Source organism: Pelodiscus sinensis, chromosome 2 (assembly GCF_052426305.1).
Source record: "Pelodiscus sinensis isolate ZL-2025 chromosome 2, ASM5242630v1, whole genome shotgun sequence".
NCBI lineage: Eukaryota > Metazoa > Chordata > Testudines > Trionychidae > Pelodiscus > Pelodiscus sinensis.
In genome coordinates, this window is record NC_143053.1 from 72,413,419 (window position 1) to 72,910,566 (window position 497,148).

The window sequence follows — 497,148 nt, forward strand, 5'->3', positions numbered from 1 at the left end:
TGGATGCACAACATTTTGCACAAATACACATTCCATACATTTTACTGTCGTAAACAACGGCACACAGGATTAAACCTTTCTAATATCTGAAGATGCCATTGAAATCATTCCACTAATACACAAAATTGATAAAATCTGTATCCTTAAAACTCACTGAAACAACTGAGAGTACCAAGCAAGGGAATGTCTACACTACCACCCTAGTTCGAACTAGGGTGGTAATGTAGGCAACCGGAGTTCCAAATGAAGCCTGGGATTTGAATTTCCCGGGCTTCATTTGCATCTCGCTGGGCACCGGCATTTTTAAATGTCACGAGGAGTAATGGTAGTTCGGAATAGGAAGCCTATTCTGAACTACCTACTCCGTGCCGCATGTAGCCGCGTGCCACGGAGTCCGCACTAGCGGACATTTAAAAATGGTTCGAACTAGGATGGTAGTGTAGACATACTCCAAGTGTTTATATATTTTTGCACTTGATCATAGGTCCTGATCCAATGCCCATTGCAATCAATGGGAATCCTTCTTTTCACTGCAATGCATCAGGCCAAAACAGACAGCAGGGACTAAAAATGTATTGCATGGTATCTTAGCCTTGGAAAGTCCCTGACATATGGTAGGTTGTAAAGGAGCTCTCTCTACTGAAATAAAGCTGTTGGTTGGATTGGTTGAATGTGTGCCAATGTGTTAATATAGTCTATTGTTTACAGACTTGCAAGCTGGGTCAAGGCAAATCGTCAGCTATTGGGACACCATGTACTGACACAGGTTTTTCTAGCTGGAAGCCTCTTGGCAGATTCTCACTGCATCTAGGGTCTCTGCTGTATTTATCCATGGCTTGTTATGCATCTGAGGTTAAAACACAATCCTGCTTTTTCAGAAATAGTGTCTCACTATTGTCTCTCAAAAATATATAGTGTCTCAGAAATAGTGTCTCTCAAAAATATATAAACACTTGCTTGGTACTCTCAGTTGTTTCCGTGAGTTTCAATCTGTACTGATTTAGTATGGGACCACTGCTTGCAAGTGATTGGGCCCCCCGACTCCAGAACTCAGAGGAAGTGTTAAGATATGGATATTGTGATCCTGCTGCAGACCACACTCAAATTTGGCATCCCATTGTGCCAGGTGCAGTACAAACATACACCTAACTAGCTTAGGGTTTTAAACTGCTGCCCATCATCATAGTATCTACTGCCACCTAAAACTAATAGCAGCATCAGAATCCCTAGTGGACTTCATGGAGCCCCTGGCACGTCTCCCTTTACCGGGTAAACACTAGACACTGTGCCAGTTCCATGTTTATTTTGAGAGCTCCGCAGCTTTAAGTTGCTGAAACTGTGCAGACTGAAGCAAGCAAGAACTGGAGTAAGTGCAGGTATAGTAAAATATAAAGGGGAAAGGTGTGAGGGTATGGGGTGCATATTGTTTATTAAATAGTTGACTTACCTTCTGAATAGGCAGGCAAAGGATGGAAGAAAGTGTTATTTTCTCATTTAACTGATGAGCCACAAAGAGAGATTAGGTAATTTGCCCAAGGTCAGACACAAAGTCCATGGCATGTCTAGCACCTGAACTTAGGCCTTCTGAGTCCCAGTCTGGTCCTTGAACTGCAAAGTACTATGATTATTTTATATGTTGTCATTTAATTATTATAATTACCATTAATAATTGCCTGTTCTATTCACTTCCTCTGGTTCCATTCCGAATTTTGGAGGGGAACGTGTTCTCACAGGCTGTTCTGCTTATCCTCCCCTAACGTGTGACCCCTTCTGCTCTGACCTTTGCCAGTCACTGTATGTAACAAACACATAAAAGTGGATTTCCCTTCAAGGACAAGGCCAGGTGGGTAAAATGAGCATCACAGCTTCTGAAAGTAACAATTCATGATTTATGTTATATTTCATTCATAAAATAAACCAAGATGACAAGCAATGTCAGGTAGATACTTGTGCACAAGCAAACAACCTGCCCTATTTTGGGCTAGCATGTTACAGGCTAAGATCAGGTCTCCCCAAGGAGATAGGTTAATTGCATAGCTGGAGTCGATGCATCTTGATTTGAACTTTGGCACTATCCTCACAACTTCCCATCAACTTCCTTTACTTCTCACGAGGAGTAGGAATACTGATGTTAATTGGAGGCCCTCAGCATTCAATTTAGCAGGTCCTTACTAGACCCACTAAATCGAATGCCAGGAGATTGACGTCCGGAGCATTGGGGCATGGGGCCTGTGTGGCTTAGAGGACATGACCAGATCCCAAGACATAAGAACGTCCATACGGGTCAGACCAAAAGTCCATCTAGCCCAGTGTCTTGTCTTCTGACTGGCTACTATCAGGTGCTCCAGAGGAAGTGAACAGAAACAGGTAATTATCAAGTTTTACATCCCCTGTCCCCACTGCCGAGCTTCTGGAAAGCCAAATGCAGACTGTAGCAGTGTTCCCAGCAAGGGGCTCACAGGGAGGGGCCACTCCAAGGAATGCCACCGTGAGCAGCACAGAGTGGTGCTTCCCCTACAGAGAAGGCTGCAGGCAGTATCATTACTCAGCTAGAGTAGGATTTGGCCTCAATATTTGTAAAGCAGTCTGGGGCTGTGGCGTGACACATGCGGCCTGATTTGTACATTCTCTCTCTCCCGTTCGTGGGTTTCAGCAGAGGAGGGATTAGGAGAACAATGCTAACAAGCTTTCCGAGTCAGGGTCCAAATATGTAAATAGGACAAGAGCATAGAGTAGTAACATGAGAGTAGTGAGAAAATAACATTGCTGCCACCATTTCCCCACCCCTCCGGGGAACAATACAGATAATTAGAAACATCTTGTATATTTCTCTACTGTGATGTGCAGCATGAATCAGCCCAGAACATTAGGCTATTGATGTTACAGCCAAACTGTAACACAGCACTAGCAGTTTAACAGGGTTTGTGAATTGCAACCTCTGTCCCACAATGGCCATTACTTACATACTTTCAGCTCCCATTGAGTTCTGAAATGCACACAACTGACCACAGTAGCCGTGGCCAATAAGGGTGTGTCTATCCTGCACCGTTATTTCAAGAAAACTAGCATTATTTCAAAATAACAATGCCAGCATCTACGCAGCCATTCCATTATTTTGAAATAATTTCAAAATAACAGATGGCTTATTCTGAAATCCGTAAACCTCATTCTACAAGGAATAACGCCTATTCCAAAATAGCTATTTTGCAATAAGGCATGTGTAGATATTCCACTGCTGCTATTTCAAAATAGCCCCTCACCAGTGCCTTGCTAAGTTATCCCTCCCCAGTGCCTCCTGGGCCTCTAAAATGAGATAATGTGTCTACATTAGGGAAGCCTGTCTCGGATTAATTTTGAGGCTTTCCTGCAGTGTAGATGTGCTATTTCAAAATAAGCGTGCAGTGTAGATGTACCCTAACTCGCCCCTTATAGCATTGGCTACTTACCTCTTGCTGTCGGTCTTATATCACTCCTGGATGCCGTAGCCATGCCCAGGTGTGTGGAACCAGCCTGAATTGCTGTGCAGGGGAAGCAGCTGTGCTGGAAAACAAGGCAGGGAACATGGATTTCTCACCAGTGCTGTAGACAATATCACAAATGTGAGGCAGAGATGAGATGCTCACCAACTCCCCTCTCCGTTGCAGTGGCACAGTGTTCTCTCTCTGCACCGATGGGTTAGGCAATGTGAAATAATGGAAAACAGTAACACCTGGCATTCTTCTGTTTTTGGGTGGCTGGGAGTTCTGGAGGAGAGGTTGGAGCTGTGCACTGGAAATGCTGGGAGATAGGCTCTCTCCTCAGAGAGAGGGCTTTAGCAATTTCAGGTGGTCATTGGGATCTTCTCTTCAAAGGAAGAGTGGGAATAGGGAAGAGATGAGAGGGGGGCTATGGCAGTTGGAAGGAGTTGGGTAGGATGTGCTCTGCTCCAGGACATGCACCACTGCCATGCTCACAGGTTCAAACAAGCAGGAGTCAGGCTCCCCCCCCCCCCCCCACACACACACACACAAAATCATGAGATTGGCTTAAAGAGCATAAGGATTTTGAGCTTTTTACCAGCTTTAGTTTTTCACACAGAGGAACAGCTCTAACAGATAGCAAGAAAGTTATTCATCCGGGCTATCAGTTCAAAGCCCTGCTCTGAGTTAAACAGAGCAGGAACTCGAACAGGAGTTTTCAGACTTTGTTTCTCGGGACCCAGTTGAAGAAAATTGTTGATGCTTAGGACCCAACATAATTATAGCTTTTGACTAGAGTGTGGGATCGGGTGAGGGGAGGGCAGGAAGGAAGGGTCTAGGGTGTAGGATGGGGCTCTAGATTCTGGGGGGGGGGCGGCCTCAGGGTTGGGGCAAGGAGTTGATGCTCATGGTTGAGCATGGGCTTATCTCCACTGGCTCCTGGTCAGCAGTGCAGTGGAGGTGCTAAGGCAGGCTTCCTGCCTCTCCTGGCACTGCGGATCACACTGCCCCAGAAGTGGTCAGCAGTAGATCTGGTTCCTAGGTGGAGGCACACAAGCAGCTCTGCATGCTGCTCTGCCCCATAGACACAGACATCTCCAACTCACATTGGCTGGGAATTGGTCAATGGGAGTATGGAGCCAATGCTCAGGTTGTGGGCAGCACATGGAGCCCCATGTCTCCTCGCCTAGGAGCCAGCCCATTTGCTGGCTACTTGGTGATCTGCAGTGCCAGGACAGACAGGAAACCTGCCTTAGCACCTGCCCTGGTCACCGAATTACCCTACAGCAAGGTGACCCAGTGCCTGACATTTTGTAACTCGGTACTAAATTGCAAACCATAGTTTAAAAGCCGCTGTAGTAGAACATGTGTGTGTGATATTATGCACCAGCAGCCTAGGGTTGAAGTGCTGTTTTTTTCTTGTTTTAATGTCAAAATGTCTCAGGTTGTGCAGACTGGGAAAACCATTTCCCAACCAGCCCAAGCACTAGTCTGTGTATACAATACATGCATGGGATTGTGCTTCCCAATGCTTGCTGAGCACTGAAAACATCCATTCATAAAAATCAAGAACAGATTTTAGGAGACTAGGCCTGGGGAATGGAAGGAATATTTCCCTTAACTAATTTTCTTCCTTGGGGTGAGTAATGATTTTTCAGAGGGCAAACTGGATAATTTGTCCTGACAGATGCTGTCATGCCAATACCCATGTTTAGGTTCCTTATCAATCAACCAGATTCAGGCTTTTAAAAAGCCCATGGTTTAAAATGATGTAATCATTTTATCTAATGGATGTTACATACAATAGATTGACAGTTGCTCATTGTGCTCTCTACTGCCCTATTATACTCTGATTGATTTAGCAAAAACAGACTTACTATGTGCTTTAATCAATCAGAAACCAGAGTATATGTAAGAGTACAGCTGTTTGAGAATTGTACATAGCATTTTTATAAATAAACTGCTTTATACTTTTTGTGATTTGATAATGGGGAGATAATAAAGACTTTGCCTGGCACAAATTCCATTTGGCACTGTACATAACACATTCCCCAGGATTTCCAGCTTTATTTCAGAGAGCCTATTATAGAGAAGAGTTTATTTTCTGTTGGCAGATATCAAACCGGAATGGCTTAGACCAGTTCATCAAGCTGGTGCTTTTCCCTGGGAACTTCCAGTTGTGGTCTGGAATCTATACATTTATTTTTAAATTAAATTAAGTCTCTATCCTTCATGTGTATACAATTTTTTGAGATGTGAAATGGATGAAAGTCAATAGCCTGAAACAATAACTCTGAGCAGTGTCACCTGCTCCATACATTCAGTAGGGCTCCAATTCTAGTGAGTAAGGTAAAGGTCAGCATCATTAACTATTTCACCAGTGATCAAAGCCTGTAAGACAGACAAGGAACAAACTCAGTTCAGTGATATGCACCATCTTTTTTGTGGCCTAAGTCAGTGGAGCTGTAATTGTGAAGGAGAAGCTTCACTTGTATTTTTTCCATGTTTGTTCTAGTTACAAGAGATTCCTAACTACTAGATAAGACACTTTGGGTCGCAGACATAACACGTGTAAGTTGTCATAGCTTTTTGGAGTTAATGGAGTTATGACAATTTATTTCAGCTGGGGAAACAGCCCTTTGTTGTTCCTTTCTGCTGTTCACAGCAAACAAACTAGCTTGCTTAGGTCCAAATAGTTTCTCCTAAAAAAGTATACTCCTAGGTACACTCAGGCCAATGCAGTAATGAATCTTCTTTCCTTGTGCCCCATTGAACTTTATGGGGAGAGTCTTTCCTGTTATTTCCATAAGGGAAGAGCTTCTATGTCTTCCATCCTGTTAGCACTAGGTGTGTTGCTGGAGCCATGTAAAATAGTTTACTCGGCATAGTCAAAGAAGCTGGGATTTAAATCATCCTCACTTCATTAAAATAAACACGGCCGTCATGCTGTGCTGACAATCAGCTGATCTGGCACAGTGTGGCAGCCTAGACGTGGATCTGTCGGCTTGGGAAGCCTTTGCTGACCGATCCTTATGCCTCATGAAACGAGGTTTACAGGATTAGTCGGCAAAGGCTTCCCCAGCTGACAGATCCACGTCTAGACTGCCACACTGTGCCGGATCAGCTGATTGACGCACAGTGCGGCGGCCCATGTTTATTTTAAATGAAGCGGGGATTATTTAAATCCCCACTTCTTTGCCTATGCCGGATAAACTATTTTACATGGCTCCATCGACGGAGCCATGTAGTTTAGACACACCCTAGGTGTGTAAAAGTTGGGTGGGGAGAGATGCAGATTCAGAAAGACGTGTGTTGATAGGCAGGGAGAAGTATTGTGATTCCTGGATGATCTGTGCAATCAACATTGGAGTTAAAAGAAATGGGGGATACCTGACAGAAAACAAAATCTATTGCAAATCAGTATACAAAAATAGGGATGAGGGGAAATGAACAGTCACATATAGCTTATTAGACAACAGAAGGAAGTTTGGTGAAATTACTCACCAAATACTACATGATCATCTAGAGACCTGGGCAGATAAATAAAACCAGTATTTGTGATGGATTCCTGAACAAGCCCCTACCTCACCCCCCAACGGTCATTGAGTGAATTATAGTTACTTAATCAGCTTTAATACATAGCAATCAGACAGATCAAAAATAAAGTTGTCAATATGTTAGCGTTAGCTGGTTTTCATATCTTGTTACAACAATCTCCAATTAAAAAAAAAACCCTCCATTTCTAGAATACCAGTAACAGCTCTGTAGAACAAACTGAACAGGCCTGTCTTTGCTTAGCCTGAGGAGCCCTTTGGAGTGAGGAAAGCTCTGTCGGGGGGGTTATTTGCACTGTGGATTACTGTATGCTTCTGCTTCCACCAGTGGTGGATTAGCCATTGGGCTAATGGGGGATGAGCTGAAAAATGGGACCCCCATGCCCTTACTCCAGCTCATTCTCGGGAGCAGGGGAAGTCCCAGCACTCCAACCCTGCTCCTGGCTGGAGTGCTGGACAGGCAGGCAGAGCAGGGCAAGTCTTTGTGCCCTGACCCCCTTTCCCTTGGAGAAGTGCCAGAGGTGGTGTAGGGATTGCAGTCAGACAGGGTGGGGGAGAGGCCCCCACTTGCTCTGGCCCAGAGGTACCATCATACCCCAATCTGCCCCTGCCTTCCACCAGCAAAAACATTCAACAGTTTGATATACAAGAGTGGATCCAGAGTGGGGAGATTTAAAATCTTGTGGGAAATATTTTTGGTTTGTTTAAAAAAATAATCAAGGATTATGGAAAGCTCCTGATGCTACAATATTCATATGCAAATATTTGAGAGGATTGGGATTCTGTATTTTACAAGGAGGAGACAAAAATCCACATCTGTGAGGCTGCTTTAGTAATTTTTTTATTCATTTATTGCCTTTTCTTACAGGAGCCAGGAGAAGCCCCATGCTTTGATCGGTGCTTTGGAGAAGGCCGCAAGTCTCTAACCCTTGGGGCTTTGATCATCTCTGCTGTTTGAAGTCTCAGCGTGGTTAATCTCTCTCTGGTGCTGAGGGGTGGAGCTGAGCTGAGCTAAGCAGGGAGACTTAGTATAATGAGTTACTTGCTATGTGAACTGCTCAATCACTAGCCATCTTTAAACTACACATAGAACTGAGCCTGGAAGGAAAACCTCTCAAGAGGCAATTAACGGAAGAGTTTTGGCAGGAGTTTAGAGAGGGAGTGATTTTCTTCCCAGTTCAGGTCTATGAGTGATTTCAAGGTGGCCAGTAATGGAAGAGTAGTGGTGACCTGCAATTAATATGCCATATTTTCTTTCTTGCCTGAAGCCAGAAGGGACTTCCTGGGCATGAAGAGCCAGCTGGAGGCTGTGCTGAAGATTCTTGGATTGGAGGGACAAGTAGAGGTGCTACTGAGAGCCAGAGAAGCTGATTTGTTCATAGACAGCCCGATTCAAAAACATCAGTACCCCAGGTTCGAACAAGAAAGTAGCTTGACATCAAGGAGCTGGGAAGAGAGAGGATGTCAGAGAGAAGGCCTGGCTGTTCATAACCAGCAGAGGTCAGAGGCCACAGCAGCATTCTACATGGCTGGAGATACATGAGAATGGTCTAGCTGTGATCACCTATGAGAAGAGGACCAGAAGGAGTTTCACACCGCTAGAAGTTTCCAGTTGATACCAGGTCCTTAAAGTAGAACCCATGGAAGATAATTCTTAAGATTCAAGGATCCAAGGAAGTGGAGGGTTGTATGAGGCAGTATTTTATTAATCATTTAGTTGATATTGAATATACCATGAGCATCTTCCAAATGCTTGGCCCACCTGTAAGAAAATCAAGCTTGTCCACAAACAGTTCTCCCTATATCGCAGGAACTTTCCAGTCCTTGTTGAGGGTTTGATACTCAAAAGGATCCAAAAATGTTCTGCAGAGACAGGTGAAGAACACGATGATATGTGTCCTTCCCAGAGCTGAGACATGAGATCTCATTGTAAGTTTAGATAGACTTTTAAGTTAACAAGAGAGGATCCATTGGTGATGGTACACATAGGGACCAATGACACTGTGCCATAGTAGATGATGTCAGGGAATTTGGAACCAGGCTGAAGAAGAATGATCATGTGATCTCTGAGATCCTTCCTGTCCTAGCAGCAAAGGAAAACAGCAGGCAGAAGATTCTGGAAGAGGCTAGAAAAAATAGTGTAAGATGAAGGGTTTTAGTTTTGTGGAACAATGATGCACCTTCTGTGGGGAGCAGGATCCGAATAGTTTGGATGGCCTTCACCTTAGCAGAAGGGCAACCAATCTTCCCAGAGACAGGCTGGCTAGAGTAGTCAATGGGACATTTACCTAATAATAAAAGGGGAGGATAAAAAAACCCTGAAGATACAAGCACTCAGTGAGCATGAAGTTGAGATATTGAAAAGAAAATTAATCAAGGATGCAAAGGACATGTGGAGAAGAAATTCTTTAATTACCTACATATCAATGCTAGAAGTCTGGGTAACAAACAAGGAGAACTGGAACTAATTATTTATGAGCATATATTTTATCTAGCTCATATTAGTACATCTAGTAGGATAATTCCTATGATTGGAATGATTTAATTATTTATTATAATCTATTTAGGAGGATTGAGTGGACAAAATGGGAGGGGGAGAGCAGTCTATGTTAAAAATGGCTGCTTCTGAGTCATTGATAACTCAGGAAAAAATTATCTTGAATGCTTACTGATTAATGTTCCCAAATCAAAATGGGATATTAGTTTTATACAGACCACCAAATAATTCCAGGGAACAGGATCACTGGTTCCTTATGGATCTATTTATAATATGTAGGGGAAAAAGCTTCATAATCATGAGGGGGAGGTACTTCAGTATAAGTGACATATGCTAAAGATCTCATGCTGCCAGTAGCGCGGCTACACGGGGTTCGAAGCAGCAGGGATTTAAAAATGGCGGCTCCCCGCTTATGCTAATGAAGCCCGGGAAATTCAAATCCCGGGCTTCATTAGCAAGTGCGGTATGCATACATTACCCCGCTAGTTCGAACTAGCGGGGTAGTGTAGACATACCCAAAGAGTGTAGGCTATACTAACACAGTGAGGGATTGTACCATGGGAAGCAGTGACTCTGAAAATGGTTTTGGTGTGGTGGAAAATCAGCTGAACATGAGCGTCCTGTGCTATACTGTGGCCAAAAAAGATGATGCGATCATTGGCTGCATAAACTAGAGACTCTCAAATAGCAGCAGAGGGGTTATTTTACTTCTGTACTTGGCACTGATGCAAACACTGCTGTCTAGTACGGGGATCCACCATTCAAAAAGAATACATTGATAAATTAGGGAGAGTTTAGAGAAGAGCCATAATGATGATTAAAGTATGAAACAGACCCTTCTAGAGAGAGACTTGGAGAGCTCAACCTAGCTCAACAAAGAGAAGTTTAAAGGGTGACTTGATTCCAGCCTATAAGTACCAACATGGGAAACAAGTATTTTAAAATGGGCTCTTCAGTCTAGCAGAGAAAGGTATGACATGATCCAGTTGCTGGAAGTAGAAGCTTGACAATAATTAACCATCAGAACCACTTACCAAGACTTATAATGGATTCATTATCATTGACAATTATTAACTCAAGATTGGATGCTTTTCTTAGAGAAACAGTGTAGGAATTATTTTGGGGAAGTTCTGTGACCTCTGTTTTACAGGATGTCAGACTAGATGAGCACAATGTTCCTTTCAAGCCTTTGAATGTAAGAAAAGGTGTTCTATATTGCTGCATTTGGTGTCTTTAAGATGCCCTCTTTGATCTGCAATTGGAAAATGTCTAAAGGATGAAATATGAGAGCATCTTGGTTTTGTGAAATAGAGCTTTGAAACAAAATCTACAATATTTTCAAAGTAAGTATCACAAAAATAACCCCAATATTATTTAGTCCTACTTCTTAGATAAGTGGACATTTTGCCTATAGGCTCAGACTTTGTTTATATAATTATTATTGGGTTTTTTTAGGTATCTTTAGACACATCTCTCTGGAAACCTACTAAATGTGCATACTCTTTATGGTTTAATTAGGTGTAAAGAGAGGCAAATAAGTACAATCTATTTATGCCTGCACTTAACTGGAAGTATAGGGTGACATTCTCCTTAATTACTCACATACAACCTGTTAGCTCCATTGCAGTTACATGGATGTAACAAAGAGGAGATCTTGGCTTTTTGCATTTCAGTGGAGAGTTAAGTATTTTTAATGGGCAGTTAAGTATTTTACATGTAATTATGTGACTATTTGCATCATGAGCAAATGTATATTACACTTTCGTTTGCAATTTGTATGTGCAATGTATAAAATGAGATCATTATAGGCTCTAGAACCAGATGGTGTTATTCTCTCTCTCTCTCTCTGTTTTTCTTTAAGTAGTTGTAGTCTCTCAGTGACTGAGAAATTCTTTTTTATGTGTTGTTTGTATTATTGCACTGAAATAATTTTCTGATCAATAGAAAATATTTTATATGCTACATTTTACAAAATCTTACACTCCTCCTATATGTTTGGAGGGTAGGAAAAAAACTCCTTAATGAATAGCTTCAGGGGGTAGCCGAGTTATTCTGTACAGGATAAACATAAAAACAACAAATAGTCTGGCAGCACTTTAAAAACTAACAAAACATGTAGATGGTATCATGAGCTATCGTGGGCATAGCTCACTTCTTCAGATGACCAGAGTGTTGGATGTCCAGAACTAAGTTAGTTCTCGACCTCCAACACTCTGGTCATCTGAAGAAGTGGGTTGTACCCATGAAAGCTCATGATACCATCTACATGTTTTATTACTCTTTAAAGTGCTGCCAGACTATTTGTTGTTTTTTAAGTTTATCCTTAATTAATGTCAGGATTGTGAAAACTCTGTAGGGAAAATGATAAATATTTAGAGTAAAAGTACGTGACATTAAAATACATTTTAAAGGTGATCTGTGTAATGGGTTGCCCCTCCCTTTCAAGGTACCACATCATGTACTGGGGTTCCACTGAGTGCACCCTTTCCAGCAGCCTGGATTTCTGCACCCTGTCTCACTGTGTGCGCGCACACACACACACAAGTAGGGACACACACAGCTGCAGAATGATGTTAATATTGAAATCAGTGCTGCATGGGAAGTCTTTCAGCTAGGAAATTTCCTAGCACTCAAGTGCACACATCCTCTGTTGTTATACTGTGCTGAGTTGTTCAGATATCTATACAACATAAGCACATGAAATCCATTCCCTCCCTCAGTGTGGAGGAAGATGTGCATAGCTTCCCCCCCCCCCCGCCCAGTTTTTTAATCATACAAACTTGTTTTAGAATAAACAAAAACAAGTTTATTATCAAAAAAGGAAGGCTCTAACAGTATGTCTATACTGCAATTCTATTTCGGGATACCAGAGGTACCTGAACTAGCTACTCTGCATCTTTTGAATCGTGTCCACTATTTCAAAATATAGCAGACGCGCTATTTCAACATCCCTGTAAACCTCATTCTATGAGGAGTAAGGGATGGCTCGAAATAGTGCTTTATTTCGAAATTTGGCACTGTGTAGACAGTGCAATTGTGTATTTTATTTCAAGTTTTGGGTGCAGTGTAGATGCACCCTAAGGGTATGTCTAGACTACATAGCTCCATCGACAGAGCCATGTAGATGAGTTTACTAGACATAGAAAAATGAAGCGGCCATTTAAATAATCGCTGCTTCATTTACATCAAAATGGCCACCGTCCTGTGCTCATCAGCTGTTTGGCGGCACAGCGGGGCAGTCTGGATGCACTGCGGTCGACAAGGGAAGCCTTTTCGACCGCTCCAGTATGCCTCGTGAAATTAGATTTACCGGAGCGGTTGACAAAGGCTTCCCTTGTCAACCACGGCGCATCCAGACTTTCCCACTGTGCTGCCAAACAGCTGATCGGCATACTGCGGCAGCCATTTTGATGTAAATGAAGCGGTAATTATTTAAATCGCCGCTTCATTTTCCTATGTCTAGTAAACTCATCTACATGGCTCCATTAACGGAGCCATGTAGTCTAGACTTACCCTGAGTGAGCATAAGGGACAGATAATAGAGAAAAAAGGGGGAAGATTTGGTAATATGACTGAGAAGAGAGAAGGAGCAAGAAAAGTAAAACAGTGGCATTAAGGCTGCGATGTATAAATTCCAAATCACAATTAGGAAAATTTTCTGTGACCCACAAATATAAACAAAAGGCTTCTGGACTCTGCTATGTCCCTCAATCCAAAGTTACAGATTACTTATCCTAATGAGTTAATGATATTTACCCATGTAAAATACAAGGCAATTCTTATTCAAAATAACCCCAAGCGTTCTTTGTTAATTCCTGGTCTCATTCACATTGCTCTGTAGTTATGACATTTCTTATGCAAACCTGAAGGAGCATGGCCAAGATAAAGGGGTCAGCTTTCTGAACCAAATCATAAGTTAGCTGTAACTGCTTGGAGAATGGGAGGAGTATGTGTGTGAGGACTATATAAAGTCCCAGTGAATTGGCTCACAAAACACTAAGGCCATTGTCTCTGCATGCAACAAAAAGCGCTGTTCAAAAACTCATAATGCCAAAAATCTGTGCTTGTCATTTTCTGTGCACTTGCTATTAAAATGTTTCATTGCTTTTCTGTTCCTGCAATTCGTTATCTCTACAGAAAAGGCCTCCAAGTCAATAAATAACATAGCTTTTTCAGTTTGTGTATTATTTTTTGGATTTAAAAAAATTCTCCAGTCCTATGCCTTTGTCATGTGTTGCTTTTGTATAAGTAGCTGCTCGCTGCTGGGTGAGAGTGAGTGACAGTGCAGCAGGCTTCCCTAGATCAGAGATTAGCTAATAGTTACTTAGTGTTTGTGCATAATAGAAATGCATACCTATTTCCATTTTCATGCACATGCTGTTGTTATACAAATGGACATTCTGTTCCCTGGCTTGTGTAGTTGTAGTTTTGCATGTGGCTGCTACCTCTCTCAGCAGGGGGAAAAAGTAAATCCCTTTATATAATCTATAGCTGCCTCTTTGTCAAACACAAATGCATTTGATGTCCTCTGATTTGTGTAGAACTTAGCCAACCAAAACCTGAGGTCTGAAGGCCTCTGTCACTCATCACCCTGCACCAACCACTTCCTCAATGAGAATGGTTGAGTGATTAGATGGTGGATGTTAAGGCTGTCAGGCAGGTAATGCAAACTGGTGCAGGTGCATTGACTACAGTGGAGCTATGGTAATCTACACCAGTTGAGAACCTGGTCCCCGTGCTAAATGATCTCCAGGTAGGTAATGGTTTATGGGCCAGGAGATGCACTCTATGGAGCAGTACCTCAGCTATGTTCACGCCAAACACCTTGGCATTAATTCAGGTCACTGGCTTTTTATTCTACTATTCAAGTGCTGAGTATTTGGTTAGGACTAAATGCAAAGATGTCGTGCATGGGTGTCAAGTGTAGTGCTGGGGGTAGGATTGTAGGGCTACAGCCACCCCAAAATTTGCCTTAGCCCCTGGCCATCCAACTCTAAAGGCAGTGTGGAGAGAGCAGTGCTGCTGGCCGGCTTCCCAGCTCTGAAAGCAATGCTGCTGCCAGCTGCAGTGCAAGTGTAAGCCTGGGCCATGTTCTCAGGGTGGCTGAGAACAATCCCTGTCTCATATCCCTTTCCATTGGGGTATGCCACTCAGAGCAGGTGGAGGGCCTTGAGCTCCCCACAGGGGCCCTGACTGACCTGCTATGGCCTTGTCTCCTGGGCCCTGTCCTCCATGGTTGCTGCTCCTCAAGGGCTCCACTGGTTTCCCAGCTGGGCCCCCCAGCCCAGGCTGCTGTTACTAGCTCTGAACAGTTGAAGTGTGGTTGGGAGCTGAGAAGCAACCACAGCCCTCAGACCCCATGCACCAGCAGCAGCAGGAATAGGAGATGGGGAAAAGCGGGGAGCACCATTGCTGCCTTCACCATGCTCCAGCCATTGCAGCAGCCACTCTACATTGCCCAGCTCCAGTTTCCAGCCTCTGACCCCACCAGGAGTCAGGGCCTTTGTCAGGTGAGGAGAGGAAGTGGCAAGGCCCTCCCAATTTTCAGGAAGATGCTGATGCCACCCCTGCTGTGTGATCTAATTGCCCTCAGTATGTCTAAGAACATTGCCACTCGGAAAGCCAGATGTCCTTGTGCACAGATAGTGGTGCACAAATAACTTGACCCAACACAAACTGGCTGTTGCAGATGTTTCTGATAAGGAGACATGTTTAGCCTAAAAGTGGTTAAAAAAAGCAGTCGCAACCTAATTAACATAGCCAGCAATGGCTAAAGCCCAATGATTCTTTCCAGACAATGAGAGACTGGCATGTGACCTTCTTTTCCCTGTCCTTTTCTATTGGTTTTGAGGATTCTGTCCCACTTCACCTGACCTGGGCATTAAAGAACCTCTGTGTGAAGGCACGAGCCTTCTGGGTACCATGTCTTCCAGCTAATAAACAATCTCCACATGCTTCCTGCTGTGAACACTAGCTACCCAATTTCAACAGGAGTGGGGGACAGTTACCTTAGAAAAGACCTACAGTTTCATTTTTTGCAGTAGCTAACCCTCTTCCAGCGACAACATGCCAGGCTAAATAGATCTCAAAGTTCAAGAAGCAGCAATAAAAGCTAAACTAGAGTTATACTTTTGACTGCCTAAGAGTCCAACATTGGACCAGACTTGATGAACCCATGTAGGTTTGTTTGACTAGCCTTATTTTCAGCAACACTATATTGCATAGCAGTTATTATATTCCTATCCCATTCATTGTTGGACAGGAAAACCATTTCCTACCCAGCCCACGTCATACCTTCTAATTTATATCTATTACAATCCATTTCCCATGTTACTTAGTTTCTTTCAAACTTCCATGAAAACACAAATCATTTTCAATTTTGCATCATAAAAACTGGGAAGTGTGTGTGTGTGTGTGTGTGTGTGTGTGTGTGTGTGTGTGTAACCCAGTCTTTTTCTCTTTCAAAAATGTTCACAGAAAATACATTCTCTAACCATCTCAAACATAGATTTTTTTCTCACCCATGGGTTTCAAAGTGCCTGTAGACATGGACAGTTGAATGACCAACTATGGACAAAGGAAGTCAAGTGGGAGAAGTTTCTCTGTCCTGAGTGCAAGTGCAAAGAGGTTCCAGGATGTTAGTGTGCAGCATTAGGTAAGCTGATCACTATGGGGCAATCCCTCCACCCAGGGCTCATTCAGAGTGGTCGGTCTGGAAAGAAGTAGAGGGTTTAAGCAAGTAACGATAGCGCTGCTGTGCAGTCTGTGGAGTCCAGGGCATTGCAATGGCTGAAGTAAGGGCAATGAAAGGGCATATATAGCAACAGATGCTTTGGAGCTACTGCGGCCCTGTCCCCAGCACACTGTCATGAAAGGAACCTGTCCTGCACTTCAATAGGATTTCACATAGTGACACTGTACTGGTTCCACTGTCAAGGGAGTAGAAAAGAACTGGACTTTCCTCTATGTGAGTCTGGCTGCAATGGTTACAGCCTCACTCTAGCCTTTTCAAAGGACAACGTGCTGTAGCAGGGACCAGTCGCTAGTCCCCGTCTGTGCAGGAATGGGTTAGGCTAAGGACCTCATGGATTTATGAATCTGCTGAAAAGATTTTCCTGCAGGGACCTTCCTGCCTTTTAGCAGCGTGCACACATCCCTTTTTACACAGCACAGTAAAAACAAACAATTACGTCCTGATCCAGAAAAGAAGTCAAGCATCTATATAAACTCAATTATACTGCCCATGTGCATAAAGTTAAATATGTTTTAGGGGTTTGCTGGATCATAGCTATTCTGAGCAAAACAATTGTTCAACTCTTAGGAGTTTTCTACTGCATTACATATGGTCGTCTGACCAGGCATGTACTTGCTAGGGAGTACAGTGGTGAAAAAGGGCCATCAGCTTTTTGGCATTACAAAAGTGGTTGTGTTATCTGCGTGATATCTTTATGCTCATTGTTTGCTACATTCTGGCTTTTCAGTCATATGCCATCCAGGCTGTACAGAACTAACACAGACTTTGTGCAGCATCACCTAGAGCAGGGCTACTCAACATGCGGCACGCAGCCCGTTTGTTTTCGGCCCATGGTGTGGTTTGGGTTTATGTGGGGCTCAACACATGGCCCATGGGTGGGATCCTTTGAATATGGCCTCAACTGGGAACAGGCTCCACGACTGCGAGGTGTCTCCCAAGCAGGGTGAACACTGAAAGACACAAGCGGATGGGCTGGTTGGAACAGATGGTTACAGGATGTCGGCAGGTCTAGTCCCCAGGGAGTAGGTGCTGGGAATGCTGGGGATTGTGGGAAGTGCTGGCTGCTTAGCCTTGTGGGCAGAGCCTGTGAAGTGCTGACTGGCCACGTTTGGCCTGACGCTGCGGCTTAAGGTTTAATCTTTGTATTCAGGCCCATCAGTGTGAAAGAAGCTATTTGCATATATATTTGCATGTATATGCAACCACACTTAAGTTGCGGCCCTCGGCATGTGCTGTGAATATCATTGTGGCCCCTGCGGCTTCCAAAGTTGAGAACCCCTGATATAGAGCCTGATTCTGCATTGCTGAAAAGAAAGCACATTTTGCCATTGACTTCAGTGAGAACTGGATAAGGCCAATACTCCACAATGAGAAAAGACATGTGTTAGTCATCTTCTCTGATGTTAACTTTTGCCATATAATCATGGTATTGGCTCACTATAAATAAGGGCACTTGTAACAGAGACAGGAAAGCTTAACCTCCGTTAATGAACTCAACTAGTAATATAACTAAAATTGAATTATTTGCCAGATCAGAATCCTTATTCCAATTTATTATTTTTAGAGGTTCATTTGGCATTTGGTATTGTGATGTCGATATGCTGGAATTTAGGAAGCAAATATATTGGGGGTTCCTGATCAAATGTAGTTTCCTGTGTTTGCTTTTCCCATTTCATGGTAGATCTTCATGGATTATAATTTGTTTCAGACCTCATTAATGTGCCATATGATTTCAGGCAGTCAGTGAAATGGAGGAAGCAATGTATGAATTAGAACGGACTGGGCTGTTATCTTTAATTCTGGTAATCTGACTTCATTTATGAAGGCTGCCAACATTTCCTTGAAAACAGATGTTCATAGAAGAATGATTCTGCAGCTGTTGAGGGAAAACCACCACATTTTCAATGAAGGTTGAGTCACAGAAAATATGAGGCACCTGGATAATTATATTTAGGATATGTGGTACAGAAAACTTTTGATTAATAAACCTTCCCATTATACTAAAAATTAAACCATGCACTGGCAATGTACTTTTATCAGTTCCACCCATTTCAAATGTGGTTATAGTAGAATGGAATCTCTGAAGCGGATAGCTGTCATTCGGTGTCATTTTCTGCTACTGACGTCCAAGTCAAATGTACTAAGGCCAACGTTTTTAAAGGTATATAGTTGTGGCTGTGCTTAGCATTGCAACACGTAACAGATTTATTGTGTAACTCATATAAGCATGGCAATGCTGAGTGCAGCTATGCCTAAATACCTTGTAACATCTGCATCTGGCTTTGTAATTTTTACCAAGATTTTTTTCTAAACTACTGGCTCATCCCTGAAAAATCAAGCTGAACTCTTTTTGTGCTTTAGATTGACTCTTACAACATTCTGGAATGGGAATTTAGCTGGCAGTGTTGCTGCTGCATAAACATAGGTAGGTCTTCTTCCCAGCTCTCTTAAAATCTTTTTGTAGAGCAACAACTTGTGGTAAGAAAAAACAACAAAATGACTCCTAAGAGATGGGGAACAAATAGTCTCATCAGCGAGGTTATAATCTCCCTCACAATTGCTCATAACTATACGCTGACTTCATTAGGAACTGAACCTGGGCTATGAAGGTAGACAGCAGAGATTTTAGATCTAATTAATAGCTCCTGTTTATATAGCCTGAGCTAACTTATTTTTAGGCCAGTTAATTGTGCCCATTGCTAGTTTATATAATCTTATGTTCCTATCAGTCTTAACCCGCTTCCACATTCATTTTGATGTGTCATCTTAATTTAGATGGTAAGATTTTGGGGGCAGGACCCCTTCTTAGGCCAGGTCTACACTAAAGGGAGAGGTTGAGTTAAGATACACAACTCCACCTATGTTAATTATGTGGCTGGAGTTGATGTACCTTAACTCACGTTTCCACACAGTCTCCACCACAGGAGGCCGATGGAAGCGTATTAAATCAAACTCACTAAATTGAACTCCAGAAGACTGATCACGGCAGAGTGGATTTTCCTCTTAGTGAAGACATGACCTTGCTATGTGTTCACACAGGCTGTGTCAACATTAGCGTGTTCTTATGCGAAAATGGCCGCTCTTGCACAAAAACATGCCACCTGTCTACACTATCCGTGCGTTCTTGCACAAGTAAACTGACATTGTACTGTAGAAAATCAGGGCTTCTTGCACAAGAACTCTGACTCTCCCTCTCAGGAAGAAGCCCTCTTGCGCAAGAGCGCTTCCAGAAGAGGCCAGTGTATACAGGCAGCAAGAAGCCCCTATGGTTAAAGTGGCCATCAGAGCTTTCTTGCGCAAGAGAGCGTCTACACTGCCATGTATGCTCTTGCTCAAAAGGACATCTCTTGCGCAAACGCACATGCCAGTGTAGACGCACTCTTGTGGAAGACTTTTTGCGCAAGAACTCTTCCGCAAAAGAGTTCTTGCGCAAGAAGCTGCCAGTGTAGACGTAGCCACAGTGTCTAGCCCCGTGAGACCTTGCTATGCATTGCGGCCTTTGCATGCTTTTAGAATGCAAATTAGAAATAATAATCAATGTGACTGACATATGAAAGAGGTTTAGCATCTCAGGCATTTGGAATTGCACAATCCACACCATACAAACTGCTTGCAGAGTTGGCAATCCAGCATGGGGAAGCTGAGCAGAAATCCGAGGGGGTGAATATGAAGACTGGACTATGCTCTCATCTGCATCCCTAGAGGGTCACTCTAGTGGCCAAATGTGAGGAAGTTTGCACTGCAGCTATGTCTGTGGTGGTGTTTAACAGAAGACTTCAGTGTTCAGTGCTAGTATCCAAGCACCTTTCACAAGCACTAAACTTCACTTACAAGCAAATCAGTGGCTTGAGGACAGAGAGACTCAAGACAAATAGTTGATGGATTGTCATAACATTTATTTTCTCATAGATTATGTGAAATAGAGATGGAATGCAGGCTCCTGTTTGCCATAACAGGGAATATATTAATCAGAACATGTGTGCCCATGGCTAAACTGAGTTTGGTTTGAGAAATGTGATGGAGTAAATGCACCTTTTATTGCAAGGGAAATGGCTCTGCTACATGCCTGAGTTTCTAGCTCATTGTTAGCATATAAATGTAATGCCGCACTCCCATATTTTTTATGGGAATGTATTTTAAAATATGAATGCACATAATTCCACATGCAAAATGTGACATGTAACTGGCCACTGAGATGTTTGTAATCTGCTATGTGTATTCTATTTGTGTGCATTTATTGTTCTTGTATGTGAAGTTAGGAATACGAAGCGTAAACCTGTTTATTAGTCTAGGTCTTCTAGTGAAAGCCATTAATGGTACTTAAGGAACTTAATTGTCTGGTGCTCGAGATAACGATCTATAAATAGTCTAATTTTTTCCTGTAAGCCTGTACTATGGTTGGTCTGTCAAGACATGTGGCCAGCTCACAATTTGCTGAAACCCATTTTGAATGTACTTTTCCATGGCATAAAGTACTCTTGCCTTGGAATAATCTATTTATAGGCAAGGACCCAAACAATAAGAGAATTGGCAGTTGGGAGACACCCCCTGCTTACTACCCAGATGACTGCTGGAAACATCTGAGACTGCACTGGGGGAAGAATCAGGCTCAGGCTAGCCTAGCTTGTGAGAAAAGAGCATTAAAACTACTGTTAGGGTAAGGAATTGCATGTAACAACTAGCTCCTTAAAGTACTAACTTTAGCTGCCATTCTTTGTTTTATTTTTAGCTTAGTAACTTACTTGCCTGATATCACTTGCAAGCTCTTACATCCTACTTTTCACTCTTTATAAAATCAGTTTTGTTTATTATCATACCAGTGTAAATAATTGTTACCTGGGGGAGAACAATAGCTGCACATCTCTCTCATTGATAAAGGGAACGAACTTTATGAGCTTTCTCTGTGTAACACTTTTATACAGAATAAAATAAATTTATCTGGAGTTTTGCTCCCACTGGGACTGTGCAGCAGGGTGCTGTGTCAAGCCCTAGAACTAAGCTTTTCTCAGTGTCTGTGCTACTGTGCTGAGGGGGGTGGGCTGTTACCCCAACCCTGTGCCTTGGCTGGGAGAGAACAGAGCTTCTGCTCAGCAAGACAGGATGGTGAGGCACCCCAGAGGGCAGGTAGGTGGGCTCAGTGGTATGATCAGCCCGTAAGGTGACAGTCTCAAGAGATTCTCTATGACCCAACCTATCACAATAAACCTCTAAAGAAGCATGACCGTCTAAATCTAATGAGCAACATTTTCTCTTTCCCCCCTTCTGGGTCTTGTTTGTTTCTAATTTATAGAAGCAAAACACTTATCTTTTAATATGGTAACAGGAAAAGCCACAACTGTGTAAAAAGAAGGCCAAGCAAATGAATCGCTTGCCCAAGCTATTAAACTATAGCTAGCTGGTTTGGAAGAAACCTACGTTCTCTTGGCTGAGTTTTACATCCACTGGCAATTATTTTTTATTCAATATTGAGGTTTCGCTTGAATGTCTTATTCTTACCCCCACTCCCACCCCAAAAAGAGCTTTTCAGAAGAAATACATCAGTTTTAGAGTCCACAGAATTATAACATATTTAGAGAGACCAAGCACCTGTGGTAATTTTGTTATTCACCATGCCACTCAGTTGCTATCATGGTGTTTAAAGAAGAACAAGGAGAAACTGAGGGAGAGGAATTTTGGGCTTTGCTGACCTTTAAGATTGCAGTACAATATAACCTAATGTAAAACTTCATCATAAAATTAGTCTAAGTCACGCTTTCCTCAACATGTAATTCATTTCCCATTCTACCTGTTAGGTGACCAAGACAGGAACATCAGTCCCTATCAATAATGGTATTAGCTATGGGGGAAGTGTGCTGTGGTTACTCAGCAAGTGCTTATTACAGGGTTGAATAAATGCAGTTCTGTTATCAACTCAAGGGCTGTACTAGGGCGAACTTCTCCCCGCTGCACGTCACTGTAGTAGTCAATGGCACTGCATCTAGGATGAACCCGATTTCTAATCTCTAGGAAAACCACCACTCTTCTCACACAATATTAACATAAGGGAGAATGCGTATCTGTTGCATACCACATAGCATGTGATGATGAATGACAAATGATTTCACAAAGAAAGTTGTAGCTGGCCTGTGAATATCTAGTTTAGTATTGATCTCATGTGTTTTGTTTTTAGCCACTCTAGTCTTTTCCTTTGGGATGGAGATGTAGAAAAAAAATCCACAATGGAGTATAACATCTTGTGTCTCAGAAATAACATTGTGAGGTGTGGTAAAAAGAAAACCTTAGCTTTTCAACCTTCCTGCATAGCTGTCTCCCAACAGTGAGGCTAGAAAATAATTCCGCAATATCTTTTGTTATTGGTGCATTTGTAGAACTCAAAACCTGAAGTATAATTTTAAAATTTGTCTTTCTGCTTAGTTTTCCTCAAAGAAACATGTGGCTAGCAAGAAGTGGAGTGATGAGTCCCTAGAAGCACAGTCCCCTGGAGTGTTAATTATTTTTTGCACCAGCTATAACAAGGGCCTTTCAATAAAAACAAACAAGACTTTAAAAGCCTGTCTGCTCAGGGACTTCAAGTTGCATGAAGGGTTGGGCTCTGAAAGCAAATTAGAAGAGAACAAACACACATGTGTTTGCGGTGCAATTAATAATGGTGCAGCATGTATACAGTGAGAGCCATTTAAAAGTGACATTTTGATGCTCTTCAGAGATTGCCATAGGGTACTGTCTTCAATTCTAAGTATAGTCCACTTCTGTGTGCGTGTGCGGTTGTCAAACTGTAAGGAGACCCACTCCAAGTTCAGAAATGCACAATCATGAGAGCTGATTGTTCTGCAGTTCAGCAGATGCGTGTGTCTAAACACAGTCACACTGTACTGCAAAGCAGATTTGGAGAGAGTGCAGAGAACAAAAATTAAGCGGTGTCAGGGACTAATTTAACAGGCAATATTAAAAGAACAAAAAGTATCAATGTAGCTTGACCTAACAACAGTAGGTGTGTGTGTGTGTGTGTGGAGGGGGAGGTGAATGACCCAATAAACAACTTTCTATAAGTATTTTGAAGTGTGGGAATGCAAAGGAGAAAGCAGAAGTGTCCTGACTCTAGCTCACCAATCAGAAATGGGATGGGCTCTGAATAATTGTATAACAAAAATTAAAGTGTTGAAATTCCAGCTGCAATTTCTCACACTTTCCAATGGTAAAGCATTTAAAACCAAATATATTATTTGCGACATTATTCAATATTTGCCTCATGGTAGCATGCAGAAGTACCAATGTGATATCAAGCACCACAGTGCCAAGCACTGAACATACACGTATACATGGTTCCTGTCTCACAGAGCATGCAGTCTAAGGCTACGTCTACACTGGCAGCTTCTTGCACAAGAACTGTTTTGCAGAAGAGTTCTTGCGCAAAAAGTCTTCCACGAAAGCGCGTCTACACTGGCATGTGCTTTTGCACAAGAGATGTGCTTTTGCACAAGAGCGTCTATTGCAGTGTGGACGCTCTCTTGCACAAGAAAGCTCTGATGGCCATTTAACCATAGAGGTTTCTTGCACAAGAAATTAATGTTGCCTGTTTACACTGCCCTCTTGCGCAAGAGGGCCTATTCCTCGTGGGGAGAGGAATAACTCTCCCAGAAGAAGCCCTGTTTTCCGATGCTAGATAGTAAATTTACTTGTGCAAGAACACTCATGCAGTGTAGACATCCGGCAAGTTTTTCCATAAGAACAGCTGTTCTTGCACAAGAAGCCACCAGTGTAGACATAGCCTAATTGTATGAGGAGACACAAACAGTGGATACACCAAACAGACAAAGCAGCACAAGATAATGGTTTGCAATTAGCATAATATGCAGCTATCCCACTATACCAGCTGCCTAGCTGTTCTCAAATGTTGCAAAAAGCAAGTCTTCTGGGAATTTAACTGGAATTTTATCAGAATAAATTTCAGTGGTAAATTATGCTATATAAAATCAGCAAATGGCATGCTAGCATTGAGGACCAGAAGCAGAGGGCCACAGAAGCCCTCATGTATTTCCCACCCAAATGCACAAAAACAAACATTCTCTTTCCCCATTCATGTTTTTTCAATCTTTCTTTCTCTCTCTTGCTTTATCATCTTGCTTTCAAACTTATATACCACACAGCTACAGTCCACTCACTCGCCTCCATTAAGACTATTTTATTTATCTACCCAGTCCATCCTTTCTCCATTTCCTTGCCTCAATTTTTTGTTTCATACAATCCATTTTCTGGTTCTGTCCACAATCTCAAACTCCAAGCCCTGGTCTCCTGCCCTAGACCACTACATCCCTTCCCTCAACAATTCATCAGTTCTCAACCCCTCATCTCATCTAATTCACCAAGTCTTAATCCTTGTACCCAAATCAATCAATTCTAGGTTCTTTCTCTCCCAAACAATTCAATTCTTGCCCCCCCTTCTCTTTCTAAATATAATACATCAGTGTTCTGCCCCTTGCCCCCTTCTCATCCTTTCTTCAGGTGAGTACCATACAAAATATCTCCCAAGTAATTAGGGCAACACATCATTCCCTTCTCCAAATCTCTGTAACTCAGCTCATGTGCCAGCTCAATAATAATTCTTCTATTCTAATAATAAACACCCATTTTCCCATTTCATTACAGCCTTCATCCACCCTCTCAGTTCCATTCTTCCTTTCTAGCAATTCTTAGATCCCTTTCCTTGTTCTCCACCATCCCATCAATTTTTGGCCCTTCTCCCGTGACCACTCATATCTGAGAACTTCGTATCTTTGAACAGTCATCTCCTTCACTGTTTCGTGGTTGCTTGCTCTCAGCTCCTCATAGACCAGGCCAGATGTCATCTCAAAGCCCAGCACTAACTTTCTGAGTTATAGGAGAATACTGTGATAAGGAAGCATCTCTCCGGCTCCCTGGTAACTGTGTTCTTGGCCCTGAGGCAAAAGGAGGAGCAGGCGAAGAGAAGCAAGCTCCCTGCCAGTCAGGATGGTAAGGATCTGTCAGTGCATCAGTTTTCTGCCTTTTCAGCAGCAAGAAGGGTGACCAGGGAGAGAAGAAAGGGGCAGTGAGTGGGGGCAGGGAGGAGGACACTGAGGGGCAGTGAATGGGAAATAGCAGGCGGATGAGAGGATTATGTGAGGGGAGTGAAGAGGCAGGATGATGGTGGCAGGAGGCAGTGAATGGGAGGCAGGATTCCAAAAGGAGGCACTGTTCTCCATTGATCAGAATCACTTATGTGGGACAAATACTTTAGCCAGTATATCTTTGCAGATCCACCAACTATGGGGGGAAAAGAATCAGTCCAACGTAAGGGTGAAGCAGTTCAAGAGTGCTGGGTGCCAGATGATGCGGAATATGGGCTCTTGGGTCACAATATGTTATGCTCAATTGTGGCTGCTTTTCCTCATTTGCATCCACCATAGGCATGACTGGAATGGCTTAACACATTTTTTTAATGAAAAACTGATTGATGAGCTACCAACATATAAAATGTAACGAACACCTCAGAAAAAAATCATGCGGGAAGCTGAGTGGACACTGAGCAAGCACAGATTGCACTGCACCTTGAGCAGTCAGCTAGAAATAAAAGGAGATTGGGGCCTTGGACATCTGCATGGGCGGACAGCCGCTCCCAATGGACACTGCTATCTGTAAGGCTCCAAACTCCTCGGCCCGAAAACATGCATAGCCAAGAGTCTGACCCTCGCTGGGCAATTCCCAAAAAAGTATCTTTAGTTTCCGACTCTCAAATAACACAAATGGGCATCAAGAATTCTAATGCCTGTGGCATTTTCTGTTGCAGACAAGATGAAGAGTTCTGTTGCGGTTGCACTATAGCCTATCCATGCTAATCCCCATACAACCAATGCATGGCAGTTATTCATACAAAGACAAGGGAAGGCTTTAATCTATGGATTATCTGGGCATTTAGCTAAAGTGATCCCCAAATACATAAAACCCTTCAGTTCCTGCTTCTATCTGGAACAATAGAGGCAGGGCGTTTTTTCAAACCTTTTGGGTACAAACAAGTTCCTCTCGCTGATAATCTTATTGTGCTCAAACACTCTGCATAGAGAGCAAACACCCATGTTTCAAATGGAATATGGACCTGCTAAGTAACAAGCATCTGACGTAAGCGGGACACATGCTCTTAGATGAACAGGCTGCTGAATGTACCAGAGGCTTCTAGACATTTTCAGTCACATTACAAGGCTGCCATGGTTAAGGAGTTCCTTCTTTCAGGGTCTAAAAGGAGACTCAATTTGTATTCACAATTGGGATTTAGTTTCCAGTGTGAATCTGGCCTTTCATTGGGCATGGTGTGCATGGAAAACTGAGAAGCAAATAGGATAAACAGCTTTTGCCTAAAAGTTGAATTCTCCAGGCACCACACCTTCCAAATTACAATGGTTCAAATGTGGGCTGTGAAGCAAAAACAGTAGAATTGAAACACATGCGGGATTATACATGGGATATATAAATGTGTGTATATACATGGGGTAAAATTCAGCTACTCTAGCACATTTACAATGTAAAGTGATTGGTTTTGTTTGAAGAATATTTCCAGCCAGACCTGGGAATTAAGGGCAAATCAGCTTTAGCAAGATGGAGTTAGTGTTGATACCGCAGTCAGTCTCCAATCTGCTGCTGCCTTTCAAGTATCAGGTCTCTTGAAACTATATGATAGCAAAAATGAGGCCTGGTAAATTACTTTTAAAAATCCTTTTTAATGAAGAAATAATTCCATTCCAAAATATAGACACACAATTAAATAGATTAATCACTTCAAAATATAACATGTCCCCAGTAGGTTCCAACACACACATACACAAAACAATACATAACAGCAATACAAAAAACCCATACAATAGTAGTTCTGTTACAATATGAATGAATAGTGTGAAATCATTAGTGTCTCTATATCTGTCTCAAGTGGTGTCAAGTACAGTAGTTTAAAAACATCTTACAGTTGTTAGCCTCAAGATTTAACTCTTCATACATTTTTTGGTTCAAAGATAAAAATGCCCTCTCGCTTTAGGACACAGTGGAGTGCTTGTTGTTCATGGCTCCTTCTGCTGAATTGAACCAATGTGATTGCAGCAACCTGAGGTTGCAATATTTACAAGGTCTATCTACAATAACTGCCAAGAACTAATAAAGATGGGTGAAGATGACTAAAAGTAAAGGCAGACACCTGTGCTAAATAATGATTCAACAATTTGGCTCATGCATATAAGAAAATACATATTATATCACAACAAAGGCCACACACCGTATTATGCAGGCTAGTTAACATTACTACGTACAGATAACCTATTCTCCTCTTCAACTTTCAACATTCAAGAACCCTATTTGTCTCCACATCCCTGTTTCCTGATTGTAAACTACTGAGTAGTCCTTCCATTCCAGTCAACCACTCAGGGAATATTGACTACTGTAGTTGGCCTTTTGTAATTAGAAAAGGCCTGTATTGGGGACCATTTCTGGAAGTTTGCTTTTGGGGGGAGGGATAGCTCAATGGTACCTGAACATTGGCCTGCTAAACCCAGAGTTGTGAGTTCAATCCTTGCGGAGGCCATTTGAAACAAAAATTTGTCAGGGATGGTACTTGGTCCTGCAAGGCAGGGGACTGGATTCAATGATCTTTCAAGGTCCCTTCCAGTTCTAGGAGATAGGCAATCTCCATTAATTTAATTTAAGTTTGTTTAATGACCATACACCAGAACCAATATAATACCTGACAAATAATCAAAGACCAGCTGGGCTGAAACGTAGCCAGCTTTACCATTGGAAACAAAAAAGCTTAAATTAGAGATTTGGAGAGCCAAATAAAAAGTGCTTCATCTCAGGGTTCTAAAGTAGAAGAGGTCACCTAGAACTCTGTTTGGGATTGCCTTGCGAACACCAGGCTGAGAGAAAGCTGCTTGGTTTGTAATCCTGGATCCCTGGCAATGGATTTATGCTATTGCACTTACTTTCAGCATAACGATGTGTCCATAGACATGAGAGTTATGTAAGGTAGCTGTTAATCCAGAGGCAGTTAAATGTTGAATGAGTCAGTCATGGCATGTAGTTTTCTGTTAGCTCACTTTGTATTCAGGAAATGTTTGACTATAATCCTAAAATGACAACATTGGCCGTAACTTCACCGCAGTAGTTTTCAGTGTTGAGTGCTAGGTACTAGGTACATTCCTGAGAAGAGGCCGTAGCAGGTGTATGCCAGCATAGGTATGGTGCCTACCTTTTTAGTCTGGCATATACCACAAGAGCAATGACGTGTGATTGGGAGGAGTGGGGGAAGTCTAAATGAAGTATCAGTTTGGCTATCTGAGGCCACGGTCAGATATACCAGAAGATGTGAGCAAAAGGTCTGCATAAGCACTCACACTGTATGAAAGTAAAAAACAAACAAACCAGGAGTAACTCTTTCTGACAGATGTTCTATACCTAGCACTCAATCTCAGTGAAATAGTCACAAGACTAAAGAGTGTGTACACACGGTGAGTGAATTTATTGGGACAAGCTATGGAGCAATCCAGGACACATCCTAAAATGTTATCATGAAACAGAGGTTAGACAGACTTGCTGCAGCCTGTTTCACATCAGTACCTGATCACTCAGTGAAGGCAGTCGGTTCCAGGTGCGGCCCTATTTGTATGAAACCCTAGAATTTTTAGGGCTGCTGGACATTGTCACTACATTCTTAAGTAATATCCTGTGTGTGAGATATTGCCAGCTATTTCACTTCAAATTCTGACCAGAACAACATGTAGGATAACAATAATGGCAAGGCAAGTACTCAACAGCTAACATGTTCATTTTGTTATCCTGCAGGATGGAAAAGGCCCACTTTCTCTCATAATTCTCCCATGAGTAAGATAAACAGTTAAGAGTTACTAGAAGAGACAATAATTCCATAACCCTATGCCTAGTCTTTCGAAAACAACAGCTCTATTTTCCTTGTGCATTTCACTGATTGCTATGTCTCCATTCAGCTCTGTAAGTCTCACTACACATTTCCAAGAACGCATGCAGAACATCTGGTGGATGGCTAAGGCAATACACATTTGGAAATGAAAGGAAACAGTTGCAAGCACACTTTAAGCCTAGATATTTAAAGCTGAAGGCCTCAAAAATAACATGATGGAGTGGGGAAAAAATAGAAAGAGCCGATTTGTTGAACACATGTTTACTAAAGCTAAAACATCAATGAAACAATACCATGGAAGATTAATCATGACTTCAGTCAGTTGAGGGATCTTATGGCACCTGTGGTTTATAAACAGCTTTAGTAACGAGTATTTCAAAACATAGTTCACAGTTTTAAGAAGATCTGTGCTGATTTAAAAACTAGATTCTATATAATTTGAATGTTGCCTTTTGTATATGATATCTATTTGGAAAAAAGTATTTACACTAACTTCTATGGCTGATTTGTTCGATTACTTTGAAAGAAAACATTCCTAAATTACATGTTAGCCCTAAATTTCGAGGGGGGGAGGGGATAGTGCATTTTGTGCAAGTCTTTTATGTTAAAGACTTTTAAACAAATTGCAAACATAGTGTGGTACTTTGCTTTTGGGCTACTAAATATATACACTCAGGATTATAATTATTCACTGTTAAATGCATAATTGTAGCTTTTTTATTTCTTTTGTGAAAGAAAAATGTACAGTGTATAGTAAACTGTTCTACTAAAATCTTGAAGTATTCAGAAATCAAATTGCAATCTATAAACAGTATTAATATTGTAATTGTAAACTGAACAGGTTCAACATCATGTGCAAAGGGTTTACATGTTTTGTGGATACTGCTATTATTTGTAACAGCAGTGCACATTTCAGCCTGCTTTCTTCATCGGTAATGAGCCATGTTACAGAATATGTAGCTAATATAAGTTAGCTTTAAACAAAAGTCTTTTTCTCAAAACACACACCTACAAACTACAACTTTTAGAACAAAAGTACTGTGCTACAGTCCTCGGAACTTTGTTAGTCATTTGATTTTTTTGTCAAGAGATGCTGCACTTGTTGGTTCCATTCTTCTGTGAAGTTTGCAGCCAGATTTTCTTCATCATCTGTTCGAATGCAGCTCTCCTCCTCATCAGTTCTTACATAGCTTTCGTTGTCTCTCTGATTGTAGCTTGCCTGCTAAACATTTAGGAGAACTTTTAAAAGGGAAAGACATTTTAAAACACACACACAAACTTTTCAAACAAAATCTTCATGTGCTGCAGTAACAAGAAAACAAAAAGCCACCCAATTCTCCGGGTTACAACTTAGGCTTAAAGATGAAACCTACTACACATCAATGCAAATCTCAACTATTCGAGCAGGTGAAATTGCAGAGGATGAAATCCAATCCCACAGAACAGGACAGAATTTTGGGCTGTTCTTCCAGTTCTGGTGGGTATGAGTAATGGCCTGACACCTTGGCTATGTCTACACTGCCGGCTTCTTGCACAAGAAGCCTTTTGCACAAGAGTTTTTGCACAAAAACTTCTTGCGCAAGAGCACGTCTACACCTCAAAGCACATTGCAAAAGTTATGTGCTTTTGTGCAAGAGAGCGTACACACTGCATGGCCATCAGAGCACCTGTGTTTTTTCCCATATGGGTTTCTTGCACAAGAAACCCCTCTGGAGTGTCCACACTTGCCTTTTTGCGCAATAGCTGTAGTGCAAAAGGGAGTTATGCCCCGTAGAAGGAGGTTTACCTACACCGGGAAAAGCCCTCTGTTCTGCCATTTAACTGCTAATTTACTTGTGCAAAAGCACATTTGAGGTGTGGACGCTCCACAGTTTTTTGAGCAAAAACGGCCACTTTTGCGCAAAAACCTCGCAGTGTAGACATAGACGTTCTCTTCTATGTACACAGCCTACTGGGGCAACTAGAATTGTGTAACAGATCTCTTGATGCTCCAATTTTCTGCTTCAATGCGTAGCCCTCTATGCTGGCTGAGCTGGTGTGGATTTAATTTATAACGTGCACGAGTGGTACAGATACTCATGTGCAGCCACTTGGCTAGCAGCACCTCCCCTGACAGCCGCCAGCTAGGAATTCAAACAGTGTTGAGAATCTTGCATTGGACCTATTCACACAAGTGAATGTCACCATATGGATGTAAAAGCTGATCTGCAATTAATGTAACTAAAGCAAGATGCTTCTCCTTGATGAGGGTTTTCGTATCCTGCACAACCAATGGCATGATCCTGTGTTTCTAGATCTGGATGCTTCAAAGTTTTATTCAGTGATGGAAGACTTTTGATGTTCCAATGATTATCTGAGGAATTAATTTTGAGAATACAGGGAGCATGTTCTTTTGCTATATTCCTCCTGGGGAAAGAGTTCTTTCATCCTCTTTATACCTCCCCACTTCAAAGTTAAAGGAATTATAGTTTATTTTACACTCCTTCTGTGAACTACTTAGTACAGTCAAATTACCTCGCAGTACTGCTGATGGTAACATATGGAATAGCAATCTATGGACAATGGATCCCCTTCTATTTATGTCAGGCTAAAACTGGGTTCTACAGGTTTAGAGCTCATCTGCCATATGTTTGAAAATAAGTCAGATGAACTGAAAAAAGTTGGACAGAGTTAGGGTTCAAGAACACAGGAATAGCCATACTGGGTCAGAACAAAAGTCCTCCTGCTCAGTACCCTGTCTTCCGAAAGTGGCCAATGCCAGGTGCCCCAGAGGGATTGAACAGAAAAGGTAAACATCAAGTGATCCATCTCCTCTAGCTCCCTCTCAGTTTTTGCAAACAGAGGCTAAGGATACCATCTCTGCCCATCCTGACTCAAAGCTATTGATGGATCAGTCCTTCATGAATTTATCTAGTTTTTAGTTTTCTTCTTTCCTTCTCTTTCCCAAAGTTTTCTATTCTGTTCAGTTCTTCAAGCACAGATGCTGCTACTGGATTCAAGAATCCCTGAACATAGTTAATTTAGTATCTCCTCTCATTTACAAAAGACTTAATATTAACAACAAGGAGTCCTGCGGCACCTTAAAAACTAACAAATATAATTGGGCATAAACTTTCATGGGCTGGAACCCACTTCATCAGATGTATGCAGTGGAAATTTCAGTTTGGCGGGTATATATGTGCAAAGATGAGTGTGTTACATTACTATGCGGAGGACAATTGCTAATGAGGTCAATTCAATCAAGGTGGATATGGCCAATTCCCAACAGTTGATGAGAAGGTGAGAATACCAAAAGAGAGAAAATTACTTCAGTTTCGGATCTCAGCCAGAATGAAGAAGTGTGCATAAGAGCCTGAAAATTAAACATAAAGTAGTGGAAAAGAGCAGTTATTTGAATTTATTTTAAACCTCAAAGTTTTAATTTGCATTTTAGGTTGGTTCTTTTTCAGATAATTTAAGGATATATAAATATAGGTACATCTCATACTTCTTGATGGCATCATTATAAACCACAAGAGCAAAGTAAGAGTGGTCTGTGAGGCATCCAGAACATTAAGATGCGTTTATAACTTTGTGTATAATTTAGTTTTTTCTTTACTGTACATAAATATGCCGTAGATGAGCATTAGTGGGTATGAAGAGGGGTTATTACACATTTCCAGCTTCTTTCTGTTCCAGACCTGGCATTGAGATGAAGAGGTGGTTTTTATGCAAGAAATAAGTACCAGTGAATTACGGAATTATAAATACATTGAAGGTTTCTACTAATGACATAATAAGTCACAATTTGAAGCTCAAGAGATTAGTAATGGCACAGGCTTCTTCTCTCCTTCCTCCAGTATTCATAATGTCAGCCACAGTTTATTTCTTGTTTCACTATAATTTAATGGTTAAAAAATCCAAGTATTCATGCAACATTAAAGCTGAAAAACGATGCACTGAAAGTTCAGGTTGATCTTCCAAAGTTAATTTGGCCACTTTACACAGCTGGCATTTTTATTTTCTATGCTACTAATAAGGAATATTATATTAAAGTTATATAGAGAGTTATAATAAAGATAAAAAGAAAATATTACCTTTTTGGTCTGTAGTTTAGTTTATACAGCAGGATGGGGGCAACCTCATTTTTGTAACGTGTTCAATAGTGAAAGTTAGATTTCTTCAACCTTAATGTTCCACCTAATGCTATTTTTACATTTAATATGCCTTTTTAGAATAATACATAAGCCTTGACCTATTTGGCTTTGGGATCCCATATGTTTCGCCAGCGGAACGTGTAATTAGAGCTGAATGAATTTTTTTTTTGTGGCAAACAGTAAATTTGCCATGAGAGTTGCATTTTTCAGGGGCTCCAAACTATTTGCAAAGTCAGGTCACATTCAGCAAATACTTTTGGCTAAAAAAAATTGAAAACAAACATTTCTCAAATGTCAACATAAACCATTTTGACACTTTTGTTTTTCAAATAAACATTTCCTTTGGCAATATAATTTATGCTGATTTAAATCAAGATTTGAAATGTTTTGTTCAATTTTTTTGTTTTGATTAAAAAAAATGTAAATGTTTCTGTTTAGTTGAGGCAACCCCTTTTCCTCTTCCTTGTTTGGTCTGGTAAAGCCACCAAGCCAAAACAATCAATTATTTGCCCATCTCTACATGAAAGTGTATTGGTTTTGTGACTATGCTAAAGATTCCTTATCACATCAGCTCTCTTATCCATAGACAAGTGTCCTGGTGACTGTACTAGAGCTGACCATACTACACACATTCTTTAATGATTATTTTGTTCACAAATTCATACACGAGTCCAACTGTGATTTCACCTCCTGTAAAACGCAGACCACAGGACTTCTCTAAATTAATTCCTGTTTGAACTAGAGTATACTAGAAACATTAGAAACATTCAATCTCAATTTCAAATAGAAAATCCACTAGAACCCTTGGTATACTATGCTAATGGCTAATTACCATCTCTGTTAAAAATGCATGCCTTAGGTCCAGTTTGAACTTGTATAGCTTCAACGTCAAGCCATCAGGCATTACTATGACTTTATCTACTATACTGAAGAGATCTCTATCATCAAATTTCTGATTCCTAGGTAGTCATTTAGGCCATGTCTATACTAGAAGGCTACGTCTACACTGGCATGATTTTCCGGAAATGCTTTTAACGGAAAAGTTTTCCGTTAAAAGCATTTTCGAAAAAGCGCATCTAGATTGGCAGGACGCTTTTCCGGAAAAGCACTTTTTCTGGAAAAGCGTCCGTGGCCAATCTAGACACGCTTTTCCGCAAAAAAGCCCCGATCGTCATTTTCGCGATCGGGTTTTTTTTGCGGAAAACACTACCGTGCTGTCTACACTGGCCCTTTTCCGGAACAGTTTTCCGGAAAAAGACTTTTGTCCGAACAGGAGCAGCATAGTTTTTCCAGAAAAGCACTGATGATTTTACATTAGATCGTCAGTGTTTTTCCGGAAATTCAAGGGGCCAGTGTAGACAGCTGGCAAGTTTTTCCGGAAAAGCAGCTGATTTTCCGGAATAACTTGCCAGTGTAGACACAGCCGAAGATTATTTTGAATTTACTAAGTTCGACTTCTGGGCACCCAATTTTACAAATTCGAAATTCCATGTCTTCACTTGGGGGAAGAATTGAATGTAGTCCGAGGCAGGCTCCATTAATATGGATGCACCACGTTGGACTTAGAGCACCAGAAAACACTCTGAGGAGCAATGGGAGGCCTCCCAGAGGCCTATTAATTTGAATTAGTGGCACTGGAGCATCTACACTAACATTATTTCTGACTTCTGAGTTCAGGAATAGCATTATTGCACATGAAAAGCAGGACTATGGAGTTTGAATTCCACAGCCCCTTATTTCGGAATTACGGGCTTGGTAGCGTGGAAGCATCGCTTACAAACTCGACCTTGGGAGGGTTATTTTGGACTAAGATCCTAGTGTACACCAGGCCTTATACGCTGTTATTAAGTTAATAGACAGATTGCTCGCAGGACCGTACGTGGGGTGTGTGAAAGGTGTGAACACACTCCCTGCATGATCCCCCAAGTAAGTGTGAGGGAGCTCTGTGGACTCGAGCTCAGCCTTCCTTTTTCCTCCCACAGAGGAGAGCCCATGCTGGTGCTTCAGCCTTGCCCTCCTTCCTCCTCCCCCCTGTGAGGCTGAAGCCCCAGAGTCAGCTTCCTGCTGGGGTGAGGGGAAGCCTCAAACTTCGCTGCGTGATCTGGCTCATGGGGAATAAGCACTCCCCCTTCTTCTCCCCTGGCTGGGGGAACAACAGTGCACAGATGAGCTGCCTGGAGGCTTCCCCTACTGCTCTCATTGGCTGTAGTCTGGCCAATGGGAGCAGCGGGAGGCTGTGCCTGGGACCAGTGTGGGGCACAAAGGCAACTAAGTGTCCCCCACTCCCTCATGTCCAGACCCTTGCACCCACACATCCTCATGCTCCCCCACCCAAACCCCATGCCCCCACCCTGCTCCTGCACCTTATTCCCTGGCTAGACACCTACCCTCAAGCCCACTCCTGCACCCTCCTCCCTGGCCATACACTGTACTTTCCCTTGCTTTTTCCCCCTCCACCTGGCCACACATTCTACTCCCAGGGTACGTCTAGACTACATGCCTCTGTCGCCAAAGGCATGTAGATTAGGCTACCAGACATAGGAAAATGAAGCGGCGATTTAAATAATCGCCGCTTCATTTAAATTTACATGGCTGCCGTGCTGAGCCGACAAACAGCTGATCAGCTGTTTGTCGGCTCAGTGCGATAGTCTGGATGCGCAGGTGTCAACATCAAAGGTATTTGTTGACCACCCAGGTATGCCTCCTGGGATGAGATATACCTGGGTGGTCGACAAATACCTTTGATGTCGACACCCGCGCGTCCAGAATATCGCGCTGAGCCGACAAACAGCTGATCAGCTGTTTGTCGGCTCAGCGCAGCAGCCATGTAAATTTAAATGAAGCGGCGATTATTTAAATCGCCGCTTCATTTTCCTATGTCTGGTAGCCTAATCTACATGCCTCTGGCGCCAGAGGCATGTAGTCTAGACGTACCCCCAGCCTGCTCCTGCATCCCTACATCCCATCCAGATCTTGCACCCTCACTCCTCCTGCACTCCACCTCCTGCTCAGATACTGCACCCCTATTCCTCTTTCTGGCAACCCTGTCCCTCACACTGAACCCCCCATTTTTGTCGCAACACCAGAACCTATGGGGACCACAAAATCCACTAACCCTGGAACCCCAGAAGAGTAAATCTGGGTTTGGTTCTGCTTTGGGCAGGGGATTGGACTCAAAGACCTCTTGAGGTCTCTTCCAACCCTATGATTCAATGGGAAGCTCTGAACCTCAGTCCTCCCTGTCCATCCCCTTTCCCTGGTGGGCTAGAGTGCCAGAGGCAGGGCCGGCTCGAGCCATTCCTGTGCCCCGGGCAGTAGGTGCGCAACGCATGTGCGGCTCTGTTCCCCGGGCGCACTGCACATGCGTAGCCCCACACCACGGCGCGCTGTGCACCTTACAGCTGCAATCGGGTGCCCCCTAAAGGTTGGCGCCCCGGGCAGCTGCCCGGCTAGCCCCCTCTTAATCCAGCCCTGGCCAGAGGAGTAAGGTGTCTCACTTGGGGGCCACATCAGTGAGGGTTGAGGGTATTTGGAGGTTTTTTTTTGTCTTCTCACTTGTGTGGTTCCCAACTGATATTTTTGTGGGCCAGTGGCCCCCAGCCCAAAAAAGATTCCCCACCACTGCCATAAATAAAGAAAACATGGGAACCTTTTGTGTTGGACATAAATAAATATTTTACTTTATTTAAAATGAAGTTTGATAAAATAATATAAGAAAGTTAAAATGCTTACTCTGTTTAACAATTTAAATTAATATTTTCTTTCTTGCTGGTTAAATTAAACCATTCTCCCTCGGTGCAGCACCAGCAAAGTGGCTTGGGCGTAATTATGTAATTAATGGAGAGTTTCCATTAGCAACTGGTGGTCCAAGGAAAGGTTTGCATTGAGCCAGGTGGGACACAGACCAAAAAGTTTGAGAACCACTGTGTTAGGGGGATGGGAGAGTGCTGTGCTGAAGGGAGATGGGTGGGCAGTGAGGGTGGCAGAGCAGCAGGGCTGGGGGAATGGCACTCCCTACCTGTGAGGAGCGGCCTGGGCCTGGCCCCGCTGGTCAGAAGCCCGGCCTGCACTCACCTGGCGCTGGCCTCACTGAGCAGGTAAAGCAGCAGGAGGGAGAGGTGGCTGAGGGAGCAGGGGGCTATGGCGGCCATGCTGCCCGCCATGATTCCAGAAGATAATTTCTATAAAACCTTTATTACTGTGTAAATCTGTAGTATGTTATAACAAAATCATTTTACCATTCACTGTTCCCACTCAAATTTTTTCATTAACCTTTCTTATGTACACTCATTGCATGACTATTTTGAACTCCTTTATATTTAAAAAAATTGTAGTCCACATTTCCAAAAAAACACCCCCTCCCCCCAACAGAAATTCCTGCATACGGGCCTGCTTTGAATCTATCACCGTCACTATACCTATTAAGTTTGTGGACATAATACTACTTGGCTTGTGGAGCTTACAAGTTCCATTGAATTTCAGGAGTAAGGTGTCCTAAACAAATATACTGGTAGCCAAAACATCATTACAATGCATTTGAAAAAATATTGCACAAAACAATCTAGTGTCCACATGTGATGTTTCTGACTTTAAACACTCATAAAACTACTAAACTTCCTTTCCACTTGTTTTAAATTCTCAGATGGATCTAAAAGAAAGACATGCTTTGTTGTTCCAGCTTCACTCCTTTTTGAGTTGATTATAATATTCCTGGGTGGACCTTAAGTGCAAATTGTTCCTTTCACATTCATAATTTAGGGCCTGATTTAAGCTCACTGAAGTCTAAGGAAAATAGTTCTTTTGGCATCAACGGATTTTGGATTAAGGCCTGAAAGAACTGGTTTTGCTTGAAACTTTGTAGGGAAAAATCTGTAGAAACAGAAAAATACAAGGCCAGTTTTGCATAAAGCGAGGTAGTGGACAACAGAAAGCGGATGGAAAAGACTGCAGGCAGACTGCAGTCACTTTCTGTATGGAGGGTGTTTGTAGGTTGGAAAATCCCAAAAAGGGAAGCCAGATATGTAGGGCAGGACCCTCGAACAGTGGGTGCGCTTGGCCCTCCCTAGCACCATTGGCAGGGTGGCAGAAGACCCAGGAAGGGGACTTAAACTCGAGGGAGTGTACTGATTTGGAACCTGGGGGCAGTGCCAATATCAGGCAAGGCACTGGGATAGGCTGTGGTGGACCTTTGTGAACTGAACTCAGAGACAGGGTTGCAAACAGACTCAGTTGGACCTTTTAACCTGGAAGGGTAAAACGGAAGTGACCTAGCCATGAAGGAGAGATGCTGAGGGTCCTGGAGTGAGAAGTGCTGCAGACCACAGCAACAGCAAATGGTGGACAGGAGCATCAGCCTCAGTTTAACTCGCAGAGAGACTAGGAGGAGGTATTAGCCCAGGGGTGAGTGGTCACCCTGAGAGGTGACCATTTTGAATTCCTTAGGGGGGGGAGGAAAGAGAGAGTGCACTATTCTTTGCCAGGCACGTATTAAAAAAGCAAACCACCAAAACAAAAGCAAAATAAGCACTTGATGCATGAGGGAAGATCTGAGGAGGAGGGGGCTGTTGAGGTGAATATGACTGTACTCCCTGGATAGCCCAAAGGTACCTGAAGGAGCAGATGGCACTTCGCCAGCTGGAAGCATTTCTCTGTGGCTGCAAGAAAACTAGATTTTAAATTCCTACAAGCAAGAGTTGTGAGGTCCCACTTATTATGGAGGTGAAGAGGCAACTACCTCCTATGAACCAACTGCCAGAGGATTCATTTGGAGGTCTAGGAAAGGTTCTGCAAAGCCCAAGGCCTATTCACTCCCACTACTAACCCACCATCAGGCACAGTCGCCAGCTCTCTCTTCAACCTGGTTCTTGTTGTAACTCCCTAAGGGTATGTCTATGCTTGCCCCCTAGTTGCTAATGAAGCACGGAATTTAAATATCCCGCGCTTGATTAGCATATTCGCGGCCGGTCGCCATTTTAAAATGCTGGTCGCTCAATTTAACTTGCCGTGTGTAGACGTGGTATTCGGATCCAAAACCTTTCCCTCCAATTAACTATTACTCCTCATTAGCAACTTCGGTATGCTTCATTTGCCTCCCTAGTCCGAACTAGGGGGCAAGTGAAGACGTACCCTAACTGTCCTAGGTTCATTCTCAGCCACATGGGCCCAAACATTGCTGCAACTGGGTTCCTGGTGAGTGTGCTCTACTAAGGAGCTACTCAGAACTGGAACAGGAGGAGGCTCTGAGAGCTGAAAGGGGATCCTGCCAAGTTTAGTGACTGAAATGCCAGCTCAAAATCCCACCTTCTCTCACCCACCCACCATGGGGCACTGCAGTTGAACAGAGAAATCCACTAGCAGATGGCCCAGCCCACTGTCTGTAAGACCTGGCCAGAACACCCATGTATTGTAAAGATGAGCCACAGAACTGCAAATTGAAATAGTAAGAGAAACGCCTGCCTAAAAAACTGTTCCATCTCCTCAAACCTCGGAGTGGAAGGGGCTATGACCCCACAATCCTATTTGGAGTCCCACAGCGAAGCTCAGCCCCTGCGCACAGCATGACGCACCTGCCCAAAATGCAGCTCCCTGCCCTCGAACGATGCCCCGTTTCAGCATCCCTGGGCAGCAAGTCACCCTCAAAGGCATGCAGTTCAGCTGAGCTGACTGCAGGTTTGGCCAACGTTTATGGGTACGGTCTCCCAATTGAAGCACCATGTTATGAAGCTAAGTCACCATTTACAAGTTGGAGTGTAAACACAAGTGTTTTGTTTTTTTCTAAGTGGGATGAGATGTTGAAAAAAATTAACAATTTTGAAAAAAGCAGACTGATGCTTTCCAAACAGACTTTTTGTTTTGTTTTGTTTTTTTATTTATTTTTTTTTCTGAAAAAAACCAGGAAATGTTAAAGAAATAGACATTTGCACTAAACAATTTGTTTTCTTTAAAACAGTATTTTACAAACAAAAAGAAATTGTTCCATAAATTTCAATCAACACCTAAAAAAAAAAAATCACCTGTTGGCCAAGATTTAAGTATGGAATTTTTCTGCTCAGCACGTTTTTGAGAAATGTTTGAGGGTGGTAATGGATGAGAATGAAATGTAGATTTCCACTACAGCAGAGAACTAAAATTCAAATCAAACTAAGTTAAAGTGAGACTTAATAAAGAATCACTTTCTCCCTGAGTCTCCTACATGCTAGTGCCTTAAATCATTGCTTTTAGGAGCTTTTCACACAGGTTTAAAACAAACAATAAGCATTACTTGAAAAATGAACTGGATGCGACTAAGTAAATGTTGCTATGGAAACACCAACAAGATATTACTTTAAAAAGTTCAGCTAGTTGAAGTTCACTCTCCCACCATAAATGACCTCTTTTTAATAAGTCACACCTGCATGCAATAATGGCCTACTTCTGCTCCCATGGATGCCATTGGCAAAAGTCCACTGACAACTCTGGGAAATAGATTAGGCCTGAAGTCTATTTTAAGTAAAATAACTTAAAAGTTTTATGCTCAGACAATTTCAAGTTCTATTTTTAGCTGCATCCAATGAAATCTGAAACCACTTTCCACCTGGGGCTTAGACAATGTCAGTCTGTTGCTCCATTAATTTATTTATATGTATATACATACATTTTATTGCCACTTATTTTAATATGAAAAATTTAAATTGAAAACATGATTAAATTATATTTTATACGTTACTAGAACCCACTTTCTCTCTTGAGAATCCATTTGTTATATTTATACCAGATGTTTTCAGGATCACTTCCAGAAACCTTCCTGTAGCATTATTCCAAAATGCAAATAGGATATAATAATTTTAAATAATAATGATAAAGGGTATAACTTTATAACTCAGGAGCTCTGTGACAGTCTGTCAGTCACGTAAATGCGTTCATGTCAATAATGCACAGATCTGACTTGCCCTTTCAGTCTTCTTAATAAACTTCATTTTATAAGAGCAGTTCCAGTAGGTTATTGTTTTCGGGTAAAAAAAAAAACCACTTGGCCTTTCACCCAACACCTGTGCAGCACAATACTGGTAGTATTTATACACATAATTTGTTAGCTAATCCAATCTCTAAAAACAACTGCTTTTTCATATTCGACAGCAGGGGTTCTCATGAAATAGAAATGCAGATCTGTTGCCCCCTGCTATAGTTATGCAGTTGGCAGGACTCCAGATAGTGTTTTAACCACTACACCCGGTATAAACTAGGGTTTCATTTTCCAAAGTGATTAAATATTACCAACAAATAAAGTACAGGTTGAAACTCTCTTAATTGGGATTCTCTGCTCTGGCCACATCCAGGGTCCAGCATGATGTTGCAGGACCAGAGAGTCCTGGTAGAGGGCCAGAGGCAAGGATACTGGTGGGCCGGGCAGGGCAGTGGGCTGCCTGCAGTGAGCTGATGGCAAGGCCATCCAGTGTGTGGCAGCAGGTCTGCCCAGTGGGGTTGGGAGACACGTATGTGGATGACTGGCGGGGCTGCAACCTGTGTTAGGTCGGTGGGGGCAGGAATCCATGCTGCACAGCTGCCCAGAGGGTCCTGGAGCCCCAGCGCAGTGCACATGGCTGCCCAGCGGGACCCAGAACCACTGCCGTGATGGCTGTTCAGTGGGTTGGCAGCGCAGCAGGACCGGAGGAGGTGAAGTGCTGGCTGGGAGGCCTGCGGCTAGCTGGGGGTGCGGTGGGGGGGCAGCAGCAGGGGGTTCAGAAATGACTTCCTCTGGTCCAGCAAAATCCCTCATCTGGGACCGGTCAGGAAGGTCCAACCTGTACAAAGGACATATTGTATTTCCTTGAAGTAATGGGCTTCCTCTGGCTTCTATCCACTGCTTGAGGGGGCTATTTTAGATTGCATCATATACTCACCTTCAATGGGGCTCTGTGGCGCCACCTGCCTCCACTTGCTGCCTCCCACAGAGAAGCAGCAGAATGGGGGGGGGGGCAGTCAGATGCTGGAGCAGCCTCTGTTTGCTGGGAGTTCGGGCCCTCCCGCCCCTGGACAGGGGCTGCTGCCGCCCCATGCTGCTACCTTTGTATCAGAGGCAGCAGTGCAGGGCAGCAGGCAGGAGCTGGTCTGTGCCAGGGAGCCAGTTTTTAAACGGATACAGAGGCAGCAGTGCAGGATGGCAGGGGGCCCCCTGGGAGTGGGGCTGGGGCACATTGGCAGCTGCCCCGCCCCTGGAGGGTAGCATTTTAGTAACCATGTAACCACAAAAATTGTTGCAGCTACACATTTACTAAAGTAACTGATAGCTAACATCCCTACCTTGTCTACCTTGGGGGAGCTCCCAGATTGCCTCATCTTTACATCATTGTGTTTGCATGTAAAGCACGTCTTGTAAAGTTTCAAGGGAAAGATTATGATCTGCTGAAAGCAATTTCTCTATCAATAGATTTATACAATTAATGCATATGAAGTTATGAGAATTCTGTAGTATGGTTGTCACTAAAACATACTGTAAGTTGGGGATTCAGCCAGATACTAGCTCTCCAGAGGAAACATCAAGGGAGGTGGCCAACCCCTGGGTGGGATGTGAAACAACCCTACAATCACTGTCTAGCAAGAGAGCTACAATTCAATGCCTCAGAAAGACCCCCAGACATGTCTGGACTCGTGCTCCCCAAGCACATGGTATAAAACAGAACACAGTGGCCCCAGGCCGGGCCTTTCTCCTTCACTCACCTAAACTGAAAGCAACCAGGACACTCAGAAGACTGAAGATTCCAACTGAGGGGGCTGGCCCAGATTTCAGGGGTGAAATCTGTGTACTATGGACTGTAATATCCAGTGGGGGTGAAAACAACTGCTTGATCTAGTTGTTGGCCATCTTAATAGGGTTGAGACTTTGGACTGCATATTTATTTTTTATTTCCCTTTGCCAATTACTGAAATGTAGCCTCCTTTGTGATGAAATATGGCAGCCACTTAACAGTGCACATCAACACTGGCTGGAACAGAAAGAAAAGCCTAGTTTCATAATTTGAACTCCTGTTAGAAGTGGCATGGGTCAGTTTACTGGTTTTACAACTTATCTGCATATGGCACCAGAAGCAATGCACAGTGCTCCTTAACATCTTACTGGGGCACTAGAGAAGCTCAAAAGTGATCAACTGATACTTCACTGGAGACGATGGGTACTCAGTGATAGCTGTGGATGATGACATTTGTTACATGAGCCCTATCTATCTTATGCACTTATATAGCACCCATTCCTGGAACATCTGAGCACCTCACAATTTGTAATGTATTCATCTGCACAATACCTCTGAGTTAAGGAAGTACAGAGGAGAAACTGAGGCACGGGGCAGGGAACTGAACCTATATCTCCTGAATTCCAGACTAGTGCCCTCATCACTGGATCATTCTCGCTCTCTGGTGGTCAATTCATGCATTGTCACTGACAGGGAAGAAGACCAATTGTCCTCCAGCATAACAGAATAAGATAATAAAATAAAAGTAGTGTGTGTGTGCGTGTGTGCATGCGTGCGCACGTGTGCAAGAGAGAGAGATCCACAGGACTTTGACCAAACTTCTGTTGGCTTATTAGATGCAGTTTAGAAAGAATTCATGCTTGGATAATTCATATTTGGAAATAAACAAAGGAGGAAACAGCAACATCATACATGCGCATGAAGCAGAAGGTGCAGTGTATCTGAGTTATAAGTTACCAGCTGAAAACTTTCTCTTATACAAATTAAGTTACATATTAGTTCATACTTACTTGAGAGGAGAGTGATAGAAGGATATTGTACTCAACTTTGCAAACTGACCTGTAGATAACAAAGAACATAAAACAAGAAGATGACAAGTTAAGCCAGTGAGCAGACAGGCCAGTGTGTTATTCTGAATAAAGCCATGCAGAAGAGAGGTGATAAGAGAGAAAAATAAGGGACACCAGAACTAAGACTAAAGAAAACTGTCTCATACAATACATTCAGCAAGAGACTATAACAAGACTGTATCTGCTAAGAGATATGGAAGGGTAAGCAGTGTAAGCATTTAGGTTTGTGCATTAAATGTGTTTCTCCTGATAACATTTGTTATTTGCTACATGCTTCAGAAGAAGTAGAAAAAAAAGATGCTTTTGAGGTTCCTTGTCACAGACTCACACGTACTATGTGTTCTGCTGCCACATAGCAGAAAAAGCACTTTCTTTGTGACAATCTGCTTTCACTTAAACTATAGTGTCGCAGGGTTTCATTTGCAGAAGCTTGCTAGGTCATACAAAGCAAAAACAGTAGATATTGTGCCATCATCTCCTATGCAAAAGTAAGTCTGTGTGTCCATCTGAAAGTATTGCTTTTACATATAGTGAGTCAGAGAAGACCTTTAATATCTGGTAAACCTAGTACTGTAGTAGCAATTTTCTTACCCAGTATTTTCAGTTGACAGTTGTATTATAAGAGCAATTAGTCATCTTTCATTTTAGGCTATTTGGTAAAATGGGAAATGTACATGAAACCGATCAGTAAGCAATACCGTATTAATGTCTAGACACTAGAATCAAACTGTATAGTTTTTCCCACCACCATTCCCTGGAGCACTTGAAAAAGAAATTGACTATTTTTCTTCTTTCTTTAAAAATAAAAATGAAGCTAGCTCTATGTTCTTTGACTTTAAAGAGTATCCAAGGCCATCAATGGAAAAAGATCTTGAATAATGAAATACTGTGCATTAAAGCCAAATCAGGGAGCAGGAGAGAGAGAAAGCAAAAGTCACATTAGATGTTCTAGTAATTCAAAAGGACATAACCTTGTTAACTCTTACTCATCCTACTAGCTATTACTCACCCAGGTAGTCCCAATGACATCCACTTAAGTAAGTAAGGGCTACTAATACAATTGAAGGTCTGCATATTAAAGGCCACAGACATCAATTAAAATGTTTTCTGGTGTTTTATCAAACAACTATTTTCTGTTATCAAACAAATTCTGAATAGACCTCTACAGCATAGAGGCAAAGTGTTAAGTTTATTTATGGAAAGTTCATATCAGCCAATGTAATCATTTTTGAAAAAGTTCCTTTCTGTTTTTAATTTATATATTTTTCCTACTGGAAACAAGCCAGGTGTAATATTCACCCTGTGCTCAATCCTACCCCAGTGAAGTTTTCCATTGACTTCAGTGGGGACAGGATTTAACATGTTGTCTCTCTCAGGGTATTTTGGGACTGCCAAAATTTCTCTCTCCTGCCTCACAAATAATGGCTGTAATTCTGCAGCACACACACACAATTTTACGCATATGCATAATACCATTGTAATTGCAGAACTATTCATGTAAATTTAAACACGTGTGTATTTGTTAATGGGGCTGTGCAGCAGCCTACTGATGTCACAATGCTTAGCAGATATCATTTTAAATGTGTTCATGCTAAATAATAAATTATTTCTTTCCATGTTCTATCTCAGTAACAGCAATTCTGCTTACTCAACAGAAACCTAAGGACTGCACTCTTTTGTCATTTGTTATCTTGGGTAAAAACACTGACACAATATTGAGGTGTTACACAGCAAGGATGGCAAAATGTCATTGTGTCCTCAAAGATGGTCACAAGGAAATGACTTTGTGAGCTACCATAATCTTGTACAACAGATTGATGTATGAATTGTGATGGTCACCTGAAATTCAAAACCAAAGGCAATCCTGATGTGAGTCAATAGACATTTTAAGCTCTGGCTTACTATCATATTTACATCTGGGTGCCCAGAGGAAGAATAATTTAAAACAGGCACTGATCTCTTGCACCATGCAAATGTGCACATCATTTACTAGACAAGATACTTGGAGAGTCCAAATATGCCGGGCCAGTTGGCTCAAATTCCTTTGCAGCTCCTGAAGCTACAGGTGCCCGGAGTGAGTGAGTGACCTTTGCTAATCACCAGGTCATTTATTCAGAAGCCAAGTCCTCATGCTGAGTCCTCACTGCCCTATTTCACCAGATGCAGCACGAAATAGCATGTGACTCACTCCAGGCTCTTTCCCCCATCCCAGATTCTGATAAAAACATCCTATTTTAAAAACAATGGCTCAGGGGCTCTAGTCCCCTAACATGAAGAGACCATCATAGATGCTTTAATGTTATTAAACAAAAAACTGAGCTCAACATGCAATACTGTTACAATAAGAAGCATTCTTGTTTGAGTGGCTTGGTAAACATTGATCGGCAGTGGCAATTACGAAGGATTAGCTAATGACCTTGTGAAGGTTAATGCACCCCTTAAGCAAGTCAATTGATGAGTTCTTTCTGAGCACTTTGTGTGTGTGTGTGTGTGTGTGTGGTCTATCTATCTGGGGGTGCATGAGAGGGGAGAAGGTTGAGAATAGCATATATTTTTTTAAATCTGGAAGCACCATCGATTGACAAGAAATTGCAAACAGTGGGCTACTGCAGCATGATATCTTTTAAAGTCAGGAGACTAATTGGTGGGCTAGTTTCTTACCTGGTAGGCTTCATCTTGCAGCTTTTGTTTCAGATATTCTTCCATTTTGAGTTCATTTTCCAGCTGGCGGACAGAGTCATTTTCATAGTTCTCATCATCTGCTCTAACATAGGGGTCTCCATCTTCTGTAACCCTAAAGGCAATTATTAATAAATAGCCTCCTCAGATGTTAAAAGAACTTCCCTCCTTTAGGATACATCTAAACAACAGCACTATTTCAGGATATCTTCGGTATCCCAAAATAGCACTTTCCACATCTTAACAGAATGCCCAATATTTCGAAATGCAGTCGATATAATGGACTTGCTATTCTGACATCCTGGTAAACCTTGTTCTATGAGGAACTTGTCGGAATAGTGGTCTATTTTGAAACTTAGCACTGTGTAGACAGTGCCAAATTTTGAAATAAGATATTTCAAAATACACTCAAAATAATCTCCTGAATCTCAGATTGGAATCAGGAGTATCAACTGATCACTCTTTGCCATGACTCCTTTAGCTTAGAGAGCTCATTATAGGCCCAGAGCACCCCTCATTAGACTTAGTTCTATGACTGAGGGGAAATATATAAATGCACATTCTTATAATCATTTCAATACAAAACGAATTAAAAAATAGAGAGGATACCCACATGTCACTGCGAAGGGTGCCAGTGGCAGATGCACTGTGAATATACCCTGGCTTCCGGGCATGAATTTGTGCAAGGAAAGCCTTTTCAGAAGTTGGTGATGGAACAAGATCATCAAAATGAGTCCGTCCAAACTCAGAATCCACATTGCTCTCTGTCTCGCTGCCCATCTCTGTAAGGCACAAATGTAGATTAGGCTACAATTCAATTCACATGTCCTAGTAGGCCTGGGTTCATTTAGCTAAACATTCTTCTGCTTCTCCAACTTAGAATTCTAATATCTCTCTATCATGAATACACCAGTATGTTTCAGGCAACATGGATGCTGTCGCAGTATGCTCTCTATCTATCTGCAGAGCCAACTTTTGTTACTATGGTGGTACAGCATAATAGAGCCTCTGCGGACATTTGTATGTATTGCTAAAAGGCACTATAGGTGGTTTGGCATGGATATTGCACATCAGAACAGAAGTGCATTGTTGTGTTACTAACACCTTTTTAAAATAATTACATATAATGCTATTTACAGATGCACCAAATTGTTATATTCTGAAAAAAAATGCTAAGCTTTAATTGCATCTGGATGTCTGTAGCTTTCCAAATTAGCACATTTAGGTTTTCTTTCCATAAAATACAAAAATATCCAGAACTTCATTTAGGTATTTTTTTTCCTCAGCTCCACTTTATTTGTTTTTAAATATACATTAAATGACTATACTGTGATCATGCTTTTAAGCCTAACGCACCTGAGTTTAGCTCTTTCACCAGAGAAGACATAGTATTGGTAATTGAATCTGCTGCCACTAGCAAATCATTTCTTAAGTTTCGCCTTGCACCTGAGGCAGGAGAAAGAAAACACACAATGCTCAGATTTTTCTTAAGGGACAAGTTAGGATTTTGAGCATAAAGTAGTTTTAACCTTACACCAAGTTGTCAATATAATAATTCAAGGAGTCAAGTTTTCCAAAGGGACACATGCAAAACTTATATGCATATAACAGTTTCATTTTCTTACACTGCATTCAGCTGCAGCAGCTCAACATCATACTTCATTTACTCATAATGCCAGAAACTTGGTTGTTATTAATTACATTCAAACTCGTATTTGTGTGGTGACACTAGGACACCAGGGCTAAGAGACAAAATTGTCTGTGCACCCATTTACAATGTCTGAGGGGAGTAGATTAAAGTTATTTCCCCATAAGTTTCCACAGCTGTTTAATGATACTCTTACTATACAAATATGGTCATTGTTGAAGAAACATGATTGACTTGATTAGGCCTTTTATACATTTTCCTTTCCTACCCCTTTGTGGTATTTTTTGGAGCTCAGGAATCTTCTTCTATTTTCCATAATCCACTCCCATTAAAAAAATAATAAAACAATAGGGCCAGTGGAACTGTGGGGGGTGGGGACAGTGGAAACCAGTATGGGAATATTGGGGGTGAAGGAGTCTGCTCTCCTAAACTCCTGCACATCTGGGGATGGAAACAAGAGGAGGACTCAGAGGGGCTGCAGCAGCTGCTGAGCAAGTAGGAACCACAAAGATCCCACTTCCCTTCCTGGAGCTGGTTGCCCCTGACCCAAGATTGAGGAGCTCCCTTTGCTTCTATCCCCCCATTCACAGCAAATGTCTGCCCACCCTGAAAACTATAGCTTCTCCCATCAGCAGTCAGGTGCTGCTGTTGCCCTCTTTCCAGTACAGGAGGATCTAGATGCTGTTTCTTGCAGAACTCCTCAATGGTGCCGTAAGCATCTATCAAGGAAGATTATTAGAGAACAAAGTGCAAAACTTCATCCTCAGAGCTGTGATGACTAGTACAGGGTGCTCCCTGCAGCATATGCTATCATAGAGTCCCAAACTCATATGCTAGTGTAGCTGAACCAGCTATATGTAAATAGACTAACTCAACCTTTAAAATCCTGGCTAACTTCAGGGTGGATGATGCATAGAAGCTGGCAGAATTTCACATCTGGAATGTCTTTTAAACTGACAGCCCTTAAAATTGTTGATCTCAAGTCATGAATTCTCCTGAAGAAAATGACTATAGGAAAGTTACTCAAAGCCTCCGGACCCTATTCCTCTCTTTGTCATACACACTTCTCAGAAGAGTTGTAATGCCTTCTCAGCTTCACATCTACACAGACTTTTACATTTATTCTCTAAAAAGAGAAAGTATAGGAGAGCTATTGCTCTACTTCATGGAGTGCCTTCACTATGGGCAAATTAAAAGAACTCTGGCAGCACAACTGTTTGCTTAAAAAATAATCTCCACATGGGAAGGTGTTTACACAAGGGTTGCTCTTAAGAACGGCCTAGTTTTGCCTTATACAACATGAAGAAGGTAAATACTGAGGATAAATCCTGCATCTTCCAAAGGCAGCTGTTTTTAAAGTGTGAACACTGTAGGGATGTAAGTGACTGGTTGACTGTCCAATAAGCAAATGCTTATCAGATAGTTGACTAGTAACTCAACTAGTCACTTCCCCCCCTTGCTGTGTCTAACAGAGAGAGGCAGCAAAGGGGGGAGCAGGATCCGGCGATGGAGGGAGCTGGCTTAAAAGCCGGTTCCCCCCAGTACCATCTCCGCAGGGAGAAGGAGCAGGGGCACAGCGGGGAATTGTGGCGCTTCTGCCTTTGAAATGTAGCAAGAGCAGAAGCACTGCGGAGAGCATGGGGTAAGCTGGGGACTCAAACAATTCCCCGCTGGCCCCACACTCCCAGTGACGCTTTGCTTTTGAAATGTATAAGAGCCCTCCTGGGACTCTTGTACATTTCAAAAGCAGGAAGCACCGGGCCAGCAGGATACTGCCACTTTTCAAAGGAGGAGGCACCCTTAACTAATCGAACAGTCAATGCAAATTACATCGAATATTCGATTGATTAATCTAAATTTATCATCCTTAGATCACTGTACATATGAGAATATGCTTTTACATTGCCATTTCACGTTCGCAGAACACATTGCTATAACTAAAAGCAGTTTCAGAGGCACTCCATGTATTATTTATAGGTATTTTATTGTAACTACTAAATTCCCTCTCGTTGTCCCAAGTTCTGAAATAAACCACTCTTTAAGAGAATGGTTGGTTGGCTATGTCTGTATCTCTTTCTCATTTTTTTTAGGCTGAAAGAGGAAAATTTCATGCTATCTGTTCCCTTCTCACAGAATACACATTAAGCAACCTGGTGCCATGGGACAAGGGACAAGGAACAATCCTCTAGCTGCATGGGGTTTAATATGAGAATTAACTAGCTCTTTAAAGAGAAAACTTCATTTGCACTTAGGGCTAAATCTTATCATCAAATTCATGGATGCAACTCCCATTGTAATCAAAGGACACTGCAAGGGAGGGCAGAACTGACCCCATGAAGGCAAATTATGTTCTCTGTTACAGCAGAGTATATCTGGGAGAGGGAAGTCCACTGACTTTATGAGTTTCAATGGTGCAATTGAGAGCAGAAATTGGCCCTTTGCCTTCAAGGAAAGGAAAAAAAAATTATTGCAGGGATGCAAGCATTAGAGAAAGAGAGTAATTCAGCAGTGGAAGGAATACAGGCAGTCCCCAGGTTACGTGGATCTGACTTACGTTGGATCCCTACTTACGAACAGGGTGAAGGAACCCCGCACTAGCTGCGCCCCCGCCCAGCAGACCGCTGTGACGTGCCACGGCGGTCCCGCTGCCTATGTCCTCCGCGGCGAGAAAAGCTGCTCCGCGTCTCCCTGGTCTGCTGGGGGGGGGGAGCGCAGCTAGTGCGCCCCCCCAGCAAACCAGGCTTTTCTCGCCGCTGGTCAGTTTCAGCAGCGGCTGAATCAGGACGCCTGGGGTAGAGCAGCTCGGGGGCTGCCGGGTTGGTCCCGCCGCGCCAAGGGTCGGCGCTACCAGACCAACCCGGCGGCACTCCAGCTGCTCTGCCCCAGGCGTGTCCGATTCAGCCGCTGCTAGTCAGTTTCAACAGCGGCTGAATCTGGACGCCTGGGACAGAGCAGCTGGGGCGCTGCCAGGTTGGTCTGGTAGCGCTGACCCTTGGCGCGGCGGGACCAACCCGGCAGCACCCCAGCTGCTCTACCCCAGGTGTCCCCAAGTCAGCTGCTGCTGAAACTGATCAGCGGCTGATTCCAGGAAGCCTGGGGCAAAGCAGCTCTGCCTCGGGCTTCCTGTAGTCAGCCGCTGGTCAGTTTCAGCAGTGGCTGAATCGGGGACACCTGGGGTACAATATGTACCAGTTCCGACTTACATACAAATTCAACTTAAGAACAAACCTACAGTCCCTATCTTGTATGTAACCCAGGGACTGCCTGTATTTTCATGTTCAGGTCACTATCAGTCAGCGAAGGATGGCTCTTCCATCCTTTTGCAATTTGATGAACAGCTTTAGACACAATGGAAAAGTTTACAGTTCATAGGAGAAATAGCACAATGCTTATCTCCATTCCATATCCCTCACCCCCAAACCTCCAGCATGCAATGGTCAATAACAAGTCTCTATTTGCTGGCAAACAGACTGAGTTGCACTGGATAGAGCACTGAAATAGGGTTCAAGAGCTCTGGGTTGTATTCCTGGATTGTTCACTGGATAGCAGGGTGACCTAGTGCAAGTCATATCTCCCCATACCTCAGTTTCCTATGTGACACTTGGATATGTTCTCTGTATCACCAGAAATAACTTAACAATGCAACTTACTTTGTGCAAAAGCTTCCTGCACATCTCCTCCCACGCCTGTCAGAGAGTCCTGAGGTGTATGGGTTGGGGTGGAGCAGGCAGACGCAGACCTGATGGGCATAGGAATAGGCCGGCTGATAGTGTGACTGGGTGAAGAACGAGGGGAGCCTGCCCCTTGAGTCTGGAAAAAAAGAACAATTTGGTTAAATATGTCTTTACAAGAAAAAGCACTCAAGCTGTTATCATCTTCATTCCATTCCTTAGCTTAGTTGAGTGAAACCTCAGCTGATATCATGCAGTTATGCAGAAAAATGGGGGAATATTAAGTCAGTTGACATTACACCCAACTTCTTGTTAGGAAACAGTGAGGGCAACCCACAGTAAAAATGTAGTATGTAAGAAAGAGAGATTAGAAGGGCACCCTGAAAGATGGGAGGCTGGGTTGGATATTAAAATTTAAAGAAAGATTTAAAGACAAGAAATATCAAGATCTGGGCCTCTGTTGGCTATATTCATACATTCTGTGGGAAGCAGAAGGATGCTAGCACTAGAACAGCTTTTAGTCTTGGTAAGGTGTTGAAGCTACTCCTGAGGGTGTAATAATTCTATATTACTGATCAAATTCATGCCCTTATACCTCCACCACTGTTACAAAAAACTACCCATGCAATAAAGTTTTGGAATGTAAATTAAACCTGTAAGTGAAATAAAATTGTACCCTCACAACAAATAGTACAGATTTGTGCTTTTCTCCTTGGTGGGCAAGCTATTTAAGCCACCCCTAAATCATTCACTCTCAAATTACTCATCCCTTAGGACAGGGGTTCTCAAACTTTGTGATACTGTGACCCCCCTATAAGTTGCTTGCAAGCCCGCAGAGGGTCAGGACCCACACGTTGAGAAATGCGGCCATAGGATATACTTAGCTTCTCCCATAGTTCTCTTCAGCTAAGCAATTTAAATTCTTGTTATAGGTCTAGTGGCTGGAAGTTAAAATGTTTTCCCACCAGTCATATAAAATGTCATGCTGTTAGCACCTCAAAGTTAGTATCATTTAAACCAAAAGTCAAGCATATGTTGAAGAATCATAATTTTTAAAAGCAGAGCTGGGTGAGTGATACCAAGGGATTAATGCACTTTTCTTTTACTGCGTGACAGTTCCTGGAAATATATGTCAACATAAGAAAAAGAGCCAAACAAACCAAAATCAAATCTCACATTAGGTAGCATGATTAAGAACTGGGGTTCAGCAGAGGCTTATGACTAAGGTAACATGATTGCCACATAATAGGAACCAGTGCTCATGTGCATTAGTTTACAGTGGGAAATAACATTATTTATAGTGAGGTTCCCCTCTAATTTATTTGGACCTATAGTAACAATCAATCAATTAAGAAAATTCATTTGGATTCCTTAGCTTCTTCAGTGTCACATGCCTTCAATGTTCTGGTGACTGATTCCTCAGAGACAAAGATCAGATATTGATAACTGCATGCCAAAAAAAGCAGCAACAATCCCTTATAAAGCTGGTCTAGTTTTCTTTTTCTAGATTTGTAAACCAACTTATGTCTTCTAGATTTTGGCTGGTAACCATGCCTACCTTGCACCTACTGTAATGGGTCTTAGTGATTGGAAGAGGAGAAACGTCATTAAACCCAGTGAACCTCTAACAAATTGATCAAGATACTTTTTTTTTTTTTTTTTTTAAAAGGGGGACAGTGTCACTGCTGAAAAAGAATGCTATGGAAGCTGAAACAAAAGGTGTGTTTTTGACTATAAGGAGCTTGGCTAAAGTAGTTATCTGAGAGGCTTGAAGCAGGACTTTGTAAGGGAAAGTTACATTTATGCGAGACACTAATTTCTGATAGGCAAATGGCAAGTGTAATTTTAATATTTTCTTTTGGAGTAAAAATGTTTAGGACATTTAAATAATAACGAGGGGAAATCTGAATGCCCAGGAACTGATGATGTTCTGCTTTCTGACCCCTCCTGTCTCATTCTCATGGGGCAAAAGCACATGAAAGTAGCTGGTTCTGGCCAGCTGAAAATTCTGCCAGAGCAGGGGAGTTTTCAGCTGTGGGGACCTAGGGACTTGGTACCAGCTGATTCTGTAAACTCCACATGCCCCATGCCAAGGGCAGATCAGACAAAACACCAGATAGCAGCAAACTGCCTCCATGTTGCCTCTACTTCTCTACTGAGTAGATATTGTCCATAGTTCCATGTTGTACTTTTCCATGTTCTGTTTCCCTCCCATACACTGGGAGATGAAGGAAGAACAGAAAAACAACAAGAGCTCTCAAGGAACTTGAAGAAAGTGCAATTTATACAAATACTGTCCAATTAGTCACACTTTAGAACTCTAAAATCACACGATGGGCATGTGGTTTGTCCCTTAAATCCTTAAAAAGATGGAACAAAAAACAGGACTAGGCAGCACTTTGAAGACTAACAAGATGGTTTATTAAGTGATGAGCTTTCGTGGGCCAGACCCACGAAAGCTCATCACCTAGTAAACCATCTTGTTGTCTTTAAAGTGCTACCTAGTCCTGTTTTTTGTTTCAGCTAGACCAGACTAACACGGCTACATTTCTATTATTAAAAAGATGGACATTGTCAGGCATTCCTTTTCTAGCATTTATTCTCATGGGGAATACAAGAAAGGACAGTATACTTACCTTATAGTAAGTAACTATAGATCTTCTAGATTTTTTTTTCCCTATGATTGCTCTACTGTAGCTACACCATATGATGTGCATGCACCTGTGCACTCTTGGTTGAAGACTGCAAAGTCTCACCTGGGCAGAACCATACACTCTATGCTCCAAATGAGGGACACAGGTAGGCACAAGTCCAATGCCACTCAATCCCCTTTTCAGCAGAGGGGAAGGAGGGTGGGAAATGGAGCACCCAGAGGGATAAAAACATCATGAAAAACTTAAGTTGTTGTTAGATAAGTAACCCCCCTCCTCCGAGAACGTGTCCCTGTGGATGCCCTACTGTAAGGGTATGTCTACACTAGCCCCAGTTCGAACTAGGAGGCTAATGAGGGCGACCGAAATTGGTAATGAAGCATGGGATTTAAATAAACCCCTTAATTTGAATTAACTGTTACTCCTCGTGGAATGAGGTTTAACAGTTAATTCAAACTAAGGGGTTTATCTCAGAATCCTGCTTCTCTGCTGCGTGTAGACGTGGGGAGTTACTTCGAGCTAGTCAGTTTCCAAAATGGCGACCGGCCGGGAATATGCTAATCTAGTGCGGGATATTTAAATCCCGCGCTTCATTAGCAATTTCGGTCACCCTCATTAGCCTCCCTAGTTCAGGCATCATGACCAGTGGGGGCGGGAGTTATGTTTCAGTCCACAAGCGCCTTGGCAGTACCACCGAGGGAGCTCTGACAGATCTCCGCAGCTATGGCGATTCAAGCTAATCAGAAATGTAACTTTTCAGAGGGCAGAAACCTGGAAGGAGCCAGATGGCTTTGATAGCTTACATCTCAGGCTTGAGTTGGTATCAGAGATGAAATTGTGAACCAGTGAGATAGCGACTGCTGCAGGACTGAAATTTATGCAAGCTTCTGTCTGACTTCAGATCTTGAGTAAGAAGCCAGTTCTGAGGGATGCATAGTGACTCTAGGGCTATGTCTAGACTGCAAGCCTCTTTCGAAAGAGGCTTTTTCGAAAGATACTTTCGAAAAAGCCTCTTTCGAAAAAGAGCGTCTAGACTGCAAGCAGTACTTTCGAAAGTACCAGGATCTTAGGAATAACAAACTGTGCTCTAGCACAAAGGTCCAGAAATAGAGGGGATCCCTCTTTCGAAAAAGCCATGTTTGCATTCAAGAACGCCTTTTTTCGAAAGAGCACTTTCGAAAAAAGGTGTTCTTCCTCGTGAAATGAGGTTTTCCGTCGTCAAAAAAAAAAGCTGTGTTCTTTCAATTTAATTTCGAAAGAACACGGCTGTAGTCTAGACGCAGGTGAAGTTTTTTCGAAAAAAGGCTACTTTTTTCGATAAAACCCTTGAGTCTGGACACAGCCTAGGTGTGTCACAGTGCCATGGAAAAATCAGGCAGTGCTGCTGTGGTAGGTCATCTGGTAAAATGCTTACCTAGACAAGGCTTCTGACATGGTACCAACACCTTGCTCCCAGACTAAGTTAGAGCTCCTCCCTTACGCTTTAACAGAGGTGAGGTCTCCTGAGAATGAGTCTTTATGGGGTGACATACCCCCTTTTCTTCATTTCTTTGGTGGAAGAGGTGTGTTTATTCCTTTTTGAGGTATATCCATGGTCATAGATGAAGCTAGATGGGTGACTAAAGCGTCCTGTGATGTTGTGGCCAATGAAGTGGATCACACTGGATCTAGGGAATATTCCATTAAGAGGCATAGTTTAGCCTCCTTATTTTTTTGGGCCTACTCTTAAATTCCAGACAGACCTTGAACTTTGAGGCTATGTCTACGCTGCCCCCTCTTGCGCAAAAGAAATATGCAAATGAGGTGAAGCGTGGAATATCGCCTTGCCTCATTTGCAAAATTAACGAGGCTCTGTTTTTACGCAAGAGGCTTTTGTGCAAAACTCCCCTCTTGTGCAAGAGCCATTCTTCCTGAAAAAAGAGGAAGAATGGCTCTTGCGCAAGAAGGGTTTTTTGTGCAAAACCAGAGCCTCATTAATTATGCAAATGAGGCAAGGCGATATTCCACGCTTTGCCTCATTTACATTTTTTGCGCAAGGGGGGGGGCAATGTAGACATAGCCTGAGGGTTTTTGGGAGACTCCCCCAAACATCACATGGAACTTGAATGTCCATCACTGGGGGGAAAAGACCTGTGGCAAGGCTGGCAGAGCCTGAATACCGGGATCTTAGGAATAACAAACTGTGCTGTAGCACAAAGGTCCAGAAATAGAGGGGCTCCCTCTCCCCCACAAGAGCACAAAAATAAAGTTAAGTAAATAGCTAAGGAACAAAAATAATGAATAATTTCAAAAGGTGGGAAAAAGTGGGAAGCTGAAATAGCTAACAGCAAAGATGCATGTCTTGAGCCACAGGTGGCTATGAAAGAACTGACTGGTGGCAACATAGTGCCTGCCTATATCCCCTTGTGTGGAGCATGGAGTGGTATTCTGCTCAGGAGCACTACTTTGCAGTCTTGGATCAAGAGTGCATGGTTGATGCACATCTTATGGTGAAACACTTGTAGGGACATATGCTCAAAGAAGAGCTAAGCTCAACATTTTAAAGTATATCCTATAATTACTATGCTGACCTAGAATGCACGGTAAATAATGCACTGTTAACTGTAAATTTACTTTTCTGGAACAAGACTTTTGCAGGGCATGAGAAACTTTAGGTATTGGGTATTCCATCTATTATGATTTTTTTTCTTTTAACTACATCATTTGGGTAATATTGGACAAAATTAGCCAACAGAAAGTTGAATTATGTAAAGGTCTATACTCTGGATGGTTTGAAAGACTGCAGCTATTTTTTTTATATTTTCTACTTTGCTAGATCAAATTCAGCCCATATCTATGTCAGCTGAATGTTGTTACCAGTGGATGTCTGTAGTGGCATACGTGAAGTGAGGTTAGTAGTGGGTCTTCATCGAGCTCTCAAGAAACAGATGATAAATGTCTGAAAAACTATGTTTACAACTGACACTAAGTGACCGACTTGCTTGTAAGTCTCAGCACAAATACCAAGGACTGAATTACTTTTAATCCTTAGTTAGAGCCATAAGATCAGGATTGAGACATGTTGACAAGGGAGTTTGAGGAAAGCTGCCACAATTACTGTGGTGACCTAAAAAACTTCAGCCTTCGTTTCTTAACTGATTGCAGCTGTCAGCAACTGAATGCCTTTTTATGAGACCTTTGTGTTGTACACCATTTAGATCAAAGTGGTAAGGATTTTAAATGATCCTTGTTAGACTGAAAAATGGTTCATGTTACCTACTGTAATGCATAACTCAGTATAATACATTTGACTTGAACACTCTTTTTATTGAATCTGTAGTCCATTGCTCCCTCTGCTGGAGCTCAAACTATCTCACAGGGAAAAAGTCTGCCCAGGAAAATAGTACTGTTGCGTTGTATCATGACAATTAAGAAAACAATACATATGTGATCACTTCATTATTCTTTTGGGAGGAAGTGTCTTTGTGGCAATACAGAAATGGAAAGTACACAAGCACTAAAAACTTATCTAGACCATTAATTCCAACTGAGTTACTCCAGGGATGAATACAGCCCTGCAGAGTAGCCTATCAAAGAGCATAATATTAGGGATCAATGGGGAACATTTAAAGGAAATGATGAGAAGTAGTGTAAATAAATAATTAGTGTAATCACCTGCCATTCTGAAAGTTAAGTCACTATTCAAAAGCTCTAAATATTACAGTGTGGAAAGCAAAAACATATTTGTAATAGCCTCAAATATATTTTAATTAAACAATAAACCACTATTTTTGTTTGATTTGCTTTTAAATCCGTTCACTTTTAGGGCATCTAATTTATATAAAAAAGCTATTAACATTATTAGGTAAAATTAAAAAGCAAAAGACTTATTCAGAGGGGTCTTCTGGTACGTCTTCCCTGCTGGACTATAGCCAGAACTGTCTTGCTGCAACAGATTTATTTTCCATCCCAAAATGTATTAGTCTAACATGGCTGTGCACTAGCAACAAATAAACTAGTACATGACCACCCCTGTAGCCAGTGTACATCAGACTGTTTACTGTACCTAGCACTGACATCTTTTGATGAAACCGAGGGGCTCAGTGTTACTGTGTTACGATGAAATATTCCTCATTATGCTCCCTTTTTAAATGGGATGGCTGTCTCGGCAGATCACTTTTTTTTAGAAACCAACTAAACTTCACAGTGTCCATTTTAATTCTATACAAGGCTAAAAACCAATTAAATCTTTCAAAACTCAATAATATTAATATAGATTCTCACACTGCTTTGAACGAGAAACTATTGTTTAGAAGGGGCACTTGGCTGCTGCTGCCATTGCCAGCTTTTGAAGATGTAAAACCAAGATCCTGATGGCTTGTTGACAGGAAAAATCCCCTGGCACTTTCTGAATGACAAGGGATTCCAAGTCCATTATCCTGGGTTAATTACAACTCAGGTAATTATAGTCTATTTACTATGAATGGTGGTGGTGTTCTGCACTCCCTGTTCTAAGTTGTGGAGTACTATGGTTGTATACAGTTAAATAGTTGCTCTTTTTACCCCTAAAGTGGCCTCATCTAGGCTATGTCTACATTACAAGTTAGGGGTGTGATTCCCAGCTAGCATGGGCAGCAGTAGCACAAGCTTGCTGGAATACATACTCATGGGTTTCAGCCACGTTTGTACTTGAGATGGTTGCTATCTTCAGGGCACTAGCTCAGATGAGAAGTTGCGCATGTATGTCTATGTGAGCTGGGAATCACATCCCTCGCTCATAATATAGATGTAACTTTAGAGGAGTGAGAAAAATATATCAAGTTATTGGTTACATCCAAGAGGGGACTGTGAGATTTAATTCTGTAAAGTGCTTTGAAAACCTCAAGTAAAACTTGTTAAAGAAGTGCAACACATTACCAATATCCTCAATCCAAGGCATGAGCATACATTTCAAACAGAAGGAACAAAAATCATGTAATCATAGCCCTGTTGAAGAGTTAGTGAGACCTACAATAAGATAACTTACTCCCTGTTTCAGTTCTTCTTCCTAAGGAAAAATTGGATCATCAGAGTTAGAATAGGAGGGGTTTAAGTGAAAAACTGAAAAATAGCAGTCCTGGATTCACTAATACATACCTGGTGCACTTGCACAGAGCCAATGACCATTGGAGGAAATCCTCCCCACCAAACACCCACCACCAGGAAGGGGGTGGGGTGGGGGACAAGGTGGCATGTCCTTGGAGGAGGGCCCCTCTGTACACTGTGGTGAGAGCCAATGGGCCACAGTGAGGAGCTGGGTCAGTCTTACTGAATAGGAACCACTCTAGGGTAAGTGAAGGGTGGGCTCATTCTCCAATAGCCCCTGGGGACCTCACTCACCAGGGGCAGGACCTGGCTTCCCTCCCAGGAGCTTCTCTTCCTTTAGGGAGTCAGGGAAGATGGGGAAACCATCAAATACCATAAGACACAGTCCCCAAATTTGTGATTCCCAAGATTTTCTGCAGTGAAGCACATTGGAATCATACTCTAAATAAAATGGCTGGTCAAACTCCCCATTCTAATTATAGTACAACTCCTTTGCATCTGAAGAACGCATCAAGGCTGGCCACCACCATAACTCAAGACAGAGCAAGACCCTGGGGCCAAAACTCTCCTCTAGACAACCATATTACCGATAATTCAGTGACAGGGCATATTCAAGCAAATTCCAATTATTTTCTGGTAATATTTAGTCCTACTGCTCTCAAGTGCTGCCTAATTCATTTAGTGGTAGGATGACAATAAAGACATGGTGTTAATACAGGAACAGTATCAACTGGGTACATTACTGATCCTGAAAACCAATGTATTAGAGTGGCCAGAGCTAAGAAAGATAAAAAAGATGGGAAACAAGGATTATGTGGGAGGAAATATTCATGTTCAGTGGTATTTTATTAATATGACACATCTCTCTTTTGTTTGCTAGTCCCCTGTTCATTTTCTTTGACTTTCAAGTGGAAACCTTACCTTCAGCAGTTTCATGAGACCTTCTAACTGTACCATCAGCTCTCTCCGGCTTTCCTGAAGAGCAGACATCCTCTGTTCAAGTTCATCCTTTCGCTGTCTGAAAAAGAAGCAGTTAGGATCAGAGCTGATACCACACAATCAACTTTACAATTTCTAAACTTTATAATAGTTCAGTTAAGAGTGGGGAGCATGTGAGGCTATAGGAAAGCGAACACATTCTGTGAATTCAAAATAATGTCCAAATTAGGGGAGACTGAGAAACTGGAAAATTCCTCAAGTTAAGAAAAGAAAAGGTTCAGTATGCTGACTGGGGTAAAATAAATACTGACATAGATCTCATCCCAAGACACCGAACAAGGATGATTTTTTCAGATTCATACAAGTTAGCTTACATTTGGAAGAATGTTACAATATATCTTAATGACATGAGAGTGTGGCTGAGTTATTGACACAGGGCAAGTAGAGATGGAAAGGCCCAAAAGAATTCAGAAATTCACCCAGACAGCAGAGAAATGTGCCTTTTGAAGGCTAGAGTCCAAGTTATTACATGTATTCAAATGTAATTATTTGAAAATAGCTTTTGGTGCTACAAACCAAATTCTGTTCTCATTTATAACCATTTAAATTCTAGCTCTGCGCATGTTACTGTTAAATTCTAGCTCTGCGCATAGACTTAAGTCTATGTAACTTGGAGCATATTTTGATTCTGTACAAGTACAACCTGTAGCAATTTAAATAGAATAATGTGATGCAATTCTGCCTTCAATTATACAAGTCTAGCTCCCACTAAGGGCATGTCTAACTTCGCTGCACCAGAAATAGATGTTCTGGTGTTCGAATTAGCAGGTTTAGTATAGACCTGAAAATCAAATGCTGAGGGAAGGTCCAGCTGGCTCCTGTCAACCTCCCGCTGTGTGGACACAGCCAAGATCAGCTTAAGGTAAGCTAACTCTAGCTACATATTCTGTGTTGCTGGAGTTGCATACCATAAGCCAGGGCTATTCAACACGCGGCCCATGGCCTGTTTGTTTGCAGCCCGCAGTGCGGTTTGAGTTTAAGTGGGACTCAACACTCAGCACGCAGATGGGAGCCAAAACAAATAAGTAGTCAATATAATGGTCTTCTGTTGATATGCATTTTATCAGTTAAATTCCTAGACTGTCATTGCTCATTAAAAGTGCTGTCATATGGGTGGAAATCGGGTAAACATTGCATTTTATTGATATCAGCAGAACTGACTTAATGGGCCCTGTGTGTTATGTAGTCTTGCCTTAATCTTTGTGTTCATGCCCATTAGTGTGAAATAAGCTATCTGCATATATTTGCATGTTTATGCATCCACACTTAAGTTGCAGCCCTCCGCATGTGCTGTGAATATCACTGTGGCCCTCAGGGCTTCCAAAGTTGAGTAGCCCTGCCTTAAGGTAACCTTCCAGGTTTAGTGTAGACCTGTTCTTATGGCTGTGGGAGTTACACCAATATAACAGAGGGCTGAATCAGGCTATATGGGATACACAATTAGAGTCTGAGGATGTCTGTATCATATTTTACTTGTAGCTGCTACCCTCTGCAAGTTACAATGTAACTGACAATATTTTACATGGTGTTATTTTATATATTCGCTCTACTATATTTTAAAATCAGATATATATATTATATAATAAAAGATGATGTTTAAATGCATCCTGCAATGCCTGTAAATTGGTGGTTTTGCCCTAACCTCTCCAAAATGGAAGAAGGTAGATGTCAGCAATGTTAAAAATATTTCCTATATATTAAAAGCCAGACTATGCACCCTTTAACAACAACGGAGTTACTCACACAAACAGCATCACTGACTTCCATGGAACTACTCACATGAGTTATTGCTTACCAATATGAGTAGATATGGCCCTAGTATACCAAGGTTTGGGGTAAGGTTTTGTTTATTCTTCCAGAAGATTAATATATTTTCTACTTGATATTTCCTGTACTTGGATTTTCCCCTTTCTGAGTATCTAATGGTTAGAAAAGCTGACAATTATGGAAAGGAAAATAGGTTTAAGAAATTGCAAACAAAAATAAGAGAAGTCTCAGAGGGATAACCGTGTTAGTCTGGATCTGCAAAAACAACGAGGAGTCCTGTGGCACCTGAAAAACTAACAGATTCATTAAGGAATACGTTTTCATAGGTAAAACCCACATCATCAGAGTGGAAGTTACAGAAGATGTGATATATATAAGGAAGAAGTTGCTTGTGTTAATGAAGCTAATCAACTCAGGGTGGATGTGGTCATTCACAGCATTTGAAGTGGAGATGTAAATATCAGAAAGGGTCATTGCCTTTGTAATGTGTGTGGTGTTTTAGATGCTGCTTGTAATTATTAGAACTGGGAGCACTGGCTGTTGGGAGTCTGGAAGCACAGGAAACAGGAAGGAGTGGGAAGAAGATTGGGAGGGGCTGAGTGAGAGCTACTGAGGGATGCAGCAGCTTTGTAAAGAGACTCCACTTTTGGTAAAGAAAGTCTTGTTGAAGTTTGTTAGTACCTTGCTTGAATGATACAACATTTTGGCGGCGAGGATGGGATTTGCCTGAAGGTGTGGCAGAAACATTTACAGCGTACCTTATCTGTTCTGGAATATGTGCAGCAGTGATTTTGTCCACAATCAATACAGTAACACCTGGTATTGTAACTGCATGCACCTGTTGATTAGACTGTCTACTGTGGCATACCTTAGCAAAATGCCCACTCTTTTTGCAGTGATTGCACCGAGCTACTTTTGCAGGACATCTTGTGTAGCTTGTGAGCTGTTGTGCAGATCCACAGCGAAAGCATGCTTTTGCTGTGCTTTGAATTTGCTGATTCTGTGGTTTTTCATTAGCTTTCTCCTTGTAATTGTTTGTCTGCAATGATAGTGGACTTTTCTGCAAAGGAGTCACAGCCTGGACTGGGCCTCCTGTATTCATGCTAATTATTTTGGCTTCTGCTACAGCTGACTCAATTTGGGTAGCAATGGTTCTTGCTTTTTTCAGTGTAAGCTGTGGTTCTAGAAGCAAGCTTTCTCTTACACAAAGCATGGTTGTTTTCTCGATGAGCTGGTGTCTAATCATCTCATCTGCCATATTCCCAAAGTCACAAGTTACAATCAGACTCCTCAGAGAAGCAATATGCTGCATTATAGTCTCCACTGGTTTCTGCTCACACTGGCAAAATCTGTAGCGATTAGCTTTTACATTCACTTTTGGCACAAAAAGTTCTTTAATGCAGTGAGTGCAGTCTCATTTATCATCTGCAAGGGGAAAAGTGTAAAATACACGCTGCCCTTCTGCTCCAAGGCAGTGGATTAGCAGAGCACGCTTTCTTACTTCAGAACTCTCTGTAGCACTGACTGCAAGCAGATAAGTCTCAATCATATGAATCCAGGCAGTAAAAGCAATTGGAGGCTCACCTGGGCTTTGCAGAAAGGGTGCAGGTGGGTTCAGAGGCAGAAAATCCATCCTTGTAGCCAAAATGTTGTATCATGCAATCAAGGTACTAACAAACTTCAACAGGACTTTATTTACCAAAAGTGGAGCCTTTTTACAAAGTTGCTGCATCCCTCTGTAACTATCACTCAGCCCCTGCCAATCTTCTCCCCGCTCCATCCTGTTTCCTGTGCTTCCAGACTCACAACAGCCAGTGCTCCCAGTTCTAATAATTACAAGCAGCATCTAAAACACCACATTGTGTTAACCAGTTAAGATCCTTATTCAGTCCTAAAATGATTGTGCTGAATTTACAAATGAATTCCAATTCGGCTGCCTCCCTTTGTAATTGGGTTTTGAAATTCTTTTGTAGGAGGATGGTGACTTTCAAATCTATTACTGAATGTCCAGGGAGGTTAAAGCGTTCCCCTTCAGGTCTGTGTGCACTACCCTTCCTGATGTCTGATTTGTATACTTTGGCATAGAGAGTGTCTGGTTTGGCTGATATATAGGGCAGAGAGGCATTGCTGGCACTTGATGGTATACATAACATTAGTGGATGTGGATTAGTGGATAGCATATAGCACATTAGTGGATGAGCTCCTGATGGTGTGGCTTATATGGTTAGGTCCTGTGATGGTGTTGCATGTATAGATACGTGGACGGACTTGGCAATGGGCTTGTTGCAGGGATAGGTTACTGGGTTAGTGTTTCTGTGGTGTTGTGTGGCTTCTGGTGAGTATTGGCTTCTGGTTGGGGGAAGTGGGGGTTGTCTGTAGGAGGTAAGTGGCCTGTTTACCAAGGTCTGTGAGAGCAAGGGATCATTTTTCAGGATTGGCTGTAGATTGTCAATGACGTATTTCAGGGGTTTTAGCTGGCGGATGCAGGTGATAACCAGTGGGGTTCTGCTATTCACCTTATTGGTCCTGTCCTGAAGCAGGTGACTTCTGGGCATTCATCTGGCTCTGTCAACATGTTTTTTCACTTCCCCAGGTGAGTATTTAACTTTTAAGAAAGCTTGATAAAGATCTTGTGCGTGTTTGTCTCTCCCCGAGGGATTGGAGACACAGCTACAGTTGTATTTTAGGGCTTAGTTGTAAAGAATGGATCATGTAATTTGTCCTGGATAGAAGCTAGAGCCATGTAGGTAAGAAAAGCAGTCAGCAGATTTCTGGTATAGGATGGTGATTAACAACCATCATTTATTTGAACTGTAGTGTCCAGGAAGTGGCTCTCTCATGTGGATTGTTCCAGGTTGAGGTTGATAGTGGGGTGGAAATTGTTGAAATCCTGATGGAATTATTCAAAGGCCTCTTTCCATATGATGAAGATGTCATCAATGTAGCATAAGAGGAGAAAGAGTGCTGGGGGATGGGAGCTGAGGAAACATTCTTCTAGGTCATCCATTAACATATTAGCATATTGTGGGGCTATGTGGGTACCCATAGCAGTGCTGCTGACTTGAAAGTATAAATTTTCCCCAAATAAAAAACGGTGGTGGTGGAGAACAAAGTCACATCGCTCTGCCAACAGGTGTGCTATGGCATCATTGATACTGTTCCTGAAGCTTCTAGTCCATTCATAGAATCATAGAACCACAGAGCTGGAAGAGACCTTAGAAGGCCATCAAGTCCAGCTCCCTGCCCAAGGCAGGACCAACCCCAATTAAATCAACCCAGCCAGGGCTTTGTCAAGCTGAGACTTAAACACTGCTAGGGATGGAGACTCCACTACTTCCCTAGGTAACCCATTCCAGTGCTTCACCACCCTCCTAGTGAAATAGCTTTTCCTAATATCCAACCTGGACCTCTCCCACCACAACTTCTGTGTGGATAATTGGTATAGAGAGCTTCTACATCAATAGTGGCCAGGATGCTGTTTTCAGGAAGATTACAGATGCACTGTAGTTTCTTTAGGAAGTCAGTGGTCTCTCAGCTAGGAGTGCTAGTAACAAAGAGTCTGAGGAGAGAGACCACATAGCTGGATAACCCTGCCAAGGGGGGCTGATGCCTGAGGTGACTGGAGCATCCAGGATTCCAGGTTTATGGAATCTCCTAGTCAGGGGTCTAGGGATGTGTCTAAGTAAATTTGGTCCTGTGCTACTGCAGGGAGTTTCTTGCGCAGATGGTGTAGTTTCTTTTGGTATTCCTCAGTGGGATCAGAGGAAAGTGGCCTGTAGAATGTGGTGTTGGAGAGTTTCCTGACATTCTCAGATTACAAACAGGAGGCTAAGAGAAGTTATCCACCTAATTCAACCCGGAACATCTAGAAAAAGTCTCTGGGTATGTCTACACTACCACCCTAATTCGAACTAGGGTGGTTAATGTAGTCAATCGAAGTTGCAAATGAAGCCCGGGATTTAAATATCCCGGGCTTCATTTGCATCTTGCCAGGCGCCGCCATTTTTATATCCCAGGTAGTTCAGATTCCGTGCCCGCGGCTACACGCGGCACGGAGTAGGTAGTTCGAATTAGGCTTTCTAATTCAAACTACCGTTACACCTCGTTGTACGAGGATGACCTCGTTCCACGAGGAGTAACGGTAGTTCGAATTAGAAAGCCTAATTCGAACTACCTACTCGTGCCGCGTGTAGTCGCGGGCACGGAGTCCGAACTACCGGGGATTTAAAAATGGCGGCTCCCGGCAAGATGCAAATGAAGCCTGGGATATTTAAATCGATTGACTACATTAACCACCCTAGTTCGAACTAGGGTGGTAGTGTAGACATACCCTCTGTGTTTACTCATGTTGTCTTTTAGATTTATTGCACAGGAAAAGAATCATTACCTTTTGTACTGATTCACTTGACACGTGAGTTTCCATGCTCATTTCATCAACTGCACTCTGGAGCTGGGCTTAGAAATGAAGTTATTTCTATATCCTCTCATGAGAGGGTAGATTATATGCAAGTCCCATATAGAGGCATCTGAGAACTTCCATAATGAACTGATATGTATTTCTTGCTATCTGTGCTATTTTGTAGACTGTAAATACTATATTTTATAATTCATTGTTTCAGGAGCACCCACATTGCAGTTAACTGTTTTTGTATGCATATTTTACGGGACACCCCACTAACCTTTTTTACCTAGAGTTAGTCAATTGCCAGTTATTTTGATTTACTTTTATTTATTTATTTATTTTGTGTAGGCTAATGCAAATGCTCCCCACATGATAGTGTTCTGAAATATCATCAGTTTTCCCCACATGAGTATGATTAGGTGTTATTTATACATATTTGGGTAGGGCATGGTTCCTGTTCCAAAGAATTTGCAACCTAAGTCCCTGATCCGGTATCACTTACACATATGCTTAATTTTATGCTCATGTAGTAAAAGGGACTACCCACATGCAAAATTTTAAGCATAAATATAATTGCGTACACAGCCATGGGCTATACTGAATCTAAATTAAACAGAAACAACATTACACTGTTTATGTTTTTAAAAAATCAACAACGTTGGGACAGGAACATTTTGTGTATTTTCCCTTATCTAAGGAATTCTTCATGGTATATATACCTACCTCAGGAGTCGGAGCTCTGCAAGGAGAGTGGGGTTCTGTTGTGCCTTCTCTGGCGTGGGCTGAGATGCCTGCTCATGTTCAAGCCGCAGCCTCTGAATCTCCTGTAAAATTTCTCTTGGGGGAGGATAGTAAGTAAAAGACTAAAGGTCAGTGTATTCCCATAGAACCAGCCTAGAACCCCACTATTACAAAAAGAAGAACTGTCTGTAGCTCTGAAACAATAAGGATATCATGTCTAGGCTCCAAACAATAGAACATTTCAGCTTTAGTGAAACAGTCATCACTGGAATACATTTGCTGATGTTTGCTATAGCCCTCTGCAAGGCATTTCTGCAAGACCTGCATAAAAGAGACCATAAAACTAGAGCTAAATTTAAGATGCTTTCTGTGGAAAGCAGAGACAAAGATCCTGTTTGGCCCAATTAATGAATTCCTCACCTTCCTTCTTGCAAGTGAATATTCTATGTGCCACATGGAATTAAGAGAAACTAGAATAATATCTAGTTAACAAGTTTGTTGTGAGCAAGACACGAGAAGTCATTCTTCCGCTCTACTCTGTGCTGATTAGGCCTCAGTTGGAGTATTGTGTCGAGATCTGGGCACCACATTTCAAGAAAGATGTGGAGAAATTGGAGAAGGTTCAGAGAAGAGCAACAAGAATGATTAAAGGTCTAGAGAACATGACCTATGAAGGAAAACTGAAAGAATTGGGTTTGTTTAGTTTGGAAAAGAGAAGATTGAGAGGGGACATGATAGCGGTTTTCAGGTAACTAAAACGGTGTCACAAGGAGGAGGGAGAAAACTTGTTCTTCCTGGCCTCTGAGAATAGGACAAGAAGCAATGGGCTTAAACTGCAGCAAGGGAGGTTTAGGTTGGACATTAGGAAAAAGTTCCTAACTGTCAGGGTGGCTAAACACTGGAATAAATTGCCTAAGGTGGTTGTGGAATCTCCATCTCTGGAGATATTTAAGAGTTGGTTAGATAAATGTCTATCAGGGATGGTCTAGACCAGTTTTTTCAACCTTTTTTTGCTCATGGCCCCCTTCTGAGTCTCGTTCACCTCTGTGGCCCCCCTCATAGCTGCTGTTAGTTGGAAAAAAAGGTATATAATTTACCTAATGTTCCGTTTTTTCCATGTGGCGCCATAGAGGTAGGACGTGGCCCCTGGGGAGCCATATGGCCTCTGGTTGAGAACCACTGTTCTAGACAGTACTGGGTCCTGCCATGAGGGCAGGGAACTGGACTCGATGACCTCTCGAGGTCCCTTCCAGTCCTAGTATTCTATGATTCTATGATCTGTCCTGTCTTCTACATCAATCAGGCACATGCCATTTGTACTTTTAAAAATGTTTTTAATTTAACCGTGGATCTGAGAGAGAGGAGCTCTTCTGGGGAAAATACATTTAATAGGATTTACTATAAATGAATCTGTGCATAAGAGTGCTCACAGATCAAGGCTGCACAGCTTTGTTAAAGTAGAATGAAGGTTATTGATGTTAGTGAAAGACTCTTTCTTCATTACGCTTTGGTAGGCATGAGACACTAAAAAGCAGATTTGAACACCACAAAGCAAACTAACACTAGAGCTGGTAGAATTATTTTACAGTGACAGAAGGCATCACAAAAATCTGGGCTATAAATGCATCTGGTTTTGGTCACTCCTCATCTGTCTACCAGTACAAGCAGAGAACACAGAACTTAGCTCTGTATGACAACATTAGTTACCATTCAGTGATCTTGAGTCTGACACACAAGGCCAGATTCTCAGCTGGTGTAAATCAGTGTAGCTCCGCTAAAAGAAGTGACATTAGTCTGATTTACTCCAGTTGGGCATCTGGCCCCTAATTCCAAAGACTTCCCATTGCCTGTTTCTCAATTTCAGCTATTTGTGTATCAAAGGCCTAATTTTCTGATAGTCTTTTTACAATCACTGTTTCTTATATTTATCACACACAGATTGCGTTCTAGAGAGCTTGAATATTCTTCTCTATAAATATAAAGAGGGCACCAAAGATGTTTTTGAGTTTGGAATCATAATGGGATTTTTATTTTTAATCCTCTGCAAGGATTTTTGAAAACACAGGCTGATTCTGTAATGCCTTAAAAGTGGCTTGCCACAATTTTGCCACACGTACATTGATATTGGCTATCTAGGCAACCTGTTTCCTGTCTTGATAACTAGATCCAGATCTAAAGAGAGCATGTACACAAAAACAAGTGAGAAGAAATGTTAAAAACAAACAGACGTAAATTGCATGGTTCTAAACAAAGGCAGGCATTTTCTAGAGACTTACCGGTTCTTGTTTTCAAGTTCTGCAATCAGCTGCCTTTGTTGCTTATTTGCATCAATGGTGAAAGAGATATCTGAGGCACCTCTCTGCTGACCCTGCTGCTGTTGCTGCTGCTGTTGCTGCTGTGGTAAAAAAGTTTGGGTTCATTATTAAAAATCTCCATGCACTCATCTACACCTAAAAGTATGCTCAACAGTATCCACAAAAGTATATCTTAAGATGGCAAGGCATCCTGGAATCTCAATGCTATTGATGACCTGGGCTCTCTACGCTAAAATAAAATTAAACAAAAATCTATAATACAGCATATTCCACTATTAGTGCAACTGACAATGTAGCAACAACAGAGTAAGCACTAAGCTAGATAATGCTTGAATGTTTACCACCAAGTCATTGTAACTCCTCCAAGGAATTTTCCAGGGAACGCTGATAAAAATTCCTGACCTCATCTTTAGCAGGGGCTTAGCACTGATGAAGCTGCACTGTTAGTGGTAGCTTCTGTAATATGGTTCCTAATGATTATGCTGTAGAGAAAGCCATTGAGACTTGCCACATGAGAAAAAAGGAATTTCCACTCAAACAAAAAACAAGAAAACATTCATCCCACTTCACCGTGTTTAGAAAAGTCACTTGTCCCAAGAAAGCACAGCAAATTTCTCCATGGTAAATCCTCTTTCATCATCCACGTTTTATTCAGGATGTAGTTCAGTGCATCGTCTCTATGACTGAATCTCTGATATACCTATTGACACTTTCAGCAAAGCTGTTCCACAGCATTTAATTGTCAACCGATCCATTTTCTAATTAGTGGATTTCACACCAATCTCATTACAACTTTATTGGGGTACTGCCTTTGCACATTTGTCATCAATAACCAAAAGTTACTATGTTCTTAAAAATATTTTATACATCCTGATGCAGTGCAGGGATGAATTCAGCCATTAAAAGTATTCTAAGACATCTAAATTATTATTTTGTCCTCCAGGGTGTACAGATAAGGATTTTGCAAGTGACAATCTAATTGAGTACCCTCAACTACTGCAAATGGGACTGTCTCACTTTAAGGATGATCTGAAGTGGAAGTTTTACAAATGGGACCTGATCTTCTCATAGAATCTAAAGGACTGGAAGGGACCTCGATAGGTCATCTAGTCCAGTCCACTGCATTCATGGAAGGATTAAGCATTATCTACAGTGCTTTGCAGCCTCTAGCATTAGCCCTCAAAAAGAAATATATTCCTCTCCTTGCTAGACTCTGTTTTTATACAACACATAGGGGAAACACATTTCTGGTTTTAGTTACAGAATTTGTGATTGCCACATCTGTTCTGAGAGCTCCACTTCACAGAAGGCCTTTCTTCACTTTCTCCTTTGAACTGTCTATTTAAAAGACATAGAAAAAGGTGGGATATTGATGGGAAGGAGAAAGCTTAGCATATCCATCCAAACCATATCTGTTTCTTGTTTATTTAAATACTCTTTCTCCATACAGATTCATGACACTAAGATGCCCTGATGGTAGGTGCTGTATAGAAAATGCAAAGAGATAGATACAGACAGTATTTCAGTCTTCAGTAATAGAGTTTTCCAACCCATGCACATCATTAGCAGGGCATTTTGGTTAGATAAAAAATTATTATTCTTCAGTGATAAGATGAATCAGCTACAGATGAAAGGTTCCCTTGAATTTGAGTGGAGCTGCATTCTGAATCTGACAGTGACCGATTTATCAGGCAACTGATACTGAAATGATCTGATTGTGTGTGCATTCCTCCCTGCTGTTCCTGCTCCTTGGACATTGTGAAGTCTTAAATAAGATAGATGGCTAAATACCATGGGCCAAATTCATCTCCACAGTAGCTCTACTGCTTTCCCCTGATTTGAATTTGGCTCACGGTTTTAACATGAACAAACTTGCCTTATTTGGCTATCAGCTGACTTCACTGTGTACATCAAGAGTGAAAATATGCTTCCTGACATCCTGTCCAGAGCTTCTGTTCACCTAACTTTCATTTATGCTTCTTTGTTCTATCAAATCTGCTGAGATGGATATAAAGGAAACTCGGCTGAACTTATTTATGCCATTTAAGGGTGAGTCTACACTCTAGGGCATAATTTGACATAAGCTACACAAATTGAGCTATGTCAATTGCGTAGCTTATTTCAAAATACCTTATTTTGAAATAGGGAGCGTCTACACAGCCCATATTTTGAAACAGAGTGCACTTCCTCCAACTTCCCTAACTCCTCATACAGTGAGGGTTACAGGAGTCGGAGTAAGAAGTCCTCCAGCTTGACAGTATTTTGACACTATTTTGAAATAACTGCCTGCTGTGTAGACACGGATTAAGTTATTTTGGAATAGTGCTAGATATTTCAAAATAGTGTTTCAGTATAGACATAACCTAGGATTGTATACACTTCCGATAGGTTTCTCTTTTAGTCTGAATAGAGTAAGCTTTCACAAGTCATCCCATTTTATTCTGAGATTTACAGTAGCATAGTTATTGTTCTGACGAGGGAGGGCAGATGTGCAGCTGGCTACCATCCTCCCAGGTCAGTGCCTCTGGCTGGGGGAAGAAGTGACCAAGGCTAACGCAAGGGTCATTAAAATCACCCTATCCAAGATCATTAATTAAAATATTCCGCACATAAGTCTCTGGTGGCTATGGTATTTGAGCTAAGAAATGAAACAGATTCACCCCCTTCTTTTTACCTTTAAATTGTTAACCTTTGTTAACAATCTATCTTCCAATCCACTTTGAGTTCAGATGTCCCAAGCGATCTTCCTGTTTTTGGATTTGGAGATGGTAGAATAATGGTGGGTGAGGGCAGCGGTTTCCTTAGTTTGAATTGTTTAAACATCACAAGGTTAATGTATACACTCATCACTAAGCTAGCTGCAAGAAAGCATTTGTGTTCTTTATTACATAACAATATCCCCCAATAAAATTATCTGTGAACCATCAAGGTTGCCAGATGTAAATTTTCTGATGGTGACAAGTCCTTGTACTTCAGAAACAAGAACAATCAGAAACCTTTACTTTCCCCAATTAAAACCACTTACTGATGCAGACGTCTCTGCTGCCAGTCTCGCTGCATACCTGGCGATCAGCCTGTGCTCTTCATCTAGACGGCTCGCACTGTCAAGCATGCTGCTCAGATTTGGGGTGGGGGAAAAAGGAGAGAGGCATCAGTATACAGAAGGCACAGTTGTCACTTTGTTATAGTGTCCATTATTTCCCATTGCACAATTTACAAGAAAATACCCAGAACTATGTTAAAACAAACAATGACAATGAAGACTGCTCTTAATTAATAACCTATGGTGCTTTGAACATACTGATGAGGTGAGAGAATTCAATTCATCTTGCGTTATGTCGGCCATACATAGCCCTGACTCCTCCTTGCAGAAATTCTGAGTGAAGTGAGCCATAGTGGCATAAAGGACTCATCTGACTGCATTGAGAGGGAGGGCAGATATTCAGCTGGCTAGCATGCTCCCAGGACAGTGCCTCTGGCTGGGGGAAGAAGTGGCCAAGTCCCCTAGGGCAATTTCTCTGGCATGACTTCTACAGAGGGGTGGATCCTTCCTAGAGTCCTGTAGCCTTTGTCGATGCAGAAGGGTGAAATTAGTAGACTGCAGTAAAATTCAGGGTCTCTGATCAGTGTGTGATTTTTCTATATTAACTTTTGTTGAATCATCTAGAAACAATAGTAGGTTTCAGCCTCTTCTCTGAGTTTCTGATACTTGGAGGTAAATTGTCAGATCATCATGTAGGGACAAGCAATTGCCCCGCAACATCTATTGATTTTAAAATTAATAAAATCATCTACCTCTTAAGACTACATTAGCCATTACATTTTCTAAAAGAGTATACTTTTAAAGGTCCGTCATTCAGAATATTAACAAAGATCTGTTGTTAGGTTAAAATATATTAAAAAACCTTACTGCTTATATGCTAGAATCACTTTAAAATATCTCATCTGTTTATACTTCTTATTCCAGAAATATCAAAGGCAAATCAGATCATTCACCTATAGTTAAATTAGTGCAAAATTACAAAAATGAAAACCTTTGAATTTTCTAAATAGTTACAACTTTAAAGAGAGTCAAGCAGACCAAAACCAGTTAAAAGAATGCTGAAAATAAAGACTTGAACCTAAATAATACCTTCAAAAGCCAAGTTTTAGCTCACATACTGTTGTTTTTAATTATATACAAGAGAAAAGAAATAACTCATAATAAAAAGTATTATATATGAGTGTTCAGCTTTGGGATGCATTAGAAATTGTAATGCTTCTTACAAGTATATCCCACAGTAACTCAAGGAACCACAAGGTGAATCTTTTAGTTGGGGGTCTAATGCTTGAAGGATTCTACTGCGAGTTAGAAGTAAAGCTTGAAGTATGTATGGGTAGTGTCTTGGATTCATTTGTTGGCAACTTGGAAAAATTATGTTTAATTTATTGTATATACAAAAGATTTATTTCTCATCTCACACCATTGGTTGCAATGTACTCCTGATTTACACTTTTGTGAAAAAAGAGCCAAGCTCAATGTAATTTTCCCTTTTTATTGATTGTGCAAGTGAATACATTCCCAATTTATAATCAACTGTGTTTCTTCCACACACTTAATCCACAATACTACTATATTACTCAAGCAAACAAACAAACAATAAAATCCCTCCAGGTGAATAACTCTCAAACCCAAAAAATTACACAAACCACAATAAGGAATAATTTAGTGATAACATAGTTCATTTTCAGCATTTTCCACGAAGACATTTTATAACAACTGTGACAAAAGTAGGTATTCCAGACTCAATTGTCATTTATTTGTGAGGCAATTTACAACCATATTATAAACCCTGAAAAAAATCACAGATGATGATATGGATTTACAAAGTAGCAAATGTCTGAAGTCCAGCTAAAAGGATTAATTAAAATAGCAATTTTACAAATGAATAAAGTCACTTAAAATTTCTGGTTTTTACAGTTTATCTCATTTTATAAGCAATGTCTTAGCAAGGGTGAATGAGGTATCCCTTTGAGAAAGCTCAAGATTTCATTACTTATAATGTAAAGTGTTTATATGAATAGCTGATGAGCCTCAAATATTTGGCTTCAGGAATGCTGAAGAAATCCAAGGTGTGAGCAGGTAAGGGAGGTATAGTGGGGGGGGACCCACTCTTTAGTATCTGCCCAGGGTCCCAGCGAGCCTAACACTGGCCCTGTGCACAACACTTTCAAAAGAAAAGCCTGGGAACTTAAATTCATAACTTTGCTCAACACAAAGCCATCGACTCAACAGAGACACTGGATTTATGGTTTATTACAACAATCATAAGCCACTACCAACTACCTCTCTTCCTTTCCCCCTTACAACTAGAGGTATGTCAACAGGACAATAATGAATGTGTTTCCAGCCATTCAGTTAACTAAATTGCTTGTGAGGGTTAAAACCATGAACAGTGGGTCCTAGAAAGTCTCCAGAAATGCTAGGGAAGCAGGAAATGAGTTGACAGGAAGCTAGAAGAGCCAATGAAAACAGAGTGTGGTTTTTGAATTGGAAGAAGTGATGTTCCTGTTCCAGTCTGTGTGTGATCAGAAGAGAGTTGGGAGATATGAATTGAGCCATGGAACTGCCCATGGAGGATCCATCTACATCCATTCCTAAGAATGGACTAAACCTTGGAACAATGGATATGTGAGTAGAACAGGGTAGGGATGTGAACAATAAGCAAATGCTTCTCATATAGTCGACAGGCTAGTCGACTAGTCGTTTCCCCTTTCCTTACTGTCTCCAACAGAAAGAGGCAGCAAGGGTGGGGAAAAAAAGGAAGGTGCTTCAGAGCGGCAGCGTCATGTGGCACCTGGGGCTCCAGGCTTCACGCAGTGCTGCCGCTTTGAAATGCTGTGTGCGACCCGGGCTGAATGGGGGAGTCCCAGCTGACCGGGACCCCAGGCTCCACACTGCACTGCTGCTTTGAAAAGTGCATTAAGCCTCCCCATGGTGTTTCAAAGAGGCATTTGAGGTAATGGCTCAAATTATCTATGTCTCAGAAGGTTTATTATCTGTGAAAGCAAATCTCTCTTAATTCAGTTAAATGAGACTACCCCGATCTCAATATCTTCAGCCTAGAGATGGGCACTGAAGTATATGCTGCTCTATGAACAATGTGGGGCTTCCTGCTATAAATTCAATCACAATTGTGCAGTAGCTTCAAGGGAAATAGGCATTGGCTTGCCCCCAAAGCCCAAGAAAGTCAATAATTAGAGGGTTATATAGGCTTCTCATTATGTGATTGACATTGTCATTATTGGTTACAAATGCCCCCAAAATGCCAAACCACCCAGGCTTGCAATAGCACTATTAAAGAAGGGCTTTATGACGTACTCGTATTCTACAGAACCTAAGCCTTTATTTCAAACAAACAAACAAACAAACAAACAAACAAACAAACAAACAAACAAACGCAGCAAGTTTCTAGCCATCACATCTGTAGGGATATTCTTCCAAATGTGAATGAACTAAATACCTAATTCTGAAATCAAATGCACAATCTAAGCAGTTGAAGACACTGTAAAATGGGAGTTGTCTTCTGATTTTTTGTAAAGGTTTGTAATATTTTTTAAAATTTAAATAATCACAATTTTATTATCTGAACACGGATGAGAGTACTGTGTATACATAGTATCTTTCAAATAAGGCTAAGCTTTTGTTACAGATATGCTTAGTAAAAGTCAAGGATAGGTCATGATGGGCAATAAGGAAAATTTCACCAAGTCTATTACCTGCCACTGATTTTTATTAAAAACATCCATGACATAATGGGAGAAGAGTGGTAGATGGGCAGCTTCAGTGGCTGGAAATTCCAGGGCCCCAACCAACTGTGGGGGTTCAGAAGTCCAGGGTCTACTTCTGCCTGCAGCTGGGAGCTGTAGGAGGACCTGGCCAGTAGTTGCAGGGTCTCCCTACAGTCGCTCAGAGCCTCCCCTCTGCCTGCAGGGGCCAGGAACAGTGGTGGTGGTGGGGGGGTCTCCCTGCCACCTATTAAGCCTGGAAGCCAGGGGGTCCCTCCCACACCTATTGCAGCAAGGGGAAAATGAGGTTCCCCAGTCCACAGTGGTTGGGGGCTGCATTGGGATCCTGCTGTGGCAGTGGGACCCTGTGGCTATCTGGGGGTTGATGTCATGGAGGTCTTTGGAAGTCCTGGATTCCATGACTTCTGTAACCTCCTTGACCAAACCACAGCTTTACTCAGTGTTCCCTCTATTCTTTTCCATCCATGTGCAGATTCCTTCCATCCACGTAATGAACATTATTTTATGTGCACTGAGGTAAGTGTGAACGTGCACCACCGGTACAAACAAACAAATAAACAAACAAACAAATCTAGTTATGGGTGCTCTGCTAATCAGCTGGGAAGCATCTGAATCTCTCCTGAGTGGCCATACAAGTGCACAGCTTATAGGGAACACTGGCCTTAGTTATAAATAATGAGGACTATATTTAACACTCTTAAGTTTGCAACAGCACAGAAATATGAATCCAAGTAGTTCTGTACAGTATATCCAGGTGTCTTTAAAAACCAGGAGAAACTACTTTCTATCAAATGAAGATCCCCTCCTATTTACATTTTACATTTTTGCTTAAATTAGTACAACAATATGTTATGTCTAACTTATATGAATAAATCCTAGATATTTCAGAGTTAAAGGGGAATTTATAAATGTTGATGTGATTTAAGAACAAAGGTTTTCATAGAATCATAGAACACTAGAATTGAAAGGGACCTCAAGAGGTCATCAAGTTCAGTCCCCTGCCCTCACAGCAGGACCCAGTACCATCTAGTTCATCCATGATAGATGTCTATCTAACCTGCTCTTAAATATCTCCAGAGATGGAGATTCTACAACCCCTCCAGGCAATTTATTCCAGTGTTTAACCACCCTGACAGTTAGGAAGTTTTTCCTAATGTTCAGCCTAAACCTCCCTTGCTGAAGTTTAAGCCCTTTGCTTCTTGTCCTATCCTCAGAAGGAGAACAATTTGTCTCCCTCCTCCCTGTGACACCCTTTTAGATATCTGAAGACCTCTATCATGCCCCCTCTCAGTGTTCTCCTTTCTAACTAAGCAAGCCCAATTCCTTCAGTCTTCCTTCATAGGTCATGTTCTCTAGACCTTTAATCATTCTTGTTGCTCTTCTCTGGACCTTCTCCAATTTCTCCACTCCCTTCTTGAAATGTGGTGCCCAGATCTGGACACGATACTCCAAATGAGGCCTAATCGGCGCAGAGTAGAGCGGAAAAATGACTTCTCGTGTCTTGCTCACAACACTCCTGTTAATACATCCCAGAATCATGTTTGCTTTCTTTGCAACAGTGTCACACTGTTGGCTCATATTTAGCTTTTGCTTCATTATGCCCCCCTAGATCTCTTTCTGCAGTACTCCTTCCTAGACAGTCATTTCCCATTCTGCAAAGTGGAGTACTTTGCATTTGACCTTATTAAACTTCATCCTATTTACCCTCAGACCATTTCTCCAGTTTGTCCAAATCATTTTGAATTATAACCCTATCCTCCAAAGCAGTCGCAACCCTCCCAGCTTGGTATCATCTGCAAACTTAATAAGCATACTCTCTGTGCCACCATCTAAATCATTGATGAAGATATTGAACAGAACCGGTCCCAAAACAGACCTCTGCAGAACCCCACTTGTTATGCCCTTCCAGCACGATTGTGAACCGTTAATAACTAATCTCTGAGAACAGTCATCTGGCAAGTTATGCACCCACCTTATAGTAGCCCCATCTAAGTTGTATTTGCCTAGTTTATTGATAAGAAGGTCACACGAGACTGTATCAAATGCCTTACTAAAGTCGAGGTATACTACATCCACTGCTTCTCTCTTATCCTCAAGACTCATTATCCTATCAAAGAAAGCTATCAGATTGGTCTAACATGATTTTCTTTTTATAAATCCATGCTGGCTGTTACCTATCACCTTATTATTTTCCAGGTGTTTGCAGATGAATTCCTGAATTACCTGCTGCATTATCTTTCCTGGCACAGAAGTTAAACTGACTGGTCTGTAGTTCCCTGGGTTATTCTTATTTCCCTTTTTATAGATGGGCACTATGTTTGCCCTTTTCCAGTCTTCTGGAATCTCTTCTAACTTCCATGATTTTTATGAAATCTAAAATGAATCAAACATTTTCGAGAAATAAGTGATACTGTTTTACATATTTATAATCTGTACAATATTCTATGATTTAAGGGCCAGAATGCAGCGGGTGAGTTGGACATACTAGTTTATAATAAACAGGTTGCTTCCTCATTTATGTAGTTTTCTGAAATACTGAAGACTCAAACTCAACCACACTAAACCAAAACGGTGAGAAACAGTGAAACTGATGAGACTGGGCCATAGTTTCAATGTCTAAATGACAGAAAATGAAATGGAAGAAGTAAACACGGATGGTGAAAAGTATTTTAAAAGTAAAATTTATTTCCAGGGCACGAAAGGATTATTTAAAAAAAATGTACTGGGGCTGACTGATATTGAACTGACACAGATCAATGTATTCCACTGACTTCACTTGGACACTGATTTATAGCCATAGATGATCTGGGACTTCAGGTTTTTGGGTATGACTGGGTTTTTTTGGGGTGGTGGAGTTCTTTAAGGCCTATACAGTCTTATTTTACTTTCTTGTGACTATTATGTAAGCATTTTAGGAGGGAGGGGTTTTTTGTTACCAAATGTGCAGTAATGACATGAGTTTCAAGTTCCAGCTCTAATCATTAATTTTGTTGCTGGTATGGGTTCATGTTAGACTGCCAGATATATCATTGAGGCAAGAGCCTCAATGCTATTTGAAGCTGTGTGTTGTCATATGATAGTTGAAGTACCATGAAATGATTAATAATAATCATGTGTGTCCTGAAAGCAGACCTCATGTAGCATTCCATGATAATAAAACTTCAGTTAGTTACTACAGAGTATAGTGCACATCTGATGTCCAATATCTATAGCAGAGTATCCCCACAGAAACACAAGATGGCTTCTGAATGTTTGCTTTTCTTATCTTTCCCCAGGTGGAAATATTTTCTTCCTTCTCTATTTGTCACTTGGGAGCTGAAAAGAATGTAAAAAGGACTATTGGGGTGTGTCTACACTACAGAGTTTTGTCGACAAAAGTGGACTTTTGTCGATAAAACTATACCTGCGTCTACACTACCGCTGAGTTCTGTCGACATAACGTCGACAGAACTCAGCAGTTTTGTCGACGCTGGTAAACCTCATTTTACGAGGCATACGCCTTCTGTCGACAGAGTTTCTGTCGACAGAAGGTGTTATTGCATGTAAACTGTCCTTTGCGTCTACACTACCAAGTCGACAAAGCAGCTTGCTTTGTCGACAGAACTGAATGTAGTGTAGACGCTCTTTGTCGACAGAAGTTTTGTCGACAGTATCTGTCGACAAAACTTCTGTCGACAAAAGCCTGTAGTCTAGACGTACCCTTGGTGGGCACTGTTCGCTGCATGCCTAAGACTACTGTCTTTTGAAGCTAATTTTCTGTGTCAAAGACAAGTTGGCAGCTCATGTTAATTATTGAAGCTTTTTTAAATCAAGGATGCTGGGACTGCAATCTTTAAATGTCAGTAATTTGATGTTTTGTATCCCGATCTGCTTCAATTATTTGCACAATTAAGAGCTTTGTCATTCATTACCCATCTACCCTTCAGCAACATGAAAGGCATGTGCTAGGACACAATTTGTATCTTGTCTTTGCTGCACATGTGGATACTCTAACTGTATTTATGTGAGCTTGCCACTATAACAATAAGATACTTATTAATAATCAGGTACAATTCAGAGGATAAAGAACAAAAGCCAACAGGGAACCATGACAGTGCTCTGGCTGGTGTTTTTCTCTGAAATCTAAATATATCAGAAATAAGACACATTCAAGCTTCACCAGCCTAGGGTGGGAGCCTCACTCTGAACACCCTTCCATCCAGCCCTCTTCCAGTCTTACTTGCCAACTGCAAAACAAACGTTACAAAAAAGTCTTGCTTGTTGAAATATTGAGACAGAAATGAAATTCCACATGCTAGTAGTATTTGAACGGATTGTTATCAAATCTTGTCATTACAAATAAATGCAGTTTGCTTGTTAGTACAGCAACAATGAACTGTATAGGTTGTACCTCCAAAATCTGGCCCTCTGTAGTCTGGCAACATCTGTGGTCTGGGAGGACCACAGACCTCCTGGACCAGAAAACCCAGGAGCCTAAGGGCAGAAGGGCCAGCCAGCCAGGATATCAGGGTAGGCAGCCCGGCTGGGGGCAGCACAAGACCAGGGCCTGAGCTCCACAGCAGCATCCAGCACCCCCTGGGAGGGCAGGGCTGAGTCCAGAGCCCTGTGGCCACACGGGGCAGAGTCCCTGCAGCAACCCCTAGGAACATGGGGCTGAGACCAGAGACCCATGGCTTCCCCTAGTTGCTTGGGGCTAGGGCTGGAGCTGCTGTTGGCTAGGGCACCAACCCCGCAGCTGCCCCCCTACGCATGGGACTGGAACATCGTGGCATGAACTGGAGCCTGTGCTGCCCAGGGAGCCAGCAGTAGCCAGGTTGGGGTGGAGAAGGGTGAGGCAGGGTTCCCTGCTGGGACAGCCTGCCAGTAGCAGGTAATGAGCTTGGGGGCCAGTGGCAGGAGACCTCCTCTGATCCGGCAAATTCTCTTGTTGCCCAACGATGCCAGCCCAGGGAGGTCCAACCTGTAGTAAATTTAACATGGATCCATAGTCCAGGAGCAGACTGGACTTTACTCTCAGAAGGGAAGCTGCTTTCTGACTTTATAAAAAGGGCATTGACAAAACATTTCCTAGTGGATTATCTTACATGACATGCTACTGCAGCTATAGGAAAATCTGGAAATAGAAACAAAACTGAAAATGGTAGGCATAATTTCAAAAGAAAATCCATGCAGCTTATTTCAGATCCATTTTACAAAATGGGGTTACTTACCTGTAACTGGAGGCTCTTCAAGATGCACAGTCCCTATCGGTATTGCACATGTGGGTATACATGTGCCGCATGTGCGTGAGACCAGAATTTCTTCCATGTAGTATCTGCTGGCCTGCACCTGTACCTTGGGTCTTCTTGTGCTCAGTATCAAGAGTATAAGGGGAGTTATGGACCAACTGTCTCTTCAGTTCCTTCTCTACCATGAATGTAGTCATGATTCAAAGTAGAGGGGAAGAGGGTAGGTTGTGGACTACAGATAGGGGCCATGCATCTCAAAGAACCTGCAATTACAGGTAAGCAACCCCCATTTCTTCTTTGAGTGCTAGTTCTTATATATGTTCCACACTGGGGTGACTGAGAAGCAGTAATCAAATATCATACTGTGAGGATGTGCAATTCTAATAGTTGTGTTCGCAGAAGAAGCCTGTACCAAAGCATAATGCTTTATGAAAGCGTGGATGGAATTCCAGGCCTTACAAATCTTCACCACTTTTCAAAGAGTTGCTACTGAGATTGCCTATGCACTAGTGGAATGGGCCCTCAGCCCATCCAGGGGAGGTAAATGTGCTGACAGCAAAGGAAGATACAGGGAAAAATCCACTCAGAGAGGCTCTGAGCAGATACCATTTGTCCCTGTATTCACATTGCTATAATAACAAATAGTCTCGGTGATTTTCTAAACAGATTTGTTCTTTTAAGATAGAACACCAATGCTCATCTGACACAGAAGATAAAGTCTGTTATTCTCACTGGAGGCATAAGGCTTCAGGAAAAACAGGAGTAAGTGAACTGATTGGGTAATGTGGAACTTGGAAATTACATTCAGCATGAACTTTGTATGGAGGTGTAAGGATACCTTCTCTTTATAAAATGTGTTGTGTGGCAGGTCGGCCAGGAGAGCTCTCAGTTCACCTGCCCTCCTGGCCAATGTAATGGCAACCACAGAGGCAACCTTTAACATAGCAGGTGAGCTATCAAGTATGTGTCCAATAGTTTCAAAAGTGGCCCAGTAAGTGCTGAAAGTATGAGATTGTGACTTTGGTTTCACTGCTGGTGAAAAGATACAAGTCTGGCCCTTTAGGAATCTATTTGTTCCTGGATGAGCAAAAACAGAATAGCCATCCACTGGAGAGTGAAATGCACTAACTGCTGCTATGTGGACCTGTAGCAAGCTAACAGAAAGGCCCAAATGCAATGGTCTTGAAAGTGAAGAGGTAGATTAAAACAGCAGGAATACCTGCTGGCCCTGATAACAACTAGTTCTGATGCACCAGGTAGAAAAATGCCTCCATTTGGTGAGGTAAAATTTTTTGGGAGAATCTTCCCTGATGCACTTAAGAATGGTTTGAATGGCCTTCGAACATGAGCATTTTAGGTTTGATGACTATCCAAATACGCAAGTCATGATATGAAGAGCATCTTGGTGGGGATACCCAATACTGCCATTCTCTTGAGTTAGCAGCTCTGAGAAGGGCTGAATGCTGATGAGTTGCTGGACTGACGTCTGTAGGAGGTCTGGAAGCCAGAATTGTTTGGGCCAATTAGGTGCAATGAGAATGACTCAGACTTTGTCAAGATAAATCTTCTGTAGAATTTGTTGGGGTAGTGAGATTGGATGAAGGTATTCCTCAGATGCCCTGTCGAGGGAAGGAGAAGGGCAATGCCCTTAGACTCTAGATTTTGTGCTGTCTTGGAAGATGAGACACTGAGCTTCTTGTTTACTTGGGAGGCAAACAAATCCCAAGATGGCATTCCCAACTAAGTGAAAATGCTGTCCAGCACCAAACTATGTATCTTCCTTTCATGATTGGTGGCAAAGTGCCTGATGGGATTGTTTTCCAATGAGTTCTGAGCACCACAATGGTAAGTCAAAGATATCATTATGTAGCTCCAGATACACCAGGTATAGAAGTTGATGGCTTTTATACACAGTGAGAAGGATCACACCTCTTCTTGTTTGTGTATGTAGAAGATGGTCATGTTTTCCTGACATTAACCAGACATATCTAGATCATATGAGTGGTAGGAATGCACTGCAGACCTATCTGACTGCTCATAGTTCCAAGGGATTGATTTGTATCCTGATCTGTCAAAGTGACCGTGAAGCTTGAATCATATGATTGTCCATGTGGGCTCCGCAGCATAGGAGGTACGTACCTATGATTATGGTCACATAGGAAGTAGCAGGCAGGAAATTGGCTCTAACCCACATGTGTTTCAGATATGTTCACCAGATGAGAGAAGCCCTGATCTTGATAGAGACTGGCAATTATGTGTTCATGCTGTCTGTCTGGCTTATTGACCTAATACTTACCTAAGCCAGGCTTATAGTAAATAGAGATATAGTTTGGCAAATGGTGTGATGTGAGTTCACAAGGCTATGTGGCCCAGCAGAGAGAAACCTGGATTATTTGGGGTTTGTGAGTGATTTGGTTTATCACAGTGTTCATGGCATGAAATCTGTAGGTACACTCCTGCTGCAGTCAACTTTGGGGTTGGCCCTATAAAGTCTATGAATAGTGTGGGAGTCGTGGGAGTCAGAGGAGACTTTTCCATGTTTAGACAGATTCCCAATGACACTGGGATACAGCGTAATGATAAAGTTGCTCTCTGGATGTCCAGTCAGAATCTACCTGTTAGAAGACAATTGCTCAAGTAAGTGAAGATAGTGGAGCCATTTTGTCTCAGTGGTGGCAGTACAGATGAGAGGACCTTCATGAAGATCCTGGATGCTACTGGCAGCCTCAAACAGGGTAACTTGAACTAGTATTTCTGTCCTATCAGAAACCTCAGGAATCTTCTGTGGGGTGGGTGAATATCCTCATGAAAGTAAGCTTCTTTCATGTCAAGAGCCATGAATCATGTCTTTTTTCCAAAGAGGGAATTATTGATGGTAGTGTATTCATGCAGAATTTTAATTTATGAATAAAAATAATTAGCTGAAGTAGGTTGAGAATGGGCCCCCATCCTTCCATTTCTACTCTATGAAATACTTGGAGTAGAGACTTTTTCCTCAATGCTCTCGGGTCTGAGGTGGGAAGGAACAACAAATATTGCACTTGGTGGAGACGTGTACCTTCCCAACACAGTAAAAGTAGAAATTGCTGACTAAGGAGAGAAAATGAGAGTTAGCTTTTAAATCTTGGGATTCTGGGCATAGTCCTGCTCTCAAAAGTAGGAACGGAGAAAACACTAAGCTACATTAATTACGAGAATACCATAAAAATCAAGATAAAACCACTCACAAACTAAGTAGACTTATATTTACAGAGACAATGGCAGAATGAGGATAACTCCAGACACAGAGGATTCTGATTCAGGCCATATAGCTGTAAGTAGGAATTGGAGAGAGATTTGGTCTGCACCTTTCCTTACACTGCTAGTATTGAGCATGATGAAATCTGGGAGCCAGGCATAATGCCTAAATCACTCATATATTGAATAAAGACCAGCACTCAAAGAAGAATTTGTAGTTATTTGCATTAAACTCCTCTCCATGTTCCTGTGTGTACTGCACAGAAGGCCAGGTGTCCCCACAATATGCTGGCCCGCTCAGAGTGACCATCTATAATCCTGACGGCAGCAGATCTTTTAGGGTGGTGACATACAATTAAATGTTTAGTCAAGTAGAACTAAAGAGCACTGTGCAACTTACCTGATTCGAAACTGGCTGTACTTGGCTCTGAGTTAGAGATAATGGCAAATCTACATATGTATGGGCTTAAACATGGCAAAAGTCAACCAGATTGAAGAAGAATGGCTGACTTATGTACAAACATACAATTGAAACAATGTTCCTCCTTTAATGGGCCAATAAACCATTTTCTCTTTTGGACTGCACCACCACCATTTCTCATTTACACAATAAACTGGAATTGCACATTATATGCCAGCACAAAAATTAATTCCTTGAAAGAAGAAAGCTTCTAAATCACTGGTGTGGCTAGGTTTACATATCATCAAGTACAGTACTGACTACTAAACAGTATCACAAGCCAGTTTGCATGGTAATTCTTAGCCAACCCATTATTTATGATACTTTGCTACTTAACATTCCTAGATAGAATGCTAGCAAATCTATGATCCACCATGACCCACAAGGTGTCATGTCTTGAAATCACCAATATCCATTCTTTGGGTTAATGTTTTAAAATATCTGCTTGCACTAAAGCGATTAAGACATACAGAGTGCATTGGCCTGTGGCTTAATTTAAGCTGATCAATGTCTCTCTGCTGAAGAACCCCCAAAGGTGCCAAACCTGCACTAACCGTGAGGGGTTGCTCTGGAGCATGTTGACATACAACCCGATGAGTACATGTTCATCGGCCAGCCTGTCTGCAACATCGAGGCTGTACTGTAACCTGAAACAGGGTTGGGGGGAAAAAGGGTGTGATCCAGACAGACAGAGAGAAATAAACAGAAAAAGCAGGAGCAGGTAAGACTGTGAAATGGGAATTTAAGAATGAGCAATAAATGTTCTTAGAAAAAAACTAAAGAGCTGAAATTCTTATTTACTCTACTTGTTTAAAAAGATATAATTCAACTTGAATAGGCAACCGATCCTGCAAGATGGGTGGAACCTGCTAGAACATGCAGAACACCTTTAACTCCTGTTTAAGTCAAAGGAAGCTGAAGGAGCTTCAGCACCAGGAATGATCACAATATATGTTAGTCCTATACAGACAATTACTTTAAAGTAGTACAGCTTATGAAGCCAATTTTAATATATCATAGTGTATATATGTATTATAATCATTATATGGGTAATAAAAATAATATATGTAGAATATACACACACACACACACACACACGATTAACGGATTAAAATCAAGAGTTACGTATGTTTGGAAGTGTCAGATCAAGATAATAGGTATATAAACATATTCATTTAAACAAAGCCTACTTAGTTCAGTGGGTTAGTTAGGTTAAAGAAATACTGTAATTTTCTTGTGAAAAAAGTGTATATATTAAAAAAAGGGGGGGCAAGACAGAAGAATTTTTTTCTGTAGTTGTGTTAGTGCAAGCTACCAACATACTCTCTCTTTAACTTACCCTTTGCCTTTCAAGAAAGCTGGAGCAGCCCTAGCCAGCAATTTGTTCTGCTCTACTTCATTATTCTTGTAAGGAGAGCTAGTTAATAAGACAAGAAAACTAAGAAGAGGCTAAACAATGATGACTAAGTTCATTAAAGAATAGAGTCCAGGGAAATTCATTCAAGAGCCTTGAGCTGAAGCAAAATGTAGGCAGGTCCTAACAAGTTTTCAAAGAGAAATCCCACCAAAGGCAAGATTGAAACTTAGAATTATCCCACCATGGAATCCTCGGAATTTTGTTTGGGCAGAAGCTTGTTGAGGTTCTTCCCCCTCTCAACTATAATACCCATAGAAATAACCAAACAAAACAAGCTTCAACCAAAAATAGCTATTTGAAGATTGGAGTAGTTTCAGCTGAAGTTGACACTCACACCCCTGATACTGAATTTTAGCATACCGAGCATTTACAGTAGATGAGGAAAATTCCTCTATAACAGCCAGGGTATTCCTGGGAGGATTCCTGTAGAATTAACTTTTCTCTTTATTTGCCATTATTTGTTGGATCTCAGTGTGGAAGTAGCCAAGGAATATCTATATCTAACTGAATCTGTACTTCTGAGGATAGTTCCAATATACTTTGGAAAATGCACTATGTTCTTTTTCAGCCCTAATATATATTTGTTGTTTTTTCATTATAATCCATTTATCAGTCATGCTTTCTTTTTAGGTTTAAATATTTTAAGGGCCACAATAATTTTCTGATGTTGAAATGTCTGAATGCCTAGGGAAGAAAAGAATATATTGGATAAAAATTGAGAGATTTAAATCTTAGTACATTTCTCATGCTGTTGCATTTTTGGTGAAAGTTTTTTCATTTCTCTCTCCATTTTAATCAGTCACTAATTTTCTTTGGGGTCTGACTAGGCACATGTAGGCATTTTCTGACCAGAGACCAAAGTGCTTGTGTATGCTATTCAGAGGGTCAGCTACTTTTGATACATCTGAGTAGACAACATTCTGACAATCTAGACAGTAAAAATATCAATGGTACAACAAATTAATCATTCACTGAAACTGGTGTTATCACACTCTGCCATCACTCTAGCAGCTCCCATGTGAAGTCATCATTCATCAATAGTGTTTTCAAAGGATTACACTGAGGCTACGTCTACACTATGAGTTTTGCTGCAAGAGCCTATGCAAATGAAGTGCAGATTAGCATTTTCTCATTTGCGCTAGGGGGTTTTGCACAAAAACAAGCAGTGTGGACATTTCCTTTTTGCGCAAGATCCCTAAGGGGTTTTTGCGCAAAAAGGAAATGTCCACATGCTTGTTTTTGCACAAAAACGTCTAGCGCAACAACGTATCGGAAGAGAGTATGAAAATGAAGCGTGAGAAAATGCTAATCTGCTCTTCATTTGCATTGCCTCTTTTGGCAAAATTTGTAGTGTAGATGTAGCCTGAAGGAGTGGCCCCAAGGATTCTAACTTCGCGGCTTTATTACAGTCTGAATGGGCTATAGACCAGTGTTTCTGAAAGTGTTCGGCAAAATCACTTTCAGAAACACATTAACTGGCTGCCTCGGTTTGTTTATTTACTGGCACTGCAGCCATGGAGCCTCGAGGCTCCCATTGGCTCCGTTTCATCCTTTGCAGCCAAGGGGAGCCGCAGTAAGGGGTGGCCCAGCCCCATCACCTATTAAACCATCTTGTTAGTCTTTCAAGTGCTACATTTTTTCCTTTTGTTTTAGCAAGATCAGACTAACATGGCTACCTCTCTATTACTGCTCTAGATCAAGTAATTTTGCACAGCAGCAAAACTGTTTGCTATTTACTTATGTTTTTATACAATGCTCATCAGGGGCATTTATAAAGAACATAACGTAAGAATGGCCCTGCTGAGTCAGACCAATCCATATTGCTGGTTCTTCTGATGACAGATGGTAAACTTCCATATGCCATATGCAGTGTGGGACCGAGCCATACTTGCGCCCCGGGCAGCGGGCTCATGGCGCATCCCCGCCCCGGGCGCGCAGCGCTGGATTGACATGGTAAGGGGCACCGTGCCCTTGGCCGTGCGGCACATGTGTGGCCCTGCCCCCGGGCGTGGAGCGCCCCTTACCACTTCAATCAGGCGCCTCCTATATGTTGGCGCCCTGGGCAGCTGCCCAGCTAGCCCCAAACTTAATCCGGGCCTGGCCATATGGAAGTTATAGGCTTGGGAACATCCAGCATCCCTGACCATTTTGGCTAAAAGCCACTAATGGACATATCCTCCATGAATTTCTCTAATTCTTTTTTAATCATAATTTTGGTCTTCACAACATGCCCTGACAAGAAGTTCCACATGCTGACTGCATGTTGTTTGTTTTAAACCAGCTCCCTATTATGCTACTGCATACGGAGTTGATGTTTTCAACTAACCACGATGACTCAAAAAATCTTTTTGAGTGGTTACAGCTAATTTAGATCCCATCATTTTTTTGTGCATTACTTTGCATTTTTCTATCTTGAATTCTATCTGCCATTTTGCTGTACGTTCAACCAGTTTAGTGAGATCTCTTAACTCTTCACAGTTTGCTTTGGACTTAACTCTCTTGAGTAATTTTATTATCATCTGCAAAGTTTTACTGATCATTTGTGAATATGTTTCTCTCTCTCCATCTTGAAAACTGACAATGTATCCCTACCCATTGCTTCCTGTCTTTTAAACAGGCTAGGTCTACACTATGTGTTTTGCCGGAAGAGGCAATGCAAATGAAGTGCAGATTAGCATTTTCTCGTGCTTCATTTACATATCTTCCGATCCGTTTTTGCGGAAAACATGCAGTGTAGATGTTTCCTTTTTGTGCAAGATTCTTATGCCTCCGGGGGTTTTGCACAAAAGGAAAAAGGGGTTTTTGCACAAAGAGGAAACATCCCCACTGCATGTTTTTGTGCAAAAATGGATTGGAAGAGATTATACAAATGAAGCATGAGAAAATGCTAATCAGAGCTTCATTTGCATTGCCTCTTCCGGCAAAACACGTAGTGTAGACGTAGCCTTACTGGTTCATAAAAGGACCTTCCCTCTTATCCCATAATTTCATAGTTTGCTTTAAGAGTCTTCAGTGAGGGACCTTGTCAAAGGCTTTCTGAAAGTCCAAAAGTACTTTATCCACTTGATCACCTTGGATCACATGTTTGTTGACCCCCTTCAAAGATTTCTAATAGCTAGGGGAGGCATGATTTCCTGTTATAAAAGCATGATGACTGTTCCCAAACAAATTGTGTTCCTCTATGTGTCTTATAATTGTGTTCTTTATCACAGTGTGGCAGCTGAGACATACATCTGCCACCCACCATGCCACCCCTTCCTCCATCCACGCTGGCATTCCATCCCTTTCTCCAGGTTCCCACCCATGCCCTGCCCCTATTTGGCTTCTGCCCTCACAAGCGATGCTAAAAGCCGGTGAGGTGGGGAGGAATGCAGAGGGTCAGGCTGGGGCTGGGTTGCCTGCTGTTGCTGGTGCCAGTCCCTCCACTAACGTTCCAGGTCACACTGGACCCTGCGTCCCCTGAAGCATGGATCCCAGGGTGGTTGCCCTGGAACCATCCTGTGGACAAGGTGGCTCTGACTATTGTTTCAACAAAAGTTCCAGCTAACCCCTGAAGGCTACTACATTTCACACCCAATTATTGAAGAAAGATGCAATAAAAAGGACAGAAATGATAGCATACCACTTAACTCAAAAGATGAAGCATTCATCTATTATGGAAAACTAAACTCTCTGTTTTCATCAACTTTTCCACCACCACCTTTGCTAGTCATCATGACAAAAATGCATATGTGCACCAGCACTGCCCTTCAATCCAACTTTTTAAAACTAGATATCTGAGAAAGTTCAGGATGAAATTCTGGTTCTGCTGAACTCAACAAAACTTTGATGTAACTGGAGACAGAATTGCACCCAAAGGGCTTTACCGTTCACTGGCTCAGAGGTAAGAAAAACAGCACCAAAGCAATGACAGAGACCCCCACTTGCCCCTCTGGGACTTCTGGTTTTGAAATGCCCAAGAGCCCTACTGGGACTCTTGTACATTTCAAAAGCAGAACTGCAGCAGAAGCGGCACAAGCAGAGACTGCATCAGTCCCCACTCACACCATTTCCCGCTGTGCCACTACCTCTCTTACCCCCCTTGGAGATGGTGCTGGGGGGAACCAGCTTTTAAGCTAGAGATGGCATTCCCAAACACAAGACAGGTGTCACTTATTTCTGCATGTGCAAAATGGGTAAGTAGAGAGGCTAATTTGCATCTGTAGGGGACACTTTCGTGAGTGGCAAAATGCTAACTTAACCAGCTGACTATGGTCTTTAAAGGACCTTAGATCAGTTCAGCTAGAGAAAGTGCAGATGGACTCCACTTTGCCTTCACCCCTCCTCCCAACCCCAGACTCAGGAAAGGCAACAGGCAGAAGAATAAGTTATGTTATTTTATACTAGCTGAGAGCTCCATCCCCCACAGTAGAATTTTCAGCTGGCCAGTTAGGGCCACATTCTGGCACTTTGTGCCACCTTCACTCAGTGCAAAGTGGACAGAACATAGAGAGAGACCCCTTTGTTTCTAGCCAGCTAGTGCCTGGCCCTGCAAACACCAACACCCACTGAAAATCTGTGAGTGTGAAGTTGTTCATGTATTTAAGTGTTTGCAGAACAAGGTCCAGAGTTAGTTTCCCACCTATGTGAAGCTTTGACACAACAGGAAGAGAAAAAAATTGTAAAAAGAAGAAAATGTAATTGCAAAACCAGAGATAATGGCTATGGGATTTACGGGTAAAAGCAAACAAACTTCTAAATCTTTTTCAAGTCACTAGACTTCAAATGAGTTATGCCCCCCCCCATTACAGAGTCATATGTGTTTTATCAAACAATACAATACACAATGTTGCTATCACTTTCCAGTCATCTTGAAAATATTGGGTTCCGTGCTACATGTGCAAGACAAATATAAGACCTAGATATCTTCTCATGTATACATCTACTGAGAGAGATGAGAAGCTATCTAGAATGTGTATTTATCTGGCACAGATATCTTCATACACACACACCTAATTTGCTTTTATAAATTTAATAGAAAAGAGGCTGCCCAGGGTATGTCAGCATAACGAAGCAGGAGCAACGGTGAAAGTTGTGAAATCATTAACTACTGTATTTCCAGTAAATATGCACATGCTTGAGAACTCCAGCATGCTGTGTGTTTCACAGTATATTTAAAACACTGACTACAAAAACAGCATTTGCTAAGAGAGGAAAATGAGACACCAACCTATGATTTTGCACAAAAAGGAGAAGGTAAAATCTCTAATTCTGAGCAGAAGTAACCTAAATGATCTAATCTCTACACAAATAGCATCATTTTTAGGTTGTACACTTGAACCTCTTTAGTCTGGCAACCTTGGGACAGATTATGGAAATTTTCCAGACCATGACTATTCATGTATACTTTTTGTTTTGAAGGTGAAAATAAAAACATTTTGCAAAATACTGAATTTTTATTACACATGTAACATAGACAGCAATAAACATGGGATCTGGGAAGGAGGCTGCAGGAGTGCCTGGGGGGTGGAAATGCAGGGTCTGGGAAGGAGGGAGGGTGCGAGAGGTGCAGGGTCTGGGTTTGAGGGGATTGGGAGGCACTTACCTGGCACCCTGCTCCTAGGGGCACATGTGGCTCCACACCCCACTGCTCCTCACTGCTATGGGAGCAGTGGGAGAAAAGCCTCCGGAGAAGCATTTTGCTGCATTGATGTTCCCCCCAGCTTGGGGAAGGGGGAGGAGCAGCAGCAGCGCAGAGACATTTCCTCCTCCCTCTGCCAGCGTCTAAACCACAGGTGTTCCCAAATTAGCGACACCCAGCTTATGGAGGTTCAAGTGTATTTAGATAGTGTCATAATCAGAATTTATAAGCAGGCTGATGGTTGGCCAATCTGACCAGAGGACATGAAAAAGGATTCCTACTCTGCTCTGAACAGACTGTCTAAAGACTATATGTAGTTCAAGTGGCCAAACCTCCAAAAGGAGGTAATTTAGACATCACCAGTAGCCAATATAGCTCAGCCTAACCTTTGTGTGTGTGCATGTACAAGTGAGACATTGACCTCATCTGCCCCAATTCCTTCTGCTGAGGGGAACTATCCAACACCTTTTATATCCTGTTTGGAATTAAAAAGAGGCTCCTGCCATTATGACTCAACAGTAATTACCCTGTGACTGCATATAGGGTTTGGGCATCATGAAAAGTTTTTGTGTGACACACATTTGCAGCTAATTTAATGTTAATGATAATCTGTTGACCAGGTCTCATTCACATCATCCTAAATATTTAAACAAGAAACAACTTACTGGAGAAAAAAATGTAGATAATCATTCTTATACGTGCCTCTTCCCCAAGCCCTATATATTGATAATTCTAGGGGAACAAATTAAATACAGAGAAAGAAAGAGAGAGCTATCGCATCCATCACCATGGTATCTGAACACCTTGGATCAGCACCGATAGACAGCAGATACAGTACAGAGCTACCCAAAGGGAAAATACATTTTAATTAAGTTGAAGCAGTGTTTGAAGTTATCTATCCTGAATTGGACAAGAGGCTCTGCAATGCCCAATTCACTTATTTTTACATTAAGCCAGGCATTTAGCTAATTGAATTTACATGGGTATTTCCCACTGTACATTAATATTTCCCTGATAACTGCACTACAAGTGAAGCCACTAAATTGTTTTGCAGCCCTCCAGGTAGCCCCAGATCACAAAGAAAGAATGTTAGCCAAGCAAAGAAAATACAGGACTTGTGGTTTTAATTATTTGTAAGCTGGCGGCACAACTAATGACTAAGTTTGTATCAGAAGGTTATAGTTATGTGCTTGGTTATTTATATCCTATTTTAAAATATGGTATTTGAATGTGGATCCTGCACTGCACAAAGAAGTGTAAAAAACCACCCTGAGCACAGTTTATTTTTATATCTACCAGTGGTGCTTTTTGTAGCTATAAAACGTTTTTTATGTCTCCAATGACAGATTTTACAGGTAGCAGAAGGCCTCCTCCAGCTGTTGCTCTCACCTGGCCATTGTGGCCCAAACTAGGACAGTTTAAATGAACAAGGAGAAGCAGTGAAATTTAAGAGTGACTTTTATTGTGGGGTAGTTTAGAGAAACTATCAAACAGATCAGGTGGAAAAAAAAATACCAGGCTCAATCAAAAGCCTGAATCTGAACACTCATGAATGTTGAGAAAGCTTGATTATGAATCCAAACTTCATGGCTTGAACCCATCTCAAATAGCAAACAATGAAAAACATCCATTTTCTCTTTCAGATGTTCCTCCTCAAAGGTTTGCCCCTTGCCAATGCATTTTTCTTTGTCTCATTTGATCCAGCAGTTAGGATGATATAGTGATGAATGTATAATGCCACCTCCATTTCCATAAGCACAGGACTTTGTTGTTATACACTCAGGATGCAAGATGCCTGGGTGGATGGAGCACACTGAGAAGCTGGTTGTGACGAAAAATGCTTCAATACAAATATCAATCAAATAAAAATATTTGATACAATTGCAAAGGGAATACGGAAAATGTTTTTATAAAAATGATCTCTATTTGTGTGAAAATCTTTCTTCAAAGTTACCCAAGCTGTTGAACCAGTCCATAAAACACATTAAAGCGATCACAAATTTTACCCTGGGGAAAACATGGCTCAGCTAGCTTTTAGGGATATTACGATCAACTAGAGAATCAATAATTAGTCTGAACAATTTTGATTGTGACATGAATCACCAACTATTTAGTATTAACCCATCAGACTTGCAAACAGAATTATAAAAACCTATTTTATGATGCATGATAGGAAAGACTGATTTTACCAGGGCAAGTCACAGAGGGGTAGCCGTGTTAGTCTGAATCTGCAAAACCAAAGAGGAGTCCTGTGGCACTTTTGGGTATGTCTACACTTGCACCCTCTTTCGAGAGAGGGATGCAAATGCAGACAAATTAAATCGCAAATGAAGCGTGGATTTGAATTTCTTGCGCTTCATTTGCATAATCGCGCACTGCTGCTATTTCAAAATACTCTATTTCGAAATAACAAACGCTGTGTGGATGCAGTTATTTCGGGAGAAAACTCTTTTTCTGAAATAACCGGTAAACCTTGTAGTACGAGGAATAAAGGTTATTTCAGAAGAAGGGTTTTCTCCCGAAATATCTGCGTCTACACAGTGTTTATTATTTCGAAATTGGGTATGTTGAAATAGAGGCTGTCCGCGATTATTCAAATGAAGTGCAGGAAATTCAAATCCGCGCTTCATTTGCAATTTTGCTTGTCTGCATTTGCATCCCTCTCTCGAAAGAGGGTGCAAGTGTAGACATACCCTTAACAGATTTATTAGGGCACTACAATTGATCTGATGACATGGGCTTTATCCATGAAAATTTATGCCTGAATAAATCTGTTAGTCTTTAAGGTGCCACAAGACTCCTTGTTGTTTTTACCAGGGCAATAATAACAAAACCTCCGAGGATGAGTGACAACACTATCATTGCTCTACTATGAATCAGGGGAAATGGTATTTCAAAAACTAGCATCTCAGCATAAATATTTTCTAATAGAAGAATAACTAATGATCAAGGACTGACTAATAATAGAGGTGACTATGCAGAAAACGACCTGGGAAACTAGTCTTTCTTGCCTGTCTGCACCACTTCCTTCTTTTGTACCAAGTAAAGCAAAGTCTCGTTCGGATTGTTCAAATGAGAGGGAACAGTGAAGAGGGGTGTGGTGGTCCAACTCCTGGTCCCAAAACAAAGCTCAGTGTGTGACTTCAGTGAAGACTCCCATTGACTTCAATGGAATTCAGATCACACCAACATTTTGCCAATGATGTCTGGTTGGTGGTTGGTTCCAAGTAGAGTACCCCACGGATTGGTTCTAGGGCTGGTTTTGTTCAACATCTTTATTAATGACCTAGATGAGGGGATGGATTGCATCCTCAGCAAATTTGAGGATGACACTTAGCTAAGGGGAGAGGTAGATACATTGGAGGGTAGGGATAGGGTTCACAGTGACCTAGACAAATTGGAGGATTTGTTGAAAAAAAATCTGATGAGGTTCAACAAGGACAAGTGCAGAATCCTGCACTTGGGACAGAAGAATCTGAAGCATTGTTACAGCTGGGGACTGACTGGCTAAGTAGCAATTCAGCAGAAAAGGACCTGGATACAAGTCAGCAGTGTGCCCTTGTAGCCAAGAAGGCTAATGGCATATTAGAGTGCATTAGGAGGAGCACTTCCAGCAGATCTAGAGAAGTGATTATTCCCCTTTATTCAGCACTGCTGAGACCACATCTGGAGTATTGTGTCCAGTTCTGGGTCCTCCCACTATAGAAAGGATGTGGATGCACTGGAGAGGATCCAGTAGAGGGCAACCAAAATGATTAGGTGGCTGGACCACTAACCTACAAGGAGAGGCTGAGGGATTTGGGCTTATTTAGTCTGCAGAGGAGAAGAGTGGGGGGGGGGGGGGGATTTGATAGCAGCCTTCAACTTCTAAAGTTCAAGTTCCAAAGAGGATGGAGAGGCTGTTTTCAGTAGTGATGGATGGCAGAACAAGGAGCATTGGTCTCAGGTTACAGTGGGGGGAGGTCTAGGTTGTATATTAGTAAAAACTATTTCACTAGGAGGGTGGTGAAGCACTGGAATGGGTTACCTGGGGCAGTGGTGGAATCTCCATCCCTAGAAGTTTTTAAGTCCCAGCTTGACAAAGCCCTGGCTGAGATGATTTAGTTAGGGTTGGCCCTGCTTTGGGGGCTGGTCTCTTTCAGCCCTAGGATTCGATGAGGATTCTTTGTGGACCAATTTGACAAGGAGCACAAAGTATTCCTGTTTGCTGCACTGGAAGGTTGGTGGGGAAGAGGGGGCGGGGGGAGAGAGAGAGAAGGGCTATTGTATTGATCCAAAGTGATCACCAGTAGCAGCCTCACTGTGAAATTTGGGATGGTTTTCAAGTTATTATTTTCAGGTTTCTTTTGAATGTAGAAAAGCAGTGGTTACACAGTGAAGATGGAAATGCAAAGGTGTGCAGCGGTTTGAACAAAACCCACGTCTAGTACATATTCCTATCCCTGGTAAAACTATTAAAACATTTGAAAGATTTGTGCTATGCAAAAGCAAGAAAGCTTTGCAAAGTCTAAGGCCCGTGTGAAGTTTAATCAAAGTCTTGTCTAATTAAAACCACATAAGTCCTCTATCCCTACAGGATCCCCCTTTAAGAATATCTTTAGCAATTTAGCAAAATTACTAATGATTTAGTGCATCAGCTACGGAACTACAGTGATTAGTGATTTAGTGCTCTCATACTGACCGTGAATTGTTGTGAAGCTGATTTACATACAGCTTTATAAGAGAATGCTCATCAGCTACAGGACTGGCTATATTTATACCCTCAAGTAACCTGAATAATTCAAATAATGAAACCTTGTTAATATCCTATGAAAATACATAGAGCAGCATGCTGACAGTGGTTTCAGTGTTTTGAAATCACAACCATTTTATATAGAATACTGTCTTTTTAAATAAAATAAAAAGATGTGATTCAAGAGAATTGGGATTGAAAACAAAAATATTTAGAATAAGCTGCATTGCACTTAAACAAATTAGGGGGATGGAAAACAAACAAGTTACAAGAGGCTTAATATATATTATTTTACATTTCATGGCATTATTAACTTTACAAAAACCAGGGATATCCATGGTATTACAAGAACATTTCACAATGGAAAGGTACCATATTACCCATCTACTGGTCTGTCTATCTAGAGCTCTGGCTTTTAAAATACCTCTTGCCCTACAGCTATGTTTCTCAAACTATGGGTCCCGACTCCCTGGGGGGTTGCGAGCAACTTAGAGGAGGGTCACGGTATCACAAAGTTTGAGAACCCTTGCCCTACAGGAAATTTTCTATTGATAAATCCTGATTTCATGTATAAAAGGACAATCCCTCCAGGAGAAAAGGAATTGTAAAGTGCCAGAAATGTGACTTCATTTGATCCTGATAATTAAAGACAATGACATGAACTGACAAGAAACTAAAAATAGTATCAGTAATTCTTTCTGTGTAGAATGGAACATAGCACATCAAAAACCACTTTGAGTACTGTAACTAAAGATCATTGATTGGGTGCCTGTTTTATATCATACTATTTTGCTGATTGAACATTGTGATTTCTTGGTGGCTGCATATTTTTTAGTAACAATGGTAGTGTATAGGTAACAAAACAATTTTTAGGGGAGCACATCTTTATTCTTCACACTATATTACAGTGGGGCGTACTATGTCTTTGGTTTTGGTTCTGAAAGAATAACCGTGAATATTCATGTTACCAAGATTATAACTGGTAGTTTTAAGTCTCCGCAGCACTTAAACCAAGCAAGAACAATTCAATTGGACACAGTCAAAGGTTATACAATGGCTTACCTTCTCCATCAGAGCAAGGAGTACTTCTCCTTCCAGTATCCTAACTATGAGCATTTACTTATAGGTTGTTCTGTGAAATATTTAATTGGTAGCACATGCTGTAATCATATTTTGACTGCCTGCATATATAACTGTGTATGTGGTTGCATACCCCTTTTCTTTAGGAATGATGTTTTCAGAACTTTCTTTTCTGCTTTGTTTCCTAAAGGGCCATTCTATTTCAAGACACTTCTTTCCTTGTTGTGGCCTTTAATGAATATTTGATTTATATAACAAGTGAAGGAATGTTTCAACATCTTTCCAAACAGTGGCTTAACATGCTTCTGCCCTCTACGGGCTAGATATGTGGGACAATCAGAAGCCTTGATATCATTAGCATATTTGCAGAGCATTATCAATTGTTAATCCACATTTCTGGGTCTTAGGACTGAGTCAGTATGTAGCAGCTGTTTTACTCAATTTGATATTCTGTGTTGCAAGGCTTTGCAGTGAATGCTACAAATGAACTTGTGAATCTACAATGACGCTGCAAAGTTCGGATCTGGATTTGAACGTCCCCACAATTCAGGGCTGCTTGTTCCAGGTGGTCTTGATTCAGTTCCATCTCTAGTTAGTACCAAGTGAACACTGGGTATAAGTGAGATATCTATATATCCTAAATATACTCTATATTATATAAAAACTATCCTGGCTAACTTTTATAAAGTCCACACAAAATTTGGAATTTAGATAGATTAGTTATACAGCATCATAAAAATGCAAGAAATTGGGTTTTTTTTGTAACTTATCTTCCAAAGATCTAAATTAGAACATCAAGCTCATTTCCATATGTGATATAGTTGAAATTTTAACTCAGATCCCCAAAGATGACAAGTTAGTAGATTAAATTGCTAACCCAACTTGTACTCCCTGCCCATCACTTAGGATCTGAAGCCCTATTTTCAAACATCAGCATCTAAATCAAGGTGCCCAACTCTGCATTTCAGCAATTACAATGAGAATTAGGCATCTAAACGTGCAATGTAGCATCCACGTAAGCATGCCAGCTTAGAACTGGGTGCCCAAATTTAGGAGCATACATTTAAAATGTAGGCTTCTCATCTGAATAACTGAAACTCAATACACAAAAGGCTGTAATATTGCTGAGACAGTGTTCTACCAACATTTTCGTTGAGTAAAACACAAAAACCCTAAAAATCAGGGATTCATTTTCCATTCATGTGAGTTCCTTTAAAGGAAGGAAGGATGAACACTCACCTTCTGTTTGTGAAAGCATTTCCTGAGGGAACCGAGTGAGAGAACAGTGTATCATTCATGCTGGTTACAGGTCTGGGAGGCCTAAAAGAAGACAAAATAGCTAATTATATTGTGTTTGTATTTTACAAATCATCAGCAACATTTACACATAGAGATTAATTATATTCTTACTCAAGGTAAACTGACAGAAAATATCTTTTGCTATAAATAAGCAATTTTCTCCAAACTAAAGGGTTGTGTTTTTTAAAATGTGGAATGAAAAGCCATAGCAGGACTGAGAAATAGACAAAATCAGATTTTTTTATAGGTTCTGAGTCACATTTTGAGCAATTTGCTTGATTCTTTTTCCTACTCTGGCAAAACAATTTATTGTGAAGCATATTTACCAAGTCCACTGAATTGCTCCATAAAATATAATTACTGCAAAAATAGTGAACCATTGTCAACAGTGTTTAAACCCACACAGACACATCTGACTAAAAAATAATGTACTGTAACCACTTTAAAAGGACACAACTTAAGAGTGACTTTTTCTGCCTGATACTGTTTACTTACTGTTGTTACTGAAATGGAGATTAAAAATTATTTTCCTCAGCTTTTTGCAGTTTTTAGTTTAGGTATTTGACAGCTGACAGTGTACAACTTGCTTTGTGGTTTCCTTTGCATAGACATTTTCTTTTACATTTGTGTGTGTGTGGCGGGGGGAGGGGAGGTTCATATGGCAAAGGGGGAGAGAAAACATTTTGGAAAACTTGTGAATTGGAAAATGTGATTTTAAAATACAAGGGTCAGCAGGGGGATTATGGACTGGGTGCAGTACCTGAAGTTGTATTTAACTTGAGTTTTAAATGGATTATATTCAAGTGGAAAACACCCTTGTCAATTCTGTGACAATTTCCTCTCTCTTTTTGGACTAGTAAGAGTGCGGGTCAGGATGCAATAACAGTCTTCAGAAAACCAAGCTGTGCTTCAATCCTCAGGATAATGGGGAAATCCAAATTAGACCTGTCTAAGAAGGGTGGATGGGAAACACATTATAAATCTAATCATATTATTCCACTTCTGCTTTAAAGCCATTACAAACATACAACCTCCAAAATCTGCTGCGAGAATTCTGAAGGGAGGACTTGGAAGTCACTACCTATATTGATCAAAGCAGTGTTAAATTAAATGAACTCTTTTTCACATTGTTTCATTATAATGGAGATGTGTTTATTGCCCTTAGCCTGTGACTAGTGACCCATGTGAGACACTGAATTCCAGGTCTGGTCACTGACTTCAGTAGGGCCAGGATTATATCCTGTCCTTCCATCTCTTAGTACTCTTATTTCTTTCTCTATGGGAAGAGTCTTACTGCTGTACCTCACAGTGTTGTCAGATGCATCAATGATACAGTGTTCTCTTTTAGAGTGCTAATTGTGTATTTCAAATTTAAAATGAGACACATGGAGTCAAGCAGCATGTTGAACCATCACTTCTTTTCCATTCTGAGAAGTGATGCATCAAACATCAAGAAAATCTACTGTGGACTAATAATATTCTCCTTTAGTATTTGTACCAACTGGGAACTCCAGTCATAGACCAGGGTCCTGTTGTTCTAGGCACTGTCTACACCTATAACAAAAAGACTCTCTCTGCCCCCAAAGAGCATATAATTTGCATTGTTTCAGCAACAAATCAAAATTATAAATCACTTATAGGAGCATAGGAGGCTGTACCTACTAATCTGTGAATAGCAAATCTTTCTGACCAATGAAAAATAATCTGATCTCATTTAATTGGTAAAATACTAACTGCCTGGGAGTTTCATCTGTAATTTTATGTGGTGAACAGTAGTATTAGCATTTCACATCAGCTACATGGGAGTTATATATGTGCTGCATTTCATTTTTTATCTGGGTAATGAAAACAGTGGACTATTCAAAGGTAACTACACACTCAAGGCTGGACTCTGCTAAACATTCTGTGATCAACAATGAAGATGTAATAAGATTCGTTACAAATTTTTCGTTTCCTTTAAAACATAAACTAAAGGAGAATAAAATACTTACCACGTATCTCTTTTGCAGCCCAAATGAAATTGAAAAGAGAGACCATTAATGAAAATGGCATTTTGAAATGTATCTGGATAAAAACAGGCCATTGTTTTCTTGTCAATTTTCATATCAAGAAAACTGGTATTGAAACCAATTCAGGATTTGTCAGGCTGAGCTCCTTAAAGCTACTGCTCCCTGGCAACTGTGTTTTTGTCATCACTTTTCTCAAGCTCAGTTTTAACAGTGTGTGTGTGTGTGTGTGTGTGTGTGTGTGTGTGTGTGTGTGTGTGTGTGTGTAAATACACAAAGTGGTTGTTTGGTGTAAGACAGCTATGTATAGCAGACCTTTTAGAAAAATCAAGGACAAATTCTAATCTTGGATGAATATTTTCTTTTTTTTAGTTTTGCAGCTGATTATGGAATTTACTACCTCCTGGATAGACAGAGGTTGACCATGAAATGCAACAGTATCACTAAAACAAAACAAACAAGTGATATTCTTTGAAACATTTCAGTAAAAAAAGAAAAAAAAAAACGGAAAAAAATCAAACATTTCACTTCAACATTTTCAGAATGAAATGTTTTGATTTTTTATTTAAAATTACTTTTCATTTTAATATATACCTAAATTGTATTTTAAAGTAATTTTTAAAAGTTGAAAAAAAAATCCAAAATGAAACATCTTATTTTGGGTTGAACAGAACATTTCACTTGACCCTCAAACAATTTTTGTTTACTTTTTGATACTGCAAGGAAATAAACATATGCCAGATATTCACACAACTTTATATATAGGCTTGGAAGGATTAGATTAGAAATGTTTGTAAGTATCAATTTTACTGTACACATACAAATCAATGAAAATATTTCCATCTATAATAATAGAAATTTACATATGGGCAAAATAAGAAAAATGATGCTTGAGAACTAATTGGAGTTTGACAAAGTTATTTAGGTTGTATAGTTTGTCACGTGATGTAGACAATTTGTGCTTTAATGGTTACAAAGCTTAATTTTTTTAAATCTCCACATTTCTCATCAAATAATTATTGTTTACCCCATTTAATTTCCCACACCTGTAAAAATGTAAATAGATAGAAATAAAAAATATAAAAACAAATATAAATATAAAACATCAATAATTTTTCAGTCAATATTATAACAAAAATTAAAATTCTCCCAAGCCTATTACATTACTCCCGGTGGAATTCTGTGTCATTCAGCAATACAGAATTTGGCAGAAATTAATGTTGTGTGTGCAGAATTTCCTTTCCCCCACACAAATGGGCTCCAATAGAATCTAGCTCACACATAGAAGAAACTGCTGGGGGAAGGTGAAGGAGCTAGAGCAGAGACCTGCAAATCTGCAGCTATCCGTGGGTATCCACATCTATAGATGCAGATATCCGTGGATTACTGTTGCAGGTACAGATAGGGGTGCAGATATACATTTTGTATCTAGAACCCTGCAAATTTGCAGATATCTGTGACTCATTTTTGTAGATACAGATGCAGACACATAATTTTGTATCCATATAGGGCTGTATAAATAGAGGATTCCCGGCAGCTACAATAACCTGTATGCCTGAGGGAAGGAGACAGCAGCACTCAGGAATCTGCACAAGACCCAGACCCAGCATTAGGCTTTTTCTCCCTCTGCATCTTTGAGCTCTGAGGGGTAGGAGGGGGGTTTATGAGCCAGGGGGGCATGACTGGACTCTGGGAGGAGGAGGTGGGTGTGTGGGAAGGGAAGCATGACTGGACTCGGGGGAACAGAATGGACAGGTGGCTACACCGGGATGACCTGTGGCTGGGCAGAAGTGGTCCAAGTATCTGGGCTGGAAGGCACTCTGCAGCTTCACTCTGTGGGGGAGCAGTTGTAGGTATCTAGCTGGGAGACCCCGTCACTGGGCTCTGGCAAGGAGAGGATGTGATTATATGGACTGGGGGTATGGGGAATGGTTATCTAGGTTCTGGGGGGATTCAAGGCTGGTTCTGAGGGGAGAGGGGTTGGATTCTGGAGGGGGGAAGGCAGAGAAACAGGAATTGGGATGTCATAGGGATTTTTATAACTCTACTCTTGGGGGAATTTTTGTGTGTCTGTATTGTTAGAGAAACACCTGCTGCTGGGCATTTTGAAATAAATTACCAAAATAACTGAAACTGGTGTGATTACATAGTGTTGCTTTTGCAATTTGCAAAATTTTAAAATGTGGACAGAAATCTCTTTTTTTGGCACAGAATGCCCCTGGGGGCATAGCATACTAAATGACAAAATTGTGGATGGGATTTCCAAAACTTTGCGGTGCTGGCCTAAATCTGCTTCCACTGAAGTAAATGGTAATAAAGGTTGGCCATCCCAAATTCAGGACTTTCTGGTCTGGCAACATCCGTGGTCCAGCAGGGCCATGGATGTTGTTGGGTCAAAGAGTCTCAGAAGCTAGGAGCACATGGGGGCTGGGTTTCCTGTTTGGACCTGCTTGGCTGGGCCAGGAACCACCAGGCAGGGGCTGGAGAGCTCGGGGCCAGCCAGGGAACCTATGGTGGCAGTGGGGCTGCCAGGCTGGTGCCAGGTGGGGGCCCTGGGAAGCCCCTGGTTGCAGTGGAGCCAGATGGTAACTGGGGGAGCCATGGCCTGGGAATTCCTGGCAACAACAGAGCCAGTGGCATCCAAGTGGCCCTGGCGAGGGAACCCAGGCAGCAGCGGCCAGGTGGTCCTGGCTGGGAACTCTGGGGAACCTCCGTGGCAGCAGGCGGGCACAGCAGGACAGGGAGCCCCAGGTAGGCCAGTGTTGGCATGGTAGAGAGCCTGCCCCAGCCTTGGAAGCCTCAGGGAAAGGAGCTGGCAGTGGGGAAGCACTGACCTCCCTTGGTCTGGCAAACTCCCTGGTCTGGAACTGCTCAGGTCCCAAGGGGGCTGGACAAGTGAGGTCCAACCTGAACACTCACTGACTTCAGTGGGAGCAAAGCCAGACTATTGCTGAGTACACTCAATGATCTCACCATCATGCAAGTAATATAATTGAATCTTTTTATAGTTAGGGCTTTCTTTTTAGTTGGCAATTATGTTTACGATACATAAAAACCCCACCAAAAAGTTCCGGCATCAGCTTAATTCTCATAGGTCATAAGATTTCTTCTTTAAGATTATCATCACACACATTATTGATTATTTCTTGCATCATTGTGAATAGTTTATAAGTGTGTATATTTGATATGTTTTGTCTTGCAATTTTAATTTGAAATGTTGAGTAGGGCCCATAAAATTGAAAAATTAGACAGCTCTTTGTGCACTCTATGGTGAGACGAGAACAATGAAAAGGAGGATTACTACCTTTAAATAAATCATATCACTACAGAAAGTCTTTGTCCTTATTTAAAGTAGCAACTCTTGAGAAAAGAGGTCTCTTTTATCATAGGAATTCTACCATTAAATGTTTATTAAAATCTCCTTTTGCTTGGATTCTTGCCCAGATCTGTTTCTCTTGATACCTTTTATCTTCCATTATATTTAAAAATAAAATTCATACCAGCAAGAAGATATTCTCAACGGGTTACTATAGCATATTTTCCCCCTCAGTTAATTTATGTGAATTACACTGTAGATCATGCCATATCCATGAAGGTTTTTCATTCATGTACCATTATACTCAATAAAGTCATATTGCTTTCAGGCTAAGCAGAAACTGTGCCATTAAACAAAATAGATTGTCTCTGATCTGAATATTCATTCACACTAAATTATATCTATATATTTAGAAAGAAGGCAAAGTCCTAATTTTACAGCAAAGATTTTGGAAAAGATCCTATTCAATTACTATATCTTTCCCTTTTCTGCCTTTGTTTGAATTCCTTCATAATAATCCAGTATTTTCTATTACTGCAGCATGTTATCTGTTGTCTAAGATGTTAAGAGTGTTTTGTAGGGTACTACAATCATGCTGTGAAACCGATTTTTATTTAAAAAAAAGTTTTTCATTGTAGTTGGTTACAGTGTTGTTGTAGCCATGCTGGTCCCGTGAGAGACAAGATAGGCATGGAAATATAGGTTTTATTGGACAAAGTTGTTGGAAGTTGGCCCAGGAAAAGATACTACTTCATCTACTTTGTCTCTCATATCAGAATACAGGTAGATCTTCCTACTAGGGCTAGTTTCAATGTCCCACAATGAAAAACTCCACATAGCACAAAGAGGAGGTTTTAATTTCACTTTCACGATCTCTCTTTCTATCCCTCAGAAGTATGCCCAGTTTCTGCATGTGAAATTATTATCTATCCATCCATGCATCTCGGCTTTTATACCATACTGATCACCACGATATCTGAGCAAATCCATCTGATTTTGTTTCTTAGTACAATATGCAACCATTCCATTCTTATGATAAAGCAGTACATTTATTTTAAGAGATTATCAGTTGTAACCATCATTAAATTAAATATCTGTATGAGACATCTCATATTTTAAAAAAGAGGGAATGCCATACTGCCTTGGAAAACTCCCATAATGACCACACAAGGAATATAATCAGCAGTATAATTTATTTTTAAAACATATGAGCAGGCTAAGAGAGGGTTCCCTCAGCCTAAAAAAGACACTGTCACATAATCCTTGTAGTCACTTCATAAGCCATTCAGTACTGGCAAAAGTAAATGTGAAACAACAGCCACATATATGACAAGTGTGGTCCCACCAGAACTCAGACATACAGCACTCAAATAAAACTTTATGGTTTTCACTTGTGCTGCTTTAGTTAGTAGCATGATAGAGGTGGTTAAACAAATGACATTTTTTTAGAATGATTGCAGCGCTTTTCATGAGAAGTATTTTAAAATAAATATCTATTAAATCATTTCAGCATATCTAATTGCTTTGGAACGTTTTTCCAATTGTTACTTTAAGTTTTGCATTGAATTCCAGTGAAATAATGTCACTTTTAGGTCAAATGTGACCAAGAAACCATAGATCACCAGAGAATCCAATGTTACAAAGTCAGATGACAATGTAAGATCTACTACTAGTGCAGATGATCGTGGACTCATAGGGTTGGAAGAGACCTCAGGAAGTCATTGCGTCCAATCCCCTGCTAAAAAGCAGAACCAATTCCAACTAAATCATCACAGCCAATGCTATATCATCTGAATTTCTCCACTGTATGCAAATCTAGCCTTCTTTCTGCTTTGAGTGCTAGGGAGCAAAGTGTAACATGTTTATATGAGCTTTAAATAAAAAAAGAGAGCAAAAGGGAAAACTTAGAGACAATCCACAGTATTGAGTGAACTGAAAAGGATCAATGAACTGCAATCCAAGATTAGAATAAAATGAAAATTGAATTGTATTGCTTTAAGACTTTAGATGAAATTCTGGTTCCATTGAGAACTTTGCATTGACTTCAAGAGGGCCAAGAGTTCACCTCTTGTCTGGTAACTTAGTTCAAGACAATGCAGTGTTGTGTTGAAGTTTGGAGACTCATGAGAATACATCCAAATAGTTGAATCCTGACTAAATCTTAGGCTACGTCTACATTGGCAAGATATTGCGCAAATACTTTTAACACAAGAGTTTTTGCGTTGAAGTATTTACGCAAGAGAGCATCCTCACTGGCATGTGCTTTTGCACAAGAGATGTGCTTTTGCGCAAAAGCATCCATGCCAGTGTATACGCTCTCTTGCGCAAGATAGCTCCGATGGCCATTTTAGCCATCAGGCTTTCTTATGCAAGAAATTCATGTTGCCTGTCTACACTGGCCTCTTGCGCAAGAACAGTTGCGCAAGAGGGCTTATTCCTGAGCGGGAGCATCATAGTTCTTGTGCAAGAAGCACTGATTTCACACATTAGAACGTCAGTGTTCTTGCACAAGGACTCCCCACCAGTGTAGACAGGCAGCATGTTTTTGCGCAAAAATAGATGCTTTTGCGCAAAATCATGCCAATGTAGACATAACCTTACTGTACTAAACCATGAAAACTGCACAAAAATTAAATACTTGTATTTTTTCCTTTCCTCACTTATGACTGTGGTCCATTATCTGTGTCACCTGTATCAAAATCATCCATAAGTTTTTCCAATAGTTTAAATATGGCCTGGAACACCAAAGTAAATTAACACTAACAGAAAGCCCTTCTTGTGATTTTATACAAAGCACTTGAGAAATGAAACAGCCATCTTCCATTTCCTCCACACCCATCAGAGATACAATGTGTAATGTGTCAACTAGAATGAAGATTACTTTCTCTACAGCACACAGATACTTACACAATATGAGCCAGGTTTAGAGGTTTTTCAGGCTGATCAGGGAACATTGGGTGTAAAGGTTCACGGCTGGAAGCACAGCTTAAAGACTTGCTAAGTGCATTAGTTAGCTTCTTAGCAGGTGATTTCTGGGAGGAACAAGGAAGGTAAAGGTCATGTGGACAAGTAAGGTGCAAACGGTTGCTACAGTGAAACTACAGGAAGTGCAAAACAAAGCCTTACCACTTACAATCATATATTCTTAACTTTTTCCTCCCTCCATTCCTTTCTCTAGGGATCCAATGAGCCAAAATTCATTTAGGTCAATGGAAAGATTCCCATTGTCTTCAGTTGGCTCTGGGATGAGGATCTAGGAGACACTCTCTTCTAAGGTAGTGGCATGCATGAAGCCAGTGCATTATATCCCTTCTCTCTTCTCCTCACTAGTGTATCACTAGGTTCCTGCATTCTTTAAATGTTTTAAACTAACACTTCTCTCTTTGCCTGCCTTAGATGCTGCTGCATTTGCTATGCTGTAAAATAAGGGCAAATGAAATTTCAGACAGAATGCTGATGTAGTTTCATGGACTTGGAGGCAGTGAACTAAAAGAAAAGACTGATAAGCATTAATTTCTTCCCAAAAAAGGAACAACTCTGCTCTCACTGTGTGAACAACATGCATTAAGCTTTGAAACTTGGAATCTCATAATTCATGCCAGTTTTAAAGCAGCTTCATCATCAGCTTTTATAAACATAATGGCTGTGTCTACATTGGCATCCCTTTCCAGAAAAGGGATGCCAATGAGACACATCGCAATTGCAAATCCGCAGAGGATTTAAATATCCCCCGCGGCATTTGCATTTACATGACTGCCGCTTTTTTCCGGCTTGGGGATAAGCCGGAGAAAAGCGCCAGTCTAGACGTGATTCTCCAGAAAATAAAAAAGTAGGAATAAGAGATCCTCCAAAAAGGGCTTATTTTCTGGAGAATTACGTCTAGACTGGCGCTTTTCTGCGGCTTATCCCCAAGCCGGAAAAAAGCGGCAGCCATGTAAATGCAAATGCCGCGGGGGATATTTAAATCTCCCGCGGATTTGCAATTGCGATGTGTCTCATTGGCATCCCTTTTCCAGAAAGGGATGCCAATGTAGACACAGCCAATGAGATATTACATAGAGCGAAATCCCCATATAGTGAAGTAATCCCCAAATAACAGCTTCTTTCTAAGTGAAGAAAGAATGGCCTTATGGCTATAGCACAGAGTTGTGAGATCTGGGTTGTGTTCTAGGCTCTGCAACAGATTTCCTGCATGATTTTGGACAAGCCAGTTAACCTCTCTGTGATTCAGTTTTAAAGTGCTTTGAGATCCTCACAAGGAAGGCATATACCCTGTAGACCAGGATATTAATTATTTTATTATTGGAACTCCAAATTATACATGACAATGAATTTGAACAATTCACTCTATAACCAATTCACTCTGAATTCACCATAATTCACTTCTATTGCACATCCCCAATTTACACGCATGTGAGGTTCCTGCATGAGTTAGGCACATTGCAGGTGTGTGCATGAGCCTAACTTCTAAGATTTGGCTCACTACATATTACATTAATACACAGGAAGTGTTAAGGACATTGTTATCAAACCTGTTTTGAAAGAAATAGTACCCAAGTACACAACAGTAAATCAATTTCAGACTTCAGTTGAAATATTCCTATCCAAAAGTAAAAAAACATTTGGGTTGCTGGCGGGCCTAGACATGTGTTCATATTTTGCTTTTTTGCTGTGTCTGACAATGTTTTGAAACAGCTTTCAAGTGAAATCACCAGATTCCCTCCCTACCACTGCAGCACACTTCATACAGCAAGAAAAATATAATTCCACAAATACACTGTTAAATGATGAGAAGAGCCAAGTGGCACATTCCCTCCTGCCCAAATTTAAATTCAAGTCATCCATGTCCATATAGTGCGAGCCCACAGCGCATCTGTGTACCTAGTCTATTGTGAAGCTTAGCAAAGCCATGTGTCTAGCATACTGATAATCAAACTGTGCTTTTATAGTTAACCCTGCTGTTCTATGCAACATTAATATCAGGCAGGCAGCTACTTTCACAGGACCAGAGTTCTAGCTGTTTTAAATGTGGATTTAAAAACTTAGGTCCAAACATTTAGCCACACAAACTCTGTGGTATGCATCCTTTGTGAGTAAAAGACCACCCCTCTAATGTACAACAATGCAGCACTGTGACATCTCAGAGTGGCTAAAGTGCTTTTGCTGACAGTCCCTGGGTATGAATTCTGGGCATGGTCTTAGTGGTAAGACCTCTGCTGAAAACTTGCTTCACCTTTGGCTTTGCTGGAACCTGGACATTAGGGAGAAATTGCTAGGTTTAGTGTTTTGGTGAAGCATTTGGGCCAGCTGAGTATAGGATTATTTTTTAAATGATGTAAAGGTGAGTAGTTATTTAATACAGGCTGTATGATTTCTTATGGATGTAATTATGTTAATATACTCAAATGGTATTATAATGGAAACGTAATAGATAATATATTGAACACACACACTTAAATTACTTCCTTAAAAAGATTTCATAGACAGCTGTATCATACTTTAATGGTCCCCGTAATTTCATTTACAAATAGGCATTAGCATATAAATCAGAGAAAGAGAGAGAAAGGCTAACAAACAATTTACTATGGGTCCTACAAAAATGGAAAACTTACTGTGAAAAGAGCATTATATTCCAAGACCTTCCTGCAGCTGTCCTGACATCCAGCACAGAATTAAAGTGTTAGACTGCTCAAATCCACTCTCAGAAAAGAAATTCTTGTCTCAGAGCTTAATGGGGAACAGGGACCACAGTTGTGGAGGCTCCATACTTATCTAAATTGGCTACTACCGGTTTATATTTTGCGATATAAAATGACTGAGTTGGCCAGTTCCTACTCCATCTTTGGGATTCTCTCTCTGACTGCTGGAGTTCAAACAGTCTGCAGCAGAGCAGGAACCTTGCCTTACCCACGATGTGTATTCTTTCATTTGGTGCTGGTTGCTATGGGAACCACTGGCATGTCCCCTCCAGAAGCAGTCCTGACAGAGCTGGTAATTGTGACACTGCTGGCAGCGATAGCGAAATCCCATCATGCTCTCACTGTGGCAGTAGGAACACTCAACAGGGTGGAAGACTGCAGGGGAGAGAAATAAAAAACAAAAACAGACAAAAGAAACAATAAAAACGAGATTAAAAATGAAGCCTCAAATGGTGACTGAATCCTTCCTTTGTTTGCAGTAAGTTTCCAAATCAAATGCCATTCATGGTCTTTGGCTGAGGAAAATATATATACGAAAACTTCACACATCTTTTATGGGTTTACTTCTTTCCCCACACCAAACCCCTTATCACTGCTGAAGCAACATTCACAGTTTGCCACAACCCAAATTTATTTAAACCACAAAGCAAACTGAGCTTATTAGAGAGGAAACAAACAGTAAATTAGGAGGAAATCTTCCTGATTCTAATAAGCTACTATTCTGGAAAGGTGAAAGTTTGTATTGTTATTATTAGCAGTAGGGCTGATGATCCTAAGGGTCAGGGGTCAGATTTTCAAACATGGGGGCCTAAAGTTAGGTGCTTAAATCTATATAAACACATCCAGAGTCCTATCTTAATGAGCTAATCCTGAGGTAGTTAACTAACCACATTTAGCTATGGTACCCATGTTTAAAATCCTGGCCCTAGGAGTATGCTCTATTTTGTCCACCATTCCAACCAAAAAGCATATAAAAAGGAGGATTTGTGTCACCCAGATGCACTGCCCTAGAATATAAGGCTGATCTATGGCATCTTTTACTATTCATCTTGGTATGAATGATGTTTTCCCCCCACTTGGCAATCCCATTGCCTCTATCTGCTCTTGCATGCAGCATATACTGTATTTACCTGCAACTGAGTACATATATGCCTCCCTCCCAACTCTGAAGCTCCAGTAGACAGCTGGGAGGGAGCACATGAAAGGAAATGAGCAGGAAGCACTTTCCCAATGACCTCAGCTAATAATGACAGAAAATCCCTTGCACAAGAAGTCTTGTCCCTCCTGACTAAGAAAGTGAGGCTCTTTAGTTTATTTTCAAATATGTCTGCTCCCTGAGCTAGCAGCTACATCATTAGACAGAGTGCCTCAAAAGAGAATTTTTCTTTGTCTGCCTACCAAGGGAAATATGGGGAAGCAAATTGTTTGTTTTTTGAATATTTGTTTGTATTGTTCATTGAACGTTTAAATTTAAAGGCTTAAATATTTCCTTCGAGATCACAACATTAAAGGATATATTGTCAATGACATTTGCAGTGGATTAGATGACAAAATCTTCAACAATCATTTATAGGAAATACCATCTTAGGGGCAGATGTGCTCTGTTCAGTAAGACACTGAATATGTACTTACACTGTAACCTTTTCTTGTTTAAGGTCCAAATGCAGATCATTGTGCACAGAAGAAGCAAAAGGCTTTGTGTAAGGCCTTATCTCCAGTTACCAGGAGACTGCCGAGATCCATCTCCTGTGGGTTGATTTAGCAGGTTTAGTAAGAACCCGCTAAATCAACCGCTGATCTCGCTCCAGTTGACTCTGGTATTCCTCTGGGTCGTGAGGAGTAAGGGAAGTTGATGGGAGAGTTTCTTTCAGCAGTGATGCTGTGGTAAATCGAACAAAGTTACACCAACACCAGCTACGCTATTCCCATAACTGGAGCTGTGTACCTTCATTCGACTTTGCCCCCTAGTGCAGACCTGACCTTAGAGAACAATGTGGGGGAATTGCCAGAACTATTTGGAAAACCACACAGATCTTGGAGGTGTGGAGGGAGGATAGACAGGGGTCTTTCTGTGATTGGGAATGCACACTCAAGCTATGTCTACGCAGCAGCTTTATTTCAGGATAACTGACATTATTCTGAAAAAACAAAGAGCGTGTCAAAACTGCAAGCCATTATTTAAAAAAAAAAAAGTGAACTGGAGGACTTCTTATTCCGACTCCTGTAGCCTTCATTTCACGAGGAGTAAGGGAAGTCGAAGGAAGAGTGTTCTTCAACTTCCTGCTGTGTAGACAGCACCAAAAGCCGAATTAAGCTATTTTGACTTAAGCTATGCAATTGACATAGTTCAAGTTGTGTAGCTTAATTTGATTTTAACCCTGCTGTGTAGATGTACCCTCAGTGCTGTGGCAGTGTTTGTATTCTGCTACAGATTCTACGTGTGGGGTTAGACTAGGGGACTGGGATTTTTGTTAGGTTATCTGACTTCTTCTCCCAAACAGAAGTTGTTTGTTTGATATAGAAATTACTGGGTGGCATTCTATAATCTGTGTTATATAGAAGGTTAGACTAGATTATCATAATGGGACACACAAACCTTCATATCTATGAATTTCAGAGTAAGGGGATGGTTTCAGTGTGTGGCTCTGACAGCAGTATTTTTCAATTAAATCCTCATCCTTCATGTGAGAGATAAGGAGGTTCTGAGGTGTTCCTGATTTTGTCTCCTGAGTAAATTGTTTTGCAAGAAGATGTTTAGTCTCCTCTTACGGACTACTTGGACATTGTGGCAATTAGTTTACAATCTGTAGTGGACTTACACTGCCACACAGAGTGTGTGGGAAGGAGCTGCTTTGCTGTTCCACCTTTAGTGTTGTGATATCATTGCTAATAAATGCTGGGCTATTTTATTTTACCAAATGTGTTTGTGTCATGGATGGGCCACATACAATAGCTCCCTGGCTACTCAGGGTGTAGAAAGTGATGAAAAATTTAGTGCAAACTCCAGAGCACAGCAAAAATGAAACAAGATCACCCATGGAATGACTGATTGCAAGCCATCCCCTTTTATCAGCCACTATATGATGGCCCATGGAATCAATAGCCTCAGTACGGTAGCTTTTATAATGCCATCTGTAAACTAAGAAACTCATTGTATATAGCCTAGATGTTCCCACTACATTGCAATTGCTAGTCTGTAACTAAACTGGGTGAGCAAACCATCACTTACCATTTTCAACATTTGCCAGTCGATGCAGAAGTGGTAACCAGACCAGACACTGTGGCGGGGGGTCAGACATGAGAGTATCCAAGAAAGCATTTAATGTGACTTTTTTCTGCTCAAATAAACAAACACAGACACAAAATCAGTGATCACAGTAATCAGGGTGACGTGAACATGTTTTTATAAAAGCATTAGGGAATGAAGAAATTAAGTTGTTAAACCTCAGGCCATAAACCAAGAAGAAATGACATTGCCAAAAATTGGAAAAACAGAAGATGAGGGTATTAGTGGTTATAAAATCTGCCAACTATAACTAGCAGTTCTCTCCAAGGGGCGAATTGATGCCATTTATTAAATAATAATTCACTTTAAAGGTTCTGACCAAAAGTTTATTCCTCAAGATCGAAAGATCCTTCCTGATTACATCATCTAGGGCTCATCTAGACTACGCTGAAGTTTTGAAAAAGGATATGCAAATTCCGCGGGAATTTGTATATCTTCTTCCAATCTCATTTTCAAAAGCAGAGCTATCGAAAGTGAAAGTAGCTGGGATGCGTTTTTTTTCAGCATCCTCCTCCCCTTTTCGAAAAGCTGTGTAAACCTCATTTTTTGAGGAAGAGCGGCTTTTTGAAAAAGGAGGCGGGGTTTGCCAGAAAAGCGCGTCTCGATTACTTTCACTTTCGAACGCTCTGCTTTCAGAAGTGAAATTTGCATATCCTCTTTCGAAACTTCAGCATAGTCTAGATGAGCCCCTACTGAACCTGTTCCTATTGCTACAGGTTGAACCTCTGTAGTCTGGCAACATCTGAGGTATGGCATGATTTTAGTTAGTTAGATATCCACTTATCATGGGTGTGGCCAAGTTTCCTGTGGTCCCGTAAAGTTCGTTTATAGCTGCCAGTGCTTGGCTCCGTGTTCTGTGCTGCTATTTAGCTTTAATTTACCACAAATGTGTTCTAAGAGCCCAGTAAGCAGTGGAAGTGATGGTAATGCCACTAAGCATAAGCATCATTTTTATGCTTTATCTACTTATTTCCTTGTGCCAATACAATAAAATTGTGTAACACAACAGTAACACTTTGTTATGAAGACAGCTAATAACCCTTGAATAGGCACAGGCTTATATAGGGTGTATCAGTACAGTCGTTTATTATTTAGCAGCATTGCAATCATTGTTCCATTTATTTGCCTCATTGAAATAAAAATAAAGAGATCAACTCACTATAGTACTGATCTCCCATGGTTCAGCAACTCTCTGGTTCGGAACCCATCAGGTTCCGAGGGTTCCAGACTAGAGAGGTACACCCTGTACATGCCATTCGTCCTATCTAAATCACATATACCAAACAAAAAGCCATGGCCTTCCACAGGGTTGTAGGCACCACTCCAATATCTACTAAAGTTAAAAAATAAAAGGACAAATAAAGAAAAAAATTAACATTTTCACCAGTGTCTAAGTTCCATCTAAAAAAGAGACGTAGACAATAAGAGATGTAAATCCTGTTATCTCTCAGGCTGCTCAGGATTCTAATCTTCGCTAAATCTCTTTGGTCTTGGAAAATGGGCCATTGGCACTCTTGAAAATTTGTATCTCAAATATTACTCTAATGAGAACTGTACCCAGACTCCTCTCTGAAACCTGTCCACTGTGAAGACAAACTCTTTTCCTTTTAATATACTTTTCATTGTATGCCTCAGACTTCCTGATAATAAGTGTTAATGACAGAATTTAAGAACTAATATCTTCCCATGAAGAAACTAATTATTTCTAAATATTGAGTCCTGTTTGGATTATTTATAGATACAGTGATATTTGTTTGAATAGCATACTGCATTATGGTGGATCCCAACCCAAAATGCTTCCCAGGCTATATTAATTGATTGTACAAACCACCTATTTTACCCACTAGTAAAATGACAGCTTTACAATATCACCACACAACAGTGTTAGGAGTGGAAAAGTAACGAAGGAAACTGTTGTAACTCCAGAGAAAATACCTGAAGGCAGCATGTAATCACCCCAACCTGACATTTGTAAAGAGTGTAATGGGACCTTCAATGAACCCAAATAGCCAGTAACTCAGTTTATCATCCCATCAAAAGACAAAGCTTTTCTGGAAATTACAGTGTCTCCTAGATACAATCTCCACATTTGTTTTCTATTTTACAGTTGAAATGCTCAGTACTTTACAAATGTAATCTGAAAGTCACTGATAGTAAGTAAAGATCTGCAGGAGTACCAAAAATGAGCCGTATCAATAAACACATTAATAGGATGGTTAACATCTGTTTACATTACACCTGCTCTTTCCCCCATCTGAAAATGAATGATTTCTTCCCAAATAAACAGGAACTCTTCACTGTTAAGCTCCAGCTCACACAATAATAATTTGTTTTAGAGGGCTCCAATGTGGATGCCTGCCATGGCTTAGCTGACCATTGGCAAATGTCACTATTAGCAGCAGCAGAGCTGAAAAGAGTAGGCGAAAGGCAAAGAAAACTAGCAAATGAAATATCATCCAATTTCCGATACCATAAATAATCAAGCAGTGTAAAGCATCCCCTCTGCTTCTGGAGAGGGACTAAGTTGGCTGCACACACAGTGGTGCTCTGAACAAGTGAACAGATGTCGAGGCAGGCACAGTTTTTCCACAATGGAATTCTTTTTGGAATGCTGCTATAAATTAAAACTCGATTTGCATCAAATAATTTCTGCTTCATTGACAGCTTTATGGATGCGCTTCTTTGGTGCTCACCGATTTTTATGGATTAAAGAAGCAATGTCCCTTAAAAGGACACTGAAAGTAATTTCCATACCTTTAAAAGTCATTTTTTTCCTCCTGCAGTTTTTATCATCTACTTGGAAATTTAAAACGAAATATACACTTTGAGAGGAAGGGGGATGGGATCTGTACCCAACCCAACTCCTGATGGATTTAATGTGGGCCTGAGGGGCTGTTAGAGTACTTAGTAGCTATACCTGTAGTGAAAGCCAGGCTTAACAAGAGGCTCAACTGGGCCAGAGCAGGCTAATTAAAAAGCTAGGAAGTTTACAACAGAAAGAGGCTGCAGGGACAGAGGCTGTAATCACTCACTCTCAGGGAGCAGAGAGGAGTGGAGGTGAAAACTCTAGCGGGAGAATAAACCCTGCGGTTCTAGCCTTAGTAGAAGGGTCAGCCTCAGAGGTGTTATGGGGGAAAGAAGGCCTGAGACAGCTTGTTAGGAAGAAGCCCATGGAAACAGCACAAGGGGGAGGACTGTGCAGACTGTGGCTGCTTATTATAGAGTCACTGGGCTGGTACCCTTTATAAAGCATGGGCCACAGTTCCCCTACCAGTCACTAGGAAGTGGCATAGGAGCAAAAAAGATGCCAGCTCAACTAGCTCTATTACCAGCAAGGGAGGACTAATGTGACTTGGCTGGCAGACTAGTCCATGAAAATGAGGCGCTATAGCTTCTGAGATGCTAGAGAGGGGCTACAGAGTGAGATGTCAGGCTGGGGAACCACAAAAAGAGGGTATCTGGCTGGCAAAGCTAATTCTCATATGTGGCCGGAAGGAGACACCCTCATAGTGAGTAGACATCCCCATTACATAAGATTGTGGAGCAACCTTTTATTCAAGAAACAATTAGTACAAAATATTAGTTCCACATCTTCAGATTTCATGTTTTAGATCAATCCCTGCTATTGCAATATGTTTTTGATAGGAGGACAAACAAATCATATCATCATTATCCTGCCTGTCAGGAAAAGAGGAAATGTAAATTCCTTTTGGAGCCCCAGCTCTGCATTTTGGGAGGACAGAACAGAAGAAAGAGAAGGAAAACACTGTGTTGTTCTCAATGTCTTCTCAGCTTCAACATCTTCCCTTACTTTGCATGTATCCAACTACTGAATTTTTCATGGGTGATAAGTACAATCAAATATTTTTCTAATGTTGTAAATCAATGCATTAGCCAGGAAGGAATTCTCTTCTTCCATTACAGTAAACAATGAACAATCAACTAGATGTAGAATTGGGTATTTCTGAGGCCTATTCCCCCCAAAAAACATCGGGAGTTGGACACGGGTAAGATATCAGATTCAATGCATCCATACAGTCTAATCATTTCAGCACTTTCTTGAATCCTACTGAGAATTTCTGTAAGGGAAATCAGATATTCAGTTGTCTGTAGGATCCTATTTCCAACAAAGAAAAGGTGAGATTTTTTCAGTGGGCATTCTAAGTGTATCTACTGTGTCATCATGGACATGTACAATTAGATTTTTGGTTTAAGAACTGGATTTCATCATGACAGATATATAAGGTCAGTATGCACAATTGTAGCAGGCAAGAGGAGGGGCATTATTGTGCACGTTTGTGTGTGCATGTAAAGAAAGAAAGAAAGAAAGAAAGAAAGAAAGAAAGAAAGAAAGAAAGAAAGAAAGAAAGAAAGAAAGAAAGAAAGAAAGAAAGAAAGAAAGAAAAGCTGATTAGTCATGTGACTGACAGTATACATCAGTGATGCCATCTTTCTTTACCTGTTGAGAGAAACAGGATTTTGCTGATTGTTCCGTGTAACCAAATGAAGGCCCTTCGAAAACTGCAGTAGGAAGTTTGAGAACCTCCCGTAGAAACATATCATACCTTCCATAAACCATCATGCCACCAGAGTCTGAAATCATTGAGAAAATATCTGGGGAAATTAAAACAAAAAATAAGGCAAGAAAAGGTTTACTTCAATTTAAAGCGCAGATCTTCTCTTAGTTTAACAACATATGAGCTGAACTTAAAGTAATAAGATTATATATAATGTATTCTGTTTATGGAAAACTTCAGGATTATTACACCTTTAATTTTAGCCTAATTTGCTAGAGGCAAAAGAAAAAATGCACATTTAAGAAATCTATATTAAAATATTCCTGCTTTCTGTGGCTCTGCAGTGTTCTTTTTTAGCTTGTGCTTGATGCACAACATAAAGAGTGTAATTTAGTCAGATAGAATGGATCCAATGTGACAAAGTGCACAAAATCAACTACAACTTTTGTGTGGAGCCATTCTGGCACCAAGTTCACAAGGCTATTTATTTTTTTTTTAGACATGTAGACTATTCAACAAATGTAAAATGCATCACTTGATTCTTATCACTTTTTTATCTTAAATTATTTGTCATGTAAGTATTACAACATTTTGTCATTCCATAACTGCATCTTACTCTTCTTTTACTTTCCTTGATGGTAAACACCACTTTCTTGCTTGAAAAAACAGTTTAAAAGGATCCAAATCTTAGTGGAGGATGCTAGACTTAAAGGGTGTGTCTAAACTACATGGCTCCATCGATGGAGCCATGTAGATTAGGCTGATTGGCAAAGGGAAATGAAGCCGCGATTTAAATAATCGCGGCTTCATTTAAATTTAAATTGCTGCCGTGCTGAGCTGACAAACAGCTGATCAGCTCTTTGTCGGCTCAGCGCGCTAGTCTGGACGCTCCCGTGCCGACCTGAAAGCCCTTTATCGACCTCCCAGTTATGCCTCGTAGGATGAGGTTTACCAGGGAGTTCGATAAAGGGCTTTCATGTCGGCAGGGGAGCGTCCAGACTAGCGCGCTGAGCCGACAAACAGCTGATCAGCTGTTTGTCGGCTCAGCGCGGCAGCCATTTAAATTTAAATGAAGCCGCAATTATTTAAATCGCGGCTTCATTTCCCTTTGCCGGACAAACAAATCTACATGGCTCCGTCGATGGAGCCATGTAGTTTAGACTTACCCAAAGACTAGTATCATTTTTCTGGCTGTTATGGCCACTTCTGCTCTAGATGACAGCTATCACACTGGGTACATCTGGAGGGAAATTCCAGGTGAAGGACTCTGCAGTTCACTGCTGGGAAACCAGCGTCACACTACATTCTGTGTCTGCATACAGTCTATAGACTCTGGGAATCAATAGCTATCCTTCTACACAATATCACAGTAAAGAGAAACTAAACAGTATACTTTTGATGAAGCTGATCCAGAGGGACAAGAATAAAAGAAGGAAACCTCTCAGTGCGTCTGTAGCTAGAATAAACCTTGGCTAGATTTGTTTGGGAAATGAGCATAAATCCTGTAAAATAGAAGGGATAGACAGACAAGTGCTCCTGAAAAGGAAATATAAACAGTGTATAAATGGTATTGTTTTTCTAACTGTGAAAATGAGTGAGATGTCATGAAAGAGGAAATTGTCCAGTGATGCTTTATAATGCTAGGCATTTGCTGCACTTGACTGCACTGCCTTTGAATTCAATCAGTCTGAACAGAAATCAAATTTGTATTGTGTTCATCAGAATTATATATGTGATCTGGCTCCCAAAATATAAAACATGTTTGAGAGTCCTTCCAAACACTAAACTGGATTTATCCAAACTGTTTCAGGAACATCCAACTGCCACCAAATATAAACACACACCAATCCCATCAGGTGACTACCATTCTGACAAAATTTGTTATCATGCCAAATACATGATGAACTGACAGAGAAAACAAGACTTACATCTTAATTTGTCCATGATCTTTCCTCCACAAAGAGTTGCCAAAGCCATTTTGACAGCAAAAACTGAAATTTTACCATGTCCTTCCCTGTTAAATAATAATAAAAAATTGTTAAATGGCATGATCTTAATAGTATGACTGTACATTTTATGTGCATCTCCTTGACATGACATAATGCATCATACACATATTATAAGCAGATACATAGATTAATGTATTTTTCTTTTTAGATATCTGTTTTCTTTTAAGAGACCATACAATGGCAGATTCCTCTGTGAAGCCATCAGAGACCATCAAAGAACAGCGACACCGAGCATTTTAATATTAAGTTTATCAGAGCAAAGTTTGAATGCTGGTTAGCACATCATGAATTAAGTTTATTATTATGAATTACTGTTATTATTTATTGTTGTTATTATAGTGCTCAAAGGTCCCAATCAAAATCAGGGCCCCGCTATGCTAGGAAAGGAGGATGAGGGTAAGGGCTTAAGAACACAGCTTTTGTACAAATTAATGGTTCCAAACCATTTGACTTTTCAATGATACCTCTGAGTCACATGCAATTTTAGAGGGCACTTAGTTAAAATATGGATACTATCGTGCAATCAAAACCCCACTGAAATCAACAGCAGATCATTTATTTTCTATGGACTTTGGATGAGGTCCTATGTTGAAATTATTTTATAGTCAAGAAAAGCCTCCTTTCAATCCAACCCTTGGGTAATGCCAGATTTTATTATTCTAAAGCACTGACTATACTATACAGGATTTTACTAGCTCCATATGGCCACAAAGGATTCCACACTTTTCCCTGCAGGAATGATGACACAATTCATGGGTTACACCGAGGAGTTAAGCATTTAATATATTTCATTTCAAACAAATCCTGTTCTATTTAACTCTGTTTAACATATACAAGACTATCCAATATAAGAAAAATGATTTAGAAATAATTTTCCTACACATCTAGTCATGTCCCAGTCAGATCATAAGGATCTCTTTCTTCCTTGGAAGTAACAAGTTTGTGCATTGCAGCATCTGTATACAATATACACAATTTTAGGAATCGTTGATCTTTTCATGGAACCATTTTAAGGCCAAACTCAATTGCCCCATTTCCATTCCAATTATCCTGCAGCCATCTCGTGATTATTTATCATACAGAAACTTTAACATATTCCAGTTTCTGAGCCAGTATCGTCCATCTTCGTTATAAGGCCCTCTGCTTTAAGTTCTAAAATCACTTTCCCTTGATAGGAGAAAAACATGGCACAAGTTGTTCAAAGGAATTATGCTACCATAAGCAGAAGCATGAACGTGCTAAAATGGAAAAACCTCACTAAAAATAATAAATTCCTCCTTTTATGTATTAATTTTTTTGGTATCAAATTTTTCAAATTTACATTTTCTTTTGATTTCTCAGCACCTTCCCTCAGGGCAGCTAAGATATAAATTATGTTGGGGCAGCTTTTACCTATTATCCGTGGAGATGTTTAATCGGTTCCTATCTCTCTGTTTAACTAAGTCATTGAGAGCATGTTCTCATCCTAATAAAAAAAAGATAATGGTTGTTTCACTGTCAGCCAATACTTTTCAATTTTACAGCACAACAAACCCATTTTTCTTTCTGAGTCCCATCAATGGGACTAATAATGGAGCCGTGTACTACTCAGTATGAGGGTGGCAGAGCGAAGCCATGAGAGTCTCTGTCACTCTGTGCAACTAGATGTTCTCTGACCTCCACTCTATGCTCCATTAGAGACTACTCCACAAGGTGTCTGTCTAGACTCCACAAGCTAAATCTATGTATAAGGATTATGGCTCTGGATATTAAAAATTATATGACTATTTTAATTGCTTTGGAATAGCTTTATTGCTTGCCAGTCATGACCGGAATGGAATAAATTATATTTGCTAGAATGAAAAGTATGCCTTATTTCTGAATACATAGTCCCCACAACTGTGTCCCTCTGCTTACTCCCAAATCTGAGCAGCATGTGTACATAACTCTTGTTTTATTTTGGTTATTAACAGCACACTACTATCCTGTTGTCCCATAGAAATCCTCTCAATTTAGCATATTAAAATGTGCTGTGTCCTTTCTGCCCAGGAGAACTCAAAGTTTTCAAAGGGATTGGCTGCTTGGCATTTCTTAAGACTCGGTTAACAAAACAATCTTTACAGTGTCATCCACTTTTTCACTTATAGATCAGTGTCTAAATAGGACAACATTGTTTTAACAATCTGTAGAAACATTTCCTTCTTTTGGAAAGAGAGAGAGAGAGAGAAGCAGCGCACAAAGTGAAATGATTTCACTCTGGCAGTGTTTAAAACATAAGGGACACATGAATAGCAATCCCTGATAGTCTTCAATGCTGTTTTTATGTTCATGTTCTCTTTGCATTCTGGCTGTTGTACTATTTCTTTATCCAATTTCAAAAGATTAAATCATATGTGAAACCTGTTCATTTCCCACAGTTCTGTCTTTTTCATTTTTTACTGACAGTGGACCAGACTCTCAGTGACTGCGTCTAGACTGACATGATTTTGTGGAAATACTTTTAACGGAAAAGTTTTTCCGTTAAAAGTATTTCCGCAAAAGAGGATCTAGATTGGCACAGATGCTTTTGTGCAAAAGCATCCATGGCCAGTCTAGATGCGATTTTGTGCAAGAAAGCCCCGATCGCCATTTTAGCCATTGGGGCTTTTTTGCGCAAAACAGTTCTTCCCTGTCTACACTGGCCCTCTTGCACAAGTATTCTTGCGCAAGGGTGCTTTTTCCCGAGCGGGAGTTTGAAAGTATTCGTGCAAGAAGCACTGATTTTGTACATTACAAAGTCAGTGCTCTTGCGCAAATTCAAGCGGCCAGTGTAGTCTAGATGCACCCATTTAGTGTAGCTCGATTGATTATCTACCAGCTGAGGATCTAGTTCACTATGTGTATTCTGTTACCATTTCTTTTGTGTGACATCTTATAGCCCTTTGTTAAGTTTTTTACTCTCAATCTTTGACACAGAGATGTTCATCTGTTTTAAAATACTTGTTAAATGTAGCAAACATTAATGCTAAGTGGAAGCAATTGCATTTCTAAAGTGATAATGAAGAAGCTACGTGAAGAAATAACCATGTGGAAATACACTAGATTTAGCTATATTTCCCCAATAGGTTTAATTTTATTTACCTACAGGAGGTTTTTTTTGAATGGCAGGCACATCAGTTAGCCTTCAGGTTTCCACTCCAGCAACGGAGCCTTTTCCCACACAGGAGCCGGGGAGGTGGGAAAGGAATATATTACATGTATGTTTTTAATCTTTTAGTTTGATTTGATTTGTTCTGATACTATTTTGTATGTCATATGTATTCATAAATAAACTAGAGCCAATGTAAATTCAATTTGCCCACTAAGGTTTATTATATATATGCACACCCACACATAAGACTAATGACTGGACATGATAACGGGATCTAGGACTTTCCAAAGTCCCATGGCCCAGAAATGTCCTAGGCACCTCGGCTGTGTAGTACATAGCTCCTCTCTATTAGCAGTATTAGGGTCTCTTGAGTAAAGTGCTGCTACATAAAAGCAAATACCTCAACCATCATGCAGATATGGACAGAATTCAGGGTGCCTCAGCCAAAGTGTTCATAAAATATCCCAGGCTGACTAACAGAAAGAGACTTACAATTTTTACCAGCAGAAAGAATAGAGAACAAAAAAGATTTTTGAATACAGGAGACCCTTGCAATTTGTGGAATTGCTATTCACAGTTCTGCATATTCATGGGGCTCTCCTTTCCTGGCCTACAGGAGGTGGGAGGGGACAGGAGTGACAGGGAATTCTCCATGGGTCCCAGCCCCTGGTTTCCCCAGCTGCCACGGTGAGTTCCCTGTGTCTCCCAACCTCCACAACTCCCAGCCTCCATGGTGAGTTCAGAAGCTTGCCAGGAGCCATGGTTCCCAGTATTTGTGAATTTCGCCATTCACAGTGGTGTCAGGAATACAGCCACCAAAAATGGGGAGGGTTTCCTGTAGTACTTTTCATATTAAAAGGTATCCCCCAAACGTTTCATACATAGTAGCCTATACATGCTTAACTACAGTACACAAAGATTACTGAGATCAGGGAATGCTGGAACTAGGGGTATTTCCTAGTGCTGGAAAAATTCCCACTTGCTTATATCACTAGAGTGGAACAGAAGGTCCTCTTTTTAACACAAAGAGGCCCCTAAGTACTGAACTGTAACACCAACAATGAGTATGAGGCAAGGTCCTGGTCCAGGACTTGAGACTGCATCCCTCTGGTCCAGGTATGAGTAGTACAGTTGAACCTGTCTAGTTTGGCACGCTTTGGTATGGCAACATCTGTGGTCCGGCATGATTTTAATTTGCCAAATGTTCACTTATCATGGGTGTGGCCAAGCTTCCTATAGTCCCATAAAGTTTATTTATAGTCTGTGCTGTTATTTAGCTCTAATTTACCCTTAAGTATCTTCTAAGAGCCCAGTAAGCAGTGGAAATGTTGGCAATGCTGCTAAACAATATTGATCTCCTCTGGTTCGACAAATTCTCTGGTTCAGCACTGATCAGGTCCTGAGGGTGTTGGACTTGAGGGGATCAACCAGTATCAAATGAGCTGCACTGACACCTGTTAAGCTATCCACCTGTACTGATGCTTAAATTGCCATAAAGAAAATAAAAAAGTCTAATGCAGAGAACAAGAGAAAAATAAACTAGCATCTTCCATATAATTAGAAATACAATAAATGTATCTCATTAGAGGGACTCACAAACTCTGATTTTATAATTGATGAGACATGAAACATAGGCTTTAAAACTAGAGTATCACTAGGGGAGCAGAATTTCTTCAAATATTTATGGGAGCGTTTAATACCTTAATTATGACAGTGAACTCTGAACTGTCACAGCTTATAATTAAGAGTTTCCTTTTTCAGAAATATTTCAGTAAGGAAATTAATTGGAATCAAGCTGAGCTCTTTCATTCAGCTGAGCAATGTGTTTAATGGCCACATCTCTGAACAGCACGTTTTGCAGGCCTTCCTTCTGTTTTAATGGGTAGCAGGACTATATAAATTGCACGGATTAACAAAGCTGGAGAAAGCAGAGAATTTAACATTTTGCAACTCTGAATGGAAGGGCAAATGAGAAGCTGCTTTCAGAACAGGTATTGAGCTTCTCCACAGAGTGACTCTAATTCTAGAAAAGACATTTGTTCAAAGAGGGGGTGAAACCAAAGCCCCTCAAATTATGTCTCAAAACTTCTGTCAAGATTTTACCAAGCCTTATTGTCTTCTACTGCATTTTAGAGCATACATAAAAGCAGTATTACACCAGTTTTTTCCCCCAAACTGACTGAACTGTGCATTTCTGTGCTCAGGCATTTATGGCAAAAATCCTGCCCCTACTGGTACCATCACAGTGTGCCTCCAAGGGTATGTCTACACTAGCACCCTAGTTCGAACTAGGGAGGCTAATGTAGGCATTTGAAGTTGCAAATGAAGCCCGGGATTTAAATATCCCAAGCTTTATTTGCATCTTCCCGTCTGGGCACCATTTTTAAATCCCCCTAGTCCAAACTAACTGCCCGCGGCTACACACGGCAGTCAAATGTTAACTCGAACTAAGTCCTTAGTTCAAGTTAACTGTTACACCTGTGCAATTTACATGCAGCGCCTCCCAGTACGTGTGTTCAGGTGCTTTGCTTTGCTTTCCATGTCAAGTAACGAATTCAGGTTTTTTCATTAATTAAAACACTCCATTACATGTTTTATTGCCCCTTAAAAAATCCAGAAGGCTACAGTTTCACAACCTATTGACATTTTTTCCTTTGAGAGGGGAGGTAAAATACAGACACACTGTGCCTCTGCAGCTCTGTCATGTGGAACAACTGCCTGTCCCCCAAGCTGTTACCATGGTGACTATGCCATACCCGTTGATCTGGCTCTCAAAAGGTGCACAATACCAAGCAAGAAGTCCATCGAGTCCGGCAGAGCGGGAAGGGGGAGATACTTATTTTAGGGCTTCTCAAACAATGTTTTTAGCTGGTATATTTTCAAAATATAAATGATGAAGTGGTAATAGGCAATTTGCATGTATCAAACTAAAAAGCTGTTTTGAGAATTCAAGCTATTCAGATGCTTTTAAGAATGGCAATAACATATTGATGTCTCTGCATTCAGTAACCCATAATATATATTTTTACACTACCTACTCATCTATAATGTTAAGTTAGGAACTTGTCTTCATCTTGAGTTCACCCCTGTTGTACTCAGGTATTTTGACACATGGTTCAGATAGTAAGAAACAACATTTAATTTTATTCCATCTCCTTATCCTTATCTTATTTCTTCATGATCTTAAAACTGGCTGCAATACCAGGAACCAGGAAAACTGCAGCAAAAATAGTTCTCTCTAAATAAGGGGTCAGAAACTTACGTTAATAACATATAATCATTACAGTAGTTTCCCATCTCTGATATTTCAATACATAGTAATGCCAATTAAACGTGGCATCACTCTGCTCTGTGAGTAATTCTATTTACATTTAAAGCTGAGTAAGTCTGGAGTAACTCTGTGAAATATACCAGAAATACTCAATTATATCAAGAGTAACAACAGGGCCCTGCCAAATTCATGGTCCATTTTGGTCAATTTCGCAGTCATAGGATTTAAAAAAAATGATAAATGTCATGATTTTAGCTATTTAAATCTAAAATTTCACTATGCTGTAATTGTAGGGGTCTTTATCAAAAAAGAATTGTGTGAAGGTCACAAGGTTATCTTAGGGAGGGGTTGTGGTACTGCTATACTTACTTCTGTGCTGCTGTTGGCGGCAGCGCTACCTTCAGAGCTTGGCAGCTGGAGAGAGGTGGCTGCTTGCTGGGATCCTAGCTCTGAAGGTAGAGCTACTGCAGCAGCAGCACAAAGTAAGTGTGGCATGGTAAGGTAATATAATTACCTCCTAAAATAACCTTGTAATGTCCTCTGCAACAGTCTTTTGGGTCAGGACCCCCAATCTGAAAAATGGGTCAGGACCCCCCCGGTGAAATCTGTATAATATGGGGTAAAAGTACAAAAAAGGCCAGATTTCATGGGAGGCGACCAGATGTCATGGTCCATGATGTGTTTTGCATGGCTGAGAATTTGGTAGGGCCCTAAGTATAAATGAGATCAGAACCTAGCTCCTTTACTCCAGCTCCCCTTGCAGTATTCACTCTATTTATTTTTTTATTAATTTGGATAGAAATTTTAATTTCGTATCTGTTTTTTAAAGTGACACAACAGACAAAAATCCTTCCACTCATCAGGAAAAAGAGGCACATATACTGATAGTAGAAGTCAACTTACGGATCGAAGGCTGCTAGCAGGAAGTTGAGCAGTAAGCTGATGGATTGCTCTACATTGATCTGGTGAGTAGTTGGCATCCGTTTGTTGAGCTGGTAAAAAATAGTTGAAAGCACAGCTTCCAGACGAGCCACATTCAATTCTATGTTTGGGTCCAAGTTGTTTAATGCATTTTCTCGCAATGCTTCTATAATGTTCCAAATGTCCACCAGATGTACTATGTGCAATTTAAGAACAATCATCAGATACTCACATATACATATAAAAAAAACCCAGCCCCAAATCAACTCATGAACTAGTACCTGGGCATAGTACACATAGTTCAGGTGATATTTTATGTATAAAAACATTTCTTTCCATCTTTGGCATTTAATCCAATCAGGAGAAAGGAGCAAGGAAAATTTCAAATCTGCTAATAAAAATAATTATATATAAAATGTTAGGTTAGCTGAGATGTCATTCAAAGTTCTGTGTGTGGCTCCAAAATAGGAAAAGCACTTACGTGTTAATTTAAGCCCCATTAGTTACACAGAAATTAAGCACCTGCTTAAGTGTTTTCCTCAGTCATAGCTTTATGAGTAGCAGCTTGATAATTACAGGTTGAACCTTTTTAAACTGAACTTCCACTTCCGGCATCGTTAGTGACCCTGTGGGAGCACTCATGGAGACAAACCACTGGGCTGGGGCCAGGAGCATTGCTGGACTAGGTGACTGGGGGCAAGCAGAGCCATCTGGGGTGGCAGAGGAGCCATCAAGGGAAAGCAGTCTTAGCAGCTGCCTGGGGAAATCGGGGCAGCGGGGTGGCTGGAGGAAAGCAGAGCCCGTGACAGCAGTTGGATAGAGGAAAGCCGCAGTTGGGTAGAGGAAAGCGGAACCCCAGGCTGCATTGACTTCCCTGGTCTGGCAAATTCCCTGGTTTGATGATGCTGGACCAGGGAGGTTCAACCTGTATTCTTATTAAGTTACAGAGCTGGTGGGATTTTAAAAGGCTCTTAAGAAAGTCCATTACTTAGCTCACATTGACTTTCAAACTCACTTAGTCACTTTTGAAAATCCTGTCCAGCAACTTACACCAGAGTCAAAGTGCTTTACAAAATAGAGCATAATTACATTTGGACAGATTAAATTATCATTTAAAAAAGAAAAGATGTAGCACAGATCTTCAAACAATATTTCATTCTCTTAAATTCATTTGCCAAGTGTTTTGTAAATGTTTTCTGTCTCTTTAGCTTCCCTGCCCAATCTAAACTCTATGACTCCGTCTTTTCATGAGAGTAGTTTAAATGTCAAAATATCCAACATTTAGTGTCAGAGGGAAAAACATGTGTGTATGTTAATATTATGATGCCATAATTAAGATAATTACATGTCAAAATTTATAGCTGTGGAAGATCATTGAATATGTTTTCAAAAACTGATCTAGTTCGAATCTCTGGATTCATCCATAAGAACAGCCATACTGGGTCAGACCAAAGGTCCATCTATCCCAGTATCTGTCTGCCGACAGTGGCCAATACCAGATGCCTCAAAGGGAGGGAACAACAGGAAAACATCACGTAATCCCTCTCCTGCCATCCATTTCCAGACAAACAGAGGCTAGGGACACCATTCCTACCTATCGTGGATAATAGCCATTGACGGATCTAACCTCCGTGAATCTAGCTAGCTTTTTTGAACCATGTTAAAAGTCCTAGTCTTCACCACATCCTCTGGCAAGAAGTTCCACAGGTTGACTACGCGCTGAATGAAGAAAAACTTCCTTTTGTTTGTTTTAAACCTACTGCCTATTAATTTCATTTGGTGACCCCTAGTTTTTATATTGTGGGAATAGACAAATTAATTTTTTCCTGATTCACTTTTTCAATTCCAGTCATGGTTTTATAAGACTGCTGTCATATCTCCCCCCCTTAGTCTCCTCTTTTCTAAAATGAAAAGTCCAAGTCTTTTTAATCTCTCTTCATATGCGACTCGTTCCAAACCCCTAATAATTTGTGTTGCCCTTTTCTGAATCTTTTCAATGCCAATACAGTAAAACTCCATTGGTCCGGCATCCAATGCTCCGGCACTCCTCATGGTCCGGCACCATCGGAAACCCGGAAGTGCTCCGGGCAGCCGGACAACTGGAGCTGCTCTGCGCCTGGCTTCCACGATTCAGCCGCTGCTGAAACTGACCAGCAGCTGAATCGGGGAAACTGGGGAAAGAACAGCTGGGGTGCTGGCGGTTTATTCCCATAGCGCCGCCCCTCAGGGCTGCGGAACCAACCTGGCAGCACTCCAGCTGCTCTGCCCCAGGCATCCCCAAAAGCAGCTGGGGTGCTGCCAGGTTGGTCTCGCAGCGCTGAGGGGCGGCACTACTGGACCAACTCGGCAGTACCCCAGCTGCTCTGCCGCAGGCGTCCCCGATTCAGCCGCTGCTGAAACTGACCAGCATCTGCTGAATCGGGGACACCTGGGGCAGAGCCGGACTATCGGAAGGGGGGGCTATAAGGGGTCTGGGATGGCACCTCCCCCCACCCCACTCCACACCCCTCATAGCCCCCCCTTCCGATAGACCGGCATATTTGATAATCCGGCACCCGCTGGGTCCTAAAGGTGCCGGATTATCGGAAGTTTACTGTATATCTTTTCTCCTAATCTGAGTTCGAAGTACGATTCCAGCTGTTCTTAGCCTTATTAGTATTTGTATCCCAACTGAATGGTTAATATTTCAGAAGATGCACAGAGTAAAGGTACAAGTACAGTATGGATTATTTTATTACAGTGATAAATGTAGCATTGCCCTTCTATCTTACAGTATAATGAGGTACATTTGCACCCTGGAAGAAATGCCTGTTATTATGGATAATGACATAGCCCAACCCCTCTTTGAATGGTCAATATGTCTTTCTTTTGTATGAGAGGATTTATTTCTACTTTCTATAATAGCATCTATGGTGCTCTGCTCCCATTTGCACGTGTTGTAATGCCAATGGAGGAAAGGTACAGAATGCAAGGTGGAGACAGCAAAACTTCCTGGTATGTATTAGGCAAAGAATCATCCTGCTTCACTTGCCATATGTTAGCAGCAAACTGGGAAAGGTTGCATGATGCAGTTCCGCAGTCAGAGCTAGCTGGTATCTTAGATCTTTGCAATACATAAAAACCTGTATACGTGACCTTCTCAGAGGCAGACAGAACACACAGCTGGACGCTCATTCTTTCTGATGCTCTTGCCACCTATCCTCCAATAGAAGTATTGGGATGGATCCCAAGTCCCTTTTATCTGGACCTCCCAACTGGCCTAACACCACGGTAAAGTCAACCTGTTTTAAAAGAAGCACCCTTCTCTTCAGATAATCAGCCACCCCTAAGTGCAGCTCGTGTCAGGGGATGTAGTAAATCTAAGGACAAGTCTGATGACATGACTAGTACAGTAAAACTCCAATAGTCTGGCATCCAATAGTCCGGCACTCCTGATAGTCCGGCATCAAAATGGCAAGAGCCTAGTGAGTGAGCTTCGGCAAAAAATGAGTCACAAGGTAACAGCGGCAGCAGCTGAACTGAGCAAAAAGGGTAAAAAAGGCTTAAAAAAACGAAAACATTACAGTATACTGTATACAGTATGTACAATAAAAAGGGTTGAGAACACTTTATATACAGTATATAATGTATACAGTGTATATATAACCATTTTATAGTACCTCCTGATAGTACGGCATATCTGATAATCCGGCACTATCTAGGTCCTATAGGTTCCGGATTATCGGAAGTCTACTGTACTTAAATCTGACTGCTAGAGTCAGAGTGGGGAACAAACGAGGGAGCCAGATGCTAGGCCACTTGAGGGTCAAGGAGATGGAACTATCTAAAAGTACTTTTTTTATTTTTTACTCCGGCCCAGTAATGGGGTGTGGGGGGAAGGCAGACAATAGAAAGCAAGATACCAAATTATGGGATAAGTGGGCTTAGAACACATAAATTAGGTGGAATTAATCTTCTTACTATATACTAGTGGTCACCAACCAGTTGATCGCAATTGACTAGTTGATTGTGGGGGCACTGCCGGTTGATCGTGAGGCAGTGTTCCCAGCTCCCCTTTTTCCCCCCCACCCCGCCGCAATGAGGAGCCCGCACTGGTGCTACAGCCTCCCATCCCCTGCAAAAATGGAGCTAGCTCTGGCTTCCTACAGTGAGGGGTCAGGGGCTCCTGAGGCTCTGCGCCAGATCTGGCTTCTCAGGAATTGCACACACTGTTGTGGGAAGGGGAGGAGCAGCACGCACACTTCCTGCGAAGCTGGATCTGGTGCGGAGCCTCGGGACTTCCCCCCTCCCCATACTACAGGAAGGGAGGAAGGCAGTAGGGGGAAGGAAGGAAAGACAAGAAACTGCGTGCTCCCCCCTCCCCACAATAGCATTCATTTTCTTGTCTTCCCTTCCTTCCCCATGCTCTGAGGAGGCTGCGGGGGAGGGGGGAGAGGGGGCATAGTTAAGATGGTGGTGCAGGATCCGGAGTGGGCTGGATTTTTTAAAGGAGCTACATGTGTGCTTCTTCCAGAGCTGCCTGCAGATCCTGCCCTAGAGATCATGGTCCCTGGAGACCTCCAGGTACCAGCTAAGCTGTTCCTGCCCCTCCCCCCTGTCCAGACCCCCACTAGCACCCTGTCCCTTGGCCAGGCACCATCCAGCACACTGCTTCTGCCTCCTCCCTCCTGGCCGGACACCTCCACCCAGCTTGCTCCTGTATCCTACTTCCCACTCAGATTCTGTACCCCCATCCATATCCCACTCGCAGGCAGCTCTGTCCCACACACTGGATTCCTCATTTTTGGCCCTACCTCAGAGCCTAGGGGGGCACAAAATCCCCTGGAACCCCAGAAGAGTTAATCTGCCCTGAAGCCTAGAATGTCAGTCTGCAATGTATTTACATGCCAGATATGCTTAGACTTTGCTGGGCCCTGGGCAAGGGGTAGGGGGGCATGGCTGTGGAACCCCAGAAGGAGCTGGGGGCTAGGCTCCTCCAGCCAGCCCATCAGCACTGCCTGGCACATGCCCATGTGGGGCTCTGGTGGCAATTTAGAGGGCCTGGGGCTCCGGCTGCTGCCATTGCCACTGTAGCAACAATGGTGACCAAGAGCTCTGGGCCCTTTTAAATTGCTGGGCCCTAGGGCAGCTGCCTCTTTCCCTCCCCATACTGGTGGGCCCGGATCTATTAACCTGCCTTATGTCACTATATGTTTCTATTGGTAAGCTCTACATTGTTTTGTTTCTGAGTGTAGTTATGGGGAAAAAATATAATTCTATATTAGTAATTTGCACTTTCACCATAAAGAGATTGCACTACAGTTCTTATAGGATGAGAACTGAAAAATACTATTAATCTTTTCTATGATGCTAATATTTGTAATAAAAGTTATAATGTAAGATGAATACTATACACTTTGTGTTGTACACTGTAGTTGGAATAATGTTCTTAAAAATATGCTTAAAAATGTAGAAAAACATCCAAAATATTTACTTGTCCTTTTAAGGGCTAAAATCAAGTGTAGCATCTGTTGTTTAACTTCAGTTAATCATGACTTTTAAAAAAATCTTGCAATTAATTATGATATATTTTAAATAGTTTGATAGCCCTCATAACTATCGATATTTTTGTGCTACAGAAAGATGAGTGGCACTCCGGAGAAAACTTGATATCAACCATCCATGTGCAGAATAGTAATATGCAAAGTTTATGCACCATGCATCTTTCACAGCCCTTTCATAAAAGGCTTCACGAATGGTGAACAGCATGGATACTGATCTAAAAAGGAGATCATTCCTCATTCACCCAAGTATGAAAAGAAAACTTATGTAATTTTGCCATCAATGGCCAAACTATCAGTTACCATTATATCTCTGTTATATCATTTTTCCAGTCAATGACCAAGCAAAATGTGACCATCAGAACTTCAGAGAGAGATTATTATTTGTTATTTTAACTCACAATTAAAGATATTTATAAATACAATCATGGAGAGCTGGAGTTGGTTCTTTTAAAGATAATTAATGGTTAGTGTAAATGAAATTCATTAAACTACTAATTCATTCTGACAGAGATGAACAAGCAGATGAACAGCCTACTACTGGCTGCTGTTCACTTCCTCCCAACTAGTCCAAGTACAGTTTAATCTTCATATTGTTCCAATTTTAGTAATTAACGTGTTTTGATGGATCCTACAGGATCAAAAGTAAACATACCATAAAATAGAATTCAATTAATACAATGCATGTTACCTCACAGATCCCCAGATCTGTCATGGCATAGTCTGGGAAGTGGTTCAGCTAATCTTTATTAGTTCAAATAGCCCAATAAGACTACTTGTCTGGATAAGAGTTAATTACATGAGACCTCAGGTTTCTAACTGTGTATTAATAAAGAACCTATATCCCACTCCACATTACCTGAAATAATAATTATGATGCCATCTTAATCTTATCAGTATGACCAGTACTTTAAATACTTTACCCTTGCCAGCTTTCATCTGATAAATAAATGCCCTTCTTTGTTTATTAACAATAATGCTTGTATAAATAATGTATGTGGTAGGCAATACAATACATTACAAACATATAGTAAATTACATACCCTGCCTCAAATAGCTTAATCTAACTCACAAGAAATAACAGGTGATGAAGCAAATAAGTGGGAAGGTGAAACAGGGAAAATTGGGGAATAAAAATAATGGGATGTATTGGTATAAAATAGCAGTGGGAACAATTTATAGCCAAATCAGCAGCAATGACCTTAGCTTGCCAAATTCTACTCCATTTCGGCTCAGAGGTTTGTTTTCAAATCATCTAGCATTATTACCGGAGATTAAGTATAGGTCACAACGAGCAAGTTGAACAAACGAATTCACCGAACAAGAAAAAGAAAACCAAATCAGATATCAAATAAAAAGACACCAGCCTCGTATGAGTAATTTGGATTTATGATTCATAGAGACAGGAACTCCAAATCACCAAATAGGGTGCCCTATAGCAGGGGTGTCCAAACTTTTTTCAAAGAGGGCCAGATTTGAAGAAGTGAACATGCGTGAGGGCCGACCATTTTGCCTGACATTCTTTGAACCATTAAAATTAAATGCAAATTAACTATTTTATGCAAAGTTTATTGCAAACGGCATACTTTTCATTTCGTCACATGGATGACAAATCTAAACACATGTTAAATCACTCTGCCTTTCATATCTGAAGGCCAGATGAAAAAAAAATCCAGGAAGCTGAAATATATGTCAGGAACATTGTAAAGTACATTACATATTATCAACTTTTAAGTTCAAAAAATATGAACAGGAACATAACACCAACTATACATGTTGTGTCCAAATATATTTATAACTGATTTAGACCAACTGACATTAACTGAGATTTTACAATGTATTCATCTCAATTGAAAAAAAAACTTGCCTACACTAATGTGAAGGGTGAAACTGAGATCTGGACTGCAGCACATAGGCTAGGTCTGGTTCAAAGGCAGTGGTTTTGATGCGCAAAATGTCACGCAGGTGAGAGTAACTTAGTCTTGTCCTCACGCGGTTCTTGTTAAAGTTCATAGCAGAGAATGTCTTCTCACACATATATGTTGAGCCAAACAAGCTCAGCATTTTCTTAGCCAATGTTCGAATCTCTTGAAACCGGCTCTTATCCAGTTGGCGGTAAAAGTTCACAAGAGAGAGCTGTTGGTGACAACTGCGTAACTCGCTGTCACAATGCAGCTCAATGAGCTCGAGCTGCAGCTGATCTGGAGCATCATCGGGGTCAACAGAGAATGGAGAGGAGAAAAGGCTGATCGCCTTTTCAATAGCTGCAAAATCCTGAAAGCGCCGTTTAAACTCCCCAGCCAGAGATGCAATGTCTGCTGCATACCTGCTCGTTTGCGCACTGATATTGTCCTGTGGAAAACTGTTCATTATTTCCTGCAACGCTGAAAAATGTATGGTATTGGGCTGTGTTTGTGACAACTGCCTTATGAAAAGTTGCAGCTTTGTCCCAAAGGCTTTGAGGTGTGAATAAAGCTGGTTCACCGCTGCATCTTTCCCCTGAAGACTCGTGTTCAGTACATTCAGATGCTTTGTTATGTCAACTAGAAACCCCAAATCAGCCAGCCAAATAGGATCAGACAGTTCTCGCATTGGTTGTCCCTTTGTTTCCAAGAATTCTCCGATTTCCTTTCTGAGAGAGTAGAAACGCTGCAGTGCAGACCCCCGACTGAGCCATCTTACATCGTTGTGATATAAAACATCTTCGTATTCAGCCTGGATGTCCAGTAGAAACTGTTTAAACTGGCGGTGGCACAGGGCTTTAGAGCGAATAAAATTAATAGTCTTTAGCACCGGTTTCATAACATGATCATATTTGAGATGTTTAGCACAGAGAACTTGTTGATGAATGATACAATGGAGTTTAATAGCTTTGCCTCCTTCTTCGATCACCTTGTTACAGATTAGGGTTGATAATCCATTTCGTTCACCAACCATGGCAGGTGCCCCATCAGTAATAATCCCAGTAACTTTGTTCCAAGGCAGTTTCATGTCATCTATGGCGGAACTAACAGAAACAAATAAATCTTTTCCTCTTGTTTGGTCCGTAAGGCTCTGGAGGTCAAGTAGCTCTTCAGTCACATTCATTTCATCGTCCACCCCTCTCATAAAAATCAGCAACTGAGCTGTGTCAGATAGGTCCGTGCTTTCATCACAGGCTATTGAAAAGAAGTCAAAATCCACTCCTTTGGATGTCAACTGTCTCTTAATATCTGATGAAATCTCTTCAATTCTCCGTGCTACAGTGTTACGAGCCAGGCAAATGTTGGCAAACTCTTGCTTCTTCTCGGGACAGATATTCTCAACCATTTTCATAACGCATTCTTTGATAAAGTCACCCTCAGCAAAAGATTTGCAATTTTTAGCAATTAACGTTGCCACCTCATAGCTCACCCTTGTGGCATTTTCATTTGACTCACGGGCTCTTATGAAAAATTGCTGTTGTGACATTAAAACAGCTTCAAGTTGCTTCAACTTTTCACTGCGGTCGTGCCCTGTTAGCTTGTCGTATGTGCTATGTCTCGACTGGTAGTGTCTCTTGACATTAAATTCCTTATAAACAGCCACAGTCTCTTGGCATATCAGACAAACACAGTGATTCTGTATTTCAGTGAAGAAATATTCCACTTTCCACCTGTCCTGGAAGCGGCGGCCCTCACTGTCAACTTTCCTTCTCTTATTTACAGTCGCCATTTTTTTAAATTGACCAGAAGGGGAAGGGATCATGTGAGCGCAGTGCCAGAGGTTTAATACACTGCCCAAGTAATACACTGCACTAATACACTGCCCAACAAGAATTCTCTTGCCTTTGTGGCTGTCTGTGGTGAAGTGTCTAATGATGAGCTCGGGCCTGTTCGCAGCTCCACGTGCCTGAGCCCGCCAGGAAGCTGACAGTGCGCAGGGCCAATCACAGATACTGAGATATTTCCTGACCTCAGCAGCTGCGGAGTCCGTCCCCGCACTCTCAGCCCCAAGGCAGAGGGCCCGCAGGGTCGGAGGCGGGCGGAGAGCGCAGGGCACGCTGGCCTCACGGCGGCACGGGGGCAGGGCGAACCCGCAGCCAAGTGGGGGAGCAGGACTGTGGATGTGCCCTACATGGCAGGCTTTAGGACCGCAGTGGCCGCCATGGACGGCGGCGGCGTGGCCGGAAGCGGCACGCTGCGCGCGCCAGTTCAGAAGAGCGCCGGGAAGCCAGGAGAGGGGGAGGAAGCGGGGGCTGTCCCTGCACTCTCAGCCCCAAAGCAGAGGGCCCGCGGGGTCGGAGAGTGCAGGGCACGCCGGCCTCACGGCGGTCCGGGGGCAGGGCAAACCCATAGCCAAGCGGGGGAGCGGGGCTCTGGATGTGCCCTACAGGGCAGGGACTAGGACCGCGGCGGCAGCGCGGTCCGAAGCGGCGCGCTGCGCGCGCCAGTTGAAAGGACCACCAGGGAGCCGGGAGAAGCAGGGGCTGTATTAAATACAACCGCGGGCCGCAATTGGCCCGTGGGCCGGACTTTGGACATGCCTGCCCTATAGAAACAAATTTAGTTTTATATAGCACTTTTATGCATGAAATCCTGTGTATTACAGAAGCTGACAGAATTTAGACCAAAATTCTCTGCTGGTCTCGGCATGGTTCCATACAGGCCAGGGATACAGCATCAATTTATGTCTGTTGAAAATTCTACATTCAAACTCAGACATTGGTAACTCAACTCCAGTCGACAGTAGGGAGTTATTTCAAAACAACAAGCAGAGCATCCACACTACCAAGCCCATTATTTCAAAATGAAGGGCTGATTATTTCGAAATGATAACTCCTGCTTATGAAAAAGAATAAGCTTATTATGAAATAGCTATTTCAAAATAACCTGGTAGTGTAGACATAGCTTCAGTGAACATACACGTAAATATGATAATTGCATTTACTAATAATTCAGACAAAACATTATCCATTAGAACATTTCATTCTGAGGGTGAGGAGGCTTAATCAACTTGAATAATCAATTTACCTACATACCATGAAGCATAAGGATGTCCTGGCTGCTTTATAGCTTATCCCTTTATTTTCACTCTTTTCAGGCCACTTTTTATTTTGCTCAGCGCTTTGTTACAATAAAAACTACACAGTGAAAGTAAATAAAAACATATTTCCAGCATTTGTAATTCAATCAACAGCTTAATTTGTGTAATTTCAAGGAAAATTGCAATGCAGTACACTATAAATATTTGAACCAATTCTGCTGGCTAGTATTTTCCTTCCAGACGTCAGCTATCTTTGGTCCCTTAGGGCACGTCTACACTGCACGCTTATTTCAAAATAAGCTATTCCAGAATAGTTATTTCATAATAGCTTATTTCAAAATAAGCTATTCCAGAATAGTTATTTCATAATAGCTTATTTTGAAATAGCACGTTTACACTGCAGAGAAACTTAGTCCGAAGCAGGCTTCCCTAATGTAGACGTGCTATCTCGATTTAGCACCCCAGGAGGCACTCAGGAAGAATAACTTAGAATGGCCCTGGTGAGTGGCTATTTCGAAATAGGAGCCACTCCACTGTGTGGAGCGTCTACACACGCCTTATTTTGACACAGTTATTTTGGAACAGGTGTTATTCCTTGTAGAATGAGGTTTACAGATATCAGAATAAGCCATCCGTTATTTCAAAATTATTTTGAAATAATGGAATGGCTGTGTAGATGCTCACATTGTTATTTTGAAATAACACTAATTATCTCAAAATAACGGTGCAGAGTAGATGCACCCTTAAAAGAGTTGGAAATCCTCATGTTTAATTCAGTGTTCTAGTGTACTAGTTACGCTTAGTACTTAAAAATACCTTTAGAAAACACTCCAACATATGAAATAAGCGTGAGAGAAATTGACTGAAACAATGCTCATTCATACTCACCATAGTTTCATTTATACAGAGAAATGATGTATTCTGTTATATTATACAGTTTATTTAGAACTCCAGTGTGCCCAGGAGATAAAATCTTAGATACATAACAAATCTGAAAGGAGGTAGATTACCTCCACTATTAACTGTGAAAAAAAAATTCTGCTACCAGCAAGTAAACGAATAAATAAAAATAAAGTCTAAAAATAATTAATGTACTTTTAAGACTTCTGAGCATGAAATGGATTTTCTCACTCTAAAATCCTAATTTTTGTCATTCTATCTGAAATTATGAGCTCTGCTAAATGAATTTGGAGAGGGAGAGATTACATTTAATCAGTGATGGAAAGTGACTCAAACAAGTGAATAATAATACATTCAGATTTACTTAACCACACTAGGTTTAACTAAATGCAAATTAAGCACATGCACTGTCAATAGTTGACAGAGAAATCTTACTCAACGTATCTTTTCCTGTTGCTTTAGAAACAGTAACAACTTTTATATATCATTAAAATTACTTCCAAAGCCAAAATATATATTTCATGAAAGCCCCAATTGAGCAAAGCACGTAAGTACATGCTTAAGTTTAAGTATGTAAATAGTAGTAGAATTTACATGTCAAACATTTTCATGTGGGTTTCATTAAATCTGAGTACGTTTATCATGCTTAGCAAACTTAAAAATATTATAAAATGGGTTTGAGTATTTTTCTTTTATAGCAGACTCTCTGGAGCCTATTACATATGAGAGCACTAGAGCATTCCTTACCATAAGCCCCACCAACCCACACCAAGTCAAACCCACTCAAACCATCAGGCTCACAACATTTTTCATTCTCTCTTCTTCCTGTCTGCAGCTGCACAACAGTGCACACACCTAGATGAAGGTTCCAGTGAAGGCACCTCTGTCTGTGGCCAGACTGCTCCTCTAGTCACTCAGGCTACGTCTACACAGCTTCCCTCTTCCACAAAAGCCTATGCAAATGAAGCATGGATTAGCATACTGCTGCACTTCATTTGCATAATTAATGAGGAGCCGTTTTTGCGCAAAAAGGAGCCATCTACTCAGTGCCTTTTTGTGGAAACCCCCCATCTTGCACAGGAAGAATGGCTCTTCTGCAAGACGGGGTTTTGCGCAAAAACGGCGCCTAATTAATTATGCAAATGAAGTGCAGCAATATGCTAATCCATGCTTCATTTGCATAGGCTTTTGTGGAAGAGGGAAGCTGTGTAGACATAGCCTCAGAAAAAACACTCAAGCTAAAGTCCTTTCTCAAAGTTTTACCAGCAAGTAATCCAACATACGAAGTACAATGTTCCATGCTATGACACAATGACATTGAAGAGCAATCTAGATTAGTGAGTGAGACATACGAGTGGCCCTCCTCCTTCTCAGTCGGCTGTGAGATTGTTGTAACCAAGACAGTCTCCCAGGATAAGGTCGTTTTGCTAACTGTGCTGGTGTACCTAGAATTTGTGGGGTGTGTGGAGAGAACCAAGGCAGCTCTTTGATTAGATTCAGAAGGAGCACATGGCTCTCACAATGTTACCTCATGTCACGTGTCTCTGCTTTAAGTGTGTGACACTTTAGTAAAGCCAGTAGGGAAAAAAACCTATGTGGACAAAACCAGCAGAAACTGGCAATTCTGTGCATGTGCAATGGTAAACAAAATGACTTGTGGGCCACACATGGAACCCCCATGGACTCCATGCAGCCTTTGGGCTGCAGGTTGCCATCCACTGCCCAATGACAAACTTGAGGATTATCATTGGGTGACAGGATAGTTATATTATATTCTTTTGTATCATGCTATAAAAAATACAACTTACTGCTTTTCAGTAGAAAAGATCAGTACTGACACATTCTGTGCAATAGGCTAGTACACAGGTATACTGTGCTCAATGTCCCTCTTACACTACATGTACTTAAGAAAAGGACACAGGGCCTGATCCAAAGCCTATTGAAGTTAATGGAAAGATCCCCATTAACTTCTATGGGTTTTGTATCTGGCCCATGGATAGCCTTTATGCAGACCAAGCACTCAATCAAGAATTCCTTTGACCACTCCCTCCCTCACTTTTCTCCCCCCTCCACATTTCCGGAACTTCGGAGGCAGCCCTTTGTTTCAGTTTAGCTAAGTGTGGCTTTTCCATTTTTCTGCTGCTGGAGAGTCACAATTTGTTTTCAATGTTGTGGGGGTGCATGTGGAGTAGAAAGCTAGAAGAAGACAATTCAGACCTGCCTGGCCACTAACTGTGACATGATAGATTGAAAGAGAGCATCTTTATAATTGACCAAAAATAAATATTAAAAGTAATGCTTTTTAAACTGAGTCACTCAATTTCTATTTATTCAAAGGTTAATAAGAGGTCCCATTACAATAAGCAGCCAATAAAGCAGTTGTTTATCTGAATTATCCAATCCTTGATTTCCTGTGATGGGGTATACAAACACCACACTGAGCAACAAGGGATTACAGAACTGTTCTGGGCTCAGACAGCTCCATCTCACCACATCTACAAGGCCTGCACAGGTGGGAGGAGGAGGAAAGCAGCTCACTGGTTGCCAGACCAGGGAAGAGAACAGACCTTCAGCTTCTAAGGAAAGAAGCACGCGCTTCCCATACAACCACTGATTGAAGGCCCCTCTCTGACGGAAAGGAGAGTCAGATCCTGATGTACTCTGAAAGGGAATCTTTCTCCTCGGTCTCATTTTGTTTATTTTCATTAATACTCTTTGCTTTCTGTTCACAGACTACCCCACAAGGGAAGAGACTTCAAGTCAAACGAGGAGGCAGGCCACTGCAGTGGTGGAGCTGCCATGGGCAGAAGACATCCAGGCAGGGCCGGCCTGAGCCATTTTGGTGCCTCGGGCACGCAGCGCCGCACCTGTGCACACGGTGCATACGCAAGCCCGCCCTAGGGCGCAGGCCAGCCCCTCTAGAGTGCACAGGCCCGCAGCCAGGGGCCCACCCCGGGGCGCACAGCGCATGCACTGCCCAGCCTGGCCTGGCCACTGCTGCTGGCGCGCAGCCTGGGGTGGGCCGCGCCTGGCCGTGCAGGGCCCCATGGCTGTGGGGGGAAGGGCGCTGCTGGCTGGCGCCGCAGGAATGGGGGGGAGGGGGCGGTGCTGCAGGAGCTGGGCGTGTGGCACCTAATGGCACCTTAGTCCAGCCTTGCATCCAGGAGAGGGAGAGGTGCCATGCCATGCCTAGCCATGAGAAGGTGCCAATGATGATTCAACATCTTCATTCTTTCTTTCCTAGGTCCCAAGATATTTCCTCACAACCTAATGTCTACATCGCTCCTACTTTCCCTGTCATGGACTAAAAGCTATTTTATTGGATTTTAGATTTCTGATCACAGGAGCATGATGCATAAACTCAGTCTGTAGAAGGTATTTATCAGGTCAGGCTCTGGTTATTACTGATTTAATAGGAGCACTATTAAATTACTAATGCACTGAAATGTGCTTTCTTTTTTCTTACTCTTGCATCTCCCAGGCTCAGAGTGGCTCAGGAAGAAATAGGCCCCACTATGGTAGTAAATACTTTTCTTTTGTGCCATAAAAGGTCCTTTTCTACCCTGCCATTCTTTCCTGAAAATGAGAAATTTTGTCACTCAAAAGTTATTTGAAAACTGAAGGGAGGTGATGGGAAAGGCACTTCCTGGACTTTCCCATGATCAGGACCAATGTCTGTCAATTTTTCAAAAGGTTGGGTTCAGGAAGCAGTTGTCACTAGCTCCTCAAGCATAGACTAGGGAAATGGTCCCTCTTTTTCCTTTTTAAATGGAAACAGACCAACTGCCATTAAACAATTGATTCAAAGGCCAAATAAAGGAGAAAGTTCTATAAAACAAGCCGAATCTGTCTCTAGGCCATCAACACTATGGTTACCACAAAGTCAGAGAACTCAGCTACAACATAGTGGCCTACTGATCTGGTAAAACCATGGTTAAAATCTATAGTGCATATAGATAGGGCTGAAACACTTGGACATGCCCAGTCTTCATTTATAAAGCTTCAGTACAATACATGCAATAACAGAGGGTATGTCTACACTTCAGCACTAATTCGAACTAACTTAATTCGAATTAGTTAATTCGAACTAAGCTAATTCGAATTAGTGCATCTAGACCTAAAAACTAGTTCGAATTAGCATTTTCCCAGAGTGGCCACCAGGGAAAGCTGGGGATGGCTAGCCTCCCACTAGTTCGAATTAAGTGGCTACACAGCCCTTAATTCGAACTACTTAATTTGAACTAGGCGTTAGTCCTCGTAGAATGAAGTTTACCTAGTTCGAATTAAGCACTCTGCTAGTTCAAATTAAGCGCTCCGCTAGTTCGAATTAAGTTCGAACTAGCGGTTTGCCTGTGTAGCGCCTATCAAAGTTAATTCAAATTAACGACTGTTAGTTCGAATTAACTTTGTAGTGTAGACATACCCAGAGCTACCTGAGCAAGTACCTATACATTTAGCAAATACCCCAAAATTAACAAATATATGGAGACAAAAAAATCATAATAGCTCATTATCATTGATAAACTACGTGACACTATTTCAATTTTAAAACGAGAAATGGGAACTTTGAGTGTGCAAGGAATCCAGTATCAGGCTTTTATATGAGAAAAAAGGTTTTCCTTTAAAAATTTATTTCTACAACAGCACCTGTAAAAATGCAATACAAGGGAATTCGGGTATGTTTACTCACCTTGTAATGTACAATAGTTCTCTTACTTCCCTTAAAATATACTGCATCTAGGCTAATACAGTACTACACTGATGGTTCAAACAGCAATATTGTTGTTACCTTTTATAATTTTTAATAAATACATTGTATTTCAGAGTATAGAAAACAATGTATTTTAAGGAAAAGTTACATATAGATCAGAAGGTGGGGATAGGGGAAGAAGGGGTTCACACAGTATCCAATAGCAATGTAATTAAATGGACTTTGAATGAGGAAGTTCCTTTTCAATACAACATCCTCCCTTGATGACAGAAATTGAATGAAGGGGACTAAGAACCTCCAGTTTAAGAAGACATGCTGAAAGATCAAGCTAATTTGAAAGACTTCAGCAGTTGATACTAGGACATTTGAGAGGAAAGTCATATTTTTCTGTCTGGTATAACTCTTGGATTCTGTGTAATATCCTGAGGCAGAAGTCATTCAGAAGATAAGCCGAATGCTGGGCATAAAAACCTTTAACAACAGTAATAACCACTAGATGGCACCATGCATGTTTTAATAAGTGTGGTATGTATTTGCTATCAGATATTAACTATACGTTGGCATGATGTCAGGCAGACCAACACAAATCAAACACTGTGGATTTCTGCTGTTCCCTCCAGAAAAAAGCCTGGCCTGTGTATTTACTTGAATAAACACAGTAAGCTTAGAGATTTGGCAGTGTGAGTAGCTTATGAAGGATAATGCATGGGGTAGGTAAATAATACAGAACCTACAGAGAACAAATAGCAGATATTTTGTATGTTGGTTTAAATATTGTTATCATGGTGATAAAGCCTCTTCCAGATTTATATGTATGCTTTTTTCAAAAGCTAAGCCTGGGGCACAGTGCACTTTTTTCTTTCATGGAACTTTACATATTTTTCTGTATTTTCTCCTCTGACAAAAATCTTAATGTACAGTACTGAATTCACTGTTGCCCTGTATTCTGTGCAGCCAGTACAAATGAGTGCCGTGTATGTAGCCAAACCGAATGTTAGTATTTTGTACCCACTTCAGTGTTACCAACTCTTGTGATTTTTTTGTCAATCCCTTGATCTTTTCTAAAAGCCCCATCTCTTGGATTCCTGTGATTCTGTGAGGATCTCTATTTTCATTTTTAAAAGAGATTTCAGCCTTCATGGCTACAGAGGAAAAGCTTGAAAATGTGCATCTGAGTGTACACTAAACGCTCAGAAATCAACAGGCAAATAAAAAGATTACATCATCTATTACACTTTAAAATCTCATGATTGTCTTAGCAGATTGGGGGGCTGACTCATGATTTTTCAACATTGGGGTTGGCAGTGCTATAAGCTGCACAAGGTGCAGAACAATGATGAATTAAGCCCAGATAATCATTGTAAAAAAACCAATGTCTGTGCATTCACTTAGATGGTAGGAATTCTTAAGCTGATCCAGTATTTTTTGCTTGTCTGAAATAATATGGATAGAATTTGTCCCATTAAGATTTTACTTAATGTTTAAAAAGCTTCCCTTGACACACAATCTGCAAATACGATAAAAGAAGCAGTATAAAACACAAATGTGACAAATAGATGGATTTAAGCTAAAGTATAAAAAATGTACACTTTGCCTGAGTGTGGCAGAAGCTTTTCAATGATGTTACAATAACTCCTAGATGCAGTATTGATACACATGGTTACTTATCAGTTATCTTTTATTTTACACATGCAAGATTTTTAAAATTTCTGCAAATCCAAGCCAAAATAGGGTTTCAAGAAAGAAGCAAACCTCTAGATTATTTAATAGAAACACAATGAAATGTAAAAATTGAAGCTAGGGAAAGATTGAACACTTCAGAGGTGATACAGTATGAGTGTAGATTCTGCTCTTGTTTCAAGAAACGGAGTAAATCTCTTCAAAGACAAACTACATCAAGGGTCTGATTCTTCTCTCACTTACCATTGTTTTAAATCAGAGTCACTCCAGTGACATTAACTGGGTTACTCCTAGTTGTAAATCAGCATAAATTTTAGGCAATAATAAGGCTCTATAACCGGATGATGAACAAATATTATATAAATGCATATGCCTAGGAACACAGAATGTGGGCCATAATTACAAGATGGGAACTCTCATGGGAATCAGCAACTATGAAAAATATTTGAGGGTTGTGGTGGATAATCAGTTGAACACAAGCTCCCAGTGTCAGGATCTGAGTTCAAGGTAGTTATGCCTCCTAGTTTGAGATGCAGTAAGAACAGGTAAAAAAGAATCAAAGCCAGCTGTTGATTTGGGACTGGGATTAGGGCAGCGCTGAAACAGAGGTCAGAGAACAGAGGTCAGAGTCAGTAGAGAAGCCAAATCAGTAGTCTAGATGCAGGCTAATGTCAAGAGTCAGAGGGTTGGGGTGGGCAGGAGGTAGATGCAGGACTGCAGGGGCCAGTACAGAGCTGTAGCATCATCAAAGTAGGGCATGGGCAAGAGTTGAAGCAGGCTAGAACAAGGCTGGGACAGGAAGAGGAACAGGAGGAAGGGCAGGCTAGAAGCCTAGCGAACCTATAACACTGCGAGGCAGCTGGAGAGTTCCTGGCCCAGTAGTGCTATTGCACAGAATAACCTGCAGCTCGGGCGGGCTCAGTGAGATACCTATGCTTGGGGATCAGCTGACAAAGGCCTTGCCCAGAGACAGACTGATGCAGCAGCCTGGGTATGAGGCACAGCAGACTCCTTTGGAAAGTGAATGGCAGCTGAGGACTGGGTGTGGGTTTTGTCACACACCTAGTATGATGCTGTTGTGAAAAGGGCTACTGCGATGGTTGGCTGCACAAGCAGACGAATCTTGAGTAGGATTAAAGAAGTTATTTTACCTCTGTATATTGCACTGGTGGAATTGCTGGTGGAATACTGTGTCTAGTTCTGGTGTCCACAATTTAAGAAGAACGTTGATAAATTGGAGAGGGTTCAGAGAAGAACCACGAGAGTGATTAAAGGGTTGCGAAACATTCCATGCAGAGATAAACTCAAATAATTCAATGTATTTAACATAACAAAGAGCTGGCTAAGGAGCAACTTGATTACAGTCCATAAGCATCTACCTGGGGAACAAATATTTAAATCATAGGCCATTCAGTCTAGCAGAGAAAGGTGTAAAATGATCCAAAACTTACAAGTTGAATCTACACAAATTCAGAGTGGAAATTAGGTGTACATTTTTAATGATGAGAGGAATTAACCATTGGAACATTTTTACCCAAGGTCACGATGGACTCATCATCAGTGACAATTTTAAAATCAAGACTGGCTAGGGTTTTTTTCTTCAAAATTATGTTTTAGGAAGAATTTTGAGGAGGTTCTATGGCCTGTGCTACACAGGTAGGGTGGGCAATTCGGACTCAAGCTATCCCGGGAGATTTTTTTTCCCAACATGACAATGTCATTTTCTTAAAATATCCTGGAAATTCCACTATGGAGTGGAAATCCATCAACTACACAAAATATCCTATTAAACATCTCCAGAATTGCTTTCTATAGTCACTGGGTGCTGATTCTGGGAGACTCCACGCCAATCCTAGACGGTTGTCAACCCTATACACAAGAGGTTAGACTAGATTATCATAATGATTCCTTCTGACCGTAGAATCTATTCATCTGGCCTTACGACTTTGGTGTACAGCCTGATCTGTGCAAAATATTAACAGTAAAGTCACTACACCTAATAAAGAATGAAAAGCTGTTTTGGTTATCAACAGTGGGAAATTTAATATTCATCGTGTAGATTCCTAAAAAGTCCTCAAGTCCTGAGTATACAATGATGCGTAATACCTACACTAGTCAGGAAATTATTATTAAGGCCGATATTTTATCTTTCAGTAGCCCTATTATTTCTTGGTATATCAGGTATAGGGAGTATGCAAAATCTGAAAACTCATAAAAAAATAATACCATCTGCAACTCATAGGCCCAACAGTGTGAAGTTAATGATCATTATCTTTCAATTACCTATACCGTGCATATAAACCAGGACATGAATAGTATGTTAACCTATTTTTTATGAAACTCTTTCAAAACAAAATGAGTAATGCTTAGATGAGAAAGTCTCTCTTGTGAAAGTATGCAGAATGTCCTCTGTATAAAGAAGGGGGCTATTGCAGGATATGAAGTCAGGGCCCAGAGCCTGGAACACAAACCAGCTTTAAAAAACAAAGGCAAATAATTGCTCAGAGGGGGCACATTCCAAGTCAGATTCCTTCATGTCTGTTTTACATAAAAAGTTACTGGGCAGAAAAGGCAGAAGGGAATGAAGTGGTGAGGGTTCAAGGAAAGAATCAAGAGAAGGGTCTTTGTGGGTTATAGGGGGGCCAGAGAGAAGCCATGACCTTTGGACAGAAAGATGGTGGGCCCGAAGGAGGTAATAATTCATGTAGAAGGGAGGAAGTCCATATGGTTCTTAGACATTCCCCAGAGATGTTTGACAGCAGAGAAGCAAGAATAGAGAAAAAAGATGCAAGGGGAGAACCAAGTTTATGCTAGAGTGCAATAGACTGTTAGGCACAGGACTGACAACAAGGAGTTAAGTGTGAAGGAAAGAACATGACTGAAGCAGAAGTGCATGGAATCAAGAGACTGAAGGGATGAACAGTGAGCAAAGGTGCAGAGGGAGGGTTGCAGAGAACTCAGAACTGTTGTTAAAATGAACATCACAGGCTGAGGGTGTGTGTACTTTAATGCTGTCTTTAGTCTTTGATTTTTAAAAAAATACTACAGAAAAAATAATAATAGGAATAATTCCACCCCTCTTTGCTGAGTATTTTTAAGGCAGGAGTGGGAAACCTAAGGCCCAGAGGCCAGATGTGGTCCCTGGCTTGCCTGGGCTCATCCCCTGAGGCTCAGGGCTCCTCCCCTCCCCAGCACTGGGGAGCCCACACTGGCACTTCAGCCTCCGCTGCCTCCTACCCGAACTGATTTTTCTATGAGTCAGCAGCCCTTCACCCAAAAAAGGTTCTCCTTCCCCCGCTTTAAGGGGATTGAAAGGTAATGCTTGGCAATGGGATATATTGAACCTTTTATTTATGGGTATCTACTTCCAATCATGCCAGGTCACATGACAGCTGTTCAGAGACCTCAGTTCAGGAAATGATCTGGTTGTCCTATTTTAGTTCCTACATCACAAAAAGAGGCACAAGTAGCATCCTGCTCGACCGTCTCAGCAGACGGCGAACTATTTTCTAACAAGAAGTCATATCAAGCCTGACCTGAGGCACTCTTAATCAGGTCAGCTCACCAAGACACTATTTAAGACCTGATTTTCAGAGGTCCTGGTCATGCTCAGCTACCACTGAAGTTAACTGAATTGGTGAGTGGTCAATACCTCTGAAAATCAGTCCCTAAACAAATCAACCTTTTGATGATTTATATTTCATTTTCACACCTCCTTTTGAGGGATAAAATGAACCCAATAATCAGGTAGGCAGAACATCTCTATTCCTGAGGTCTGACAGCTGCAATGGTGGCCATTAAAAGAAAACAATCAACATTTACCCACAGTTGCACCTGATACTCTACAGTTTTTTCCTGTTCCATTGTTTGGTAACTATGGATAAATGGTGAGCTCCAAGTGGCACCTACTCTGTAAGAATTTCAAATGTACATTACTCACCAGCTGTTATGCTCTATCATACATATCCATATTTATGAACTTTTAAAAAGACAGATTTTTAAGACACTTTGGAACAGTATCAGGATATTGTGCTGCCAGTGAATAACTTACAGATTTAAATCTCCATGAAGCATTTGGTTGCAGTGAATATGATTAAATAAATCCTCATGAAATTTTGATTAAAAAACTAGAGCATCTGTACAATCTATATACTCCTTTGTCCCTGTACACCCACTGCAAAAGCTTAGAAACCCACAATGTACTAGGCTGTCTTATGCAGCATTAGGTCCCTGACTAAATAGCTGAAAAAAACAAATGAGCACATGAAACCACTAAATCGTGAATAGTTTAGAACTTCACAGATGCCCGCTCTTACAATTTTATCATGGGTCTCATAATATTTCAAATTCTTCATAAAACCTCATCTCTCGGTGTCATGTCAATATGTGCGAATGTGGGGTTTTCTTAAAAAACAACCTCTAACATTGCTAGCTAACATGGTTACAGAAAAAGGTTTGAAAATATGACTTAAGTATACCACATGCACTCAGTAAAGCAAACAAAGAGTTTGGGTTGGCTTCTCTGTCAGACTGGAATTCCTAAAGTTTCACATTCCAAGTTAGACCTTTTGGGTTTCTCATGGGCACTACAGTGAATAGTCACAGTTTAATTTTTCTTTGGGTATAGATGTCTCTTACCGAAGGAGTACGACCCTGCGGCAGCCAGAGGTCTTTCCTGATCCTTGGGGTTTATTTAAAAAAAATTAAGTGATTAGTCCAAAGAGAAAGCTTTTGTTGTTGTTAGTAGGAGTCAGGCATAAGATTGATTGCCCTGGAGTTCTCGCTGTTGATGGAGGAGGATCCCGTCACAGGCTGCCCAGAAGCCTGCTGCAATTATGCTCAACCTGCCATGGCTCATAGGGATGCAATACTGGGATACGATATATGACAGCGTTGCATAAAAAGGGACATGAAATATTATTTATACAGAAATGCTGTAGGATTCATTTCTTGTATATGCATATATCCATAATAATAGTTTCTTGCTGCTTTATTTCAATGGTAAGTATTTTTATCCAGAACAATAACACTGAAATAAATCGCCTAGGGAGGTTGTGGAATCTCCATCACTGGAGATATTTAAGAGCAGGTTAGAAAGACATTTATCAGGGATGATCTAGATCATATCTGGTCCTGCTGCAAGGGCAGGGGACTGGACTTGATGACCTCTAGAGGTCCCTTCCAGTTCTAATATTTTATGATTTTATGAATAAGGAGGAAACCAAATTTGTGTGGAATGCAGGTAACATCAGAAGTAAAGTGAAAGACATTTAAGAGTTATGGATAACTACACATTACACAGCAAGCCTGACTTGCACAAACACCATCTCATAGTATTAGACCCAAATTGTTAATTGTCATTACTGGCGTGATAATATCAAGTGGAGCATGGTTTGCTATAATGCCAGACTGAGAATCATGGCACATCTGAATTAATATATTTACAGGCAATTATTTTGCAGGCCCAGAAATGGAATTATTCTACATTAGGAGGGTGAGTTATTAGCCTAATGTAAACCAAACTTAAAATGGCAGGCCTGAGCAAAAGAGGGCTGAAAACAAGCTGATTTGACTATATGCCACTCCAAGGTAACTTTCTGAACTCAGGGGAAGGAGGACAAAAGAGGTATAAGGGAGTTATCATGGAAATTAGCAAGGTCACCATCACAATCATGGGCAGCAGCTCCATCCATATGAAAACAGTTGTACTATGCTTCAGAGCAGACAAAGGAAAATATCTTTTACAGAGAAGAAAATAAAAGGGAAACACAAAACTATGAATCCCCAAGGTGTTGGATTTAAAAGCATCAGAGAAATGAGCTCCCTATTTGTCTACTTTAATTAAACCCCATATTACAATAATCAGGCTATCAACTGCCAACGGTCTATTCTGATCTAGGGAAATCAGCAGCATTTGCTTTTTCTGCAATCATGGAATAATCTCTCAACATGCTGAGCAAAATCCATCAAGGACGGCAGCAGCTTGCCAGCTGTACAGTCCTGTGTTGCTCAGTAATGTTTAATTGCATAATGGTTTTTCATTACAATATGTTACATTCCACTGCTGCTGCCTCTAACTCAGAGGGAAAGTGAGCATGATATTTCATCTCAGAGCGCTTTTCTGTTTAAACAAATTCCTTTTTAATACATGCAACAAAAACAAACACTAAAAACAAACACTCTAGTTTGATACTCAAATATCTTTGTAAACAAAGATAATTTATGGGTACTCCCAGTCAATTTCAGTGCTGGACAATGTGCCATACATTAGGCAGAAGTGGCTAGTCACCTGTCCTCCCCAATTTTGGAGGTGTCAACACTCTTCTAGACACAACAAGCTATGGCTAAAATACTAGCTACAAATCAACCTTGATAAGGCAGAAATGATCCTGATATAGCAGTGGGGAGCCATTTAGTGGACTGTGTGGAAGTACTGTCTTTGCTCTCTTTTGAGGATGTTTACCTGCCTTTCACAAATCTGTCTGGAGTCCATATGAATACCCCATTGCTCATAGATTCTTCCATAGCAGCAAATGTCCACAAAAGCTTCCGCATTCTGCAGCTGGCCAAGAGATTGCTGATCTCACAATATTTACCCACACTTTTGCTATCTCCACTCTTCACTCAGGTAGTGAGCTGTACTTATTTTAACCCCACCCATAAGTTGCAAAGGACCTTTTGAATGATGTAGACTGCTGTGAATATGTAATACCTTGCTCATGTTTCTGCACTGGCTTTCTGTTTTCTTCCAGGTCAAATATGAACTCCATTACTGTATACTACATCTTTACCCTGAGATGTTTGATTGAGAAAGGGCTAGCCTAGTGGATTTCACCAAAGGTTTTCAATACATTCATAAACACTATGGAAGATCTTACAATATGAGCTTCCTAGACAGACGGTGTCACTTGTCAAGATGCTGTAATAGGCTCAACATTATGTGCAAAAACAGAAAGTGGAGAGAACGATTTATTTAATAACATCACTAGATTACAACAGGGTTAAATGTTATCATCCCTTCTTTTCCATATTGTGATAGATTATACGACGCAAAGAGCAACAACAAAGGAAGATGCAGGAGTCAGGTGAAATTGAGGAAAACTTCAAGATCTTGACTTTGCAGATGAAATTGCTAGGATGATGTCAAGAAAAAGATAAATATCAATGTTAAATGTGAAGCTGCCAAAGCAGGATTAAGAAAAAGACAAAAAAAACTCCACAAGTCCTCCTTGTTGAAAGAGCAGTCAACAACAATGGTGTGTATGTGAGTGATAGCGAAGGACACAGCACAGTTAAGTCTCTGTATATCATGGAAGCACATCAGTGCTGATGGACAACTCCATAAGGAGACAGAAACAAGATTCTGGGAAGGCAAGCAGAGCTTTTTCGAGACTGGCAAATATTTTGAAAAATAAGGAAACGCAAGATCAAGTTATACAATGTTATTCAGTTACCAACACTCTCATATGTTTCTGAGAGTTGGCAAATGCTAGAAGCCCCCAACAGGCAACATAACGCACTACATCAGAGATACTTATGGAGAATAGCTGGCATCTGTTGGTGGGAGAAAGTAACTAATGTTGATGTGTTACATACTTGGATGACTTGTGCCTTGTGATGGGGCATCTGCCTGGTACTGGCCTTTAAAGGGTTAAAACCCAGCCCTGGGAGAGGACTGGAGCTGTGGAGCCAGCAGCTGTGGCCAGTATGAGCCAATTAGGGCCCAGCTTAGGAATGTACAAATTAGGGCTCCTGGAGAGGTGCAAATAGACACACTGTTGCTCTGGCTGGGGAGCAGAAGGGACCTGGCTGCCAGGGACACTGGAAGCTTCCTGAGACAAGGCAGTGCTGGGGAGCTCTGGCCCGACCTCACTCCCAGGCTGCAGGGCTTGAGACAAGGCCTGAGAATACTAGAGCTGTAGTTAGAGCAGAACTGGGGAAAGGCAGGCAGAGTTGAGGAAGCTCTGGCCAGGCAAGCTCCCAGGCTGCTGCAGAGAATCAGCCAGGGTAGGCAAAGACAGCAGGTTGTCCTTGTCAATGGTGAGTGGCCATTTCAGACTTCAGTTTTCCCCTGAGGTAAGGGGCTGGCAGTGGATCACTGAGCTAAGGAGGGCATAGGGGGCTGGGGATTCCCAGAGGGAGAGGACCCCAGAGTGCAGAGACATGGGGAGACACCAGCCAGAAGGGGGCGCTCCAGCACTAAGAAGCTAATTCCCAGAGTGTCCAGTAGGAGGTGCCCCGGTGGTGAGCTGGCCCTGTGACATGCCTCCACATACCTTTGGGGCTCAATCTAAAGGGGAGGACGTATGACTGCTCCTGCGCTCAGCCTGGGGCCACTGGGCCAAATGCAGGGCAGGGGCTTCTCATCCCATGTTACCTGTGGGCAGCAAAGTGGGGCTCTGTCTTTCTCCCTCCAGCACATCTGGCCACTTTCTCTGACAGCCAGGTCTGAGCATGGAGTGGGATGGTGCCGCTTCTCATGCAGCGGAAACCAGCCATGCTGGGTTGCTGCTCTGTGAAGTGCAGCAGCTGCCTGAGAGAGCCTGGAGGTGGGGACAGAGGCTGAGTGAACCAGAAATATGCTGGGGGATTAGGAAGGAGTAAGGAATGGGGACTCTGGGTCACTCAGTCTGCCTTTGGCAGCTGAGCCCTGGCAGAGAGCAGGTGGCCTCCACCACCTCCCCAGCCAGACTCTTTCTCAGGCAAATTATGCTGCACAGAGCAGCGTCCCCGCAGCTGGTATGAGAAGTGACTGGTCCCATCCTCTCTGGCCCCACAGCCTGGTTGCCAGGGACAGGAGTCAAGTATGCCAGGAGGCAGACACAGCAGGAGAAGGGGACACCTCTCCCTCTGCCCAGGTAAGCCAATCTTGTGGGAAAGGGGGCACAACTGCACATGCGTAGCCTCTGATTATAAAAGACTGGCCAATGGACTGTACAGACAATGACTCGAGCAAGAAGGCTGAAGCGATTTGGCCATGTTGTATGGACGTCAAAAGACTATTACTAGACAGGTCCTTTACTGGGTACCACTTGTAGGAAGATGGAAAAGAGGAGGACAGTGTGTAACTTTAAAACAGGCTTTGAAAAGGATGTTGCTGTCATGGAAACAAACTATAATGGAGCAAGAAATGTGGCAGTAGACTGATGGAGACAGAAACATTGGGTTGCCTCATGTGTCACAAGATACAAGAGCAACTAAAAAAAAAAAAAAGCAGCCAGAGTACCCTTAACCAGTGATTTTCAAAGTATAGGTTGTGACACAGTGTTGGGTCATGGAATGTCAGACACTGGGCCACCAGGTGACCAGTGAGGATGCCAAAGCAGGCTTCCTGCCTGTCCTAGCCCCCCAGTAGCAGGTCTGGTTCCTAGATGGGATGGGGTGGGGAACAGGGCTCTGTGAACTGCTATTGGCCAGGAACCAAGATGGTGTTTGGAGGTGAGAGCAGTGTTCAGAGCCACTTGTGGCCCTATGACTAGGAGTTGGACCTGTTGCTGGCTGTTTCCAGGGTGTAGCATGCATGTCATGCCAGGACAGGCAGGAAGCCTATCTTAGCACCCACACTGCACCACTGACTAGGAGCTGCTGAAGGTAAGCCTGCACCCCAATCCACTGCCCCAGCTCACACCCTCAAATCTGGAATCCACTCCTATACCTTATACCTTTCATCCCTGCGTCCACCCCAGAGACCACACTCTCGTCAAAAGATGTAATTATATTGGATCACAGGCATCAACAATTCTCTTCAACTGGGTCATGAGCAAAAAAGCTTGAAAACCACTGCCCTAAACCCCAGTGATTACAGCAGACAGCGGTGAGGTCAGAAACTGAAGTTAAAATCCCAAGTTGACATCAAACAGTGAAGATTTGAACCTGAGTCTCCCTCATCATAGGGGAGTAGTCTGGCTTAGGGATGTAAGCGAGTAGTTGAGTACTCGACTACTCACTACCCCCAACCCACCGCCTCTGTATCAGGCAGAAAAGCTGGTTCCCCCCAGCACCATCTCCACGGTGCTGCCTCTATCAAAGGTAGCAGCAGGGGTATGCAGAGGTAGGAGAGGCTGCTGCAAAGCAGCCACCGTCTATGGCTTGCCCTGGCTACTGCAACCAAGGGCTGCTGGACCTGATGTGAGCCAGGACCGAGGAGTCCCAGCTCGTGCCAGTTTAGGACCACTGTGGCTCTTCAGGCATCATAAGTAACAGAGGCATGGGAACACTTTATCTGGGAATCCAGCCAAGAGTGAGGTGCCAGCTTGGCATCGTCAGGCCTTAGTCAGTTTTGTTCTGCCCACTGGCAGAAACATGGGTGCCTAGAGAACAGAGGTGCCTACTGTAGGATTAGGTGGCAGCTGAGTAGGGGTTTTAAAGAACTACATTTTGGACTTAGGCCTTCAAAATTGCAGTTAAGTGCTTTTGGGATGTTGGCCCACATGATCAGCAGCAAGTCCTTCTCAGCTTAAGACCCCTTTCCCCACACAGAGAATCAATTCACCTCTCCAGAGCACCAAAGCCCAAACCTGAAGTCCTTCAGTTTAATACAAAATATTTTGTTAAGCACTTGAGGTTTTTTTTTCTTTTGCAGATGGACTAACTAGTTTGTGTGGGGTTTTTTGTTGTTGTTTTGTTCTTTTTATAATGCAGGGCCTACCTGCAATAAAGACAGGAGCTATGCCAAGTAATATACTAACATAGCTCTCAATTGCCACTCTTTAGGGACATCACACAGTTTTTGGCCCTCTCTAGTATCCAGAGAAGCACTGCTTTGCTCCTCAGACACCCTGAGCCTGCAGCTGACAGCAGCTCCCTGCACTTTATTAAATTAGTTCTTTGAAAAGAGCCCTTTAAATACACACACTCTTCTTTTCAATGACAAGCCTCGTCTGGTCTGAGAGAGCAGCTGATTCAGGGGCAGGGCAGAAGAACACAGCTGAAAGAAGAGAGATGGCTTGAGTGACAAGGGTTGCTAAAAGCTGGGAGTAGAGTTTTTCTTTTTATAGCCACTCTTAAAGGAAGCAGTTCAGATATAGCTGAACCATTTCCCCCTATTTCACTTTTATCTCCTGAATTGACTACTGCTCAGCACATACTCAACAGCAATTTCAATGGGGGGAAAAGAATTGCTAATGTTAGCAAAAATGACTGTATTATTAACCACTTCGGAACCATCACTTTGTATAGTCTTGTAAGGTCTTGATATTCCATTTTGGATGGTCTTTGTTCAGAGTTTACAAATGTTTCAGGAAAATTAACTAACTCCCCCCAGCAATCACAGCACACTCTAGTAGTGTAAAAGTTCAGGAAAAAGAGAGGCAAACTATTTCGACAGGGGGAAAGATGCACAGTTCAACCATTTCAAAGCAACAATAATTATTTCTGAAGCGTTTGAGAAGGAAATGGTTTCACACAGACCTTCATTCTGAAGGTAACATTTTTATAGTTTTATGCCTGTGTCTAGAGCTAAATTACATTGGGATCTTGGTACAAATATGAGGGAGGGCTTTTAAATGACACAATTACTTAAATCATTACCCTCCTTTATGCTACTACTGTGGGTTTTGGATCAAGCCTGTTGAACTGGGGAGGTGAGGAGGTTTTTGGTTTAGACATGTATACAGCTGTTAATTCTTGCAAAAGTGATACTTGGAGTTTACAAGAACACCTGACCGATTTCCACATCAATGCTAATTTCACGTGGAATTTGAGCATTCCACTGTAGCAAGGTGTTCACATGTAAAAACTGCATTAACATTCTGGTGTAAATAGGTGAACAGTGATCTTCTGTCTCAGACCTCTGATCCTACTCATTCACTCTCCAGTAAACATCAAATAAAAATAAAATTTAATACACCATATGACCTTTGTTCCTGTGTTACTGTTCCTACCCAGATAGCATTTTGGTCATTATATCGTCCATGAAGTGTACCACAAGAGAATAATAGTGTTCTCCTCCCTAAGATCTTTCCACACATGATCTTTAGAAGTGCGCTTAGTGCTTATACATACTGCTAGACTGATAGCCCTAGAGACCTGAATTTTTGAATCTTTGGTACACTTAGACAATTTTGCTAAATTACAGTGTAGATATTCTACATAATGTCCTATCACAGTGCCTCAGGACTATTTCTTCATTCACCCACTTTGGGCACAAGTGTATGTCAGTTTTTATTGTCATTCAGTCTTTTTCCTTCCTGCTGAGGCCAAAAAGGGAGCTAGTCATGGTGTTGTATAATGGTGTGCAGAAATAAGACAACATACTCGTTTCATACAAGCTACTGAAGAACAATCCAGTGGTATTGATTTTTAATCACTAACTGACTTTGTTCATACTAGTGATTGAGAGGTGTCACACAAACACTACATAGTTCATAAATGCTAAATGTGGTTCTGTGTTCTATTACCAATACCTATAGCCATCCAGTCTTCCATATGATGAGATTATATCCTTGAACTTTTCCATTTGACGTGGACACAGTTATCACAATTAGTGTTATTACTTTGCAGTAGCTATCAACTCAATTAGATTTTTGTTGTTGTTGTCACTCAAGATCAGTGTGTGCTGTTATCGTGGAAATTAAGTGAAAATTCCATCCTCTGACATATCAAAAAAATAAAAAAAGGAAACACGAACACATTAGATATATTGTATGTTTCCTTCTGAAAGGAACACGTCTGAGATATGGCTGAATTACTGTAGCTGTAGGAAACTGTACTTGACAGCCTACTTGTGACATGGACCAAACCCTGTGGTCCTCCTGAGTATTCTACAGATACTCCTTTAAAACAAAAACAAAAAAAAGCCTTTCAGATTGGCTTTTTCCCAATATTGTGGGCCAAAAGCTGCAGATTTTCTTCAACACAAATATTCACAAGCTTAACACAAAAGCAAGCTGCTGAGCTGCATAGGTTGTGTCTATTTCTTTTAAAAATTCCATCCCGTTGCAGCTCTTCCTATGGGAGTCCAAGCATTTAGAGCAGCTGTTGTTGCGATTGGTGGAGCTACATCGGTGGGATTTTTTAATGACCCAGTGTAAACAGGCCATGTGAGAAACTCAAAAATTCTATCTGCAAAACAAATCATAATGTATATGGAGTGGTGGGGTTTTTTTTAATCCTCTTTAAAGCTCCAGGCATTTTTCATAACCCTGTGTAGTGGGGTGGCTGCCCCACGGTGGCAAGGGTGGGGGCTAAGGCAGGCCAGAGGGAGACTGTGCAAACCCCCTCCAATCAGGGAGAAGTTTATAGGGGGCCAATCAAAGGGCAGCTTGCTGGAGCAGCCCTGTTTATAAGGAGTTGCTCAGCAGAGCAGAGGGCAGTAGGGTCCTGACCAATAAGAGTGCAGGACTGGCTCACAGGAAGGAAGCACCCTGGGCAGAGCAGGGCTGGGCAGGTTGAGAGAAACTGGAGAGAAGCTCCTGCCTGATACATGCCATGCTGTACGTCTTGATACAAGGCCAAGAAAGTGCAAGGATCACAGGGAAATGGCCCAGAGAACAAGAGTGTCAAGGGGAGAGAAGGAAGGCAGAAGATAGCTGCTGTCTGAGGGTCCCTGAGTTGGGATCCAGAGTAGTGGTCGGGCCTGGATCTTTCTCCACACCTAGCCACTCTAAAGTGTGGCCTTTACAAACTGCAGCTTTCCCCTGAGGTGAGGGGCTAGACTTTGGGACTGCAGTTGGCCACCGTGGCAGGTGTAGACTGAGGAGAGCTGACACCAATAATGGAGTAATGGGCACTGCCGGAAGGCAATCCAGAAGAGGATACTGTGGTTCAGGGAGTGATGTTGATCCAGCCTCAGATGGTAGAGATAGTGGAGCAAAGAGAATGACAGGCAAGACACTGGCCAGATGGCGCTGCACTCCAATGAACAGAGCCAATTCCCACATAATCAGTAGGAGGCACCGCGGCAGTGAGTCAACCCTGCTACCCCTTGCTAACATAAACTTTTTTGAAATTACATTTAAAAGAACCATTAAAGAACCTTTCCCCTCAACAGAAATATTACCACACCTAATACTTTGAGAATAATCAACAGGATGGAATTATTCTACATTTCTTTTAATACTCAGACGTTCTTGTTAATGTCTCCTAACTGTACATTAAAATAAATCCCTCTTTTTCTTTTCACCAGAAGAAAAAAAAAATCTCCTCCCATGGTAAAACTAATGATGGTACTTGCAGTTAACAAATTACATACTTACAGTTGCATTTCTTCTGTACAAATCTAAGCTTGCATGCTGTTCTGTAGGTGGATAAACGGATGCGATCCAGATCTTGAGCCCCTGGTGGAAGAGAATGATATATATGCTGTGACATTTCCATAGAGTAGAATCCACAATGTCTGCAAGTACAGTGAAACATGTGTACTTCTTCCTTGTAAAAAAAAAACTCATAGGAGAAAGGACACAGAAGCACATGCCGTTGAATATTTTTAAAGTGTTGGGGGAGGGAGCGTCCTGATGTTAAAAAAACATCAATGAAGAAAGTCAAAGAATAAGCCTAAACTTTCTGTCACTTTGAAGAAACAATCTGGTCAAGCTTCAGGCCAAAAGACAAACTGGCCAAGCTCCTGTATCAGAGAAACTCTCCCTCTAATTTTAATTTTGAATGACAAAGCTCACAACAACTATCTTCAGCTGTCATGCCAGCTCAGAATAAGACCAAATTAGAAACAATATAACAGCTGAACTTAAAGACTGGTGGATCAAAGGGAGGGTTTTTTTTAGGACAAAAAATATATACTTCAAAAGAGTTGGCCACACTCATCACTGATGCGGAGATTCATTTCTTTGCAGTTGGAGACTCAAGAAGTCAGTTCATACACACATTGACCTTGTATGCTCTAAATATACAAACCTGGCAATGTTTCCAAAGCAGCTGCCAGCCATCTGAGAACAGTTGCAGCACAGCAGTGCCCTTCCTGTCCATGTCTTTTCCCTTTTGCCAGGGATGGGAAAGGAGGCAGTGTAGGAGCCAGGTAAGATAGGTCTACTCCCACTGAAAGCTCCTGGGTGCCACCCAAGGAGTCATAAATGGCTCAGAATGAAGGCACGAATCTGGTGTAGTGTCTTTAAGCATCAAGTCACTGTTCACTGTTTATAGTATTTTTTAAAACTCAAAGGCAGATGACTAGATTTTTCTTGTTTAATGTATTTTCTCCCAGGCTGACACATCATACAAGATCTAGGCAAAGAGAATTGCCACTAAAGAGATAGTTATGAAATAAAGAATTCAGAACTCTCAATTGTGGCGCACAGGTTTACCACCATGTGGTATACTAATTTTTACTAACACAGCGTCAATGGCATTTACAGATATTTGTGTTTTGAATGTGGCTGCACCGATGTAAAAGAGGAGAATTTGCCCCATCAACTTGAGCAATTTCATCTATGATACTAAACCACAGCTACACAGTATGAAGCTGCTTGAAAAACAATCTAAACTCATGTTCATTTCAAAATACAAATATTACAAAATTAGATTGTAAATGGAGTGCAGTGAAGTAAAAATATGACTGTCCTGTTTGTTCACCGGTTTCACAAATCCAATCTCTGAGATAGAAACTCACACTATTAGATCTGCCACTGTGCTTTATAACTGTATGTATGCTTGGGTTGTTCCTCAACAAGTGGATGAATCAGGCATTAGTTGGACGCAAAATTTCAAATGTGCACTGATCGCCACAGAAAAGAAGAAATAGATTCTGCTTTCTTCTCAGCCCCTTCCCCATTATTGACTAGGTTCTCCTTCACCACACTCCCAGTATTCTCTCCTTGTCCTTTTTACTATTGGCTGTCCACACCATCAGTCCCTGGCAAAAGGTACTCTGAACTACTTAGCACCAGGTACTGAAAGGTTTTGGTTTTTCTCATGACATCATTTACTGTTCACAAAGCCTGAGCGTAGCTTAGGCTTCCATTGCTGTCTAAAGATGCATCTACACAGCACCCTAAACTCAAAATAAGATATGTAATCTGAGCTATGCAAATTGAGTATCTTATCTTGAATCCATTTCGAAACAGCTTATTTTGAAATTTGGCACATCTACACAGCGCCAGATTTCAAAATAACGCGCTATTTCAAGCCATCCCTTATCCCTCGTACAACAAGGTTTACCAGGATAGCGAAATAGCAGGCCCCCGTTATTTTGAAATATTTTTCGAAATAACAGGTGGCTTGTGTAGCTATGGGGTAGCTATTTTGGGATACGTTCAGTATCCCAAAATAGCCGCGCAGTGTAGATGTACCCTAAGTTACGTTAAAGGCCCTGGAGAAGTCCTAGTAGCCTTTGGGAAAGGACCAAAGTGGCATTAAAGATCATACCCTGGTCCTGGATTGTTACTGGTGCACTGAATCTTAACCATTCTGTAGAAATTATGTTTATTTATTGACTGTGCAATATGAGCACTGTAGTTATGTCAGCCGACGGTCAGGGCAGTGAGTCCCTTATGACCGGCTGAAGTTCTTTTAAATTGTGCTTGGTTCTGTTACAGCAACTGAAGGAGTCAGGTTAAAGCTTAAACAGTTACTATTTTATTGTTACAGGGTAAACTTAGTTGTTAAATGCTACTGCTGTGTTACAGATAACACAGCCACTACAAAGGACAGGACAGAAATTACACTAATAAGTCACTTACAGGTACCATGAAACCCCTTTGGTTCTCTGAGCTCTTATTAAATGCATGCAAAATAGACACCTAGCAGGTATATATTCTCACCCTGCGTTCCAGACTTGGCGTGGCCAGCATCTTTCTCTCAATCCCTCGGGAAGAAGTAGGGCGAGGTTCGGCGTCCCACAGACCTCGGGAGTCAATCAATACCTGCCAGCAGGTATAGATGATTGGAGCTCAAATGGGGTGGGCTACTAAACCCTCTTTATACCCCTTGGGTCACGTAGGCTTCTTCCTGGTCTCAAGTGGCCAATTAGGAAAAATGGCTTTGAACACCAAGTTTCCCACAAAGGGTGCAAAGCATAATTCACACCTGGGAAAATGCAGACAATGGGCACCTCTGGTATGTGATGGGCGAAGATTCCTCTTCTGGGACAGTGCAGGCGTGTCAACTACTGGTACTAGCCATCAGGGCAACGGGAGGCCCCAGGTCGTCAGCTAGCCCATTTACTGTCTGGTTTCTGTTTATGGTAGAGTCAGGGACAGGCAGCACACCTGCGTTCCCAGGGCATCAAAGGCTGACTGCCTTTCTCTTGCTCTCTGGCGGGGGGGGGGGGGGAACAAGATGGGGTTCATGTCTGGCTACAAGTTATAACAAGTATTTAGGGGTATGTCTACACTTGCAGCCTAATTCGAACTAGGGCTGCAAATGTAGGCATTTGGAATTGCAAATCAAACCCAGAATTTAAATATCCCGTGCTTGATTTGCATCTTCCTGGCCAGGCGCCATTTTTGAAATTTACCAGCCCGAAGTAACTTATTCCTCCTGCAATGAGATTTAACAGGTAGTTGGAACTAGGGCTTTATTTCGAACGCCCGTTTCACTGCTGCGTGTAGATGCGGGAAGTTACTGATTTCCTGAGAAAACTACAATTCACTGATCTTCCAGAAAACACCATCCTAGCCACGATGGATGTAGAGGCTCTCTACACAAACATCCCACACATAGGTGGAGTACAAGCTGTCAGGAGCAGTATCCCTGATGATGCCATAGAACAACTGGTGGCTGAGCTCTGTGACTTTATCCTCACACACAATTATTTCAGATTTGGTGACAATATATACCTCCAGACCAGTGGTACCACTATGGGCACCAGCATGGCCCCACAATATGCCAACATTTTTATGGCTGACCTAGAACAACGCTTCCTCAGCTCTCGTCTACTCACTCCCCTCCTCTACCTACGCTACACTGATGATATCTTCATCATCTGGACCCCTGGGAAAGAAACTCTGGAAGAATTCCACCACGATTTCAACAGCTTCCACCCCACCATCAACCTCAGCCTGGACCAGTCCACACGGGAGGTCCATTTCCTGGACATCACGGTGCAACTAATTGACGGTCACATAAACACCACCCTATACCGAAAACCTACCGACCGCTATACTTACCACCTTCATGCCTCCAGCTTTCATCCCGGACACACCACATGATCCATTGTTACAGCCAAGCACTGAGGTACAACCGCATTTGCTCCAGCCCCTCAGACAGAGACCAACACCTACAAGATCTTCAACAAGCATTCTTGAAACTACGATACCCACACGAGGAAGTGAGGAGACAGATTAACAGAGCCAAATGTGAACCCAGAAGCCTCCTGCTGCGGGACAAGCCCAAGAAAGGAACCAACAGAACACCACTGGCCATCACCTACAGTCCTCAGTTAAAACCTCTCCAATGCATCATCAGTGATCTACAACCCATCCTGGACAGTGATCCCTCACTTTCACAGGCCTTGGGAGGCAGGCCAGTCCTCGCCCACAGATAACCCGCCAACCTGAAGCATATTCTCACCAGCAACTATACACCACACCATAGTAACTCTAACTCAAGAACCAATCCATACAACAAATCTCGGTGCCAACTCTGCCCATATATCTACATCAGCAACACCATCACAGGACCTAATCAGATCAGCCACACCATCACTGGTTCATTCACCTACACATCTACCAATGTAATATACGCCATCATGTGCCAACAATACTCCTCTGCTATAAATATTGGCCAAACTGGATAGTCGCTAAGTAAAAGAATAAATGGACACAAATCAGATATTAGGAATGGCAATACACAAAAACCTGTAGGAGAACACTTCAGTCTCCCTGGACACACAATAGCAGATCTAAAGGTAGCCATCCTGCAGCAAAAAAACTTCAAGACCAGACTTTAAAGAGAAACTGCTGAGCTACAGTTCATCTGCAAGTTTGACACAATCAACTCTGGATTAAACAAAGACTGTGAATGGCTTGCTAACTACAAAAGCAGCTTCTGCTCTCTTGGAATTCACACCTCCAGATCAGCTGCTAGAAGTGGGCCTCATCCTCCTTGATTGGATCCACCTGGTCATCTCCAGCCTGATCCTGGCCTGCATATTTATTCCTGCTCTGGAAATTTCCACTACATGCATCTGACGAAGTGGGTCCTTGCCCACGAAAGCTTATGCTCCAATACACCTGTTAGTCTATAAGGTGCTACAGGACTCCTTGGGCTCTTAGAAGACATTTAGGAGTGAATTAGCGCAAAGTAACAGCACAGAACAGAGAGCTAGGACTGGCGGCTGTAAACAAACTTTATGGGACTGTGGGAAACTTGGCCACGACCATAATAAATGGCCATCCAGCTAACTAAAATCATGCCTGACCAGGGCTGCTGCTGGACAAGAAAGTGCTGGACTAAAGATGTTCAACCTGTACAGATCTTTTATGAGATATAATAGGGTTACCAGGTAGGTTTAGACAAAATACCAGACACACTTGATGGGGGTGAGGGGGACCAGCCGGAAGGGGCAGGTCGGGGGCAGCACGGCTGGCCCAAGGAGATGGGGGGGGGGGAGAGTCGGGGGCAGTGCGGCTGGCCAGGGGAGATCAGGAGGAGAAGAACCGGCCGGCAGGAAACAGGGGTGGCCGGGAAGGGGTCGGGGGCAGCGGAGCTGGTCGGGAAGGGTCAGGGGAAGCAGGGGGAGGGGAAGTGGGAATGCAGGCCTGACCCGGGCACGTGCAGATCCCGAAGCACTGTCAGTCCCGCACACGGTCCGGAGAAGCGCGAGTGAGTCCGGCTGCGGCTCCACCATGCGCTCAGGAGCAGGGATAGGGCTTCTCCTCCTCCCCAAGGCGTCAGATGCAGCCAGGGCTCCCAGCACCAATCGTGCCCCGCCTCCCAGCCACTCCCTCAACCCCCGTTAGGCTTCCATCCAGCACCCAGCCAGAAATCCAGGAAATACACATGTCCGGTATTTTCTGGATTTTTTTACCGGACAGAGGGCCCAAAAACCGGACTGTCCGGTAGAATACCGGACACCTGGCAACCCTAGATATAAAGGATCAGGTACAGAAGTAAGTATCTTCAACATGTATTTTGTAGGCATTAAGCAGAGTGGAGCAATCTTATGGCTAATGGCATTTTGCCATTTGTGCTGTTTGCAGAGTGATATTTATGAGTTGGGTGAAAACATTTTTTGAACAGATTGACTAGGCAATGCAGGAAGTTTATTACTCTTGCTTTTGTCCCAAACATATCGGCTACGTCTACACTGGCCCCTTCTTCGGAATAGCCATGCTAATTTAGAACTTTGGAATAGGGAAATGCGCGGGGGATTTGGGATTTAAATAAACATGGCCGCCGCTTTTTTTCCGGCTTGGGGAAAAGCCGGAAAAGAGCCTCCAGACTGGTGCGATCCTCCAGAATAAAGCCCGGAATAAAGTAGGAATAAGAGATCCTCCGGAATAGGGCTTTATTCCGGAGGATCGCGCCAGTCTGGACGCTCTTTTCCGGCTTTTCCCCAAGCCGGAAAAAAAGCGGCGGCCATGTTTATTTAAATCCCCCAGGGGATATTTAAATCCCCCACGCATTTCCCTATTCCAAAGTTCTAAATTAGCATGGCTATTCCGAAGAAGGGGCCAGTGTAGACGTAGCCATCTAGTGTTCTCAGTTCAAATTTTGGCTACAGTCAGAAATTTATCCTTCCAAAAACTTATGTTGAAACAATATCTTACTTACACATAAACTTGTGAAAAATAAACAGAGACCAAGGGTGGGGCAATCAAAATTCAGTTTCTAAGTTGCCTAAATGATTGCAAATAGTTTCTCATGCCATTTGATCAGCTGCAGCATTACAGTTTGTTCCTTCTGGGAATTCTCATCACATTTCATACTGTTGGCACTTTGAAAAGATAATAAAGCAATAAACTGGAAGCTTTGTCTCATGTTTCCAATACTTTGTAACAGTAATTTCTGTCTACTGGATAATGTATGTTGGCAGCCACAAGTGAATACATGTTCTCTTCATATTTTATGGTGCACGTATCAGGTCATTCCTGTCTAGATGTATGTAAACATGTCAGCTAAAACTACTGATATTCCATTTATTTTGACACCCTAGTGTGCCTTTTCAGTTTTAAGAAACAGTAAAAATTTTGACCTCAGAATACCAATAAGAGAATACTAGATATGGACACTAATTCACAGAACATTGTAAGTGGCAGCTGGAAGGCTGTGCCCTCCATACTAAAATAATCAATTGTTTTAGGAGTAATGTGTAAACACTAAATACAGAGGAACTTCAGAATCCATCTACCACATAACAATGAGTATCATAAAAAGATCAATGCTGTCATGCAGGAATCTCTTTTAGTTACCTAAAGAAGAGTTCTGCATAAGAAAGCTTGTCTCTTTCACCAACAGAAGTTAGTCCAGTTACAGATATTAATTCACCCAACTTGTCTCTCAAGTCCCACTGATCTTTATTTACTCTTTAAAATGCATGTTTTTTCTTTTTTTCTTTGCAAACATCAAGGAAAGGTAAACATTAAATAAATAACCATACATAAGGAAATAAAATATTAACACACTATGTTCAATATGTAGCAAACGGTGTATAATAGCTATTTGTGTATGGCAAAGGCAAAAACAAAACTTGAAACAAGTGGTAACAAAAGTGATCATAAATGCTTAATGAGGTTCAAAATAAAAGTTTTGTTTAAAAGTGTATTTGATTGAAAAAATATCATCCTGTTTCTGGACAGCGAGATATTTCTCCATTGTCAAGATGAACAATACTTTATTGAGGTCTTGATCCCATACCTATTGAAGTCTGCCTCCAATGTCACATGAGGATCACAGTACTGGGTAACCACATAAAATAAGGAGGAAATAAACTTTTCTAAAAGTTGAATCATCAAGTCCTAATCCCTAAAGATGTCCTAACCTCCATTTGATATTTTCCCCAAAAGTTCAAAAATGAAAAATCCTGCCACACCTTTGGAAGAGCTTTAAAAACAACTACAGCACCAACAAATACCAGAATCAGTCTGGCACATGTCTACATAATAGCAGGGAATCAAATATATTTTCTACAACAGTGAATATGGGATATTCAAAGAGACAACGCAACTATAGGTTTCCAGAATTTTCCTCAAAATGCAGAGCTAATATAAAATTCCCTTTGTTTTAAAGAGGGATTCTCAGAAACAAACATGCAGCATTGGCTTAACTCTGCTTCCACTGAAGACAATGGTTAAAAATACAAACCCAAACCTATCTGGGACAAGAGCCGGGCACAATAACTGAACATTTTTGAAAACCCCAATTTTAATATTTAACTCTCCATTTTCTATGTATCTTTTTGATGGAAGAGCCAAAACCTGGAAAAACAGCATAAATATAGGTAATCTGCCAAGCATATTTGTCAGATATTTCATATTTTTTCTTTCAAACTCTAGTAAGAGTCTAGCAAAGTTCATAGAATCATAGAGCTGGAAGCGACCTCAGAAGGCCATCAAGTCCAGCCCCCTGCCAAAGGGAAGACCAATCCCAATTAAATCAACCCAGACAGGGCTTTGTCAAGCAGAGACTTAAACACCACTAGGGATGGAGATTCCACTACTTCTCTAGGTAACCCATTCCAGTGCTTCACCACCCTCCTAGTGAAATAGTTTTTCCTAATATCCAACCTGGACAACTTGAGACCGTTGTTCCTAGTTCTGCCATCCATCACTACTGTGAACAGCCTTTCTCCATCCTCTTTGGAACCTCCCTTAAGGAAGTTGAAGGCTGCTATCAAATCCCCCTTCACTCTTCTCTTCTGCAGACTAAATAGACCCAACTCCCTCAGCCTATCCTCATAAGTCATATGCTCCAGCCCCCTAATCATTTTGGTTGCCCTCTGCTGGACCCTCTCCAATGAGTCCACATCCTTCCTGTAATTGGGGACGCAGAACTGGACACAATACTCCAGATGTAGCCTCACCAGAGCCAAATAAAAAGGAATAATCACATCTCTGGATCCACAGGCAATGCTCCTCTTAATGCAACCTAATCAACCTGATATGCCATTAGCCTTCTTGGCTACAAGGGCACATTGTTGACTCATATCCACTTCTCATCCATTGTAATCCCCAGGTCCTTTTCTGCAGAACTGCTATTTAGCCATTCAGTCCCCAGCCTGTAACAATGCTTGGGATTCTTCCATCCCAAGTGCAGGACTCTACACTTGTCCTTGTTGAATCTCATCAGATTTCCTGTGGCCCAATCCTTCAATATGTCTAAGTCACTCTGGACTCTATCCCTGCCCTTCAGCGTTATCTACCTCTCCCCCTAGCTTAGTGTCATCCGCAGACTTGCTGAGGGTGCAATCCATCCCCTCATCCAAATCATTAATAAAGATGTTGAACAAAACCAGTCCCAGAACCGAACCTTGGGGCACTCCGTTAGAAACCGACCGCCAACCTGACATTGAGCCGTTGATCGCTACCCACTGGGCCCGACCTTCCAGCCAGCTTTCTATCCATTTTACCATCCATTTATCCAATCCACATTCCCTTAACTTGCTGGCAAGAATATTGTGGTAGACCGTATCAAAAGCCTTGCTAAAGTCAAGGTATATCACATCCACTGACTTTCCCATATCCATAGAGCCAGTTACCTCATCAGAGAAGCTAATCAGATTGGTCAGGCACGACTTGCCCTTCATGAATCCATGCTGACTATTCCCGATCATGTTCCCCTCTTCCAAGTGCTTCAAAATGGATTCTTTGAGGATCCCCTCCATGATTTTTCCAGGGACTGAGGTAAGACTGACCGACCTATAGTTCCCTGGATTGTTCTTCTTCCTTTTCTTAAAGATAGGCACTACATTTGCCTTTTTCCAATCATCCAGGATCTCTCCTGATTGCCACAACTTTTCAAACATAATGGCCAAAGGCTCCTCAATGACATTTGCCAACTCCCTCAGTACCCTCTGATGTATTAAGTCCGGACCCATGGATTTATGTACCTTTAGCTTTTAAATAGTTCCTAAGCTGTTCTTTACCCACCATGGGCTGTCCACCTTCATCCCATATTGCACCACTTAGCGCATTAGTCTGGGAGCAGACCTTGTCCATGAAGACAGAGGCAAAGAAAGTATTAAGTACTTCAGCTTTCCCCACATCATCTGTCACTAGGTTACCACCCTCATCCAGTAGGGGCCTCATACCCTCTCTGATCACCTTCTTCTTGCTAACGTGCCTGTAGAAACCTTTCTTGTTACCCTTCACAGCCTTTGCAAGTTGCAATTCCAATTGAGCTTTCGCCTTCCTGATAACTCCCCTGCATTCTCAAGCTATACGTTTATACTCCTCCCTAGTCATATGTCCAAGATTCCACTTTTTGTAAGCTCCCTTTTTGTGCTTAAGTTCACCAAGGATTTCCCCAGTAAGCCTATCTGGTCTCCTACCATATTTGCTTCTCTTTCTGTGCCTTCAATAAGGCTTCTTTAAAATACTGCCAGTTCTCCTGGGCTCCTTTCCCCTACATGTTAGCATACCATCAGGTCTCTGAGGGAGTCAAAGTCTGCTTTTCTGAAGTTCAATGTGTGTATTTTACTACTCTCTTTTCTTCCTTTGGTCAGGATCCTGGAATCTACCATCTCATGGTCACTGCTTCCCAGGTTGTCACCCACCTCTACTTCCCCTATTAGCTCCTCCCTGTTTGTGAGCAGAAAGTCAAGCTGCGCACGGCCCCTGGTTGGATCCTTCAGCACTTGTACCAAGAAGTTATCACCAACATTCTCCAAAAGCTTCCTGGATTGCCGTATTGGTCTCCTAACAGATGTCAGGGTGATTAAAGTTCCCCACGAGAACCAGGGCCTGCAATCTGGAAGCTTCTCTCAGTTGACCGAAGAAAGCCTCATCCACCTCATCCACCTGATTTGGTGGCCTGTAGTAGACACCAACCACAAAATCACTGCTGTTGTTTGCACTTCTCAACTTAACCCATAGACTCTCAACAGGTTTTTCTCCCTCTATGTACTGGAGTTCTGAGCAATCATAGCGCTCTCTTACGTATAGTGCAACTCCTCCTCCTCTTCTCCCCTGCCTGTTCTTTCTGAACAGTCTTTGCCAGTGGTCCCCAACCTTTTTGTGGCCAATAGCACATTCATGTTTTCAGAAGAGTGTGGCGGGCGCCAACAATTTTTCAAGGCTTATTTTGTATTTGTACATTAAAGAATACGAAAAACATCATATTTAATATATGAATCCTAAGATAAAAAAGGTAATTTTACATGTAAAAGGTATTAATTAAATTATTCAGCAATTACTCTTTCACCTTACCATGTGAATTTGCTATTTTCATATTAAATGTGAATTGGGTAAATTTGATAGAAACTTAATTTAGTTGGATAATTTTTATGTTAATTATGTTGTAATTTTTAAACAAAATTCTGCATTAATAAAAAGGGGGGGATGTCCAAATGTTGTTGAGCAAAAAAAGCACCCCCCCCCAAAAATCATGGCACCTTTAAATCTCACATTCCCCATCCCCACCATGTCTCCTCCCCTTGCTCCATCAGCTCCCCGGTGCCTGCTGCCCCCCAACCTCTCACTAACTCCTCCTCTGCTGTCCTGACTCCTGCCCTTCTCACTGCCCTCAGCCTTCCTGAGACCTGCCCCCCTCCACCAGCCCTTCTCTCCCCCATGCCCACTCCTCCAGTAGCCCCAATCTGATCATGTGAGCTACCCCTCCTTATCCCCTCCCCTAACACCTCCCTCTACACACCTGCCCTGCCTCTCTCCTCTGGTGCTGGTCTCTCCCCTGTAGGTGTCTGTCCTTCTGTTTCACCCCCAGAATCCCCTGGCACCTGCAAGTTCCCTTACCCCTGCACCCTCCTGGTGCCTCCCCCTTCCCTTACTGCCTCTGCCCCCTTTGCCCTCTTTTTCCCTGATGCCCACCCCCTCACCACCCTCTGCCCCCGGTCCCCTCATGCCCCGGTCCCCTCACACATGACTAGCTCCATCCTTGCCTTCCTCATGCCCATCCCTTCTTTCAAGCCTTCTCCCAGCACCTCCCCACTCTAGCCCCAATGCCCTTATCCTCTCATCTCCCAGCATCACTCTGTCCCCTCTCCCACTGACACCTCCGCTCCTGCCCTTTTTCTCATTGTCTCTACTTGCCTCCCTCCCCAGGCATTTGTATCTCCTCCACCCTGTCCCTTGGTGCCTTCCCCTTTCTTCTCCTGACCTGACCCCCCTCCCATCAGCACAAGCCCCTTCCTCTCCCACCCTTTCCCCCTATTCTTCCCCTCCCCTCCCTTCTGCCTTCCAGTTTGCAGGTCTGGAGTCTGCTGCAGTCGAGCCCCAGAAGTCCCTGAAGCCTGGGCTCCAGACCAGGTGCTAGAGCTGGGCCGCTCAGCATTCACAGCCCCAGCCCATCACAGCACTACCGCCCCGCCAGGTACGCTCACCACCGTCCCGCCTCTAGCCAGGCTCTGCTCCCCCATGCCTCACTCGGCACATCTCCTTCCTCCTCCTTCCCCGAGCCACAGCTGGCCGTTTTAAAAAACGGCGCTGCAACACCACACCAACATGGCACCACCCCCTACGGTGCGCCCCAAGTGACTTTGCCCCCGGTGCAGCCATGGCTCCACCCGGGTGACAGTGCATGTTCGCGCCTCTCTCAGCCATGCCCGTTTTCCCTTCCCCCGGCCGGGGTCAGCTTGCCAGCCTCCTTGTCGGAGTCCCTCAGCCCGGTGGGGTCTTCTGGCAGGGCTGTAAGTGCCAGCAGCGCCCCTACTGGCTCCGGTGCAGGAGTGCGGAGCCCAGTGGCTCTGTCGCGCCGGGCCAGTCCACCCCTGCATTAGAGTGTGCCTAATGCAGACTTGGCGGGTGCACATAAATGCCCCGGCGGGCGCCATGGCACCAGCGGGCACCGCGTTGGGGACCATGGGTCTATGCCCTTCCATGACAGCGCTCCAGTCATACAAGTCATCCCACCAAGTTCCATTGTTCTGTCAACATTTATTAGTTTGGAAGTATGGCCGCTCATGGATATAAATTACAGTATGTCTGTAACACAGCTAAGGGATATTTCTGATCATTCTGGCCAAAACTGTAGGTAAATTTAGTAAAATCATGAAAATCCCAAACTTTATACAAGGATATACCTCTCCAAAAAAGAAACAATGGATTGTTCACAAGGGAGATAAGGGGAGCAGGGAGTTTTTAGGAATTGGGGGAAATATTGTTCATATAATATTTGTGGAAAGCAAAGACACATCTAGATCATAAAATAAAAAGGATACACTCTAGTGAGATATCTGGGATTTGAAACTGTTCCTTAGAAAACTAATGTTTTGAGGATTATTGTTTTCTTCTCCCATGTGTTATATTTGTAGAACTGTTGGTATTTTAACTTTTTTGGATGAATCAGCTATTATTGAAACAGAGGTAAAGTAACAACCTGGCTTTGAAGATCACAGAAATCAGGGATGAAAAAGATCTATTCTGCAGTACTGGGGTAATTAAATTCACCCTCCTGCATTTTCTTACTCAAAGTAAAAACACATTTTTAAAAATGAGATGTTGATCACTTGGGATAGCTATTTTAAGTAAGTATATTAAGTAAGGTTTACTGATGTTATGTTGTATATGATTCATTTTTGCAATAAAGCAGTAATTTCTCAAAAAACACAGTACTTACGCATTTCTGCAAACAGCTGCCTTCTTTCTGCCATGGTATTTCCTCTTTTCCCACAATCTTCAATCATTCTAGAAGACAAAGTCACCAGAAGATATTTAATATCTACAAGTTGAACATCGGCCCTTGCCAGCCCTACAGTGGTATTGTTTGGGGAAAACATCATATTATCCTCCGTGGCCTAGACTTTGCTTTCATACTTATTTAGTATGCTCTAAATAAGGGGATCTTACTGGTAAATTAAATAAAGAGAGAAGAAATCTGAGTGTAATAGCTCTCTACCAAGTAGGGTTGGACTCAAACCATTGCCCATAAAATGAAAAGCTATGTAATCTTATTAACCATCTTATTAACCATCTCTGGAGCTCTCTAGTACTGCATATATTTCGAGCTGAATTTCTAATAGTACACATACGGGTGCTTGTAGTAAGTCACCAGAGATCTAAGGGGCTGCTGATTAAAAATCTATTAAAAGAATACATCTTTCAGTCAACAACTGAGTTGAGCAACTAGTTCATAATGAATAAAATTATTAGCTGAATTTAAACTCTTTTTATTATGAATTATCCAAAAGCGGCTTACATTAAAAAATTATTTAAATTTAGTCACCAAATATTCTCTACAACTAGTCTATTCACAAGCAATTCATCTTATTATATATTTTATAAATGTGCATCTATCTGTCTGTCTGTCTCTCCATCTCTGAGTCCATTTGTTAAAGAAATCTTCCTAAATGAACAGAGCTAGGAACACCACATTTGGTATGCAGATTTTACAATCATTTAAAGCAAGGTCAGGATTTGGTTGTGCCAGAATAATGGGATGTGTTTCTCATAAAATGGAAAGGAAGAGGTCTGGCAGGAGGGAGTTATACTGTAGAATGACCACAGGGGGGCAGCAAGAGGCCAGAGATGGGGAGCAGGGCATCCATAATTCCATTGGGCCAGCAGGGGTGGAGAAAGGGACAACTATCTACAATATATTAGAGAGAGTGTCTGTTTGTATGTCTGTCTGTCCTCTAGCCATGGGACATGCACCCCTCTTCCCACTGTGCCCGCTGCAGTTGCAACATCCATGGACAGGTGCTTCTCACGTGGCCCCCAAACTGCTTTGGTGAGAGAGGGCCTGAGCTGTCCTCTCTCCCTGGGCAGCCTGCATCCTGAACCCTTCATTTCCAGCCCCATCCCGGGACAATGATTTAAATGAAGAAAAACAAAACATATTTGAAAGCTTCAGAGGGGTAGCCAAGTTAGTCTGTGTGACGGGTGCCGAGCCTGTTCAGCCTGCGCAGGCGCGGGAGGCTCCCCGGTGGGCGCGCCAGAGGAGGGGCAGAAGAACCATCGAGCGCATGTGCCGGCGTCCCGTGAAAGGGGCGCCGGCTTTAAAAGGGAGCTCCTAGCGGGGAGAGAGGGAACCGGGACTGGGAGGTAGTCGCACCGAACCAGCTAGACCGGGACCGGACAAGACGGACTGGCAGGTACGGGGTCAGGGGATCGGCTCGCCAGGACTGGGTGAGAGTAACCGCAGGACCTGGTGGGGAGGAAAGGCGGATGGCCCGAGAGGAGGAAGCAGCCCAGGACAGGAACAAGGAGGACCCGAGGACTGGTGAGTTGTGGCAGTACCTCCCCCCCCACCCCCCGGTCGAGCAGGGCGTCAGTGACACTTAGGGTCATGGGCTGGGACCTGGAGAGAGGGAGGGCCCAGGTCCCCCTTCACGCGCGGCCGGTGCCAGAGCAGCGATACAGGCTTCAGAAGGGAGAGAAAGACTTATTGTCCTCCTAAAGGAAGGACCTAGATGGGAGGTCCAACCCCAGCGCGGGGAAGGACCCTTGACAGTCTGTAACAGGAAAAACTTAAAAAACACCAGTAGACTAGTGGCACCTTAAAGACTAACAAAACATGTAGATGGTATCATGAGCTTTGTGGGCACAGCCCACTTCTTCAGATGAAGAATTTGACCTGGATTGAGTTAGCATTGATTTAGTACAGGGTTCACATGGTTCTATACCGATTTCCTAATTAAAACTATCTTATTATTTAAGAGTAAGGCCATCCATTTGTATATTCATAATTATTTCCCCACAATTATTCCCTCACCCTTGCATAATCTGCACTGTTTCTCATTTGCAGAAATAAAAAAAATACAAAAGGAACACAACTATATGGTGTTTTTTTTTCCTTGCAGAAAAATGATTAAAATATTTACCAATGCCTAGTTATTAATGTCTGCTTGTAACTTCCAAAGGGCAGTGTATGGTTATGTAATCCCTTTTGATCTCATGTGTGGCTGCTAAGCACATGGAAGGGCTTTCTCTACTGAAGGAAAATTAGTATTTTCCAAACCACGTGCACCATTTTCTTCCAGCAGCATATTGCTAAAATCATTTTCCTGATTGAAAAATCCTTTAGTTTAGCAACTATTTCCTTCTTCATGCCCCCTCATCATCCTGTCACTTTGCCCATATTTGTTTTTCTGTACAGGTGTTTCTTTGGCACACATCATAGCAGTATCTGAGCAGCCAACTTACATATGATTAATGAATCCGTCCTCCTTTGAGCTAAAAAAAATCCCATTTTATAGATAAAGGAACAGAGGAGCGCAGAGATTATTAAGACTTGACTGAGTTCACAAAAGAACATCTACGGCAGAACCTGGAGCAAAATCCAGGTTTCCTGAGCCTCATCCATGTAGTCTCTTAACCACAACACTATCCTTTCTCTGAAATGTTATATTTTTACAGCTGTTCTTTAACTGGAGGACACACTTTTGAGATCTTTATTATTAGTAATTTTCCTTATATACTGTAATCCATATATAAACCAAGCAAAGGCCTCATTGTACTAGACATTTTACTGATATATTGTAAAGACAGTCCTTGTCCCAAACAGTCTTTAAAAAGACAATATACGTCAGGTGGGTGAAACAGGATGTGAGGAGGTAAGGTAACAATGACACCAGCAAATTAATGTTTAGACTGCCTCTTTGTGCAATGCAATTCATAAATGTCACTAAACAAGTAGCAGTAATCTCATTTAGTCACTTCCTATTCTTCAACTTTTACTTTGCTTCCTATTTCTGAGAGAAAGTATCTTATGGTATTGCATGAAGCTAAGAAAGAATTATTTTCAAGCCCCACGGGCAGAAATTCAGTCATATCCTACATCTTCAAAATCTTTCCATGTTAGTATGAATTTACAAAACTGGTATGCATCAAACCCTTGACAAAATAAACCTCAATTACCCACCAGGAGAAATAAAAAAATTGAAAGAGCCAGACGAATACCCAGAAACCATCTACTTCAAGACAGACCCAAGAAAACCAACAATAGAACACCACTTATCACCTATAGCCCCTAACTTAAACCCGTCCCACACATTATCAATAAACTACAACCTATACTAGAAGAGGATACTACACTCCGAGAGGCTCTGGGAGACAGACCCATAGTCTCCTACAGACAACCACCTAATCTCAGGATGATTCTTATCAACAACCACGGGACATACCACACTAATACCAACCCTGGAACTTTTCCTTGCAACAAACCCCGTTTGTCCACATATGTACACCATTATTGGACCTAACCAATTCAGTTATAAGATCAAGAACACATATTCCTGCTCATCCAGAAATATAATTTATGTCATCATGTGCCGACAGTGTTCGTCTACTATGTACAGTGGACAAATGTCTCAGACTCTTCGCCAAAGAATCAATGCCCACAAAACGGATATCAGACAGTATCACAAAGAAAAAACAGTTTCTTGCCATTTCAACCAGAAAGGGCATTGTCTCAATGACCTGATTACCTGCATACTGCTTCAAAGGCATTTTCACACCAGACTTTAAAAAGAAAACTCTGAACTGTCATTCATGCTTAAATTTGACACTTTACGGGGGGGGGGGGGGGGGTGTCTTAAAGACGCTAATTACCTTACCCATTACAAAGATAGCTTCCCCAATTATCACCTCTAATATCATTAGCTCACAGACATTTACCTCCCCCCCCCCATCGCCCCTCTGTTCTGAAATTTGATTTGTCTTTTTTATATGTGTTCACTTTTTTTTTTATTGTATCCCTTTGGTATATATGGTCATGCCTATTTTCTTCCACAATTTGATCTGAGGAAGTGGGTCTGGCCCACAAAAGCTCATCACCTAATAAACCATCTTGTTAATCTTTAAAGTGCTACATAGTCCTGTTTTTTGTTTCAGCGAGACTAGACTAACACGGCTACATCTCTATTACTATTTGACCAAATAAAGACACTGATGTAACCCCATGGTAATTGTTCATTTTGTCCCCTCTCTATGCCAATCCATGAAAGATTGGAATCTGTTTCAGCTCTTAACTACATAGCTAGACTCTTTAGTTTAGAGCAAACTGTGGAGACTCATATTTTCACTTCTGGACATCCTCACCATCAGCTGTGACAGCAGCTGCAATGTTATTTTACTTCACAGATTATATTGTGCTTATAGTGGATGACAGCAAACAGAAAAGCAGCAACCTCTGTTCTAAGGTGAACCTAACTAATGTTCTAAAGTTACTCCCAATAGGAAATAACTTTTCTATTGCAGATAAGACAAACACCTGTACTGTATTTAAAGACAGTTATTTTCATGAGCTAATTAATAAGGATAAGCAAGGCAATTAACTTGAATGTGCTGCCATTAACTTCAAGGTTTCAAGCTTCTGAAAATATTATTTAAATTATACTGATATATTGATCAGATGCTTTCTGTGTTCACTATATACACTAGTCCATTTTCAGGGAATAAAATAAATAAATAATTTAGTCCTGACTGAGTCTGATCTAACTCTTTCAAAAGCAGTCCTTTTTTCTATTTTTTTATTTCTATCCCTTTTTCTATTCTATAAAGCACCGAGCACACTTTATCTAGCTTAATTTTTTTTTTTAAATCAGGAAAAAATATCAAATGCTGCAGAAGAGAATAAAAAAAACCCCTAAATATACTTCTTCCTCCCAGCCTCCTTGCTGATTATAAATTTTGTAACTGACTATGATGAGAGTTGCCAACTTTCTCACTGAAGAAAACCGAACATCCCTGCTCCGCCTCCTATCCCGAGATCCCACCCCCTTCACCAAGGTCCTGCTCCTGTTTACTTTTCTTCCTCTGTTGTTTGCTTTCCATACTCTCCCACTTGCTGCCTTCTCTCCCAGGACTCACCTGATGCCTGCAAAGCCAGGAAGGAAGGAGCTGACTCAGAGCCTGCCTGGAGCAAGCAAGGAGTCAGTCTCTGTAGTAAGAATAGTGATAGAGATGCAGCAGTGTTAGTCTGGTGTAGCTGAAACAAAAGACAGAACTATGTAGCACTTTAAAGACTAACAAGATGGTTTATTTGGTGATAAGCTTTCGTGGGCCAGACCCACTTCCTTAGATCAATATGTGGAAGAAAATCGGCACAACCCTATATACCAAAGTGATACAATAAAAAAAAAAGTGAATGCATGTGAAATTGACCAATCAAATGTTAGAACAGAGTGGGGGTGAAGGGGGAAGGGAAGTTTCTGTGAAGTAGTGACATAGGGGTGATAATTGGGGAAGCTATCTTTTGCATATTGCTTCAAAGAGACTTTAACTCCAGACTTCAACGAGAAGCTTCAGAATTGTCATTCATACTTAAATTTGACACTTTATGTATGGGTCTCAACAAAGATTCTTATTATCTCACCCATTACAAAGATAGCTTTTACTCTCCCTACACCCCAGTAGCCCAGCCCCAGCAGCAGACGCCAGCTTTCGCTCGCACACAGCCAGCGTGCTACTTACTAGGGCTGCAGCAGTGGGCACTTGCCCCACCACCTGCTGTGCTGAGGATGCAGCAGGAGAGATGCTCCTGAGACTCCAGCTCCCATCGGCTGTCAGCCCCACAGCCAATGCGATGGCAACTTGGATCAACGCTTCAGCAGTGGCCACTGTCGCCACCTCCCCAGCGCCAGCCCTGGGAAGCCCTTCAGCCACGGCTGCCACCCTACTGCAGCAAACCAAACAGCTGACCAGATGCTGCCAGAGGCCCCTTTCAACCATACATTCTGGTTGAAAACCAGACACGTGGCAACTCTAATAGGAGATGTCTAGTCCACAGCATATGAACTGTGAATAGTAAGAATTGAGGATTTCAATAATCTCCAGTTTATAGTAATTCTTACTGCAGGAATTTTTCTGTATCTTGAACTATGCGCTTCAGGGGGTAGCCGAGTTAGTCTGTATAGGACAGGATAAACTTAAAAAATAACAAATGGTCTGGCAGCACTTTAAAGACTAACAAAACATGTAGATGCTCTATGAAGTAGATCTTTTGCATGGCAAGTCATGCTGCGATTGGTCTTGCTTTGAATCATTAACCCTAGAATGGGAAAAATTAATTGCCTAAGATACACAAATTTTGATCTAGGTGAGCACCCTCATTACCAGCCTAGGCAATCAGTGAATTTCATGGCTCTCTCTCTCTGGCTTTTCTGAACACAACAACGTCTGAAATCTCAAAAATCTTTGTGGGACACTAAAACAGTTCCCTACCTTTCATAATCAACACTTTCCTTTGGGAGGACAAGGCATTAGCACCTCTTATACAAGCAGTTTTCTTGTTCATGCTCAAGAAGCCATTTGAAGTGATACCTTGTTGGAAAGGCATGAAAGTTAGACGTATAATCAAGGCCTTAAGGCTGTGTCTAGACTACATGCCTCTGTCAGCAGAGGCATGTAGATTAGACAGATCGGCAGAGGGAAATGAAGCCGCGATTTAAATAATCGCGGCTTCATTTAAATTTAAATGGCTGCCCCACTCTGCCGATCAGCTGTTTGTCGGCAGAGCGGGGCAGTCTAGACGTTCCCCTGTCGACAGAAAACCCTTTTGTCATCCGCCCCGTTATGCCTCGTGGGATGAGGTTTACCGGGGCGGTCGACAAAAGGGTTTTCTGTCGACAGGGGAACGTCTAGACTGCCCCGCTCTGCCGACAAAGAGCTGATCGGCAGAGCGGGGCAGCCATTTAAATTTAAATGAAGCCGCAATTATTTAAATCGCAGCTTCATTTCCCTCTGCCGATCTGTCTAATCTACATGCCTCTGCCGACAGAGGCATGTAGTATAGACACAGCCTAAGATTGCTCGAATGATGTTACTTTCCTAACCACTGACTGCTGTACATAACAAGGAGTGAAAATGAGGAGTGACAAAATAAGGAGTGAAGCCTTTTACGCAGCTAGTCAACTTTTTAAAAAACAGCTTTGAAAATAATATTTAGTTTTCAGTAGAGACTTTCTATCTTTAAACCCATTATTTACACATTTCTTCTTTGTAAGTTGATTAATCTCTTACACTTGCACATGTCACTGCTGTTACTTGGGTCACTCTGATTTAAATTGCCCTCTGCAAACTGGAAACTATTATTTCTTACTGTGACCTAGTAATACCAGAAATACTCGTTTATGAAAAGGAAGCTACCCTCCAATACCTACACAATAGTTATTTTAAATATATCTTCAGAGCTGCAGCCATACCCATACAGGGTCTATAATTTAACATTAATTCCTCTTTCCCTCTGCCCCCATCGATAGTTACTGTGAATCAAATTCTCTGAAAGTGGGTGCCCCTGTGCTGACTGCAGTGGAGTCACGTCTGCTTACTTCAGAGATGAATTTTGTCTGGTGAATCGGAGCTTAAGAGAGATGTTAAGCGCTAGATAAACCATATTTGCAAAGTCACCAACTTCAGCAATCCTTGAAGTTAGTAACTAGTCTCTAGAAAGGCCATTTCAAGACCCTTCCCCCCATTAATGGATTTATTGGTGCCTTAAGAATGACTTGTTCCATTTCTTTTAATGAAGTAGGCCTCTAATAGGTCTCTCTCAGCTTTACATTCCAGCACTAATCTTTGGCAATATAATACAATTGTTCAGTGCTCTTTCCTGAGGCTAGGTATAATTGCATTGCACTTACAGTACTTGTTTGTACTTTATCTAGATGAGCCACTTACAGTGTAGGAGAAAAAAAGCAGTTACTGAGCATGTATCAAACGTGTACCTCAGCAATTCTGCCTCTTCAATAGTTTAGCTTGTTCTGCAACTTTAAATTAAAAGAAAAAAATAAAATCCCTTGTCTCGATTCATGCATTTAGTAAAATGTTTTCTGCATTTTTAAGAAAGAATGTGATTACAGACTGTTCATTAGTGTTCCTTTTAAGAGTCCCCTAAACATAGAATAGGCTTTTTAAAAGCACACAGCACTAGTTTAGTTCTTCTCTCATTGAAGTTTATGGTAAAATATCCATGGGAGAATTACTGGGCTAATGCTGAATCTTTCTGAAAAAGGCAACCCTTAAAGCCTGAAAAACAAAACATCTTCATAAAAAAAAAAATCAACACAACTCCAAAAAGTAATGGAAACAGTTTCCTGGTCAGACACTTGAAAAGACTCCATATCCATCAATATGAAAATTAATGGACACTACAAAACCAGAAATTTAAACACTCCCACAATTCTCATGCTTAAGGTATGAGCAAGTCACCAGTTGCAGTCACCCCATCATGCACAGTAATACCAACGTCAAACACTCAAAAATCATGAATGAAGCCAGAAATGATTATGAGAGCCTATATAGTTACATTAAACCTTTTGGGGGCAGGGGAATCTTTCTCTTTGCCTTCTGATTTTTAGGCCTTGAAGGTACACGCAATACCCAGTTTTTCTTCACAACCACGAGGGGTCTGGGAACTTACTCTTTTTTTTAATATAAGCTCACATATTCTCCCTACTCCAAGAACAAGACCTAGAAGAAAATTCTAAGACTCATGATAAAATCGGTGAGATTTGACAACACTGTGTATTGCATAAATTGTTGGATAAACTAAGGGCTTTTCCAACCTTGCCCTATCATTGGCCTATTGAATCTTAAGAGGCAGAACTACCAATCACCCATCAGGTCATTTAGCCATCAGGTCAGTATGTGTGATTCTTTGAAATGCTAATGTATAGAGAACTAAAATGTTGTATAAAAGCACCTGGAGTGAGGTAAGATTACTCATGTTTTGCTCTAAATACACTTACCTCAAATACTTTTCAGTGACTGAACAAACCAGCTCTGAGCAGCCTTATAGCAGTGCTTTAGGTATTATCAAATATAATGTGTAACAAATTAACTTTGTTTTAAAACTACAGATGTAGTGATAATCCTTCATGGCTCTCTCTCACCTCCAGATTCCTAACACTGATTAGTCATAGCTTATTATACTTGCAATAAGTTTTAAGAATTTTACAACGAAAAGTACCAAACCAATTTCTCCTCCACTCAAATGTGAAATTTCAAAGCTATTGCTCATTTGAGAATGGTGGGGAGAACTGTAGCCTATAACTCACCATAACAATAACTTCAATTTGTACCTTTAAATTTCCTTCTCAACACATTGAAAATGCATCTCATAATAAAACATGTTGACAACATGCAATATGTCAGACTTGTTTGCTTGTGTTGGTTTTTTAATGCTAGGGTGAAAGCCTGTTTCCAGTGAAGATAATGGGGGTTCAACTCTTAATTTCAAAGTGGCCAGGATTTCATCCTTCAGCTATAGTTAGTTTATTCAATATGTTTGCATACTCTGTTTTTAAATACAAAAGTATGATCAACATTAATCTATGCTACTCCCATATCTGATTTTCTCTTCTATTTCCTTTGACTTGGTCAGGAAAAGGACGTTTTATAAAGAAACCCATAATAAAACAAGGGATAAGGTGGCAGAAGGTCCTAAAGCAAAGTATCATGTAGCTAAAAATTTCTTTCCCGGAGACAAAACATGTTGACTCTTGCTTTCACTTAGGCTCTTCTTTTTCAGGGTAGTGCCACAAGGCAGGCTGGAGCATTTCACGTATAATTAAATTCCTACAGAGTCAAAAGGATCTCTCAGCTTTCCTTGTGCTGGTACAATTAAACACAAATTAATTTATAATAAGCTAGCAGAGACAGAAGTAGGCTGAGGAGGGTTTTCTTATTTCAGTGCTGGTTCTAGTTTTTGATACAGTGGATTTGATGCCTATTTTACGTCAGGACAACAAACAGTTTTATCATCTTTATAAATCAAACAACCTCCGAAGAAACTGTATAATAACTAAGCAAGCAGATATAAGGCGAAATAACTAAAAGTATTAATTACCAATGCACCTATAGTGAAATCAGCTGAAATCTTCCTTAATTACAAAAAAAACCCCTAATTCATTATACCACTGAGTTTTCAACCAGTTGGTTTGTATAACACAGAGTTGTTTGATTTAAAAGAGTTTTGCACCATTCTCTCCTTAGCTAGTAGATTTTGGTATCTAAAATTATCAGATGGATAGCTATGGATGAGAGAAATAACACTGAGCAAAAAATAGTTTTTCAGTGACAAAAGGAATTTAAACATCTCCCTCTGAGCAGCATTTGCAGCACATTTCTTTACTGGTCTGCTGCTTTTTAGTCTAACATACTCTGTGAACCCCATTCATGGGGGAAAAAATCAAGTCTAAATTATATGAAAATCAAAGTAAATTAGTTTTTAAACAAACATTCCCAAAAGAATCTTAGTGTTTTTCTGGACATGGGGAGGAGGAATGAAATGCAAAGTGGAAGAAAAGACTGAGCGACTACAGTTAGCTAAAATAGAAAAATCTTAGTAGAATATACAATAACTGAAGCTATAGCACATTAAGGCCAAAAATATCTGACCTCTAAATCTGTGTTAGCTTGAAGGAAGCATAGATAACATTAAGTGCAATGCCATAGACTTGGCACAAGTTAGAGCAGCCTAGAAGCTGCTCTAACTATATGGTGAATGGCTATGGCTCCAAAAGGCTAATCTAGCAGTCAGCAATTGTCAGGGGATAATTGAATTCCAGTTATGCTCCCTTGCTCCTATCCACATCTCCTGTGCCGGTGGCTAGGATGACAGTGGTGTAGAAGCCACTATATCAGCTCTACCGTCTTTTAGCGAATATAATCTGTGGATTATATTTGTTTTTACAAACCCTGCAGCTCCCCTCCCCCGCAGGCTATACTTGTGCGCTGGGTATATAGGGGTTTTTTTTTACTCGATGGAAGAGGATCCCCTCCCCCCGACCCTTTCACTACCTTTGTCAGGCTGGGGTTAGGCTCCCAGCCCACGACCGAACAACATGGGGAAACTTACAAGGGGCACAGCAGCCGGGAACGCTCCGGAGCCGGGGCAGAGGCATCCCCAGCAGAGGCGCAAGGCAGGAGGCTCCCAGGCAAGCCTGACAAAGGGAAGGAGCCCGGAGCAAGTTGCTTGGCAGGCAGCCAGCAGCGGCGGGAGTCTGCAGATGGCCATGGCTCACAGGAGCGGGGCCAGGACATGGAGCTTGTTGCTTGTGCGCGATCCAGCTGGGCGCCCTTCCCTGCCTGCAGCCACCACAGCTGCACGCCGGACCCGCTGCGTGCTTGCTTGTTGCTCCTGGGCTGGCCATACAAGATTTTTTTTTACTGGAATAGCAAAAACCACAGGGTATATTCAGGTGCGGGTTATATTTGGGTGTGGGGTATGTTCGCTAAAATACGGTACGTCACCTGAAGATTGCCCTAAAGTGGAAATCATCCTGCTTTTAGATGCACCAGCTTCAGTGCTGCTGCTCTGCACCGCCAGACTGATGCAAAGTTGCCTAAATGCACTACAGGATTGGGGTTAGACACCGGAGCTTTTGGTTGTTGTTGTTAAGAAAACTATTGTCATGATTATGAGGGTTAGCCAGCAGCCTGGGGATTAAGGGGTTAACTACACCTAGCCAGGTGGAGTGACCAGTAGGAATATAGGTGGGACTTTCAAACTGGGACAAAGGAATTTGGGTTTTTTCTTTTCTCCCTTTTGTCTCTCGGGGAGAGTGCTCTGCAGCTACAGAGAGGGACAAGCATGTCTCTCTCTCTCCAAGACACCATTCCTCATTTTCTGTAAGTAGGGTAAAGTTTTAGGTAGTTTCGTTAGGCTTTATTGTTTAAGGGTTGGTTATGGGATCTGATGTCTGGCACTGCTTAAAAGATGCTTTGGTTTTTCTTTGTAACTAAGTTCTAGGCCCATGGAGTTTCTCCATGAGTATATTTTGTTACCTCCCTATCTAGTCATTATGTTTGCAACAGGAATATTGTTGTAATAATAAAAGTTCTTTCTTTTCTTTTTATTAACCTGGCAGTGGTTAATTGTGTGCCCTGATTTTTATTTTAGGGGTGAGATTTCCCAAATGATCTTTCCCCGGTTTCTTTATCAATATTTGGGTGGTGGCAGCGGAAGTTTTATTCCCAAGATCTAGGTTTTTAAGATTTTGGGGGAAGTTTTATACCAAAGCCTGGTAGATAAGGCTTTGGGGTACACTTGCTGGCCCCCACTTCTGCATTTATCATGCCAGAGTGGGGAAGGAGCCATGACAACTATTTCCACTTATAATGATAAAGAACCTCAGTCAACAGCTCCAAGTATTACATATCACTTTCAGGCACTTCACTCAGTCATATATTTTTCCTAGCACTGATGTCCACATCATGCTGGTCAAGAATAAGAAATATATTCTTGTGTATTAAAAAAAAATAGACTTGTAGCCACTACAGCATTATGATACTATACACAAACACATCACCTTGCTGTTGGGGGTGACAAAGAGGTGACAAACATCTCATTGCTTGGATTGCTTCTAAGAATTTGAAAAAAATGTAAATGAAAGAAAATTATGGACCAGTACAAAAATGTTCATAATTTATAATAATGAGTGTATATGGAAGGTAAATTTATATAGACCACAGTTTAGTAAACTATTCCTATCCAGCAAAGCTTTAGGCATATATCTAACTATAAGCATGTGCTTAAATTCTGTTGAAGTCAGTGGGATTTAAATGGATGCTCATAAAGTACTTTGCTAACTAGAGATGAGACTGCTGGAGGACAGGTCCACCGATGGCCATTAGCCAGGATGGGCAGGGATGGTGTGTCTGGCCTGTGTTTGCCAGAAGCTGGGAATGGGCGACAGGAGATGGATTACTTACTTGATGATTACCTGTTGTGTTCATTCCTTCTGGGGTACCTGGTATCAGAAGACAGAATACCTTTGGTCTGACCTAGTCTGGCCAGTCTTATGTTCTTATGCTGAATCAGGGCTCTATTGATTAGATTTATTGCTTCTCTCTAAATTGAGGCTAGAATGGAAATATGACCGACAAGATAGCACACATGGGGAACAAATATAGTAGGATAAAACACTCAGACATGACATTTAAAAAAAAAACCCACGAAATATATTGCCTAATAAAATAGAGAGAAACAGATAGCTTTAACTAGGAAATCATTAGAGCATGTGTGAGTGAATAGCTACATTCAGGGACATATTTAATAATAATGAATGGAACTCTATTATATATAGAAGTCTTTAGGGTACAGAGATTTCTTAGTAAAGCAAGAGATGAAAAAGAAAAATTAAGAGAAGCTCTTTTTCTACCCTATGCCTCCCTATATTATTTTAATATATGCTGAGAAGCACAGGTGTCTGTAATTTAGGGGCCTTGAGTTTAAGTTCTCCTACCCCAAAAGAACCGGAGAAGTAAGTTCTTTATGTCCATCACATAAGGCAAGCTTATGTTCCTGGCATAGCCTAATACAAAAAGTTATGTGGTTGTCCATAACGGGGTTCAAGAATAAAGGGGCCCAGAAGACCCCATTCCAATACTGGAATGAACAAAGGCCAGAAAATGGCCCGAGAAGAAGAAGTGGTCCTAGGGAATTAGGAGCTGGATGAGAAGCACAAAGATCAGTGTTCCATTATAGGGCATAACTTGTATGCAATGTAACAGATAGCTAGTCCTTTTTTCCTCTGCTCAGCTATAACTTTTGTATAGGAAGGGAAGGTTTTGAAATATTTTGAGGTAGAGATTCCTTGTGCTGAGCAGACAAAAGATCTATACCAGGTCTGGGCAAAATATGGCCCGCTAAGCCACTGGATCTGGCCCGCAGAGGAAGCAGGGAGCCCCAGACAGGCTCCCCAGATTGCCCCACAGGCCATGCAGAAACGCAGCTGCAGGGCTCCCTTTCTGTTTTAAAACTGGAGGGGAGGGGGGAAGTTTTAGGGGCTACCTTTCTGGCAGAAACCGGCCAATGGGAGCTGTTTGTTGAACTAACAGACAGCTAAGAAGAATCACGCCCCCTCTCCTGGGCTCAGTTATTCATGATGCACGTGGCCTGGCCAGCAGGCAGGTTGGCAGGGAAACATTTTAAGCTCTGCAGGCAGGCAGGCTAGTTTGGCAGCTGGCAAGTAAGTCTCTCAGCCACAGCCTGCTTTTGGCATCCCAGCCCTTTCCTGCCTTAACTTTTCCTGCCCCATACTCAACATACCCAAACCCTCTGTCCCCCTCTTATACTCACTCCCAGATCTGGCACCCCAATCTCCTGCCCCAGATTGTGATCCCCTCCTACCCTAGATCACATCCCGAACCCCTGCAATCCAGTCCCCTGCCCTAGGTCACAATCGCCTGCTTCATCCCAACTCCTTCCCAGTCTCCAGTTTCCCTCCTGCAGCCCAATCCCTTACCCCAAGCTCACTTCTGCACCCAACCTCCATCCCGGACCCCACATCTCCTCCATTAATATCATGGAAGAGTGCAGCCCTCAACCACTTTCTAAAATTTTGGAGTTGCCACCCATCAAAAATTATTGCCCACCCGATCTATACTGACTGGGCCTATCTGTTATGTGCATTGTATTTATGTTGTTTTGATGCTTTATGGAATAGGACCATAAAACATCAAAACAACAGAGATACAATGCACATAACAGACAGCTACATATAGTTGATATTACAAATATGACTTTTACACAAATATTAGTATTAATGTTAAGCATCTTAGACCAATACTAGCATATGAGCATCCGTGCTATAGTTTTATACTGATCTTCCCCTAAAGCAGTGTTGCTAACCACAATCTTATGCGCTTCATATAAAAAATAATCTTTCTTAACAGCTCTTTGGGGTTTTTAAAAGGATCAGATGTCTTTTCAAAAATAACTGCCACTTTGTAGTTGCTCTTCTCCCAAGCTTATCCATTTCTCAATCTCCTCCTCCATTCTCCACATCCCCTCCCCAACCATCTGGAAGGTAAATCCAGAACACAGATATTTATCCAGCTACGTCTGTGCAAGCAAGGATGAGGGCATGAGACAACATATTTCTATCAAATAGTGTTATATTCTGTAGCCTATAAGCTGTTTTATTGAAAATGTTCCCATCATACAGTAATTGTAGTTATTTAGCACAACCCTAGGCGTGCTGGTCGCAGTGGAAAACTAGGAAATTATTTTGAAATAAGCTATTTCAAAATAATTCATGAAATAATTTCAAAATAAGCATTATTCCTCATGGCAAGGAAGAGTTATTTCAAAATACAGTAAAACTCCATTAGTCCGGCATCCAATGCTCCGGGACTCCTGATGGTCCGGCACCATCAGGAACCCGGAAGTGCTGGGGCAGCCAGACAGGCTTCCACCATTCAGCTACTGCTGAAACTGACCAGCAGCTGAATCGGGGAAGCCGGGAGCAGGGCAGCTGGGGTGCTGCCAGGTTGGTCTCATAGCGCTGCCCCTCGGGGCTTCGGGACCAACCCGGCAGCACTCCAGCTGCTCTTGGGGACACCTGGGGCAGAGCAGCTGGAGTGCTGCCGGGTTAGTCCCGCAGCGCCAAAGGACGGCGCTGCGGGACCAACCCGGCAGGACCCCAGCTGCTCTGCCCCAGGGGTCCCCGATTCAGCCACTGCTGAAACAGATCAGCGGCTGATTCCAGGAAGCCCCGGGCAGAGCAGCTCTGCCCCAGGCTTCCTGGAATCAGCCGCTGATCTGTTTCAGCAGTGGCTGAATCGGGGACCCCTGGGGCAGAGCAGCTGGGGTCCTGCCGGGTTGGTCCCGCAGCCCCGAGGGTCAGCGCTGCGGGACCAACCGGGCAGCACCCCAGCTGCTCTATTGCAGGCATCCCCGATTCAGCTGCTGCTGAAACTGACCAGCAGCAGCTGAATCAGGGAAGCCTGGGGCAGAGTCGGATTATCGTAAGGGGGGGGCTATGAGGGGTCTGGGGTGGCATCCCCTCCCACCCCACTCCAGACCCCTCATAGCCCCCCCTTCTGATAGTCCGGTATATCTGATAATCCGGGATATCTGATAATCCGGCACCCCTTGGGTCCTAAAGGTGCTGGATTATCGGAAGTTTACTGTAGTGGGCTTGGTAGTGTGGACACTCCGCTTGTTATTTTGAAATAAGTGGAGTTATTTCGACTCCCTAGTGTAGACCAGAGCAGTGTATGTATTTGTGAGGAGTTGAGCAGCAAAGCATTACAGAGCACAGGGCTAACTTTAGGAAGTGTGAGGCCCAATTCGAACAGTTTTGATGGGGCCCCAGCAGCCAGGATTTTTTGTTGAGCATCATTAGCGCTTCCATTAGCATGATCTTGCCGGTGCGTTACTCTGCGCAAAAGCTGATTTGAACCAAGAAGTGCGCGTCGGGATGTGTTAGATTGAACCATACACTTTGGTTTGAACTAACATTACTCCTCAAAAAATGTACTAAAAATGAGTAGTAACGTTAGTTCAAACCAAGGGGTTTCATTCAAACTAACGTGTCCTGGCGCGCACTTCCTGGTTCGAAACAGCTGTTCAGCGGAGTAATGTGCTGGCAAGATCATGCTAATGAAGCATGGGATATTTAAATCCCCGCTTCATTAGCAATTTCGGTCGCCTACATTTGCATCCCTAGCTCAAACTAGGGAGCAAGTGTAGACGTACCCTGCCAGAAAACAAACACTGTGTTGTAGGGAATCCAGATATCTCATTAGTTAAATCCATAGTTTTTGCTAATGTTCTTGCCGCCTCCATTACATTTCAGATATTTATTAATCACTAAAAATGATGAACCAAACAGATCTGTAGCAAGATGTATGGTAGCCGGATGGCTGGACGTGGTTCTTTCGAGGGCGGGGGAGAACTTTCGAAAGATCCTGTACTCTTCTCAAAAAAGTGTTTTTTTCCCCCGAAAGAACCTTGTCTAGATGGCGGCTTCACTTTCAAAATACCTTTTTTTCAGAAGAACACTGTGACGCGTTTATGCAAATGAAGAGCGGGATATTGAAATCCCCAGATCACTTGTACTTTCGATCTGCCTAATTTACATCCCTCTTTCAAAAGAGGGATGTAGTTTAGACATGCTATCGAGAAGTGGGAAGCTAGGGTTTGTTTCTATTGCAGTGATTTAACAATTTATACAAAGTGGAACAGCACCAATCGGAGAGATTATGAGACACTCATCCCAAAATACCCTGATGGGTAGGGCATTAAGATGGAATGTGGGAGCCCCACATGTAAGTTCTTGATTTCAATGATCGAGAGTAAGGATTTGAACCTGGTTCTCCCATGTCACCTGTATCCCAGGTGAATGTACTAACCACTGGGATACTGATGATAATAGGAGCAGCCTTTCTCTTGAACTGTTCTGAAAGATCTCAGTTTTGTCCTGGTGCAGAATGAGGGCTTTTTCCAAAATGCACAAAAATTCTCATGCGATGGGAAAGCCACTTCATCTCTGTTACAGTTCTCTTAAAGCAGCAGTTCTTCCAGACAATTTTTTCCAGGGTCTGAAGACATCTATCAGCAGCAAAGGTTACATGAACTAGTCATGTCAATACAGAGGCAAGAGACAAGGATGAGGTAGAACATATTCCACAGTAGCAGCAGCACTGGAACTCTTCCAAACAGGCTATTCTTGATGGAATCAAACTGCCTATGAAGGTTTTAAATTGAAATTATCACTCTCCCAGGGCTATATATAACCTCTGACATTAATAAGGGAACACTGTCAAGATAATGAGAGCTGAAAAAGAAAAGAAATGATCTCCTTTAAAAATTTATTTCCAATGTAGGTCTTAAATTTAAGATTACATCAAAGCACGTTTAAAAACTGATGCTGGCTACGAAAAAAGTTATCATGGTCAAGATTGAGAAGCAGAAACACATGTCAAAATTGTCCTGTTTTCTGAATGGCCATTTCAAGATGTATGAACATCAGCTATCAGAAATATAAAATAAGAGGCTCTACAATCTTGGAGAGGAACTAGGTAGCTTTTTTTTTAAAAAAAATGCACAATTGAAAAATCAGTAACTCTGAACTGTGAGGACATAAAAATTACAAATGAATAATGTCAAGCAAAACTGTTTGTTAGAAAGTCAGGCCCTGATTATCACCGAAAGTGCAGAGTTCTGGTTTTTAACTCAACAGTATATCTCAGCTCCTTGAACTGTTTTACTCTAAGTATGAATAATGACATATCATTAGAGGAGCAATATTGACCACCAAAACCCATGGTTTCTGGGTGAAAGACCTTTCACTTCACTTTTAAAACCCTAGCATAAAGCAAAGCAAAAAACATCACACTTGGGTAATTTGTTTGCCAGGACTGTAAATGCACCCATGATCACATCATGTGAATCCTTCTCTTGCTAGCTCACTTTTTGTGACACTGCAACTAATTAAAAATGTACAAGATATCTACTCTCTCCACTGTCTAAAAAAATGAATAAATTAATGTGTGTAAATTACAGTCCTTTGTTGGCTCACTAGAAAGGATAGTGTACAGGCAGTCCCCGGGTTACGTACAAGATAGGGACTGTAGGTTTGTTCTTAAGTTGAATTTGTATGTAAGTCAGAACTGGTACATATTGTAGGGGAAACTCTAGCCGAACATTTCTCCAGAGCTCAGTTTTATTCAGCCACACCTCACTTCCCTCAGTCCTTTATTCTCAAGCTGAGGTGTCTGCTGAGAAAAGCCGCTCCGCATCTCCCTGGTCTGCTGGGGGGGGGGGGGGGGCGCTAGCTTCGCGTCTCCCTGGTCTGCTGGGGGGAAGCAGCCAGTGCGGGGTTGCCTCATCCCGTTTGTAAGTAGGGATCCGATGAAGGTCGGATCCATGTAACCTGGGGACTGCCTGTATATACCCACAGCAAACTCGGGTCTTCTCACACTTACCCAGGTCAGAGAGCATGGATTGTCACACTAGATGCCCAGAAATTTTTTTTAGTTCCTAATTTCACACAGATATTTTACATTATAAAATGTGTCTTCCAACAAGCAGATGTCACTTTTAGTCTTATCAGCCACAACCCTCTACTACAGGAATAAATGATATAACCCACACATGCTACAGTGATCCTGCACATACAAGTGTTTCTAACAGATACAAAGGTAGCCAACTCTCTCTTCTCCCCCACCTGCTCTTTTCCTTACTCATTCTAAACAGACAGAGATCATGTGTACACACCCTGGGTTATATGCTGCACAAATAATCTTTTATTTTGTGTTTGTTTCCCCAGTACTGCAAACACTGGTTTCAAACTAGAGAAACACCTGAAATTCATGCACATAAAAACAAAACTTTAAAAACATTTTTAAATCTCCCCATGGCAACCGGTAAAAATAGCAATATTTTCTATTAATTTCATTTTTGATACAAAAGGCCAGCACTTATCTGGATGTGCTATGATTCCACAGAGGAGATACCAACAACTGTAAGACCTTCCTAGCAGACGAGATGATAAAATTTCCCCTTCTGCAAAGACACACATTTAGCTTTGCACCAATGTTCCCTCTAATTTTTTTCATCCAGGTGCAGAATAAATTTTGTTATGTGCACCAAAGAATGTGAAGATGTGCGATACCAATAGAAACACATAGCTATGGGTACTGTGCTAATCAGTTGTGCGGCATGTGAATCTCTCCTGGGCAGCCGCACAAGTACTCAGCTTACAGGGAACACTGCTTTGCACATGCCAATAATGCCATTGACTTGAGTGGGCCTACTCACGCAGACAATTTTAAGCACATGCATCAGTTTTTGCAGGGTGGGTGTAATGGTTTGATCCAGATAGCTATAATTAGCATATCAGTAAATTTGGAATCAAAGGAAAGTTGGACATATAGCCTGCAGAGTGTGTCCTTGAGAGGGAAAAACTTCCTTTGTCATAGCACTGTGACTTTCTTCACAGTATAATGGAACATTTTCTTACCACTCTAGAAATGTAGCTCTGTTGCAGTGTAAATGTTTACTTTTTAATGTTGCTCACTATAGATAACATTGTTTGCAGGATCTGAGCCACTTATACATGGGACAATTTACATTAGTAAAGTAAGTCCACGTGCATTTACCTAATGTGAACCACCATTATCTACAGTCTAACCTTAAATAAGGATCAGTTACTCTGACACACTTGGTACCACTGTAGAGTTTCCTTTTTATAGTCACCTTCTGTAAAATGTAATGTTCAACTTCCCTTTGTGTCTAGTTAATCTGGCTATCTCACATTATAAATACCTGAAACAGAATAAGGCTCTGATTCTGCAAACTTCCCTATAATTGGTAAGCATCTGCATGCACAGACAATCTTGCAGAAATGTGGTTTAATTATGCAACATCAGCTTCCATTTTAAATTAGAGACATTTGGTCTCAATCTAACCATAACTTGTTATTTGCATAACTGACAGCAAACACTCCCCCCCCCCCCCATGTTATGCCCGAAACATTGTTCTACGCTGTTTTAACAATATATTTTACATATGCAAATTGCTTTTTACTTAATGTGAAAGTGTCACACAGAACTGGAAAGTATCAGTGAAAATGTCTGCATTTTCTACTTTAAGACTGGGGAATGAAACCTTTTGAAGATGAACTGAAAAATCAATGCGCAGGAGGTTTTATTTGCAGTACTGTCAAATGAAATATCTCTTTGGAATGAAAAATATTGTTTGATGCATACAAGCATAATACTTGTCCTTCATTGATTAATGTTTCTTTCCCAGTGTCATGACATCTTTCATAAAGATCATGAATTTAAGTAGCTCTTTAATACAGAACATTTATAACCAACAAGAGATCTGAGAGAAAAATATTAGTTCATCCAGTTATGTATAAAAGATGTATAGGATTGAAATTCTGGGTCCAAAGAAGTCAATGGCAAAAATTCCCATTGATATCAAATGGGCCAGGATATCACACTTGATAAATTTAATAGGGACATTGATTAATCACAGTTAACTCACACAATTACAAAAAAAAATCATATTAATTACAGTTTTAGTTACACTGTTAAACAACAGATTACCAAGTGGAATTTATTAAATATTTTGGATGTTTTACTACATTTTCAAACTTATTGATTTCAATTATAACACAGAATATAAAGTCTGCAGATCTCACAAATATTTGTACTGTGAAATGATGAAAAAGAAATGGTATTTTTCAGTTCACCTCATACATATACTGAAGTGCAATCTCTTTATTGTGGAAGTGCAAATTACTAAATGTAGATTTTTTTTTTACATAACTGCATTAAAAGCCAAAACAATGTACAACTTTAGAGCCTGCAAGTCCACTCAGGTCTACTTCTTGCTCAGCCAATTGCTTAGACAAATTCATTTTTTTACATTTAGGGGAGATAATGCTGCCCATTTATTTACAATGACCTCTAAAAGTTAGAACACACATTTACATGACACTTTTGTTGCCAGCATTGCAAGGTACTTATATGTCAGATATGCTAAATATTTGTATATCTCTTCGTGTTTTGGCCACCTTTCCAGAGTATATGCTTTCATGCTTATGATGCTTCTTAAAAAAAGTGTTAATTAAATTTGTGACTGTACTCCTTCAGTTAGAATTGTATGTCTCTTGCTTTGGTTTATCCTCATGCTGCCATACATTTCATGTTATAATAGTCTCAGATGATGACTCAACATACGTTGTTGGTTTTAAGAGCACTTCCAATACAGATTTGACAAGACACAAAGAAGGTACCAATGTGAGATTTCTAAAGACAGCTACAGCACTTGACCCAAGGTTTAAGAAACTGAAGTGCCTTGCAAAATCAGAGAGGGACAATGGATGGGGTGTACTTTCAGAAGTCTTAATGGAGCAACACTTTGATGTAGAAACTACAGACCAGAACCACCAAAAAAGAAAATCAACCTTCTGCTGATGGCATCTGACTCAGATGATAAAAATTTAACATGTGTCAGCCTGCACTGATTTGGATCACTATTAAACAGAATCAGTCATCGGCATGGGCACGTCTTCTAGAATGGTGGATGGAGCATGAAGTGACATTAATTTAGTTTAGCACATCTTGTATGTAAACACCTTGTGACACTGTTTACAACAGTGCTAAAGGAAGGCCTGTTTTTGTTTTCAGCTGATATTGTAAACAAGAAGTGGGCAGCATTATCTCCTGAAAATGTAAAGAAACTTGTTTGTCTGAGTGACTGACTGATCAAGAAGTAAGACTCAGTGATCTCGCAGGCTCTAATGTTTTATATTCGATTCAAAACCAAAACAATTATATAAAAACAATCTACATTTTTGTAAGTTGCACTTTTACAATAAAGAGATTACACTACAGTACTGGAATTAAAGTGAATTGAAAAATATGATTTCTTCTAGTTTTTACAGTGCAAATATTTGTAATAAAAATCAAGTGAGCACTATGCATTTTGTATTCTGAGTCATAATGGAAATTAATATATTTGAAAATGTAAAAATCACAAAAATTAAATAGTATTCTATTGTTTAATCACACTATTAATTTTTTAATGATCTGATTAATCACAAATAATTTTTTAAAGTTACTTGACTGCCCTAGAATTTAACAGTAACTATAATGGCCAAGATTTTCTGAAGTAACTACTTATTTTGGGTGTGTCTATTTCTACATGATCAACTTGAGACACCATTAGAGTCCTGCATTTCAGAATATGGTGAGCACTCATCCTCAGAAAATATCACGCGGGGAAAACAACTCTAAAGTATTTCAAGTTGGACACCCAAAAATCACCATTAACTTTTGACAATGTAGTACAGTAAGGCCAGGTCTACACTAGACATGGCAGCTCAGCTTAAGGTATGCAAATCCAGCTACATAGAATATGTACCTGGAGTTGGCTTACTTTTAGCTAAACTTGATGGTGTCCCCATGGCGGAAGACCAACAGGAGGAAGTGCTCCCATCAGCTTCCCTTACTCCTCGCAAAAGCAGGAGTACTGGATGCCGATGGGGGCGCTCTGAGTTTGATTTACTGAGTCTTAAGTAGACTCACTAAATCAAACTCTGGAAGATTGATCATGGCAGCAGCGATCTTTCGTTTAATGTAGACAAGGCATAAGTGTATTGCACACTGCTCACAGAACATGTTTCATAATATATTTTCAACACTATGACAATACCAAAACAGACTGGAATGCTGCAATACTAAACAGTAATGTGAAGAGACCACTGTCAAGACAGAACTGGCTATTGCAGCACAAAATTAATAAAGCAATTAAATTACTACAAACATGTGGAATGACTGTCACTTTTATTTTTCTACTGTCTTAATATTCTCAATGAAAAAGGCCAGTGTTACAAAATGTTCAGTCTCATGCAGCAGCTGTGACACCCTCACTGAAGGGAGATCTCATGCATCATTATACATAAGCTCATTTTTCTGTATCTCTAGCCACTTCAGATAATTTAGGATTTAAAATTATATGCTGTTTGACAAAGACAGGAAATTAACCTAATGACGGTTGCTTTAATCATTTTAGTTACTCATTCCAGTAAAATTCATCTACCACTTTCTTGTCCAGAATTTTGGTATGAAAAGGGTATACAATGTGGTAAATATAGACAAAAAGGAAAAGCACAGACATAAACTATGATGCTCTCACTACAGAGAAAAGTTGGAAATGTTGGCTACTTTTATGCAACAAATTATCTTCAAAATATCTTTGAAAAGATGAAAACAAAACATTGACAGTTATTTTTAAATACATGGCCCTTTAACAGTTCTTCTTGACTGGCAAGCAGTTACATATAACAGGAATACAACTTTTCACTCTCTAGAGCAGGAGGAATTTTAAAGGGCCAGGACCCTAATTACCAACATCACACAGAGAGGGACACCTACTTTAATGAGAGAAAGAACACTGCTTAAGCATTAGAGTTTTGCCCTATTTTTTGTAAAGCATGTCAGAATAATCTAATTTTCAATCAAGCCAGTCACATTAGAAAGAACCACGGTTTATAACAACTAGCAGCTGCTTTTGCGGAAAAACGTGCCAGCTGTCTACACTGGCCGCTTGAATTTCCGCAAGAACACTGACGATCTCATGTAAGATTGTCAGTGTTCTTGCAGAAATGCTATGCTGCTCCCGTTTGGGCAAAAGCCTCTTGCGCAAATGCTTTTGCGCAAGAGGGCCAGTATAGACAACGCGGTGTTGTTTTGCGCAAAAAAGCCCCAATCATGAAAATGGCGATCAGGGCTTTCTTGCACAAAACCACGTCTAGTTTGGCACGGAAGCTTTTCCGCAAAAAGTGCTTTTGCGGAAAAGCGTCCGTGCCAATCTAGACGCTCTTTTCCGCAAACGCTTTTAATGGAAAAACTTTTCCGTTAAAAGCATTTGTGGAAAATCATGCCAGTCTAGATGTAGCCTGACTGTATGAGGAGTAAGGGCAGTTGGAGGAAGAGTGCTCTATTTTGAAACAAGTGCTGTGTGAATGCTCCCAATTTCGAAATAAGCTACACATCGACATAGCTCAATTTGCGTAGCTTATTTTGAGTTAAGCTCTGCTCTGCAGACACATTCTTAGATGGGTGGCACCCTACTATTGAAACAACTAGATGTCTACTAAAACTTCACAATAAGTTTAGGGACTGATTGTAGCTGGCCAGAGTAAGTCTGAGGTCTGACACTGGGCTCTCAAAGTACAAAATACGCCACACAGGTATCTGTCAAACACAAGTAGTTTATTTCCTGACAGCTAACTGCTGGCATATCTTACATCCCTTCCTGTAAGCCTGGGACCCCGAGTAGGCTGCGGACGAAGTGGGAGGTTGTCTCAGCTTCTGAGGTGCTGGTACCTAAAGCCCAGCGGTGAAGTCTAATTTGCTAGGCTCTGAGGCAGCCTTAAATACAGTTTTCCTGCCTTGTTTGGTAGTTTGGAAATTTCCAGGGCTTACTCATTACATGTTGATGTAGGGCTTAGCTATTAGTTATCAATCTGGTTCTGATTTGGATCTTCTTGTTCTTTGGCCCTGTTTACATGATCAGTACGTTAGGGTAAACAGAATTGTTTATGAGTTCTTGCCCTTTATACTTGTTCTTGCTACACTGGCAACAATGCTTATCTTAAGTGGCGTATGTTCCTAAAGACTTGCTTCTGGCTCGTCAGATATAGGGAAAAGGGAAAGGGGGGAAAGAATGCAGGCCTCACCACCCCTAAACTAGCATGTACAAAGTTCTTCCGCAATTGACTACTACACTGATGTGAGTCAAACTCATTACAGTATAATCTTACTATAGTTAGGTTGCCAGGCTATGGTCCCTCTAATCTTTTCCAATCATGTGAGGATTTTTTCCATTCATGGGCAGAATAAATTCTATGTGCACCAAGGCATGAGCAAATGTGCACTACTAATAGAAACACAAAACCTAGCTGTAGGCTCTCAGCTGATCAGCTAGACAGCATCTGAATTACTCCTGAGCAACTGCACTCCTCTGTGTGGATGTAACTGTACTAATGTGATCTATGCCATCAAATGCGAACAATTTCCCACTGCCATGTATATTGGCCAAACTGGACAGTCTATAAGAGAAAGAATTAATGGACACAAATCAGATACCTGAAAAGGCAATACACAGAAACCTGTTGGAGAACACTTTAACCTACCTGGACACTCATTAACGGATCCCCAAGTCACCGTTTTTGTTTCAGGCCAATTCCACAAGCCAAATACACAGAGAAGGATTAGAATTTAACTTTATTTACAAGTTTAATTCTTATGAAAATGGTATGGACAAGGACATCAGCTGGCTCTCAAACTACCTTCCACATCCTATGACTTAACCTACCAACGAAAGAATGGAGGTGCTAATTGTTCTTATCAGCCTGGTGTAACTATTTGAACCATCTACTCATTGTTTCTCTCTTTTTTTTTTTTTCTCCTTTCCCCCTCCTTTTTTTTTCTTTTTTTTCCCTCTCTCTTTCCTCCCTCCCCCTCCTTCCCTTATTTATTCTTGGATCTGGACTTCTAATACTCCAGTCATCTAAAGAAGTGGATTGCACCCATGAAAGCTCATGATACCATCTACATGTTTGTTAGTCTTTAAGGTGCGACTAGTCTATTTATTGTTTTTTAAGTTTTTCTATGAAGAATAATGCCTATTCTGAAATAGCTATTTCGAAATAAGGCATGTGTAGACACTCCACTGCTACTATTTTGAAATAGCCCCTCATCAAGGTCATTATAACTTATTCCTCCCCACTGCCTCCTGGGGTTCTAAACTGAGATAGCATGTCTACAGTAGGGAAACCTGCCTCAGACTAATTTTGAGGCTGCCCTGCAGTGTAGACGTGCTATTTCAAATTAAGTTAGTTCAGAATAACTATTCCAGAATAGCTTATTCCAAAATTGATGTGCAGTGTAGACATAGCCCCAGAGAGCTCCACATGCTGCTCCCATCCCAACAGCTGATTCTGTAGCTCCCATTGGCTGGAAACCACAGCCAACAGGAGTTGCAAAAAGCAGTGGCACCTGACTGTGCCGATGCACAGGAGGTGCAAGAAGGACATGCTGCTGCTTCTGGAGGCTGCCTGAGGTAACTGCCATGAGAGCCTGCACCCCTGAACCCATTTGTACTCAAACACCCACTCCTGACCCCCTTCCTACTCTCCCAGCATGTTGGCCCCCGTCTGGAGCACCTTCCTACACCCCAAAACCCTCATCCCAGCCCCATTCCAGAGTCTGCACCTCCATTAAAGAGCATGTACCCCCTTCCATACTCCAACCTCTGCCTCAGCCTGGAATCCTCTCCCATAATACAAACCCTTGGGCTCCACACCCCAGACCAGAGGCCCCTCCTCCTTCTTTAGCCTGTCATCCTTGGCCTCACCCCAAGCTGGAACCATCACCTCCTCCTGCACCCAATCTTTTGAGGCAGCCTAGTGATAATGGGAAAGTGAGTGAGGGTAGGGAAAGTGAGAAGGGGTGGTGCCTCAAAAGAGGAATGAGGCAGTGCAAGGATTTTCAGTTTTGTGCAAGTAAAAGTTGGCAACCCTAACTACAGCACAAGTTTTTATATCTTGGACTGACATTTTACTCAAGATCAGTACAATCATTAACGCAGAAAGATGTGATAGAAAACATGTTTCTTATGTAGTACAATATTCACTTTAAAATACACTGCCTAGAGCATTTCATTACTATTAGGAATTGAAATGTATACCAAAAACTCAGGTTTAGCAGGTATTAGAAACATGGGCAGGACATCACAGATAGGAGAGAAAATGTAATTTTTGTTCAGATTTCTGAAACCACTGCATACATTTCCTTTAATCTGTTTACTAGATTACATTATCCTGTTGTGATGCAGAAACAATTTAAAGATATAAATACCTGTCCTGGGGCCAACTGAAGGAAAATGAATTTTAAACTGCTCGTCTTACAAACTTCTTATGTTTTTAGCTGTTTGCAACTTTGCTCCTGAATTTAGAGGATCGCTTAGCAATTTCTGAGCTTGCACTACTTATACTTATGGACTTCTGTTTGAGGTCCATGTTTTTCCAAGGTTTTGGACAGAAGAATGGGAAGAAACACAGCATCCTGATTAAAGTCGGAATTTATATTTAAACTAATTCATATGAACTGTGAGGAAGGCTTAAGGAACTGGACTCTGTGGATCAAAGAAACATTCTTTGTAGCCTCAGAGATCCACCCTGTTCATCCTCTACCTTCCTGAAATTATTTCCTACCATTTGAGCATATTTACATTATTTTTCCCCCCATGCACAGTATCACTGCAGGGGAGATCAGCTGAACCACTATGTTCAGCTATGAGGGAAAGCTAGCCATCAGGATGAGTAGCTTAGCTTTAGATTAACATACAGGCAGTCCTCGGGTTACGTACAAGATAGGGACCATAGGTTTGTTCTTAAGTTGAATTTGTATGTAAGTAGGAACTGGCTCCAGATTCAGCTGCTGCCACTGAAACTGACCAGGGGCTGACTATAGGAAGCTGGAGGCAGAGTTGCTCTGCCCCCAGCTTCCTGGAATCAGCCTGATCAGTTTCAACAGCTGCTGAATCTGGAGCCTGGGACAGAACAGCTGGGGCGCTGCCTGGTAGGTTACCACAGGACCAACCCGGCAGCTCCCCAGCTGCTCTACCCGAGGCGTCCTGCAACAAAAGCCTGGTCTGCTGGGGGAGGGGGTGCACTAGCTGCGCCCCCTCCCCCCCCAGCAGACCAGGGAGACCCGAGGAAAGCCGCACAGGCAGAGGGACCCCGCTGCCCGTGCGGCTTTGCTCCTTTGCCCCCGAGCGATGCCGCCTGTGCGGCTTTGCTCCTGTCTCCCTGGTCTGCTGGGGGGGTCCAGCAAAGCCGCTGGACCCCCCCAGCAGACCAGGGACACCCGAGCAAAGCCGCCGCCTGGGTGGCTTTGTTCGTTTGCCCGGGAGCAAAGCCGCCCAGGCGGCTTTGCTCCTGTCCCCCTGGTCTGCTGGGGGGGTCCAGCAGACCAGGGCAACTGGGAGAAGCTTTTCTCGCCCCGGAGGACACGGGCGGCGACCCGCCGCCCGTGAGCTCCGGGGCGAGAAAAGCCCCGTTCGTAAGTGCGGATCCGACATAAGTCGGGGACTGCCTGTACTTCTTTGTTGATTTAATAGAGCTCAAGTCTGTTGATCTTTAATATATGTTGCAAGGACCATCTCTTTCTTTTGAATGGAGGGAAGGCTAGAAAGGTGTTCATTTACGTTCATTTACAGTCGATTGTAAAAACTACTGGGTTTTTTTTTTTGTACCTTTACTAGAGCATGTGCATATTAAAATGCAGCTAAAGAACTAGAGACTCTGGGTCCACATTCTGCTCATTGTGGTTTGTGGAGCCATCAAAGAGCCAGTTATGATTCCAGGCCTCAGTGCAAGCTAGAGCAGTCTATAGGACCTAAAGCAGGCCCGGCCAAGAAGCTTTTGGGCCCAAGGCAACACACTGACAGAGGCTGTACCGCATAGCCAGGTGGCTCCCAGCCAGAGCAGTGAGTGAGCAGGTGGGGAGGAGGGCACCAGGCAGCAAGTGGCCACAGTCAACCACTTGGCTCACTTTGCCCTAATGCTGGGCCTGCCTTGAATCAGTGAAAGATCAGTGTAATGAAGCTGTGCCACACCCATGACTCCTGCAGGCTCTCTCTTTTTTGGGATTGTGGGTAGGGTTGCCAGGTCTCCGGTATTCACCCCAACAGTCTGGTATTTTCGCCTCCTGTCTGGCAAAAAAAATTCAGAAAATACCGGACACCTAAGATGTCCAGTATTTTCTGATTTTTTCCCCCGTCCAGGAGGCGAAAATGCTGGGCACCTGGCAACTCTACAAACACTCAGTGCCCGGACTGCCCCCTCCCAGCCTCCAACTTCCCAACCCCCCCCCGATCCCAGACTCCATGCTTACCTGGTTCCGCAAGGCTGCCGGCGCAAAATGGCTGTCGGCAAAAGACCAAGGGGAAGCAATGACTCCCCCTGGGTCTTAGTGCTCAACCTCTCCCCTGTTCCTATCCCTGCACTCACCCTTAAAGGGGACATGCTGTTTTATTTTATTTATTTATTTTTGCTTAATGAGTCTTGAAGTCCTTTTTTTTCCCTCAACAACTTTGGTCTCCCCCCTCCCCCCCCTTTTTTTTCCTTCAAAAGAATTTTTTCCCGGTGTTTTTTTTTGGGGGGGGGGGGGGTGTTCGGTATTTTTGTTTCAACCATCTGGCAACCCTAATTGCGGGGGCTGCCGAAGTAGCCAGTTCTACCATAGCGCCCCAGAGTTATGGCACCTTGGGAATGGATATTGTCTGTAACTCTGAACAAATACAGCTCTAACTCTTCACACTCCAGGCCAGGTTCCAGAGGCAAATAGGAAGCTTCCTTGCAGGACGCTTCTTTCCTGGGCAGGACAAGCTTGCCCTCCTCTCAACCAAGTTATGTGTGTGTGTGTGCATTGGAGGGGGAATGTTGGTGAAAACAGCCCATCCTCCTCCTGGAAATGAGTGGGGTGAGTAAAAATATCACCCACAGCCTACAGTAAAGCAGCACAGACTGCAGTGCTGCTCCTGCTCTGGCTGTCTTGGGTTGGCAGCGGGGCCTTACAGTTTTGCTTGCAAATCTCAGTTGTGCTGGAGCGGGGGTTAATGCACTTTTCTGGACATTCCAATCATCCTTAGTAGTTAAAACTTGAGACCTAACCTTAACTGTCTTGCTTGTAAGTATTAAAAGCATAGACAGTGGCACTGTGCCTTTACATTCATAAAATATTTTTTTCCTTTCCATGGGAAACAATAAAAAATAGGCCTTGGGGTAAAAAACCCATTCTCTTAGGGTATGTCTACACAGCAAAGTTATTTCGAAATACCTTTCCCAGCGCCTACACAAGCCAACTGCTATTTCTAAATTAATTCAAAATAGCGGAGGGCTTATTTCAAAATTGGTAAACCTCATTCCACAAGAAATAGCATCAATTTTTAAATTGCTATTTTGAAATAAACGCTGTGTAGATGCTTATTTCAAAATAGGGGGCTCCAGCCCTTCCCACAGTGCCCTGCTGGCCGCCCTGGCCACAAGGTAACTTCTGACCTGATGCCCTGCCAGAACCAGTTCTGGCTGGCCTTAAATGCGATTCAGCATCCAATCAGTGTGGACACACTATTTCGAAATAGCAAAAAGTTATTTCGAAATGCATTTTGTGTGTAGATGCATTATTTCGAAATTAGATATTTCAAAATAACGCTGTAGTGTAGACATACTCCTAGACTATTCTTTCCTTTAAGTAATGTTTACTGCCCCCAGAGCCAAATAACATTTTACACACACACACACACACACACACACACACACACACACACACACACACACACACACACCCCTTTTTGTCTTGTTTCTGTAATTATTCAGTTAAGCAAATATAAACTGGAACAAACAAATGAACTGTCCAGGTGTAATATTTCAGTTTCAATTAATCTTTTAAGTTCAGTGTTCACATTCACAATTCCTATATAATTTAAAGCCTGCAAAAATCTAAGAAACCTTCAACATAAATGAAAGAGCTTGACTGAAATGGCAATAGCTTCTTTGGTGACATGTCAGCAGAGATTTCCTGTACAAACTGACAGTGAGGAAAAGTGGTGCATTTCTGAAACTTGAAGTATAGGTAAAACAAAACATTTTTCTGTTTTGCTCTGCTCTCACTTCAGTGGAATTACAATCGAGGTGTTCTTATTTTTCCAGTTTAGCATTCCTCAACACATGCTCAGCTTCTCCACAGTTGTCAAAAAGAGCTCAAAAGTCTAATCTGCCACTTTTAATTCTGAGCTGCAATTCCACCCAAAAATATCTGTAAGTGAAGGAAGCTAACAGGCTTTTAGTTTTCACCTCATGACACAAATGTACCCAAAGTAGCATTCTTAATTACAGCTAGTAGGTAGGTGGCACAGTGGGTTAATGCACTCGCCTTTCATTTCTGCAAACTTCGTTTCTTTAAATCCAATTTCAGGTCACAAGTGAAACGAGTTGATTGAAGGAGGCCTAATCTGCAGTGGAGATTATGTGGTTGCATCACAAAGTCATTACACAACTTGACACAACTGGCAGTTTGTCCATTCCCTAAGGAAGCTTGCAACTTGTGGCTGTTCTGCACTCACCTCTAAGCAGCGAGACATCAGTCTGTCACTTCTGAAACAATTCATATTAGGCCTTCTCCTCACTCCTTGATAATTTGAAATCATGAAAAAACTGAGTAATTCACCTCAAATTTGATAATTTTGTGATTACTGATTCACAACATGAATGTGGGGGCATTGATACATTTGCCCCCTCAGCCCCCCCCCCCCCCACCTAGGAAGGTTACATCAGAAATCGTAAATTTCTTGATAGCAAGTTGTCAATTAAAGTAATATATCCTGTATCAGGCACCCCAAGAAAGGAACAAGCACTGAGATTTCACCCTCAGAGTGAGTGTTTAAAAGTAGTTTGAAAATATCTGATCCCACTGAAAATTGTAACTACACACACACACAGTCTCTCTCTCTCCCCCTCCCCCCCCACTCACATAAACAAATATAAAGGCCTGAACAGTACGCAAAAACGAAGAGATGCGACAGAGAGCAGAGAACCTCCCTAGCACTGGGACTGGGCATGATTTTACTCTTTGTGATCCCGAGCTATACTGCTGGAATCTAGCACCTCAACCAGTACCATACACTCCAAGGCGTGAGGGCAATGGATTTGTGGAGAGTAATCTCATGCTGTATCAAGCATGGTACAGAAGCAAGGCTCCCTCTTCCACTTCAAGAGCCAATATTTCCCTGAGCTCCCTAATGTGGCATATTAATTTCTAGCCAGTAGTAGCTATACAATCCATATGGCCATAGGAGTTTCCTCTCTTTAAACAAGCTGTACTATGTGCCCACATCCTACATAACAAAGTGCAGTCCTATAACTCCCTACCTCCAAACACAGATGACTTCGGTGCCAATGGATCATGGTGTAATCGCCCTCTCCTGCTTTGAAGTTACACAGTTTGCCATTACCTTCTGAATGTATGTATAGTATGCCTCAAAGATAAGATCACTCTCACTTTTAATTTAAGATTAGGAATCACCATAGGTTACAGCTCAGCTTCTGGAATCAAGAGACTGCGTGGAAATCTCAGCTTTCATTAAAAAAAAAAGTCTCCTGTGCTGAAGATTGCAGAGAAGAGCTTGAAAACATGAAGCAAGTCAACAGTAAAGGCTCAGAATGATCAACGGGGCTCCAAACACTTATGGTGGTGGGAAATATGCTTTTTCTCTCTACTTTTCACTCTCTCATACACAAACCTACTTTGCTCAAATTTGCCACTGTTGTGACAGAAATTCCCATAAGAGACCAGGAATTGCTAGTTCTCCAGGTGTCTGGTCCATTTTGATAATGATTTTGAAGTCTTTGATTATTCAATCTGAATGAAATAATAAAGTAAAAATAACACCTGAAGCTAACAAACAATATCTTCTAATATCAAACTTTCTAGTTTTTTGGACTCCAAAGTAATACCACACTCTCCAGAGCACCATAAAAAACTGAAAAAAAAATTTCAGCAGTGGTTTCGGTGTAGCTATTTTCCTATGAGAATACCTCTTCTTCAGAAGAAACTTCTTTTCAATATATATAGGCATTGGCTTAAGTTGGATGGATTTATTGGAAATATCAGACCGTAAGAATGTAGTTCCTGCAATCGAAGGAATCTTCTAAACCGGCTTGTTCACATGCCTACTACAAATCTGAGAAACACGTGAGCTTAACATTTCCTGAGCCTTTGGAACACCTTTTAGTTTGATGTGTCTCCCAAACTCTTAAAATTGGCATCTGTTGCTTTTATCACTCTTGTACATACTTATCCTATGAAGAACATTACAGCCATCCAATGCCCAAATGAGGGACTGTATCATGGTGCCTGGTATGGATCCTCTACATTCAGTAGTCATTGCTAAAGGTTTCAGTGACAGAGACAGACTTAGCTCCCTTAAATGGAAATTTGCCCACATTATTATTTGCATATAAGATGCATCACTTTCCTCATGGTCAAGTCTGCTAGATGGAGTAGTTTGTCCTTTTTGTTTTTTTCTGTTAAGCCAGGATAATAGAGAACTGATAGTATCAATGAATGATGTGTGCTGAAATGGTACTTCTCAACAGATTTTCTTTATACACATTCTTTCAGAATTGGTAGATGTGATAAATGCATTGTATTTGTATTACCGGTATCAATACAATAATACTCTTACGCTACATCTACATTGGCATGATCTTGCCCAAATACTTTTAATGCAAGAGTTTTTGCATTAAAGTATTTGCGCAAGAGAGTGTCTACACTGGCATGTGCTTTTGCGCAAAAGCATCCGTGCCAGTGTAGATGCTCTCTTGCGCAAGAAAGCTCCGATAGCCATTTAGCCATCGGGCTTTCTTGCGCAAGAAATTCATGTTGCCTGTCTACACTGGCTTCTTGCGCAAGAACAGTTGCGCAAGAGGGCTTATTCCTGAGCGGGAGCATCATAGTTCTTGCACAAGAAGCCCTGATTTCACACATTAGAAGTCAGTGTTCTTGCGCAAGAACTCCCCGCCAGTGTAGACAGGCAGCAAGTTTTTGTGCAAAAGCATCCACTTTTGCGCAAAATCATGCCAATGTAGACACAGCCCCTAGGTACATCTAGACTGTGTTGGTATTTTGGGATACTGGAATTATCCAGGAGGCTTAAAGGAATAGTGCCTACACAAATTTCAAAATAAGCTCTTTCGATGTAGACTCGGAATAAGCTACACAATTTGCTTAGTGCAAACTGCATAACTTATTCCAACAGCAGGGTGCTGTGTAGCTGCACTCCTAGGCTGTGTCTAGACTACATGCCTCTGTCGGCAGAGGCATGTAGATTAGACAGATCAGCAAAGGCAAATGAAGCCGCGATTTAAATGATCGCGGCTTCATTTACATTTACATGGCTGCCGCGCTGAGCCGACAAACAGCTGATCAGCTGTTTGTCGGCTCGCGCGCTAGTCTGGACGTTCCCCCTGTCGACATCAAAGCCCTTTGTCGGCAGCCCCGGTAAACCTCATTCCACGAGGAATAATGGGGCTGCCGACAAAGGGCTTTGATGTCGACAGGGGGAACGTCCAGACTAGCGCGCGAGCCGACAAACAGCTGATCAGCTGTTTGTCGGCTCAGCGCGGCAGCCATGTAAATGTAAATGAAGCCGCGATCATTTAAATCGCGGCTTCATTTGCCTTTGCTGATCTGTCTAATCTACATGCCTCTGCCGACAGAGGCATGTAGTTTAGACGTACCCTTAATGCTGTATAGCATCAGAAGAGTAGATTCAGAAGTTACATGTTTGGAATATCTGAAACCAGATATTAAAAAAAAAATTAGAGATCATTTTCCAAAACCAGGGTCTATTTCTTAGATTGTCTATTTTAATGTGACTAGAAATCATACAAAAGACCTACTTGATTCTATGGTAGTGGAAGAAACTATTTCTCTCACTATAGCTATTTTCTGAGTAATGCCTGTGTTTTTGTCTGCTGGGTCCCATAAAAATTATGGCCTTCCAACCCTGAAATGACTAGGTTTTGAGATGGTGCTACTGTAGCAAAGATGAATGAATGGAAATAAAAATGAATATATTTTTCAGAACCGTAAATACACTGCCAGTTAAATCTCCTCCTCTGAATAACCTAATACAGGCCTAGATGTATTTCATAGAGAAAACATTATCAAAAGCTGTTTCTTACTTATTCTACTGGATCCCTTTGCATTCACTGGATCAAATTCATCCCTGGAATAACTAGCACTCAAGATCATCTCATCTGAGGAAGAGGGTTTTGTCAAGGAAAGTTCATGACACTATACATATATATTTGTTAGTGTGTAAGGTACCACAGGACTACTTGTTTTTAAAAAAATTGTTTCTATGCTACTCAGTTAGATGGGAATAGTTGGGCAGTTAATATCACACCAGTGATGAAACAGCGAGACTATTTTACTATGGATAAGCCTTCCAGGCTCTCTGAACTGGATTCCTCATTTACAGAATTGGGCAAGTTTCCTAATGCTAGAAAGATGAAGAGATTAACTCAGACTCAGTTTTCCATGCTTTACTTGGTCTAGTGGAGTCAGAACAAAATCATAGCTCTATTTCATTTGACTACAGTATTTTCCCATTTTGGCTACTCTTCCACATTAAAGATTCTGCATTAATTAATTTTTACTTCTTGTCAGATAATTCCACTCCCACTAATTCATTTCATCCTGGGAGCATAACAGGGTGGCCCATTTATGAGCCTAATTTTGCAACCCCAGTCTTGTGAATGGAGAGGCACAAGAGAATGCTTGCTTCTTTCTCATGCTCTGCTCAAAGTCACCTCTTTACAGCAGAAGGAATATAGTGTAAATTTGTGATATGCTCATTCCCAGTGATCTAGGGTAACATACACTTACTCTTTGCCTGCGTCAAGCTTCCCACCATTCAGGCTTCTTTTCTCAGTTACACCATTTTTGGAATCTGCTTTCTGAAGCACTAAAGTACAGCACTAAAGTACTTACGTCGGATCCGCAGTTACGAACGGGGCACTTCCTCTCCCTGGTCTCGAGCAGACCAGGGAGAGGAAGCAAAGCGGCGGCGGAAAGCGCGGCCAGCTGACAGCCCAGAAGCATCTGGGCTGTCAGCTGGCCGCGCGCTCCGCTCTGCTCCCCCCCACCCCCCCTGCAGACCAGGGGGAGGGGGAGCAGAGCGGAGCAGAGCGGCGGAACGCGCAGCCAGCTGTCAGCTGGCCGCGCGTTCTGCCGCTCTGCTCTGCTCTGCTCCGCTCCGCTCCGCTCCCCTCCCCCTCCCCCTGGTCTGCAGACCAGGGGGAGGGGGAGCAGAGCGGAGCACGCGGCCAGCTGACAGCCCAGACGCGTCTGGGCTGTCAGCTGGCCGCGCGTTCCGCCGCTCTGCTCTACTCTGCTCCCCCTCCCCCTGATCTGCGGGGGGGGGGGAGCAGAGCGGAGCACGCGGCCAGCTGACAGCCCAGATGCTTCTGGGCTGTCAGCTGGCTGCGCGTTCTGCCGCTCTGCTCTGCTCTGCTCCCCCTCCCCCTGGTCTGCAAGCCATGGGGGGGGGGGGGTAAGCAGAGCGGAGCACGCGGCCAGCTGACAGCCCAGATGCGTCTGGGCTGTCAGCTGGCCGCGCGTTCCGCCGCTCTGCTCTACTCTGCTCCCCCCCCTCCCCCTGGTCTGCAGACCTGGGGGACGGGGAGCAAAGCAGAGCAAAGCCTCGGAGCCCGGGGGCAGCAGGATAGCCACGGCGCGTCTGGGCTGTCCCGCTGCCCCCGTGCTCCGCGGCTTTGCTCCGGACGCCTGTGGTACAGCAGCTGGGGCGCTGCCGGTTGGTCCCGTAGCACCACTCTGGGTGCCACTGGACCAACCCAGCAGCACCCCAGCTGCTCTGCCCCAGGTGTCCCCTAGTCAGCAGCTGCTGAAAATGACCAGTGGCTGACTACAGGAAGCCCCTGCCCCGGGCTTCCTGGAATCAGCCGCTGATCAGTTTCAGCAGCAGCTGACTTGGGGATGCCTGGGGTTCTTAAGTTGAATCTGTATGTAAGTCAGAACTGGCGTCCAGATTCAGCCACTGTTGAAACTGATCAGTTTCAGCAGCGGCTGAATCTGGACGCCAGTTCCGACTTACATACAGATTCAACTTAAGAACAAACCTACAGTCCCTATCTTGTACGTAACCCGGGGACTGCCTGTAATGAGAGACCTCAAATTGCACCATTTGAAAGTTGCCACAGGAATGCTTCTGATTTAGCTCCAATTAGGGATGTCATAGATTAACCGGTTAACAGTTAAGAATTACTCTTGCCGGGTGAATCTTACTGGTTACTGCTTAACCGGTGGCCAGATGCAGCCTGCCCGTCTGTGGTGTCCTGGAGCAGGTGCCTGCTTCCTGCTGTGCACTGGGGCTGGGCTGGCTGAAGCAGAGTTGTTGGGCCTGGCCAGGTCAGAACAGACCCCCATCCCTGCTTGTGGAAAGCAAGGGTCGACTGCAGCCCGCTTGGGCCTCCTGTGCCACAGAGGGGCCAGCCCAGCCAGAGCATCCCCATCTACCGTGGCCCGGCCTGGTCAGAACAGCCCATGGTGCAGCAGGACCAGCTGGGCTGAAGCAGCTCCCTGCCCGGGGGATCCTGTTTAAGCAGTTAACTGGCTAATCATAATGTTTAACGAGTTACCTGATTAAACGGGATTTTACATCCCTAGCTCCAGTGGGAATGAGATGGAGACTTCTTCCTCTGGTTCATCCTCTAACCTAGGGAATCTAAAGCTTTATTGCACTGGAACTCCTTATGGCAACGATTACTACCCGATCCCAGGGGGAAAAGGACAAAAGCCTGACCCTGTCCAAGTCCCACTGTTGTGGGTAGGGTGGCCAAAGCCAAACCCTGAGCTCCACCACTGTTGGTGAGGGGCCCAAAACCTAAGCCCAAGGGCTTCAGCCCCAGGCAAGGGTCCTGTAACTTTAACTCCCTGCCACCCAGAGTTGAAGCCCTCAGGCTGAGCTTTCACTTTGGCCCTTGGAAGTGGGGCTCAGGCTTCAGCTTCAGCCTGCGCCCTGAGTCCCAGCAAGTCTAATGCCAGACCTGGCTACCCACTTCGGGGTCTGACGCACAGTTTGAGAACTGTTGCTCTAAACTGGTGATACATCTAGTCCAGCAGCCTTAGGATATGACGGTGCTGAACTAGAGAATTTTCTGAACCATGGGAGATCAATATTCTCTAATAGCATTACTAACACTTCCACTGCTTCCTGGGCTCTTAGTGTGCAATGTAGATATACTCTAATTTCAAAATAAGCTATTCTGGAATAGTGATTCCAAAATAGCATGTCTACATTAGGGAAGCCTGTCTCAGACTCAGGCTTTGAGGCTTCCCTTCCTTGCTATTTTGAAATAAGCTATCTCAATTTAGAGCCCCAGGAGGCACTGAGGAAGAATAACTTAGAATGGCCCTGGTGAGGGGCTATTTTGAAATAGCAGCAGTGGAGCATCTACACATGCCTTATCACAAAATAGCTATTTTAGAATAGGCATTATTTCTCACAGAATGAGGTTTACAGATTTTGGAATAAGCCGTATATTATTTCAAAATTATTTCAAAATAATAGAATGTCTGTATAGATGCTTGCATTGTTATCTCAAGATAATAGTGCAGTGCAGACGCATTCTTAGAATACTTTTGGGGTAAGTCAGAGCTAAAAAACAGTGCAGAACACTGAAAGCCAGGACTGGTGGCTACAAGCAAACTTTGAGACCACAGAAATCTTGGAGACACCCACGATAAGTGGACATTTGGCTAACTAAAATCATGCTGGACCATGGGTGTAACAGATAGAGAGTAACAGACAAAGGAGGTTCAACCTGTATTAACCTTTTGTAATCTTGGGAAAGGTACAGAATAGGCACATTGGAAACCCCTTTATTCAGGCTGTGGAGACAGCACATTTCTGACACACTGTATGGAAGGTATCTTACACACTGTATGGAAGGTGCGAGGAGGGCATTTTTCCTGCTATTTTGTCAGCATCTGAGAAAAGCTCCATAATACTGTCACACTGATCATCTTCTCCTGGCCCACCCAAATATATGGAAATTTTCCTCTCAAGAGTGATTTCATATTGTATTTTTGACAGAACTATAAGAGCAATCCATCTTTAGACTCCCCATTGGCTCTAAATCAATGTAAACAGCATTTGGATAATGGAGGTGCCATTGGTGCAGTTTTGTTCTCTGTGGAGGCAGCATTTTCTAGAGGGCCAATGTACAGGGCAGTCCTAATTTTTACATGAAGTTCTATTAACTGCCTCTGGGCTTTCATGAGAGAACAGTAACTATACACAGTGGTGGAACTATGGGGATACAACACTGAGGAAAAAAATATGTCTGAAATGTCACATGATAGACATTTTCCAAAACATTGGAGTCTCCTCAGGGCAGTCAGAATGGGCACTGCCTATTCTATCTTGAATTAGATCCATTAAAATTATTAATTATTGTTGTAAATTGTCTCCAAGCCCATCTTTGGCTGAGAAATTTGCCTTTCAATTTTCAGAGGTCCCCATCCAAAATATGCCATTTGAAAGCCTATCCCTTTTAAGAAGGAAGGAGGAGGGGGGCCTCCGTAGAAAATATGGGAGTGTAATGCTTCATTGAACTGGGACTATGGCTCTTACTAAGTAGGTTAATCCCATGCCTTTAACAACAGTTTATATTTGCCTATCCCTGGATGAATGGTTAATGGGCGAACATTTCATATTCACTGCTCACTTTTTTCTCATCCCTACAAGTGTGGTGAAGTTTGGTTCAACTAAGCAAAAGAACTGGCAGTTTTAAGCAGAGACATCACAAAGTCTGAAATGAGGAATAACAAGAGAATTAATTTACAGGTTTCAGATACACTTATACAGACAAAGAAAAAAAGCCTTAATAAATGCAATACTCTTTAAAAGCTTGCTAGTAAGACATTGTTCTGAATGTCTGTGTGGTTAAGAAAAATAATTATTGATTTTTTAATATCTGGAAACAATAATGAAAATCCTCACATTTTCACACTAATTTGAGGGAACTCACCATCTACAATTCTAATATAATTCCTTATCTTTATGCAGTGTAAAAGAAATCTCTCAAAATCTATAAACCTCTGTCCACATATTAACACTCTCACATTAGCAAAAACTGTATATACTCTGAGAAATGAAAGAGGAAAAACTCTAGGAAGTTCTCACCCTGAGAAGGTAAGAAGACTTCAGTTTAACAGATACAGCTTTACCTTACCTGATTCTGCAGTTTAATACAGCAATACACCCTTAATTCTTCTCTTTGAATACAACATATGCGGGGAACTATAGCATTTGACCTTCAACATTTCTACAGAAGAAACTCCAAAGTAACCTTTAACTTCAATAAAAAGCCATGTTCATTCTCCCCCTTATGCTCAGCACAGAGCAATCTAATACACCTCATCATGTGGTGTGTTGCCATAGCAGCATTGAATCCAGCTGCTGTAATACAAAAGACTGACAAAAAGTTGATTTTTTTCCCCTCCACCCACCTTGTAAAAAGTCAGGGTGCTTTTCTTGTGCAGTAATTCTATTCCAAATAGATTTCTGCTACCTACACGACCTCAGTTTGTGTTAAGAGTCTAAAAAGAAACACACTAACATTGAAAATTTCACTTTTTTTTGGAGGGGCAACTAGGAGATAAGAAAACCAAATGATATGAAATTGTCACTGATCCTTTAAACAGCTGGTTATTATCTAGCTCCTCATGCCATTTAGTGGCATCAAAATTTCAGATCACTGCCTCTGTTGGAAAAGGATCACACAGTTTTACTCCACACTGAGAAATACAACAGTAAAGCTGCATAGTAGGTGATGAACATTACATGATCAAATATAGAAATAAGCCAAAGGTGTTATTTCCACCATGTTGGCCTTGGAAAAGATTTACACTGCTGCTTAACTGTGGAACAGAACTAACTGTATTTCACTGGACAACACCAACCAATCAAAGTTAAGACTTTATTATAATTAATTAAATAACTACCGTTATGTAACTACTAACTACAGCAAAACTGATTTAAATGTGGATGGTTTACATTTCTATATAAATTCAGAAGTGGTATAGTCTTCGCAGCAATGTCATTAAAATATGGTCTTTGGACAATGGATGGTTCTGTAACTGTAACAGAATATAGACTCTTCTGACTCTAAAAAAGCCCAAATCTTGAAACTGGATCCATGAGGATAGACATTTGCTATGTGCAGAGCCTTGCATGATCTTAATTACCTGCATGAATTTAGCAAAAATCATCAGACTAAAAGCAGTTACAATCTGAAAGTTGTTCTGAGGCCTATGAAAACAGAGGGTCTCTAAAGAATTCCTAATATTCAAGTGCCCACAGCATGATTGCCATTCTAATTAGTACCATGTTTAACAGTTGCAGGGGAGATGTGATAATTAGACAGGCATGGGCACCTTTTATGAGTAGGGGGTTCCTCCAAGTCATGCTTATGGCACACTGGCAGGGCTGTCAATAAGTCATGTTTCTTAAGAACTACATTCACTTGATGGTTGTCTAAATAGAGATTCTGCAGCAGTAACTCTGCACTGACATGCTGGGTATCTGAATGTCTCTCTTTCCTTCTCAGGGTTACAAAAACTATTCCAAGGGCAAAGCATGGCAACCAGTCACGAAGGCTCTTAGTAAGCGCAAAGTTCTACTACCATTTGTGGCAGCAAGCTATGAGTTTTTCTGCACAATATGTCATACGTCTGAATGAGAAAGCCAAGCCAGATGGCAGTACCATGACGTAGAGGAGGACCTATCTTGAAATCTGGTCAGCGGCCATCATCACCATATCTGTAATCTCCTGCTCACAGATTTGTAACAGGAGCCAATCTACTTTCAAATGAACTTTTACTGTGTATAGCTACTTAAATGAAGGAACTTTCAAAACCAATAGAGGCATATTTAGTTTAAATCAACCAATTAAAGTGAGTTTCTGAGCTCAGATATATTACATTGGGGGAGGAGATGAACAGAGCTACAGGTAATCAATTTTGAAAACAGCAGTGTCATTTCCTGGATGAATCATCTTACTATGCCTCAAAGACATACAGCTATTTATTTGTTATTTATTTAAAAAATGTGTCCTGGCACTTCAGATATGTGGATAAAATAGACAAGTTATGGTACAAGAGAACAGAATTCTAAACACAATTATGACTCATTTTCAGACTGCCTTTTTTACACTCATGTCAATTTCTTCTATAAATCACTCTTACCATCAGGAAAACACTGAGGGAATTGATAGGCTTTAAAACACTCTCTGAAGTTACACACCTGACTACAGTTCTGGTTCCTAAATGTTTATTCACAAGCTCTTTGAGTTATACTTTAAATGATAAATTACAAATACAAAAGCTGTAAACAAAATGAAATTCCCATGGACAATGACTATTTTACCATCTTTCATGTGTATTTTTGATGGCTTAAAAAGCAGGCAAAGCAAAAAAAGTCTATTGAAACAGCTTAATAGAAAATTAAAAGGAAGTCACCTGTATCAACAGAAAATGACTGTGAAGGAAAGGTTTTGTGTAGAAGTATTTCCTCTTTTTCTGAAATAAATAAAAAAAATCCAGTTGAGATGATTGAAGTACTCTTGGGTCTTCTAGGACAACCTGCTGAAAGTCTCCAGAGCCTGTGATTCATGGTAATGCCCTGCTGAGTGGGCATGTAAGGCAGTGTCTGCACTGGAAATACAGCATCTGCTATCTCTTTACAGACAGGGAGATGAAGCAAAGATTAATAGAACTGCGTTTTGAATAATTCATGTTTGCTCTTGTGTGCAATGGCTAAAAGCAGACTTGTGTGTCACTCATAGTTACTGCTCCCCCGAGGCATTTTTCCTTTTCTTTCTTCCTCTCTCTCTCTCTTTTTAGAGCAGCATCTAACTATGGTGGGCTCACTTAAAAATTCATTTTTAGCCCTAGAAGAATTGCCAGTTTGAGTGATATTCCCCATTCATTGGGAATTTGGGGAATAGCTCTGAAACCTTCTCTATCTAAAACTCATAGGCACTTTTTAAAAGCATTCCTGTTGCATGTGGGAACTAGCTTCCAGATGGTGTTTGCTTTTGGAAGAAAAGGTTCTATTGTGGCTTGAAGCAACAAGTGGTTATTGTTGTGGAACATAGTAAGTTAATTTCCTCTCTGGAAAAAAAATGATGTTGGGCCAATATGAAATATATTCAAATGAAGGTATGTCTGTTTTCTTTTTTAATACATTCTGCTTAGGGACTGTTCATTTTCTTGTAAAGCATCAAACACATTGTTGCTTAAAAATTACTATCTATATTTATCTGAGATCAATGTATTTTTGTTCGACAAATATTTTTTTCCTGATAGAAATGCAGTTTATTTATTTAATTTCTACCAAAGGTTCTGATCATTCTACCAAAGGTTCTGATCATTATAGTAGCACTTGATCATTTATGTAAAAATACTCAAGCTATATAAAATAAAACTAGCAAAACCAACTATGACTCTGTGACGGGGCGGCGGGGATCGCGAGCCCCAACCCCGCGCCCTGCACTTGGGCGCCGTGGGGAACTGCTGCCAAAGAGCCAGAGCGGCTCTGTTGCGCATGTTCGGTGGCGGCCGCAGGCGCAGGCGCTTCCCCGGCGCCAGAGCCCCGGGAGCTGCCGGCTGCCCGAGGCGCATGCGCTGGCGTCCCAGGCCAGGGGTGCCGGATACAAAAGCTGGGCAGCCAGGAGCCCGGGGGGAGAGACGGCGGCCCGCCCGGTTGGCGAGGTGGCTGGTGCAGAGAGGGGAGAGACGGCGGCCCGCCTGAGTAGCGAGACGGCCGGTGCGGAGAGCAGAGAACGCGGCGGTACCGGACGGTGCTCCAGGACCGACAGCAGGAGAACGACGCAGCCGGCGAGGGTGAGTCCCACCCGGCGCCCCACCGGACCAAGCGTGGCAGGATAGGACTGCAGGGGTCGGAGGAAGTAGCCCAGGACGGGGTCAGAAATCCCCGGGGACCGGTGAGTTGCGGCCGTAGCCCCCCCCGGTCGGGCGGTGTGTTTAAGACACCCACCCTTAGGGTCCTGGGCTGGGACCTGGAGAGGGGGTGGGCCCAGGTCCCCCTTCACCCCGATCGGTAACCTAGAGACTAAATGTGACAGCTGAACATGACTAATTGCCCCGGTCCCATGGGGCGGGACGTTACAGACTCATACAACAAAACAGTCAATTACTGCCAAACAAATCTAGCCCAGGTCAGCAGTTGGAGTAGACTATAACTTTATGATCAGTATTCAGTGGGAGGTTGTGAGTAGCTGTACTACATCAGAAGCAGAAGTGAGTCCCACTTCCCCCCTGCTGGTTCTATGGAGTGTGTAAGCTACTTCATTTACCATGTTTTCATGGAGGACTTATTCCTCCTTACACACCAGCCAGCTATTCAGGCCACTATAGCAGGGATGGGCAACCAAGAACAGAGAGTGGGTCGCATGAGTGGCTCTCCTTCAGCTCAGTGAGCTGCAATAGCTCATGGCCCACTTGGGTTCCTTCTGCAACCCCACTGTCTGCCTCCTTCCCCATGCGCCGTACGTGCACTGGGGCACTGGAGCCCAGACTTCCTACTCCTTCCCACCCTCCCAGAACTTTCAGAACGCTGCTCCAGCCCCACTCCTTTCCCTCCCTCCCAGAACTTGAACAGCTGATTTGTGGTGTTCCAGCCCTAGGACGGAGAGGGAGGAGTGGGGACAGGGTGTAAATCAGTGGATTTGTGGTGCTTTATAAGTCATGGGGAGAGGAGGCATAGGAAGTGCAGGGCCACAGGCTGTCCGCCACTGCAGTACAGGCTTGCCAACTTTCTCATCTCACAAAACCAAACATCCCTTCCCTGAGGACCCACTCCTGCCTTGCCCCTTCTTCCTGGCCCCACCCCTTATACTCTCCATCTGCCTCCCTCTGTCATGTACACTCCCTCACCCACACTCATCAGGCTGGGGTGGGGGAGCATTGAGGTGAGGGGTGTTTGGAGGGGAGTGAGGCAGGTGCATAGCCACCCATGACCCACTCACTTAGCATCCAGACCAACCTCCCACCCCCTCTTTACTACAGCCCCAGCACTTGCCCAAGGGAGCAGGGTAGGGGGCTTGACCTGCTGCATCTACCCAGCTCTCCTGCCAGGGGGCAGGGGCAGGGCACTGGGGCTTGCTCTGCTCTGCGCAGCCAGGGAGCAGGGACATTAGCATGGGAGCTGAGAGCCACTGCCCACAGAGTGTAGGGTTGTGCCTGGGGCCCATGGAGGAGGGGCCTGGCCAGAATATTCACTATCCTGCCCACAAGGGCAGCTGAAGATGACGAGGGGAGGTGGCTCCAATCCATCTTGCATCCTCTCCCTGCCAACCCTCTTGAAGTTGGGGCCCACCCAAGTTTTTCATCCTGGCTTTGCCACTGAGGTGAGGGCACAAGAGTGGGCTCTGAGCTGGGATGAGGGTTTTTTTTGGGGGGCAGGGGAGTGAGGGCTCCAGTTGATAGTTCAGGGTGCCAGAAAGGGCTCCAGGCTAGGGCAGGGAGTTGGGGCATGGGGATGAGGGCTCTGGCTGGGGGTGTGGGCTCTAGGGTAGGGCCAGCGAAGAAGAGACTGGAGCACAGGAGAGGGGCTCAGGGCTAGGGGAGGAAGTTAGGGTTTGGGGACTCCAGGCTGTGGGCTCCAATAGGGAGTCTGGGTGTGGATGGGGACTCCGGGCTGGGGCAAAGGGTTGAGGTGTGGGGTCCAAGTGGTGCTTACCACGGGTTCCAGGAAGTAGCCACCAGGTTCCTGTGGCCCCTAGGTGCAAGGAAGCTCTGCATGCTGTGCCCTTATGCCCACAGGTATGGCCCCCGTGGCTCCCACCGATCACAGTTCCCAGTCAATGGGAGCTGTGGTACTGGCACTCAGGGGCAGGGGCAGCACGTGGATTCCCCTTGTACCTTGTAGTTGTAGGGATTTGATAGCTGCTTCCAGGAGCCATGCAGAGCCTGGGCAGGTAGAAAACCTGCCTTAGCCCTTCTCCCCCATTATGCTGATAACTGAACTTTTTAATGACTTGGTCGATGGTACCAACCAGACCTACCCACGTTCCTTTTCAACCAGGCATACCAGTTGAAAACAGCATGCCTGGAAACCCTAGCCACAGAGTGGTAGGGAGGAAGCAAAGCTCATTCCCATACTCAAGATTGTAGTCCTGAAACATTTAAATATCATGACTCAGGTCTCAAAGAATAAGGAGAATGGCTTAAAAAACATAAGATTTCTTAAAACTAAAATACATTTTCAGCTTTAATCTTCCTTCTTGTTTCTGAGCCTTCAGTTTACACTCTGGACACATTCTGGCTTCTCTGCATCTATGGGGGCTAGAAACAAAATGAACTTTATACACAAGCTGGGACTTAAAGTCCCTGGCGGCATGTAACAGGGTTAAAGGGAGGGAAAAACCCACTAAACCTCATGATACTTGAAATAAAATTGCCAGAGCTGGCAACTCCAAGTGTCCATCTCTCATTATCCCCTCACTATCCATTTGCTCCCAGCAGGGTATATTGGAAAAATAGCAACTTGCTCTCATCACTCCAACTCCAGCCAGAGTTGCAATCTGAACAGGGCTAAAAAAGTAGTAAGAAGAAGTGAGGGAGGCTTAATTTCCTGAGCAGCCAAACAGGACTGTGGCAACCTTTCCCATAAAAAAATAGTTCTTTGTTGCAGGAGGAACAAATGCCTTACACCCTCCAGATATTCCCTCAAGCCTAAGGCTATGTCTAGACTATCAGAGGTATCCCGGAAAAACTCTGCCATGTCCAGGGAACGCGTCTGCTCTTCTGCTTATTTTTGCGGAAGAGCAGATGTGCTCTTTTGGAAGTCCTGTCTTCCTCCTCCCACAAGGAAGAAGGGCTCTTCCGAAAGAGGTTTTTTTCTCCAAAATTTAGCCCAGTGTAGACGGGAAAAGCAATTTGCGTACCTTTTTCCAATAAAGCCCTCTAGTATAGACATAGCCTGAGAAACTAGATCACTCTTGCAGTGTGCCAACACATGCAGCCTATTTTCCACTGAAATGAAGATTTTGCTTCAAAGTCAGTCGAAGTTGGAAGTAATGAAAATTTCAGTGAGAGGGAGTGCTTTAAATTGCTACCAGGATACCTTCTATTGCTGATCTGGACAATAAGCAATAATCTATAATGGGCTGGACACAGTATCTACCAGCCGAGCTCTTGATACTTGTTCCACATCTGACCACAAAAAGGGCAGAGAGAACCTCATGTGGCATATCACATATATTTGGCATGCTCAAGAATGTTGTAGGTTGCAGGATAAGAAAAAGCAAGAAAGTCCTTTAGAATTAAAGTGACACTAGCACAAAAAACAGCTATGAAATAATTTTTCAGACCTTGAAGTCTCATAGAAGGAAGCACTAATGGTTCAAAGACAGACCTAAGAATATGGAGATTTATTTTCAGTTCCCAGTGATACCACAGTTTTTCTTTCTAATCCAAGAGAAGTTACTGAGTGAGGCCTGGTTTGTGCAACTCTTATTTATATATTGATGAACAGCTACTCACATAATTCTAGTGAAACTACTGTAACTTGTCTGTTGCTTGGCAGTGAGAACAGAGAGGTTCATAAACCTGGCCTTTAACCTCTCTGTGGCTCAGGCTGTCTTGTCTGCCAAGAGGTTAATCCTTAGCTACCTTACAGAGCTGTTGTGAAGCTTAGTTTGTTAACATCTGTAAAATACCTTGAGCACCCCAGATGAAATATTATTATTCAGGTCACCTGAAAACTGTATAAAAGCCTGATCTAATAAGATTTCTGTCTCCATGGAGATTTCTAAAGACAGCCACACAGTCATGAATTAACACGAAACCATTTTGTGAAGGACATTTTAACCAGTGGTTTTTGATTGATTGGTTTTTTGTTGTTTGTTTGTTTGTTTTTTTGCTAGCTAGAGGTACCAAAACCAAGAGGGGCAGTGTCGTGTGCTTATTGGATTGAATCTACCAGAAAGTCTGGAGTCACTGAAAGCTGACATCGGCGACCTACTTACAGTAAACCTGTCAGTTTACTTATGGATGCATCTATACTAGACTTTCTTTGTTAACATTTCCCCACTATTGCTGTGACTATTTAGCTCCAGAGGTGGGCCAGACCACTAGCATGGACTAGCTGTCACTATTTTAACCTCTGTGTCCTCTGAGTAGGGTTAGCGACACGATGGCACCGGTGACCAGGGTACACAAGGGCTCACCATTGCCAACATCAGGGCAGCAGCAAGAGTGGAGGTAGTGGTGGGAAATGATGATGAGTCTAAAGTAAACAGGGCTGATGTAAGCTGAAACCATGTGTGAAACCTTTCATACTATATGGTTATAGTCAAGAATAGATGTAACATTGTTTGTGTCCATGCCTAAAGTGGATGCAAGACATGTCTGCCAGAGAGGAGGGTAGAGAGCATGGCCTACATTGGCATGGTTCTCAAAAACAAAATATTCCCTCTTCACAATAGCCAGACAGACTATGCTTGAAAGAAGCTATGTAGAGTTTCCACATACCCAGTTTTTCCCAGACATGATCTCTTTTTCGGTCTTCCGATCTGTGTCTCAGTATATTTTTTTAAATATAAACAAATGTCCCTGATTCTTTCTTGCTTGACTTTTTTCCAACATTGATTCTGGTAGAATGGCAAATCCTAGCATGCCCTAATAGCAGCATGTATGTTTACTGTATTTACTTCTGTGCTGGCAGTGGCGCTGTCTTCAGATCTGGATAGCCAGAGAGCAGCAGCTGCTGGCCAGCTGCCCAGGTTTGATGGCAGCGCCATTACCAGCAGAAGTAAGGGTGGCATTGTATGATATTACCACAGGAACTGTGCCCCCTTCCAGTTCTTCTACCCCTAGCAGTGTCCTCTGTTGGAGAATTTGAAATATGATAACCGTAAACCAATGCAAGTAATGTCTGGTAAGCAGGCTTGACAGCTAGTTCTGAGTATGTTGCTACTAGGACAGTTCAAAAATTTGCTGCTAGGACCACCAAATCCTATGTTTCATATCTTTAGGGCACAACTCCTGTCAGGGGGTCTCCTATACTTGGGGCAAACTTCATGGGTACTCCCACTGTTGCACATAAGGGATCTATCACTATGTATATGTATACAACTGACCTTATCACGGAGTTTCTCAAATAGGTCTTAGTTCATATTTGCACCATATCCTAGAAGGACAGAGCATCATTCTTATTCTTATTTTATAGATGGAGAATTTAGGTTTGGAGATATTAAACACCTTGTCCAAGGACACACAGGAATTTTGCAGTACAGCTGGGACTTGAAGCCTTATAGCCTGAGGACTTGGTAATTATTTCTCACAATTTGGGGGAGGGGACTGGAGCAAGTAGTTACTCAGAGTATGTTAGGACAACTTAAATCTCCTCTTCTGTGACTCTCAGAACTTGAACTAGTTATGCACTGCAATACTAAATGCATTTCTATGTTCTGTGATCCCTTGCTTGCCTTGAGAGAAAGGGCAGGTTACTTTTCTCATCTCACTTTACACCTTTGGATTGCCTTTGATTTTCTTGCATGTAGAGATTTTCTATACTCCTCACCCATGCCTGAAAATATTCACTATTAAATATAGTTCCTTGTCTGGCCAGGAATCCCAAGGAACTCATTGGCACATCTCACCAGAGTAAGCACAAGAGTGTGCTTGGGAGTAAGTGTTCAGTGACTGGCAACAATGCTAAATAACAGAGTGAAGGCCTTGTAACGAACATGCAGGAAGAACATTTCAGGAAATACTGTGATGAGACAACTGACCTTTTTAGCATTTCTTAACGCACACTGTTAAAATATTTATAAAGAAAGTGGGTCCCTTTGCTGTCTACACTACAGAATTTTGTCGGAAAAACGGCCAGTTTTGCAACAAAACTTGAGGAATATCCACCCTGAAATTGCATTCTTCCATAAGAAAATCAAAAGAACAGAGGGGTTTTTCCGGTATTGGTAATCCTCATTCTGTGAGAAAGACGACTTTTTCCAAATGAACTCTTTTGCAAAAAGGCATGTGGAAGGGGAAGAGGGAATTCTTTTGGAAGAAGAGGAAAGAGGAAAAAGCACAGGTGCCCTGGTGGCCATTCCGTCCATAGCAATCACAGCTTACATGCGAGAGAGCGTCCATTCAGTCTGGATTGTTTTTTGATGCACTTTTGCAGTGTGGATACTCTCTTTCGGAAGAAGTGTTTTCGGAAGATCTCTTCCGAAAGAAGCCTGCAGTCTAGACATAGCCGTTGGTCACTAACAAGCTTCAGAATATTATATTGAACATCACCCTTTTCATCTTCATATTTTAGCATGTGACTTCTAGGAGAGCATCAGCATAATCACATAAAACCATTTGAGCTAGTCAAGCCAGCAATAAGTCTCCTCTCACCTGAAACTAATGTGGATGCTTCTGTTCTTTCATTGAAAGCTCCTCTTGCTTTTTGACATACCTCCCATTGGTTGCTAGGCAACCGCCACAGTACTGCAGCACATGCACATTAAGCATGTGTGTACATGCACATGTGTTTTAATGAGCAAACAGCCATGATGTAAAATAGATTTTTTTTAATTGGGAAATATGATTCTATGACTGTTTGACTTGCAGAAATGAAATGATAAATAGCATTTGAAGACACAAACACAAACATGCAACAGATTGGAGTTTAGAGATTAGTCTGTAATATACAATATATACCAAACGTCCACTTCAATTAAATGAACTATACCCTCTTCAAAAAAATATTTACTGTTATAGGACTAGAGAGCTCAATTAGCACAAGGCTAGAAGATACACTCCCCAGAACCTATCCTTGTTCCAAGATGATTGAAAGTACTAACAAATATTTTAAAAAAACAAATTAATGGTATTAATTTACTGATCTATTTTACGGCAGTCATACTGCCTGAGGTTATGAGCAGTACAGATCTTGCAAGCAAAAGTATTTGACTAGAAACCACAAAGGCAAACCGGGATGCCCTTAGGAATCAGTAGGTGGCACTCTTCCCTTTGAGTCAGTGCTGATACAAAGTTCCGGGGAGGTGTTAAGTCACACTATATATTATATCTATGGCAAAGATTATGATCACCTATCTTTAAAGAGCCCACTGCACTTTTTGATATTCTGGCCAAAATTACAATTTGGGTAACTACGTTCTGTTTGCTACAATTCCCTTTGCAGTTTCAATTTGATCTAACATTCTTCTTCACTTCTGGACCATACATTTAGTGTTCTTCTGGAAGTAATGGTTGTAAAGTTCCCACAGGTAAAGTGTTGTAAAGCACTTTGGAATAGGGATGTAAACATTAAAAATAAACATTAACTATGTAACTGGCTAAATGCTCCGCGTACTCCTGGTGAACCCACAGGTTGCCGTGGTGGCCGGGAGTTTAACTAGTGAGGTTAACAGATAAGCTATTACATATCAATTAACTGGTTGAACTCTTCCATCCTACGTTGGAATCCTTAGGCTACTACCCCACGATTATTTTGGCTACATTTGCATACATACTGCCTTTGGCAGAGCTTGTGCTATTTTTTCAAATATTAATTTTGTCATTAAAAGCGTCACATAACATAGTAAAAGGGTGGGTTGAATTAAATCCAAGGGCTTCCACCTTGAAGAGATTGTGCCTAGTGATATTTTACTTTGCAAACATTTGTTAAGAATGTTGCTAGCACTTACACATCTCTTTAGGTATTTATACCATACTTTGAACTCTAGCATCTGAATACTTAGAAGAAAATTAATAAGTGCACCATTTTAGCACAGTCCTCTCTGTTCGCTTAACCTTACATAGAAAAGGGGTTTTTATTTTAAAGTGGCACAGGCAACACCAAAGCAACTATTAGAAAACAATGCCATCATCCTCTCTGGCAAACTAGAAGTGGACATGCATAATTATGGGCATTTCTTCAGGGTATCGGTTTAAAAAAAACCATGAAGAGGCGTACAGTAGGATTTAGAGAGCTAACTGTTCATCTTTGGCTACAATCCCTGGAATAAACTCCAAGTGAAAAGATAGATTAGTGAGCTCATTCCAGGACTCATTTATCAGTACTGCCAGGTCACCATACAATTTGGAATAATTAGCATACCTTATTCAAGAACAACTAAAGATGCTGCAGGCAGGGCTGGATTAAGGCAACCGAGGGCACTAGGTACATTGCACCACACCATACTTGGGCTGCAAGATATCGGGTAATTGAAGAGTCGTAACCGCATGAATTCTATCAGTTACACAATTATTCTACAGTCCTCAGGGGCAGGACCGGCAGCCAGTGCTGCATCAGAGGCAGCAGTATGGGGTGGCAGCAGCCCCTTCTTGCAGGGATCTCAGTTCCCCATGGACTGAGGTTCCTTTGCTGGACGTGTAGCAGTCTCTGTCCACAGGGAGCTCAGACCCCCCCTTAGACAGGGGTTACTTCACTGCAACCTTTCCTCCTTCCACATCCTGCTGCCTCTGACACAGAGGCAGCAAGGGGAGGATGCATGTAGTTGACAAGATAAACCAATAAGCCTAGGCTTATCAGTTATTCGTACAGTTGAGTACTCATTGACATCCCTATGGCATACTTGGCGCTATGCTCAGTGATCCACCTCCAGCCTCCACCTTTGGAGTGGCGGAAGCCTGGGAATCCCAATCCTCTGCAACTTTAGAAGTTCCTCCGCCCTGTAGAGGCAGGAGTGGCAGAAAACCTCAGCACAGTACTTATCTCAGCCCCTGGAGTGCATGTGTGGGTGCATGAGCCATTGCACTCTTCTCTTGCCTCTTCTCCTCTTGAATTATTCTCTACTGGGATCATGTTCACAGAGTTGCCCTTAAAATAACACTCTCTCAGACTTAATTTTAGGCTTTCTGCAGACACATGCAGCATCGCTGAATGAGTTATGCTCAGCTCACATTTTTGAGCTTCTCTCAGCCAGAAAGACTAGGAAATTTACTTAAAAATGAACATTGAAATTCTGACCTCATTATGATATTCCAAGAGACGGGGAAACTAACTATGGGTATGTCTACACTACCCCGCTAGTTCGAACTAGCGGGGTAATGTATGCATACCGCACTTGCTAATGAAGCCCGGGATTTGAATTTCCCGGGCTTCATTAGCATAAGCGGGGAGCCGCCATTTTTAAATCCCCGCTGCTTCGAACCCCATGCAGCGTGGCTACACGGGGCTCGAACTAGGCAGTTCGGACTAGGTTCCTATTCCAAACTACCGTTACTCCTCGTGAAACGAGGTGTACCGGTAGTTCGGAATAGGCACCCTAGTCCGAACTACCTAGTTCGAGCCCCGTGTAGCCGCGCTGCACGGGGTTCGAAGCAGCGGGGATTTAAAAATGGCGGCTCCCCGCTTATGCTAATGAAGCCCGGGAAATTCAAATCCCGGGCTTCATTAGCAAGTGCGGTATGCATACATTACCCCGCTAGTTCGAACTAGCGGGGTAGTGTAGACATACCCTATGGACCTATAATGTCTATGCCTTGATCCTGTTTACAGGTCAGTATTATGGATTCACAAAGTAAAGAGAGAGTAGCAAAGATTCCTCTACCAGTTGAAGGAAACTGTGCTCAAAAACCTTAGTAACAAGGACAGCTAGCTGATTCTATACCTGTGTTTTCTTTCTAAATGGCTGAGGTGTTACCATCCCTATTCAAGCAGCATCTGTATTGTGCTGTAACACTGCAACAGCATGCCTTAATTTTTTTTAAAAGTGCTATGAAAGGTTTTGAAAGGGTTTTTTTGGGGGGGGGGGGTTGTGTTCTGTCCTACTGCTGCATTAACCTGCATAGTTTATTTTGTTTGCTAAAGCAGTGGTTCCCCTCTGCCGGTCCGCAGGCTGGTGGGGGGCCGTAGACCACTGGCTGCTCGACCATGGCAGCTTTGAGGAACATTGCCCAGTGCCTCCCCTCACACTATGGCTGTTAGGAGAGGCAAGTCCTGCCCCACCTCTCAGCCAGCCAGAGCCAAGCAGGGGCAGGATCTCCTCCTGGCCATGAAAAAGCGGTTTGCTGCACGGCAAGAGGACATAATGACTATGCAAATAAAATGTTGTTGGTCCACCAAAATTTTGTGAATGGGTTTGCCGGTCCCCGGTATCAAAAAGGTTAGGAACTGCTGTGCTAAAGGACCACACTATCTTTATAAAAGAACCTTTAATGGAACAGTGAAGTTAAAACAATACCCAAAATCATCTTTGTCTGATTTTTAAGTTGCTATTGTCACATCTAAAATGACTCCAATTGAAGAGACAAATAACATTTTTCCTCTGATTTTTTCCAGTGTGTTTGATTTGAGCTTTTGACAGCATGTTATGTTTTGTTTGTTTGATTTTCTAGTATGTTTGTGTGGACTTCCCATAAAGTAACAGGGAACAGAAACAAAACATTTTTTTAAATAAAGAAAATGACTGAAATCAAAAATATGGGGAGGTGGTTGAAAAACAAGGAGGCTGTGTCTACACTGGGCCACTTATTCCGGAAAATCAGCCGCTTTTCCAAAATAAGCTGCGAGCTGTCTACACTGACCCTTGAATTTCCGGAAAAGCAATGATGCTCTACTGTACAAAATCAGCTGCTATTCTGGAAAAACTATTCTGCTCCCGCTCGGGCATAAGTCCTTATTCCGAAACACTGTTCCGGAAAAGGGCCAGTGTAGACAGCCCAGTAGTCTTTTCCGGAAAAAAGCCCCGATCGCGAAAATGACGCTCGGGGCTCTTTTCTGGAAAAGCGCGTCTACATTGGCCACGGACGCTTTTCCAGAAAAAGGGCTTTTCCGGAAAAGCAGCCTGCCAATGTAGACGCTCCTTTTCCAGAAAAACTTAAAACGGAATACTATTCCGTTTTAAGCAGTTCCGGAAATTCATGCCAGTGTAGACACAGCCGGACAGTACGTGAAACTACTTTTAACTGTTTTTTTACTAAGATGAGTAGATTTCAACTTGACAGTCCATTTCAGCTTTAGGAAGGCAAAAAAGCAGTGATAGTTTCTGTAATTTTAAAACTGGTATGACTATTTTATTTCAACTGCTGCTCCGGATGGAGTGACCACCACTTGCAGTGGGACCCCACTGGGCTGAACTCCTGCCCCCCACCTACTCCAGCCTCCTATGGTTAATTTTAACCTATAAGCATCACCCAATAAGGGTTAGCCATTCACATCCCCTCGCCTCTGATATCATTACCTAGAAAGGTTTCTCTCAAGTTAACTTATGTCTCGTGTGTTTAGAAGACCAATAGGAGATACAGACAAAGCTTCAGATAATTTAGCCTCCTCACTACTTGTATGGAGCTAAGACACTATATACTTACTTTACACTATGTTAGGAGTCACACTGATCCCAGGGACTGCCATTAAGCACAGTCTAAGCTAGCTATGGGCAACCTAGGATAGTGAGCAGGCTGCATGAATGACCCTCCTTCATTTCAGAGGTCGCAAGTTTGTCATAACCAAGACAGTCTCCCTGGGCACAGGTAAACAAAGTGTCTCACAGGCCACACACAGAAGCCAGTGGGACGGATGCATGCAGCCTGCGGGTCGCAGGTTGCCCACCACCGGTCTAAGCCCTTCATTGGCACAGATTTAATGATTAAATGGCAGGCACCTCATTTCAGAATATTTCTGGGATGGGGGCAGTTGGGGAGTGGTGGCAGAGCAGAAAACACAATGGAACACAAAGACCTATGAAAAATCTGGAGTGAGGGGGCAGCCAAGCAACTGTCCCCTTTTTCATATAGCAAATGACCCTCCTGTTAAACAGAAATAAACCCTTGATTATCTTTCAAGGGCTTGTATCACGTTTAAATTAAGACACTGGAATGAAGTACTTTTTCTTTTCCCTAAATCTCTCTGAAGGAATAGTGAATTTTTATTTAATTGAATAAAAAGATAGATGAATCCAAAAAATGTTACACTACTCAGAGATGACATGAAATATATAAGCCACTGCATCATCAGGCAACAGTTGTAACAATGTTGCAGCATTACTACATCCATCTGTTATTAGCATGGAAGATAAGCATGAGAAATAGAGTTGTGATAAATGAAAAAGCCTTCCCAGTCAAACCTTTGAGGAGGATGTTTGACTATGAAAAGTGGGAGAGTTACAGTGTTATTTACTTGACTTAAGGTAAAATAGGCCTGTCATTCTTGCTGGGTCTGTACTGAAATGCCAAGTTCTTTAGGGAGGGCAAGGAACAGGAGGTCTAAAACAACAATTCTTAGGTGCTTATTGTCTTTCACTGAATCTTCCAGGATTCTGTGTTCCACAGATGAAGTACAATGAGCTCTCTCTGCAGGTTGATATTTACACATGTGGATACTTCAACAGGACTTCCAAATCCCTCGTATGGACTTTTAGATATAATATATACCAGTGTTTCTTAAACTACGTTCTGAGGAACACTGGTGTTCCGTGAACAACTCGCAGGTGTGCCGCTACCTCTTATTTGTTTTTGTTACTTCTTTGGGTTTGTTTTTTGAAGAAGATTGTCATAGGTGTTCCCAGGGTATTTTCTAATTAAGGAAGTTTTTCCACATTTCGGCCCCACCTCCTGAGGTCTCCCTGGTTACTCCCCGGTGCTTTTTTTTTTTTTTTTTTTTTAAATCATCTGGCAACTCTAGATGTTCCGCATAAAAAATATTGTTTGGTGTTCCATGGTCTCAAAAAGTTTAAGAAACACTGATATATACAATGGTCAGTTATGTGCCTAAATGCTAATTTGAGTTTTCAAACCAATAGATTACATGCCCTGTATAGAGGTCTTCATTTGTAAATTGGCCCCCATTCATCAAAGACACAAATTTATCTTTTATTGTCCTTTGTGTATAGCGCTTAGCACAGGAGTCCACTCTGATTAAAGACAGCTCACATGTTCTAACAGATCTTTTTTGGTTAAGATTTTAGAACATTAAACTCTGGTTCTGATTTTCAAATTACTACAACTATTTTATTAATTTATAAACTGTAATAGGTATTAGTTAATGTGGTCCATTTTCACCAACAAAGTTGGATTCTTCTCCTGTTTATAGCAAAATGTAAATACATTTGATATACTCACAATGCTTTTTCTATACCACAAAATTCCCCACTCAGGGTATGTCTACACTACAGAGTTTTGTCAGAAAAAAGGCTGTTTCTTTGTTTTTGAAATCACGTTCTTCTGAAAGTAAATCGAAAAACAGAAGGTTTTTTCCTGTGTTGGTAATCCTCTTTCTGTGAGAAAAAAAGCCTTCTCCCAAAAGAGCTCTTTTGCAAAAAAGGCGTGCATGGACAGGGAAGACGGAGTTCTTTCGAAAGAAGAGGAAAAAGGAAAAAACACAGGTGCCTGGTGGCCACTCCATCCATAGTAATCACAGCTTAGATGCGAGATAGCGTCCATTCAGTTTGAACGCTATCTTTCAAAAAAGCAGATCGCTTTTTCGATGTGCTGTTATGTGTGGACGCTCTCTTTTGGAAGAAGTTTTTTTGGAAGATCAATTCTGAAAAAAGATTCTTCCGAAGGAAGCCTGCCATCTAGACATAGCCTCATACTGGGAAGCTCTGTCTTTGCTCAGGAGGGGCAAAGGTGTGAAACAGTGAGTGATTCTGATTGAAACAGAGGTAAAATGGTAACATTAAGTATGGAGAATTGAAAAATTCTTGTATGAACTATTAAAACTGGTTTCTGCTTTCACTGAATTATTTGTCTGGATAGAATCTTTAAGGCCAGACCCCTGATCATTTAAAAATGCAATTCACTGAAATTGCATTTACAGTAAGTGAAACAGTAGTTTATAGGAGCTCTCCTAACACAGAAATTCCCCCAGATTTTAAAATATACGCTCCATTAATTTGTAATAGTTTCATTGTTTTTAATTTACACACTGTTCTTAATGCCAACTGGGAAATTTGAAAATATTCTCTTTTAAAACCAATTGGTCATTTTTCATTTGGAAAACCCTGATTTCTTCCTGTCCTGAGCTAAAATTAACCCTGGCTATTCAACAGCAGCGTCAGTATATAAAGACCTAACCTCTCAATGCAAAGACATCTTCTGCTGTGCACCCACTTCATTAAATACTAGCAAATTAACACCAGAAATAGTTTATTGCTGAACGAGGCATTTTGTATTCAGGCCCAAATTTCTCTTTTACTTTGCCAAAAAAATAATCTGAAAACAAATAGCTGGCATAGTTTATACTTGGGTGCTCAATCTGGATTTGGCAACAACAAACACGCTACAAACCACCCAAACCTCCAATGCTGTTGTTTTCAAGGCTCCTCTATGTTCCAAACTCCCAATTGGGAACATACGGAGAACCTCCCACTAGATTGCAAAAGGCAGTCTGAACATTACTAAACTAAATTTCTGACTATGGTGCTCATCAAAAGTAAAAGGAGAATAGCAATGGCCATGTCCTGATGCTGTGAAGTCTTCCACATTAATACACACCATCCTAGCTCATGATACCACCATCTTCCACTAAGCAACAACAATCTGGTAAACCAGCTAAGACCAATTGTGTCTGTTCATTAACATTCTTTTATTTTTCTTTCTACCGATATGAATATGAGTATTCCAGCACAGACCTAGTCAGCACACAATTCCTTCCTACAACAATCCACACATGGCTGTGTTGGAGCATAAGCTTTCGTGGGCAAAGACCCACTTCGTCAGATGCATGCATCTGACGAAGTGGGTCTTTGCCCACGAAAGCTTATGCTCCAACAATTCAGTTAGTCTATAAGGTGCCACAGGACTCCTCGCCGCTTTTGCAGATTCAGACTAACACGGTTACCTCTCTGATACTTGACACACATGGCTCTCTCTCTCTTTTCCCGGCACCTAAGAAGCCCACCCTTATCCTACTGTGTGATTTCCATGAGGCAGGAGAAACCAGGCCAACATTTCTGTTACCTACCTCACCGCACCTGTCTTCATATCTTCAAGAGGAAGCCTAACAGCCTGCTCCCTCTCTTCTTTCCAAGGATAAACTCAGGCCTTCCTGAAGACCAATGAGTAATCCACTTTCATGTCTGGCACAATGCAATAAACAGTCTGAGTTTTGTTTGCTGGCTACTTAAATTTCAAAGGCAAAGTAGAATCTTCACCTATTGTCAGGCTCAGAGTAAGAAAGCGGCTTTAGGGACTGTAGAGGAGCCCTGCAAAAAAAGTCTTCCGGCTGACAAAAGTTCAAACCTTTTTGCAAAACTCCTTTAGCCCAGGGTCCTGGGCTGCAATTCCTAAAGCACCTGCACATTATCTGGCCCTTCCTTGAGAGGTGGCTCCATGAATGGACGTTTCTTCCCACTAAGCTGGAGCTGTGTCTCTGTGAGCGCTGAGGAAACTGCCATCTCTGCAGCTCCCATTATCTGGATTCCCGGCCAATGGAAGCTGTGAGAGGTGGCGCCTGCAGGTGAGCACAGGGCAGAGTGACCCACCTGCTTTCCCCACCGCCACTAAAGAGGAGCTGCCTCAGTAAGCATCCCTTGCCCCAACCCACTGTCCCAGCTCTGAGCTCCTTCCCACAGCCTAACTTCCTTCCAGAGCCTGGCCATCATCCCCCTTCCCTGGCCTTGGACCCTCTCCTGCACCCTATAGTCCCAACTCACTTTAGACCCCACACCCCAACACTGAGCCCACTTCAGCACCCTAATTCCCACCCAGACCCCACACCCCTATTCCAATCTCCTGTCCTGAGCCTCCTCCTGCACTCCAAGCCCCTTGCCTGAGCCTGGAGTCCCCTCCTGTCCCCCAAACAACTTGTCCCTAACCCCACCCCAAAGTCTGCACCCCCAGTCAGAACCCTCACCCCCTCCTGTTCAAAACCCTGCCTCAAACTGCAGCCCATTCCTGCACTCTGAACCCCTCATTTTTGGCCCCACCATGGAGCCTGGGGGTCCCCACAATAGCCTTGGATTCCCAGAAGAGTTAATCAGGTCCCGGATTTAGTATGAAATTCCTTCACCCGTTCATGCAAGAACCAATGATCTCTCTCCCTCCTTCCCTCTCAGTCCACATTTTAAGTGACATATAAACTAACCAAACATCAACCTATCCTGGGGTCATGAAGGAGAGGTGGTATTTGTGAGGAGCACTGCTTTTAAGGAGTGCAAGCAATAGTTAGCCTGAACCGCTAGGCCCCTGGGCAAGGTCAGTTATGGGGAGGGTCAGTTCCGCTCTCCTGGAAGGGGCAGGGCCTTAGGTGGAAGGGAGGGGGCAGGGCATCTGTCTCAGTGGCACCTGGAACATGGCAAGTCTCTCCCCCAGCTTCAGCACTGCCCAGAACATGTCACATGGCACCCCCACCACTCATCTGACATGCAAACAATAAAGTTGCCCTAGAATTTTGAACATCTTACAAAAACAACAACAAAAAAACCCCACCAAAAACCAGTTTCCACTGCAAAGCCTACCCTTCATCATTAAAAGAAAAAGAAAAAAAGACAGGGTCTTGAGCAGGAACCTAGAGAACTGTTGCAAGGAAAAAGAGAGGGGGCTGAGCCAGCCATTGAAGGAAGGAGTTCAGGTGAACTATTGCTTGCACTCCTTAAAAGCAGCACTCCCCACAAACACCACCCCTTCTTCATGACCCCAAGATCCCGGTGCCCAAATAAGTGAAAATCTGAACAACCAAGTCCGACTATTTGCTGACCAGGACAGTCACTTTTTGGATCGCAGGAAAAAAAGATATAGAATCCTGCCACATTTTAATAACACATTCTGAAGGCAACAAGGCCTTTACGTCATTGCACCATTTGTTCATTCTTGGAGATGATTTCATGTTAAGTGCTACAGCCTAAAAATCTCTACAGCCTGATGGATTAAATGTTGCACGCATGTGGCCAACAACCCAGAGAGGACTGTCCTCTTGGGATCCAAGCATATTAGAAATGGCTGATAAAATTGTGATGCTGACCTCCACATAAAGAGCTTTGGTGAACAGTATCCATGCAGATATGGGAAGAAGAAATTTCTAAGACCTTGGATATAAAGCAACCAACTTAAATACAGCTGTGAACACGGCTAATTAAAACAGTTTGTTTAACTAGTATTGAGGACTCCCTCAGTGCTTGTGTGCAAGACTAACGAAGTATTTCTTTATGTAATACGACAGATATCTGAGAATCCTGGCATTTTGCTTTCTCAGCCTATGCAGTGGTCATTACAGAAACTGCAGCATTTCTGAAAATATGCAGATCATAAGCATCGCAGTTCCAAACAACCATAGCTAACATGAATATGACAGATCATTCAACTGTGGTGAAGAGATGCCTGCAAAACAGATCTAGAGGACTGCATTTAAAAATGAAATCTTTCTGGGACCAGACTAATTCCCGATATAGAGGCCACATATAGGAATATTTTTCCATCATGATACTCCAGGGCCAGCAGCAAATACAAGCTGCATCACTTCCAACTGCACATGCCTCACAGCATTTTATATGCCATAAACATCATTACAAAATCATCAGCTAGCATCAGTCCACTAGGGCATGATTACACGACATGTAACAGATTTTTATTGTGGTAAACATCTCAGAGATTCACGATAATGTAAAAGCAGTTTAAAAATATTTACAAATCGTATTTAGGTCACAATTCTTCTGATGTACTTACTTACAAAAATCAAGACAACAAATACTGGAGGAAAACAGCGTTTACTGTTTTCTTCTTTCTAGGAGCCCAAATAAGTAGCACATGCAGGGCATGATCTTCTCCAATTGACACCAATAGCAAAATTCACATCCACTTCAATGGAGACAAGGACTGGACTCACTGTAACAATAATTTCAATGGCAAAGTATGCAACCTATTGTATAAATGTCCAGACGTGGGAAAAATAATTTGCATACAACAGCCAATTTTCTATTTGTATTTTTAACCTCATCAGCTGTTTATATTTTTAAAGTTATTTCAGTGAGGTGAAAGAGGTTTGCTTTGCAGGCTAAGAAATGCAGTAAAGGCAACATGTTTCATGTCTAGGTGTATTACTTCTGGCTTTCAGAAGAAAATCATTTGTGAAAATTGACTTGAAAGGACTACTTGTGGCAGCAAGCGCTGTCTTGCACCCAGTACTAAATGTTTGCAGGCTAAGGTCCCAATAGAAAACCAATTCTTCTATTTTATTGGCTTCAATCTGTCTTCATGAAGTTTCATCTCCTATAAAAAAAGAGATAATAGGGCCACGTCTCACCTGTGCCTGTGAGAGTAGGGAAAGCTTATGTCAGCCAACACTAAGTTCCACTGTTGGCATATGGTCCTTCCTGGACATTTAGTGGAAAGCTGCAGTGGCTGAGTGCCTGAAACATAAACAGGACCTGTGGCTCTGCCTTACTCACCTTAGGAAAGTTGAATGCACAAGCCAGTTATAGACAAAAGTAAAGGCTACTTTGCTTTTCTTGCATTGTACCAATACGCAAGTGGACAACGAACCTCATCTCTGACTCTGCTGGTCAGCACCAAATAAGAATGAAGCAGCCTTTCTTCATCAGTTATCACTCCCACTGCTAGCATTAACATAAAGGCTGTGTCTACACTGGCAAGAATTTCCGGAAATGCTTCAAACGGAATACTATTCCGTTTTCAGTTTTTCCAGAAAAGGAGCGTCTACATTGGAAGGCTGCTTTTCCGGAAAAGCCCTTTTTCCGGAAAAGCGTCTGTGGCCAATGTAGATGCGCTTTTCCAGAAAAGAGCCCCGATCGCCATTTTCGCGATCGGGGCTTTTTTCTGGAAAAGACTACTGGGCTGTCTACACTGGCCCTTTTCCGGAACAGTGTTCCGGAATAAGGACTTATGCCCGAGCGGGAGCAGAATAGTTTTTCCGGAATAGCGGCTGATTTTGTACAGTAGAGCATCGTTGCTTTTCCGGAAATTCAAGGGCCAGTGTAGACAGCTCGCAGCTTATTCCAGAAAAGCGGCTGATTTTCTGGAATAAGTGGCCCAGTGTAGACACAGCCAAAGATAAACTGTCAGGAGCATAAATGAGGGAAACAAGCAAGCAAACAAACCCAGCTGATACTTGGCCCTCACTAACACAGTATCCCAGACTAACCTGAATACTTAGCCCTTAATATTCCATCAGGTATCCTGCCAGTGACTTCCTGCTCAAATACTACATCATGAAAGGAGATTAGAGAATGGCAACTGGTGTTACAGCTTGGCTTGCACTGGTCACTGTCAGAATCTAAACAAACAGAAGTAAAGCAGAGCTCTGGTATTTGGCACCTGATTTCTCTCTCTAACCCACTGATTTACTAAAACAGCTTTAAAACTTTTTTCCATAGACATGAAGAGGAAAGAACACTTTTAAAAATAGGCCGTTATTGTGGAAGCTGCTGATAGAAGAAGAAATGTAGAGCGCTCACAACTTCTCACACACATTGTTAAATGCATTTTAACAACTGAGCAATACATCTAGTCTCTCCTTCATACTTATCCCTCTCCTCCAACTCCTTAGAATGACTGCAAAAGCCTTGGGCTTTATGGTTAATACTGCTTAACTCTCAGCCCTTACTACTCAAAGTATGATTACTACTCAGCTAGCAGGACTTTAAAAGAAATGGCCAAATATAGCTCTTGCATAAAAACAGGCTGAGAGCACTGCAATAACTTTCCAAAACACCACTGTTCAAAAGCATGATTCCCATCCAAACCATAGGAAAAGCATAATCTAATGATGGAATGTACAAATTCGCCAACCAACTCATACAGGTATAGCACTACGATTCCTAGTTATGCAGGCTGGACCTGACTGGTTCTGGACCAGGGAATTTGCCGGACCAGGGGAGGTCAATGCACTGGGGTTTGCACCAGTGTTCTCTATAAGCTGGGCAGCAACACAGCTTCATAGTTGATTAATCAGCTCTGCCCAGTCAGAGGCTCAGGGCAAGGAGCTGACTGACTGAGCAGGGCTGATTAAGCTGTGCTGCCCCATCGCTTCACAGGAGATTACAGGGGACACTGGTCTCCACTGCTGACCACTCTCCTGCCACCTGGGGCCTTGCTCTCCCCATGGGGGGCTCCACTCTCTTCCCGCTCTCTCCCCCCTCCCCCCCCCCACTGAGGTTCTGCTGTCACTCAGGTCTCTGCTTTTGCCAGGCAGCATTGCTCCGCCCAGGAGGTGAGGGCTCCAGGCTGAGCCCGGCAACTCTGCTGCCGCCAGGGACTCTCCCCAGCAGCCCCACGCCAGGAGCTCTACACTCCACCCAGCAGCCCCACTGCCACCAGCTCTTAAGAGAGCAGACAAGCCTGTTACATACAGTAAATGTACAGCAGGTGAATAAGTAATTAAAAACTGTAGCAAAACTCTACCCCAGCTTGCAAAGAGAAACTGCAGGGTGTTTAAAATCAACAGATTAGGAGTTTATTTGAAAACAATGAAGGATTTAATTTTTCTCCACTGTCCAAAGAATATATGCTTACTCTGTATGCAAAAAAGTGGAGCTCTTGCTAATGTGTCAGGAAACTACTCAAATGTAGGCAGGCTGTTTTATAAATCTTGCACCAAGTTTCTGCTACAAGCTGGTTTCAGACAACCAAAACTGTTCTTTCAAACACTGCAGGCTTGTCTACCTGGAACGTTAGGAAGAGTGTATGGAAGAGTGCCTGTGAAAGTACAGCCCTTTCGCCTGCTGTGCACTAACTGGTCCTGGGGAACCTCATACTGCACACTCGGTCCCAGTAGTCCTATTATGTCATCAAACTGAGGTAATGAAATATATGTATTAGGCACAACAATTTCCAGCAAACCTTCTCCCCCACCTTCCCCCGATCTAAAGTCTGGGAGAGAACATAGGCCTTGCAACATATGCTGAGGGCTCAATCACTTCAAAGGGGGTTGAGGGCATGAAGCACATCCCCTAGTCAAGTTCTCATCACAGAATGTGCACTACTGTCAGCTCTTTTAGACCCATTACAACAGCTGTGATATCAACACAAGGGAAAATAGTCGGTCTCTAAAGAAGGCAAGGCCCAGATCATTTAGGGAACAAAGAATGGGAGGCCCCCTCTCATCTTGGGGAGATGAGAACACAGGTTGTGCCTCCTCCTCCCCCAATGTAGCCCCGGAGAAATAGCAAGGGAGCCGGCTGGCGTCAGCAACTGGTAGCAGCAGAGGACATTAATGTAATGCTCTAGTTTTGACAGAACTTTCTCTGTCCAGAACTGTTTGGGTGTTTGCCCCAACACTCCTGCTCCCCCAGGTATCTTCACCTTGGCTTCAATCCACACCTCACTTTGCTCTCTCTTTGTTTAATGGAGGCCTGAAAGTAATTCGTACAAATTTGTGTATAAACACCACATACATGTGAACCTTAAATTATACCGGCAGCTCTATTGTTCAATTACTACTTTCTTCAAATGAGGATGCAATCTGTGATAGGGAAGCGCGATTCCCATGTTAGGATTTAGGAGGAAGAGACACTATTTCAGCCATTCAAACAGCACAAAAGGAGCAGTGGAGACTTAGTGGAACACCCCTGTCTTTGATTCCCCTCTTATCCAGGAGTCCTCAGTTGGTACTAATCAGTGCAGTGAACTATTTAGCCAGCTCCTATTTAGGCCAACTCCTGCCCTGCCCTGTCTGCAGCTCCAGGCACAAAAGGCATTTTAGGAGCTACAAAGGACATTGGCAGCAGAAGGACAGTAGAAGCTGTTAGAAAACAAAGTGCTTCAGCAATCCTCTGTCACTGGGCAGTCCCTCATGGATCCTAATCAGCTAGCATGGGTTAAAGCAACCCACACTTGGGGCTGGGCCAAGGAAATAATGGGAGAGATGTATACGAGACTCTGACAGTCCCTTATTTCATTTCTGTTGTGCTCAGTATAAGCCGGATTTCGAATCTAGGTTCAAATGGCTTCTTCACAGTAAGGATTACAGACAAGGACTGGATTTTCTATTTGTCTATGTGAAGAGAGACAGCAGTGTCTTGATTCTGCAAATGTTAAATCAAGAAATTTCCTTGCTCTTGGACCTTGAATGGAATTTGCATTGTTTTTGTAGCTGTGCTCACTGCTCCTACTTTATACATCACCTTTTATGTACTATACTGTGGATCCAAACATATTTACCAGTGATGGAACAGAGCTGAGAGTTAATACTTCATCACTTGCCATTAAACACTATTCAGAAAGGTTCTGTTTTGATTCTTATTGTTCTTGTAAACTATAGACCTTCACACGCTTTCTGAATGACTGCATTCTTCATTTGTGCCCTTTGGCAGAGCTGAAACCCTCAAATAATCTGATGGACTGAAACACAATTGCTTCTACAAGTACAATACTTCATTATATATTTGTTTTGAAAACCGTTTCCAGAGCTTAGAGCATGTAAGTGAAAGCAAGAGAAAGAATGTTGATGTTGTTACAAGGTCAGTTTTTCAGAGACCATAGGCAGTAGTCACTGGCATACTGTCAAATTATCACTATGGCAAACATGGCAGCTCCCAGACAATGATTCAGCTGCTTTGACAATACTAAATCTCTAGCTAAATCTGAAGACAGGTTACTCACACTCCCTAACACACTTCTGCCCTAATAAGTCTGTTAGTCTCTACGGTGCCACAGGACTCCTTGTTGTTTTTACACAACCTCAGGAGATTTTTAAAAATGAAGTTAAAGAATGTAAGAAGGGGAAAAAACAGCAGAGGTAAGGCTGAAGAGCCCTAAGTGAGTGCTCCTTCTTCCTGTGTATATTTTACCCAGACCCTGTTTATAGACAAAAAAAAAAAACTTTTAAGGCTAGGACCTGGGCCTTTTAATATGTGTTAATAGGAGTCCCAGTGTACTGTGCTTACACGAGAAAAAAAAAACAAGGACAATTTGGCACATGATGCCATCCATCATCAAGAACCCTGTGCTCAAAGTGTTTTAGAAAGGAGAATCCACAGCCATGTTGTTTGTAGTATAGTATCTTTCCCAGGCCTCAAGAAAGCTCTCTGTTGCTTGAAAACTTGTTTCTTTCATCAATGAAAGTTGGTCCAATGAAAAATTGTCTCTCCTCACCTTGTCTCTCTTAATCCATATCCATTTCAGGTACCCAGGGAATAGAGCTACCAGGGAAGCAGAAACATGAGGCTGTGCTGTTGATACGCACATGCCACCTGCACCTGTGCTGAACCAAGCCTATTTAATGCCCCTTTAATTATACACCTGTACTCTATTCAGAATGGGAAGGAAGATAGTTCTGCTCTTTAATGTATCACAAGCAGTGCCAACTATCTTTGGCACAACAGGATTTCAAAGAAAAAATATTTTCTTCCAGAAGTCTTATGAGTGATGTTGATCTGCTCCACAATGATTTTTGAATGTATGTATGTGACCAGGTTATTGGGATGTTCACTGTATGAATAAGTGGGTTTAGTTTAATAGGGGTGTCATTTTTCTTGAATAGGGAGTACACTAAATAATGACTCTAGATAAGCCATGCTACCTTTAACACCGTCTCAGGGCTATTAAAGACAATACCTGAGCTAGTATCTGTGAAAGTTCTACCTTGTGGCTGTAGCTAAGTTCTAACATTTGTTTTGCCAAGATTGTGTCTGGATTCAAAGTGTTAGTGTCCTTCTGTTAAAAAAAAAAAAAAAAGTAGTTGGGGAAATGTTCAGGCTGACACCCAGGAATCTATTAGGTAGACCTGTCTAGATGACTCATGAACCTTAAGCAGAATACAGGCAGTCCCCAAGTTCCACAGTTACAAACAAGGATTTTCTCGCCCCGGAGGACTGGAGCGGCGTGATGTCTGGTCCCGCTGCCCGCCTCCTCCGGGGCGAGAAAAGCTGCTCCCCGTCTCCCTGGTCTGCTGGGGGAGCCAGCAGACCAGGGAGACGCTGAGCAAAGCCGCGGAGGACCCGGGGCCGGACCCATGGCGCTTCCAGCTGATCTGGCGCTTCCAGCTAGTGCCCCCCCCAGCAGACCAGGGAGACATGGAGCAAAGCCCGGGGCCTGTGGTAGAGCAGGTGGGGCGCTGCCGGTTGGTCCCGCAGCACCGCTCCTTGGCGCTACTGGACCAACCCAGCAGCACCCCAGCTGCTCTGCCCCAGGAGTCCTGATTCAGCCGCTGCTGATCAGTTTCAGCAGCAGCTGAATCAGGACGCCTGGGGCAGAGCAGCTGGGGTGCTGCTGGGTTGGTCCAGTAGCGCCGAGGAGCGGCCGCACTACTGGACCAACCCAGCAGCACCCGAGCTGCTCTGCCCCAGGCGTCCCCAAGTCTGCCGCTGCTGAAACTGACCAGCGGCTGACTACAGGAAGCCCGAGGCAGAGTTGCTCTGCCCCGGGCTTCCTGGAATCAGCTGCTGATCAGTTTCAGCAGCAGCTGACTTGGGGATGCCTGGGGTTCTTAAGTTGAATCTGTATGTAAGTCGGAACTGGTGTCCAGATTCAGCCGCTGTTGAAACTGATCAGTTTCAGCAGCAGCTGAATCTGGATGCCAGTTCCGACTTACATACAGATTCAACTTAAGAACAAACCTACAGTCCCTATCTTGTATGTAACCCGGGGACTGCCTGTAGTCTACATGAATGTAAACTATTTGTTATTTTAAAATCTCTTATATTTTGTTTCTACTGCTGAAATTGAACAGTACTTTGTTTTTTAAGAAGGTGGTCTGATTTCTGTATTTGTTACTTTTAATCAAGGGGAATAATTACCAGAGGGGAATAATCGAGGCCAGAATTCTATCAGACTTTCAGGTAAGCACATTTGATGCACAACATATAGTAGCATAGGACCTGGTTTAGGAGTGGGATTCCATACGTAAAGATATGAGGCTTGACACCTGGAGGGACACTCAGACACTAGGGAGGAGACAGGCAGCTAGCTCTCTAACTGTGACAGGTCCTAATCAGCATAGCGCATGCAAAGGGGAGCACTAGAGGCTGCACTTACCTCTGCACAGAAGGCCACCAAGGAAGGTGAAGCAGAATCCCTTCCAGAGCCTCCCAAGGCACCCTGCTGCCCTGTGCAACAATTTGATTCTTAGACTGGCCCTTACCCTGGGAAAAGAAGCTGGTTTGTCCTATGCCTTTGAGGTGCCTAGAGTGCTTGTATATGCTGGTTAAATAAACAATGTCTCAGTAATCTTGTACAGCCCTACAAAAAAGCAGGGCAAAAAATAATAATAATAATAAACCCACGCTGCTAAACTTGCTAGCGTAATCCTTCCGCCAAGTGATGTCGGCAGCAACAAGGTCCACATTCAATAGAGTTCCTTTTAACATTACATAATAGAATCAGAAAATTAACTGCCACACGATGCACCTCCAAGAGGCAACACTTCTCCCTCACAAATAGTAAGTCTGTGTGTAACCCAAGAAAACTTGGACTGAAAGGGAGAGGGAACTCAGCATTAATTTGGGAAAACACCACAATTCAAAAATTGGCAAACCACATGTAAACTCCAACTCCATAGTATGTCAGGAAGTAGTCCTCTGCCTCAGTTTCCCACCCGGCTCTGTGAAAATCTGACAGATGTGTGTCTCTAACACGCCACTCCCCTTTCCCTCGGCTCCACACCACTCACAGTTTGTTGTCCAAAGGCAGGAAATTCCCCAAATTCAGGGTGCATTCACATGGGTTCACATCCCATCTCTGAAGTGGGGAGGAAGAGCAACATCTCTGCTTTTGTTTGCCACTATTGCTGACACTTTTACTGCTTCTCCCCATTGTCGCTGTTGTTTCTGCCACTACTTGCTGCTGTTCCAGCAGACTTTGCTGCTGCTCACCATTGTGGCTATTGCCACCGCCTTTAGCTGCAATACCAAGTTCTAAGGCAGTGGCTCCCAACCTGTGGTTCATGGACCCTTGGTGGTTTGTGATAGTACTGCAGGGGGTCCATGGAAAGTTTAAAAATAAGGATAGGCTCAATCCTTTTCTTTTTCTTTCTTTCTTTCCTTCCTTTTCTTTCCCTTTTCTTTTTTTTTTCTCCCCAGGGCATGGGCCCCATGAAATTTTAACAGCTTGAAAAGGGGTCCGTATGCTCAAAAAGTTTGGGAACCACTATTCTAAGGATTTGTTACTTGGACCGTTTCTTAGCAATTTCAAACGTTTGTGAGGATCCTCATTGCTTCTGCATCCTCTGCACTGTCTTTTATGGCAGTACTGGCCTCATACCAGGTCTAAAGTTCAACCCCTAGATCAGTTCATCAGCGATAAAACCTGTAGTGACTACTGAGCAAAAGTAAGGACTCCCCGGTAAATCTAATCTTCCTTTAAACACCACAGGGGTAAGGCAAAATGGTACCACGGACTCTTTAAACAGACTCTACCTGTCCCCAGCCATACTAACTTTCACTTGGATTTGGCTTCTTTGCCCCTTGCTTAGTGAGTCAAGCTATTGGGGTGACCCACTCAGGGCATATCTGTTCTGCTGCCCTTTAAATGTACAATAAGCAAAACAACATATTACTTCCCCTTGTTCAAGACTGAAGTGATTTTAACTCTAAATTGACCATGTCAGCAAAGTAGATGTGGCTGGGCATAATCCAGGCTGCTCCTGAAGTCTCCTACCAGTTCATAAGATGGCAGGGGAGAGCTTATTCATAGCCTGGCTTACGTTAGTGATTGCTAATAGGTATTTTTGTCACACTTTCAACCGGATATAAGAACAGCCTCGGCTGCAAGGGACTGCTCACCACTGAGCTACTTCAGTGGGAGTAATAAAAGAGCTCTGTTATAAACCCTGGTAGAAGCAGAAGACCAGCCATAGGTGTTAGCACCTGACAATGAAAAATGATAATCACTCACTGCAGCGCTTACAGTGTTGTCAAAGGAAAGGCTTTATTAGTTAGTGCAGTGGGAGGCAGGAAAGAGGATAAGAAAGCAAGTCATAGATGACTGCCAGGGCTCTGGAAAAGGCATCTCTGGAAAAATAAAAATTGCTCTACAGATGTGAGAACTAATGCAATATCAGGGGAGAAATTCACATATGAACCTTTTAACTAGCCCATTAAAGCATGTGAGACAGCAGGTGGAAGTGGACCTGACTGATAGCAAAATGACATTAGGAGGTACCTTCCAATGATCACTGATGGGCAGACCAGGAACCTCCCCACCCCCAGTTTCCTGGAAAGGGCTGCTAAAACTGCAGCACCCCAGGCCCTGCTCTTTCATCATATATATAGTAGCCCAATGTCTGTGAGTCTGTAACGCTGATGTACACGGCCCCGCCCCCCGGCCATGTACGTCACCGCCCCACCCCCTTTCCCTTCCTGCCGTGGTGCTCGGCTGAGTTCTGTGCCGCTCAGCCGGGCCGCCATGGGGGAGCCCAAACAGCCACTTGCTCTGCTTGTTCCCCCGCGGCGGCCTGGCTGAGTGGCGCAGAACTCAGCCGAGCGCCACGGTGGGAGGCGAAAGGGGGCGGGGCGGTGACATACATGGCTGGGCCCCGCACCCGGCTGTGTACGTCACCGCTCCTTCCCCTTCCCCTACCTCTGTGGTGACTCAGCTGAGTGCTGTGCCCCTCAGCTGGGCTGCTGTGGGGTAGCTCAAACGGCCGCTTGCGTCGCTGGCTTCCTCGCGGTGGCCAGGGGAAAATGGGGGAGGGGCGGCCGGTGGGAAGCAAAGCTGGTCGGGGGTGGGAGTTGGGGGCAGCGAGGTTGGCCGTGGGAAATCGAGAGGAGGAACTGGCTGGCGGGGAGAGGGAATTGGCTGGCGGGGAGCCGGACTCACCTGGGCATGTGCATCCCCGATGGAGACAAAGGAGAGAGGAGAGCGAGCGAGAGGCAGGAGGGGGAGAAGAGAAAGAGAGAGAGCAGAGAGAGAGTGAGAGGCAAGAAGAGGAGGAGAAGAGAAAGAACGAGACGGAGAGAGAGGCAGAAGGCAGAGGAGAGCTGAGAGAGAGAGGGGGAGGCAGTAGGAGGAGGAGAGAGACAGAACGAGAGACCGGAGGCTCAGGAGAGAAGACCGATGTGGAGGAGAGACCTGAAAATCCCGTCTTATGATGGGCTAAGTGGCTAGTTAAGTAAAGATTTGTCAAAGGTGAGTGAAAGAACATTGACCTTTGAATATTCCAGGGTGACCAGAACAAATGTCTCTCTCTAATGACAAGCAGATATGCACCAGCTGACAAGAAGGGAAAGATGAAAACTGGCGTGAAGTCCCTCAAAGTCAGCCGTTTCTTTCAGCTCACTGGAAGTCTGTGTCCTTTGCAAGTGGAGACCATTCAGCCATGCCCTTGCCTTTTTTCATTTGTTAGTTTGGAGTGAGTTTGGTACTTATGCAACAGTGTCCCTTGCCCTTGTGTGGACTCCCCCCTCGTCTTCATCCCTGCTCCTCTAGCAGTTTGCTGGATGTGGGTGAAGCCTAATTCACTACCCAACCAGACACTATACTCTGCTGTTTATGAGGGTGAGGAACCAATCACTACTCCCTACCCAGAGAAAGGAAGGGGCTTGCTGAGGAATGATGTTTTTCCCCCTGCTCTGCACATAGATTAACACAGTTACACATGGCCCCTTACACTGAGCAAATGGTAAAACAACAATTTAGACCCAGGGTTGCCAGATGGTTTAACCAAAAATACCGAACACCCCCCACCCAAAAAAAGAGGAAAAATTTTGTTGAAAAAAAAGGGGGGAGGACCAAAGTTGGTGAGCAAAAACAAACAAACAAAAAAAGACTCAGAGTTATTAAGCAAAAAAAAAAATTCAAAAAACAGCATAGCCCCTTTAAGAACAGGAGGAGCTGGGCTCTGCCTCTCCTAACAGGCTGCTGGCAGCTGGTGGCCATCTTGCCTCTCTCCCTGCAGAACCAGGTAAGTGGATTACACCGTGTGGTTGCCACGTGTCCGGTATTGACCCAGACAGTCTGGTATTTTCGCCTCCTGGCCGGGGAAAAAAAAATCAGAAAATACCAGACATTTTAAGTGTCTGTTATTTTCTAAATTTTTTTATTGGACAGGAGCCAAAAATACCGGATTGTCCGGGTCAATACCGGACACCTGGCAACCCTATTTAGACCCATACATTCTTTTATCTAAGTCCTGTTCATAATTTTAAATTAGACCAACAAGTGCTATGAAAAACAAGGCCTTTGTTGTTATTCTTTCAGTTCTTGGGTCTGGAGTTGATAGCATATCCAGGGATCAAGAGCCTACACGTAACTCCAAGAATTATACTACTCCAGATACAGATATGTTACTAGATTCTTAATTTATTCGAAAAAACTAATAACAAAAATCTAGGAACCAGTCTTCTGATTGGCAGAAAATCTCCTCTTTAACAATTAACCAATATTTACTTCTGTTTTTAACATGTACTTTACAAATCATCCCACACATTCAAGGAGACCATAGATGTCATTTAATTGTTTCTGATACTTCTCAACAGAAAGGAAAAAAAGAAACAAAGCACCTCAATAGAAAGTTAAAAGATGCTTCAGGATTGTTCAGTGACCCAAAAGTTAAGTGACCCAAAAGGTGAGAGTATTGACCAGACACACATCACAATTCCTTTAATTATTCAACTGCTCTAAAATGAAGGATAATAAATAATGCATTGATTTTTAATCACCTAAAAGAACGAACTACTATGGCAATGTTTGCAGGATGAAATTTAAAAAAACGCTCAAGTGTCTCTCTCATTCAATTCCAAACATATAGTTTATTCCACCTCTGCTTAGAGACTTAAGGCATGAATACTGCAAGATCATTAAAACTGAAGGTGAAAATACTTAGAAAAATCTAATCAGACAAAGAGTACACACAGTTAACACAGGGTGAGATAAACTAAGGACAATACAAATAACTCTAATGAATATTTGAAAACATCTATGATGTTGTGAAAACACAACAGAACACACTGGGAAACACAGCTAACTGCAGACAGAAGGAAGCATTTTAATACTTCACTGATTTTGTAGTTTTGGATCACTTCTACTTAAAATTTTATGGTGAGAAGCAATCTGAACAAGTACATCTTTGCAAAAATGAGTTTTCACAGATGTAGAATTTTTGATTAACTATCTCCAAGTATATACACCTTATCTTAATAAACATGCTATTAGAGATGAGGTGAACAGAGCAGTTATATTTTAACTTGCAATGTAAGCATTATTTAAAGAGGTGACTTTCTAGTCCCTATTCACATGATTAAACAAAACAAAACAAAAAACAAGCAGGGTGGAAAAGACAACTTCAGAAAGTGTTTCTTTGGTTTAGGGTACTGGCACCCCTTCAAGAATTCTTATTTTAAAATCTTGTAGCAGCCCTTGTTGTGGAATGTTCATAAAGGGTGAGTCTACACAGTGGCACTAGCTCGAAATAACCTATGCAATTTGAGCTACGCAAATTGCATAGCTTATTTTGAGCTTATTTCAAAATACTCTATTTTGAAATTTGGCACTGTGTAGACGGCACCAAATTTCAAAATAGACTGCTATTCTGACAAGTCCCTTAATCCTCATGGAACAAAGTTTACCGGGACATCAGAACAACAAGTACATTATTTCAATTGCATTTCGTAATAACGGGCATGCTGTTAAGAGAAAGAAAACGCTATTTTGGGATACCATATGTATTCCGAAATAGCATTGCCGTCTAGACATATGCAAACAGGCTGCTATTCCCCCAAAGGACACTAAGGCTATATCTACACTGCAGAGCTATTTTGGGATACCGAAAGTATCCCAAAATGGCTATTCCGCATCTTTTGAGCGTGCCCATTATTTCAAAATATAACAGACTTGCTATTCTGACATCCCTATATACCTTATTCCATGAGGATTAAGGGATGTTTTGGAATAGTGGTTTATTTTGAAACTTGGTGCTATGTAGATAGCTCAAAATTACGAAATAAGCTATTTCCAAATTACCTAAAAATAAGCTATTTCGAACTAAGGGTGCAGTGTAGACGCACCCTAACAAGGAAATTGCAGTTACACAAAGAAACCGCTAGGAATGGAAGAATATATGGCAGGATAACAGGAGGACATGGTACAATCAATTCTCCATACTGTCCTTTAAAAAGACACTGTCAAGAGAATAATTTTGTTAAGTCCCTATGTGCATTATTCCAAAAATATGATTTCCAATGTAATTTATCATTGAATTTCACTCAGATAGTGAAACTAACCTAGTCAGTTTCACTCCCTAGATATTTTTTTTCCATGAGCTAGCACAAAGTTATGTTGGAAATTTAAAGGTCTCTACTGTGTGTCAGTTACTGGGATGTGAAAAGGTAACTGGTCAACCGGTTACCCAGAAAGCATCATCTGGGAGCAGCTCCCTGCCGAAAGCCCACTATCCCCGAGTGGGAATTGGGAGCCAGCAGCTTGCTCCTGGCCCCAGTCCCACCTGTATTCAGCACTGTCACCCCTCTCCCCCCCTCCATGGGGACAGGCTGGGAGCAGGCAGCAGCAGCCCCCGTGTGGCCAGGAGGCTGGCCTGGATCAGTTCCCCCTTGGGATCCTGTACTTAATCAGTTAACCAATTAAATCTAATATTCAATCAGTTAACTGATTAACCAGGATTTTACATCCTTAGTCCATAAACTATATAAATGTTAACAACAATCTCAATGATTTTTACGGACATTTGTTTAAAAAGCCATGAAGATGTTTTTACCTCATTTGAATGTTAGGCATCATTACTTCGTGATGCCCCTTTAAGACAGGGGAATAAAGGTTGAAATGTATTGGATAGAGTTTGGAGAAAATATGAAAATGTTAGTGGAAAGAAAGCTATATAAATCAAAATGATTATGAAGTGCTATGGTCACAGGGTGCAGCCCTCACCAACACAGTGGCGCCTCCTCCTGGTTGTATTGGGGATTAGCGTGAGGATGATGCCCATGTCTGAGGTCTGTACATCGTCTCTCTGTCTCTGCTCCTGCCTGCGGCTTCTCTACCAGCTTCCAAAACTGCAGCATCTTCTTCTCGACTCAGCCCTCTGGCTAGATCATCATCTGTGTTTCCCCCTTCCAGGGAAGCGGGGGATGGTATCTCCGTCCCACAGTCCAGCCACTTCATCAGTGGTGAGTGAGGGGGTAGCCAAGCCTGCCCACTCCAGACTCCATAAATAGAAGCCTCTGCCAGGGTGGGGTGGAGGCTCCATCACTGTTACAAAATACCCCCCTCTCTCACCTGATCTGTAAGAATTTCGTGGGCTACTGTTCTGCTGCTTCCTCCCACCGTGTATCAGAATGACCATGGACTCCACCACCTTCAAAACTCAATGGAAATCTCACTTCTTTACCCTCGCTTTCCTCACAGATGACTAAAGCACATGCTCGCTATAACCAACCTCTGGGTCTCTCTGTGTGTGAGAGAGCAGTATAACAAACCGTGTGCGTGTGTGTGTGTGTGTGTGTGTGTGTGTGTGTGTGTGAGAGAGAGCGGTATAACAAACCGTGTGTGTGTGTGTGTGTGTGTGTGTGTGTGTGTGTGTGTGTGTGTGTGTGTGTGTGTGTGAGAGAGATGGAAGCTGACAGCTCCTTCAACCCTGAGGCTGGAAGGAGGACAGCCCCAGCCCCCAATTGTGGCCCTAGGACTGGAAAAGCTCTCGGCCACCACTGTCCCTAAGGGTCTGAGGTGCGATTTCCAGACTGGGTTCATTATCACCAAAGATTTGTTAATGATGGCGGGCATGTTAGCAAGGGTGTAGTGTAATCTACATTGTCACATAAGTAAGGGTGGAGATTATAGGAGAATACTATTTTACAGACTGACTGGTTGCTTTGTTCTCTTGTACAAGGCATCAGAAACAATCAATACAGCTAATGAGATTTTGAGATAATGACAGCACCCACTACTCACCTGCCTTTGGTGAAATAGTCTTAGAGAAGAAGAACCTTTCTTTTCAATGAAAAGCACTCAAGCAATTCTTAATCACAATGGGATTATTTATATGCTTAAAATTAAGCACACAAATAAATAATTTCAGGATCAATGCTTAGGGTAGAAACCGAAATAAAAAAAACCTAACCTAAATCATTGTGAAAGACCCTGCATTATAGAAAAAACTAATGATGGTTGGGCAACAGGAAGAAATACTATGTACTATGATGCAAGGACTCCAAGAGCAAATGGGCTGCCCTCCTTATTAGTTATTTTACAGGGCCCACGGATATGCTAAGCTCTTTTATGTGTTATCTGTGAAGACAGGCCATTAGCCCAAAGGATTTACATTTACATTCTGAGACAGTGGTGGGCAACCTGCAGGCTACAGGCAGCATGTGGCTTCTCAGGGCAAGCCACTGATGGGCTGACAGATGTTTGCAGGTAGGGCAAAACAACAGCTCTCATTAGTTATGAATCACCATTCCTGGCCAATGGGAGCTGCAGGAAATGATGCAGGCCATAGGGTCTTGCTCGCTGCCACTTCCCACAGCTTCCATTGGCTGGAATGGTGAACTGTGGCCCTTGGGAGCAGCGGGTGGCCATACCTGATGCAAGGGAAACAACCTGCTGGCTGTAGGTTGCCCACTAGTGTTCTAAGGGCCTGATCCAAAGGCCACTGAAGTCATTCAGAATCACAAATACAATTCTTACCCATCCCTATAAAATATTTAACAACATATTACAATCCAGGGTAACATAATTCCATCTTTAATAGCAGAAAAAAGTTTAAAATAAAGGACATTAAACAAAGACAAAGCAAGTGCAAAATACTAAACTTTTGAAGCAAAAATCAAATATACATATAAATATGTATATAAAGAAATGTAAAATGGGCAATAACTGGCTAGGCAGTAGTACTGCAGAAAGGGATCTGGGGAATTATAGTATGTCAAAAATTGAATGAACCAACAATGTGAAGCAATTGCAAAAAAAGACTCATACTTCTGGAGTGTATTAATAGGAGTGTCATATATAAGACAGCATGCTACTCTTCAACTCTGTCCTGCACTGAGAGGTCTCAGCAGGAGACCTATATCCAGTTTGGGCACTACACTTGAAGAAAGATGTGGACAAATTGCAGAGTCCAAAGCAAAACAACAAAAATTATAGAAGTTTTAGAAAACATGATCTATAGGGAAAGGTTAAAAAAAAGCTGTGCATGTTTAATCTTGAGAAAAGAAGACTGAGTGGGGGGCGGGAGGAAACCTGATTAATAATCTTCAGTTATGTTAAGAGCTGTTATCAAGAGGATAATGATCAATTGCTCTCCATGTTCACTGAAGCTAAGTCAAGAAATAACCAGCTTAATTTGCAGGAAGGGAGATTTAGGGTAAATATCAGGATAAAGCTTCCTACCAACAAGGACAGATATGTACTGGACATTAACAAGAGATGTTGTGGAATCATCATCAGGGGAGGTTTTTAAGACCAACTTAGATGAATACCGTCAGGAATGGTTTAGGTATACACAGTTCTGCCTCACCTCACTGGGGTGGACACAAGACCTCTCACTCCTTCTATCTCTGCAATATTATGATGAAATTTATTCCCTATTCCCCAGAATACTCAATTATATAATCATATAAGGGATGGAGAGGAAAATAATACATTTTCTGTGACACAGAGGAACTCAACAGAAGTGTACTTGATCTTTTATCTCAGATTTAACCTTACCATTAATTAGGTTCTTTAAGCAATGATCCCATTGTGGCTGCTAATGACATGCTAAGGTGTTCAAAGGAGCTGGAGGTCAATTATGCCAAGTGATAAACCTCAGAATTAAAATGACTCACGTTATTTAGGGCCAGCCAGGACATTATCCTGCAAAGGGAATTTTCTTACCGCCAGAGTCATCAAAGATTGAGGAAACTCTGAGGAGGCAATTCATTTAGTGCTCAAGGCAGAAGCAACTTATGTCATCCTCCAGCAAAACTCACAGACCAAGTTAAGTTGAAAAGTGCAGGTGATAGTTGGATAGAGAACTCTCTATTCCTGCTCAGCAGAGAGAAGACCATAGTACTTTGAGGCCTATGAAAGGAGGCCATTGACTAAAAAGGGGAAATAGCGGGAGTCCTCCCAAGCCATTTAAACACAAGAGGGTTAGTAATGACCTCACCAATGAAGTTGTCAAGGGTCTTTTCCAATTACCTTTTAATGACATTCTATACATAGGCCATAACATGCAAGCTCTGAATTACAGCAGAACTCTCTTTAGAGTAAATGTTAGTGCTTAACAGCATCTAGGTTTGCTGCTGAGTGACGGAGAGGAATTCAGCTACCAATATCTTATAGACCAGGGATTCTCAACCTTTTTGAGCTCAGGCCCCATTAGTAAAGGTCTATGGTCTGCCACGATCCAGTAAATAGTCTGGGGTGGAGGCCACGGGATGGTTTTGGTCAGATCTGGTGCTGCAGGTTAGGTCCTGCCCAGCACTCACTCCCCAGAGGTTGCTCCTGCAGCTCTCCTCCTGTGAAGCTGGCTGGGCTTGGTTTGCTATGCTGCTGGAGTTTGGGCCCACACCTCTGATAGAGCCAAATTTGAGTGACTTAGCTCATGGGGTTGTAGCACTGCTCATTCACATTTGGCCTACCAGGGCTCCCATCACCATGACAACTCAGCCAAACCTGAGTGGCTCTGGGACCCCAGAGGTTGCAGTGCCTGAGCAGGGAGGCAAGACCAGACAGCCTCATGGGAGAGGAGCTGCCATACAGCTTTTTCGAACATTCTTGTGACCCAGTTTTGAGTCCTGATCAATGGGTCAAGAAACGCTGCCGTAAAAGAAAAAGGCCAGAATCAGGGCATCAAGCATAGCTCTCCCACATTCAACCAAGTGTGGAGTTTTTTTTTATTTAGGAGATACATGTTTTGTTTTTAATTGACTTTCTTCGTACTTGTTAACATTGAAAGATTCAGGTAATTCAGTATTTTAAAAGATGACCTAATTTGCAACAATGCTTAGGAGAACTAACAGGAGTTAGAACATTCTGAGGGAAAACAAACCAACTTACATTTCCAGAATGTTCTAACCAAGGAGTACTGTTCTTTCTAATACAATAGCCAGTAAAAGGTTGAAAAGCATAGATTTCATCCTGTTGGGAACACTCTAAAAAGGGAGCATGGTTATAACTGCCAAGAACTGCATGCAACCTAATGAGGGGTTACACGGATTTGAATGGGCTAGAATTTTACTCAAAGAATTTTGTAATACAAAACACCACTTTTAACTAAAACCACCACTTCACTATATTACAAGTTTGCAATAAGTGCTCAGAGGCAAAAAAAAGTCTGAAAAACGAACTCACTATTTTGAAAAAAAAAGTGCAGGAAAAAACATGCAGAGCCTCTAGCAACATAGGGAATGGACAGTTTATTCTACTGTTTTGTGTTTACTGCTTAGAATGAATTCATCATCTAATGGTCCAAACTGAAATTGGCAGGCTAGTACTCAGATTTTGAGGTCAGATACATTTCATACCCATATTAGGTTGTGGAGCAAATTCTGAACACGGTTCAACAATTCTTCTCTATTTGTATCATTAAAGAAGTCTTAGAGGCAGAATATACACTGTTATGAAAACATCAAGGGAGAATTCTACCCTCTTCTTGAATTAGCTGTACATATATAAAACAATGGGCATTAAACCAGAAACCACACCACCTGTATCACAAGGTTCAAGAAAAATTAAAATATCTAAAAGGGGATGAAAATATTGCCAATGAAAGAGGAAGTTTTAGACCAAAGCCTAAATTAAATATCAAATTATATTTGTGATTTATATAAAAGACACATATAAAATTATCCTGATTATTCACTCAAATTAAGAAACAGATCTAAACCCATTTGTAATTTGTAAACAGCTGTACCATGATTACTGTTATAATTATACTATGGATAAAATAAATCAATTAAATCAATCTGAAATGGGGACCTATAAGGCACTACATTATCACTCCCAGAATCTTTTTCTAGGCAGTCTTATTACCCAAATATAGTCAGACAAAAACAACTCCTCAGTTCATCCAGGGCTACAGCTCTCAGGCTTTTCTTTCTTTTTTCCATGTACCTCTCCCAGTCTTTCCTGCTTCAGGGCCTATTACAGGATTCTTCTGTGCTCTGTAAATGGAGACCCCTATCCCTCTTAGGATCTCTAGGAAGAAAATTGTTTCTCCCACCCCAGAAGATACCCTCTGCCTCAACTCCCAGGCAACTGTCACAGCTAGGGTAGCCAATTTTGGTTGGACATACTCCTGTAGCTTTTATCACATAATAATCGTTAATGAAAAATTATTTTTTAATTCCTTGCATGATGACAGGTTTCAGAGGTAGCTGTGTCAGTCTGTTTCAGCAAAAACAACAAGAAGTTCTGTGGCACCTTAAAGACTAACAATTTTGTTATGGTGTAAGCTTTTGTGAGTGGCAACTCACTTCATCAGATCCATGAAGTGAAAGGAAAAGAAACAGATACGGGCTGAACGTCTCTAATCTGACATCTCTGATCCGGTCTGGCATGATTTTAGTTAGCTGGATGCTCACTTATCCTGGGTGTGGCCAAGTTTCCCACATTCCCATAAAGTTTGTTTACAGCCACCAGTTCTGGCTCTCAGTGTTCTGTGCTGTTATTTAGCTCTAATTTACCCCTAAATGTCTTCTAAGAGCATAGTGAGCAGTGGACAATATTGACCTTCTGTAGTTTGGGAAATTCTCTGGTTCGGCATCAGTCAGGTCCTGTAGACGCCTCACTAGAGAGGTTCAATTTTGTAGTAAGGATACAGAAATGGGGAATGTTACATCAGAGCTAATTTAGTCAGGGTGGATGTGTATAAGAAGGTGAGAACACCTAAAGTAGAAAATTACTTATTGTAATGACTGAAGCATTCCCAGTCTGATTCAAACCCATTCTGATGGTGTCAAATTTGCATATGCATTCCAGCTCAGCAGTTTTATGTTGCATCGCTGTATCCCTATGTGATGACATGTCGGGGTTTACCCGACACGCTGCACCCCCATAGCAGCAAGAACAGACTCTGCCAGCCAGTAGACTAGAGGGGGTTTATTGCTTCTCCAGGATACAGCACAGCATAGACATGATGCATCTACAGGAGTCTGAGCCAGGATGCCTCAGCCCCCTTGAGATGGGGTCTCTGGGCCCCTAGATTCCAGCCCCCTCCTTAGACTGATTCCTTCATGAGTCCAGCCCAAGACTAACCCTTCCCCCGCATGCTCACTTCCTTAGTTCCCTCGCTGCCCTCAGCCAGGTGCTCATCTTCACCTTTCTTCCTTCGTCTGTCCCTCTGCAAAGAAACTTGTTAACTCCTCAAACTGGAACTAGGTGTCTGGGCCAATACACATGTGGGTGAGTCAGTGGGAATCACACATCATAGCGCAGGGGAACACCGGGTGACAGAGCAGACAGCACCCCCAGTACGTCACACCCTATTATCTGTTTCTCTTCCTTTTCTTTTCCATGCATCTGATGAAGTGAGTTGCAGCTCACAAAAGTTTAAGTCCTAATACAACTGTTAGTCTCTAAGGGTATGTCTACACTACCCCCCTAATTCGAAGTAGGAGGGTAATGTAGGCATACCGCACTTGCAAATGAAGCCCGGGATTTGAATTTCCCGGGCTTCATTTGCATAAGCCGGGCGCCGCCATTTTTAAATCCCGGCTAGTTCGAACCCCGTGCCGCGCGGCTACACGTGGCACGGAGTAGCTAGTTCGGATTAGGCTTCCTAATCCGAACTAGCTGTACTCCTCATTCCACGAGGAGTACAGCTAGTTCGGATTAGAAGCCTAATCCGAACTAGCTACTCCGTGCCGCGTGTAGCTGCGCGGCACGGGGTTCGAACTAGCCGGGATTTAAAAATGGCGGCGCCCGGTTTATGCAAATGAAGCCCGGGAAATTCAAATCCCGGGCTTCATTTGCAAGTGCGGTATGCCTACATTACCCCGCTAGTTCGAACTAGCGGGGTAGTGTAGACATACCCTAAGATGCTACCAGACTCCTTGTTGTTTTTTCTTTAATTCCTGGAGACTCAAGGAAAGTCCTGGAGGACTGGCAACTCTAGTCACAGCCACCGCTATGGAGTTTTCTGATATACTTAATTCCGTTATCCAGACCTTTTTACTTTCTTTCCTTTTCCCAGAGAGCAGGCAGTGGGATCCTGATATCTGCTCTCACTCACATTCTACCTCTCATTCAGTGACAAGATTTCCTGGTGAATCTTTTAATAGGTTTTGAGATCAAATCCATAATGCCTTCTAAAAAACCTGCTGATAGGAAGATTCTCCCTGACAAGAGACAAGTGATCAAGCTGAGATCTGGCATTTCTCACTGAAAATTTGTTCCAAGTTAACTCTGGGCGACTGCTATGAGAGGCAGTTTGCCCAGACTTATGGAACAATCTATTACTATCTGCAGTAGAGTTTGAAAGCAGCATTTTGAAACACACAGGAGAGTAATTAGAACCACCTTGTTTGTTTTATTCTTTATTGGACTGTTCTTTTCAGTGGTCATGATATGTGGAATTATGGATACACGAGGACAGAAGGAACAATGTCTCTGTGCAACTGTCTGAATGTTTAGTTCCATCTAGCATATATTTTATTGCACAAGAAGGCAAAGATATTCAGTTACATTCCAAGACCACTTCCAGAAATAGCCTTTGTAAGAACATCCTAAAATTCTTCACCTGGAGTAAAAAACCCAAACAAACCCAAATTTAACTCATAGGTTGGAATTACTTAATAACATGTAATGTTTCCTGTAGTCTGCATGTGTCCATTTACCAGCTGCTGTGTTTCTCACTCAGTGTTTCATGATCCTCTCTGTGTAATATGTTAAGCATTTGGGGTGTAGCTCAGCCCTGTGCAGACAGCAAGCACAAGGCCTACACACTAGTTATGTCTCAATTAAGCCCAAATTACAGACTAACTCCGCTGCCCCTTTGAAGCTTTTAAGCCCTATGAGCTGTTTTTAATTTCAATGGGAAACTGAAGAAGTTATAAAGTTTATTAGAATTATCATTCAAGTATATATTTTTAAGTGAGATTTTCAAAAGCACTCACCAACTCTGTTCTCACTGTCAGAGAATGTTTTACCTCTGAATGCAAAGAGAGAAGATTTAGGCCAGCACAAAGTGCCTTATGGCCTCATGTTAGACTTTGAAGTGGCTTCTGATGCTACCATTTGTCACACCATTCAATACTACTCCACACTCATTCTGCAGTCATCCAGATCTCCAAAGATTTGAGGAAGGGGCTCAAACATGATTTTAAGGTTAAGAGACTACGGTGTTAATTAGCCCTTCCCTCCTCCTAGAAAACTACCATGTCTCATAAAAGTTATTTCAGCTTTAATAGCTTCTCTAAGACCCATTAAAGAACGTTTGTGTATCTTTTCCTCTAATAGAGGCTATTAAAATAATAGGTATAGATTTGAGTTAAGAAAAAAAAAACAGTTAAGTATGGATGAACACATCGTACTTCAAAGAAGAGGTTTTCTTCAAAATACTAGCTGTGTTCTTATGGACTGTAAACACTATATTCTTCCAGCAAAGAAAAAAAATAGATTGGATGGACTACTAATATTCTTCAAAGGAAGTAGTTTGGTAGATGTTTTGCTGTGATACCAATTAACTAGTGTTTTTTACAATGACACTATTGAGAAGAAACATATCGGAGATGGAATTTGATAGATTTATTAACAGGATTTTTATGATAGGATTGCCTGCAATAACAGGGGACTGGATTTGATGATCTAGAAGATTACTTGTAGCCTACGTTCTTACATCTAAAAGAAAATGTATCTGTATTGCTTAGTACAATGTGGGGTTCATATGATAAGAAGCATGTATTATAGCTTAATGCCCACTTTGAAGTGTGAATTTTAATTGAAATAAGGAGTTTTGCAGGCTCCACTGTCTGGCCTCAGGAAAGTCACTACTACAAAGTAATGTGTAATGTTGGTTGAGTAAGACCACAGCATTAGAGATATTAAAACCTGTTTCCCAGTGGATAAAACAATAAGAAGAACTTTACTTTTTAAGGGCTGCTGAATGCACATAATATGACAGTAGTGCTCAGAAATGTGCATAACAGTATACCGCGCTCCAGCTTTACAATCTTTCTTAGTTAAAACTCTGGGGCTGTGTCTACACTGCACCCCTTTTCCGGAAAAGGGATGCAGATTAGACACATCGGAATAGCAAAATCCGCGGGGGATTTAAATATCTCCCGCGGTATTTGCATTAACATGGCTGCCGCTTTTTTCCGGCTTGGGGATAAGCCGGAGAAAAGCGCCAGTCTAGACGTGATTCTCCGGAAAATAAGCCCTTTTCTGGAGGATCTCCTATTCCTACTTTGAAGTGGCTTCTGATGCTACCATTTGTCACACCATTCAATACTACTTTGAAGTAGGAATAAGAGATCCTCCGGAAAAGGGCTTATTTTCCGGAGAATCACGTCTAGACTGGCGCTTTTCTCCGGCTTATCCCCAAGCCGGAAAAAAGCGGCAGCCATGTTAATGCAAATACCACGGGGGATATTTAAATCCCCCGCGGATTTTGCTATTCCGATGTGTCTAATCTGCATCCCTTTTCTGGAAAAGGGGTGCAGTGTAGACACAGCCTGGATGTTTTTGTTTTTAACTTTTCCTACCAATGCCCACTTGTAAACTCAAGATTTAATTTAGTCCACAATTATAACTCAGTCAACTTCTTATTTTCTTGCTAGTTAGAAGAAGAATAGAGAATAGAGTCAGTATTTTTCTATTCAGAAGTACAGTCTATCAGTTTGATATCAGACCCAGAGAATTTGAATACAGGTTGAACCTCTCTAACCTGGGGCGCTTTGGTCTGGCAGAACCACAGACATTGAAGGATCAGAGTCCCAGTACAGGGCCCTGGGCTGTCAGCAATGAGCTGCCAGTGGGGCCAGGAATCCGGTGCAGCAGCAGAGCTCCGCACTGGGGCTGGAAGCCTGGTACGTGACAGTGGGTCTGGGAGCTCTGTACACGGCAGAGGGGCTGCCAGGTGGGTTTGGGAGCCCAGCTTTCAGCAGTGCTGCCCAGCAGGGCCGGGAAGCCTAGTGGTGCAAGCAGGACAGCAGGGCAGTGGTAGAGGGGAGCTGGCTGGGAGCCTGGCAGCCAGGCCAGAGCTGGGGGAAGGGTTGTGGCGGAGGGCAGAAGTGACCTCCCCTCATCCAGAAAAATCCCTCATCTGGGACTGGTCAGGTCCCAAGGGTGCCGGATCAGGACTGTGCTATGACAAAGTTCCCCCTCAACCTTGGTGAGTTTCATGCTTTCAGGCAAATTTAGACACCAGCTTTCTGTTTGTTGAGTTACTCTCATCATTGGCCAGCATGGGAAAAAGAAGGGAAACCAAACTTTATAGTCTTTGTGGTCCCTCCAAGCATTACAGGGTAGTACAAACCCTTGTACCTGGCTATGATGACAATGGCAACCTTGTCATGCTCATGCACTGCACTCTGTGCTAGAGAGGCAAAAGGCTAATTGGTTCTGGTTAACCAGTGGAGCTGGAGCAGCTCCCCACCTACTGTGGGAAGGGGGCTGCTCCAGCCGCGCAGGGCCTGCCATGGACAGGGGCCACTCGGGACAGCCAGAGCAGCCTGTGTCTGCAGTGGGCCCTGGAGTGCCACAAGCAGGGGCTACTCTGGCCAAGCTAGAGTAGCCCCTGCCTGCCATGGGGGGCCCTCCCACCCACCTCCCCTTTAATGTTTAACCGATTACGTGACCATTGCATTTAACTGGTTAACCAATGAAACAGGATTTTACATCCCTATTCTGTGCACTCCACTTTCTTCTTTTTGGCCTCCAGAGAACTGCAACTCCAGTTCGGTCTCTCTCAAGCCATCAGCTGCTTCTCTCTTTGCAACCACAGAAATTCATATTCTCTGTCCCTTTCTGAAACTGCCACATCACTTCTGGTACTACACATACGGTATGAAACTGTAGGTATCGGTGAGAAGTCATTGAGAAGTCAAGCTATTGCCAAAGGCTGTACATATTTTGGGGTAAGAGCTAGCAGCCCCACAACCCTAGCTTCCCAGAAAGAGATCAGAAACAGATCACAATGTCCAATAAGAAGATGATCTGCAGTTGAATATCTGTGCTGCTGATTCCCTCTCTAGTCACTTCTAGAAAGTGTGGTAGAATCTGAGGGCAATCCCTCCCTAGTCAAAGCCTCAGATTCTCAAGAAGTCAGCAGGAGGCCAGGTGTGAGGTGACATTGGAGGTGATTTGTGTGTCTTGAATCTTTTCCCTGAGACACCTGAACCACACAAGATAAGAAAGGGCATGGGAGCAACAGCAGTCAGATAGGATGCAAAGAAGGTGAGCACAACATTAAAAAGCCTGCTGAATGCACAGTGACACCAAGCATTAAATTTTAAAGTTAAGTTTGTATAATAGAGAATTTATTTAGAGCAATGCATGAAGGTCTGGAGATTGATGGAGAAAGGGATCCAGCAGCCTCATGCTGAAGGAAGAAAGTCAAAAGACACATATGTCTCCTCATATGCTATTTCAACATTGTCCTCAAATGAGAAAGAAAACTAGAGGGCACCCTGCTAAAAATCCTGAGAATGGAGCTCCTATTCTAATAAGCAAGAAATGAATGAGGACAACTATTTGACTATTGAAACAAAGGAGAACTTAAAGCAAAAATCCTCAGATTTCAAGTCTGTCTACATCAGCTACAAAGCAGGGATACAGCTCAAAGACATGCAGAAAGTCGCAGAAAGTAAAAACAACAAGAGACTTCTAATCCCAAAGCAGAAGAAAAATGCTATCTACAGCAAAATAAACCTACAGCATTTGGATTATTTCCTGTTTACTGCTGGCTAATATTCTGTAGCTCACACTTTAAACAATGTATTTATTTATTGCTTTTTGTGTTCTATAGTTAGCTGCTCTGTGTTTTATCAAACACCAAAAAGATTTTTAAAGACAGTTTCTTAGCAAGCCTCAACTCAAACACTTTCTAATGTATATGCTTATTTTTGCAAAATATTCTCCTTGAAAATATTATTATTCCCCCTTATCCTAACCTGTTATGGAATGTTGCTCTGTTAAACATCTGCATTCATTCATTTCATTTCACAAATATTTAATTCCAGTCTTGGCTGCATTTCAGTGGTGGGTTAAATGATCCCTATATAACCCTTACCTGCCTCATGTGGGAAATATGAACCTTATCTAAATAAATTTAGTAAAGCACTAGATACTTGGATGAAAGATGCTTTGATAGCTACATACTGTTGCTATATATCAATCACTGTACATTTTGTCATACTTACTCAACAGAATGAGAGGAGTGAATGGCACACATATTAAACTATATTAAAAGCATTTAAGTAGTAAAGTCAAAGACTCAAAGTCAAAGTTAGGAAATGCTAGAATTAAGGTTGCCTATATGATGTTAATTGAGCCTCTTTGTGTACATAAATTACAAATAATATAGTCTTAAATGTAAGGTTGCCGGGTGTTCAGTTCTGGACCAGAATGCCCGATCAAAAAGGGATTCTTGTGTCTCCACTCAGCAGTGCTGACTGAACTGTTAAAAGTCCAGTCTGAAGTGCAGCTCCCTACCTGCCCTGGCTCCATGTGGCTCCTGGGAAGTGGCTGGCACTTCCCTCCAGCCCCCAGGCAGAGGCGTGGCCAAGAGGGCTCTGTATAATGCCCTCACCCCCACAGCAAGCTCTGCAACTCCCATTGACTGGGAACTGCAGCCAGTGGAAGTTGCGGGGGTGGAATTGATGCCCAAGGGCAGTGATCAGAGCCACCCGATTGCGCCTCTGCCTTGGAGACAGAGGGAAATGTCTACTTCCACGAGATGCCTCAGGTAAGCTCCATCTGAAGCCTGTACGTTTCACCCCTTCCTGTACCCAAACTACCTCCCAGAGCCTGAACTTGATACCCCTCAGTCTCATCTCAGTGCCCACACCCTGCACCCTTCATCCCCGAGCCTGCACCCCAGCCAGAACCCTCACCCCTCTGCATGCCAGCTTCTGGCTCCAGTCCAAAGCCCAACCCCTCACACACACACTCTGAACCTCTCATTTTTGACCCCATCCTGGAGCTCACACCCCCAACCCAGAGTCCTCACCCCTTCCACACACCAACTACATGCTCTATCCCAGACCCCCACATCCTGAACCCATTTCCTGCCCAATCCCAGAGCCCGCACCCCACATCCAGAGCCTGTACCGTATCGCACATCCTATAGCCCTGCCCTAGCCCAGAACCCCCTCCCACAGCCCAAACTCCTCAGCACCACCTCCTAGCCCTGAGCCCCCTCTCACACTCCAAATGCCTCATTTCTGTTCCCAGCCTGGCACCTGCATCCAAACACCATGCCCAGCCCAGTGAAAATGAGCAAGTGAATGAGTGTGGGGGAGAGGATGTAGGAAGTGGAAAGTGGGCCCTTGGAGAAGGGGTGGGGTAGGGTAAGTGCCTTGGGATGGGATGGGATGGGGAGGGGCAATGATGTTTGGTTTTCTGCATTCAGAAAGTTGGCATCCCTTCTTGAATGACATGATCATATGCCATCTTTTCCCAGTGTACCCTACTTCTTTCAGTGCACAGGCTAGACGGCAGCTATTCAGTATTTTGTTTTATCCTCATTGTTCAATGTGCGGCCCCAGATCTTATTTACTACCCACTATTCAAACCCTGCTGAGAAGACAGATCTGACTAACGTCTGCATGGAATTTTTCTCTGGTGCTCATCAGTACGATGTCGGTCTTTCACAAACCCATTACAGTAGGAAGTGGTATCGTCCCCTCTTTATAGATGGGAAGCTGAAGCACAGAAGAGCTTGAAGCCCAAAATATTCATTAATTTCAGGTTCCCAACCTGAGATGTTTAGAACCTGATTTGTCAGAATATTTAGCGTTGTACAGCACTTTGTGTGCTCTAGTACAGCTCTCGCTGACTTCAGTTATAGCTGTAAGCACTCAGCGCCATAGTTCCCTCTATGCTGGGTGGCCACGTAGCTTCCTACTAAGCCACAAAGAGAAGCTATTCAGGTCCACACAGGGGCTCAGGGCAGCAGCAGGGAGAGATGCCTCTCTCCAAGCACTGAAGCTGCTGGGCCTGCAGGGAGGAGCCCCTCCCCGTCGGTTCCAGCAGTGAGCAGCCCCCATCAGTGGATGGGAGCTGCTCCCCACAGACCCCAGCAGGGAGCAGCTGTCATTGGTGGAGGAGAGCCTCTCCTTGCAAGGCCAGCCCCAGCACAGAGTCCCAACCCCCTACCCCACAGACTCCTGCACCCGGAAACCTTCTTCCCTGGCCACACCTCACATCCCACACCCACAGCCTATACCCCAGCCTGCACCCCAAATCTGGCCCAGAGCCACTCTCCAAACCTGGAGCCCCCTCCTGCACCTTAAATCCCTCATTCCCCACCACAGTGGACCCCAAACTTTTGGGGCTGCCAGGCACCCAGAGGCGGGGCTACTCACACACCGGGCAACTGGGGACGGGGCCACACATGTGCCTGAGGGCGGGGCCACCCATATGGCGCACGCCCGGTGCTGGCGCCACCCATGCGCTGCACTCCCTGGCTCTGCCGCGCGCTCAGGGGTGGGGCTGCCCATACGTCGTGCATCGGAACAGCCCATGCGCCGCACGTCCGGGGGAAGGGCCGCCATCGCCCATGTGCCACGCACCATGGGGCCAGCACTGCCCATATGCCGCACGCCCAGGGGCCAGCACAGCCCTTGCACCGTGCACCCAGGGGCAGGGCCACCCAAACGCTGCGCACCCGGGGGCAGGGCCGCCCATGTGCTGCGCGCCCGGGGCCAACGTTGCCTATACGCCACGCACCGAGGGAGCCGGCACCGCCCATGCGCCGTGTGCCCAGGGGTGGGGCCAGCCCCATTCACTTGGCGGGTGTATAGAAATGGCTCAGCGGGCGCCATGGTGCCCACGGGCACCACGTTGGGGACCACTGCCCCACCGCATCCCAGAGCCTGCAGTCCTAGCCAGAGCACTAGGAGTTTTGCCCCAAGGCTCTGTCCCATCCCTAAGCCCCTCAACCCTAGCCCCACCTGAGAGCTCACGGCCCTTGCTAGAGCCCTTACATTCCTGTACCCCAATCCTCTGCCATAGGCCTGAGCCCCATCCCACACTAAGACCCCTTGGCCTCACTCCTGCCACAACATGTAGGTGTTACGGCACACATCAACTCCATGTTGGTGCACATAAGAAAATTCATTCTGGGGGTGGAAAAAATTAGAGGGAACACCGCTCAGTACTTGTGCAAATCAAGCCTCAAACTGTGTACTAAGAAAGTGAGGAGCACACAAATTTATGAGCACCTCTAAAAAGTTTGATTTAAATTACTTGCTTAAGGACTCTGAGGCTGAGGGAGATTGAATCTAGTTCTCCAGGGCAGCATTCTTAGCCATATCTTTCAAGCACATCTACGTAAACGTGTCTCAGAGTGCAGCTCCTCTTCCGACTGTACTTTTCCCTGCCTCTCCTGATCCACTTGCATCCCCTCTGTGGTCTCACAAAGTCGCAAGATTTCCTTGTTAATCTCCTGGCACTGTCCAAGATGGGCATCTATCCATCATACCAGGGAAGAAAGACGGTGCAGGTAGGACCTCTTTCTGGTCCCTTAATCCAAATGTGCCCAACCTTATTACACATTGGACACATCAACCTAAGCACAATCCTGTGTGGACCAAACAGATTCTACGTGTTTTAATAAGATTTAAAGTTGGCTATATTGATTTATATTTTAAGTTCAGCTTGCATTGTATGTATTTAGATAGGTTGTTTCAAAGGACAGTGTTGTCTTTTTACACACTCGTATAAATTATAATTATGTAAACCAGGTGACAAAATATTAATAAATTGGCCATTAATGTTTTGTGTTGAAGCAGAATGCAGGCTTATGAAAAGCTATGATGGATCACATAGGGCCCACGGGCTGTAGGTTGGACACTCCTGCCTTAATTGATCATGCCTCCAGCCAGAGTTCGTTTGGACAGTTTCCACTGAGCAGTCGGCTGAACCTGAATAAGTCCACAGAAAATCTAGACAGAGCAAGAAGAATAAAGGGCAAATTAATATATATGGCATATTATAAAGATTACTCAGAACTGATACAGGAGGTTTGAGCCATATGATAATTTTTTTCCCCTCTCTCAAGGTCATGTGTGAAACCCATGAAGCTAGACAATTTGGCACTAGAGTATGAACATCATATATAGTCTGACGAGATAAAATTAGTACAGTCATATTTCAGTAGTGGAAAAAGCAATCTGAGATGGATGCCCATGTTAGATCCAAGAAAGAGGATACTTGGAACATACACTTCTATTCTCGTGCTGAAAGGAACATCTAATACAGATTTCCCACAAATCAGTATTAGGGCACTCCCGTTGGAAGCGGTAGTCCTGCTTCTCACGAGGAGTAAGGGAAGTCAATGGGAGCATGTGTTTCCGTAGACCTCCCACTGCATGGATGGCACCAAAATGCGATTTAAAATATTTCAACTCGAGCTGCCTAAATAACATAGCTAGAGTTGCGTATCTTATGTGGACTTTCCTCTTAAGTGTAAATCAGACCTAAGAAAGTCTCAACTTTATCTCAGATCTATTTGTCATGTCAAAAAGAACAGTCAGCAACAACCACCACTTCCTTTTTCACAGCAATGAATTTAAAATTGTATTAGACACTCAAGATTTCAGTCAAGAAGCAAATATTTTTAGTATACTGTAAAAAACACAACAAGGACTTTTTCTGAATTAAACAAACAAAACAAAAACCAGGAGACTGTCTACACTGCCTACGTTTTGCGCAAAAAAATATGCAAATGAGGCAAAGAGTGGAATATCACCGCGCCTCATTTGCATGCCTAACGAGGCTCCTTTTTGCACAAGAAGCTTTTGCGCAAAAAGGAGCCGTCTACATGGCCCCTTTTTGTGCAAAACTCCCCTCTTGCGCAAGAGCCGTTCTTCCTGAAAAAAATTAGGAAAAATGGCTCTTGCGCAAGAGGGGTTTTTTGCACAAAACGGAGCCATGTAGATGGCTCCTTTTTGCACAAAAGCCTCTTGCACAAAAATGGAGCCTCGTTAAGCATGCAAATGAAGTGCGGTGATATTCCACTCTTCGCCTCATTTGCATATTTGTGTGCAAAACAGGGGCCGTGTAGACATAGCCCAAGAGTTTTGACAGCTTTGGAATTTATTTCCATTTAATATATAAAGAATAAATTATAAAAGTAAACAAAAATATAGCCTGGGCAGCTTCTGGTGTGCATATGTGTTATTTGTTTTCATTTGTAACTGAATAAGGTGTGATATTAGGGCCTTTAAAAAAGTTATCGCCAATTGCACAATAGCTATCAGACTTCTTAAGGAAATGTTAATTTGTTTATTGTACAGTCATGTTAAAAACAGAATTAGAATCTGCAGTGGTATATTTAATTTCCTGACTTTTTCCACTTATAATCTTAAGGTTATATAAATGAAGTTTTTGTACCAAGTCAAGAGAAATTCTGAAGAGCCAGAAATTCTCTTTCTTCTGCTATATAGGACAGAACTATCATTTTAAGGATAATAACCATGCTAGAGATGTTGGGAAGCAAGTCATGAGCTAATCATGTAGTCTACAGAATTTCTATTGACTACACGTTTAGTGGATAAGAAACAAAGTGCTCAGTCCTGGCTCTCACTGGGTCCAGGAGCTATGCCCTCCTGCTGTGGCTCTGCAGCTAAAATGTAGTAAGAGCTGGATCAGCCTCTGTTTGTGGGAACCAGAGCAGCCTCTGCTTGCAGTGAGCCTGGGCCCGCCACAGGCAGAGGCTGCTTCATGGCAGCCTGCCCTGCCCCTTCTCCCGACCCCAGAAATGCAAACTGTGTCATATAAATAATATAGGAGGTCTGTCTTATATTATTTGTATGGGAGCAAAGCTCAGTTACACCTAAGTGCCCCTTGGTGCAAGGTCTGTTACAGATCTTATGCTACTGAAAGAAGTTAGTGTAGCCCTCTATTGTCCTACCTCCCTAAGTGTAAGGGGACTGTTAGCCCCTTACTAAAACTCTGTGGGAGTTTTTGGTTCGCCAGCTCTCAGTATCAAAAGGGAAAGGGTCCATGAGACTGACAGACCCCAGAGACAATGGAAAGCAGCCAACACTCCAGCTCGGCCTGATTGACAGGTTGGACAGGCCAGTGAGGAAAGTGAGAGGCCAGGCCCCATCCTCCCTGTGAGCTGGGATTGTTCTGGGTCTCTCTGAGCAAGGAGAGAGCTGAGAGACTGCTAAGAGGAGCAAGCTTGTGGAGAAGAAGTCCTGCAGCAAGAGAGCCAGGCACAGACAGCCCAAGGAGTGCAAGCTGTGCTGAGGGGCAGTTTTGCAGCAACAGAGCCTGACACACACAGCTCAAGGAGCGCAGACCCTGTGTTGAGCAGCAGACTGGCAGTGTTCAGAGAGCCAAAAGGGACAGAGAAGCAACGCAAGGAGCTGGAGACTGGCAAAGCAGCACAGCCTGCAGCTGGGTGTGGTGAGCAGCTGGGACCTGGAAAGTGTGGGGAGAGGTTCTGGGCAGGGAGATATCACCAGCCAAGAGGCCCAGCAGGCCAGACTGGGAGAGGGGTCTGGCCACTTAGGGTATGTCTACACTACAAAGTTAATTCGAACTAACAGACGTTAGTTCGAATTAACTTTGATAGGCGCTACACTAGCGATGCGCAAGTTCAAACTTAATTCGAACTAGCGGCGCGCTTAATTCGAACTAGGTAAACCTCATTCCATGAGGACTAACGCCTAGTTCGAATTAACTAGTTCGAATTAAGGGCTGTGTAGCCACTTAATTCGAACTAGTGGGAGGCTAGCCCTCCCCAGCTTGTCCTGGTGGCCACTCTGGGCACCACCAGGGAAACTCTTCTGCCCCCCTCCCGGCCCCGGAGCCCTTAAAGGGGCACGGGCTGGCTATGGTGCCTGTGCCAGGTGCAAGCCTGCCAGCACCCAGCCAGCAGACCCTGCACCTTGCACGGCTCGAGCCAGCCACCCGCTGCCACCCAGCCCTCCGCCTCTTCCCGGGACCAGGCTGGCGGCTCCCGGGAGCCTGCCCAGGTCCGCAAGAGGCGGGCGCCCGCCTGGTCTAGTGCGGACATCGTGGACCTCATCCATGACCTCCGCACTAGGAACAGGAAAGTGGCCGTCTAGGGCAGGAGAGCTGCCAGCCTGGCCACCCAGGAGCAGGTTGGCATGAAAATTAAGGTGGTCCACTGGGACCCCCGACCCTGAGCTTAGAATGGCCGTACTGGGTCAGACCAAAGGTCCATCTAGCCCAGTAGCCTGTCTGCTGACAGCGGCCAACACTAGGGACCCTGGAGGGGATGGACCAAAGACAATGACCAAGCCGTTTGTCTCGTGCCATCCATCTCCAGCCTTCCACAAACAGAGGCCAGGGACACCATTTCTACCCCCTGGCTAATACCACTCCATGGACCCAACCTCCATGACTTTATCTCACTTCTCTTTAAACTGTGTTCTAGTTCTAGCCTTCACAGCCTCCTGCAACAAGGAATTCCACAGGTTGACTATTTGCTTTGTGAAGACCTTTCTGTTGTTAGTTTGAAGCCTGCTACCCATTCATTTCATTTGGTGTCCTCTAGTCCTTCTATTATGGGAACTAAAGAAGAACTTTTCTTTATGCACCCTCTCCACACCACTCATGCTTTTATAGACCTCTATCATATCCCCCCCAGTCTCCTCTTTTCTAAGCTGAAACGTCCCAGTCTCTTTAGCCTCTCTTCATATGGGACCTGTTCCAAACCCCTGATCATTTTAGTTGCCCTCCCTTCTCCCACCCTTTCGCTTCCCCTCTCCCACCTCCTTTTCCCAGTGTCCCCGAGTTTTGTTCAATAAAGAGAGTTTCTATGTTTGAGCACACGTGTCCTTTATTTTGTACATCAGGAAGGGGGGCTAGGGAGGGGTAAGTGGAAGGAGGTGAGGGAGGAATGGGGTACGAGCCCCCGATGGGGAAGACTGGGCTGGCTCTGCGGGCTCCTCGGGGTGGAAGTTCTCCTGCAGCCCCTTGATTGACCCCCCCCCCTCCGGATGGCAGCCTGCAGCAAGTGCAGCCGGGCTGATGGCCGAGTGCTGTGATGTGCCGAGTGAGGGCACTCAGGGCACTCCAAGCCAGGATTGCTTTGCAAGCGGGGCACCCCTGAGAACTGTCTGTCCGGGGTGGGGGTCGGGTCCCTTTAAGCACAGCCCTCAGCTAGCCTGAGACAGCAGCTCCACGTTCTAAGTCCTAATCTGATGCCCTGCCGGCACTGCTTCCGGCCATCCTTAACCCCGGTTCAGGTTCCACTCAGTATGGACATGCTAGTTCGAATTAGCAAAACGCTAATTCAAACTAGTTTTTAAGTCTAGATGCGCTAATTCGAATTAATGCTGTAGTGTAGACATACCCTTAGAGCTTGAGGCTGTGTGGTCACTGCCAGAGAAAGCGTGTCCAGCCTGCAGCCCCCGTGCAGCACATCCAGGACCTCTAAGGGGTCTATAAGGAAGAGACTATGAACTGTCCTTACACTCTGCAGACTGCTGTTTTGATGTCCCTGTGCTACAGAGCAGGGCTGTGTGTTCTCATTTAACCATTCTCATTTTTTCTTATTCTTTTCTCTTTAATCAAAAGCGGCAAGGAGTCCTGTGGCACCTTATAGACTAACTGAAGTGTAGGAGCATAAGCTTTCGTGGGCAAAGACCCACTTCGTCAACTGCATCTGATGAAGTGGGTCTTTGCCCACGAAAGCTTATGCTCCTACACTTCAGTTAGTCTATAAGGTGCCACAGGACTCCTCGCCGCTTTTGCAGATTCAGACTAACACGGCTACCCCTCTGATACTTGTCTCTTTAATCAGTTGATGTTTAATAAATTGTATTTGCTTTGAACCTTATGAAATGATCACTGGGCCAAGAAGGCCTGCAGTGTGAAGAGAGCACCTCGGAGTGGGGACACCCTAACTCCTGCCCCTAGTGACTACAAGGTCGGGGATTAAGCCCCAGGAAACCTGGGCCCAGCCTTGTTGGGGTTTCGAGGACTCTGCTACTCAGGAGAGTGGAGGGGGAGCCCTCAGGATCAGGGAGGCCGTGGGGTAAAGGAAGTGGGAATGGGGACTCAGATCTTTTCGCTGATCCATTTCACCGGGGTGGTATAGAAGCCAGGAAAGTTCCCCATAATAGCGGGACCATTCCCCCGCTTACATAAGGAACTGAGCAACCACAGATCTGGAATTCATCACTGGCTTCCTGAGACTCCCACTCTCTCAACTCAGAGTAAGTGCAGTGCTCAGCCAGAGTGGAGAAATGGTTGTCTCCCTCTTTATTCAAGCGCCTTTATATACAATCTTCTGAAATTGTTTCCATTTCTGTTATCTCTGACATTTTGAAACACAAAGATCTGGCTTTCCTAATAAAGATATCCATGGTACAAAAGATACCTCAGCAAGGTCTAGACTCTATCAGAATTCCGTCTGTTTGAGAAATCTGCCTTGAATGATCATAGCTTCCATTCTCCCATGCATCTGGGCAGGCAACACCCTTGGGCCCATGGGTGTCAGCTGTAGTCAAGTGTCCAGTCTAGGTCACTCACCAGATGGCTGTGAGGGGATGAAGCCACTGGATTCCTTAGGTATTTTAAACCCACTAATTTTGAACAGAGTCCAGGCACTGTTGGTACTTTCAGGGTACAGATCTTTTCTCTGGGACTCCTTCCTCAGAGGTTGGCTCACATGCCTTTTGCTACAAGTCTTTGGAATTCCAGTGCAACATGGAGGTAATACGAAAACAGAAGGCAACGAACTCCACAAGCAGTTTGATAAGACACATATGAAGACCCCACAATATCAAAGAGAAATCACACGTTGTATATACAGTTTTCCCTAATCGTCACACCATGCAAAACCCCACAGAAATGAAGAGTGTACCCAGCAGATTTGGGGACTAACCTTCCGAGATATAGCTGTAGGGTCAGGCCTAAAATATATATAATTTAGAGCATAAAGATTGAGTATAATGTAACCCACAGGCATCCAAATAATTGACTCTCTCTTATCTCTCTGTGGCAAGTGTGTAACTAGAAATGTAAGAAAATCTAAGCAAAAGGAAGTTTGAAGAGTCCTTGAACATCTTCACTGGAAAGCCTCTCATATTATATGTGATCTCATCTTACAGTATTAAAAAGAGATTTAGTTTAAAGTCTCTCTCCTTATAAATGATTAATGGACCATACTGGCTGTAAGTGCTGTCCCATTCATAATGAACATCTAGTGGGGTAAGTTTCATTTGTGATTAATATGCCTGCTATCTCATAATTGGATCATAGAGAGAGGTGGTAGGGAAGTATTCTTTAAAAGTTGGGCATTACAGAAGATATCTAAGAGTAATAAAGTTAACAGAAAAGGATGCACTGTGCATGAAAAAACAACCGTATAAACACATGTAACTCTAAACATCAGAGTGGCCTAAGCTTTTTGCAGCAACTCTAAGTCATAGAGACCCAGATTCAGATGCAGAAAGTGACCAGGTAAGGTTCATGTATGTCCCAAAGGTCATATGCTTGAAAACATATTCTTCGAATGTCATGGTTTCTTATTAGGGAGATAAGTTCCCACTAACAGGAAGACATTGGCTATGCTCATGACCTTTCATATTATGTTCAATATAGTGTTTGGGCCCTATCATTATAGCAAAAATGTATCCAAATGTAACCTCACAAGTGGTTATAAATATCTAAACCGAGGAACATTTAAGGAAGCATACAATATTTATCCCGTTGGACAACGGAGTCTGAATTAAATTATTTGACCTCCTATTTGCTTCCCAAACAAATACCCCAGCCTGAGATAGAAGTCTTATGAAAATTTACTAGTTCAGTCACAGAATCTACTCATCTGACCCTATGATAACGATTGATGAGAATCAGGAAAAAACTACTCATATTTTACTTGATTAAAAATAAATTACATTCCTAAGGTATGTGGCTTAGCAAAATTCAGGATAGCTCTAAGAGTTTTAAAGTATCAATAGTGACTGGAGTAAAGTTAGTTCTATTTCCATTGCCTACAAAAACTTGATGGGAATTCTGAATTAATACCAAGATAATAACTGCAAAATGGGTGTATTTATACCCATAAATGTATTTTCTAAATCTACAATCTCAATTGCAGGGTTTCCCCTTTTATCTCAATGAAAATGTCACAGGCAACAATGAGCAAACTGGCAAGCAACGGTTTTTATGCATTTCTCAATAATCATGTCTATCATCTGTTGTGGGATTTCCTATCCTAAAAAGACTAATCCTGACATGATTATAGAGACCCAGGCAATTTAGTATTAAACATTTTATTAGAATACTATTATAGTTAAAATAAGAATTTTTAAAGACTTCATTGTGTAAACACCAAAATGAGATAGGCAGCATATATTTTACCTAAAAAAAGGTCACACCAGGTCAGTTGATCAATTGAAAGGAAATGCAAAGCTGAAAATAGTAACAAAATGTCATTGTGCTCCTTTGATCCATCAGTGTGCATATTTTATACACAGCAATGCCTTTATTTAGCTAATGTGACCAGGCAGAGAGAGAGGATGAATTCTTTGAGGTCTAATCTGCCCTGAGAACTCTGCATCTGAATATCCAAACTGCAGAAATACCAATCTGTAACGTTCTCTGCGAAAGGAACATATGGGAGAGATGAAAGAGCAGCCCTCAAAATTAAATCTCAATATACTACAAATTTCCAGTTGAAAAGTGTTATCACTCAAGGGGAGTAGGAGTTATCTCCCTTAACTGTGAGATCTCTTAAAGTGGGCCTAATTTCCCAAAGGAAGTGATGGCTCTTCAGAGCTGGCAATGTGGTCTAGGGGAGTATTGGTCAGCTTTTTCAGGTTGGTAACCCCTTATCTGAAGTCAGATGTTCACAATCACACCTTATATTTACTACACATGTATCAATGACAACAATTAATCTGTATAAGTAGAGGGTGCATTTTGAGAGATTGGTAGAAAATATTTGACCTTTGAGGGCAAACGGATATAGGGATTGGAGGAGAGATTTTCTTTGCTTTAGAACATAATCACATTTTTAACCCTATGTTTGCTTTTCATGAATCCTCTTGTGGATCCCAAACCACTGGTGAGAAATGTTATCTACTGGATAGGAAACTAGACCAGGATCTAGGAAAACTGGATTTCATTCCCAGCTGAGCCACTAGCAAGCATACAGCAATCTAGTGGCTCAGTTGGGATCAGAACTCCATTTCTTGTGGCGGTCTTCCCTTTTATTCCTAGCCTGCCTTGTCTACGAGTTTATGCATACTGTGACCCTGATCATACTTGGGAATCTAGACACTACCGTAATATAACTAATAATAATGGAAGCTCATTGCTTTAAATCATGGCCAAAGCATTAAAAATATTGTGTATGGGATAAGCCTACTCTGTCAGCAATACGGTGACGATGACATAATTTCTATATATTAGCCCAAAACAGCCTGAGAAGAGCTACGCACCTCTCAGAATCTGAAACTGTGAGATGAAAAGCCTCAATAGGAAATGCACAGAGAACATCTTCTGTGATGGATGGGAGGGGTACTACCTTTTTCTAAACATCCCACTATGTCAAGACAGTTCCCTTCTAGAAAAAGGTTGTACCTCTCCAATCCATCACACTTTCATACGCTTCAGAATGACATCCTTTGAAAACTTCAGTCTTTTCCTATCAAACAACATATAGGTGGCCCAAAAATGAAGACACCATAGGACATTCTCTATTCTTTCCACTTCAATGTGTAGTCATTCACATGTGTACCACTGTGATTGGCAGACGAATTCCTAGCTCTTTCCCAGGCAGTGAGTGTCAGCTTTTGTAGCTGGAAATCAGACCAGCTCACCTGTTTGTTAGGACTGTTCAAGATTGAGATGTTAAATTTCAATTAATCAGCTAATCAAGTAAGTCAATAGAATTTCCGTCGACTACTCAATTAGTTGATGGAGGTAGGAGGGTGCTTGCTATCCTGCTGTGCCTCTCCCTTTGAAATGTACCAGAGCTGTCTGAGGCTCCTGTATATTTTAAAGCGAGAGAGGCACCAGCAGGCACCTGCACCAGCAGAGACCAAAGCAGTGCCAGGCTAGTGTGGGTTCCTCTCTGTGCCTCTTCCTTTGAAATGTACAAGAGCTGCAGGCATTTCTTGCACATTGCAAAGGGAGAGGAGCAGCAGTCAGGATAGGTGTGAGCAGAACTGTTTCAATTCCCACTCGTGTCGTTCCTTCTTGCACTCCGCCTCCCCGGCCCCCCATGGAGAAGGTGCCAGCACTGGCTCCTGCTCTCCAAATTGCTGCCTCTGTCTGATAGAGGCAATGGGAGGAGGAGAGGAGGAGAAGCAACTAGTAGTCAAGTTCCTACTCAGTTACCTGAAAATTGCTTATCGAGTAGTGGACTAATTGCTTAAATCCCTAGTTCAAGACAGGCATTAGACTTGTAAAGATGTGATTAGATTGTACAAAATGCTTGTAAATTGCTACATGTATATTCTTACTTGTCTGTTTTCAATGCTGTCAGGTAGTATGTAAGTTTTGATTTATAATTGTAAAAATGCTTGTTCTCAAATTGTGCACCAAGGGAAAAGGAATACATTTCTCCACCCATTAGGAAATACTATGACAACTAAGTGGGCCAATATGAAATATCATGATATAAACACTGGGTCAATGGCCCTTTCACACCCCTGAAGTTGCTACATGCAAGAAACCTCATCTCATCAGTCTGAATTTTGGAAAAAGGACATAACGATAGCAGACATGGAAAATCTTCATCTCTTTGCTGTTTAGACTTTCACAGGGCTGGAGAGGGAAACACAAGCAGAGCTGCCCAGCATCTATCTGGGTTTGCTGAAAGATTACTAAATCTCTGTCACATTTTGGAACCACAGACATTTAGTTTCTTGGGACTGGGAGCAACCTGAGTCTATTGTGATCTTTGGAGTAAGTGGCTATTCATTACTTTGTCCAGCTTGCCTGGGTGGTGAAATAGGCTGGTATGCCCATGGTGACTGTCTGTGATTCCACGGTAAAATTGTCATTATGCATTAGGACTTCACATTTGTTACTGGATTGGTAATATCCAATTATACTAACACACCAGTTTGGAGTTTCTGCCTTGCTTTTTCACAGTCTGTCCTGAGACTGCTTCTCAGGGCTAAGAGTCACTCCAGGCAGCATGACACCATTTCGAAGTGTGTGTCAAACTTTGCCACTCTGCTCTTATGGTGTTTGACACAGATTTTGCATTCACTTTGAATAGGGAAATGTAAATTGATATTTCTTTGAATCTATTGGCCATCCCGAAGAATTGAAGATGAGCACAACCAGCCTGGGAAAAAGATGCTCCCCTGCTAGCCTTCTCCCTTCCTTGCTTCATCTGTGCCAGAGCACTCACATCAGACCCACCCAACAGGGTAAGTGGATTTAACTGCTGAAGGTAGTTGGATTTTAGGGCTGGAGTCAGGGTGCAGGAAGGTCTTAGAATACTGAACTGAAGCATAAAAGAGACCCATCAGAATGCACAATCACTCAGGGTTTGTCTACACTAAAAGGAAGATTGCCACTGCCACAATCAATCTTCCGGAGTTTGATTTAGCAAGTCTAGTTAAGGCTTGTTAAAAATCGAACTCAGAGGGCACCCTCGCTGGCACCCGGTACCAAGTTGATGGTAGCATTTGCTCCCATTGGCCTGCCACTGTGGGGACGCCACCAAGTTCGGCTTAAGGTAAATCAATTCCAGCTATATATTCTACATGGGTGAAGTTGCATACCTTAAGCCAAGCTGCCGGGTCTAGTGTAGATCTCGTCTTAGGGATAGACGCACAGGTAACTGAGGGTATGTCTACACTGCATTCTTCTTTCAAGAGAGGAATGGAAATGCAGCTGAGCGAAATTGCAAATGAAGCACGGATTTGAATTTCCCGTGCTTCATTTGCATAATCACGTCCAGTCGCTACTCTGAAATACCCTATTTGGAAATAAAAAATGCTGTGTAGACGCGATTATTTTGAAAGAAACTCCTTCTTTCGAAATAACCGTTACTCCTTAAAAAATGAGGTTTAATGGTTATTTTGAAAGAAGAGGTTTCTTTCAAAATAACCGCGTCTACATGGCGTTTTTTATTTAATTTCAAAATAGTGGCTGGACGTGATTATGCAAATGAAGCACAGGAAATTCAAATCCGCACGTCATTTGCAATTTCGCTCGGCTGCATTTGCATTCCTCTCTCAAAAGAGGAATGCAATGTAGACATACCCAGAGATTGTCTTCATCTGAAATCCAGCAATAAAGTAAATACCCCCATTATGTTAAAACAACCTGACGTACCAGATCATTTTTATAGTATATAAAGAGTTCCACCCAAAAGCTGTTCCTATTCCAATGCTATTCCCAGTTCCTATTCCAATGCTATTCCCAGTTCTGTGGTTCTGTGGTTTTAATACCATGTCCGTTATTTAATTTCCCTATCAGTGTAACTATAGGTTACCTTTTTTTTTTAAAAGATTACATACACACACACACACACACACATACACACTTCAGATCAAAAACATTTCCAGTGTAAAGGAATCTTAGTTAAGAAAACAGCAGCTCAGCTGTATAAAGCTAGCTTAGCCATGAAAACACATCCACAATCGATAGCCATATAATGGGGATGCTGAAGAAGATAATTAGGAATAACTTGCTCTCACCTCCCCCAGCTCAAATTTCTCATGTGGGATTTGATGAGCTCTGGCATGGGGGTGAAGGCAGGCCTAGCTGACCATTGCTTAACATGTCTGGTTATTTTTAAAATACACATAACTGCTTGAAATGATTGAACTGCTCTGTTTTTAATTAATGTTTTCTTCGTGTGAAACACTGGAGATAAATGCATACAATCTTTTTTGTTTGTTAATTCCAGCTCACTCCTACTGTGTCTTATTAAGTGAATGCTGCAATGACTAATGCTTCTGATAATATTAAATTAGCAAAAAGTACCTTGTAAGGAATGCGACCTGATTGGCATAAAAAGGATTAACTGCAGGTGTTTATTTTCAAAGACAGATGGTTTAACAACTCAGACATACAATAATAAACAAAAACTGTTCCATGCTCAAAGCTGCACAATAAAGTTCTCCAGTGTAACTTTTACTTAACTTTTCTGAAGACTACAGCAATGACAGCATTTCCAAGCTTAGGGGTGATGGAAACCACCACATGTAGATGTAGTACTACACACATAAGCTCTGGTTTCTGTGCATGTCCATGATTTGTGGGGACACACTGTTTCTCACAACTGAAAATTTGACCCAGAATGTGCAAGTGAGCTGTCCATTAATTACTACAGTCAGTTTTTCAATCATACCTTACTCCTAAAGAAGCATAAAATTACTGAAGAAAAATTGTTATATTCTTACTAAAATATTTATACAGTGTTGCTTGGGTCCTTAACGCAAGTAATTTATGTCTTTTGGAAAATAAAATGATAGTCACGGGGGGGGGGGGCGCGGGGGGGGGAGGCACTTCCAGCCAGCTCCTTTCACCTGCCCTGATTCTGACTCTTTTCTGTATGGTTTTATGAGAAGCAATCCCATTCCAGGCTCATTCCATTTTCTTAGCACAACCAAGCCCTGACCTTGCTGTAAGCTAGGATAAGAGGAAGCTGTATACCAGATTTGGAGGTCCTAGCTCTTACTGTTTAGGAGAAGTTCTTGAACAGACAGACAGACACATTCACAGACAAACTCTCCCAAATATATAGTAGATCAAACCATTAGCTCTCTTGTCATCTCCTCCCATTCCCAGCTTCTCCCTAGCTAAAATAACACGTAACATTGATATTTTGGGAAGGTGAAATATACTGCTAAATAGCTCTGTCCTAGCCTGAATATGCATCTCTGCTCCTTTAAGGCACCACACAATGGAAGTTTTGAGCCAGCTGGCACTTGACAAAGCAACTCTGTCATTTGAGTTGCTGCTGCTACGAGAGGGAAGCTCACTGGGAGATTTTTCAAAATATAGGAATACCTTTGAAAAGAAAACACCTGGAAACACCTTTTATTTGAAAAGAAAACACCTATCAAAGACCCTCCCTCTCATGTGAAATAGCCTGTGCAACACAAAGCATTCAAAGTGCTAACAGAGCCTGTCCTGTGCTAACTTTGCATTACCAATATGCCCAAAGGTGTAAATATTAATTAACCTTTTACAGGCACTGATCTGGATCTCTATGGTTGCCGCAGAAGGGCTGCCCATCATTCCTAACACCACCACCGACTTAAATCGGTGCCAGTGTCTCACATTCACAAGGCAGCCTTGAAAACAGCCTGTACAGGCTCTGTGAGGTTTTGGTTTTTTCCTAGTTCTGTTAGGAGCCCATGTAACATCTATAAAATGTTAATTAATATTCACGTTTTCAGGAATGAATGAATCAGACATCTGCTTCCAAGCATAGGACAGGTACTTAACAGGTTTTGCCACAGGCATTATTGGGCCATTGTGCAGCTGCTAGCCTGGCAGCAGCGCATAGGAGTGCTCAAAGGCGTAGTTTCATGCTTTGAAGGTTTTCCTCAGCCAGAGCCCCACATTCTGTCATTTTAGCCTGGGTGTAGGACACAGTAAAGGCTCAGAAGGACTAACACAGCAATACAATAAATACATTGCAAAAGCACCTTTCACGCTTCAGGGTCCCAGTGCAGACAACATAGATATAACTGCTCCGACATACAGTTATCTCAAGCACAGAAAGGTGGCAGCCAACCACACAACAGACTGCATACCACATGCTGTTGGAAAATGGCAGAACCAAGCTTTTGATGAGGGGAACAGCCTTGCTACGCCAGTAGGTTTCCAAACACAGGCGCCGTGATGCGCTGTTCTGGGAGCAGGAAGCTTCGTTAGGGAGGCCTGTGTCACTTATTACACATTTCTAAAGGGCATTGCGTTTGGCAAGTCTGTCCATCATCCTGCAGGGCCTGGGCCCAACTCTGCAAATCTTCACCCATGCAGGTAGTCATACTGCAATCCAAGGGCTATTGAAGTAAGCAAAGGTTCGCAGTATGTAAAAAAATGAATAAGAATCCAGAGAGTCACTGTGCATATTATAATGCCATAGTTACTGTACAGGACAAATTGCTACCAGTGGCAACACTCCATAGGCTTTGCATTACAACACCAATTTTGCAAGGTACTTAAGCATGTGACTAATTTTAAGCATGTTCATGTTCCCACTGAAGTCACTGGGACTACTAACATACAGTACTTAAAGTGAAGCATGAGCTTAGTTACTGAACTAGAACCAGAAACAGTATCAGAACCTCCAATTAAGCCTGTTCATGTTACCTTTTAACTGGAAAGGCTGAAAAAGCAATGTATTTTAGAAAGGGGATCATGGGAGAGAGAGGAACTTAACCTGCAGGAAAAGGAGGAGGATGACAATGCGATTCCCAGTAGAAGAAGGTCCACTTGCATAAATTGGGTTCACAATCAACTCCTCATTCTTCAGAACCAATGAGGAAAGATCCTGACATAGCAAGCCAGCTTTCTGTTGGATTTAGCCCATGTGACATACTCTGCCCACCCAGAACAAACTATTTTTGTAATTATTGCTGCTGACCTAAGCAATTCAGTTTTTAAACACGCTCTGACGGAAACAAATGTATTGAGAGGAATAGGGAGAGCTGCAATAATTACAAAAATAGTTTTTTCTGGATGGGCAGAATATGTCATGGGGGCTAAATCCAACAAGAAGCTGGCTTGATATGGAAGCAACATAAAAGATTGGACAAGAAATTCCTAGTGGCAAGTGTTTGAAATAATGGTATTCTCCTCTCCAAATCCTCCTGGAATAGCCGGAATAGCCAGTTTCCTCATGTGCAGTTGCACTATAAAATTGCTGAACAAATCCATTTTGTTGTAATGGGAAGGGATGTTTTTTCTTCTCTACTGTAAGTAGGTCAATGGAAACACGTTGTGGTGAGGATTAAACTGTTTCTCTGTCCTCTTCTCCCAATGGTTGTTTCAAATTATTCTGATTTAATTATGTTTCTAATGTCAGAGATGATAACATCAGATAATAACATAATAATTATTAACAATTGGTACCCTGGGTGGTCCCAAGTTCTGACATTTGTGTATTAGGGGATTCATTCTAACCTCAGAGTATGTGTGTTTAGCTCTTACACAGGACACAATATTGCCAAGCTAAAAAAAACCTGCCACAAATTTGATCATAGATAAGAAATTGTGGTTTTTGACAGATGAAACATGTAAACCAACATACATGTTGGCTGGTACATGAGATTAGTACCAAGACTTTATATCAAAATACTGTCCATTTAAAGGCCAAATTCTAGTCACACCAGTGTACAAAGTCACAAAAGTCAATAGATTTACTCTGTCTGGCTTTACACTGGTGTAACCAAGACCTAAATGTTTTCAACTGTGCTATGTCATTTTATACCAGCTGAGGATTTGGACATATGAATTTCAGCACAAAGAGTTAACCACAACCTAGAGAACTATTTAAGTGAAGTTTATACTAGTCAGAAATATTTTAAATTCAAATAAAATAGTCACGGTCACAAAAAAAACATTTGGAAAAAAATTCCTTTCCTCTTTTAATAATGAAACATTACATTAAATGGAATATCAATAATCTAAAACACAAGTCTTATTAAATCTAATAATTTTAAAGTTTAAAAAACGTGTGCTGCTTATTTTCTTTTTGCATTCACTGTCTGAGCACGAGAGTGAAGTTAAGCAATGTGCATCCCTGTTTGTTAGATCAGAACCTATGGGTGGAATTCTGGCAACAGAGAAATCAACAGCAAAATTCCTATTGACTTTGAAAAGGGCAAGATTTAATTCTATGCATCCAGATTGGTTTCAAATTCAGGATTCATTTTTATGTGGCTGAGAGACTGGTGCCCACAGATATTTGTGACTGATCACATACTAACTAAACTACAAAGACAGAAATCTGAGATTTTAGTAAGTATAAACTAAGTAACTTCCAAAGTATAATAGTTAAATCTCTGTGCAGCTCAGTGCATACGTACCACACATTGTGTCACTGCTGCTCAGAGATCTTTGAAATCGGACTTCGGTGCACACATTTTGTTGAACAGCAGCAACAAAAGAACAGATTCAAGTTGCAGCCATACTGCCAATGTCAAGAACACATAATGCTGAGAGTACACTTCTCAATTTGGACAAAACACGCTGCTGGCTTGTATTGTCATAGTGAACCAACTGTGCCTTTGCAGTGATGTTTCATGAAATAATATGATTTGTGTTCAAAGACATCTCTTTGTAGCGCTGAAATAAAACACCACAATCAAAAACACTACCGAATCCTGCAAGAACTTGGCCAATATTTGAACAACCTTCACCTCTTTCATTCTGGTGCTTAATCAGCTGAGGATAGGGTAGAAAAAGTGTTTAAACATATTTTCTTCAAAGGAACAAATCCAATTTTTATTTCCTTACTTTCTACTGAGCACACCAGCATATGTGGTTACATGTAATATCAACCCCTAACGTTCATCTACAGTGGTATGCAACAGAGAAAGGGCAGGATTAATGACCTGTGAAATAGGTACAGTCAGAGCTGGTTAATCTATGCTTGGTTTAATCCCAAAGGCTGAGTATCCCATAGATATAGCACAGTAGCTGTGCTCAGTTATGAATACTAAGCAGGCAGTAAACTAGTACTGAAGGAATTATTTCCATTTTTGGGAAGGAGTACTGATATATTACCCTAGTCTATTTATTCTGGATATTAAATAGCAAAAGCAGCGCAGATGAAGCCCATTTATTCACAGATTAGAGCAAAGGCATCTCATGAATAAATCTGTAGGTTTGTCACCTTGCACACACACCTATACAGCCCAATTAGAGAGGGAAGAGACCTTTTAAATCAAACAGTCCATCTTGCTGAAAGTGCGGAACTGTTCACTACAGCATGGTCTACACCAGGGTTAAGCAAATTCCAGCCCTCAGGTTGGATCCAGTCTGCCAAAGTTAACTCCTGGCAGACCCTCACCACTATATTTGCCTATATGGCTGCAGGTATCAATGATCGCAGCTTCTGTTGGCCACAGATCACTGTTGCCAGCCAATGAGAGCTGCAGGAAGCAGTGTCCTAGTTAGCATCCAGCTGGAGATACGTAGCTTGCAGCCATTTTCCCTCTGCCCCAAGAAATCTTTCTGAATGTAAACCCAGGGCAGATGAGGACAATTGAGTCCCAGATCTCTCCAGTTCAGTTCCAGCCTGTTTGTAAATGCCTAATTTAATAAATTACTGCTGTGTTTAAAATGCCACAAACAGCAAATGTTTTGTTTTTTTTTCTATCTAAGGTTTCAGTGTCATATGTGAGCACCTTTCACATACAAGCACTTTCTTTCCACTAGGAAAGTCCTCACTGGGCCACTGAGTTTCTGGCACTTTTCTCTTTTCAGAACAAAAACTCTGCCTAGGGTGTGGGTCTTATTTTTCATTTTTTTTTTTAGATTTTATTAGTGTCCTGATTTTGGTTGGTTGGTAGGGGTTTAGTGAGTAGAATAGGGAGTCGGAGTTGATGGTCATTCTGAAAGTGTAAAGGCCTTTTTCTCACATGGTCATTTTGCCTGCTGGAGATGTTTGTGGTGAGGGAGGGCATGTCAGTGGCTTACCCATGCTGGCTTATAGTTACCTTCTTTATTGTGACTTTGAAACTCAGAAGGAAATCTGCTTTATAATGTGCTCATCACTATCTGAGCACCTCAATAGTATCTGGTGCACTTCATTCACAATGCAGAGAAGTTACCTAAAGTGGTTCTCACTTTTCCAGTGGCCATGCTGTTTGATACCTTCCAGTGAAATCCACCATCTTGCTGTGGATTCAGCTGAAGATGGAAAAATAAATCTTTGGTCTACAAATGACAGATTTCAAAGTCCAGTGCAGGAGTCTTGGTAACCTTGCAGTGGATATACTGCTGGCCACTCTGGGAATTAGCTCATGTCGGTCAGGTGGGCAGCACCCTCCTCCAGTGGTGTTACTCCTACCCTGTTGTCTTCACCATCTGTGACCTGCATCACTTCCTGGACTGTGTCATCATCTTCTGAACCACTATCCTCCAGCTGTGTCCTGCTCGGCTGTCTCCCCACTTTTGGTGAGACCCAGCAGTCTACTGTCGAACCATTTGCTTCAGTGGCAAACTACAGTCTTTCATTGGCCATTCCCCTCAAGTGACTAGCAAGGGCAAGAAGTGAGAGGACCCATCACCAGTCTACGCCTCAACTCAGGGACCCTACAACTAGCAGCCACTCACTGTCCCTCATCTAACTCCTCTGGTGCCTCTTTTCCTTGGGTCACTTCCCCCAGGGTATGTCTAGATTGCATCCCTCTGTCGGCAGAGGGGTGCAGATTAAACAGGTCAACATTGCAAATGAAGCAGGGATTTAAATATCCTGTGCCTAATTTGCATAAAAATGGCCACCGTGTTTTGCCAACTCAGCACTTTGTTGGCAAATAGCGGCAGTATAGAGGGGGATCCACCTAGAAAGAAAGCCTTTTTTGACAGATCCTGTAAACCTCCTTACAGGACGCATAAGGGATCTGTCGAAAAAGGCTTTCTTTCTCGACAGATCCCCCTCTAGACTGCCACTTTTCACCGACAAAATGCTGAGTCGGCAAAATGTGGTGGCCATTTTTATGCAAATTAGGCACGGGATATTTTAATCCCTGCCTCATTTGCAATGTCGACCTGCCTAATCTGCATCCCTCTGCCAACAGAGGGATGCAGTCTAGACATACCCTCATTGACCTAGCGTCTTTCCAGCTCTTTGTATCAGGGCCTCAATATGACAGGCTTCAAGCTAGAGTACCCTATCGGTCTCCTGACTGCACAGCACTGCTCTCTAGGTGTGCCTCAGCAGCCAGTTCTTCTCCCTTTCCCTTCATGGAGAGACTGACCTCTGCTCTACTGAGCAGCCCTTTATAAATGGGCCTCTCCAGCAAGCCTCCTCATTTTATTGGCTGTCTCAATAAGCCCTCTTCTGATTAGTGGGTTCTGTGCAGCCTCACCGACGAGCCATTAACCCCTTTTTCTCCCTATGTGGGGCAACCTCCCCACCACAACCCTATTTTCAATTCCTTTGTCAAACTTTTTGGGCTGAAGTTTGGTGATTGGATAAGGCTGAATTTTTTTTAAGTCTAATCTAAAATAATTGAGCCATTTTTAAGAATAAGATTGGGGAATACATTGCTTTGTCCATGATTTTTTTTTTTTAATCTTTCCACAGTTCTGTTGAGAAACCTTGTTTTGAAACAAGGCCTTGAAATTTTCCTGGACTGTTATCTTGGTGTTAAGGATGAGTCTTTCGTCATCCCCAGAATAACAAATTTGACCAAGTTATAAGCCTTTGAAAACAATCTCAGTTTGTGCATGCTCATTAGAAACTTTTCAGAGTTTAGCTGCTAAGCTAAATTAACTGAATACTGTGTGCACTGTGTATGCCCCGGAGTCCAGCCTAGAGCTGGACGACTTTCCCTGCAATTGCTCCTTTCAGCAGCTGAGGTGCACTGGAAATGAGAGAAGGGAAACACTCTATCCTGTGCTCTGAATGAGGCAGAGGCAATGTGAAGGAGAAGGAGTAAGCCAGAGATGCAGAAGGGAAAGGAAGGAGAGAGGAGGGGCAGCAGAAGACAATGGAGACAGGAACTTCAGTACAGGAGGGAGGCAGAAGCTGGAGGGTGGGGGCAGGTGCACTTGGATAAGAGGAGAGAAACCCAGCTTAGGAAGGGGATGCAGACAGGATATGTGCAGAGGAAGAGAGACAGGCTAGGGGCACAGAGGTAGAAGGATAACTAGAGTTCTCTTCCCTCCAGGATGTAGCACTGAATCCAGGAGTCTTGAGTCTCAATGGCAAAGTGTGTGTATCTCATTTCTCTAGTGCTGGTCCACAGAGAGGACCTCAAATACTCCATTCACTGAAGCAGCAGATGGCTGTGCTGTGGGCACAGTGGGCCAAATCCTGCTTATAACACAAGTTATGTGGACCTAAACTGAACAATGATAGAATTTCTGTTTCTTCAGTTTGTTTGTTTGGGTTTTTTTTAACGTATGAAATTATGTTCTAAAACACTACGTTAAATAAATGTTGAGTCAAGCATATACAAGTTAGGAAATGGCCAAGTTAAGGTTGCCTGAGAAATTACACAGAGGTTGTTTTTTTTTTTTAAATAATAGTGGTCAATTTGATGTCAATTTACAGGACTAAAGGGTGAGTCCCCCCCACCTCAAGGAACAGTGATACATTTTTATTTAAAATGAATGAGACAGCATCTCTTTTGCTCAGGTAAGGATGAAAAACATGAAAAAACCGGCACTGCAGCCAACACATTCCTGGCCTGAAAATCTCCTAGGACTCAAGAACATTCCAGTGTAATGCCAGTGCTCGTTCACTTTCAAAAAAAAATCTCATCATGTAGGAACAGTGACAGAGGTAACAGATAGTAGAAAATAGTTATTCTTGTTAAAATATTGTATTTTTTAAAATGTGGCAAATCAGGATAAGCTTGCTGACTCTTTTTATCTGCAAATCATTCTTCTCGTTTGTTTCTGGCTACTCAAAAGTGTAGTTCTGCTAACCCAGAGAGATTCTGCTGTATTTTATTTTCGTTCTCTTTCAAAAAAATGGGTTATGTCAGAGCTCAAACATGTTTTTTTTTAAGTCTAATTATACTTCCCAAAAACTTCAGTATTATGCACTACCTTTTCTTTGCAGTGCCCAAGCCTTGACAACTGTACAGCAAAGCATATTATTGGAGAGGGGTTTTATTGTGATGATAAAAATATTTTCCAGCCATAACTTTCAAAGCATTTTACAAGGCTGGGCAAATGTGATGATCCTCATATTTACAGAAGGGGAAACTGAGACACAAAGTCAGTTAAGTGACCTACCTAAAGCCAAAGACAGAAACAGAATCTCTGACTCTCAGTCTAGTGCCTGTATCCATTGAACATTTCTGCCTCAGGAGAGGTGCAATTCAGTAGACAGATACCATGAAAGTAAGATACATGGCTGGATATTCAGGGCACTATTTTCACAGCATATGCACTGTGTCCTTGATTCTTTGGAAAGATCCCCAAATCTGTTGTCACTGCTAGATACAGTAAGAGATGACACACCAAGCCAGATCTCAGAGACACCAAAGTCTGAGTTCACAAAATCTGAGTTTATGATTTCTGCTACATTTCCCTTTGCCCCCAAACAAAGCATATTAGGATCTCTCTCACCTACCACAACTGTAATATTCAGCATCCCATTAATGGGAGGCTTCATTATACTTTCAAGTCCTTCACCCAAATAAATTAGCATCAAGTCCCTGAGCTAACTTAGTAAGTTCCTCATCTTGTGCTACTAAAACAACCTAATCAATAAGCTGTCAGACATCGAAAACCACTTGATGGATTGAGGGGTTTCCATGATGTTCTCTCTCTAGTGAATGGAACTGAGGGAGCACACAAAATCAGGGGATTTGAAAGATGGCCAAGCAGGCGTGATATTTTGAGACTGTACTGCAATATCTCTGCTCTTACAAAGCTGAGCTTCTCCAGGATGCAGTGCACCCAGCAGGAACTGCAGGCCAGATCCTGCCAGAACAAACATATCCTCACCTCTGGGAGTAGAATTTATTAATACGTGAAGGAAATTATTACTGCAGAAATCTTTTAGGGGTACTAAGGCCCAAAACCAATACTTGCATTGTCAAAATATTGAACGTTTTATTTTGAGTCAGTTCAACAAACCAAAACAAAATATTTCAACAAACTGAAACTAAATATTTTGGGAACACAAAATATTTGATGCAGAAGAAGAGTTCTGTGTCATTCAAAAGTTTGTCCCTTACACCAACAGAAGTTGGTCAATAAGTGACATTATGTTCCTGAGACAAGGTCGGTGAGGTAAAATCCCATTTAATTGGTTAACCAATTAAACATAGTGTTTAACTAGTTAACCTATTAAAAGGTGGACAGGCATTCACGCTGCAGGCAGGGGCTGCTCCAGCCCGGCCAGTACAGCCTCTGACTGTGGCATGTCAGGGCCCTCCATGGACAAAGGCTGCTCAGGCCAGGCTGGAGCACCCGTGGGTGGGGAACTGCTCCGCCCCTTACTGGTTAACTGGAACTGGTAAGCATCATCTGTTAAGGGTGCACTTCACGTGTCAATCTTTCATATCCCTGGTCATTCTAATGTTCAATTTTGATCTAAGGTGTCAAAACAAAAATGTTTGATGTTTTTAAGATATTCAGAAATATTTTGTTCCATGTAATTTTTTAAATATTTAACTTTTCATCCCAATTTGAAATGAAAACCCAATGTTAAAAGATAAACATTTCTCAAGAAATTGACATTCTGATTTTCTCTCAGCTCTGATTCTCAGCCTCCCACTGTCAGGTTTGGGAGTTAACAACAACAACACAACCCACACACCACCACCACCAAAATCCACATATTCAACTAAAGAGCCAACAATCCCTAAGCTCTTATTTTTTGTAGTACAGCAGTACCTTGAGGCCCCACCTGTGAACAGAAATCCTTTATGTTAGTCACTGTCAGAGACAGTCCCCAGCCCACAGACTTTGCAATCTAAGCAGACAAAATGAACAAAGGGTGTAAGAAAGATCTTATCAAAGAGATTAGGTGACTTATCCAAAGGTACAGAGCTCTCCTATGTCCCAGTTCGCTGCCTCACTCACAATACTATCCTTTCTTGTCAGTTACGTCTGATTCTTTATATATCATCAGCTAAGAAATAATATTTTTACAATGATGCGATAGTACAGTGGTTTTCAAACTATGGTTCGTGACCTGGTACTGGATTGTGGAATGTTAGGCACTCAGTCTCATTGCTGCAGGGGGATCAGATGACCAGTGGGGATGCTAAGGCAGGCTACCTGCCACCGCAGACTGCACAGCAGGCCCAGCTCCTAGGTGGGAGTGGGAAGGGAGAAGGCGCACAGGGCTCCACACACTGCCCCGGCACCAAGCAATAGCTCCACATTCCCATTGGCTAGGAAACTGCCTCGTGCTGCTTCTATGGTGCAGCACAGTCTGCGGTGCCAGGAGAGGCAGGAAGCCTATCTTAGTACTCCTTCTGCACTGCTGACGGGGGCTCAAAGTAAGCCCTTCCTTGCCCCCTCAAAGTTAGAGGCCCCTCCTACACCTCAAAGTTCTCATCCTCAGCCCCACCCTGAAGCCCACACTCTAGTCATATTATGCTGGGTCATGGCATCAACAATTTTCTTCAGCTGGGTCATGAGAAAAAAAGTTTGAAAACCCCTGAGATAGTGTAAAGAATCATTGTAATTTAACAGGAATAAGGAGTAAGACCCAGCTAAAAGGATACAATGGGGCAGAGCCTTGGGATACGTCTACATTGGCCCCTAGTTCGAACTAGGAAGGCTAATGCGGGCGACCGAAATTGCTAATGAAGTGCAGGATTTAAATATCCCGTGCTTGATTAGCATATTCCCGGCTGGTCGCCATTTTGGAAACTGACTAGTCTGAAGTAACTGCCCTTGTCTACACGCGACAGAGAAGCAGGATTCCGAGATAAACCCCTTAGTTCGAATTAACTGACTCCTCGTGGAATGAGGTTTAACAGTTAATTCGAACTAAGGGGTTTATCTTGGAATCCCACTTCTACACTTGGGCGGTTACTTCGGGCTAGTCAATTTCCAAAATGGCGTCCGGCCAGGAATATGCTAATCAAGAGCGGGATATTTAAATCCCGCGCTTCATTAGCAATTTCGGTCACCCTCATTAGCCTCCTAGTTCGAACTAGTGGGCTAGTGTAGACATACCCTTAGTATGTGTGAACTGTCAGAGATCCACTGACTTCATCAACACTGAGGATCAAGACCTCAGTGGTCCCCAATGCGGTGCCTCAGGCGCCATGGCGTCTGCCGGGGCATTTATGTGCGCCCGCCTAGTGACCAGGGCCGGCCCGAACCATTCTTGTGCCCCAGGCGCCCGGCGCATGCACAGCCCCCCGCCCCAGGCATGTGGCACATGTGCAGCCCCCGCCCCCGAGCGCCCGGCAGCCCCAAAAGGTTGGGGACCACTGATAGACCATAGTAGCCTATTGGTCATTATCCCCTCTGACATTGTTTTCAGGTTTGCCTTACGTGTTCTGCAGTTTCTCCCACTCCCCCACCTCTTGATTTAATTCACACTATTCGATACAAACTACACAAACAAAGCAGAAATTAGCTTTTATTGGACACAAAAGATGCTAACGATATTACTAAATTCTTGCAAGTTGACTTGATATAAATGAAATCAATCAATTAGAAAAAGAGTAACATCTCAGAGGTACCTCATTTTTCCTTCAAATGAAGGAGATGTGTTTCTATTTTAGTCAAGTGCTACTCAGTATAGTCTGCAAAGCAAAGACTGAACTGTGGCATTAAATAACTCTTAAGCTACACACATCTATAAACAAGAATGGCAGGACATTAATTTCTCTATAAAAAGCACTTTGCTCCCTATGATGATAATGGGCAGCATGAATGCAGAAGGAATTCTGTGAAGTTTGGGTTTGCTGACTCAAAAGCTTAAGCCAGGAGTTACATTTTTAAAAAGGCACGGAGCGCACTGAAAAAATGACTCATACAGTTTAAACATTCTGATAAAAATCAGTTTTATATGAAATACAAGTTCTTATTAGGAAACAAACTTCTCACTGGCTGTGTGATATTAAAAACCACACATTGACTCATACAAAAACATCTTCTTTGTTAGAAACATGTACAATTATTTAACAAGCCTTATAGTACCTCTGTTCCGTATAATGGCACATCTGTGAGATATAGTACATACTTATTTTCGAGAAATTGTTAATCAGAACAATAGCATCCTAAACCTTTCTGTAGTTCCACTTTTAAAGTACATATTATCATCTTTTTTATTTAACCCAAAAATGATTTAAGACGACAAAAACAGCCCCCAGTGAAAGCTCTACAATGCCAAGTAATAGCATTCATGTGGTGGGGTGAAATGACCAGTGTAAGTAATGAAACCTGTTTTGTGTTCACAATTCACACATTAGAAACTGGCAGATAAGTGAATCCGCGAACAATACATAACTAGAAGAACTCTACAACAATGATTACATGTCTTCTAACCATGGTAAAATAAGTTTATTTCACCTTTGGTGAAGCACGATTTACAACACACCCCTAATCCTACCGACACACAGACTCAAAGTATGGTGAGGGGGTGGGGGTGAGAAATAACAGGAAAACTATTCACAACTATAATGCCGTGATTTTGAAAATGTAAAATGTTTTAAGCATGTCAAAACAAGCTTAGTTGTGCGATTCCAGCTAACAAACATAAAATCCACATAAGTCATAAATGGCAAACAAGGAACGTTACTTAAAAGCATACCTCTTTTTAAATGAACTGCTGGACTGCTCTGAATCCCAAGAAAGAAGAGCCCCATGAACTTGCTATAATGAAGTGGTATCCAAAAGATAACTTTCTACTTACCCTTCAGTGTGCACCATGATTTCCTATGCCACCTTAGTAATTTTAACGAATCCAGAGTTATTTTATATTTAAAGGAGTACTAACAAAGTCCTTAATGTGGACAGAGGAACGCTGACAAAACAGAACTCTGTGAGAAGCTAGGCAAAGAGGGATAAGTTTAATCCTGGCTCAACATGCTGTGTATTCTGTGTCTATCTTTAACTTGTAAATGATTTGGTTTCACATTCCACTGAAGTCCTGCTGGCAGATGCCTTTGCGAAGTTTACCAATCACAGGCACTCTGGTATACTCCCTTTCTCTCTTCCCCTTGCCACTCCACCCCCAGACCCTCCCCTCCACTATTTTCCCACTTCCTCTTAATAGAGATGCAGTCAGCTGTCTTTTACCTGTCTCCTACATGAGGAACGGAGATGCTTTCACCGGTGGTTGTTAGACAGGAAAAGCAAAGCCATCTGTTCTCACTGTCTCCCCTTCGCACATACACACGCCTTTCAATTTGCACCCAGGATCAACTCACTTCCAAACTTGGCTGCCCAGGGAAGGAATGTTCTGTGAGTGACATTCCTGAGCGCCTGCAGCAACAGAGTTCAGCAGCTATTCTCAAAACACTGCTACTTTTGCACGTTTACACTGTAGGCTGTACACAGTTTTCCAAGGTATTTTATTTAAATAAAACAACCCTCTTCTTGCCTTCCATATCAGAAGCAGCATAATTTACAGAAATCAAATGGCTATTTTAATCACATTTTCCACTGAACATGATGTTTTACAGTTAGAAAATAAATTTGGCTTGTATATAGATGAGCTAAAAAAAAAAATCCAACCCCTCCTTCAAACCTGTTTTAAAAATACTTGCGATTTAGAAAACATGCTGTTGCAGTACATCAAAACTAAAATGGCAAACACTCCGTGCTTGTTCTGTGCAGTGGAGAGGTAGCTGATAGTACTGCTTGTGCCAGGTCTAATATTAGTCAAAGGCAATGCCTTTGAGTTTGAATCCTGGAATCACTGATTATAGAGCTATATGAAATAAGATCGCAAGTCAGCACTATCTACAGAACGTTACTAATGCAGCCAGTTCCAGAGGGAGGGAAGGAGGAGCCCCTCAACCTCCCTGTGCCGTTTCACATAGCTGTCATAGCAGGCTTTGGCAGGGGATCATATTTGGAAGCTTACTGCAGTCCTGTCTTTACAGAGGGATCTATATCGAGGGACAGTGTGTAAAAAACAAAAAGATCATCTTACCAGATATCAAAACACGAAACATCTAGGAATCCCCCTTAGTAAATTTTTATCTTCCTACTGATAAATTACCACTGCAAATTGCATATTTGTTCAGAAGCCAGACCCTTGATACTGCATATGAAATAAAAAAAACTGCTGATTAAGGATACCATGGAAGGTGGCAACCCAGAAAGCCAATAATAGCAGTGATGTCAGCATTCATACCTGTTGATACAAGCCTTTTACTCATTGGAAGCTGCAAGAAAACAAAATGAAGTTTTTCTTCACTCCCCACACAGTGGAACTCCTTGCCAGAGGATGTGGTGAGGACTAAGACTTTAACAGGGATCAAAAATTGCTAGATAGCTTGATGGACCTAACCTCCATGAGTCTATTAGCCAGGACGGGTAAGAATGGGTAGCCTCTGTTTGTCTGGAAATGAGTGACTGGAGAGGGATCATGAGATGATTACCAGTTGTGTTCCCTCCCTCTGGGGCATCTGGTATTGGTCACTGTTGGCAGACAGGATAATGGGCTAGGCAAACCTTTGGTCTGACCCAGCATGGCTGTTCTTATGCAAGTGTTTAATTTATAAATACGCATTGTTAGATATTAGTTGCAAACAAGGGTGTCTTGTCTCAAACATCACACTAAGGTTACGTCTACACTGTAGCCTTTTTCTGGAAAAGCTTATGCAAATGAAGCTCAGTGTGGAATATCTCCGCACTTCATTTGCATAATTAATTAGAAGCTGTTTTTGCACAAGAGGCTTTTGCGCAAAAAAGAGCAGGGTAGATGGCTCCTTTTTGTGCAAAACTCCACCTCTTGCACAAGAGCCTTTCTACACTGCTTAAATTTAATTCTTTGAGTAGTGAGTTCTAAAATGCCTAACCTGTCGTGGTTGGACTAATTATCCCTGTGGTAACTGCTGCTTCTGGAAGTGGCCGGCATGTCCCTGCAGCTCCTGAGAAAGGCAGAACAGCGGGTCTCCACATGCTGTCCTTGCCTGCAGACACCGCTCCTGCAGCTCCTATTGATCAATAACAGGAAACTGTGATGAGTAGAAGCTGTGGACTCAGTGGCTGTGGATGAGGGGCAGTACATAGCACCATGGAGCCACTGATGTACGTCAGCTGCTTTCAGGAGTTGTGCAGTGCCAGTGCAGGAGTGAGCCTGCCTTAATCCAACTGGTGCACCACCTGGAAGCTGCCTCAGTTAAACGGTGCCCAGCCAGAGCCTGCTTCCTGAACCCCTGTCCCAGCCCTGAACCTCCTCCTATACTCAATCACCTGCCCCAGATAATGAATCCCCCTGCACCCAATTTCCTTCCCACAGCTTGCACCCTGAAACACCTCCTGGACCCCGATCCCTCACCCTCTAAACCCCTTAGTCCAAGACTAGAGCCTGCACTCCACCCCTCTACCCCAGCCTGGTGAAAGCAAATGAGGTTTGGGGAGGAAGGGAGATGGAGTGAGCAAAGTGAGGCCTCGGAGAAGGGGTGGAGCAGGGCAAGGCCTCAAAGAAGAGGCAGGAAGGAAGTGGGGCAAGGGTATTTGGGTTTGAGGTAGATCTTACATTGTACTTGAATTGAAAAAGTGATCAGGTGATTAAAAAGATTGGAGACCACTGCTATAGAACGTGCCTTCAGATGTCTTAAAAGAATAAGACTCTGATGAGGAAACTACAGAACCTGAACCACTAAAAAAAAAAAAAAAAAAAAAGTCAACCTTTTGCTGCTGGCATCTGACTCGAATGATGAAAATGAACATGAACTTTTTTTTTTTAAATCACTTGACAGCCCTACTAACACAGAAAACAGCTCAGGTTTTTTGCAAGTGAATACTGGAGAATACCCACAGAATATAACTCTGGAAATAAACATCATTTGCCATTCTCCACACATACTCAAGACCTTGTTAGTCAACAGACATTTCTATAGGCAAGGCCTAAAGGGCAGTCATCTTAGAAATTTAAAGATGGGTGCATTTGTGGAGAATGTAGTACACCTGCACTATTTCCTGTGAGCTAATAACCATTACCGCAGCTGTCAGTCCTTATTCCTGAAAATGTGCAAATCTTGCACTACTCTTCTGCCCTGCTCTTCTGTAAGCAATTGGGGGAAGATAAGGTTTGATCAAAACAAATGACTCCATAGCCATTTCCAATTTAAGTCTCAGTATAGTAAACTAGCAGCTCCTCACAAATTAGAATCTGCTGCAGTTTATTTGTATTCCATTACTTTGGAAGAGCTGGAAGTAAGATACAAATATTGAAGACTGTACTGCCTGACATCAAGACTCCTCAAGAGTCAAACAAGCTGTTTCAAATCCCTAACCTTTGCTACCTTTAGCAAACATTGCCTTAAACAAGTTCATCACACTTCTGTGCACACAGAGCTTTGAAAACACCAGCAAATGAAAAGTATGCCATGGACTTTTGGTGTAACCTTACAGAATTGCAGAAGACATTTAACATCTTTTTGTCTGTTTCCCAAAATTGTGACTTATGAATGAAGTTTACTTACCTTTTGGTAGGGTGCAAGGCTTAGAAAGAATTACAAAGTATTAATCACACATCAGTGCTCCTTCTACTTGAATTGATAGATATATGCAGTAGTAGAAAATATGCTGATACCAAGTTTATCTTAATAGAAAAAACAAGCATAGACACGCCACAGTCTCTCCTGCGTCTTGAGGCAGGGTGGCTGTTGTACCAACTCTAAATTAGGTCCATGCCTAATTGGCACAATCTGTGCCTTTGTGTTCTACTATTTACAAAGTTCACAAAATTCATTCATTCCTGTCTCTTATTTTTGAATATTTTTCATTTGTCTCAATAATCTTAGAATGTGAATTACCCTGTGGGCCATATCCTACAAAAATCTTATTCACAAGAGTAGTCTATTTTCACAAGTATTCCCATTAACCTCAATGGAATGAGGTGAGTGAAGATTGCTTATAATATTCACAAATTCCAGGGCCAGAAGAGATCATTGTGGTCATCTGGTCTGACTTCATGCATATATCACAGGCCACAGAACTTCCTCAAAATAATTTCAAAATTGCTAATTATGGAGAATCTACTATAAACTTTGGAATTGTTCCAGTGGTTAATTATCCTCATTGCTAAAAATGGGTTTCCAGTCTGAATTTGTCTAGTTTCAGCTTCTAGCCACTAGACGATATTACACCTTTCTCTGCTACAACAAAAAGCCCATTATCAAATACCATGTTCCTTATCTTGGCAGTTATATACTATAATCAAGTCATTACTTAATCTTCTCTTTGTTAAGATAAATAGGATGATCAGAGGAATGACAAACTTACCTTATGAGAGGAGACTTTGACCTTAGTCTGCACTACACGGATAAATTGACCTAAGTTTGCTACTCCAGCAATGAGAATATGGTATCTGGAGCCTATGTATCTTATGTCAACTTTCTGTGGTGTCTTCACTCTTGCACAAGAAAGCTCTGATGGCCATTCTGCAAATGGCCATCAGAGCACCTGTGCTTTTTCCCATAGGGGTTTCTTGCACAAGAAACCCCTCTGGAGCGTTCACACTTGCCTTCTTGTGCAATAGCTGTAGTGCTAAAAGCAGTTATACCTCAGAAAAGGAGGTTTACCTACAGTGGAAAAAGTCCTCTGTTCTGCCATTTAACTGCCCATTTAATTGTGCAAGGGCTCATTTGAGGTGTGGACACTCCGCAGGTTTTTGCGCAAAAACAGCTGTTTTGCGCCAAAACCTTGTAGTGTAGCCGCAGCCGATATGTTTATTGAGGAGATGGAATGATAAGACTGCCTACAATGGCATGTGGCCCCTCTGTGATAGCTTGTAGCAAAAATCATGAATGTCTGGAGATGGGGCAGTAGACAGAGAAGGCTCGGAGTTACTATAGAGAATTCTTTCCCAAGTATCTGGCTCGTGGGTCTTGTCAACATGCTCAGGGTTCAACTGACAATCATGTTGGGGTTGGAAAGAATTATTCCCCAGGTCATACTAACAAAGACCCTAGGGAGTTTTCACCTTCCTCTGCTGCATCGGACACAAATCACTTGCTGGTATAAATGAGAATAAATTATAGATTCTTTGTAACTTGAAGTCTTTAAATCATGATTTGAGGATTTCAGTAACTCAGCCAGAGGTTAGGCATCTATTACAGGGGTGAGAAGGTTGGTGAAGTTCTATGGCTTGCAATGTGCAGGAGGTCAGGCTAGATGATTGTGAGGATTCTTTCTGGCCTTAAAAGTCTATGGATCTATTATATGGAACTTTTGAATCTATCACTATAAAGCATGTTTTCTAATCCTTTAATCAGCCTTATGGCTTTTCTCTGAACCCTCTGCAACTTATAACTATCCTTCTTAAATTGTACACACCATAACTGGACACAGTATTCCAGAAGCAGTAATTGATATACCAGGTAAAATAAGCATTCTGTTCCTACTAAGATTCCCTGTTTATGCATTCCAGGATCACATTAGCTCTTTTGGCCACAGAATCTAACTGGGAGCTCATGTTCTGCTCATTATCTACCAAGACACACAAACCTTTTCCAGACTCATTGCTTCTCATGAGATTTTATGTTTTCTTCTAGGGCATTGATAAAAATGTTCAAAAGAGTTGGGCCAAGAACCAATCTCTGGAAACAAGCCCACTCAACAATGATTGCCCATTTACACTCATATTCTGAGACTTATCAGTTAGCCAATTTTAATCCATCTCATATGCCCCACGTTAATTTTATATTGTTCTAATTTTTAATCAACATATTGTGTAGTATCAAATCAAACACCTTGCAAAAGTCTATAGCATCAACACTACAACCTTTATCAACCAAACTTGTAATCTCATTTAAAAAAATCAAGATGGTTTGACAGGATATATTTTCCATAAGCCCATGTTAATTGGCATTAATCATATTACCTGCCTTAAATCCTTAAATCTTTATTAAACAAATCCCTTATCAGCTGCTCCATTGTCTTGGCCAGAATTGATGTCAGACTGACAGGCCCATAATTACTCAAGTCACCCCATTTACCCTTTTTAAATATTGGCACATTACCTTTCTTCCCGACTTCTGAAACTTCCCCGGCATTCCAAGACTTACTGAAAATCAACTTAATGGTCCAGTGAACACTTCAACTAGTGATTTAAGAGTAAGTTGTAAGAGCCTTTCACCATATGACCCAAACATATCCCATTCCTGACTTTATTCATAGTTACTTAAAATTAATCTAGACAAGCTCCACCACAATCCACTCCAAGGCTCAGAGGTCCTGCCCAAGGACTACTCAGTCACTCTGACTGCTTTAATATCCAGGTGGGATACTGATCCACCTTCAAGAGTGATCCAATAAAATCCACTTACAATTTCCAGCAGGATTGTCTCCTGTCAGCCTATTAAACACTTTGGCAGAGTCACATCCTATATTTATACAGTATATTTAAAGTTAAGGTGCTATCCAAATTATATTATTAGTAATAATACATTTTAAGAAAAAGATGGGACAACACACTTGGCAATATGCTTTACAGAGCAATCTTGCATTGACAGGAGTTGGACTGTTTCCAATGTCTATGATTGTGTGAATGCATCTATCACAGTGGTGTAAATGTAAGATGCTAAAGGTCATACATATAACCTGTCCAGAATGAATCATATTTTTAGGACACTAATTTTACTGAAGTGAAACATATGAATAAATTGCTTACTTTTGAGTAATTCTACACTTTCTTATATATGTACCAAATATTAGGCCACATATGTTCAGCCCACACTAATCCCACCTGGACCTCTCGAGCAGTGCAAAGAGGATGCAAAGATGCCTTTTGGGGCAGCTCAGAATGCTGCTGATTTAAAGGAATCTCCAGGTAGTAGGCTTTAGGCCATCTGCTCACTATCTCTGTCTAGTGGCTGTGTCAAGCTAGCCTGAAAGGGAGAAGGAGATGCACATGTATAGTGTGTGCCTGGAACTTGCTGTGTTCTGGGCTTATTAGGTCAGAATAGCCTATAGGGGACCCCTTCCAGACAGTGTTACACCAGCCCTGGGGTTGCTCTAGCTTATAATCAGACTGGCTCTATGACTGGCTTCCTAGAAACGGAGGAGATGGAAAAGCAGGGCAGCAGAAGATCAAACCCTGTTTTTAAGCACAGATCTCATTTCCTCTCTTCCTTTAATGGCTAGCTCCATTTTCTAACTAAAATGACTTAAAAATGCAGCTCTCCTTGAATAACAATATTAAGTTTTCCCAGATTATATAAAAGAGACGTTGTTATGCATCAGAATAATAAAAAAAAAGATTACCATGCGGCACGCATGTGTGATTAGATTACTATGGTGCTGAATAAAGGTCCACAGCAGTCAAATCACCAAATGGTCAGGTACTAAAGATACTCCGTTATACCAAGCAAGTATTTTTCCAGCTAATTTGGGCCATGTCAACACTAGGAGATTATTTTAAATTTACTAAATTTGACTTCTGGACTCCCGATTTAACAAATTTGAAGTGCTGTGTCCTCATTACGGTGAAGAACTGAATGTGGTCTAAGGCAGGCTCTGTTAACGTTGATGTGCTACCTCAGATTCAGAGCCCTAGGAAGCTAGGAAGCACTCTGGGGAGCTGTGGGAGGCCTCTGGAGGTCAATACATTCGAATTAATAGCACAAGAGAGTCCACACTAATGTTATTTTAGACGTGCAAGTTCAGAATTAGCGTTATTCCTCATGAAAAGCAGGAGTACAGAATTACCGTCTTTTTGCATATGTACCCCGCACCTGAATATACCCCACACCCGAATATACCCTGCAGTTTTTGCCATTTGAGTTTAGAAATCCCTGTATACCCTGCCCACAAGTATAGCCCGCGGGGACGAGGAGCGGGGCGCGGGGTTTATTCGGGTGCGGATATATTCCTGCCTGCCCCCGCTCCTGCGCACTGTGGCCACCTACAGCCTCCCGCTGCTGCTGCTGGCCGCCGAGCCCCGCGCCCGCAACTGCTCCGAGGTGTGGCAAGGGGGCTACAAGGAGGATTTGCAAGGGGGAGCAGGGGAGATTGCAAGCTGGTTGCGGGGGGGAATTGCCAGAGAGTGGGGGCAGTTTGCAGCGATCCGTGGCGTGGGCCACCTGCCACCCAGGACAGGGCTCCGGACTTCTTCCCTTTGTCAGCCCTGGATGGGAGCCTCCCACCTTGCGTCTCTGCTGGGGATGCCTCTGTTCCAGCTCCGGAGCATTCCCGGTGAGCAAGCCGGGCTCCCAGGCAGACTTTGCCCCCACCCCCCCTTTGTAAGTTTCCCTGTGCTGTTCAGCCACGGGCTGTTCAATCTGGCCCTGGTTCTCTGCGGGGGCAAAGGTGTTTGCAGCTCCCAACCCCAGCCCGGCAAAGACTCAGCCGGGAGGGGGTGTCAGAGCACGGGGGGGGGGGGGGGAGGCATTCTCCGAGGCATGTGCTACATGGCCTGCCCGGCACTGTGGCCCGTGATGCCTGCCTGTGAGCCTAATCCAGGGCGGGGGAGCACTCACTCCCCTCGTAGCTTTCACAGGCCAAGCCTCTCGGCGGAGGAAACACTCACCACCCGGTTCCCGTGCAGCCACACTCACCCCCAGGTGAGTAAAAAAAGTTTTGTATACCCCACACCTGAGTATACCCTGCGGGGAGGGGGGGGGGGTTGCGGGGTTTGTAAAAACAAATATAACCCGTGGGTTATTGTAGCCAGACATGAACCCCATCTTGGTTTCTGCCCCACCCAGAGAGCAAGAGAAAGGCGGTCAGCCTTTGATGCCCTGGGAACGCAGGTGTGCTGCCTGTTCCCGACTCTACCATAAATGGAAACCAGACAGTAAATGGGCTACCTGACGACCAGGGGCCTCCTGCTGTCCTGATGGCTAGTACCAGTAATTGACACGCCTCCACTGTCCCAGGAGAGGAATCTTCGCCCATCACATACCAGAGGTGCCCATTGTCTGCATTTTCCCAGGTGTGAATTATGCTTTGCACCCTTCATGGGAAACTTGGCATTCAAAGCCATTTTTCCTAATTGGCCACTTGAGACCAGGAAGAAGCCTACGTGACCCAAGGGGTATAAAGAGGGGTTTAGTAGCCCACCCCATTTGAGCTCCAATCATCTACACCTGCTGGCAGGTATTGATTGTCTCCCGAGGTCTGTGGGATGCCCAACCTCATCCTACTTCTTCCCAAGGGATTGAGAGAAAGACGCTGGCCACGCCAAGTCTGGAACGCAGGGGTGAGAATTATACCTGCTAGGTGTCTATTTTGCATGCATTTAATAAGAGCTCAGAGAACCAAAGGGGTTTCATGGTACCTGTAAGTGGCTTATTAGTGTTAATTTCTGTCCTGTTCTTTGTAGTGGCTGTGTTAAATGCTACTACTGTGTTACAGATAACAGCTAAGTTTACCCTGTAACAATAAAATAGTAACTGTTTAAGCTTTAACCTGACTCCTTCAGTTGCTGTAACAGAACCAAGCACAATTTTAAAAAGAACTTCAGCCGGTCATAAGGGACAGGTATAGGGAGAGCTTGGGCGTTTGGATTTGTGTCACTCCCAGGTGACAGGTCCGTTGGGGCACCTCTCAGCCTCCCCCAGGCTGCCCACTGCGAAGGAATCATGGATTCTAGCAGCTAAAATCTGAGGTGTAATAAGCTCTCCCTGTAAACTTATTGGGGCGCCCGTCAACCTCCTCCAGGTTGCCCGCTGCAAGGGACCCCGGTCTCAGCAGTTGAAGTCTCGGGTGTATAGCACACACACACACACTCACTGCCCTGACCGTCGGTTGGCAGAATTGGGGCGCCCGTCAACCTCCTCCAGGTTGCCCGCTGCAAGGGACCCCGGTCTCAGCAGTTGAAGTCTCAGGTATAAAACACACACACACACACACACACACACACACCACTCACTGCCCTGACCATGGGCTGACAGTTATATTTGCTAAAATACGGTAGAATTCCGCAGTCCCTTATTCCGGAATAACAGGCTTGGTAGTGTGGATTCACTGGTTACAAATTCAAACTCGGGGGGGTTATTTTGGACTAAGGTCCTAGAGTAGACCAGGCCTTAGGGTCCATCAATGGGATATCCTTCTGTCTCAGAGGGTGCATCTACACACAATTTTTATTTCAGGAGAAGGATGCAAATAGTGCTGTGCATTTGCATACTTCCTCCGGGGGGGGGGGGTGGGTTCCGGAAGACACTCTTCCGGTATTTATCCATGTCTACACATGGCCGAATTTCTAAATAAACCCCTATTTCAAAAGACCCCTATAAATCTGCAGCAGTATTTGCATCCTTCTGCCGAAACAAAAATTGTGTGTAGACATACCCAGAGTGACAAAGAGGAGGATTGGTGTTATAGAGCTATTTTCCTAACACTGATCAAGCACAGCTTTCAAAAACATCTACTCCTTAGTAAAATTTAGCCTTTGTGATATTAAAAAATCCAATCTTAGCCAACTTTTTAAAAGTGAGTATTATTCTCTCCACACCTTTCAGCAATCAAACTAACAAAACCAGAAAAAGCACACACAGTAGTTTGTACCATTTCTTCCAATACAGGCAGTCCCTGGGTTACGTACAAGATAGGGACTGTAGGTTTGTTCTTAAGGTGAATTTGTATGTAAGTCGGAACTGGTACATATTGTAGGGGAAACTCTAGCCAAACATGGAAAAAAGAAGATTAAGGGGGGACATGATAGCGGTTTTCAAATATCTAAAAGGGTGTCACAAGGAGGAACGAGAAAATTTGTTCCTCTTGGTTCCTGAGGACAGGACAAGGAGTAATGGGCTTAAAGTGCAGCAAGAGAGGTTTAGATTGGACATTAGGAAAAAATTCCTAACTGTCAGGGTGGTCAAATATTGGAATAAATTGCCAAGGGAGGTGGTGGAATCTCCCTCTCTGGAGATATTTAAGAACAGGTTAGATAGACATCTGTCAGGGATGGTGTAGACAGAGCTTGGTCCTGCCTTGAGGGCGGGGGGCTGGACACGATGACCTCTCGAGGTCCCTTCCAGTCCTATGATTCTATGATTTCTCCAGAGCTCAGTTTTATTCTCCCACACCTCACTTTCCTCAGTCCTTTATTCTCAAGCTGAGGTGTCTGCTGAGAAAAGCCGCTCTGCATCTCCCTGGTCTGCTGGGGGGAAGCAGCTAGTGAGGGGTTGCCTCACCCCATTTGTAAGTAGGGATCCGATGTAAGTCGGATCCATGTAACCCGGGGACTGCCTGTACAAGAGATGCCATAGAAGCAGAGAGAGTAGCAGAGTAAGCACTTTCTTTTCCGCAAGAGGCAAAAGCATGTCAAATCTGCATGAGGCCATGATAAACACAGCTCACTACTGACCCAGGGACAAAATATAAAGTGTAAAGACGAAACCCACAGCTAGTGAAAGAGCATGAGAACATACCTTGTAATTTGCAAAATCAAACCACTATTTACCAGATATAGCTTTACACTCAATTTGTTTGAAACTCACCTACTACATTTTGATACATTTTTCTATAAAGGTAAGATTTCCCTTTAGAGGCAATAAGAGCAGCACTGTTTCAAAGGAGCTAGCCTTTAGAAACTAAACAACCTCAAAGAAATACATTTATACCCACACAACTGTCTAGTACTGAAAGGGAATAATCCCTGAAATAATTCAAATAAACCTTTCTTCTACTTGGCCCATGGAAAAAACAAAACAAACAAAAGAAAACCTTCTCACTAATTCGCTAATATAAAATTTGATATTAAATTTATAAATTTGATATTAAGCCTCAGGACAGTGGTACTGGGGTATGGAACCTTTTAGCTATAGATCACTGGCTGTCACTGAAGTTCACTGTAACTTAGTCACTACCAACTGAACAATTCTATGTGATAAGGACTGATGTTCTCCAGGCAGTTTTTTTGGATAAGTATCTGTCAAAACTGCCTCTCCTCCGCTGACCAGATAGCAAGTGTGAAAAATTGGGACAAAGGATAGAGAGTAACAGGCACCTACTGGGACTGTCTGAATAAACTCAGGACATCTGGTCTCTTTTCCTCACTTCCTATCCCTACCATAGAAAAAGGTACACCTACAAATCAAAAATTGGCACCCTTACTAGGGTTTCCAGATGGTTTCAACAAAAACACTGGACACACTTGACATTACATCACAATCTACATTACATCTTATTTAGAAAATACTGGACATTTATATTTTCTCAATTTGTTTCCCGAACAGAAAGCTCAGATGTCCAGTTCAAAACTGAACACCTGGCAACCCTAACCCTTACCTCTGATAAGGGAGCAAGGACTGAATGGATGTTTTAGACCAAACTATTCTTTCTCGTCTAAAGATCCAAGCCAAGGTTGAAGCAAATGGGCTAAATAATCAGAAGAAAGCTTGCACTATTGCTGCCCGTGCTGCACCAGTTCTGTGGATAAATTCCAAATGTCCGTATTTGGATCTGATACCTTTCGCAAGCAACAAATCCACAGGAGAGACAGATCTGAAAAAGGATAAAGAAAATCGGGACTGCTAAACAAACTAAACAAACAATGAGAGGATGCTTAACAGATTTTACGTATTTAAAACTTTGAATCTTTCTCTCTATCTCTTTGCAGGGAGCTAATGCCACAGTCCCAGAGTGGTGTAAGGCATGTAGCAGGAAATGCCTTTTCTTGAGTTTGAACTCTTCTTTTCCTTTTACAATAAGTGACTTATTATAGATAATGTTCTCATCTTAAGATAAAGATGGATGTTGTGATTAGCTGCACTGCTCACTCTGTAAAGAAATTCACTTGAAGCTGGCCAAGCATAGTTGCTGATAGCAGTAGAATGACAAGTTACATAATGTAGTGAGCAAATGCTTCACACACTGTGGTTCATTTGCAGTCTTCAAAAGGGGGGGAAAAAACAGAGTTACTGAAATACCATGTTGGATTTACAAAAAAAGGGGGAAAGGAAAAAGAATGTAATTACTATTTTGGAAATTAACAGTTTGGTTTCCAAAGAGGATGATTTTTAAGTTCAGTCATTAAAACTATTATATACAATATTTTTGAAGGTAGATAAACTGTGATGTTAGATACTAGTTACAACATCTGCAATTGCCATCCAAAGTTTCCTATGAATCCATTAGAGATCTTGTACTTTAAAAAGATATATTTAGGCTCCATGTTAGTTCTCAGCTGATCTTCTGAGTAATCTTTCAGTAATATCAAAATTCCCCATTTGACCTGCAGATTTTTTAAAAACAAGCTAGATATGAGGCTGTTTCAAAGACAGAAATGATCTTTTTAACAAATTTTGTGAGAAAGTGCAAAATAACCCATTTAAAGGAATAAATATATGAAATACTTGATTTATCATGCAGCTGTTATAGCAAGAGGGGGTGGGTATGAAAGGGATGATGAAGGTTGGAGTGGAATGCACACATTCAGACTTGCTTGACTTGAAAGAATTATCATACACAGAGTTCACATTCAGTAAAATTATAAATACAGGCAGTCCCCGAGTTACGCGGATCCGACTTATGTCGGATCCGCAGTTACGAACGGGGATTTTCTCGCCCCGGAGGACTGGAGCGGCGGGACGCCTGGTCCCGCCGCCCGCCCTCTCCGGGGCGAGAAAAGCTGCTCCCCGTCTCCCTGGTCTGCTGGGGGAGCTGGCAGACCAGGGAGACGCTGAGCAAAGCCGCGGAGGACCCGGGCCGGACCCGCGGCGCTTCCAGCTGATCTGGAAGCGCCGCGGGTCCGGCCCGGGTCCTCCGCCGCTTTGCTCAGCATCTCCCTGGTCTGCTGGGGGGGGGAGGGGAGGCACGCAGCTAGTGCCCCCCCCCCCCCAGCAGACCAGGGAGACATGGAGCAAAGCCCGGGGCCTGTGGTAGAGCAGGTGGGGCGCTGCCGGTTGGTCCCGCAGCACCACTCCTTGGCGCTACTGGACCAACCCGGCAGCACCCCAGCTGCTCTGCCCCAGGAGTCCTGATTCAGCCACTGCTGATCAGTTTCAGGACGCCTGGGGCAGAGCAGCTGGGGTGCTGCTGGGTTGGTCCAGTAGCGCCGAGGAGCGGCCGCGCTACTGGACCAGCCCAGCAGCACCCGAGCTGCTCTGCCCCAGGCGTCCCCAAGTCTGCCGCTGCTGAAACTGACCAGCAGCTGACTACAGGAAGCCCAAGGCTGCTGCTGATCAGTTTCAGCAGCAGCTGACTTGGGGACGCCTGGGGTTCTTAAGTTGAATCTGTATGTAAGTCGGAACTGGCGTCCAGATTCCGCCGCTGTTGAAACTGATCAGTTTCAGCAGCGGCTGAATCTGGATGCCAGTTCCAACTTACATACAGATTCAACTTAAGAACAAACCTACAGTCCCTATCTTGTACGTAACCCGGGGACTGCCTGTACTGTATCCAAGCCCAGCCTCAAAATACTATTAGTACCATGATAACACTGAGTAATAAATCAAGTCTGGAAATGCAATGTCACAATTAAGTGTTCCCTTGTTTATAGACATTTGGATATTATTTCTTTTTTACGTTTTCAAATCAGGTACAAAATACAAACATCGACATTTGCTATAGACCCTTCATAAAGTGAATCACACCATATTACCTACAGTCAGACTTGGCTTGTTTCAATAATCAGTGGGATCTGCTGAACAAGGCAAGTTTAAAGAAAACTGGTTCAGTAGTTTGTGAATATTTAGCATGGGCTTTTCACAAGGGGTCAGCATTGGTTAACTCTGCTCCTAATTAAGCCAATTTAAATTCTATTTAGTTCAATGTGAACAGGGGTAGGCCAACACTGAGTGCTTTTGCAAATGTCATTTTTACAGCTTCTGCCCCCAATGGGAGAATGGGAAGGCTGCATGTGGAAGGTAAGCTGTGCTTGTAGATCTGGGGTAGGCTGCAGGTGGAGACACAGCTCAATGTATTTACTCCAGTTTTACCTGAGTGTTAATAAGAGCAGAATGTGGTTTCAGTCTGGGCACAATACAAGGTTGCCCGGATTTGTTTGAAGTGCCAAGAACCAACAGATCCAATTTTACTGGAAAAGCTATATGAAGTACAAAAAGTTAGTTAACAGCATGGATGATGAAAAGTTATATTTGATAAATTATTTTATCATCAATATTCTAAAATAACACTATTAGCCCAGGTTAGAACTTTTAAAAAATATTATTTTATCTTACTGGTGTCTCCTTAAAGAAATAGCATTATAAAAAGCTCACACACAAACAGCATACATACACACCAGGCAGTCTTATTAGGACTCTCACGGCAGAAAACTATCATGAACGAACATGTTCCTATACTAAAGCACTTCAGCATGTGTTTCCTAAATGAGTGAAGGGTGACCCTGGTATACATCGGGGTGTGTTCCAGGGTGATAGATATCAAATAGATACCAAAATAAGAGATAATGAAATAAGAGGGAGATGCGTTCACAATGCTACCACATTCGCCGAAGACAATGCTCTTTTGGCTAAAACTGGGTACCTTTTTACAATGATAGGTTATGAAGTACACATAAAACATTGAATAAAATAATGTAGAATCCTATGAACACCGTGCAAACACAAAGAACCTTAATAAATATAATATAATATAATATAATATAATATAATATAATATAATATAATATAATATAATATAATATAATATAATATAATATAATATAATATAATATAATATAATATAATATAATATAATATAATATAATATAATATAATAATTGTGATTCCCTTAAGTAGAGTTGATGGCTGGGTTTTCTTGGGCTGGCTTTTCTATTGTTTGCTTTTTCATTACAGAAGTAAAAAAACAAGCACAACCTCCCTGCTCCCCATTTTATCAATGTCTGCTCTCCTGCATGAGTCTTTGATCGATCCCCTGGTAGCAAGCCACTGCATCACTGAGGGTGTGTCTACACTGCAGGGCTTAACTCGAAATAAGCTATGCAGATTGAGCTATGTCAATTGTGTAGCTTATTTTGAAATAGGGAGCATCTACACAGCACTTACTTGAAATAGAGCACTCTTCCTCTGACTTCCCTTATTCCTCGTACAATGAGAGTTACAGGAGTCAGTATAAGAAGTCCTCCAGCTTGACAGTATTTTTACACTATTTCGAAATAACTGCCTGTTGTTGAGATATGGACCAAGTTATTTCAGAATAGTGCTAATTATTTCAAATAGTGTTGCAGTGTAGATGCTCCATGAGGGTCCTGGAGACTCTGGCAGACCATTCATGAAAAGGATTACCTCTTTGTATGATTTCTGTCATCTCAACTAGCAATCCAAAGAAAGAGGAGAGATTCTTTCTTGCCAGATTCCTGCTCTATGTTGTCACTGTCCTTGATTTCTTCAGATAACCATTGTTGGTCCAATTCAATCAGTTCCTCCTTTGTCAGTTGCTCAGCATGAAATTCCAACAACTCCTCTACGTCATTGCCTTCCACTGCCTTCAAGTGACATCCTTTGCCAATTTGATGATTTCTTGCTAGAGAGTAGGAATGGCACCAAATCCCACAAAGCTATGGTCAGCACATGATAATGCATGGCACCAAACAGTTCATACTTTGCAAAGTAAACCCCTCCCACCATGTGCTAATGTTTTCCACACATTCAAGATGTTGTACGATTTCTAAAACCTCTTTACACTGGTTTTCCTTCACCTGACATCTTCTTAATCGCTATGGAGAACATCCTATGTAGTTAGTAAGCCTTGAATATGGCAATTACATCTTAGTCCATAGGCTGCAGCAACAAATATGACCTTGATGTTCAGCCAGCAGAAGGAGACTCTTTAAGGACTAAATTTTCTTGTTGACAATAAGCCTTAAATCCTGGGACAGCATGGTCTACAGACTACTCATGGAAAATACTGCATGTTATCCGGGCCTTTCAGTTTGAATTCCAAATTCTGGAGAGACTAGACTTGACATGTCCCCCACCCTGCTTGCTCTTGGGTTTTCACTGTGGTAGATAAGCAAGGACCTCAACTTGTAATTGCCTTCTGTATTTCCCCCAGGAAGAAGGGTTAGGTGGCTTTGAATCCAGATGTAGTCTTCTTGTCACAAGAAATATAAGTCCTCATTGGCATCTTCTTCCAGTACAGGCTTGTCATGTCAATGTTAAAATCTTGTTTCAGAGAGCAGACAGACTGTGGAATCTGTGGAACCACCCATGACTAGAACTGAAGGACTTTTCCACTGTTGAGCCCTCTCCCTCTCTTTCGTTTAAGTCATCATACAGAGTTTTGGCTTTCTCATCAGATATTTTCTTTTGGTGGAGGTCATTGAGCCTATCAGCCAGCAACCGTTCCACCTTCTCCATTGCTTCTGTGTTTTGTTATCTTCCTCTATGACAATTTTGTAGCACTTCTAGCACCTTCACAAATTTGATCACCACTTTTAAAAATTGAGTGTACGATCATAGCAGGCAAACCAAGAATATGAGCAACATCAGCTGCACCCAAACCTCTTTCAATATGCTTCATGACATCTAATTTCACTTCTCATGTCACCTTTTGCATTGCTTCTTAGAAACAGGCCCACTCTTAACACTTGGACTGTGTTTTGCTCTTATAATAGACATATATAATACAGTAATCTCAGAGATATTTTAGAATAAAACTCAAAGATCCCACATATAGTTTGAATGGCAAAAAGGCCAGATAAATATCAGAGATGCTGGTGCACATTTATAATAGATGCCCAGTATGCATCTTTTCATATATGAATCCACAATGAACATTAGTGTATGAATTGAGCATCTCGGGAAAGTAGGCAACAAAATAGCAATGCAAAAGGTGAAGCAAGTAAGTTGCAAATGATGCATTTGCAGATCAGGTTCGATGTAAATCGAAACCTGTTGCCCTATTCATCAGCGATGGATACACTGCACCACTGATATGATAAGAGGGAGACATATACAGTGGACCCTCGGTAGTGTTTTATCCCATTTTTCTCTCAGCTTTGAATACTATACAGTTGATGTAAGAGTCCTAGACACTACAATGTACAATTTTATTTATAGTTGCTTCTACAGAAGCCTTGCCCCAGAACTTTGTGACTGAACAATGAATATGTTGGGGAGTTGAAATTAAAGGCAGCTGGAACAGATTTATCAGAGGCATGCTTTCCAATACAGGTAGTCCCCGACTTACGCGGATCCGACTTATTGCTACCTGCGAGCTCCGGGGCGAGAAAGCCCCGTTCATAAGCTGCTCTGGGGACCGTCTCCAGCAGACCAGGGGCACCGGGTGGGTTCCCGCACTTCTGAGGCTTTGCCAGAGCAAAGCCTCAGAAGCGCGGGAACCCGCCGCTGCTGCCGCTTCAGTCCAGGTGCCTGTGGTCTGCTGGGGACGGTCCCCAGCAGACCACAGGCACCGGGACTGAAGCGGCAGCAGCGGCGGTTCCCCGCGCTTCTGAGGCTTTGCCAGAGCAAAGCCTCAGAGGCGCAGCACCCCGCTGCCGCTGCGGCTCTGCTCCCGGTGTCCCTGGTCTGCTGGGGGGGGGGGCGCGGCTAGTGTGCCCCCCCCCCCAGCAGACCAGGCTTTTGTTTGGACCCTGGAGCAGAGCAGCTGGGGCGCTGCCGATTGGTCCTGCAGCGCCGCTCTGGGCACTACTGGACCAACCCGGCAGCACCCCAGCTGCTCTGCCCCAGGTCCTGATTCAGCCGCTGCTGGTCAGTTTCAGCAGTGGCTGAATCAGGACGCCTGGGGCAGAGCAGCTGGGGTGCTGCTGGGTTGGCCCAGTAGCGCCGAGGAGCGGTGCTACTGGAGCAACCCAGCAGCACCCCAGCTGCTCTGCCCCAGGCGTCCCCAAGTCAGCCGCTGCTGAAACTGACCAGCGCTGACTACAGGAAGCCCGAGGCAGAGTTGCTCTGCCCCAGGCTTCCTGGAATCAGCGCTGATCAGTTTCAGCAGCAGCTGACTTGGGGAAGCTTGGGGTTCTTAAGTTGAATCTGTATGTAAGTCAGAACTGGCGGTCAGTTTCAGCAGCGGCTGAATCTGGACGCCAGTTCCGACTTACATACAGATTCAACTTAAGAACAAACCTACAGTCCCTATCTTGTACGTAACCCGGGGACTGCCTGTACATACATTTGTCAGTTAACATATCCACAGGCGCTGTGGCAGTGAGGCTAATACAAGGCATTTTCTCTAGAACACCTCTGTATTTCACTTTTCCTGTTATGTGTTGTTGGTTGTTATTGTTGTTGTTTTTAATAAGAGATGACATGACAATATTGATAGGCACTCAGGTTCCTTAAGGCATGTCATGTAATCCAGGAGACAGCTTTTCAAAACATACATATCATGCAGCTACCAGTACTCAAAGTAAATAAAATATGAGCTTCAGCTTGAGGATACAATTGGGATTGTTCTTCTAATATTTCTTAGGGTTGTCCCAGAGTTTAAACACGAGGGCACAAGGGGTGGAGCCTAAGAAGCCTTCTGCCTGCTGCCCTTCATTCCATGTCTATTTGTTCCTTTTTTGCCCTTTTAACAGGGGATAGTCCCTTCATGTGACCCTGGAAGAAATATTCTTCCTCTAAAAGGATGGGAAGGAAGACAGTCCATAGAGCCAGTCCCCCTCTACATCACAATGTAGTGCTGGTTGTCATGAGAGACTTGGTAGGTAAGATCCCATAGGGAAAAATAATTGAAGACAGTTAGCAGTTATTCAAAGAGACATTATTAAGGGCACAAGAGCAAACTATTCCATTGCATAGGAAAGATACGAAGAATAGCAAGAGCTCACTTTGGCTTAACCAAGAGATCTTGAATTATCTAAAAATGAAAGAATGGAAACTAGGTCATATTAAAAAGGATGAATAGAAGCAAATAATTCAAGTATGTAGGGGTGAAATTAGAAAGGCCAAGGCACAAAACAAGCTCAAACTAACTAGAGACATAACAGACAACAAGGAAACATTCTACAAATACACTAGAAGCAAGAGGAAGACCAAGGACAGGGTAGGCCCATCAGTGGAGAGAGAAAAATGTGAAAATGGTGGAGTTATTTAGTGATTTCTTTGTTTTGGTTTTCACCAAGAAGATGGTGGCAATTGAACACCAAACACAGTGAATGCCAGTGAAAATGGTTCAGGAATTAAAATAAGGAAAGAACAAGTTAAAAATTATTAAGACAAGTTAAATGTCTTCAAGTTACCATACCCTGATGAAATGCAGCCTAGAATACTCCAGGAACTGATGAAGGTGATATCTGAGTTATTAGCTATCATCTTTGAAAGTTCATGGAATATGGCAGAGATTCCAGAAGACTGGAAAAGAGCAAATATAGTGCCCTTCTATAAAAAGGGGGTAAATGGACAGCCCAGGGCATTACCCAGTTAGCTTAACTTCTGTGCTCAGAAAGATAATGGGGCAAATAATTAAGGAATCCATTTCCAAACATCTAGAAGATGATAAGGTGATAAGTAATAGTTAGCATGGATATGTCAAATCATGTCAAACCATCCTGAAAGCTGTTTTTTGACAAAGTAAAAAACCTTGTGGATAGCAGGAAAGTGGAATATCTAGACTTTAGTAAGGCTTTTGATATAGATTCACATGACCATCTCATTAACAAACTACGGAAATATAACCAGAGGCTACGTCTACACTGGCCCCATAAAACGGAACAGGCATGCAAAGCAGGTAAGTCAGAATAGGGAAATCCTACTTTCAGGTAGGAATAAGAGATCCTCCGGAAAAGGGCTTTATTCCGGAGGATCGCGCCAGTCTAGACACTTTTTTCCGGCTTTTCCCCAAGCCGGGAAAAAAGCGGCGGACATGTTTATTTAAATCCCCCGCGGATTTCCCTATTCTGACTTACCTGCTTTGCATGCCTTTTCCGGAATTTGGGGCCAGTGTAGACGTAGCCAGACGGAACTACTATGAGGTGAATAATCATTTCCAGAGAGTAGTAATCAATGGCTCACAGTCATGCTGGAAGGGCATAATGAGTGGGATTCCACAAAGATCAGTTCTGGGTTTGGTTCTGTTCATTATCTTCAATCAACTATTTAAATAATGGGACAGAGTATACAATGTGGACGATACAAAGATGATGGGGGTTGCACATGCTTTGGAGGATAGGATTATAATTCAAAATGATCTGGACAAACTGGAGAAATGGTCTGAGGTAAATAGGATGAAGTTTAATAAAGACAAATGCAAAGTACTCCACTCAGGAAGGAACAAAGAGTTGCACACATACAATGACGGTCTAGGAAGGAGTATTGTGGAAAGGAATCATGGGGTCATCATAGACCACAAGCTAAATATGAGTCGATAGTGTGACACGTTTGCAAGCAAAAACAAAAAAATAAAACAAAACAAAGCAAACATTATTCTGGGATATATTAGCAGGACTGTTGTAAGCAAAACATAAGAAGAAATTCTTCCACTCTATTCCAGTTGATTAGGCCTCAACTGGAGTCTATGTCTGGTTCTGGGTGCCACATTTCAGGAAAGCTGGGGACAAATTAGAGAAAGTCCAGAGAACAATGAGAATTATTAAAGGTCTAGAAAACATGACTTATGAGGGAAGACTGAAAGAATTAGGTCTGTTTAGTCTGGAAAAGAGATGACAGAGAGAGGATATGAACACTGTTTTCAAGTGTCTAAAAGGTTGTTACAAGAGGAAGGAGAAAAATTATTCTCCTTAACTTCTGATGATAGAACAAGCAATAATGGGCTTAAATTGCAACAAGGGAGGTTTAGGATGGACATTAGGAAAAACTTAAGATGACAGAGGGGAGATGTAGTCCAACCAGGGAACCTAGTCCATAGATGAGAAGGGGACGTGAGGCATCACACTACAACTCCCATGAGGAACAATAACAGGCCTTTCTAAAGAGAAATTCTGAATTTCTGATTTTTCACCACATAAGCTCAAGAATGGGATGGTGCTGATGAAGATAAGAGGCAGAGCTTTCGTATTGGGGGGCACACTGCAGTTCTTCTTACATCACAAAGAAGGGATCCTTGGCAATACCAAACAAGCTGGCATGCAGGAATATTTAGGAGAGAGTTAAGAAAAGCGCCATGAGATCAGTGGTAACATTGATCCACTGACCCACAAATCTTTATACAGCTGCAGTAGCCTCCATTCTCAACTGTTTTCTGTGTTTGTTTTGGCCTACGATTGACACTCCTAGGCTCTATCATAATATTATTATTTTATTCATGTTTATTTGTAGTGATAATGACTACAAAACAGTAGCAGTAGGAAGTCCTGCCCAGGGACTGGGAGTTGTGCAAAATATCTCTCCCATTCTCTGCTTAATGCCCAACACAAACCTCATTTATTCTGACTTTGATTGGAGGGGTGAAATCTACCCTATGTGCCTACTTTCCCCCAGATGACACACCTCAGTGGAAAACCTCTCTCTGGACATCTTAAATTAATAAGCTGAAAAAATAATAATTTATTACCTCTAGTTTTGTTCACAACATTCATAGGACTCAATTCTCTTTCATTAGGGGTACGTCTAAACTACAGGCTTTTGTCGACAGAGGCTTTGTCAACAGATGCTGTCGACAAAGCTTCTGTCGACAAAGAGCATCTAGACTACATCCAGTTCTATCGACAAAGCAAGTCGCTTTGTCGACATGAGAGTGTAGACGCAAAGGACAGTGTAGATGCAATAATGCCTTCTGTTGACAGAACTATGTCGACAAAAGGCGTTATTCTTCGTAGAATGAGGTTTACCGCCATCGACAAAACTGCCGAGTTCTGTCGACGTTCTGTCGACAGAACTCGGTGGTAGTGTAGACGCAGGTAAAATTTTGTCAACCCTGTAGTCTACACACACCCACAGGTTTTACTTGAGTGGATTTACTAGAATGTGTGAGTAGAGAATGCAGTTATTGTGGGAGGAGGTTCTCACCCTTACTTCTGCTCTGCTGCCTACATAGCTGGGCCCTCAGTCAGCAGCTACTACTCATTCACTATCCAGCTTTGAAGGCAGCAACACAGAAGTAATGATGGCATGATATGGTAGTGCCACCTTTTCTTCTGTGCTGTTGCTCGTGGGATGCTCCCATATTACATAGGGTGATGATTTTAGTCATTTTTATCAGAATGATTTTTATAAAGGTAATCTTTTCATTGATATTTTCCCATCATTTGCTATTACTCTCTCCTAGTAATAAATATCTATTTGTAGCTTACTAGTTATTTCTGATGAAACTGAATCAAGATCTTTTCACCAAAACACTAACAGTTTGCTCTTAAAATAAAATGAATATGGAAGTAAGGCTCATTTTATCAGATGCCTAATGAAAGCTTATTTGTTGAGTTTTGTAAAAACATGTTAAGAAATCCAATCATAATGTACTGAAAATTCTGTTCAGTAATTCTTAGTTGATCTTTCTGCTATACAAAAGACACAAAAATAATTAACCTTGTTTGCTGAGAGTCAATGTTTTTATGACATGACAGAAATACCAACAGAAGGTGACACACACAGTTAATTGTGTGGATGATTTCCATATAAAGTATTCACATGGCTAAATTAAAGTCATTTGCCCAGCTCTTAATTTCAGCTCTATATTCTGATGTACAGTCTTTGAGAACCTCCAATCTACCTCAATCTGCAATATAGTAGAAAGACAGATGGATAAATAACATAACTATTCTCTCTCTTTAAACCCTTGTCACTTCATCTTTACAGTGGGAAAGGAACTTTTTCACATGCTAAAAAAGTTTGCTCTCTCTGCATCGAACAGGACTCAAAATTGTTATTTTTTTTTCAATTAAACTCAGCAATTTCTAAAGAAGAATTTTTCTGGGGTAACTAAGCAAGCAAATTGCCAGTAATGTTTCATTGAACTATCCTGTAGTTTAGACTGAAGAATCATTGTTCTCAGCTCAAACTCTCCCCTTAATCCTCCAATACCTTCATAATTAGGCTACACCAAATTCACAGTCCATTTTGGTCAATTTCATGGTCACAGGATTTTAAAAATTGTAAAATTTTCATTATTTCCTCTATTTAAATCTGAAATTTCATGATATTATAATTGTAGGAGGCCTGACCCAAAAAGGAGTTATGTGGAGGGGGAGGGGAAGAGGGTTGCAAAGTTATTGTGGGGAGGAGGTTGCAGTACTGCTACCCTTACTTCTGTTCTGCTACTGACAGTTGTGCTACTTTCAGAGCTGGACAGCTGGAGAGTGATGGCTGCTGGCTGGGAGCCCAGCTCTGAAGGCAGCCACTGCCAGTAGCAGAGCAGAAGGATGGCATGTTATGATATTGTCACCTTTACTTCTGCACTGCTGCCTACAGAGCTGGGCCCTCAGTCAGCAGCCACCACACACTCACTACCCAGCTTTGAAGGCAGCAACACAGACATAAAGGTGGCATGTTATGGTACTGCCACCCTTTCTTCTGTGCTGTTGCTCGTAGGGTGCTGCATTCAGAGCTAGAAACTTGGCCAACAGCTTTCTTTGGCCACCCAGCTTGGAAGACAGTGTAGAAATGTTAGTGTTACCACAAGTCCACCCTAAAAAATAGGGTTGCCAGATGGTTTCAACAAAAATACCGGACATACTTGACATAACATCACAATCTACATTACATCTTATTTAGAAAATACTGGACATTTATATTTTCTCAATTTATTTCCCAAACAGAAAGGTCAAATACTGGACTGTCTGGTTCAAAACCGGACACCTGGAAACCCTATAAAATAACCTTCAAACTACTTTGTGTCAGGACCCCCTGTCATGGCTCCTTCCCCACTCTGGCATGATAAATGCAGAAGTGGGGGCCAGCAAGTGTACCCCAAAGCCTTATCTACCAGGCTTTGGTATAAAACTTCCCCCAAGATCTTAAAAACCCTAGATCTTGGGAATGAAACTTCCGCTGCCACCACCCAAATGTTGATAAAGAAATCAGGGGAAAGATCATTTGGGAAATCTCACCCCTAAAATAAAAATCAAGGCACACAACTAACCACTGCCAGGTTAATAAAAAGAAAAGAAAGAACTTTTATTATTACAACAATATTCCTGTTGCAAACATAATGACTAGATAGGGAGGTAACAAAATATACTCATGGAGAAACTCCATGGGCCTAGAACTTAGTTACAAAGAGAAGCCAAAACATCTTTTAAACAGTGCCAGATCTCAGATCCCATACCCAATCCATAGAACAATAAAAACGAAACTACCTAAACTTTACCCTACTTACAGAAAATGAAGAATGGTGTCTTGGAGAGAGAGAGACATGCTTGTCCCTCTCTGTAGCTGCAGAGAACTCTCTCAGAGACAAAAGGGAGAAAAGAAAAAAACCCAAATTCCTCTGTCCCAGTTTGAAAAGTCCCACCTACATTCCTATTGGTCACTCCACCTGGCTAGGTGTAGTTAACCTCTTAATCCCCAGGCTGCTGGCTAACCCTCATAATCATGACACCCCCAATTTGAGAAACTCTAGTTTCCCCATGAAATCTGTATAGTATAGGCTAAAAACACACAAAAGACTACAAAAAGTTCTGTGACTCTTTTCTGGCTGTGAATTTGGTAGGACCCTATGCCCTGGTATACATCAGGAAGTTATTTCAAAGAAGTCCCTTTATTTCAAAACAACTAGCAGAGCGTCCACTCTACCAAGACTGTTATTTTGAAATAGTATGCTACTTATTTCAAAGTAATAATTCCTGCCTTCCATGAGGAATAATGCTTATTTTGAAAAAGTTATTTCGAAATAGCATGGACACTTCACTGCTTCTATTTTGAAATAATTAATCTCCAGAGTCATTCAAAGTAATTACTCCCCAGTGCTTCCTGGGTTTCTAAGTCAAGATAGTGCTTCCACATTAAGGCAATCTGCTTGGAATAATTTCAAGGCTTCCCTGTAGCGTGGACACACTATTTCAAAATAGTTATTTTAGGAGTTATTTCAAAATAAGTTTTCAAAACAATTTCCTAATGTAGACCAGCCCTTTCATTGCACCAAAATGACTACATTGCAGGTATTATTTAGAGGGAAAGATGTGCTATCAAAACAGAATATTTACTTTTAAAACCAGCAGAAAGTTCAATCCTTCAGACTATTAGAGAAAATTCTATCACTTTTGTTCATAAGAAGGGCCATATTAGATCAGACTAAAGGTCCATCTAGACCAGTATCCTGTCTTCCAATAGTGGCCAATACCAGATGCCTCAGAGGAAGTAAGCAGAACAGGTAATCATCACGTAATCCCTCCCTCCCTGTCATTCATTTCCCTGACAAACAGAGACTAAGGACGCCATTCCTACCCATCCTGGCTAATAGCCATCGATGGACCTAACCTCCATGAATTTATCTAGGTCTTTTTTTAACCCTGTTAAAGTCCTGGTCTTCACAACATTCTCTGGCAAGGAGTTCCACAGGTTGACTGGGCGCTGTGGAAAAACTTCCTTTTGTTTGTTTTAAACCTGCTACATATTCTTTTCATTTGGAGACCCCTAGTTCTTACATTATGGGAACAAATAAATAACTTTTCCTTATTCACTTTCTCTGAACCTATCATGATTTTATAGACCTCTATCATATCTCCCCGCCTTCCCCTTAGGGTATGTCTACACTACAAAGTTAATTCGAACTAACAGACGTTAGTTCGAATTAACTTTGATAGGCGCTACACAGGCAAACCGCTAGTTCGAACTTAATTTGAACTAGGTAAACCTCATTCTACGAGGACTAATGCCTAGTTCGAATTAAGTAGTTCAAATTAAGGGCTGTGTAGCCACTTAATTCGAACTAGTGGGAGGCTAGCCCTCCCCAGCTTTCCCTGGTGGCCACTCTGGGCACCACCAGGGAAACTCGTCTGCCCCCCTCCCAGCCCCGGAGCCCTTAAAGGGGCACGGTCTGGCTACAGTGCCCGTGCCAGGAGCAAGCCTGCCAGCACCCAGCCAGCAGACCCTGCACCTGGCACGGCACGAACCAGCTACCCGCTGCCACCCAGCCCTCCCCCTCTTCCCGGGACCAGGCTGGCAGCTCCCGGGAGCCTGCCCAGGTCTGCAAGAGATGGCCGCCCACCTGGTCTAGTGCAGACATCGTGGACCTCATCCACAACCTCCGCACTAGGCACAGGAAAATGGCCGTCTAGGGCAGGAGAGCTGCCAGCCTGGCCACCCAGTAGCAGGTTTGCATGAAAATCAGGGTGGTCCAGTGAGACCCCCAACCCTGAGCCCTGAGCTTAGAATGGCTGAACTGGGTCAGACCAAAAGTCCATCTAGCCCAGTAGCCTGTCTGCCGAGAGCGGCCCACACTAGGTACCCTGGAGGGGATGGACCATAGACAATGACCAAGCCATTTGTCTCGTGCCATCCATCTCCAGCCTCTGACAAACAGAGGCTAGGGACACCATTTCTACCCCGTGGCTAATACCACTCCATGGACCCAACCTCCATGAATTTATCTAACTTCTCTTTAAACTCTGTTCTAGTTCTAGCCTTCACAGCCTCCTGCAGCAAGGAGTTCCAGAGGTTGACTATTTGCTTTGTGAAGAAGAACTTTCTGTTATTAGTTTGAAGCCTGCTACCCATTCATTTCATTTGGTGTCCTCTAGTCCTTCTATTATGGGAACTAAGGAAGAACTTTTCTTTATGCACCCTCTCCACACCACTCATGCTTTTATAGACCTCTATCATATCCTCCCCTCAGTCTCCTCTTTTCTAAGCTGAAAAGTCCCAGTCTCTTTAGCCTCTCTTCATATGGAACCTGTTCCAAACCCCTGATCATTTTAGTTGCCCTCCCTTCTCCCACCCTCTCTCTTCCCCCTCCCACCTCCTTTTCCCAGTCTCCCCAAGTTTTGTTCAATAAAGAGAGTTTCTATTTTTGAACACACGTGTCCTTTATTTTGTACATCAGGAAGGGGGGCTAGGGAGGGGTAAGTGGAAGGAGGTGAGGGAGGAATGGGGTACAACCCCCCAATGGGGAGGACTGGGGTGGCTCTGTGGGCTCCTCGGGGTGGAAGCTCTCCTGCAGCTCCCCGATTGACCCCCCCCCTCCGGATGGCAGCCTGCGGCAAGTGCAGCCGGGCTGATGGCCGAGTGCTGTGATGTGCCGAGTATGGGCACTCAGGGCACTCCAAGCCAGGACTGCTTTGCAAGCGGGAAACCCTGAGAACTGTCTGTCCGGGGTGGGGGTCGGGTCCCTTTAAGCACAGCCCTCGGCTAGCCTGAGGCAGCAGCTCCACACTCTAAGTCCTAACCTGATGCCCTGCCGGCACTGGTTCCAGCCAGCCTTAACCTCGGTTCAGGGTCCACTCAATGTGGACATGCTAGTTTGAATTAGCAAAATGCTAATTCGAATTAGTTTTTAAGTCTAGATGCGCTAATTCGAATTAGCTTAGTTCGAATTAACTAATTCGAACTAAGTTAGTTCGAATTAACTAATTCGAACTAAGTTAGTTCGAATTAGCGCTGTAGTGTAGACATACCCTTAGTCTCCTCTTTTCGAAGCTATAAAGTCCCAGTCTTTTTAATCTCTCTTCATATGGTTCATTCACTGTAACAACTTTTACATATTTTTCTTAATTTTTTATATTTTTTCAAAGATTCAAACTTAGACCCAATCCTATTACCCTGCACTCATGTACCAACATAAAGGCAGAATTCCTGCCGGTCTTCAGATTCATTCTTTTCTAAACCCAGACATATATAGAGAGCAGACAACGAAAATGAAAGAGCAAAGCCCTGAAGATCCCAGTATAGATATGAAGATAGTACTTTGTGTTGGATTGAAGTATTGCACAGGAGTCAGGACTTGTGTAAACCCATTACCCTGGAGTAATTTTCACCATTAGGGGCCTTGTTCATGGCTTGCAAAGCCAACCTCTTCTTCTCATCCTTCTTCATCAACTCTTTTTAGAAGAAGGTACAACATGCTGAATTGTCTGTCATTTTCTAAACCAATTCACCCTGGCTCAATATCATACTTGCTATCCGTAAATCCTTGCCTGGCATCCACTCCAATGAGCAACAATTAGATTATAGTAGAGATTTTCAAAAGCACCCAGTATTAGTCTTCGAAGCCTATGTTAGCCTCCAGTGAGAACAGAGTTAGGCCAAAACTGAGGGCTTTTGAAAATCCCAAAATATGTATTTTTTAAAAGTTTAGCGTAAATCATATTAAGCTTGTAAGTATTTGGAGTTACTGTGTATTATGCACACCCATATTTCAATTAGAAAAGAGACTGAAGAATCATTCATCAGGATTTAATTCACTACATGAATTTTATGGTTGGTCAGTTACACTAGACCCACTTATGCTGTTGTATGCAATTTGCACAGTGAGCTCTATCAGATAAAGTTTAAAGATCCAATTAATCTGTAAGAAAAACAATTACCTCTACAACATCTTTAGTTAACAGAAAGAACAGTATGATCACCTACTGACAATAGGTAGGTGTAAATATAGCATGTGTAAATATAAGAAGTGGGAAATCCTGTTCAAACAATGAACATTTTACTGTAGTTTTTGTAAAATATTCATAGTAACCTTTAACAATCCCAATCGGAACAGATATTGGCCCAAATCCTAACACATTTTTGGTTTCCCTTTTACTCTGTTTTTGCTAGGTAAGCATGCACCACTTCAGAATAAAGACCAAAAAAGTATTAAGATTAGGCCCATTGTTACTGATTCAGAAGAAAGATTTCCCATTTGCGATACCACTTATGTTGGTAGCTTGCCTAAGCAGATTGAGACAAGTAGGATGCTCTATTTTTAACTTGTATTCATAGACCTTAAGACCAGAATTGAGCATTGTGATTATCTAGTCCAGTGTTTCTCAAAGCGGTCTCTGCACCCACTCTGAGAAAACTGCTACCGAGCCACTCTGGTTTGTTTACTTAATGGCTCCACAGCCACGGAGTCTTGTGGCTCCCATTGGCTGTGGTTCGCTGTTTGGTCTAGTCTGAACTCCTGTACACTGCAGGCCACAGAACCTTACTACCCTCTCCTGTAATAGATCCAGAACCTTTGGCTGAATTACTGAAGTCCACGAATCATGACTTAAAGACTTCAAGTTACAGAGAATCCACCATTTACATTAGGTTTAAACCTGTAGGTGATCTGTCCCCCATGCTGCAGAGTAAAATCCCACCAGGGTCTCTTCTAAATCTACCTAGGGAAAAATGCCCTTCCCGACTCCAAATATGGCAATCAGCTGAGCTCTGAGCATGTAGGCAAGACCCACCGAGGGTTGCCAGGTGTCCGGTGTAGACCTGGACAGTCCGGCATTTTTGTCTCCTGTCCGGTAAAAAAATTCAGAAAATACCAGACACCTAAAATGTCCAGTATTTTCTGATTTTTTTTCCCTACCAGGAAGCGAAAATACTGAACACCTAGCAACCCCACGTCAGCAATCGGGACGACCCCCGGACCTCCAGGAACACCCCCTCCCTTCCCCCGGACCTTCCGCTTACCTGGTTCCGCAGGGGAGCTATCTTCGGTCTCGGATCAGGAAAACAAGATGGCCACCAGCAAAACGCTTCAAAGATTTTCTTAAAGGGGCCATGCTATTAGCTTAATAACTCTGGGGATCCTTTTTTTTTTCCTTCTCAACAACTTTGATCTCCCCCTTTTTTTTTCCTCAACAGAATTTTTTCCCTGGTGTTTTTTTTAGGGGAAGGGGGGAAGGTTGGTATTTTTGGTTAAACCATCTGGCAACCCTAGACCCACCGGCCATACACCTGAGAATGAATTCTCTGTAGTAACTCAGAGCCCATCCTCATATTTGAATGAAACTGAAGTCCCTTCTACCAATCTTTGGGGTCCATTACACAGCTCCCTCAGAACATTTTACAAAGCATAGGCCTTAAGCACTTGTCAACATTCCCTTTTTCAGCAAGGAACTTATCCAAAACCAATAGGCTTTGTCTAGACCAGCCAGTTTTTCCAGAAAATCAGCCGCTTTTCCGGAAAAACGTGCCAGCTGTCTACACTGGCCGCTTGAATTTCCGCAAAAGCACTGACGATCTCATGTAAGATTGTCAGTGTTCTTGCAGAAATACTATGTTGCTCCCGTTCGGGCAAAAGAGCCAGTGTAGACAGCTCAGATTTGTTTTCCGCAAAAAAGCCCTGATCGCGAAAATGGCGAGCGGGGCTTTTTTGTGGAAAAGCGCGTCTAGATTGGCACGGACACTTTTCCGCAAAAAAGTGCTTTTGCGGAAAAGCGTCCGTGCCAATCTAGACGCTCTGTTCTGAAAATGCTTTTAACGGAAACCTTTTCCATTAAAAGCATTTCTGGAAAATCATGCCAGTCTAGACACAGCCATAGACTTCAGTAAAAATATTCCCATTTACTTCAGTGAGCTTTGGATCAGGCTTTAAAAAAGTTCTAAAGTTCAAGGGCTACATGAGAGCTATTGCTGAGCATATGAGAGGAGCTGTATGTGCCTTCTCTGTCTCCATTACCAGTATGTCTCTCATTCAGTGTAAGGTGAATGCTGTAACTAGAGAAGATGTAATGTAACATCAAGATATATTTATTGTAACGCTCAGGTGTAGCCACAATTATCAATATACCCTTTTCTAAATTCTTCATTGTCATTGCAAGCATTTTCTAGGAAAATCTACACCACATAAAAGATAAAATCAATTCACAAGGCAGAAATCATAGCTCAGAAATAAAACTGCTGAGCTTTGCCTCTTAAAACAATCATTATTTCCAACTGGATGCCACCTTCTACTCTTGTTGAGGTGGGAGTAGCTGGAAACTGAAATTTCATGGAAGGAATCAAGAGCCAACTAGTTAGGAGCACGGGAAAAGTCAGAACTTAGAGACTGGTGTGAGAGTGAACCCTTGCTGTAGAATGAGGATTGGGCAGCAAAAAAGAAAGTTTTGCAGGATAGGAGAGGTCAAGGCTAGAAGGAACAGAAGATCTAACATATGTCAGAAGGCTGATAATGGGGGAGTATTCCACAGATAGGATGAAGAGAAATCAGATTTCTGCTGAGCAATTTTGAATGACAAGCCATTTCATTATATGCCTACGTAGGAACATAGGATTATTTACATTGGAATGTTGCACCAGTTTAACTTAAATCAGTTTTAAAACTCATAGTTAAATGGGCGCAAGTCCTGTGTGGACACTTATTTCAATGCAAGAGTGCCTTTTGTTGGTTTAACTTAATCAGTTGGGTACAGACTTAAGTTAAACTGGAAAAAGCAACACTTAAAGTATCAATGTCTAGAGAGGGGTTTACATCAGATTAACTATATCAGTTTAAACTGATAACTTTCTTATTTAGATAAGGCTGAGGAAACTTTTGGCTTACGCTTTTGAAAATTTTAGCTGTCATTTGTATTTATTTCTAGAGTTGTCATTAAAATCAAGCTCTAAAATGAGGTCATTTGTTTTAGTGGCTTTACTTAATTTGTAATAACTATGGAGAGCCACATTTGTAATAACTATGGAGAGTCATTTGTACACATATATGTATGCACACATACAGTTACTACAAATATATGCATATATTAGAAATTAGCAAATCGGAGCTTTTCGAAAATCCGAGGTGAGATCATGGAAACATTCACAGTGGGTACTTCAGGGAAAAATGGGATTAAGTTAAAAAAAATGAGTATCAACAAATATATTTTGACAGTGGGATCGATTATACTTTGGAACAGTGTCCCAAGGGAAGTGGTGGGAGCCACGTCACTTAAAACTACACCAGCAACAAAACCAGTAATTGTACAGCACAGTATACAATAATTCTATATAGGCAGGGCAATGAACTAGATGACTAAATTTTTTCTGTCGCTAATATCTATGATACATGTGAGCCTGCCTGGAGTTGACAATATATGTGCAGGGATGGTAATTCAGACAGATAGGCTAGCACATGGTACTAGCCAGTAATGGTTGGAGGAGTCAATTTTTCATATGCAATAAGACATAAATATAAATGTTGAAGTGTCTGCTTAAGGTCTGTGGAGAGCTTGTGTAATGAGGCTTCTCTTTTAAAAAAATGTAACAACAACAACACATTGACTGCTAGTTCCACTGTAACTGATATAGTCTTACTTTACTGAGACAACAGTAAGTGCGTTATGCCCTCTTAATGGACAGATCACATTGAACAAAATTCTGAGCTACATTTGTGGCGGAGAGTATTTGTGTGACAGAGAGTGAGCGGGTGCACAAATGCTTTCTCTATCAACAGGAAAGACTGTGGTGCATTATGGAAGATGTAGGCTAATCAAAAAGCCTAGCCTATACAGGAGAATGGGAGCATGAGCCATCTAAACTATAGCTCCCTTCCACTGAGGCACTGCAGTGGCATTTTAGAATTGGACTTTGGAAAATGTATACCCATGAAGTGTTCAGTTTTCAGCCTCAAACCCAAAATTTCTATTTAATATACCACTCCACTGCCTCATAAGAGCTGTGTTTTGATTGCCTCATGATTTCATTCTCATTCATAGGTCAGCCTTCCCATCCAAGCTTAATATTCCAGGATGTACTACAGCCATACTACTCCAATAAGCAAATGCCTCCCCCATCAACAGGGAAGACCATGGTGCATCATGGGAGATTTAATTTAACCATAGACCCAGGCTTATGTAGGAAAACAGGAACAAGAGGCACCTGAACTACAAACCTCTCCCTATGAGGCACTGCAGTGGCATTCTGGAATTGAAATAATTTAGTTTTTAGACAAAATATTTCAGATTTTAATTTTGCATTAAAAGTCTTAATTGGCTGTTGGAAAAATGAATTTTTGACCATCTTTAGCAGGTATTTTTGGCTGTCATTCTTCAAGTAATCTTATAAGTACGAAAAAAAACGTACACTTATGCTATGGCTGTGAGATAATCACATGCCTCGAGTAAATAATTGTGCCACAGGGCCGTATGTCTCCAGCACTGGAGATGTCATATAGGGCAGTGTTTCTCAACCAGTGGTACGAGTACCTTTAGGGGTACTCGAGAGAAATCTGTGGGGTACGTTAACACAACTGAAATTTGGAGAAAACTGAATTTTTGATTTAAGTTTTACAGTGCTTTATTATTTTGTACTTTTTACACCCAAAAATGTCATTGCCTGCCCAGCTACAATTAAGTAGTTTAAACAAATGTGTTGCAATGGTAAAAAAAATGTATGTCTGAAAACTGTAGGTACAGGGGCTACTTAATTTTTTTTGTTTGTTGAAAAAGGGGTACTTTATAAAAAATAGGTTGGGAAACACCGATATAGGGTATACCATGTACTCTCTCTCTCTTTTTTTTTTTTTTTTTGCAAGCAAACACATAGCCACATATGGGTACTTATATGGCTTTATTACTGGAATAGCTGAGACAATGCAGTTATTTTCTTTGTGCTTTCACAAAGAATCAGCAGAGGGAAACTTGGAAAGAGGGAAACCTTGCATTAAGAGGATTTTACCCATATCATATCGTAAAAAACCAGGGGAAGGGTACTAAAATACAAGCTGGGACTGATTGAGTGGATGTGGTCAAGCCTGGTAGTCTAAAAAATTAACTTACCTTGACATGGTTCCATCTGGCTTTTTATGTATTTCTTTTTCAAATAAACCCGCTGGGTACATCTAGACTGGCAAGATTTTGCGCAAAATCGTCCGCCTGTCTACACTGGCTGCGAGTATTTGCGCAAGAACACTGACTTTGTACTGTACAAAACCAGTGGTTCTTGCGCAAATACTCTGACGCTCCCGCTCAGGGATAAGCCCTTTTGCGCAAGTACTCTTGCGCAAGAGGGCCAGTGTAGACAGCCAAGTTAATTTCTTGTGCAAGAAAGCCTGATGGCTAAAATGGCCATCGGAGCTATCTTGCGCAACAGAGCGTCTACACTGGCATGGATGCTTTTGCGCACAAGCAAATCTTTTGCGCAAAGGCACCTGCCAGTATAGACGCTCTATTGCACAAATATTTTTAACGAAAAAACTTCTTATTTAACTCGAAATAAGCCATGCAAATTGAGCTATGTCAATTGCATAGCTTGTTTCAAAATCGCTTATTTTGAAATTGGAAGCATCTGCACAGCACTTATTTCAAAATAGAGCACTCTTCCTCCAACTTCCCTTACTCCTCGTACAATGAGCGTTGTAGGGTCAGAGTAAGGAGTCCTCCAGCTTGACAATATTTCGACATTACTTTGCAATAACTGCCTGCTGTGTAGATGCGGACTAAGTTATTTTGAAATAATTAATGGTCTAAGAGCATTTTTAGCTTTCAGCTAAACAATAACATACAGTCCAATCAATAGAACTGCATATATTATATGTAGCTGAAAAATGCTACTTTTGCAAAAACTTTAAAAAAATTCTAAATAGTTTGTTCCACAAATTTTTTAAAATAAACATTTTTCAGTTTTTCATGTTTTGATTACATTGTTTTACCATGACTGCTAAGTCTGTCAAAAACATTTTCAACAAAATCAGTTTTTGCCCTCTCACCCTCTTCTTCCTTTTTCAATTTACAACTGAAGAATAAAAAGGGCAGGGGGAGAAGAGATCCAAAAGGAGACCAAGAAGGAAAAAATAAATTCCAGATAAAGAGAAACTGAAACATTTTATTTATCTATATTAATGTCAAGGAATTTTTCATTTTTGAAAAAATGACATTTTTTCATGGAACAAAAATGTTTCAAATGACATACGGTATTTTGACAGCTCCAGTATAGAATATATGCACAAAAGACATTAAAGAATGAGTTTTTGCCTGCAAGATGTTGAATATCTCATGTGATGTGCTAAATGCCCTTAACTCCTTTTGTTGCGAGCAGTATTCCAGTAACCACGTTGGTCCCAGAATACTGGAAAGACCGAGTGGGCAAGGTAATTATTTTTAATTGGACCAATTTCCCAGAGTGCTTCTTCAATTCTGGAAAACATAAGTTTTCTGGGTAAGCCAAAAAGGTTGTTATGAACAGAAGATGGTCCAGTAAACAATATTACCTCAACCTCCTGGTCTCTCTCAGCTCCTTTTGGCTGTATTGGGAATAGAGTGAAATTCAGAATCTCCCAAGAATGTGTCTGATATTATTATGCCATTGGGTAAAATAAAGATAGAGGTCCCTTACACCAGCAATAGTGAAAATATCATACATACATGATACAATGATCAGGTATAAAATATGCAACAGCAGGGGAAATCATGAAACTATCAAAGTCAATTGCGGAACTCACGTTGATTTCCATGGGGCCAGACTACATCAGGGTCTTTAACTAATCATGATCCTGACAATAACCTTTGAATAATGAATCTTTGCAAGCTTTATATCATTTATGAATTATCCTAGCAATTTGACCAGTGTAGTCTCCTTCATAATACGGAAAGAGGGGCTGATACAGAGGCAACAGTGTGGGGAGGGGAGTGAAGGGGGACAGACAAGAGCCAGTACACACAGCGAGCAGCTTTCAAGCTGGCTCCCTTCACGTACCGGCTGCCCCAGAGACGCCTGCCCCTCCCCTCCTGCTGGGAGGCAGAGCCCTGGGTAGTGAACAGTCATTGACTCCTCGGATGTTAACAAGGAAGATAAGAACTGTCATACTGGGTCAGACCAAAGGTTCATCTAGCCCAGTATCCTGTCTGCTGACAGTGGCCAATGCCAGATGTCCCAGAGGGTGGGATCACGACAGGAAATCCTCATGTGATCCTTCCCCTGTCACCCACCTCCAGAGAAACAGAGGCTTGGGACACCATTCCTACCCATCCTGGCTAATAGCCATTGATGGACATAACCTCCATGAATCTATCTAGCTGTTTTTGAACCCTGTTAAAGTTCTAACCTTCACCGCATCCTCTGGCAAGCAGTTCCACAGGTTGACTGTGTGCTGAGTGAAGAAAAACTTCCTTCAGTTTGTTTTAAACCTTCTGCCTATTAACTTCATTTGGTGACCCCTCGTTCTTTTACCACGGGAATAAGTAAATAACTTTTCCTTATTCACTTTTTCCATACAAGTCATGATTTTATAGACCTCTATCATATCCACCTTTAATCTCCTCTTGAGGAATTGCTTTTTCTTTTATATCTGACCAAGGCATTTATATCTGACCATTTTGGTGTTATAACATTTTAAATGCAGAATCAGGTTTAAAATGCAATCAATAGCAATCCAGTTTCAAAATCTCTAATGAAGAGCAGCACAAAACAAAACAAAAACCCAAACTCAATATTAGATTTAATCTAAAACACATAAAAACAGTATCCTTCAGTGACATTTTTCTGCACACACAACTGCTTATAAAAATAGGGATAGAGGTATTCAGCTACATACCTGTCCCTGATCCTTCAAAGAAATACTCGCGTGCTCAGGCAGTGGACTACTGACTGCATAAGGTTGAGAGAGAGAGAGAGAGAGAGAGAGAGTGTGTCTGTGTGTGTGGGGGGGGAAATCTGGAGGATTGTGGCCTAAGTTCTCTTTTTCCTTCGCATGGCCATTCTGCACATACAGGCAGTCCCCGGGTTACGTACAAGATAGGGACTGTAGGTTTGTTCTTAAGTTGAATTTGTATGTAAGTCGGAACTGGTACATATTGTAGGGGAAACTAGCCAAACATTTCTCCAGAGCTCAGTTTTATTCTCCCACACCTCACTTCCCTCAGTCCTTTATTCTCAAGCTGAGGTGTCTGCTGAGAAAAGCCGCTCCGCGTCACCCTGGTCTGCTGGGGGGAGGGGGCCGCTAGCTTCGCGTCTCCCTGGTCTGCTGGGGGGAAGCAGCTAGTGCGGGGTTGCCTCACCCCGTTTGTAAGTAGGGATCCGATGTAAGTCGGATCCATGTAACCCGGGGACTGCCTGTATTTTTTTCAATATTTTAAATATAATATTTAAAGGCACACTGTCCCAATTTTTCAAACGGTCTAGTGTATTAGAAAACTATCAGTTTTGAAAAAAATCAAGTTTCTGACAAGGGACTCTGTCAATAGCCTATACAGTAGTTTGTTTGTCACTGTTAATATAAGAATTTTTCTGCTCCTCTACTGATATTTATAAAGGTTCTTGCAGGGAGATAGTAGGGCAGTGCTAAGACCACCACCAATCCTGCTCTGGACTCCTCTCCTTCTCTGGTTGCTTATCTGGATGTGCCATTCTTTGGTTTTGCTGCTGTGTTGCCGGGATATGCAGTAACCCCGGAGCACTTCATAAAAATGATGTCATCATTCGAGTGCATGAGACGGGAAATGAAACTGACTAGGCACAAAGTGCTGACAAATACATGAATTCAATTACATGTGAAAGAAGGGGAGAGAGACACAAAGAGGAAATTATCCATTCCTGTAACCTTTGTTGGCTATATTTAACCTAGGCATCATATGTAACAACAATGGGTACACATTTTAAGACACAAATGTGATTTTTCAAGTTGATGGCGTCTCTAATGTTCATAAAAAATAACAGATTGATAGAACTATAAGGGTCAGGCTTAGTACAGGCTTTCCCACGCATCTCTGCCCATGCACAGCAATTCTCTCTACCATTAAGCTTGCTGTCCCACTCCTAAATCCATCTTCAGCTGAGACTGGAAATCATTCTAAATTGATATTTTATCGAAAGCTGAAAAATGTCAGAGGGAAATCATTTTTCTTCTTGGCGTGGGAGCTTTATTTCAACACAGAACTGAAACCCAGCTCCCCATTCCCTTCTCCAGTTCCCCCTTCTCCAGTTAGAATCACAGAATCATAAGGTTGGAAGAGACCTCAAGAGATCATCAAGTCCAGCCCCCAATTCCAACTAAATCATCCTAGCCAGGGCTTTGTCAAGCCGAGACTTAAAAACCTCTAGGGATGGAGATTCTACTACCTGCCTAGGTTACCCATTCCAGTACTTCACCACCCTCCTAGTGAAATAGTTTTTCCTAAAATACAACCTAGACCTCCCCCACTGTAACTTGAGACCACTGCTCCTTGTTCTGCCATCTGTCACTACTGAGAACAGCCTCTCTCCATCCTCTTTGGAACCTCCCTTCAGAAGGTGAAGGCTGCTATCAAATCCCTCCTCACTCTTCTGTTCTGCAGACTAAATAACCCCAAATCCTTCAGCTTCTTCTCATAGGTCATGTGCTCCAGCCCCCTAATCATTTTGGTTGCTCTTCGCTGGACCCTCTCCAATGCGTCCACATCCTTTCTATAGTGGGGGGCCCAGGATTGGATGCAATACTCCAGATGTGGCCTCACCAGTGCCAAATAAAGGGGAATAATCACTTCTCTAGATCCTTTTCAGCTGAATAAATCATGTTTTGTTAGTATATAAAGTGCTACCAGACCATTTACTGTTTTTTCTGAGAATTCTCTCTTGCTCTAAGCTGCAGATCAAACCATCCCATACATAATAATACATAATAATCAAAGTTCGGCTCTATCAGCAGAAAGTGGAGCAGGCAGTAATTTTCATTTGCCTTTTAAAATGTATTACTATTTTTAGGTTTTAGATGCCCAGTGAGTGCCCTTTAAAACACAAAGTGATTCTGTTTTCAGATGAGTGTGTGAGACGGAAGAAAAATCAGGACTGCTGACGGGGGCGGGACTAAAGGGGTGGTTACTCTGGGGACCGATAATTTAAATTGTGAATGAACCCCATGCAGCACAGGCTGGGCGGCGCTGAGGGGTGGCTGCTCCTAGCCCTGCCTCTTTTATCAGAGGTCAAGGGCCTGGCAACATCAGTCACCAGCCCCATGAGACAGAAAAGATGCCTGTCATATTTTCTTCAACACAAATATGAAAAAATAAACACACACAGATGGGTTTTATGTAAGAGTCTACAGTTAAATAAAAGGGAGAGACGAAGTCAGCATCCATATCTCCAATCCCCCTCTGGACAAAAGGATCCATTCACATTGGTGGGTTCCATTCTGGAAGGACAATGCAATGAAGGTCTTTGGTAAAGAATTGGCTTTTTCAGGGTCAGGGACATCTCGACCAGTTACCGACTGGAGCTCACAATGCTTAGAACTGCTACTGCTGCACTGAGGGAAGTTTGCTTCCTTGATTTAGGAGGGATTTGAAGGTCAGGCTCATATGGCCTGCAGCTTGACAAAGGTCAGGTGAAGTGGTGTGTGCCTGTCCTTATGGGCAATGTCCTGGCACACAGAACCAGAGAATGGCCTTCTTCAAGACACATCAAATAGCAGGGGTACACACATCTGGCTTGAGAAACATAAAAGGTCACGATTCACAAATTCATTTTCTGTGGTCCCAGATTAGCCATGATGCTACTGGAATCAAGAGCAGGGTTAGTCTGGGAATTTAAGACATGCAACAATTCAGACTCTAAGTAAAATATCTAGAGCACCATAACCTTCCTAAGTTACTAAAACTTACAAACCTATAATACAACAAACACCAGTTTAGTTAAAAATATAGAAGTTCTTCAGGCAGAGAGAAAAGGTTCCTAGGACCACAGTTAGCTGCTGAAAAGAAAAAATTCAAGTGGTTGGGGCCACATGGCCCATTTTATAATCTCAGCTCCAAACTTTCAGCACCCTTATTTCAGAATAACTGTTATTATTCTGTAGTAACATACTGCGCGTCTGCACTATAAACCATTACTTTGAATTAACGTCGAGCTGGAGGACTTAGACATCTGTCAGGGATAGTCTAGACCAGTGTTTCTGAAAGTGTTCCACATTAACTGGCCTCCCACGGAGCTCCCATTGGTTCCGTTTCATCCTTCATTCTAGTGCCAATGGGAACCATGGGAAGCCCAACTCCAAACAAAAAACTTAATGTCACTAAAATTAATGTTTTAAACCAAACTGAAATTTATATTTCCCATTATTACATTTTGTATGCAGTAAACATTTCCTTTCGTATTTGTTGGTCTTTTCTTTCCTGGCTGAAAATTCATTTTGTTTATTCTCTGTTCCTAGTATTGTGAATGCTCTTTCCTGGATCTTATCTTCTACCATCCTGCTTTCTACTCACATTCTCCTCTGTCCTGGAAGAAAAGTTGTTTGTTTAATGAAAGAGATTTTATCCAACTCAAATATATTTGAATAGTTGACTTTCTTTAATAACATTCCTATGTAAAGGTCACCAAAGCTATTCAACTTCCTTTATCTAAGCAAAGCTATTATATCAAAGAATAATGCTAAGCTTATAATCACATAAATAAGACCATGCCTGAATCACTATACATTTTCACATCCTCTATGATGTTTTATTGTAGTTTTATACACTCTCGTATTTTTCTGGGATTTTCTTTCTTCCCAGTTTCACAGCTTATATGTGAATTTGGGGTTAAAATTGTTTTTAGGAGGAGTTGAACATAAGGAATCAAAGCAAAGCTGGGTCAGGGCTGTGGGATGGTTCAGTAATGAGGAGAGTAAGATCAGGTAAGATCTGTTTGACAGTGGAGGCAAGGTAGAAAGCTCTGAAAGTCTCTGAACAGGCTCATCAGCTGGAAGACTGAAGGCAGGGTTAAATGCTGGTCAGAGTTAATTAACTGGATGGGATGTCAAGGAGAGGTGCTTAGAAGCTGGGGAGGCAGGGAGCTCATTTTGCCTTGAAAAAGGGTTCAGCTGCTCTAGTGTCTGTAGGGTCATTAGTAATGTGGTATTTATGACTCATCTGTGGTGTTTCTCTCTCTCTCTCTCTCTCTCTCGTGCACACACTACAATTTTTAGTTCTTTTAACACAGAATTGGCCAAGGCTTTCAATTGCTATGTAGCATGTTGCTAGTAAAATACAGTGCTTGCACTTTAAAGGTTTCTTCCTTTAAGCGAGACAGCCCTGGTTCTGTCAGGCCACCATTTTATAGATACTGGGAACACTTCTGAAAAAGAACCTTTTTATATGCACCCATATAAAGAAGGATAAGTAGCAATTAGATTAGTGCAGTTCAGAAAAATGGTTTTCTTTTGTGGGAAATTCCAACTTGCTTTTGCACGCTAAGTTTCCCTTGGGAAAAAAATCTAAACAAAATACAGTACAACCTGCCAGAGTAACCACTCATTGGAGTTAGCAAAGGAATCTCTCTTTGAGGGTCTGCACACCAGATTTCACAGTGGTGGTTTTCCATGGCTTCTGCAAATAGTCTCAGATAACAAGTGGTCTCTTAAAGGTGGGTTTCACTATATTTCATTCCAAGTCAGTTTGATCAGAATGGAAACATTTCAGTTTTGTTTTGGAGCGGTTTCAAATTGAGCTTTATCTGCCTGTGCTGGCTCAATGCCTCATGGCAGTTGTAGTTTGGGTGCCACATTTTCCATGATGGACTGGGCTCCTTGGCTAGACTACGTCTACTGGGATGCACTGTAGTCTCCTTTCTTGCTGACCCATGGGTGTATATCATGGAAGTTGCATGCCTGTGCTTCATCATAGGAAATACAGATTGACTGGTAAGCCCATCCAGAGAGGGAAATGGAAGAATGAGGCAGCTAAAATACAACTCCCCTGGTACATTATACTGCCTCAGAAGGACGCTATCTAGTTTCAAACTGAACTGAAACAAACCATTTTAATTTGGAAATGTTTAAATATTTTGTTTCAATCAAATTAGTCAAAAGAAACATGCTGACATTTACAAAGTAAAAGTGTGATTGTTTTTGTTTTTGATTGTTCTGTTTTCAACGGAAAGTTTACATTTCCATGAAAATGTCATATTGTTGAAAGCTCGTATTTCCGTCAAAAACAGTCTGATCAGCCTTACTTTGAACTTCATTCAGCAAAACCTGCTATCAATTACATTAGTGTAAAACCCAAATCAGTGCTGTTAATCTTCATTTTCAGATGTATAATGAAAAATTTGTCCCTGTCTGTCCTGATCATACACACATACACGCACACACACAAAATATATCTTCAACATAACACAAGACACTCAAAAACCATCAAACCATATTTATATTCAGTGAGAATATAATTTTACTCTTGTTTATACCCCTTGAATCTGAAGTAAAAACGCGGCATAGGAACATACATTAGGACAGAACTTTAACTCTCTATGTTCAGAGTGGCAACCATTTGCTGTAAAAGTTTGGGAACCACTGGTCTAGAGTATTAGTAAAACATCTAAATTATCACTCAGTATTTTCTTCAAGAATAAGACATGCCAATTTTTGAGGCACATGACAATGTATTTCTGTATCTTAAAGTATACTGTGTGTGATTGTTCCTTTCTTTTCATCACAGCTGCTTCTTTCTCTGTTTTGAAAAAGAGCGATACAATTTTTAGAAAATAAGCACCACAAATGATTCATCAAATTGTAGTAGTTAAATGCCAATCTTTGAAGACACTTCTTCAATGGGGGACACTAACGGATTGCTTTAGGTGTTCATACTGTAGTGCTGATTTGACCTTTAGTGCAAACTGTACTTGTTCAGGAGCGCTTCTGTTGCACTTACGGGAGGTTAAGAGACGAAACTTAATAATTGCTTTGTGTGTAGGAGGATGAAGGGCACAGACTGTAAACTGTGCAGGTGAGCTTACTCACAGAATTCTTACACTTTTGGCTAATGCAAGCTCAAATAGGGCAATCAAAATCAAAGGGCTTGAAGAAAAAGAGCACTGCTCAGTTAACAGGGTAAATAACTGTGGTTCCTGCTGTTTATCTTTTTTTTTTCATTTTCCAGTTCCTATTTATCCTAGATCTTTAAAGTATTCTCCCCCTGTCTGTAAGTTACATACTGTGCCTTCAAACAGAAAAGGGGCCATACTCAGCAGAACACAGTACAGGGAATTGTGAATTACTCCTACTTGCCTCAGCCTGGCCTCTTCCCCAGGAAAGAGTCACGCAAAAGGAAAGCAGTAGTCAATCTACTGTCCCTTTCCCCCCCACACTTGCCCAGCAGTGCTTTACATGGGGTTACTCCTTCTGGGAGAGGCTAGTTTTAAATTATTCACTGATTTCATAGGAGCCCTACAGACAGTTGCTTGTGGGAGGCTACATTAAGAACTTGATCCAAAGATCACTGAAACCAATAGAAAGATTCCTAGTACCTTGTGTGTGTTTGGATCAGGGATCTTCCAGTTGCCCTGACCATGTCCTGGCCACTCAGAGCCACTCACTTTCTGAGATTTCATATGGTTTGCACAATCACAGTCCTCCCCGTTGTACCACTAGGGTCTATAACTGGATTAAAGGCCAGCACAAACAGATCTAAACTCAGGCATAGTGTGGTCTTAAAGTATATTAGAGCACCAAACTCATGACACCTTAACCATGGATGAGAAACTGCATGTGTGTTTATAACCCTATGAAAAAATACCTTTTTCCATTCTTGTTGTCAATTCAGAAGGTGTCTTAAAAACAATTTGGCAGTTATTTTCGGTTATTTGAAGATAAAAGAAATCACTGGATGAAACATGCAAACTTCCAACTTATTATCATTCAGCCTGGGGGGAAAACACACACACACACACACGCTTTCTTTGCCTTTGGATCGTTCCACATCAGCTTGTTTTAAAAAGAATGAAATATATCATGATTGTCATTAAAAATTAGCACTTGACAAATTATCAAACAGCATTATCTGTGATGCCACTGCTTTCCCTAACACTAATACATTAGATCTGGTTCAAAATTTTAAAAGAATTTGAAACTGACAAAAAAAACAAAACAAGTTCTGTCCAAAATGTTTTTCAGCTTTGTTTGTGCCAATTCTAATTAACTTTCTTTTACATGTCTCCATCTGACACAAGAGTACAGTACTTTTAATTTATCATTTCTGATGTCCAACACGATAGAACAATTGCAGGGAAATCAAAATATCCCTACCCCCCTTTAACAAGCTGGTTGGGGATTAATATGGGGTTGGACCGCTTACATTTGAAAGGGCCTCTTACCATTTCAAAGCAGATCATGCTTCAGACTTTGACCTCATTTTTGTCATTCTTTTTGATTCACCGCAAAGAGAATATATTTCAAAGAGGTAGCTTGAATATTTATACTTAATTTTCATGAGATTTTTTTAAATGCATGATCATCTTCCCTTTTTCATCACTAACGCTGTATTCTGTCTCCATCCAGTCACCATGTGAGTGTGTGTGCGTGAATGCACACATGCACGTAGAGCTGTGTATAGACATTCATTCTAGCATTCATTTTCTTGCTTCATTCTGAGAGATGCATTTGTGTTCCAATCCTGCTCCATTGAACTCACTGGGGATTTAGCATGAATTTCTTCAGTGAGAGGAGGATGAGACCCACAGAAAACTCCATTGATTTCAGTGGAGCTATGATAATTTGCAGCAGCTGAGGATCTGCCCCACAGAGTATAAGCCTATGTCATACAAATCTTATGTGCGTAGAATTGTTATAGCTTTACTGCTTTGTACTCTGCCATACCGTTGTCTGGACTGTGGTGTTTTTTGCTGCATCTGCTGTTAATTGTCCCAATGGTATTAGTGTGACCGCTATATACCACACTGTTTTGTTTTTTAAATAGCAGCCTCTCTAACTTGCTCTCACCTGAGATTATGATTTGCAAAAAGGAAAAAAAGTAATAACTGAGAAAACATTTATGGAAGTAGATGCTCAGACTGGTGAGGGGCTTGATAAAAAAAAGCCTAGATCAATAACTTGATACTAACATTATTGATCTGATTCATTAATCAGTGAGTAAGAGGGTGTCTTTGCTATCCTGCTCTAAAGCAAAGTTCACATTTGTGGCAGCCGACCCTCAGCCCTTCTTGGTGGGTTGGCTTTATCAAAGGGTATGTCTAGACGGCAAGCTTCTTTCAAGAGCAGCTTTTTCAGAAGATCTGTTCCAAAAAAACTTCTTTCGAAAGAGCACGTCCACACAGCACAAGCGCATTGAAAAAGCGATCTGCTTTTTCGAAAGAGAGCATCCACACTCACTGGACGCTCTCACGCATAAAAGACCACCCAGAAACACTTCAGCCAGGGCATTAGGTCAGCAGTTAGCCTTGGGCAACAGCCCCCAGAAGTATCTGGGTATGTCTACACTACCCCGCTAGTTCGAACTAGCGGGGTAATGTAGGCATACCGCACTTGCAAATGAAGCCCGGGATTTGAATTTCCCGGGCTTCATTTGCATAAGCGGGGCGCCGCCATTTTTAAAACCCCGCTCGTTCGAACCCCGTGCAGCGCGGCTACACGGGGCACGAACTAGGTAGTTCGAACTAGGCTTCCTAGTTCGAACTACCGTTACTCCTCATTCCACGAACTAGGTAGTTCGAACTACCTAGTTCATGCCCCGTGTAGCCGCGCTGCACGGGGTTCGAACGAGCGGGGTTTTAAAAATGGCGGCGCCCCGCTTATGCAAATGAAGCCCGGGAAATTCAAATCATTTGCAAGTGCGGTATGCCTACATTACCCTCCTAGTTCGAACTAGGAGGGTAGTGTAGACATACCCTCTGAGACATGTGCTTAAAGGGACCCCCCTGGACAGCTGTTTCTCAGGTTCTGCTACGGGCTTGCCTACCTCTACGAGGGACAGCAAAGCTTTACCAGTGCATGCTCTGGTTACCCAGCTTTGTTGGACGCCACAGCATTATTTTGTTTTTTGCTCTGGAGCTGGAGCTGCCCCGGGCATGCAATGGCCCCACACTGGCATGCTGCAGCTTCTGCAGCAGTTTCAGCAGACCGTCTTGACGGTCCTGCCCCAGCTCGACTCTGAGTTGATCTGTGAGTCTCTCTGCCTGGAGGCTGGAGCAATGCTCTTGCCCCCAGACTCCATGGTCGAGAGACGATTTTGAAGGCTAGACAACAGTTCCGACTGGTGGGACTGGCTGGTGATGGAGCAGTGGGACGACCAGCAGTAGCTCAATAACTTCCGTATGTGGAAGGCCAACTTCTTGGAGCTCTGTGCCTGGTTCGCCCCTGCCCTCCGGAGACGCGACACCCACTTGCAGCCTGCCATCCCCCTGGAGAAGCAGCTTGCCACATGGAAGCTCGCCACCCCCGACAGCTACTAGTTGGTGGGCCACCAATTTGGCATGGGGAAGTCCACAGTTGGGGTCCTCCTCATGGAGGTAAGGCACTCGGATCCAGGGACCTCAACAAACTTGGGGTTCGGTGGGGCCTGGGACAACAGAGGGGTGCACAGGAGGGGAGGGGCTGGAGCAGGGTCAGGTCTGGCAGAGGATAGAGGGGAGGGGACATGAGAAGGGCAGGAGTGGAAGGAGGGGGGAAGCAGGAGTGGGGAGGGCTAGAGTAGAGACAGGAGCCTGGTGTGCCATCACTTCCCGGATGGTGGCACACGTTTTTGCCCTGACGCACAAACTGGTCCCAAATGTGATTGCGCCACTTGGCTGGCTTCCTGCCATAAGGCTAGTCAGGGTGCCCGCAGCTTTAAGAACTGGAAGTAGACAGGAACTATACAGCTGTGATTAGTGTGGATGGAGTGTCTACCAGGGTACCTGTGCTTTTTCCCCAGAGGCCTCTTCTTTCGAAAAAACTCCCTCTTCCGCATCCACACACGCCTTTTTCAGAAAGAGCTCTTTCAAAAAAGGTGTTCTTCCTTGTTGAATGAGGTTTACCAATGTCAGAAAACCCCTTGCATTCTTTCAATTTTCTTTTGAAAGAACGCAATAGCAGTGTGGACGCAAGTGAAGTTTTTTTTGGAAAAACAGCCATTTTTCCGAGAAAACCTCCCCAACCCTGCAGTCTAGACGCACCAAAAGAAAAATTAATGTCAAAGTTCAGATCAAGCCTTCTCTCACACTTGGCTGCTCTTAGAGCTCCTAGCTCAGGACTGCTCAGTGCGAGTCATTAACCTTCTCTCTCTCTCTCTCATCAGTCCTTCCTTACATTTGAGTGGGCCAGAGAACACCTGCCCCCATTGAGACAGCTGACCCTACTGAATCCTTTTCTACCAAGGATTCCTTTCCTTCTGGTAAGAAGGTGGGGTGATTAAGACAAACACTGCCATCTGGTTGCAATAGGACTATACAATGTTGATTTAATGCACTGATGATTTATGCACATACTCAAGACAGGTACCCAGATTGCTGCACACATCCTTCCATTGTACGGATATAGGCACACAAAACTAAATGCGGCAGCATTTCTTTTAATATCTGATTACGCATACCTATGATAACACCAACATAAAGAGCACATATTGTAATAAACTCAGGATTCATTAAGACAAAATTGATTAAACAATCTGCTCAAGTTGGAGTAATGATGCATCTGTGTCCTGTTCTCTCTGGCAAAGCTACATTACCCAGCATGACCAGGGAGGCACCAAACCGTGCTTTGTCCAATTACCGGCCTGCATGGCAGTTGCAGGGTTTTCAATTTGAAGAACACCAGTGCATGAAATTAAAGCTTCTGGTCAGTTCTAAATAACTGTGGCCATCTAGTAGGTTTGGCAGAAGATTTTTGCTTTTGTTCTGTTTAATTTCCAGGTCTCGCACAACAGGTGTCAGTTCATGGAGGCAAAGTTTTAAGTTTTAATGACAAATCCCCTCAAAAAGCTTATTATTAGGAATAGACACCAAAGAGAGGTCTAATTTACATTTTAAAAATTTCCACTTAGTTCTGAAGATACAAGGAAGAAACGTTACCCACTCATGGAGCAGGAACATGAAGGTTTCTGCTAGCACTGTTTGTAAAATTGCCAACTTTCTAATTTCCGAAAAATGGATCCCCTGGCCCACCTCTTCCCCTCTCCAGGTCTCACCCCTGTTCCACTTCTTCTCCCCCAGGCCTTGCACCCCACTTGGTTATCTCCATCCCATATCTCCCTCACTGGATCCTCTGCACCTCCCACTCCCCACCAGCTGGGCTTCCTTAGCTCTGCAGCTGGGATGAAATCTAAAATGGAACACAGAGCCTGCTGCCTGCCTGTTTGCCCACAAGAAGCAGGTAACCCTGGCTGCATAGAGGCTGATGAGTGTTGATGACGTCCTCGCTCTCCTTCACATGTGGCAACTATACTTTTGAGGTCTGGTCCATACACCTAATTGGATGTTGTCAGGTCCCCTTTTTATTAGGCTTTCTGGTTGAAAATTAGACACCTGGCAACCCTTCATCCTGTTTGGATAGAACCAATGTATTTCTTAATTACATACGTAATTGCTTATATGGGTTTTAATTATGGGTGCCTGAGAAATACATAAAGAAAGAGTTCACCAAAACAGCACATGCGTGAGGAAATGGACCTTTTTGGTCTCCCTGTTAAAAGAGCAGATGATACATGGGTCTTGCTGGGGGATGCAAAAGACCCTTGCAGCTGGGTCTCCCTGGCAGTGGAGTAGCCTAGTGGTTAGACCCCCAAATTAGCTGGCAGGAAAGGGGTACAGATAGGATTGCCAGATGTCCGGTTTTGAACTGGACAGTCCAGTATTTGAGCTTTCTGTCCAGGAAACAAATTGAGAAAATACCAGACATAAAAATGGCGGGTATTTTCTAATTAAGTAAGTTTTATTAGTATCATGAATATCAGTATGTAGTTGCTCACACTGCATGAGTGTGTCTACCAGCCAGGCAGTACACAACTACACCGTAGAGAAGAGGGGGGTGGGGCCAGGGGCGGGGCTGGGGCTGGATGGAATCCCCGGGGCTGGACTCGCCCATGCGCCCCGCCAGGACTGTGTGCATGACGGGCAGCACCCCGTGATCTGCATGAACCTGGGCCAGCCCCACTCTGCCCAACCCCCTCCCAGCCAGCCATGCTTCCCGCCAGCCGGTTCCCCCCTGGGCAGCTCTGCTCCCCCCCATCCCCTCCCAGCAAGCCCTGCTTCCCGCCAGCTGTTCCCTCCCTTACCCCCCAATCTCCCCTGGCCAGCCCTGCTCTCCCCTGACCTCCTCCCAGCCCCACCCCCATCTCAGATGAAGTGTGTCTGGTATTTTTTTGAAAGCATCTGGTAACCCTAGGTACAGACCACTGCCACTGGTGCCCCAGGCCTAGGAACTCCAGCCCACTATGTTAGTACAGTCCTTCAGTTTGGGGCCTAGTCCCAAGAATCCAGGTTTCCCTTCTTAGTGAGGGTTTCTAGCAAGTTCCCCTCCACCCTTTTGTCTTGGGCTGGGTGAGGGCTTACTGTCTCCAGTGACTATGATGGGCTTGAGTTCAGGTCCTGAGATTGCAGAACCACACTCCTGTCTCCTTGCTAGTCAGCTGCTAACTGAGCCAGGCTCCTTCCTTTTATCCTCCCTCCAGGCTTGGCATTGGCTGCAGGTAAAGCAGGGCAGGGCTAGTTGGGCAAAAAGGCTTTATTTAATCCCTGCAATGCCAGGCCCTTCTCTCTTCACTCCCTCACAGTCCTGAAGCCTTCATAAGATAAGATCCAAAGGACTGCATTAGATCATATCCTTGAAATTGGCTGATACTCTCAGACGAAATAGCAGTCATTTTTAATCTGCTGCGAATGTTTAATGTATGTTGTTGCACAGACTTCTAAAAAACAAAGTGGAAAAAAAACCAAATTAAGCCATGACCCTTAAACTTGATGTACTCTTTACTTATGGCTCAAAATAAATATATGAATCCATGCCCATTTTATCACTAGTAGGCCTACAAAAGCTAGCCAGATCCCAAAGTCCAAACTGAGGCCTCATCAGCATGTACAATTTCATTGAGCAGTGGTTTACCAATGTTGCATTTAGCTTGATGTCTCTGTATTAAATTTTATTTAATGTAAAAATACTCTGGATACACACGTCATTATCTAACTTCAAAATGTTCATTTTTCTTTAAGTAGTCACTACAAATGCTTTGATAAATAGTCTGACACACTGTCCAGTTTTACTGAGATTTCTGTCAATAAGACAGCTAAAATGTTTCTCTGTAATTCCTTGCCGCAGAGAATCACAGCAGCTATACCTGCACATCTCCTACAATAGCACATTGCCACAGTTGCTAAGGTTTGTTTTACTCTAGGTGACATTTTAAGCAATTGTTTAATAAGCTGATTTGCAGCTTTGTGAACAATTTGCATGTACCCATGCTCTTCAGTTTAAGTGCCCCAATCTGCATTGGAGATAAAACATTGAGCTGCTGAAAATTTGGTACTGTAGTTGAGGGGGGAGGGGAAGTAGGATGCATTCTGGAGAGTGTTTGTGGGAATAGCTGGGTGTTGGCTGTGAGTGCCAGGAAGGGAATGCAAAGGTGGTGGGGGAGGGAATGCTTGGCAGCTGAGGATATCTGGGTGGGAAGTTGGTATGGGTGGAGATGACAGAGCAGCTGGGGGGAGGGTAACTGGTCCAGATACTGTACTGGGACTACAGAAAAATTTTCAGAAGGGACAGTGGCTACATCATTCTCTCTGTTTAGCTGTTGGGGTTCTAAGTGTGAACACACAGCTGGGCTTCCTTCATTTCCAGTTCTCTCTGGATTGCTTTGATTAAGGGAAATATTGTGGAGGCACATGCCAATGAGTCAGAGTGTCAGGTGTGGGTGTGCACCAGGAAACTGGGGAGAACATGGACATAATCATAGAATCATAGAATACTAGGACTGGAAGGGACCTCGAGAGGTCACCGAGTCCAGTCTCCTGCCCTAATGGCAGGACCAAATACTGTCTAGACCGTCCCTGATAGACATTTATCTAACCTACTCTTAAATATCTCCACATATGTAGATTCCACAACCTCCCTGGGAAATTTATTCCAGTGTTTGACCACCCTGACAGTTAGGAACTTTTTCCTAGTGTCCAACCTAAACCTCCCTTGCTGCAGTTTAAGCCCATTCCTTCTTGTTCTATCCTCAGAGGCCAGGAAGAACAAGTTTTCTCCCTCATCCTTATGACACCCTTTTAGATATCTGAAAACTGCTATCATATCCCCCCTCAATCGTCTCTTTTCTAAACTAAACAAACCCAGTTCCTTCAGTCTTCCTTCATTGGCCATGTTCTCTAAACCTTTAATCATTCTCGTTGCTCTTCTCTGGACCCTCTCCAATTTCTCCACATCTTTTTTGAAATGCGGTGCCCAGAACTGGACACAATACTCCAATTGAGGCCTAACCAGGGCAGAGTAGAGCAGAAGAATGACTTCTCGTGTCTTGCTCACAACTCACCTGTTAATGCAACAACACACCTGTTAATGCAGATGTGTTAATAAGATGTGAATGGGGTTACCAGGAAGGTTTAGAAAAAATACCAGACACACTTGGTGGGGGGGAGAGGCGGGAGTGTGGGCGGGGGCAGTGCGGCTGGCAGTGGGAGATGGGCAGGGCTGGGGGGTGCGGGTGATGGGCGGGGGGGCAGGGGCAGCATGGCTGGCCTGAAGAGATGGGGGGAGGTCAGGGAAGTGTGTCTGGCTCGAGGAGATGAGGGGGTTGGGGACAGCATGGCTGACCATGGGAAATGGGCGGGGCCGGGGGTGCAGCTGGCGGGCAGGGGCAGCGCAGCTGGCCCGAGGAGATAGGGGGCAGGTCGGGGGCAGCGCAGCTGGCCTGAGGAGATGTGGGAAGGGTCGGGGGCAGCGCGACTGGCCCGGGGAGATGGGGGAAGGGTCGGGGGCAGCACAGCTGGCCCGGGAAGATGGGGGAAGGGTCGGGGGCAGCGCGGCTGGCCCGGGGAGATGGGGGAAGGGTCGGGGGCAGCGCGGCTGGCCCGGGGAGATGGGGGAAGGGTCGGGGGCAGCACGGCTGGCCCGGGGAGATGGGGGAAGGGTCGGGGGCAGCACGGCTGGCCCGGGGAGATGTGGGAAGGGTCGGGGGCAGCGCGACTGGCCCGGGGAGATGGGGGAAGGGTCGGGGGCAGCACGGCTGGCCCGGGGAGATGGGGGAAGGGTCGGGGGCAGCACGGCTGGCCCGGGGAGATGGGGGAAGGGTCGGGGGCAGCGCGGCTGGCCCGGGGAGATCGGGAGGAGAAGAACCGGCTGGCAGGAAGCAGGGGTGGCCGAGAAGGGTCAGGGGCAGCGGAGCTGGTCGGGAAGGGTCGGGGGAAGCAGAGGGGCGGGGCGGGACTGACCCGGGCACGTGCAGATCCCGAGACACCGTCAATCCTGCGCAGGGTCTGGAGTAGCGTGAGTGAGTCCAGCTGCGGCTCCACCACATGCTCAGGAGCAGGGATAGGGCTTCTCCTCCTCCCCAAGGCGTCAGACGCAACCAGGGCTCCCAGCACCAATCGCGCCCCACCTCCCAGCCACTCTCCCAACCCCCGCCAGACTTCTGTCCAGCACCCAATCAGAAATCCAAGAAATACCGGACATTGCACATGTCCAGTATTTTCTGGATTTTTTTTACTGGACAGAGGGCCCAAAAAACGGACTGTCTGGTAGAATACCGGACACTTGGCAACCCTAGCATGTGAATGGACCAGTTGCCTATTCTGCAAAACTAGGGAGAGGGACAGAAGAGCGCAGCTCCCTCTGCCTCAAGGGATAGGATAGGATAACAGAGTCTTCTCTGGGCAGCAAACAGGGAAGGGTGAATTGTACGAGTGTGTATTTAAGGCTGACTTTTGCAGCTGAAATGATAGCTGCAGGTCATGGGTGGGCAGCATCTCCTAAAGGTGAAAGGCTGGGGGGATGCAGGTTGCACAGTGGGGCCAGAAATGAGGGTTTCAGAATGCAGAAGGGTTGGGGCAGGGAGGAGAGTGGTGCGGGCTCTAGGTGGGAATTTGTGTGCAGGAGGGGACTCAGAGCTGGGACAGGGGTGAGGGAGGTGGTGCAGGCTCGAAGAAGGAGGTGGGCATGAGAGGGGGGTTTCAAGAGTGGCTATGCAGGAGGGGTAGGAGTGTGTAAGCTACAGGAAGGACTTTCAGTGTAGGAGGGGGCTCAGGGCTGGGGAAGAGGGCTGGGGTGCAGGTTCCTGGTGGCACTTACTGTGGGGGAGTCCCTGGCAGCAGCAACATATCCCTTGGGTTGTAAGCATAGGGGTGGCCAGGCGGCTCTGCACAGTGCTCGCTCCCTCTGCCCACAGGCACCGCTCGTGTGGTTCTTGGCCAATGGGAGCTGCAGAGCTGGCACATCGGGTGAGGACAGTGCACAGAGCCCTCCTGGCAACCCCTGTGCCTCAGAATCTCAGGGACTTCCATGAGCCGCATAAAGCAAGGTAGGGAACCTGCCAACTCGATTTCTAACAGCCCGGTCAGCAGCACCGACTGAAGCCACCAGGATCCCTTTTCAACAGGATATTCTGATCGAAAACTGGACACTTGGCAACCTTATGCTGGGCTAAGATCCCCATTTCATCCTTAATGGTATTTTCTCTTTAATCTCGAGGAATTTATACAGTGTTTTACCTTTTTAAGTATCTCTACAAATTCCTCGTAAGATCTATAGCACAAGCGGAACATTTTTATGATAGTAGGACACACTACATTCCCATGCTAGAGTGTTGCAGTCACCATAACTTAGCCTATTGCTTCACTAGGCCCATAGCATTACATTAATTATTTGGAGCAGTGTTTATCGTTAAGATGGCTGCAGTCTTTTATTCTGATAGTAAATTATACCATCAAAAGACTGATTGCCCACAACAAATCGTAAGAGTCTTATGGAGCCTGGCAATATGGTTAACACTTTGCAAGACAATAATAAAGGTCCTCCACCAGAAAAGAAATTTCTACTAACTCACACTGACAAGTAAAATCAGCATTATTTAAATATAAATGTAAACAACAATTACAGAGTGCTCTCAGCACATCAGTAATAAAAAATTGTAGCATTTCCTGCTAAAACAGAAAAGGAGCATTATCCTGGGATATATAAAATGTATTTATTACAAGAACATATTGTGTATGTAAAGTGTGTGAAAAAGGAATAATCTCAGCACACACAAATTTACTAAGCAGTTGCACTTTCAATTATTAATGTTGTACACCAGTTACTGTTTACCTAAGTAAAGCAAACAAGCTTTACACATAGTCATCTAGGACAGTGTCAGTTTTAACGTGAATATCACTAATAGGGGCTAGGCAAGAAGACAGAAGAGAGAAGCTGATAACAAAATGTCAGCTTGGATTATGCTGGCGAATATCTCAGGCATACTGATTCTTTTTTAATATGAGTTCTATCTGCTCAGATAAGCAGGGACCACAGAAGAAATACCTTCAGATATTAAGATATTTTAATGTGTCTATCACCTCTCTTTGCATTGCATTATTTGGAATGATGTTTCTCCAGAACCCAAATATGGAGCAACATATTTTCCCTTTTTGATTCCAGCTTTTAGACATAGTAATGAAAAGGACATCAACACTCCATCTACAGACTTAAGCAAACACTGCTTAAATTGCTGTGACTGTTCACTTTGGGCTTGACTCTATAAAGATTTTCCTCAAAAAAGTAACCCTTCCTCGGGCAAGTAGTTCCATTCAACATGATGCCACTACTCTAAGAAATTCTCTGTAGCAGGGGTTCCCAAACTTTTTGCCACAGGGACCAGTAAATCCATTCACGAACTTTTGGAGGACCAGTAATGTTCATTTGCATATTCATTAATCAAATGATGAATATTCAAATAAGTTGTTTCTGGTCCTCCCAAATCTCCCAGTGCCAACTTTAGCAAAGCTTTTGATATGGTCACCCACAATATTCTTGCCAGCAAGTTAAGGAATATGGATTGGATAAATGGACTGTAAGACAGACAGAAAGCTGGTTAGACCAGGGTTTCCCCAAACTTTTTACTTTAATTGGAACCCTTTTTTTTTCAGTTCTGCTTTTTGCAGCCCAAAAATATAAACACATAAAAAACAAACTGAGAAAATACCAGACATATAACATGTCTGGTATTTTCTCAGGAGGTAAGTTGTATTATTACTAGATGTATCAGTTTGTAGTTTTGAACTGACTGGCTGGTAAATGTGCTCAGGCTGCATGAGTGTGTCTACCAGCCAGATAGTTCGCAACTACTCGGGGTTTGTGTGGGGGGGGAAGGCCGGGGGGACGACAAGACAGTAGAATCCCTGTGCCAGACTAACTCGTGCTTTGTGGGTGGGGGGAAGAGAGGAACGGGGTCGGGTCAGTTCCACTCCCTGCAGGCCGATTCATTCCTCCCCCCTGCTCCCCTTGCTGCACCTCTGGCCAGCCCCACTTCCCCCAACCCCCTCTCTGGCAGCCAGTTCTCTCCCGCTTCTCTTCCCAGTTTCCCTTGGCCAGCCCTGCTGCCTGCGTCCAGCCCTCCTTCCAGCGGCCACTTCTCCCATCCTGCCCACATCTTCCCCGGCCAGCTCCCTGCCCGCAACCTCGCACCCCCCGGCAGCCCTGCTTCCACCAGCCCCCCAATCTCCCCAGCCTGCCCTGATACCCCCGTCCAGTTCTGCTTCCGGTGGCCAGCTCTCCTCTCCTCCTCACCCCAGAATCCCCTGGCACCTGCACCTTTCCTTAGCCCTGCACCCTCCTGGTACCTCCTTTTCCCCCTCTTTTTCCCTAATACCCACCCCCTCACCAGTCTCTGCCCCATTCCCCTCCTGCCCCGCTGTGCCCTCACACACAATTTATTCCATCCTGACTTTCCTCATGCCCACCTCTTCTTTCAAGCCTTCTCCCAGCACCTCCCCCTCCAGCGCCCTTCCCTTCGCCTCTCCTCTCCCAGCATCACCCTGTCTCCCCTCCCCCTAACACCTCTCCTCCTGCCCTTTCCCTCATCGTCTGCACTTGGCCCCCTGGCATTTGTCTCTCTCTCCCGCACCCCTGTCCCTTGGTGCCTTCCCCCTCTCCTTTCCTCGCCGCTGCACGAGCCGGTTCCCACCTTCTCCTTCCACGCTGTGGGGCCGGGGTTCGCGCTCAGGCCCCGGAGGCCGAACCCGGAGCCAGCCAGGCCCCGCCACGTGCCTCCCGTGGGTTTCGAAACCCCGGGCCGTTACGTCACGTCATGCCCGGGCGTCCTCCCCGCCCACGTGCAACGCCGTGCACGGGCGGCAGGCAGCGAGGAGGAGCTGCGTGTGGCAAAGACGTCCGGGGACGAGGGGGCGGGGCGGGAGGACGCACGGGGGCGGGGCCCGCTCCAGGCAGAGCCGGGGAGAGACCCAGCTCCACATAGCGCTGGAGCAGGGCCCGGCTCGTCACTCGCCGGCACTTCCGGGTGCAGGGGCGCAGGGCCCGATTCGACCAAATGGGTCGAATCAGCCTAAGGGCCGGCAGCCACCAGGCACACTGAGGCCCGGCTTTTTTTTTTCCGCAGCCCAGTACCGGGCCGCGGACCATAGTTTGGGAAATGCTGCTCTGTAGAATTAGGCTCCACAGAGAATGGAATCAAGTTTGAGCTCACGTTAGTATTCATTATCACCAGGCACTACTCATTTTCAGCCACTTGTCTGCCCCATCCTTTTCTCTCCCTTTGGTTTTGTTCTTATTATTGTTTTGTGCCTCTCCCCTTTTTCCCTCTATCATTCCTTCTGCCTTCCCTCTTCCTCTCCACTGCAGATCCCATTCTCCTGAGTTTTGGTCTTCTATGTCACAGTTTCCTCTCCTAACATCTCACCCTCCCTCCTGTTTTTCTTGTCCCTTGCCTTCACCCACCCTTTTTGAAGGATTATGCTTCTGCTTACTGAACAAATGACACCAGGAGCAGTTGAATAAAATTGATAAGAAAATTTATCAAAATTATAGTATCCTTAAGCTTCCAGTTTTGCTAAGGAAGGACTAAGTGAAGGAAGCACAAATGCGATCCTCCTATACCCCTTGTATGAAAATACAGGCTGAATCTTTCTAGTCCGGAACCCTTGGGACCTGACCAGTGTCAATCCAGAGAATTTGCCACGCCAAAGGAGTCCAATATTGTCTAGCAGCATTACCAATACTTCCACTGCTTACTGGGCTCTGAGAAGACATTTAGGGGTAAATTAGAGCTAAATAACTGCACAGAACACTGAGCGCCAGGACCAGTGGCTGTAAACAAACTTAATGGGACCCCAGGAAACTTGGCCACAGCCATAAGTGGACATTCGGCAAACTAAAATCATGTTGGACAATGGATGTTGCCAGTAGGGATGTAAGCAACTAGTCGCCTATCTGATAAACAAAAGCTTATCAGATAGTCAAGTAGTGACTTGACTAGTCCCTTCCCCCCCTCTTGCTGCCTCTACCAGAGGCAGCAACGGGGGGTGCATGAGCTGGTGCCGGGGCGAGCCGGCTTAAAAGCCCGTTCCCCCCAGCACCGTTTCCGGGGGGCAGGGAAGTAGAAGCACAGCAGAGAAACAGTGCAAGCGGGGCCTGAAGCAGTCCTGCTTGCACCAGTTCCCACTGTGGCGCTTCAGCCTTTGAAATGGAGAGCTCTTGCTACATTTCAAAAGCAGAAGCGCCGCAGTGGGAACATAGGGCAAGCAAGTACTGCTTGAGTCCTCACTCACCCCATGTTCTCTACAGCACCCTCACCATGCTGCCCCATGAGAGACAGCAAGGGGGAGGACACAGGAGCCGATGCTGGGGGGAGCTGGCTTAAAAGTCAGAGGCAGCAGGGAGGGACAGGGGAGGCTGCTGCAAAGCACCCCTGTTTGCAGGGGTCCCAGCGGGGAGCTGGGCCCCCTTGTGGATGGGGGCTACTGCCACCAAGCAGCCCGTTCACAGCAGACATGGCTGGCCGTGGGCAGGGGCTGCTCTGGAACCAGCCCCTGTTCATGGCGGACAGGGCTGTCTGTCACAAACAGGAGCTGCTGGACTCCACGCAAGCCGGGACCAAGCAGTCCCGGCTCACGCTGGTCCCAGACACTGCACCTCTGCATTTTAAACTTAATAAGAGCCCAGTGGCTCTTACTACATTTAAAATGCAGAGCTGCAGTGCAGATGGCTCCCAAAGTTGGCACAAGCCAAGACTGCTCAGTCCCAGCTCAAGCCAACTCCTAGAGCTACCCCCTATCGACAGAGCGGTCCTATTGACTAAACATATAGCTAGGTAACCACCATTTAACATCCTTAGTTGCTGGACCAGAGAGTGCCAGACTAGAGAGGTAAAGAATTAGGCCAGTGAGTGGTGATGAAAGAGACAGGGAAATGCACAATCTCTATGCACCAAATTTAAATCTGAGTAATTTCCTTTAAATACAGATCCCACAGTTATACTTCTAGAGAGAGTTCGCTACTCCAAATCAGTTCAGCCTTTCTTCCTGCAGAAAGAGCTTGACTTTGGACCCATGAAGTCAGCAGTCATGGGTCCCCCTGAAAGTTCTGGACCGAGAAATATAATCGAGAATCTCAGCTTTCATTCTGAAAAATAGATAATCTTTGTAGCCTTTTTTGTTGTGAAGACAGCCTTGAAAATGTAACATTATTTCAATGAATTCTAGAGTTCAAAGCTTATGATTGATTTTGCCTAAGGATCGCAGATTATTCAGATTATTGATGTTAAATATTGATTAATTGAATAGTCAATTAATGTCATGAATTCTTATCTATTACTCGACTATTCTGTAGTCCCCAGGGGTGGGTCCGGTAGCCAGTGCACTTTGGTCCCACTCCCAAGGAGCCCCCTGTAACTCCACGCTGCTGCCTCTGATACAGAGGCAGCAGCATGGCGTGCTAGGCAGTAGCTGGTCGCTAGGGGAGCCAGTTTAAAACCTAGTTCCCCTCGCAGACTGACCGCATGTCACCCCACACTGCTGCTTCTGATACAGAGGCAGCAGCATGGAGTGGCAGCAGCCCCTGTCCAGGGTAGGTCTGAGCTCCCAGACATGGTGTGACAGCCAGAACTAAACTGGGCTGTCTGCCCGACTGGTTCCTAATACACTTCAAATGCATAGTTGCAGTGGGGGTAGGTCCTGGACCGAGCGCAAGTTGGGACTGAGTCGGGCTGCTGGTCAGCCTGCTAAAAAATTTACTGGTGGGGGGAGAGGGGGAGGGAAACGCGTGTAGTCTATAGCATTACCCAATAAGCTTTTGCATATCAGTTAATCAACTACACTACTCCATCCCTAATTCAGATACCTTTAGGGTCAGTGAAGACTATGATCACAGGCACATTAGAGTTTTGGGAGGATCCCAGATCAATTTTCACCCCTGGGGGCAGCTGCAGTAGGAACACTACAATCTTTTTCCCAGCAGGAGGGCTGGATCTTTCACCAAAATGCCAGTGTGGCCTCTGGCTGGAGGTTGAACAGGGCCATACCATCAATCTAGTAGATTAGGCAGAGGACTCAGGGACTGCTGCAGTCTAAACCCAGCTTTCTCAATGACTTCCTCTTCAGTCACACTCAAGTCATTAGCTTTTGTGTCTTGTTATCCCCATTATAAGATGGAGGGACTAACATTTACCTCAGAAGAAGGGTGGGTGATGACAGGGGCTCGACAATTAATGTAATCTACTCGCCTATGGCAAGTAGATTTTAGCCTGGCGCAGCTGCGCAGCACCATCTGTGCATGGCAAGTGTGCGGTTCTGCGCGGCTGGCGAGCAGGGCTTGCCGCAGCTTGGCAAGCCCTGGTGATGACTATGAGCCAGTGTTTGCATAGTTTATATACCTGCTAAAATTCACTACAGCATGGACCTCCCTGGCCCAGCACCCTTGGGACCTGTCCCGTTCCGAGTGAGGGAATTTGCCGGATATCGGGAGGAACCCTGCCACCGGTCTTCCAGGACACTCCCACTCTCTGCAGCTGGCTCTGCTTCGGCCCCACTAGGCTCTATCCCTGCTACCACCCACTAGCTCCTGCCAGCTAGTTCTCCCCGTGGATAGAACTCCCCAGCTTCCACGGCCTCGCTTCTCCCCTGCCTGGCCAGGACTCCCCGGGTACAGGGCTTGCTTTTTGCTACACGGCTTCTGCTGCGCCCCACTGGGGCTCTCTGGGATGGGGCTCGCTGCTGCTCCGTTTCTGCTGCACCCTGTCGGGACCAAAGAGTCCCAGATTTAGGAGGTACAATCAGTAACATACATATGGTTTTCAGCTTGGTGGTTCCCAGACACATGCACCCGCATGCACAAATGTATTTTAATAACTGTCTACTGGAGAAAATTTTAAAATATCAACAACTGCCTGTGTACCCCCAATAAAAGCATCTGGACTGGACTGTAGCAGAAGAAATGGTCTCCCCACCCACACAAATCCTCTATCTATATAAAACAAACACGTTCCTTTTGGGTGTGACCCATGTAATCACTTTAGTAACCCATTAGGCCAATGTCAAAGATAATGGTGTGACCATTGTGGAGAAGTGTTGTTTAAAGTTTTGGGAAAGCACAGAGACATGCACTTGTTTGCATACTCACACAAAAATGCTAAGGCAGACTTTGGGTACAATTTTTAAAAGCATCTAAGTGAATAGAGAACATAAGTCCTATTTTCAAAAGTAATGTTGACTCCTAAATCTCAAATGATCTCAATTGAATTTATGCTCTAGGGCCCAGATCCTGGCAGATGATTAGGTGCATAATTCCCATTAAAATCAGCAGAAGTTCAGTGCCTAAAGATATTTAAGGATCTGGACTGAAGGGTATAAGAAGCTTTTGAAAATGGGACTTAGAGTCCTGAGTCACTGAAGTGCTTTTGAAAATGTCACTCTGCTTGAAATTAATAGTTTGAGTTAATCCAAAAAGGACACTATTCTACTTGATAGACAGTGACAGCTAAGGATTCTGATGGAGGATGACTCCTCTTTAAAAACTCCCGTCATCTGAAGAAGTGGGCCCACGAAAGCTCATGATACCATCTACGTGTTTTGTTAGTCTATAAAGTGCTACCACACCATTTGTTGTTTTTTAAGTTTATCCTTTAAATGCCAGTTATTTGCTGTCACCATCTGCTGGTAGAGAGATAGGAAGCATAAATACTAGTCCCATGCTAGAACAAAAAAGCAAGCAGAGGAGAAAGGATCGTTATATCCTGTACAAGTGATTGCAAGTTCAATGCAACTCTTGCTCTCTCAATGAAATATTTTATGCTGTGATTACTTCATAATCAAGATCATGGCATGCAGTGATTCTCTCAGATCATGTTACTTTAGCAAATGCTTTGACAGCATCCCAATTTCTAGCAAGCAAGTTAAGGAGGGACATTCATTTGAAGTAGGTAATATTTTCTATATTAGTGTTATCCCATTAATGTTATCTATGCTAAAGTAGAACTCCTTGCCAGAGGAGGTTGTTAAGACCAGGACTTCAACAGGGGTCAAGAAAGAACTAGATACATTCATGGAGGTTAGATCCATCAATACTTATTAGCCAAAATGGGTAGGAATGGTGTCCCCAGCCTCTGTCAGGGGTTGGAAATGGATGACAGGAGAGGGATCATGTGATGATTACCTGTTTCTGTTCACTCCCGGTGGGGCACCTGGCATTGATCACTGTCAGAAGACAGGATGCTGGGCTAGATGGAACTTTGGTCTAACCCAGTATGGCCGTTCTTATGTTCAGTCGCGTGCATGGATTAAAAAAGCTAAAGAGACCCTTTAATTTTCTATTAGAAAATAACAGAAAGAAACAAAAAGAGGACCAGTCCCTTTACCCAAACAGTTTAAAAGCTGAAAGTGTATCTTGGCTCATAGTTTAAAAGTTCAGCCTTTCAGTTCAGAAGCTGACATTTTCACATTAAGGATCTCCAGTTAGTAATACACGTACCTACGTTCCTGACATACACATATGCCCTGACGACTGCTTACACTAACATCTCTCTGTGTGGATGGCACTCTGCCCACTGACAAGTTGGTTGGACCATTTCACTAAAGCATAGCTGCCAAACCAGGATGGGCTTTGATGGGCAGCCAACAGCCATCTGTTTCTTTAGAGAGACACTCCTCGGCAACAGAACTGAAGCTTGCACACTGTGCCACATGATCGCACTTATTGACACTCAGCCCATCCAAAGAATATTTCAAGAGTGAAAGAAAAGAGAAGAGTTTATAGGCACTTCTGCCTGGGATTAAGACATAGTGCACTGCTGTGGTTACAGTGGGAAGTGATTCAGTGGCAAAACGGATACACCACTAACCACACCATTTTTGAGATATGGTAATCTCTTTCCAGAGAAATAAACAGAGGCTGTCAAATGATTAAAATATAATCACAATTAATCATGAGATACAAAATAGTGATTAAGCACAGTTCTAATCACACTGTTAAACAATGACAAAATACCATTTATTTAGACATTTTGTATGATTTTCTACATTTTCAAATACATTGATTTCAATAACAACACAGAATACAAAAGTGTATAGTAGATTATGCACTATGGGAGTACGTCTAGACTACAGGCAGTCCCCGGGTTACGTACAAGATAGGGACTGTAGGTTTGTTCTTAAGTTGAATCTGTATGTAAGTCGGAACTGGCGTCCAGATTCAGCCGCTGCTGAAACTGATCAGTTTCAACAGTGGCTGAATCTGGACACCAGTTCTGACTTACATACAGATTCAACTTAAGAACCCCAGGCATCCCCAAGTCAGCTGCTGCTGAAACTGATCAGCGGCTGATTCCAGGAAGCCCGGGGCAGGAGCTTCCTGTAGTCAGCCACTGGTCATTTTCAGCAGCTGCTGACTAGGGGACACCTGGGGCAGAGCAGCTGGGGTGCTGCTGGGTTGGTCCAGTGGCACCCAGAGCGGCGCTACGGGACCAACCGGCAGCGCCCCAGCTGCTGTACCACAGGCGTCCGGAGCAAAGCCGCGGAGCACGGGGGCAGCGGGACAGCCCAGACGCGCCGTGGCTATCCTGCTGCCCTCGGGCTCCGCGGCTTTGCTCTGCTCTGCTCCCCGTCCCCCAGGTCTGCAGACCAGGGGGAGGGGGAGCAGAGTAGAGCAGAGTGGCGGAACGACAGCCCAGACGCGTCTGGGCTGTCAGCTGGCCGCGTGCTCCGCTCTTTCCCCCCCCCCCCCATGGTTTGCAGACCAGGGGGAGGGGGAGCAGAGCGGAGCAGAGCAGAGCGGCAGAACGCGCGGCCAGCTGACAGCCCAGACGCATCTGGGCTGTCAGCTGGCCGCGTGCTCCGCTCTGCTCCCCCTCCCCCTGGTCTGCAGACCAGGGGGAGGGGGAGCAGAGCAGAGCGGAGCAGAGCGGAGCAGAGCGGAGCGGCAGAACGCGCGGCCAGCTGACAGCCCAGACGCGTCTGGGCTGTCAGCTGGCTGCGCGTTCCGCCACTCTGCTCTGCTCCGCTCTGCTCCCCCTCCCCCTGGTCTGCAGACGGGGGGGGGGAGCAGAGCGGAGCGCGCGGCCAGCTGAGAGCTGGCCGCGCGTTCCGCCGCCGCTTTGCTTCCTCTCCCTGGTCTGCTCGAGACCAGGGAGAGGAAGTGCCCCGTTCGTAACTGCGGATCCGACATAAGTCGGATCCGCGTAACTCGGGGACTGCCTGTACATGGCTCCGTCGACAGAGCCATGTAGATTTGTTTGTTCGGCAAAGGGAAATGAAGCCGTGATTTAAATAATCAATTACTAATTATTGCACCACAATACTTGTCTGACTGAAATATATTATTTTTGTTTATCTTTTTTACAGTGCAGATATTTCTAATAATATAATGTGAATGCTGTACATTTACTATTCTATGTTGTAATTGAAATAAATATAGTTGAAAATCCAAAATATTAAAATTTATGTTGGTATTCTATAATTGTTTAACAGTGCAATTAAAACTGCAAATTAATCAAGATTAATTTTTTAATCAAGTTAATTTGTTCTGAATGAATTTCAAGCATTAACTGCAATTAAATTGGCAACCTTAAAATAAACAAGTGGTCAAACTAAGGTACAGGTTAGGGATGTAACATTTCATTTAAAAATGTAACTGTAACCACTAAAAATCATAGCAGTTACACAGCTTAAATAAGCTTTTTACTGCAGAACCCGCAGCAAAGCCTCCCCAGGAGTGAAGTCAGCAAATGCTGTCAGCCCTGCTCCCAGGAATAAGGCTTAGCTGACGCAGCGAAGCCACCGCCCTGGAAAGGGGGCCAGCAGGCTTTGCTTCAGGCTCTGCAGCTGGCTCCATGAGAGCAGGGCCGGCAGCCCCTGCTGACCCTGCTCCCACGGAGCTAGCATGTAACCTGCAGTGAGGGGACTGGGTCTGCCACACACAAGGGGCTGATCTGACAAGCCCTGTGGAGCTGCAGCAGCCCCCTGCCTGAGGTGGGCAGGGAGCTGCTGCAGCCCCTACTGGTTAACCAGAACTGATAAGCCTCACCAGTTAAGGGTGAGATTTACCAGTTAACCATTTCCATTCCTAGTACACTTACAGCAGAACCTCAGAGTTATGAGCATGTCAGGAAGAGAGGTTGTTCATAACTGAACAAAATGCTACAGCTGTGTTTTCAGAGATTTACAGCTTTGAAACATTACGATGCTCAAATGAAGTGTGCGGTTGACTGGTCAGTTCATAATTCTGGTGTTTGTAATTTTGAGGTTCTACTGTATGTGATTTGACAACGCTCAATACACATGGATCACAAACATAAAGAGCAGTTTAATCAGATACAAGGGCATGTAATTATTTGCACAAGTTTGCTTGAGCTCATCAGCGTCTTTCACACATGAGCCTGGAGTTTGAGCCATACACAACCAGTACCAGAACTTGATTTCATCCCAAATCATGTTCAGGAAGAAAGCACATAACAGAAGTTGCTCCTACAATATACTTTTAAAAAAAATTAAATCTGGTCTTCATCTTTTCACGCATTTTTTAGTCTTTGATGTTTGAAGAAAAAGGTGATTTGGTTTTTAAGTTTTTGAAGGTACACCAGAAAGTAATACATTGTTTGATTTCTACTTTTCTCTCTCTCCCACTGTCAGGAGGCAAAAGGATGCCTCATGACCACTTGTCATGGTGGCTCTTCTCTGTGGGCAAAGAGATAACAAACAGCTCGGCCACATTCCACGTTGAAGTTAGTGTAGTTCAGAAACAGTTCTACTTTCCTGAATACCCCAAGATGACTCCAAGTTTCTCAGGGCATGTTATTTCAAAATAACAAGGCAAGCGCCCACACTACCAATAACGTACTTGTTATTTCGAAATAATAACTCGGACTTGTGAAGAGGAATACACTTATTTTGCAATAGTTATTTTGGGAGTTATTATTTCAAAATAACTTATTTTGCAATAACCTGGTAGGTAGACATAGCCTCAGAGTCTTCAAGAGCTATTTATGCATGATTGGGATGACCCAGTTTTGGCACTGATTTAGCAGCATCTCTGTCCCTAGCAGGCCCAAAGGCAGGGGAGAAAATCAGACTGTTTGTTAAAAGTGACATGGTCAAAGTTACTTCTAGCAGGGTTTTTATCAGTTATACCAAATTAAAAACCAAAAGCTGCACTCCAAAGTTATAGGGTTTGGCAACAGGAAAGCAATTCCTGAGATATCTGAAAATCCTTGTGTAGTACAGAGGGATTTCCTTTCTTCATTTAACTCTCACCGTGTCAGGAGTATTTTATATGATGACTCTTACATCACAAAAGTTTCTATAAGCTGCTGTCACATCACATTTTAATTGCTGTTACCATTTTAGATTACAAAGCAAAGCCAGAATTTGCCAGAATGAAGAGAACAGACAAATCAGTGTGCTTTTTAGATCAAATTTATTTTTAAACATTGCAAGGAGAGAAATCTAGGACACTACCCAAGGAAATTCCAACCTAAACTTCGTACTTCACTTCTGTGGAACTCCCTTAACTCTCCATCACCACCACTATTGTTGTCAGCAAGAGTAAGTCTTAGGTCCAACACTGGGTTCTCAAAGTACAAAGGACGCTGTCAAACGGTATCTGTCAAACAAAAGTAGTTTATTTCATGACAGCTAACAGCTGCACCCCTTAACTAGAAGGGGGCTATATAACAAAGAATCGGCATATCTAATGTCCCTTCCTGCTAGCCAGGGATCCCGAGTCGGCTGTGGATGAAGTGGGAGGTTGTCTCAGCTTCCAAGGCACCGGTATCCAAAGCCCTTCGGTGAGGTCCAAATTGCTGTGCTTTGGTGAAGCCTTAAATACAGTTCTCTTGCCTTGTTTTGCAGTTTGGAAATTTCCAGGGGTTACTCATTACGTGCTGATGTAGGGCTTAGCTGTTAGTTATCGATCTGGTTCTGATCTAGTTCTACTTGTTCTTTGGCCTTGTTTACGTGATCAGTATGTTAGGGTAAACAGAATTGTTTATGCGTTCTTGCCCTTTATACTTGTTCTTGCTACACTGGCAACAATGCTTATCTTAAATGGCGTATGTTCCCAAAGACTTGCTTCTGGCTCATCTGATATAGGGAAAAGGGAAAGGGGGGAAGAATGCAAGCCTCACCATCCCTAAACTTGCACGTACAAAGTTCTTCCGCAATTAACCCTACAACTATCTACAGGATCATCTTTAACAATAATTTTACTACTTAGATTGCATATGGCAATAGTCTGGAAGTGGTACATCTACATGTGGCTGGGAAGTGTAATTTCCATTTGTTGGGTAGATGTACATGGGCTTGCTCTGCAAGCACATTAAAATTATCAGTGTAGCACTAGCTAACATGGGCAGTAGAGATATTGTGATCTGCGGGCCTACAGCTTTAATTTTAAACTCAACTGTTGAAAAGCAGGTACAGATTCATGAATTTTCACAGTGATCACTTATATAAAATGGAATGATAAATAAATAAAACTTAAAAAAAATTATTAAGAAAAAAATGTGAGACGAAGACAAAGACTGCATAAATATAAACACAGAGGGTTTATATGGATTCCACTCAACAGTTATGTAAAGATTATGACTGGTAAACAAAGGGTAGGAAATCAGAAATCAAGGAACCAAGATTGGAATTTAGACCTACTTTGTGGACAAAATAATGATAGCATGGCTATTTAGCTCATCACTCCCTTTGGGGTCTTTAAAAAGAGATTTTGTGGGAAAGCAAGGAGACCTTTTACCATCAGTGTGGCAGAAGGATTGTTGTCAACATGACACCAGACCTTAACAGTCCAGTAGGAACATATGACCATCATTACTGCACCAGCGAGGACCGCAACCTGACAGAGTTGAAAACTGTATGTGTGTGTGTGCGCATGCGCGCACGCGTGCGTGCATGCGCGCGCTTCTTTCTGTCTACCCTCACCATCCTTCCCCCGATCTCTGTTCAGCTTTTCTCTGGATCCTGAAATCAACTGTGCTGCATGGAACTAGCACAGTGAGATAAGACAGCCAATCCAGTTCTGCCCAGATTGAGAAGGACCAGTGAAGGGGGAGGGCCTGACTAGACCAACCAACCAGATGATATTTCTGATGGGGAGGAGAGTCAGGGTCCAGATCAACAACTGCTGTGGCTGACCTGCCAAAAGAATGTACCCATGACCCAAATGGTGGACTGGAGCCAATGGGAGCTGCGACGCTCCATAGCTATGGACCCTTTCGGTGAACAGAGCGGTGCAGGTCTGTTAGCAGCTTTGCCAAAGCAGGCCCACAGCCCACTTTACAGTGTTTCTCATAAGTCTTTCCCAGTTCATTCTCATTGTCCAAACAAGTGGCTTGTTTGTTCGTTTGTTTTACATTTTCAATTAGAATCTGCAAGGCTATGTCTACGCTACAAGGTTATTTCATTTCAAAACAGTAACTCCCAAAATAATTATTTTGAAATAGCATGTCCACAATACAGGGATGCCTGGAAATTAGTCCGAGGCAGGCTCTGTTAATGTGGACGCACTACCTTGAATTGGAGCCCCAGGAAGCACTGGAGAGTAATTACTTTGAATGACTCTGAGGAGTAGTTATTTTGAAATAAGACCAGCTGAGCATCCATAATGACCTTATTTCAAAATAGCAAATTTGAAATAGGTGTTATTCCTCGTGGAACGTGGGGTTGTTATTTTGCTATAGCAAGCCTGTTATTTCAGAATAATTTTTAAATAACAGGCTTGCTGTGTGGATGCTCACCTTGTTATTCCGAAAAAAGGAGAGTTATTTCGAAATAACACTATACTGTAGACATGCCCTAAGGAACTGGGGCCTAGGCTATATAGTCTAGCAGTCATAACTGGACTGGTGTCCACAAGCGGAGAATGGCCATAAGGCAGTAATCAGTGAGCAGGTATCAGATAATCACTAGATCTGGGATCTATAGGCAAGAGTCAGGATCAGAGTCAGGCCAGGATCATAGACAAGAACTAATTACCAAAATGAAATCAGGGAACAAGAGTCAGCATCAGGATATGGTCAGAGCCAGAGATTGGTTGGTATCTGATGGCATGAGTCAAACTGGGTTTGGAGACTGGAAAACAGAAAGCAAGCTGAGGTCTAGAGTCACAACAAGCCAAAAATCTGTGTGATTACCCAGACAACTTCCTGGCCACTCTTCAGGATAAACTAGAAAGCATGGACCAATCAGAAGGCCACAAGTTGTTGTCACTCTGAGTCCTTTAGGCGGTACTTCCTACAATGCCGAATCACCACAGTGCTCCTTGGCTGTTAAGCTGCATAGCCTCCCTGAGGCAATGTCAGCTACCCCAGGCTCTATAGATGTAGGTTCTACTTCCACAGATTCTTACAAAACTGCATTGTTGTGGTATTTGTTATCAGTAAAATGGATTTCAAATAGCCACTCCCAAATTACTGTAAATCAAGGAGTGCTCTGTTATCTGTTAAAGATAAGTGCCATAGCAAGTTCAGAATGCATTTCTAATTCAAGATAATGGTACTGTAAATGTCTTGGTTCATTTTTGAATACAGTGTGAAGTCTTCCCTGTCATCATCTTACATATTGCTGAAACTATCATCCCCATAGTACTTGGGCATTATTTACATTAATTTGGAACTAATATCAGTTTCCCCTGGAGAAAGGAACAAAGCTGCCGTTTCTCAGCATCATCTCTAGACAGATTAAAGTCACTTACCAGAGTCAACCATTGGGGCCTGTGAAGCCACAGGTTCCTCCTCACTCCCTTGTCCTTGGTCCACTTTTGGAACTGTAAAAATGTTAAGGCCAATTTCAATATTCACAAAATAAGTCAGCTTATGGCTCCACTGAAGTCAGTGTCAAAAGTGGGCCCAGGACATCACTCTGTGCCTCTCGGCCTTGAAAATGTAGCCTTGTGTAAACTGCCTACTCTGTGAAAGTCTGTCACTGACTTTTCCTGAAAACTCAGGCTCATGCTGTTCACAGTGACATATGCTGCTTCCAGCGTTGGCCTTTGAGGCCCATGCAAGACACTGAGCTGTGGTTCCCTAGATTCTCAGAGGGCCCCAAATCAACTGAAAAATATATGCTGTGTTCTAACTGGGCTGCCTGGACTGTACCAAGCTCTGATTCCCAGCTACTAGCCAGCTGCTTTCCTCTGCTGAACAATTTATGTGGTCTCAGGCAATAAGGAGAGAACACCCCTATTGTGAGGAGCAGCCTGGTCTAATAGACTAAGCCGAAGTGTGGGATTCTGGAGCAAGGAATTCCTGCATTTTAATCCCTTTGTGGCCTTGATCAAGTTACTTCAATTTCCTCAGCTGTTAAATGATGATATTAATACTTCCTACTTCGCAAGGTTCTGAGCCTGCTAATGAGTTATAGTTAGTGATATAAGCACTATTACTTAGCGAAAACAGTGAGGCATGGACCTCAAAGTAAAAAGGCAATAAAGGTGGGAGAAAGGGTGACAGAAAAGTGAAACTGTGGGGTTATATTGCTCTCTCATGCTACATTACTAAGGGCACACAAGTGTCTGGCATCATCCCTGCCGAGGTTCACAGAGGAGAAATCCTAGCTTCATTGAAGTCAATGGGAGTTTTGCCACTGACTTAAAGGAGCCAAGATTTTTACCCTGGGTATGTAAGATGTTTTAAAAGCAAGCTAGTGTTTCATGTTTAAATGTGATTTTATTAATGATGAGCACAACCTCACTACCATCCCAACCACAATTCACACGGAAGTCAATAGGGCTCCAAGCAGGTGAAGCTGTCTATCCCCAGGGAAATTCCAGGATCAATGCCTATTATGAGAAAGTGCTATTCAGTGACAAACTCCACTGAATATTACAATATGGCTGATACATGGATACGGCTTGGAATCAGTATATCTGAGTTCTAGTCTCACTTTTCCCACTGACTAGCATGCACCCGTGGACAGTTCATTTAACCTGTCATCTTTAAAATGGAGATAAGGAGATTGACCCAACTTTGTCAAGCACATTTATATCTGCATGTCAGACTGTGCAATATAAGTGTTAGTGTATCCCATACACTACCAGGTGGGCACTTATGCCACTTACAGAGAGAAAAACATGAGTTTGTTCTACAGCAGGGGTGGGCAAAAGGGTGTCCATGGGCTGGATCGAGCCCTGCTTCTCCATGCCCGCTGGGTCAATTAGGGTCTAGGGGAGGGGGGAGCGTGCAAAGTTTCCTCTGGCCCTGCCCCCACCTTGCAAGGAGCATGCAGCGCTTAGGCTATGTCTAGACTGCAGGCTTCTTTCAGAAGAACTTTTTTTCAGAAGAGATCTTCCAAAGAAACTTCTTCCAAAAGAGAGCATCCACACACAAAAGTGCATCGAAAAAGCGATCTGTTTTTTCGAAAGATAGCGTTCACACTGCATGGACGCTCTCTTGCATTTAAGCAGTGATTACTAGAGACGGGACCAGGGCACCCGTGCTTTTTCCTCTCTCCTCTTATTTTCAAAGAACTCCCTCTTCCACGTCCACACACACCTTTTTGCGAAAGAGCTCTCTCAGGAAAAGGCTTCTTCCTCATAGAAAAAGGATTACCAGTGCTGGAAAAACCCCTCTGTTCTTTCGATTTACTTTCGGAAGAACATGATTGCAGCGTGGACATAACTCAGGTTATGTTGGGAAAGCAGCCATTTTTCCAACAAAACTCTGTAGTGTAGACATACCCTTAGAAGCGCCATGCGCTCCTGGCAGGGCAGAGGGAGACTTCATGCGCTCCCCTGCCCCCAAGCCCTGATTGGCCTGGGGACAGAAGGGGGAGCAAGCAAAGTCTCCTCTCACCACCAGGGGCATAGGCACCTAGGGGGAAACTTGGGGGGGGAGGGTGAGAAAGGTGCTCTCCCACTCCCAGTACAATCATGGTCTGTCGGTGGGGAAGCAGGGAAGTATCCTGGCCCCGCCCCTTCCACTTAAGGCCCTGCTCCTTTGGGTGCAGCCTGGGGCCATTTCAAAAATTTCTGAAGTGGCCCCCAGCAAAAAATTATTGCCCAGCAAAAAATTATTGTTCTACTGCCTTAGCTGAGGGGCTGCTTTTTTTATAGCTCATGTAGTAGAGGCTTGTGCAGTAAGTTCCAGAGATCCCAAGTTTGATTCCACCTGTCACCATTACTCTAGGCAGTATTACTACTGCACATATGACCATATGAGAAACTGGAATTTTTACTCTATTAAATCATATGTTATTTGACGTATAAATATATAATGATATCCTGCACCAATGAAATCACTGGAAGTTTAGCCACTGATTTCAATGGAATCAAGATCAAGCCCATAAAGAAATGCCAGTAATTAAGGCTGAGTGTTCAGTAACTTTTTCAATTGCATTTTATGTTAGTTTCTTGCCTGGATTCATAATGAATGTAATACACACAGTAGATACATACAACTTAAATGTACAACTTAAAAGTCTTGATTCATCACTTCAGAACACCAGTTCTATGCCTACCTGACTCCACATTCTTCTGTCATGACTCACATCTCAGACTTCCCACTCCCCACCCATAGCTGGTAAAGATACTCATGGAGTCCCCACACAGCGAGTCATGGACAAGCCCACACTAATGAATAGTTAAATCTCCTAGCACAGTTAATCAGTCTGTAATAGTCCACTGTACTTATATTTTGTAACTGTGCTGTGTGGGTGGAGACTTATATAATTAATGTAAAAAACAATAGTTTAAAACATAGTCATTAGAATTTAACATGCCACACTTGGCAGTATACTTAGGCAGCCTTCTTTAAGAAAAGAGTATTTGCCAACTGTTAATAATGAGTGTGCAAGTTATGCTTAACACCACTAAATTAAGGCCATGGTGCTTAATCAGTTTAAATAAGTTGTTCCAGAACAATGTTAACTCCAAGACTGTAGTCCAGAAAACTGCTGAACATAAAACAAACTTTCTGGACAGCTGTTAGATGGCAATTCAGTAAACTTCTAAAGAAGGACATGGTGTGTTTGTAGCCTTTGTTCTTCACAACTAATTCCCTCTGACTTTCAACTGCACAAGTGTAAAAGACTAGGAAGCCAATTCCCCACGCACACCAATTTTATACAGTGTATTTCCTTTGACTTCATTGCACTAAGAGCTGATTAAGGCTCTGATTCTGGAAACAGATATATGGGTGCTGACCTTTACATACTAAAGTCAACAGAATTTTACACTTGCAAAATTGGTGCAAGGGGAAAAATCACTCTCCAGGCTTTTACAATGCATAACAAAGTCGGAGGAAAGTAGTTGGGAAGAACAAAGACCTCAAAAACAAAAAATATCACCCTTGTTTTTCTTCTAAAAAATCATTTTGCTATCTAGCAGATTCTCCAAACCTCTCTCCTATTTTTCAGCAGTTTTTGGGTTGTGAAATCAATAACATTACATATGGATATCACCAGCACATCTACCAGGGTCAGGTCTGATACTATTATAAATGAGAGCAGAATCAGGAGTATGTGTAACTTGATGTTGATTACTGTCAATATATATTATAACACACAAAAACTATACTTGGAACAGATTACACTGAGACACAAATCAGAGGACCACATACACAGTGTCTCATTCTTAATTTATGTACTCAGGAAGTGACTGAGGCATAATTACTGATGCATAATTTTGTATTTATTCCTACTCTTGATGAGTGTAGCTCCTTATTTTGGTTGTAACTAAATCTCTAACAGGTCAGTACAGAATTTTTTACTTTATCCATTACTTTTTAAAATATATGAAGTATTAATTTTTATATTTAATTGTAATCATAATAATAACCATGATTGTAAATTTTGTTCATGTGGTAAACCAGTAAACACTACCAATACATTCAACACTGATATTGGGTAAATATAAGAATTTTGCAATGGGAGCAGGATCAAGCCCCTAAGAGCTGGCAGTAGTTATCCTGGAGGGGCACAAAGCACAAGTTATGAAGTTGAATTTGAACACACACTTCTAACCTATCCTCTGTCAACAGCTCACCATTTTTTCACAGCACTATTTTTTTACACTTTTTATCACTTCTTTTGTGAACAGTGTGCTGAATGCCAAAAGTGTGACAAATCCCCATAATGTGTTTGCCCAGTGCTGTTGGTAGTACATATGTGATATATGCTGACATTCAACTGAAAGCTTAGAAAAATACTGTTGGATTCTACGGCAATGATGGAGTTAAAGTTGAAAACATTCTCCTTTTTTGTGATCATTATATAACCATCTCCAATACCAGAATAATCAGGGAAAATGGCAGTGAAGTGTTCAAAAGAGAACAGTAAGTTACACAACTTTGAGCTTGACAGGATTTAAAGTCTAGAAATAATAAGCTTATGATATTGCTTTAACACTTTCTATTTCATGAACCTCTCATATCAAAGCCTGCACATTATTTATGTTCATTTGACCACAGTACCTCTAAAAGCTTAATTTAATTTTTAGGTAATAATTATTCTATGGTATAAATGCTATTATAGTACGAACTAACTATTCTACAGTGACTAGGATATTCATTGCAAATGAAAGTTTGTGAATCAGCAAGTGGACAGGCAATTACAAATACAAATACTGTATAATGCATTATCAAGTATATTTCAAACATTTATTAGCCAGTTTTTGATTAGTTGGTGATAATCCTTCATAGCACACCTGCAAAAGTGATCTGATACATTTAGTATAAATTATAGACTCCACTCAGTTAAATTTCTAGGGAAAAACACATACAGAGCCGGTGTTTAATCAGAGCTAGATGCATCTCTCCCTCTTCCAATCGCCCAGTATGTACACACATATACAAACATATTACAACTGCCAGGGTCATCAATGGAACAGCCAGTATATTTAAAGCCCAGGGGCAGGCAACGTGCACCTTCACTATTGAAAAAAACAACCCCACATAAAAGCTGAAGTACAGTAAAAGTCATATAACATATGTCCTTAGGCCTACAAAAAATTCCTTGAGCTTCCAACCTATAAACACACATACACACTCCCTTTCTGCACATGAGTGTATAAATTGGTGATGTTTTGTAATGAAATGCATGATGCCAATAACCAGGAAGCTTTATCCAAAAGCTCTCCCACCGGGACCTCCTTAATAGCAGACACCAAGTTCTCTATCCCTTCCTCTTCCCCTGCTTACCCCCTCAAGAATTCAGTATCAGCATCCCTCCAGCTCTCTCTGTAGCAGGACAACTCAGCTTGGAAAAATGAATCCACAGCGATGAACCAATGCAAATATGAGTCACACCAAAATATATTTATATCTAAATGGGCAACAGGCTGAATAACCCTCTCTCTGCCAGCACCTCCTTCCCCTGAGCCATTTCCATTGACACCGCAGTGCATTGCAACACTAGCAGCCGCCTCTGGCTCAGAAATTTTCACCCCCCCCCCCCCCACTCCTTCCAGTATTAAACACTCTTCAGGCTCTTTGCAGTGCTGGGAACCGTCCTTAATGGAGGCTTCAGCATCCTCTGTAAGCCTTTTGGCTTTTGCAAGGAAAAAGGGGTGGGGAGGGGGAGAAGTGGGACAAGATGAGTGAAGGAATGAATGAATTGCTACCTCCAGAAAGGCTCTGTGGGCTGCTGCTTGCTCCTGCTCCTGCTGCTGTTGCTGCTGCTGCTGCTGTCACAGCGGATCAGCTGATATTTACCTGTGAGGTAATGCACACTCTGTAAGGTCACCATGCACCCACTGAAATAGAGTGCAAAGCAGGAGGCAGGCAGAGAGAGGGAGCTGCTGCTGCCGCTTCCCGCTGCGAGCCGAGAGGCTGCACCGCGCGCTGGCTGCTGATGCGGCTGCAGCTCCTGGCACATGCTGCAGGTGTCAGAGCAGAAGCTGCCCTGCCTCACACGGGACCCAGCGCGCTTCTGCACATGCTCCAGCCCCCGCCGGCGCCCCCACTGCACATGCCCAGTGGGCCCCTGAAGCCGCTGCCCGGCCCTGCGCCTGGAGCCTCGCTGCGCTTTCCCCAGGACGCGCCCTGGCCATGCGCGGGGGAGCCGGGTGGGGAGCGGAGCGCAGGAAGGGGCCGGAGGGGAGGGGGCTGAGCAGGAGGGATGACGTATTGGGGGATGGAGGAGCAGGAGGGGCTGAGGCGAGGAAGAGCCGCAGATTTGGGGGTGGGGAGCAAATCGAGGGTTGCAAGGAGCGGGCCAAGCGGCCGGAGAGGAGGCAGGAGCAGAGCGGGGCAGACGCGCATCGGCGGGGCGCTCTCGCGTTCGGGGGCCGCTCGGCGGGCGGGCGGGTGGAAGGGGCTGATCAGCTGGAAGGGTGATGGGGCGCCGCTTGGCGGGGGTGGAGGGGCAGAGCAGAGGGTGGGGGGGGGTGATGGAGGAGCAGATCAGGAGGGGGCTGCACATCCTGGGGGGGGAGGGTTGGACTGTCCGTATCCCAGACCCAAATCTAGAGTGACATCCAATGTCACAGCGTCACGTAATGAACATCCCCGGTGCTGGAACCGGAGTTGTTCCCCTCTATTGTGCTTCATTGTTAGCCGGGCAGTGACGTCACCCTGTTTCCCTCTGCACATTCCCTCCCGAGAGAGACGCGTTTTCTTCCAAGAGCCTTGCACCCGGCCTTGTACAGCCGAATCTGTAAAGCTAGAGAATAGAGAGCCCCTCTTTTTAGTGACTGTCAGCTATTTGAGTTTTTGCCTGTTTTAGTGTTTGTTTTCAAATTTGCATGTGCTCGCCTGCTCTCTCTCTCTCTCGCTCTATTTAGTAATGGGTTTTCTGTTAATGTCAAAAATGTGCCACCTTGTATAAACATTCATAATTGTTTTGCTAATGAAGCACTTTGTCAGTTCCGTCCAATTATTTTTCTGCAATCTATAAACCTGTTCTGTTCTGGTGATGTGTAATAGCTCTGTGTGTGTTTAAATTGACAGAGAGGCTATTTTCATTACTAGTTAATAAAAATTTGAATAATCCTATTACAAACCTGCATGAACAGGATTTTTCTCATGAGAGGGAAGCCACTTAAAGTACTAGAATCTTGAAGATTTAATGTATTTTCTTTCCTGAGTGCTAATATGTCTTGAATCACATTTTTTACCTCCTAAGATCTCCACACTCAATCCTCATATAGCCTTATTATTTGAGCTATAGTGGGAAGAGATGATGTAAGCCTTAGTGCATTAAAACACAGTATGCATAGGCCCAAAGTGTCCAATTTCCCAACCTAAACTTACAGAGCTACATACAGATTTAGACCCTGCTCCAGTAGGGAGTTATGCATGTGCTTAGCTTTGTTCATATGAGCAGCTCCATTTAAGTCAATGGCACTACTCATATGAGCAAAAGTAAGCACGTGTGTAAGTGTAGGATTGCAGCCTCCAGTACACTATAAGTACCCTGATTGTCAATGCAAAGTAATGTGATTTCCTTCCCCACCCCCAAATATGGCTTGTCCAACTGTTCATGACCCATTCAGCATGGACTTAATACAGCGCTTAGCAGGATAGGGTTTTCAGATGCACATCTTTCTCTTTCACACATTACCTGAAAATTAGAAACTGCTATCTTTATGGCAAATCTAATGCATATCGCTTCAGAGGGGTAGCCGAGTTAGTCTATAACAGGAAACACTTGAAAAACAACAAATAATCTAGTAGCACTTTAAAGACTAACAAAACATGTATGGTATCTTGAGCTTTCATGGGCACAACCCACTTCTTCAGATGACTAAAGTGTGTTGGAAGTCCAGATCCAAAAATAAATAAGGGAAGGAGGGAAGGCGGGGGAGAGAAGGAAAAAAATTGAAGGGGAGGGAAAAAAAAGACAGTGAGTAGATAAGCTTCAGGGGATAGCAGAGTGAATGTGTAACAGGAAAAACTTAAAAAACAACAAACAGTCTAGTAGCATCTTAACGACTAAATAGTTACAAGAGGCTGATAAGAACCATTAGTTAGCTCTTGGAAAGGAAAATAACCAATCCCAGATTCTAAACAGACATCAAGAACCATTAGCTCCTTCATTGTTACTTTTGCAGATCCATTAATGAGTGTCCAGGAAGATTAAAGTGTTCTCCAACAGCCTTTTGTGTATTGCCTTTCAGATATCTGATTTGTGTCCATTAATTCTTTCCCGTACAGACTGTCCAGTAGGCCGATACACATTGCAGTGGGGGCATTGCTGGCATTTGATGGCATAGCTCACAGTAGTGCAGGGGTTCCCAAACTTTTTGACAAGGGGACCAGTAAATCCATTCATGAGCATTTGGAGGACTGGTAACATTCATTTGCATATTTGCATATTCATTAAGCAAATGATTAATATTCAAATAAGTTGTTTCTGGTCCTCCCAAAGCCCCCAGTGCCAGCTTTAGCAAAGCTTTTGATACAGTCACCCACAATATTCTTGCCAGCATGTTAAGGGAATATGGATGGGATAAATGGACTGTAAGATGGATAGAAAGCTGGCTAGACCAGGGTTTCCCAAACTTATTACTTTAGTTGGAACCCGTTTTTTTCAGTACTGTTTTTTGCAGCCCAAAAATATAAACGCATATAAAAAAAGAATTAAAAATGAATAAATTTTCAGTGTTTCACCCGGATGCATCCTCCACCCAGCTTGGGCCAGGTCTTGGGGGATTCAGCGCCGCATGGGCACTCCAGGAGGCGGGTGCAGGAGCAGATTGGGGGTAGGGTATCTGGCTAGGAGGGAGGGTGCAAGGAGGGGTAGGGTTGCCAGGTGTCCAGTTTTGTACCAGACAGTCCGGTATTTGAGGGTTCTATCCAGGAAACAAATTGAGAAAATACCAGACATAAAATGTCTGGTATTTTCTAATTAGGTACGTTTTATTATTATTATTAGGTGTATCAGTCGTAGCTGCGAACTGCCTGGCTGGTAAATGTGCTCACACTGCATGAGTGTGTCTACCGGCCAGGCAGTTCGCAACTACTCGAGGGAGGGTATGGGGAGGGGAATGGAATCCCCAGGGCAGGACTCACTCGTGCCCAGGTTAGTCCTGCTTCCCGCCGGCCGATTCACTGGCCCCACTCCCTGCTTCTCCTCCCGATCTCCCCAGGTCAGTCCCACTGCCCCCATCCAGCCCTGCTTCCAGTGGCTGGTTCTCCAGTCCTCCTCCTCCCAATCTCCCCCAGCCAGTCCCCCCGGCCAGCCCTGCTTCCGCTACCTGCCTGCCCCGATCTCCGCCGGACAGCCCTGCTGCCCCCAACTATGCTTCCGCCGGCCAGCTGCCCTCTCCTCCCCAATCTCCACCAGACACCCCTGCTGCCCCTAATCTTGCTTCCTGGTGGCCCATTCCCCCCCCACACACACACCTCCTTCCAGCCCGTCCCGCCCCACTCCCCTCCCAGCAGCCACGCTGAGGCCCAGTATATTTGTCCTGCGGCCTGGTACTGGGCCGCCGCCCATAGTTCAGGAAACGCTGCATTAGTGAATGTGCAGTTAAACGAGCTACTGATTTGGTGGCTGATGTGGTTGGGTCCAGTGACAAAAACACTTGTGTAGATATATGGGCAGAGCTGGCACCGGGGCTGATTGCAAGGGTGGGTTCCTGGATGCTTATGATGTAGCTGTGTTGCATAGTTACCGGAAAGAATTTGTTTCAGGTTAGGGGGTTGTCATTAAGCCAGAATAGGCCTTTCTCCCAAGACCACTGAGAGTGAAGGGTCATTTTCCAGGATAAGTTGTAGATTTTTGATAATGTGTTGGAGGGGTTTAAGTTGTGGACTGTAGGTGATGACAAGTGGAATTCTGTTGTTTTCTCTTTTGGGCCTATCTTGAAGGAGTTCATGTCTGGGTACTTTTTTGGCTCTGTCAATCTGTTTTTTCCCTTCTCTAGGTGGGTATTTCAGTTTTAAGAATTCTCTATATAGATCCTGAAGGTTTTTGTCTCTGTCTGTGGAACTGGAGCAAATCCGGTTGTATCTTAGGGCTTGGCTGTATACAATAGATTGAGAAATGTGTCTGGGATGGAAGCTAGAGGCATGAAGGTAAGTGTAGTGGTTGGTTAGTTTCTGGTATATGGTGGTGGAAATTTGTCCATCATTTAATTGTACTGTAGTGTCAAGAAAGTGGATTTCTTGTGTGGACTGATCCAGGCTGAGGTTGATTGTGGGGTGGAAGTTGTTGAATTCCTTGTGAAATTCTTCAAAGGTCTCTTTCCCGTGGGTCCATATGATGAAGATGTCATTAATGTAGTATAAGTAAAGGCGTTAAGGGGCGAGAGTTGAGGAAACATATTTCAAGATCAGCCATAAAGACGTTGGCATATTGCAGTACCATGCGGGTGCCCATGGCTGTGCTGCTGACTTGAAGATACAAATTGTTTCTGAATTGGAAGTAGTTGTGGGTGAGGACAAAGTTGCAGAGCTCTGTAACCAGGTGTGCAGTGCTGTCATTGGGGATGGTGTTCCTGATAGCCTGTAATCCATCTTCATGTGGAATGTTGGTGTACAGGATGGTCTTTTCAGGAAGATTATTGATGTTTTCTGGTTTCCTCAGGAAGCCAGTGGTGTCATGAAGGTTGCTGGGGTGCTGGTAGCATAGGGTCTGAGGAAAGAGTCAATATAGCCAGATAATCCTATGGTAAGTGCGCCAATGCTTGAGATGATGGGCCGTCCGGGTTTCCAGGTTTATGTATTTTGGGTAGCAATTAGAAAACTCCTAGTTGGGGATTAAGGGAGGTATTAGTGTAAATCTTGTCGTGAGCCGCATCGGAGAGCTTCATGAGAAGTTATTTCAGAGGTTTTTTGGTATTCTTTAGTGGGATCACAGGAGAGAGGCTTGTAGAATCTGGTATTGGTGAGTTGTCTGGTTGCCTCCTGTTCATAATCTGTTCAGTTCATGATGACTACAGCGCCCCCTTTGTCAGCCTCTTTGATTATGATATTAGAATTGTTTTTGAGGCAGTATATAGCATTGCGTTCTGCATGACTCAGGCTATATATTATATGTTGTTGTTTGCTGACAATGTCAGCTTGAGCATGTTTCCGGAAGCAGTTGATGTGGAAATCAAGACTCTCATTATAACCGCAGTAGGGGTCCACAGAGAAGCCTTCCTCTTGTGGGATTGGCAAGGAGAAGGGGAGGTGCAAGGTCAGTGTGTTGTACATCGGTGTGTTGGAAATATTCCTTTAGGCAGAGGCGTTGAAAATAGGCTTCCACCTCTCCACAGAACTAAATCATATTCATAGGGGTGGTGGGGCAGAAGGAGAGTCCTCAAGATAGGACAGATTCCTTTGCTGGGCTAAGAGAGTGGTTGGATAGGTTGATAATGTTGCTAGGAGAGTTGAAAGTATATGGAATGAGAGATCTTGAGGCATGTATCAGTGTGGATAGTTTATTGTCCTTTTTTTTCTGAAGGGAGATAAAGTGATCCTTGTAGGTGGTTTGTTGAATTTTAGTAAATTCTGGAAAAGATTAAGTGTGTGTGGAAGCTTGGTTTTTTTATTATAGTTTCTAATGTTAAGAGCTCCTCCTTGATTTTCTTCTATTTGATGTATAGTATGCTGATAAGGTGGTTCCTGAGTTTCTTTGGGAGAGTGTGGCATAATCTCTGGCTGTAGTCTGTAGGATATGTAGATTGCAGTGGGTTTTTCACCCCCTGTCGCCCAGTCCCTTAGGTATGATGCAGTTTTGTGAGAACTCTTTGTAACTCTTGGCAGTCTGCTTTGAACTTGAATAATTTTGTATCATCTGCAGTTTTTGTCATCTCACTATTTATCCCCTTTTCCAGATCATTTATGAGTATGTTTAATGGCATTGGTCCCAGTACAGACCCCTGGAGGAAACCACTATTTACCTCTGTCCATTCTGGCTACATCTAGACTGCCACTTTTTTTGAAAAAGGTACACAAATTAGGCTCTGCAGTTTGCATACCTTATTCCGATTGTGGGTTTTTTGGATGAGGCTTTTCCGAAATTTGGCTCGTCTACTGTCAGCCGAATTTCAGAAAAAACTCCTCTTTCGGAAGAGCCCTTATTCCTCATAAAATGAGGAATACAGGGCTTCCAAAAGAGCATGTCTGTTCTTCCACAAAAAAGTCGGAAGAGCAGATGCATTCCCTGGATGCAATGGAGTTTTTCTGGGATACGGTATCCCAGAAAAACTCCATAGTCTAGACATAGCCTCAGAAAACTGAAAAACAGATAACATAGGACTCCAAATGTATTCCCACTGAAATCAATTACACTAGTTTTTCAGTAAAGAGTCCTGGGGAAATTCTGCAATGGGATCCAAATGTTACAATTGCAGAAATCCCCCAGAACTAAATAAAGTATTACTCATTTTGAGAATAGGTATTTCAGTCTGGCCCAGAGTACTTGTTTTCAGTTTGAAGGGTTCATACAAGTCCAGACAACACTAAAATCAATTGAAGGATCAGATTTAGGAAGGATATTTGGTTGATACTGCTCAAAAAGTGCTTTACTGTGGAGTAGAGTTGAAAACAGATGTGTGGGTGTTTCCTGAGTGGTGTACAAATACTTCTCTGCATGTAGCTGCTTATGGACTGAAAGCCTGATTCACCACTGCTTTACTCCGATTTTACACAGATATAATTATATAGATTTCAGTGGAGAACTATTATTTAAGTGGAAATACACCAGCATAAAGCTGGAGTCACACACAGCTGTAAATCAGGGATCTAGAGAGCAAACTGAAGTACAGGCATTGTTTGAAGGATGTCTTAGCCGTCAGAATTTACAACCCACAGATTTGAGTTGTCCTGTATCCCTCAGAACTTGCAACCCATAGATTTCAGTGCCAGAAGCTAATAGGCACATTTGGAGGCAGATGCATAAGCTGGGTTGGTTATTTCCTGCTGACTCTGCCAATTGCAATGCCTTGCATTGTCCCTGCCATCCTCTTTCCACTTCTGCTGCTGTCCTCTTTGCATCTCCTGGATCTGCTGTGTTAATAGACCTTCTGTGTTAATGGACCATGCAACTTCCCAGTTCACAGGGCGGGCCACTTATGTGCTAAGTCGGGTAAGCTTGAGCCAGCTCAGCCCTAGCCATGCACAGAAGCTTTGCAGCCCCTCTACCAGGCTTCAGAGAGTGATTTTGTTTTTCTGAGCATTGCCCCCATTTCAGCTCTCTCAGCCCAGCACACGTTGGCAGCTGCAGCGCAGTGGAGGGGATTCCCTTTTGAGTTTCTTTCATCCATGTACTGTGCCTGCTCTCTGTCTTTTCTGGAGATGGCCTGATTTCCTTCTCTCTCACACACGTTTTAATTTCCTACATCTACATTCACGCACAGCTCACTGCTGCCACTGATATAAATAAGCCTCACTGATAGCCCAGCTGTCTTTCGGGGAGCTACAATAAAAGCCGGCAGCTGAGGATGCAGCTCTCAGTTTCTGTGAGATCCTCTTTGCTGGAGATGTCCTCATTTCTCCCACGCAGAGCATCTGACATACTCTGTGCTGGAGCTGTCCACAATTTACACCCACCCAGACTCCCTCCCCTGTTCCACAAGTCACTTATTTTCCACCCTCAGGCTGCATGTGTCATTCTTCTCTGCTGGAAGTGTCCTCTGACCCCCTTCCCCACTGCATGTAGTACAGCCGTTGCGCTGGAGGCATCCTCTCTCCAGCCTGTAATGTAAGGCCACATTTTTCACATAGTGTTGCCTAAAGCACCTAACTCCATCCTTAGGAACCGGTGTAAAAGAGGCCTTATCTGACCATTCACAAGGACGTCCCCCAGCAGCGAATGGGAGCTGCAAGTTCTCAACGCCTTTAAAAATTAAGCCATTTTACAAAGGTACCTAAACATGCAATTAGGGATCTTAGTGAACCTCATTTGGGTATTTTGGTTTTCATGCGTTAATTTGTGTTGGAGTAAATGTGTCTAAAGTAATAAAAACATCCCTAGTTCTATCATGGTGGCACCTTGGTCCCATTTTATCAGATCAAGTGTCTGTGAAACCAAGTTATAACCATGCTTTGTTCCATTGTGAAATGTGTTCATTGCTTCTTTATTTAAAACTAACAGCTAATGCATAGCATGGAGTAGCTGTATTACTTTGTGTGCCAATAGTTTGCTTTTCTCAGTACAGACCACAGTGTATAATACAATCCCTTTACCATCTAAGGGTATGTTTACACAGCAAGATTATTTCAAAATAACTAGTTGAAATACTGTCAAGCTGGAGGGCTTCTTACTATGATGCCTGTAACCCTCATTGTACGAGAAGTAAGGAAGTCAGAGGAAGAGTGCTCTATTTCGAAATAAGTCTTGTGTAGACACGCCCAATTTTGAATAAGCTATTTCAAAATAAGCTACGCAATTGATGTCGCTCAATTTGTGTAGCTTATTTCAAGTTAAGCCCTGCTGTGTAGACACACCCTAAGTGTTTATTTAACAGGAAGAATTGATTCATGTGTGGCTATTCAAGAATTTGATAAGATGTTAGGAAGAAAACAAGTTCAACCTTAGTGGTTGTTCCATTGATTTTATTTCTTCTCCCCCACTCCCCACACTCCCTCTAAAAAAAGTCTGTCTGGGGATATCTATGTCTACACTGCCGCTTTTTATCAGGAAAAAGAATGCAAATTTTCTTACATATCCTGGTAAAAGTGGCACAAACTGTATGTAATGTCATCACGTGCCCATTCTCAATATTTTTCATGATAAAAATGTACACACTGTTGTCATAATACATCACCTGAGGTGCAGTATAGGGCTGATGCTCATCAGATTTATGAAGATGCTATCCAAGTGTTAATGAAATTCATAATATTAACACATTTATGAACTTATTTCCACAGCTGACCCACACTCACAGAAATCACAACTTCAAATATATTTCATTCCCTGTTTTCCATTGTGCACATGGGTACATCAGTGGTTCTCCTTGAGTTGTACACAAAATTTGTCTAGACACCTGCTCCCCCTCAATATGTCGGACTACGTAAACACTAGTATTCAAATTGTTCCGAAGGCAGAGCCAATGGGTTTCACTCTGCCAAAGGCACAACCACTGCCATCCTACAGTGACAGTACAGTTTCATATAGGGTCATAATTCAAAATGATCTGGACAAACTGGAGAAATGGTCTGAGGTAAATAAGACAAAGTTTAATAAAGACAATGCAAAGTACTCCACTTAGGTAGGAACAATCAGTTTCACACATAAAGAATGGGAAGTGACTGTCTTGGAAGGAGTATTGCAGAAAGGGATCTAGGGGTCATAGTGGACCACAAGCTAAATATGAGTCAGCAGTGTGATGCTGTTGCAAAAAAAGCAAACATGATTCTGGGATGCATTAACAGGTGTGTTGTGAGCAAGACACAAGAAGTCGTTCTTCCGCTCTACTCTGTGCTGATTAGGCCTCAGTTGGAGTATCGTGTCCAGTTCCGGGCACCACATTTTAAGGAAGATGTGGAGAAACTGGAGAAGGTCCAGAGAAGAGCAACAAGAATGATTAATGGTCTAGAGAACATGACCTATGAAGGAAAACTGAAAGAATTGGTCTTGCTTAGTTTGGAAAGGAGAAGACTGAGGGAACACATGATAGCGGTTTTCAGGTATTTAAAAGGGTGTCACAAGTCAGAGGGAGAAAAATTGTTCTCCTTAGCCTCTGAGGATAGAACAAGGAGCAATGGGCTTAAACTGCAGCAAGGTTTTGGTTGGACATTAGGAAAAACTTCCTTACAGTCAAGGTGGTGAAACACTGGAATAAGAGAACCCTGACAGTAGTTAAACAAAAAACAAAACAAAACCAAAAAAAAAAAAAAAAATTAGCATGGCCCCTTTAAGAAGAGGCTTGTTTGCTGGTGGCCATTTTGTTTTTCTGTTCCAGCCACAAGACAAGCCCCTGCAGAACCAGGTAAGTGGGAGGGTGAGGGGGGTACCTGGGGGGGGGGGCATGGTGGGGAGTCCGGGGGGCCCATCGGGGGGGTACTGAGGGCTGGGTCTGGTTGCTGAGTGTCTTGTAGGGTTGCCAGATGTCCGGTATTTTCTCGTCCTGGCAGAGAAAAGAAACAGAAAATACCGGACACACTTTTGGATACACTGCAGCTCTGATTGCCTTTCAAACAGCTGACACAGCAACCCTCCCCCCACACACAGACATTTGATTTGGGAACTCCAAACTGGATAGCCATCAACCTGTAGCTGTCTGAGTGAGCCAGCTTTCCAGAAAGTTTCTGAACCAGCATGATCTCCCTCATGTGGGTGTCCTGCTACTGGAGTGTTGGCTCAGGCTAGTCACAAACCTCCAGGAACCTCTGCTTCTTCCTGTGCAAGTTCTGGATTCACTGTTGGTCATCCCAGGTCCACGTGACAGTGGATCCCACCAGTCTGTGCTTATGGCTTTGCTCCAAAAGCACCAGTCTGCAAGGGGGGTGGACGGGAAGGGATTCGGCAGCTAAGGCACAGGTTTGAGCAGCATTATCTGGGTCACAGTATTCTCTTTCCAGAGGTGTCTTTGACATTTCACAAACAGCTGCCAAAATGTCCATTAGCATCTTGCTATGTTTCCCAAAACAGGACTGAGATCACGAGGTGGAGAAGTCCTTCCATAGGGCAGGAGGATCTGCAATGATGAATTTAGCTGCTGGTAGCATGTGGGGACACAAAATGCATCTGGTTGCTAAAACTGGGCTAGAACTACCCCAAAGTCTTCCAGATACACTTTTCTGTCCTTCCCGCAGGAGGTAACACGCCCTATAGCAGCTTCATCTACTTAGGTGCTAGAACCCCTGGAATATGACAGAATAATCCCACAGAAGTTGAGTCTACTTAGTGCAGTATAGATGCACCAGCATGGTTGTGAGGCCTGGATGTCCAGAGCAGTGTGCATAAAGCAATGGGTTTGGAAACTTTGAGTCTGCAAGTAGGGGAGCTGACAGCATCCTCAGGCCAAGGTGTGTGTGGGGCCAGCTCCACACTCGCAGAAGGGGTGTAGTTTCTTACAGAAGGGATGGGGTTGGGGCAGCCAGCCCTCAGTGCCACCCAGCCCGTGCTCTGCCCTTTCTCCTTCTCCGCAGTGCTGTCCAGAGCATGCAACATGGAGTTCTGGCTGCAATTTATATGGTCCAGGACTGCAGCTGCCACTGCACCAAGAGCCTGGAGCCCCTTTGAATCTCTAGGCCCCAGGGAAATTGTCCCCTCCCCCACCCATCGTCAGGCCTACTTGCTAGAGAGGGTTATACAGCCCTGGGCTTAGTGTGCAGTGTAGACATACCCTAAGGTGTTAAATAAGTTAATAAGGCAGTAATATATTCAAGGCTTGTTTCTGCCAGTACTTGTTGACTGAAGCAGTCCAACCCCAGATTAAGTGCATGAAATGAAATGTTAGAAACGCTTGCGTTTGCACTGTGTTTAATGCTCAGAGCAAGCTGCTGCTCTGTGGAATGCTGGCCATACAGGCTCAAATGTGAAAATGGTGGGGAATGCCTCTGTGAGAATAATTATATGGGGAAACATTATATTTTGTTGTATTCTTGTATCATCCTTCCCCTTCTTTCCAGTGTCCATGACTTGAGAGCAGAAATGATGTCACAGTTCACTGGCATAAAAGCAACCAGGCTTCAGTGCGGTACTGATTCCTCCACAAGTTTCTCTCTGTACCTTCCTCCTTTCATGCCAGCCATTTCTTTTGGGAATGCAAAGGGACAACGTTTTTATTTTCTTACTGGTCAAGATCTGTGGGGAATTCCAGTTCTGTCAGCAGGGAGTGCACAACTCCCATGGTCCAGACTGTTAAACCTAGTTTGTGGAAAGCATGGCACAAGCACACATGCATGCACATATCTAGGTCTTTTCTCCTGTGAATAAAACTGGGAACACACCCTGTGACTGTGGACTTGTGTAGAGTTAGGCTTTTAAAAGATTATGAACTATGCTTAAATGCTTATCATTTCGGGTACAGCTAGACTACAAGTTTTTGTTGGAAAAAGGTACGCAAAATGCGCTTCACATTTTGCGTACCTCTCTCCGATTCTTTTGTCAGAATAGGCTTTTCCAACATTTGGCCCATCTAGACTGGGCCAAATATTGGAAAAAAACCCTCTTTAGGAACCCCTCTTCTTCCTCACAGAATGAGGAATACAGGGGTGTCCAAAAGAGCGCATTTGCTCTTCTGCAAAAAAAAAAAAAAAAGAAGAAGAGCAAACACGTTCCATGGATGCAGCAGTTTTTTCGGGATACCAGAGGTATCCCAAAACCCCCTTGCAGTCTAGCCATACCCTTCCTGTGTAAACTCTGTTTGAATCTTCACAATTAAGTGCTAAGATCTTTCTTTCTTTCTTGTTGAGGATGGGAAAGATGGCAAAAGCAGTTTTTGTGTTCCCTCAGCCCTTGATCAGCTGAACCTACTTCTGCCCCCAGCAAAAGTTATAGTCCTGAGATTGCTCATCTACCATCTTTTAGTGTATATAACCCATGGGTTATGCAAGGTTTTACAATCCCTGCCCTCTTTCCCCCACATCCCCACGGGCGATACTCGTCTGCGTGTTATACACATTTTTTTTTACTGAAATTACAGGAAGACAAGACTGACTCTTACTTGATAAAAGCAGCATATTTTAATTTAATAATAGCGACAGTGAAACAGGTGTGTTCATGACTGGTGGTTGCTACATTGACTGCTTTCAATCCAGTTTCTGCAACAGATCGAGTAGCAGGTATATCAAATGAAATGGGCACCTCATCCATGTTAATAACATTGTTAAGAAGTTTTAAATACTTTTTTAAAATTCATTACAAGTTAAAACTATTAAAGGAATAAATAAATGATAAAACGGTGTGGTTCAAAGGGGTTATATACCAGCAATAAGGATTGTAGCATACTTACTGCTCAGCATCATCAGCTGCAGTTCATTAATACTTCATTACAGGTGCTGTTCATTAACAGTACCCGTGGTTCATCTCCCATGGGCTATATACGTGCACAGGTTATCTAAGACTTTTTTTACACAATCAGGAAAAACCGTGGGTTATGAACGTCTGCGGGTAATACATGTGCGCGTGTTATATACGCTAATTTACAGTAACTTGGACTAGTGTGTAATAGCTCCCTAGATAGTGTTACACCTATAAGGATTGCTGGAGCACACTGAACTCTGATCATTCCCACTCCTGACTCTGGGAGACAGGCAGAAATATGTCCACATCCTCCAATGAGGGTAGAGTCCATACACCTCCACCACCAATGCTGGAGAGGGCAACACCACCTTGGGAAGAAGAATTCCCAGCTTCTTTAAAACAGCCATCTGGCCCCTTTATGGCATAGAATCAGAAAAGAAGCAACAGAGTAAGGGCCAGGCAACTGGCCTTTGATGTATAAAACTTAAGAACATAAGAACAGCCATACTGGGTCAGACCAAAGGTCCACGTAGCCCAGTATCCTGTCTGCCAACAGTGGCCAATACTAGATGCCCCAGAGGGAGGGAACAACAGGTAATCTTCATGTGATCCCTCTTCTGTCACTCATTTCCAGACAAACAAAGGCTACGGACACCATTCCTATTCATCCTGGCTAATAGCCAATAACCTCCATAAATCTAGCTCTTTTTTTTAACCCTGTTATAGTCCCAGTGTGCGCTGCTCACGAGGGAGAGTAGGAGAACCCAGGCCCACTCCCTCTCACGGGTTCTAGTCCAGGGCCCTAAGGACCAACGCCCACTGGGTTTGGTCCGACGGTTGGGGCTCTGGCCGCAATGCACCAGTCCTCAGGCTCCTGGTTCCAGTGCCCTGCCCTGAGCTACTTCCTACCCCCTCATGCACAGGCAAGTCCTCGCAGGGAGTCTCCATCGCCTCGGGGGGCCCTGGCCTGACTTCCCCGCTGCCATACGTTCCCCTTCTTGCTCCGGAGGCTCACCCTTTTAATCATCCTGCCGGGTGTCCTTCCTCCTGGCCCCACCCCTCCGACCTTGCATGCCCCCGCACGCTGCCCTCTGGCTCCACCCCCAGCCCTGTCACAAGTCCTTCTGCCGCTCCCAGCCGCCGCCGCCATTGCCACCCGCTCCCCTGCCTCCCAGCTGACGCCGCAACGCAGCTGAGCCGTGGCCGCCAAGCAGATGGCGCAGATGGGAGGCTTTGCATCCGATTCCCCATGCAGGATGGGGATTGGCGCACGCCAAGTGCGGGGCGAGCCTACGTCACCGCGATGGGGCTCAGCTGCCCCGTCACACCTAGTCTTTACCATATCCTCTGGCAAGGAATTCTAGAGGTTGACTGCGCTGATTGAAGAAAAACTTCCTTTTGTTTGTTTTAAACCTGCTGCCTATTAATTTAATTTGGTGACCCCTCGTCCTTATGGGAATAAGTACATAACTTTTTCACACTTTTTCCATACCAACTTTCTTCCTTGTTTCAAAATACTTTCTTTTAAGCTCAGAGGTATCTTCAAGGCAGTGAGTGTTTAGTACAAGAGAACAGTCTCCAATGGTATATACAGTCTGTGTTATTTCTCTATTTCAAGATAAATATCAGGATCAAGTTTGCTCTTAGAAAAGCATAGGTTAAAGTACAAATTTTGTTCAAAACCTAAAATAGCTTGGCTTTTGTTTTCAATAAATTTGTGGCTAAATGTTCAGGGTGTGAGGAATCATAGGCCTTGAAAGAGATGTTATCTAGTCCAGTCTCTTTTGCACCTACCGCAGGACAAAACAACGTTTAGATCATCCTTGACAGGTGTTTGTCTAATTTGTTCTTAAGCATGCCTAACAATGGAGATTCCACACACTCCGTAGGCAATTTATTCCAGTGCTTATCCACCCTCACAGTTAAAATCTTTCCCAGAGGCTGTGTCTACACTGGGCCACTTATTCCGGAAAAGCAGCCACTTTTCTGAAATAACTTGCCAGCTGTCTACACTGGCCGCTTGCTTTTCCGGAAGAGCAATGATGATCTACTGTAAAATTGTCAGTGCTCTTCCGGAAAAACTATGCTGCTCCCGTTCGGGCAAAAGTCCTTTTCTGGAAAAACTGTTCCGGAAAAGGGCCAGTGTAGACAGCACAGTAGTCTTTTCCGCAAAAAAGCCCTGATCGCGAAAATGACGATCGGGGCTTTTTTGCGGAAAAGCGCGTCTACATTGGCCACGGCCGCTTTTCCGGAAAAAGTGCTTTTCCGGAAAAAGTGCTTTTCCGGAAAAGCATCCTGCCAATGTAGACGCACTTTTTTCCGGAAATACTTAACGGAAAACTGTTCCGTTTTAAGCATTTCCGGAAAAGGGTGCCAGTGTAGATGTAGCCCTAATGTCCAACCTAAACTTTCCTTGCTCCAATTTAAGTCCATTGTTTCTTGTCCTATCCTCAGAGTTGAAGAACAATTTGTCTCCTTCCTCCTTATAACAACCTTTCATGTGCTTGAAAACTGTTATCATGCATCTTCTCAGTCTTGTCTTCTCCTGATACCTCATGCCCTGCTCAGATATCAAGGTGCTGGATACATTACAAATGTCTAGAAAGATAATTAGTTTAGACAAACTGAGTCTATCACCTCTGTTCAAGATCACTTTTCAACACTGCTCTATCTATACCAATAACAGTATTGATTTTTGCCTTAACATTCCTTGAGGTGGATTGATTTAAATCAAAGCACTTTCAATCATTGATTTTTAATCAGGAGCTTTAATTTAAATAATTGATTTTAATCTGATTTGGTATTTGTACTTTTCTGTTATTTTCCTAAGGATGAGTTGATTCTTGGTTGGTAACCATTAAAACATGCAGATTTGCAACCCAACATAGCCTTTACACTAAATTTGGTGCTTCTTTTTGCTAACCAGGAAGATGTAGACATGACCACATCTCCACTACAGGTATAGGTTGGACCTCTCTGGTCCAGCACCCTTGGGACCTGACCAATCCTGAATGAGGGAATTTGCTGGACCAGTGGAGGTCCCAGCTCCAGTCTCGCTGCCATAGGGCTCCCAGCCAGGACTCCTTCCTTGGTCCCGCAACATCTGTGGTCCTGCCAGACAATGGATGTTGTCGGACTAGAGAGTCCCAGTTTTTGGAGGTCCAATCTGTACTATAGCAGCACAGCTATATACCATGCCTGTGCCACCATGACCCCGTGCTGCAGAGACAGACTAGGCTGAGGGAAAGTGCTTTTCTATTGCTATAGGAATTCCACCTCCCTAAGCAATGGTATCTGGACTGACAGAAACATCCTTCCATCAATTTAGCTGCATCTGCAGCAGGATTAGGTTGGCATCATTACAACACACAGTGACAGGATTTTTCATGCTCCTGTGCGTTGCCACTAAATTGTAAGTGTAAACCCATCCCATGTATAAGCCACATGTATGTTATGCTATACAACTGTTTACATACATTTATTCAGATTCACAATTTTTACATTTCTCTGTCAAGTCAGAAATGGCAGCTGATTCCTTTTTATTTACTGAAATAATTTTTTGTTTGTGATTTGTAAAAGCTCTATTTGCACAAAAATCAAAATGCAATTAAAACGTGCAGACAGCAAAACTACCTTAAATATGTTGGATAAATCAGAAAGAGTTTATCCAAAAATACTTTGCATATAAAACTAACTGATTTATTAAACACTGGAAGTATTATCTCCAGTTAGTAATTAAACAGAATGTTTCTGGTCCCCACGTCCTTCAGGATTTTAGAACTAATAACTGTCATCCTCTCACATCTAGTTTTTATTCACAGTCTGTATGAGGCAAACACGATTTTCTGCTGTATCGACTCCCAATCAGTTTCTTAACTGAATGAACTCAGCATTGAGCTGAACTTGCTGAATAAAATGAAATGAAGTAAACATTCTCTCTGCATCTGAGAAAGAGGCTATTGCTGTCAAAAGTTAGTTTTGCATGCACTTCAGCAACCTATGGTTCCAGGTACTTAGCTATGACTCCCACCAACTCAGTGCTTTGACTGTTAAGTAAAATTCAACAGCAAACATGTTAATATTTTTGCTTAATATTAATCTTAAAACTGCTTACTATCAAGTTTTAAATTTAAATTAAATGATTTTAATAGGTCATAGAAAGTTAAGGTCATAATTTCAAATTTAATTTTAAATAGGTTTTTAAAACGAAAAGCTATATTTAATTATTTTTTAAAATCTGATGGTTTTTTGAGTCATTTGTTTTCCATTCTGAAATTCTTTGTTAAATGGGGCACTACATAGGTAGGTAGGCCTACTATGTTCTCAGTCAGTGCACAGCAATTCACAAAACTTTTGTTTAAAAGGATTCGTTTATTCTCTCAAATGTTTGATATATTTTAATTTCACACATTACCAGTGACCAGGTTGAAACCTTAAATTAAAATCTAAAAAGCTGAAAAATTTTCAAGGAAGACCATTTTTTAAAAAAAGCCAATTGATGATAACATTTTAAAGACAAACCAAGATGTACGAAGCTAACCGATTTCAAAGCACCATTTGAATATTCTTTTAAAGCCGTGTTTCTCAAAGTGGTCCATGCGTCCACTCTGAGAAAGCTGCTAACTGGCCGCTCCAGCTTGTTTATTTACCGGCTCTGCACTCACAGAGCCTCATGGCTCCCATTGAGTCCATTTCACAATTTGCAGCCAAGGGGAACTGGGAGAAGCAGCAGCCCAGCCACGCCACTTCCTGCAGCTCCCCTTGGCTGCAAATGGTGAACTGAAGCCAATGGGAGCCATGAGGATCCGTTGTTGCGGAGTCAGTAAATAAACAAAATGGAGTGGCCAGTTAGCAGGTTTCTCAGAGTAGATCCAGGGACTACTTTGAGAAACACTGTTTTAAAGCAGATGTCTACATTAAACATCAATAGTTTAAACCCTTATTGCCAACTCTCTTCAATTGTACTTGATTTTTACCTCTTTCTCTGCAAAAAGGAATGAAAAGTTTGATGACAGGCCTTTCTCTTACACCGATATCATATATATAGTAGCCCAATGTCTGTGACTCTGTAATGCTCTAGCTTTACAGTCTTGCCTCTGTGGGGTGCTGTTGCCTCCCCCTGTGGCACTTGGCTGACTTCTGCGCCGCTCAGCTGGGCTGCCACGGGGGAGCAAGCGGCACAAGTGGCCACTGGGGTCCACGCTCCCCATGCAGCTCTCCTCCACCTCCTGCCTCTCTCTCTCTGTCTCTCTTTCTCTTCTCCTCCCCTTCCTGCCTCTCACTTGTGGGACTGTGGCGCCCAAATGGCTGTTTGGGCTCCGTGCTCCCCATACGGGGGCAAGCAGCTGAAGCGGCTGTTTGGGCTCCATGCTCCCCATGCAGCATTGAGACTGCGGAGCCCAAACAGCCTCTTGTGCTGCTTGTTCCCCCATGGCGGTCCGGCTGAGTGGCGCAGAAGTCAGCCGAGTGCCATGGCAGGAGGGGAAAGGGCGCAGGGCAGTGCCGTACACAGTCAGGGGGCGGGGCCCAGCCATGTATGTCACCACCCCGCCCCACCCCCCTTCGCCTCCCGCTGTGACGCTTGACTGAGTTCTGTGCTGCTCAGCCGGGCCGCCACGGGGGAGCCCAAATGGCCGCTTGCTCCACTTGCTCCCCTGCGGTGGCCTGGCTGAGCGGTGCAGAACTCAGCTGAGCACCACGGTGGGAGACGAAGGGGGGCGAGGCGGTGACGTACATGGCTGGGCCCCGCCCCTGGCCATGTACATCACCGCCCCGCCCCCCTTCCCCTCCTGCCGTGGCGCTCAGCTGAGTTCTGCGCCACTCAGCCGGGCAGCTGCGGGGGAGCAAGTGGCACAAGAGGCTGTTTGGGCTCCGTGGTCCCTGTGCTGCATGGGGAGCGTGGAGCCCAAACAGCCGCTTGTGCTGCTTGCCCCCGTATGGGAAGCGTGGAGCCCAAACAGTCCCCCGAGTGAGAGGCAGGAGGGGGAGGAGAAGAGAAAGGGAGAGTGAGAAGTAGGAGGGGGAGGAGAGAGAGAGACGGAGAGAGAGGCAGTAGGCGGAGGAGAGCTGAGAAAGAAAGAGGGGAGGCAGGAGGAGGAGAAGAGAGAGAGAGACGGACATGGAGGAGAGTCCTGAAGATCCCGTTTTATGACGGGCTATTGGCTAGTTTATAAATATTTTTATTTGTATTTCAGGAGTGCTGAATGATCTTAACAACACTGCAGCCTCATCATACTTGCTGCTGTACGGAGTCATTATAAAATATCCCTTTAAGTATATTTGCATGTTTTCCTACTCAGTAGAGTTCAGTGTCTCTTAAATGCAGGTTGAGAGAGATTAAACCAAGATAAATATGGAATTTTAAGACAGTCTTTATACTTTGACTATTGTGGCAGACCACAGCCTGTGAACTGCAAATATCTTATAGACGGCAGCTATATTGGGAGGTGGGTTAATGCCTTCTTGTTTCCCAGTTAGACTCACCTGAACACAGCCCAGCAATCAGGGCAGACAATGGAGGCCTAATTAGGAGTCAGCCTGCAACAGGAGTTAATTGAGCACCTGTTGCTAGTTAAGGCCTCCTGGGGGGGGGCTATGAAAAGTTTCCTCCCAGGCAGGGGGGTGGGCGTGGGGGGAGACTTTTGAGAGGTGTAGAGCAGAGCAGGGCCAGGCCAAATCCCAAGGTAAAAGGCAGAAGATAATAGAAGGAAGCGGTGGGTGAAGTGGCCCGAGGGAGAGGTAGCAGTATTAGGGTTTTAGCAAGAAGCCCTGCCAGCCACCCCTCCTGTAGGGCCCCTGGGCTGGAGTCCAGTGGAGAGGGTAGAGATAGAGAGTACACTTATTAAGTTTGCGGATGATACCAAACTGGGTGAGGTTGCAACTTCTTTGGAGGATAGGGACATAATTCAAAATGACCTTAGCAAGTTAGAGAAATGGTCAGAGGTAAACAGGATGAAGTTTAAGAAAGAGAAATGCAAAGTGCTCCACTTAGGAAGGAACAATCAGTTCCATACAGACAAGATGGGAAGCGACTGTCTAGGAAGGAGCATGGCGGAAAGGGATCTAAGGATCATAGTGGACCACAAGTTGAATATGAGTCAACAGTGTGATGCTGTTGCAAAAAAAGCAAATATGATTCTAGGTTGTATTAACAGGTGTGTGAAGTCATTCTGCCGCTCTACTCTGCACTAGTTAGGCCTCAGCTGGAGTACTGTGTCCAGTTCTGGGCGCCACATTTCAAGAAAGATGTGGAGAAATTGGAAAGGGTACAGAGAAGAGCTACAAGAATGATTAAAGGTCTGGAGAACATGACCTATGAAGCCAGGCTTCACGAACTGGGCTTGTTTAGTTTGGAAAAAAGAAGATTAAGGGGGGACATGATAGCGTTTTTCAAATATCTAAAAGGGTGTCACAAGGAGGAAGGAGAAAATTTGTTCCTCTTGGTTTCTGAGGACAGGACAAGGAGTAATGGGCTTAAAGTGCAGCAAGGGAGGTTTAGATTGGACATTAGGAAAAAATTCCTAACTGTCAGGGTGGTCAAATATTGGAATAAATTGCCAAGGGAGGTGGTGAAATCTCCCTCTCTGGAGATATTTAAGAACAGGTTAGATAGACATCTGTCAGTGATGGTGTAGACGGAGCTTGGTCCTGCCTTGAGGGCGGGGGGCTGGACTAGATGACCTCTCGAGGTCCCTTCTAGTCCTATGATTCTATGGTTCTCTTGGAGGATTACCCCACTGGGGAGATGGGAACAGACCAAAGGCCAGGAAAAGGGGGTATGTCTCCCCTCCCCCCACCACTCAGGACTTGCCTGTGATGAGAAGGACTCGGTAAGCAGGGACCCTTGCCTCTGGGGAAGTCCCAAGGCAAGAAAGGGGTCACCGTGAGTCTCTGAGGCACACAAGAAATCGTCAAGAAGCGCAGAACCCATGGAGAGCTAACAAGGGATTTTGTCACACTATACTCTGCTGAACAGTTGAACATTTATGTTTAAATGCTCTTGGCAAGTCGTATACTATTTGATAGAAACATAATGCTTTCTTGAGAAGCTTCAAACATTGGAAAGGCAAAAGCAAGTGAATAAAAGTGAGAGTGGAGTATCAGAAGTTGTACAACCTTAAAGCAGAACTAGTTAAGGAACTGAATATAATGGTACAATTTTGTCAAAGTATTACTACTAATGTAAACTATTAGCTAGACACTAGGGGTGCATATACACAGCACGGCTTAACTTGAAATAAACTATGCAAATTGAGCTACGTCAGTGGCGTGTCTTATTTTGTAATAACTGCCTGCTGTGTAGATGCAGACTTAGTTATTTTGAAATAATGCTAGTTATTTTGAAATAATGTTGCTGTGTAGACATAGCCTATAGGAGAAATTGGATTGTGACTTTGATGTGCCAACAATTAGAATGTTGGGGAGGGATAGCTCAGTGGTTTGAGCATTGACCTACTAAACCCAGGGTTGTGAGTTCAATCCTTGGAGGCCATTTAGGGCAAAAATTTGTCAGGGATGGTACTTGGCCCTGCTGTGAAGGCAGGGGACTGGACTTGATGACCTTTCAAGGTCCCTTCCAGTTCTAAGAGATAGGCAATCTCCATTAATTTAATTTAATGTTTCTTGTTAGACATGACATCAAGTGTGCGATATAAGACAAAAACACTATCACTTACGTGGATAGTTTATTTTCCCTATGGAATAGCTTTTAGATGTTACTAGAACAGACTGAGTAGCATAAAAAAATGTCCAGGAATCTACAAACTCAAGTGACAGCTGCAGTGCGGTATTATATGATGTATTTATCTTTATCTTGAGAAGAAAAGGATAGAAATAGACAGAGAGGGCCCATAGGGTTGGGGATAACTAATGTCTTGTAATAGAAGGAACAAACAGATGGGTTAAACTTTTGTGCACAATTACATAGAAACAATGGATAAAAATAGCAAGGCAAAGATAAGACACAGCTGTGCTTCCTAATAAACATGCAGGGAAATGCTGGCTAGTATTCTTATTACCTGAATGTAAATATCCAGTTGGATGACAGAGTATTGTCTCTACTCTGGAGCTTGACTGCTTGAGAATTATGATCCGAGCCACATCTGTTTATCTATGCTGATACTGATCACTCCTTTTGATCTTAGTATTCTTGAAACTATGTTAGTCATGGAAAATAGTTGGATAGTTTCTTTAAAAAGAAGTCACGTTGTTGGTAAGCACTTGTACCATGAATAATCCCACTGATTTCAGAACAATCACTTGAGTAAGTACAAACCCCCACAATTTGGTCTTGACGGAAATAAGAAGGGCAATATTTTCTTACCTTCGTTATTTATAAATTCCGAACAGGAAAAGTTACTTTATTTAAGAAAAAAATTCTCCAACATATTGGTTACTTCATTTCAAACCCAGGGTTCAATAGGAATTGAGGGCTGTGGCCACACAATCTCTGTGACAATTTGGGAATCTGTATAGTTTCTGACTTCTGCATGAAGTCATCAACTTCATGTATCTGAATCAAGCTGCAAACTCCATTCTGAATGTGCAAACTTTTGGCTTGCCTGTGTCCTAGTTACCTCCATGTCCATTTGGCTGGTGGCAAAAGAATACAAGAGAATTTTTGACTTAAAATGCTTGACCATTAAAATATAATAGCTATAAACAGTAGCCTGGCTTCTAGCTAGCAAAACTTGTTTGTCAGTGGAAAGGTGGTCTGGGCAAGGAAGTCATCTTGCATGGGTTTGTGCTCTCATGGGAAGCAGGCAAGGGTGTTACCCGACAGAGGGAGCTAAAAGTTATAAACATATTGAAATTGATCTGTCTGGAGTCTTTGAAATCTTTTGTTTGCAACTCAAAAGGAGAGAGAAGCAACCCAGCAGCAAGGGACCTGAGTTCCTGAGCCCAAATGGTCTCAAGGACCTAATGGGGGGTCAAAGTGGTCCAAAGCAAAGTAAGCAATGCTGATGTGGAATGAAGAAGAATTCAAGGTCTAACCTACAAATCATGCACTGAAGTAGCAGAACTCTGAAAACTAAGGGGGACTGATGTCAGCCCAAAGAATGCCCTGGAACGATGAGGAAATGGAGTCAGAGAAATCAGTGTAAGGTAACTTAATTTGTATGATCTATACACACTGTATCATACCTTCACATATCACTAACATCTGATGAGTCCCCTGACAAGATAAAAACTAGGAACAATATAATCCACAAACCAGTCAGGACCAACTAGAGATCAGGTGCTCACACCTTGTAGACAGCCTCCTTGGCGCTCATTTTCAGGCAGCTGAATACTGAATGGCCTCATGGCAACTAATGTACCTGTGAAACTTGTTGACTTGCAGCTGAATACTGCTGTGAGAACTGTGACGTGTGTTGAAGTCAACACCTCGAGTTTTGCTTCCCATCTTTGTGCATATCTTACCACCATCTTTCAAAAAAGAAACAATATTACAAGAATACTACTGTGAAATAAGAAACACAGATTTGCCTAACTATGAAGATCTCGAACTTTCCCCCTACTCTCAAGATGCCACCTTAAATCTAGGAACGCCTCTTGGTTAGCAGTCAAAGATTGTTACCAAAAAAGAAGTGGCAGGGGCTGTGGAAAAACAATGGGGTCAAGAATGAAGACCCAGTCACACATCCTATAGACCTACCACATGGATTCAACATGCCAGGTAAGATACAGATCACAGATCTACATCAGAGCCTCACACAAGCATTGCAATTACCCACATACAGAAAATGAAAGACAGCCCAATATATGAAGATGGAAAAGACAGCCAAATCATGGGATGTCTTGTGAACTGCTGGCCTCTAAGGCCAAATCTACACTGGCAAGTTAATGTGAAGTAAATCAGCTCCGAGCACTATAACTTCTGAGGTTATTTCTGGCAAGGCACTTAGTGTACTCTAGCTCTATAGTTGCTGCTCTCTAGGGTAAACCAACTCGACAAGAAACCTAAAGCTTGATACGCTCTGGATATTATGCTGCGGGGGATCATTGTGGACACTTGAATTAATTGTTGCATTCTGACTGGCCTCCAGAAATGGCCCATAATCCCTCAAGTCCCATATGCTTTTTGTTTGGAACTTGCTGTCTGCCCTGCTGGCCTGCACATATCCCCTTTCAGAGCTGTTTTGGACATCCTGCACGCTGTGTTGATTTGCTCTGGGACACAAAGAAAACCAGTCAGATGGAATGCTCATGCTGTTGAATACAGAGTCAGGCATCTCTGTGGGTGAGAGAGAGAGAGAGAGAGAAAGGAAGAAAGAGAAAGAGAGAGATTTCTGTGCAAAGAGCTGGGGAGGGAGATGGTGGGGGGAAGAGCCACTGAGATGGAAGGGTTGTTTCCTGCAACTGGCTGAACTTACAAGAGAGCATGCTGATATCCTCAAACATACTGTCTCCTTTCTCTCCCCCCCTCCCACCCTTACACACTCTCTCCCTTTCCCCAAACTTCTGTTGAAAAGCAGCTGTCAAAGTAGTAGAATGACCATGGAACAACAGGACCTTACATCATGTGATGGTGACTTCCCCATGTGGCATTGAAAACCCTTTCCAAAGCACTCTGCGGCCACTTGCACAGTGGGATAGCTACTACAATGCACTGCTCTCTATGGCATTGCAAGAGCTGCGAATGTGGACATGCTCCACCATCACAAGGAGCATTGTGTGGGACACACAACAGCAGCTTCCCTGAAGTGCTGTCTGAGCAGTGCTGTAACTACCAGTGCATTATATCTGCCACTCTACATTTTGTTTTTCCAAGATTTGATTAGCGTTCACAGAATTTAAACTAAAAACAACAACAAACTCAACAAAAGCACACTTTGGAGAATTTGCGTTAAGTAAAATATCATGTGATGGAAGGGGAGCATGGTAAAAATAAGCGCTTAAAAAGTTCTTAAGGCAAACAGTAGAACTTTTAGCTTGGTTCAAAATCCTATCAAATTCTGACTCCTTTTGCTTGCTGATACGATATGAGAGGCCCATTTATATGCTTCACAGTGCATCTTCCATCTACTACCAAACACCCTTCCTCTCCATTTAAATTCATCCTTAAAATTCTCTTCTTCCTCAAGTTGACTATTGAGAAATACCTAAAATTCTGCATTGTGATTATGCTGAGCTCTTGACTCACACACAGTAAAAAGGGCATCTGGACCATTGTGGATTTTATACAGTGATCTTCTTGCTCCCACTGGGTCTGTGTTTTTACACTTGTGCAGCACTGAGAATATGGACAACACACCCCTCCTGTGGAAATGCTAGTAGTAGCCTCCAATGTCCAACCAGCTAATACTCTCAGTAAATAGCTTTGGTAACTAGCAGAACAAACCAGTTATTTCAACTTATATTTCTGAGATGATAAAAAATGCAGTTAATTACAGCTCTCATGTTCATAGAGCATTAAATTGGATTCAATAATTATCCTATGGTCTTTAACAACAGATGCAAATAAAAATGGAACCCCATTTAATGATAAGAGAGCAAGTGTGTGTGAGTACTCCATGGATAGCCTCACATTGTGAACAGGGTTCAGTTTCAAGAATATAATTGCCTTTTAAGAGTTAGTCTGAAATTGAACACTGAGGAAAAGAGTGAGGCTGGGCATTAGTTAGTTAGGGATAGAGGTTGAGAACCTCATAGGTATTTACACAAGTAACTTTCCGTGTAAATTAAGTGCCTACATATCTTTGAGGATCTGGGCTTGATTCAGGCCCCTTACAATTAGTGGTACCTATTCTGGTGAGTAGTCTCACAAAGGGACCATTAGCATCAATACTCAAAAGTAGTACTCAACAAGATAAAGGGTTGGGCCCTGGAGATATTTATATAGATACCCATCACCAAGCTCCAGGTGCCTCATATACAGTCAGTTATAAAGTGACACACATTTGGTGGGAATTAAAATTGTATGTTGCCTGGGTAGCCATGACATATTTGAAATCTTTAAAAAAAAAGAAAAGAAAAGCTCATTATGGAAATATTCTCTCTGACCACAGGTCTGATCCATGCAGCCTTGTCAACACCAGTATGGTCTGAAATTCTAAACAGTTTAATGTGCTCCATGGACACATCAACAAAAAAGATTTGAGACAAAGGAAAGAAAATTATTATTTTTCTTAAGTTAAGAATAATTATTTTTGCTTTCACAGTTTCAACTACAAGTCCCCTCAGATCCAGCATGCACAGCTCTGAGCTCTTATCCAGTGATGGCTTTACATTACCGAAGAAACTCATTCACCTCTGAATGCTATTTGCACACCCTGAAACAGCCAGAGAATCACAGGCACAACTGGAGTGACAGAAGGAGTGGACAGGGACCACATTTATGTTGCAGAGGGGCCTGCATAATGTAGGTCTAGTCTTGAGGTGACCCATGAATAAATCCTGGAGAACCCAGAATACAACTGAATAAAAAGCTGCTAAAAAGAGGTTACCTGCAAAGCGTATACTGTTGCCACTGATCAGCTATATAATCTATATAATCAGATAAAAGATCTAGTGACCCCTTGCATTAAAGACAGCAAACAGCTTAAGCAGAGTAATTAAACTAAACAATACACTGACTGTGATAGGTTTTACCACTCTGTCTACCCCTTGGGTTGAGTGCAGCAGCTCTCTTCTCTTGGATGTCTGTCTCTGGATAGCAGCATGACTGTAGCCTGGGTCTCAGACTTGGTGTGCAGCCCTCCAGCCCTACCTCTTCGGGAGTGTCATCTTCTGGTGAGGGGAAGGGTGGTGTATTGAAGTAGTTAGAGGGCCAGTTCCCCATGGTCTTGCACAGCATACAGACCAATAGTCCTTCGTAGGAAAGTCTGGCTCTTTGTCTTGTACATGTCTAAACCACCAAGGCTCAGTCCCAGGCCTCCAAAAACTAAAAATATGGCAAAAAAATAGTTCTTCTGCTTCTTTAGAGGATGAGGGGGTGTGAGGGTGGAAGGGGAAAGCTAGTGATTTCATGCAATTTCCATGGGAGATTACCCTTGTTCCCTGAGACTAGGAAGCTCTAGGCACTAGTTCTGTTTGTTCTTCAATGCCAACCAGCCCTACTCAGGAGACTCCCATTTAAGAATTTGCTTTTCTCCAACACTGACAAGCCTAAGTGTAGTGGGTTGTGGCTGACTGAGCCCAGAGGAGCTCTTTAACCCCTTCTCGACTGCTCTCTGACACACCAATAGCAGCACAGATAAATATAGAATCTGAGCAGAGCAGTATCCGTACTCTCAGATGACATGACATAAGGCTGAAATCACTTGTATCAGCTCATCAGTTCATACATATTATGTCATTTAGTCTTTTTAAAGTTGTGACATCAAGGATAATAGTATTTCGAGAAAACAAGTAAGCTCCTACAACGTCTGACAGGCTGGGTTCTACTGTGAAAAGACAACCCTTTCAAGAGCAGTCGCAGATCTAAACATGATGAGGTGGTTCAGAACACTCTTACAAAAGGCCCTTTCAAGTTGATTGGCAGATCAAGCTCCTCCCCATTCAATTATAAAGAAGCCAGTGCTTTTCAAAGGGAGTGTACTTAGAAAGTCTCCCAGCGGCTCTTTGGGTACTGACCAGTGTGAATTACAAATTAGCTAAGAGGAAGGCACAGAAATAACAGGCTTTAATAACGTTAGGCCTAAGCTAGTATTAGTCCACTTTTTAGCTGAATCTCATTAACAAAAGGCAAGCCCCTAGCACTTGCTTAAATTAATATGCTGAGCTGAATGGGTGCACAGAAACCATGGCATTGCGTTAAGTCAGGTTGATCTTTGATCTCTGTGTAAAAATGCATCTTTCAGAATCATGAGCAGACCGATTCAATTAAAATGCCATTAAAAGTATCAGAACTCAAGTAATAAAACAAAACTGATGTTAAAGACTGACCTGTTCGCAAACCCTTCCTAATTCATTAGTAAAATACTGCTATATTTCATTTAGCTTTTACACAAAATATACCCCCAAGTGTTTGTATAATTGACTAATGCTTGTTAAAATGTGCAGTAAATAATAACCAAGGTTAGCAGAAAAAGATGATGAGATTTACAGGCAGTTGTGGAGATTTCACCAACACAGGCAAAGATTTTGCAGGGAGTTTCACACTGCTCAATCTGTACTTCAGTGAAGTTGCTGCAGTGTTACTGTATTTGTTAAAACATACAAGTATGGTCCCTCAACCTATAGATCTATGTGAGCGTCTACACAGCAAAACCATTATTTTGAAATAATTTCAAAATAGCAGATGGCTTGTTCTGTAAACCTCATTCTACCAGGAATAGCGCCTATTCCGAAATAGCTATTTCAGAATAGGGGCAGTGTAGACAGGGAATAGTTGCTATTTTGAAATAGGGGTTCTCCAGCCCTTCCCTGTCATTCTGTCCACACTCAGCAAAACTCTATCCTCCCCACCCCCCTCCATGGAGCCCTTAAAGCTGCAGCCTCTGCAGAAAGGGTTTGTAGCTCACAGAAGGCCTGACAGCCCTGAGCCACCCTGCATCTGCACTTGCCTTGCTTTCCCCCCAGGATAAGCCAGTCTGCTGCTCTCACCCAGCCCTCCACTGCTCCCAGGGAGCAGTCAGACAGCTCCCAGGAGCCTGACAGGGCCGCAAAAGACATGCACCTTCTTGGTCTGGTGCGGAGATCCTGGACCTTTTTGAGGTTTGGGAGGATGAGACCACCCTCCAGGATCTCCGCACCAGATGCAGGAATGTGGACATCTATGGCCGGATGGCCGACAGCCTGGTCACTAAAGGCCACATCCGCCCCCACGAACAGGTGCGGATGAAGGTTAAAGAGCTCTGCCAGGCATATGCCAGGGCAATTCCCAATCCAGGACAGAGCCCCAAAGCTGCCCTTATTTTAAGGAGCTGGACCGCACCCTGGGGGTGGGGCATCCCTTCCCCGGTTGTAGACGCCAGGCTCAAAATGCCCATTGTTGTCCTTGCGAGGGAGGGAGGAGATGAGGACAAGGAGGAGCAGGATCCGGATGAAGCAAGCATCACCACCCAGCAGACCCAGCAGCCCGAAAGCCTCCCTGTGGATGTGCCCCAGGCATCGTTTGAGGCAGGGGAATTTACATCATGTGAGTGCCATCACTTTCCCTTCATGCAGGGGGTGGAGGGGACAGCCGGAGGGTGTGTGGTTGGGGGGGACACAGGGAGCTGGGCACTCCATGCTAGGCCCTTGCTGGCCATGGATCGTGCAGCAGCCTGTGTATGTGGGAGCATGTGCCGTGCTGCTCCTGGGCACAGGTCCCCAAGAGGCTGCCACAGAGGACCCTTGTGCTATTGGCCACAGGGTGTCTAGAGAGGCCTGTCATGCTCCTAACCCCGGGGTGGAACAGATGCTCCTTACTCCAGGGTGGGACACCCCCTCTCCACAAGCCATCTCTAGAAGGAGGCAGGGGACATGAACACAAACACACACACATACTCAGGAGTCCCACACATGGCACACGGGTATGCCCACAATCTTAGGGTAGCACCCACTCCCAGGGACATGTGGGCCCAGTGGCCAAAATGCACATGGCCTTGCTGCAAGCACATCACCTGCGACAGAGATGAAAACTGTCACTCTCAGGTCACAGATGGGGCTAGGCTTCAGGCACTGTGTCCCCTGGGATGACTGACCATCTTTCTTTGTTCTACACAGCCGGACCAGCTGCAAGAGAGGGGCGGTCAACACACCCAGGACAGCCTCCTGGACCCGAGGCATCTGCAGGCGCCACTGTCCCATGGACAAATCCAGCGGCAGCACCTGGTGGCACTGTGAGCCATGCACTACACCATAAAGGGCTGGGTCCAGGAGGATCTGCAGCTGCATCAGGAGAGCTGGCAGGAGCCGCTTGTACAGGGCTGCTGAATGTGTTCAGATGTCCACTCCCTTGCGCTGAGCATGATGCCTCCTCCTGTTCTAACCTCTGCTCCCACTCCTGCTGTAGCTCCTCCTCCCCCCCCCACTCCCCACTCCCCTTCCTACTTCTCCTTCAACACCCTCCGACCTCCTGTGGATGCTGAGGACCCCACACCCATGGTGGTGTGATCTACAGAGCCCAGCACCACTCCCATCCCCATCCCTGAGCCTCTCCTCCCGCTTTCTCCCCCTTCCAGCTCCCTCCTACCTCCTCCAAGGTTCTCACCACCACCCCTTCTTCCACCCTCTCTCAGGTTCTTTCCCCAGTCTCTCCCCAGTTTCTTTGACCCCACATAGAGAATACAGAGTTTTCAGTTTTTCAAAAACAAATGTGTTGTTTATTGCTGCAGCAGGAAACGGGGGAAGGGAGGCGGAAGTGGAGGGATGGCAGTGACTGGGGTGAGTGGGGCGGACCAGGGGAGAGTGAGTGGGGCGGACCAGGCCTCTCAGATTCACATGGCCCCTTGATGGGAATGCCGGATGGCAGCTGTGCGCGGCTGCTCGTAGGCCCTGCCTATGTGGTCAGCCTCCGCCCCCCACCCTGGAAGGAAGACCGCCCCCTGCGTTTCACACAGGTTGTGCAGAAAACAACATGCAACCACCACATGTGGGATGTTGGGCTCTCCCAAGGTTCAGTTGAGTGAGGAGGCATCTAAATCGCGCCTTCAAACAGCTGAAGGCATCCTCCATGACCATGCGGGCCCTGTAGACGCGCTCTTTTGGAATCTCTATAAATCCATGAGGAATAAGGGCTCTTCCAAAAGAGGAGGTTTTTCCAAAATTTGACCCACTGTAGATGGGCCAAATTTTGGAAAAGCCTCTTCTAAAAAAAGAAGCGGAAAAAAATACGCAAATAATAATTTTCAATTTGTGTAGCTTTTTCTGGAAGAACAGTGTACTGTAGACGTAGCCTTAGAGTGCAACATGTTAGCATAGTCTTCAAATCACACCCTTCTAGGGCATGAGCGGTGAGCGAAGATACTGCTGCTCCCCAGCCTGTGGCTCTGCCCATACTCCAGACCTGCCCCACCTCCTCCCCACTGTCTCCTTCTCTTCCCTCCCCATCTCTGCTCATCCGTTCCAGCCAATTCCCTGAACCCAAATGTAGCAAATGACATTTGAAAAAAACCCAATCCCACTCTTCTAAAATTCTTTTCCAAAGAAAATTGAACGTTTTCCCACTGCATCCCAGATTGAGAAGACTGGATATGCAGAAGGTACCTAATTAAAAACATTATATTTGGGAATAAAAAATGTCAGTCACAGGTTTCTTGATATCTCATGAAGTTTCTCAGAGAATTATGTGTAAAAACTTCATAGTAAGGGCAAGTCATTTGTTCTGCTGAATACAGCATTGAATATCATGGAATACATGATGCAGCTCTTCTCTGTTTTACATTTTCTGAATTAGTATTTCAAAGCAGATTTTATATTTTAAATGTACTCGTAAGCCTTCATGAAGTAATCATTCCAGATTACTACATATTTGATGCACTGAAACAAAATCATTATTTTAAATTAATCAGAGCAGTTTAGTATGTTCATAAATATCATTGCTTTTAGAAGAAGAGAACACTAATTTATTTTGTGTGGTTGTGTTTTAGATAAGGGTGGTCTTTTGAAGAATTTATTTTTAAAACTATGGCTAAAGATCCAAACATTTAAGCTAAAGCTGAATACAGGTTTGATGTCCCTGATCCAGTACCCTCAAGACCTGAGTAGTGTGGAACCAGGGACTTTACCGGACCAGGAGAGGTCAATGCCCTCTGCTCGCCACCAGTCCCACTCCTGGGATCCTTTTTGAGCTGTGGGGCTCCCCAGAGCCTGGGCTCCCTACCCAGCTGCCAGCCCTATGCTGCCGGGGCTTCCTGGGGTCAGGCTCCCCTAGCCTGGTCTCTCCAGCTGCTGCTGTCCCCACTCCATCTGGGGATTCCCCAGCTGCTGCCAGCCTCACTGCCACTGGGGTTCCCAGCCGGGGCCGGAGCTCCCCAGCTATGGCTGGGCCCTGCAGCCTCTGGGAGTTTCTGGCTGGGGCTGGGGCTCCCCAGCCACTACCACGGCCCACTGGGCTGGGTTCCCCAGGGCTGGTTCCCCAGCCACCGCTGGCCCATCCAGGGCTCGCCAGCATCCATGGGACTTCCAGCTGTCTTGGGCTCCTGGCCTTCAAGGCTCTTTAGTCTAGCAACATCTGTGGGCCATCTACCGGACCACGGATGTTGCTGGACCAAAGAGTCCCAGATTTGGGAGGTTCAACCTGTAGTCAAAATGTGCATCTAAAAATCTATGGAAGGATTTTTTTTAGAGATGTGATTTTATAATCTCTAGCAACAAACTAATGAAATAATTAAAGCAAATTTTAAACTAAGGTCCTGTAGACATAGTAATGCAGAACTGTTTTGTTAGTAAATTCAGAGTTGGCACATGCCTGTTAAATGGCTACATTATCGCTTAATGGCTCTTTCATAGGTTCAATGTCATGCTCATAGGTCTGGCTTTCCATTTTAAGTGAATAGCTCCGTGGGATGGAGAAGGAGGAGGAGGAGATTCATCGGTCTGAAACAGCCTGCTGTGGGAACCTTTAGGAATGGTTGGAATAGGGATAGAAAGAGGGGAGTGGTTGAGCACTAAGACCCAGGGAAGATTGAAAGCCAGACAAGTACCCAGAAGTCAACTACTTCAAGACAGACGCAACAAGAAAAATAACAGAACACCACTGGTCACCCAGCTTAAACCTTTCCAACACATCATTGACAATTTACAACCTATCCTGGAAAATGATCCCTCATTCTCCCCGGCCTTTGGAGATAGGCCAGTCCTCGCCTACAGATACCCCCCAACCTGAAGCAAATCTTTTCCAGCAGCCACACATCACACCTAAGATACACTCACCCAGGAACCTACCCCTGCAACAAACCCCATTGCCAACTCTGTCCACACATCTATACATGTGACACCATCACAGGGCCTAAACACATAAGCCACAACATCACAGGCTCATACAACTGCACATCCTCTAATGTGATCTATGTCATCAAGTACCAGCAATGCCTCTCTGCCTTATATATTGGCCAAACCAAACAGTCTCTATGAAAAAGGATAAATGGACACATATCAGACATCAGAAATAGTAGCATGCATTTTAACTTGCCTGCTCACTCAATCTGCATTTCCACATCATAAGGTATGAATGGGACACATCCAGCCCACTTAATTAGTCTCATTAACATGGGTCCTACAATTGATAGGTATTTCTTCTGCTCTTATATATATATATATATATCTTGGTTTCTGTTATTTCCACTTCAATTCATGCGATGAAGTAGATTTTACCCATGAAAGCTCATGATTCTAAATCTTTTAGTTAATGTCTTAGGGCATATCTACACTAGGAAATTATTTCAAAATAACTAAATTCAAAATAATAACTCCCATAATAACTATTTTGAAATAAGCTTATTCCCCAAGAAAAGCAGCAGTACAGATTTCAAAATAACCAACTCATTATTTCAAAATAATGGGCTTGGTAGTGTGGACGCTCCATTTATTATTTCAAAATAAGGGCTGTTATTTTGAAATAACTCCCTAGTGTAGACCAGACTAAGGTACCATGGGACTACTCTTTGGATTTGAAGAGAAGTAAACAGCTTTCAAGTGGTTAATGTGGGTTGTGTCATATGCAGCACATTAACCACTTTTAACTCTTATTTCCCTTAAAACAGTTTAAAATAATGGTGGTGATCAGGCCTTATGAATCTGAGGAATCAAATATTGGTTCCAGAGCTAAGTGTGGGGTTTTGCTGCTTTATGTAATAACAAAGACAACTGGCTGCTAATTTCCTGACAGAGGAGCTGACAGACTTACAGGGTCCCTGGGCAAGGTGTGTGTGTGTGTGTGTGTGTGTGTGCGCGTGCGTAAGATCTGTGTTCCTGGAACAGGCAGGGCCTGAGGCGGAAGGGGAGGAACTGGGAGTAGCCAGCCCTCAGCACCCTCTGGAGCATGCCATACTGCCCCCCCCCCAACTCACTAGCCAACATTGAGAGCCTCCTGGAGCATACAGTGTGGCCCTCGGGCAGCAATTTAATGGGTCTGGAGCTCCTGGTGCTGTCATTCCTGCTATCGTAGTGATGGTGGCCAGAAACCCCAGGCTCTTTTGAACTGCCAGGCCTGGGGTCAACTGTTCTCTTTGTCCCCCACATTGGTGGGCCTGTTTCCTGAGTTACTGCTATTGGCCTGAATGCATATGCTTCATTCAGAGCCATTAACATCAGAGCAACTTGATTTAAGTAAATAACATTAACAAATACTGTGAGTATGGGACATACTATTGGAGACTTCATTGGCAGGCAATTACATTTCAGATTGGATTCAAATCCCTCTTCCCTTCACTTATACCCCATCCTATGACAAGCCACCCTATGACAAGTCACCCCTGAATAAAGTTTTTAGAGAAAAAGCTGAGTACTCAATGCTTTCTTTGCCTCTGTCTTCACAGACAAGGTCAGCTCCCAGACTACTGCACTAGGCAACACAGTATGGGAAAGAGGTGGGCAGCCCTTGGTGGAGAAAGAAGAATTTAGAAAAGCTAGACATATGCAAATCCATGGGTCCAGATTTAATGCTTCCAAGAGTACTGAGGGAGTTGGCAAATGTCATTGCAGAGACTTTGGCCGTTATCTTTGAAAATTCATGGAGTTTGGGACAGGTTCCTTATGACTGGAAAAAGTCATATAATATAGTGTCCATCTTTAAAAAAGGAAAGAAGGAAAATTCAGGAAACTATAGACTGGTCAGCCTCACCTCACTCCCCGGAAAAATCATGGAGTGAATCCTCAAGGAATCCATTTTGAAGCACTTGGAAGAGGGGAAAGTGATCAGTAATAGTCAACATGGATTCACCAAGGGCAAATTATGCCTGAACAACCTGATTAGCTTCTATGATGAGGTAACTGAGGCTTTGGAATTTGTGCTTATTTAGTTTACAGAAGAGAAGAGTGAGTGGGGATTTGATAGTAGCCTTCAACTTCCTGAAGGGAGGTTCCAAAGAGGAAGGAGCGAGGGATGTAGTAGTTCTCAGTAGTGAGGGATGATAGAACAAGGAGCAATGCTCTCAAGATACAGTGGGAGAGGTCTAGGTTGGATATTAGGAAAAACTGTTTCACTAGGAGGGTGGTGAAGCACTGGAAAGGGTTACCTAGGGAGGTGGGTTTTATGTACCGGCTTGACAAAGCCTTGGCTGGGATGGTTTAGTTGGGGTTGGTCCTGCTTTAGGCAGGGGGCTGGACTCCATGATCTCCTGAGATCTCTTCCAGCCCTAGGATTCTGTGATTCTATGATCTCGGAGTGATTATTTCTACCAAATGCAGACTGGCTGGCCTATTAGCCCATCAAAGGTTTTAGTAAGCATTCCATTGTAATCAAGCACATATAATAGTTATCTACAAAATCTACTGAGCTAGGGAAAGAAACAGCCAAATGGTTACTCACTTCATGTAAAAAGCCCACTTGAATGTTGTGAAAAGAAAGTCAATGATCATTTTTCACACTGTCCCTCCATTTCTGCAGCCTGATCCCTCTGTTCCTGCATTCTCATTGGATCTCTGGCAGTGGATGAGACCATTGGCCCAATGCTTTCCTAGAATGTAAGATCTTGGGGATATGGGGTTTTGTACAGCCCCTAGCACAAAGAGTTCCTGATTCTAACAGAGGCCTTGCCACTGCAATATAAATATTACCTGAGGAATGATCATTAATATCATGAGCCTGCTTCACATTGAACAACACTTCAGAGGGAAAAATAATACAAAGATTTTGGAACTACAAGACTGTGTGCTGATTTCACGCCTCGGTCACATTGTCTCGTCTCCCTCCATGTTGTCTGTTTCAACTATAAGATTTCTGAGCCAAGGACAACGTCCTCTGCCCAAAAAGTACCTTCCATGCCAGGTGTGCTACACACATTACAATACAAAATGAACATTATCAATCATAAGGAGTCCTGACCCATGTGACCATCTGTTTTTGTGTCAGTGAAATATAAGGCAGCTTATCTGTAACCAGCCATAATTGCTTTGGTTACCTAAAACTGCTTTTAGCTACAGCATTGAGGTGATAAGATTTCAAAGGCATTGACAAGTAGCCAAGAAATAGAGAGCCTGCTGGTGTAAACTGGCATAGCTTACTTGAAGTTAATGTTGATTTACACCAGATGAGGATCTGGCCCAGGTAGTGCAATACCAAAAAAAAAAAAAAAAAAAAATTAGTCAAAGACAGGATCAATTTACTACATTGCTTAGCAAAATGGTGCTTGAGTACCACAGAGAATAGTGGTTCCCAAACTTTGGAGGAAACTGTAAGACTTTATCAGACTGAGAACTGAGCTGTACCAGCCAGTACTCCTCACTTCACAGTTATTCATGCTATAGTCTTCACTGGAGACTGGGATAATCCCGAACACACTACAGAAAATGTGTTCAGTAAAGCAGGGAGCAAAGGCTATGGAATACAAGTCAGAAAAGATGGAGGCAGCCAAGTGGCATAGCATTTATTGGCAACAACATTTCCATATTTCCAGAGGAACATTTCCAATTCACACGATCTATGTCTCACTAGTACATGCATTTTACACACAGTACTTAAGGGATAATCCCTAATGCACTGTAGTATACGAAGCAATAAATGGCTGCTGAGATTAATAGGCCAAGAAAAGCTGAGGCATTTAATCAATCTCCAAAAGCATTCATTGCCAGCATACTGCAGAGTGAGAGAAAATTATTCCTACTATTACTGCAAATGATAACAAGGAAAAAATTTCCCCTTAGCTGCTGAGGGTTTAAATTCTGGGTTGCCTCTTTCCTTGACAGGATTTTGTGAGGGCGGGGGCTTCACTGGGATTCATAGCCAAACAGAGGAAGACTTTAATGCCCTGTGTGAAAAAGGAGGTTACGTCTACACTGCAGGGTTTTTGCACAAGAAGTCTTTTGCGGAAAAGTTCTTGTGCAAAAGTGCATCCATACCTCAAAGTTCATCGCTTCTGCGATGCGCTTTTGCACGAGAGAGTGTCCACACTGCATGGATGCTTTTGCGCAAGAAAGCTCTGATGGCCATTCACAGAATAAAAGGCTCTATTTGCGCAAGAAACCCCTGTGGAGCGTCCACACATGCCTTTTTGCATACAACTGTAGCGCAAAAAGGAGTTTTGCCTCGTAGAAGGAAGTTTACCTACACGACAAAAAGCCCTCTGTTCTGCCGTTTTACTGTCGATTTACTTGTGCAAAAGTGTGCTTGAAGTGTGGACACTCCGTGGGTTTTTATGCAAAAATGGCTGTTTTTGCGTAAAAGCCTTGTAGTATTGATGTGCCGGAGAGATCGGACTAGACAAATACATTGCCAAGGAGGGATTCTGTGCCATTTGTGAGGGGGGATAATTTTCTTTTGAGGAGGAGGGGGCTGTGCAGAGTGGCTGAAATACTGGTGTAAGGCAGAAAAAGAATAACAAGAGTTAGATTCTCTCTTGTGCCAGAGCTTTGCTTGGTGAAAGGGGGCACCAGGAGGTCTGTAGCAGGTCTTTGATCTTAAGGGCCAACTTGGGTGCAGATGCAATTTAGAGTGGCTGTCAGACAAGAGCAGCACTGGCCCAGGAAGCACTGGACAGGAGAGAAGACAAGCTGGTGAAGAGGATTCCATAACAGGGAAGCACTCCAACACATAAGGGGCTTGCTTGAGGAAGGGATCCTACCTATGTTCAACTCCAAGAGAAGGATGAGCTAGTGAGAGGCATTGTGTTTAAGATGTTTATTGTGTTCTAAATGATCTGTACTCTTTTACTTTTTAAGCAAAAGAGAAATAATGTATTAGACTCTGGACAAAGCATGTGTGTGCTATAAGCCTCACAACTATATGCTCCTGCATGCTTCACAACTATCACATGCCTTGTGAGAGAATTAAACAGTAAAGTAGAAGTCTCACATTTTGGGGTGGAGGTCTGGGAGAAGGTGCACTGTAGCGATGGGGAAATATAAAGGGTCAGCACCAAGCCTGGGGAGTAGGCAGCTGGATGGCAGGTTCCAGCTTTCAGGAGCAGGCACTTGACAGGGGGTATGTGCCCTTTGAGTGTGCTTGGAGACTCCAAAGATTGGGGGATTGGCAGAGCTCTGTTTAAGTCCCGAATACTTAAACCACTTGGGGTATGTCTACACTACCACCCTAGTTCGAACTAGGGTGGTTAATGTAGTCAATCGAAGTTGCAAATGAAGCCCAGGATTTAAATATTACGGGCTTCATTTGCATCTTGCTGGGCGCTGCCATTTTTAAATCCCCGGTAGTTCGGACTCCGTGCCTGCAGCTACACGGGGCACGGAGTAGGTAGTTCGAATTAGGCTTTCTAATTCGAACTACCATTACTCCTCGTGGAACGGTAGTTTGAATTAGAAAGCCTAATTCGAACTACCTACTCCGTGCCGCGTGTAGCCGCAGGCACGGAGTCCGAACTACTGGGGATTTAAAAATGGCGGTGCCCGGCAAGAAGCAAATGAAGCCCGGGATAGTTAAATCTCGGGCTTCATTTGCAACTTCGATTGACTACATTAATCACCCTAGTTTGAACTAGGGTGGTCGTGTAGACATACCTTTGGAGATCCAGAGGCATAGATTCCCTTGACAGCAGTCTGTAGTGCGACCAGTAGAGGAAGTCTGACTGGATCTGTGACAGAATGGTAGCAGCATGTTCTGTGTTTGTCCAGCGCCTAGCATAGGTTCATGACTACAGTTCTAGACACTACAGTCATGCAAATAAATAATAACTAGGGGTATGTCTAGACTACATCCCTCTGGAGACAGAGGGATGTAAATTAGATATACCGAAATTGCTAATGAAGTGGGGATTTAAATATCCTGTGCTTCATTAGAATAAAAATGGCCGCTGCTTTTTGCCGACGCGGCAATTTGCCGGCAAAAAGCGGCAGTCTAGATGGGGATTGGTTGGCAAGGAAAGCCTTTTCCGACCGATCCCTTATGCCTCGTGCAACGAGGCTTACAGGATTGGTCAGAAAAGGCTTTCCTTGCCGACCGATCCCTATCTAGACTGCCGTTTTTTGCCGGCAAAAAGTGGTGGCCATTTTTATTCTAATGAAGCGCGGGATATTTAAATCCCTGCTTCATTAGCAATTTCGGTATATCTAATTTACATCCCTCTGGTGACAGAGGGATGTAGTCTAGACATACCCTAGGGGCTGCCCCCTATGCTTGCTACTCTTACTTACCCTCCCCCTTCTGGCTGCTTTCACTTTGCTGAGAGAGTCTGATGACACTGATGACATCATTCTGTCACCTGGCAGGAACATTCTGTCATCTGGCAGGAAAAACCTTTTTATGTATATATATAGAGAGAAAATAACAATGTCATAATGCAAAACAGTGATAAAAATGAACTCAACATCAGGCGCCAGGGATTCACACCAAGGTTGCAGGAAGGGAATGGGAAGTAACAGGAAAGACATCTAACAGGAGAATGTGAAATACAGGTTGTTTTTATTTATATGGAAGCATCCCTAATTCTTTGTGGCCAGACTGAATCTTGGGTCCAATTGTATGCTGTTCTGTGTGATTCTGCCACTGCTTTTTTGCTTGACCACAACAGTGCTAACAACTTTGCTACCATCTTGCTTGCTGACTCAGCCCCCGTTTTGTTTGCTTTTTGAATCGGCTGCCACCTATTAACTTTTCTGCCTTCTCCCCCTCTAAGGGTATGTCTACACTGTAGTGTTTTTCTGGAAAAATTGCTGTTTTTCCGGAAAAATGATACTTATGTCCACACTGCTATTGCATTCTATTGACAGAAAGTCAAAAGAATGGAGGTTTTTTTCTGACAGTGGTAAACCTCTTTCTATGAGGAAGAAACCTTTTTCCGAAGAGGGAGTTCTTTTGAAAGAAGAGGCCTCCAGGAAATAACACAGTTGCCCTGATGGTCACTCTGTCCATACTAATCACAACTTAAATGCGAGATAGCGTCCAATCAATGTGGATGCTATGTTTCAAAAAAGCACATCGCTTTTGCTGTGTGGACGTTCTCTTTTGAAATAAGCTTTTCCAGAAGATCTCTTCCAGAAAGCTTCTTCCGAAAGAAGCCTGCAGTCTAGACATAGCCTAAGTGTCAAACTAGATTTGTCCCTTCCTTCTCCCTCACCCAGACCTTTCTCACTCTTCTGGCTCCTTCCTCTATGCCAGTGGTCACCAACATGTGGCTCGGGATCGACTGGTAGATCTTGGAGCCTGTGACAGGTGATTCTGACTGGTTTGGCCAAGGAGCTATCAAGTTCAGCACTTCAGCTGCCCCTCCCCCCACTGCTGTACATCTCCTGCCCTTTGCCTTGGAGCTGCCCTCCCCCACCCACCCAGAATCCTACTGCTTGCTGTGCAGAGCAGGGAAGGGGAGAAGGGGCACTGATGTCAGGGTGCCCCCTCTTCTACTCTGTATTCTAGCTCCACAGAATGGAGGAAGGGGCACAACAGGGCTTGGGAGTTTGCTGGCTGCTTTTGGGAGTGGTGCAGGGCCAGGGCAGGGGTGAGCCTGCTGTAGCCCCACTGCACCACCACCCAGGAGCCACCTGAGATAAGCAATGTCCAGCTGGAGCCAGCTCTGAACCCCTGCCCCAAGTCATGAACCCCCTCCTGCATCCCAAGTCCCTATCCTAGCCCTGAGGCCCCGGACCCAAACTCCCTTGCAGAGCCTGTACCCTGAACCCCCTCCTGCACCCCAGCTTCCTACCCCAGGCTCAGCTCAGAGCTCCTCTATCACTCCAAATCCCTTAGCCCAAGCCCAGAGCCTGTGCCCAGACCTTCTGCCCCTGCCTGATGACAGGGAGGGAGAATGGGGGAGGGAGGAGTGAGCAGGGGCAGGGCCTCGGAGAAGGGGCACAAAGGAAGCAGGGCAAAATTATTTGGGTTTGAGGTAGATCCTGGATTACATTTAAATTCAAAAAGTGATCTCATGCTTAAAAAGGTTGGAGACCACTGCTCTATGCATACAAATATACTCTTACTTCCTCTACCTTCAAAAATCAGGCCCTTGTCTTCATCTATCTCTCCATCTACCTTCCCATCTCCCTTCTCCCCTTCTTCTCTAAACACATTTTGGGAGCCTCAGATTTTAGTCTGCATTTTGATACTGTTTTAAAGGACCATAACTTTCAGTGAATGGGTAAAAATCAGGCCCCTTTGAGAGACTCAGAGGCAATAGTCACTTTTGAAAATGTTGTGCTAAATAAAATATTTGCTAAAGACTCAGGAAGAATGAACAATAAGCAAGACTTTCCTGTGTTTTGTTCATATGTCTCAAAACAAGAGAAGGAGACATTTCTATCCTATGGTATAACACCACTGCAGAGTTTACCACATTCTTTTTCTTTAAAATGTTAGAGTGAGCTAAAAGAGTAAAACAAAGAAGACAATGGTTGTTCATTACAAGGGCTTAAAGGAACAGAATTATTGTCTCCTAAATTCAAGAGAATCTTTCTTTTGTAGCATCTTAGTAATGAATTCCCACTTGTTTACAAATTGATTACTAGCACCTTATCAAAGTAGATAACGTAATATGCCATTTTTTATCTTCATTTGTCTGATGGATACCAGTAGTGTCCAGGGGATGATCCATTTGACGCTGAGACAGGAGATATTTTTATTAAAACTGAATCTTTTAGTTAATGTAGTAGAAATTAACAATTTTCAATTAATGAAATTTACAAACAAGGTGTCTGAACAGTGCTGACAGGCTTATCTGAATAGACAATACTGACAGAGTTATTTTAGTGGACCAGGAATAATATTGGTCCTTATTCTGCTCTGATGTACTGATCTCAGGGTGCATCTACACTGCTGGGCTTAACTCGAAATAAGCCACGCAAACTGAGATATGTCAATTGCGCAGTTTATTTAGAAATAGCTTATTTCGAAAATGGGAGCATCTACACAGCACTTACTTTGAAATAAAGCACTCTTCCTCCAACTGCCCTTACTCCTCATACAATGAGGGTTACGGGAGTCAGAGTAAGAAGTCCTCCAGCTTGACAGTATTTTGACATTATTTCAAAATAACTGCCTGCTATATAGATGCAGACTAAGTTATTCCGAAATAATGCAAGTGATTTCAAAGTAATGTTGCTGTGTAGACATACCCTAAATCAACTGGCTTTGGTGGATTTACTCATGATTTATGCTGGTGTAAATGAAAGGAGACTCACATCCATTATATCTTTTCATCAGTAAAATTAGCTCTTCAGAAATATTTTCAGATCAGAGGAATCACATATATATTCATTTTTTCACTGAATCTAAAATGGTAGAATCAGTGGAATGTGTTTTATTTCTTCCACTTTGAAACCTATGCACACCTGTGGGAGTTTTCTGGAGCCAATTAAGTTAACCAAACCTTATCATAACCAATTCAGAGACTCTTAAGACCCAAGTTAGAGCATTTAGCATTGCTAACTTTGAAGAAAATGGTCTAATGCTATAGGCTTCATTATCTATTTCTGATAAATAGCTTAAAACTATATCCACATTACAGAGCTGTTGGCATCTTTATTTTACAGTTTTTATTAAAAATGCTCCCATCAAAAGTTATATATGTTCTCCGGAGAATTTGGGAGATGGAAAAGTTTGTGCTTATGCAAAAGGATACATTTTGACATGATGATTAGCAAAGAGTTTTAAAGGGCCATTATCAGTTAAATATCCTATTTTGTCTCTTTGAGCAGTAAAAGAAGTTCTGATACAGTAGAATTAAGCTACAAAACTTCAGCTACATTAATTGAGTCCTGGTGCCCTGGGGCAGCCTCTGGGCTGGGTAGTGCCAGCGGCCGTGGGACTGGCTGAGGAGCCTCAGCAGCCCCAGAGCAGCTGAGCCCTGGCAGCCCCGGAACAGTGGAGCCCTGGTGATTCTGGAGCAGTGGAACCCCAATGTCCCGGAGTAGTGGAGCTCCAGTGCCCCTGAGCAGTGGAGCCCCAGCAGTCTGGAGCAGTTGAGCTCCAGTGGCTCCGGGGCTGTGGGATCTGGCAGCCTTGGGACAGTGAAGCCCCAGCACTCCTGCGACTGATTGAGGAACTGGGAACCCAGTGGCTCAGGGATAGTGGGAGCCTGGCAGAAGGGCCAACCTCCCCTGGTCCAGCAAACTCCCTCCTTTGGGACAGGTCAGGTCCCCACGGTGCCGGACCAGGAAAGTCCAACCTGTATTGGTTTCATGGTATTTGTGGACTCTGCTCATGTCTTCCCTAGTTTTCTCTCTTCTAGACTATCTGCATTTAGCTGCCTTAGCCATCCCTCAAGTATTTTATTCTTCAATCCTTTTGTTGCACTGCTTTGCATATGATCTACTTTTCATATCCAATGTACGAATCAGAACTCCTCACAGTATTCCAGGTGTGGTTGTAGCTAAGCTGTGCAGAATACTGCTACCTCTAGATTTACATATGATTCTTCTTATAGGTACATCCAAGAATACTTTGATTTGATGGCAATGGTACCACACAGGAAATTATTATTTACTTTCCTGCTATTCAGGAAGGCCCTACTCCACCTTAAGGAGCATTGATAGTAAAAGTGCTGAATTAAAAAAAATAAAGGTCTGAATCACCTTAGAGTAAAATCACATAGAGGGCAAGGAACTGAAGGGAAAGTAGCATAAGAACAGGTTATGACTACTCAAAGAGTTATTGTCCAGAGTTATGAAATAAATTGTAGCCTTGTTTATCCATCTGAATGAAAATGTGGATCAATGTATGAAGTACCAAGTGACACTGAAAGCAAACTGTTCTTGGAATCCTTATGCACATATCTCTCATTATAGGACACAACAGGGGAAGAGGCATGAGAGATGGGATTTTCAAAAGTGTTTCATATTGATTTAAATATATCTCCATCAAAATCTATGGGGCTTTTTCTATTGACTTCAGTCGGAGCAGTGTTAGGCTACTGCTGAGAGCTTTTGGAAAGTCTCACACAAAATCTCATCATTTCAATACAAATGAACCCCTCTCTGTGGGTACTGTATTACAGTAATAGTGCAGGTGGTGTGCTGATCCAGATCAGATATAGAGCCAGGGTGAAGTACAAGGCAAATGAGATCTCTGTTCAGGCTAGGTAGCACTGAAATCTTGCAAGCAGTATTTGTGGATTTGAGCCCAAAAAAAGCAGAAATCTTCCCAAAAGTTCTTCCCTTTTTAGCTGAAAGACCAGCTGTCATCATAAGATTTTGGTCACATGCATCAACATATAGGTAACACCTAAAGCTACATCACTTTCTCGGCTGTCAAATACTTGTCACAATAAGTGAGTTTTTCACATGGGTGAAGACAGCAGCTGTAGCAACTGACCTTGGGGAAGACGGGGATGATGTGGCTAGGAAGAAAGAAACATTTCCAAAACACTGACCTGAACTTCTAGTGAGTCCATCCATTGTTAAGGTGGTACCTGGTCTTAGTGTCAAGTTGGAGTCAAAATTATTGTCACCACAAGAAAAGCCATCTTTTTATTGCTATCTTCTCCTTTTGTGTTAAGACCTAGCCACTAATCTGTCATTCTAAATTGGGTTATTGTGATATACTAGGTTTGGGCAAATTAATTTAGAAACTGCTGTACAATATGCAGCAATCTGCCTACTGAGCAAAGAAGATAAATGTGAACGCAACACTAGCACCACCTGCTCTCTGACTCCCTGTTTCATTTCAGATCCAGTTCAAAGTCCTGATCTTAATCTACAGGCCTGCAGTAGGATGGGGTCTGGCTACTTTCGGATTCAGAGAAGTGTCCCTATTAATTGCTAAGTTCTGCTGAGTGGGAACAGCCCCCTGGAGGCCATTATGCTTATGAGGAGTGCCAGAGCACATATTTGGGGCATTTTGGACATGTTCTCCCAGCTACATACAGATCCTCAGTGCGTGGAAGGCAGGACATGGTGCAAGCTACAGCAGCTTTATGATGCTCAGGTATTCCCCTATGTAAGGCTGGCCAGCTGTTGAAACAAGCTTTCAGCCTGCAGGTTGTAACAAAGGGGTTGGAGCAAGCAGGATGTGCCACCATGAGCTTTACCAAGGTAGGAAGGCAACAAACATTATCAGTCAAACCTATCCAAATACAGGTTGAAACTCTCTGGTCCAGGACTCCCTAGTTGGGCAATATCCGTGGTCCAGCAGGGGACCACAGATGTTGCTGGATGAGACAGCCCCTGGACCAGAGAGCCCTGGGTTGGGGCAGCAGAGTCCAGGCACCCCGGGGCAGCCACAAGACTGTGGAGTGCTGGCAGCCCACGGCTGGCCATGGAGCTCCACTGGGCCCAGAACAGCCGAACCTGGCAGCCTTGGGGCAGTGGAGCCTCAGCAACCCTGGGGCTGGCTGAGAAGCTGGGAGCCCAGGGGCCCCACAGGCAGGGGAGTGGATGGAACCCAGGAGAGCCCAGAGTCTGTCACAGAGGCTGCTCTCCCCTGGTCTGGCAAACTCCCTCATTTGGGACCAGTCCGGTCCCAAGGGTACCAGACCAGGGAATGGATGTCATGACTGAAGGCCCCTGTTTACCAACTGTGTTAACACAACATGCCCCATCTTGTGTTTGGCACCTCTGTGGAAGCCTGTGGAAGCAGCTTATTAAAGTGACTCAACTCCTCCCTCCCCTCCCGCACATTCTTCAAACCATAGCATTATTTAGTTACCCAAAGATCTATAACACTCAGAGACAAGGGTAAAACAATGAAAAAATACGACTCCTACCACACTGCAATCTCTCCATGGAAGCTTCAGTAAATCCCCTTCAGCTCTGTTATCGCCTTCTCTGGGGTGGTGGAAATAGGCCTACCCTGCTGCATTTTTTAAGACAACCTATTGACCCTCTTCCTTCCCTAGGCCAACATTTTTAAGATTTATGGACCTTTGATCTTAAACTCAAGTCTAGGAACAGTCAGCCTTGCCAGCCCGAATCAGGTAGGAGTTGTTTTCTACTAATTCTTCAAGAATTCTTGATGTTCTCTAGCCTGTAACTTATCTTTGCCAAGGGTTCATTTCCTGTTTGTTTTCCCCTTGACAGTCTACTTTGATTTAACTCCTTGATGTCAAACAGGATAATAACATATAATCATGAACTGCAGTGATATTTTATATAAGAAATATAAGAAATAACACATATGAGAAATAACACATATAAATTCTTTCATTCCCCACAGGGGGGTTTGAGGATTTCACACTAAAATGAATTGGCCTCGCTTCTGAAGTGGTTGTGAAGAATAATAATTTGCAACGGTGTGCAGCCCTCATCTTTCACAGACATTATTCTTATATTCTTGCACACCGGACAGCATGTACAAATTTATCTGCCATAAGAATTCACTCACATCCTTAGTGGCAGTTTCCTTTACGTGATTAGTTTGTGTCTGTTACTTAGTCAATGAGAAATACAACTTCAGACACCACCAAACAAATTGATATTTCGGCTAATAAAAATGTACTCTGATTTTCTGGATCACCCTAATTATTTACTATTAATGCTAACACTAATACTAATACAAGTAGGTTTTATTTATCGGAATATCTTTTTTCTCACCAAAATGGCAACTTGGCAATGCCTGGAGTTTTATTTGTTGCCTCATTATTCTTTAATTGAAATTGACCAGTTGCACCTCTATTCAGAACTACAGCTAACTCTCTATTACATTTAGAGAGACCCCTTTCAGTTGGGCTCTGAGATGTACTGTGGTAAACTGTAAAGCACTGGAATCAATCACTTGGGCAATGTTGCAATTAATATCCATTTCTCCCTGGTCCGGGGCTGCCAGACTTACCTGCTCTGGGGTCGCTGGGGCTATGCTGTCTCGGGACCACCGCAGCTCTGTTACTCCAGGGCTCCGCTGCTCTGGGGCTCCGCTCTTCTCTAGGGCTCCATTGTGCCACGGTTCCATTGCTCCGGGGCTTCTCTACTGAGGTCTTCCTAGGCTGTCGGAGAAGTTTGTGCTCTCTATATGTGATGAATTTTTCATTGCTCACCAGCTCCACACCTGGAGTCAGTAGTGAGGGGAAAAGCAGATGAATATAATTGTGGAAGGAAACATTATGTTGTAGGGAACTGATAGTTTCACTTGTTAAATTTGGAATTTTTGTACATACCTAAGGCTAGAAAAGCAACTTGCAAACACAAGAGATACAATGTAAGGGCTAATTGTTGAGCACAAAGAACAGTTATTTTACCATTATTTGATTCTGTATATGTTGGCTGTCATCTGTCAATTAATGGTACACATTTTGCCTGGAGATTTCTAAATGCAACTCCCTTGAATTCAGTTGGAGTTATGTAGGTGTATGTGTGCATGCATGTATGTGAGTTGAACTTCACCCATTATATGACATATGCAGATAGAAAAGAGAGACTTCTAAAAGCACGTGACACAGAAGGTAAAAATATAGTTATTCAAACCTGAAAAGCACTACACCAGCAATCACCAATAATCACAGTATTGCTAATGAAGTTACCTTTTTTTTTCTTATGACCCTACAGTATATTGATAATATAGTGTTTTAAGGGCTTTAGCTATTGGCAATACAAGATCTGTTTAGCTTCATTTCCTTCAGGGAGGAATCTAACCACTATTAGTAGTAGACTGCACTGGCCTTTAGGGAAAATGTGATATATTTTTTATCCTGGTCATTCAAATCTGCTAATGTTCCAACTTTACTTCAACAAGAGGAACAGGGATGAAAGGGAGAAGCATTGGCAGATGGCAGCCCATGAGGTGGTGAGAACTGCATATTGCATTTTGGCACTAAATGCCAAAAATAATATAAGAGTAACCTAATTTCCTTATTTATAAAAATATGCTGATTGTTTGCCATTTTATTTCATTGTAATATTGTAGTTAGACTCAAGCATTTTACAGGGCTCTTTACATACTAAATAAATTAGGGGAAAAAACTAGTTCAATAATAGGAACTTATGATAGCTGTCAAAGCATTAGAGAAGTTTTAACTTTGAGAATAGTGAAGTTAAAACAAGACATTAATTTAATGTCACTTCCACATCAGATCCAACGACGACATAGAGGATCAGAGAACTGGTGAGAAGAGGACTGAGAGTGTCTTTGCTTAACTGGAAAGTTAAAAAGAGCTAATCCATTGTAATTTGAAGCTATCACATATCTTTTAATATGGCTGATTTTTTTTTATTTCTTTCTAAAATAAATAATTCTGGGTATGTCTACACTACAAAGTTAATTCGAACTAACAACCGTTAGTTCGAATTAACTTTGATAGGCGCTACACACGCGAACCGCTAGTTCGAACTTAATTCGAACTAGTGGCGCGCTTAATTCGAACTAGGTAAACCTCATTCCACGAGGACTAACGCCTAGTTCAAATTAACTAGTTCGAATTAAGGGCTGTGTAGCCACTTAATTCGAACTAGTGGGAGGCTAGCCCTTCCCAGCTTGCCCTGGTGGCCACTCTGGCCAACAGCAGGGAAACTCTTCTGCCCCTCTCCCGGCCCCGGAGCCACGGTCTGGCTACAGTGTTTGTGCCAGTTGCAAGTCTGCCAGCACCCAGCCAGCAGACCCTGCACCTGCCACCTGATGAGCCAGCCACCTGGCTTAGTTCGAATTACCGTTTCACTGCCGCGTGTAGCCGTGGGCAGTTACTTCGGACTAGTGGAATTTAAAAATGGCGACCGGACGGGAACATGCAAATAAAGCCCGGGATATTTAAATCCCGGGCTTCATTTGCAAGTTTGAATGCCTACATTAGCCTCCAGAGTTCGAACTAGGGGGCTAGTGTAGACATACCCTATTACATTTAGAGAGAACTCTTACAATTGGGCTCTGAGATGTACTGTGGTAAATGGTAAAGTATTGGAATCAATCACTGGGGCAATGTGGCAATGAATCTATTCCTGTGCCCTGGAGTATAGGTTTGGCCTCCCTGGTCTGGGGCTGCGAGACTCAGCTGCTCCAGAGCTGCTGCCGCTCTGGGGCGCACTTGCTCCAGGGTTCCAAGGCTTCGCTGCTCTGGACCTCTTCTCTTGAGGTCTTACTAGGCTAATAGAGAGGCATGTGCTCCCTGTATGTGATGAATTTTTCATTGCTCTCCAGCTCCACATCTGGCATGAGTAGTGACAGGAAAAGCAGATGAATATAATCGTGGAAGGAAACATGTTTTAAGGAACTGATAGTTTCATTTCTAATTTGGAATTTTTGTATATACCTAAGGCTAGAAAAGCAACCTTAATTTGACCACCTTGTGCCTATGCATAATAATACTGTTTTTAATTACATGCTGATTTTTTTATAGGACTCCTGCCTCAGAGTACAGGCTGAACTTGCTCTGGGAATGAATCAGGGTTATGTAGTGATGGAGAGTACTTTCTGTAGGACTTCTGCCTGATTTGTTGCTGAAGTTGGAAAGTGTGTGGTGAATGAGAAGAAAGAGAGAGGCTGTGCTCTTGACTAAGGCAATTGAAAACTATTCCATGGAACTGGATTCTAGCACTTACTGACAAAGAATTCCTGTGCGGTGCTGGGTAAGTCACTTATACCAAATTATATGATCCTTAAATTATATGTTCCCCATTTTCTGGGACCCTGACTTCAATCAGTGAAGTCTGATTTATAGAAAAGCTGAGCACTTACAGCTGCAATTGAATAGATAAAGTGCTACATGCTCTGAAAAATCCAGACATTTGAATCTCAGATTGGGAATGCCACAATTAGCAATACTTCTTACTTTAATCTTTCTGGGGCTCAGCTCCCCTCTGTAAATTGCCACTTTCTGATTTCACAGAAGGACAAGTGCTACTAATAATAGGGCCCAGATTTTCATGGATGTTTTAACAGACAGATTTCTTCACCAGATAGTCATTGAACCAAAAAGAGCCAATAGAATTTTAGATTTGGTGTATACTGAAGACCTCCTAGAAAAACTGGTTGTAAGAGTCAAACTTGGTTTGAGTGATCATGAGCTAATTCACTTCAAATTAAATGGAAGGATAAACAAAATGGGATCTGCAATTAGGGCTCTTGATTTCAAAAGGGCAATTTTTAAAAAATAAGGGAATGTGTTAGGGAAGTTTACTGGACTGAAGAACTGCTTGGAGTTAGTTTCTACAATTTTGACTTAAAGTATCTGAAGCCTGCATCATAAGCAAAGGGGTAAAATAGGGAAGGCAAACTGAACTGGATTAACAAGCATCTCAAACTGGTGATTAAGAGAAAGCAGAAAGCCTCAAAGGAGTGGAAGATGAGAAAGATCAGCAAGGAAAGCTACCTCTTGGAGGTCAGAAAGTGTAGGGACAAAGTGAGAACTGCCAAAAGCTGAGCAGAACTGGACCTGGAGATGAAAGATAATCTAGGCGTGGACCAACCTGTAAACAAATACTTTGCCTCAGTTTTTAATAAAGGCCAATGAGGATCTTAGGGGTAATGGCTGGGTGGCTAAAGGGAATGAAAATAGAAATTACCATACCTGAGGTGGATGTCAAAATCAAACAGTTTAATGGGACTAAATTGGGTAGCTTGAATAATCTCCATCCTAGAATACTATAGGCACTGGCACATGAAATTGCCAGTCCAAGAGCAAGAATTTGGAATTAATTTCTAAACTCGAGGGTCATACCCTATTCCTGGAGAACTGCTAAAATAGTTTCTAATGTTAAAAAGGGGGGGAAGAGAGGGGAAGTGATGAAGTGATCCAGGAAATGACAGGCCTGTTAGTTTGACCTCATTTATATGCAAGGTTTTGGAATACATTTTGGAAGAGAAAGTAGTTAAGGACACAGAGGCAAATAGTAATTGGGATAAAATATAACATGTTTAACAAAAGGTAAACTACGCCAGATCAACCTGATATCCTTCTTTGAGAAGATAGCTGATTTTTTAGACTAAGGAAATGCAATACATCTATCTCGATTTCAGTAAGACATCTGATACATGGGAAAGTATTAGTTAAATTAGAGAAGATGGGGATTAATAGGAGTATTGAAAGATGGATAAGGAATTCGTGAAAGAGGGGACTACAACAGCTCAGAAGGAAAGGTAAACTGTCAGGCTGGAGGGAGATTACTGGTGACGTTCTTCAGGACAGGTCTTAGAATCAATCTTATTTAACACTTTTATTAATAACCTTGGAACAAAAAGTGTGAGTGTGCTAATAAAATCTCTCTCTCTCTGTCTCTGTGTCTGTAATATGTCATATAAGCTCACTATGGATGTGAGACATGGGGCTGGCTGCTTATTGTCTTTGGTACTAGGTGACTGTACATTCTGATGTGTATAACTGCACTTAAACATTATAGCTGAAATTGTTTATATATATATAAAATTAGTTTGAACAGTTAGTACCAAATGTGCCTTAAGGATCCTTAGAGAAAAATTCCACTTGCTGTTTTCTGCAGTTTAGCAGTGAATATTTAACTTTGCAATGTGTCTTTTTTTAAATTTAAGAAGCCTTTTCTATTTTAAAATTAGAACTGAGTTTATAATTGAGACACTTACATTTGAAACTCAGCTTTTATTTGAACATGGCTATTTCCCAAACAGACAAGTATTTTGCCTATTTCCTTACTCTAGTACCACTACCACCCACATCTTGAATCAGAGAAAACTTCAGGAGAACAGTATGAAGGTGATCTTGGTGGATGTTTTCCAACCATGGGAAGAATAGGAACTTCTATAAGGGAGGCAGAAAACCATCCAGTGGATCTCTCAGTCTAGTGAAAAACCTTTGAACTATACAATACCTCTGAAGGAATGCATTTTGATGGCAAGGGAAGTACACACAGGAAAAGTGAGATAATGGCAATTTCAGCAGCAGATATCTTATACTCTGAGGTGGGGGGGCAACAGACTCGTTGGGCTCCAGGGTAAGGTGGGTCGGGAGATAGCTCTGTGATCCCAGGGCAAGGGGCCTCAGGAGGAAGGGATGAGTCAGGGGAGAGGCAGCCTTCAGCACTGCCTAGAGCACACTGCGCTGGCTCCCTGACCCTTCCAGCCATTCTTAAAACCACTTGGAGCACAGCGCATGGCACTCCAGTGGCGACTTAAAGGCCTGGAGCTCCGGATACCATCACTCCTGCAATAGCGGCGGTGACAGCTAGGAGCCCCAGCAGCGCCATATGTAGGTATTTTTGCACCCAGGCAAAATATTAATTATGTGCCCCCTCTTCTTAGGTTGGCACTAATCGTGCTCCTTACTTTTGCAGCTTATTGCTTTTACTTATTGCATCTTTGCACCCTTGATTATGATGTATCTGGGGTGAGTACCCTGCTTGCCCTGCCCCTGGTATGGCCCTGAGCCCCAGGCCCTTTTGAATCACCGGGCTCGTGGCAACTGCCCTTTTGGCCCCACTGTCAGCAGGCCTGCTCTGAGGTTTTGTAAGACCCACAACGCTTCCATTTCAGGGCTTGCTGAGTGTGTAAGTTCTTTCAGTAATGTGGTGAAATTTATAATGTCCCTCTAACTATCACATCAGGGTCCATGGAATTTAGAAGCCCTGATGGAAAACTGGCACCATTAGTAACTCACATAAACTGAGCAAGAATAATCTTGGTTAGAGTCTGCTCTTGGTTCCATCTTACTCAAGGGAAGCTGACAGAGATGCCAGCCTCCTGGGCAAGATATGTGTGTGTGTGGGGGGGGGGGGATGGCTCAACACTCATAGAAGTGGCAGGGCCTTAGGCAGAAGAGGTGGGGCTGGGGAAGCCAGCTTCCAGTTCTGCTTGGAGCACATGCCCCATGGCACCCATGAAGAGTTTATACATTCCACATGACTGGTAGTTAGCGTGCAAGGAGTTTGCTGGCATTGCTGGTTCAGGTGGAAAAGCTTGCGAATGAATATGGAAGGTAGTGTGGGGTTTTGCTTTGAATGGAAAAGAATAGAGTAATTAGGGCTTCCTCAGAGTGGAATGGAAGAAACTGTAGCTGATGGACTACATGGAAAATAAGATGTGACATGTTGTGATCTATTGACATAGTAGGAAGCGGGATATGGAAGAATCAAATCTCTGGTCTGCACAAGAAAAAATGTGGATGTACTTGGCCCATCAGGACAAGTTATAATAGTGGGTTTATGGACGATATTTGATGAGTGGTTGGCAACTTTTGAGGGCTTATAGTGGAATTTTCAAAACTATCCAAGAAAAACTATTCAGGAAAATCTCTTGCTGACCAGTGCTCCGAATTTGCCTGACAATTTTGAAAATCCAGTTCTTGTAGTCCATATTAGAAAGAAATGTGAGATTTTTTTCTGCGATAAAAGCGGGCTGTGGATATGATCCAAAATTAAAATTGTTTGTGAAATCTTCACTATGAATCTTCTAATTTTCATATAATATATTTTTAGAGTAACAGTACTGTGGTTATTTAATGAACATTTATTTATAGGCTTTGGTCTAAACCAAAGCACTGGAGCCAAATACATTTGAACTTTAAGACTAAAAAAATCCAAATTCAGACTTCTAGAAATGATTTTATGTTTATAATAGGCCAAACCAAAATCCTAGATCTGAATATTTCCCAATGTTGCTTTGGAATTTTGACTTGAGCCTACTTAGTTACAATCTTAAATCTGCCTTCACAAAGTTTTTAGTCTGTAAATAAAAATTGCAATTACACTGTGATGCTGTGCTAGTTCCTGCACAGATTTCTCAAAATAATGTAAACATTTCTAAAAAGAAACCACAGATAATAATTTGGCCAAACTCCCCCATTTCTCATCCAAGTATTTTTAAGAAAAAGAAACTAGATTTACAATATTTCTGACTAATTAACAGCTGTCAAAAAGATGAAAAACAAGCCATAATGAATGTAGTCAATCAATCACTCTTTTTAATATCGTATGAAGTCAACACAGGCATTTATACTGAACGTAGATGTGTTTTATGGAAAAATAACTGGTAGTTTTATACAAGAGATGGAAGGGTAATAAGTAATAGTTTCCTAGCACTTTAAAAGGTATTCCAAACACATGGAATTTTAGGGAAAACTTAGTTTGCATTTTGTCTGCATCTATTGTGTTTGTTAACATGCACTGAGAACTGTAGCTAGATCGCCTATATACTACTCAGTGTTTTTGTGAATTAACACACGAAAGGCTTCATCCAACTCCTTCCTTATAAATGGCAGGATCTCCCCCACCTCCATATATCAATCACACTCTCCTGGTAGGCAAGTCACTTAGGCCTCAGTCTTGTACATATGTACTGCATTTCAGGGGGGCTATTCATATAGTTAAAGTTAAGTGCATGCATAAGTGTTGGCAGAGTGAGGGCCTTCATTTTTCTGTGCATAGTTCTCCATCTGTAAAAAAGGAGGCTTCCCTGCCTCACAAGGTGAGGATGCATTCAGTAGCATGCATGATGTGCTCAGATTCTGTGGTGAAGAGCCCATAGAATCACCTATGTGGCTGACCTGCCATGCTGTCCACTAGCTGAGCATTCCCACATGTGCCAAAGTGCTGAAATAACTGATTAAGTACCAGATACTAGCCAATCAACAAGGGGATTCAGCTCATGAGCCAAGGATGGTTACAAGACACACACAGGAACGGGGAGAGAGGGAAGGGCTCAGCTTCTTAGGGAGGTGAGATCCATTCTCTCTCATGCCCTATGTCTTGGGAGAATAAAAAAATCCTTACATTGAGGCAGTGGGGGAGAGAGGTCAGGACTTGCAACTGCATTGTAAATAAAGCACAGGGTATTGAAGTTGCCATGGCAATGCGTGAGGCCCATACATAGCACCCACCAGCAGCCAAGCTCCTTCCCTCTGTTTCCCCTTCCCCAGAGCCTCCCACTCGTCAGAGGCCCCAATGATCTATTCCTCCTCCCTCCCAGCATCTCCTGGTGCTACAAAACATCTGTCTCATGGTGTTCAGAGGCTCTAGGAGGAAGAGGGTGAAGTGACAACATGGTGCGCTTTTGAGGGAAGGGGCAGAAAGAGGTGGGGCAGAGGCTTGGGGGAAGGAGTTTAAGGGGGCAAGGCCTGGAATGTGGGGGGCATTTGAGCACCCTGCTAGCTAGAGTAGAAGTTGGCGCCTATGGTAAGGACTGTTGGCCATAAGTAATCCAGAGGGAGGGAACCTTACCCTCTGATACCATAGCTATCAACATTTTAAAAAACGATATTAGTATTGGTGAGAGATGCCAGCTTGGTAGCACTGGAAAACCAAGAGCTCTATATTTGTACATGGAAAAGGTGCAGGACAGTCTGAAGCATTGCTTGTAGACCTGGTCTCTACCAAGACTGATGTTGCTCCTGACTCACCGAGGAATAAGTGAAAGGAGAATCAATCCCTGTGTATTTCATCCTTTTTAAAGAGGAACACATCTCAGAACATTGTTCATAATAATCCAGTCTTTGTCTCTCTGGTAATACAACTGTTATGACAGAGGCTAGCCATTCAGTCCAATTATGATGGTATTTTGTGTATTGTGGACCTCTGCACACTAGGAACTGGATTGAAACCCCAACTTATTTCTCAGAGGCCAAAACATAGATGATTTTCACTTACCTTTGGATTCATTTTAAATCTAAGGCCTGATGATGTTGCGGTCAGCCTAAATTATTCCTTCTAAGAATATTATTGATAAAGAAGTAGAACAAGCAAGTAGTTTGACTGTAAACTGAAGTATAAGTTTATGATACACTGTAACAGTATTAATCAGAAAAATAACTAACAAAATCATACTGTTTTCCTTTCCATTTCTAACTTTTGCAATTATCTGTCAAGCTGGTGAGATAGTGTATGTACATCTTTCATTTAATCAGTTTTGCAATCTGTCTTTCTAATATATTGTTTGTCCATTTGCTCATCCAGCAGCTCTAATTCTACAGTACTGGAAAGGTATCAAGCAGTGGAACTGATATATATTTAATGACAGGCTCGTATTTAGGATAAATTATTAAGTCTTGACATTTTCTATTCTCCTTTCTAGATCTGAAGGGGTGTCTGGGCATTTTTATGGGTAATTTCAAAATAGAAACTATGAATCTCAAGATGGCTATGGGGCTAGAACTGTCATCATGATTCATGTCCAGCCTGAGGCCATCAGTAAAATAAGTAGTGTGGTCTCAACTCAGTTCCTTGCAGACATTACTTTATAGCATGAAAACCATCCCACAGATGATAGTCTCTACAGATGCAATGACCAGGGCCAGGCAAGCGTAAAGACTGAATCATCTGCAGAGGCGATGGTTTACCTAGTTCAAGAACAAGGTCACCTGTAAGGCAAAATCACATTACACAACTGCCTGCAGCCTGTTATGTCAGTGAGCAGAGATGTTCACTTTCCAGCCCCTCAGCTTTTATGAGCATCGTTGTTTCCTGATGGTATTTGCATATCATCTACAATGTAACTGGCTAAGTATCATAAATTGACATTTCATGCTTTCTCTGACCCTCACTTGTTTGTTTCTTCTTTTTCTACAAATTGCAACTCATAGTGATACCAGGTATTAGTGGCAAATGTACCGTATCGCAAGCTTTACAAACAAAGCCCTGAATTTCAATACTGCATTTTCTTACTGAAGAGAACTGTATAAGTACATCTATTTGTTTTCTCCCTTTCATACGTAAGTGTCACTATTCTTAGGTCATCTCCTTTGCTCTAGAACAGCTTGATCCTGTGAGATGCTAATTTCTCCTGATACGTGCAGAATGCTGTTCACTTCCACTGCAGTCAAATAGTGGATTAATCCTGAGGCCCCAATTCAGTAAAGCACTTAAACACATGCTTCAGTACCATTGAATCAATGGGAGTTAAGCACATGCCTAAATATGTTGCCAAAACTAGTTAGACTGCTGAAGCAAAGACTGACAGAATAAGTCTTTTTTCTTTGCTACCGTGACTGTGCACTTTGACTCATCATAAAGATGTTGATAAATAAACCACTGCCTGCCTATTTAACACAATGCAGCTAAGTTGGAGTCAGCCTGTCAGTTTGGGAGTCATTAATAAGGTTCCTTTGAATGGTGTATTTGCACTTGCAGCACAGAAATCCAGATATTATATTTCCTATATAAACCACTGTGTCAGCGTAGTACATCCAACAGCTGAGATACATTTCACAAATACAGCTCATTGGAAATAAATGTGTCATTTTGTAAGGTCAAGTGGTCTTCTTGTCAATCTGTTTCCAATGCAAAGGGGAGCTGCTTTTCAGATTCACATGCAGACACCACCATCACCAAAGTGAGCTTCATGATTCAGCAATATTATAAGTGCTGGGTACCCAGGCTCATACCAGTGTCCACTCAGTTCTTTCGCATTCCTCTTTCTCATCTCTGCAGTGAAGTCCCCAGGCTTTATCATCCCTCACCATGAAGCCCACATGGAAGGGAAGTTATAAAGAGGTTAGGACCCTTGAGCAAAGTTCTGACCATTTGGAAATGTGCTCTTTACCGCAAGAGAAGACCTCTTCCTTCTCTGAACTTCCCTGGGAGCTGTGTGACCCATGGAATCCAAATTGATATATTATTATCATGATCTGCCATGTGTTGCTAAGAAATTATAGATAGGGAGACCATGCATAGGAAGCTCTGTATGGCTGCTCTTTTCCTTTTCCACTAAAAAACAGAGCGGAGACCTCTTTCCTGTCTTGTGCTTCTTGCCAGAGGGTTTACATATAACCTTTAAATTATTTCCAAACATTTAAGCTTGTATCACATTAAAGATACCTCATTTAGAAACAAATGGATGAGTTTTGCTTGAAATTCCCACAAATAAAATGTATGGTTAGGACCTCTTGGGTTTCCTTACCTATGTGTATCTGTCATTCACTAAGAGCGCCACTTGGTACGTAACCTTTACTCCCAGTCCCTAGTTTTGCAAGTAACTGAGTGCTACTTACTTCAGTAGGGATTATGCCTGAGACTCAAGCCTGTGGGACCAGACTCTATGTCATATGCCTAGGGAGAAACGTTATGCATCTTTGATTTTCTGAGAGGGTATACAATGTCCTCAAGGATTAAATGAAAGCCAAAAAGAAAAGTAGAACGATGTCAGAAAAATAATGTACAAACATTAAAATGGAATTAAATAGTATTTTTCAATATAAAATTGAGGACAGCTAATTTTAATTGGTACTGTAACAGACTCAAACATAAATGTACTGCTTCCTGTTTATAAATGAAACTCATGTTGTATGTTAGATTTAAATGAAGCACAGATTTTACACAATGCAGTGTATTTTCTTTGGAGATCTGAAAAATGAAAAGCTTTACTTGTTTTGTTAGATTCTAATTGCAGTTCCATCATCTAACAAGCAGAGATCATCTCTGAGAGACATGTTTTTACAGTGACACTCCAATGCATGCAGACAGACAGAACTATGAGCAAAGCAATCAAGGAATTCCTAATCCCATATGTTGAAAAGCAGTGTTATGAAAAATTCTAAAGATGATTTTAGTTTGCAAGTCAGATGGCTTCTGAAGCCTCAGAAAAATTGAATTCTATTTCTGTACAAAGGCAAATCTTTTGTTTTCATTATCAATGCACAAGGTAAAATCAACAGTTTGTTGTTTATTCTGCCATTGTTTCTTTGAAGGTCATATTCCATTCAGCATGTTCAAAAGTGCTAGTGTTGTTCTGCTCCTTGACTGTGACAGGGTCAACTTAATGTGTAAGCATTATGGGAAAGATCTGCCCTTGGCTCTGCCAAAAATGCAGCTCCATTGCCCACACATCCTCAAGAGTTGGCAAATCATACCACAGTACAGGGGCTGCAGAGAATTGCTGCCAGCAGAGAACACCCTGGGCTTGTGGGGGTTGTATATGTAGGGAGAAAGAAAGAGAGAGCAGGTGTGCCTTTGTGAGTATGTACCTGCTTGCTGGACTGGTGTTTTGTCCCCATGAGCTGGGCCTGTGCAAAGTCTGCAGCACTGTCCCAAAGACAATCTTCCTACTGCCACAGATCTTGGGGATGTCCCACATCCCCACATGTGGTAAAAGTCATAGGAGGTGCCTCTCTGGAGGAAATTTCTGGATGGGTTCCTGTGGGAAAATCCCCCACATTCACTCATTGAAGGTACAGGTGGACAAGGCCATAGTGCCAGCCTTCAAACCTAGAAAATCCTGGAGGAATCACAGATGTCTAGAGCTATCCACATGGAGGCTCCATGTTCTTCCATGGATTCTAGGGCCCAGCTGAGGCCCTTCTCCTGGCTCTACTAGATGCCCCTGTGATGCTGGTAAACCAGATGCCAGCTCTTGCCAAGTCTGTATGCATCAGCTGAGCACTGACAAACTCATATGTGGAAACCAGACCAGCTCACCTGTATGTTTTTTGTTCAGAATAGGTATTAGTCTTATAAGAACATAGTATTGAGTCTCTTACACTTGTAAAGCTTGTAATTTTCTGCATCCTTTTCTCTCACTTGTAATGTCTGTATTCCATGCTACAAGGAAATATGTAAGTTTTTTGCTTCAGAATTTTGCAAATGTTTGTGCTGAACTTGTGAATCTGGACACAGGAATCATCCATTGGTCCATTGAGGTGGTCTAACAAGATTAGAAGGGCCACTAAGGAACACCATTAAACAAAGGATTGGTGAATGGTCCTATCATATGTGGAAATGCTGTGTGCAGGGGATTTTGCCTCAGGGACTTGGAGGTTAAATGTAAAAAGATAAAATGGAGGTTAAATGTAAAAAGATAAAATGGAGTCACAAAAAAATGTTAATCTCTTGGGCTACGTCTGCACTGCAGGCTTCTTGCACAAGAGCTGTTTTGCGCAAGAGTTCTTGTGCAAAAGGTCTTCCACAAGAGCATGTCCACATCGCCATGTGTTTTTGTGCAAGAGATGTGCTTTTGCGCAAGAGCGTCCATGACAGTGTGGATGCTCTCTTGCACAAGAAAGCTCTGATAGCTATTTTAACCTAGTGGTTTCTTGCACAAGAAAGTCATGTTGCCTGTCTACACTGCCTTCTTGTGGAAGAGCTCTTGTGCAAGAGGGCTTATTCCTCGTGGCAAGAGGAATAACACTTCTGGAAGAAGCCTTGTTTTCAGACACTGTACTGTAAATTTACTTGCACAAGAATACACATGCAGGGTAGATACACAGCAAGTTTTTGCACAAGAACAACTGTTTTTGCGCAAAAAGCCTGCAGTGTAGACATAGCCTTGCTGTTTGAACCTTCTGGTCCACAAATCAGCCAGAGACCCCTTCTGGTGCAATCACCTGTGACTTTTATTGTCAGTTGCTCACCACCTTCTATTTACAAAGCTGTAGAGTGCATCAAACTCAGTCAGCCTTACCTTTTGCTCAGAGGAACACACTCAACCACACCCTGGCTCCTCTCTCTTCACTTCCCCTCTGGCTGCTGATATAGCCCGCTAGCTAATTAGGCCCACAGCTGCTTCCATTAGCCCTTCAGGCCTGGGCTTGCTCAGCTGTTTGCCATCAGCCTTATCAACCAGGCTCTAGTGGCAGAGTTCTGTCTTAGTCAGCAGTCCGTCACAGTACATGCTTGGTTTAACCTGTAATTAATAGTTTCTTTTTCCTGGTTAATAACCATTTAGTTAGTTTATTACAAAATTGGTTACAAGCATGTGGCATCTGAGGAACTATCTGTGACTCTGTGGGAAGTCTGTTGTAGTGATCCAGGAAATCACATTTGTTACTACGTGGGTGAAATCTCATTATGCACCATGCCACCAATCTGGGGCATCTGCCTTGCTTCATGACTGTCGGCTCTGAGGTTAGCCCTGAAAGTCATGAGCCACTCCTGACAGCGTGATGGTCCTCCTTTCTGTAAGGTCCCCAAGACCATTGGTGGTGATTACAGTATTAGCAGTTCTCCTGACTTCTATCTAAAGTCCTACCATTTGTGGTGTATTTGATAAGGCCTTAGTTTCTGGAATAAAAAGATGACAACGGATTCTGATTTTTGTTTTTTCACAAAGTAAGTCAGTTTCTTGCCCTTATTGTTGAGGAGAAAACCCTGAGAGCATGATCTGAGTGGAGCCTAAAGGCTCAGGAACCAGATGGCACACCAAGAGAACCCCAAACTTTTTTTTTTTTACAAAAATCTTATGATATGTAAGCCAATCTCATAATTTTCGGGGACCTGAAACATGGTATTTGAATGCCTGGGTTTGGTGATAATGTGATCATCACAGTGAGTGACCCAGAGGTATACTGATCATGTACATCCCAACTAGTTCTGTCTGCAGCCTGCTCAGTCTGCCCAGCCTGTGCCTTCTACTGTCAGAACTCTAAGAAAGACAGTGTAATGCCTAATGGGGAGAGAAAGGAAAGTACACAGTGCAGCAGGGATAGCTGAGAACTTCATCTGAACCTACAGAAGGATTCAGATCCCAAAAGCAAATGGTCCTCTGCCTGCTCAGAATAATGAGAATGGGTGTAAGATTTTGGTCTAGAAAGGCCTATTCTTTCTTTTAGTTTTGTAAAGCCAGCAGTTGGCCCAACTCCCTATTTTAACAATATTAGACTGAAAAATCAGATCAGGAACCCATTTGGTAATATAGCTCTGTTGTAATCTGTTTATAAAGTGCAGCAGCTCTATATTACTTAGAAATGACTTCATGTCTGAAGAATCCTTGTAGCCCTTTTTCTCAATTGATTGCTTTATTTTTCTCCCACATAAATGCCATGGAAGGATGTGATACAACATGATATTAATGTCAAAGCTTTTCCTTTTATCCTCAATTGTCCAACAAAATTGTAAAAAAATTGGATGAGACTCCAAAATCTGACCTCCACAAAGTTTCTTTCCATTAGAAGTTGTGGGAAAGAGGTGGAAGAAAGATGTTAACAACATGTACTTCCATGTGCAATTTTTAGATATGCTGATCACCAATTGGGCAGCTTCTTGTGGAAGAACAGTTGTTCTTCCACAAAAACTTGCTGGCTGTTTACACTGCACGAGCGTTCTTCCAGAAGTAAATTTACAGTAAAGCGTTGTAAAACAGGGCTTCTTCCAGAAGAGTTATTCTTCTCCCCATGAGGAATAAGCCCTCTTGTGCAAGAGTTCTTCCAGAAGAGGGCAGTGTACACAGGCGCGCAAGAAGCCCCTATGGTTAAAATGGCCATCAGAGCTTTCTTGTGGAAGAAAGCGTCTACACTGCCATGGATGCTCTTGCGCAAAAGCACATGGCAGTGTAGACGCACTCTTGTGGAAGAGTTTTTGCACAAGAACTCTTCTGCAAAAGAGTTATTGCGCAAGAAGCTGCCAGTGTAGACATCAAGAGAAATAATGAATATTAACGAGCTCTTCATCATATTGTATCAACTTACATGGGAGCACCTTACTTAAATGAGAGTTTAAATTCTGCAGCGTGGTAACTAACTAAGTAACATTATTTCGAAATAACAAAATGAGCATCTACACAGCAAGCCCATTATGGGCTTCTTATTTCAAATTTTGTAACCTTCATTTAATGAGGAATAATGCCTATTTTAAAATATTTCAAAATAGGGTGTGTGTAGACAAAGCAGCTAGAGTTATTTCAAAATAAGTGGCCTCCAGGGCTTCCCACAGGTGCCCTGCTGGCCACTGTGTCCATAGTCATCTGAACTCTATAGTTCCCCTTCCCCTGCAGCCCTTAAAGTCACACCCACATGGGGAAAGGGCTTGTGGCACAATGCAGGCCCTGTGCCACATAGCAGCAGCATCACATATCCCTGCTGCCATGAGCGAGCTCTGTGCTCAGTCCAAGCCCTCCATGGCTGCAGCTGAGCAGCCAGCCAACTCCCAGGACCCTGCCCAGGGACTGAAAGAGGCACGCACCTTCCTGGTCTGGCGCGGAGATTCTGGACCTCATTGAGGATGCAGGAATGTGGATGTCTACTGCCAGATGACTGACAGCCTGGTCCACATGCGCACCCAGGAGCAGGTGCGCATGAAGATCAAGGAGCTCAGGCAGGCCTATGCCAAGGCCAGTGAGTGCAGCTCCTGCTCTGCGGTGGCACCGCGGACCTGCCCTTATTATGACCAACTCCACTGCAACTTGAGGGTTCAGTCCCTCCCCCACACTTGTTGTGGACTCTGGGCTGGACACTACTGTCATCACCCTCCTGGAGGGCAGAGCTGGTGCAGAGGAGGAGGAGAAGCCAGATGAGGCCAGCACCATCTCGATGCCCACTGGCCAGGAGATCATGCTTGCCCTGGAGCCAGTACCCCCCTCCCAGGCTGTCTCCCAGGCTTTGTCCAAAGCTGGAGAAGATCCATTAGGTGAGTGCCATTACTTTCCCTAAACACACATGGAGGGAGGTGGCGGGCGGCGAGGGGTTGTTGCATGCTTCTCGCTCGGCCTTCTTGGCCTGGTGATCATGCAGCAGCCTGTGCACGTGGGTGCACGTGGAGTGCCAGTCTGGGACACAGCCCCGGGAGGCTGCAACAGAGGACTCTTGTGCTCTTGCTCACAGGGGCTACGTCTACACTGGCCCCTTTTCTGGAAGGGGCATGTTAATTTCAGAGATCGCAATAGGGAAATCTGCGGGAGATTTAAATATCCCCCGTGGCATTTAAATAAAAATGTCCGCCGCTTTTTTCCGGCTTTTAGAAAAGCTGGAAAAGAGCGTCTACACTGGCCCCGATCCTCCGGAAAAAGCGCCCTTTTCCGGAGGCTCTTATTCCTACATCAAAGTAGGAATAAGAGCCTCCGGAAAAGGGTGCTTTTTCCGGAGGATCGGGGCCAGTGTAGACGCTCTTTTCCGGCTTTTTTAAAAGCCGGAAAAAAGCGGCGGACATTTTTATTTAAATGCCGCGGGGGATATTTAAATCCCCCGCGGATTTCCCTACTACGATAGGTGAAATTAACATGCCCCTTCCGGAAAAGGGGCCAGTGTAGACGAGCCCACTATGTTCATCTATGTCTCTGACAATTTTATTCTTTACTATAGTTTCAATTAATTTGCCTAGTACTGACGTTAGATGGTAACTTTAGTCACTGGGACCAGATGGCATTCACCCAAGAGTTCTGAAAGAACTCAAATGTGAAATTGTGGAACAATTACCTGTGGTTTGTAACCTATCCCTTAAATCGCCTTCTGTATCTAATGACTAGAAGTAGTTAATATGACACCAATATTTAAAAAGGGCTCTAGAGGTAATCCTGCAATTGCAGGCTATTAAGTCTAATGTCAATACCAGGAAAATTAGTTGAAACTATAGTAAAGAATAAAATTGTCAGATGAACATAATTTGCTGGGGGGAAAGTCAACATGGTTTCTGTAAAGGGAAATCATACCTTACTAATCTACTAGAGTTCCTTGAAGCGATCAACAAGCATCCGGACAAGGGAGATCTGGTGGATATACTACACTTAGATTTCCAGAAAGCCTTTGACAAGGTCCCTCCCCTAAGGTTCTTAAGTAAAGTAAGTTGTGATGGGATAAAAGGGAAGGTCCTCTCATGGACTGATAACTGGTTAAAAGACAGGAAACAAAGAGTAGGACTATATGGTAAGTTTTCAGAATGGAGAGAGGTAGCTAGTGGTGTTCCCCAAGGGTCTGTACTGAGACCAAGTCTATTCAACCTATTTATAAATGATCTGGAAAAAGGGGTAACCAGTGAAGTGGCAATATTTGCAGATGATACCAATCTGCTTGAGATAGTTAAGACCAAAGCAGACTGTGAAGAGCTTCAGCAAGATCTCACAAAACTAAGTGACTGGGCAACAAAATGGCAAATTAAATTTAATATTGATAAATGTGAAGTAATGCACATTGGAAAAAATAATCCCAACTATGCATACAATATAATGGGGACTAATTTAGCTATAACTATTCAAGAGAGAGATCTTGAAGTCATTGTGGATAGTTTTCTGAAAACATCCACTCAGTGTGCAGCAGCAGTCAAAAAAAGAATGCTAGGAAACATTAAAAAAGGGATAGAGAATAAGACAGAGAATATCTTATTGTCTCTATATAAAACCATAATACGCCCACATCTTGAATACTGAGTCCAGATGTGGTTGCCTCATCTCAAAAGGCATTGAAAAAGATTCAGGAAAGGGCAACAAAAATTATTTGGAGTTTGGAATGGGGCCTATATGAAAAGAGATTAAAAAGACTGGGACTCTTCAGTTTAGAAAATAGAAGACAAAGGGAAGATATGATTGAGGTCTATAAAATCATGACTGGTGTGGAAAAAGTGTATAAGGAAAAGTTATTTACTTGTTCCCATAACATAAGAACTAGGAGTCACCAAATGAAATTAACAGGTAGCAACTTTAAAACAAACAAAAGGAAGTTTTTCTTCACACAGCGCACAGTCAACCTGTGGAACTCCTTGCCAGAGGAGGTTGTGGAGACCAGGACTTTAACAAGGTTCAGGAAAGGATTAGATAAATTCTTGGAGGGTAGGTCCATCAATGGCTATTAGCCAGGATGGGAAGGAATGGGGTGTGTCTACACAGCAAAGTTATTTCGTCTCAATCTCTGTTCATAAAGTAGAAAATTGTGAATGGCAGTTATTCCAAAATAATTATGCAAGCATCTACACAGCCATTCTATTATTTCAAAATAATTTCAAACAGACGGCTTATTCTGACTTCTGTAAACCTCATTCTGTGAAGAATAATGCCTATTCTGAAATAGCTATTTCAAAATAAGGCGTATGTAGGTGCTCTACTGCTGCTGTTTCGAAATAGCCCCATCACCAGATCCATTTTAAATTATTCCTCCTGGGCTCTAAATTGAGATAGCACATCTACATGAGGGAAGCCAGCCTTGGACTAATTTTGAGGCTTCCCTGCAGTGCAGACATGCTATTTTGAAATAAACTATTTCTGAATAACTATTCCAGAATAGCTTATTCCGAAATAACTGTGCAGTGTAGACATAATGATGTCCCTAGCCTCAGTCAGAGGTTGGGAATGGGTGATGGGAGAGGGATTGCTTGAAGATTCCTTGTTCTGTTCACTCCCACTGGGGCATCTGGCATTGGCAACTGTCGGCAGACTGGATACTGGGCAAGATTATCTTTGGTCTGACCCATACGGCCGTTATGTTCTTATGAGTGCTGTCCTGATGCCCTGTTCTGAAATGTTTCTGGGTGGCCTTAAATGCAATTCAGCATCCAATTAATATGGATGCTCTATTTCGAAATAGCACTGAGCTATTTCAATGGGCATTTGTTGTGTAGACACACTATTCCAAAATATAAATTGTGAAATAGCTTATTCCGAAATAAGCCTGCAATGTAGACATACCCTATATAAAGAAACCCTTGGATATCCTACACAACCAAAGAAGACCTCCAAGTGTCTTATTACAGGCCTGATTCTCATTTTTAAACAAATAGTATATCTTTATTGCAGTCAGAGGTGTGATATATTCATGCTAGCTTTGTTGTAGCTAGCTCAATTAACAAAAGCAGTCAACCATGGTTCGCATAGCACTGGCCAGCTGCCTGACTACATACCTAGGTTTCCAAGCAAGCTTGTTTATTGACAGCTCTAATTGCAGTGTAGACATAGCCTATGTCTCCTATATACCATTATTTATACTCACTTTATGGAATCTTAGTGACAGTGAGATTTCAGGCAAGCATGTCAGCTGAGAAAGGTGGGGAGAGACTGAACAAACCAAGTAGTCTGGGAGGAAACTCTCTGCAAGGAGGCTCAATCTCTGTTCATAAAGTAGAAAATTGTGAATGGGACAGTGGTATAGCCCAAGTCTGCTGGCTTCTCATTGGCAATGTGTGCGTCCACTGGATCAAGCCCTAGCCAGAAAAGGGCAGGAGCAGGCACTTGCTCCTTGCACCTGGAAGAGTGAAATGTAGCCAGTGGAGCTGCTCGGCTAGCTCTTTGAAACTGAGAATTCCACCTCATATCCCTGCAACATTTTTGTGCGGGACAGCCTTTCATTTGGGTTGTTCACCTTCTGTAGGGTTTTGCCCTAAAACTATTTGTATATAAAATCTGTACCTTTTTCAAAGTTTAACTGATATGATAGTCGAGCAATCTGGCTTAATGCAGACTGACAATGATGGACTAGACCAGTGGAACAAATCTGCTTAGGACAGAAATGTTAACAATGTAAGTATTAAAAAGAGCTCTATACCTCCACTCTGTTTCTGAGATGACTTGTACTGCAAAGAGTGCTGGCAGGGACCAGTACTGAAAAGGGCTAAGTATTGTAAATCTGAATGGTCCCTGAAAAAGCATGCTTTGTGTGGGATAGTGTCCTTTTGTCTTCTTGGTGTCTATCAAAATAAGTGACAGCTAAAATTATTCTAGAAATACTATTGCAAATTGCTGTGGCTTAGATCATTACTATAAAACTATGGGTTAGTTGCTCTCTGTGTAGCTGGAATTGTACACATCACAAAGTAAAACCAGTCCCAGTCTTAGAAATCTTGCAATCCAAAAGTTGATTCCTTCAGTCTTATCTTTATTTAGGAGATGTCCTATTGACTTCAGCTGGCATGGGGCAGTTGTATAACGATGACTAGATAGCAAGTGTGAAAAAGTCAGGACTGGAGAGTGAGGGGTAAAAGGTACCTATGTAAGGGTACGTCTAGACTACATGCCTCTGTCGCCAGAGGCATGTAGATTAGGCTACCCGACAGAGTAAAATGAAGCGGCGATTTAAATAAATACCTGGGTTGTCGACAGCTCCCTTTGATGTCGGCAGGGGAGCGTCCAGACTATCGCGCTGAGCCGACAAACAGCGGATCAGCTGTTTGTCGGCTCAAAGCGGCAGCCATGTAAATTTAAATGAAGTGGCGATTATTTAAATCGCCGCTTCATTTTACTCTGTCGGGTAGCCTAATCTACATGCCTCTGGCGACAGAGGCATGTAGTCTAGACGTACCCTAAGAAAAAGCCTCAAATATCAGGACTGTTCCTATTAAATCAGCGTATGCAAAGCTATGGACATACTGGCAGGATCCAGCCCTAAAACACTGACAGAAGACCCAAGAAGACCAAGAGAAGGGAATTACCAGGAAATTTATTTTAATTATTATATCTAGTTGTGGCTGTTGTCAAATAGTGTAGCATTTATTCTAGCAAAGTATGAAATGGGGAATTAATGCTTGAGTAAGTAGTACATAATTTCTAAAACATTTTAATCTTTCAAATAAAATAAAAAAGGGCAAATGTGTGTCTCAGACCTCAAAAGTTAATTTGCAAAGTATTCATTCTGGTATTTAGTAACATCACCAACATACGGGCTTTATAGCTTTAGATACAGGAATTCATAAAAGAAGTACCACATGGTGGCGCTCTGGTAGTGCACAAATTAATGGTCTTTTCATTTTAATGAAACAAATTTCTCAGTGTGGTAAAAACACATCCACTTTCTCTTAGAATCTGTCATGTGTCATGGGGAAACACTGTCTTCAATGCTGTTTTCTCTGCCTCTCCCCGTGCTCCTTCCCCTACAGCTGACAGGGCTGTAAGAGACTTTTTCTCTGCTGCCCTTGGTTGTAGCCACTGGTGCACCAACTGGAAAGCCACAGCCGTTCTTCCCACAGCAGTGCCTGTCCAATGGTGAACAACAGGGGACTGGTTTAATGATGCTCCTAATCCCTATTTCTGAGATTCATTTCTTTCCTCCATTTAGAACAATAGAGTCCCTCCCCTATAGGAGAAGGGCTTTTGCTTCACTTTGGTATTTCCACCCAAACTATGTTTTCCCAAATGCAGCAAAGGGATTCTTACAACTACACCAGAAATAGTAATAAGCAAAAGAAAATATAAAAAGTCTGATTACTGGAGCTATGATATGGAACTATCTTAACTTTGGACCTGATCCAAAGTCCACTTCAGCCAATGGACAGATTACCAAGTGGTTTTGGGTCAGGGTCTTAAAACTAAAAGACATTTAACAGCTTTCTTTGTGAATAGTCCTACCATATGGTGAAGGCACTAGTCTTACTATAATGTTCTAGAGCTCTTGTCTAGTGGCTAATACAGACACTGATTTATTAAACCTCTTAAACACACATTTAAGTCCTATAGAAGTGATTGGGACATAAAAAGTTCAACATGAGCTCAAGGCCCTAATAAGGGTGGGGGTCTGGAATATGTTAACATGCAAAAAAGGCAAATGCTTGGCTCATAATAGTTGTGGCTTGCAGTGAAGAATGGGCAGAGAAAGAGAAATGCTGTTCAAACAGTACCAAGGAGTCGATAGTACATAGAGATATTTGATTATGAAAGCTTTTTCTCTGGGACATCAAGGCTACATTTAAACTTGCTTTCACTTTTGAAAGAAAAAACAAGCAGTCAAGATGAGGTTCATTTGAAAAAAAAAACCAAACTTTTTCAAAAGAACTCCATAAACCTCATTTTTGAGGAAGAAGCGTTCTTTTGAAAAAGGGTTTTTTCCCCCCAAAAGAACTGCATCTAGACTGCTTCCTTTTTCGAAAAACCTCTTTCGAAAAAGCGATCAGAAGATATGCAAATTCATGCCAAATTTGCATATCTTCTTTCAAAAGTGAAAGCAAGTCTAGACGTGCCCCAAGTTAGTGACTAGAACACATTTCTAGAGTAAAAAGCTGTCTGTTAATAGCAAAATAGTTACATCCTCACCCTGTCCCCATTTTAATCCTTCACTTTCCTGGGCCTGTTTCACTGCAATCAGCCTTCTGGTAAAAGAGAACTAGACATCAAGCACTTGAAGGACAGAATTGCTAGCTTTAGCATTTATATAGGAACAGACTCAGGCTCCAGTTACCTAGAAAAAATGCTGCTGAAACACATGGTACAAACCTGATCTTCACCTAGACTGAGGGTATGTCTACACAGCAAAGTTATTTTGGAATAACAGCTGTTATTCTGAAATAACTATGTGAGCGTCTACACGGCAATAACATTATTTCAAAAGAATTTCAAAATATTGGGAGGCTTATTCTGACTTCTGTAAACCTCATTCTACAAAGAATAACGTCTATTCCAAAATAGTTATTTCGGAATAGGGGCTGTGAGGATGCTCCAGTGCTGCTATTTCAAAATAGCTCCTCACCAGGGTCATTCTAAGTTATTTCTCCTAGGTCTCTTAATCAAGATAGCACATCTACATTAGGAAAGCCTACCTCGGACTAATTTTGAGGATTCCCTGCAGTGTTCCAGAATTGCTAATTCCAAAATAACTGTGCAGTATAGACATAGCCTGAGAGTGTTGGCTCCTTGGGCTGCCAGTACTGACCTGACATTTAAAATCACTTTTAACAACTAGCCTCTATTCTGTTGGTCTCCTTTTCTTAGGATCAGAACTGGGATAATGTGTGCAGAAACTGAGTCTGAGCTTCAGTTTGCTTTCTGAGGACCTGATTCTGAAAAAAATGTTCCAGCAAACTCCCACTGAAGTAACCTGGGCTATGTCTACACTGGCGGGTTCTTGCGCAATAATGGCCGTTCTTCCGCAGTGTGTCCACACTGCCCGCTCGCTCTTGTGCAAGAAGATTTACAGTAAAGCGTGGTAAGAGAGGGATTCTTGCACAAGCGCTACACTCTTTTCTAACAAGTGTAAGCCCTCTTGCACATGAACTCTTGCTCAAGAGGGCAGTGTGGACGCACGGCAGGGGTTTCTTGCGCAAGAAAGCCCTATGGCTAAAATGGTCATCAGAGCTTTCTTGCGCAAGAGAGTATCCACACTGCCATGGATGCTCTTGCGCAAAAGCACATCTCGGGCACAAAAAGCACATGGCCGTGTGGATGTGTTCTTGTGCAAGAGTTCTTGAGCAAGAACCCACTAGTGTAGACATAACCCAGGAGTTTGTCTCAATAAGGACTGAATAAAAACCTCAGTCTTTGGCTGTAAGTTTGGCCCCAGGCCTACACTTCCAGAAAAGACCTGTGGCTAGCCTGTGTCAGGCTCACTCAGCTCTGGCTGCAGGACTATAAAACTGCAGTGTAAACATTCAGGCTTGGGCTGGGGCCTGGGCTCTGGGAGCCCACAAGAGGGAAGGGTCCAGTGCAAAGATTGAGACTGCGATTTTACAGCCCTGCAATCCAAGCCCTGCAACCCACATCAGTTGGATGAGGGTCTGTTATCTCAGCATGTGTAACCCACACACTTAGTGTGGTTCACTGTCCCGTGCAGTGGCACCTAGACCACAGCAACCGAGAAGAACAAGAGACCTCTACACCAGGGGCTAAGAGCCAGTGGGCTTATAGCTCAAAGGGTTGAGGCCCCTATACTAAGCTCCAGAGATCCCAGGCGCAAATCCACCTGGTGGTGGTTACACATAGACTTTCCCTTTGTCATTTTTATACATGTGGGATGATGTGCCAGGCTCATGCAGCCTCCTGCTGCCTTGACCCTCTTCTCCCTAAGAAGATGTTCTGCTGGAAGGGAAGAATAGTTAGAGAATTGTGAGTTCAGACCTCCGAGGATACCTGTAGAGGCTTCCTATGATTGCCTGCAGGCAAAACCAGTGAGAGTTGGTCCTCCAGCACCTTGAATGGCCAAGAGGAAGCACAGGCAATCCGGGCCTAGCAGACCAGATAAAAGTCTGTCTGTTTCAAAGTGTGTGTCGGGGGGGAGGGACAGGGTAGGAAGGTTCTCACTGCCCTAATCCAAGGAATTTTTCCCAGTTGGTGTGTCAGCTTGGTTCACCATGCAGGACTTTTAACACCCAGGAGACTATTTGGAACTGAGATTTAATTTGTTTTCTGTTAACCCAGGAAAAGGGCTGGTGTTAGACTCACTAAAGCCCAGGAGAAAACCTAAGGAGCAGGCTCCAACCCTGCCTCCCATACCTGCTCACACACTGGATTTCCTCAATGTTTCTGAAGCCTGAGCCACACTGTATGGAGCTGGAGCCTGAGCCTGACCCTCACCAATTCCCCATGATGTGGGGCTCCAGGTAATTCCCATTCCTGCCCTAGAAGGGAAATGGACTGTAAGCTGATCTGTCTGGAGGGCTAGGTCACAGAAGCAACCTCTAGTTAGTTGGACTAGTGAGGAATAGCCCCTACCATGCTACTTGCTAACAAGACCTTCATGAGACAGTTTTAAACGATGACAGTGCGTAATCATTAACAACCAGGCAGTGGCTTCAGATCCTTCAGTTCATTTAGATGAATTTGTGTCTTTATTATCAAAAAATGTTTTCTAATTAATGAATGATACTTCCTAATACAAATGGGCTACGTCTAGATTGGCATGATTTTCCGGAAAGCGATCGGGGCTTTTTTGCGGAAAACAAATCTGGGCTGTCTACACTGGCCCTTTTGCGCAAAAGTTGTGCGCAAAAGGACTTTTGCCCAAACAAGAGCAGCATCAGTCAGTGATGAGTTCGTCAGTGCTTTTGCGGAAATTCAAGCGGCCAGTGTAGACAGCTGGCAAGTTTTTCCGGAAAAGTGGCTGATTTTCTGGAAAAACTGGCCAGTCTAGACACAGCCATAGTGTGCAGATGGATGTGACTTACCATTTTCAATGTGACCCAGCACCATAAACTCCCCTACACAACTGAAATCAGTGCCAACACCTAAGAGGCACCCAATAGTCTAGCAGTGAACCATTGAGTTCTCCAGGGCTGTGTCTACACTGGGCCACTTATTCCGGAAAAGCAACGACGACCTACTGTACAAAATCAGCCACTATTCCGGAAAATCTATTCTGCTCCCGCTCGGGCATAAGTCCTTATTCTGGAACACTGTTCCGGAAAAGGGCCAGAGTAGACAGCCCAGTAGTCTTTTCCGGAAAAAAGCCCCGATCGCGAAAATGATGCTCGGGGCTCTTTTCCGGAAAAGCGCGTCTACATTGGCCACAGATGCTTTTCCGGAAAAAGGGCTTTTCCAGAAAAGCAGCCTGCCAATGTAGACACTCCTTTTCCGGAAAACTGAAAACGGAATAGTATTCCGTTTTAAGCATTTCCGGAAAAAGGTGCCAGTGTAGACGTAGCCCAGGTGTTTATGTCATGATGAATAAATGGCCACACAGCATTATTTGATCACCAACATTGCTTCTGCCATTTAATTCTCTCTTTAGATTGCTTTACTGAAGTGGTGATCTGTGCAAGACAGTGACTCAGCTGTGAGATCCTTGATGACTTCAAAGCTGAAGATCAAATCCAGGGTATGAACAGCTGTGTGGACTGGACCATGATCATAAAATACTAAGGCGGCAAATACGATGAGCTGTGGGGCTTTGATATCTGCTGCCTTGTCGATAAGCATGTTGAAATCTGAGAACTAGTCTGGGGTATTTCACCACCAACACTGACTAAGTGTCAGTGTGCTCCTAGAGTAGACCCTTGAGTTTGTGGTGGTTTCTAAATAAAACTTGTGTTCATTTTGATTCTGGTTTCTATGGTCAGATGAATAAATCCAAATGGAGTTGTTTTACCTGAGGCCCCTCACTAGTATTTCAGCTTTTCAGAAAGATGAATATAATGCCAACTGTTGTCTTCTCCTGTCTAGCTCTGTGGTATGCCCAGCATCTCAGGGAAGGATGATGTGGGCTAGCACAAAGTTTGTGTATTACTTAGTCAGGTCTTGGTGATGTGGGCTACATCAGATGTTTTATTGGTGAAGAGTGTTTGGTTTTTGTTGGCAGCATCAACTTTAGTTGACAACACTTTGTGTTGTCTGCTTCTGGATTATGCTTGAGTAATGCTTTTCTGTTTCCTTGGATAGACCCTCCCAATTCCAACTTCATCAGGCAATTAAGTGGATGGTGCCAGGGTATTGGGCGAGGGGAGAAATAGTGGTCTGGTTTGCCAGCTGCCATGAGAAAGATAGATCTGTTGAATACCAGCTGGTGTGGGTCCCTGCTGCTACTGTGCCCCTATTAGGGGGAGGAGGAGAGACTGAATTGCTGTTCCCCTCCACCTGTATTCTAAACCTACTTTTCTGCAAAGGCAGCATCTGTTCCAAGTAGCAAATTCCCATAATAGGAAAAAAAAAGACTTCATAGCAATACATTGTTTCTTTGGAACCCAGCAGATTTAACAGCAGAAATCAAAAGTCAAAGGGCAAGACCTGGTGTAAAAACTCATTTCAGTAACTCATGGGGAGACAGTAGCTATTTTGGCATCTCTAGCTGGTTTCTGAAAGCAAATGACTGCTCTCACTTAATACTACAAGCCTGAATATAAGATGTCAGTATTAAAGATTAACTCAGCATGTCAGCCCAGGATATGTCCTAACATACTAAGGGTGGGAGAGTGACAGCAAGTGATTGAGGACAAGCCACTCTAGAGAATCAGAGTTTAAGACTGACAGAAAATAGTGAATCTGATAGGGCCGGGGGAGAAAGAATACTAAACAAACATTGACTGAGGTCAGGAAGATTTACATGTAAAGAGGGACACGGAGAGAAATATTAAACAGGTAACGATGATGTAAACGAAGGGGAGATACTGAACAATAACACTGTATGAAAATCAGGGCATGGGGCACACACATGAATTACCTATTTAGGTGTTGGTTCATCAGCTGAGCATGTAGCTGTAGCTGCACTAAAAATAAGAGATTATTTGGAGCCAGAAGTAGCCAGTGTGCTGAACAAGCCACCCATCACGTTGTGGCAAGATTGTATTTTAGCAAATAATTGAAATGTATTACACCCTTGGCTCAATCCAATTCCCACTGAAGTAGATAGAAACTTCCCAGTAGAGTGTATACAGGACAACGAGTGTTCAGGGTGGAAGAGGAAGTCAGCCAGGGTTAGGGAGAACAGAGTCACTGGTATTTAATGCATGGACACAAACTGAGGCAGCTTGGAGAGAGGAAATTGTTAAATTTAATTTATATTTTAAATTGCACCACAGTACAACATGAAGAACTTACAGGGCTGCGTGCTGTCTGATGGAGGTAGCTAGGTGGCACTAAATCGTATGTACATATCCCTACTGTGTACTAACATAATCCCTATTAATGTTCCTATGGCCCAAGCCCCTGTTTGTTCTTCATACTGCTCTCCTCACCATAGTATGAGTGCCTAACACATTTTAAAAATAACATATAAGGTCTAATTTTTCCTCTACCTGTTCCCAAGATCTTATCCCAAGTGTGTGGTTATGGCAGGAAAGCTTGAAGAAATGTGCTTTGCATTTTGTTTTGAATGCTCATTGATGTGTGCCGGATGGGAGCACCAGAGTTGTGGGCCTGCTGCCCAGAAAGCTCTGTCTCTGGCATTTGCTAGTCTCATGTGTGCAGTCGCCAATGCCGTTCTTCTAGAAGAGTGTTGCTGGCCTGTGTCAGGCTCACTCACCATGGCTGTAGAGTGCTGTTATTCTGTGGCAATCACAGTACATAACATGTATGTGGAATGTTATTAATGCTTTTATTAATACAGCTACTGATTCGGCGTTACTGGATATCATTGACTCCATACAATGCCATTAACATTCTTATCTCTGAAGTATCAACAGCCATTCAAATATTGCTTCTTTAAGCAGTTCAAGTGGGGAGGGAATAAAAAAATGCGATCCAGAGGAGTGCATCTGTTATCACCTTTCTGGCACATGTGAACTAGAAAATATCAGGATGCCAACCATGCTGCTCCCATTTTAGCACTTTGTAGCACAAGAACTTTACAACTGGGAAGGTCAGGTTGATATTGCAGCTGAAAATGTTCAGATGGCATCTACTGCTTCCATCTGCTAAGAAACTTTTAGACAAGATAGATCTTCAGCTCAAGCCGGCAGAGTAGCTGAAGGATTCCAGTGGAGTCTGCTAGAACATCCACTAGGAAAGGTAAATTTGATTTGAAAACAGATGTTAGTTTGAATTGTCTAAGGTAGTGCTAGGCAACCTGCAGTCCACAGGATGCCTGCGACCCATCAGGGTTCTGTGTGTGGCCCACAAGACACTTTATTTACCCTTGCCCACATGCAGTGTTGCCAAATTCTTCTGGTTTCCATCCACATAGGTTTTTTTCCTACCAGTATTACTAAAGTGACATGCACGTAAAGCACGTGAAGAGAGGTGCATGCTGATTGTACACAACATTCACTTGACAGCCGTGCATTCCCGCTGCACGGCTTGATTATGACAGTCTTGTGACTCCTGAGCTAAAGGAGGGATGCTCATGCAGCCCACTCACCAGCCTCGGTTGCCCATCACTGGTCTATAAAAGTATTGGAGCCAGATTTAATTTTCAGTCATGTTTTCCTCATTTATATAAATAATAATTAAGTAACAGCAGAAAATTGACAACACTAGTGTCAATGACTGTGCTATTGATTCATGTACTGCTCACAACATGACGTTTTTTTCTCTCTCAGGTAGATTTAGCTCTGAGGAAGTCAATTTTTGTTGAAATGTTGAGTTATTTTGTTATTAGTCGTGGACTTATTTAATAATATAGTTGAATTCTATTTGTGCAATTTTTTTCTCTTTAGTTGTGCCATAGCACTTTCCGCTGTAATTTATGCAAACTGGTTCTCCTGACCATAGTGCAAATTAGCTATTTAGTCTCTGATTAAGAGGGTGGAGAATATAAATCCATCTTTCTGAAAGCAAAAGGGATTTTTGGAAATGCTGAACCAATGACAGTGGCAGATGCTTAGCTTTTATGCATAATAGGCCTCTTACATTTACTTGGTTGAGTTAGAGGAAGCATTTTAGAGGATTGCTTGATAACCTGGGCCCATTCAAACAAAAATCATTTGAATACATCCAAACGAAAAGCTCATCTAAAAAAGGAATACTCATCTAAAAACAGGGAAGGCAGGCCATGCTTACAAAATGCGGAACTTTATCCTGGAAAGGATTTGGGGGCATAATGGGAAAGCAACTAAATATGAGCTCCCATTGTACTGCTATTCCAAAAAGGGCTAACACAATCCTTGGATGTCAAAACAGGGGCATAGTACATAGAAGAAAGGAAGGGATTTCACCTCTGAATATAGCATTAGGGACATCTTAGGGATGGGGCAGTCTGCTTTCTGTGCTGCCTGGAGCGCAGCAGCCCCCCTCCACCCAGCCCTCAAAGCCACCTGGAGTGCACCGGAGTGGTGCTCCAGCAGTGATTTAAAGGGCCCAGCAGCAGTCAAGAGCCCCAGGCCCTTTTGAATTGCTGGGCCCCAAAGCAGTTGCCCTTTTTATGCCACCCCTGTTGGTGGGGCTGCTTTTACTTGTATCCAATTCTGTTGTCCACCTATTTCAGTGGAAGGGTGCATAAGAAAGCCATGTGATTTGGGGGCTGGAGAAAGTACATTGTGGTGAGAGACTTACAGAGCTCAGTCTGTTTAGTTTATCACACAGGTTAAGAGATGACTTGTTTAGTATGCAAATACATTCACAAGCCAAATACACAAGGTGCCAAAGAGTTCTTTAATCTCACTGAGAAAGGCATAATGGGAACCAATAACTGGAAGTGGAAGTCAGACAAATTCAAGTTTGAAATATGGCATGCATCTTTATCAGCAAGAGTGGTTAACCACTGGCAGAAACTAAGGGAAGTGGTGGAGTCTCCCTTTCTTATATCTTCAGATCAAGACTGAATGCCTTTCTGGAGGTTAGACTTCAGCAAAGCAAGTTATTTGGCTCAGTACGGAGTTAGCTGGATGAAATTCTATGGCCTGTCATATACAGGAGTTCAGACTAGATGCTTAAAGGTCCCTTCTGGCTTTATACCCTGTGAATTGTGTTATGGTTAAAGAAGCTTGGGAGTTAGAACTTGGATTTTATTACTTGATCTTTTGCTGACTTGCTATGTGACATTGGGCAAGTAATTCTCCCCTCCCCCACCAAGCTTCTGTTTTCCCATCTGTCACATGGGAATGTAGCATTATCCCTATTCCACAGAGGTCTTGTGAGGCTTGATTTTTTTAATGTGAGATGCTTTGAGATCCTTGGATGGAAAACACAGAAGGAATATTAAATGTTTATTATAGAAGCTGTCCTGAATTCCAATCTGTTTCTATTTTGGACTGCGGTGGAAAAAGAGGAGGGTTGAAATCTTGGTCCATTGAAGTCAATGACAAACTACTGTGGGCTCCAGTGGAGCTAGGATTTCACCAAGGTGAAAAGGGTGTACTGGTTCTATGGCTGAATGAACTTGTAATTACCTTTTATATGAAATATCAGGTGAGAAGTGAAAACTGATGCTGCCGCTTATTCCCACTCCACAGGTCTTGAGGAATAGGGTTGTTTTACAGGTGTTTTTTGTGGTTTATATAGTGTTAATTAACTACTGTAATTGCTATGTTAGATCGTTGTCTCTCAAAGGACAGAGGCTAAGAGACCCTTTGTCTGAGAATTGTCCCAATAGAGATTTGAAGTGCATTGAAAATAAAACAGATGTTTGACTTACTACAAAATTATTCTTGCCTTGTTTACTCCATGTACATATGCTGGTCTCATTTGCTTCCTTGCTAATGCTGGAGCCAAGTACTATGAAGTTATCTTTTTTTAATAGTGATGATTTTGTTGTGATGAAATACAAAGCAATATGCATGTAAAATTTACAGCCCAGTAGTACATTACATATAGATATTAAATGCTAAAAAGCCCATGAAGCAGAGGGACATCTTCTTTGTTATAGAAAGGGAAGCCTGTTGTGAGGTCCTCTGTAGGAGAAATTCTCAATTGGAATCCTCTCACAGCAAAAGTTTTATATCCATGATCTCTTTTGTTCCACGGCCTATTAATGACATGCCCTGCCCATGCATGACCTAGTAACACTCAGGCCTGCCCACCAGGAGAGGGGATAAAGAGGGCAGCTGCCCCAGAATCCAGCAATTCAAAAGGGTCTGGGGCTCCTAGTTGCTGCTACTGTGGCAACAGCAGGGAGCCCTGGGCCTTTTAAATCACCACAGGAGCCTCAAGAGGTATACTCTGGGTGGCACCGAAGAGCTGGCGGGGGAGGCTAGGCCCCAGTCATGTCCCTTCTAACCAAGACCTTGCCTATTCTGAGTGCGCAATTTGGGCCCCATCCCATCTTTCCCAAGGGCCCGGCAATTCTATTTCCCTGCCTAATAACAATGATGTGTTCAAAAATACATCTGCTACTCTATGTCTTATCGACATATGCCGTTTCTGTAGCTACATGAATGAATTAAGTAACAGAACACGTAAACTAACGGTCATATTTTAAAATCTTTTTTCTTTAACAATGCTCCTTAAAGGTTGAAGGAGTTTGTTCTAAATGGTGCAAATGAACTTGCATTGTTCCTAATGAAGACTGGGCTTCTGTATTTTGCTTGTTTATAAACAGCAATAGGTATAGCAGGTATATTCGCTGATGTGAATTTCGATGAGCAGCAATTTGATAAACATAATGTTGGAAAACACAGCTTAGACAAGTTCCTTTCATAAGTGCAATCTTATTGACATCAGTAAGAATTTGTACCTTATCTCAATATATTTACCACAGATAATTGTATATGAATTCAGGTGACTGATGGAGCATATTAGGGGAATAAAATATGAGCCACTGAAAAATATTAGTGATTGCTAGTCACTGAGGGTGAATCTACACTACACTGTTGTTTCGAGATAACTAGTGTTATTCTGAAATAACAATGAGAGCGTCTACATAGCCATTCCGTTATTTTGAAATAATTTTGAAATAACGCAATGCTTATTCTGAAATCAGTGAAACTCATTCTACGAGGAATAACTTCAACTCCGAAATAGCCATTTCGAAATACGGCATGTGTAGACGCTCCACTGCTGCTGTTTCGAAATAGCCCTTCACCAGGGCCATTCTAAGGGTGTTTACACTGCAAGGCTATTTCAGGATACTGGAGCAAAAAACTCTCTTGTACAAGAGCCGTTCTTCCTGAAAAAAATGCGGAAGAACAGTTCTTATGCAAGAGGGTTTTTTTGCGCAAAAACGGAGCCTCATTAATTATGCAAACGAGGTGTGGCGATATGCCACACTGCCTCATTTGCATATTTTTTGCACAAAACGGGGGCAGCGTAGACATAGCCAAAATGTATTTGGGCACTAACAGTTAATAAAATAAACTTAAATGAAAATCAAGAGGAAATAAGAGCTTAGTGGACTAATGAAGGTTACACATTTGACCCATTTCCATTTTATATTTCTTATATTTATACATGTTTATAATATTTTAAAATGACTATAAATAGGTCGTAAAAATAAAATATCAGGGCTTCAGTTTCTCAGACTTTTTGTTGGTCTACATCTTTCCACATGTGATGAATTCTTGGTCCATGATTTGTCACTTGTAAGATGATCATACACAGTAAGTACAAGCTTTCCAAATGGACAGGAATATTGGCCTTGCCTCCTAAAGAGGTAAAGTGGGTTTGGGGATGAGTTCTTACTAGAAAATATCTCGTGTGCCCTATGCAATATATATATCTGTTGACAGCTAAAAATAAGAAAGGATGCAGTTTTTGCAGCCTGAATATTTTAGGAGCACTCTAGGGAGAAATGCAAAGAACTATGTTTGGTGTATGTGGATTTAGAGAAGATGTATGACAGAGTTCCTGTGTGTGGAACAGTGATCTCCAACCTTTTTAATCACAAGATCACTTTTTCAATTTAAGTGCGATGTAAGAGTTAACACAAACCCAAATACCCTTGCCCAGCTTCCTTCCCACCCCTGCTCCAGCCCTTCTCCAAGACCTCACCCTGCTCACTCCCTTCTCCTTCCTCCCCTCATCCTCATTCACTTTAACCAGACTGGGGTAGGGGGTTGGAGTGCAGGCTCTGGTCTTGGGTCAAGAGACTTGGAATGTGGGAGGGGCTCTGGGCTTAGCCTAGGTTGGGGGAATTGGAGGCCATGAGGAGTTTCAGGATGCAAAGTCTGGGAAGGAGTTGGCTGCAGGGGGACTCATGTCTGGGGCGGGAGGTTGGGTGTAGGAGGCGGCTAGGGATGGGACAGAGGTTCAGGAAGCAGCATCTGGCAGGGCACTGGATAGCCTGCCTTAACCCCACTGCTGCAACACCCAGAAGCTTTCTTCTGCCCTGGAACCTTCAATCCTGAAAGCAGCTGCCATGTACAGCAATGGCTCCCTGGAGCCATATGCTGCTTCTCATCCACTGAGCCCATAGCTTCTACTGGCCATGGTTCCTCGTTATTGATTAATGGGAGCTGCAGGAGCGGTGTCTGCAGGCAAGGACAGCATGTGGAGACCTCCTCCTGCTCTGCCTCTCTCAGGGTCTGCTGGAACACGCCAGCCACATCCAGGAGCAAGCAATTTCCACAGAGAGAATGACTCCAGCCATGACAGGTTAGGCATTTTAGAACTCACTACTCAAAGAATTAAATTTAAGCGTAAGAGAGAAATGAAAATTATGAAATGCACAGACCAGTCAAAAAGCAAAAATACCACACTTTGCAAGCAGTAACAGAAGGAACAACAACCCCCACATGTGTGTTGGGTCGAGAGATGCGAGGGAAGGACAGTGTGTGTTTGTGAGAATGACAGACATGCGCGCGCACACACACACACACACACACACAGTGTGAGAGTTACAGAGAGTTGCATTGCCAACCTCCCTCCATGCCCTTCTCTCTGTGTGGAGACAGAGTACAGGAGTGGCAGGGAGGAGGGACACCCTGACATCAGCACACATACCCTCTCCCTTTCACATCCTGCACAGCAAGCAGGAGGGTCTCAGGGGGGCAGCTTCAAGGCAGAGGACAGGAGAAGCAGGACAGTGTGTTGAGAGGCAACTGAAGTGCCAGCGCTTGATAGTTTCCTGGCCAAACCAGTCAAGATCACCTGTCAGAGGTTCCAAGATCTACTGGTAGATCCTGATCTATTGGTTGGTGACCACTGTCCTAAAGAACTGATACAATGGTGCCTGTGGTCATGCAATCTCCTGGAGACATATGTTCAGACTATCACAGAGGTAGCACAACAATATTAAGAAATAGCTGCAGTTACTATGAGTCATTACCAGGGTATGAAGGTAGGTTTACATTAAGGATCAGCCTTAAGCCTATTCTCATTTGTGACTATAGTGGACTCCTCGATACAGAGGTTAGGGCAAAGGCTCCATGGAACATGTTTTTCACTAACCAGAGAGTGTTGTGCTGCAAAGATAAATACAAACTAGAACGGAGCCTAGAATAATGGAGGACTGCCTGCATTCACAGAAAATGGCTTATTAATCAGTTTATAAAAGACAGAATACATATGATCCTTTAATTAAGAGGGACAATGAAAGGCCAGTAAAACCAGATGATAGAGAGTTAGTCTTTGCAACAGTTTAAATGCCTAAGTGCAATTTGGAGCCATGTTGGGAATGTGGATGTGGATGTTAGGAGCTGCATGAAGAGCTCTTAGTGCAAACGGAGGGAGATGATGGGAATTCTGTGATAACAATATTCCAAATAAACTTGAGAGAGAACTGCATAAGATCATGATTAGAGAAGATATGAGGTACAAGTTGGAATATTTGATGGTGAGGAAGAGAAGAATTAGTACTTCACACTGCCAGAATGGGAATGCTCTGGTGGATGTGGAGTAAAGCAAGAGCTGACAGGCCACACAGTCAAATGGTATAAGCCATGATACAAGTAGCTTCCACAATACAGAAAAGTTGAGGGAATATCAACTGAGATGGCTGAGTTGTGTGAGATGAGGAGGTGTGAGGTATGTTAGCCAGAGAATACAAGAGGTAGTAGTAACGGGACAAAGATACAGGGAAGATCCAGACAAGTTGTTGGAGAATATGAAGGAGATTGGTTTTAGCCTGGAAAGATACACTTGATAAGAACATCTGGAGATGAAGAACAAGAACAACCAACCAGATTGATGGGATAAGGCAAAAGGAGAAGAACCACCAAGAGTGGTCTTGTGTTTAAAGCACAAGATGAGAAGATGAGATCTGGGTTCTGGTTTTGAACTCTGATGTACACTTGTTGAATGAGCTTGGGCAAATCATTTCCATTAATTCTTCTGTACCTCTGTAACCCTTTTCTTCAACTTTCACCATCTGCAGTATGAGGACAATAATATTTACCTACCTCTACGGTGTTGTGAGATCTAATATTTACAAAAGCTTTTGAGAAGTTGGTACAGACTTGCAGAGTATAAAATGTCATGCTTTGCAGTTGATTTCCTTTCCCCTCTCAATTTCTAAGTGCAAGTAAACACTCCCTACTAAAATTCATACAATGACTGCCTGCTAGAAATTCAGTTAACTTAGCATGGAGGGGATTCAAATAATTTATCGCCATTTGCCACCTGAAAATAAATGTAAACAGTGAGATTCAATTCCACGTACAGCAGTTTTTTCTTCATAGCACTACTGCATACAGGTAAACTTGTAAGTGGTGACAAGGATTAGAAGTAGCTATATAACTTACGGCTTTTCACTGTACTGAAGTAGCTTCAGTTTGATGATAGCTTTAATCAAATTCATTCTTTTTATGATATGGAGAAGTGGACAATGGAGTCTCCCATGGTAGAGTGTACATGTATTTATGCAAGCCACATTATATAAATGTATGTGTGTTGCAAATATTCTGCTAGCTCAAGTTCACTAATCTATACAGCTCAATCTATACACATGGGAGTTTTTTCGCCTCCTCTCACAGTAAGCAGTTAACAGCAGAGTTGTAGCAAAATTTTGCGTAACTAATGTAGTATGTGTAAGACAAAATACAATACAGAAAAATTTAAAGTTTTACTTATCATAAAGCTTAGCCACTTTTGCCAAATTCATAATACATTTGACATACAACATCTCTGTCTCGTTTTTAAAATAATGTTCATTCATTTATTACCTCATTTGTACAATTGTGTACATTTCAATGTGCCTCAGGGTATGTCTACACTACAGCACTAATTCGAACTAACTTAGTTCGAATTAGTTAATTCGAACTAAGCTAATTCGAATTAGCGCATCTAGACTAAAAAACTAGTTCGAATTAGCGTTTTGCTAATTCGAACTAGCATGTCCACACTGAGTGGACCCTGAACCGGGGTTAAGGATGGCCGAAAGCAGTGCCAGCTGGGCATCAGGTTAGGACTTAGAGCGTGGAGCTGCTGTCTCAGGCTAGCCGAGGGCTGTGCTTAAAGGGACCCGACCCCCACCCCGGACAGACAGTTCTCAGGGATTCCCCGCTTGCAAAGCAGTCCTGGCTTGGAGTGCCCTGAGTGCCCACACTCGGCACATCACAGCACTCGGCCATCAGCCCGGCTGCACTTGCCGCAGTATGCCATCCGGAGGGGGGGGGGTCAATCAAGGGGCTTCAGGAGAGCTTCCACCCCGAGGAGCCCGCAGAGCCAGCCCAGTCCTCCCCATCAGGGGCTCGTACCCCATTCCTCCCTCACTTCCTTCACTTACCCCTCCCTAGCCCCCTTTCTGATGTACAAAATAAAGGACATGTGTGTTCAAAAATAGAAACTCTCTTTATTGAACAAAACTCGGGGAGACTGGGAAAAGGAGGTGGGAGAGGGGAAGCGAAAGGGTGGGAGAGGGGAGGGCAACTAAAATTATCAGGGGTTTGGAACAGGTCCCATATGAAGAGAGACTAAAGAGACTGGGACTTTTCAGCTTAGAAAAGAGGAGACGGAGGGGGATATGACAGAGGTCTATAAAAGCATGAGTGGTGTGGAGAGGGTGCATAAAGAAAAGTTCTTCATTAGTTCCCATAATATAAGGACTAAAGGACACCAAATGAAATGAATGGGTAGCAGGCTTCAAACTAACAACAGAAAGTTCTTCTTCACAAAGCAAATAGTCAACTGTGGATCTCCTTGCTGCAGTAGGCTGTGAAGGCTAGAACTATAAGGGTATGTCTACACTACCATCCTAGTTCGAACTAGGGTGGTAATGTAGGCAACCGGAGTTGCAAATGAAGCCCGGGATTTGAATTTCCCGGGCTTCATTTGCATCTTGCCAGGCGCCGCCATTTTTAAATGTCCGCTAGTGCGGACTCTGTGCCGTGTGTAGGCTTCCTATTCCGAACTACCGTTACTCCGAATTACCGTGTCCGTGCCACGTGTAGCCGCGCCGCACGGAGTCCGCACTAGCAGACATTTAAAAATGGCGGCACCTGGCAAGATGCAAATGAAGCCCGGGAAATTCAAATCCCGGGCTTCATTTGCAACTCCGGTTGCCTACATTACCACCCTAGTTCGAACTAGGGTGGTAGTGTAGATATACCATAAAAGAGTTTAAAGAGAAGTGAGATAAAGTCATGGAGGTTGGGTCCATGGAGTGGTATTAGCCAGGGGGTAGAAATGGTGTCCCTGGCCTCTGTTTGTGGAAGGCTGGAGATGGATGGCACGAGACAAATGGCTTGGTCATTGTCTTCGGTCCATCCCCTCCAGGGTACCTAGTGTTGGCCGCTGTCGGCAGACAGGCTACTGGACTAGATGGACCTTTGGTCTGATCCAGTACGGCCATTCTAAGCTCAGGGCTCAGGGTCGGGGGTCTCATTGGACCACCTTGATTTTCATGCACACCTGCTCCTGGGTGGCCAGGCTGGCAGCTATCCTACCCTAGATGGCCACTTCCCTGTGCCTAGTGCGGAGGTCGTGGATGAGGTCCACGATGTCTGCACTAGACCAGGTGGGCGCCCGCCTCTTGCAGACCTGCACAGGCTTCCGGGAGCTGCCAGCCTGGTCCCGGGAAGAGGCGGAGGGCTCGGTGGCAGCGGGTGGCTGGCTCGAGCCGTGCCAGGTGCAGGGTCTGCTGGCTGGGTGCTGGCAGGCTTGCACCTGGCACGGGCACCGTAGCCAGCCCGTGCCCCTTTAAGGGCTCTGGGGCCGGGAGGGGGGCATACGAGTTTCCCTGGTGGTACCCAGAGTGGCCACCAGGGAAAACTGGGGAGGGCTAGCCTCCCACTAGTTCGAATTAAGTGGCTACACAGCCCTTAATTCGGACTAGTTAATTCGAACTAGGCGTTATTCCTCGTGGAATGAGGTTTACCTAGTTCGAATTAAGTGCTCCACTAGTTTGAATTAAGTTCGAACTAGCGGATCGCTAGTGTAGCGCCTATCAAAGTTAATTCGAACTAACGTCTGTTAGTTCGAATTAACTTTGTAGTGTAGACATACCCTCAGATATTAGTTAAAATTACCCAGGTTATGCTCTATAACCAGTGGATGCAAAGGTTAGAAGTAAGTAGCTTTTTATTGTAAAGGGAGAATGTTTTGTTCTCTTTTGAAAGAGAAAAGTGTACTTAGAATGCCAATCAGAACACAGTGTAGTAAAATTTGTATCAATACTGCTTAATGTGTAATCCTGCACATACCACTTCACATATGTATGTGGTGATGGCCTCCATACAACAGTGAATGCTTCTCCTGCTAATGCCCTGAATACTAGACACATGGGCTGTGTCTACATTGGCCCCTATTCCCTATTCTCTTGAAAGTAGGAATAAGAGATCGTCCGGAAAAGAGCTTATTTTCTGGAGGATCGCATCCAGACTGGCGCTTTTCTCCGGCTTATCTACAAGCCGGAAAAAAGCGGCAGCCATGTTAATGCAAATGCCGCGGGGGATATTTAAATCCCCCGCGGATTTGCCTATTCCAAAGTGCTACATTTGCATCCCTATTACGGAATAGGGGCCAATGTAGACACAGCCATGGACTCTGCCCTTGACCTACAAACAGGTATATCTTCTGCACACTTACCATTCTCAGAAAGGAGGGCCCTATTTCTCTTCATGAGGGATTTCATTCCTTCATTCTAGCTGCTGGGCTTCTAGCATGTGGTGATGTTTGAGACCTGAGAGCAGCTGAACCGAGCCATGTTGCAATCTCTCTCTACACATGCTGATCAGAACAGTTTAGAGCCTGCACACCACCTTAGCCTAGAACATTGCCTTTTCTATATAATATTTGCATATTAAGACAGTTAATGTAAATACTATAAATACCAGTTACTCAGAGGAAGAAAACATTTAAAAATGTTACTGTTTTCCCGGTAAATAATCCTGGAAACTCAAAGTTGATGTGATGTTACACTTCACATCCTGCAGACACAAAATTAGGGAAAGATGGAAATCCACAGTGAAAGTGACCCAAACCAGTATCTTTTAGGCAAGGGGTCCAGGCTCCCTGTGGTACCATAAATGCGTTTTAGGGGGCCTGCCAAAATAACCCAGAGAGGGGATGGTATTAGACATGCCAGAGCCCAGGGCAGGAAGCTGAAGCCCAAACAACTTAGCTTTGTGTGGCCTCTGTAGCAATTGCCCTACTTGCTACCCTCTGACACTGGCACTAGCTTTTAATATACTGGATATGCAGAAAAGCAGTTATGGCATAGAAGGGCTGTAGAAGTTTTATAGCTTGTTTTGGGGCGGGGCTCAGAAAGAAAATGATTGAGGACCCCTGATCCATACCACCTTCATTCGACCAAGCTCGCCCACCAATCTGTGCACGTGCATTCTGTGTGAGACAGAGATATTTGAAGGACTTTTAAGAAGTTTACAGCTTGTGGCAGTGGACATGTGAACAGCACTTTATGTATTTTCCCTGGGATAGGTGACTTTGGATTTGTAAATACATGCCTATGATTGGTAAATGTGATACTCTGTCACCCTGTCTGCTAGTTTGAAAGCAATAATGTTTACTCTGGATATTAACTTTATAGTTCAAGATACGGCAGCTATGTGTCTTAAAGTCTGAGCATGCTTTGTTTTTGAAACCATGCACTCTTTGGGGAAATTGTCCCAAATGTGATCCTCTTGGTTAATAGTTACTGTTTAAACCTCACCTCTTTCTGGTGACTTCCTATAACCTTCAAGAAGGCAGACATACTTAGCTAAAGGAACGTATCGACAAGTACAGTTCAGTTTTAATGCTGCTGCATAGTCGTGCTGCTTCTTTCTGTCAGATACTATCATTCACTTCACTTTATTTGGATACATTATTGATGTAATTAAGATGCATGGGGAAAGACTGAATGGGTTTGAGGCTTGTCTCCTGGTTTTCCTTTGTTCTATGTAGCTCTGATATGGAGCAGAGTTAAGCCCAGATTTGTGGCATTTTCATTTAAACAAAATGTTTGTGTAAATGTAGTATTTCTAGGCCACTTAATGTTTGTAGCTCCTCAAAAATAAAGCATCTGGTTTGAGAAGGCCAGGAAAAAAAATCAGGAGAGTGTAACATTGAAGGCCCTCAACCAATAAGTTTGGAATACATGTAAGTGCTCTTTTTAGAATTTTTGGAAAGCTAAATATCCATGAGTTTCATGTCAGGAATATGCATGACTGTGGACGCACAAGCAGCCTTCTGATAAGAAAAGTCCTCTTGTATAAGTAGCTGTAAGTTTGTTAGAGCTGATTCAATATGTGAACATGAACTCTCTACTGCTGGTGTGATATACACAGAAGTAGGAAAACATCTCTTTCTAAGTAGAAAAGGTTAAGATATTTGAAGCTAACTTCGTATTGAGAATTTGCAGTGCTTTATCTTTGAAGGAATTTCATGAAAACCTTGTTGAGCTATTTCCATCAATGCAGAAGAAAGCTGAAAGGTTGCATTAAAATTTCACATGTCTAGCTGGTATGGAAGAGCACAAAGCAGAATTTGAAGGGATTGATCACAGTGAATAGTATCTCCTTAGAGTGGTTCAATTTTTAGTAGTTAAATTTTGATATTGCCTCATTGCATGGAAATGGAGGCTACATTTAGACTGCATCCCTCTGTCGACAGAGGGATGCAAATCAAGCACATCGAAATTGCTAATGAAGCAGGGATTTAAATATCCTGTGCCTCATTAGCATAAACATGGCCTCCGCTTTTTTTCTAAATGGAGTTTTTTTAGAAAAAACGGCAATCTAGATGTGGATCTGTCGAAAATAAAACCTTTTGACAGATCCTGTATTCCTCAAAAAATGAGGTTTACGGGATCTGTCGAAAAAGGCTTTATTTTTGACAGATCCGTGTCTAGACTTCTGTTTTTTTTCCAAAGCAACTCCCTTTTGAAAAAAACAGCAGCCATGTTTATGCTAATGAGGCACAGGATATTTAAATCCCTGCTTCATTAGCAATTTCAATGTGCCTAATCTACATCTCTCTGTTGACAGAGAGATGTAGTCTAGACCAGTGTTTCCCAATTTTTTTTGACCACGGAACCCTTTCAAACTCAGAAAAATTTCAAGGAACCCCCTAGCCAGGGATTAAGTTTGTCGAGCAAAAAAAAAAAACCCACCCAAACACACACAGACTGCCAGTACACCACAATTGGTAGTAATAAGATGCTAAATACGGTCATGCTAAATACACCATTCATTTATATTCAACAAAAATCATATTAAATATGTACAAAAAATAAAACTATCAACTAATATTAATTATATTCATAGTTTTCAATGTGAAGAGTGGTTTTTCTTCTTTTCTTGGCAAATTCTTTTTATATTTGGTTTAATACTAGAAAGTTGGATTCGCATAACTGGCACAGCATTCAGTCGATTTCTGTATTTCATTTTCATTGCTGCATAGTTCGAGAACCCAGTTTCGCACAAGTATGTACTGGCAAAGGGTAACAGCTGACGAATTGCGTGTCTTGATAAAGATGAATATTCTTGACTTTGACATAAGTCACTCCAAAATGTAATCAGAGAAACTTCTTTAAATTTTTGTAATAATTGGCCATCTGAAGCGATTTCAATTAGGTTTTATAATCTTGTGTAGAAAAACTGACTGGCTTTTCTGTTAAACTTAATGGATTTCGAATCCAGTTATTGTTGTCATTGATGTTTGGAAAATACTTAATGATGTTCGTGTATAAATCGTGGAGATGATCTGCAATGTCGCTGTGAATATCTTCATCAAGTTTGTATCCATTTTCTTCAAGGAAATCATTCAGAGCTGGTAAACAATCCAAATCATTTCGTCCTACAGATGAGATCCAAAACTGTAGCTTCCGTGACAATGACAAAATTTTGTCTTTCGCATTAAAAATATTTACATTCTTTCCTTGCAGCGACAGATTTACTTCATTTAGTTTTGTAAAGATGTCTGCAAGATACGCAACTCTAGATAACCACAAAAAGTCTGTTAAACGATCAGACAGTTGGAATTTGTGATCCATCAGATTTGCAGAGCGCTCATGACGCAATTCAAATAATCTAACCAGCACTTTTCCTCGTGATAGCCACCTTACTTCTGTATGTAGAAGCAGGGCTGTGTGCTGACTACCCATATCTTCACACATAATTTTGAACAGTCTTTATTGTAATGGTCGAGTTTTTATATAATTAATAATCTGTACTGCTTCGTCCAACACATTTTTAAGAGGGGAGAAATATTCTTAACTACCAGAGCGTGTCTGTGGAGAATGCAGTGACTGCTGGTGCAGTTTGGTGCTACATTTTTTATTCGTGTTACAGCGCCAGCCACTGTTCCTACCATTGCTTTGGCACCATCACTGCACACATCAACACATTTTTCCCAGCTTATTTGATGTGTTTTCATAAAGTTATTGACACAATTGAATATATTCTCACCAGTTGTATTGGTTTGCAAAAATTCACATAAAAGTAAGTCTTCTTCAATAGAACTATTAAAATCATAATGGACAAATACAAGCAGAACTGCAAGACCTGCAACGTCAGTGGACTCGTCTAATTGTAATGCATATGCATCACATAAATGCAGCCGAAAAATAAGCTCCTTCTCGATGTCAGCAGCAAGATCGTGAATACGACGTGTGACAGTATTGTTTGATAGTGGCACCACCTCAACTTTTTTACTAGACTCCTGATCCAACATACACATCACAATATCTTTTGCACGTGGTTTTATGAGTGATTCCCCAATAGTGTGAGCTTCTTCGGCGAGCGATATAGGATAGCTTACTTTGTAAGATGCCTCTGTTGCATTTTCATTATCAGATTTGGCAATTTTTGACATGAAGAGTTTACTTTTTTCAAGCGATTCAAGCTTTTGCTTAAAAAAACTAATGTCTTTATCTTTGTATTCTGGATGATTTGTTTCAAAATGTCTTCGCAATTTAACAGGTACTAAACAACTATTAGATAATATTTTGTTGCACACTACACACTGGGCACCTGGAGCATCTTCATTTCCATTGCTTGTGAATCCAAATGCCAAATAGTCCTCACAATACCTGCGTTTCTTATTAGTCAGCTGAAATTTTTCATAATTAACTTGAGCTGCATCAGTATTTTCCTTGCTGGTTTCAGTAAAAATATTGGAGTTTGAAGAACTCACTTTTCTCTTTAAAGTTCCTTCTTTTAACCAACGATCCATGGGGAATTTTGATATTAGATTGAATTCTTAAACTTAAAGTCACACACAGGAGCCACGTGTCCTCACAGTGTGTATGGGGATTTGTTCCGATCCTCACAGTGAGTAGGAGTTCCGGTGTTCCACTCACTGATAGTACTCCCCTCCCCTCCACACACACACATGCTGCCTTTACCAAGGGACCTAGCAGCAGCAACAGCTGTTTGTCCCGCTTCTGCCCGATCAACCCAAGATCCCTCTCCCGTGTCCCCCGCTGCCGCTCTGCTTTTACCACCGGACCTAGCAGCAGCAACAGCTGCTTGTCCCGCTTCTGTCCGATCAACCCAAGATCCCTCTCCCGCATCCCCCGCTGCCACTCTGCTTTTTCCGGTGGTAAAAGCAGAGCAGCAGTGGGGGACACGGGAGAGGGATCTTGGGTTGATCGGGCAGAAGCGGGACAAGCAGCTGTTGCTGCTGATAGGTCCGGTGGTAAAAGCAGAGTGGCAGCGGGGGACGCGGGAGATGTCTGAAAGGGAAGCGGGAAAGGAGCCAGCGTCTTTGTGCGCCGGGCTCCTCTGTCTCTTTATGGGCGGGGCTAGCCATGTTAGTCTGTAACTTTAAAAAATGAATAGTCCTATAGCACTTTAGGGTGCATCTACACTGCACCATTATTTCAAGATAACTAGTGTTATTTCAAAATAACAATGTGAGCTTCTACACAGCCATTCCATTATTTCAAAATAATTTCGACATAACAGATGGCTTATTCTGAAATCTATAAACCTCATTCTACGAGGAATAATGCCTATTCCAAAATAAGGAGTGTGTAGATGCTCCACTGATGCTATTTCAAAATAGCCCCTCACCAGGGCCATTCTAAGTTATTCCTCCTCAGTGCCTCCTGGGGCTCTAAATTGAAAAAGCACATCTACATTTCCTGAAATGCATTTCCCAAATCGCCTCACAAATCAAGCCCAAGGTGTGCTTCACCCCGCCCCCCCAAAATGAGCCAAATGGCAAATAACTGGTTTCAGAATGTCCTGGATGTTATCCCTCAGAACCTTTCTTTGCTCCTCCTTTTCTGTGCCCCGGCCTACCTTGCCACAAGCAGACATATTAGCTAGGTTTACAAAGTGAGTGGCTCTTAAATAATACTCTGATTGAATGAGGAAGTCTAGTGAGGGGGAATGAGGTGACGTGAGTTTATAAAAGCAGGAAGTTCATAGCAGAAGGGGCTGCAGAGAAGTAGTCTGCAGCCATTCTCAAGAAGAAGGGAGGTGTATATTGGAGCTACAGAGGGGAAAATGCTTTAAAATTACTTCCTGGGAGGAGGGAGTTGTGGGACTGGCAAATGTAGAGAACTGAGGAGAACCACAAAGTAAGGAAGTGCTTACAGATAAGACAGTAGAGTATAGGATAGAACAGACCATGACTAGTGACTAGAGAGTTCCTGATCAGGAACCTGGAGAAAAGGGTGGGTCCAGGTTCCCCTGACAACTATTGAGGAGGTGACACTGGTTGAGCAATGAATGAGAAGCCTGCCTGAGCCTGTTCTTTAGCAAATACTTTGATTCCTTGGAAGTGGGAAACATGGGAAGTGACCTGACTGGAGGGAAAAGTCAAAAGAAGGAGCACTCAGGGTTGCAGAGACAGGGGATGCATCTGCACTGCACCATTATTTTGTGATAACTATTGTTATTTCAAAAAAACAGTGTGAGCATCAACACAGCAAATCTGTTATTTTGAAATGAATTTGAAATAATGGATGGCTTATTCCGACTTCTGTAATCCTCACTCCACCTTGGAATAACACCTATTCCGAAACAGCAATTTTGATATAAGGCATGCGTTGATGCTCCATTGCTGATATTTCAAAATAGCCCCTCACAGGGTCATTCTAAGTTAAACCTCCCCAGTACCTCCTGGGGTTCTAAATCGAAATAGCACGTCTACATTAGGAAGCCTGCCCTGGACTAATTTTGAGCCTTCCCTGCAGTATAGACATGCTCTATCTCAAAATAAGATATTTTGGAATAACTATTCCAGAATAGCTTATTTCAAAATAGCCATGTGGTGTAGATGTACCCAAAGAGAGAGAGAGTAGCAGTAAGGCATGCCATAAACAGCAACTTACTATTGAGAAAATGGAGCAATACAGAATTCATGTCAGATTGGGACTGCACATCTAATACTAAAGATCCAATACCATAGCCAATTATTTAGTGCATGTCTACACTAGGAAATTATTTTGAAATAACTTAATTTTGAAATAATAACTCTTGAAATAACTATTTTAAAATATGTCTACATTTCAGGGAAGCCTCAAAATTAGTCTGAGACAGGCTCCCTTAATGCTACCTTGACTTAGAGCCACATAAGGCTGGTCAAATTGGGTAAGATCAAAGGTCCATTTAGCCCAGTATGCTGTCTGCCGACAGTGGCCAATGCCAGATGCCGTAGAGGGAGAGAACATAACAGGTAATCATCAAGTGATCCCTCTCCTGTCATCTATTTCGAGACATACAGAGGCTAGGGACACCATTCCTACCCATCCTGGCTAATAGCCATTGAATCTATCTTTTTTTTAACCCTATTAAAGTCCTAGTCTTCACCACATCCTCTGGCAAGGCGTTCCAGAGGCTGACTGTGTGCTAAGTGAAGAAAAACATTCTTTTGTTTGTTTTAAACCTGCTGCCTATTAATTTCATTTAGTGACCCTTAGTTCTTATATTGTGGGAATAAGTAAATAACTTTTCCTTTTCTACTTTTTCCACATTTCCTTTTCTACTTTTTAGACCTTTATTTTACCTCCCCCCGCTTAGTCTGCTATTTTCTAAGCTGAAAAGTTCAAGTCTTTTTAATCTCTCTTCATATGGAACCCATTCCAAATCCCTAATAATTTTTGTTGCCCCTTTCTGAACCTTTTCCAATGTGAATATATCTTTTTGAGATGAGGCAACCACATCTGTATGCAGTATTCACGATGTGGGCATACCATGGTTTTATACAGAGGCAAGCATTGGGGAGTAATTGGTTTGAATGTTTCTGGGGAGTAGTTATTTCGAAAGAGCAGCAGTGGAGCATCCATACTACCGTTATTTCAAAATAGCTATTTCAAAATAAGCATTATTCCTCATAGAAAACAGGAGTTATTATTTTTAAATAATCAACACTGTTATTTCAAAATAATGGAGTTGGTAGTGTGGATGCTTGCTTGTTATTTCGAAATAAGGGGAGTTATTTTGAAATAACTGCCTAGTGTAGACCAGGGCTTAGATCAGTTTTTCACTGTGTGAATCAAAATGTTGCTTTACAATCAGCTGAACACTGTTCAGAATTTGGAAATCCTAACTATTCACTGGCATACTTGTGACTTCGATGAGAGTGAAGATAATGTTGTTCTATAAGGGTACATCTACACTTGCTCTCTAGTTCGAGCTAGGGATGCAAATGTAGCCAACTGAAATTGCTAATGAAGCAGGGATTTAAATATCCCGCGCTTCATTAGCATAATCTTGCTCACACGTTATTCCGCTCAACAGCTGATTCGAACCAGGAAGTGCGCTACGGGACGTGTTGGTTTGATTCAAACCCCTTGGTTCGAACTAACGTTACTTCAGACGTACCCTAACATTTTTTCTCATTCCTTCTTTAAATCCATATATTTAACATTCACACTGTCATTCACATTTATTTAATCTGAGTAATGTCTTCAGCAGTGCATGTAATCAACAATAGTCTAATCATGACAGTGAGAGGCTAGATCTGAGTATATTAAAGGTGGCCTTCTAGAGATAGCACTGAGCTAGACATGAAAATACTTTCACTAATGGCAATGAAAAGATGTCACACAGGCAAGGGAAAGAGACACTTAGCACATAACTATATTTCTAATATCATTTTAAAAATGGTAGTTTATTGATCCCAAAGTTCTCTGGCAGCTTCAGTAGATGCTCCAGAAAGTGCCATTTAAAATTTAGCTGCCAAAACTGCAGCTACAGGAAGTCCCATGCCTTGACAGCCTTTTGGCCAAGGTGAGAATGAAATTTTAGGGTGTATCAGAACCACTGTTTGAGCTATTTCATGTCACTTAGAGCTTTTCTGCAATTTTAATGTGTCTTCTGGGAAATCAGGATATTTCCCTGGCCAAAACTGCAACACATCACCGATTCCTACTGCCTGTAATTTGGAGGAGAATCCCTTTCCACACTGCCCTTTATTTCCTACATAACAAACTGCCAGTTATATAATGGAATTTGAGTGGAAAACCATTCATATCAAAGGGAGTTTTAGCCACTGGCTTCAATTGGACAATAAAGCCAACATTTTTAAAAACGTGACTTCTAATTAGGTGTCCTGCTTGAGACAGTTGGGCCTAATTTTGCATTGCAAGCTGGAGGTGTCTGGCATTTTTGGAAATGAGATTATAGGTGACTCAAGCTGAGCATTCAAAAACTGAAGCAACTTTCAAAAATACTGTGGTGTGAGAATATTTCTCTCTAATGAGTAGTCGCAGCATAGGAGAAATTTGAATGTTACCATACTATCCAAATGCCTCAGTCAGGATATAGCTCCAGTTGGGCCAGTACTTCTTCAAACACATGCAGCTTCCTAAAGAGTTCATGTAACACTGACAAACCCTGGCAGTCTGTAAGCAGAATTGAACCTGGGACCTCTAGATCTTAGTGCATAAGCTTCTCTCTACCACATCAACTGAAAGCTAACTGGCTATTAGCAGACTCCTTCTTTTCTCTGTAAGTGGTCTCTGTGATACTACATGGTACAATACACCACATCCAACAGGTGTGTGGGTTACATACTTTCCCTAGCTGAAGAAGCATGTCCCCAGCTTCAGAGACATCTCAGCTGAAATCCCAGAAGAGCTCCTATTTGTGATGCCAACAGATCTTGTTTGTCTGTGGGTAGGAAATGAACCTGGGACCTCTGGAGCTTAGAACTTGAGCCTCTATGGCATGAGCTAAAAGCTAACTGCTGATTAGCAAAAGCTGTAGAGCAGACTCATTATTCTCTTTGCAAGTGGTCTCAGTGCTACTAGAAGGGAGAACACCACAACCAGGAGGGGTATGGGTTACAGTTACAACTTGGTCTTGTAACTTAAAAAGACGGGGATAATGAGAGCTTCAATCTGTTCATTTTTATCACATACTTACAATTCTTAAATAACTTATCTAATATAAAGTGTCAACTATCTCCCCCTGCCTAGTCTTTTTCTGGGTGAGTTCTTACTAGGCAAATATAACTTAGATAGGGCCACGATAAGGTGGGTGCATAATTGGCTGGATAACCATAGTCAGAGAGTTGTTGTTAACGGTGCTAAATCCTGCTGGAAAGGGATAACAAGTGGAGTTCCGCAAGGGTCTGTTTTAGGACCCGTACTGTTCAATATCTTCATCAATGATGTAGATATTGGTATAGAAAGTACGCTTATTAAGTTTGCAGATGATACCAAACTGGGTGGGGTTGCAACTTCTTTGGAGGATAGGGACATAATTCAAAATGACCTTAGCAAGTTAGAGAAATGGTCAGAGGTAAACAGGATGAAGTTTAATAAAGAGAAATGCAAAGTGCTCCATTTAGGAAGGAACAATCAGTTCCATACATACAAGATGGGAAGCGACTGTCTAGGAAGGAGCATGGCGGAAAGAGATCTAGGGGTCATAGTGGACCACAAGTTGAATATGAGTCAACAGTGTGACGCTGTTACAAAAAAAGCAAATATGATTCTAGGTTGTATCAACAGGTGTGTTGTAAGCAAAACTCGTGAAGTCATTCTGCCGCTCTACTCTGCAGTAGTTAGGCCTCAGCTGGAGTACTGTGTCCAGTTCTGGGCGCCACATTTCAAGAAAGATGTGGAGAAATTGGAAAGGGTACAGAGAAGAGCGACAAGAATGATTAAAGGTTTAGAGAACATGACCTATGAAGCCAGGCTTCATGAACTGGGCTTGTTTAGTTTGGAAAAAAGAAGATTAAGGGGGGACATGATAGCGGTTTTCAAATATCTAAAAGGGTGTCACAAGGAGGAAGGAGAAAATTTGTTCCTCTTGGTTTCTGAGGACAGGACAAGGAGTAATGGGCGTAAAGTGCAGCAAGGGAGGTTTAGATTGGACATTAGGAAAAAATTCCTAACTGTCAGGGTGGTCAAATATTGGAATAAATTGCCAAGGGAGGTGGTGGAATCTCCCTCTCCGGAGATATTTAAGAACAGGTTAGATAGACATCTGTCAGGGATGGTGTAGACGGAGCTTGGTCCTGCCTTGAGGGCGGGGGGCTGGACTCGATGACCTCTCGAGGTCCCTTCCAGTCCTATGATTCTATGATTGCAGCCATTTTGGGAGTCCTCAAAGGAAATAATAAATATATTGTTATCAATCAACTCAAAATATAAACAACCTTTTTGAAAGACAAACTAAAGTTAATAGAATACTAGAATTATAGGACTGGAAGGGACCGCAATAGGTCTTTTAGTTCAGTCCTCTGCACTCATAGCAGGACTAAGTATTATCTATACCAGAGGTAATCAATTATTTTTGTTAATGTCCGCATTTCATGGTCAAGGTACAGTCAGGGGTAAGACTCCAGAAAAAATAATCATAATCATAATGACAGGCATAAGTATCTAACTATCATGGTGGTTAAACACGGGAATAAGTTACCTACGGAGGTTGTGGAATTTCCATCACTGGAGATATTTAAGAGCAGGTTGGATAGACATCTATCAGGGATGATCTAGACTGTGCTTGGTCCTGCCGTGAGGGCAGGTGACTGGACTTGATGATCTCTCGAGGTCCCTTCTACTTCTAGTGTTCTATGTTTCTATAAGTAAATAAAATGACACTGAGGTCTATGATGGGACACCTGCTCCAGACCAAGCTTTCCTGTGTTAATAGAACCCTAGGGATGTTGTGCAGCAGGCAGCCAATCGCAGAAAGGTTGATAGGAGCAATCAATCAGGGCTAGAGTACAGAGGGCTTTAGTCACTCCTTGAACCTTGAAGAGGGAGGACTGGCTGCCTTGCAGGCAGAGGGCAACAAGCACCCTGAACAGAGCAATACTACAGGCAGAGATCCAGGGAACTAAAGGCAGCACCTGGTGGACTGCTGGGATCTGCAAGCTGAGGCCCTGGGGCAATGGCAAAGAGGATACTAGGACCACATGGAATTGGCTCAGAGAGCTCTATAGGGGAGTTGGAGAGGATGCAGCAAGTGGCGGTCATCTACAGGATCCCTGGTCCAGAACCTGGAGTAGTAGACAGACTCAGGTCACCCTCTCTCCCCCACTGAAGAAATGGCTGGACTGAGAGACTGTTATATTATCCCCTGGAAGAGGAGCATATGGGGTGACACACAACCAGAGGGCTGTGTCATGAAGATGATGCTGTGGTCATAGAAATGATGTGGGTTCCTAGAACCGAAGTGATCATGGTAAAACAGCCCCAGAATAGGGCACACTGACATATAGAACTAATCCCCAAGACAGACAGCAGGGGAAATGACAGCGGTGAGTCAAAAACCATCACAGGGTCCATTCAAAAGTGTCTGGTGGTCCAGATTTGGTCCCCAGTCTACCTATCTACTACCCCTGAATCACACCTGACAGGTGTTTGTCTAACCTGCTCTTATATGTCCATTGCATCTTGTCTTATCAGAGGTGAAGAACATTTTTCTCCCTTTTCCTTGTAACAGTTTTCAAGTACGTAAAAGATTATTATGTCCTCCCTCCCAGTCTTCTTCTTCAGACTAAACAAACCCAGTTTTTTCAATCTTCCCTCAATTGTCATGATTTCTAGACTTTTAAAAATGTTTGTTACTCTTTTCTGCCCTTTATCCAATTTGTTCACTTCTTTCCTGAAATGTGGCATCTAGAACTGGACTCCAGCTGAGGCCTAATCAGTGCTGAGTAGAGTGGGAGTATTACTTCTTGTGTCTTGCTTACAAGAGTCCCGCTAATATACCCCAAAATGATGTTTGCTATTTTGCGACACGTGTTGACTCATATTTAATTTGTGATCAACTATGATCTCTAGATCCCTTTCTGTAGTACTCCTTCCTAGACAGTTATTTCCTAGTTTGTATATGAGCAACTGATTGTTCCTTCCTCAGTGCAGTGTTTTGCATTTGTCTGCATCAAATTTCATCCTATTTACCACAGACCATTTCTCCAGTTTGTCCTGATCATTTTGATGAGTAATTATTGTCTCTTCATCAGCTCCAAATGATAGTCCCTAGACAGAATTGTAACCATAAATCCATGCCTTTTCCCCCTACTAAACTACACAAGTAACATGACTCTTGAGAACAGTGGAAGACACCATTACTGGCACATGATAAATAAAGCAATTGAAACTTACTTTTTAACAGTGTCTCTTATAATTATAAATACCAGAATTAAGTTAGCAGAAAATTATACGGGTCAGAGTTAAGACTGTTGCATTATGAGGAAACTAGTACTGTAGCAGGGTCTCCTCAGCCCAGTCTCTGACTCAGTTTCCCCACTCTTGTATAAGCTGATGGGCCCACTCACTTGCATTAATTGAAGCTCTGCCACTGTGAGTTCTTCATTAATTTCCCCAAAATGCATTTATTGTTCAAACACAAACATAATTTAATATCAATCAAAACAGATAAATCAGCCCCTCCTAAGACCTATGCCTCAGGGCATAGGCAGCAAGTTACATAGAGTGGTGCTCTGGCACCAGGTATATTCCTGGCCCTGGGCGCCATCAAAACTTGCTGCAAGCCTGCCTGTGCTCCCTGTCAGGGCCGGCCTTAGGCCGATTCGCCCGATTCCCCCATATTGGGCCCCGTGCCTGAAGGGGCCCCGCGCCCTGAACACGGAAGTGTGCTGGGTGCACTGCGGGAGGGGGCGTCGGCTGCCTGTGCCGCAGGAGGTGTGAGTTTAGCGCAGAGTTTCCCTGTGCCGCAGGAGGGTGTGTGTGTGTGTTGGCGGGGAAGGTAGATGGGGATTTTTTGTGTGCTGGGTTTTTTTTGTTTAACCAAAACTGCTGCAAGCCCCCATCAAAATTGGTCGAATTGGGCCCCGCACTTCCTAAAGCTGGCCCTGCTCCCCATGTGCATCCTCCGGCCCAGCCTGCTGCTACAAAGTGATTTAAAACACTCTGCAGGGGCCCACTCCCACCATTTGTTTCTGGCCAGTCACTTCTCCTGGCTACCAGCATGTGTGTTCCTGTGGTGGGCGGGGTCTTCATGCCATTCACTGATCCAGCAGCTGGAGCAGTGCATGCGGACCCTTTTCCCCGGGCTTCAGGGACACACATGCTGGCAGTTGTGGAGAGTAAGCAGCCAGAAGCCACTCTAACCCCATTGTGCGGCCAGTGGTGGGAATGGGACATTTTTAATCACCCAGGTCTATAGTCAGGGCTAGGGGAAACACGAGTGGAGTGTGTGGGGTGGCAAGGGGTCCAGAGGAGCACATGGGGACTGCAGCACCCAGAGACCCACCATAGTCCCAGGAGCCATTGCGAGAGGTAAGTGTGGCACCCCCATCCCTTACCCCCACGCCCACTTATGCACTCCACTCCCTCCACAGCCTGCACCCTCTCCTTCCACCCCCCATTCTCCTCCAAAACTCCCTCCTAGCACCTGTACTCCAGACCACCACCTGCACTACTTCTCACCCCTCCTGCACCCAAACTCCTTCCTAGTGCCTGCCCCTTCTCTTGTCCCCCAATCCCTGCTCCAGTCCAGAGCCTGTGCCCAGCACCCCAAATCCCTTCCAGAATCCACACCCCTCCCCCACTCAAACTCCCTCACAGAGCCTTAGGCAGGTGGTGGTAGAGGGAGAATTTGAGTGGGGGAGAGGTGCGGACACTGGGCACCACCAACATTTTTGCAAACCAGCCCTCTTTACCTCAGGGTGGCATCTATTGCTGCTGTAGTCTAGGCACAAGATATCCCCAACAAGGTCTTTTGCCTGTCTGGTGTAATAAGCCCCTTTCATTTTGCTGACCCAGTCTCCTGCAGTAACCTCCTTGCTCCCTTAAGGAAGCTGTTTGTCCTCTTTTATCTCCCCAGATGGGAAGCAGCTGATTAATCACTAGTTGAGATTGAGCCTAGCTCCCTTAAAGGGAATCTGACACTGTGACATACAACTTTTCAGACTTGGTAAAAACAATTCCTGCTTTTCTGGGAGATATCCTTTAGTCAGCCACAAGTTATTGGGCTCAACACAGGGAAAAGTGGGTGGAATTCTCTGGCTTGTGATGGACAGGCCAGGTCCCAAACTGTCTCGTAGTCCTTGCTGGCCTACAAAATCTAGAAATGTAACTATTATCTGGCAGTGTTAGATTTGATGTTCTTAAATCATTCACTTCCTCCCTTTGAAGTACTTGTGTTTTAAATATGATCTGCCCTCGGCAGTGATAACATTATTCTGACACTAACTGTGGGTTTTTTTAGATGAAGTGCTTTACTTTATATTAAGAGGGCTGCCTGCACTAATGCACAAATTGAAACTTGCACAGAAGTTGCTTAATATTTGTCAGTTCGAGATTCTAATGCTGTTTGTAACGTGTACTTTTGTCTATGCTGCCTTTGCTTAGGAAACAAAACTTTCAGAAATTGTGCTCTGGTGTCTGAGAGGAGTGCCATGGGGCAGAGGAGAAAAGCTTCAGCTGGCTGATTCTTGCCTGAGCCTGCAGCCCTGTGTGGGTGAGCTGATCCTGTGGCTAGTTACATTAAGGGCTGCTAGGAGAGTAGGGGGAGACTTCTGAGCAACTGCTTATTCTGTCACTCATAGCCTCAGCTCTTGGCTGCACATTGGCAAGGAAGTGTCTGGAATAAATTTGGTATCATGCTGCTGCTGCTTCTTTCCTCTGCTCCACATCTTCCCAGACTGGCTTGGTCTCTGGAGGGCCCAATCAGTACACTGGGAAATTCTGTTTAGTACCTTAGATGCCTTGAAAATGTAAATCACAGCCGCTGCCTGGCTTCAGTCTGCCTACGGCAGCATCCTTGTTGCTTGCTCTGAACAGAAAATGGCTGGAGCCTGTTTGCTCTTCAGCAGGTTTTCCAGCATGTAATATATAGGGTTGGACATGGTGGCTGTCTACACATTGATGGTGGAGAGAGAGGCCCAGTCTTGCTTTTCTAGCCTGAGAAGTTTAAAAAACAACTGCAGAATAATGCTTAGCGTGGCAGACCAGTTTCAGGCCGACCAAAGCATCTCTCTAAGGCTTGTTTTAGGAAAGCATCGTTAATAGTACAAAATGGAGGGATGTGAATAAAGAAACCCAATGGGACACTGTCCAATCATTGGAGACTTTTGCTGAGTTCATAGTATCTATATAACTGACTCTAAGGCTACATCTAGACTACTTCCCTTTTTTGTAAAAGGGATGCAAATTAGACGTATCGCAATTGCTAATGAAGCGGGGATTTAAATCTCCCCCGCTTCATTAGCATAAAAATGGCTGCCGCTTTTTTTCGGCACGGAGCTTTGCCGGAAAAAAGCACCAGTCTAGACGCAGATCTTGCGGAAAATAAAGCCTTTTCCGAAAGATCCCTTATCCAAAGGAAGTTGCATATCATAATTCGACCTTGTCCCATAGCGTAGACATACTCTCCATTAGCCTCATTATAATGGGTCCTACCATTGGCAGGTTCTTCTTCTGTTATGATATATTTCTCTTGGTTTCTGTTATTTCTACTCAGTTCATCTGAGGAAGTGGGTTTTGCCCACCAAAGCTCATGATTCTAATTTGGTTAGTCTTTAAGGTTCCACAGTAAAACTTGTTTTTTTCCATCTTCAGAATGTAGGAATTACATGGGATATTTTGCACTAGTGATTTCTGATTTAAAAAATTCCCACAATTCCTAACAGAATGCCAGTTCCATCCATAGAGGCACTTTTGGCAGTCTTAGGGCAAGCAAGCCATAAATGGCCAGCAGCAATTTCCTACAGTGTTGCCTACAGCTAAGTGATAATTTTGAAATCAACTGAGGCACATTAGTAGGAATAATTCTTTTAGGTTGCAAAATAGTCATGCAAAAGATTAAAAAATACTAGGATTGTTGTTTTTTTTTCAAATACTAGTGCCAGCTTGTGATTACACAGCATCACAGGGATACTTTTCTGAATGGATGATTTTTTTTCCAAGTAACTCGGTGTTCTCATGAGTTTATTATGAAAACTAAACAAGAATCATTAACTTTTATTTTGAGTAAAAGAACAGCCGATAATATCTATACTCATTCCTCTTACCTCTTCACTCCAAACTGTGTTCATCACATTGAATATTCTTTCCACTGGGCTATTTGTGTCTGTTGAACGGAGAGAAAATTTGATTTGTTACAGTACTGTTCAGAACAAATATTTTTAAATTATAAAACATTCTTTGACTGAGTGAAATGAAAAACCAGGACATGTCAGGTGTTATGAAAGAAATTCCTTTTATCACATCAAAAAACAGGACTTTCCAGCAAAACAATTATGTATAATCTCTTCAACCAGATCCCAAAAGGAACCTATGTGCTGTAATGCCTAAATTTTAGGCACCTAGAAAATTCCTGGAATCAAATCCTGGGCTAGATGCCTAATCTCCTTATATAATACACGGGACAGTAAAGGCATTTAAGAATAGGATCCATAAAAGCCAGCACCATAGGCAGGAAGCCACATAAGGTAACCAATCTCCCCTGTTCAAACTGTTCTACTATGTGTAGAGAGTTGGACAACGGGATCGTAGGTCACCTCCCACGAGTACCCTAGAGAAAATCTCTCCCTTAATAACTGTTGAAATCTCTCATTTTTTGCATTTACTTATTCATCATGAGTGATTTGTATAGCCTTCTTCCTAAACTCATGATTGTATGTCAGGGTGTCATGCAAATTAGTCTGAGGTCCACTGATATCCAATTCATTTACCATATTTTGGTCTCCTTCTTGTTCATTTTCCACCTGAATCTAGGCCTTTGATGTCTAAATGCCTTTGCGGATTTGGGCCTTTAACCTGCTTAAGATAGGTATAACTGACACAGTATTACAAATGCACATGGCAGGGGGATTCTCATGTATTCTGTGGCTTCCAAAGTTGCTGCTACTTATGTAATAAAACCACGATTAGTGGTGGAAAAGTTTTGTCCCAAACCTGGAAGGGGTGGGGCCAGAGGCAGCCAGCTCTAAGCACTGCCTGGCTCATGGTGCCCCCACTCCCTGCCTCCTCAGCACTGCCTGGAGTATTTAAAAGTCCTGAGCTGAAGAGTCTTCATTTCTGGTAGGGATACGGTATGGTGATCCCACCCTCACGTCTACGCTGTGTGGAGGAAGATTATTTCACGTACTGCCTTTTTGCACTCGTTGGTTTAATGTTGATAGTTTTCTATTGGACAGGTAGCCAGGTTTTTTTTTTTATTTGCTACCATAAGCTTTAAACAGGAAACGTTTTCTTTTAAAATTTTGAATGAATATGGGACCCTTTTCTGAAATTGCAGTACATTTGTGATACGAAGTACAATAAAGACAAGTTTAAGAAAACAAGGTGGCTGGCTCTCTGCCAGAATTTTTTTCCCCTTTAAGGTTTTTATCCAATAGTTTTTTTTTAAAACAGTTTTTCCATTCTTTGATTTCTTAGCACACATTTCCAGTGCATGATGTGAATTAGAGCAAATTCATTACGATCTGACCCTTCATACCAAAGGTGATTGAGATTCTTTAGGTGGTTCTAGCAAATAGGTTAAACCTTACTGTGCATAACATGTATACAGAGACATTATCCATGAAGTAAATAAGATAAATTAATAGCTCAGCTTGTGGATCGATTGGCCTTGTTATTGCTATTTTTACATTACTCTAAATTATAAATATTCATGTGTGGAAAAAGGCATGGCAACTGACAGCAATTCCAGACTCCAGGATAGAACAGTCAATGGGTCTCCACACATGCACAAGTTGCACCCATGTGGACATGGTCTGCCTGACATTTGGGTGGTGCTGCACCTGTACTGTCTGGTGCCAAGTGAGCTGCCAACATGACCAGGGCTTCCACATGCTTTCCAAATAAGGTTGTCAACCACCTAGTTGCACAAATCCAGAGACCCTTGTCCCAACCCCTGCCCTGCCACTATCCTGAGGCAACCTCCTCTGCTCGGTCCATCCCCACTTCCTTGCTCTCACTCACTTTCGTCAGGCTGGGGCAGGAAATTGAGGTGTGGGAGGGCATGCAGAGTGCAAGTTCTGGGAGGGAGTTTGAGTGTAGGAGGAGGTGAGGGGCTGGAGTCTGGGTGGGAGTTTGGGTTCAGGCTCAATGCTGGGAAAGGGTGTTAAGTGCAATCTCTGGGAGGGAGTCTGGGTGCTGGCTCTGGGCTGGTACAGCACTTAGCATGTGAGCTAGGATGTATAATAAAGGTATGTAAATGAGTCAACTAGTGAGTTCTTGCAAATAATTGGAAAATTGTATGAGCCACCTTCATTAATGATAGTAGGAGAACACCAAACAAGCTGTTCTACACAAACTATTTGATATTGTTTGTCTATTCCTACATTATACATTGTGATCGTCTAACGTGTACAACTGAGGCCCAATAAATTCTGTTTTAGCAAAACATCCAATCATGATTTTAAAAGTGCCAGTGATTGTTCCAGTGGGTAATTACCCTCACTGTTTAAAAATTAGTACCATATTTTCAGAATGAATTTGTCTAGCTTCAGCTTTCAGGCAGTGGATCTTATTAAGCTTTGGTCTGCTAGATGGAAGAGCCCTCTAATATTAAATTTTTGTTCCCTAAGTAAGAATTTATAGACTCATGATCAAGCCATTCCTGAACATTCTCTTCAATAAGTCTCCCTATAAAACCTGTTTTCCAGTCCTTCAATCATTCTTGTGGCTCTTCTTTGAGTCCTCTCCAATGTATCAACATCTTTGAATTGCTGACACCAGAACTTAACCAGTATTCCAGGAGCTATCACACCAGTGCCAAATACAGAGTTAAAATAAACTGTCTACATCTACTTTATATATCCAAGGATTGCAGTTACCATTTTGGTCACAGAGCCACACTGTATACTCAGCTGATTATCCACCATGATGCCCATGTTCTTTTCATTAGGGGCCTTTTACTTAAGGACACAGCCTGATGAATAGTACCCAGGATTTGGAACTGTGCCTGATAAAGATCATGAGGCCAGTAATTTCCAATGTGAAAGTGACCCAGACATGGGCCCTTGTCTGATCTCTGAGAAGAAGGAGTGGAATTTCTTAGAATGTAGCTCAGCCAGATGAGTTACCTCCTTCCTCCTGAGCAGACCTCTGTGGATCCTGCTGATGTCAGAGGTTACTTCAGACCTAGGAGGCAGTAACTATTGGAACTCCTGCAGTAAGAGTTGGGAGAAGGTCCCATTCTCTTATTTGTGGAGAATGAAAAACTGTACTTTGGCAGGAGAAAAGAAAAGTTAGCAAAAACAGTTCTGCTTCCCCAATGTCATTGTGTGGCACTCAGGTGAGGAAAAATGATGGACTCTGCAGCCAGCCAGGACTGAGCAGGTATCAGGCTTATGAGGTTGTCCTCTGGATGTGTTCTCTCTCAGGATATGCATAAGCCTTTGCACCTGTAAAATCAAGCTACCTAGCAAGTGCTTATATATTAAATCCATGCAGAACTGAAGCAAGGGCAGAAGGCAGCAATCAACTTGACAAGCAGAGTATTTTGCTGTGAGCACATCACACCTGTGCTCCAAGATCTGCACCTGTAGCTTGTGTTCTGGGTGGCTCTAGCAAGTCAGTATTGACTTCTAAAGCCCTGAATAGGTTGGGAGTGGTATGTCTCCTTGTTCACACCTCCAAAGTTTAGATTGTTGAACCTCTGGACTGTTAGAGGTGGCTGCTAGCAGGTGATATCTGTGAAGGCTACTGTCCTTTGGAATTTGCTTCTTTTCATGATGGCATAGAATAACCTGAATTCACTGACTGACAAGGCTTAGTTCAAGCTTCATCATTTGAAAGGGCTGTAGAGGTAATACCTAGTGGTGGACAGAGACATTCTGCTGCAGGTACGAAGGAGATATAGACTGCCTTCTATTCTGCCTGGCAGCCATAAGTTTGTGGAGCAGCTGTTTGCGTTCTCTCTATGTTGATATATTTATTGTCCTTTTACTTATTTCTCAGAGGTGCCTAGAGCCTGTAATGCTCCCCTCTTGTTTTCTGAATCTAAATAATTAAAGATTGGAAAAGCCTAAGGTGGGTAGCTACGCTATGCAGCTCAGGTGAGCTCTCCAGCAGATGAGAACCAGACTATCAGAGCTTGGCCTATACTCTTTTGTATTAGTCAGCTAAATGACATAGAATGGACTGAGAATACAAATAGGTACCATTTTGCCTACATTTACAGAATTACAGTGGAATGCCGTTGCCTGTGAACTCGGATCCAGTGCTGCTATGGAGGCACAAGGCCCTTCAGTCTTTTTACTACTGCTGGATCTGAGCAGTGGCAAATATAACTTGCCTCTTCCCCACCCATCCCTTAGCCCAGAGTGCTACCATGCAGGAAGCCTATATGCTACATCACTCCATGCAGGAGTTGTGCATTCCCTGTGCAGAAGAATATTTTCTGTCTCCCTTCACTCCATGCAATAGAGTTGGCATCAAAGGACATGTTGGCTGCTGCTTGGAGATGTGGTCATAGCTTCCTGTATATAAATATGAACCACAGAAAGAACAAGATTACTGGTTATTTACATGGCTTCTGAAAGAACTGGTTTAGAACTATCCATAAGTATTTTTCAAGATACAGTAGACTTCCGATAATCCGGCACCTTTGGGACCCAGGTGGTGCCAGATTATCGGATATGATGGACTATCGGGAGATACTCCGGTGGGGGGGGGGCGGGGCTGTGATGGATCTGCCAGGACCCGCACTGCCTCTGGCGGGGGTGGGAGGGTGGGGTATCAGCGGGGAATGGTGTGGCAAGGGCTGAACCCTCTGCCATTTTGCAGGGAGGCAAAGCCTGCAAGCGGCAGCGGCAAAGAGGGGGCGAGAGGCAGGCAGCTGCTTCAAGAAGTTGTTAGTCAATTACACTACCACTGGCTGACTTCTTGTCACCTGCGGATCCATCCGGTGGTAGTGTAATTGACTAACAACTTCTTGAAGCAGCTGCCGGAGCACTTCTGGGTTCCAGTTGGTGCCGGACTATCGGGAGTGCCGGACCACTGGATGCCGGACAATTGGAGTTTTACTGTATATACCCAAAGTTTTCATAGTTCAGTACCTACAGTTAGGAATCTAAATCCATGTTTAGATTTTGGTGTATTATGTGAGACATCCAACTTTTAGAATTTTGTCTTAAGACAGTCTTGTTTTAAAATTACCTGCAGCAGCACCATCTAGTGACTCAAGATGCCATTATAGCAATAAGTAGAGCACAACACTCCAGCCAATAACGGTCTTTTCCAAGATCACATCAGTCACTTCTGTGGCAAAATCTGCAGAGCCTGAACTCCTTAAACCCACCTAAACCCTTTCTCACCCACCTAAACCCCTTCTTCCCTAATGAACCTCCTTTGGCAAATGACATCCTCACAATGAGGGATAGCCGAAGAATAGCAATAAGTGTTACTGGGATGTGCACTTTTTTTTTTAAATAAAAGCAATACTCAGAGAGTCATCCTGCCTATGCTGATTCACATCTCTCTCCCCACCAAGCTCTAGTATGCCTAAGACTAACAAAGACAAGATCCGCCCCGTAAGTTGATGGTGTATTATGAATATGATGAATAAAGTTCCCCCTCTTGAACTACCACTTATGTAGTGATTACTTAACAAATTGCACAGAATTTGAATACTGCATATTTTTTTTCTACACATGATCACATTTTTATCACTGTATTTATTTGAGAGGATATACCAATATCAGAAAACAATGCACTCTTCTGGTTTGTAAAGTGATTGTTTAAAGTACAAATAGCTCCAATTTCACTTTCTTTCATAAAATCCATTATGTAAAGTAAAATGGGAATAGCATGCAAATATATGGTGTGTAACAGTGCAAAGGCCAACGTGTGTTTGAAACAGTGTGGCAATTAGAAAGCCAGTTAGTGGTCAAAATGAAAATATTCTTGACATTTTTAAATTTCAAGCTTAGTGATAAGAGGAATGAAGAATTCTTACTAAACAATTGTTAGGGCCTTGATGCCCCAGCCAGAAAGCTATGTTTTTATCTATTTGGCTTTTCTTCTCCTCTGGGAAAAATGAAAAGAAAATGAGATGAGAGAACTCTGTATTCTAAACATTACGAAAATGCGGTCTTTAGCAGTGATGGGCAAACCCCAAAAGTTTCCTTGGAGACTTTTTCAGATAAACATAGGACATTAGAGTGCCTTTTCTGCTAAAGCCACTTTGCACTGCTTATGTAGCCTTAAAATGGTTGGAAATAGTCATTGGAAGATTCCCCTTGCTTAGGAGAATGCAAAGCTTTGATGCAAAACCTGCAGAGATGACTTTGCTGCATCCTCCTTAGGCTGCATCCTTTCCCAGAGCAGGAGGAGAGAGGAAGTGTGTAAAAGGCCTTCTGGCAGTGGGATGTGAGTAGGATGTGACCAAGAGGGACATGGTGAGGCAGAGAGACTTGAATTACTTATTCTGTTGCTAGTGTAAAGTCACTGGGGCTACGTCTAGACTGCAGGCTTCTTTACCAGGGCATCTGTGCTTTTTTCTCTTTCCTTTTCTTTCAAAAGAACTCCCTCTTCCCCATCCATAAAAGGCTTCTTCCTCATAGAAAGAGGTTTACCAATGTCGGAAAAAACTCTTTTTGTTCTTTTGATTTTTTTTTCTCGAAAGAACACAATTGCAGTGTGGACGTGAGTGAAGTTCTTTGGAAAAACTCTGTAGTGTAGACATAGCCTGGGTCTTGTTCAAAAGTAATACAGGAACCACAAGGCTATGTCTACACTGCAGGCTTCTTGCACAAGAACTGTTTTGCACAAGAGTTCTTGTGCAAAAGGTCTTGCACAAGAGCGCATCCACACTGCTATGTGCTTTTGCGCAAGAGATGTGCTTTTGCGCAAGAGCGTCCATGGCAGTGTGGATGCTCTCTTGAGCAAGAAAGCTCTGATGGCCATTTTAGCCATAGGGGTTTCTTGCGCAAGAAACCCTGTTGCCTGTCCACACTGCCTTCTTGCACAAGAGCTCTTGCACAAGAGGGCTTATTCCTCATGGGGAGAGGAATAACTCTTGTGCAAGAAGCCCTCCGTTCTGAAGCTTTACTGTAAATTTACTTGCACAAGAACGCGTGTGCAGTGTAGATGCTCCGCAAGTTTTTGTGCAAGAATGGCCGTTCTTGCACAAGAAGCCTGCAGTGTAGACATAGCCCATGGCTACATCTAGACTGGCATCATTTTCCGCAAATGCTTTTAACGGAAAATTTTTTCCGTTAAAAGCATTTGCAGAAAAGAGCGTCTAGATTGGCATGGACGCTCTTCCGCAAAAGCACTTTTTGCAGAAAAGCATCCGAGCCAATCTAGACGCGCTTTTGTGCAAGAAAGCCCCGATCGCCATTTTCGCCATCGGGGCTTTTTTGCGCAAAACAATACTGCGTTGTCTACACTGCCTCTCTTGCGCAAAAGCATTTGCGCGAGAGGGCTTTTGCCCGAACGGGAGCAGCATAGTATTTCCACAAGAACACTGACAATCTTACCTGAGTGGCGAGGAGTCCTGTGGCACCTTATAGACTAACTGAAGTGTTGGAGCATAAGCTTTCGTGGGCAAAGACCCACTTCGTCAGATGCATGCACTTTTGGGAGAGGGGGAGCCTATACAGGAAGGATGGGCTCCACCTAAACCAGGTTGGAACCAGACTGATGGCACTAAACATTAAAAAGGCCGTAGAGCAGTTTTTAAACTAAGAGATGGGGGGAAACCGATTGGTGTGGAGATGCACGTAAATTGGAGGGAGACTTCTCTTAGAGGAGAATCCATTGATAGACATTCTCTAAGCTATAGTCAGAAAGAGAGGAGGGGAGAGGACAAACCATGGGCTAGAGCAGACAAACAACCGCATATAAATGAATCCAATGCATCAGAAAAGGGCAGACAAATAAGCAGTGGCAAATTTTTTAAAGTGCTTCTACACAAATGCTAGGAGTCTGACTAATAAGATAGGTGAACTAGAGTACCTCGTATTAAAGGAGGAGATTAACAAATAGGCATCACTGAAACCTGGTAGAATGAGGAAAATCTGTGGGACACAATCATACCGGGATATAAAATACATCAAAAGGATAGAGCAGGCCGGGTGGGTGGCGGGGTGGCACTGCATGTGAAAGATAATGTAGAATCAAATGAAATAAAAATATTAAATGAATCAACATATTCCATAGAATCGATATGGACAGTAAATCCATGCTCCAATAATAAGAAATTAGCAGTACGGGTATATTACCAGGAGGGCTTCGGCTTCCTTGACCACGGGGTGCTCTTCCAGGAAGGACTGCTTGGCAGAGATGGAGTTCACCTTTCCAGGAGCGGGAAGGCCTTGTTTGGACACAGACTGGCTAACCTTGTGAGGAGGGCTTTAAACTAGGTTCGACGGGGACAGGTGAGCAAAGCCCACAGGTAAGTGCTGAATGTGTGGGACTGGGAGATGGGTTGGAAATGGGGGGGACTATGGCCTATAATGGCAAGGAGAAAGGAGGGTCAGGGCACAACAGGGAGGCTAGATCAAATCAGTATCTTAGATGCCTATATACAAATGCGAGAAGTATGGGTAATAAGCAGGAAGAACTGGAATTGCTAACAAATAAATACAACTATGATATCATTGGTATTACAGAAACCTGGTGGGATGGGATGCACAATTGGAATGTTGGTATGGAAGGGTATGGCTTGCTCAGGAAGGACAGACAGGGAAAAAAGGGAGGCGGGGTTGCCTTGTATATTAAAAATATACACACTTGGACTGAAGTGGAGATGAACGTAGGAGATAGCTATGTAGAGAGTCTCTGGGTTAAGCTAAAAAGGGTAAAAAATGAGGGTGCTGTCATGCTTGGAGTCTACTACAGGCCACCTAGCCAGGTGGAAGAGGTGGATGAGGCCTTTTTTAAACAATTAACAAAACTATCCAAAGCCCAAGATTTGGTGGTGATGGGGGACTTCAACTATCCAGACATATGTTGGGAAACTAACACAGCGGGGCACAGGCTATCCAATAAGTTTCTGGACTGCATTGGAGACAACTTTCTGTTTCAGAAGGTTGAAAAAGCTACCAGAGGAGAAGCTGTTCTGGATTTGATTTTAACAAATAGGGAGGAACTAGTTGAGAACTTGAAAGTGGAAGACAGTATGGGGGACAGTGATCATGAAATAATAGAGTTCATGATCTTAAGGAAAGGTAGAAGGGAGACCAGCACAATTGAGGTAATGGATTTCAGGAAGGCAGATTTTGATAAGCTCAGAGAACTTGTGGGTAAGGTCCCATGGGAAGCAAGACTGAAGGGAAAAACAACTGAGGAGAGTTGGAAGTATTTCAAAGGGACGTTGTTAAGGGCCCAAAAGCAAACAATTCCGCTGTGTAGGAAAGATAGAAAATATGGCAAAAGACCAGCTTGGCTTAACAAGGAGATCTTGCATGATCTCAAAATAAAAAAGGAGTCCTATAAAAAATGGAAACTAGGACAAATAACAAAGGATGAATATAGGCAAGCAACACAGGAATGCAGGGGCAAGATTAGAAAGGCAAAGGCACAAAATGAGATCAAACTAGCTACAGGCATAAAGGGAAACAAGAAGACCTTTTATAAATACATTAGAAGAAAGAGGAAGACCAAGGACAGGGTAGGCCCACTGCTCAGTGAGGAGGGAGAAGCAGTAACAGGAAACTTGGAAATGGTGGAGATGCTCAATGACTTCTTTGTTTCAGTCTTCACCGAGAAGTCTGGAGGTGTGTCTAACGTAGTGAATACAAGCAGAGAGAGGGTAAGTTTAGAAGATAGGATACACAAAGAACAAGTTAAAAATCACTTAGGAAAGTTAGATGTCAGCAAGTCACCAGGTCCTGATGAAATGCATCCCAGGATACTCAAGGAGCTGATAGAGGAGGTATCTGAGCCTTTAGCTATGATCTTTGAAAAATCATGGAAGATAGGGGAGATTCCAGAAGACTGGAAAAGGGCAAATATTGTGCCCATCTATAAAAAGGGGAATAAGAACAACCCAGGAAAATACAGACCGGTAAGTTTAACGTCTGTCCCAGGGAAGATAATGGAGCAGGTAATTAAGGAAATCATATGCAAACACTTGGAAGGTAATAAAGTGATAGGGAATAGCCAGCATGGGTTTGTGAAGAACAAGTCATGCCAAACTAATCTGATAGCTTTCTTTGATAGGATAACGAGCCTTGTGGATAAGGGAGAAGTGGTGGATGTCATATACCTAGACTTTAGTAAGGCATTTGATACGGTCACGCATGATATTCTTAGTGATAAACTAGGCAAATATAACTTAGATAGGGCCACGATAAGGTGGGTGCATAATTGGCTGGATAACCGTAGTCAGAGAGTTGTTGTTAACGGTGCTAAATCCTGCTGGAAAGGGATAACAAGTGGAGTTCCGCAAGGGTCTGTTTTGGGACCCGTACTGTTCAATAACTTCATCAATGATGTAGATATTGGGATAGAGAGTACGCTTATTAAGTTTGCAGATGATACCAAACTGGGTGGGGTTGCAACTTCTTTGGAGGATAGGGACATAATTCAAAATGACCTTAGCAAATTAGAGAAATGGTCAGAGGTAAACAGGATGAGGTTTAATAAAGAGAAATGCAAAATGCTCCACTTAGGAAGGGACAATCAGTTCCATACATACAAGATGGGAAGCGACTGTCTAGGAAGGAGCATGGCGGAAAGAGATCTAGGGGTCGTAGTGGACCACAAGTTGAATATGAGTCAACAGTGTGACGCTGTTGCAAAAAAAGCAAATATGATTCTAGGTTGTATCAACAGGTGTGTTGTAAGCAAAACTTGTGAAGTCATTCTGCCGCTCTACTCTGCACTAGTTAGGCCTCAACTGGAGTACTGTATCCAGTTCTGGGCACCACATTTCAAGAAAGATGTGGAGAAATTGGAAAGGGTACAGAGAAGAGTGACAAGAATGATTAAAGGTCTAGAGAACATGACCTATGAAGCCAAGCTTCACGAACTGGGCTTGTTTAGTTTGGAAAAAAGAAGATTAAGGGGGGACATGATAGCGGTTTTCAAATTTCTAAAATGGTGTCACAAGGAGGAAGGAGAAAATTTGTTCCTCTTGGTTTCTGAGGACAGGACAAGGAGTAATGGGCTTAAAGTGCAGCAAGGGAGGTTTAGATTGGACATTAGGAAAAAATTCCTAACTGTCAGGGTGGTCAAATATTGGAATAAATTGCCAAGGGAGGTGGTGGAATCTCCCTCTCTGGAGATATTTAAGAACAGGTTAGATAGACATCTGTCAGGGATGGTGTAGACGGAGCTTGGTCCTGTCTTGAGGGCGGGGGGCTGGACTCGATGACCTCTCGAGGTCCCTTCCAGTCCTATGATTCTATGATTACCAACCACCTGACCAGGACAGTGGTACTGACATTGAAATGCTGAGGGAGATTAGAGAGGCTACCAAAATAAACTTTATAATAATGGGGGATTTTAATTATCCCCATATTGACTGTATACAGTAAATCTCCAATAGTCCGGCATCCAATAGTCCAGCACTCCTGATAGTCCGGCATCAAAATGGCAAGAGCCTAGTGAGTGAGCTTCAGCAAAAAATGAGTCACAAGGTAACAGCCGCAGCAGCTGAACTGAGCAAAAAGGGTAAAAAAGGCTTAAAACAACTAAAACATTACAGAATACTGTATACAGTATGTACAATAAAAAGGGTTAAGAACACTTTATATACAGTATATAATATATACAGTATATATATAACCATCTTATAGTACCTCCTGATAGTCCGGCATATCTGATAATCTGGCACCACCTAGGTCCCATACGTTCCGGATTATTGGAAGTCTACTGTACATGTCACCTCTGGAAGAAAAGCAGAGATAAAATTTCTCAATGGCTTAAATGACTGCTTCTTAGAGCAGCTGGTGCAGGAACCCACAAGGGGAGAGGCAATTCTTGATTTAGTCCTGAGTGGAGCGCGGGATCAGGTCCAGGAGATAATTGTTACAGGACCGCTTGGGAATAGTGACCATAATATAATAACAATTAACATTCCTGTGGTGGGAAGAACACCTCAGCAGTCCAGCATCCTGGCATTTAATTTCAAAAAGAGGAATTACACAAAAATGAGGAGGTTAGTTAAACAGAAATTAAAAGGCATAATGACTAGAGTCAAATCCCTGCAAGCTGCATGGAAACTTTTTAAAGACACCATAATAGAGGCCCAACTTAAATGTATACCCCAAATTAAAAAACATAGCAAGAGACCTAAAAAAGTGTCACCGTGGATTAGCCCCCATATAAAAGAAGCAGTGAGGGACAAAAAGGTATCTTTTAAGAAGTGGAAGTACAATCCTAGTGAGATAAATAGGAAGGAACATAAACACTGTCAAATCAAGTGTAAAAATGTAATAAGAAAAGCAAAAAAGATTTTGAGGAACAGCTAGCCAAAAACTCAAAAAGAAATAACAAAATGTTTTTTATGTACATTAGAAGCAGGAAGCCTGCTAAAAACCCTGTGGGTCCCCTAGATGATCGAGATATAAAAGGAGCTATCAAGGACGATAAAGGCATTGCGGAGAAACTAAATGATTCATTTGCTTCAGTCTTCACGGCTGAGGACATTGGGGAGATTCCCAAATCTGCACCGTCCTTTGTGGGTTATGAATCTGAGGAACTGTGCCGGATTGAAGTGTCATTAGAGGAGGTTTTGGAACAAATAGAAAAACTTAATGTTAGCAAATCTCCGGGACCAGATGGCATTCATCCAAGAGTTCTAAAAGAACTCAAATGGGAAATTGCTGAACTATTATCTGTGGTTTGTAACCTATCCTTTAAATCGGCTTCCGTACCTAATGACTGGTAGGTAGCCAACGTGACACCAATATTTAAAAAGGGCTCTAGAGGCGATCCTGGCAATTACAGACCGGTAAGCCTAACTTCAGTACCGGGCAAATTATTCAAAACAATAGTAAAGAATAAAATTGTGAGGCATGTAGAAGAACATAATTTGTTGGACAATAGTCAACATGGTGTCTGTAAAGGGAAATCATGTCTTACTAATCTATTAGAGTTCTTTGAAAGGGTTAACAAACATGCAGACAAGGGGGATCCAGTAGATATAGTATACTTAGATTTTGAGAGAGCCTTTAACAAGGTCCCTCACCAAAGGCTCTTGTGTAAATTACATGGCCATGGTATAAGAGGAAAGGTCCTTTCTTGGATTGAGAACTAGTTAAAAGACAGGAAACAAAGGGTAGGAATAAATGGTACATTTTCAGAATGGAGAGGGGTAATTAGTGGTGTCCCCCAAGGGTCAGTCATGGGACTAATCCTTTTCAACTTATTCATAAATGATCTGGAGAAAGGGGTAAGCAGTGAGGTGGTAAAGTTTGCAGATGATACAAAACTGTTTAGGATAGTCAAGACAGAAGCAGACTGTGAGGGACTCCAAAAAGATCTCACCAAACTGAATGATTGGGCAACAAAATGGCAAATGATATTTAATGTGGATAAGTGTAAAGTAATGCACATCGGGAAAAATAACCCCAACTATACGTACAGTATGATGGGGGCTAATTTGGCTACGACAAATCAGGAAAGAGATCTTGGAGTTATCGTGGATAGTTCTCTGAAAACTTCCACACAGTGTGCAGGGGTGGCCAAAAAGGCAAATAGGATGCTAGGAATTATTAAGAAAGGGATAGAAAATAAGACACAGAATATCTTACTGCCCCTGTATAAAACTATGGTATGCCCACACTTGAATACTGTGTACAGATGTGGTCTCACAAAAGATATTTTGGCCTTGGAAAGGGTTCAGAAAAGAGCAACTACAGTAAAACTCTGATGGTCCGGCATCTGATGGTCCGGCACTCCTGGTGGTCCGGCACCATCAGGAACTCGGAAGTGCTCCGGGCAGCCGGACCATTGGAGCTGCTCTCTCCCCAGCTTCCCCGATTCAGCTGCTGCTAAAACTGACCAGCGGCTGACTCCAGGAAGCCCAAGGCAGAGCTGCTCTGCCCCGGGCTTCCTGGAATCAGCCCCTGATCAGTTTCAGCAGCGGCTGACTTGGGTACACCTGGGACAGAGCAGCTGGGGTGCTGCCAGGTTGGTCTCGCAGCGCCAACGGTTGGTGCTACCAGACCAACCCGGCAGCGCCCCAGCTGCTCTGTCCCAGGCATCTGGATTCAGCCGCTGCTTAAACTGACCAGGAGTGGCGCTGTGGGACCAACCCAGGCATCCCCAAAAGCAGCTGGGGTGCTGCTGGGTTGGTCTCGCGGCGCCAAGGGTCGGCGCTACCAGACCAACCCGGCAGCACTCCAGCTGCTCTGCTGCAGGCGTCCCCGATTCAGCCACTGCTGAAACTGACCAGCAGCGGCTGAATCGGGGTTGCCTGAGGCAGAGCTGGACTATCGGAAGGGGGGGTTATGAGGGGATTGGGGTGGCATCCACCCCACCCCAGGCCCCTCATAGCCCCCCCTTCCATTAGTCCAGCAAATCTGATAATCCGGCACCCCCTGGGTCCTAAAGGTGCTGGATTATCGGAAGTTTACTGTAAAATGATTAGGGGTTTGGAATGGGTCCCATATGAGGAGAGGTTAAAGCGACTGGGACTCTTCAGTTTAGAAAAGAGGAGACTGAGGGGGGATATGATAGAGGTATATAAAATCATGAGTGGTATGGAGAGGGCGGATAAAGAAAAGTTATTTATTAGTTCCCATAATAGAAGAACTAGAGGACACCAAATGAAATTAATGGGTAGCAGGTTTAAAACTAATAAAAGAAAGTTCTTCTTCACACAGCGTATAGTCAACCTGTGGAACTCCTTGCCAGAGGAGGCTGTGAAGACTAGGACTATAACAGAGTTTAAAGAGAAGCTAGATAATTTCATGGAGGTTAGGTCCATAAAAGGCTATTAGCAAGGGGATAGAATTGGTGTCCCTGGCCTCTGTTTGTCAGAGGCTGGAGAAGGATGGCAGGAGACAAATCACTGATGATTGTCTTTGGTCCACCCTCTCTGGGGCACCTGGTGCTGGCCACTGTCGGCAGACTGGACTTTTGGTCTGACCCAGTGCGGCCATTCTTATGCTCTTATGTTCTTAATAGTGCATTGTAATGTGCCAATGATTTGGCCAAATATTCCAACTTTAGTAATTATCATTTTTTCTACTTAAATTACCTCTGTAATTCTATTCTTCTTTGCTTCAATCATGTCCTAAGTTATTGCATAGTATTATTTTGTTAAACAGCTATCGTATTCCACCGCAGAACTAGCTGCATTTCAGTGATGGTTGAAGTGATCACTGTATAACCATGTCCATACCAAACTATTTTTTAAATAAAATGTCAATACAATACAGCTCTGCTTGCGGTACTAACATTGGGAATGCTAGGGTAGAAAAAGTAACAGCACATTAACCATTTTGTCTGCTGAGTTGGACAATACAGTGGCTGGAATTCCAGTAGCCAATCTATATTAATACTAATGTTTGAAGATGCACTGATGCTTGCAGTACTAAAAAAATATAAGTGGAAAAAATCTAGTCAGTGTATACAAAGCCCATCCTTTAGTAGTCAGGATGCAAAAATAAATGTGTAAAGCATTATTATAACCTTAAAGAAAAGCTGATGTCATCTGCTTATCTTAAAGGCTCTCAAATTTGAAACATTTCTGCTATAATGTATGTTATATATTTACTCCCTTTTCTTCATCCGTTATTACTAAGTAAATAAGGTTATTTGTATGAAAATAAGAGTTTAGTTTCTTAGGGTATGTCTACACTACCCCGCTAGTTCGAACTAGCGGGGTAATGTATGCATACCGCACTTGCTAATGAAGCCCGGGATTTGAATTTCCCGGGCTTCATTAGCATAAGCGGGGAGCCGCCATTTTTAAATCCCCGCTGCTTCGAACCCCGTGTAGCGCGGCTACACGGGGCTCGAACTAGGTAGTTCGGACTAGGGTCCTATTCCGAACTACCGTTACTCCTCGTGAAACGAGGTGTACCGGTAGTTCGGAATAGGCACCCTAGTCCGAACTACCTAGTTCGAGCCCCGTGTAGCCGCGCTACACGGGGTTCGAAGCAGCGGGGATTTAAAAATGGCGGCTCCCCGCTTATGCTAATGAAGCCCGGGAAATTCAAATCCCGGGCTTCATTAGCAAGTGCGGTATGCATACATTACCCTCCTAGTTCGAACTAGGAGGGTAGTGTAGACATACCCTCAGAGTTTTCCTCTGTTCCTGCCATATATGCCTCATGTGAAGCCATCACAACCCTCTGTATGTGATATCACAGTCATCTCTACAACAACTAATTATGATAAATAAGAAACAGGAATTCTTAAACAAAGATCCTGTTTTCATGTAAATATGCAAAGCAATAAAGCATGAGGAAAAATAAATATGTAAAGTTATGTTTGAGGGTGTTCAATCCACACAAGGCAGAACAGGTAAATTAGGCTAATTAACTGGAAATGCTGCACCTGGGGGAGAGCCTGGGCTTGAAAGGCTGATTGAAGATGGGGCCCAGCTGAGAAGGAACAGGTGGGGTGGATATAAAACCAGAAAATTGGCAACAGGGGAAGTAGACTATAGTCACTCATTGAGGCCAGGGAGGTGTGTTTGAGGCTATAGTGTTCAGTAATCTATACCTCATCCCTAGGAGGAGGGCATTTCGGCTAGTAGCTATAGAAAGGAGTCCAGGGGAAGAACAATGGGCTCTGAGGGAAAGCAGATGGCAGTTGCCAGACATAAAGTCCCTGAACTGGATCCTGGAATAGAGGGCAGGTTCCCCTACCAAACACCGTGGGGGGAAGTGACACATCTGAGTAGAGAGCAGAAGGGATAGGTGGCTGAGGACTTTAATTCCTCAGAAAGGAAGAACTTAGAGGGCCAAACCATAAAGAGAGATCAGACAGTGATGCAGAGAAGAGTGGCAGGGTGCATGAACAAGGAGAACTGGGTGCTGGATCTGTTAGGAGCTAATCCATAAAGCAGCTAGGCATAAGCGCCCTTGTGGTGAGTGGACCCCATGACATCATGGTATATGGAATAATCATTTTCAAAGCAAAACACTTCACATAGCAAAATACAGTCTTGGTAGTAAGGAAAAGCAAGTGTGTGAACTAGATAAGAATCAAACTATTTGTAAGAGAACAAAAAAAAATGTATCCTTCAGACTACTTTATTTTTATTTATATATATTAAGGTGGTATTCAAAGCCCTCAACAGGATTGTGATCAGAGCTCATTGTGCTGGATGCTGTACAAACACATAAGAAGAAAGCCTTTGTTCCAAAGTCTTTATGATCAGATTTTACTATGTCTCATTTATCTAGTTCTTATTTTGTTCTCAGCTTCCAAATTATGCATAGCAACTGACCAAGAGCTATTGAAGCAAGCGGAGTAAAATGAAATGTACTATTCCTAGATTCTGGAAAGATACAAAAGTACTCAAGGACTGCTTAGATTTAATTGGTATTTTAGTCTTTGCTTAGCAGAAAGCATGGCTCAATAGGTAAATCTAAAACCAGAGCTATATTGTTTTCAAATAATATTTATGACCTCACTAACTAATAATGTCCATCTCGCTGCATATAATTCTCTGTGCTACCAAGCAGTCATGCCTAGGGTCTCTTGCAGGGATGTGATAGTGTAAATGTGTTAATGGCTAGATCAGTGGTGTGCAATCTGTGCGTCGTGACCCCCAAGGTGGTCGTGGATGTTTTCCTGGGAGGTCACCATGTGGCTGCCAATGGCTGGGCCCAGCCACCTGGATCTAAGCGCTGCACTGTGCAGCACCTGTATCTAAGCACCGAGAGGCCACCAATGGCCGGGCCTAGCCGTGGGGGTCACGGTTGAAAAAAGGTTGTGCACCACTGGGTTAGACAATGAGCCTGTGCTCATATGTTAATCTTCACAGTTACATAACCCCACCCACTCGCTGCACTGCTGCCTCTATATCAGAGGCAGCAGCACAGCAGGGAGAAGGCAGGCAGGAGCTGGTTTTTGCGGGGAGCCTGAGTAAAATCCAGTTCCCTGCGCGCACTGGCTCCAGGAGAGCCGTCTTCCCCCGCCCCATGTAAACATCTAACCACTAGGTTTTTCAGTGGTTACACACTTACCTGAATAAACGTCTTTCACTTTCCTAATGTTAAACAACATTGTAGTAGCTGGTCTGTCCTTTGCCAGCACAAAAATTTGGAATAGGAATATAAGTATGGTAGTACTGGGTTAAACCAATGGTCCATCTAGCTCAGAATCCTGTTTTTTGAATGGGGCCAATGCCAAATGCTTTAAGAAGAATAAACAGGACAGGGCAATTATCAAGTGATCTATCCACTGGCACTCATTTCCAGCATCTAGCACAAGCCTATGGGCACCCAAAGCAAGGGGTTGCATCCCTGACCTTCTTGGCTAATAGCCAGTGATGAACCTATCCTCTGTGAACCTATCTAATTCTTTTTTTGAATCCAGTTATAATTTTGGCCTTCACAACATCCCTTGGCAACAAGTTTCACAGGTTGACTGTGTCTTTTGTGAAGAAGTTACTTTTGTTCATTTACATTTGCTGCATGTTAATTTCATTGGGTGACTCCTGGAACTTTTGTTATGTAAGGGGGTAGGTAAAGCTTCCCTAGTCACTTTCTCTACACCATGCATGATTTTATAGACCTCTAGGCTGTGTCTACACTGGCATGAATTTCCGGAACTGCTTAAAACAGAATACTATTCCGATTTCAGTTTTTCTGGAAAAGGAGCGTCTACATTGGCAGGCTGCTTTTCCGGAAAATCCCTTTTTCCAGAAAAGCGTCTGTGGCCAATGTAGACGCGCTTTTCCGGAAAAGACTGCTGGGCTGTCTACACTGGCCCTTTTCCGGAACAGTGTTCCGGAATAAGGACTTATGCCCGAGCGGGAGCAGAATAGTTTTTCCGGAATAGCGGCTGATTTTGTACAGTAGAGCATTGTTGCTTTTCCGGAAATTCAAGGGCCAGTGTAGACAACTCGCAGCTTATTCCGGAAAAGCGGCTGATTTTCTGGAATAAGTGGCCCAGTGTAGACACAGCCCTAGGCTACGTCTACACTGGCCCCTTTTCCGAAACGGGCATGTTAATTTCACAGGTCGTAATAGGGAAATCCGCGGGGGATTTAAATATCCCCCGCAGCATTTAAATAAAAATGTCCGCCACTGTTTTCCGGCTTTTAGAAAAGCCAGAAAAGAGCGTCTACACTGGCCCCAATCCTCCGGAAAAAAAGCCCTTTTCCAGAGGATCTTATTCCTACTTTTTTCTAAAAGCCGGAAAAAAGCGGCGGACATTTTTATTTAAATGCCGCGGGGGATATTTAAATCCCCCGCGGATTTCCCTATTATGACCTGTGAAATTAACATGCCCCTTTCGGAAAAGGGGCCAGTGTAGACAAGCCCCTAGTGTATCTGACCTTAGTCATCTTGTCCAAGCTAAATAGTCAGTCTTTTTCAATATGGGAGCATGTCCATACCTTTATACATTTTTATTGCCCTACTCCATACCATTTCCATGTCTAGTATATATTTTTTCAGATGGAGCAACCAGAACTGCACACAGTATTCCAGGCGTGGGGATACCATGGATTTATATAGCAGCATTATTTTCTGTATTATATAACCCTTTACTAATGGTTCCTAACATTATCTTAGTTTTTTCAGCTGCTGTTGTACATTGAGTGAATATTTTTAGAAAACTATCCAGAATGACTTTATTGAGTGGTAACAACTAATTTAGACCCCATCATTGTGTATCTATAATTGTAATTGTGTTTTCCAATGTGCATTTTTGTTGCCCGGTCGTCCAGTTTTGTAAAATCCCTTTTTAACTTTTTGCAGTCTGTTCTGGACTTAATTTTGTAAATAGATTTGCATTATCTGCAATCTTATTGTTTACCCTTTTACCAGATTGTTTGAGTATGCTGAACAACACTAGTCTCAGTATGGATTGCTGGGGGATACCATTATTTACTTTTCTGCATTCTGAAAACTGACCATTTATTTCTACCCTTTGTTTCCTGCCTTTTCACCAGTTATTGAGCCAAGAGAGGACCTGTCCCTCTTATCCTATGACTGCTTTCTTTGTGTAAGAGCCTTGGTGAGGGACATTGTCAAAGGCTTTCTGAAAGTCCAAAATACACTATATCCACTGGATCACCCTTCTCCAAGTATCTTAAACCCTCCCCCAAAGAATTCTAACAAATTAGCGAGGCTGGACTTCCCATTACCAAAGCTATGTTGTCTTTTCCACAACATATTGCGGTTATATATATCTGATAATTCTGTCCTTTCCTTATAATTTCAAATTATTACATGATACTGAAGCTAGGCTTACCAGCCTGTTATTCACAGGATTGCTTCATGTGCCTTTTAAAAAAAGGTTGGCATCACATTACCTATCTGCCAGTCATCTGGCATAGAGGCTTATTTGATGTGATAGGATATTTACCATAGTTAGGAGTAGTAGCTTTTGTTGCCAGTTGTGTAGCATTGGAGGTATACCTCCTCAAATAAAACTGTTTGTTTAATGGAATGCTCAGTGAATTTTGTCATGCATCTGAGACCAGAATGATTACAAATGTGAGCAATCACAAGCTGTATATAATGAATCCTCTCTCTACAAAGTTAGAACTGTTTTTCATCATTGTTATAGTGATCATCAATAAAAAGATGTCTTCCATTACAACCCTCTTGAGGAGGTGGTAGTAGTATGCACACAGTTTAAAGTATATTATTTCCAATTATCTATATCTCCTTTTTAAACTAAGCCAGTCTTTTCTCAGTTTAGCTAAACTTTCCTTACTGAGGATAGGTTTTCCACTGAGGCTTAGAAAAAGGGCAAGTTTGAAATGTTAAAATGAAACAATTTTCCATTTACTAAGACAAAAATAAAGGATACTGAGAAATTTCTTAAAATGCCTCTTCTTGTACTCTGATAACTCAAAGTGCCAAACACCATGCAGTAACATGATCAAATGTTTTCTGGACATTCTTTTTTGGCAGAACAAGGATGAAAACTTCCAGACAAAAGTGTTTTCCTTCATCAGCAAGTTTTTAAATGCCTGAAAGTTTGTCTTGAACAATAACTCTAGCACAGGGGTGGGTAACCTAAGGCCCAGGGGCTGGATGCGGCCCCCAGCTTGCCTCGATTCAGACCCTAAGGCTCAGGGCTCCCACCCAGATTGGGGAACCCGTGCTTGTGCTCTAGCCCCCCTCCTTTTCCTGTGGGGCTGGAACACACAAAATCTACTACCCTGGGCCCCCCAAGGCTCTGGTGTGCAAGGGGAATGTGGGGATTGTCTTTCTCCTTCTTTAGTCAGGAGCCATCTCAGTGAGGCTTTTTTTTTTACTTTGTTTTGTTTTTGTTTAGGTTTTTTGCTTCTCACTTGTTTGCAGCCCCCAACTAATTTTCCTATGGGTCAGAAGTTCCTAACCTTAAAAAAGGTTCCTCGCCCCTGCTCCAGCACCTTGAGTATCTTTCCATACTATTATGCTAGAGTTACCATCTCTCCATACTAGAACATCAGTGAAAGATACCTTGGCTGTGTCTAGACTTCATGCATCCCTTTTACGTAAAAGGGATGCAAATTAGACACATCGCAATTGCAAATGAAGCGGGGATTTAAATCCACCCTGCTTCATTTGTATAAACATGGCTGCCGCTTTTTTCCGGCTCGGAGCTTTGCCAGAAAAAAGCGCCAGTCTAGACGCAGATCTTTCGGAAAATAAACCCTTTTCCAAAGATCCCTTATTCCTTATTTTAAGAGGAATAAGGGATCTTTTGGAAAAGGGTTTATTTTCCGAAAGATCTGCGTCTAGACTGGCGCTTTTTTCCGGCAAAGCTCCGAGCTGGAAAAAAGCAGCAGCCATTTTTATGCAAATGAAGCGGGGGGGATTTAAATCCCCGCTTCATTTGCAATTGCGATGTGTCTAATTTGCATCCCTTTTACGGAAAATGGATGCAGTCTAGACACAGCCCTTCACTTTTCATTCTCTGTCTTTTAATGAACTGTTACATGACAAAACATGTAGATGGTATCATGAGCTTTCGTGGGCACCACTCACTTCTTCAGATGACCAGAGTGTTGGATGTCTTTTGGTCCTGAAGAAGTGGGCCGTGCCCAAGAAAACTCATGATATCATCTACATGTCTTCTTAGTCTATAAAGTGCTATCAGACTATGTGTTGTTTTTTCAGTTTACCTGTACAGACTAACTCGGCTACCCATTGAAGCTTCTGTTACATGACAGCTAGTGTTCATAATTCTCAATATGCAATATTTATAAATTGCTTTATTTTAGAATCCCCATAACAATTTTGTGCATTTGAAGAACTTTAAATGGTCAAAACACTTCTTCATGGTTAATGCTTCATTACAATGAATGGGAGAGTCCACACATCTGTTGGAGCAATATTGTTTCAGTCTGGCTGAAAAGCCAACACTAGAGCAGTCCATTTAGCTACTGTAGGAAACCTAGGGTCTGCAGAACACAGCAAAACAAAGCCATAAAAAAAAGACCCAACAAAACTCTTAGTCTACTGAATCTATGAATTTTTCTTGCCCCTGCTTTAAAAGATGTTAAAATCTTAAAGTTCACATGATTCTGGGGAAGGGAATAGGTTTTAAGAATTTCTGAAAGAAATGGATTCATTTCTTTGTAAGGAATCCAAAATTTGCAAGGGAAAGGGTGAGAATTTTTAATGAATAAAATATACTCTTTCATATTAACATTGACAGAAGATAGTTTTTAGCAACACAAATGAATTCCACTTGTTTTCCCCAACTTATAAAACTCATAGGCTACGTCTGCACTACGAGTTTTTTTGGCAGAAAATATGCTAATGAGGAACTCATTAGCATGAGTCGCAACTCATTAGCATGAGTCAGGACTCATTAGCATATTTTCTGCTGTTTCTTTTTGCGCAAGGTGTTTTTGCACAAAAAGGGAATGTCCACACTGCTTCTTTTTGCACAAAAACCCCTTGCACAAAAAGAAATGGCAGAAAATATGCTAATGATGTCACGACTCATGCTAATGAGTCCCTCATTAGCATATTTTCTGCAACAAAAATGTGTAGTGTAGACATAGCCATAGGATTTGTTTAGTTTAGGGAAAGTGGTTGAGGCTAGATCAGAGAAAGTCAAGCCTACGATTTGAACAGCTAAATCAAAGTAAACGGTTTTTATCTAGCTTCATTCACTGTTTCTAATCCAAGTAAACTTTAAAGTCTTAATTTCAGAAACTACTTGTGGTGATTTAAAAATCGGGGGCCTTATCTTGTATTCCAAATGCATTATCAATCCCCACTGAAATTAATGGCATATATATGCTGATCTAGAAGTCCTAACATTCACACACTATTTAGATTGCTAATACTTTGCATCACAGACTTTTTGTTACTGGATTATACAATGATGCCTACCATCATGGGATCTTGGTCCATAACTGAGACTTCTAGGTACTATCTCCATGCAACTGATAAATAAAATGATTAGAGCTGTCCAATGATTAAAAAGATTAATCACACAATTAAATTAACAGCATGATTAATAATGATTAATAAGATACCATTTATTTAAATATTTTGGATGTTTTCTGCTTTCAAATATATTTATTTCAATTACAACACAGAATACAAAGTGTATAGTGCTAACTTTGTATTTTTATTACACATATTTGTATTGTAAAACAAAAGAAATAGTATTTTTCAATTCACCTAATACAGGTGCTTTAGTGCAATCCCTTTATCATGAAAGTTGAATTTATAAATGTAGACTTAATTTCAAAAATAAAACAATGGAACACTTCAGTGCCTATGTGTTCACTCAGTCCTACTTCCTGTTCAGCCAATCACTCAAATATGAGAACAGGCATTCATGTGCCACTGTTGTAGCCAGTAATTCAGGATATATATGTGCCAGATGTGCTAAAAATTCATAAGTCTCTTATTACTTCAACCACCTTTCCAGAAGACATGTGTCCATGCTGAGGACAGGTTTTGCTTGATAGCAATCCAAAGTAGTGAAGACTGATGCATGTTCATTTTCATCATCTGAGCCAGATGCCACCAGCAGACAGTTGGTTTTTCTTTTTTGGTGGTTTGGGTTCTGTAGTTTCCACATTGGAATGTTGCTCTTTTATGACTTCTGAAAGCATGGTCCACATGTGGTCCCTCTCAGATTTTAGAAGGCATTACAGATTCTTAAACTTATGTTTGAATGCTGAAGCTATCTTTAGAAATTTTACATTGGTACCTTTTTCCATAGATAAACCTGTGGTGAAGGTGTTAATAGAATAAACATATACTGGGTCATCATCTGAGATTGCTATAACATGAAAGGTATGGTAAAATGCCAGTAAAAATGAGCAGGAGACATAAAGTTCTTCCCCCAACTAGTTCAGTCACAAATTTAATTAACACTTTTTAACAAGTGTCATCAACATGTAAGCATGTCTTCTGGAATGGTAACAGACGCATGAAGGAGCATACAAATGCTTAGCATATCTGGCAAGTAAATACCTTGCAATGCTGGCTACAAAAATGCCACGCAAACACTGATTCTCACTTTCAGATGACAATGTAAATACAAAATGGGCAGCATTATTTCCTATAAATGTAAACAAACTTCTTTGTCTTAGCAACTGGTTGAAGAAGAAGAGGGACTGAGTGGACTTGTAGGTTCTAAAGCTTTGCACTGTTGTTTTGAAGGGCACTTATGTAATAAAAAAATCTGCATTTGTAAATTGCACTTTCACAGTAGAGATTACACTATAGTACTCGTATGAGGTGAATTGAAAATATTATTTCTTTTGTTTATAATTTTTACAATGCTAATATTTTCAATAAAAGAATATAAAATAAGAAATGTACACTTTGTATTCCATGTTGTAATTGAAATCAATATCTTTGAAAATGTAGAAAAACATCCAAAATGCTTGGATGGGCTGTGACCTCAGGAGGTCATTGAGTCCAACCACCTGCTAAAAGCAGGGCCAATCCCAAATAAATCATCCCAGCCAAGGACTTTGTCAAGCCAAGACTTAAAACCTCTAGGGATGAAGATTCCACCATCTCCCTAGGTAACCCATTCCAGTGCTTCACCACCCTCCTAATGAAATAGTTTTTCCTAATATCCAACCTAGACCTCCCCCACTGAAACATGAGACCATTGCTCCTCATCCTGTCATCTATCACCACTGAAAACAGCCTTCTTCATCTTCTTTGGAACTCCCCCTTCAGATAGTTGAAGGCAGCTATCAAGTTCCCCCTCATTTTTCTCTTCTGCAGACTAAATAGGAGAGGCTGAGGGAACTGAGCTTAAGTCATGTGCTCCAGCCCCCAATATTTTTTCTTGCCCTCTTCTGCATTTTCTCTAGTGAATTCACATCCTTTCTGTAATGGTGGGGGAGAGAGCAAAAAATTGATGCAATACTCCATATGAGGCTTCACTGGTGATGAATAAAGGGGAATAATCACCTCTAATACCATTAACTCACAGACATCTACCCTTCCCCACCTCTAATATCATTAACTCTCAGGCATTCACCTTCCTTCCCCCCCGCCCCCCCCCGGATTCCCCTTCTGTTCTGAAATGTAATTTGTCCTTTTCATATGTGTTCATTTTTTTAAATTGTATCCTTTGGTATATATGGTTGTGACTATTTTCTTCCACTATTTGATCTGAGGAAGTGGGTCTGGCCCACGAAAGCTCATCATCTAATAAACCATCTTGTTAGTCTTTAAAGTGCTACATTGTCCTGTATTTTGTTTCAGCTACCCCAGACTAACACGGCTACATTTCTATCCCTACATCTAACGGCAATGTTCCTACTAATGCACTCAGTATGCTGTTAGCCTTCTTGGCTAACTCATATCCAGCTTCTCATCCACTGTAATCCACAGGTCCTTTTCTGCAGAACTGCTGCTTAGCCAGTTGGTCCCCAGCCTGTAGCTGTGCTTTGGATTCTTCAGTCTTGCTGAACCTCATCAGATTGTCTCCAAATTGTCTAGGTCATTCTGGACCCTCTCCCTACCCTCCAACATATCTACCTTCCCAATTACCTTTGTGTCATCCACAAACTTGCTGAGGGTGCAATCCAACCCCTCATTCAGGTCATTGATAAACATGTTGAACAAAACCAGCCCTGGGACAGACCCTCTACAGGAGGTCTGACGAGGTGATCGCAATTGTGCCTTCTGGCCTTGGAATCTAGGAATCAGAACCCACTTTGTAGCTGTGGGTTGAGAGTTCCTGAGTCTCTGTGGAGTTGGCCTTTGAAGAGTTTGGTGTAGAATGTCCTAATGCCTGGAGAAGCCACTAATTAGGGTGTTACTGGGGATAGTCCTGCATTTGTTAAAAGACATAGGCCAAACAGTTGGAAGCTATCCTGCTGCTCCCGTGGGGGGGAGGGGGGAGAGGGGACAGAAGAAAAAACCAGCAGCCTTTTTCTTTTATTTCAAAATGGATAAACTGTTCTAGAAAAAGTCTCCATGTCCCCCCTTTTAATGGTAACTGGTGTGATTTGCTGTCTTTCCTCCAGCTGTTTGTGCCCTTCTCCAGATGTGCCACTCCAGCTGGTGGACTGACACCAAGTTCATAGGCCAGTTCATTCTGGAGACATCAAATATTCCCCACCACTTTTGCATTTAAAAAAAAATAAGTAGCAGGCAGGGATGTGCGTGGGTGGGTGGCGGTGCAGCCAGACTGTGGTCTGTTGCTCCCGCTTCTAGAAACCCTGCAAGTTAATGAGAAGCCACCCGGGACTGCTGAGCTCTGCCTCGTCCACCGGGTGCAAAGGAAAATCGCTCTGCCTCCTGCAGCTGGCCCTCGCTCTCATTTGTTGCTCCAATAAGCAATAATTAGGTCCTAAGCTAATGATGTCAGCTGATCTGCTGTGTGTGTGTGGAGAGGGGGGACTCGATGAAATCTCCATGGAAACCCTCCCCTTGCATTCCCCCCAACCTGGCTCTGGCTGAG

The 497,148-nt window shown here is 42.9% G+C and overlaps 1 protein-coding gene across 24 annotated transcripts; it reads right to left on the reverse strand.

The window, feature by feature from the left end:
- Nucleotides 1-26,973: 26,973 nt before the first annotated feature.
- DTNA (dystrobrevin alpha) lies at nucleotides 26,974-367,119 on the reverse strand. Of its 24 annotated transcripts, none has more exons than XM_075920743.2 (24): nucleotides 291,603-291,784; nucleotides 216,267-216,326; nucleotides 173,518-173,585; nucleotides 160,089-160,169; nucleotides 128,041-128,254; nucleotides 120,677-120,762; nucleotides 118,691-118,845; nucleotides 114,175-114,280; nucleotides 111,154-111,320; nucleotides 108,154-108,278; nucleotides 99,865-99,945; nucleotides 97,495-97,584; nucleotides 87,116-87,193; nucleotides 86,331-86,423; nucleotides 73,088-73,175; nucleotides 70,024-70,142; nucleotides 67,730-67,843; nucleotides 60,760-60,856; nucleotides 59,780-59,800; nucleotides 52,103-52,262; nucleotides 48,161-48,250; nucleotides 47,418-47,586; nucleotides 46,787-46,919; nucleotides 26,974-30,416 (listed from the first exon to the last, which is right to left on the reverse strand). In XM_075920743.2, exons 3-24 carry the CDS (start codon nucleotides 173,582-173,584, stop codon nucleotides 30,258-30,260), a joined length of 2,493 nt encoding a protein of 830 aa, XP_075776858.1. In that variant the 5' UTR covers nucleotide 173,585; nucleotides 216,267-216,326; nucleotides 291,603-291,784; the 3' UTR covers nucleotides 26,974-30,257. The 24 variants fall into 24 exon arrangements, with proteins under 24 accessions (XP_075776858.1, XP_075776857.1, XP_025036626.2 ...); XM_075920742.2 differs by lacking the exon at nucleotides 291,603-291,784 and adding an exon at nucleotides 291,217-291,422; XM_075920739.2 differs by lacking the exons at nucleotides 216,267-216,326; nucleotides 291,603-291,784 and adding exons at nucleotides 44,066-44,114; nucleotides 366,825-367,104 and having other exon boundaries at nucleotides 30,273-30,413.
- Nucleotides 367,120-497,148: the final 130,029 nt, after the last annotated feature.

What these genes read in the sequence shown, in the direction of transcription:
- DTNA (XM_025180841.3), bottom strand. Translation starts at nt 367,078, where the DNA reads ATGTGCCAGGAGCTGCAGCCGCATCAGCAGCCAGCGCGCGGTGCAGCC. An exon ending in GAACTTGAAAACAAGAACCG is followed by an intron (nt 67,844 to 70,023) that starts GTAAGTCTCTAG and finishes TCCTCCCCCAAG; the next exon opens with AGAAATTTTACAGGAGATTC. An exon ending in AAGAAGAACTGAAACAGGGA is followed by an intron (nt 52,263 to 59,779) that starts GTAAGTTATCTT and finishes CTTTTTTTCCAG; the next exon opens with ACTCAAGGGGCAGGCTCCCC.